At 39.2% G+C, this 507851-nt stretch overlaps 3 protein-coding genes and 2 long non-coding RNA genes across 10 annotated transcripts; 2 read left to right on the top strand and 3 right to left on the bottom strand.

Annotated features, from left to right (window-relative positions):
- The first annotated feature begins 22670 nt into the window (after window positions 1–22670).
- Window positions 22671–175435, top strand: PREX1 (phosphatidylinositol-3,4,5-trisphosphate dependent Rac exchange factor 1). 4 transcript variants are annotated; one of them, XM_069872132.1, is made up of 40 exons: window positions 22671–22932; window positions 83676–83747; window positions 88099–88221; window positions 93867–93971; window positions 97014–97115; window positions 108336–108497; window positions 113628–113761; window positions 116359–116474; window positions 117464–117613; window positions 121114–121261; window positions 124457–124557; window positions 127075–127178; window positions 128252–128301; window positions 131599–131674; window positions 134626–134698; window positions 135842–135984; window positions 143801–143893; window positions 146376–146524; window positions 147634–147719; window positions 148214–148350; window positions 148801–148972; window positions 149798–149985; window positions 150752–150913; window positions 151463–151673; window positions 152855–153113; window positions 154128–154334; window positions 155842–155930; window positions 156304–156386; window positions 156993–157083; window positions 158822–158950; window positions 159620–159661; window positions 161518–161735; window positions 162773–162872; window positions 163527–163670; window positions 164318–164432; window positions 164859–164925; window positions 165462–165649; window positions 166290–166392; window positions 166942–167009; window positions 167606–167720. In XM_069872132.1, exons 1-40 carry the CDS (start codon window positions 22783–22785, stop codon window positions 167703–167705), a joined length of 5010 nt encoding a protein of 1669 aa, XP_069728233.1. In that variant the 5' UTR covers window positions 22671–22782; the 3' UTR covers window positions 167706–167720. The 4 variants fall into 4 exon arrangements, with proteins under 4 accessions (XP_069728233.1, XP_069728236.1, XP_069728234.1 ...); XM_069872135.1 differs by lacking the exon at window positions 167606–167720 and adding an exon at window positions 169206–175435 and having other exon boundaries at window positions 22672–22932; XM_069872133.1 differs by lacking the exon at window positions 167606–167720 and adding an exon at window positions 169206–175435 and having other exon boundaries at window positions 22672–22932; window positions 152852–153113.
- A 2644-nt stretch (window positions 175436–178079) lies between these two features.
- Window positions 178080–306956, bottom strand: LOC138728642 (uncharacterized). Its single transcript, XR_011338728.1, has 3 exons — window positions 306913–306956; window positions 305461–305556; window positions 178080–178194 (listed from the first exon to the last, which is right to left on the bottom strand). It is a non-coding gene; the product is annotated as an uncharacterized lncRNA (long non-coding RNA).
- A 930-nt stretch (window positions 306957–307886) lies between these two features.
- LOC138728562 (uncharacterized) lies at window positions 307887–311643 on the bottom strand. The gene is made up of 3 exons (XR_011338725.1): window positions 311560–311643; window positions 309791–309918; window positions 307887–307955 (listed from the first exon to the last, which is right to left on the bottom strand). It is a non-coding gene; the product is annotated as an uncharacterized lncRNA (long non-coding RNA).
- An 82437-nt stretch (window positions 311644–394080) lies between these two features.
- Window positions 394081–459619, top strand: SULF2 (sulfatase 2). 3 transcript variants are annotated; one of them, XM_069872138.1, is made up of 21 exons: window positions 394081–394262; window positions 395927–396176; window positions 401517–401756; window positions 415421–415572; window positions 418982–419151; window positions 423438–423588; window positions 425418–425593; window positions 428605–428733; window positions 429679–429735; window positions 430422–430551; window positions 440534–440741; window positions 446975–447218; window positions 449058–449154; window positions 450901–450995; window positions 453257–453313; window positions 453716–453885; window positions 454300–454442; window positions 454645–454768; window positions 456102–456132; window positions 456417–456473; window positions 457485–459619. In XM_069872138.1, the coding sequence occupies exons 2-21, from the start codon at window positions 396002–396004 to the stop codon at window positions 457513–457515; spliced, it is 2637 nt and encodes an 878-aa protein (XP_069728239.1). In that variant the 5' UTR covers window positions 394081–394262; window positions 395927–396001; the 3' UTR covers window positions 457516–459619. The 3 variants fall into 3 exon arrangements, with proteins under 3 accessions (XP_069728239.1, XP_069728240.1, XP_069728241.1); XM_069872139.1 differs by lacking the exon at window positions 453257–453313; XM_069872140.1 differs by lacking the exon at window positions 456417–456473.
- A 547-nt stretch (window positions 459620–460166) lies between these two features.
- On the bottom strand, window positions 460167–487734 carry NCOA3 (nuclear receptor coactivator 3). Its single transcript, XM_069872136.1, has 22 exons — window positions 487659–487734; window positions 483518–483625; window positions 481716–481888; window positions 480903–481003; window positions 479733–479907; window positions 479106–479294; window positions 478733–478834; window positions 477807–477947; window positions 476421–476568; window positions 475128–475516; window positions 473990–474870; window positions 472344–472479; window positions 471045–471233; window positions 469895–470134; window positions 468464–468590; window positions 467851–468022; window positions 466836–467132; window positions 465625–465729; window positions 464929–465151; window positions 464556–464730; window positions 463849–463990; window positions 460167–462839 (listed from the first exon to the last, which is right to left on the bottom strand). The coding sequence occupies exons 2-22, from the start codon at window positions 483604–483606 to the stop codon at window positions 462828–462830; spliced, it is 4206 nt and encodes a 1401-aa protein (XP_069728237.1). The 5' UTR covers window positions 483607–483625; window positions 487659–487734; the 3' UTR covers window positions 460167–462827.
- Between the last annotated feature and the right edge of the window lie 20117 nt (window positions 487735–507851).

Genomic DNA, 507851 nt, shown 5'->3' with positions numbered 1-507851 from the left:
TTACACCCCAAATCAGATTCTGGACTCGGAGGTCTGTGGCTCCAGTGCGGGCGTGGTGAGTGCGATTTCATAGCTTGTCATTAAAGTACAATTTAACAGCATGTAGCTGCCTCAAAAATCTTCTACATATATCTGTTCTCCTGATAGTAATAGCATGCTCTGCCTCTTACACCAGCAGAAAATGTGCCAGGTAATAAAGGTGAGACACTGTCGGAAGGCTGAAGCTGTCGTAAGGCCTCTGACTTAAACTTTCCTCTGCATAAAGTGGACAATGTACGTTCAGAATGAATTGCTATTCTAAGTCAGAGCCACAGAAAAAGGAGGCTGGTAAGAACTTCAATAGATCGTTCATTCCATCTCCAAGCACAAAGGCAGAATAGCTTCTCAGTACCAACTGTCCACTTTGAAAATTCTTCTTAATACATGGTCTGGATGATAACTGCTATCCATGAGCAGATGGAAGGACTCTGTTATTATGGTGATGGGAACATCAGAAAAATAGACACAAATAATGTAGAAATCAGGCTATTACATGTTTTGGGTTGTTTTGTTTTGTTTTTTAAATGAGGACATCTCCAGATTGTGAATACAGTTTTGTTTTTGTTTTGAACTGAAAGTATCTCACAGCCTGGTTCTTCCTTTATTTTTTTGAATTTCTGTTCTCCTGTACAAAAGACATCCATTACTGTTCTCACACAGACGAGCTGATTTCACTCTTCTTGTAGCCTCAGGAACATAATTGTTTTAACACTGAGTAGATTTCATCCTCAGACTTTGTGCTGATTCTTTGTGTATTAATGTCACTATACAATACAGTGAAACCATGTAACTTACGCTTCTGTAGTAGCAACTGCTCCACTAAGTATTTAGAAAAATGCAGCTGATTTCAGAATGCTGAAGTAGCTCCCGTACTTTTTCTTGCTGTTTTCCTAGCAGGATTCATTATGCTACTATCTTTAAATAGTATCAGCTGTGTAAAAATTTTATGTATTTGCTGTTTATTTTTAAAGTATGTTACACACCTAAAAGTGTTGGGTATTAAGTCATTACATAGAATCATAGAATAACCAGGTTGGAAGAGACCCACCGGATCATCGAGTCCAACCATTCCTATCAAACACTAAACCATGCCCCTTAGCACCTCGTCCACCCGTGCCTTAAACCCCTCCAGGGAAGGGGACTCAACCCCCTCCCTGGGCAGCCTCTGCCAGGGACCAATGACCCTTTCTGTGAAAAATTTTTTCCTAATGTCCAGCCTAAACCTCATGGGGTATTTGGCTCCGTGAAATATTTCATAATACACTTTGGACTTGTGAACCCACTACAGTTTTAAACCCTATTTGTATATCTCTGCCTGTGATGACTTAAGTGTGCCATTTCTGAGTAATCCACTTTGGGTAGCAGGGGTTTGAGAGGCGCTTTACATATCAGGTGGATGAATTCATTTGCATTAAAGACTAAAATACAGATAGTATTATGGGGTTTAATTGTAGTTTTCAAAACCTTGTTCCCAAAAAGCAAAGTCTGAAAAATAGGCTATCCAGGTTAATGCTGATTCAGTGTGTCTCTGGGAATTAGGAAGGCTGCTGGGTGTGCATCTTAGGACTCAGTTGCCTCCTTTAGTTCCTACTCCCAGCTCCACTGTAGCTCTGCTATACTGCAGGCTCTCAAATATTCTCCACAGAGTACCTCACTTACTATCTTACTAACCAGGGAACGTCTAATTTAATTTGCTGTGTTCCAAAGGGCAAGATTTTGATAAAAAATTAAGAGCCTCATTACTGACCAAAAAAAAAGGAACAATATCAAATTTCTTGTGGCCAGTTTAATTTAGCACATTCAAAATAAGAAAAGGTTCAATGTCTCCCTGATAATGCCTATCTACTAGGAAGGGAGAGATGGAGAAATATTACACAAAAAAAAGAGAGAACAGGATCACCTGTCACAGAGTCAATTACTGACATTGAGAGCTCAGAAGTCAAAAGACAAACTGATCGTGCTTGGACTCAAAAGTCATTTCATTTCAGTAAGAATATGCCTTGAAGAACACAATGACCAAGTTAGAAGGAACGATTTGGCTGCTACAGGTTAACCAGTAGTCAGACTGGAGTGAAAAATATTTTATTGCTATGTTTATATTTAAAGTAGTAACGTCAAGGAAATGAGATGTTTTCTGGAGTACATTTTCAGTTTTCCAGGCTGGTCCAGTGGCTTGAGGAACTGCCAGCTGATATACTGAGTCAGCAGCTCAGTGCATCTGTGTTTAATACCTCTAGTCAGGGACTTTTACTAGAAGGTCAAAATATACTTTGATCTCAATAACATAAGGTGCTGCAGCATGTTCCGCTCACCCCAAGTGCAATGATACCAAATCTTGCTGTCAATTGGCAGTAAATGGCACTAAGGGGCATGAGTTCGTGTAAGGAGGGAAAGGTTAATGTGAGAAGCAGTGAATGACGGAACAGTTTATTTCCAGACCAGCAGCATTAAACTGATATCCCGGAGTTCAAATTTCTGCGGTGGGGCTTAACACACTGCACTGATCTATTTCTCTTGGCTGAAGTGATCAGCTGTTATTATCAAAATGTAAAGTTCTAACCGTATTTGAACTGCCTGTTCTCTGGTGTTGCATATGTGATAGCAATACTTCTAACATTTTTTCCGGAGAAATAGTTAACCCATCAACAACTGATTGGACACTGAGTAGCCTAAGACTAGGTTTTGTGAGAATTCACAGCCAAGAGAACTTTCTTAAATGTACCAGTGCAAGTAGCCAGATCATTCTCAGGACACCTCCTCAAAGACACTTTTCTCATTCTCTTTTCACTTAAAAAAGTGATGTTCCCCCCACTTGTACACAGTTCTACTTGTTACTTTTGTTCCTGGCAAATTCTTTGGACTTCCCCCAGGAGACTACAATGGATCCTGTATGTCGCATTTTTTTTCTGTGGGACCTGTTCTCTCTGCTTGACTTCTTGTGAGTCTGTTTTGTTTTCTCACCAGCCAGCTTTTGTATTTGTTTCAATGGCCTAAGAAAACTTACTGTGCTGTTTACTAACCAAAACAGCACACCTGGTAAAAATCTATAATGTATTTTCACAAATGTAATAAAATAGGACATTTGAGAAACTGAAATGGGATCTGCAGCAGTACTGAAGAGTAGATTAAAGCCTTTCATCAATACCATAGTTTACAAAACCTAGGGGACAAGGTAGCTCTCCAGAAGAGGGCTTGCCTCAATCACAATAAAAGTAACTCAGAAATACTAGCATTCATGCCTTAACGAGGCATTCACCTCCACAGTGATATCCTGCCTAGCTTTGGGTCCATGACAAAGGACAGCAGGTTTATTATTTATATGCTTTCCTGTTTGATTCTTGACCAGTCTCTCATTTGTTTGGGCTGTTGCACATCTGCCACTGTGCCCACACGTGACAGGGATCACATGTTAGGAACTCTCACCCACAACCCAGAACCATTTTCATTTCTGTCTTCTTGAAAAAGAGCCCTCTTCCTCTCTGTTTCTTTCTCACTTTTTCTGTTTCATTGAAATTTGAGTATTTCTAAAATACAAGCACATTCCTTGATAAGTCAGCTAAAGAGGAGTTCGCGTGCTACTGGGTAAAGGAGCCAAGGATCCTTGAATCATTTGTACAAAACTAATGATTTACCCAGACGAAAGACTGCTTGATGATAGAAGAAAGAAAATGTGGAAGAAGTGGAGAACAGTTCTTTTAAAAAACTATTTAAAAGAAAACATAACCCCATGGATGCAGCCTTTATGAGAGATTATGACCTTTTTCCATTACTCACATGCAAAAAAAGTTAGGCTGGGTGTTACTCGGAGGTGTTCCCTGAGGTGATATCTGCTCTCACTGGGCACACATAACCAGAGACAATTCCCACAGAGCATTTTCCATGCTCACTTAATGTAAGGGCAACAGCTGCAGAAAGATGGGTCAGCCCTGGATGGGACCTCATCACAGTGTCAGACATTTAAGACTATGAGCTCACACAGCCCAACTGCTACTGAATAAAAAATGGTGTCTGCATGCAACATTGGCCTTTCAAAAGGCTCAGATCTCTTTTGTCATCCCTGCCTGTTTAAGGCCTTGCTTATTGCTAAAGAAACCAGTTCTTGCTCACATATTTTACTTTGCCCAGCCAGAATACACCAGTGTCTCTAGTTTGTGTTTTATGGGCCACTTGATGTCTTCTTTCAACACAGTTCATGCTGTGGCAAGGCATCAGGACTGATCCAAACGTCAGCTTGAGGGTATATTGCCAATGACACTGTTACCCAGGCAGACTGAGTGATTTAATATGTCCTGAAGCAAACCATGATCAGGAGTTGTGAAGCAGCCATGGAAATGGAAGGCCACAGGCAGCCTTGTGGTTCCTATTCAGAGGCCGTGCAGATCAAACTTTTTAGTTTTATTTGCACAAAACACTGCTTTTCAATATTCACACTGGGAGTAGTATGCATTTTACTGGAAAAAGCATTGCTTGACACTGCTAATGGAAAGTTTCTTGACTAGAATGCTTCAGCAGAGGAAATTCTCTGGTACAGGGTGGGATCTGCCGGCACTTTTTCAGGTAACGCTACAAAAATGCAACAAACCAAAGGGTATGAAATGAGAAGAAATTCCATTCAATGTTGTGTCAAGCCAACAATCCACAGCATGTCCTGATTCTATTGCACAGTGCAGAAAGAAAAAAGCTTTCGTATTTTCTAAAACACTTTATGTCCTTTTTATTTGCTACTCATGCCTGAACTGCTCTTGTGGGTTTTCAGAACACTTCTGCTGAGTGCAATCTCTTCATCCAGCTAGGGAGTAGAAACTTTTTTATGTGATTTACATAACCAGCTAACATGATCAGCTAGAATTTCAAACATGGATTGACAGAAAATGATAGCTAGAAAATGGTCTATAGACAGAATGTACATATTCTTTCCCCTCACAAGTGTATCATCATGAACCCCATGCTTCACTTACAAACCCCAATTCTTCAAGTATCATAGCTAAAAAGACCACCACATTATAGAATCAATACATGGAGTGAAAACAAAGCCCCCAGAGCTGCAGAAAACAAGTAAAATAATTTGAAAGATCAGCTAAAACCACATCTACATACAAGCACTCTATGGAAAGAAAAAGTGGGCAGCACCCATGAGCAAAGCAAACCCTCTGACAATTGCTGAGTTTTGCTCAGAGCTCCTGCTGACATCAGTGTAAGGTTACAACCAATTGGCTATTTAAAAATCAAGCCTGTTACGTAGGTGGTCATAAACGCTATTTGAATTTATCCTGATAGTTAGATGTCATAGCATCGAAGCAGGTAGGAGCACATTTGCATGAGGATTGCTAACTTTAAAAAGCCAAGAAAGCTAGACACCCATGCTGAGTAAGACACAGTGTTTCTGATTACACCGTTTTCCTTCGAAGCTGTGCTATGTTGGGTTGTTTTTCCCAGTCTTAGCACTTGTTTAAAGCAGTTTTTTTCACTTGAGGGCGCTCAAGGCTTGGCTGCGGAAAGGGGATGCCCCGCTGGAGCCCGCGAGGAGCCCTGCTGGGGAGAACCGTGAGACACAGAAAGGATCACCACAGTGTAAATAATGATTTTTAATTACGCCTGTTAAGCTGATGAAATCTTGGGTGCTAGAGGTGGAAAGAAACTGTAGTCATAGAGACCACAGCAGATGGCCGCGTGCTGCTGTCTGCCTTGGATCAGAAGGTGACCAGAAGCTCATGCAGGAGAAGAGTGTGAGATCTGCTCCTCTTGATCAATACCCTTTCCACACAGGTGAGCAGACAGCTACATGGCAGTGTTAGTCCACTAAGCTAAACAAAGACTGGAAGATTTGGTTTGTATTTGCCCCTATTGGATGTGATCCTAGTCCCTGGAGTCCCTACAGGTCCAAATTCACAGCTACCATTCAGCTTGTTTTAGTTCCAGGAATTAACATTTAGTTCAGCAGTAGATCTGGTCGTCTCACAGGTTTAAAGAGTTCACTTCATTCAGATTATCATTCTCTTCCCTCTGGCTTGTCCTTTTCTAAGAGCTCTTTATGGCATTAATCTACATAATGGTATTTTTATTTATTTTTTTTTTTAAAGATCTATAAGCAGAGCATCTACTTTCTGTCACTTCTTCACAATTGAATTGTCATTCAAGCCGTAAAGTACTCACTGAACTCAAGAGGTAACAAAAGAAATATTCCATTGCTGTCATAAGCAAAGCCACTTTTCATAGCTAAATCGCATATGACTAATATATCGGTCATGCTGATGTGCCGGGCTGTGGTTTAAATGTTTCTAATGACGTTATGTAACTATTTATATGACTACTATTTAAGAATAATCTGGCAGTCAATTTGAAACATTTACAGTCTATTTGAGCTAGAAGATTATTTCCCGACATGGTTTTAGGCATTTTAAGCCTCTCTGTCCTCCTGGAATTTTTCAGGTGTAGCTTGGTTTTGCTTGCAGTACTATATAAATGAAAATGCAACAAGACAGGACATGTTAATTATTACATATGAAAAGCCAGAGCCTGAATGAAGGGCTGCTCTAAACTGTGGGTCCTTTCAATGTTGATTTCATTGCTAACATTTTTCTGCTACTGATGACCCAGATGACCCTCCCTCCTCTAATTTATGCTGTTAAAAACTAGGTGGCTCAAGTCCCCATGTAGTCAAGTACAAACACTGAGGTAGCATGTGGAAGAGTAAGTCTCCCACCTTTGTTGTGGGGTTTACTGCCTATCCTACTCAGTCTATAAAACAGCAACTTCTCTTAGAGATGGTAGTTTCCCAGCCACTAGATATGAAACAATGAGATCTGTGTGGTTACTTGAATTCCCAGGTTTCACTGAAGTGGGCTTGGAAAGCTGGCAAGAGATTACAAGCATGAAACCTGTCAAAACTGAGAAGTCTAAATGTGCTTATCTGCCCCCTGACAGGTGGGAGGGTTGCCTGTGTTTTTGACTAACCAAGGCATTTCCAGAATGTCTGTGATGATGTCTGTGTAGGGGAAAGAGGCAAGGAAGGGAACAAGGTAAATCCTGAACTGTCCTGGGTCTTCTGGGAAAAGTGAGATACTCAATGAACATGTCCTCCTGTACCGCACACAGGGAAATTAGGACAGCACTGTCAACAGTGATACAGATCACGGTGGGGAACATGAGCAGAAGCACAACCTTGCCCCTATTGCATGACATGGAAACCACACTGCAACAAATGAGGTCAGAGAGAGAGCTACCTTCCCTTATGCCTGTGATATACTGGACCCTGTCTACAGTGGGTTCATCTAATCAACATTCCTTTAACCCCACTATTTTTCAGTGACTTGTACCACCCAGTGATTTTAAATCAACTGAGCTGTTTCCATTGACACTTGTGTCAGCACATATGAAAACTCACAAGATTTTCAGAACATTGTGTATCTGATTAGCATACACTGTTATGGAGGCAGCACATGTAAATCATCCAAGTTTACTGTCACTGGCTGCATGTGACCTGTTTCTTAACCAAATGACATCAAGGTGCCAAACCTGAACCAAATGCCTATTAGATGTCTTGCTTGGGGGAGGGAAGAAAGACTTGGAAAAACTAAAACTGTTGCAACCATTTACCCAAAATACTGTGCTCCTTTCCAGGCACTATAGAAATATACTACAAAACCTGGATTCTGCCTCCAATTACAGATGTGTCTAGTAAAAACCGTGATCATTTATCTGTGTGTTATGGCTGCTTGCTTGCAGCAAATTGCATAAACTCATGCATGATAAAACTCTGCCTTGTTCTTAGTGTACAAGATGATATGTCTTTCCGTTTCTGAAAGTTTTAACAGTTCCTAGATAACAAGATATTTGTTCTTATAATAACAGACAGATGCTTAACTTTAGGCAGTGTCTTGTCCCTGTCTCTTTCAGACCACTACATATCCGTGATGATTTTTGTGTTTTCTTTACAGAAAATTTCAAATGCTTGCAATGGCTTCATATGCTTGTCATATTAAAATGCAGCACTGGGAATTTAGAAATCCATTTAGCAGAGGCGTGTGGTTAAGTAATATTTTACTATAAATAATAAAAAAGCAGAAGGAGTAAGAGATTTAAAAAAATAGCAGCATTACATTGTTTCCGCACCAGCTGATTCAGACAAAGCCAAAACACAATCAAGACATTTGGAGACAACTTCATTACGTTATGCCGTGTAGTATGGTCAATCAGATGGGAAAGACCTTGAGTAACCTGATTTTCACCTGCCCAGGAAGCATGGGTGCATTGCCATTACTCTGTGAAGAGCCCACAGCCAGTCACAGTGTTAATCACTCAGAGAGCTGTGAGGTCTGAGCAGAAAGAGATCCATAGTTATGAGAAAATAATGTGCACACTGGCTTCATAAGCAGTGAAATCCCCTGTGATTTTGTTGTCTGCATTCAGAAGTCAAGAAAGCAGAAGTCTGGGGATCTCACTAGAATTCCCACAAATATGCTTTGTCTCCTACGCCCATTGCAAGACCTAATATGTTGCTAGCCATCCAGCTAGCCAAGGAGAACTACAATGAACAGTACGGCTGGTCTTGAGTCAATGGAGACCCTCTGCTGTATGATGCAAGTTCACCTCAGCCCAGTGCAACCATTTCTAGGCCCCAGTGGAATACAGCTCACCCAGCAGTGCTGTTCAACCATGGAGAGAGCTCGGAGTGAGGCACAATGGGAGAATGGTTTATGCCAAAGAATTTGTTGGCCAGGGTTGGTTTAGGTCTGCCTCATATTTTGTTTGATACCTCAAAATTTGTTGATCACATGGCTTGGATGACTTTGATTATGGCTTATCCTTATATGCCAGTGCCCAGCCTATAAGATTATCTGTTTCAGCCCCCAGTGTCTTGGGTGTGTTTTCCGTATGCCACAACTTCACACTGACGTGTCAGTCTACAAAGTATTTTATTCCAGATTGAGGAAGGAAACTGAGAAAAAATGCAGGTCTCTATGTGACCCCTCCTCTAACACATACCTACAATTTATGTGTAAAAACTACCTACAGCTTCTGTCAGTGAATGGCAAGTTGGTTCATTTAAAGATACAGAGAGCAGACAATAGGAACAGAATCTTTTCTCTATTCTAAATTGCAACACTTGTGGAAGTTTAGCACCATATACAAAGATAAATATTAAATATATTCCAGGCTTCTGTTTTCTATGCCAACGTGTGATTGAGTCAGCATGTCCTGGCAAGATTATGTGGTAGCTGAAGAAGGTCCTTTTCTATGGTGAGAACCTGGCAGCTTTATCCCAACTGGCTGTTTCTGCAGTGCTAAATCTAAGCACTTGCAAACCAGCAATACAGCTTTCCAAACTATCAGATTGCCTTAAAAGGCATGAGATCTTACAGGATTTAAACCTCGTATGTTCTCCATTAGTTTTCTGATTGTAAGGGTTCATGTTTTGAAGATTTTCCTCTCCAATCTCAAAAGCTATGCATTCACTTGAAAATTAAAGAAATGCTCTCATAAATCATGGCTACTTTCCTAAAGCAGCAGTGGCCAGTCCTCAACGACAGGATATGTGATGCTGAGCCTAAAAATTGCATCCTAGAAAGTCATTTAAAATAGCTCTGACTAGGGAGAGTGATTTAGATTGATTTCATCCAGAGATCTCATAAAAAGGTGATCACATACTGTTTTTCCTCCACTCTTCTAACATCTCTGTATTTTGATGAGAAAACAGGAAACAAATTTATTTTTTAACAACCAGGACAGATAGGACAAGGTTACAATTCCCATGGCTAAACTCTGTGGAACTTCAGAATAAGCAGAACAACACATCAATCTTTGCAAAAAAACATTTATGATACCAAAAAGGGGAAGAAATAATATCCTGCCTTCAAACTTAATAGGTACCAACCAGGTAATCCAACTGCTAGGAACAGCACTGGGAACATAGCAGAAACACATATTTTCACATGAGTGTAGAATGTTTATTTTACAGTCCAGTAAAAGGAAAATGTCAAGATGCAGTCATAAAGTTGGCCTGTCAAAGAAGGAATAGCCACCAACATGACAACAGTGTAAGACACTAAGAGCTCCACCCTTCCCCTGTTTAGGAGTGCTTCTGCTTCATGCTTTGACACGGTATTATTGGAGCCCCTTTCGCCTCCTGGTAAGTCTCTACGTGCTTGATATAGCATTAAAAAAAGTTTTTCTCTACATTACATTGAACAGTGCCTCACTGAGGGCTTCTTTCACCTGAGTACCAAATGCACCTGGGCTTTCCGGCACGTGGCATATGTGTCTTAATGCTTTTCAGCACACATAATGTCTTAATCTCCCACGACACACCGTTCTAATGTCAAATTAGGCACGCACAGCAAACAGTGCTCTCATCACACTGAAATGAGATTTTGCAGCTAACTGCAGGGAGTGAATAATGGGTTTGGTATCATTCGCAGAACTATTTTCAAAGTGTTCTAATTCTTTTCCGCAAAATATTTTAACATCGCATTAGTTGATTTTCTGAGTGGAGAATGTGATTTGGCTAATTCAAAAGCAATGTAGACTAGCTGAACATTACTACTGAATATGGTGCTGGGCTGCATCCAGAGATTAATTGCATGATGTGTATTCATGGTTGGAGGCATAGAAGGAAAGAAAGCCTTTCAAATAGAACGGAAGGCAGATAAACAGGAAAAGAACACTTGTATCTGCATGTATGTGCTTGCAAGTAAATTCAGTACCAATTACAAGAATTACTATTAAACTGATGTAAAGAGCTAGTTGTAAAAATATGCCCATAGTGCAAGACATAAATCAAGAGCATACAATGACTAACAGGTGGACACAGTTTACAGTTTGTGTAAGCTACTTCCTTGGCAAGAAGCTTCTCTGGATTTCTGCCCAGGGGCCAGGTGCTCCTCACTGATTGACAGGGATGAAACCTCAAAGCACTCCCCTACTGGCATATTGCTACGTATTTTGCGTTAGGAAGGAAACATCACCCCAGAAAAAGATGCAGAATGGATAGGAAAATTCTTGGGAAAACAGCACTGATCTGTAAAGCAGCTCAGTTCCCAGTCCAGCTTTAGCAGAAATTCCTTGGACATCTTGTTTTCCCTTCTGCTGCCCATTTTAATCATTTCCATAGGGACTGATTCTATTTATTCTGCTTGGCCTCTAGCTGTTTTCTCTGCTGTCCACTAATGTACTTACTAGTGGATTTCCCAGGGGACTCTGCATTTGATTCACTGTCTCAGCTCTCTAAATTTTTTTTGCAGTTTAACACTGGATGCTCTAAAATCAATAAATCCAGGTGGCAGAGAGTTGTCCCATTGCTAACAATGTGATTGTGGTAACTGAAGGGTTACTAAACCAAATTATTAAGTGGGTATTTATATGAGTATTTGGACAATATCAGCAAGACATTTCATCGTGAGGTTTATGTACAATACCCTCCCTCTCATTCCCACTGTTTTCTTCAAATCCAGATCTCTGAACTCTATCTTCCTAACCAACTTACTGCCAGTGGCTTCACACTGAACTTGCATTCCTACCCAAACAAACTGTAATTTGAGAAAAGGACACTAACAACATATTTAAATGACACCAGACAATGTCACAATATGAAAAAATAATCATCTGACAGGAGAGGCAATGCAGCTGCATTTACACAGTGCTATGCAAGAGAAATTAGGCCAGCTGTTTCAGTAATTAGTTCATATACAGCATCCCACTAACGCAAATGATACTTTCTACCTCCACAGTCATGCCCCTGAAAAATTACATCAGTATTTCTGCACAGTGCTGATGTTTTATCTTTTACCTTAATATTTTACCTTGAAGTGGTTTACAAAGGATATTAGCCATATACAGAATATGTGAGATTTATAAAATTCCAAATTAATAAAAAATAAATTCTTCTTTCTTTATAAAGCCAACAGGACTGATCAGATTTTCAGCTGTCTCTCTCATAAGAGAATTTAGACATTCTTACATAAAAATCTGAAAAACTAACAATTCGGCTAAACCCAAAATCTGGAGGCTTCATATTTTTCGCATTTCAAAGGATCGGCAACATGTCCAAAGAAAGCAGACACTACTCCCACAGAATAATTTTATTAAAATCCCACATTTCAATCAAAAACAAATTAGAGATATATTTTTTTGCAGTAGTCCTGGCAGCAGGAGCTCCTCACTGAAATCAGTGGTGGTTTGGTACCTATTGGGTAGAATTAAAAACTGATGTGACTTAGTGATGTAAACCACATCTTTAGATGTGCTATGCAGAAGCGGATAAGGACACTTCAATCCTGAACTGCTGTCTTTGTTCATCGTCATAATAACAGTAACAGCATCTGCTAGGACCATCACAGTGTTTGGACAGCCAGAGATGCAATGGGATCTGAAGATCAGATTTGAAATCTAAGTGTTCTCGTATCCAAATATGATGGCCTACTTTTTACTGAACTACTTTACTGAACACCCGCTGCTCCCACTGACTGACATCAGTGTGCACTTCTTGTGGGTAGCAGCCTTAAAAACAGTCATTTTAAGGAGCTTAACGTACTCAGGCTTGAAAATTTGAGGCTATTTTCCTTTTACAGTATTTAGAAGCACGCCTAGACCAGAAAAGCCTACAATTACCTAAATATATATAATCATTAGAAACAACTTGTCTTTAAAGAAAAATAGTAGAGTATTTATTTTTAAAAAATAGCAGCCAGAGTGAGCGAGCAGATGGGAAAAATATTTTTGCCAATCACTGCTTTTGACTGCAGAGTGAGAAGTCTAATTGAGTGGAAAGACACAAATGGAATTGAGTAGCTCCCTCACCCTGAAGTACCTAGGAGGGAGAAGAACCAAGGCTGGATAGTCACTTGCTTGTGATTTTTCCTGCCTGAAAGACGATAGTGAGACTTTATTTGCCACGCAAGTAAGTGCTAGTGAGACTTGCATGTATCTGAATGGCACAGAACCGACTTGTTACACATTCCATTTTGTGCACAGAAAAGCCTATTTTGCATTGTATTTCATGCTTTTCATATTGGTAACAGTGTAATTATTCAGATTTTGCTGACATAAACCTTGTATTCAGTAAAAATGAAGGAAACAGAATACCAAGCTACTAAAGACCCTGGTTTACAATATTACAATATTCTGTCAGAGTTGCCTAAACTGAAAGGAGCTGAACAATGCTTGCAGATTTGCTTTAGCAGTTGCTCTCCACCTCTGACACACATGACTGTGCATTAGCCCTGATTTTGCTTACTAGTGGGATGACTTTAGTCACAAGAAGAGCTACATTTAGCACCAAGAATTAAATTGATGAATGACCTTCTCTCTGACCTTTCATCTGATCTTTGTATCTCATCATTTCTTGTAATAAACTCAGAAAGTCATCAAGAAATGTCCCTGGCTTTTACCATACAGTACAGATTTTATTCATGCACGTGCAAAGCTTCATGTTTTTCACAATGCCAGTTCAAGACAGTTCCTTGTCTCCTTGATTCGGGTTTAAGAAGACTTGTTTCCTTTCCTCTCAGCAGGAAGGGCTTCCTCTCTCTGCTCATTACTGTATTCATTTATTCTCAATTTGCTTTTAGGTATTCTTTAGTGGAATCTTCATTTAGACAAAAGGAGCTTTGTTCTGGTTTCATGCCTTGTATCTTCTGCCTGCTGGGCCAGAATTAACATGTGTAACCCAACAGCGTCTAGTGAGCTCTCCAGTCACCCTTATTTTATTTCAGCTTCATTTTCTTTATCCTTGTAGTGTTTCCCCAATATTTTATGAGACTAAAGAGTATTGGAACAAAAGAAATATATTGACAAAAATGAAGTGCGTGTTTGTGGAGAAATTGGGGTATGGGACTGATTCTTTCTCTCTCCCTCTGGATTGGTTATGTTTATAAAGTGCAAAATGATCTTCTGTGTTGTGACTGGAAGCTTTTCCACAACTTTCTTGAATGTTTCTATCTCATCATTATGTTGGCTATTTTGGCCTTCTTTTTAAAACTGGTATTTTAGCGTTCTAGTTTACCCCTATATGTCTGCACTCTGCTACTTAAATCCCAGCTACTGTTTTAAGGAAGCTTGCTATACAAAAATTTAGTCACAACATATTGTACTGACATATAAGAGAGAAGCTGTTAACTGACCTGCCTTGCTGTTATTAGGAAGCATGCTCAATTTGAAAATGAAATTGTTCTGCAAATTTTTCAGCCAGTAGAGTGGAAAAATAATTTCCATATCAGAGGTCAGTAAAATGAAATGTGGAAACTCTGACTTACTGAGCCCCTCCCCCCAGTGCACATAGGTATTGTCACTGGCTTCAGTTGGCCTGTTTGTGTGATTAGCTTGCACAACCTTTGTTGCTGTGACTGGTGCTAGCAAACAGAAATCTAGGCAAAGCCTAAACTTCACAAATGCTGACTTCTGCCCCCCTAGAGGAGCACAGGAAAGATGGAGCTCCACAGGGATATTGGTGCTTGAACAACAAAAACAGCTCTAGCGTGAGCCATGCCCAAAACATCTGCCATTCAGAGAGAAGCCTTATCTGCACACAAGTTGTTTCCCCTGTGCTTGAGGGAAAGCAAGCATTAGAGGTGGTTTGCCTTCTTCCACAGGGACTGGCAGAGCTCACGGTTGCTGTCTGAAGTCCACAAGGACTTCCAGAAAAGTCTGAATTGTGGCAGTCCATTTTAGGGCTTAGGACTATTTGTGTAATAAATCATCACGGAGATCAGCAACAGGTGTAATGGTGTAAAATTAGCTGCACAGTGATGTTCAAGTCAGCATCCTCAGAAAGAGAAAGAAAATCCTGCTTAGCATTTTATTCCTTGTAGTCACTTAACACCAGGGTGCACATATAAGCTATAAAATCCAAGTGTCATGCATGCTGAAGACAAACACCTTAAACTTTGGTAAGTACTTTTTGTTTAAACAAAGCATTGTGTACCAGGTTAGCTGCACTCAATTCAAATTAACATTTTTTTTTCCTGAAAAGCAATTCCAGCATAGCGTTGAGTCTACACGGTGATATTTTTCTTCAGCTTCAAAAAGGAAACAGTAATTTTTCAGTTCTACTTCAGTCAAGCATTCTGAACAAAACTTCACATTTTTTACCTCTCGATTTAGACTAGAAAATTTTGGTCAAAATGAGGTTATCTCAAGAGTACTGAGTTTCTGAAGGCAAAGGGGCCATAACTGACAAGCTGCTATCTTTAATACAATTTGGGTGTTAAGAGAAGCTGCAAGCAAAACAGATCTGCTTCATTCCCTTCCATCTTCAGTCTAAGACCCTCTGCAGGCACTGTTCTGGGCCATTACTGTTTACGCCAAGTTCCATCTTCTGTGGCAAAGCATACAGGCCTCCTCCTAACTTTAATCTGCTATCACCGGCTTCCTGTTATGACTTACGCAGCACTTACACTGTAATTCAAATGAAAGCGTTCTGTGATTTCATGAGCCATACTGTCAGTTTAACAGCATTTTATTGCTACATCTACTTGCAGTGTTTGTGCACAAAATCAGAAAATTAAAAAAAGCCCCCTTTGAAAACATCAATAAAGCCAAAAAAGCCTGGTTTCCATTCTCTAGTGGGACTGCTGCACACAATTAGTGTTCTTTTAGAGATGGGTGACGATTCCCCAGAAAGTCTTTCTACTTCTACACTGTGAGCTTGCAGCCCATGCGTTGACTTTATACAAGTGGTTATAATTGCATGGGCTGCATTCAGCATTGCTGCATGCGGCAGAGCAAAGCTATAGTTTCATAAATGGCTTTAAACTGATCTGCATGTGAGTTACTGCCAAAGGAGGCAGTCCCACCCCCCAGCCCAGCCTTTCCTACAAGGTCTTACACCTCCCCTCACGCCGCAGTTACTCTTGGGGGCTGCACACTGAGTCACTCAGGGAGCAAACCTGACTGAAAAAAGGGTCTTTTGTTTGTTTGCCTTCCGGTTAATTTTCAGCTGGATCAGCTGATCAGTTCCTGATCCCATTCACTACAATGTCACAAAGGAGGTGGTGAAAACATCAGACAATGTAGAAAGGAGAAAAGGGTAGCTTACGCTTAAATTGAATCAAGTCCAAACATAAAACCACAGTCTAAGCTATATACATGGCTAATTTTTTCCCAGTTACATGAATTCAGCCCTATGGATACAAAATATACGCACAATAATAGCCATGGAGAGAGTTTTACCCTGAATAGAAGATGGCCAAGAAGACTATAAATGGCAAAGTTATGTATTATGATAAAGCTATCTAATTCATGCTAATGTGATACCCAACTGGTTCAGCCCATCCTTAGTAAAAGACCTTCAGTTTATAAAATGCAGACCTACTTAGTGTTTGTATTTAGTTGAGAAGAGTTCACATATCATCTCACAAATGCATATTACATTTCTTGTGACCCTGAGTATTAGAATTTTTTTCTTTTATTTTTTTAATCTCACCAAAATTGCATGTGCAGACAATAAAAAACAGAAATTACATCTCTTCAAATACATTTGGAGCACTGAGTGTTAGAGCAGCAGCATCGTGCTATATGGTGTCTTGCATCTTTTTCCCTTACACCAACACAATGAGTAGGGCCCAGCTGAGTCAATCACTTGAGCATGATCTGATCTTCAGCATGTGAATGATCCATCAAACCTCTTAAGCACATGTTGCAGCTGAAAGTCAGCAGGCCACACATTACTGAGCTATTGCCAGTCCCTAGCCCACAAAATCAAGATCTACATCTTCTAAAGATCTAAACCACTGAGGTGCATGGGAGAAGTAGAGAATAGAACTGGAGAAAAGAAGTGCTGATGGATGGATGGATGGATGGATGGATGGATGGATGGATGGATGGATGGATGGATTCCTGCTAGAGAGCTTGCACATTCATAAAACATTTTTTCTCTCATCTTCAAATCTTTGTTCCGTGACGGAGACTTTTTCAGGCTTTAGATATGAAAACCACAGGAGTTTAGAAGTGGCTGCATAATTCTAGTCTCCACCTCTATATTACTTTCTTCACACACATGGATTGTGCTGACACAAAGGGAGGTGGATTTTCCTGTAAGGTGTGATGACAGTTGAAAATAATGCACATGTTGTTAGGAAGAAGAGATTTTTAAACAAAGCTGAGCACCATAATTCATGTTATTTTTCTTTTACATGCTTATAGAGAAAAAAATACAAAAAGTTACTTTTGCTTGGTTGTGTTAGCTCAGGGCAAATATACTTATTTGCAATACAACCTGAAAAACTTCCATCAGTCTCTTTCAGTACTACATTCAATGAGAATGTTAATTTGTCAACAAAAAATGTAAGGAATTGCAAAACTGTTGGTGCTCTCATATGGGAAAAATAATTTGGAACAACTGCAGTTTAATTATTTCATAAAAACCTGACAGACCTCCAATTTCCAAGAAAAAAAAAAAAAGCATTGCATTTACAAAAAAAACGTAATCATCCTAATTCAAGCGTATTTATGTTTGATGTATTTTCTATTCCCCACCCCTAAATCTGGTGCTTTAGATAACAGTACATAAGCCTGCTGTCAAGACAATGTTTCTCTGCTGGTGACTTAAGAAGGTAAAGAACATATCACATAACATTATATGTCAGGAATAATAGAAATGCTTTCTGCACATTACTTAAAAACAAAACTGCTTAAAACCATCCTGAAGTGAGCAAGACATTTTGATTAATTAAACTAAAAATCTCTCAGTTCAAGAAGCCAATGAGAACCCTTAATTACATAATCAAAAATTATGTCAGGAAAGAGAATCATGAAAATCTAATTATGCACTTTCTAGTATGTGATTAGTTTTAAGTAGGTGGGTATGATTGAGAAAGAGCAAAAGAGGGGAAATATGAAAAAAATAGGTGAATCAGACAGTGGAAAGAATAATCGTATTGGTGAAGTGTAATGACAAATACAACCTTCTCCTGGGTTGTCTTAAAAAATTGGATGTCTTGACTTGATTACAGAATGTTTGAAATATGACAAGCTTCTTCCCCAATTATATGTATTCAGGATTTGACACAAAGCTCACTGAAGTCTATGAAAAGGAAATAGTCTGCATTTCCAATTAATCAGTGAGTTCGATAACAGGAATATATTAAATAAATTTTGCCCATTTTACCTGACCTTATGATGCTGACAATTTTACATTTTACAATGTTTGTGTGCAATGTGTGCAGGCCCCATGACATAGTTTATGGATCTCCCTCTTCCTTCACAACTCCTGAAACCTTTTTGTCATGAGATTGTGCTAACCTTCTTTTTTCTCAGTGATATTAGAGTTATCAAATAAATAGGTAGATGGGGATGCTAAGGAGAAGCACAGGCTTCAGGCACTGCCGTCTCTTCACACTCCTGGATGGCCTGAACAGCTAAAATCTGAGTTGATGACTGGAAACTTGTGTGACATCATGGGGGCCCCTTTGAGTGGACTCTGTAAGACAAAGCCATGCACTCTGAATTCCTGAATTCCAGTTTGGCACATATTGACACTGTATTCTCGGACAGCCACTTCAGCTGTCTATATCTCAGTTTCTCTGTTTTCAAATGGACAGAATAATACTTACCTCCTTCTGCCACACACCATGAGTCTAATTAAGTGCTTTCAGAGTTTAACTGAATGTGTGTACAATACTATCCTCTAATCAAAGAGAATTCCGTCCCACCCTGCCTAGCAATTCTGTTTCTTTGTTCTCCATACTCACTTTAAGCCTCTCTATATTTGTTCCAAGTCACTCTGCAGTTAAGTTACCTGAGGATTTTTATTCTAAAATTATGTTTATGCCGATGTTAAAAAAAGAAATGCAAATGTTCTCCTGGCAGTCTGGATTCCTCAAGAGTGAGAACCTGAAAAATTATTTCTGTAAGGCTCACTACAAACTACCTCAATATATCTTGCCTGAAGATAAATAATTTGTAGAAATGGAAGGGATTAATTCTTAGCTAGAATAAATCATCAGTGGCTTTAGTAAAATCAGTTAGCTGCAATGAATTATAGAGCTGTAGGTGAGAGGTGATTCATGTCCACTACACATGGGCCAGGATCTGATTTCAATTACACTGATGGAAATCTCTATTAACTACATTATTTTGACAGAAGTTTATAGAAGTGCTCTGCATATCTACAGATACAATGACAAGTTTTAAATTAGCTACTGCCATTCAATAAACAGTTCCTGGAGTAAGGGGTTACTCTCTGCTCAGCAGCAGACATAAAAGAAAACAGCATTTTAGAATGGCACAGTGGCACATCATGGTGCCATGAACAAATCCCTGGCACACATATATCTTTAATGTACTGCAGAAATCCATTACTGCCATCTCTAAAAGGATATACCAGAACTGCTATAGGTACAGAGGAGGCCAATAAAGATGGTCAACCACATAAAATGGCTTCAATATGAGGAGAGTCCAACAGATTAAGGCATTTTAACCTGATGTGGAGACTACTAAGGGGAAATATACTTGAAGTCTGAAAAGTCTTAAATGGTGAGTAAAGCAGAGATAGTGCTCAAGCTCTGTTTCTTGCAATACTAAAATTAAGGTGCAACCAAATAAACTATCAGGTCTGAAGCAAAAGGAAGTATTTTTTTCATACAGTACATCACTAAATGTGGAACCAATTGCTAAAGGATGCTGGAAAAGCCAGAAGTTCAAATGTGTGCAAAAGGCTTCAGGAGCATTCACAGGGAAATAGGAAGTCAGCAGAGAGAATACTTGTTAACTTCAGCAAACATCTGAGTGATATGCTTTTGGGAAGCCTGATGAACAGATATTCCTCTCAGACAGGAATAACAATGGTTAAAGGAGAATTAAAACAGTGGGTAAAAGGCAGGTGGGTGGTTTATCAGATCTCCCTTGCTGAGGCTTAAGGGTGTATAAACTAATAAATTCTACAATCACTCTGGACTTCTAAATTTTATTCCATAGTAAATAGGGTCTGAATCACATCCCCAACAACTTCTGGGAGCTTTCCTAGAGCCTTCAGCAGACCAATAGTGAACAATATTTGGTCCTATAAGAGTGAATACTGCCACTGTGCAGACAAACACCTAAGCGATGATTATTTTCTTTGTTGCTGCAATACCATGTAGAGGCCTTACCACCTTGATGCTACCGTGGTAGAAACGTATAAATTTAATGACTCAGAACAACTTACAAGCACATGCAAATTAATTACATCTTCGTGAAAGATGGTGAATTTCATGGTAATTGATATGTCAGCCTCCTGATAATTGACTCCCTGACTATACTACAAAGCACCAGGATTTTTTGTTTGCTTTTGAAGTGCTCACTTGACAATGTATTAGCAGTAAAATTCTCTTCAAAACTGAACAGCAGTTGTAAACTACTTACTTTTTAAAAACACTAAAAAAATTTAAAAAGAAGCAAAAAGAAAACAAGCAAGAAGGAACATATATTCACTTGAGTCTTCAGGTTTCATTCAGTTAACCCATAATATCTCTTTAAGAATAAAATAGCTTGCTGGCTAATTACAGATTTTTGTCTTTAAAATGAAAAGCCATGCTAGTAACTATTAAAATATCTACTCTAAAGTAAGGATCACGTGTATGTCTGAGTTAATTTGGACTTACCAAAATGAATTTTCCTACAGCTACAAGAAAGCCATTTTTAAAAAAGGATGAAAGATCTCCCTTTAATTTTAATATAGACTTTTGCTTAGTATTTTAAACTAAACTTTTTGCTTAACATTTTAATCTTTCCAGTCACGAGTTACATCCTTTTAAAAGTCCTTATGCAGTAACACTGCTAATGCTGACAATAAAACTAGAAAAATATTTTGAAGCAATGTAGCTCATATTAAACCTCAACAAAAAGACACACGCACCACAGTAGTTCAGGCATTGCTCAGATAGCATCCTACTGACTCTGTGACGATCTTCTGTCTCAGCTTTGCTAAGGAAAAGAAATTATTCTAAGACTTTTGGGGCAAGCCCGGGAGACAGGGTTAACAAATTAGCAACCTCAAAACGAACAACTTTCTCACTCTGCCACAGGGTGGGGGCGTAGCTTTGGGGATGCTGATTTTTCCTAACACAGTATATTGTTATTTAAACCGTTAGGATCTTTTAGAAGAGACAAAACATCTGATGATTTTTAAAAAGACGTCAACTGGAGACACGCTAACTAAATAAATGAAAATGCTGTAGTGGCTTTCAGAAGAAAACAGGAATTTAAACATAAACAACTTGAAAGAAACCTGGTGAAATTGATTCTAAACTGACCTTCTGAAGACTTTCTCTGCTTCCACGTGCTCCTCGTGCCTCTGAGATTTGCCTGAAACCCAGAATTAATCCTTGTCATTCCCTTCTCATCAGTGCTTTTCCCTCAGACCCCTTGCATTTAGAGAGACAAGAGCTTTCCCACACTTTTCTTCCCGTTTTGAGCAATCGTGTTTCAGACTGACTTAGAGTGAAGAAAACACTTCTCTTTGATGAGGCTGCAGAAAGTGGAATTACAAGGCATCACGAGGGTCATGTTTGTGAAGGCGCACGTTGTGCACCTTGACCCAAGGCTACATCATAAGGAGACGTGGCAAAGGAGTATATTATTGTTACTTGATAAAGGCAATTTCCACACCTAGGACTGAAAGCATCTGAAGTATTTTCTTTATACTGCAGACTTGCAGCCTGCTGCAATTATATCTTGACCGGAGAGCTGTTTTTTTCATTTCATGTAATATGATATCCATGAAGCCTAAATCAGACTTTAGGATGACAGTTTTGTATGTTAGACTGCCATAATTTCCTCCTGAATAGAAACCTTAACAGCTTGAACAAAGAAGATCAGTCAAGATAGAGAAAGTCACTATTAAGGCAAAATACCCAAAGAGGTACTTTGTTTCAGCCTAAGGAACATGATTTATTACGTTATTTGTGGTAGCGTTTAAGGTAATAGATTTGATATGCATCTCTATCCTAAAAGTTCGCATTATTAGTGTTTTTAACATTTCTTCTTGAAACTCTTCTTTCCTAAGTAAAATTAAACAAATATGTATTTGCAGTTTGACAATAACCTGGCAGCTTTCTTACGGTGTAGTGAAGGTCGGGGAGAATCTCCACTGATATGGATCAAGTCAGCTTTTAGAGAGTCCATGGGAGCAGCACTGAATCGCAGGACTTGGTCTCTTTTTGTGTGCAGCTTGCCCCATTCGGCCTCGCCCTTACACCTTGCATTCACTTTGCACAAACAGCTACAACCAACATCAAAAAACCCGTATTTTTGGTTCATGGCAATGAAACGAATTTGTTGTATATATATTTGTTGTATATACGTGTAGATCAGGCCGTGGGCAGCCTCATCTAGTGGGAGGCGAGGGCTGCGGGACGAGGTGTGTGAGTAGCCGTGAGGCGCTCACACCTGCGAGGGCTGCGGGACGAGGTGTGTGTGTGGCCGTGAGGCGCTCACACCTCTGAGGGCTGCGGGACGAGGTGTGTGTGTGGCCGTGAGGCGCTCACACCTCTGAGGGCTGCGGGACGAGGTGTGTGTGTGGCCGTGAGGCGCTCACACCTGCGAGGGCTGCGGGACGAGGTGCGCGCGCAGCCGCTGGGAGCGCGGGCTGCGGGGCGCGTGCCGCCCCAGGCGCGCGGGACTCCCGCCCTCCCCTCGCGCCGCGGCCCCGCCCCCCGGTTCCCTCGCTGCCCCTCGCGCCGCCCCGGCGCGTCCCGCCGGGCTCCCCTCGGCCCCCGCGCGGCCGTGGGGGGCTCCTGAGCGGCCGAGGGGAGCGGAGGGGGAGCCGCCGCCATGGAGCCGCCGCCGCCGCCGCCCGGAGCCGCGGAGCCCGCGGGCTGCACCAAGGACACGGACCGGCAGCTGCGCCTCCGCCTCTGCGTCCTCAACGAGATCCTCAGCACCGAGCGGGACTACGTGGGGACCCTGCGCTTCCTGCAGTCGGTGAGCGGCGCCGCCGGCGTCCCGGGGCGAGGCCGGGGCCGGGGGGCGGCGAGGGGCTGCCCGGGGCTGGGGCCGTGTGGGTTTGCGCGCGTGTCCGCGTGTTCCTGAGTGTGCGTGTGACTGTGTGTGTTTGTGCACGAGTTTGTGTGTTTGAGCGTCTGTGTTACCGTGTGTGTTTGTGCACGTCTGTGTTTCTGAGTGCTTGCGTGTGAGGGGGTGTGTGTGCACGAGTTTGTGTGTTTCTGAGTGAATGTTACTTTATGTTTGTGCATATTTGTGTGTTTCTGAGCGTGTGTGTGTTACTGTGTCTGTGCCCGTCTGTTGCTGAGTGTGTGTGAATGTGTGTTACTGTGTGCTACCGTGTGTTTGTGTTTCTGAGTGTGTGCTCGTGAGGGTTTGAGCATGTTACTCTGTGTGTTTGTGCACATGTTTGTTTTTAATGAGTGTGTGTGCTTGAATGTGTGTGCTTGTGTGTTACTGCGCGTGCAGGCGTTTGTGTTTCTGAGTGAATCGGTGTGCATGAGTGTGAGTGTGTTTGAGTGTGTGTGTGCATGTGTTTGTGTTTCTGAGTGTGTGCAGGTGAGTTACTGTGTGTGTGAGAATGTGTCTGAGTGCACGTTTCTGAATGTGTTTGAGTGTGTCTGTGAGTGTGTGTGCAAGAGTCTCTGTGTGAGAGTAATTTACGCACACGTGTTTGTGTGTTTCTGAGTTAGTGTGTGCATGCAGATGTGAGTGTGCGTGACGGGCTGGTGTGCCCTGCCGAGGGGGCTCTGGGTGTGCCCGTGCGCCTGTGTTTCTGTGCACAAGGGGCGGCTGCGCGTTCTCCCTGCACAGGGACAAGCTGTCCCGCAGCATCTGGGAGCGAGGGCGACAGTCCCCAAGCTGGGTCTGCTCTCCAGAACACCAGCGTCTAGGTTACTGTTAGACCCGCATGGAAACTCTACTCCAGCTGCCTTTTATTAATAAATAAATGCTATGTGTGTTCTTTTGCTTTAATGGTGAATGTAAAAATGCGATGGGGCTGGGTGTGCCTGTGGAGACTATTATACTCGCCCTCTGAATTATCCACAAACTAGTTCCGAAGTAAAACTCCATCTGGACGTTTCCTTTTTCCTATATAGATGTGGAATCCATCAGCATACCGCCACGCTCCTGCAAACGGCTAGAAGATCCTGCTGTAAAAGTTACTAGATAACAGATATGCCATAAAAAAGAATAAACTATTTGATCGCATAGAGATCAAAAAGCAAGGGAAGTCTCTGCAGAGATTTCAAAAAGATTGATCAGGACAGAAATTCTTTCTGGTGTTTTGCTAGTTAAGTCCTAAACCCTGATTTCTTCAAAATGAGCTTAGACCCTGGACTCTTTTTGACTTGTCCTCCTGGCAGGGTTTTTGGTTGTTTGTTTTTTAAAATCAGTTTGTCTTCAGTGTTTTTCAGATTCATCCAAGTGCAAACTGTCTAGCGTAGAAGATAAATGAAAAGGATGTGGTTGCTTTATGCACTAGTCTCTACTTAAATCCTCCTTTTCTTTCTCAAATAGTTGAACTCAGCCTTTAATTTCAGAAAGCTTCTGACTGAAGTGCCACTTAGCTTCCCTTAGAACTGGGACTCTGTCTCACTGTGAGGAGATTCTTAGAAAAGCTGCAAGTTGCAAAAGTGCCCCACCCTTCAGACCAAACCAAAAAAAAAAACCCTCACAAAACTCCTCTGTCCTAAGTACTGAATTTGGGATTTTGTCAACTGCAGACTGGAATGCAGATTCAAACTGCATATATTTTTAGCATTGGGTTGTGCAGCTAAATGCATTCACAGTGTTAACTAATGGAATTTTTATATATTGAAAAACCAAACCAAGTCTTTTATTTATTAGTATTCATTAACCTGGCAGTTACTGTGAGAGCAGTAGTGAGTAGTATGCCTTAGGTAATGGTAGGAGAAGACACTTAGGGAGTACACTTGGCTGTGTTCTCGGGTTGGCTCTGCAGACAGAGCCCTCACAGGCACTTTGTTACTGACTGCTCCGTGTATCTTGGCTGTGGTGTTATCTTGGGGGCTGATTCTGATAGTGCAGCTTTACCCCTCTGTGGAGTTTGTGTTTAGTACTTACATTTGAACAAAGCACTGAGGGATAGGATCTTTCGTATTTTTAGTCCTCAGTTTAGAACAGGGTTCACACACAGACTTAACTTTAAGCATGTGTTGAATGTTCACGTGCTGTCCTAAATAATGACAGTTTCTTCAGTCATTGACCTAGTTCTTAGAGACTGAATCTCTGTGCAACTGCATTCAGATAGTTGAATGGTGCTGGCACCAGGGAAGGGAGGATGAGGGTCTGCTGCACTACGAGAGGGTAAAAAGAGCAGTAGTGGTGTGAAATTTTAAAAGTAAAATTTCAAGTGAGACCTATTTTCTGCGTATGTTGGTGAATGGCCATAACTTAACACCTTCTAACAAGATACCACGAAGGAAAGAATTCTTCCCCGCCTCACACATTGGACCCCTGACATGACATGCAAGGATAGTATATATATTATCTGTATAGTCACTGGAATTACAGGCGGTTATAGGATAAGAGTAATGGTTTTTTGATGGTAATAAAAGTAATGCTGTAGCAGTGGGATCCCATATTCTCAAATCTACTCGGGCCACACAAATGAAGTCCACTTTACTCCCATTACTGTGTTTTTCCGAGTGCTCTGGTGTCGCTGCATGGGAACTGCTGCTCCTGTCCCATGGGTCTCTCTCTTACTGTCTTGTGTTCTGTGTGAGGAGCACTTAGCAGTGCAAAATAAATGTAAACCATTACACTTTCTGCCGTAATACACCTAGTTAACATTCAGATGTGGCCAGATGATGTTAGGGTATTTATATAGCATGACTTGTACTGAAATTTATTATACTTCCATGTGTTGCAGAAGCAATTTTTGGTATAGTGGAGAGAAGATTGCAGTTCCTCTGTGCAGGACAGCTGCAGTTTCTAGATCTTATGGAAACATGTTCCTGTCAAACATGAGAAGAGAGCTGTGAGGGATACAGATTCCTTTGCTTAAGAAACTTTTAATAGCTTTGATAAATAATGGAAGGCTAGATCTCATATTTTTATGTTGTCAGAATGAGCTTTCCCTAAGTAGAATGGGACAGTTGTGCCTTAGAAAAAGGTTAGGTGAGGGAATTTGTGCTCTTTGTTAAATATTTGCTATTGAAACCCTAGTCCTCATTAAGTATTCTCACTAAACAGTGTTTTAAAAAGCAAATAACTAAATTCTATGGGTTTATTCACAGCACTGAGGTTGCTTTCTAGCAGCAGCTTCCTGTGTTTCCTGGTAATGTAGAAGAATCTCTTGCAGTATTTGATACTATGGATTTGTAAATAAATCAAAGTAACTTTGATTTATTAAGAATATTCTGGTCCTTTTTAGAAGACTAATATGTGGCCATGTTAAAGGAAAGGTTTCCCTCTTCTTTTTTTGTGTACTTAGAAACCTTGCCCTACTAAGCTGCAGGGAAAGTAGGCTTGCTGTAGATGTAAGGACTCAATCCTTGTTTGCTTTGTGCAAAAGATTCTAGTCCTCATTTTGCTTCCATAGATTAATAAAGTGGGTATTGTTAAACTTATAGAACAGGGAGTTCTCTTTTCTCACAATAAAAATTGTTAGTCACCACGAAGAACATTTTGCTACAAGTTTTGTACTTTATAAAACTGCTCTAGACATTCACCTGTTTAAATAAAATATAGTCTCTAGAATCTGTTATATTTCATACCTCGTGTGATTCTGACAAGAGGAGTTCTGTCTGTGAATTTAACTTAAAAGTCCCATGCCATTACAGCTGCTCAGTCCGTTAGGTTTAAAACAGAGTTAGTTTTTTGCTGTGTATGTTTGTAAGATTTTTATTCCACTGGATTTTGGACCTAGGAAGGTGTTCCTAGTCAGTTTTGCTCCTGTTGAGTTGTGGTACTCCTGTAGGTAGGTCTTGTTGACAGTATTATATCTTGTTGACAGTATCAGAACTGTGGAGAGAATGAAACCCAGTAGCTTTTCTTTGTGGTTTGTTCCAGATCTCACAAGATCCAGTTACAAGAGATATAGCTATTTTTTTTTAAACAGAGTCTGGATTTTATATTAAAAGGTAGTACCATACCCATGTGATACTCATGCACATTGTGATTTTTATAGTCTTGCTTTTCCTGGATTAAGCATCAAATGAGGGGTTACCATGCTAAAAGAGGGCAAAATTTCCTACCAGCTCAAGGCTGATGAACAGCAGTTATTGATTTAATTATGTATATTCAGATGCTGTATTGTGTCCTGTCTTATATATCTTTTTGTTAGTCAGATATCCTGTTGCAAAATACAGTGTATGTATTGAAGAAATGCAGTGTATTAACAGGAGTATTAATAGCTAATACTGCAGTTATGCAGATACATTACTGTCTATACTAATAAAGGCCCATTACACAGTGAAACCTTTTAAGCAGTGGGAGAACTACAGGGAATGGATGGAAGCATAATGCTGCCAATGTCACTGAAGAACTACCAGTCAAATAAGAAACAAAGTGGAAAATTATCAGAAGCTAATGGAACTTTACTAAAAGTTAATGATCGAGTAAGATAAACTTCAAAGAGATACAGGCAGATAATTCTGTTTTAAGTCTCTGATGAGATCATAAACCATAAGGATTTTCAGTCTCCAGACTTCAAAATTCCATTAATCCTTTGCTTACCTTTGGTCTCTTTTAACTCTGTGGTGTGTGCAGAAATGTTAACATTTCATATGGGATCTTGTAAATATTTCTTTTCTGGGTGACAAAATTAAACCAGATGATAACTTAGTTTGAGTGACCAATTGGGTAAATATCAAACCATCTGCCTGGTGGCATGTGGCCTTGCACATGAATATGTGGCTGTCCTAGAGTGTTTGGGTACCGAAGTGCAGTGTCGTCACATTGCAGCCTTTAAGCTTACTGTTCTCTATGTGTCTGTTCTTGCCTGTGTTGTTAATCTGTGTGACAAAGTCATAGACAATTTGTTGAAAAAAGGTAGGTTGTGGCCCATTTGTATGCCACGTGGCCATTCCACAGAATCCCAGACAAGTTCATAACACTGGTATTGCAGAAATTAAAATCCAGCTTTCAAATGAGGAGGCACAGTAGCCTTGAGCAATTTCAAGCATAGTCATTGACCATCATTTAAGAAATAGATGGAATAGTGGGTACACAGCTGTTAAATGCAAGTATTTAAAGTTTGGTTTACCAGTTTATAATCATGTGAATTACATATGAAAGTGTAGTAACAGTAATTATCCAATACACTAGATGGCAAGGACAGGTATTTTGTTGCAGACGTTTGGGGTTTTTTTGCTATCCTTTAGTTTCACTGAACACTCCAACCTGCACATGCAGCTCCCACAGCTTAGTCAGGTAATTGCAAGTATCTAAAGCCAAATTGTTCTTTCCAAAGACAAAACCACCAACCATATTTTAAAGTCAGAATGACAGGATGTACTTCTAACTTGAGCAGTTGCTGTGTTCTGTGCACGCATGAAAACAGAGTGAAAATTGAACTGTCCTTATCAGGCAGGTATCAAGTTGGCTAAGTAATTGTATCAGGACTATTTTTAGATTTTAGCATTATGCCATCATTTATTTTTGTATGAAGACTAGAAGTCTTCTTCCATCTTAACAGTTGTATAAATATGTTACTTGGGATGTGCTATCAGATAAATTAACCTACATCCTACAGCCTCAAAATATTTATGTTATGCTCCCTTTTCTTGCTTGCTTTGTAGTTGTAATTGATCTGTTATCTCTGGATTTTGCACTCCACCCATCTTGAAATATGATAAGCATCACAAGTCTTTTTTTCTTTTCATATTTCACAATCTTGTTTGCATCCAAGATTAGGGCTCTGGTGCTCAGAGTAGCAAACAGACCATTTGTCTCAGCTGTGAGGTGTGGTTTCCTGTCCTACCCAGTTCTCTGCTTGTTTCACCCTCAGTAGGTACAGATAAACTCTGATTCTGGAAGGTGAAACATATGGTTTGGGTAATGTTACTCCTTTATTATGAGACTGCTAAAAGAGCAGTTGGGGAGAGGAAGAAGATGGAAATAATGTTTGGAAGTAATCTGAAGTAGTTTTGCTGTTCTGTTGTTTCAGTCAGTTAGTCACAGGCACTCACCTATAGCCAGTTGTTACCGTTGTCAATGACCAAGATTTTCTACTGATGAGTCTTAACAACACGGGACTTAAAGGTCCAGTTCGTGATGTTGAGGAAGATCACAGCCTTCATTTTAAATGGTATGTTTCTAGTGCTTCTGGTTGTAAAGGGAAGTTTGAAGGTAAAACATAAGTAAAAGGTAAATGCTAATGAGCTTTTTAGGGGCTTGTGTTATGACTCTTGAATATTTCGGCCTGGCAATTGTGCTAGCAGAGTTTTCTGCAAAATGAATCACAGAATCACAGAATAACCAGGTTGGAAGAGACCCACCGGATCATCGAGTCCAACCAAGGTCCTAAAGGCTGAAATGCACACAAATCAAAAGCTTCTTTTGCTCTGAAGAGAGAATGTGAAGAAAACAGTCTGAATGTAGAAAGTGAAGCAGAAGAGAATCGGAAAAAAGCAAGACAAAGCAAAGAGAAAGCTCTGAAAGTATTTGTTCATTTGATCCTGTGGTTTGCAAAGTCCCTGCAAGAGCAGGGATGCAGGATGCGATATTCTTAGGTTCTTTTCTACCCCAAGATGTATGTCTGAGCTTAATTTTTTGACCAGCCCATGCATTTTGCAGCAAGGTTTTACAAATCAAAGGTATGTAGGAGTACAACAGATTTTTCTGGTGAACAAGGCTGTTTGTTTCTTTTTACACTCTCATAGGATCTCCACAATGAGAAAATATCACTAAATTCTCTAACATAGTTTCAACAGCTTACTGCTGTGCAAGTGAGAACTGAAACTCCTTTCTCTTTGCCTCCCATAGCACCTTACAGCTGGGTGTGCATCTGATGCTCGTTATCATTTATCTCCATCCTACTTTGGTCTGGTTACATCCTTCAGAATGAGGTGTTTGACCCTGCTCTGGCTCTGCAGCTCCCCCTCCTCCCAGTGGCAATGATATCATCTGTCAGCCCGTTTGCCATTTGTCCCTCCCTCTCACTTCAGGGGTGCCAGTTGTTGTCTGAACATGTGCTGTGATCTGACGGAGGGAGGGAGAGCTTGGCTGTCTTGAGCTTTCCCAGCGCCACGCTGGTGCCTCTGCATCAAACCTCACTTGCATTAGCAGTCTGGGAGATGAGTGGGCGCAAGGGAGGAATAGAGACCCTGGGCTTTGGTAGGAAAGGGCATGTGGATCAGAAAGTGAAATGAGCATCACAGACAGCAGAACTGAGTGAGTTGCTCTACATGTACCTGAATCTATATTTGATTTTACAGAGTTTCTGGCTGATTTTTGCAGGAAGCAGACTGGTATCAATTACAGCAGCTTATTTGTCCCTGAGCATAGGAAAAGAAAAAGTTTGAGGGCTTTGCTGATTTTCCACTTCCCAGGTCTCATGCAGTGTTTGTGCTTGAGGCAGGAGTATGGCTTTGCAGGGGAGGGAAATCTAGTTCTATACTTTACATCTTGTCATTTGTAAAATCATGAAAAATAATCTTGGAGATGATCTTGACAAATCTCCTCATCATGCTCTGATCTGAAAGGAGGGTAATTTCTGAGGGTTTATCCCCTTCTCCCCCTCCCCGGCCCAAACTGTTTGATTTTACCTCTAACAATTCTTGTACTATTATCTGGATTCTATGATCTATACGTTTCTTGAACTCTAGTATCTGAAACACAGGCACAAGACACTCCCAAGGCTTTAGCAGTGCTGTGTGATGGAATGGATTACTTCACATTTTTTTGTACATTATACAGGAGTGTTATGGTAGCACAGGAGCCTCATGAAAGGTTTATCTGTGTTTGCACCTGTATTTGAAGACAACTCATTCCTCATACCAGTGACCGTGACTAGGTATCTGCATAGAGGATTTATGGGAGCAGTCTAATATTTTGACTTCTGGAACGTACCCTGGAGGGACGACACTGAACCCTTAAAGGGAAGAGAGTGATGTATTTTCAAGCCAGTGTTCTTGTGTTCAGATCCTGGCAGTCCCAGAGGCATCCCACTCTGAGAGGGTATCTGAGGACTGGAAAAAGCAATATCTCCCAAGTGCAGGCATCCAGATGAGTCCACGGCAGATGAAGCTTTCGAGAAATTACTTCTGTTGCCTGCCTATGGTTTCCTCCAGGCACTTGCAAGAAAACATAATGGATTGTGTGAATTTCCCTCTTCTTTCCAGCTGTAGAATCCCTTTTCTGTTGTTTTTGTTTCCAACCTGAGATGGATTTCTTGGTAAAGGCCTTGCTCACTTGTAGTGTGATTTAGGATGTGAATGGTAATGTATGTTTTGACTTTGGTGATGGTTGGAATCACTGTGCGGTGGCCGACTATGCTGGTCACCACCAGACAGAGTACTGCTGACCCACATATATCTGCTTATTCCCTATGCCTTCATTACCTACGAAGATTAACATCCTTGCACTAAATGGAGAGTTAGTGACAAAGCTTTGCAGAAACCCTATTTTAACTCATAGATCTTATTGGTCCAGGCCTTTCTTGTGGCGAAGACTTTCAAATCTCCTGTCCATCGTCTCCTTTTTTGAGATACTCTTGAAAATAGAAACTAGAAATATATTCTGTGGTCTCATCTTGTTTGTGAAGACTTTTTTTACTTTGCAAGCAGCAGTTGCCATGATGACAGAAATCTGTTTTGCGGGTCAGATCTTTGAAAGTTGTCCTGAATGGTTGTATCTCCCAGTTTCTCTGACTGTGCAAGGTTTCTTTGCAGGGATCTTTCATCTAGGCCCTTTTGTTTTGTGTTTTAGAGGGAAATGAGGCATGTTGTAGTTCACTAATGCTGCTGCTTATTCCCATGTCTTTGTTTTGTGGTGGGATACTTAATCCATGTTTACACAGCAGTATTTCCATTAAATGCTCTGAATTGACAGATGATCCCTTGATTAGCACAGAGATGGTGCTGTTTTGGAGTGCATGAAGGCTGTTTGAATTAAGGACCTAAAAAATAGGGTAGAGTTGGACTTGCAGCATAGGATGGCTCCTGTTTCCTCCTGTGTTGAGGTGGCTTCAATATGTTAATCCCCTGCCTTTTTGCCTGTTTCTATCTTAATATTTTGCTTTCTGTTTTCAACTTGTATTGAAGCAACCAGTCTTGTTTCTTTGAAGGATGGACTGGAAGCATCACTGTCTTATCATTTTTCTTATCTGTTTTGAAGAGTTCCCATTTGTCGGTTGGAATGACTGCAGCATTCTCAGCCTGTAACAACTAGAGGCAAGAAATGGGTTTGAAATATGCAATGATGTCATTTCTCAGTCAGCTACAGAGACCGCATTGTGGAGTGATGCAATTCATGCAAAGCCATCTCATACAGAGACTGAATGCCACCTTGTACTGCTGCTTCTTGCTGGGTCATAAGCTGAGGCTTGGACTGGGGGTTGCACCAACAGTGTGCTTAAGACCTGAGCAAAGTCTTAGATTTAAATATTACTGCAGATATAAATTCCTACTTGATTGCCTAGCCAAGCCTGATGGAACTTTTAACACTGCCTTCTGCAGATACGATTGAGTCAATCTGTAGCAGACATTCAGAAGCGCTGTGGGTCTATACTGGGAGAGAATCTCATGGTAGTTATCTGGACTAAAATGACTGACTGCTTGCATATCCACTCTCCTTCACCCTTCCGTCGGAGCCACTCATCTGAAGAGGCCTTGGCTCTCTTTGAACTGCAGATCTCGAGACTGGAGTAAGAGAAAACAGCTCCTTCACTCCTCCTAATGAGCCCTCCTCCTTAGAAGAATAACTTGTTGCTTACACAGCTGATAGCCATATGTCAAGTCATGAGATAGGGATTACTCAAAGCTGAGTGGGAGACCTAATAGGCCCCTGGAAGCCTAGGGACAGAAAGACAGGTATTGACCCTTCTGGGCAACATGCGGCTTTTTAACCAATGTGATTAGCACAAGAACTTGTCACAAACTGGCTGGCAATGCCACTTCCTACAGTTCCAGATACAGTTGCAGTTCTGTGCCGTATGTCTCAGTTGCAGGGAGAGCAGTAGATTAGTACATCTTGATTTTTTTAAAGATGTGGATAGTTACTCAGATGATGGGACTGTGTGGAGCAGAGTTAAAGGAACATTTATGTTCATGTAAAGATATTGGGTCACTGCTATTGCCATTGCTAGAATTCTTTTCATGAAAGCCTATCAGCCATACAAATAATGCCTTCTGCAGTTTATCTGATGTCTTGTGACTCATGGAGTAAAATGTGTGACCATTCTCAAACCAGCTTCTGTTTTGTGCTTCTGGTTTTACTTGTGGTCAGTTCTTGTGCCAACAGGCTAATCTGTTGGTTCCCAAACCACTTTTTTTTTTTTTTAATAAAAGGAGCAATCTACCATGCAGGGCTCTGGTTATATATTCCTGATGGATTTGTCAGTTGTTTAGCTGCTGCTGTCCGAGAGTTAGGGCCAAAGTTTTCTGGGCTCCTTCAAGCACGTTTTAGGAACTGCTCTATGTTTTGGTTATGAAACTTGATGTGATTGGGTGAGGAGTTTGACTTCGCACTGATCAGGCTGCCAGTTTAATTGTGAACCAGTGTCATTACTGGTGACACCACACCTGTTTGTGCTAATGTGTCTTGCCCTAATATGTCAGAATGAGCAAATATTGATTGCTGAAAGGTCACACTGCTCACCCATTCCCCGAGTGGACCATTTTTAAAGAGAGAAGCTAACACAGTACTTTGCAAGTGGTGACCCTGACTGCTGAGGTTGCCACCAAGGAGTGATGCTTATCTTTGTGACCTGAGCAATTTGTTAAGAAACAGCTCTGAACCTGTGAGACTCATTTTACTGGATGGCTGTCAGATGTTAACTGCCTTTGTACATGATAGAATGGGCTTAGATTTAAAGAAGCTTAACATCATCCAAGTCATCTTATACTTTTTCTCATCTGCAGTAAAACACTTCACTGATAACACTTTTGAAAGTTTTGCCTGCTCATGCTTCTGGCATCCTAACGTGGTTTGAGTAACTTGGAACAACTTGCTACAGGATACATAAGTGAAATACATGTCAGGAAAGAGGGGGAAACAGAAAAGGTTATGGTTGAGCATTATTTTGGAGGCTGAGGAAGCTGATAACGAGAGGAGTTCCCTGATATTCAGTGTCTTGTGTCACTGGTGGAGGGCCCTACTTTGGGGCCAGACTCCTGATAAGAGTTTGCATTTTAGTGAGTTCTTATCTCAGTTAGGTGGGTGGGTTTGAGCTACACAGTGAAGACTCTTGTCTCATGGCACTGTCTGTCTAATCTGACAACTGCTTTGAATGCATCACCTCACAGGGAGCCCCTTGCTGTTAACCTCATCACTAGGTGGCTGGAGAAGCCCCTTTCATTTTGTTTAAAGGGGCAGTAACGGAAGGTTGTAAAACTTTTGACCTGGTAAAATGCCTCAGACTCTGAAACTTGATTCTTAAACAGAATCCAGTTTTTTGTGGGGACAATGGACAAGCCTAATGTAGGTATATATGAGTAGGCAGTGTGCTATTTAATATGTAGGTCACAGAGAAGGCATTGAGGCAAAAATTTCTGTCTTGTTAGATCTGATCAGTGGCCCTGTATTTTTAAGCCGAAGACTTAGGCTACAAATGTTGCAAACCAAACAGTGTCAAGCTTTATTCTCTGGCCCTGAGGCCAACTGGCATGATCTGGTCTTGTCTTGTACCAGTGAACTCTGTGTCTCCAAGTAGGATGGCTGCCTATTGGGAATGGTCCTTGGCCCATCCTAATGCTGGCACCATGCCTGAGATTGTTTAGGAGAATGCCAGTAGGCTTAGGCCAAAAGGTGCTAGGAAACATTCCAGGAGTTTTCTAACAGAACTGCAAGGCTCAGGTCCGTGTCCTAGCACTGTTAGCTTACTCCTGCAGGCACAGCCCAAGCTCACACCCCAGGCTGTGACACGTACGCCTAGAATAGGACTCTGGTAGAACAGCAATGTCTGTGCCAGAGCTAACACACAGACCCAGTGCTCACTTTTCTGTGTTGGTGGTTGGTGCAGATGGGTTTATTTCTAATGCTTGTTATATGCAAGTTCTAGGTGTTGGGCCAGGAGTGTTGGAAATATGTTTTGTCAGCCTTCCTTAGATTTTTGTCATTACTGACTCTGTTGTCTCATTACCTGAGGTCTTCTATTTTCTTCGTCTTTGGAGAAGGAAGATATAATTTGAGTGGGTGGGCCTACTTTAGGACAGTGTGAAAAGGAGCTGGATGTTAATTATCTAATCCTGAGTGTGATTACTAGCAGTTGTGAGCTGGGATATCATATATGGAAAGCACTTGAGTCCTTCACATGAGATGCTGCTTGCTCATTTCTGTTTTATTAACTTCCCTTTTTATTGTGGAAAATCCAAGGCTTCAAATGATAGTCACTGGACACTTGCATATAATTGTTTAGCTCATATCCCTCTGGGTGCTAGTGGTTCTATCTCTGTTGTGTTACTGACACTCTGCTCAGAAAGCTGCTCAGATGAGAAGCAGCTGTTTGTGAGGAGGGGTGTTGACAAGACACAGAATAAGGGAAGAACAGCAGGTCGAGATTTCCAGAGAGAGATGCAGAAGTGTGTTTGCAATGAGCATTCAGTTGTCAGAGGCATGCTCCCTCAACAGGAAAAGGAGAGGTGGATGTTGGGAAGATGCTTTTCCCAGAGTTTGGCTCCTTTGTTAGCTCTTAAAACTTTATATGTGAAACTGCCCCTGCAGCAAACAGGTTTCCTTCTTTACATTGGCTCAAGTGTTTTGCTTATGTGTGAGGAGACTGTGTTCTGAAAACTTGTCAGTAAATAAATAATGATTTTCAGGTTATCTGGACCAAAGATGATATTTTCCTAGAACTCTGCTGTATTCAGTCCTCTGGCCTTCACCCATATTTTTGGTTTCCCATTGCCTTCCCTGGCAGTGGATTGCAAAGCTGTTGCACAAGGACATTTAATCTCACTGCACGCATTTTTTTTTTTAACTTCTGTGCATTTCTCCTCCTCTGTTTGGCACTTACAAGTAGTGCTTGCTAGAGTAAGTGCACTTAGAAGCTAGGGAGCAAGAGCAATTACCATTTAGAAACAAAAATAGACCAATAAATTTAATGTATAGTCAAGGCTTTTGAACTGAATGCAATTGGAAAGTGTATTGCTTCTAGGTGAGTGGAACAAGTCTAAAGAAGGACAGATCAGTACTTCTGGAATTAGAACAGGTCATTGCAGATATATTACATCATTACATAGTCTTTCACTGTTCACCAACTCTGGTTCTCTGAAAACATCAGCTACAGGCAGTTCCTGTTATCAATTAAATTATACACAGCTTTTATTACTCAGCTTTGGTTTTCATTGTTAGTTGGGTTTGGTTTTTTATATGTTTGCCAAATGGGGCAAAGTTTTCTACTCTATACTCGGTAGGCAAAATCTTCCCTGAAGAAATGTGTGTTTTCCTTTTTTCTGTTGTTAAGCCTCTCTTTCTTTAAATACTCAATGTACTCAGTTGCATCTTGATTCTGACATGGTGAACAGATCAAGCTGATAAAACTTGGCTTTATGGATGGATTTGTTGGTGAAGGGCACTGGGAAGTTTTCTGCAGTTACACTGAGTAGCAGAGGAATAGGGAAAATGAAAAATTACTTAGGATGATACTCTGTTTTGCATTGTGTCTGGTAGAGCACTTTGAGGTTTCTGCTGTGTCTATGGACTTTGTCCTGCAGGGTGTGGGAGCCAGGAGGAGCTGGGAAAGCTCAGCCTGTTCTAGCAGGTGCCTGTCACCTTGCAGCATCAGCGTTTTCTTTGTATAGAATATGAACATCATGAAGAGCAAGATACATCTGGGAATTTCATTCTGACCTCTGTTTCCTTCCTCATTTAAAAACAGCTTAATATGCATCCTGACATGAAATAAAGCCAGAAAGAACAGCCAGCCTCTTGATTGGTTTTGTCTGTTGTACTATGTATGCACTATATATGTGTCATAAGAGATGCTTTTGCGCAATAGGGGCCAACACGTCTTTCTTAAGCAGTTGCACAAGAAAAGCCACAGTATTTGGAAAGTAAAGCATGAATCAAAATTTTTACAGTACACAACCAGAGGAACTGAAATCTGCAACTGGCAAGCAAGAATTAAGTTGCAGTGGCAGCAGTTGCTATGTTCAGGTGGTGTGTGTTTGGAGGCAAGGCTGTATGACATCAGTTCTCTTTTAATGTTCTGAGTAGGCTGCTGTGGCAGTGTGGTATCAAAAACCGGCTTAACCCAGTGGAAAGAAAAGTTGTGGGCTGTTTTACTTTGAGAAGACAACTTTGCTTTGAAGTGCATTATTAATAAAGATACTAGTCTGTGTTTATGTAGCACTTTTTTGGCTATATTAGCTCCAAATAGAAAACCAGTGTTTAGCAGATGGAGAAGCTGAGGTGCAGAAAGGCAAAATTACTCTCCTCTAAAGGTTGGAGGAGAAGTAACTAGCAGAGCCAGCATCTGACGCCAACTATCTTGTCTTCATTCCTTACCTCTTCTAGGAGAAAAAGCTGAGCAAAAGATGTCACACAAGCTATATTTCTCTGCGATGAGAATTCTGATTCTGTAATTCAGTCTTCTGGCAGCAGCGATACATTCTTGGCAGTTAATGCTTGATGAATTGGTGGTCTTAGCTCAATTCCAGGGGGATTTAGGCATAACCAGAAGCAGTATTGACAGTCTCTCTGCATAGTCCAAGAATTGGTGGGGATGGGAGGCATTAACAATTTTCTGCTCTGGGAGTACCTCTGCTGGATGCAAGAGGCTGGGCTAAGGGAGCTTTCCTGCTGTAGTTATGTGAGCATACGGTGTAGGACGTAAGTCTTGGCTCTTCAGGAATTGCCAGTCTGCAGCTTCCCAGTGGTTTCAGTAAGTAATAAAAATGTAAATAAAGAAGCTGTTATATGTCTCAGAATTACTCAGTAGCAGTTGTCTGAACAGTTGTGCTTATGCTAGAAACTCAGCAAGTGCAAGTGCAAACACTCAGACATCTGGTTGTTTCACACTTGCTTAGTCTGCTTGTGTATGTCTTAGCTGCTGAAACTAACTCCTCTCAATGCTATGCAGAAGTACTTCTTAAAACAGTAAGTGCAAGCCTGAGTTCTGCAATCAAGCATATATTGAGCACAAAGGGTGTAAAAGGCAGAAATGAAGTGAGCCGGAATTTCAGAGATGCCACAGAAAGGAAGTTTTTCCCTCTAATTTTTAGCTCCAAGGTTCAAACTTAAAGGTTGAAGGAGAATTGAAGAAGTAGTTGAATCCTGAAATTAACTGCACAAACCAGTCCTTCAGGGCAGGAGGGTTTATTTTCGGTATGCTTTGCACCTCTGCTTACTTCTGGTCTTCCAAGGCTTCAACTGCACCCTTTTCATTTGAAGATGTATCTTTAGTGAATACTCTTGATGGGTGTTGCACTACAGATGTCGGGTTTGATTGGAACTGTTTGAGGGTAGAAGAGCTCAAGCATGGCCTTGCTGTGTGGCTGCTTGCGTCTAAACTGAGCCTTGATGGCTCTTCCAGCCCTTTGCTGGTCACCCAAGCTGTCTGCAATGAACTTCGACCAGAAGTTTGCTGTTTGGTATCAAGAAGTGTTAAGTACAGATGATATTTGAGTGACAGTTTCAGAGGAGGAAGAGAAACGTGCTGTCTTAGTCTGCTTCTATTTTCTAGGCTTATGTTACTTTCTTGTATTTGACGTGTAAGCAAGTTTCAGCTAAGCTGGTGGAATTGGTCAGAACAGTTAAGACTTTCGGGTGAAGTGAAAACAAATTCCCTAGTTGTTTGTTTGTGAGGAGTAATTTGGGCTTGATTGTGCTTTTTTTCTGACGAATGATACACCAGCGGTGGCATGATCTTTTCCTCTCGGTGCTTCTTAATTAGATGTATTAGCTGTCCATTCTAATGTGCATTTAAGTGGAATTTGGCTAAACAAATAATTTCTGTCTTCACTCCTCATTATATAAGTCTTCTCTTAAGGGACAAAAATTTTCTCTTTCCCAGCAGTCTAAACACCAGACAAGGATGTGAACTAGTTACAAATTTCCCTGTATGTTGCATGTCTTGGTAACATGATATTCAGTTGTCAAGCCTTCCTGCTTTTCTGGGGCAACTCTGCTGTCTTTAGAAGCTTTTGAATAGGACACACAATGCCATCCACTGGGAATGTGGTGGGCTAGAGACCCTCAGCATTATTTCCAGCATATAAGGTTCTGTGATGCTGTCAGGATTCTGGGATGCCTCTCCAAAGGGATGATCTGCTTTGGAGTACCTGGCAGAAAAAATGTTTATGCTCCATGCTATGTGGATCTCCTTAACAGCATTCTTCTGAAAGTGGGATTTCTGCTTGTGCCCATGAGGCAGTCCTTCTATCACACTTTGTTCTTGTAGCCTGTTTGTAGGAGTGAGGGAGAAGGAAGACAAAAGACATATCTCAATTTCGGATTAGTTTCAAGCATGGAGTGAAATTTTAATGTCCAATAAAATCCTGTAGCAAGTTCTCTTTTCGCATCCTTAATCAGCACTGAAATGAGATACAAGTGAGGCATACATGTCATGCATACCAGAATTTCATATCCAATGAAGAAGTTGTAATTGGTTTCAGAAAGAATAAATTTCAGGAGAGAGAGAGAGTAACCATGAATGTTGATGCTCCATGTGTTCTCTCTTGTAGAGATATGAGTGTGGGCAGGGGAGGGTTATTGTGAGACGGAAAGGTATAGAAGTTTTTCTCTGATATAGTCAATTAGGAAAGTTTTCATGGGCCCAGAAGTTGAGGAAGGTAATTGTATAAAGGTCTCCTGATTCAGGATTATGGGAGAATGCTGAAAAACTGTTAATTTAATCTTCAGAGCTTTGGGGCAAGGGGTTTTGCTTTTTTTGGTGATGCTTGCACAAACCCCTGCTTTTTCGCTGGGTTTGCCTGTTCTTGCTGTTAATTTTCCATCTGTGATTGGAGCTGCCCCTATAGCAATTGTAGTATAAAATAACTGTTTTCAAAGAGACTCCAGTATTTATCACCTTCAAGGTGATTAACAGTGTGTGACCTGCTGAGAATTAGTGTCTTTTTTTCCCCTTCCTATAAAAGTTCTTATGTTCCTTATAAAGGAAATATATACCCAAAGATGTAAAGAAGGTAGAGGAGAACAGATTAGAAAAATAATGTCTCTGACGTATTTCAGGTTCAGCTGTATTTATAGTCTGCCTCTACGTAATAACTTAATTTTGCAGGCAGTATATCAAAAGCAGGAGTGGTAATATTTCTAAAACACCTCTGAAATTGGTTTTCTGTGCAGTAAGTGGTGAACATGGAACAGAAGAGAGAAGGGATTCAGTTAGGTTTGTACCCGCACAAAAAGAGGGGCTGTGAGCCGGCTCCTGCCTGACCAGTGCCTGGGGTCTGCATGCTCTGCAGCAGGAACGTACTGCACCCTACTTACTGCCTAGGAAGAGTTAAAACATGCACCCTGGAACTATCCTCCCTAAACATCTTGTCTGACAGTAAATTACTACTAGTTGGGAGCAGTTTCCTGATTTTTATTTTCTAAAACTTGGGCCAGGTTATTTTCTCCCACACAACACGTGCCCTTTGCCCATTTATACTGTAATGTACCTCCTAGACTACAGGAGAACTATGGGATTATTTTTTCTTGATAGCGAGTTCTTGGTTATTACTGATGCAAGTGGAGTTTTGATGAGTTTACATAGCAGTCATAACTCCGAATTCATAACCTATTCATGTGTGGTACCAACTGCTAAACCATGCATGAGCTGGAAATCTTGGCAGTCTCGAGTGCGTTATGGAGGGTATTCATGCATACAGAGTGTGCACTGCTAAATATTAGATGCTGCTGCTATTCCTTAGTGGCTTATATCTGCTTTCCAGGTCTGGAATTCTTTAGCTGCAGTGCCCGTTTCATCAACAAAATGAATCAAACCAACACAACAGAAATAAATGTTGCTAGTTTTTTGTATACTACCATGTAAACTTTTAATTAAATAAAATGTCAGGGAGGTATAGGTTTATTTGAGTGGTGAGAACACGGTAGAAGGTTCAATCCCTGCTGCTCTGAGTGTTAAGAGTCAAAAATGGAATCTACAAATGACTGGAGGAAACTGTGGCCAGCAGTTCTTCAGAGGCAGAAGTAACTTGAAGAGAATAACATGATTGCTTAAAGGGCTGGGTATGAAGGAGCAATAAGAAAGCATTTGTCTTCGTTTCTGGGTGATAGCTTTCTTTGTTGGAAAACAGATGAGCTCACAGCAGAGCTAAGAGTAGACAGGGTGAGGCATAGGTACGGCCCTGGAAAAGAATTAAAAGAAAGGATTTTTGAAGAGAGAAGGGAAAAGGAAAAAAAAAATCCCATCAGAAGACTTAGAACAGAGACCTATTTCTCCTTTAAAAAGGAACTAAGGAGCCATTAGCATAAGGAGAAACTGAAATGCTGTTTCTCTGACACACTGCCTCACACCCTTTCCTATGTCTAAACCTTAAGAGTTTGTATGCAAGAGCACAGAGCCAATCCATGTTTCCCTGTCTGGATTTGCCACCTAGAATGTACTGCATGGATGCTGTGCTAGTCAGCGTATGCAGCCTTGGCTCTGCTCCTTAGAAAATGAGCATGGTGATCATAGTGTTTACTGAGTCTGGTTTTTGTTTATCTGTGTTCACAACAGGTATAATCATCGTATATGAGGATAGGGAGGGAAGGCTTTGGAATATAGAGTGGTCATGGGAAGAAGATCAATGGGCTATAAAGCAAGAATGAATACATTCTGGAAAGCTCTTTTGGATTAATCTGCATCTGTTAAAAATGAGGCATGAGTAAAATTCTTACACCTGTAGCACTAAAAGTGAAGGCATTATTAAATTATTCATTTGATTATTGTAGTTCTTTGCTCAGCAGGATAGTGCTTATTTTTGTGTATAAGATTCCCAAGCTGTTGGTGTCCAGAAAAGAACAATAGGAATGTTCTAAAGCAAAATTGGAATGAATTTGGGTTGCTCAGGTTGAAAAAGAGAAGTCTAAGAGGACACAGTAATAGTCTTCAAAGTATATTTAAAAAACCCTATTGCTCAGATGAAGTGAGTAAACTCTTCTCTGTATCCACTATTGACAATTCAAGAAGTAATGGCTTTAAATTGCAGCAACTGAGAAAATTAGGAGATGCTTTCAAAAAGTCCAGATAACAAATCAGTGAAATAGAGGGAATGTTGTGAAGTGTCTGAAACCAGTTATTGTTGAGAATGAGTGAGACAGACTGCTGACAGAAGTGTGCAAGTTCCAGAGCTCCTGCCTTGGCATGCAGGGTGGCGTTCTGATCTCTCATAGTCCTGATCTCCTTTATTCTTCCATTTTTAGCAGTAGAGAGGAATTAGTCAAAGGCTTTTAGAATTGCTTTTAGGCAACCTTCCTGTCTGATTATTTTCTCTTACCTCACTTTTTGTATTCATAACCCTTATCCTTTTGGTGTCATTGAAATTGGTGAGGGCTCTTTCATCTGAGTAAAAAGTCAGAGTTTAGCTTGAAGCGTTCTTTTGGTGCCTTGAACTAAGCTGGCTGACAGCGTGCTGAAGCAGAGCAGTAGCTCACATGGACTGTCTGAGAGCAGGCACGGTAACTTTCAGCAGCAAAGCAGTAACCAAGTAGAAGAGAAATCACTCCAATCCTTAGCAAAGTAAAGTCATCTTTGCCTGACCAGTTTCATTTTGCTGTGAAGTGGCCTCTTCACACCACTTCCTTAGTTTTACAGCTGCATTTTTCACTGCTGTAGGCATTTTCGCCTTCGCACTCTTGCCTCTCAACCCAATATTCCCACACTTTATAAATACGTTGCAGTGGTGCCATAATCTGTGCCTCCTTATTTATGGATCGAATTGCAAATTTGATCCAGATGGTGCTGTTTTCCAGGTCTGCTTCGGAAATCTGTTTGCAAGATACGATCTGCCTGAGCATATGCCTGACTGGCTGTTTTCAGGAGATCTCCTTCCAGGACCCCTGGTTATTTTGGCTGTATCAGAGATGTGCCTCCTTAAATGCCTTGAGTCAGTGGGATTGGATCCTTTTGTTTACCACAGCAGCACAGGCAACTCTAAAAGCTGCTTAGACTTAATTGTTATTTTGTCATAATTGTTTCTGAGAGACTTTGTGCTCTTCTGGCTTAATGAGAACAAAATACTATTTTATGATGTGTAGTAAAATGACAATTAATGATACCATTAGTAATAATTACTAGCTTTGTATTGAGAGACATTTGCCGGTAGCTCTAACTGTAATAGGGGATGTGGTTTTGCAGAAGGCACAGCAGCGCCAGCTGCTCGTAATGTACATGTTGCTGTGGACTGGGTGTGTCCCAGCTGCACATGACCACTCCCAGCTTGCACACTCTCCTTAGTTTCTCTTGTGGACTTAATCTGGTACAATTTGTGTTGCCTCTTTTTCTTTTCTCTCCCTCTGGTATCTCTTTACGTTCCTTTGTTTTCAAGACTAAAAAAAAAAAAATCATCTTTGGAGTGTAGTGTGCGTTAGGGTTTTGTTTTTTTTCTTTTTGTAAGCGTGCAAATTATCAGAGAAGGTGTTGAGGAGGTCTCAGACAGCTTCAATTTTACAAGTTATAAAAGCAGAAAAGTTGGACAGCAGAATGAAAAAACTGCAGTTGTACAGCAGAGGTGTGTAATGAAGTATTGTGAAATCTCTGCTTCAGTCAAATTGAGACCAGCTTGCGTCATAAAAGCGTGCCAGCACTGAAAGGCTCAGAACCCACAAGGCCAAGAATTAAAACGACACTCTTGCCACCCCCTACTCCCCCAAAACCCTCTACCAAAAAACCCTTTTGATTTTAAAGATGGCTGAGCTCTCATAGGTCAGTAGGCCTCTGTTCTGTATCATTTGCTGTGTGGTTCCTTTGTTGGTCTGTAATTGTCAGTTTACTCTGCGTGTTCGAGGTAGAAATCATGCTGGCAGTTTAGCAGGAGGAGGATGGGCGGCATCGTCGTCTTCCATGGAAAGCCTGAACTGTGCCACTTCCCGGGACAGATCTCTAGTTTTTCCATGCATTTAAGTCCATTAGTAGCTGGCTTTGAGGAGAATGAATAACTAAGGGGGGGATATTCTTCAAATGGTTTTTGTCCTGAGCTTGCAAATCACAGTGGATGCATTGCAAAAAAGACTTGTAGAACTTAGATGTTTTACCATCACCTTCCACAAATTTAGACTCAGGAGAACTTGGCAAAACCTGCTTTTGAGTGTTAGTGCAACACTGCACAAAACATTTAGGACACAGATCCAAAGCCTCTTTTAAGTGACCTCCAGCTGCTGTTGACAATTGCTGAACAGATACATGCTTTGATGTGTAGAATTGTTGAGGCAATTTGACTTCTCTGTTTCAGTGGATATAAAATCTCAACAGTGTGTTAAGTGCTGGGTAAAAGAGAGGCCGGAGCTCTCTTCTGCAGCAGAAGGGGGGTGGTTCTGTTGTCTTGCATTGGTGTTGCAGCTTTTTGATAGTCCTGTTTCTACAACCTTCCAATGCAGAAGCAACACATTTATTTCCAGACAAGCTGTTAGTAAATATAGCCTGTGGAAGAAGTTGTGACACCAGAAACCATTGATATTTGTGGACCATTACTTGGTTATTTGGCAAAATTGGTATGTGAGACTGAGAGAAGAGTTCAGCCTTATCTGTGTTGCTAAGAATCACCATCCTAGCCGCAACAAACTGGTAAAAATTTACTCTTCTGACAACAAAATACTGTTAACTAAAGTCAGCTTTGAAATGTGTTCCTTGGAGGATTTTGACCTCACTGTTGTCACTGCCCCTCTGTGTGCACCTCTGAAAGTGTTGTGAATAAACATGCGCACATCATGAATGCTCCCAGTCAGAAGAGATATGTGTGTAGCACAGAGAGAGAGAACCTATGAACCAACGGGCAAACGGATTAGGCTGTGTTCTGGTGTTACCTTGTTGATCTTACAGCTCTGCATGGAGATGACTGTACTGCTCCAGGTTGTCTTCATATTAATGAAGTGCTGGGGCAGTTTATTTAGAATACAGACTTGTCCTTTCTTTGTATCTTGTGCAGTGTACTGTAGAACAAACTCTGTAAATGTTTGTTTAAAATCACATAGATCTCAAAAATTGGGGAGAGTTATCTATTTCCATGTCAATATTAGCTCAAACAGCTGCATAGATAACTGTTTTCTCACAGCAGAACGCTCAGTATTGTTCTGACCCTTTCTGAGAAGGCCTCCTCCCTAATGCACTGCTTTTTAACTGATTGAAATAAAATGTAACAATATTTTTTTTCATGTCCTCAAATCAGATTGTTAACCAGATTTGCTAATAATTTTTGGTTTTAGCAGGAATGTCATGACTAGTTTCTGCATGCTGTGTCTTCTCTTACTGAGATGCTGGGGCAAGGGCTGAGATGGTCGGGGTCTTGAGGATGGGGAAGAAGGAAGTCTGAGATGCTTGGCTTGTCCTGTTTTAGCTGATTTGAAAGAATAAGTTGTTTTGAGTTCATTAATATTTTTGGAAATCTTCTGAAAGTTCTCAAAGAAACAAGGAGTGGATTTTCTCCAGTTTCCCTTCTTGCCCCTTAGATTTTCTTTCAGGCAAATATTCGTCCACATTCTCGTGAAGTAGATTCTTCAATTGCTTCTTCCAAGTAAGGTATTTGAAATGACAGATCCTATCATCAGATGTATAGCTTAGTTGAAAATTAAGATGTTCATGATTTATTTTATTTTAATTTACTTTTTCTTCCTGCAGATTATAACATTCCTTTCTTTATATGAAAATTTCTAGCCAAACCCCAGGAATTTCCTACAGCACAATTAGTTTAATTTCAGACTTTTGTTTCAAAGCTTTGGGTTTTTTTACATTTTCGTGTTGACAGAATTTGAGTGTAGAGGACAGCAGCTTCCTGATAAGCTTTAAAACTTCAGCAAATACGATGTTTTTCATGGAGATAGTATTTAATTCCAAATTTGGGAGGCAACTCATGTCAAGTGGCTGTATCTTGACACTGGCAGGTGGTGAGTTAAGAATCCTTTGTAGTAGCTGATCACAATTGAATGTCCTCTCAACAGTGGCTGAGGCAGGAGACTCCTGTTTCAGATGCTGGCTGGAAAGGCTGTACATCCTTTCCTTAGAGAAGTTAAAAATGGTTTTGTCATTGACTTAGCAGACTGAGTTTCATGATTGGATTCTCTTTGTGCGCTCACAGTGGTTCAGTAGATGCATTAGGCTTGGCAGCTTGATCCTCTGTGCCTGCTGCTGTCATACAGGACAATAACGTTACACAGAGTGGTTATGAACCCTGCTTAATTATTGTCTGTATATTTGGAAGTCCTGCAGGATGGTAAGTTTTAACATCAGTGTTGTCAGTTTTGTGAGCTGGAAACGCAGTGAACAAGGATCATTGTGAGTACAATGTTAAAAGTTCATAAACTATGAATTTGCCTTTAATCATGTTTTTGGGTGGATATTTTAGTAAGGATTTACTTTTTTTTTTTTTTTAGTAAAACTGTCATTGTAAGGGGGAGCTTGAAAAGTTAAGATATAGAAGGAAGGTGAAGTTTTGGTTAACATGGCACAATTCTGCCCGGGGGTTTGTGTCTCAGGTTTCACTGGGCAGTGGTTGGTTTAGTGGCGCTTGGTTTTGGTGCCAGATTTTCCGCTTTTTTGATACAGCAGCTGTCAAGAACCCAGCCTGGACTCCAGGTCTTTTCAAGCTGACACATCTTGCCACGTTTACTTCCTGTTTTTGTTTTTTTCTGCTGCAGACGGTGTTGGTAAACACCCAGTAGGCGAGAGCAGAAAGTGACACCACTGCACTGACTCGAAATCCATGTCGCAATGGGGAAATTGCAGTGCGTTGTTTATCCAATTGGAGTGTGTTGTTTACTGCTTCTTCTCCCTAGTTAAGTATTGCAGAAGTTACGGCATGGCTTATGTGTTTGCCTTTGAAACTTGCTGTACAACACAAGGATATCCCACCTTTGTAAAGGGTTAGTTACGAGTGGGCTGCTGTTGAGGTGTGCTAACAGGGAGCAGCCTGCCCACGCATTGGCTGGAGGAATAGCAGCGGGTTGTTGTGTTATGTTCTGCCACACTCATTGATGCAGACGAGAAATTCCTGTGGAAGCCTGGAAGCCATTTTAAGAACACTTGCCAGCATTTGAGAGCTTTGCCGTCCCTTTCCTGCACGCATCAACATCTCTGAGAAATGTGAATTTGATGTATAGGGAGACAGGGAAAGAGAACAGGAAAGAGAAAAATTGTAGAGGAGGCAGGGGGAAGGGGACAGATGACCTAGGAAAGGGAAATGGAGACTCAGAAAGACAGAGAAAGAACTGTTTCCCCTTCTTTGAGGAAAGGGAGCCTTCAAACAGGATGACTTGGTTCAGCTGTGCAGGCCACTTAAGACCCATGAACTTGCAATTAAATGCGGAAGTGGCAGTCAAGAGGCAAGCTAAAAGAAGATATTGTTAAATACTCGGCATTGGAGGATGCAGGAGGAAACTCAGAAAATGGACAGAGCCCAAATAATAAGCACTCAGTTTCCTGGGATTCTGCTGCTGGTGGGAGGAGTGCTGGAGGTGCTGGAGGCCTCTGTCATTCAGAAACGCCACAGTGGCAGAGGCCCTTTGTCCTTCTCCCTTGGATGCTGCCACAAAGAGAGGTTTTATTCAATTTCATGGTGCTGAGTCGACAAGCCTCTTTCTACTCAGCGGAGGGTTTCTTCCCCAGGCCAAGCTCTCAGAGCTTTGCAGAGAGGCTCTGTGAACCTCGGTTGTTGTTTGAGTTGGAAGTACATTGTTTGCTGCCTGCATTTTTCTTGATCTTTTGCCTAGATAATTTAAACTGGTTCCTATTTTGCTTTGGGAAAATTACATGTCCCTGGTCAGTTTTTCCTGGATTATTTTACAGTATGGAGACGCCCAAAAGGAGTCAGGACTGTTACTTTGAGGGCTGGGCAGAAGGTTCTGAAGTGTTTTTGTTTTCTTTTGAGTTACAGGGTAAGAATTTACCTACTCTCCTAATGACAGTTTGCACATAATTATGTGTTTCCAGTAGACTTTGCTGGCTGGTGAGAGGTAATCCCCACTTATTTGTCCAAGTCTGTTTTGCCTCTCGCTTCTGGGAGGAATGTAAACTCTTAAAGTTGAAGCAGCTAAAGCTTTGAAAACACTTAGAAATTCTTTAGGTTGGAAGATGCTCTGTGTGAGAGGTTCCTGGGGACCAGGGGCACAGTGATCTGACAGCATAGGATAAAGCTGTCATGTTTATTCCCCTGTCATAGAACTTTTAAGTATTGGAATGGGAAAATATTTGCTTAATTTTTATGAAGACCTTAGAGGAACACAAAGGATGCTTTGCTGACTTTAATAACATCTGATCTACAAAATTCATAACCTGTGAGAGCAGAATGGGGGGATCTCATGCTGTAATCTGCCAAACTCACTGAAGTAAAGGAGATGAAACTTCAGTAAGGACTCAACAAAAAGTGAACGCATTCTGTGGGATCAAACTTTCTCATGAATCTGTGGCAAGCATCTGAAATGCTCATGTATTAAAGATGTTTTTGTAAACTAGGTTTTCGGTTTTTTATTACTCTAAGGACTAAAGCAATATTCAGATTACAGCACATGATTTAAACTGAAGTGTGTATATTATTAATAGGGACTAGGATGAGTCCCAGCTTGTAGAGAGTGAAAGTAGGTCATTCTGACTCCTCTGTAGCACTGCAACTCCAATGCCAATTTGCCTCAGCACAGAAATCAGGCTGAGGGAAGCCCTTGAATGGGGTGGGTATTGTGATAGCCTCTGTGACTGGTACCGTCATAGCATTCTGCCAGTTCCTTTTAATTTGGTTGTCTTCTTAAGGTTGTGTCTGTTTCATTGTTTGGAATTGTTTAGAAGGTTGTTTTGTTTCCTTCACATAGATGGGGTTGGATTTGAGAGGCTGACCTGTTTTGGTGCTGCTGGGAAAGGGACAACAAGCGTTTTTTCCTGCTATCGTTTGGCAGGGAAGAGATCCAGAAAGCTGATGCAAAGCTAGTAGTTTTTTGTTCCTAGTTCTGTGTGGATTAGGCATTGTTGTAAAGGAGACATTTGGCTGACTGATACCAGTTGTCTGCACATTGTCTCTACAATGCAAATGTAGCTGTTAACTAACTCTGCATTTATAGCTTTTCACAGTAAAGCATAGGGCACTGGATAACATCCTGCACTACTCATTATCACATCTAGATTCCTGGTGTTTACAGACACATGGTGGGAGCAGCTTTGTGTGAATTTCTGATTGAGCCCAACACACCTTGCTATCACATGTATCACAACACACATGTGCTCTCTCACACCAGCAAGGTGCACCCAGGCATGACTGGGGAAACCTATGGAAAATTTCACCTCTTGTATCAATATAAAGAAATGCTTTGATCACAAACCATTAAATGATTGGAAGTCTGGGAATGATGTGCAATCTTAAGTATGTTATGACATTTTCTTTTGGTTGGGAGGAGCCCCCCTAAAAGTTTTATGGAACACTTCAGGTCTGCAGAAAAACTGGGTTGGTAATACGGGAATAGGATGTGTCTTAAATGCCTGATACCAATAAATGCCTACTGTTTGTAATCAACACTGTCAGACTTGGATGGAATGTGAAATAAAGCAGGTCTCCAAACTGAGACTGCTTGCATCTCCCAACCTTTTGTTTGTGGTTAGGGAAAGCGAGTAGTTCATTTTTCCCATAATTTCCAGCCCTCCATACTCCTAGCTAATTTGGTGATGTGGCTCTTGTACAAAAGTTCCTGTCTAAGGGAAGCAGTGTCTGTTTATAATTTTTATTTCGTTCATCTCTGTATGGAAAAAGTGTCAAATAAACAATGTTTAATAAATCTAATCTGCACTGTCATCTCCATGACTTAATCCCAAACCACTGGGGCTGCATTGTGCTCTGCGGCATGAACATTTATCTCATGAGGCCTTTCAGACTGCTTGCGTGAGTTGCCTTTGCTGCCTAAACCAAATCCCTGGAAAGGATTATTGGCCCATTGCAGGCAGCCATTTGACTGTTTCTTGAAACTCTCAATTCCAGTGGCTAATTCTAGTTCTGTTTCTGTGATCGACTGGCCAGCGTGTAACCTGTGGTCCTTCACAGAGAGACTGGAGACAGTGGATTCATGGGAGGACAGCGTGCACAATGGGAAAAAGGATAAGACTTTAGATTCAGGTGGGAATCAAAGTCAGGTAGAGAAAATAAACATTTTTGTTTCTAGCAAGTTTGATTACACGTTGGCAGCTAGAATTGACATGTGTCACGGATTTCTTGTTGCAGTTCCACACCAACAGCCATATGGTAGCGCTGTAAACGTGTCATACAACAGACAAACTCCAGCTGTCCCTACCTTCCCATAATCTTTTGCTCCCATGTAAGCAGGTGCCCCTTTGCATTCTGATTCGTGTTTCACTGGGATTTCAAAATAGAGATAGGAATTATTTTCTATGTTTGGGTAATATTTCTTTTTCTCTGTAGACCATAAAGCTGGTAAGAGCCCAGTGTAAAAAAGTAGTATGACAGTAACAACTTGTATTGTATGTTAGCAGGACTCTGAGTAACGTAGCATAGAATAAAAACAGATAGAGCAGAAAAAATGCTGCTGGTAACAACACCAGCATTTTAAAAATGTGTCACGTGTGCATGTTTAAGTGGGAAGTAAGAAAAACTGGTTAGGAAGGCTGATCAGTATCAGCCAGCCTCTTGGTAGAGGCTAGGGTGAGCTCTCGGTGTTTTATTGGGCAAAGTGATGGATAGATTGTTCTCTACTGTAAACTGGCTGAATTCTTAGTTGGATTCAGTACACACAGAAGATTTTGGCCTGTGCTTTTCAGGAAGGAACTTTCTGCAGGAGGCCAAAGCACAGTCATGTTATGCAAGGAGAGATCCAGCACTGTGAGTTCACATGACTGAGTATTCCGTAGCCAGGAATGGGCAGTGTTAAAGAGGAAATGTCATCTGTTCATGGAACACTGAGTAAAGGACACATCTGCATCCTAACGCAGAATATCTGAGGTGGAATAAGTTACGTGATGGACTTTGTGTATAGTTCAAGTGCAGATTCAGTGGAGCTTGGTAATATCGCACCGTGATGTGCATTATGCCTTTCCTGTGCACTCTGCGTTTCATGACTCTTGTGACTCCTTCGTTTTCTTTTGGGAGTTTGCATCCTTTTGCATATGTGGACCTGACCAGCCTTGCCAATATGAAATGTGTGAATAAAGTCTTCCAGTTCAAACACCTTAACCCTATTCTCTCTAGAAAGGTTCAGTGTTCCCTCAAAGAGGTACTGACTAAGGGTCCTGTTGGCATTTGTACCAAATGTTCAGGCTGCTGTAAGAACAAATACATCTATCTTTCTGCCTGAGGAGTGGCAGGCAGCTGTGCATTGGTTGAACAGTTGTGAGATCTCAGGTGTGAGTGGAACGAATTTTGTGCTCCCCTTCTGATGGATTTAATTTTTTAAAGTGTGAATCCAGCATTTTTATCAACAGTTGAAGCCTCTTTCAAAAAAAAAAAAAAAGAAAAGAAATCTAAAAAATGACAAAATCTGCTGCCAGTTTTCTCTAAGGATGAAGTAACCAAGGGCAGTAGAGTTGGGATATGAAGAGTCAAGAAAACAACCTTTTCACTATGTAAGGTCTGGTATGGGTTCTGGAGCCACCTGTGTTTTAGCTGGGAAAACTGAACAGAATGGATTTGGCAATTTTATTTCAGTCCTGAGTGAAGTATCAGTTTTTCTTTGTTCTTGCATGCATGTATTTTTTTAATGATCTGAACCTTTGTTGAGTAACTCTGTGTTGTTCGGATACCCTTAAAATGCTTTTGAAAGCTGAAGCAGAGCGATGGGCTCACTTAGCTGCCATTGGCTGGGACTCCCTTGGTGCTCGCTGTCGCTCATCTGTTATTGTACATTATTCAGAGGCAGCTGAGTGGAGACAGTTTTATACAAGTTCACAGGAAGAAAATGAGGGCAAATCTCCAGGAGATGGTTCTGGCTGATAGTACGTTCTCCCAGATGAGACCACTGCAGAGAGGAGCTGCTCAAAATGATTGCATTTCCTTCTCCCAAGTTACATGTTATGGATACCAAATCAAAGTGAGCTCAGGAATAATGCAGAGGAGGTTTAAAATCCTCGTATATTCCTTGTATCTTAAAGACCTTTTGTAGTTGTTTAATGCAGCATTTACAAGGTTTAAAGCTGTGTCTGCAAATATAATGATAAATAACAAAAATACTTAGCAAGACCCCAGAGTTTGGAACTGAATCACTGCTGCTGACGGGATTTATTTATCTAAAGTCTGAAGAAGTAGCTAAGAGAAAACTAAAGAGTTAACCCGGAGTACTACCGAAGATCACTCGGAAGTTTTGGCTTTGATGCCAAGAGTAGCTATAGGAAGTCTGAAGGTGATATATATGTTACATCTTGGCCTAAGAGCATCACAGGTGGGATGTGTATTGTTGTGGAACCGGCTGCCCAAGGAGGCGGTTGAGTCACAATCCCTGGAGGGATTTAACAGATTTGTAGATGTGGTGCTTAGGGACTGGTCTAATAGTAGGGTTGGCAGTGCTGGGTTAACGGTTGGACTTGATGGTCATAAAGGTCTTTTCTAACCTAAATGATTCTGTGATTCTATGACTAAGTTCCACTTGTTTCAGTGGTTTTTTTATGTGTTGTTTTTGCTAATACATATTTTGTTTTGGTGTGGTACCACAGTATTGCCTGGAACTGTTTTGATGGGGGAAAAAAAAAAATTCGCATAGTAGTCTTCCCGAAGAAGCTTTTTCAGCTCTTGAATTAAATGTAATTTCATAATTAGCCCTTTCTATGAAATAAATGTGACATCTGAGTCCAGTCAGTGACCTAGAGATCTAACAGCCATTAAATACTAGGGGAGATATTTTTTGTAATGGACTGGCTGTGACCTCTAACTGACGCTCCCAGGTGTGCTGTTTTCTCTTGTAGTCACTGAGGTCAGAGGAGGGTTTCATATCTGCAGCCTTGTTCTGCATCCAAGACAGCATAGGAGCTAAATATTTACTGTAGTGATAACATTTGTGTATGCAAACAGAGCTAACCTGTATTGTTGCCATTTTATTACGTAGCCCTTATATTTTATATTTTTATTGCTTGCAATTGAGTGAATTCCAGTGAACATCATTTCACTGAGTCAAATGAAATCAAACAAATAGGATGCTGCCCACAGAAATTTTGAAGTCTTCATTTGTCTTCCCTTGTCCCTTTTCCATGTATCTATGTACCTTACTGGAATAATTTTTGTATCAATTGTGTGTTTCCAAGGGCAGAATTAAAAAAGGTGTTTTGAATTCTAAATCATATCGTCGCCTGCAGGCTGCTTTTGTAGGTAGCTTTGATTTCACTGTGTTGATGTTCAGCAGTTGCTTTGACTGCTCTGTGTTGCTGCTAGAGATAAGATGTGTTCTTTACAGCCTAGTAGCCAGGAGAGGGGGAGACAGACATAGGCCCTTCTCATCCGTGTTCTTTAGCAGAGAACTATGAGTTGCTGGAAAGGGGATGTGGTCTTGTAGCTACTGCAACAAGCAAAGAAACTGGACTTCATGTGCTCTGTAGCTCAGCAGAGAGTTATGCTGTAGTTCAGTTCAGTTTCTGTGCAGAAAAGATCTTTTCGCACCTCTTGGGGTTTTATAATTTCTGGATAAAATCTTATGTTTTCCTGATTTTCTTGTACCCCTTTCATTGGATCAGACTGCCTTCCCAGGAAGACTGCAAGTAATTCTTTAGAAGGAGCTTCAGGCAGCAATCCTGAAGTGCAGTTCAGCACATCGTATGTAACCAAATGGCCTGCTTTGGAGTGCTGACTGACTTGCAGTATTCCCCCCTGCAGCGCAGATGTGTGCTTGTGAAGAGCTGGAGTGATGGTGAAACTGCAGTGAGGCAGTAGGAGGAAGAACCAAGTCAGGAATGAAGCAACAGAGAAGATGAAACAGTGAGAAATGGACTGGGAGCACTGTTCTTTTTTCATTCACACCATTAGGAATAGTGGAAGTGACAGAAAAGAAATGGAGCTGAATGGAATACAGACACAGCCATAGCTTTTGCTCATGGCCTGCCTAGTTTTATCTTTTCTTCTGAACTAGCTTGCTTAGTATGCAACTCTTAAGCAATGTGGCCCCCCAGAAGCATCAGGTTTTCTGTACGCATGGAGCATAGCCAGTATTTCCCAGGAAGTGATAGGTTCTTGCATGCTACTCCAGTTTGGCTTTGAAAAGGAAATTCTGTGCTTTCAAACATGGAAAGAAGGTAGCCTGCCTATCCATCAAGTTGAATATCTCTGACTTAGTGCATCAAAACGTGCAAGGATTTTCCACGCAATCCCTTCAGAGGCCGCTGGCCAGCAGAAAGCTTGCTTTTGCCATAGTAGTTCTGGAGTTCGTTTCCTGCACCCTTCCTTCCTTCCTGTTTTGTGTGACTAATTACTGTGGTAAATCTAAGTCCTCTGATCCCAAAGGGTTAAAAATTATTTCTCAAGAACTGCTTTGTATCGCATCTCTATTTGGAGTAGTCTGTGTTTGTAATTTCTTGCAACTAGTAACTTGATTCACATGAAAATGGGCCTCAAATCCAGAGCTCCTCACCTATCAAGTAGGTGCTGCGATCTCCCCCGTGGAGCTCTGTGTTTGAAATTATTCACAGCTTGGCCAGACTCTGCATGTAGAGACCAACGCTATCTCTGAATTGGTGTCTAGGCAGTGTCTAGCAGTCTGCTCTCTCTCTGTTGCCTCTGCCGACAGATCCAAATGTCCTTGTAGATACTCATCACTTCATTGACGTTGTGGATTTGCTCCTGAGGCTTTTCCATCACTTCAGCGGGGGGTGGAGTAGGTTGGATTGGGGGATGTGTACGTGCAGGGGGTTGAACAAGGACTGCCCATCAGACAGCTCGGTACCTTTGCCCCCTTTTTCTTCTGTTATCCTGTAGAACATACCACAGTGCCTAATTGCTGAAGCAGATGACTGGGTGGAACAGGCCTCAGAGTGCCAGTGTTTTAGACCTATGTGCATATGTGTTTAGTGCCACATCATAGACGCTGGTATAAATAGAAGGGTGGTGATGCTGGAGTATCCTGAGAAGCTAACCCTAGATTAGAGGTGTGGTTCTGAAGCTGTTCCCATGAGTGCAAAGAATAGGGAAAGAAGGGACCCATAACATGTACTTTTCCTGTTTAACCCCTGCAGTACTGGGTAATGTGTTACACTGGAGAAAATGAAATGAAGCGTAAAGTAACTTAGCAGTTTGAGGGAGAAGGAAAAGAGGAATATTTAAATGACACTGGTTGTAGATCACAGGTATCTATGATGTCCTCTCATGAGAGTGAAAGGAACAGCATAGCACTAACTTCTGGGGCTTACTGCACGACTTAGGTGTCTTTGAAAGGAATCAGACTCAAGCAGAGCTGTATCTTTTTGCAAAAGAAGCTAACCTCTGAAGAACTCAAATCAGTTCCTTTAGCCTGTTACGGAAGAAGTTATACAGACCAGGTAGAAGTTATCCTCAGTGAAGACAAAAACAGAAGTTAGCTCAGAGTGTTTTGCTCAGATATTTGATCTTTACTCTGTTGGGGCCAATTGAGGTGATTATTCTGTTCTATACCAGGGCAAAAGAGAAGCTGTCATTTCTTTGTATCTGTGCTAGTAGATGTGCACACAGTGGGCCAGACACACCATGCTTTTTTTCCTGTGTAATTCCCCTGGGATCCTTGAAGATCCCATGGGTGTAATGGAGTGATAGAGAAGAATGACATCTAGTGACTTTCTGAATATTATGTGAGGATTGAAATACTCCCCATTGCTTGGTTCAGAGTGGTTGCAGTGAAGAAAGTTGAGGCGTGTTGCAATGAGTGTGTGAATGTTACTTATTTTGGGAAGCCTTTAGCCTCTCTGTTCCCTGCTAATGCATTTAGGGCTGTGATGCATTACAGGCTGAACATCTGGCTTGGTTTTTACAGGCATCGCTAGTGTCATCTTCTCCTGAAGTGTTACATTCCACAAAGTGCTGTAATTCTAGCCAAGCTGAGGAATTAACCTCTACAGCATCATGAAGCTTGAGCTTCATATGGCTGCTTGCATAGGGCTGAGAAGCAAACACAGCATTGATTGTGATGCCATTAGAAATGGTGCAGGACTTGGCAAGTCAGGTAGATAGTAACTCTTCCTCACTTCCTTCCATAGTATTGTCTTAGATGTGTCTGAAATACGTATCCCCAGTCAGACATTGCCGTTTGCTCTTATTTGTTTCATTTCTATGCGGTTTTGGTGAGGCTGATGGGCTTCACACTTTGAGACTGAGATGTCTGTTGCAGCAGGGCAAACCTGGGTAGCATGCTCTAACCTTCAGTGGAGTACATCTAGTCTCTGTTTGAAAGGAAGCTTAAATTACTCTCTGCTTAGACCACCAATAAGATTGCAGATAAGTGCCTAAAGCAGTGGTGCCTTGGGAAGAATTAACTCGTGGCCCACAAAACTTTTTTCATTTAGTTGCCAAATGGGAAAAAAATTAGGGCATTGCTTGAGCGATCTATATTCAACTTGATGACCAATTTGTTATATAATCATATAGAAATATCTAGATGAATATATTTTAAATATTCCTTAGCATCTCTAAGCCCCGGAGACGTAGCATAGGCATACTTCTTAGTCTGCAGAGAGCCTGGGAGCGTGGATCTGAGGACGTGAACTGTACCACACACCTAAGTGCTGCGCTGACTGTGAGGACGCTGTTCATAATGGCAATTGTATTTTCCTTTTTCCTGAGCTGTGAGAGAAGGGGAGAACTTACCCGCAGAGTTTATTATGAGCAGCATTTCTGTGGTACCATGAGTAGGTCACATGTGGAGTTCCCACCATTTATTTCTAAACTAAGTATGGTCCAGTTATTTGGATGGTGTATTCCATTTGGTGGTATGTGTTCCTTAAGAGACAGGAACATGCGGTGGTGAAGGCTGATGATGTCTTCCAGTGTTTTTCTCATTCCCCAGCAAAAGTATCCCTAGAGCAGCTGTTCAGGACGCTGTGGACAGCGGGGATAGTTTGTGTAACCCACCTCAGTGAAAGCAGTCATACCAGGCGTTCCATATCAGAAAGGAAAAACATCTGTTAGGAAGAAAATTTTAACTGTGAGGGTGGTGAGGCCCTGGCACAGGTTGCCCAGAGAAGTTGTGGATGCCCTGTCCCTGGAGGTGTTCAAGGCCAAGTTGCATGGGGCATGGAGCAACTGGATCCAGTGGGAGGTGTCCCTGACCATGGTAGGGGGTGTTGGAACTGGATGATCTTTAAGGTCCCTTCCAACCTAAACCATTCTATGATTCTGAGTTGCTGCCTGAGTTTCAGAGCAGTTTGTTGTCCAGCAGGTATCACTGGTGTCACTGAGTGAATGGATGCTCAGGGTGCTGGAAAACTAGGTAGATTTATGATGTTGATTGGAATAAGTGAAAGTTAATTTTCTGTTTTGGAAACTGTTGGCCTGAATCCTTGTTTCTATGTTCTTTGTTTCTCTATTAGTACAACTTTGAGTATGAGAGAATAAAATAAAATTTAAAGGTCATCACTGCTATTGACTTTCAGTATTTTTGTTATCATGGAAACAAGGTTTGCATCTTGAAAACAGTCTTCACTTTCTAAGTAAATGGTGAATACGTTCATATATATGTTTGTGTGTGTGCGTGTATATATACAAGAATGACATCTCATCATTGTCCGGGGAAGACACTTTCAGAGTGAATCAATGTGTAGTGGAAAAGTTTGTACTAGTTTAATATTTATCACAAAATATATCTTCTTCTGAAACATGTATGTGTTAGGGCCTGACAGTGTTTTTAATTATGAAAGCATTCCATAGCATTTACTGAGAGATGAGAGACTGTATGTGCTTTCATGGAGATCCTCTACAAAACGCCGTGTCCCTCACTGTTTGTTTTACTGAATTCATGTTTTATTCTATGCTAACCTCATTAACTTCATTATGCAATCCTCATCTCTTCCCCAGAGACTTGTACATTGTCAAGGGCAGCTGCATTTGTCTAGTACAAGATCCTCGGTCATTAGTAGCATCAATACAAAGCAAAGCTCTTAATAGAACCCCAGTTTACATTTATAAATCAACCCAAATTTCAAGTGCAGTAGCAATATATAGCTTTGGATGCACTCACCTAAAGGGCTGCTACTTATATATTTTTAAATTGTTTTCCCCCTAAGATTGTCTTCTCTGCTAAGTGGAAGAATAGATAGAGTAGAGGTTTGTGCCTTGACAAGTCAGATTGGGCTTACTTTCAAGATTAATGGGTGAAACAGAGAATCCTATTCAGTGGAAACTGGTGTCTCAGACATGTTCTGGTGCATTGTTATGAAGCACAGTGAGTATCCTAAAACACAGAGCTGATTCGGATTTAGATCCTGCAATTCAGATTGATCCTCTTGTATGTTAACTTCTAATATTTCAGAAAGCACTTTTATCCAAATTCGGAGTAATTGGTTAGCTGTCATTGTGAGAATAGTGGGTTCTAACATGAGAGAAGAATCAACGTTTCTTTTGCTCCTTGTGGAGAAGGGTTACAAGTCGGGGCTGTCGGAGAGCTACAGCTTTTAAGGACAGACTGGCTTTTGCACCATGATTCCATATCTGTTTAGGCCATAGTTTCTTTTTTAGTCATGGTATTTATATTTTGCCAAATCAGTTATTGCTACAGATAACTGATGCACAGAACTAATGCATTGTAATGCTTATGTAGTAACTAGGACAACAGAACACGAGAAGCCAGCAATGCAATATAAGCTCTTGGTCTCAGTCCAGGATAGTGAATTGTTGTGTTAAGGGGAAAGCCTAATGTGTCTCACTATTACACCATCCTGGGTCAAAGGAACTTTGCTTGCTTGCCCACTGTGGAAAGAGGTGATAAAATTTCACCAATCCTCTCCTTCTGGTACAATCTGCTAGCAGTGCACTGGAATTGCTTATATACAAGTGAATCTAAAATCTCTGGGGAGGGAGACCCCTCACGCCAGAACTGGATTCAACTTTCTAGGCATGTTTCCAGGATTCAAGTGTTACTGAATGCTTTGGGAAGAACTCTGAGCTGACATTTCTCTGGGAGATGTTAATGAAAGGAAGAGGGTGAGAGGCAGCTGGTTTCCTTAGGAACGCAAAGACTTAAATCATTCCAGTTCTGCATTCTTATATTATTGGTTGCCTGTTACATTTTATATTGATTTTGGTATTCTTTTACATTCATTGTACTGCAATAATTAAGAGATTTGTGAGCATTTGACTAGCATTGTGTTATCTAATGTACATTATGATTAAAGTCCCTGGGTTGTTTTGCATGTCTCAGTTTTATTATCAAAGCCGTTTATAACACTGCTTCTTGAAAATAGAATTGATTTTTCTAGGGACATCTGTGCTAATCAGTTGCTCATCTTATTTATAACAACACTTAAATAGCATGCACACTTCTCCTTTTAAGTACTCTGAGCACTATTAATTTTGCTTGCATTTAATAGTCAGATTTCCTGTGGCTTCTTTTGTGGGTGCTGAAGATCTAAGTGTGTTTTTGTTGATAAGACTTCAGAAACAAAGACATGCAAGCCATCAATGGAAGTCTGCTGCTAGGAACACTGCTTGCAATGAGAGACTTGCTTCAGTCTTTGCTGCTGCTGCCATGTAAAATTGATGCTTCTGGGTCAGTGACAGCTTATGTTGTCATGTGACACTTGGTAACTGAGCCTATCTTTCTTTGTGAGGGAGGCTTTCAGCTCCTCATATTTCTTCTTAGTGGGTGAATACTGAAAAGAGCACTGAGGAAGTAACTTTTCATCGCACTGTTTAGTGTGGCAACAACTTCAGAGGCTCTTGGAGTTACAGTCTAGTCGTGTCATCATTCCCCTAGCTCCCAGAAGGGAGAGTTGCTACCAGGCACACTGATGAGACCTTAACTCTGTACATTCTGCTTCCAGATAAATGTCCAAAGCCAATCAGGCATGTCTGATGCTTTCATTTTGTTAATTAAATGCCCCAAATCTTTGGAATGCTGGAGTGAAAGCTTCATGAACTTCATGAATCCTCAGATTTTAAAAATAGAACAACATCCTTTTTTCACCATCTGAGTATGTGATACTTAATGAATAACAAAAGACCTTTGGAACAAAGAGGAAACAGCCGTATTTTTTATGAGGGGGTTTGTAGGTAGCGTCAATCATAATGGTTGCTATGTGCGAGTGAGGGCTGGAATCCATCTCTATGTTGCTATGTGACATCAGAGTCACACTTGATACTTAAGCAGTAAAATCCTATATCCTAGTCAAAATGACTTTTTCCAGATTTTGCCCCATAAATAGAACCTTTATGGGGCTTCTCAGGAGCCAGCATCATTGCAATCAGCGCACACAAATAGGTTGCTTCAAGCTATGAAACTGGGCCTGAGCAGAATCTTGAATCAAAGGAGCTGTTGGCAATGTTATGCAAATATCAGTCTGACAAAGGCTTACACTTTTTTGGTGCTCGCATTGTGATTTGAAACAGACATTGAAAGGATGGGTAGAGCTGGATTGTGACTTCTTTAATTATTTTCACATAACTGTGCATGAAGAAGTGTTCATTTCTTCCCTGAATTGTTTCCTGCCAGCCTCTGATGGCCACTTTCTCCTTATATGCAGACTGTCACTTTATTCCTTGTTTACACAAGCAGATGTGCTCATGTAACCTGAGAAGTAATTCTAAATCACCACTCTTATGTAGACCTCTTTTAGCAGTGATTGTTTGCAGTTTAGCTTAAATCAACTGGGAACAGTTTAAAACTAACCTGGTGGTAAGGGACTTCCCCAGGAATCAAAGCATCTAAGTAGGGGTTTGCACCTGCTGAACTACATCCCTTTAAATCAACAAGGTCAAAATGCTGTTCTTGCCCTTCATTGGAGAAATACAATACTACTTAATTGTCATTTAAAGTCTAGATATGAGTGATTGCTCCAGCTCAGTTCTTGTAAGTGCCTCACTTCTGGCTGCAGTGATAACCGTGTCATTTCCTGCCAGTTATCCAGTATTTGCCAAAGACAGATCAGTGCATGAGGAAACATAATCACTTGCAAACCATTGGCCTTAGCTTCCTCTGCAACCCAAGCAGTGATACACTAGTTTTCTCTTGGTAAGAATTTTTGCTAATTTAATTAAACCAGTGTAGACTTGTGTACAAATAAGTCTTTATGTTCCCTGGGTGAGCTATGGAGGTTTAGGATTTTGATCAGCACATGGATTCCGTGGCAGCTAGATAAAGCCTCTCTGGATTTTTCTTAGTTGCAAATTTGACTAGAAATAGTCTGAGTTACTGTTTGGGGTTTTGTCTAGTTACAATTCAGCACTGAAGCTCCCAGAGATGTGAACTTGAGGAGTAAAGAGGGGAAAAAAAAAATAACTAAACATCTTGCAACCAAAAATGTTGAACACACATCTTAACTGTTAATTTTGGCAGATTGTTTTAACTTTCTGTACCTTATTTGAAGAGCAACATGTGTCTATTGTTATTAATTTTATTATTGTGTTTGTGCTTTAAAATCCCCTTGCAGAGGGGTAGGGGCTGTAAAAACATGATTGCTGCTCTCAGAAGTGCTTTGAGAATCTCTGATAACAGATTTTTTTTGCATTGTCATGGAATCTAAGTCATTCCCCAAGCGTCAATATAAAGTACAGCATCATTGCAGCAGCTGTACTACCTCTGAGGAAGAATGCATGCTTTTATCTCTTCTGTTCTCCACCTAGATCATAGATAAGATATTTCCGTCTTCATTACAGTGGAACAAGATGTGAATGGAGTTCAATACTGCATTATCCTACCACTGGTACGCTTCATGGAGAGAGGAATATTGTTGCCTCATGGTTTTAGCAGCCAGTATGTTGATGGTATCAGTAAGAGCCCAGGAATATTGTAGAATCAATAATTTTAAGAGCATTTGCTTTGTACAAAGAAATTTTACGTGTCTGTGAGAGGCTTGTCATTTGTGATGTACTTTGTGTGGGGAGTTTGGGTGTTTTGCAGGAAAAAAATGCCACTTCCTTGTCCACGCAGCCAGTTCAGAACTGTAAATTCTGTAAATTCTGTAAGATGATTTACAAGAGACAATTGTAAGTGCATGTCCTACAAAAACTATCAGAACCATAATATGATAGATTACAGGACATGGAAAGAATACCCTCTGAGGTACTCAGTCCCAGAATTGTCTCTGGAACATGCATAGATAGGACAAGAGGTTCTGTGAAGACTGGAGTTTTATCTGGCGAGTCTCAGCCTTTAAAACGTCCTTGCATGACTTGTATTACCTGGCATAAACCTTCCCGTAGTTAAAGGTTGCCATACTGAACCTTTGAACAACAGAGTATGCCTTTTAACTGTGTATTCTATGCCTTATGTGATAGAGGCTTTCCTACGCTAGTACGTGTGGATGAATCTTTGAAAATCTGTTAACATGAAAGTTTTTTTAAGGAAAACAGTTCCTCCATTTTTCCTGAATTTGAAGGGTGTCAGTGACTGGTGTCCTAACTCAAAATGAAGTGGTGCATAGTAGAGGCTTTTTAACTGTGTGTGCTCTTAGTTCTGGAATGTCAGATGAGAGTCAGTGAAGAAGGGTTCCCTTAGGGAAAGCAGTATTGCCATGCACATTTTAGGCAGATAGCTTCTATTGCCTTGCAGTTCAGCTGTATCGGCTTCTATCGCTATACAGTTCAGTCATGTAATGTTTGTCTCCAAGAGCTTTGCTTTCCAGCCCCAAGATACTAGAATGGAAAAAAATAATACTACAAGTTAGACTTAATTTTTCTTGGTGAGTGGAATCGTAAGGAGAAAGGATTTAAGTGATTTTGCAAGTGTCTTGAGGTGTGTCTGTGGTGTATACCTCAGTGGTATATCATAAAGTATATGCTGGTTAACTTAATCTTTCACCAGTTATGGAATAGTTTTGAGGAGTTCAACTGCCACGTTGTGATCAAGCAGCTTTCTGGTACCTGCTTTCATAAGGACTACTTAAGTTTCTCCATGAAAAAATGATGAGAGCTGTCATGGGTAGAAGGTACTGCAAGTGCAAGGTGGCTCTATTAGCAGGAGATGTGTATTTTTGTCTCCATTTGTGAAGTTAAGACTAGCTCTGTGTTGTCCTTAATTTGGTTCCCTTATGTTATCCTGATGGTACATTTTTGACCTTACCCTCAACTGAAGTCCGATGCTTTATCCATTGCTAGTTTGTGAGTTTTCTATTCTTTCTTATCAGATCCTTTTTTCACGTTCCATTACTGAGTTTCCTTTATGCCAGGGTACCAGAACAAGCTAAAACTAGAGGTATTTCTACTTAGACCTACTCCAAAATCTGTATCTCAATCCAGCCTCTAAAGAACGTAAATAGTTGAAAAGCTACTAACTAGAGTCTGGAACAGCCTGGTGATTAGGATGGCTGGACTCTTAATTCTAGTCCCGGGGCTTGGTTGTAGTTTGACTTTATAATCCTCTTGGAGGACCACATTTCATGGCAAGTTTGCATCTATTTTTAATTGTCCAGCCTCTGTAGCCAGTGCCTGCTTTCACAGCTGTTCGCTGCCACAGTGTCCAGTCAGTGTGAATTTTGCCGCAAGACTCTCATCATAATTGAAGGGCAGCTCTGCACAAGGATGTTTCTTGTCACAATGGTTTCTCTGAAAGATTTAGTTTATTCAAATCCTGTTTCTTTAATGGCTCTCAGCTTACCAGCTAGTATAGTTCCTCCAGCTTTGACATAGTTTATTAGCATATATCCGAAGTACATGCTCTTTTAATATTTGTATGTAAACAAAATGGATCAGATGTGGAAAACCGAGATGGTCATGTAGTAAAACAAAAACTATTAATGGAAATCTAATACTTGCTAGGAGAAAGCCCACATGAAACCACTAGTGGGGATCAGGTCATAGGTGTCATGAAAAAAAGGAAACCGAATAATAGAATTTTATTCAGAGTTAAGGCTTTCATTTCACCGCAGTGACACAACTAGTGCCCCATTGAAAGGGGTCTCAGTTGTGTGTCCCATGTGGAAGCAACTAGTCCACCCCCCCCAAAGCGGATGCCAAGTACGTGGGGAAGAGGTGCGTTATGATGTGAATGTCATCTCCAGAAGTTACCAGAAACTAGGAGAATATGCTGGTGGAATGAGCAGTTTGTGCTTGCTCCCTTATACTTCTTCCTTAAGGAACTGCTCCTTTGCTACTCTAAGATAGGATGGATAGGCTGTGTCTAAATCTATAGAACATTTATGTTGTCACAGTGAGGATGCAGATAAGTTCTACTGTTTCTCATTTTACAGATAAAGAAATACAGATGGAGAAGTTAAAGTGATTTGTTGCAGAATGTAGGTGGCTTATTCCATGTTGTGAGTGACAGCATTTTATTGGTAGGATTCAATTTCAGGCATTGCTAGTTTGTCATTCTCTGTTTAAATTTAACAATACTGAATAGATTGTGACTGAAGAACAATAAAAATTAACCCTTGACATTGAAAGACAATGACTTTCTCACCAATACAAAAATACTTTTTTCTAAACAGACCTGTATATTCTAGCAGGGGGTGAAGTAATTCCCTTCTGTTGAGCTAGTCATGTTGATTTAAGAAGCTGAAGTCTGTAGAAACAATACACAAGAAACACAAAGGGTAAGAATAAGCTGGACTCTCAGGAGAGAAGCAAAGAGGAAAAAAAAAATCTCTCAACGCTTCCTGTGAAATTCTTTACCCGTATGAAAGTGTTGGACAGCTGAAGAGAGGGAAGGTGTAGAGGGGGCTAGAGGAAGTGAAGATGTATACGTGTTTGTATACTTCTTGATTAAAAAATACTATAAGCCTTGGTATAAGACATAGATATTTTGATTTCTATAAAATCTGAATCCTTTTAAACCTTTTGTGAGCTGCATTGGTGGTCTTACATGCAGGCCATGGTGTCTTATTGACTAGGAGCTCCGATGTTACGTGTCTTTCTGAGAAAGAGGTAGATAGTGAGTGCTTAGCATGAAATTTGGACATCTAAATGCAGAGAATGCAGAGGTACCAAGGCAAAGAGTTCCTGCTAGATCTTAAACCCAACAGTATATCTTGGAGTAGAGTGTACCAAAAGGCACACAACAGTCAAATGTGTCTGCTGTCCGTAAAGAGATCTCCATGAACTGACCACACGGAACCAGTGTGGGTTGTGTTTCTAGTCCTCATGAGGCCTGGGAAGAGACTGTCCCATCAGGAGGGCAGCTATTTTCTGATACAGAAGTAATAAGTTTACTTCCTTCCAGCCACTAATCTAGAACAAAACATCTTATCCCATCATGTAAACCCAAAAGCAAGGACAACCTTTTGGCACATTCTAAAATTTAAGCAAGGGTTCTCTGCAGTCGCTTCACTGAGACACAGACTGATTTGCACTCCGCTGCCATCTTATCCCACGGCAATATGGGAAACTTCATAAGGAAAAGGTGGCCACCTGTTCACCTTCCTCCCTTCTTTACTGGCCTGTCTTTATCCTTCCCCGATATTGTCTATTGTTCCTTCTGTTGTTTCTGGAAAAGGCTGAAGGAAAGAAGTTTGAATTCTGGGAAGGAAATTGCCACTTGGGCTGTACCTCTTAACAGGACCTTTTGGATAACTGTGATTTCAACATGGAACAGATACATAGGTAACAGACAGCTATTTTGATGAGAACAGTGGGCTTCAGTATTTCTAACATGTCTTTGTCCATGCTTAGCTGTACTATCATTATTTTTACTTTGTTATCCAGTTTCTTATCAAAGTTCCTCTCATAATTACCTAAAAAGACTTACTTTCTGCTTATTTTGTTATGATCAGTGTTCTTTGTTTTACAGATGGGTTTGAAATATTCTCATTTTTGCATAGAGGTTGCTTGAACCACACCATTCCTTCCTTGCAAATTGATAGTGGTTTCTTAAGCTTTTGTAAGGAACATAACAAAACTGAGGAGCAGTTAAAACGGATTTTCCTGTAGTAGTAACCTTGTGGTTATTTTGTGGCTTTGGCGTTCAGATCTCAAATATTAATTCTTTGAATTAAATCAAAATGATTATTAAATAAAATACTTAGAAGATGCTGACATTTTTATTTTCTATGATGGACAAAAGGAATTTTGATTTTGTCCTAGAAATTGCTCTACTTCATTTGGGGAATAAGGTTTAATATTATTTGTGATAGTAATACAATTATAATGCTATGTAATTAAAACAGAGGATTTTGAAGAGAATGTTAGGGTAATGGCAAGGTTTCGTAAGTATGGGACTGTAATTAGTTGTCTAGATTCTGAACAGTCATTGCCATTAGCTTCCAGCGTCCTGTGTAAAGTGCCAGCAGCCCTATAATGCACTGGAAGACCTTGGATCCAGGGCCATGGGTTACATCTCAGAAGATTTCTGTATCCCTGTATACATGCTTAATTCCTTTAAGAGTTCTGCCCTAAAGATAAAGTTTGGTTTGTGACAGTTCTTCTGTAATTAGAAGCATTGCTGGCAGCTCCAGGGCAAGGGGTGAGAAAGATGAGGTACCAGCCTGCCTCTAGGTTCAGTAATTGACAAGGCATCAGGAGCGGTATGATGAAAGCTATGTAAAATAGCACTATGGTAATGAGACAAATCCCATCAGTGGGAAAGGAGTTGTCACCTTTAAGGCTGAGGTCAATACCTCTTAATTCCATAGAATTATGCCAGTTCAATCAGCATGTGCATTTGAAACACATTGATCCTTTATTACTTGGTGTCAAGGAGGGAAGAGCAACCAATTAAGTGAGAGTCAATACAGACGGTGAGTACAGAGTGATCCACCTTGTCTGTGGTTTCTCATTCTGTGCATCTGTACTGATAACTGCCCTTAATGTGTCCTTCCGTCTGACCAGTGCAGCTTTTCAAACTAACAAATTGTGTGTATTTTGGTGACGCTTTTGCATGCCAAAATGGCCTTTCAGACTAATGTCTTTATGCTGCTGGCATTCAGACACAGCAGTTCGGAGAGCAGCAAACCCTTCATCAGAACAGGGGTGAAGAGATGGCAGGGATCAGAATCAAATCATACACAGGCACCAAGGTTTAATGGTGAGGTTGTGAGGCTTTTCCAGTAGAGCATGCAGGCTCGTGCATTGCCTTTGAGGAGGTCTTAGATTTTTTGGAGGGAATTAAAGAATAAGTAAAATCGATACAAAGACTTCTTGTGACACCCTGTGCTTATTATAGTACTTCCTGGTGTGGTTTCTCGATGTTTTACGCTGGTGTTTTGTATTGCCTGCTTTCTGTCTTCAGTGGGTGGCTGAAGCAAGAGCAAACTACTGATTTTGGCATGGCTGGGTTTTTGGTATTAGGAATGTTGGTGTTGGGAGTGTATTGGTTTTTCAAGGTTAAGTGCCCTGAAGATTTTTTCGGTTATTTCTTCTTTTGCTCCTCTTCTGCTTCCTATCTGACTGAGCTTTCCTCTGGAGACACCAAGCAGAAATTGTTATGCCTTTGGCCACACCAAGGCCATAACTTTGCCTGGCTTACAGCTGTTGCTGAGCAGACATGAAGCTGCACCAGTGCAAACCTTTCCAGAGTAGTGAAAGTTCCTGTCTGTACTGGCTTCCCTTACAAAACCAGAGGAAGCTGCTCCAGTGCCAGCTGAGGCTTACAGCAGTCTGTCCTGTACACAGCAGGCTAAGAGCAAGAAAGATGACTTGGGTCTGGCTGCTGATGGTCGTGACTAAAAGCAATCCCTCAGTGCAGGCAAGACAGAGTTACGTCTCCAAGCCTTTCTTGTGCATTAAATGTAGAAAGCTGGAAGCATGCATCAGGAGTTACTGGCTCTTTGCCCCGTACTTTGTGGTCAGATTAACATGTACAAAGTGAGATACATCCTGAAGTTGAGAAGCCCAGTGTACTCTTTGGAAGAAAGCAACAGGGAAAACGAAACAGGTGACACTGTATAAAACAAAACAGGGAAGTTTATTAAGTATAGGGAAAGTCCTTAGGTTGCTGAGAGGCAGATAGCTTCGTCGCTTGTTTTAGTTTAACAGGAAAAAAGCCACAGTATTGAAGTGAAAGCAGGTCTCTGTACTGGAGTAGCTGGATGAAGAAGGCCTGACACTGAAGGCTCACAACTTTGCTTTTGAAAATTTTTGAGGAAAAACCCTATGCCCTTCCCCGTCCCTGAACATGAGGCTATTCTTCCTACTCACACATACGTGCCACTCAGTTAACACTTCTCATGCACACACCAGCAGGGTGTTAGCCACAGGATGTTGAAGCGAAGCCCTAAGCCTCTGTTATTTACTTTAATAGTCCAAAAAGGTACACAATAGTAGATTAGTGCAGTGTATTCTCCCTTTGCTTTGGCCTTGTTGCATGCAGAATGGTCAACTGTCCTGCTCTGCTGGGCTGTCGCGGGCCTCAAAGACAGGATGTAAATCTGAACTCTAGTTTAGACGAAGCATTGCAGCCCCATCCTTACTGTGTCCCCAGTTTAATTTCAGTAGCTCAGTATGTCCTAGTGGGAGATGTAAGGCTAAATTTTTAGAAAGCACAAAGAGAACTGTGGGTGCTGTAGCCTAAACGGCTCTAATTTGTGTCTAACTTGCTTATGTATATTAGAAGTAATGCTCAGGTGAATGGGCGGGTGAGGCAGTTAGGGAAGCTAAGGCGGCTGTAAGGGTGACAGTTTTTGAGGGGTTAGACTTTGCTGTTTGAGTTACCTCAGTCGGCTGCAATCAGACTGCAATTGCCTAATTGCCTAAGCAGCAATGTTGGTACAAGGCAGAGGATAGGAATGTGCAGCCAGGGACTGGGTGCAGAGGGGGCTTTTGTTGGTGTAATTGCCTGTGGAATCACATGCTTATTTCCACGTTGTATTGCTTCTTTATACCTAGGCTGGAGAAAACCACGGGACGGCTTTCAGTGTCAATAGACTGAAACAGGATGACAGTCTCTTTCCAGGTCAGAGGAGAGCGGTTCCTCAGAACATGGAGAGCAGGCAGCTCTGCTTGGGCTGTTAGCAGAGAAGGAAGAGCTGCAGTCCCACTTTTACTCCTGTGTCTGCTTTATCTGCCATCTATAGTTCGTTTAAACACAGTTCTTCAGCTTGGTACATGGTACAATACATAAAACCAAAACCAGCTTTGATGAAGGGTCCCATATTGAGGTGATAGTTGATGGAGCATTCAGAATTCTTTTCTTGGAATCTTCACTATACAAGAAGACCGAAACAAACTCTCTAGAAAAGATGTTCCCTCTATAAGCTTTCAGGGTAATTTTTATAAATGGTTATTCCTAAAAAGCTTTCATATCTGTTGTGTTTTCTGTGGGAATGACCAACACTTTAAAGCCCACATGTAAATGCAATTTTGTATGTGCGTTTTGCCTTTAAGTTGGCTTATGCATTTGTGCTTAGGAATGCAAATTGGATGTGTATTTTCTCTGAACAGTCAGCTATTTAGGCAAAGTAACTGTGTGAAAATACATCCAGAAATGGAGCCTATTTACAATCCAGGACCTCACACTTTATTTTGTATAAGTAAAATTGGTTACTGTTTTAATACAAAACTGAGTTAAAACGGACATTTATTTAATTGGCAGAACTTGAAAGTCCAGCCTTATTTATGTAGGGAATTCCGAGCATCTGAATAGATGCACCACAAGTCATTGGCAATCTGAGACTGTTGCTTTTATTAAATTCTGGGGTGTTTTTCCACTCTAAATATTTTATTACAAATAAAAGCCCTGCTATGTGTGAGCACTCAGTAACTGGCAATCAGCTGAGTTCACAGATGCGGTTAAGACTCTTGCAAAGGCTAAATTCAATCCAATGTGTAAACGTGGTGGATGAAGTGTTAAATAAGCTATTTGCTTTGGCCCAGCATGGGCCTGGGCTTTGGCAGCATATTTAGAGGTTTGTTCTTTGCACTGGTAGAGATGGGTCACTGGGGGAAGTAGCGCCAGCAGTATCTGAGGTGGCTGACGATGGGCTTGGATGAGGAGCTGCTGCGCTGACAGATAGGATGAATGGCAGGAGTATCGGCTCCAAAGGGAACTCCTTATGTGAATTTCTTGGCTGGACAGTAAGTGCTACTATTCAGCCTCTAATGAAAAGGCAGCTGAGGAGAAATATTTGAGAAGAGAAAATGGCAGCCTGAATGAATGGACTGCTAAATGCACCAGTTGGTGCACCAGCTTGTACGTGGTGTGGTGGATGTCCTCTTCTTAGCAGGGACAATTCCTACAGCTGGATAAAGATGGTGGGCAAAACCATATTTGGTCCTAGCTCAAGGTCTGCAGATATGAAGTACCTGCATTAAAAAGTGTTGCTCTGATTTTCAGAGGACTGTCCTGACGATAAGGCCCTAACTGCTTTAATCGTTCTTTTTGCAATGTGAGGAAGAAACCTGTGGCATTACTGAGAAAAAGGCAGTTTACAGATTATAAGTTGAAGGGACGTGCTTCATGTCTCAGCAGTGTAACTCAGTTTTCAGATGGAGAGAACTCAAATTTCATCTGTTAAAAACATCAGAATACTTTGAACAAACTGTTTTGATTACAAAAGCGCTTCTAGTGAAATGAAAATTTTGGTAATTCATTTTAAGATTTTCCATCTATTTACACCTCTGTAAGGAAAGAACAAATGTATAGCAAAGCTACATTTTAAGCTTTGCTCTAGAATACCAATTAGTTAGAAACACAACTGCTCATTTTCAACACCACCCTCCTAAACCATTGACCTATTAGTTCCAAACAGCTTGGAGTGAAGAGGACCTTTTAGTACAGCCTATAGTTAGGAAAGCCCCGTCCACCCTGCACATCCAGGCACTGCTAGGATGGCCTTGCTAAACCTTCACAAGTCAGAGGCCATGGGAATGCAGGCAAGGGCAGTCTGCTTGCTGGAGCCACTCAGTTCAGAGTCTGCTAGCAAGCTTCACTCTCTCTCAACTTCCCCTTTATGTTTAAAATATAATGGCCTAATTCTTTGCTCTGATTCAGAGGAAGCTGGGGTTTGAGCCTGTGTGTGATATGATTGTGTTCTGCAAGAACATGTGTGCAGAGAAGAAATGCCACAGTGAGAGGGAGCTTTTCTTTAGTCTGTCATAACAAAATAAATGTACGTTAAGGGGAACTATGAAACCCAGCTCTTTGGCTGGCTTGGGTCAGTAGAACAGGCGATATATTCGGCTTGTGCTCCTGTCTGTCTGTTTGACCTGGCAGAATGGCATAATTTTCCACTTGTCCGAGAAGGAATGGGGCGGGTTACTGTTGAGTATGGGATGCAGTGAAGAATTTAGGTGTGGCTAGGCAGGCACCCCAAACTGGTGCTTTTTCTGAGTAGCCCAAATATCTTAAGTTTGTAAAACCAGGCAGGAACTCTGACAGGAGTAAGGCCTCCGAGGGTGTTTCTGAGGTGCTCTGTGGGCAGAGCCCACTCTGCAGTGGGCTTGTGCCTCTCTGTAGAAGTTAGGGGTGCGGTGCTACTTGGGAAAGAGAAGAAAAGAAAAGCAAGGCCCATAAATTACATTGTCTGCCTTCAGGGAGATTTCTGGATTGGGTAAAAATTTGGCACCATATTTTGTAATTAATTGAGGATTTTCTCCTGCCCGTTTGTCCAGTTCAGTCTCTGCTTACTATGTTATTCTAGTATAGGAAAGATGGCTGGGAAATGCTGTGTGCCATCACCCTAAACAGCTGCAGTCAAACTGTGAGTGCTATAAAAGTGTGCAGGCATTGTTAGACTGGTCTCAGGAAACCCAACTTGGATCAGCTACTGTACTTTCAGCAAGCAGCTTTCATCAGGTAAACTGTTTGTTTCTGCTCAAGGCTAGTGATGGGAGATGTGCTTCTGAGGTTAATTTTTCTAATTCCTCTTTTAAACCAGCATGTGAAAAAAATGCTATTTTTTTTCCTCTTTTTGTGTGAAAATAGTTGTAAATATATCAAGGCAGATTTTGCAAAGTGCAGCTGTGTGCTCAACCCAACTTTCTCTGCATGCGAGCATAATCAAGATTGCATGTTAGTACTGACTGAGGGTAAAGCCTATGCAAAGTGGCAGCTCTGAAGCTGTGTTCCTTTCCTTTCTATGGTAGGAAGTATAAATGCATTGTGTTTCTTAAAAGAAAAAAATCCCAACTCTCAATTCATAGCTTTTTGACCAGTTAGATTTAGTCAAATGTTGAAGTATTTCCTGCCATGTTGCCTGGAAATACTTCTCCTGGAGTGAAATCATGGAGTAGCTGAAACCAGAGAAAGCTCCCTGTTTTGCTGTGTTTGTTTTTAAATGAGAATTGAGTGAAAAAGCCGGAGTACATGAAGTGCTGGGTAGTTTTTGCATGTCTGATCAGAAACCAGGGACTTTTCATCCTTATTTACAGTATTGTTCTTTAGTGAACTGCAAAATTGTAATACAGATGAATATTTACTATTCAGTCAAAATGTAGACATTGATATCTCTGTAAACAGATACTTTCTTTTCTTAGAAGATGTAAGGTGTGGCCTAACCGGAGGTTTCTATAAAGTAAATAAATTGGAGTTGGAACTTTGCTTTCATTGATGTCAGGGGGGTGATGTGTCATATCACTTTGTGGCCTTTACATAGGGAAGGCAAAAATTCAGACCAGCGCCCTTGAGATTTGATTTTTTTTCCTTTCCATTTACCTGTAGAAGGTTAATCCTATAGCTCACAAATAAATATACCCTAACTTCTGGTTTTATGAGGTGGGAGGATTCATAGCAGGGAGAGTTTGATGTGCTGTTCTCTTCTAGAAAGCAGCCTGAATTGCATGAAGCACGCGTTATCTGGTGTGCCTGGGGAGGAGGGGGAGTGAGTTGATTCCGTCAGCATCAGACCATCCTGCCTTTAACAGAAAAGACTTGAGGCAGTCGGGAGTTCCCTGGTTTTTTTGGTTTTGTTTTTTTTCTCCTCCCTCCTCCCCCTTCCGCTGCTGGTATTCTACTCTTTTCACCAAATCACATATTTTTCCATGCATTTGAGGTTCTTGGAAACCTTTCACAGGCTGCAGAGAAACAGCCGCTCTCCTTAGGGCTCCAGTGGTGAGAATCCCAGAACGTCATGGCCTTTTGTGGAGTTAGTACTGCCTCCACGGAAAGCTGCATTCCCTATTGTCACACCACAGGCACTTAAGCAGATTTCTCCCAGCAGGAAATTTCAAGCTCCGAAGGCCAAGAATGCTAATGCTTCTGTGCTGCACCAGAGCCCCAGTTGCTGGTTATGAAAGAGGGAAAGTTCCATAAGATTTTACAGCTCCAGCCAGGGAGACCATATCGACACTGCTGCTTGTAAAGAGCCTGAGGGGACCTGACTGCAGTCGCTGCACAGGTGGATAACAAGATGGGCTCCTAAATTAGAAATAACTTTGGAATTTGATTCCCTTGACACAGGTGCAGTCACAGGTCTACTGTACCTGCATGGAGATTCTCAAATGCAGTTATTACTACCTGCTGCCTGAAATCTGGTGACCAGTACACAAGGGCAGTTTCACTGCTATTTCTAGTAGCTGCTGCCAATGCTAATACTGGTGTTCTGGATGAGCCACCTACAGATTTCAGTGCTTCTCGTTTTACCTCCGCTATGAAGAATCATTAATAGGAAACCTGTGAGTGCATAAATGGATCTGATGCAAATACTTCTGAGGACCTCTCTAAGGTGAAATGTCTAGTTTTGACATTTTTGGTTCTTTTGTAGCTCTGCATTTTATCAGTTGAGGAGTCAGTTTTATCAGTCAGCTTGAATTTTTGGGTTTAAATATGGGAATCAAACCCAAATATTTATACTTAATCTGTGCATTTGAGAGTTTGGTTTGGTACACAACCTGATAGAAAACCAAAATGTATAAGTCAACACATAGATTACTGTTTGTTCAGCTTGTTAGCCACTGAATGAATTGAGGTCAGATAGACGTGTCCTTGAGAAGATACCCGTAGAAGCAATCTCAACATTTAGGTCTGAAGTCAGAATGTAAACTGGCTTATGAGAAAGAGTACATACCTGCTGGGTATAGACAAAATGTTCCCAGTGAAATGGGAAACTGGGGTTTTGTTACATTTGCAATGTAGATCAAGTTTGTGGGTCACATGAGATCATGGCACCTGGGCCCAGTGTAGATTCATCAGGTAATTTAGAACAAGTATCAGGGAACCTGATGACAGTAAGATGAACTGGTCTGCTTCAGTTAGCTCAGAGATCCCATCTGAGGTTGAAAATTGATATTACACCGTATCATCACAAACTCAGTTGGAAGCCTAAGGGCCAGGTTGTCAGATAGGTCTATGGATGTGCAAATAAATGAAGTTTATGTGGATTTATGCCCCTGCAAGTTTTGGCAGTTCTGTTTGCCTGACCCTTCACCTGAACTAAAATTGTTAACTTTTGTGGCTCTGAAGTGATCAGCTCATTACATATGTTCAGAAACCAAGTATACAAGACAAGATTCAACATTTTTTTAAGCTTTTATGTTTCTTATGATCCTTTGTTTACCTGCTGAGGGGTTGTCACTGGTGAAGACCTAGCCTACGTTGCAACTAATGGAAAAAAAAAAATCCATGGATTTCAGTGATCCTAGATTTCATTTTAAAGTTTTTCTTGGTCTTGTCTAGTTAGTGTTTAATGCGTTAAGACACCATCACTGGAAAGAGAATGAATAGAGAGAACTTTTCTCATATCAAAGTTCTTCAGCTTAGATTGGAATCTTGAAATATTAATTGAAGAAATTCCAGTTTTTAATACAGTTACATTCAACATCTGGACTTTACAATTTTTGGGGGGCACTTGATGTTCCTAGTTACTCTATGCTTCTACCTCTCCCTTTAAAAGGAGTAGCTGTGTAGAACCTGAAACCTGATTAAACCTTCCCTTGTACTGACAGGGTCTTAGTAGTTGGAGACGTCACTAATTTAGAGCTTGTTGCAGTTTGCAGGCTTCTCTCTGTTATGGACTGAAAGCATTATGTAGAGTTCCAAAGCGCAATAAAGATGATCAGAATGATCTTGTGATTGTAGGACAGGGAGAAAGACATCAAGAGGCCAATAAAAGGGAGAATATTCCAAAAGCTTGAGAGAATTAGGCACGGAACTTTCTTAAGCTCCTATGGAAATCCAAACAAACTTCTGTTGATATTAAAAATGGGCTGGAGTTATACAGGGATAGATGTTCAGAAGGACATGTTTGAGCTGTGGATCTGCAAAGGGAAAGGGGATGTGTTTAATCAATTGGTTGTTTTTTTTTTTTTAATCTACAGTAATGAGAATATTCAAAATGATTCAGGGGTAGTGTTGAAGAGGAAAAAGAACATGAAGAGACAGAGACAATAGAGACAAAGAATGGGACATGTGAAGAAATCGGTAGAAATGAGCCCTGGAGGATTTCAAAGGTGAAAAATGTAGCTTTTGTTTGGCCCTGGAATAAATTGGGAGCTTCTGACCTGCCTGAGGATGCAAATATTAGTGACCAGGGGAGGAGAGGGTAGCAGAGGTCAGGGCAATGGTAGAGAAAAGACAATGGACCCCTCTGCAGCACCGGGGCACTTTCACATCTCAAAAAGTTTTTTTGTAATTCAAATTATAACAAACCCTTCTTAAGAAAGGGATCTCTCTTTGGACTCCGAAACCCTGCAACATATTTCACTCTCACTTCCCTTTCGTTTCACCTTCCTGCATTAGTAAATGCATGAATGAATTTGGTCTGACCTTTTTTTTCATTATTGCCGAAGTCCAGTGTAAACCTCAGCACACTGGAAACACAGATATAGTCCAGGATTTTTTTGGAGCTATCATGGTAAATTGCTTTTTCTGGGAAGTGCTGCTAGATCAATTCACTTGTGATGAGTCCCGGAACACTACCGTGCTGTGAATGTCTGTGTACATTAATTTTGCATGTGTCAACTTGCAATGCCCCGATGTTCATAGCATCCATGCTGAGAGACATAGTCATTGGTTCACTTTTAGAAATGATTCAGTAACACTCATTGCCCTGGAACTTTGTAGTTGCAAATGCTGTGAAACTGGTACGGGCGAGGAGGGTGGTCTACTCTAAACTTGTCACCCCGGCACTTTCTTGATGGAAAGAGAAAGGCATTCCTAGAGGGCAATTCCACCTTTCTTCTTAAACTTATCACTCCTAGAGTGCAGTGGTTTGTCCTCTGCAGCTGCCTGCCCATTGCTTTATGTTGTAGAGAAAACCTGTATCACCACCTTAGGATAGGCTTCAACATTTAGGTGGGTGCAATTTGATGAGGTGTATCCTCATCAAAGCAATTGGAATGTCTGCCTCTCGCGCACCACTGAAAATCCCAGTGCTATGCAATGCCAGTATTTTGCAACTGTTTTCTATTAATTTTGATGTTATAGACAGTATAACTCTCAATAGTCAGCCAGATGTAAGATAAATCAGCCAAGTGTGGCCATAACTGCATGAGCCTTAATATGCAGGATTGCGAACCAGTTTGATTTTTTGAAATATCTCAGGCATATAGCTTACGTAAGTAGGGCTGTTTCTTTTATGTAGTACATAAAGAAGAATCCAGTTTGTTTATTCAAGCACTTTATTCATACATATACTTACATAATTTTAAACAGCTGATGTTCTGAATGCTTCCCTCTACTGCATTAATATTTATTGGCATTCACCAAGCATCAAACTAAGAAGTGGGTAAGGGGTTTCAAGTAGTCATGATCATTGTTTTGTTAATGTTTATTGAATTGTCCATAGCAGTGGAGTTTTTGTGATGTGTATAGATTAATTAATTTCTTATATATCCATGCGATTATAAAAAACACCTGCTGAAAATGTGTTTCAGATAAAAAGATCTCTCCCCTGTAGTTTTGAAACTGAAGTTGCATTTGTTTCCTGAAAGATTTTGCAGTTTCACCTGAGATGGAGTCTGCTTTTTTTGCAACTGGTCATGCAGTCTTCTGTGGCAAGAGATGATTCATGCTGTGACGTCCATACTTTTGTGTGTGTGAAATTATTATTATTTTAAATAGCAACACTGGAATGAAAAAAATACCTTCTTAACAGAAGGAAGTCTGGATGTGGGTGTGGAGTTGGGGCATATAAGCAAGGCAGACGTTGTCCCCCTGGATACAGGAGCAATAGTTCTGAAGACAGAAATCTTCATATTTGCTTTCAAAAACAGTGAAATGAGTATTGTAGAGCATAGGGTGATCAATATGAATAATTCACCTCATTTCTTGTCTAGCATAGCCCAAGATTATGCAGGGACTGTGACCTCTGGAAAAGAAGCATCGTTATAAAAACTCTGAAGTAGAGTCTAATTAACCTTCTGCTTAGCAGTAGGCAATGATGCAAGCTTACAGCTCAGACAGCTTGAGCTGTTTGCAGAGAATGTGTTTGATATTCCGTAATTTACATGACTTTTTTTTCTTTAAATCATCTTGGTTAGCTAATGGTTTAGTTCCTCTTCAGGGGATAGATAAAAAAAAAAAATACGTACCAATAAGCTTTGAGGCTTTAAAGCCAAATTGATACACAGGAAGCCTGAAATTAGGGCAATAAAAGATACTTCTGATGCTATTTCCTCTTACTAAACACCTCTGCCTACCAGGCGAGTCCCTGTTCAGCTGTTTGCTGATGAATTAATTTGGCTGTAGATTTGAACTACTTTTTGCAGAGTTGCTCTTTCACACATTTGTGGCTCTATATTGTTTTAAGAGGATCTAGAGAAAAGTGTTCTTCATAGGTGAAAGACTCTTATGCAGGAGTTTCAGTGTAATACACTTATCTGATTCTTACCTTCTTTAGTCCTTTACCAGACATAGATAATTTAAAATGTGTTTTTATAAAATCTTAATGTAGCAGCCAGTAATTGAGAAATGAGTCAACACAAGATTGCCAATTTACAGCCTAAGAGGTACAGTATTGTACTTTTTAAAAGTAGTAGAGTTGCCTCAGTCTTGCTCTGTTTTACATGCCTGAACGTTAGTTATGTTGAAGGAGTTGCTTCTGATTTCTAGTATTCTAATGGAAATTTCACAATTGAAGAACCTGAGTAAGGCCCAGTATTCTACATGTATGAGCTGGCTTTTGTCCAGGAAGGTAAGCAATGTTTGAGAACTAGTTGTCTGAATTTACACAAGAATGAGTTAATCCGGCTTTAAAATCCAGCTGTCGCTAGTGTGGAAGTCAGTCGGGTGCACAGCACTGCTGACTGCTCTAGGAATGATAGAACTGAAGGTAGTTTCACCTCCAGCTGAAGTGAGTTGATTCCCGGTTGTGGGTAACCCAAAACTGTGCTAGCGTTCAGTGAAAGATCTGCATTCGGGCATTTACAGCTTCCTCAGAGCAAAATGATAAAAACTTAGTTTTCCATACAAATGCAGACTTGCTGTTACGAAGGGGGTGAAAAACCCAACTTGTGACAGGATTTATTTTGTATAAATAGCCCCGTGCAGTCATTGTTACATTATTTTGAGATTATTTATTGCACTGTCTTTCCGACTTCAGTGCAGGTGAGAACTGCAGCTCCCATGTAGGATGCAGGATATTGATGTTTCCTGTCATTTGTGTAGAGCATTAGCTTATAAAATGCATATCTGATAGAAAGCAAAAGAACATGATCAGGATGACAAGGTTCAAAGCTAACAATTGAGTATAACACAAGCAAGGATGCACCTGCCTAAAACACAAACTTCAGCAAACATTCATTTTAAATAATCAGACTATTTCAGCAGAGCCAGGTTCCCACAGGGCTTTTCAGCTGCTTTGCTAAAGACAATGGAGTTTTTTGGTATCGCGCTTGAAGTGCAGTGGCAACAAATGCTTATCTAACAGTTATGTTCAGTGGCAACTCTTATACAAGTAATGGAAAAAACCAAATTGAAATTACACTTGTAAATTCTTGTTCATGTCTTTATGACAAATTTTACTCTGGTCAGACACAGAGGGATGTGTAGGCCCTGTGCTGTATCTACAATGTGAAGATGCAAGTGATGGTCAAATGGTGAAATTCTTTGTCCATGTCACCTCTTCATTTTTCACTGCCAGTATGTTTTCTTGTAATCAAAATGTCTGCATTTGCAAGAAGCATTAAACGATTGATTGCACAAGTATAAAACAATTTATTTGCCTGCAAATTCTGGGCTCTTCTATGTCCTTACGTTGTTCTGAATCCGTCCTGGTCACTGATGAATTTTAAAAAAATTATCTTGCTTGTCTCTTTGGAGCAGTATGAAATTCAAGTCACCTGTGCAGAAAATGGGTTTCACAGGACTGTGCTTTCAGCTGTTTCTCCTTCTGGATATGGAAGCCAGTTGTCTCATTGTTGTTTGTCTGTTTCTGTTCTCACTTTCGTTTCCCTCAGGGTTATGCACAGTTTGCCTCCCTTGCTGTATAATCAGAAATCTCTTGCTATTTCTGAACATTTGAGGAAGTCGCTGCCTTGGACGTGAATTTTGAGAGGGGGCATGAGCACACTGCCACTGCCTCGACTCTAGTGTTTGCTGTGTGTTACTTCAGCTACACAAAGGGTGATAAACACTAATTTTCCCTAATGAAGTTAAGGTTACAAGTCAAATTTCAACACGGGCCATTTGAAAAGGACTCAGAGAAATCCCAGTTGCTTCAATACTTTTCATGTGAGAACAACTCCCAATTAGATTCTTTCTGTAAAGTATACTTCATGATTTTCAGGTTCAAAGGGGCAACAAAGACACTCAGAGCAGCAAGGTTTCATTGCAGCTGTAGGCTGCAAGGGCAGTGAGCTGAGGATCACAACACCTTTATGAAAAAAGAGGCCATTAAAAATACTTATTTACTGAAAGGAACTTTTATACCTAAATTGCCCTCTAGATTTGTAATGTGTTTGTGTTAGCATTTATTGGAAGAAACTTACCAATGTGACATGGTGCAGAAAGGAAGCATTTCTCTCTGCTCATTCTGTCATAATTTGCTTGATTCTTGCAAGGCATTTGTGCTGTAAGACAAACTATAAACTGTGTTTATGCATGACATGAGGAGCATCGGACGTGGCCTGCTGAGTTTGGAAGCAGCAGACCCCTAGGGCAACAAGTCACAGTGCACAAATAAATGTTATGCTGATGCAGCAGCAGAATTTTAAACAAAAACAAATCCTCTGTGGGCGGTTTTCTTAATGGTTAGCATATCCACACGGAAGATGAGACCTTCGCAGACCTTTATCAGGAGAATGAAAATTCATCAGCCTGGTTTCCGATTTTTTCCTACATTGCACTGTGACCTGTTTTTGTTCTGGACCCATGGGCTCTACCAGTCCTCTCGCCTCTTCTGTTGTGCAAGCAGTAGTCCGCCATTCAGCTTGAGTTGCTCAGTGACCTGGCCTGGTGTGAGCACAGCAGAACACTACAAACACAACACCACTCCACACACTTTCTGCCCAAAGACGTGGTTGAGTTGCTGTCCCTGGAGGTGATTAAAAGATAGGTAGATGAGGTGCTCAGGGATACGGTCTAGTAGCGGACAGGTATGGTTTGACTCAATGATCTCAAAGGTCTTTTTCAAACAAATGATTCTATGGTTCTGTGAATGGCAAGAGAGCAAATGCAGCATCCGTGGGGACATGAAGGAAAGATGTCATGGTAGCTGCCATCATTTTACATCTTTTTTGTGAAATTTGTAACCTTCTATCTCTCCTGACAAGCACAAACCAAGCAGGTAGCTGGGAGCAGAGTCTACTTTTGTTGCCAGTTCATCTCTTTCTAGCTGTTCAACAGTGTCTCACTTGAAAAGTTTGGAAAGCCCTGACCTGAATGTCTGAACAACATCTGTGGGAGCAGAGTTGCTTTTTCCAAGCTAGAAGTGGTTTGGAAGGAAAGTGGTGTTGTCATGTGAGCAGGACATACAACATTAGCGCTATGAGCTGCTATTTAATAGCTTGTGTTTATTGCACTGTTTTAATTTGCATAACTGTGTGGCGAAAGATTCTGTTTGCACATGAGAAGATATTGAAAAGCGGGGAAGAAATAGTTCTGCACCCACTGGGTTTTGATTTTTGGAATTGCGTTCTGGAAAACAGACTACAAAATTTCTAGGACCAGGATCTCTTGTAACTGTCTTGTTCTGTTATTACTGGAGAGACTGCTGTGCACACACATCAAGTCTAATCAGAGGCTCTTGGAGATTTGACAAACTATCTGCAAAGTTGACTGCCTCTTTCCCTCTCGTGTCTTTCACCCTTTCTACTCTCTCCCTGCTTCTATGCCTTTCTCATTTGCTTGATTTTTCTCTCTTCTTTACTCTTTCTCACATTTACTTTGAATGATCTTTTCAGACAAGCATCACAGAAAAGCTGTTTTTTAGATTAACACAGACTCTGCTTTTTTATTGACTAGCCTCTAGTAGCTAATGCGATTTGCATTTCTGTTTACCAGGTTTCTATTATTAGACCCACCATACTGGGACTAATATGCAGGTAACTATTAGTCACCAGTGGAGCTGCTAATAGTGTAGATTAATTAATTGTTCCAATTGGATTTTCTGTCTCCAAACAGAGATGTGATTAAAGCAAGGAAATTCTCTACCTGGCTTATATTTTGAAAATGAGTGACTTCAATATGATGTGCTACCTCATATGAATCAGCTGCCTGATTATTAATGCTCAGATATCACACCGACAGTGAAGTGGGAGGGCAGCAGCTATTTCTGTCAATCCTCCTGCCTTAGTCATCATGCTGAACACTTCATCTCAGACAGTTCCCTGCTGCCAAGGTTCTGGGCAGTACATTAACATTATAATAGTTCCTGGCAAGATTATTGGCAAGGTGGACTGGTCGGTTCTTATGAAATGCCTCTTTTGTTGGTGGCATGCATGTCCTTTTCCCTTAACACAGGGCTCTGTTTTTCAGACTTCTTAGTCCCCACCACCTGCTCCAAGCTCTCCATATCTCACTGGAACCTAGCCAGGTTCTCTTTCCTGTTTAGCAATACACGAGGAGCAATGTGGTTATAGTCCTTGCAATTTGTACCAGAGCAGGTTGAGAATCCAGGGCCGAAAACAAATGTCAGGTCTGTGTGGCTCATTAATCTGTTTTATTATTGGTGTCTGTCCTGTAAAGTGCGAATGGCTGACAAGTCACGGAGAGCCATGGCTAAGCAGAACCAGAAATGTGTCCCTTTTAGTGCTGGAAGTCGGACAGAGGGACGTGTCTTCCAACCAGAACGTCAGGTGTGAAGGCATTCCATAAGCTCTAAGTTTGGTTCATTGACATTGCTTTTTATCAGGTTGTGAGCTGCTGCCAATCCCATCTGGCAAAAGGAAAAAAGGAAAAGCTGAGTGTGCATCAGCTGACATAGGCATTGTTCAGGAGTAGTTAAACTTTTAAAAGCCTTTTATTATCAAGCTGTAACAAAGCTGCTTTATACCATAAATACAAAGTAATGACCCGCTTCCCCCCTCTGTTTCAGGTGGGTAAGAACAGTTCGTTTCTTCTTTGTTCACAGCACTCCCCAGGGCTCACTCCTTTGTGTGGGAGGTGGGTTAGAAGCCACTAGCAAGAGAAGAGAGGGAAGCCCTCTACCCTTCTGTGCATGGGTCATGTAGTTTATCACAGCAGATTCTGTCCTCGCTGGCTTCCCTTCAGTCCTACCTGCAAGTATTTGCAACTCTTTTTTATGATGCTTGTGGAAAGTAAAATTCCCTAGTCCCAATTCAGGAGTGCCTTATAGCCAACAGTTGTTAGAACAACATAGACCTGAGGTAGAAATCTCATGCAGGGTGCTTTGCTAAATCCTTCCCACTAGATCAAATACATTGTATGTTCAGTGGAAATTCAAGTAGGTTCCAACTTCCAGTAGCCACAATGGTGCTTTGAAGACTGATATTCGGATTGCTGTCTGGTTGTATCTGGCCTGGAGCTTTCTGCTGACTTGCTAAAGTTACGCAGAGCTGACAATGGGGAAACCTGGTCTAGGTGAAAAATTCCAGTGTTGTTTTGTCTGTTTTTAACCAAATGAAATACAGCAGACAGGATAGCGTGTCCCAGGCACTGTCTGGCTATTTCCATTTTGCTTCTCCAGTACTGAGTCTGTTGAACTTGTCTGTGCCTCAGCCCCAGCAGCATGAATGTCCTTTTGTCGTTCTTTGCAGTCCTTTCTGCTGACATATGTCTGGATGTGCGTCAGGCACACTGCCTCCCAAAGTCAAAGCAGCTGCATCTTAGGGAGAGGGAAAACCTTCAAAGGAAAAACAAACACATCCTTGCTGTGGTCTATTGGTAGTAACAGATAATTAAGTGTAAAAGTTTCAACAGAGGGAAGACATTTATGGCCAGGCAAAACCCAACAACGTTGTAGGAAATGTCTTTTGTGTTACTCGGAATGCAGCCCTTAGAACTGTGGTGGTGATTTGGTGAATGTTTACATTCTTACAGTCTTAAAGGTAATCAGCTACACTGTGTTGATGGGGACCTAGAGGATATAAAAGAGTGAAATCAAGCTGTATTGAGCCATTTGAACATTATCTTTTTTATCTCTGCAGGCATTTCTTCACCGGATACGCCAGAATGCTGTGGACAAAGCTGAGAAATACATAACAGAGGAGAATGTTAAGGTATCGTACATAATGAAAGGCTGGATTCATGGATATGAATATCAAATATCCTTATGTCATATTGATGCTTATTATTAAACTGATTCCCTAAGGAAAACAGGCTCATGTTGACAGTTTATCTGTCTATCTGTTTGGCCATTTGTATAGCTGTCACCTTCCAGCAATTTTTCATCCCACCAGCTAATTTCAGTAAAATCTGACAACCTTGTAGTGTTGTGAGAGATACCAACTTTTGGAAAGATGTGTGAAATGGTGAGTAGAGGAGAGAGAGGCTTTTTCAGCATCTTTGAGAGGAAAGGCATGGAATGCACAGCCGTTGTCTATTTTGCTTAACAGTATTCAGTTAGGTAGTTTGTTGTCCCTTTCAAATCTGAAATTGATAGGGCTTATGAGAAGGCAGCAGGAATATTCCTTTGTCTTCTAATGGGAAGAAATTTGGTTTCTTATGGGAGGACCAAGTAATGGGAGACCCTTGCATCAGGGTCTGGAATGAATTTTGCATTGGAAAGAGATATGGGACATACAACACAGAGCTGTGATGTACAGGCTTCTCTAGTGCCTGTCGTGACAGAAGGCCTTGTTGCTGGTTATTTTCATAAACACAAGCAATACTTTCTAGTAGTAATTTGGCTTTAAAATCCTTGTTATATGCATATGCACATGAAAGCAAACCCCTCTTTGTACACATATGCGAGTGGAACCTATATGGTCAGTGGGACAGGGTGTAGTTTGCCATTACTTTTACTTATTGCCCTTGCATTTCATCCTGTAGCTCGTAAATCAGCAGAAACTTTTGCTGTTGATGCTCGTGGGAGAAGAACACAGCAGTAACAGGCGTATAACACCAGCCAGCGTTACTGCAGCTGACATGCATTGCCACAAAGCTGGTTCCTCCATTACACATGCTAGTACTGCCTAAGTGTGGAGAGATCCTAGCAGGACTCTAGCCCCCTTTTGCCATTCATTGTACAGGCTAGCAACATTGTACTGCTGACTGACTGGCATCAGCAGGATAGCTTGGCAGCTTTGTGAAGCTAAGCTTCTGGCTGTCTTCAAACTTGGAAGTCCCTGCTGCAGTGAAACTCACCATCTAGAGTATGAATGAAGTCTAGCGATGGCTTGAAGAAGTAGACAAGTGATTAGTGACAGTAGATCTTATGTGCAGAGAAGTGTGCAAAAAGTAAGTTCTGTATGGGAAATAAACCTGCACAACCATTTTCCAGTTTGATGAACAGCTACAGACATTGATGAAAGTTATTATTCTGTCATCATTATTCATATATCATCAAAATGAATATTAATTATGACTACCACATAATCAGATGCAGTGTACACAAAGCCCGTGCAGAAGAATCCATCTTTTCTGTGCTGATTTAAATGTATTTGTATTTGAAGTTTCATCATGCTCCTCTAGGGAAGTAACACTTCATTTTTGTGTCATTCTTGACATGCCTAGGGGGGTCTTTTGAGGCCACTGTGAGACCTCATTTATTATTATTAATACAATACCCAGCTTTGAATAACAGAGCTTCTCTTCAATAATAAAGGGCCTATGCCTGTTGCTGGTGAAAGAGAATCACAAAGGCATAGCTTTCCTGATCAGAGACAATATTATCTGCCCCTCCTGTCCCATGTCGTGTGCCCTGCCTGCCTCCGATTAATTTTAATGTCTTCCCTGCAGTTGAAAGGTTTGTTCTTTTTTTCCCCTCACCTTTCTGTCTCCTTGCTGGTAGAGGCAGGACAAGCAAGGTGGGATGGGAACTTCTGATTACTCTGACTGCTAATGTTATGTATCTTGAGTTACCGTGGAGCTGTGAGGTGGTTGGCGGCTGCAAGGATGGTAGCAGAGGCTACAAATAGTTTGGCAGCTTATGTAAGTCTGTTTTCTCCTCTCTTCACACAGCAGAAGTGTCTAGAGGAAAATACTGGGTATTTTGGCAGTCACTCACCTCTGAGCAAAAGGAGAAAGTGCTTTTTAGGATACTTTGGGTTATTGCTTCCTGAATTATTTTTGCAGGTTTCTCCTACAGCTGGTGCTAAGCACTGGAGATTTCAGTAATCTTTGGCCACTGCATCCCTTTGAGAAAAGCTGCACTGAGTCTTGTGCCAGACCCAGATTCTATAAGTACTCCAGCGACTAACAGCTGCAGCAACATCATAGAAAAAAGAAGTATTTAGTTTATTTGCTGCGTCATGTGGGAATAACTCTGTTGATATGTTAGTATTATGCTACAATCACAGCAGGGCACTGATGTCATTTTACTGATACAGAGATTGAAGGCGTGAGCGTGTATGCAAGCTGCCAGACATAGATCCTCGCAAGAGGCTTATAAATGGTAATTGTGTATTAGATGTAGAAGCGCATGCAGTCAAGGTCTCTCTGTTGCCTTGGTTTTCAAGTAACTCTTCTTATCTATGAATTCTGCTGCAAGCTGAGCTCTGCTGACCACCATGGAATTCATTAGATTACACAGATATTCCTTGGATCAAAAAAACACCCCCTGAAGACTGCTCCTGAAAGATAAAATCATCCCTGACAGATGTTTTCCTCTTCCTTGTTAATCCCCTTTTGGCACAGCTTCTGGCAAAGCCATGCAGACAGAGGCTACCGCGTCATCCCATCAGTTTCAGTCATGTGACAGAACTGTCGTATGCTGTGCTTGATTTAGCACGAGAAGTTTTCTGCAAGCAGTCAAATGTTCTTAGGTCCCTGTCCTTTGTTTTGGTTCAGAGCCCATCAGTGTCAATTCAGTGTGTTGGAATCTTTTAGTTTATTCAGAACTAGAAAGGAGCTATGAGGTGGAAGTATGCAATAATGATAGTGCATCCCACCATATCTCAGTACTCCCTGAGTAAGAGGGGAGCAAAGGCCAGAAAGGTGCAGCAGGCTGTGCTCTGCACATGCAGGCAGCTTGTAGGAGAGTTTGCAAGAAATACTCTACTCATCCATGGATAACAGAAGATATAGAATTGAGCTTGGATATATGCAGAGAGAAAGGCTTCTTGAATTCCTGATCCTTTTTACTCCTGCAAAACCAGAGAGAAGCTGGTTTTAAACCAAGAATTGAGGTTTCATTCCTGTTTTAATGATTAGACTTAATTTACAGATTATTGTTTTCCTGAATTGCAGCCACAGCACCAGCTACCAGACTGAATCAGTGTCACATATGGTGGATAAATGTCACTGCATAAAGTTGAAATGCTGAGTATTATGATAGGTGCTTTGGGAAGTGTTGGAAGATGTTAGGCTCAATCGCTTTCCCCACTGAATGCCAGGGAGATGGAGGCAGATTCTGTGGGGCTACGTGCTTTGGGCTTTAGAGGAGCATCACCTACTTGCTGTGCAAGAACCGGGAGGCCTCTTCCAGTGTGAAAGCTGGTCTGAGTGCACTGCAGGTCTTCTCTTTGCAAGTGCCACAGTTAAAGCAAAGTGACAGAAAATGCTGTTTGCAATATGTATGTCACTGCAGGCTCTGGGAATTACTCTGCCCATTCAGGTTTTCCCGTAGAGGCTGTCAGTGCTGATGGCTGTGTCACCATGCATCAGAGCCTCTCCCCCTGGGTAGATAGCATTCCACCTCCTATGTGTGTCTTCACGCTTTATTTTCATATTTTGTATGAAAATGATTAAGACATAAAGCTTATGTGTTCATAGCAGCTTTCACCCTTGCAGTTTATTCACTTTAGCATGTGTGTATTCAGATCACTAGGGATCGTTTAGCTGTGATATGGCACATCTGCATTTTAGCAGGTGTCTGAACTAGGGCCTCTATCCCATTACATACAGCTTTTGCAACCACTGTGATCAGTGAAAGGGAACTCTTAAAATGCTGCTCATGTAGTTTGCAAGTGTTTTACACTGTTCTGTACTCCTGTAGGTGAAATGCAGCATCCCATATGGCAGAGATTTGATCTCTTATTTACAGGCACATTTTGTGTGTGACAGCTTCCAGTCCCTTTCTTCCAGAAAGTGATTTGTGATGCATGGGAAGGAAAGGCAAATTACTTCCTGCTTCTGTCTCCTGCGAAGTGAGTTTGGTCCTTGTGATTCTATTCACTTGGTTGGTTTCATAGGAAACCTCTAGACTTGAAAGATGTTGCTCACATCCATCATGTTCAGGTGTCTGGAAAGATAATCTTCGTTTACAGCAGGTACTTCAGTAGTGATAAAGATTTCCATAGGGGCCTACAAAAGGAGTAAATATGGTGGAATTGATCCTGTACAAGTCCCTGTCTGTGCTATAGATCCTATTCTGGCAAGTCTAGAGCCGCAATATTTTGGTTTGACTACTTTAACAAAATATTTTCAGATATATTAACAGCTAGCAATGGTTTTCTCTTTACATTTCAGATCTTATTTTCTAACATTGAGGACATTCTTGGCGTTCACAAGGAATTCCTGGCTGCCCTGGAATTTTGTTTACAACCAGAACCTCAGTCTCAGCATGAACTGGGAAATGTTTTCTTAAAATTTGTAAGTACAATGACTTAATGCTATCTGAAAATGCAGTTTCCTGTCATAAGCTCCCATGTCCCTTAGCAAGCCCTAATCTCTAAGGCTTGTGGCAATACTATGACAATGTGTGTCTTGTATGAAAGTTGTAGCTAGGGTGGGAAAAAACTTGTGAATGGGATTAGGACAATGGAAAACATATCAAACTCAGCTAACAACGAGGTATTTTTAGAAACTCTTCCTTTTGCCATTCAATATTTTTTTCCCTTTTTTTTCTCACTTAGATGATCACATTTTATTGCTGAGAACTTGTCTGTTTTGGTTCCAAATGTTTTAAAAAGGCAGCACAATTCCAAGTAAATGAGTATTTTTTTTGTTGCGTTTAAAAATTTAAGAAAATTGAAACCCTCAAAGATCAAAATCAAAACCAAAGAACAATACATCATTTACTGTAGTGTCTGCGCATATGTTTATCTTTCAGAAAAAGGAAGGTAGTGTGAGATGGCTTTTCTTGCTGAAATGTTATGCAAGTTGCAACATTCAGTTTACCATGGAATTAAATGAGTACCTGCATTCTGTAGCTCATAGGTGAATAAAATGTGGGTTTTGGACTCAGAATGATAGCTCAAGAATGCCAGGTGTATAATTTATTCTCCTGCTACATCCCTAGTATGATCATGTGTACCAGCCAGATCCAGTCAGATAGATACTGCCAGGTGATCCAGGAAAGCACAGACCTGTACTAAGGATCATGCAATTGCTGTTTGTGATCCTACCATTTCTTCTGTCATTGTAATTTGTTTCTTACACTGTGAAATTCTTTTTGTGGTAGGTTTTTATTTTGTTCTGTTTTTAACTTCTCACGTTTGTGTGCAATCCTCTGACTAATACATATTATACAGAAGGCACAATGTATGTGCCAGATCAGTTATTATATACACCTAGTTACAAGATGCAGTCATTTAAATGCAAAGTTATCTAATTTACATGTATAATTTGAAGTTGTACATTTTTTTTACTTCGAGCAGCCAGCCTGAGATGTATGAAAATTAGAAAGCACGTACATAATAGCCATTTCTTCAAATTCTTATTAACTGCATGAAGCCACAGGCCAACTTCCTATCAAAATATGCTCTATTATGCTTTCATAATTAAAATTCATGCTTTCACAGTTCATCAGGTTTGAGCGGACAGCGATTATACAGACATTCAGTATTTACAGAGCTTTACCAACTACTTCCCCCTCCCTTTAATTTTTATTTATACTGTGACAATTCTTAAAATAGTGTTGGAAAGTGTTATATTGAGACCATGCCCAAAATTGTATCAGATGACTGTCAGCTGCTCAAAAACGTACTGGCAAAAGCAGTTAAAGCCTTGAGTACCCCCTAGAATCATTGCCTACCAACAAGATGTACTGTACTAATACATTAGTATTCATTAGCAAGGATATCAAAATGAGAGGGCTTTTGTGTGATGCTGTCAAATTATCTGCTGTGTTTGAGTGGCGCAGAATAACCAGAAATGTTAATATCCTGTCACTTCACTGAATGCAAGCTCAGTATATGTAGTCATCAGTGGTGTTTTCTTATATACGAACATATAATTTTGTAATTTCACTACTATTTATTTAATATTCCTTATTTATTGAACATGCAACAATACAGGAATTATGAAACTGTAATACATGTGGATGAGTGCTGGTGAGAATTTGTCTTCTGATAGAGGCAGCTTGACTGAGATCAGCTTATGTTGCTGTCTGTGGAGTGCGTTGCGAATAACGTGTATGTCAGCTATTTCATGGTCCCCTAGGGAAGAAGCAGCTTATGCAGAAGGAATCAAAACTTGCATTTGGTTCAGAATACATAGAAAAAGCTGGTCTTATGCATAATTACCTTAAGTAGGAATACCATTAGGAGCATTGTGGTACATCAGTTCTGAGGAAGAAAGAGTTAACAGAGGATTATCACAAGAGGAGGAGATAATCTGCGTTTGTGCTCAGATTGTGCCTCGGTTTTTGAAGACAAGCTTCACTGTGGGTAGTCGAAAGTGAGGGAGGTATGCCCTACCACAGTTAAGGCTTCCATAGTGAGCCTCCAGCAAGTGACAGGGAGATGCCAGCGGCAACCGTGGTTCAGGGTGAGACTTTGGTTCCCTTCTGCTCAGGCTACCAGAGCTCCATTTTATAATTGGGGTTGTTCTGATGGAGCAGAGGCATTCATAAAGCCCTCTGTGCCTCAGAAACAGTACCCCTGAAGATGTTTCCATGGTGCTGAAACCAGTTATGTTTAAATACTGTACAGTATTTTGCCATCACAAGAAGCCCTTGCAGCACACTTGAGGTTTCCCGGAGAAAGAGCGAACCCTTCTCTTGCAGTGATGCACTCCTGTGACAGGGATGAAGGGCTTTTTTCAGAGCGTACGCTGTTAGCCAGTTTACCCAGGGAAACATGGGTAATGTATTTCTCTGGTGTTTCGTTTTGAGTAAGGTTGCTGCAGTGGGCTTAAACGAAGTGATAGGAAGGGAACTCTCAGTGCTGCTTTTTTCATTACCATCAAATCACAGTGTATCCTCTGTCCACACAATGTATCTTCTGTCACTATGAAGATCATTCTTAGTCCTGCTTAGGAACCTTGTCAGAAGCCCAATGCTGGCATAAGTGATTTTCTTCCGAAGCTCAATGTTAAAAATGCTCATAAATTCGGTGAATAGCTTGAGAATTCTTGAAGCACTTTTTTTTTTTCCTGGACGCTGCATTTCGTGTTTTCTGTAAGTTTCTGTATTGCACATTCTTGATAGGAATCCCCAGATTCCCCATGTGGAGTTCCACCACGCTGCAGTGTTTGGCTCCTGTTCATGAGATCTGTGTATCCTGAATGTCCTCTAATCCACAAAGGCCTGATGTTTTTCTTGGTTTCCCTTGACCTAGAAGAGCCTCGCTCAACAGTCCACTAATCTTCAGAAAGAGGACACTGCTTCTAGTTGTTATGAGCCTCTAGGTTCAGAATTGATCCATTTATGATAATGCTAAGACACTTTCCCCTGGATCTCTAGCTCAGAAGAATTCAGATCTTGAGCAACTGAAGCAAGCCAGCAGATTTTGCAAGGGTTCCAAAAAAGCGATCATTGCATATTAAATTTTGAAGTATTTTAACGGGTGATGAAATGCTTTGCTGATATGCAGGTGGGAAAAATTTGTTTGCTTCAGAAGACAGACATTGTTTGCCCTGCTCCACTTCATTTGATCCGATGATCACAAGAAGTTCATTATCTGATGCTATGGTGCTAGAATTTCTTCTGGAGTTATAGATCAGTATGACCATAACAGACAGGAAGGAACGTACTTCAACATTCATTGAAAATCAGATCTGCAGCCCTAAACAAAATGGCATGTAGAGCAAGTCTTTAACATCAGAGAGAGCATGTACACTGAACGCAGAGGAAATCCCCCCTTATCAGCATAGGCTCTTAAGTTCAGATCATGAAAATATCGCTGTCTGTAGAGCAAAGGATAGCGAATTAACAGCTGTCTGGTTTCTTATACTGCCATATTGCTAGAGGTTTGGTGGCATAATAGCTAGAAACTTGTTCAAGGGGAACATGTTTTCTTCTCATTTTCTAGGAGCAGTGTTGCGTGAGTGATCGGTTTTACTCAGTCATCAGGGATCCTGTTTTGTTGAGAATTGTTTTGTGTAGGTTTTTCTTGTTGGCAAAATTGTTTTCAGTCTGCTTTGAAACAAGAAAATGCCATGTCTGTTAAAAATATGCCCAGATAAAATTGTTTCAGTGTCCCAAATGTCTTATTTCCTTTTTCTAGTCTAAACAGGTTTTGAATTTGCACTAGTTTGTAGGCAGTTCTAATGGAGACAAAATAACATATTTGGAGAATAAACTGTGGAGAATAAACTGTTTGGAGAATAAAAATTTATTTTAACCAAACTAAGAACAGTATAGACTTATTTCTGTCACCCAGATCAGAAGGATTAGCTGTGTATCCAGCAGATTTGCTGAGTAAGAAGGTGCTGGTTTTGTGTGGTTGCATCTCTGACCATAGTTGTGCTTTAATATAGAGTAACTGCAGGTTCAGAATTCCTGGGCTAACATCTGTAATTATATAACTGATAGTTTCCTCACCAAAGGATGGGAGAGTCCAGGACTGAATGTCACCCAAAGAGGAAATTAAACACTTCAGACACTGGGTAATTTAAAGCATAGTTCTCATATTTGTAGGTCCCATGCATGAAGGACAGCTGGAAAAGACTTGATGAAAGCACTCTGGTGTGTATAATTATTGTACAGACTTCAGCTTTAGCAAAGGGATTTTGTCATGATCTAAATATAACTTCCCAAAACTCCAGGCACTCAAAGCTGCAGTCAGAAACCTGAGCAACAACATTCTGTGTGCATTGATGTAAGGGATGCTGTTGTGTTAATGGTTACTATTTTTAGTTTCAAGCATGCTGCTTGTGTGCATCCAGGGAGTTGAGGAGAGGTGAGAGAAGGAAGCGTAGGAGAAACTCATGTGTCTTCCCACTCTGTAACTCTCCAGTTTTTATGGTTGAAAACAGTCCCATGCCTCTTAAGTGCCTCTCTTCTGTTGTGCTATGGATGCAGCCCTGCCTTTTCCTGCATCTGGTGGTCAGAAGCCTTTGTTTCTCTTCAGCTTTCCAGTATTAAACTACAGTAGTAAAACGAGCGGCTATAGATGAAGGATAAAAGTCTCCCAACATCTGCATTCCAGCTCTTTGCACCATACTTTTTGTGGCTGCTATTTCATTTGCTTTGTGTCGTTGTGTGCACATACATCTATTTTTCTCTCAGTCCTTCCTTGGGAAGTACAGGGAGGGAAAAAGAATAAAGCAGATCTTAGTGTTGCCAGCTGACCTGTGTTTCTTAACAGAGGATTTCATTCCACTACACATGCTGGTTCCAGTGTAAGTACCTTGATCTAGTTGAGGACCTACCTTTCCTTTCTTTTAGTTTTTGTAATATGTTAGTTCTTTTGTGTGTATTTAATTAAATTCTTCCATCCAGGGAAACTGTTAGGGGCAGGACCTGCTGTTTAGTGTTGCGTTGAAATGGTGAAGTCTGCTGCTTGTTTTAGAACACAAAGTGAACCAACCAACTTGCTGTGGGTTCCCCCTCAGCCCTGAAAGGCAGGGGATTGCCAGGTAGTTGCTTTGTGTTATAGTTCCACTCCAGATGTCTGAGCTTCTTCCTTGCTTTGGTTCTTTCCAGCCATCTCTGTTTCTTCCTGCTGCAGGAGTGGTCAGCACAGCTCAGAACTGTTAGTCCCCTTGCTCCAGGCTTTACTGTGCTCCTGCCTACTCTGCTGGAATATCCTGACACACATGCAAGTATCTGTGAGATAGAAAAATACATTATTTTGGAAAAAAATATATTATTTCAGTGATGCATTAAGAGGAAAAATGCTGAGTGTCCCTGTGCTCAGGAAGGTGATATTAACTTACAACAGAGTAGGTTAGGAATTATTGGAGCACTTTTATGTTATTCACATTGAAGGGGTATCATGCACTTCATGTAACCTGCAGCCCTAGTGCCACTGAGTGTACATGCCTTTGTAAAGAATTTGATAGCGGACTGTGACAGAAGAGACACTCCAATTTTGTCAGAGTCAATAAGTTGCTATGTTTTTTCCTTGCAGAAAGACAAATTCTTTGTGTATGAGGAGTACTGTAGCAACCACGAGAAAGCACTCAGACTGCTGATGGAATTGAACAAGATCCCAACAGTGAGAACATTCCTCTTGGTAAGCACCTTCTCGAGCACTCTTGACTTAATGATCTGACTTTGCACTGTACTCATAATAACCCTTCGGCATCCCAGGAACTCTGGGCATTTTGCAGACATTACCCATTCCAGGTATGCAGCACCCAAGATGGATAAGTACTGACATCTCTCATGAGTTCAGGCACAGAACTAAGCACAGCTCTGGTGTGAGGGATTTTAGTGGATTTCTATTTATTTATTTATTTTGTCAAAAGCAACAGAAATTTTGAACAGAGATTGTGAAAGTAGTACTGCAATACATCAGCACAAGGGCTGTGACTAGTTCCCAATGGATTTGATTCCCTGCTCAGTACTCTGACCAGTCCACCATCTGCAGACCTACCACAAAAATGTGGCCTACTTCTGACACAGTTTCCCGCACGAGTCCAGTTGTGGGCAAGAAATGTAGTCTGGATTAATTGTTCTGACTGCATCATTGCTGCTTGCATCAAAACTGACTCAACTCCCCATACAACCCATGCTGGATTAACATCTGCATTGGGAGGGAACGTTGCATAAAGGCTTTAAGTGCCTCTATAGAGGCTGGGCTGGGAGGAGAAGTGATGAGTAGACAGTGCTTTCTTCCCAACATTCCCTCTTCTTCTTTTTAATGTTTCATCTCCTAGCCTTCACTCCAATTCTGCTTGAGTTTTGGATGTCTTGTTTTCCTGGCCATACACGCAGTTATTTCTAATGGAGTTGGCAGGTGGGTGAGGGACTAATTCAGCGCATTAGCTTTTTTCCCCTTGGTGAATGCTATGAGGCAAAAGAAAGGCTGCCTTTTTTTGCAGAGGACCTGGTCTTTTTTCTGCTTTTCTTTCTTCCTCTCCTAAAGGAAGCTCTTTCCTAATATAGTACAGCAGAGGAAGAGTTCTGCATAAGTGTCTGTCACAAGCAAGGCCAGAGCATTCTTTTAGCCACAAAATACAGGCTTTTGAGGGAGCAGCCGGGGCAAACCCTCATACTATTGATAGTCAGAATCTCTTTGTCATGTCTGAGTTTTAATGAACCCTGTTCGACCATTAGCTTTAGTCACCAAATGACCCTTTCCCTGTTCCTGAGATCTTCTGGGTGCTTCTTTTGAGGGAAACTAATGAGAAAGGGGAGAGACTATCAAGTGCATGTAAACACCATCCTTTCCTAACATTTAGTGCGTTCTCCACTTCCACTGAATTGGCAAAAGCCTCTTGTCTGTGTTACTGGCAGCAGCTGGCAAACTGATCACGAGACACACAAAAGCTGTCACTCTGTCTGCTATGGTTGCTGCAGCACCTGAATCCAAGAGACTCTTAAAATAGCAGTAAATATGGGAGGAGAGGCTACATTGAAGTGTCTGCTTTTCTGTGGCTGCTGTAATTTCTTCCAAGCCTCCCTTCCCTTCTCCACTGCCTCCTAAAGCCAAAGCTGTAATGCCACTACACTGAGAAAGCTGCATTGAAAATACAAAGCTTTGCTTGTGAGGGTAGATTTGGCCCAATTGCTCTGTCACAGCTGCTGAAATGTAGAATGTTGGAATGTGCTTGAAAAATCAGTAAGTGTTAAGGTGCAGTTTTGAGCCGAGAGCTAGAGAGAGGACTGAAAAAAAGAGATGGGAAGGATTGAATCACTCGAGACTTGGAAAATTGGACAGGGAGCATTGTGAGCTGGTAGCCAACGCCACAGATCTAGAATAGCCTGGGGAAGGGTTATTTTACAGACGATTGTCTGTAAAAATACCAGTTAGGACTAATGAGATTTATGTATGATGTCTGTGAACATTCCTTGAAGAGGAGGATTGTTGAACTACAGCCAAAAAATCCACTAAGTTTTGGAGTGTCTCTGAGCCACAGCACACATTTCACAGGGGAAAATGTTATCAGCAGTGCCCCAGAGCAAGCACATCTTGGCTGAACTGAATTTAAACTTCAGCTTCTGTTGACAGAACAGATTTGCAACTGGGGTGATTTTTGGAGCAAAGTTGTCCAGAGTCATGATTGAACATAGGAATGTAGACTAGTTTATCTGCAAGGGTTGACCAGTTGCTGCTTCTGTTCCTCAACCTACCATCTATTTGGACTTGGATTTCTTTGGTATATTGGTCCAATACTTGTCCCCTTCCATACTGTGTTTAAACAGCACTCAAAGAATAGTAATTTTTCTAGGCAGAGAAATGTCCTTCACCACCTTTCTGTTTGGAAGTCACTGAGCTTCACAGAGTTAATGCTGAAACACGATTTATTTTCTTTTTTGAATGAGCCTCAGAATTAATGACACCTGCTTTCCTTAAATTTCATTGCCTTTTGCACCTTCTTACAAGGAAGTCTTGCTTGTATGTCCCATACCCTTTTATGCTGAGGAATATGTGATGTGACTGATGGCAAGCTACGCGTGTCCTGGTCAGCCAGCCAGTGCATCCCATGCTGTTTGTCCAGCTGTGCTTAGACACAGTGTTTCACCAGAGAATTGGTGGATGTGATGCAGATGACTCATTTGTTTCAATTCCACTTTGATTTCCTCCAGACATAAGGACTGGAATACAGTTACTTTCATGTTTGCAGTTAGTAAGCTTTATTTTAGCCTTCAAGATTTGTCTGGACCAGCAATGAGAACTCAACAGTGCAAACCAACAATGCATAGTGAACAAAGAGAAATGGTCGTATCAGCTGCAGGAGGAAGCTGCATTGTTTTACCTAACGGTGTATCTAGGTTTGCTGATTGTCATTGTACTGTTATAACATGGTTTGAGTCACCAGCTGTATAGTATTTCTCTAGGAAGATATTTTTCTATGCAGGCACTGTTATTCAAAGCAAATTTTCTTTTGCATGAAGAACTTCACAGGCTTGATGGCAGTGGTGAATCATAGAATGGTTTGAGTTGGAGGGGACCTTAAAGATTTAATTCTAATGAAAACCCATTTCCTGTATCTCTGGTGTGGCAGAGTGCTTTCTGACCATAATACCTGTTACAGAAATACAAAACCGTGGCAATGAGCATCTGAAACCTTTGCGTCCGAGGTAACGCTTGTTTCCGTTTTGATTATAGGGTTGCATGCTTTTGGGAGGCAGAAAGACAACAGACATTCCACTGGAGGGTTATCTGCTGACTCCAATTCAGAGAATTTGCAAGTATCCACTTCTGCTGAAGGTAAACCAAAGAAAGTATTTTTCCAGGTGGTAGTTTTATTCTTGGAGTGATTCTGCAATTTTTTAGCCATGACTTTTATTGCCACTGCTACCTTCCTGGTTTGTAGCTTTCACAGTTGGAACCTCTCTGAAGAAAGTGGGATTTTATGGGTACAGTCAGAAAGCTGGCTGATACTGACAGGGTGTTAAATCATGTAGTGATGTGGGTAGGCCAGACAGGATAACTTACTAACTAATGCCTTTTGACTTCAGTTCTCTTCAGATGTTTAAGGCTTGTGAGGGCTACTTTAGCCACTTCCTGAAAAGCTGTGTTCAGATAGAATTGTATCAGTGTTCTGTGAGGGTCTGGAGGGCTCCAGGGACTCTAAATGGGATACATCTTTCATCACGAGGTCTCTAGTTTGAGTGTATTCAGGTCAGTAATGATCAGAATCCTGCATCATCTGGCAGCTGTTTGGCAGCTGTTTTGCAAACTATTTGGTAGTAACAGATGTGTTCCCAATGGACGAGTGTCACTGCAGAGATGACTACTGCAATTGGCACTAATTGGCCCCCTTGCTAGTGTTCTTACCATAGGAGCTAAAGAATAAAAGGGCTCGCTTGCCTTCCATCCCTCCAGGTCAGGACTGGGTTACACACCTCATGGGGACAAGGAGAGGGAAAAGGAGGAAGTGGTTTCTGGGAGAGTGTGCATCACTGCTGGCCATGTAGCTACAGCCATCAGTATTCAGTGATGTCAGTCTCTTTCCCAATCAGAGTAACATAACATTTACTAAAAGAAAGCTAATTAATTAAAAAACCCCAAAAAACTAAAAAAACCCAAACAAAATATTTCCTCATATTTTTTAAAGAAAGGTCACTTCCGGAGTTGTCAAAGAGAGCAGGAATTCTGTGATGAGGTGGTGCTTTCACTCACAGGCTGACCACGTGAATCACCAGTGTGTCCTGTTAGCTGTTGCAGCGCTGTGGCCATGCAGTCTGCATTAATGAGGTTTTTCATAGGTACAGGCTGGTTGGCACCACAGTGATCTGTTGTTCCATTTAAAATTGTTTGTTACATCTTATAAATATTTAAATTGTTTCTTTCCATCCAATAGGAGGTTTCAGAGCCAAATGTTCAAAATGTATCTCTCCTACAGGTGGAATTATTCTGTTGCCTATGCAGCTGTGCACAAACCCATCTTACAGCATTCATGCACTGTTCCTTATGGACCAAGCTACTGTGATTTGTTTGTACACAGCCAGTTTATCAATCTAGCCAATCTATCCACAGCTCCACTTACAGTTTGAACAAAGAAAAGCGCATGCAATTTAGGTACATAGCAGGAGAAGCTAATGGGCGAGACCGCTACAAGCATTTCTTCCACAGTATTAATAACAGTCAAGACAGGGCAAGGATGCCTAGATCAGGAAAGCAAGTAAGTGGATCCAGCTCCAATTTATCTTTGGAGAGGACTGGTTATGTAGAGATAATTGAAAACCTAATGATGCCTCAGTTTAAGTTCACTGTGTTTATTTGGGTTTAGTGTGGAGAGAATTTGATGCCTGTTCCATCTGTGGATCTGCACAATGACTGTGAGCAACATCCATGTGCACAGAAAAGGAATTCCTATGGCATCCAGTATGGTAAACAAACCAGGGGATGTCGGGACCTTGAAGTGCACTCCTGATTAAGTATTTTGATAGTGTTTGTGTTTTCTTTTCACTCTTTTTATGTGCAGTCAGAAGCTTGGCTTGCAAGTTGAAATCTTTGTTCTAATATTTTGATGAGCTTTCAAAAGGGCAGAACATGCCAATACTATAAATTTTCCTGAAGTCGCAGTGCTTTTACTCAAATGCTGTGAGAATACTGGCTACAGAAACACCCTTAAAAGAAACACACGTCTTTGATTACCAGGCAGTAGCGTGGATGCAGTGATGTTTTGGCGTTCTTTGGTTTAAATTCTCTCATTCTTCTGTACCATTCTAGGGCAGGTCTTTTGGAGAGTATGGGGATCTGTATCAGGGATTGACCAGTTTTTCTTACTTTTAGTTAAGAATTTATTTTGCAAGGGGGTAATAAAAGACAAGAACAAAATAAATATTTCTAAACCATAATTAGAGTCTTTCCAAGATCAATGGTAACTGAAGCCACTGGGCTCTGAGGATCAAATATTGGCCTGTGGAGATCAACTGGTGGTTTCCACGTTCTCATATGTGCGCAGCTGTCTGTGTCCAAAGCCCTACTGGCACAAACCTCCCTTCCTTGGAAGCTAAAAGCAAGACTGACAAGGCTGAGACTGAAAGAGTTTCTTGCCTTTGAGACACAGTAGGGTAGAATAAAGATAAATTAGCCTTCTGACACCAACACTGTGCTTGCCTTGTGAGGTGGGGACTGTGGTGTTTGGTGCTGCTGTGATTCACCCAGACCCACGCATACTTGTTGAACAAATAGCCGTGAAGGGAGGGAACGAGAGGAGCTGTAATGAGGTGTCTCATGATGCATTCCATTTTTCTATGGCTTTCCTTTTGTATGCAGGCTGCTATAGGTCAGATGCTGTTTGCTACTTTAATTTTTTTTGGGTTGGCAACAAATCTGCCTCAGTCAGTGAGATTGTGCCATTGCTAGGGGTTGTTCAGCTCAGAAAATACCTGTGGATGCTGCTTGCCAAAGGTAGTGAATTTATAGTGAATAAATTTATCCCATTCAAGATTTGTTTGATACTAGCTAGCAGAAATTACAAGAGTGGACATAAATGTTTCAGACATGAGAACAACTGTGGGGAAATGCAGGCTGATTGTGTTAGTGCTGACCAAGAAAGTGCAATTCTCCAAGAAAAAAAAGAGTAGATTTAAAAATAACACAACCCTCAAATTAAGCGTTTGTTTTCCCTATGCTACTGAACTGCAGTTATTGCTCCTGAAATAGCTGGTTTGTATTCGTGGGGATTGGATCTTATTTTATCTAATTCCCAGGACAAACAGATACTATCGCATTACAGCTGATTAGAAGAGTCATAGACCAGAGCTATCCTACTTTCCTCTTCTACTTTATTTTTAGCAAGAGTTTGTGAACATCCAGATTTTCTGTTGACTTTGATATGACCTTGTTATAGCATCGGTATTTAGGATAGCTCAGAAGTTACGTTTGATGGAGACAGTGTATGAACACAGTAATTCAGACTTGTCTGTATTTGAAGGTCAACCTAAACAGCAGGGTAAAGCACATACTTAAAATACTATACCTATTTTATATAATACTATATATGAGTGTTCTTCTTCAGAATAATAGCATCTAGCATGGAGTTAATTTGGGTTGCTTAATTAGGAATAATACACTGGAGTATCTTTGAGTGCAGATGCACCTTAAGCATATATTGCCAATAATTTGTGATATAAAGTCTGGCATTCTGCAGCTGGTGATCTTAAGCTTTCTCATCCTCTGAGGAAACTGTTTGGGTTTTTTTTAACAAACAAGTGATGGAAACAGAACAATGATCCAAATGATGGTGTTCGATAAATTTCAGGTTTTGGATAACCAAACATTGCAGCTTTAGAGTAGTTTGTTTTAAATTTTTGCTGCTTTCTTTGGAAGTCTGTCTAATTTGAAAGCCTTATACGTGTTTTGAAGAGTGAGACTCAAACCTAGCCATAGTATTTCACAATTTCTGTGCAAATAGAGCAAATAATTATATTAATATTTCTGTCCCTAATAGTTTTTGTCCGCTTCAGATAGCATGCTAGGAAATCAATTTGATGGTCACTGTCACTGGTTATCCCCAAAAACCTTCCTTCTCCTTCTTTTTCTTGCTGTCAAAGTTCAGCAAATGATTTGGAGTCCATTTGGGGATATAGGACTTCTGAATCTTGGTTAGGAATAAGCTTCATTATAAAGTTCCCTTAAGTGAGGCAAGGGCTTGGGCTAGGCTTGAACGAAGCAGAACTGTGCTTGCTGTGGTGGACTTTGTGATTTGGTAAGAAGAAAAGAAGCAAAGGCAAACAGACGCACAAACCTTAGAGCATATACTGTGAGGGTGACTTAAAACTCCAGTGTGTGTATATGCACTGGAAAGCTTGCCGAGTAAATATTTCTAGCAGAATGTTTTGGATTAAGGCAGCTCTTTCTCACTGATAATAACTGTATGACTCTATATTAATTAGCATGAACTATCCTACTTCAGAGTAGAAGCAGCTGTTGCGTAAACCAATCTCTGAACAAAAATATTCATTTTCCCTTAATAAAGAGCATTTATGTCAGCAAGAAGAAAACCCGAGGGGAGCAGTGATCATGAGTTAATCACACCATTGGGGGTGGGGATTAGGAGCAGTCCTTTCTGTCTCCTTCCTCCCAGCACACCAGGGATGTGCAGCTCATGATAGCCGCACCCCTATGGGCTCCTGAGAGCCCAGTGCATGTCACAGAGTGGTTGTTTCTTGTTTGCTGTCTGTTCTCTCAAGGACTTACTCATTCTCCAGCCAGAAATGCACATTCCACCTCTGATCCTTTAAAAATAGCTCATAATGTACACAACTCCGTGGAGCAGTAATTATGTATTGCTTCGTGGGATGGAAGACTTGTTGGTCCTGGGAGGGAAATAAAAAAACCTGGATGCAGAAAGCTGAGTGACCGGATTCAGAATCCCCTTGAAAGGGGAAAACCCAGCAGTGAGGCACAAACAGGCCTTAGTAAATGCAGTGCCTGGACTTTGAAAGGCAAAGACGGGAAGCCAGTGATGTGGATACCAAACAGGATGAAGAAAATTTAACTCACTGTATCCACTCTTCTCCCTCTCCATTCTTCTTAGAGTTGTTTAAGGAGCAGACCCTTTTAATTGGCCATAAATATATTTAATCCTTCAGGGGTTGTTTTTTTGTTGTGGTTCTCCCCCCAGGAAAAGTCATGTTGATCTTCAACGTTGCCTGGTTGAAATCCAGCTCTGTGTAACACAACATTAAAAATTATATATAGCCTACGAAGTCGTAAGAAACACTGCCAATTTATAAATCAGACTTCTGTCTTCCACACTTTTTATTTGTGATTATTTATAACTGGTTAATACTTATACAACTGGAAACATGTTTTTTGTTATATTTTAATTTGACGTATCTCATAGATTTGATGGCACATTGAATATAATCTGTTTTACTGACTTATCATTGCTCGTCTAGTTTTTTCCATGCAGAAACATTGACATAAATTACAAATTTCAAAAAATATACAGAATAAAAAAACCTGCTGTGATTGGCAGGTATACAGAGAGAGACTGGTGTAACATTTACTTTCTGGATAGTTTAAGTGGAAAATTTGTATACAAACAAATATTAAAACTGTAAAATACAGGTATAAAACTCCTGCAGACATTTATGTTCACAGAAGGGGATGGTTAAGAAAAAAAAAAAGCCATGCGTTTTGGAGCTGAACTGTTTATTAACAAAACTTTTTGAACTGATAAGCAAAGAAATATGTTGTCTTTGTTATCTCTGTAATCTAGATATTCAGTAACCATCGGATGTGTCTCTGAAACCCTGTTTTAAGTATGCACTGGTTTGTAGTGCCAAGCGAGACAGCCTGACAAGCAGTGATTTGCACCAGTCAATGCACAATGTTAACATTCATCGCACAAAATCAGTGTTACACCATGTCTGAGTGCCTTTAAGGGTGTTAAGATAGGGGGAAGGAGTTTTTAAAATATAGAGACTTGTAAATTTCTGCTGCAGAATGTGTTTGGTTGTCAGTTCACAGTGCATGATCGTTTCTGTGTGGCAGGGGAGGACATGGGGAAGGAAGACAGAGACTTCTTTTCTAAAAAAAGGATCAGTTAAGCAGAATAACATCCTTTTTTCTAAGAAATATTAAAATTGTGTTTACATTTACCCCCTCTCTAGTTTCCTCTGCCTGCCTGCACTGCTTGCTCATCGTCTATCCTGCCACCTCCGTGCATCTTCCTGTGTGATCTTTTTGCTTCTCGTGGGTTTTGTTTGATTGCTTGTTGGGGGGTTAAGCACAATTAGAGAATAGACAAATGAGAAGTGTGAGCAGCTGGTACGTTATAATTTTTGTGTTTTAGTTCTTATACTTAGATTCTATCATGTTTAGAACTCTTATAGTCTTAAGCTATTTAAAGCTGCATCTGAGACTGGAAAACCTAAGTAGGAAATCTTTTTACCCCATTGCGTAATGAAATCTAACATTTCTGAATAGATGGAATATAGATGTACTTCCTTTCTATATGCTGTTGAGGAGGACCCTGCAGCTGGATGTGCTCTGTTGCTCCCCTTGAAAAATAAGTTGTGTTGTGTGTGTAGTTGTTACGAGTGGCACAACCTCGATCTTTGCAGCTATGGAAGAGAAGTGAAATAAAAGGAAAATTCTGTGCCCAGAGGACACAGTCCCCATTTCTGTCTCAGTTATTTAAAGAACAGAAAGATTTCTTTTTCTTTTAGCTCATGATACAAAATACCCTTGCAACTTGTTTTGTTTGTTTGTTTTTGTTTCTTTTCTTAAAAAAAAGAAGAGGGAAAAGCCAGAAGATAATGGTGAAGATAGCAGGCTGTCAAAAATACCAGGTTTTCTTTTCTCCATTGCTGATTGGTTTGAATGATTAACAAGTCTGTAGCTAGAAAGTAAGTTTGCTTTATAAATCATTTTAGGAAACTCTTTGCAAGAAATAGTTTTCTGCAAGTGTCAGCAACCTCGTTTCCTGCCCCTATTAGTGCACAAGTTGCAATACATAGGGTAGTCGTTCCAGACAGCAGTATATATGAGCTTTAGGACAAGACAGTCATAGCCAAGGTTTGCCATCTGGTCTGTCTCTCAGCTGCATTTCAAAATGTTGTCAAATGCTTTCAGAGTTTACACATCATAAATCTGTCACTAAAATAAATAAGCACCCAGAGCTGCTTGACAGTGTTTCAGAAGTGCCAGGCTCTGCTTTTTTGGGGAATGGCAGTATCAGGGGGGCACAGCTCTTCCTGACACGGCTTTAGGTTGAGCAGCGGTGGGACAAGTTCTCTGTCTCTGCTGCTTATGCTGTTCAGGCAGCTGACTGCCCATACGAGCCCCCTGCCTGCCCTTTTCAGCCTCCTTTGCTGCTCCCTGGGCAAAGCTGCAGGCAGCTGGCAGGAATGGGGAAGATGCTGTGTTTATTGCAGCAGAGAACTGTTGTGAGTGAGGACTTCCTCTGTGTCTTGGTGATATTTCAGACAGGGATGGTAAGATAGTGCTAGTGTGTACGTATCTGTTTCCAAAACAGTGTGGGTGACACTTGAGCTGCAGAACTTCATTGATTTTTAATGAGTGTCTTGTAGCAGAAATTCTGCACTCTGTTTGGAAGCATAGGACAGAGTCTAGTGTCACCAAGGCGCAACACCTCTCTCCTGCCTTTTTGAACAGTTAATTTCCTTGGCCTTATCTTCAGCAGAACTGGGGTAAAAACTTCCACAGGGAATTCATTTGCGATATCAACTGACATTTGTAACAGCCAGCTCTTTTTCCCGTGCATGTGTTACTCTGTAAATCATCCAAGAGTTTAAGATCATTAACTCCTCTTTCTTAATGGGATTCCCAGCTGTCAGCACATTACCCATCTCCTTTGTCATCCATCTGACAAGAGAGCTGTTGTCAATCTCCATTTATAGTTTTCTGAAAAGAGAAATTGTAACTGAGTAGATTCTCAGAATACCAAATCTATGCAAAGAACTGAATAGTTACATTTCGTTGGACAAACATCGACATTCCCATCCATTCGTCTGGGCCTTTCTGTCCGCACAATCTGTCTGTGCGGGAATAGGAGCACCTCCCTTTGCCATTCTTTGGTTCTCATGAGACCCATTGCTCACATTACTTACAGGAGTCTCTGTGGTAACACAGTTTAAGCTCAAGATGTGGATTTCACTTTAAAAGGTTCTGCAAACTGAGAAGGCAATAAATAATTAATTAAAGTACTGCATGCTTCTGTAACATTGAATCTCAAGATAATTTACAAGTGCTAGTGAATTAAGTCTTGTTCCAACCAGAGTGAGGAAGCACTGAGAGGATCTGTACAAAGGCAGAAACAAACTTGTACTACTTCTGGCTTCCTCCTTTCAAATGCACTTTCCAGTTGTGCTGGTACCTGAGCACCTCACAGTCTTATTATTCAGTTATTCCTGCTAGCAGAAAAGAAAAGTACAGCTGGGTAGGCACAAACCATTCACATGCTAAAGGTGACCACCCGTCTAAAGAACTTTGTATGAATCAACACTAGGACAGTGCAAGCTCCTTGATTTAGCAGCTCAGAGTGTCTGTATTAGCAAAATGGTTGGATTAACAGCTATTATAGTTACTGTAAGTTAATACGAGCCTCAACAGAACTTGAACTTCAGCCCACATCCCTCCACTCTCTGACAGACCATGTAACGTGAATCTAAGGCTACCAGTTAATTTGATCTAGAGGTTGTGTGTGGACATAAGTCAGTTTAGGAGCAGAGCTCATATTACGGGTTGTGTGACCAGCTCAGGCTGATTGAGCCCCAGCAATACTCAGGATCATACCTGAAATCAGAGTATGTCAGCACCACACAAAACAGCGTGGCACAAAGATTATTAAACTAATGCCAATAGGGCAAAGTGATGAAGAGGCAATTGCTTAGGTTAATGTGCTGGTGTGGAGAAGCAAAAGACAAATCAAACTGCCGATGAAGTCTAGTTGGAGCCCATGATGGATATTTGGGGACTGCAGTCACTTATTTTGGAGGAACTACTGTATCAGGCTGTCTTTGCCCTTAGCTGTGGGAAATATGGGTTGAAGCAATATGTTCAGACCACAGCGCTGTGCAGGCCCTCTGGCTGCATTCAAGCTCATTCTTATGTTTCACGCAAAATGATGCCATTTAGCAGCAGTATGCTATTTAGACGCAGAACTTTAAAACAAGTAAATAACATGTTGAGGCAAAATAGAACATAGCGACAATGTTAAATATTGCAGGCAATCTAAAAATGTGGGTCTTGAACACCATATTACATATCAAGATGCAATTAGCAGCCTTACTTAAGGTTTCTTTAATGTATTTTTATCCAGTTGTGGCTAACTATAAAATACTACTGATCTTAAACGTTATTAATTGTGAGTTGACAGTGGTTACCCTTTTTGCCAAACTGGTTAATATTGCCAGGTCCCAAGTTTCCCCGCTGCTTCAGTGCGCAGCGTGTAATCAGGCTGGTGTGTGTTGAATCAAGTGAGGCTGTCTTAGGAACTCTTTTGGAGCAGAGATGTTGTTCGTCTGTTAATCACTGCAGTCAAAACATATGCCTTAACCTCTTAAATGTCATCTGCAGAAGAGTCCTTGCTGAAATCCTGTTGCTCTCTTAGCTTCTCTCTTTCCTGCTCCAGTGTATTTGCCTCTTGGGGAGCCCTCTCCACTCGCCATGGGGCTGTCTTGTGGGGGGTTAAAGCACTGAACTGAGTGCCGGAAGGTCTTGGTTCTGCAAGTGACTTGCCCTTGGACGAGTTATTTACTATTCTGTAAATGAATTTACTCCTTTATAAAATTGTTTTTATACTTCCTGGCGCATAAAAACATGAGACAGCTCTGGCCAGTGCATTTCCCTGCAATTTCTGGGCACACACACATTCATCGTGCTCAGAGCTGTCGGCGCTTTTCTGCGTGTGGTGGGTTGACCTTGGCTGGCTGCTGGCTGCCCCGCAGCCACTCTCTCGCTCTCACTGCTCAACAGGGTAGGGGAGGAAAATAAGATGGAAAAAAAAAAGACAGGGAGTTCACTTACTAATTACCATCATGGGCAAAACAGACTTGACTCAATTTATTGTCAATTAAAATCTATTTGGATGGTGAGAAACAAAACCACCAGCCCCCACTCTTTTCCCCAGGCTCAATTTCACTCTTGCATTTCCCATTCCTCTGCTTTCCTCCAGCCCTGAGCAGTGCAAGGATTATGGGGAAGGGGAGATTGCAGTCAGTATGTAATATTTCTTGTCTGCTGCTCCTTCATCTGCACGCTTTTCTCTGCTCCAGTGTGAGCTCTCCGTGAGCTGCTGTTCTTCAGGATAAACCTGGTTCTGCATGGGTCCTTTATGGGCTGCAGTTCCTGTCAGGAGAATTTGCTTCTGCATGGGCTTTCCAGCTGCCACAGTTCCGCTAGGGAATATCCACCTGCTGCAGTGTAGGATCCTCCACAGGCTGCAGTGTGGAGATCTGCTGTCGTGGTCCTCTCCATAGCCTGCAGGGAAGTCTTTGTCCTGGAACCTGGAGCACCTCCTCCCCATCTTCCTCTCAGGCCTTGGTGCTCAGAGGGCTGCTTCTCACATTTTTTTCCTCTTTGCCTTGCTGTATTTTGCCCTTTCTTAAACATATTTTCACAGGGGCATCACCAGCTTCCCTGAAGGGCTCAGCTGGATCCTGCTGTGGGTCTCTCGTGGAGCTGGCTGGAATGGGCGTGGGTCAGCCCCTCACCTCTCATCCCAGAGAGGTCCCTGCAGCCCCCACTGCCAGCGCTGGGTACAGACACATGATACTCTGAGATATTTGAATTGGAAGAGGTATCTCACTGGAATTCCTTTTTGCTCAGTGGAAAGAGACAGGCTTCTCAAGACGGTGCTTCAGCTCTTAGGGTAAATCTGATCTGACTTCAGTTACTGGTTATGCATCTAAACAGCCTAGACCCTACAGCCTCATGTGGGTTGGGATTAATCTCTACCAGTAAGTACCGTGGGTGTAGTATACAGCCTAGCATCATTTCTGTAAGGCCATAGTTGACAGAAAATCTTGCTTCTTTAGCTCTAGTGGTTCTTGATAATGGGAAGAACTTTTATCTAAAGGAAGGGGTCTGATCCAGCATCACTGAAATACTCGATACACGTTGCCGGGGCTGGTATAGCATCCACACCATCCCTAGGTCAACAGTCTATCGCATGCCTTTGAAGTGGATGATGTAATCTTTTAATTTATTTGTCCTTGGTTTGCACTAGAAGCAAACATATGCGACGCAGCAAGATGTGTTTGGCTTGAGCTCTCTTAATTTGGTATATATAACACGAGTGATTGCTTTATTTATTTAGCAGCATTCCTATAAAACAACAGCCCTGCACAGATGAAGAGTAGCATCTGCAGTAACACGCCTACAACTTGTCTTTACTTACACAGTGATTCTGGGACCTTCCTGTGGGATTTCACACTAATGCTTGTGCCTTTCCATGAGTTGCTTCTAAGTTTACATTATATAATTTCTTTTTTTTTTTTGTAGGAATTAGCTAAGAGGACTCCCTCTAAGCACCCTGATCACCCAGCTGTTCAGAATGCTTTGCAGGCAATGAAGACAGTCTGCACAAATATCAATGAGACCAAGAGACAGATGGAGAAACTGGAAGCCCTTGAACAGTTGCAGTCCCACATTGAAGGATGGGAGGTATGATGTAGGACTAGCAAGCTGCCACGAGGCAGTTTGCTAAACAGTTTAATGGGTTGGAGTTTAGTGACTCATACTGTGTACAGGGATTTCTATTTCTTACATGGTGTGTAAATGCTCTTAAAAGTGTGGGTGGCATCAGTCCAACAGGTTTAGAATTTACTGTCTGTTTTGGGTGTGCAGGCTGTTGCTAAACTGTAGCAGAACAAGTGGATTATGAAAGAAAGAAAAATATTAGAGAATAGACTTAAATTTCAAGTGGTTAAGTCCAGAAGATAAAATCAGGACTGGTCTACATAACAGTAGTTTCTCTTTCCACCCCTGTAAGCCTTTAGGTTTTCCAGGAGCTTTGAAAGTTAGCACACTTAGCTTCATAGAGGTTTCCTGTAGAAAAGATAAAGGTTAGATTAACAAGCATTAGATCAGAAAGCAACTGCTACATTTGTCTTTGCTCCAGTTAAGTTACTCATGGATGTGTTTCTAGTGATGTGTTGATCAGTGGGTGGATCTGTGTAGGTAAAAGCATTTATAACAGAAGGGAGGAAAAGAAGATATGGAGAAAACTAGAATATGAACCTAGAGGGAAGAGGAGATCTGGAAAAAGAGCTACTCGGTAGAAACACTGGCGAGTCAGGATGGCATGCAAAGGGTTGGCAATCTTATCTTATGATGACTATAGTTCAGGCGCTTGAATCAGTGGAGTTGGAAGCCTCTGGGAGGTGCACCATGGGGAGTCAGTGGTGTTAAGTAATCTTATGGAGAGATTGGCGTCGGCATTTAGCAAGACTGACATTTAAAATGTCGGTGCTGATCATTGCCAGCTGAGGATTTCTTAGCTGAGGACATTTTGTTTGAGGTCATGTAAACTTCCTCATGTTCAGGCTCTTGGGTGTTCTTCATGACTCTCTTTTGGGTTGTTTTTTATCTTTCATGTATGTTTTAAACCTTGCTCATTTTTTCCCTGAAGGATGTTCTTGGCATCCAGCTAAAGATGTGAGAACAACCCAGATATCCAGCTGTGTATTTTTTGGATAGCAAGCTAAGCAAACAAAGTCATATAATGTTCTATAAAGCAAGATTTCTAGAAGTGCTTAAAACCATTTCAGGTTAAATGGAACTCACGGGTCATCTAGGCAACACAGACATGGTTTGAACTTCAGAGGCTGAAGCATAACTATTAAACTGTCCGATGCCATAAATGGGTTGGTATCCAAACTTCTTAACTTTCTTTTAGGGATTAATTTATCTACACCAACATTCTGGGGCTGAAAACCCTTTCAGATTGTTTATATACACTGTTTTATAACAAAGTCATTGAGGTCAGTCAACTCAAAATTTCAAAAAGGCAAAAGTGTTTTATCCTCCCAGTAAGCTGTGGAACATTCCTACTAAAACTGGCTAGGAATATTAGCTTCATACATCACAGATATAGGCCAGTGCTTGCTATGATGGAGTTTTTTTCTTCTGTGCAAGTCTGCAGCTGTTTGACAGTTTCCTGTCTTCACAGTGCTAGGGGTCTTGTAAATTGTGACTCTACAGCCAAGTGCTGTGTTTGTGAGTAACTGGATTTGATTCTTTCAGATGTATTTCACATTTTATTGCTAATGAGAAGGACTTCTGACTTCTGTCTATGGAAAACTGCAATTGCTGAACAAACTTTTAGCTTAACAATGCAGTGATAGAAGCCACAGAGCTGACTGTGGGAGGAAGTCGGTAAGGCAAGCTTATGCCTATTTTTAGTTTATCTGATGGGAATTTCTCCTATGAAATAGAAAATTTCCCTTTTCTGTTAGCATGAATATGGATTCTGAAACACTGGTGCCCTGTGTATATGGTTGTACACCATGCCTACTAATCCAGCAAGGCTTATGGCTTCCAGCTGTTTTAATCCAGGGCATCAAACAGAAGTGAAGATCAGCTTACTTACAACCAAAAGTTTTATAGTAATAAGGGATGTAGCCTCAATGTGGGAAGTGTGCAAGCAGCTCAATGTGAAGTTTGATGTTAATTTGCACTTCCTTCCAGCTGTCCCAATGGACCATCCCTGATCTGATCTTCATCCTATTGCCATCAATGCTGCTCTCAATATTTCCAACATGAAGAGCAACGTAACATCATTTTGCTGCTGCACAGTCTCTTCTTGCTTTCCGCCCCCAAGTCTGCATCTCCGTCTCCACCGCAGCCACCACTGTCACTGTCACACACAGAGCATAAACTGGCGTCCCTCTGTCAGTCTCTCTCTGAGACAGATTATAGTGAGGGGACATATTAAAGTAGGCCAAGTCTGGGAAGATGCTGAAGGCTTTTGGCTTAATCAGAGGTCTTTTCATCTGAATGACCTCTGCTCAGATTCATTCTTTTGGAATGCACAGAATTCTTGTAGATGTATGTTGTGGATTAGTCTCAGGCAGGTCAGTTTGATTCTGGTTAATCCTTCTGGGAAACAAAGATTAGTTTAAAAAAAGAGGAAAGAAAAGTAGAGGATGCATGAGAAAACAAACTTTTGTATACTGTGTTTTTGTTTGCCTAGTGAAGAACAAGTTAATATGCTGTTTCTATTTACTATATATTGATTTTTGCAGGGAGAGGTTTCTCCTCATGAGTCCTTGTGAATTATTTTTACTGAGTAATTGCTACATATCCCCAAATTCTCCCAGTCTGGAATGCATAGGGAAGCAAAACCCCCACCATAGAACAGCATGAGTTGTAAGATACGTGCTGGTGCTTAGGCAGATGAGTCATTTTATAATTGGCTGTAATTTGCAATTCCACCAGCTATCATGTTTTGTTTTTCTCCCCCACCCTCCTCGCAGCTTAGTCTCACTTAGAAAGGTGAGAAATCCTGTGTTGTCACTGAAAACATCAAATAAATCTTCTTACTCTGTTTCTTAATATTGGAAAGTCTCTAAAATCATTATAAATGGCAAGTAGCGAAGTCAACAGTGAACGGGAAATTCTTAGATTTTAAGGCAAGAAGCAACTGTTGCAAGCATTTGCTTTCACTTCCTGTATAAAATAGGCCAGATAATTCTACCCGGTGATTCCTGTGTTGGTAAAAATCTAGATTGACTCCAGCTACTAATGTCTCAATGCTTGTTGCTTTTGGTGGTTTTGGGTATCTTTCAGAAAATTAGGTACTTGAGATGCTCTGAAGCCTTGAATTCTGAATTGGCAAACCACACGGGGAGCATGCTTTTATATTGTACAGTCAGTTGGTTTCTGTTCCTGTTTGCAGGCTTTTGGGGTCATAACTCTGAAATACAGTGATTTCTCCAGGGACAGTAATGGTGAACAGATAATTTTCAAAAAATAACTTTTTTTCTAGTCATTTATTAACTCTTTCTATAGAATGATTAAGAAAATAGAAACACATCAGAACAGCAGGTGGAACTACTGCATCCAGCTAGTTTCTGAATTGTTATATCCAGAATGTATAGAAACACGTATGTGGAATGCACAAATTGGTGTTGCGTACTCGGCAGTCTTTACAGAAGAGCTGCTTCATTGTTAACAAAAAGACCTGGCAAGCACAGCTGGCAAGGTTTGATTTAGAAAATATATAATTAAAGCTTCATTCACACCTTTAGAGTGATTGCATTGCATTTAGAAAGGCTGATTTTAATTCAGTGATTTCCCCTGAATAGGCTGATGGCAGCAGACTGTGCTTTCCTTAAAAAAAACCCACCTCATGCAATGTCTGAAATCATCCAAACAGATGTTTCTGGGGTGTCTCTCTAGATGGAGCTGGATTCCATGCCTGTGCACAGAGTTTTTTTTAGTTTCTCTAAGTGGGATGAATTGTGTTATACAATATTTTTCTATTATTTGTGAACAGAGGTTTAAGGGACCTTTGAAAATCGAGCAGTTTTGTTCATAACGAATGTCTTGCAATCCACAGTCAGTTCTCTTTTCGCGTAAGACTTGAGGCAGTTGGTCATACCATCTAGGCTACTTCCTTATCTGCATGCTGACCATGGAAGGAAGTTACCGTTACCCTTAGTTATTCTTTCTTCCAACTCAAAGAGAAATGCAAAAAATTAGTAACTGAACCAGAACTGGGTGGTAGATCCTTTCAAGGCCTCCTGGTGCTTTTTTCTGAAAAAGATCCTTTATTGATAGGATCCTCTTGTACCCTCAAAGTAACACTAGATCAGTGAGTTTAAAGCTAGAGGCTAAAGTTTGGCCAGAGCTTGTGTGGTCAGCTGGAGCTGTTGAGTAGCAGATCCCAGCTGTGCGCATTCAGGCTGTGGAGACAGTTGAAGTTTGCCTGTCCTGAAAGCAACCTGGGACAGTCCTATAGCTGTTTCTCATTTGGACACAAGTGCTTGGTCCTAAATGGCCTCATTAACTGGACCATATGATGACTTTTTCTAGGATTATTTGAGTAAAAGTTCGAGGAGTGAACGGTTTAGAGTGATCTACTGTGATTTTCAGCTTCTGGGCATCCTCATAGGCTAAAGTGTCTTGAGCACCAAGCTCAGTTATTTCTATGGCTGACCAGCACGTACACTGGCTTGCACACAGCTGCTAGCACAGAGGCCAGGACCCAACCTCTAATTTTGATAGCTACATTTCTAGCTTGCATGTGTTTATTAAAACTCCAGAAAGGAAAGCATCTGCATATACTTCTAACAAAAGAGTTGGAGAGACCTACCACCGCAGAGAAGGTCTTGCAGAGAGGTGTTTAATAGTAACTTATGTCAGTATCAGAGCTATAATGTTAGGAAAATAGCATTATTCCTTCATAAAGCATTCCTGAAGCCATCACTTGTGATATTTGCAATGATAGCTCAGAGTGTGAAGGGAAGACTAATGGTCTTGAGAGACTCACAATACAGCTGCTTTGAGAGTGAAAGATTTCTTCAGGAAAAAGTCTCCTGGAATTTAATAAGGAAGATTTATGTTATAATGTACAAGGTCTCAAAAAAAATCTTGCAATCCAGAGAAAATATGATGTGTTTAGCCACATTAAGAAGTTGTGGACTTCCTCCTTATGAGTGTACCAGTTATTTCACAGTTTAAGGACATGCAGATAGAATAACAGTGCTTTAGTAAAAATTCCTAATTGCACGCACACACACAAATGCTCACAAAGTTAAAAATAAGCAATATCTCTTTTTTATGTTTCAGGGGTCAAATCTGACAGATATCTGCACGCAGCTCTTGCTCCAAGGGACTTTGTTAAAAATCTCAGCAGGAAACATCCAGGAGAGAATGTTCTTTCTATTTGATAATCTACTGGTCTATTGCAAGAGGAAATCCAGGTGAGTCCCTCCCTCTTTATCGTTTTATAATGGGACCATTCAGAAGTTTTGTAAGTATGCTCGGTTACTGATCACTCATTGATTCCCTGTTCCTCTGTAAGGCTCAGTCACGGGTGTGACTTTCCTCTGTTCTCAACTACTGCTACTGCTTAGGCTATATGGGAAATAAGTCACTATATGGTAGGATAAATACGCTGGGCAGTAATGGGGTCCTCACCCTAAGAAGTGTGCAATCCAAAGACAGAAGTTAATACCGTGTGGGAAAAAACACAGAGTGAGTTCTCACAGCTGGAAATCTTCGCAGAGCAGATGGATCTCCAGGAGGGATGTGAAGAAGGAGGCCTTGCCACCCTTCATTGTGAAGTTATTCCAAGGAGAAGAGGGTGGCATGAAAAATGACGTAAATCCAAGGAAGGGGAAAGTGGAAGACTAAGAAAGCATTAAATAGATGCAGGGCAGCATTCTGAGTCTGCTGAAATGAAGCAAGAAAGATGAAACATTTCATTTTGACATTTTAACAGATTTGTCTAAATTCAGTTCAGGAATTTGTGTGTTTTCTAATGGAAAACTGTTGCTTAAAAAAGATATCTAGTCAGAGCTCCTGGAAGCTGGTTTTCTAGTTCTGTTTGCAGTTCAGGTTAGCCTAGCTCCCCCCTGCACTGTCCAGGCATTTTTCCCGGAATACTAAGATGTAGAAAACAAAATGTTCTACTGCCTTTTAAGCAACTCTCTGGTTTTGTGCAGGAGGTATTGCTGAGCTACTCTGTAGTTTGGCTTGATTTTGGAGGAGGCTGCTATAACACTTTGATTTTCCCAAAGGATTGATATTGTTTGTGTACATCTGATAATGTAGCTTGAACTGATGAAATATCCAGAATCTGATTTCCTTTAAAAAGTAGAATATTTTATTAAGTCTGCTGGGAATTGCCTGATGTAAAGGATATATTTAGGGATCACTGAGTGACTTTAATTTTGGGTATTTCTCCTGTCCAGCTGCTATTTATAATTAGCCCAGGATGGAAACTGATGTCTCTCCAGTGGCGCTGGTGTGATCATTTGGCCAGCTGCTTGACAGCTCACATGATACTGGGACACAGATTTGGAAAAAAAACACCAAAAAACTGTCTCTGTCTGTTCCTAATTTGAAATTGAATGACTTGGTTCTCATCTCACTTATGCCACGCTTCTCTTGTAGAACTCACTGGAGTTTTTCTTGATTGAAAACTGCAGTCAGAATTCAGTCCTTGATAAGCAGTCAGCAATGCAGCCGTTTGAATTTAGGCTCCATATCTTTTCACAATAGCGTGAATAAGGAGTAGCATTGCTGAGACCAACTTAAGATGTGTTTAGAATCAGAATCAGATCTGTGATTTTAGATCTAAGACTGTAGTTTCATCTCTTGCAGAAGCTTAGGGAAGGCTGACAAGCTGATGACACAAATCTTCAGTGCAAGTATTGTTTTGTGTTTTTAGCAGAATCATAGACTGCTGTTTAAATTGAATCCTGATGTCAGGAACGATATGTTTCATGTGGGGAAATAGGCTGAGTATTTAAAGGGTTTCACTAAGGCTGCCAGGACGGCTTTTCTTTCAACTCCAACAGTCATCTTTAGGAAGTGATCTAATAGCTCCAAGGTCTCAGTCCTTGTCAGTCTGATTGGATGTAAGTGTATGGCCATCACTGAATGTGTGTTTGTCACTAAAGCTAGTTATAAAAGGAAAAATGGTTCAGAAAAACTGAAGTGACTCCTCTCACCTCAGTTTATCATAGGTATTTCACTTTGACAGAGATTTTCTTCCCAGCTGTTTTTTATTGCAATATTCTTTGAATTTTATGCGTTCCTGGCAAGTTGCCACAGCAGTCCCTGCACTGTACAGTGTCTGGACACCTGCCATCTCAAATGGTGATCATTTGACCAGTGGTGTTTTGGTTCACATAGAAGGGTTGTTCTTAGATATTAAAGCTCAGCAGGTGTCAGTTCAATAGTTTTGAACCTTTTCTAGGCATAAAACTCCAAACGTAACTCTCAGTGAAAAGTGCTTTCCTGACATTTTTTGTAAGACACTGCAACAAACACACTATAAAGCTTATGGATGAGGATGTTAACTTCAGTGCAAAATCACCCTGACAGTGCTTTTACCAGTGCCATGAACAATGACATTTAGCACACATATGACAGATATGGGACATTAGCCTCTTTACATATTTCATATGTGAAACTTGGTACACATACCACAAATTTATTGAAGCTTTAGGCAAACAAATGTAGTGTTGCATCAGGTGATGCTGCAGCTTTCGTCCCAAAGCTGCGTGCAGCTCAGTTGTACTGCCTTTTCAGTCAGTCAGTCATCAAGAATGAAGCCACCCAGTCTTCACATAGTCTTGTAAAATAGGCTCTTTTTTGCTCTATTGACACTGTTGTATGCTTATCTTTGTGAGCCAGTTGAGTAATCCGATCCTTTAGAACCAGAAATGCGGTCAAATACCACAAAACAGCATACTGGAATCCTTTCTTCATAGGCGTATCTCAGACTGATTTGTGCATATATGTGTTATGCTGTTTGCTTATGTGCTAACAGTCTAAATCCTCATTGCAGAGTTACTGGGAAAAAACCATCTAAACGGACAAAGTCCATCAACGGGTCCCTTTATATCTTCAGAGGCCGAATAAATACAGAAGTCATGGAGGTGGAGAACGTGGAAGATGGAACAGGTAAGAGACCAAATACTGTCTTTTAACAACACAGTGGGTCCAGATCTTATGTTGGAAGTTGTTACAAAAGTTCTCATCCATCTCCTTTAATGAAATGTAAAGTAAGCTGTGTAACTTCTGATGCCTGCGTTATTAGATCAACTTATATAGTTGAAAGACTGGACAGGCTTTTGGGCACTAGTCCTTCATTCTGAAATGACCTTATGTAGAGTTTGTGTACCCAGAAGCTTGTCTATTTTTTATCCTAATCCAAGTTAATTTAGGAAAAGATACTTCATATTCTTTCCATCCTTTCTTTTGTTACATCTTAAGCCACTACAGCTATAAAAACAGAACTTTTGGATCTTCCTCTCATTTAGAGCGCTACCAAATATTAGTCTTAGCATCAAATCAGTAGCATGGAATGTGGCCATGAACGAAATATGGGAATGGCAGTTGTGTTATAATTCTTTTGTTCTGACACAGACCGGAAGACTGGATGAGTTTCTGATTTCATCCAGAAAGGCCACACCGCCCCCTGCTCCTGTTGTAATGAATCAGGAATTAATGTTCTGTCCTTTAAACATTTGACATTTGAAGAGTTCCCATGTCCCGTGGACAAAACTCTATAGTGTGCAAGAAGTTAGCGTGTCCCCAGAAAGTTTAGAACAGATAACCTGAGCAAACATCGTGGACTTTTGCACTGATGTCATTGTATTTAAAATATTTTAGCTCTTCTTTTGAGCTGAAATTGTACGCAGTGTCACTCTTAGAACTGAAACATTCGGTCAGTTTGAACAGGCTAGCCTTGGGTTTTGTATTGGTATTTGGACATCCAGACTGGTGAGTAACAACCAGTCACATGGATGATCAGTAAGACAGAGGTGTGAGGAACACCTCCAGAAATCAAGCTTTTCAAAGAAGTTTACTCTTTAAGGTGTCCCACACCTATTTGGTTAAGGTAGCCAGCCTTCTATTCACGCCATGGTTTGTGCTTTGGGTTCTTACAGCAGATTACCACAGCAACGGCTACACCGTGACGAACGGCTGGAAGATACACAACACCGCCAAAAACAAATGGTTTGTCTGTATGGCCAAGACTGCAGAGGATAAACAGAAATGGCTGGATGCTATAATCAAGGAAAGGGAGCAGAGAGAGAGTAAGTGGATAATGTATTTTCTAGAGCATTGAATGAACTTGCTTACAAAGGAAAAATGTATATGCATGCATAAGTATCTGAGAGGAAGAGAAAAGGTTGCAGTTTTTCCGTGATGGGCAGAATTAAAACCTATCCTTAATTGCAAAGAAAATAAAGTGATTGAAAACAAGTGTTTCTGAGTGTGTACCTTGGGGATTTTTATGGACTTGTGTCAGTTTATTTATGAAGTATTTTTATGTATCAAAATCAGTTTCTTTGTGAAAAAAAATGTACTTAATTAAATTAACTTTTTGGTCTTTTATTTGTAAGTGAGATAAAATGATATTGTATTTATCAGTAAAAGGAAAGGAGAAAAAACAGCTTTCAGCCTTCTTTCAGAGGCAGTGACACAAGCGTTCTCACAGAGTTGGACCCCATTATCTAGAAATAAACAGAACAGTTCATAGAGAAAAACTCTAGAAATATTACATTTAGACTGAGAATAGTGACAAATGTATGCAGATGCTTGTCAGTTTTATCTTTTCATGTGTAATGAAACAAAAACTAAGCTTACCTTGAAACGTTGTACAATACAAGTGAGCTCACAAAGCCATGAATCAGGTTGGCTGATAAAAGTTATGAGTTCCTTTAAGTCAGCTGTCTCTCACAACTGAACCTGCTTCCCTGTTTGCTAAATGGGAAAAATAATAGCTCATTGCCAGAGGAAATGACACTTACTTTAAAACATTCTGTGCTTGACTTTTGGAAGTGCTTCCCCTCTCTGCACGCGCAACTCCTTTAATGATGTAATTGCTCATCTGTGCTCATATTGAATGAAATCAGTCTGAAACCATTTTAGTAGTGTGTTTTCAGAACTTGTAAACTGCTAAACAATAATGCTTTAGGTTTTTAAAGTATTTTAAGAAAGATGCGGAGCTGTCAGTGAAGTTGGATGAAAGCAGAAAATCTACATCCTTTAATGTCCTTTGAAATCCAAACCTTAGTCGTTACGTTACGATACTTTGCATCTCGTCTGCTAAACACACGCACATTGTGGTGTTGTTTGTTACCATAAAACATTCCTAACATACTTTATCATAATAGCAAGGATACTACCTTCGAAATGTTTATCAGGCATGGTGTAAATTCAAAAGAATTACTTTGAAGGCAAAAAAGAGAATCAGCTTTGGTTTTTAGAGTTTTTTTTAATTATTATTATTTTTTTGATTAAAAGGCAGTGTTTTACCATTCTGAGCTGGCAATCTATGCTCACTGGTCAGTTCTGCATGTCGCTGTACTGTAATGATCCTGATCTTCCACATGATATATTTCTTTAATAAAATACTTTTCTTGGCTCTTACTTTTACCCTCACAGTGCTAAATCATATGTAAAAGTTCCAGTGAGTCTCCATTTGATAATGAGTTTTCACTTTGTGATGTCACTAGCACTCTGCAGCATTTCCTGTGCATCAGGTGCAATGTGTGAGGAAATGGAAGTTTCAGTAAGAAGTAAGGAGACAGGACTAGAAAAACAGATCATATATATATATATATATATATAGGCCAGCCTGATTTAGTGACATGTCCCTGACCATGGCAGGGGGGTTGGAACTAGATGATCTTTAAGGTCCGTTCCAACTCAAATTATTCTATGATTTTATAAAGAGGGAGGTTGAGAATATGGAGAGGTGACTGAAATCAGTACTAGGAAGGGAAAAAAGCTATTCCTTAATAGAAAGTTTCTCAAAATTTTCCTTGCAGCATTGGCTGATAAGAGTGTTCTTTCCTGATGCTTTTTGTTATCTAGTTTTATGATGTGGCAGCTGATGACAGGCTCTCTGGATAAGCATAGATATTCTGGCAGACATTCCAGGCCTTATTGGAAAATCTCCTTTGGATCAGAGTACTTGCAAAGTCACAGAGATATCAGTGTTTGGATTAGAAAGCTTGGTGAGATTCCCAATTCTGTAGGATGAGTTGAATAGAACATGCATTCCAGTCTGCCATTTATATCAGAGCCTGGGGAATTCGGTGATGTAAGATGAGCATGAAACATGTACACTGTTATACAGGCTGTTTTCTATCACGAGTTCACGCTGCAAATTAGCCTCAGCTATATGTGTCAGCATTTGTATTGAATTGCATCACAGTATTGGGGGAAGAAGAGGATTGAAGAGTAACGGCAGTAAGCCAAGGGATTTGTGGAGCTGAAATCAGATATTGGACACATGAAAGAAATATTGTATTTGAAGACAAAATGTTGTGCGAGTCTAATTTCTGGAACATGCATTTCAAGCCTCCAAAATATGCATTAAGAGTTTTCAGAAAACTAGAAGGCGGCTCTGATATCACAGAAGACTATTGATTCATTCTGAAATCTTAACATAAAGCAGCAGGATTTATGTCCAGTTAAAGAGAACTGCTCTTCCCAGAGAACATGCAGTTTTCATTTTCTAGCCTTACGCCAATCACTTAAATTCTGCCTAGTGTCAGTCTCTGTAAAACTTAGGCGTGTAAGTCCAGGTCCAGTTCAGGCTGCCTGTTTTCAGGCTAATCTTAAAGAAATCTGAAGTCCGTGCCTCTGTTCTGGACTCCAGAGTTGCCTAGATTTGCAGGTTCTAGAATAACATAGCCAGAAAACAAAACGATTTGTTCAGATTAGAAGAGACAAAACATCTACAGTAGTAAAACATCTTTTTCCATGTCTGTCATCCTAAAGCAATTTGCAAATCTAAAGGGAAGATTGCCAGAAAATGCCATTTATGGCGGTAGTTGTAACAGGCACCTATTGTTTTCAGAGTTCATCCTCCTGACTGCAGCAGTTTTCCAGTTAACAAGAGCTATGTGGAAACTCAGACAAAGTAAATGTGAAATTGTCTCTATATTCAATTATCTATCATTCCTTAAATTATTCAATATTTCTTTCATTCACTGAATAATGTGATTGTCAAACTGTATTTTTAGCCTGGGGTATTGGTAAATAGGATAATTAAGAAAGAATGAGAAAATAATATTCCTGTCTAGCTTTGATTTATTTAAGGATGTGAATTTGATGTTTTGTGGGTTTTTGCTACAAATAATAGGACACTCAAAAAGTCATCTGCTCTATCAAGCATTTAATCTGCTTCGAACAAGTCTTATGCTGGCAGTTATTTCAGGGTCAAAAATAAAATTACAACAGGAAATCAATTTTAGAAGATATATGTTTTGTCTTCCTTTGTTTGGAACTTCTCCGTGTTCTGTAAACCATTCTACTCTGTGATGTGATGTAACTGTAAGTTTAAAGCTTCTTTTTAAAATGGAGAAAAAAAGCTGCGAGCACCTTATTGGTGCAAAACTCATCAAAGACAATTTTATACTGTCTGAGATAAATGTATGACTCAATTTTCCCCTTACTTGGAAAATAAGTCAGGTAATTTTTGTGTTTCTGTTGCTTTGTCTGCTTTGCTTTAGCTTTTGACTTTAAGGATCCACTTTATCTAATGTTAAGGATCTGAAGGAATTTCTGCTTTGTGTTCCAGGTTTGAAACTGGGAATGGAGAGGGATGCATACGTCATGATTGCAGAGAAAGGAGAGAAGCTGTACCAAATGATGATGAACAAGAAAGTGAACCTTATCAAAGACAGGAGGAGAAAATTAAGTACTGTTCCCAAGTGCTTTCTTGGCAAGTAGGTGGCATTTGAATTCAAAAGGCCCTTTCATACCAGTTAAAAGAATGGACTCTGGGTTTTCTGGGAATGGCATTGTGAGGTCAGATCAGATGTGCTTTGATGCAGCTTAATTGAAAAAGCCATAACCCCCATTACAGTTGTGATTTATTAAAATTAATCATTGATTTCTATTCCATGCCATACGCAGGCTGTGACAGCTCATTCTATTGTACAGTAACTCATAACAGCTGTTTCAAATTGGCAACAGTGTTTATAAAAAAGTATCTTAACTCTTGCATGCTCAAGGCTGTTGGTGGCCTAACCTGTATCCTCTTTTGTATACAAGGAAATGCTTACCAGGTGATGTTTAACTCCAACAGAACCATCCAAGTCTCAGGATTGAATTTGGGAGTTTTCTGTTCGTCAGTGTTACAGACACAAATCAAACCTTGTGTATCTGGAGACCTGATGCGTTTGTCAGAAGTATAGAGCTTTATTGGCTGGAAAATACCTCTTTCGCTCAGGCTAGATAATAATTCTTAAGAATGACTTGTATGAGGCAGTAGAAGAGAGACCCTGTGGATGAATCATGATCAGATTGGATATGCTAGCAGTGGGGCTGATGTAGGGGAATGTCCTGCATGGTGCACAGGGAGACACATTAGTTGACCTGAGAAGACTTTTCTGCCTTAGCTGTTTATGATTGAAATGATCAGCTGAGGGAGGATAAAAAGTTCGGAGAGGCAGATTATCCATTCATTTTCCCTCCCCCCATCACTGTTGGGGCGGTTTGCAAGCAAGATTCCTTGTGTATAAGGTGTGGAGCTGATGTATTGTCTTTCTGCCTGACAAAAGGCAGGCTGGTAGCACAAGCGGTTGATAATTCAGCTATAACAAAAAATTCCTAATTTTTGGAGATTTGGTTAGTTTTTTCTTCTCTTCCTCACCCCAATTTATCTTGCTGGGTTCAAACTGAAACCTTTAAGCTGCAATTTTGGAGGCATGATAGGGCATTTTCCTATTTTCCATCCTCAGGAGGTTCTAAACATACCTGATCAGATTGCACAGACTTGGATAGATTGGATTTTCCTGTGTATTTCGTCAGGGGAAACCCAGCTGCTCCAAGGCGCTGAATTTCAGAGGTGTAGGTAGTAGATGGTGTTCTGACTTGCATGCTAGATGAGAATTGAGCATGGCAGCACTGGGAAGTGATGATATGCTCACTTATGTTGGATAACTGCTTAGGACAAGATGAGGAAACAAATAAAGCTTTGCTACCCACTTTTTGAGTTGATGCTTATTTTGCAGCAGTCTAGCGTGTGCCTAAAAAACCTCTTGGATTATTTCTGGATCATGCACTTTTCAGTGCTTATAAAGCCTTCAAACAAATGATTACTGATTTTGTTCATAAACCAAATGCCACAGAAGTCTTAAAGGAGCTCTTTAGAAGGCTGTCCTATAGTTCCGAAGCTTCAGGGCTGTGAGAATAGCGTTCAGATATTTTCCTTTTTCAGCTCTCAATTTCAAACTTTTAAGACCAGTGCCTTACATTTAGAATCTAGATAAACTCCAGGGACACAGTTCCAGATAAAAGAAGCAGGAAAGCTAACAGGGTGGCAGTGTTCTGTTTCAGTTTTGGGCAACTGTTGAAGTGCTCTAAACTGCCATAGACTCATTTGGCTTAACTTGATGACAGTCATCGGCCAGCACATCTGTGATGGGGAACTCCACAGAGTGTGTCTTGTATTCTCAGTAATTTCTGCAGAGGATCATTCTTACTTCTCCTCCCTCTGCAGTTTATATTCCGTTTCAGCCTTTAAATATTTCTAAAACCAGTTAAGAATCACTGGAAGGTTGAGAATGAGCTTTCCTTAGAAGACAGAGAATCAGACTTATTGCTACAGTACTCTGGCTTTAGGAGTTCTACGAAATCTGCTGGTTTCCATGGGATTCCCTTGGCAGAGCTGAATAGATTCTGCTGCTTTTTCTACACTGTGACAGTTACAGAGCAGCCCCTTGGTAAAATGAAGTTTTCGATATTGAAGTTGTTGTTGTTATTCTAAAGGCAAAATGCAAATACTACCTACAGCTGAGATGAGTCAGCTCTGATAATCACGAAGAGATTAAAAATACTTCATTTAGAGCCCACAAGTGGAGGCATGGAGACTGGTTGTGATAAGCAGCAACCCTCTGCACATTGGCAAGCACCCAAGTGATGTATTAAATTCAGATTTCCCATATGTTGCTCTACTTTCTTATATTCCTTTTGTTCTTCTCTATGAATTTAACACAGTGCTAGTATAATCGCTAATTAACCTGGCAAACAACTCAGCCCCCTAGGGCTTTGGCGTCGCTGTATTCATCAGGCTTGCAGCATCCATTTCACTGTACTTAATGTTTCTAATTGAGTAACATCCTACGTATCTATCTTTTTGTTTTGGTTTGGTTTTTGGCTGTTATTCTGCCCATATGTGCAGCTTTGCCCCTCACCAGAGAGAGGTTTTGTTTCAGGCAGCGTGAGCAGACAGACTTAGGACCTTTTGTCTATAAATTAGAAGCATCATTTACGTATCTGCCAGGCACCAACTTGAGTAAATGACCTTAAATTAACCTGTCAGTGGGGCTTGTGTTCTCTCTTACTGCTCTGTGCTTGAATTCCGTAGATTGAATCTTCTGTCCTAAGTGCTACTGTGATTCCATTAAAGCTAATCCAAGTACACCACTGGGGGTGGCTTAGGGTGGGGGTGGGCAGAAATCGAGCTCAGTGAAGAAAGGTGAGCGTATGTAACAAAGTCAGACGATGAACACTGTTTGGAGAGACAGCTTGTGTAGAAATAACTGTTTTCTCTACTGTCCAACATGTTTTTAAGTCATCAGTTAATTTTGCTTTCTTCTTCCCCCTCGGATGTCTGAATTGCTCCATAAAATAAGGATTTGCAGCATCTTTACAAGTCCAGCCCGGTTGTCTTTCCTTTTGTGTGCATGCTGATTATGATAAACTAAGGGGAATGGTGGGAAAAAGTCAAAGATGGGAGATCTGGATCTTCTGCAGAGCATTTTCTCCAGAAGTGTAGGAAATTGAGCCACCTGTTAGAGTTATCATCACTTTCAGCAATTCTCACGCTTGCTTCCAGGAGTCTCCTGTGCTTGGCTGGTGACTTGCTTTCTTGTGTTCAAGTGAAAAAGCTGTTTCTGTTCTGCTCCCCTTTGCAGTGAGTTTGTGTCATGGCTCACAGAGATCGGAGAGATAAGCAAACCAGAAGAAGGGGTCAACCTGGGACAGGCATTGTTGGAAAATGGAATCATTCATCATGGTGAGTCCTCCCTGCCATAAAGAGATGTTAGATTTCAGTAATGCCCTGGAACTGAGGGTGGAAAACTGACTGCAGCTGTTTATGTGATGTTCAAATACTTTCCTGTACCATACCCATCAAATCCTCAAAATGTTTAATACCTTTTTGAATAATGCATGGGCAACTTTATGTCATGAAAACGGGACTTGTTGGGTATCCCGAAAGTATTTATGCCTGCAGTTGCTTGATTTCTTTGCATCATCTTTGTGGCAGAATGTATCAGGTATATATAAGTGTTTAATTTGTGTGTTTGAAAGTTTGCAGAGATGAAGAAGTATGCCTTCCATATGAGACATCAGCAATATAGAAGGTAGTTGAGCAGTGCTTTTTTAGAATGAGGCACATGTGTGAACAGAGTGAGGGGCTCCAGACAATGGGTCATTCTTTCTAATGAGACTGATTGTCATAAAGAAAAGTTATTGATAGATATTGATAAAATTTGAAAATTTTCTGTGCTATCTGCATTTTTGCTAAAATAAGGTCGATCTCCAGATTATGTCCTTTAAATCCAGTTTTGCCCTGCTATTTCCTGTTATTTTCGTATTACATTATGCAGACAGAAAAACACCTAGAGAAATGTTTTATGAGCACTACCGTAATCCTTCATGCACATACTCTTCCACCCCCAGGTGCCAAGACATACTTTCAGGCACATTCAGACTTTGAAGGGCTTTAGACATGAGCTCAAACACACTGAATGCTTTTGCATACTTGGCCCTAACTGTATCCTTGGAAAACTGAAACACTCTGGCTTCCATGCGTAGGGATCCCCCTTTAGATGAAAAATGTTCTTGTGAGCTCACACCCCCACTTGCCTATGTTCTTAATGTGTACACTTGCACCAATCCATACTTTGACATTTCAGCAGTGTCCTTTTTCTTTAAACACAAATTTAGAGCTAAAAGAAAGTTGTTCTGTTATATCTACTGGCCCCTTATTCAAATGTCCTGAGTAAGATGATTCTGGTTTGGTTTTAATATTAGTCAGAGCTCCTGATGTTAGTGTCACCAGTGCCAGTTACTGCTAGACATTGGAAAGCATTTGCAGTGTTGTGTTTACTTGAGGAAATATCACTTGGTATTTTGATAAATTGTTAGACGTAAAAGTATCCCATTATTTTCTCCTAATGTAGCAAGAACTTAAAACTTTAGCAGCACAATGAAACTCTTAGCCCTTTTCTACATTAGCCAGTATATTTTATCTTTTGTTTTCACTTGGCATAACATTACTGTCAGGTGAAAACTGCTGATGTCTCAGTCTTCCTGAGAAGCAGGACCATAGAAGATTTCTAAATGCTGAGCTCTGTGTATTTTATCACTTGATTTCCTCTGTATCTCCTTTAATTCTGGCTATTTTATCTGGGACTGCTGACGGGGAAGTTCTGGTACCTGTCACAGAGAGCAGAAGCGAGCAGAACCTGATCGGCTGTGTGCCAGACACAAAAGATGCTTTCTAGACATTCAATTCTCAATTGGATTTAGAAATACAAAATCTGGAGCATGTAGACACTCAAAGAAGGCAATAGCTTGTGCAGGTTAGAGATTCCACTGCATACAAAGGGATTTACATCAGATCTTGCAAATTTTCTTTTACTCTGAAATGAAGAAAAAATAGGCAAAAGCAGGAATCTTAATTAAATAGTCATAGCTCAGGATGTGTCCTATGTAATGTGGAAAGCTTTTAAGAATTTCTGGTCTTTGTCTTCTAAACAATTACCCTGCCTGCTCTGCAACAGGCAACCTAAACCTCAAAATGACTCCTGGTACTTCTCAGTCTGCCTGACTGAGTTTAATTGTCTTTAATCATCCAGTGCAATCAGTTTTCTCAGGTTAATCAAACTCCGTGCATCTTTAAATAGTGTAAATCCGTATTTTCTCTCAGTTCATCAAATGTTGTGCCTGCACTGGGAAATACTGCATCCAAAGTATTAAAGGATGCTCCAGCACAAAGATCTGGCTGTGATTTTGTTACATGGCAAAGGCAGGAAAGATCACAGTGACTAAGCTATCCCACTGTATGTGCTGTTGTCTTTGGTTGCTTTTCTCTAGGTTTCCAGCATACTTTCTGCTGTTGGAGTTGCAGATCTTTACGCAACTGCAATAGTGACTTTAGTGCTGTGATAACTGCTATAAGGATTTGCAGTCACTTTGTTCAAAACTTACAGAAGAAAGTCAGACAATCTCAATTACCTTCGTTAGGACTGTTCCAAAAGCCTTACATAAATTGAATCTGGTTTAAAATGAAGAAATTTGAATTTTATTGGAGCTGTAGTGTTTTAGAGAATGACTTTTGTTTGTGGAGCTGTTCAGAAGTGCATGTAAGCATATATATAATATAAGGGGAAATTTGAAGAGCAGAGTTCTCTCGTCAGAAAGTGATACATACCAGCAAATCCCTAGATGCAGATGTGCCAGCTGACCTGTGAAGAACATGGCAGTGCAGAAAAGACTAATTTTATGTATCTTGCCGATGTTTTAGTTTCAGATAAGCACCAGTTTAAGAATGAGCAGGTGATGTACAGATTTCGCTACGATGATGGAACGTACAAGCCGAGAAGTGAATTGGAAGACATCATGTCCAAGGTTTGTATTATCATTCTTAGTTGGAATCTTCTGATTTGCGTAATAACTATTAAAAGAGTTTGCTTTGAATGCTCTGGGAAAATTTATAGCAGACTTCCAGTACTTAAAAGGAGCCTGCAAGAAAGCTAGGGAGGGCTTCTTTATCAGGGAGTGCAGGGATAGGGTGAGGGGGTATAGTTTTAAGATAAAAGAGGGGAGATTTAGATTAGACATTAGGAAGAAATTTTTTTACTCTGTGTGTGGTGAGACACTGGCATAGGTTGTGATGCAGAGAAGCCGTGTCTGCCCCATCCCTGGAGGTGTTCAGGGCCAGGCTGGATGGGGCTTTGAGCAACCTGATCCAGTGGACGGTGTCCCTGCCCAAGGCAGGGGATTGGGACTGAATGATCTTTAAGGTCCCTTCCAACTCAAACTGTTCTAGGATTCTATGTCATTCATCTGTTGTAAAGGAGATCCTTAATGCTGATTATCTTTATTGTATTAAGCTAGCCGTCTTAATGCCATAGCAGACATTCACTCTAGGGAGAGAAAGCAGAGCTTAACAATAAATAACACACAGTTGTGACTGTACGCAGGACTGCTGATTTAAATCCTAATACAGTAACAAAAGGTCTTAAAAGAAAACAGTAACCCATAATACAGCATATCTGCTGATAAAATGGGCATTATGGTTCAGAGAGATAGAAAAGATCAATATTTAACTGCTGTTCCTTGTAATTGTATGTCAAATGAGTTCTGTTGATCCCATATCTGACCATATACCTTATAATAAATTGGATTTCTTCTTATGGACATCAGTTCATTGCTTAATTGTGAGGAAGGATTAATGGAGAATATGTTGGAATAGAGCTGATTAGAGATAAAAGAACAGATTTTTTGGCTTATGGAAGCAGAGAAAGAAGAAAGAACGTTTGACAGAGAGGATAAGGAAAATGTCTTAAAAGAACAGTTGATCAATAGATAATTCCAGCTGAGGAGAGACATCAGTGTTCAGCTTTTGCCAGCTTTAGCTGGTCAGTGGTTTTTTTTGAAAAGGGAAAAACTGATTATACCATGCATCTTTCCTTCTTCAGGGTGTGAGGCTGTACTGCCGACTACACTGCCTGTATACTCCAGTGGTAAAGTAAGTTCACTTCCCTGATATACACTCCTTGTATGTATTATCTGGCTTTCTTAAAAGGTTACTACTGAAACCTTTCTTCTTTCTTATTATAAACAGTAATTTTCTGCATTTTCTTGGCTATTTTACTACCCTTCTATCGCCAAGTCACATGCAGAGTAGGAATAATGGTAAGTGAAGCTGAAAATATTCCATTGACCTCAGGGTTCCCACAAACTGAGAGGGATGTAGTCTTATGCCTTAGGGAATCAACAAGGACAAAAAACTAACATAGGTCTGTCTTGTGGTGGTTTATCAGTGTGCTATTTTTGTAATAGAATCCCAGCTGGAGAATCTTCTACTATCAGGATTAATCAGTGTTAGTGACAGTATGAATGTGTGTGAACAGTGAAAAATAGAAGACCTTTAGATGTCTTAGGATCCTTCACGATGGACAGCGTTCCCAGTATGTTAAGGCATTTCTTCCCCCTGTTCTCCTCCTTTTATCTCCCTGTTAGAAAATTGAATCTTCCTGGCTGTCATCCTTTCATGTCTTACGTCTTTTTGCCTCTGACAAGCACAATGTTAGCATAAAGGAGCTTACTTTTAGCCAAGTTATGCAAAGCCTATTCCTTTCTCCTGTGCCTTTGGACCACTGTTTTTTCTGGCATCTTCAGACTGCTGATCCCTGCAGTGGTGATAGTGAGGTTGATGATGACTACTTTTCTGGTGCCACCTTCTTTCTAGAAAATCAGCAAAACTGCTCGGAGTAGCAGGTGGATCTGGAAGAATCATGAAGTTCAAAATTCAGTTATTTTATTGACAGCCTTGGGACATAATTTTGCTTAGTTGTCTTCCCTGGAAACCTGGGAGTTTGAATGTAGCCTTTGCCTTTATGATTTTCTTTAAGTAAACTTTGATGTACTTTAAGTACAATTTTCACTTTAAGTAAACTGATGTACTTTGAGGAAAAGGTGATGTAGCCCACTGGAAACAAAGCATGCGACTTTGGGGGTTGTTACATAAAAAGTAAATAATTTGCAAAATCTTAGGTGTAGGGAAGGTTCTGAATATGTCTCTGATCTACTTTGGGAAGTTGAGAGGGTAGGAGGGCTTGCTGTCACACACGATGGACAATATTCAGTGCATAGATGGGCTAGACCTTGTGAAGAGCATTATATTCCTCTGGTTTCTGTGAGATAGCAGATTGTGCCAAGATTTCAGTGGTTCTCACATCTGTTTGACTATACACCTGCACCTCATGGTTCTGGGTAACACTCTGTGATTCAGGCTTTACTCCTGTTCAGACTAACTTAAAATGGGGGGAAAGTCAATGAACTGATGTTGAAATATTCATTCTGACAAGCATTTAAGCACAAGCAGTGAAAGACTGGGCCCTGGACCAAGATCCTGCTGCCAGCTTATTCAAAACTCTAGCTCTATGTCAGCATCTGTATGAAAATGCTGGGAGTTGCTTCTTACAATCTGAAAACCCTTACTCATTAGTACTCAATATTTTAATGCTTTCCTTTATTGTTCTGACATTTCAAAAGCACATTTTCTCAAGATAAGAGTGTGAGAGGGAAAGACTGCCCAGAAAACTCCCACAGCTTTGTGGTGATTTTAGCGCGTTACTGGAAGACAAGTCGAAAAATGTGTGTAAGCACTATGAGGAAAGCTTTTGTTCTGAGGACACATATTTCTGGAAGTGCTGTCATATTTTTCTTGTTTTCTTTCCAAGTTCTGAAAGTCCTGCTTCCCTTTCTAATTTCTCACACCCTCCATTCTGTAAAAACACACAGGCATTTCTGCTGCACTTATTTACAAAAGCCAGTCACAACACAATTGTGTCTGTAGATGATTCGTAAAAGGAGCACCAGTCGGATGAATTTTAGATGGTGGTTTGATGTTAGATTTTTTTAGAAAAAAGGAAATATCAAGAGGTTGATTTGAGAGAACTGAGAAAGAAATGCTTCTCTTGAGCTTCCATATAGATATATCCGGGCTGTAAAACAGTCGCAGTGGCTGTGAAATTTTCCTCCACAGCCATGCCAGTGAACCTCAGGCTTGAAATAGGACCACCTCCAGGGGTGAGAGAGGAATTAATTCTTCATAGCCCATTCAGCATTTGGCCTCTCTACTGAGACTCTCAATAAGAGGGAGCCAATTAATGCAAATTAATTGTGGTAATGGCTTTCGTGATGTGGAACTAGGAACTGGATCAAGACCACAAAACTTATTTCACATGGACCAGTAAACAGCCTTAAAATGGAAAGAGCTTTTCATTCTCTCATGAGCTGGATTAAATCCAGTGACCTGGAGGTGAAAAGTGTTAGAGCCCAATGTCCTAAGCCACATAGTCCTCTTATATTTGTATCAAAATTCTTTAGAAGTATTTTATGAAAGACTAAAACCATCAGTTATCTCCGTGGCTTTGAGAGGAGTAATGGGAGAAAACTGCAAAAAGCAGCAAGTTACAATAGAGTTCCTGTTCCTTATTTCAGGAACAGTGCTGCTCTCTCCAAGGTCTCTGTGTGGGGTGGTGCAAATTGTGTTACAAGGCCTAAATACAAGTCGGGTTTTTAGTCACAATGGCTGAAATTATCTAGTGCCATAAAAGCACACATAAAAGATACTCTGTATCTGGCTACACTGTTATGTTTTGTAAAGAAAGTAAAATCCGAACAGGTTTGGAGTATCAGGAAAATCTCTCAATGCTTAATTTAGTGAGCCTAGCAAAAAGGAGGCACAGAGGGAGTATGTAGGATCACTGTCTATGAATACATGGATGGGGAAACGCTAGAGAAGAACTACATAACCTTATAGATGGGGTTGGCACTGAACAGGTACATGTAACTGGACATGAACGGATTCAGGATGGAAACTAGAAGATGACTTCCAGCCAGAAGAATATGATTTTCAACAGAACCGGTGGTGGCAGTATTCTAACCTGAGTTAAAGAAGCAGCTCAATACATCTGTGAAAAGGATGTCCCGGGTGCCTCTGGGAGGAGTAAGAGTTCTCTAAGGATGGCTTGGAATAACATCCAGGGAAATTTGAAGTAACACTGCTCTGTATTGATCTAAATATCTTCCTAATTCAAGTTAGAAAAGTTTAAAAACTAGTTCTTTCTTCTAGAGAAAAGACATAACTGTTCCCTATTCTTTGTCTTATTTGTGGCTGGGAGTCTTTTTTTCTTGTATCTATAGTTCTTCTTTCCTAAACTTCATGACAGTAGATCACAATAGTATACGTAGCTTTAGAGGGTAACAGAAACATTTACATTTTTGTCTTGATTTCTCCCTGAATTCTTTCAATTAGAGATCGTGACTACCACCTGAAGACCTACAAGTCAGTACTCCCTGCAAGTAAACTAGTGGATTGGCTTATTGCACAGGTAAGAACAGTTTAAAATACTTCTGTCTTTGATAAATAGCTTAGTATTCCATTCCATTTCATTGAAAAATAAATAAAACACATTTATCTAGAGAAAATAATTAAACATATTCTGATTCTTAAAGTCTTACATTATCATTCATTTGGTGAAAATGTATTATTTGGCAGCATAAAGAGGAAGAAAGTCCTTTGTTAGCTTTAGAAGTGGTGAACTGGCTGTTCTCAGGAATCTTTTCTATCCCATGTGATTTTCTGAAGGCATTTAAAGCAATGTTGATCTCGTTTAATCTCATATAGGTGAGGTACAATTATATTGAAAAATGAATTTAGAGTTTGACACCAACAATGACACCATTGTCTTTAGAAATTGTAGTTGCCCCATATTTGCCCTGCAATTACAGAGAAGAGCCTGTAGTCTGGGAAATAAAAAATTTACCTTTGATAGTCTAAAGCAATCTAAAGGGAGAGTGTGCCGTGTTGCTCACCATCGTGGAGTCAAATGCAAATTCTGCTTTTGTCTTAAATGGTGGTCTGATTCACAATCCTATACTGCCAAAATAACATGATGGGAGGCTTGTTTGAGTGAGAATCTGACCTCTGACAACCAGGGATGTTGTCTTTCAGAAAAGTTTCCTGAAATTGCGTTTGACATCCTCCTACATTAACAAGATTGATATGATTTAATGTTGTTCTGTGCCAAATAACTAGATGTGAATGGAGTAGTCAATTGTTTTCCTCTTCAGAGCATAGAGGAGAGCAAGGATATTAGTACTGAGGTTGTCATATCAGTTACATGTGATTTAATGGGGTCTTATTCATGGAAAGCTGAAGGGTGGAAAAAAGTCTGCTTTGCCCAAAGAAGAGAGATGTAATCAGGCTAATCTGGCCAATATATTACATAATTGTAGAGCTGTAGGCAGTAGAAGAACTTGGATAGCGAGGGAAAGCATTAGCTCTTGGTCTGGCAAAGGTAGCTCATTTCCTTCCCTATTTTTCTTCATTCCGGTAGGTCAGTCTGGCTGTTAGTTTTCCTGTTTGCTGAACTTTACATTAGCATTGAACCAAAATGTACTGAAGCCAGATATGAATATATAGAAGACTTTGTGATTTATATTGTGTGTGTATATGCATACGTGCATGTATGTAGATGGAAAGATGAAGGGAATTCTTTCTGTGCTCAGTTAAAGGGGAACATTATCAAACATGTAAATCCCTGTCTATGACTTAGAAGAATTCCTGTCTGTGTGGCTAAATCAATCTTCACTCATAAGTCCTTACAAATAGTAACTTCCATGGGGGTTCGTTTGGAGTTTTCATAGAAGATTGAACTATTTGCTAGCAAGCATTCATACTTTGGCCTATTAACTAACAAGAGATTTTAGTGGGAGCTAATGAATACTGAGCTTCTTGCAGAGTAGTGTATTTATTTAACTACTCAAATATCTACCTTTGAATTTACCTTAGGCATCTGTTCTTGAAAATCTTGGTGATGGTGTCTGATCTGATAATTACCTGTTACACAAAACTGCTGGGATGTATTTCTTTCTTTTTCTGAAAATCAATTTACGTCATGATTTTAGTTTAGAAAGATGTCCCAAAAAAGTGAGGACTATGGTTTCTGTTAGATTTACTGGCATAGGGATGACTGTCTTGAAGGATAGTCTCTCTCATTTCTGTTTGCAATTTAGACTGTAAATGCCAGTGGGAGCCTTCCCTAATGAGAAAGCTGTTTCTTATTTCCTTGACCTTTACAAATATTTGTAAGACTGAACAGATCAAAACAGTAAGAACTTTTTTTTATAATGAAAGAAACAGCGTCAGCTGTATTGTGCACCCTGATCCCCATACCTGGACATGGTTGGTTGTTATGCTGCTGACATGAGATAAGTTGGGTTCTCAACAAGGCTTGATCTTGTGCACATTTGAACCATTGTATTCAAATGGGATTTATGGTATTGTCTGAATTCAGAGTTTTGGACTGGAAAGGCATTAGGAGCTCAGTTAGTAGATGTGCAGTGTATTTGTGGCTCTGTAGATGTTAGGGGTCTGTAGGAGCTGAGCATCTCTATCAGGTCGGTGAATAAGTGCCCTGTGATATGCTAGCGCAGATGTGCTAGCACAGATTATTCACTATGAGGGAGTTTTTGCATGTGAGTGAGGGTGGTCAAGAGATTTCCTAAAGACTTGGAGCTTTAATGCTGAATTTGCTTGATGTCTTTTTTATTCTTTATAGCTCTTCACAGTAGTGGGTTCCTATTTCAGTTATCCCCATAGTATGTCTCAGGCAAATTGTGCATCAGGCACTAAAATAAGGCATTAAGTATTATACGTAGAGAAAACTAGGCATTTCTTGTATTTAGCTGAATTGTACTTGCAAAATAATGCAGCCATTTCAGGTAAATTTATGAATTGGCAGGTCACCTTTGGTACCTGTTTTGAAATGCTCCAGTCTAGGCTTTGGGCAGTGAGAAACTGAAGCCTTTGTAAGTCTGCTGTGTAAGGAAAGAATGCCAGTTTTAGCCAGTCTGACCTTTGGAGTTCACGTACAGGGGGTTGCCTCAGGTTTTTCTCCCTTTAGTTGAATACAGATAAGTTCTCTCAACTTCTCTTTCTAAGAATGAGCTTTGTTGTCTGTGGTTAACGTGTCATTAAGTCCAGCACTGTGATTGCAAATAAAGTCTTTGCGTTGAAATACAACTGTGTCCATTTGTGGGTTAAACAACTGCTTTCCAGAATCCTGGTCTTTGTCTTCATGGTTCCTGTAGGAGGCAAGAGATGCTATATATAGGAGTGAATGGGATTTGGGCAACGGGGTGGCTGTTTTAATTTCTTGCTATTGTTCCCTACAAAGAACATCCTGCTAATTTCAGAGCCACAGGCTATGCGTGGGGAAGAGGAATAATGTAGCTTAGGAAGTCGTCTGAGATTTAATATTTATCCTCTTGTTTCTAGGGAGACTGTCAGACTCGGGAGGAAGCTGTCGCGCTGGGTGTTGGACTCTGCAATAATGGCTTCATGCATCATGGTAATGCATTGATATTACTTCCCACAGCCAATTAAAAGAGCTCTTACTTCAGTGAGATTAGCTGACTGTCTGAAAATCCCTTTTCTATAGGCTGTGCCGCAATGCTGACACATATACAATATGAGGCATCACAGCAGGTCCTTCTAGGCAGCAGTCTTTGAGCTTACACAAAATGTCTAAGCCTAGTTTCACCTTCCCAAGTGAATCCCCTTGCTAATAGTTCTGTGAACCTTGAAGTGATTAGATGAGCTAGGAGGGGCATGTTTTTTCAATGCATCTCTTTCAGAGCCATCAGGCAAGCCAAGTATTGTCCTGAAATATCACCAAGAAATGTCAGGTACAAAGTAAAATTGTGACAACAAGTGCAACCCTGAATTTCTGAAGCTTCCAAATCTGGAGTGCCAAATCGCCAAGTTTAGGTATCATCCATCCTCAGTGATGCTGCTGCTAAACTCAGGGAAGTAAACAAACCACGTCTGTGTCAGTATCTAACAGTACTTCAGAAGTCCTAAGAGGGAGCATGATTTGTTCAATGAAACATTCAGTTTTGGCCTTCATAGCATCCTTTGGCAATTAGTTTCTTTGCATAATTAAATGTTGAATGAAGAAGTTCTTCCTTAGGTTTTAAGATCATCACTTGCTGCTTTTATATGAAGCCCACTGGTCTTGTATTTGAAAACATGATAAAAAACTTTTTCACACCTTCCAGAACTTTATAGATCTCATTTCCCTCTCAATTCCTTTTTAGGTTTAAAAGCCTTAGTCTATTTAGCCATGTTGCTTACCTTTAAACAGCCATTTTACCTCTCTTTGCACCTTTTATAATTTTACTATATTCATTTTGACATGGGAAGGGAGCATAATGTTTCCAGGAGGATTTTTTGCAATTTTTATACATTTGATGTGCCAAGGAGGTCAGACATGGTTTCATGAGTAGCTGTGCACTGTGAAGAAAAGTATATCCACAGAATACAGTAGCAGCTTAAAAACATAGAGCTGAATACCTGACCGATAGGGATGCATCTGGTCTTTGTTCTGTAAAGACTGCGGAAATACTTAGGATTTCCTTTAACTTTCTTTTTTGTTTCTCTCTTTCTTTCTCTGTGTAAATGCATGTATGTATTTCGTATATATTATTTCCAGTCCTGGAGAAAAGTGAATTTAAGGATGAATCCTTGTATTTCCGCTTTTATGCTGATGAGGAGATGGAAGGCACCAGTTCCAAGAGCAAGCAATTGCGTAATGACTTCAAACTTGTGGAGAACATCCTGGGAAAGAGTCTTCTGGTAAGAAATCATACATCATGTAAACCTTGAAGCTGCTGTGAAACTGTTATTGTTTTATACTAGAGAAGAATAAGAAGGAAAATTTTAACTGAGTAGAATTGAACTGGAGAATTGCATCTGTAGCTAGTCTTGCCTTCACTGCATCAATACTAATTCTTGGTATACTTTCCTATAGAGCTCCAACTTGATGATCTTGAGTGCTATCATGAAGCACATGCAAGAGAACCGGGTGATCAGGCCCAGTCAACATGGGTTCACAAAAGGCAGGTCTTGCCAGACTAACCTGTTCGCCTTCTATGACAAAGTGACTCAGCTGCTGGATGAGGGAAAGGCTGTGGATGTATCTTCCTGGAGTTCAGTAAAGCCTTTGACACAGTTTCTCACAGCATTCTGCTTGAGAAACTGTCACCTCTGGGCTAGACAGGCGCACACTCTCCTGGGTGGAAAACTGGTTGGATGGAGGGCCCAGAGAGTGGTGGGAAATGGTGTGAAATCCAGCTGGAGGCCAGTGACAAGTGGGGTTCCCCAGGGCTCAGTGCTGGGTCCAGCCCTGTTCAATGTCTTCATCAATGACCTGGATGAAGGCATCGAGTGCACCCTTAGCAAGTTTGCAGATGACACTAAGCTGGGTGGAAGTGTCGATCTGCTGGAGGGTCGGGAGGCTCTGCAAAGGGATCTGAACAGGCTGGACCGCTGGGCTGAGTCCAATGGCATGAGGTTTAACAAGGCCAAATGCCGGGTCCTGCACTTGGGGCACAACAACCCTATGCAGTGCTACAGAGTAGGAGAAGTCTGTCTGGAAAGCTGCCTGGAGGAGAGGGACCTGGGGGTGTTGGTTGACAACCGACTGAATATGAGCCAGCAGTGTGCCCAGGTGGCCAAGAAGGCCAATGGCATCTTGGCTTGTATCAGAAACGGCGTGACCAGCAGGTCCAGGGAGGTTATCCTCCCTCTGTACTCGGCACTGGTGAGACCGCTCCTCCAATACTGTGTTCAGTTCTGGGCCCCTCACCACAAGAAGGATGTTGAGGCTCTGGAGCGAGTCCAGAGAAGAGCAACAAAGCTGGTGAGGGGGCTGGAGAACAGGCCTTATGAGGAGCGGCTGAGAGAGCTGGGGGTGTTTAGCCTGGAGAAGAGGAGGCTGAGGGGAGACCTCATTGCTCTCTACAAGTATCTGAAAGGAGGTTGTAGAGAGGAGGGTGCTGGCCTCTTCTCCCAAGTGCCAGGGGGCAGGACAAGAGGGAATGGCCTCAAGCTCCGCCAGGGGAGGTTTAGGCTGGACGTTAGGAAAAAATTCTTTACAGAAAGGGTCATTGGCTACTGAAACAGGCTGCCCAGGGAGGTGGTTGATTCACCTTCCCTGGAGGTGTTTAAGGCACGGGTGGATGAGGTGCTGAGGGATATGGTTTAGTGTTTGATAGGAACGGTTGGACTGGATGATCCAGTGGGTCTCTTCCAACCTGGTTATTCTGTGATTCTGTAACTTGCGTAGCTCTGACTTTTCTGGCTGATCAGACTGCATAACTGTTTCTGTTAACAAGGGGAATCTGTAAGTTGCAGGGTTCCTTCTCTATAGTGTGTGACCATCCTGCACTACCTGGGAGCTTTGGCTTCACAGCTCACACACGCATGTAAATGCAAGTAAACTCCTGCCTATTTTGGATAGATCTCAAGAAAAGAGGAGACTCAGACATAGGATGGTCTCATCCAATTCACAGGCCGACCCATTTCTATTCCCATGAAGCTCTTGAGAGAGGGTGTAATTGAACTGGGAGCTGGGAATGGCTAGCAGGCACCACATGTTCCTTGTGTTTGCTGAGCTGGCACCACAGTGTTGCTGTGGTGGAGGAGAAAGTAATGGGCAGTACTATCTTGGGAGAGGTCTGCCATCAAGATTAAACACAGTTTAACTCAAAACAGAGTTTAAACACCTTTATATGTGAAGTAGATCCATATGCAAGTTAAAGGACTGATAAGAACACAGAAATTGTTGTCTGGGTGATACGAATATGCTCTCCATTACTGGATCAGAAATAAGCTTTACTTTGTTCACAGAAACCATTTTACAAATATACTGTGCTTTGTGTTCATGCTTTTGCAACAGTCCTGTTATCTCTGGATTCCCTCCTCACTAAGTACCAACACAGTCCTTACTGTGCTGGGATTTTCCTAATGCTGTTTGGACTTCGGAGTTGTATTGGTGCAAACTCTTCGTTCCAAGATTCTTGTTTACTGCCGGTGGCTCCAGGCCTATCTCTTTCTGCCTTTATACGGTGGTAGAATGCAGGAACAGGATAAAAACTTTGGTCAGAAACTACAAAATCAGAATTCCTGGAAAAGATCCAGATGTCCATTATATGGGTAAATTTTTCCTATGGTTCACACAAACCTCACTGTCTCACTGTTGTCTTGTCTCCCAGGAGACCAAATCGTGTTTTGTCTGAATGGCCAGGAGTAATATTTAAAGCACACGGTCCCTTAAAATTATTCCTCTATGCAGCCAGTGCCAGAGACTGGAGTGTCAGATTAATACGATTATCCTCATGGAGAGCTGCTGGATAAAGGGAACCAGCTAAAATATGGTAACTTTGTGGGGGGAGTCAATTGTGATTTGCAAAGCACCCAGAGATAGGTTTCATGTAAGTTGGTGGGAACTGCCATTGTTCAGGTCTTTTTCATTTTCTACCTTATTAAGACAAGACAGTTTGAGGAAACAGATACACTAGAATGTCTCTTGCACTGTTTTCTGTCATTTCCAAGCGCTCCTGTTAAAATGACAAACCTAACAGTGGTAGTATGGCTGTGAAATGAAGGATCTACATTTCTTTGATTCTATTTTCTGTTAATGTAATAAGAGTTTATTAGGACACGCTAAAGAGTGAGAACAAACAGGCAAACCTTGCACATGGACTGTCTACTTGTGTTTAATTGTAATCTCTAATTGGTCCTTCCAGTCACTCCATAATTTGGTAATTGGAATATTTGCAACTGAAATATTTACTATTACTGGTACCATAGTTCAGAAGTGCATCACTCGGCCTCTGTCAAAATATATTCCCATCTTAAAAAGTAAACAATAAAAATGAACGGCATATGCTGAATAAGAAATCTCTTACTTAGAAAGCACATATTTTTGTCAGATGAGTAGTAGTCATGCTGAAGTTATCCATCGCCCTCATATTTGCATATAAATTAGCAGTCCCCTGAATGTGTATAAAGAAGGTCCCACAAGTAGCAGTACAGGAAATGCATTAGACTTATCCACAAAAAGATTTGTGCCTGACTTCTGTGTTTAGCAATTATGAGCAGCTGGGATCCTGAGGCTTCGCTGTCTTTGGAACATCACTACCTTCCTCCTTACACTCATGACAGGGCATTGATCCCATCATATGACATTTAATGGAATTTCCTCAGCACTGGCTTTTGTCCCTTGCTTTTCTACTGCCATGAAATCCTAGCTGTTTAAAGGACAGCTTCCCCACCCTCTTCATCTAAGTTTTCTTTATCACAGGAGAGTTTGCCCTTGAAAATAGAAAACAACAGCAGTTTTGGCAAATGTATTATCAGAAATGCCAGGGAAGAAAGTGCTGTCAGTCTGAAAATATGCACTTGAAAGAAAACTTAATACTCATTTATTTGTGCAGTTGTTTCTCATTGGAGGACATAAATCTTGACAAACTGAAAAAATATACAACATTCCTTGCATAGTTGAAGAGAATTTGGATTTTGGGTCGTCTCCAAGTGTTATGTTTTGGTTACTGCAGTGTGCTGTTAACCTGTGATCAGCACCTCTACTTGTTTAGCTCCAACACAGATTAAACCCGGTAGCTTAGAGCTGAATATCAGACAAGGATAGTTGCCTGTAGAGATGAGCCTCTGTCAAAGTTGCTGAAGAGGTTTAATGCATGCACAGTGCAGGGTCCCCAGAGGACTCCAGTGTATCTCTTATCTGACCTCGAAAGAAAAGCTTTTCCAGTGATTTCTAATGAAGATGCCTGTGTACATTTTATGTAGTATTCTCAAAACTGTCATGCTGGATTAGAGATCTGGACCGTAAGTCCAAACCTCATCAGCTTTCCAGACCTGTGATATCTCCTACATTTTGCCAGCACTTCAGGTAGTTTTTAGGTAATTGGTGGTATTATCATTTGAGTTCATGTCTTCTCACCTATTCTAATGATGAATAAATAGCAGTAATTTGTATTACTCAAATAAAGCCATACTTGTTCCCTAATAAAAGTCTCCTCTATGTTCAGTCGTTCCAGGAGAATTATTTTATGTGTTGTGCTAATATAAAATGACCTAATTCAGCAAAATTTCAGCAGAGAGAGAGCAAAAAAAGATATTTCCCTTTGTTCTTCATTATACTAGTGTAGCACAGTCTGTTGTAGCTTGAGAATTCAAACCATTGGTTTAAAACAATCCTGGGATGAGAGCCACTAATAGGAGCCCGTCCTCTAGGGATTTCTGATCTCCCCAGGAGACAGGCTGGCAGCTCAGTAACAAGAGGCATCCATCATCCAGGTGAATGTGGCCAGATAAGGACTTTGAGTGGATTTGGATACCAAAAATTAGAGCAAACTCTGAAGTGAAAAACATCCTTTAGGCTGTAAATCTTTCACTGTTCAGAATGAACAGTTCCATTTCCATGCTCAATTTCAAAGCTCGCAAACCAGAAGAAACTTTTGAGTCACTATGTATATTAAGCCTATTTTGCTGATGTGGCAGAGCATACCTTTAAAGATAACAGCAGAAGGGCTGGCATAGATTCTGGAGCTTCTCATTGGAAAGAAGCTTTATCTTTTTACATTTTGTTTTAGTACCCCAGAGTTTTGGACTTTTGAAAGGCTGGGGAGACTGGAACAACCTGAGAGATGAAGTAGCAGGAAAACAGCTCTCTTCAAATGAATTCTGCTGAGGGCAACAGAAACCTCACCAGTTTTGTGAAGCATTCAGACTTGACATTACCTGATTAATCACTGGTCCTTAAGAAATTCTTAGCTAAGTGAGACTGTTCACATGTGACCAATAGAGAAGATTTTATGCCGGAGGGCTGCAGGGAAGGCTGTGAGAGGAGAATGTGCATCGTGGAACCTAGTTTAGGAAATAGTGGGTGATCTGCCTGTGCTGTCTCTTCTGCTGCTGGTGTCCCCCAGAGCTTAGACTGGGTACTCCTTTCCTTCATCTGCATGTATAGTAGGAGCAGCCTGGGCAGGCTGCCAAGAATGAAATGGATCCAGTTCCTTCAGCTTCTTCACTGGGGGAATCTTATTGCCCAACCCAAGGTCCTTCATTTGTATGCGGTTTGAGGGATCAGCAAGTGTGGAGGGTAAACCAGACACTATAATAGCTTGCATATTAAAGTCGTGCTCTCGTGACATTAGCATGATGTAATGCCGGAAGCTGAGCATCAAGCTGCTTCACATCTCTGGCATTTTCATTCTTCTGGAAAACTGTCGGATCTCCCTTCATAGCTACTGAGCATCCCCATCCCACAAACCTTTTCTGATTCCATCACTTTCCTCATACAGGGGGAGAAATGGAGAGGTACCACACCGGCAACACGACCCTCTTGCCAGAATGCTTCATGAATGTAACAGATAAAGGTCTAATAGATTGGGGTTTTGTGTAGCTTTTTTTCTCCACACTCCCCCAGCCCATCTGTGCCAAAGTTCTCTTTGAATATGTTCTGACTACATTTGCCCTCCAGTTTTGATTAAGCATGCCTATTTTTCATATGGTGTCACTTCTTAATGTGGTTGCCTTTCAAGATTAAACAGCCGCTGTCTTATGTTCAAAAAACTGATTCAATTCCAGGGACACAGACATAATTCTTGTAGATGGCAAGTTAGTTAATTACTTTGGACTCCTGAGGGATGAATGGTGTTCAGCTGTGGAATTGCAAGGTATTACTGTTTTATAATAAAGAAGGAATCATAGCCTATTGCATATTGAATATTATCCATAATCTGACTTTTCATAAGAGAGTGTCCCCAGCACAGGAGTGACAATACAGAATGTGAGACTTCTTCCTTTTTGACATGGTGCTGAAGTTTCTAATGTTGATGCACTTGGATTTATTAAAAATGATAGCATATAAAAGATTTTCAAGCACCGAAGAGATAACATAGGTTTGTGTAGCCATTGGCTTCTTCAGTTTGGCGAATCAAAGCCTCCAGATTTTTAAATATCTTTTCACATATGCTTTCAAAATCCAAAAAAAGAAACTGAAAAGTCCCTTTGAATGTTAAATGATAACTGGATTGGAAAGCAATCCTAGAAAGTTTTTATTTAATCCCAAATGTGGAGAGATAAAAGTACATATTGTGTTGGGCTGAAACTCATTACACTTTCAACACTCAAAATCTAGCCAGTGATATTCCCGGTTTTCTAAGCTGCCCTTCTATTAAACATGCATAAATAGCATTGCTTCTGAAAATGTTTTGTTAGGAATATCCAAGAATGGCAAATTTACGATTCAGTCTTTTCACTTTCCTGTCCACCATTTAATCTGAACATCATCTGGTGAGGGTTTCTTCCCTGCAGATAGATTATGTCATGCATTACTTTAACACGGCTGTATGGCTCGTCTTTAATTTTTTCTATGGTGAATTCCTGTAAAAGGGCAAAGTTTATACGCTGATGACAGTAACTTCAATGGAAAAAGGACAGTATTTTAAAATAGTGCAGGAATCATCAGAATCAAAGAAATAATTCCCAGTTGCTTTTTTTTTTTTTTCCCAGTGGCACGCTAGATTTCAGATGGCTTTATTTTTCCTTTTAACTCAATTCTAATTTATCAGACGGCTCTTAAATGTATAATGTTTGCTCAAATGGAAGATGTTTATCTGGTCGAATTTCCACTTGTCCAGTGGAACAAGCTTGCTATATATATATTTTTTTAAATGGGAAATGAGTTGTTAAGCTTCTTTTCATTCTTAATAAACCACTAAAAAAGGATGAGTGAAACATACATTTGCCGTGATTGCTGTGATTTAAAAAAATATTTATAAGGCAGGTCTGTGTGACCTCAGTGCAAGTAAGAGGATGTTGAATTCTCCTGTCAAGCCTTCTGTCAGCCAAAAAAGGTGCAAACTGAGCACATGGCATGAGTTTTGTATTTGTCCCTAACACAAAGCTTACGTGCCTGTTATCTAGAGGAAGGACGTGTAGATGTTCAGAAGGGGCTCTCTTGCTGATCATGAAGAATATTAGCCAACAGACTAATTGTGATGATGTGGATGTATGTAGCATGTAGTATATCTATAAGAAATAGACCTGAGATTCCTAGTTTATCTGAAACTAATAGCTAAGACAGACTCATTGTTCATTATTGGGTGTGTGGGATTTGTTTCAAAAATATATAAATGCCTACATTTTGATATGTAAGTACATTCACCAAATATGAATGGGAAATAGTGAATATCAGTAAATTCCATAATCTGAAGGTGACAGATCTAATGAAGAATGAAGGTTTAGAAGTCAAAACCAAATGCAGTTTCTAATAGAAGAGTTGATTAACCATTGGAACAAACTCTCAAGGGCAGGAATAGATTCTTCACTTCTCAAAGACTGCAGTTCATATCAGGATAAATGTCTGGAAATTCTGCTTTATTATAGTAAAGGCTTAATGCAGAAACAACAAGATTTAAGTTTTATGATCAAACCAAATGACCTACTAGTCCCTTTCAGCCTTAAGATCAACAAGGCTATGTCAGTCGTGGTTTGTAATGAAAAAGTCCAATTTCCCATCTTTGTCCTTCAGCTTTTCAGCGAACTCCCTATTTAGGAAGCATTACCTTGTGCTCTTTTTAAGATTTTACCAGAAGAGGATGACTATGGATTTGACATGGAAGAAAAGAACAAAGCAATCGTAGTGAAGTCAGTTCGACGAGGCTCTTCTGCAGAGGTACAGCCTGACATTCATAAGTATTTGGGGTTTGGTACCAAAGGTGCTTTGAAAAGGTACAAACCTGTCCTTTTAAGGTCTATAGGTCTATTTTGTTTTAAAGGCAGCTAATAGAAAATTTGATATCTTTGATAATTCCTGTGATAATAAACTGTTTCTGTAAATTGCTAAGGATTTTGGCATCTTTGGGTGACTTGCTGAATATTTTTGACAAGGACAACAGCAGTGCCACTGTCTGATGGTAGCATAACTCAGGTTCATTAGCAACTTAAGTTTGAGAAGGGAGGGAAAGTAAAATTGTTTTGAGATAGTGAAGATGTTCAATTTATTAGAATTAAGTGATTTCAATATTTCTGATTCTGGTTTGTTTTATAGTCACCAAAGAAACCGATCCTATGCTCTACCTCATGCTCAAAATCAACATAGATTGGCCAAAAATTTTATTAATCTAAACCTGTGCTGTAAACCGTTGCCTGAGAGATAATCCTTCTGTCCTTTCTTTGGCTGGATGCCTGTAAAATATCCTGCAGATCTGTTGTGTTTTAAGACAACAGAAGCACATTTTCTAAAGAATCTTTTTCTTGATCTTCCAAGACAAATGATCTGTGACTGTGAGTCTGTCTTTTCAACTCGATCTTAAAATATTGCCCCAGACAAGAACTAAACCTGCGTCTCTCTGGACGAGAGTGCTGTCAGCTCATTCTGGCAAGACCTGCAGTCTGGCAGTAATGCATTTCATTACATTCTTGGGCTTTTTTAGTTCCTTCATGATACTTGTAGTTCTGTGTGGCTCAGCAGCTTTAAGCCATTTAGAGATCCTATGCCTGCTGTCACACTCCTTCGGGACAAAAATTAAGACATGCAGCTTTGTTTCACAGTGCACATCACAGTGCTTTGCATTCATTAGGACTGTCAGATTTTAGGCCAGGATAAGATTCCAGATTCACCAGTTAAGTGGGAACAAATCTATTATTTGCATGGATTTATTAAGGATAAACACATTCTGTTTGGGTTTGGGACTGTGGTCTCTTCTTACTAGTATCCCTGGAAAAAAATTGTTGTGCGCAGGTTACGGCTGCATGCAGCATCAATCTGCACATTTGTGCAACAAGGGTCTTTGAGGTTTTGATTAAAAATCAGAGTTGCCAAGCATTGTTCTTTCTATTGTTGGTGTCTTTTTTTCTTCTCAAGATTTTTTTTTTAGAAACTGTTTTGTGAGCTGTTAGATTTGCCTATGCCAGAAGCAGTTCCCAATCTGTGTTTAAAAGTTGTAAAAGAAAGACTTGCTGGAACATCAAATTCATGTACTGTGATAGGGGTACCTAAACTGCAGTTTGGGAACCTTCCTTTCTAAGCCAGCCTACTTGCGTGCAGGTTAATTGTGGCTGGGCTTATTCCCACAGTTTTTAATCCTGGAACTGGTTTATGAATGATGCTTTATCCTTTTGGGAGGTGTGGTTTGCTGTCTTACTTTGAACAGCCAACCGACAGGCAGATGTCTAGTGTTTGAACAGAACACATTCAGCTAGCAGCCAATTGGCCAGTGGCCATGCAGATGAACAGCAGATAGCAACCTGTTGGCCTCTCAGCAAAAAACAATGGCCCAGATCCAGACAACTGCGCTGAGTTGTCATAAGGAGCATCCATTATTCAGAGGCTCTGTGACACTATAGGTTTTTACTCTTCAAGATACATGCTGTCTACTCTTTAGCCTGGTTAGTTTTGTCCCAGTAGAGCAGCAGATTCTTTTATTTGAAAGTCACTAGTTTGTAGGTTTAATATGTGACTTTGTGCCTCATACACTTGTGGATTTCCTATGATTACATGTGCAGGTAGGTGTTCTGTTAGCGCAAGCAGTAAGCTAGGAATATAAAAAGGTCTCCCCAGGTAGATTGCTGGTATGAGAAGAGCTTAGTGAATTGCACATACATGAAGTGTGAACTGCTTTGAGAAAATCAGGCCTAAACCAAAATGATTTTAGGAATGTATGGAATAATTATTACTTTAAAATAAACTCATTAATATAACTTAATGCAAATAGCAGAAACATTTCCATTTAGTCATAAACCAAAGTTTATAATCCATGAGTCAAACATCTGTATCTCACTGGATATTACAGCCAGTCTGTTATAGTTGTCTATTTTTTACTCTCCTTTTAAAACATAGTCTCTTTTTTCAGTAGTCCCATATTAAAAATACGTAGCAGAAAAATACAAAGATATGTCTGTTGCAAAGTAAGATAGATCTGCAGAGTGGCATGTTTATACAGATATTGGTGACATCTCTTTGTTTTCTGTAAATGCAGACAAGCTTAAGGGTGACTGACAAATCATTTGATGAACCTACACTGTACGTACAGTATTCTGTATGACAGCAATCCTTGGAACATCCACAGGCAGAGGACAGTTGAACTTTGGAGCCTGAACATTCAGAGATGCTGCCAATGATCCAAAGTTTTCTGTGATGCTTGTTTCATTTGCAGATGGCTGGCCTGCAGACAGGAAGAAAAATCTATTCCATCAATGAGGACTTAGTATTTCTACGCCCATTTTCAGAAGTGGAAACCATCTTAAACCAGTCCTTCTGCTCACGAAGGCCCCTTAGGCTTCTGGTAGCCACCAAATCAAAAGAGTAAGTGCCAAGATGGGCAGGGAGAGAAGATTAGTTAGAAATGTCGATTACTAAATATTTTTTCTACAGTTCAAAGTGAAAACTGTAAACACTTTGCTATGTAGAAGCTGCTCGATAAGAAAACAAATGGCATATATGAAAGAGATACAAGTATGAGTCACAGTTGCTTTCAGTGATGAACCTTGTGCTGCTAGAACAGGTTGGGATGTATTCTCTTTATACTGCAGTTGACTTTTGGTTTCCTTGTGCACAACCAGAACTGAATCACAAGGGTTGTCATTCTGTCTCAGGTGTGAAGCTTTGTAGATTTATGTATGTCCTAGGGAAAGCAGTTTCCACTCCATTAAAGCTTGCTTTATTTTTGGATGACTCTAACGATATCAGCAGTTAAGTTTTTTTCAGTCCATTATTGTACTTTATAATGAGATTTGGCCCTGTTAATGTCCTGTGCATTATTAGATTCTGTAATCGCAGAATTTGCCATAGAGCTGAACATCTTGTTGAACACTTGATGCTAAACCTTAGTCCAGGATGCCTTGTCCAGTCTGCTTTATTTTAATCACAGAATCACAGAATAACCAGGTTGGAAGAGACCCACCAGATCATCGAGTCCAACCGTTCCTATCAAACACTAAACCATGTCCCTTAGCACCTCATCCACCCGTCCCTTAAACCCCTCCAGGGAAGGTGACTCAACCACCTCCCTGGGCAGCCTCTGCCAGTGCCCAATGACCCTTTCTGTAAAGAATTTTTTCCTAATGGAAAAGATCCTCGGCTGGTATAGGTCAGCAAAGCTGTGCTGTAGTTTGCCTAGAAATGAAAGAGAATATAAATAACATAGAAGGTTTCTGTCCTGTGTTATTCACTTAAAGATGTAATAAATTTGGAAGTGCCAGATTTTAATTAACAAAGAGAATCTCTCATGTGCCTTGGTGAATGAAGATGGAGTGGATGATTTCTTCAGGTCTATTTATTTATAAACTATGTGGATGCTTTCTTTAATCTAAAACACGGTTGTGAACACCAGGGAAAGATGCTGTTAGAACTGCCCAGAGCCCTGGCAGTGTAACTTAAAATGCTGCTCTCTCTTCTCCTTGATTTACCTGCAGGATTATTAAAATCCCAGATTGTCCTGAAGCGCTTTGCTTTCAGATACGAGGAGCAGCCCCACCATATGTTCATGCAGTGGGAAGAGGTGAGTGGAAAGGCTGTGGTATAGTGAAGCTTGGAGTACAGCTATATATGTGTGTGTGTATGTATCTTAATCAAGAAAGATCCAGGTTTCATTGTCAAACTTGTTCTAAACAAGTTCTGACAACTTATTTTAATAACTGCAGTAAGCAGGAACTCCTGTCATAGGAAGGATTGCATTTGGATATAAAACCATAGAACAATAAGATAGTTTCTGCCTCAGAGTTCTTATAATCTAAACGCAGTCTAAGAAAATGGTATTGTTATTATGAGCTAAGTGTTGGGTCACTAATCCCATCAACACAAGACAAGGAAATAATTAATTCTGCAGTAGGAGATACTTGATGATGCATGAGTACTTAGTAGCAAAAGCATGACAGCATTCAACCAGCTTTTCTTCTTACTTTTTTTAGCCAGAAATCCTCTGCACGCTTTCCAATTCTCTCTTCCACAGTCTGATGGATTTACTGTCTAACTCCTCTCCTGTTGCTTTTTCAGGTTCTGAGGCTGCAGCTGCAGGTCTTCATCCAGGACAATGTATTTTGAAAGTTAATGGGAATAATGCAACACATGGAAGTTATATTGAAGTTCTGGAGCACTTTACAGTCTACAGAACCAAACAACAGGAAGCACTGGTATGAATAAAAAACCTCAAAGGAAGTACTTTAATTCCTCCCCTTCTTCTGTCCTCCTCTTCTTATGAGCTTTTGTGCTTAACAGTTACTCAGAAAAACATATTAGCCATGTCTCTTGACATATTTATGACCATGCCAAGGTCCTCATATAACTGAGGGAGCTGATAACAGCTGCCCATAGTTGCAAAACATCTACAAATAGTACGTATGCCAGTTCATACACTTCATACAGTACTGAATATTATCAACTGTAGCTAAAACTAGAAGTTCACCCAAACATTGATCTAGATTTTATATTCTCTGAAATTCAGAAGAAAGCTGGGAGAATGTTGATATTTCAGCCTACTTGGAAGATACAAAATTCATAGCTAGATTTGCCTTTGTAGTCCAAACACATAGAGAATTGACATCTTTACTGAGGACGTAGCTGAAGCCTGTATGTTTTGAAAGGGATTGTACCAGTGGGTGTACAGAACACATGAAGATGCTGAGGAGGACAGAGTTCAGCAGGCAGCATCCACTGCATATCTGAATGGCAGTCATCCTGGCTCCAGCAAAGACAACTCTTCACTGGAAGGAGGTGCAGAATTGGATTCCCTTCAAAATAGCCAACAGGAATCAGGTAAAGATTCTCTCAGGGGAAGAAAACCTAGGGAAGATTCAGGGGCTTCAGGAAGGAAAACTGCGTTAGAGTAAAGTTTAATAGTTACTGTAGACTATATCTTGTTTTAGAAAAGCTTTGTAATAGAATGAGGTCTGCCAGAGGAAGTACTCTTATGCAGCAGTTTTTTCAGGAGAAGAAAACATGGAGAGGTACATAGAAATCTTACTCCTGGAATGAAAAGGCTCAGCATTTTTAGAATAATTTTGTAGCTCCTGCAGATGAGGAATTTGTGGGAAGTAGCAGCTGAAGAGGGAAGGTCTGCAAGTAACTTCGCCTAGAATAATCTATGATTTAAGATTAAAGATTAAGATTTTAGATTCCTTTCATCTGCAGCAAGTTGTCAGAACATGTTACCACTGTGTCAGCAAAAGGTTGGGTGTATTTCCTCCAACTTAAAATAAATGTAATACATTAAAACTGCTGTTTAACCTTCATGTTGAGAGCTTATTCAGAAAAGTAGAACAGAACTAAAAGTAGTGTCCTGTGCTTGGATGTGTGCATGCGCACATGGAGGAACATCAGAACGTGGACTGGAGAATGTGAATTGGAGAAAGTGGATTGTCTAAACCTCTGTCGCTGTCTCCACTGTGGCCAACAGTAAATGTCTTCCTCAGAATATTCTTCCAGCCTGTAGCAGTCTGTGATTCAGAGGCTCCTTGAGCCAGAGATCGTGTCTTTAGGTCTTTGCAGTGAATAATACCTCTCAACAGATTTCTCCTCCATATGCATGCCTGCATTCATGTGTGCTACCCAAACACCTCTAATGACTGACTTTGGTTCCAGCCCAGACACCAGAGACCACCAGCTCTCCACTGGTCACTGGTGAAGAAACACCTCTCATCAGCCTGACTGTGGATAACACCCACCTGGAGCATGGAGTGGTGTACGAATATGTTAGCAGTGCAGGAATCAAATCCTTTGTCTTGGAGAAGATTGTGGAACCAAAAGGTTGCTTCAGTCTCACTGCAAAGGTACCAGAAAACATACATGGGCAGCTTCATTCCCAGAGAGAACAGGGAAGCCAATAATACAGACGTTTCTCTGATGGCTTGGCTTGGCTCTTCGGGTTGAGGTAGCACGTGGTCTTCTCAACCCTGCCTGGAGTTTTATTCATTAGAATGCACTAAGGTATAATAACTCGTTTGATGTGAGCAAATACTTTCAGAATTTCAGCTGTTGAGGTGGAGGGAGGGAAGCCCTCAGCTGTGGAATTCTCACTTTTATCTGCCTGGTAACATACTCTGCTGATAATCAATATTAATCTTTTCAGGCAAGAATTTGCTTTACTTTGGAAGAAAATCAAGCCTCTTTTTCCCATCTGATAGGCTGGACAGGTCTCCAAAGGAGGCCAGTAGAACTGCTGCTATTGGGAAGCAGTGGTGCGCTTACTATTTTGGTCAGCTGTGACAATAATGAGCTGTTAGTACATGTTTCTGTCACATCCCAGTAACATTATTGGTATGTCCCAGGAAAGAATGCCAGCGCAGGTAACTTTAACAGTGCACAGGGAATATTTTGATCTGTTTCAGTGATCCTAAAAATTTTTGAGGAATGTTTTATGACTCTGCGGATTAGACACGGTAGTCATTCTTAGGCAGTAATAAAGGCAGCCTGTTCTGAAGGCAGCTTTATTCAACCATGACAACATGGGGGCTTTGCCACTTATTCAGTGGAAGAAAACTGTCTTTTCCCTCACTGTCAAGTCTCATATCATTGACATCCTGTCTTTTTGTTTAGATTTTAGAGGCTTTTGCTGCAGAGGACAATCACTTCGTGAGGAATTGCAAAAGGCTTATATCCCTAAGCAGTGCTGTGGCCACCATGCCCCAGTATGAATTCCGGCATATCTGTGACACTAAGCTGGAAAGCATTAGCAGAAGGCTCACAAGCTACCAAGAGGTACAACATTACTAGTTTTTGGTGAAGTCTCAAGACAATACTTTGTTGTGATAACTTGTTTTTAGTGTTCTTTATTAATGAATTTAAACTGCTTTAAAGGTATGTGTCCTTGAGGCATGAAAGCAGCTCCACAAGTTATTGAAATTCAAGTTTTGAGAGGAAAGGGCCTTATCTGTAAATCACACCTTTCAGCTTGTCAGAGCTGTGAGTTGTAAGGTGTTATTTGAAGGTTCAATTTCATCATATCAGTGAATATATGAGCACAAGAATGATCAGTGTCCGATTTAACATGGACATAAATACAGCGTGTCATAACGTAAATGAACAATGTTCACTTTTTTGCACTGTTACCTGATCTGTTTGAGAAGAGAATCCTAGAAGGTATAGATAATTGCTTTCATTTGTTGTTTTATGGGCATTTTTCTTAATGCGTCATTCCAGCTGCAGCAGAAATCATATGATACTGGAATAGGAGGCCGGAAAAGTATTGTCTGTATCGCATCATAACTTTGCAAATGAAGTAGCATATGCTTGCTTTATTTCTCCCAGTTTGCAGATGAATTGAAAACAAAGGTGAGCCCAGCCTTCAAACAAGCAGTCATGGAACCACATTCCCTCAACAGCATGGATTTCTGCCCCACCAACTGCCACATTAACCTCATGGAGGTATCATACCCCAAAAACACTACCTCAGCAGGGAGGTCGTTCAGCATTCGCATTGGACGAAAGCCCTCTATTATTGGTCTTGATCCAGAACAAGGTGATCGTTAACTTCTAAATCATACTGCTTTTATGTGCATAAAAAGTTGTGTCTTTCCCCTGCTCAGCAAGGTCAACATAAGCTCCAAAGACATACAATCTTTATGGTATGACGGCAGCCTCCTTTTGTTGTAAAATAATAGTGCCTTTAAGCATAGAGAGGCTTCAGGTCAGATGTTTCCACTGGCTTAGCAGTCTGGTCATCTCATGATAATTAATGTCCTGGAGTATTGTTTGCACTGAGTAGGGGTGACTTACTGACTAAAAGAAAAGTGAAGGGGGGCTAACAGAGCTAGTGCTGGGAAGAGAGGCTACATTCAGTGGGAAAACATGAGTCAATCAGATCATAGTGCTGATTTCTTTTGTCATCACTAAATGAGTTTCATGCATTGGAGGTGAAAGTCTCTACTTTGTCAAGGGGTCTATTTTCTGATAAATAGCTGCTACACAGCCTTTTTCCTACAACCTGGTGATTTGAGTTCTAACATTTTTTTATTATTATCTCACCTAATATCCTGATTCATTGTCTCGAGAAGGTCAGAGTGTGGGAGTGTTTGGAAGATATACAGGAAAGTGTAGACTAGCCAGTTCTGAAGAGTGACATTGGGTATTCAAAATGAGGTCGATAAAGAAGCCCTGCTTGCTTATAGGTATTAAAATTCCGTAGTATTTTTAATGTGGCCTAAGGTGGTTACCAAAGTACCATACCAAAACTGTCAGCATTTTTAAAAGAAAAGCAATTTTGTTTATCTTCTGTAAGGACATAATCCTGTTTCTTTTTTTAATATACATATATATGTATATATATTTGTATGTGTGTCAGTGTAAATGTTTGTAAAGCTGGAATAATAACATAGACCAACTCCTGAGAACCTGAATGCATTAACATTTCAGCAAATACTTTTATATGCTGCCCATGTTGTCTCTATCAGTATATGTGTGGACAGTTGCTGTCTTTACTTCCATGATTTAACTTGTTTCTGGGCTGCCATGAATTCAAAACATTGAGTTGGAATTCCAGGAGAAAAATCTCTTCTCTTTTGTATTTTTTTTTTTAAAGTAAGGTGTCTGTAATAATTCTGCCCATCTCTTAGAATTCCACCTTCCTTAAACTATCATTTTTGGGATGGAGTAGGGAAAGTCTTGAGAGCCATACTAACTGGACTCTTCAATGTTCAGTAGGTACCTTAAATCCAGTCTCATATACTCAACATTGCATCACCACTATGGCTGCACCATCCTGGAGATGTCTGACCCCAGAAGACGGAGATCTTGATGGTAGCTTTGGCCAGCAGAATGGAGGAACAATTCAGGAAGAAAGAGGACTTAGTTTTCTGCTGAAACAGGAAGATCGGGAGATACAGGACTCATACTTGCACCTTTTTAACAAACTTGACATTGCAGTGAAGGAAATGAAGCAATATGTCATTCAGATAAATAAGTGAGTAAAGAACCCTGTACACTGCAGAGAACAATTCTGATAAAAGGGAGGCATTTCCTTCAGAAAACACGTGGTGCCTATCGGCCCCACCCCTTATCCTCACCTATTCACACATGCACAGGCATTACAGCTCCTTGCTGGTTGTGTCAAACCTACTCCTGTGCGGATCCACCAGTGTGCCTATTATAGTCCTTTGCTCCTAGAAGTCTGTTTGAATTCAACAGCCACTCTTTTGCTGACTATGTATTCCAGTATAAGAATCTATTTGGTACCAAAATCGGTTTTGGAATCAATCTAGACAGAGTCCTTACCCTTGAGATTTTGTCATAAGGCAGACTAGCAAAACTTGTGATTTCAGGTAGCTTTGTCTACGACACCTAAGTTTTCCTTTCCTCTTTTTGTCTCTTTCTCATCATGGGTCTCCTAGGTGTAGTAATGAAGGATTTGAGTCGTGCATCTGTGTGTTGTGCATCACTGGCAGGGTTTTGGTAGCAGGGGCTGCAGGGGTGATCTGTGCCGGAGAGGCCATAAGCTGCCCTAGGTCGCTCACAGCCGCTTCCAGGAATGCCAGTAGCAATTCCATCATGCACCAGAACTTCAACTGACAGTAAATCATGTGGAGTCTTGGCCCAAACATGTTGAAGGAAGGGCAGCAGTTGCTGGGTAAAGCCAGTGAGCTGAGGCACTGCACCAGAGGAGAAACCCAGCAGCTCAGCCAGAGGAAGTGAGGACTATTGTGAATAAAAACAGAGCCCTTTCAGGCCACTATTGCTGCAGTGATTAAGATGTACCTTATGGAGTTAGGATACCTGTGGTAACAGGACCTTTCATGAACTTAGAGGAAGGGATTTCAGTGAATCCTTTTCAGAGCTCACGAGTTTACATTGCTGTCGTTATGGAAAATGCTGGCAGGGTTGCTTTTGATTTCTCATAACTGAATTCTAACCTTAGCCATTAAACCTCATTTGTGAGACCACCCACAGCCCCTGAGCACTGTAAGTTTGACTTTTGCAGACTTTTGTCCACCATAACGGAACCTACAGAAGGTGGTGCCTGTGAGCCACCATCTACTGAGGAGACAGCTCCACCTTCCCTGGGAACAGAAGAGAGTGATTCTGACAAAGCTGAGCATGGTGGAATCAAGAAGGTCTGCTTCAAAGTTTCTGAGGAGGACCAGGAAGACTCTGGACATGACACAATGAGTTTCAGAGACTCCTACAGGTTAGTCTGAACGTTGTGCCACTTTTACTTTACTAATATAATGTTTTGACATTCTAATCCGGGTATGGATTCAAGCAGCACGTTATTATCTCATCAGTCAATTATTCTGTATTCACTAGCTGTAGTTATTTCATAGCATTTATTACTGTGGATACATGCACAGCAAAATCCCTTTTCTCATAACAATATCCCAAAATATTATACCATATATAATATGCCAAAATAGCAGTGCTTCAAGAAGATTTAATAAAATGAAGTAAATAGGTCTAGCGTGACTTTCCCTTTCTATTCTTTCTGCTTGGTCTTACAATAACCGCTATTGTAAGGGAATATTTCCATTCAGTTCTGCAGACAATTTTCCCAAAGGTCTAAGACACTGGGAAACAGAAGTGGACGTTGAGTTTTTTATTTTTAATGGGTCTTTGAAACCACAAATGTAAATGTTTATTCAGATGTTTCAAAATCTTATTCTGGGGACATGATTGACTGCTGCTTCTCCAGGAACACTTGCTACCAAAGGAAGTCTCACACACTCCAAATGCACTCACAGTGTTGAGATCTGTGGCAGCTATTTATTGTGCTAGATTTAAATCTGAATGTGTGCTCTGAAGTTTTTATTTTATTGAAATGTGCTGTATTTCTATCATTGTTAATAGGAATCGCATTTATTAATTTATTGTTTCTATAATTGAGACTAATCTATTCTGAGCAATAAAGTGACATAAAAACCAGTCTCTGTGGCTCCGTCACTTGTTCCACAATTTTACACACAAATGTAAGATAAGAAAGATTATTCTTTCTTATCTTTATTAGACAGAAGCAGAGAATTAAGCATATATTGCTGCAGATAATAATTACTCAAAGGGGAATAAAATCTATTTTGATGATTTTTGATCTGAGAAACTACTGAGGAGCTACAAAAATAAGCAAATTGCAGATAAGAAAATATCTTGCTTGCATTAGCTTTCTTCCATATCATTTGGAGATGTAAGTCAAATTTCATAAGGGTTCGTTCTATGGAGTAGTTCTCATAATTATTAATCTTCCTTAGAAAAAATAGATTCCTTTGATAATAGGAAAGGACAAGCGAGAGCTCTAATTAGGGTTCTTTTAATTGCTCTTATATTTTTCTCTCATCTCTATCTAAAATAAAAACAGAGGAAGAGATAACATGGAGAATTTCATAGGCTTTGTTGTGGGTCTGTACCATCAGAATTACTGTGTCGCTTAATTGGACGGGGACAGACTGATGCCTGATGGGGAGTCTATTTTCATTATAGAATCCAGGCGATATATTAAGCCTTGAGTGGTCACTACAAATGGAAAAAGACATCCTCTTAAAGTGCCAGCCCTAGAGGCCTTGCTTTGTTGGTGTTCTGTATGTAATTAGCTTTTCTTTTGTTTATGCCTAACAGAATTAGTTTTGGGGATTGCAGTGTTAATAAAAACAGTGATAATGTGTTGGAGACATTTTTTTTTCAGTCACCTTCTTTATTTTTCTTTCTAGTGAATGCAACAGTAACCGGGACTCGGTTTTGTCATACACCAGTGTGCGGAGCAATAGCTCTTACTTGGGCAGTGATGAGATGGGATCAGGTGGGTACAGGCATAGCTTACACACGTCTCTCATGCCAAAGCCCTTACCAGAGTAGGTCTTGGCTGATTATAAGCACTTGGCATGTTTAAGCTGCAAATGTGGCTTCTTCAAAACTAATCACAAGAACATAAAGATATGATTTGGTCTTTTTCTAGTGTACTACAGTAAATTTGGAATATGGAAGAGGTGTTAGAGATGAATTTCTTTAGTTATTGGACATTTGCATTATATGAAAAATCATGAGTATTTTGATATGTAAATTGAGATAAAGCAGCAATTATTTTTCACCCCCTCCAATGTGAAGATACGCTTGGCCTCATCGCAGATGATGCTGGTAACACAGTTAGAAGCTTTTTGTTTTTCTTTTGTTAGGAGATGAGCTTCCCAATGATATGAGGATTCCTTTAGACAAACAAGACAAACTTCATGGCTGTCTGGAACATCTTTTTAACCAGGTATGTAAAGCATTATTTTTACTTGGAATTGCTTTCTACCCATGTCAGTAGAAGAAATTGAAATTATCAAATTGTTCAATGAAATTGTGTTTTGAGGTAAGGCTATTGAGATTTTTGGGGTACAGTGTAAGCAAGTATATGATAAAACAATTTGAAGAATCATTTTGTCAGCATTCAAGTTGCTGTGTATGGTTGGCTTGCCTTATTTCAGGCAATAGTCTGAGAGGAAAAAAGCTTTCCTGAAAAAAAGGAAAAAGTGAACAGAGTTCTAATTCCTTGTATGAGCTAAGTGGATCGCATTTACAGGCCTCAGGAGAATCCTTGCAAGTTTATCCAACAGATGTCTTCATAGATAGATGTACAGCACCAGAGAATTTTTTATATTATTTTCTGTCCTCAGCACAGAGATCATCATTGTGCAAAATGGAGCACTCAGTGTGAGGCTCTTGAGGCCAGATCATGATTAGAAACTCCTAATGCTATTTGTCAATGAGACATTCTTCAAAAATACAAAGAGTAATGACTTTTGCATTTTCCTGTGAGAGTTCTGTTCAGATTTTCTTCTGTAAGTCTTACTAAGACAGACTGAAAACATCCCGATTGTAGGTTGATGCCATCAATGCACTTCTAAAAGGAGCAGTAATAACCAAGGCCTTTGAAGAAACCAAGCACTTTCCAATGGACCACAGTCTGCAAGGTAAAGAAGAAGGTTGTTTGAATTTAGTAATGTGATTTGCTAGGACTTAGGAGCGTGAATGTACATATGTTATATGGCCCCATGGAGTTACTCAACTATGACATCTACCCGGTCATCCATTAAGGGCAGGTACGGTGCCTGACCATCAAAATTTCGCCTCCTTAAAAGGTCATTTTCGCATTAATTCCTTCTGAAACACACAGAACAATTTTCTGATGTGTGCTGCTGAATCGTCACAGCTCTTTCACAACTCTCCAAATCTGTCCTTTGATGTGAACAGAGGTACGTATCTCAAAAGGTACACGGTAGAGATAGGTGAGATACAAGGTAAGTGAGCACTCTGATAAGCTGATGAGGGGCTGACCATTGCAGATCTGATTCACCAAAAGGTTCTGCCCAAGTTTGCTTAATGACTTATTCTGCTTTTCTTCAGATGGATAACTGCCAGAGTAAACTCATTCTCACATGACACTTATTTTGAAAACTGATTCCCATAGAGAGCAAACAAATGTTGCCGTGTTTTCTTTTTCCTCAGGGAGCATGACGAGACTTTGGTCTTAATGGTTTTGGGGCCCAGGATGTGGTTTCTTCTCTGACTGAAATACACAGGACTTTATTTTCTGAACATTTGCTGCATTTCCTTTCGCACTTGAAATCTGAAATGTTTCCTACTATTCCTCCCATAACTCAGGTGCTGCAATCATGCCCCTTGCTCCAACCTTTGACAAGCTCTATTTGTAAGTTGCAGTGGTGAACTTTACAAGAGGGCTGTTTCTGCTTTTTTAATGACTCCAGAAATAGCTCTATGAAAGTTCTGTTAGAGGGACTCATCTCTACAAACACATTCACACTTATGTGAAATATCTGTTAGTTTTTCCAATGTACTGTTTGAATGAAATGAAGAAACAGCAGATACCCTGTGTTCACTTCCTTTATTTTATTTTGCTTAAACAGTCTCATTTATTGTAGCTAGAGATTGTTTTAGTTGACTGAAGTTACCTGATAATCCTGCATTCATCACACTAAGGAACAGACAAGCCCTGCTTACATTCAGCTGGAATCCAGACGAAAGTGTTTGATGGCTTCCATAGACACCTTCCAGTGATGGATGTAAATTTGAATGCTAGCCCATTTCTGTTCACAAGCAGTTATTTGGCACAGGTTTTCTGTGTTTCTCTGTCTGCTTATGCATTTTATCAGCAACAATGGGGTATTTGGCTTAGCTACATAGCCAAGTCACGGAGAATAAATCTAATACTTTGTAATTAAATAATTAGTTTCCATCAGATGAAAGGAAGCAGAATATTTCATACCTTCTCATCAATATTATGGGATGTGACAGCTGTAGTCAAAAACTTGATCTGATTCTGCACAGCCAAGGACTCTACATCTACCCGATAGAGCTGCCTGCACATTACTAAAGCAGAGAAAACACAAGGGAATTCTGTGCCTTGTGAGCAGCGCAGAGCCCCCTTCACTGCCCACATCACACACATGCATAACATTTAGTCCACAATCCTGAAAACAATGCTAGGAACTGTTGATCATGAGTTTATGGGAACAATCTATTGGTTTTTTTTTTTCTTTCCATATTAGATCTATTTAAAAATGTTTATCATTCACAGTTGTTGCTATTGATACTGTATCTCTGCTTTCATCTGTGTCCACGTTATCACTCATAAGCCATTCTCAGCTGTGTAGTGTTTCCTTAACGGCTAAAAACTCCATTTTTTTCTAGAATTTAAACAGAAGGAAGAAACGACAGTTAGATGCCGAAATAACATCCAAGCCAGCATTCAAGAAGATCCATGGAACCTTCCATTGCGCATCAAGAACCTTGTTGAAATCATACAAAAACATGTGGAAGGTCTGTAAATAAGAAGTTTATTGGCTTTAGGGAGGAGAGATCTTGATCTAATCAGGTGTAGCAGTTCATTTTTTTCATTTCATTTTTTCACTTCTATTTGTAATAAGGCTGTTCTAGAGAAGAACAGGTAAAACAGGTTATTGTATGGTAAAATCTCACCTGTGCAGCAATTCCAAAGATCTTTCTCTCCCTTATTTTTTTCCATCACCCATTCACCCAGAATGATATCAGACTGATCTGTTTCCCTGTGCTTTTTTAGGCTTTTTTAGAAAATGAAGGTGCTTGGTATATTCCAGAATGAAATTAATGCTAATCAGATGCTACAACATCCAAAACCATTGCAGTTTTGTTGAACTGGAGCAGGAGCTGAAATTGGTATTTACAGTCCAATGCAAAGCACTGCACAGAAATCACCTCCTTAGGGATTCATTTACATGTGCAATTTGTTTCCAATAATTCATGGTTATCATAGCATTTAGCCTGTAAAATTCTTTGATTTAAATCTTATTTCTTTTTGAGTCATTAAAATCGCTGTAAAGACTACTAGAGTAAATAGAGATGGCCACACAGGGGCCAGGGATTGTAGGGAATGAGGAGACTGGACCAAATGCAATCAAATCTACCTTGGTATCGTGTTGACTACAGCATTCTTTTCCTTCACTGTTTCAGATGGGAAGAATCAGCTGCTTTTGGCCTTATTGAAATGCACAGGTAAGGGGTTTTGATTTGTTGCAAAACAATATCATATATGCTGAAGTCCCTAACAGTTGCAGTTTTACGTGTGTGTGTGTATATGTGCATGCATGAGAAAGTTAAGTTTTTCCTTAGCATTTAGGGTATTCCCTGGCATTTTATGCTAACATTTCTCATGCTCTGCATCTAAGGCAACCTTTCCATGCATCTGAAATCTGTTCTTCAGTTTACATTATTTCAGTTTTCTGTAGGCTGCTTGTGTTACCTGGCCAGTTGCTGATCTTTCGCAAGCACTGTTTTTCTTTTCACTGTCTTCATTTTTTCCTTTGTACAACCCAATTCCCAGACGCCCTTTACTGTTTCCTGCTGTGGTGAGAACATGCAGCAAAAATGAGACCTATTGCACAACTTCTTGTGAGATCATGGACTCTGTCATCTTTCCAAACAGAGCAGGCTTCTTAGCAGTTAGGATTGCATGCACTGAAATTATAGCCAGGTGCAGACTAGGAACCTAAATGTGCAGGCAGCACCTAAATACGCTGTGGGCATCATTAGCCTGCTGCCATGCACAAAACATTGTGCCTGCAGACCAAGTAACAGGCCTTTCCCAGGAGTGCACAGGCAGTGTTTTTGTAATTGAAACACCTACTTCTTTCATTGGTTTGAAAATGAGGCAATGAGGTCATAAATAACTGGAATAGGCTGACGTTATTTCACTGTGCCAGGCTTGATTCTCAAGTCTTCATAGAATGAAGATGAGAGATTTCTATGGCTCTAAGTCAGCTCCTGCCAGCACTGGTCCATGAGTCTGTCCAGACCAGCCTGTGGCGTCAGTCTACTGTCCATAAAGGCTGTTTTTAATGACAGCAGATAATGACTCCCTAAGTTTCTACCTGCAGCATTTTCGTGAACATCCTCTGGAAAGAAGCGAGGAGCAGATGGCACTGAACTGTCTGTGACAGCTTCATGGCACCAGGGGTTCCCTTGCTTTGAGGGCAGTCCTGAGCTTCCTTTGCCTTACTTGCAGCAGGTCAGAGGAGTGCTACTAGGAGGACTGGTTGTCCTTAAGTTGAGAATACGGCCCAGGGCCTGGTGTACATTAGATGGTCTATTGTGTTCAGTGCTTTACAAATATAATGCAGATCTTCAAAGCCTCCGGGTGATGTCTTCTGCTTGTTTCTCTGGGGAACACTGCCTTGACGATGAGACACTGCTGTACTGCAGTGCCTGCTGGAGGAGCCCAGGGTGCCTGGGAAGTAGCTTTTCACTTATTCATGTGATTCTTTGGCCTGCAGTCCCCTCAAGTGTGATGAGGTTGATTTGATCAGCATGTGGCTGCCTGGCAGGCGGACTGGACGCAAAGTTGACACAGGGGAAATTCTCCCAGGAAACATAAACCAATTGGTACCGTATGGGCAGGCCCAGTTAATGCATTAAGCATATGGGAAGCCTGGAAAATACAGATGGATGGGGAAGATGAATCTCACCATAGCCCAGGAGAGAAGTAATAGCAAAGACTTTCTTTCAAGAATTCTCTTGCTTCTGTAAACATAAAAAGAAGGGAATCAGTCCAGATACGACACTAGCAGTTGTAGCTCTTCCCAGTCAGAAGAATGAACGTGCAGATGGCAGAGGTTGTAACCAGTAGTCAAGTGGACTAGAAAATCTTTGAACCATGCATGTACTCTAGCTACGGTGTCTTTACCCGTACACCCAGGTCACACAGCAAGAAGAGGTTATTTGTCAAGTCTTTTCAAAGGTACAACAGAAGCCAAATGTCATGCACGCACACACATGCAAACTGCTTCTTTGGCAGTGAGATTAAGGACAAGTGACTCATGACTTCTTTGTGCTTCTCTCCCTTTCTCTGACAGATACCGAGCTACAGCTGAGACGTGATTCCATCTTCTGTCAGTCCCTTGTGGCTGCTATTTGCACCTTTTCAGAACAGTTACTGGCTGCTCTCAACTATCGATACAACAACAATGGGGAATACGAAGAGAGCAGCAGAGATGCCAGCAGAAAATGGCTAGAACAGATAGCAGCCACTGGTGTTTTACTAAACTACCAGTCTCTTCTCTCCCCTGCTGTGGTAAGATGAAGGGCACCCTTGTGTCTGCTCACACTTGCTCCCTCTGCCACTCACAGCACAGCCAGAGCCCTTCATTGTAGCAGCTTGTTTAGACTGTTGCTATAGCAATCTCTGGAGATTCCCGCTGGTGACAACTATGTGCTAGTATTCCATATCCCATCATATTCATCTCCTTAAAAATACTGCACTCACTGTCACACCACAACAGTACAGGAATCTGCCTTCCTATTTGAAATAATGCTCCTGCATTTCGGCAGGTTGTACCACTCGGTTGGTGGTGACGCGCGTGTGTGTGTTGCCATCTCCTGGTGAAAACACACATTTCAACAAAGAGGTGAAAAAGTTCTGAGTACTTCAAGACAAGAAAATCTACACTTTGTAGAATAGACAGACTGCGGTCTCTCTGTCACTTCCATGCTGCTGGTGTTTGAGGCACCTCGTCTAAGGAGGAGAGGAGCTGGTCCTGCGTAGCTCATCTGCACCTAGTGAACAGCTGAGCGCCAGCAGCAGTGGATAAATGACTCTAACTGTAAAAATGTTAAGAAAGGAGGAGGTTAAAAGAAAACAAGTAACTCTGACGCTATTGAGAAGCAATTTTTTTTCACTTTGTAAACACTATAGATTGTATAGGGCTTTTTTAAAATACAGTCCGAACTATATGTGTATGTAATTGCTGTTTCTTCACATGTGTGAGTGTATGGGCATTTGTTTCACAGTAACCAATAGTCTGTCCTTCACATTTGTAGGTATTGAGTAAAGTCTGGAGAAAGAGATCCATTCAAACTTATTCAGCCCATAAAACTGTCTGCTCTCTGTAAATCACATCAAATAACATCTAAGCAAAGGGTAGCTACAGTTGTATCACAAAGTTAAAGAGCCATTAGTAATTACCTGAGTGGGGTGAAGATAAGGGAAGGCTCCACATTGTGCTCTAGGTCTCCTGAACTACAGCATGCCCGTAACATCTGTACCTTCCTGCCATTGATCTCTTTCTGGCTGATTATAACCTAATTATATCTGTTTTTTTCGCTCTACAGAAGGAGGAGCGTACCATGCTGGAAGACATCCAGGTCACTCTGACTGAACTGGACAAAGTTGCCTTCTATTTCAAGCAGCTGGATGAAAGTCTTGTAGCAAGTGAGTATCTTTGTGTCTTTGAAGCCGTTTTCTTCTTGTTTGCTTTATGGGTTTGTATCCTCCCTGATTATAAATCTAACAGACTGTCTCAGACCTGGAGAGCTCTGAGCAGCTTTTCTGAAGCACTGTTGCATTCCCTGAGCTTCCCCTGCAAACAGACAGCACAAAAAGTGGCACTGACATCATGGGATGCTGGTGGCACGTTCTGTGATTTGTAGCGATGGTCTGTGCCAGTGTACCCCACCCTTGTGATTTTGCACACGGGGAGATCTGACAGATGCTGAGTGGTTCCTGACAGATGTTTGTAATTCACCACAATTACCTAAGGCAGAAGGACTGTCCCTCCTCAGCTCTTCTGTGTCCCAGCCTGCCAGATCCCTCTCCATGTTTACTGACCATGAGGTGCCATGAAAAAGGATTGTATTTTAATTATTAATCATGTTTATTGTATTAGTCTCATGCTAGGTCGTGCTAACTGTATCTTTTTAAGTATAATATTTCAGAGCCTGTATTCTCTCAATAAAGTCTCTCCCTTATTCATCTAATGGTGGAAATGTGAAATCCCATTAGATAATACAGCAAGCTCAGATAGCAATGGTTTCGCATTTCTCTGTCTGTGGTAAAGCAGCAAGTGTTTTATCTTTATTTCTCCAGATACTCATGTCTTCTACCACGTTGAAGGAAGTCGTCAGGCCTTGAAGGTTATCTTTTATCTTGACAGCTACTACTTCTCCAAACTGCCTTCTCGGTTTCAGAATGGGGGAAGCTTGAAACTGCACACGGTGCTCTTTACAAAAGGTGTCTATAAAAAGCTTTCTTGAGAAACATAAGCTAACTGACGATGCTGAAGGATTCAAAATAAAGAATGACCATTAAGCTCTTAACGTAATGCAGCTGAGATCTACAGATGTATTTAAGAAGCAGATGTTTCCATTCTAGGAAGACCTGGGCAGAACTAGATTTTAGAATAAGACACGGTCATGAGAACAAGATATGCCTGTTTGAGGCTTTTTCATGCCTTCCTGTAAAGATTCAGGCCATAGAAACATGATATTGGACTACATGGACAATCTGATCTAGTATGGTATGAGGAGATGTTCCCAGGCTACAGAGACGTGTTTTTAAAAGCATATACCATCCAGGCTGGAAAATTACTTGATCAGTAAATATTTACACCAAAATATAATACAGGAAATTTCCTTCTGGGGGATATTAATGTAGAGTAATTACTGTTAGGTAGAACTGCTTTCTGTGAAGCTCACCTTTATTATATTACCACTATATTCCCATACTGCAATACGTGTTAAATTTATCCAGTAGCAGAATAAGCCTTCATGTGATCCAACAGTCGTTTGCTGAGCAGTGAGAGGATATAGAGATAAATAAATAAATGAATAGAAAGAAAAAACAATAGCATAGGTTTAGTAAAATATTTTCTTCTTCAGCTCTGGAGTGTATAGAGGGGCAATCACAACCAGCTGGCTCATCTCTAGAAGAATTTCAACATCAAATTAATGGTATTTCACTTGAAAAAGTGCAGCAATACTACCGTAAACTCAGGTATTTAATGCTTCTCTTTTGCCTTAAAACAACGATAAGAGTGCTCCTTGCTAAGGACCTTAAAATTGAATGAAAAGTATTTCGTTCCTGGTGGTTTCTTGTACAAATCTGATTTTTGGAGGTCCTTGTTGTGAGAGAAACCTGCTGATATTCTTCCCACAATTAAGCTCAGTCTTAAATAGTGCACTGTACAGGATGAAATTCCCTTCCAACTTAACTTCAAAATTTTACGTGCAGATAAAATTACATAAAAGGGGGTTTTGGAATACGTTAGTACAAACTGCAATCAAAATGCTTCAATAAGAAAGCAGATCTTGAAGTACAAGATTTTTGGTGTAGCCTTCTCCATTGTTTGATAGAAGCTAGTGCACATATGCTTGAAACGAGACGCACCAACTAATTTAGTCCTTGCTGGCCTTTTTGCAGGACATTTTACCTCGAGAGATCAAACTTGCCCACTGATTCCAATACTACTGCAGTGAAGATTGACCAGGTATTGTTACTGTGTTTATTTCTGCAACAAAGCCGTTCACAGAAATTTTCCTTCTACATCTCTGTAAGCCCAGCTGTGGGATATCTCTAGGGCAGACTTCTACAAACCCAAACATCATTTAATAAATGTTCCCTAAGTAATGATTTGAATTTTTCTGAAGCTTGGCCACAGTTCCTTTGTTTAGAAAAAGGTGTGCAAAACTGGGGTGGATACAAACCCCTTAACTTAGGCACTAACAAGATTCCACATCACCTTGACTGCCCCTGCTGGATATGGTATCCAATGTTGGATGTTGTGATACACATTGTAAACAAGCTGTGTGATTTGTGATTACTGCAAAAAATTGCCCCAAGCCTAAGTAGTTGTTTGTATTTTTCCACTTTCAAAGTTTATATATATATTCTGAATAGCTGTTACTGTGTGGCAGTTACTCTTGTGTAGGCCATTGTGCTTAGACATAGCATAAAGAATTGTGAATATCTTTATAACTGAAAGTGTAAGTATGCCACTGATGCGTTTCTTATTGCTTTGTTTAGCTCATTCGCCCCATTAATGCAATGGACGAGCTTTGCAGGCTGATGAAGTCTTTCATTAGTACAAAACCAACCCAGTCGGGATGTTCTAGCAGTAACATATCAGGAGCTGGCCTGCTACCTATATCCTCTGAGCTCTGCTATCGCCTCGGAGCCTGTCAGATCACAATGTGTGGCACTGGGATGCAGAGGTGAGCTTTAATAAACCTGCATGTTACTGGTGTCATGAGAACTTTTGTCTTTTCTAGAGACTGGAGCAATATGTTTGAATTAATATACTAAGGACCTAAATCTACTGCCATCTTTATTTTAGGGTAGCTTGTGACTTCTAATACTTTTGTTAATAATTGGTATTGACACACAAGCCCTTGCCAATGCAACTGAGTGATCTCATTACATGTACCTTTCAGTCAACATCAGCTTCAGTTACACACTGAAAATGTAGGAACTTGCTCAAAAATAGCTTAGAATCTTGGTACATGTCAAGTATTGATTCTAAATGCACCACTGCTCTTCCAGTGTCTCAAAACCACTGAATAAAGAAAAGACTCATTTATGAATAACTTTATATGAATTAATGCAGAAGAGCAGTGAAATATAGCCTTGTAGTAATGATGGTGGAGACTTCAACTCTCACAGTACCTCGGTGTAGTGAGACTGGGAAAGCAGGACTGAGGCCGTTTTATAGTTCTGTAAGTTAAAAAACTAAAAAATAAATACAAGAACACTAGCTAACAGAAATCATACTTAACGGGTAAGCGTCCTGTACAGACCTATTTATGCTTTTTAAAATACAGTCTGTGATTTAACATCTCTTGTTCCCGTGTTCAGAAGTACATTGAGTGTGTCCCTGGAGCAAGCAGCTATACTGGCTCGAAGTCATGGACTTCTGCCCAAGTGTATCATGCAAGCTACAGACATCATGCGAAAGCAGGTAAGTTTTTGATTCTGTTTGCTGCACACCACTGTTTTCATTCTGGTAACATCGTCGTACAAACACTGGTTTATTGCCACGTGGCACTGTGTATTGTGCACTACAAACCTGTGTTACTGCAACTTCTAATTACATCTGAATATGTATATATTTGACAGGAACAAATTAACGTTTGCATGTACAGCCGTTACAGCAGTTAAAAGATATGCCTCAGTGTACGTTATTTCAAGTATGTGTATCGATGGTTAGAAAGTAGAGACTATCCAGTATATTTTAGACAATTTCTTACACAAAAACCAGGTCTCAATTACAGTGTTAAATAGAAGAAATTCCCTAGTGCTAGACAGCAGTGCTTGTAGAGTGCTCTGGGACTAATTCCATCTTTTAAGTAAACACAGATGACTAATGTATCCACCAATGGATTCCAAATCTTCTAAAAGTAGTTAATGGATTCTTAAATAGAAACCATACTCCTGTTATAATATTTTTCCCCTGAGGATCACATGCTTTATCGATACTGTCAGTACCATAAATTTTCTGTTTCCTTAGGGACCAAGAGTTGAAATCTCTGCCAAGAATCTGAAAGTGATGGACCAAATGCCACAGTGTGCACCTCGGTAGGTTATTATGTATTATACATTTTATCTGAGTGCTGGTTTTATGTTTCTGTAACAATGGTGGAGCTCCTGTTATAATCAAAGATCTCTTTAGTAGCAATAGTGGAAAAAAGAAAAAATTCCTGTTCTGCTTTCTCACTGAACTAAACTAAGTGCACTGTAGATTAGTCACTGCTTACAGTTTGCTGATCATTAACTTCAAGGTTTCTGCGTTTTCTGAATAAGACACACCTGATCAGTGAGAAGACTCTCTTTTGAACTGCTGCTCTGAGTTGGAAAAGCTAGAGATTGACAGCCATCTGTGCATTGCTTAGAAAGAAACCTGAGTGGCAAATCTGACTGCAGATCTGCAAAGATAATTCATAGGCTAATGCTACTGTATGCTTAGAAGAACTTGCCTGTTCAGTTATGGTAGAGCAGGTTTATGAGCAAGCACTTTAAATCAGAGTAATCACACAGTAGTGCATCTCTAAGGAAGATCAGTTGCCCAGGGTTCGATATGTTTTGGTCTAGAAGACAACCTTGAAAACACTGTACATTTGTAAATCCTACCTCACCTAAGAGGAGCTAGAATTGTTCATCATCTCTCTCTACAGGATAAGAATACTTCTATTTTTAAGAGAAGTGTCTCTTTCTGGCCAGTGTCCTCCAATTTCCTGTATCAGAGACAAGAGAATATTCCTTAATAAACTGTGACACTGCATTTTCTCTCCACGGCAGTAATGAATCATTGTGATTTAGATGACAAAATATACAGAATCAGTCTGTACAAATATCAGGGAAACGTCTGATTCTACTTTTGTTAATGGCATCATTCACATGAAGGCAGAACAGTTCTGGCAGGCAGCAATCAGCACCAGAAAAGATCAAGTGGAGTCTGTGCCATCCCTTCAGACAGAGCGAGGGCATTTGCTAGTGCTCGAGTCCTCCAAGGAACATATTAGTTCAGTGTCAAGACAACTTCCTTAAAACGCTGATAACTTATTCACCCATTAAGACTTCTGAGTAAATCTAAACAAACACCTACCTCTTTTTTTTTTTTTCTTTCTGTCTATTCCTCAAAACATTTATAGGAAGGGATTCCAAACTGTAGAGACTGTGATGGTACTTACATAGAATAGCCTGCCCTTAGTTCATTTTCTCAGAGTCCTTAAAAAGAACAACACTTTGCATGTAGAAACTTATGCTTCCGTTGGATTGTAATTGCTATTTCAAAAAGGAATAAAATAATAATCTGTGTTGGCCCCTGTACCATTTCCCCAGTGATGTACATCAGCATTTTAGCAGCCTGGTTATTTTGCTTTATTAATGGCTGTACATTACTTTGGTTCCATTTTTATGGCCTTAACAGCATGCCATGTACCAAAGAAACAGCTTGGCAAACAAATCATAAAATGAGGCATTTCTCTTCTTTCGTGTACACTTTAAATCACAATGACAAATTCCAGGACTATTTACTTGGATTGTTTCAAGGCAATAAAACTCAGATACATATGTTCCTACTGGGTTCCATCATCATAATGGGAAATAAAACTGAGTAAAGTTAAACAGAGACCTGCTGAATTCATGTTAATTCTCAGGATTGTATTTCCTAGTGTTGAGGTTTGTCAGACTCCGTAGTAGCAGTCTTGAAAGAGGAGTTATAAAAGACTTGAGGTTATTCAAATGTAAAGTAGAAAAAGCCCAGAAAAAGCTGCCACAGTGATGTATGAATGGAGTCCGAGATGTGCTTAGGTTTAACCACTGGTCTGAATTTGCTAATCTTGTGATTGAAAACATTTATCTGGAAACATGATTACTAATTTTAAAGTTTGTTCAGCCCTATCAACAAGCAAATATGTTCTTTTGTCTGTTGGATTTCCCAGTCTTTATAGGGGGTGAACTCTCTTGGTTTAAAACAAAAGAAATGGAGAGAAGGGACTGTTGAAGACTCATATTGGTCAAAGTGAAAAGAGAGTGATCAAAAGTCTCAAATAGTGTTTAAACAATGTTTGTAAAATACTTTAGTTAATAAATCAACGGTGACACTTTTAAATTTGCAATTATTATAATGAAAAACAGTGATGGTCTTAGTATCAGATGACCTCTAAAGCTTGCAGAATGACAAAGGAGAAATGGCCTCTCATATACTATGCCCGTAACTTTATGGTATCATCCTTATGGTATTTAATACAGTACTGTTCATCTGCCTTAAAGACTCTATAGGTTGTGCCAGCCACCCACAGATGGGGATTTATAAGAGTGAGAGAGGCACGTATGTCGCAGCATCATTGCAGCATCCAACTCTGTGCAGCCCTGTCTGAGGACCCACGCTAACTGACACTGCTGGTGCTGAATCAAGAGAGGAAGAGATATTGCTCTGGGTTAGTAGGAGATGAACCTGGACCCAGACACTGAGAATCTGCCCTTGAACTCCTGCAGCACGTGCAGGGATTCTTATATGTCTTTGGCTTCTTGAAGACATTCTTGAAACGAACCCCAGAGAGCTCAGGTGGATGTAGCTGCCATTTGGTGGATGCCTGGAAAAGTGACAGTTTTGTTTCAAGAGAGCGCAGTGTTACTGATGACTTGTTTGTGCTACCACCTAAAAGTTGTGGACTTCAGTGGACTTCAGCCTGTACAGACTGGTACAGAAAATCCAGAATGATGCATATTTTTCTCTCCCTGGACTGCATCTGGCACCCATTTGATTGCCGGCATGATTTTGGTCAGAGCCCTTGAGCAGTAGCTTCACAAACACCACTTTCTCATGAACTGACCTGCACTTTTGAACAGTGAATAGCACAATCTATTGCTTATTCAAATATGAACGTAAAGAATTTCTTCTGGAGTAATTTTCCACTTCAGCCCAGTGAGAACCAGTCTCTCTATGCTGCAGAGTATACATTCCATAATACTTCTTAACATCACTTCATTTTACTTACCGTAGGTTTCAGGTGTTTGATTAACTCTTTTTACTAATGCCCTGTTCTGTACTCTGACAATACGGTGTAGTTAAGAGGAGAGATTGGGAGTGAAGGATTTTAAAAGAAACTTTACGAAGGAAAAATACAGTCTTATAATCTGATTATTTGAACAGATATAGTTTTTAAAACAGGCCAGAAGAACTATACTTATTTATGTGGAGTGGAATATGTGGTTTTGATCATGTTATTATATATACAAGATTTAAATAAAAATTATATTGTTTAAAATGGGACCAATATGCTGGCAATTACACAGCTACTCCCAGTTTACTGAAAAAAATCTACATTATTTAAAATCTTCCAATATTTAAGTAGTCTTTAATACAGTTATTAAGATGTATTAGGGATGCTGTTAAGTTAAAAAAAAAAAGGAATTGTGTATATAATGTACTTTATTTTTTTCTTGTTTGCAAAATTGTTCTCCATCCTGTCAGTATTACCCTAAACACAGTAATTTTTTCCAAATTACTGGATGAAACTAACTGAAACCTGTCAGCAGCCTCAGGACAGAAATAATGTGCTTTTGGAGTGAGTGCCTTAATACAACCACCCATCCCTAAGGAATTTTAGTCGTAGCACGTATCACTAGGAGTGTCTGTAGGAAACTCACCATTCCTCTGTTTCTCCACAGCCTCATTTAATACTGGTCAGAGTCAGGAGATCCAGAAGCGCTTTGCAGTGATGTATATTCTAGAAAATAAAGGTTTGGGGGTTTTATTTGTGACATCGTTTGGGTTTTAGCTGACTTAATTTTATTCTATTAACATCCAAACCAAATCAAAACCTAAAACCAGACTTTTTTTTCCATTTGGTTATGAAGGTCTCTTAAATTTTTCAATTTACATTTCAACACAAGAAAGCTTGTGACAAGTTTGGGATGTAGATTGTTCTGAACCTGCTTTTTGATCTTTAAATTTTCTTCACTCACAAGCTGAAATAGTTTTAAAGAAGGAACATGTTTTGTTAAATCTCTTACCTTTAACTGTTTTCTCTGACCTACAGCAGCCTGTTGCAGGGAACTAGGGCAACCCCTCGCTCTCCAGCTGTGGGATGCTGGGGGCTGTTACTGAGCAGCCAGAGGAGCAGGCCATTATTTCAGTGCACTTTCTGATGTTTTTTGTTGTTAATTTTGGAAGAGTTACTCTTGCCATTTGCTGTTTGAAGAAGCAGCAGATGTTTCTTTACTAAATCCTCAACTTAAAATGTGCTTAGTGTTATCAAAATAAGAACTGTAGGAACACCTAAAAATAAAAACACAGAAGCCAAGATCCTCGCTTTGTCTGCACTGGCTCTGTTCAAACGGCGGCAGTTACAGAGCCTGGTGAGGACCCTGGCCCACACTTGTGCGGTCACTGTAACCATTAAAGACGTGTAGGAGAGTATCTAAGGGCATTTACACTGTGCACTGTTTTACATTGAAATGTATGTGTTATTCTCCTTGAAAACGTGATAGAAGTTTTTATTATTAAAAGTTGGTTTATATTCTAAGGAAAGAAGGTATGATTTTATTTTTGTGTTACGCCCTTTGTTCCTTAGCTTTGAGTTCTGATATTTGTATGGAGTGAGAAGGAGTCAGAAGTTCAGACTGTAAGGGGAAAAGTTGATTTTGATATCGGCTTAAGCTGGCAGCGTACAGCTGAACTCTTCCTGTTTGTGCAGTGTCGGTTACAGATGTGGTTTCACTGCAGGCTTCCTATTAATGTAGAAAAGAAAAACTGTTCTGATGCTGTAAAATCACAAGGTTTGAATCCAGTGCTGGAAAAAAATCCAGATTCAAGTGGAAAATAAGAGGGCAATGCACAAGCCAACCTGCAAGTAAAGTGAGTAGATTACTTTTAACCATGCAAATCCTGCAGACCTAAAGTGCGAATCAAGCCTGCCCCATGCGAGCAAGTGCAGATTTCATAGATCTGGAGCATGTGATACCCTGGGAGTGTGGAAAATATGGAAAACACAGTCAGGATGGAGAAAATGGAAACTAGCAGCGTGATGATGGGGTGTGTAAGCAGCTGGCTAAAGGCAAAAGGCAACACTGAAAGTGGGAGTTGGGTGGCAGCTGCAAGTGGAATTTCTCCTGTGTTGGTCTTGTAACTGGATTTGCTGAGCAATTTCATTGGTCACAGACACACAGATACTGTGAGGCTGGGCTGATGGTAAGTTGGGGGGCACTAATCCAGAGAAGGATCAGAGTACACACACAAAAAAAACCTGGAAGGCTTTGAATATCGAAGGGGATGAAATGAATGGGATTAAATTTTACAGCACAAATACGAGGTCATGCACTTGAAAGATTAAAAAAAGGGGGTTGCTATACTTCATGTTAATTGATAATAAAAGGACCTTGGTTATAGAGATTGTCGCAAGATCACCCAGATGCAATTTGGTAAAATCATGAAAGCTCATCCTGCGCTACGAGATAAATTTCCAGTTGGGATGAAGTAGTCAAACCACTGTGCAGAGGCCAAATAATTAAGTGAAACCACAGTAGTGAGTTGTTGAGGATAGGTACTAAACTGGTATCAATAAAGCGCACACAGTTCTGCAAGATAAGAGCAAGAGAGCTTGTAACTGATGTCTTTATAAGATGATAATAATGAGAAAGATAAAGACAGTTCAATCTAAACATAAATGCAGCCACAAGGAGAAAAAGGAGAACAAGCAGTCAGGGATAAATATTGGCTGAAAAGTGTTCTGGACCCTAGAAACTCTTGTTTCTCACCTAGTCAGGCTCTGACGGAAGAGAAATAACAAAAGGACTTGTAAAAGACAAAGCAGTGATGCTTGGAGGCAGAGAGCCTCTCCCAGTGGGACCAGGCGGCCGTCCCAGTGCAGCCCCATTTGGCTGGGACAGGGCACGGTGTGAGCAGTCCTGGCTTTGTCCGATTCTGTCCGTGGCGTTTGCCAAAGCGTGAACTGCCTTTCAAAGCCAGGCCTGGGCTCTTCTCATAGCACTAGACATTTTCATGTTCCAGTATTCATTTGCAGACTTGAAATACTGGGGTTTTTAGATGAGAAACCACAGATAAAGATGAATCCACATCTCATTTCCATTTCCAATAAAAAGCATTGAAAAGAGAAATCTACCTGGAATCTGGCAAATCCTTTTTCCTCTGTCATATTTTCTTATCAGCAAAGGGTGCTAATTTGGGAATATTTTGAGCACTTATTATTTCATTCTTCTAAAGAGATTTGAAGATGTAAAACACTAAGGCCTAACAATCAGAATTTCAATGCAAAAATAATTCAAAATACTCCTCCTTCCATAACAGCCTCTGTAGTATTTTATCTGTCATAACACATGGTGCTGTAATTGTCTGATGCAGCTTCTAAGTACCTGGTCATTGTTCATTGGTAAAAGGCCAAAACAAGCCTGTAACCCAACAAACAGCTCAGGAAAGCAGCTTATTTACAAAAGCAGGTAGTGCATAGGCTCACCGATAAGAGATCATTGATTAATCAAATTACTCAGTACAGTTTGTATCTAAAATGAGTATTTATGAAGCACTACAGCCTTCAAATATAAAGTTCAATTTTGCCAGTCAGAGCAGTCTGCAGTAGTTTTTTTTTCTTAACAGGGAAGAAAAGCCTTTAAACAGCAAGAAGTATTTTTGCCACTTCTGGCTTTGTTTAACACCAAGCCCTTGTCATGCTGGTGGGTTCTGATCCTCCTGTTCCTTCCAATGCAGAAAATCGTTTGTCTTCTGTTAAATAACAGTGCAACAGCAGGTTTGATGGTACTGTTGCAGCACCATGACACCGCATGGCTGGAGGAGACAGTGTTTAATATAAACCGAAAAAAATCTCATGTCCTTAAGGTGTGAATTCCTGAGTGCTCAGTCCCACCCTGCCCCACTTCCCTTGCTACACTGGGCAATTCACTTTTCCCCACTGCTGCAGTTTAGGGAAGGAACTGAGGAACTGTTTCCTTACCTCTGGTTCTTTGGAGATTTCAAAGAGAAAAATTGTGAACTCCTTTGAAAACTGTGAGTGCTTTACATATATAATGTAGTTCTAATGACTTGAAAAAACAGCAAATAGATGGAAGAAAGGGTAATCATCATAAAGACATATAAAAATCTCTTGTCTTTAATTCCCATAAATGCATTAATTGAGAGCATTGACTGAGTGTGGTTTTGATGTACTTACTCTGCCTCATTTCAAGATTCAGAGGACTAGACTAATAACATCAAGGAACCTAATTAACATGGCTGTTTTCCTTAGGGACAATGAATAAACTTTTCTGTGTGAAGTTTCTTAAGACCCCCTTTTCTTGAACAGTTCCTACTCCTTGATTTCAAGAATATCAGAATTCAGAACATAAATAAATGCTAGAAAACTATCTTAAAAATACAATAATGGCAAGAGAATATTCACTCTGGGTTTCAGACTGGCAGCTTCTCATTTGTAAAAGGATTGAGAATTCTTTCATCACAGTTTGGCATGAGGACTTAGTTAAGGCCTTTCTAAAGCACATATGCCCTGAGAATTGAGCTGTGATGCACTGTTGCAATCAAGTGCAACAGAAGAAAGGTTTGTTGGTACCTAGACTCCAATCAGTTGAATGGGTTACACCTTTGTATGCTGAAGCCTACCCTGGCTTCAGAGCTGAATTAAAGATGAAGGACTTGATTATCTTAGAACAATAGATTTGCTTTTCATAGTTAACCTTTCACCAATGTTTCTAGATGAGCTAAGAGCACAAGATGAAAACCACTGTGTTAGTAAACGCCATAGAATGAATAAGTAACTCCTTGAAGAGGACAGCGAGCTTTTGAAAGAAAATTTTTTGAAAAATTTTTTGAAAAATTCTTTACAGAAAGGGTCATTGGGCGCTGGAACGGGCTGCCCAGGGAGGTGGTTGAGTCACCTTCCCTGGAGGTATTTAAGGCACGGGTGGACGAGGTGCTGAGGGATATGGTTTAGTGTTTGATTGGAACGGTTGGACTCGATGATCCGGTGGGTCTCTTCCAACCTGGTTATTCTGTGAAAGGCCTATGATTTTTGCCCTTTTTACGCAGAGTAGGAATGGCCACAGTAATCTGACCATAGGTTAGGCCAAATTTAAAAGGTTTTTAAGAGTTCATTGATGATCAGCTATGGGATCTCAAGTAAAATTGCTATAGAGTTACTGCATTTACAGCTCATTTTGCACCTAAGATCCATTACCTGGTCTGGGTGGGGAGGCAGTGCGGAATGACACCAGTTGTAGAGCATATTTTTGCAGGAAACAGAACTTTTCATGGTTTTAGGAAAATGTTCTAGAGGTGATATTTTTATATCAGTTTATAGAACTCGCATTTTCAAATGTTTTGTAAAAAGAAAAACTGTACAGAATATTTGAGGGTTTTCCAGCTAAGTTTGAGGGGTTCTAGTTTACTAATAGTGTTATATTTCTCTTCACGTTTCTGTATTTTTAAGTAAGCGTGTGTATTCTGCATTAAGATAAAAGTCTTAATATAATTTGTTCAACTTTTGGTGTTGTACCGTCAAATCCGTGTTGTCATTTTTGTATTACTGGTCCTTGTGTGTTTGGCTTGTTGTGCGCTCCGTGTCCATCAGAGCTGAAATGAAGCTCTTCTGAAAACACTGCCCAGGTGGTCGTAATTGTGGGTTCTCTACCAGACAGGGTTCAGAGCACTGCTTGTGGGTGTGGAAGGTAGAAAGGTATCTGAACAGGAAACATTTCTATTGGGTTGTTAAAAATACTTGGGCAGTTGCTTTAAGCAGGACCTTTTGAACTTCAGGAAGACTGAGAAAGTAAAAAGAAAACTGTATTTAATGACCAAGTCCTTTTCTGTGGGACCAGGGACAATTAAAAGAGCGCTTTCCTGCTGCGTGCAAACTGCATTCTGTTTTACAGGACATAAACTAAAGAACTAAATCTCTTTCCCCTCCTCTGCAAAGAAAAGCAAAAAACTGGAGCCAGGAAAACACATTGCTGCCTTTGATTCCCCCAGCTGTGCATCTGAAAATTTCCTTGACCCTGAAGGGCCTGAGTTTTAACCTCAGGGTATTAAACTCCACTTTATATGTTCTAACACTTATTCAGAATACCAGAAGTGGTTACAACTTTTATTGTTTTGATGGTGTATGTATGTGTTGCATCAAGTGCACAGCAATCCAGCTGTCTGAGTGAGGAAATAAGAGAATTAACATAACAGTTAAATTCCTTCATCCATGCCTCTGATCAAGATACTAGAATTTGGGCTTCCTTCTCTTTGTGGCAGTAGAGAGATAAACATGTCAAAGGAGAGATTCAAGAGCAGTTTTTTTCGTGGCTTCCTGGGTGGTGAAAAATGAACTTCTGGTTTGTCCCATTATTGCATGTTGAGCTGTGTTAGGTTTTAGTTCTTTGGCAAAAACATCCTGTCAAGTGCTCTAAGTCTTCAAAGTCTAGGAGCCTGAACATTATTATAAGGCAAGGACAGGCCTCTAGTTTTTCACATGGTTTTTAACAGTGGTTTAATTTCCACCTCACTTCCATGAAACTTAAAGGGGTGCTACTGGTTCAGCAACTCCTGAACAAGAGACCTGTTTCAGCCTTGAAAGAGCTAAATGTGTGACACTAGGACAGAAACCAGAGAAACAAACTAAGCAAATGTGCCATGGATAGTAGCAGTTATGGACTGCTCTACAAGAATATTTATGCTGGAGTAAATGACAGAAATCAGAGAACGGAGCAGTTGGTGCATGTCTTCTCTCTCTCACTGACAAGTTATGCAGATCTGCATGGCCAAACCTCAAGTTTTTGGAGATACTATTCTGTTTCAGAGGCAGCTACCTCTGCATAGTCAGAAGAAGAAAATCAGAAATGAAAGTTAAATGAGCGTAAGAAGTTCAAATTAGGAAACAGACCTTAACTAGTAAGCTTTCCTTCTGAGACTAATTCAGGTGATGAAAGGTACACTGGAGAAGTCTTAGAGTGCATTAGCATCCTTAGCTCAGTGTTTCTCAACATTTCCCACTTTAACCTTTCCCTAGTGAATTTGACTGGCTTGCTTTCCAGCCTGCTTTCTCCTTTGATTCTAATCAATTAGTCACTACAAAGGGAATTAACTGCTTGCTTACAGGGAATCAGTTGAGATGTCTGCATTGTTTTCCTTTTACTGTTCAGGTGAGATGAGGGGCAGGGACTGCGCCAGTTCTTTCCCTTGCAGTCTTAACAGCACGTTCTATTGCCTGCACTCATAAGCTGTCTGGAGCCAAGAACAAATAGCACCAGCAAATGTTCAAGGTGAGAACTTGTACTCCCAGTACTAATACCATCCGTGGTTTATGCAGAAGTGGTGTGAGGTACAACTCTGCTGCTGCTGAGGGTGCCAAGAGACACTGCTGAAGACCTGCTGGCATACTCCGTGCTGCGCTTGCTGTCTGCTCTCAGCTCACCAGCTGCTGTCACTGTCTGCAGGGAGGCAGCCGCAGCCCAACCAGACTAGGACCAGGGCACCTCAGAGACCACCCGCTTCCAAACTTTCCTTACAAGGACACCTAGACTTTAAATCTGCCGGGATAGGGGCTGTCCACCACCTGTGGGCACAACTATACGAGAGGAAGTTTTGGGAAAGAGACACAGCACCTCTCCTCTTTGCCCAGCCCCCTGGGCACTACACTATGCTGGGCAGTTTTTTGCTACAGCTGACATATGGTCTGAACCTTCTATGTTATTTCTGAGCTTTTTTTTTGTTTATTGTTGTCCTGCGCTCATTAAAAGGCAGGGAGTACACAGTGATCAACTGTGTCTTACAGATAGCTTTCTATTAAAATAAATGTCTGTCTTGTACTGGTTGTTCTGTTTTAAAGTGACAATTTAACTAACACATCATGATTTCCTCCTGTTAAGCAGCAAATAACAGTAACTCCAGGCGTATCCATTGGTATCTACACAGCTTCAATGAAATATCTTCCCCCTGTCATTTCAGGTCATTACATTTATGCTGAGAAGGGTGATGTTTGGACAAGGCATTTGCTGCACTGCACATCTCAGTTTCTGTTTTCAGCTGTGTTCTCTTTATCTCAAGATCTAGTGAATGGCAGGCAGCATTTTGAGTCAACACAAAATAATAACTTCTCCATGGAGTAAAAGGGACAAGAACTTACCTTTTTTTTTTTTGCTGGTTTTCCCTCAGAATTTATATGGTTCCCTGTCAAAACTGTAGTTCGGCTGATATTTCAGTCATGGAAGCTGTGTCCGGTTCTGCTCTGTGATTAAGATGGAGTCTCTAAGGAGCAAAACGATGAGAAGGGTGAAACTGAGAAGTGTAAAAATGTAGGCTGAACAGGAAACGTTCCTGAAAGTTTTGTCAGTAAAATGTTAGTACAGTCCCTTAGGTAGAGTCCTGCTCAGCTGGGACTTACAAAGCACACAACTGGAGTGAACAACCCTGAGCTATTGAATTCACTGAAGGAACAGGGGTTAAAACTGGCTAGCAGGAACAGCAGAGTTCAGGCTGCTTTTCCAGCCAACATGGAGGAGCTGAACTGCCACTAAATGGGGCTACTTTTTCTAAGAAGTCAACGCTCCCTGGGAGCACCTTAACAACCCCTTCCAGCAGCTGTAATTCAGCACTTGAACAATTCTTTTCCATGCCGGAATAATGACTCATTTTGTAAAATGTCAATTAATGCCCTGCAGGGTCTGCAAAAAATAAGTCTGTTTTTAATGAATTAGGATTAAAATTAGTAATTAATGTTTGTACCGAGTGATTATTTTCTTGATCCTGCTTAAAATTAAATTTGGATATAAGCACTTTGAAGGCAATGAGCTAGGAATCATTATTGTTTAATCAGCTTTAAACTACTTACATACTTACACAAGTGATGTATTTTCATCTTGAGATAATTTTAAATAATTAGTATGGCTTTATCACAGTTTTAATGTGCAAAAATTAAATTCATATTATTAGTGGTGTTGGAATACTTGCTTTTTTTGATGGAATTTATCTGCAAATTATTGCGTGAAAGTTAATGAATCCATCACATGAATGGATTGCTTGGAAAGAGTCATTTGGAAAGGACGCATAATTTATCTCTGATCCCACGTGAACTCAGCCTTATCTCAGATCCCACATGAATTCAGCTCTATTTTATTTTTCAGTTTATTAAAGTTTTCTGAAATTATAAGCAGTTTTATAGCCAGTACAACACATAATGTATCTTGCTGCAAGAGGCCTTGGGCCTTATTTCTTTTGCCTGCTCTGGCAGAAATGAAATACAGATGCCATAAATTCAGTGAAAGCACAATGTTATAGACTGTATATAACCAAAGCCCAGCAACAACCAACAGGTTTGAGTATATAACTTAACCCAATAAAAGTTTTCAGCTTTAAGCAGTGTGGACCAAACACTCGCCTAATTCTTGCCTTTCTACATACTGTTTCATGAACTGTCGTGTATCCTCTTACCAACAGCATCAGGCTTTGCTTACATAGGAAGTTAGCATTCATAAAATAGATGAAGTATTTCTGTATTTTAAACCAATCTAACTTTAAAAGACAATCAAATTGCCTTTTAAAGCAGCTTAACAGATGGTGATAAAAAGGAGGAGACAGTATAACGTCATTACCAGAAGTGCTTTGTGTACTACATTTATTAATATTTCTCATTAAAGAATTACTCTAGGGGTTCGAGATGCAGTCTGGATCACGATCTTTTTATGAAGAGGAAATAATTACAAAGTTCAGAACAGAAGTTTGCCAACTGTTTGGGATATTAGGGGTTTTCACACCTATTTCTTATAACTAACAACCCTTATTTACCAACATACCTTTCTAGCTTTACTGAGTGTCTGAGCTGAATCTTTTGCCACCAGCTAATCAACGTGGGGCTGTGCTTACTCGTGATCTCTTATTTTGTCTTCTGTTACACATCCTTCTGAGCCCACTACCCTTTCCCTTATTGCTGCCATGCCCACCTCTGACGCTGCAGTGGAACAGACCTTTTCCTTCTTTGCTAACCAAGGCTATTAGCTGTATTACCAGACCAAGAAGGGCCTCCCGGCTTGTAGTTGGAGTGATTGCCGGCTCTAGGCTGGGATCAAGCACTCACTGGATCTGCTTCTTTGACTGCAGTTTCTGACTAGCTTGCAATAGTATTGAGATGTATTTATATCCACAGCATCCCTATAAAGTAGGAAGCACTATTTCTCCACTGTACAGATGGGAAGTAAGAACAAGAACTCAGAGGTTTAATTCAAACTGAAATGACTGCATTATAATTGTTGATGACATGAAACTAGCTGCAGGTTTCACACAGGATGGGTGTGATCAGCACTACACTTCCAGGTCTGCCTTGGCATCTGTCAGGGCAGGTTCACCAATGATTTGGGGAAGGTAAAAAAAAAAAAAAAAAAACGATAATCATCTTGTGAAAAAATTTCAAAGGATCAAGTGCCAAGTGCTGTTTAGGATAACAAAATCCAAAGGCAATTCAAATGAGCTGCAGAAGAATGTTGCAGTAATGACTAGCTCAAGTGATTAAATGGCAACTGGAATTTAATATCAGTAATTGCAGAGTACTGGTCACGTGAGAAATAATTAGGCATGGGCTGTACAAGGTCAGGTTTTAAATTCAGTACCCAAACCTTGAAAAATCTTTCAGTTTTCTCTCTAAACTCTGTGGCAAAGAACCTAGAACAACAGAATTATTAGGAAAGGGAATGAAATCACAGCAGTAAGCCCTGTCTATTCCACGGTGCCCCCAAAGATTATGCTACAAGAATTATTCTTATGGTTTATGCCTCCAAATGCTTTGAAGTATCCTGAGAATCTGCACGCAAGCAAATGCCCAGTGTCATACAAGAAGTTTCTTGTGCAGCATAGACATAACTGTTTCATAGGAACTTGGGCTCCCTCTGACCACTGAACCATCCCTACCTCAAAATCAGCAATTATTCCTCCTGCTTTTCCTTTCCGTATCTATCACAGGAAGCTTCTTGTCGAGAAGTTTTGGGTTTCTCTTTCTATCAAGTGAGTTTGAGGAATTTTCCACATTAAAAATATGTCAGAAATACTGTTCAGAATCTGCCTTAACTATCAGAGTCTGGTCCCAGAGTGATGAAAAAAATCCATAGGAAACTACATATTTTTAGCTTCATTCTTCAGTACTAGATAACTGTTATTCATGGATACTCATAAAATTGTAAAATACCTTACATCTCATGGAAATACCAGTATTTAGCAGCAGTAAGTAAAACCCCTGCTGGTTTCAACAGCTTATTGCAGACATAAAAACAGGCAAGAGAGAAGACTTTATGACAAGTAGCCATGACTTAGAAACCATAGTCCCATTTAGTATGTCTCTTTTTGATAAAGGTTCCCAAAAACTTCCCGATTTCCAATGAGCAGAGGAATTAAAGCTATGATTTCAGCATACCTCAGCAGTAGCAACTAATCCATAGCAACTACAGAGGCTGTGCATTTACTGATTGATAAGTAGCCTTATCATGCTTTGCACATGGAGAAATTAAACACAGAGAAGGTAAATTACCATGTCAAGACAGCAAAAGCGAGAGGTCAATCTCTTCCTCAGTCTGAATTTTTTTCTGCTGGGCCAGGCCATCTTGCTTGTGGCTTCCAGAAAGTTGCTGGTGGTCAGCACGCAGCACACGCAGGCGTCTTCTCCTCTCAAAATAGCCAAATACTCCCTAACTTAAAGTTTTTATCGCAGTTGAAAATGCACTTCTGTATTGCTGTGTAAGTAAGGTCATAAAAGGACACATTCATTCTTCAAATCAATGCCATATGAGATGCGTCAGATTTTGAAAAATGGCAGGGGGTGCAGAATTAAAACTAAAAAAAAAAAACACAAAAAACCAAACAAAAATCCAACCTGTTAAGCAAAGGAATTTCCAGTATCTCTTTGCAATTATGCTGTCTATATCTAAAGCTGAAAGGAGAATGCATTAAGAATACCAGGCTAGGCTTTCAATGCTGCCTGGAGTAGCTGGATCCCCTGAAGAGAGAAGCACTAAATATTCCATTAGCTTCATTGGGATAGATTGGCTGTTTCTGTCAGTAGGATATTTCAAAATAGTGATCCATATAGCTATGCACACACACACATGAAATAATGAGCTTTTCAGAACATACAGACCTCAGCTTTTCTGTGGGAAAAGATTCAGCAGACCCTGTAATGACAAAGCAGGTACGCTAGCTGGAACTGCCTGAAACTGCTCCTCCCGGTGATATTCTTTACTGCAGCTGAATTACATTCACACAGATGTGAAATTGTTTCTTACCTCTAAAAGCCAGAGGAAATGAAGGGAATCTCTCCCAGGCTCTCTTTCCAAATGAATTTTCCCACTTATTAATATGAGTTAGAAGCAAACATGCCAGCAGCCACAGGAAATTGTTTTTGGAAAGCAATCTTTGATCGATACAACTGAATGATCATTATTAAGGGTGATTATTAAAAATGAATTTTACTGTTCATATCTTTCTGCCCATGATGCCATTCCCATGATTTGTTGCATATCATCACTCCAGTTACATTACTTTTTTCCCCTCACTTGCTCATCTGGAAAAACCACAGATGATGGACTGCTACAGAGACATCCCATAACCAGCTTCAAACGTGTTCAGCCTCATTAGTTTTAGACAGACCAGCCCATAAAAATCTTCAAACATACTGAGAGGTTCCATGTGTGTCCCCAAACCAATATACACAGCAAAGTGCAATCTGTGTAAATGGCAAAATCCCTCAAAATAGATTTAAAAGACAGCACAGACCTCTACTCCCACTCCTTTCACATTATTGTAACAGCACGACTTGAAGGTATTCAGAGTAGTATCACCTATAATGGAAGTTGATGCTAGTAGGTGCTGAAATATAATGTCTTTTCCATACACTCCAATTACATTAAAGTGGCAGAGGTTTGGGATTGTCAAACTGTTCAGTTATTGATCAGCCTTTAGACAGGGAACATTTGTTTCCAGTTTCTCACTTTAACCCTGTGTTCCATTAAACTCACTACAGTTAGCACTCAGAATAAATTGCATTTTGGAAGATTAACTAAGTCAGATGGCAAGGCTAAGTGCACAATCTATTCTCTCTCATACCAATCACTTACAGGTCATCAGCTCTTACAATAAAAAAACTGAGAAAGGTAAAAGTATCACAAAAAGCAGGGTTAAAAGAGAATGTTGTTTTAATCACTTGATTCTTCCACCCCCCCCCCACCTTTGCCACAGAGCAGTGGAGAGCATGGGGCTGTCAAAGGGATGGTAGAGACAATCTTTCATTACCTGAGTGAAAATACCATATGAGAGGATTGCCTCACAAAACCATATCAGGGTGCATTTTTTCCTGTTTAAGACAGCTTCCCTAGAGGAAGAATGATCATTTGATATTAAAATTAAAAGCATTGCTAAAGAATCAATAGCTAATCCTACAGATGAATCCCATCGAGGGTATCTAAAAAGCTTTTAGCTAATTGTTTTTAAAATTTGTCTCCACTGAAAGCAGTGAGAGTATAGACAGCGTAACGGGAAGGAGAATTAGGTTCTCTGCATTCAGATCACCCTGCATACAGCTCTTTCAACCCTGCAGTAGGTGCTACAGTGAAATGATATGGAATGCTGTAGGACAAAGCTAGCAATATGCCAGATCATAAAATAATAAATTTTTTTTCTATTTATAGTTTCTTCACAATTTCTACCTTATATAGGAGAGATTTTTAATAAATGTCTTTGCAGAATCACAAAAATCATCACTTTATACACACAACAGAGAGAAGAGATAGACTGTCATCTACTCATGTGATTGACAAGCCCTGCAACACTGAAACCTTTAGCTCCTGCTTAGTTTTTCTCTAGACAAAACTTCTGCAGAAGCCAACAGATTTCTGTTTATTTTATTTAGTTCCCTGCAAATCCCTTCCTTTGATTCTAGATGCTGCTAACCAAAGCAACTAATCTATGCTTAAATGTAAGGTCAGATGTGCTGGTTACCTAAGAGCAAGTGTACATGGTGCACACAGAGAGCCATGGCTGCAGCCCAGACAAAGAGGTCTGGCTGCGTGTTTCTAGCCCTGTCCTGTGCTGGTTTTGGCACTCATCTGACTTCACTGTGAGCTGATACAGCTTGCTAGCTCAGCAGAAATTTATTCATTCTTTTGCTGGTGTGTTTCCTGCTCAGTTAATGAGCCGAATGAGCTCACAGCGAGGTTCAATTAATCAGTACGAAGAGATGGAGGAAAGCACCAAGTGAAGAGTGGGGGAAACTGGACATCCTCCTGTCAACAGAGATGAGCTGGTGCACTGCCTTCCCTGTACTGTATAGATTAATTTTGGGCAAAACCCAATGTTCCCCTTTCTGGAACTCTGGACACAGTTGTACCCAACAAAAAATTTTCCCAGTGGCCAATTGAGGGGTGCGGCCGTAGGCACTGTGGTTACTGCAAAGAAGGCTGCTGGCACCTAATGCTGTTTCCATTGCCAGGGGGTTACCATTGCCTCCCTGCTGCAGGACCCTACAGCTGAACAGACAGCTCATGCCAGCCCCTCATCTGCTTCAGTGCAAAGCTGGAGGGCTCACTTTATCCCACCCTTGAATGCTGTTCAGTAAACCTGGGCTGCTGTTGTGACAAAACACACAAAGAGCAGATGGCTCACCTAGCCCGTCAGTTCACTTTGTGCCTCCACCAAAGGTGCAGTGAAAACCACCTGAGAACATCCATCACCTTTTGTGTAATGATCACAGCTTTTAGTTTTACACCTCAGGAGAAGGGGGAATAGATGAGGAAAAATGAGGAGTTAAAGGACCCTGTGAAAATATTGTAGCAGTAATGATTTCTTTTTCAGTAGAAAGGAACGCTGTGGAGGCTACTCAACGTGATGGCTCTGTGCTGTCCAGGGGTGTAGAAAAGCGTGGTCTTGACAGTAAACCTGAAGGATCAAAACATTGCTGTCTTCACTGGGTTTGTCCTTTGACCAACAGAAAAGCAGGTTTGCTGCAGAACAAAACAGGAAAGTACAAACTTCTTTCACTGACTGCCAGCTTGGTAAGGTTGGCAAGTGTTTTGAAGAAATGAGTTTGAAGATCAACTACCAGGTTAGAAATTAAATCGTTTGCAATTTCTATCACTGATAAGCTCCAGAGAAAATTCCTTTGTTAGTGGTACCACATCAGATCAGAATGCATCTTCAGATGCTGCCAGTGAACCAGAAAACAGCAAGAGGATTTCACAGGGGAGAAAGAACAATCTTGTGAGTCTCCAAAATGAGCGCGCTGCGGGTCACCTGAATGTGGGCAAGATCCATTATTAAATCTGGCAGCATTCCTGCTTTGCTCTCTGCTGTTGTCAGAGTTAATATCAGAGACAGGTGAACAGCTTAATCTGCATTCATCTTGTACATCTATTGCAGAAAATTTAAAAGACCCCAAAACTTACTGGGGTCAGGTTTGATTTCTTCTAAACTATTCCTTGGTGACAGGCTTTTTAAAAGATATCTGTTGTGCTACATTTGTTTTTTCCTGCAGGATGGAACATTTGGCCAGTACATAGGATACAAACACAGTGTCTTCTGGGCATAACAAAATGTCCAAGATATTTGTTTACTAGTAACAGTTAATGGTATGAGCAGAGGCCTACCGAGTATGCGAAAGAACATCATAAATTGCTCTCTACTCTTAAAGAAACAAGAACACGAAAAGCATTAAACACAAAACTCTCAAAATGCTGTAATGGTACTTTCCAGATTTGCCTCCTTACTTATTAACCTTTTCCAGACACCACGACATTCAAAGTATACCAGTATTTAGAGAATCATTCTTTATGTTTTACTAACCTGCAGGTTGACTCCCAAGTTGGCTGTACTCAAGTTTGGTTTTTTTTAATCACTTCTGCCTGTGAACTCAGAGGTCACAATGAAGGCAGGGTAGTGGAAGATAAAAATTAGGATGTGATCATTCCAAACTGGTATTGGGATAACTAAATATTTAAGCTTGCTTATGTACAAGCCAGAAATGCCTGATGAAGGAATATAACAGAAAACATAATTGCACCAAAGATTAGATTCTTAGGGAAAACATAAATGCCTTACAGAAATGGTTGTTACCAATAAATCAAAGGCAATTACTTTGTTCCCTGTTGCATGCAGTTGCAGGAATATGGTCTAAACTGTAGAGAAAACAAGAGGTATTTAGTAGCAATATATGACTAGTTGAGAGGAACCGATGACCTTCAGCTGTGCCTTTAGCCTTTCACCCCAAATGATTTTTGAGCTCTTGAATGGCCTGTGCTGAAAAAGTCACTTCAGGATGCAAAAAAATAAAAGCAGAGACACAAATTATATCATCCTGTAACACAAAGGAATGTTGTTGATTTATAAAAGGTGTTGTTGAAGAAGTCTAAGACACTGTCTAATGAACGAATGCTTAAATTGTCTTCCTTGTACAGCACAGATAATTGACTTCTCTCCACTCACGTATCACACCAGCGACGGAACCACATCCAGATCTCGGAGTAGTCAGGACCCATCGGGCCAGGGTGCCAACCTGCCACGAGTTCTGGTCAGATAAATAACGGGTGCAGTAGCGGCACTGGAATGGCCGTGGGGATCTCTGTTGAAAATCCCTGCTCCTAGGGGATGGGGTGCTGGTGGAGCTCCCGAGTTGGGGGAGGTATTTTAGTATTCTCTGTCGCTTGGCCAGGAGGTGGCGGTGATTCCCTTTGCAGGGATAAGGAAGCTCAACACAGATAGTCAGAAATGCAGACGCGGGGGTTAGGGGAGGAGGGAAGAAATTCAGAAAACAGCCTCCTAGAGCTAAGCAAATAAATCTACATCACAGATAACAGAAAGGATATAGCGAAGCTCTTACTGTTTCTGTGACTATTTTCTCTATTTCTTTGGTGTCTGAAAGAAAGACAAATTATTGGAAACCTGTGCAGCTTCTCAGAGCATTCAGTTAGGTACTATTTTTAGCACTAATCACATCTGCATACTGAAGAAAGAATGACAAATTTCTAGCTGGCATTCAACAGCTGTATGTTAGTGTTATTTGTGAAAATATGCTCTAAATCTTGTATATTAGAAAGAACTTAAGTATGCAGAGGAGACCACCTTACCCCCAGGCACCTCGACAGTGAAACACACACTATTCATGTTCCAGGGCTGTGACTGTAGACACACAGCTTAGCAGCACTCCTCCACACTCTTGGCCTTTGTTTCATACCCCTCTTTCCCCTTGCAACGTTATAGATTGATCCCATTGATTGTTGTGCTCCCCTTAGAGCATATTCTGGGTTTGTTCTGTAAATCCTTTTCTGCCTCAGTCTCAGCCAACCCTTTCACCCCATTCACAAGGCTCCTTAACTTGCCTCTGAAAGAAGTAGTAGGAATTGCATGCCTACAGCCCAAACTGTTACTTTCTGGCCTGCAAAATGCATATGCACATAAAAATTCTTTTGAAATGGTGTATTTCCTTCATTTTGCTCAAGTTCTATGGATATTCCACAGCAGGAATATCCAGGCAGAATGCTAAAAGATGTAGTGAATTTGGTGTGGCTCTAAGAAGGTATTCATGATAACCACACTTCAAAATCATATTTATTCTGGAAATACAAGAGTTACAAATCTATTAAATTGCCATGACAGAGCCACATGTGGCATGATTGATGAGGCCCCATTAATCCCAATCCAAAAGATACATGCTGCTTTTTACCAATGGAGAACCTGGCAGAAGGAGTGGAGGAATGTAACATTTCTCTTTGACCTGTCAGAAGACTTAACATTGAGAAAGTTAATGATCAGGATTCCTGGCAAACAGTTCACAGAGCCTCCCACGAGAGATATTTCTTACATCAAATATTCATTACATCATTACAAATACACACCACCAGTTAATCATCAATGGTATGTCAGTATAAGAAAAGGCAAGGATCTTTCTGTAAATTAGGTCTCACGGATTTTAAGAGACTTCTGCAGGACAGCTGGACCTTCTCTGCATCTTTGTCATTCTACTTTCTATAGGTCTGTGTCACGATTTCAGTGGCTGAGCCACATAACTCTGCTGTCATCTGCATCTCATAGAAAAGGCATTTATCCCTGCCCTGTCAGCCTAAACTCCTTTTACTACCCAGACAGAACAAGTTCTCATTTTGTCTTTTTGCAAGCTGGAATTAGCTACTTCCATATCACCCTGTCCTCCACCTCCCAGCCATGTAAATTCCAGTCCCTTCAAGGTTATAGTGTCCTCCAGGCTTACACTGAAGTGCTGCAGATTGTACACCCTAAGTTCAATAGTTCATGCTGGATCACACTATATCAAGAAGGTATTTTACAAGTAAACGTGATCATGTGGATGGGCTTCAGGCAAGCTAGCTAAACTTCATTTCAAACCAAGGAGCTGAAAAGCCACTTTAGCACAGACTGGAGCATTGTGGAATAAATTCACATCACCCAGAAGATGGAGGATAGATATTGCCTTTCTAGAAATAATTCTTGTACATCTACAAAAGCCAGCCCGGTTGCAGCTAGCTGTGGACGTAACCAGTCTCCACTTAGGATGTCTTTTCATCTTAAAGGCAATGAATTTCTTTGTGATAGCCACAGACCAACCCCATCTCAAGAGACGGTCAATGCCTTCAAATGAGTCAGGCACGAAGTGGTACTGAAAGGTTTTTTTGAGGAACCAACAAGGCTATTTGCTGGAACATACCAAACAAATTATGAGTTAACTATTTTTAGTGAGAGAGTCAGTTTGTTCCAACAAAGACAGATGCCACAGCACAACTCAAATATGTTGGAAATAATGGGACTAGTAGGCAAAATGAAAAGGTTCAATAAGTCATTGTCTATTGTTTTTTTAATGCAAACTGATCTGCATGTGTATATGGTCTATATCGCTGATAAACTTGAGAAGTTGCAATTTTGTTGGATGTGATTACTGTAATTGAAGTAATATGCATCACAGTGACAGTAAATCCTATTTATTTAGCCTCAATCTAATATCTGATCGTTACAAGGAACTACTAATTCACAATGATGTCTAGACAACGTCGTCATATTTTCCTTTAAAAACACCATGTTCCTTTTTTTTCTTATCAAAACAAACTGTGATTTAAGTTATGCTCCAGGTTTGTCATTTTCCATTGTTTTGTAATCTATTCCCCATATTATTCTTTTTCATTTGTCCCTTACAAAAGCTAAGCCTTTGTAATTTTGCCTGGATACTTGCTGTCTCTTTCCTTGACCCTGGTCAGAAATCATATTTACAGCAACTACGTATTCTTATAAGTTTAAGACAAAGAAAAACAAACCCCATTGGGGTCAGCAATTCCATTTCAAACCTAGGTCAGGACAGACAGCCTCAGAAACTACTGGATGCGTTATCCAGTAAAGTTACATCCAGTTCAATTGACCCACAAGTTACAGCTCTAAGAGTACAATGGAACATGGAGTTCTCCACATCTTGAAATCAGTCATGCTCACACTCAGTATCAATTTCCTCCCATCCTAACTTTCACCTAATGTTATTCCAACCTTAGCACTGGCATCAGCAGACGTGTCCCCTTACTTAATCATGGCAACTTTTTCCAAATGGCCCATAATCTTGTTGGTTGTCAAGCTGCAGGATAAAGAAAATCTGTCAATAAACATAGCTTCAGCTTCCTAAGCCCCTCTGTAATTCTCATTCCAGTCAATGTCAGAGTAATTGCAGTTCTGTATGATCAATGTCCTAGCCCAAGTACAGTCCTCCATCTGCATAAATATTTCCTGATCTGTCATTGCAGCTAGCCCTGGGAGATCAGTAATTGTTTTCTATTATAATCGTTTTACCATTTCAGTCTTTAGCCTCAAGTTCAAGGTGTCTCTGAGTTACCATCCACGTGAATGTTATTCTGCTTTCAGCATAATGTCCTTCCTCATTTATACTGTCATATCTCCTTCTCCTTTCTCAGTGAGAATTGCTTGTCCTTAAACTCTCTCTGGGTAATGTAATATTACAGCCTATTTCCTGAACTGGCCACATTTCAGTTACTCCAATTACACCAGATTTGTCTTTAAGCAGCAGATGTCCTTGCTCTTCCAATCTAGTTTTCTGTTCCCTCCCCCTCACCATGCCCTCCAGCACACAGAGTTTTCACCTGCTAAACAGTAAACAGAAGCCAGTCTGCCTCATCCAAATATTTTTTTATACCTGTATAAATGGAAGAGGGGCTTGTGCCATTATCTCTGTGAAATACAAATCCAGGATCTGAGATCAGATAGGGATTAGCCCTGGCTTTGACAATAGGGGGTGCTCAGTAAAACCTTCTAACATAAACAAGGCAAAATAGAGTTACATAGGAAGAGCTTTCCCATATTTGTGGCTCGTGTAGCTCCTGGAGAGACACCTGTAACTTTTCCTGACTAGAGGGACGCCCATACATCAGTTGTAAAAGACCATCTGTATCAGTTTCTGGTCACCGGTTGCTAAAAGCTAGAACAAATGATAAGCACCTGTGAAAAGACAGGTCCAAACCTCATAGATATCTGTGGAGATTTTCAGTTCACTTGGGTGTTTCTGGATATCAAAGTCAGGTTCTTTGTCACCCAGCTTACAACATAGCTTTTGTCATTTATTTCCACAGATATATCCACATTAGCAAGATGGCCGTAATATGTCCTTCCTCTGTCCTTAGGCGGGAACAATTACAGCCCATCTGTCATCCTGCCTTTTATTCCCAAGAGGCTAGACATGCAGTCTCATATTTTCTGTTTTACGTCTCCAGGAACCCTGGATGTATTAATGCTGCAACTCTGAACACTAGAGGCCTTTCCCTCTGCTTTAGGGAAGTAGAGCTTTACACCCGAGCTCATCAATGTTAGTCATAAAGATGGCATAAGGTTTTCCAGCTCGCCCACTTGCTACACATTTTCTTTCATTTTTATTTTACTTGAATACATGTATTGCATATGCATTAAGGAGGCTATGCCAGAAGCATCATTACAGAAACATATTTAACTTGACAGCCTGCTCAAGTGGAACAGCAGTGTTAGTCATTACATATTGGACTGAAAGTCCTACCAGAGCAGAGACTTCAGTGGAACCTTTCCTTCCCCTCTCTGACCTACCACGAAGAGGGAAATTGCTATTCTATGCCTCATCTCCAAGTAGCACATCACTGTGTTGTCAGAGTGGATGTAGTCAGGATGTGACAACCCAGAGAAAGGACAACTATTTCTCAGAATATCCAGAGGAATAAACTTGTAATCCATTGTCTGCAAGTTCCGTAAAAACAAACCAAGCTGTGTATGTTTGCTCTCACTAGTATTGCCTTCTGAGCTACTATGGGTTAAGTTTAACTTTCTGATCTAACTACATTTAAATTACAAAGAAAGCATGTATGAGTTCATCCTCCAGTAATTTCTTTCATATGAAAAGTATATTTTGTCTCCAATTCCTTGCATTTAAAAAAAAATCAGAACATTTGGCATTTTAAATGACTACAAATAGGTTGAAAGGATGACAAAAATAATACGTTAAACATGTGATTAAACAATCTGCAAGTGAAGCATGTAAAGTATCAGTGGCGTGAGGTACTTACAACAAAGAATCATGGGGTTTTCATTCAGGCATCTCTGAAGAAACAATAAAATATCATTGCAAGGTCAGACGTGCTACAGAGATGGGGCAAATGGCAGCCCCACTGCATTGATACCATTACAGTGTTAACAGAACTCTCTTGGAACCAGCACTCTATTTAGAGCAGTACAAGACCCATCTTAAACAAGTATAGCTCGCTACTGTTACTTTAATTTATTCTGCAGGTGCTAATAGCCAGATCAGAAAGATGATTGCACTACATCTAAAGCTTCCCTGATCCCACAAGGAACTTGTCCTGCCCTCCTAGCTCACCAGCCTGCTCAGGACAGTCCAAATCTCTGCAGTTTCCCTGAAGGTCATTCATAATAAGAGGTAATTTTGCAACACTGACATACCCTGCACACACTCAGTCTGCAAACAAAACAAAAATTCATATACAAAGATTTAGCTAGCCTGCCTGCCTTTATGGATTATAATGACCATTCTTAGTCCTAACTGACCAGAAAAGAGATGGCAAATGTCAGTTTTACCTCAAGCTCACAAGTATTTCACGTTGCTAGAAAGGAGATGTGATTTCCTTCCTTAGAATTGGTGGTTTCCTTGGTTTCCTGGCAAGAAATGCATATATTTACAATACCCAGACTCTTAGTCAAGTATATGTTGCCAAACATTCGTGTCCTAGAAATACTGCTGTTTCCGATTAGTTATTACACCAACGATGTATAACGCCATATGGCCTTAATAACACGCCTGTCACTTTCAGAGAGTAATCACTTCAATTTGGCAGCATTAATCTGCAATATTTGCTGTCTTTTTGGATGATATCTTAATGGTGCAATGTAAAAGTGATCAACATCTCCCAGGCTGTGAGAAAGGCAGTGTCTGAACAGATCATGATTTAAAGAAGGCAAGGGCATTTTTCTTGGAAAACAATAAATTATTTTCACCAACTCTATTTTTAGGAATATTTGGGAAGGGAGAAAAGGACCACATTACTCATAGAATTGCTAAAATCCCCCAAGATTCAAAAATTGAAAATAAAAAAATGCCTATATGCAGATAACTCAAAAAAGTGACAAATACAACAGATACATTAGAAAAGATAATTTCTGGTTATGTTCTATGATCAGCAAACCAGCTAAGGACACTGCTCACATCTGTGGATTTGGTACAGATTTTAAATCCTTGTACCAATCTAATTCTGGAGAGTTCTATTTCTAATCGTTGGATAAAAAAGACTGTGCTTTGTAACTGATTACAGATCTTCCAGGAGAGCCAAGGAGCTGGATGTGGCTGCCTTCTAGGTATTGCAGAACTGCTTCATAAATTCATGAAGCATTTGTTCACACGTGACTAATTGTATGTATCACTGTAGTCTCAAATGACTTATGACCTGATTCAGTCTCGTTACCCATATAGTGTAGTGATGTCTTCCACTATTTTAATTGCTTGCAAGTCTGAGGAACGGAAACAGAAGTCAGAATTTGTTAGCCTACACAAATATCAAGTAAAATTAACATGCTGAAAGCCTGGACTTATGTTCACTTCATCCTGTGCATGCACAGACTAATATCCTGTCAAGGCCTACATGTGTTCTTAGCATTATTACCATTAACATTCCTGCTGATGTGAATGGAAGAGAAGTTCACATGAGTCTGAGCAGAATAACATTACCACAAGGCAAGACAAAAAGCTCAGAGATATTACAGGGCTGCACTGTATCTTCCTTGTCAAATCCCTCACTAGAGCCTGTCTGTGGAAACCAAATGGTGTCAATCATAGCTTTGATATATGACAGTACTTAAAATGACTGTCCTATAATCATATATAAAATATCCATGTGCAGATCTTTTCCAGGCAGGAAAAGCCCCGCTGCTGTAAAAGGCCAGTAAAGCCTGCATTTGCCATTCTGCTGTCTTCAGATGCCCAGCCCCAAGCACAACACCTGACTGCATCTATCTGAGCATCTTTTGCAACTACATTTAGCGACTACCCTCAATGCTTTCACACACACTCACAAAGTTAATATCCACACGCTTATGCCTGTTTAGCATACTCCATACATCTGTCAGTTCATGGACTTATGGCAGATTTCACAATTTTTTTCTTGGATGAATGCTTTCAGTTACTCTTCTGTATTAAATTTCATAGAATCACAGAATAACCAGGTTGGAAGAGACCCACCAGATCATCAAGTCCAACCATTCCTATCAAACACTAAACCATGCCCCTTAGCACCTCATCCACCCGTCCCTTAAACACCTCCAGGGAAGGTGACTCAACCACCTCCCTGGGCAGCCTCTGCCAGGGACCAATGACCCTTTCTGTGAAAATTTTTTTCCTAATGTCCAGCCTAAACCTCCCCTGGCGGAGCTTGAGGCCATTCCCTCTCGTCCTGTCCCCTGTCACTTGGGAGAAGAGCCCAGCTCCCTCCTCTCCACAACCTCCTTTCAGGTAGTTGTAGAGAGCCATGAGGTCTCCCCTCACCCTCCTCTTCTCCAGGCTAAACACCCCCAGCTCTCTCAGCCGCTCCTCATAAGGCCTGTTCTCCAGCCCCCTCACCAGCTTCGTTGCTCTTCTCTGGACTCGCTCCAGAGCCTCAACATCCTTCTTGTGGTGAGGGGCCCAGAACTGAACACAGGATTCGAGGAGCGGTCTCACCAGTGCCGAGTACAGAGGGAGAATAACCTCCCTGGACCTGCTGGTCACACCGTTTCTGATCCAAGCCAAGATGCCATTGGCCTTCTTGGCCACCTGGGCCCCTGCTGGCTCATGTTCAGTCGCTGTCAACCAACACCCCCAGGTCCCTCTCCTCCAGGCACTTTCCAGACAGACTTCTCCTAGTCTGTACCTGCACAGGGTTGTTGTGCCCCAAGTGCAGGACCCGGCATTTGGCCTTGTTAAACCTCATCCCCTTGGTCTCAGCCCAGCGGTCCAGCCTGTTCAGATCCCTTTGAAGCCTCCCGACCCTCCAGCAGATCCACACTTCCACCCAGCTTAGTGTCGTCCGCAAACTTGCTAAGGGTGCACTAGATGCCTTCAACCAGGTCATTGATGAATACATTGAACAGGGCTGGACCCAGCACTGAGCCCTGGGGACACCACTTGGAACTGGCCTCCAGTTACAAATTTGCATAGATCATGTGATATGTTACATTGATGTTTTAATAAGCTGTATAGATAGTAATACAAATGATCCACATGCCATCAAAAAGGAAAACTATTAACAGTATGTCCTGTGTTAAGCTGTCAATTGGACATACACGTAGAGGAAGTATCAAGTAGGGATACAATTAATGCACTTGCACAGAATCCAAGCCATTATTTGCCATATACCAGAATACGGGCGGTTACTCAGAGTAACATCTCTACATTGAAAGGAGGGGAATTCAGCTATGCAACAAAATTGTGGAGCTCCTATTGAAAGAACTCCAGTTACATTTTCAAGGATTCCACTCACAGTGTGCCTACAGAATGAGAGTCACAACAGAATTTGAAGAGAGTGATGTCCCAGGCTTTGTCTGATCATAGAGAAGACATGGGCTTATTTCTAGGCCTGGCAGTTAATTGTTATATTCATTAATTATCATTTACCATGCTCAAGAACAAGATGATCCACTTTTACTACCCAATACATATTTCATTGTAAACAAGGAACAGAGACATTCCGTCAGCATGTTCTACTTTTCACAAATTGCCGCTCTGAACTCCAACGCTGTCATTAAAGACTATGTTTTTTTTGTATAGGACAGAATGATTAATTCTTTTTGTCAAATCACATAAGCTGATAAATGAAAGGCAGAAGGTATAAAAGTCTCAAGTCCAGGTGGGTGCAAGTCTACAAAATGAAATAGCACTGAAGATTCTGAAAGAAGTTAAGGTGTTTCCATGACCAGTTCTAATAATAAAACAGGCCTTATTTTTATAGGATATACCATAAATCTCTTTTTGGTGGTGGTTGCTATCAACTTCAACATGAAAATTCAAATTTTTTCACTGGATGAGTCTAAACCAAAGCAAAATGCCCACACTCCTTAGACTCCTTCGCTGCTGCGTCATTGTTCTTCTTTGAGCTCTACAAAGCACCCAAGGACACTGACTGCTTTTCATATCTTTGGATACAGTCAAGCAATTCTTTAACAGTATTTCTATGCCATCTGATCTAATCCTATGTAAAGATTTTAGGTACCTTTGAGCAAGCAATCCTGCACAGCAGAAATCACATAATCGTATTAGTGCCGCTCTCCACAGGGGCTAAAAGCCTTGTTGAGAAGGGATTTGCTGAGCAGGGCTTTTCTAGCCAAGCTTGGAAGCTCCCTGGTGGTAATTCAGGTATCTGCTTTGTGCTGTGCAGACACCCCTTGTTTATCTTTACCTGAGGTCAGGATCCCACTCAGCTTCACTTCTGCTGCTTCTTTCCCTAGTCTGACCGGTTCCAGAGTCTTTTATTGCAGATCAACAAACATACTTCTGATTTATGCGCATGGCTGCTGTTGAGATTGCAAAATAACATTAAGTCCCTCATCTCAGTGGGAAGAACTGCTGCATAACCAAAAAATTGAGATGTTATTTCCACGCTCTAAACAAGTAAAGGACTGTGCTTTCTTAATAGCACTTGGTATAATTCATGGCCACGCTCGTGAGAGCCTTTACGTAAAGAAATTAATAAGTGTGCCCAACACTGTTCTGTAAAACTTCCACTGCTAATGGAAGTTTTCTTGCCCCTTTGATCACTGAAGTTTAATCTGTTCTCAGAGGCAGCATAATTTCTGGTGATTACAGATCTATTACAAAACTACTGGTGAAATATTTCAGTTAGGTTTCTCACTCATTCGTGCCCTAGAGGACACACTACCCTAGAAATACGCTGCTTAGATCAAATCTGAATTAGCTGGGGGGAGCAAGAAGGGACAATCCAAAAGCACAGTGATCAGTCTTCCCTATGCAATAAGCTGTCTCTAATGATCTTCACCGTCAGAAGTCACAAGGCGCTTACTCAGAGGGCCGAGGAGGAGAAGGACCTTCCACAAGAGTTCACAGGCAGGAAATGAGATGGCAGAAGGGATTTGGCCTACCCGCAGTCATTTCCCAGAGTGACCAAGCAACATTTGCCTCAGCAGCCTCCTCTACCTCACTTGCCCTGACAGCAGGGATTCAGGATACTTGTCAGACCTCAGCCCAAGAGCACAGCTGTCTGCTCATCAGGTAGCTCCATGCAAAAGAGAAAATGCAACTGAAGAGCCCAGAAATGGCTCAGCATCGCCTTTACCATTCTTATAGCTGTATTCTGCACTTTTAAGCTTTACAGGAAATCTGTTAATCGAATGACTAAAATCTTTCAATGTTTACAGAACATCCTGAATGATTCAGCTGCATTGCTGGGAATCTGACATTGCTCAATTCTAAGAGGCTGCTTAGATTTAAACAGCTCTAACTTGCTTGATTTGTTGAGAATGATCAGTTTCTTCTTGCAAGAGGTTTTGCTGGAAGTTTATGATGTGAAAAATATTTGAGATACCACCAGAAAAACAGCTCCTCCAGTTGAACTGCTTGCCCAGAGCCCATTTCAGATGGGTGGGAAGTTATTATGTGCCAAAAACCAAGCACCAGGCCATTTCCTTTTCTCTTCACTTCCTTGTTCATTGCAAATTAAGTCAGCAGCATCTACTGATGAAGAGATCCCAATAAAGAGGGTTCTTCATAAGGATGTGACTTAGTGAAATGGGAGTAATGGAAGCATATAGTTCTCTCAGTCCTGTTCCTGTAGTTGCTGTTCATCTGAAAACTCTCCATTGGACTCTGCTGTAGTAATGAAGGTAAAATTGAGAGAGAAAGGTAGGTGGCTGGGGACAGGAAAACAGCATTTCCTAGAGAACAAAACTAAATACAGCAGAACAAATCTAAATATTCAGAAAGTTTCAGGGATGGAGTTTAAGCTATCGAAGAAATTGAAAGGCACCCCCATGGATTTTACAAACCTTGTCACAAAGACAAAGTCATTCCGATTGAATCGATCCACTCCAGGTATGCTGGAGATAAAACACTCCTCAGAACTGAGATACAGAATCTTTTTTTGTGCGATTTAAGTATTCACTGTGCAAAGACATACCACTATACACATCTTAATTCTTCTGGTACGTATTTCGAATAGGCTAAAAGAATGCACGTAGTTTTACTGCTATTCAGTTGTCATGTGGCAACTTATTAGGCTACAGTAACTCAATTGTATATCAGATCTTTCATGGCTGATCTAATTTTAAATATGTTTAAATACATAATTACCATTTCTTGCATGTTGCAACTGCACTTAACTTTTAGATTAACAGTGCTTTCATTGTTCTAAATATCCAAGTGGCAGGAAATTATAACATATTTATGTGAGAGGCTAGACTGTATCTTAATTTTTCTCATATTTTCTGTGTCCAAATACAAATAATTTAAATGAGAATTCTGCATCTAAGCGGAGAAATCCTGTCCCTAAATACTTTTGTGGTTCTCTACCCAAATTACTTTCTTCTTGCAGCAGTACTGCACAGCCTTCCTGAAGATGGATGCAGGCACAGTGATTGTTTGTTTCAAGGTTGCTATTAAGAAGGAAAAAGATCAATCCTGTAGGTCAGCACAGGAACTAGTGGAGGAATGCAGCACCTGGATGCAGGGTGTAGTTAGAAATATTTATGTTTACTGGGCTATTCATTCTCTATGGCCTGCAGTGTATATCTATAATTTCCCAAGACAGATCTGCCATTACACACATCACCCAGCGAGCGCAAAGAGAAAGATTTATCAGCACATTAGAAAATGTCTTGATGAAGAACAAACAAATATTTCCTTCAGAGAAATTAAAATTAAATGTCAGTGGTATGGCTGCTAAATGTTCATCTGCACTCAGATTTGTCTGTACCGAGTTCAAGGATCAGACACTTTTTCAACAACTCTAAATCTCCTGTGAAAAGGGGACCCAAGGATGGATAAGTGAGTACACAGAGAAGCAAACAGAAAAGCACAAGAAAAAAATTAAGATTAACAGCATTAGCAGAAATCTAATTGTTCTGCAGATTTTAAGATATTGGCACCACTTGTCTGATTATCAGTGAGAAAAAAGTGATGAAGAGATTCAGGATTGCCCTTGTTCTGAATACAGGGAAATATGTTCAGTTACATGTGATCTCCAAAAATTCCTTCGAACACTAGGAAGACTATGGTTACAGAGAGATGCTCATAAAGACTGACACAGTGGCATGGCATTTGACTTAATCCCACAGTCTAACTGCTTTAGAAACATGAATGTGTTCTTTAGCAGCTCTGTCTGCAAGCTTATTCTTCCACAAAACCCAGGAAGAAGTTAACATTTTCACCCTTCCCAAGACTACGCTGTGACTAGGAAACCTGAAGCATCAGGCGTTCTTATCAGTCTATGGACGATATACTCACCATAATGAGCCTTACAGATTCTATACAAAGGGACTGTGTCCCTCCAGCTTCTCTGTGTGAAAGCAAACTAACAGCTGCTTCTGCTGGAAAACTGATTTTCTTCTAAAAATGCTGTAAAGTGAAATAGTTGTTCCAAAAGCAGCAATGCACCATGGGTACAATTTAAATTACAAAATCCCAGCTTTCTTCATAGACATCTATAAATCTTTGCCCTTTAGACCAGAACTATCATGTATCCCAGCTTGCTGAGCCCTCCTAATTTAATGACACACATTTATTTGGAAATACTGTAGCGGAACAGTTTCAAAAGCATTACTTTGGCATTATTACACTGTGAGAAATTATAGTGGTTTGGGGTCTTCTAGCCTAATTAGATTCCATTTTGTTCAGTCATCCTCATATGAAACTTCTATTTTCAAAGGATTTTGTGAACAGTCTGCTAATGAAAGAGAATTTATAGTATTTATGGGGCAACAGTATAAATGGAATTTAATAGCCAAGCGCCAGCAGGGAACCATCTAATCTATCGAATGCTGATTAGTGACCATGGATTGCTGGTGAGATAATGAGCCCTAGACTGGCTTCTATCCAGTTTTTGACACTAGCACCAATGTACATCTACTAATTGCTAGAAGAATACATATAATAACCAAACTTCAACTAATTAGTAGAGATTTAACCAAGTCATTGAAGTTTATATCTTTGAAATTCTCAAAAATATCAGAAGTCAGATAATCACTACAGTCACTTACTGCACACCTTAGCTTACACTATGAAAATATATTGAGAGATGAATTTCCAGAACTGGTTGACTCCACAAGAAACTTAGCACTGCAAGGTGAATGTATTACAGTAACTTCTAACAATCCAGACATAGGAACTAAAAATGGTCCCGTGACAAACTGAACAAACCCTGCACATCTACAGTGATTTCAGGTCCTTGTAACAAAAACTGCCTGTAAATTTAATTACCAGGTGTTGAAATTTCAAATGATGAAGCCAAAATCAAACTAAAAAGGCCACCACACTGACACTTGAGAGCTTAAGTTAAACACTCACTTGCACAACCAAGCACATAATTTTAAGCATTTCTAGAACCAAGACCCCATTTTTCTTAAGCTTTTGTATTTGAATGGATTTTTTCCTCCATCAGCAACACTTAAACCATCAAGTTTATTATCACCCCTAAGCGATAATACACATTTAAAAATTCCTAGCTACTTATGTAACTGCAAAAAAAATACACTACAAATCTCAAGATCTGTTAAAATGAGAACAACACTGAATAAAAGGCAAACCCCCCAAAACCTCCAACAAACCAAACCCAGCCCAAACACTGCTTTTCTTTTCCTGATGCACGAGGAACAAAAACACTTCCACAAACACAGCAGTCAGGATAAGCACAGCAGAACAGAGTTCTTGTTCCCCTCTGTTTCCCATCAGAGTCTCCCACAACTCCAAATATATTCTCAAACTGTAACTCACCACATCTCCCAGTGCAAGTTCTTGTCACAGGAGTAGAAGCCCTCAGCAGTTACAGACCTGAATGGCAAAGCCCAGCAATGCAACGAGGAAACTTTGTGCCCTTTTTCCCCTTGTGCCATAAACCTTAAATATCCTCTTAAGTGAGCAGGAGGGATACTATCACTAATTAGAATCTGCTAAACAGGTGAGACTAGCAGAGTCAGTAATTTGTGGATGCCAGTGGACAGGTGTAACCAATAAGAGAAAGAACAAGACTTCTGTCAGACCTCAGTACAATCTTGTAAGTAATATAGATTGAGGGTAATTTCAAAACACTTATTTGACTACATGACATTGGAAATTAAAGAAGTAAAACTACAATGTTCTAAAAAAACTCACTTCCAAAAGACATGTAATTGCCATTTCAGCTTGGAAAGGGGAAGCTGCAGAGACAATCAACTTACATAATATTTCAAATCTATTGTATGAATATCATAAATATCTACACCTTTAATGGGTCCCTATTGCTTGTTATTACATCTCAGTGTGTGAGAGAAACAATTACTTCAGGTTCAGCAGTACAAATGCCCAAAACTTAAATGATGTATCTGAGAAATCTCTCGATATTACTCTCTACTAGAAAAGAAGTTCAGGTTATTTTGACTCAACTCAAGAGTGCAAAAAAAAAAAAAAAAAAGAAAAAACAAAAAGAGAGTCTGTCTAAATGACAGTGCTGAGTGGGGAGACAGAGAAGAAACACAGAAGACACGAGAGGACGTTACCATGAGAGTACCAACGGCATGAACTGAGAGCACTTGAATTGCTCTGTAACAATTGCCAATTTCAGTTTGTTAGTTTCAAAGTCTTTGAAGAATGAACTGCACTAAATTCACTATGGAATGATGATGGATAAGCACGCACATACGGAAAACTACTGGAGGTTTGCAAATACCCTGCAGGTGTTTCTCATTTGTCTTCCCTTTTGCTTATCTACCACTAATCCAGAAATAAAGAGGTAAGAAACTGACTAATTAACCTTATGCAGAAGAGGGGTAAATAATTTCATGCTTTTTAGCATACAAATCAACATTGCAGTTTTCTGGAAAATTTTCTCTAAAATCCTTTCGGAGCTTTGAAAGCTCAGCAAAAACTGTATAGATGGCATGAGCTGCTATGAGCATCTCCTATAAGGAATCTTTCAAGCTCTGTCTCCCTGAAGTGCTTCAAAACAACAACAAGAAAAAGGGTCTTAAAACTAGTTTTCACCTGTAGCCTAGAGGTAACAATTTTTCTAATTAATGTCTTACCCATAAGGTGTACAGTGATTAGCAGGTGGTTGTTCACCTTCCTCCAGCTGTAAGATAATGCAGACCAGGTCTATATGAGCTATGCTGCTATTCTGGACACCCTAGAAGGACTGAACACCAGGGAGATCTGAGCTCTCCTAACTCTGTAATGAGCGGGGCTTTTCTTTCTCAGGTGAAAGGTATATTTGTCGGTGATTGTATCCTGTTGCCTCTGGGGTTTCTCCTCACTGTAACTTTTAAAGGCACAGTAGTTACCATAATTACATGTAAGGATGGTGGGGCAGGAAAACCTTCAAGAAAGGAAGATTATTATCCTTTGTATTTTCAGTAGCCTTTTCTCTCGTTAAGGAAAAAAAAACCCCAAAACCCCACAACAACAAACATACATACTATGTTGTTTTGCACCAGGCAGGTGAATCAGTGTGAAATACCACTTACCAGTTCCTCTGCGGAGTACTGCTTTGGTACTCTTGATGTGGGATAGAATGAGCCAACTATTACAGCCAGATATAATTATTTCCTTGGATCACATTGGCAGTGCTCTCTTGAATGCAGATCCCCTGAAACATTTCTCATGGTTGGAGCGTTCGAACAAAACCCACACTTCTTCTTTCCTCTTTATAATTGAGAATTAGACTTCAAGTGGGCGTGAATATTCATCAGTAACACGGGACGTCTTCTGAAAACTCTTTCAATTTATCAAGCAGCATAGGGATATGACTGGAGGCAGTAGGGGGCAGAAAGTTCATAGCAGTGGATAGCTTCATGGGGTTTCTGGGTTTTATTGAACATCTATGACCAGTGAGAAACACCTCTGGTGTAGAAGGATATGCATATAAGACACTGTTTCATAGACTTTTGTCTTTTTACAAAAGCAAAAAGACAGAATGTGTCTTGAGTGTATGAAGAACCTGGATGTCCCCATTACTGAATACCATTCCTATCTATACCCTGTTGGATATTTGCTTAACAAGTCAAAGCTGGCAGGTTGAAAAGCTGCTGTAAAGTAGCTAGTGTATGTTCAGAAAGTAATGTCAGGGATGTAAAATAAGACTATCAAAGTATTAATTTAAAGAGCTTCCAGAATAAAATGAATTTCATTTTGTGTAACAAAGTTTAAAGGCTCCATTCTGAATTAGTAGATCTAAGAGCACAGGACAAAATACACACCCATAACACTTCTGAGAAGGCTTTCCTAATTTAGGTCCAGGATTTCAGTCAGAAATAAGAATTCTCACCCCTTCAGTCTGTCCCATTCCACCTGTATCTGGGATATAATATAAGTCCTTTTTAAAATTGAACTTTTCTCTACAGTTCTGACTTAGATTCATTTTCCCACAGAACCTTTGCAAACCACTTCTTCTTATGCCTAGTGCTGAGATTGATGGGCCTTGTTTCCTCTACAAATTCAGACTACAGGCATCTGAAACAAATGGAGACACTACAGAAAAGCATTCGTTTTTTGATACAATGGTCTCAGTTTATTGTCTATAAATGAGCTGCTGAAGTTGTGTCTAACTTCTCAGAAGATGTAACAAACCCCAAAATAGCAGTGAGAAAAGAGCATATGATCATATGATAATAAAATGGGTAAGAACTACCAAAGGCAATTGTTTAGTAAAATAATCCCAGTGAGGAAAGCTCAAAACAGATGAAAAGCATAGATCACAACAGTGTGATCTCTGCATGCAAAGGGATGCAAGGAATGACCCCAGTCATTCAGTCACTGCAATCTTATTTTCATTAGGCTTTGCTTAATAAGAAAGTTCAGTGTATTTCTGAAGTGTGTGATGAGCAGCCTCGTTACTGGTATGTCTATTTGACCTGCAATGAAATATACCTTTTGGCATCCAACTTGGGCATCAGAAATTGTTAGTCACAAGCCATAGTCTGAATATGCATTATTCTGAAAGCTAGTGATGGCTGTTGCTCATTTGAATCACATATTCAGTATATTCCTTTACTAGTAATCAAGACAATTTGGAATATACGTGATAAGAATGCTTTTCATCAGCAGTGTGTGCTATTCATGTGCTGCTAAGGTAGGAAAACACTCGCAATATCCTGGAGAAATGCTGCATAATCATCTCAAGATTAATTTCTAAGAAGTGGATCTTTCTAGAGTAGCTGTGACCCGTAGGTGAAACTATATATACTCTGACCAGCATTTCTAGACATTTGCTGTTGGCTTTGTATTCTACCAAAGCAGGTGAAGAATGCAAAAATGGAGGGGAAAAAAAGAGAGAAAAAAACCCACCCTGTACATGGTGAACATAACTGCTGCTGTAATCATGTAAGGTCATAAAACCTCCTTGAGAAATTTAGAAAGCTTGTATCTCACCTTTTCTACTAATGGGATTTGGAGATTATGCTTTAGATTAGATATACCTCCAGTTTCATCCAGCCTGGAAATCCCTGTGTTCCATGCTCCTATGCTTAACATCACTTCAAGAGATTAGGAGAACTTCAGTGGGTCAAAGAGAAAACAACAAAGGGAAACTTGGGATGCATAAAATGTTTAAGATATTACTGGAAGAGGTGGAGTTATACAACTGTGGGTTTTTCTAGGTTCATAATTTTACATCCATATTTTATTACATAAAAAAATATATCTTTACTGTATGTTGCAGAAAAAAAGGCAGGCTCTTAAATGACTAGTTCTGGCCCCTTTTGTCTTTAAAGGACAGAACTATTGTTTCTGGGGATTATTTCAGATATCAACATATGCAGCTGTTTTTCCTTCAGTCTTTCAGCAACCCTCAGCAACAGAAATAACATAAAAATCTCATCAACATTCTTTTAATATATTTTCCTATTTTTACCAAATCCTTTTCATCAAAATTGAGAGACTGTCAGAACAATGAATGTCTCCTGCATTTTCTGTGCCTGCTAGAATCAGCTGTATAGCAGTATGTTACCTCATGACCATATAATCACTGATATTTCCCTGTTCCTGTGGCATATTGTTGTGCCAAGTGCAGAAAAATATCATGAACAACATTCCATTTTTCCTTGGCACACTACAAAATACAGAATGGAAATGGACCAAAACAAACATTGACTACTAAGGCTTCGCTATCATATCGTTCAGACATCAACATCCTCTAGTGACTGTATCAACACATCTTTTGCTGCATGCTCTACCTGCTATGGGTTGATGGATTTACATGTTCTCAAAGGAGAACAAAAATTTACTGTTTGAGTGTTGTATGTCCTTTAGGCTGCGCATAGTGATTTCCAGGTCTTCCTATCATATTTCTTTACAGGAACAGAAAGGTAAGATAAGGAGAGAAAGAATTACCAAAACACTCCAAAATAACAGTTGCGAAAATTTCACGACTACTTCCTGACTGTTCACTTTCCATATTAGGTCTCTTCCACATTCATTAGAAAATTAGCTTTTAAGAAATCAAATTATTTTTAAGCTTGTTTGTATTACAAAAGGAGCAGCTGGGGGTGGGTTGAAGAGGAGGGTGAGGGCGTGTCCTTATTCCTCAAAAAGAGCAATTTTGTGCCTTGCTTACATCCGAATAGGCCTGCCACAAAGCATCCTATTCAAAGTTTACTATAGTTGATATAATTAAGAAGCTGTCATTTAAGGAATGGTCTCTCTCCTGTACGTACGTGCAAGACTTAATAACAACTAGATCTCTTAATTGACTCTCTAGGTCAAATTTTTACTTTCACCAAGTTTCATTTTAATCTTACTGTACCATTACATCATGAAAACCTTGACCCAAAGAAATGAAATCTGGTCCTCCCTGCAGATGTCTCCATATCTGTATGCAGCAGAGACGTAACCAGCTAAGTAACTTTAATGTTTATTTTGTATTCATGTAACGTTTTGTGTACTCTATACCCTTGACTTTGTTAAGCTACCAAGATGATCTGGGCAAAAGCCATTAAGATTGCATAAGATGGAAAACAAATATCAAGGTAAGCTTCTTAAAACATGACTGCTTACTAGGCAGCTCCATTTCTGGCTTCTCATTCTTCCAATCTTTCTGTGCCTTTAAAAATGATTTTGATATTTTTGAAAGCACAAGGTTACATTCGTCTGCTGTAATTGAACACAGAAATAGAATATTGATTTGCACAGACTAATTGGGCACTGCCCATCCATTTACATGAATAAATGTCTAACAGGCACATAAAATTAGAGCAACTATGCTTGAGTATCGGGCACTCAATTTCATTCAGCCAGGCTTCTGAAGTGATGGAAACCAAGGCTTTGGATTGTAAATTTAAGTTCCTACAATATCTTTTCTTGCCTTGCTTTATTACCATTGATAAACCATCTTTGCTTTGTTTATAATGTTCGCTGAGTAATACAAAGGCCCGATACATATTATACTTGAGATAGGTAGGTTACATGATAAATGGAGTTCATTTTTCCTCTGTTGTTAATTTAAAGACTAATAATGTATTGCTATTTCAAATAAGCTGCTGTGTTCTCCAAGTCTTTGACCATATATCCTTTGTACAGAGATTATTCATCATTTCTATTGTACCACTGGTGTACATAGCTTCTTACAATTACTGATTATATGACAGGAGAAAGATTTCAGTCAATCATGGCCAAGAAGAAAAATGTTATTTTCCCCACCTCTGCTGATAGCTTTATTAGCATCAGGCTAAATCCATTCCTAGGTAACATCATTGATTCCAATGGCAGTACAAAGGCAATGAGTTATGTGTTCACATCCTGTTTATTTATCTGCCCCTTCACAGTTAGCCACTGCAGCTTATCTCTTCTGCGCTCTGAAGATGGACAGTTTAATTTTTAGGGTGCCTCATTTAAGGAATGGAATACCTCAGTTCATTGCACTTTGTACTGAATTACCTCTGTCAATCCTTTCAGACTCCAGCCTTAATGTCAGAAGGCTAAAAAGCACCTCTTCTGCTCTGCGCTCACTGCGTATATTTTAGTTATTTCAATTAGATGAAACAGCCTAAAAGGGGTGCCCTTACTCCCAGGGTACCCAAAAGCCTGCTAAGCAGGATGTTCTTGTGCCACAGGGGAGACCTGTACTCAATGCCCTGCTACAAATCAGGTTGAGTCTCTTACATCATAGGACAGTGATGCTTTCCACCAGGCTCTTGGGTTTGAGGAAGGACAAATATACATCAGCATCACTAAATGCTATACTCAGTTGCTTTCTTTGCAAAGCTCCAAGACAAATATCTGAAACAGCCATCAGATTGACTAACAGATGAAAAAGAAACAGTGGTTTGAAACCCCCATGGGGATTATTTCTGAATTATTTCTTTAGTAAGGTTGGCAGGTTCAGCAGTTACAAGACAGACGTTTCCTTAGTTGTGTCTAAGTTCCAAAAGGTTTTTTTTTGTTGCAGAGAAGCACATGCTTTGGGACCCCAGCAGTGCTTCAGTGTTCTCCCCACACCTGAAAGTGATACCTAGATGTTTTCACAGAAATCCAGGGACTTCACTGAAGTACAAGAGCAGCATTATTTGTAGACTGGAGTCATGGCTTTATTTTAGCAGCTTACTACAAAGGCTCTTATTTTCCCATACTCAAATAGCAAGCAATTTCCAGAAATTATTAAATAATAAAGGTATCTAGGAGACAAGATCTGCTGTTTCTTTAGTCTGGTCAGAAGAGCAAAGGTCTTTTCCTTTCATTAAGTCTAACGCCTGCTATTTTGTAGTGATTTCAGGTTAATTCCTACTTACATTTGGAATTTCTTACCTACTAAATTTGACTTGTCGATGAACTGCTTGTGACAACCTTAGAGTTCTGGATCTGTCAGTGAGAACAAAAGTTGCTGCTCCTAATAGCAGCTTTTAGAATACAGAGCATTATATTTAGTTCTGTTAAGGTTTTCCTTCCAAAGGTATATTGTCCATCCAGCATCTTTTCTTGAATACCAAAGTACATCAGAATCTTTTACTTTATTTGATTAATGTAAATGATTTGCCTGCAGCAATCAGACTCTGTTTGCCAGGAAAGTCATTATACAGTGACAGAGATCAGCGAGGTACTTAATCAAAAATAGCAGTGATTGATACTCTGTCAGTTCTGGTCTTTAATCAGCGAAGCTTTCATCCAATCATCAGCCATTAAAGAGTTTCATTTATCTGATTACTTTTGGAGTATTGGATTAAGAAAGGAATATATAAAGGTAAGATATACCCTTCTTGCGACATTACCCATATATATGACCACTTTTTCAACTTTTTACAATTGGGAAAAAATAACCTATTTCAACAATTATTTATACAGGATGGTTTGCTGAGATGGTTGGGACAAAGAAAGGAAATTTTTCAGTTTGGCTATTGAGCACCAGTAGGATTTAGCCTTTGATCAACTATGCCCAAAACTCATTTTCATTTTACAGCTCTTTGGAGGCCTACTGTACACAAGCTGATGGCCTCTGTCCAGTTCCTAGAAAGTAGCAAAGTTGCCAATAAATTTATCACTTTTCATTTCTTCTCATAATTCTAGATTATATTATTATGATTATGCTAAATAAGCTATTATTATAATGCTAAATAAGCTACATTATAGGATGGAGAAACCAACTGAAATAATTAAAATTTCTTTTAGAGGGCATATATAATTTTAGTATGTGATACAGTGTTAGTTGGCTTCTCTCACCTTTCTCTGCACATTAGCAATGTGCCTAGTCACTACAAAATGGGAAAGGTCTTTCACTATGCGTACCATCAAAATACATAAATCTCCAACAATTCTGCAAAAGCTTTAAGAATATCCCAGCCTTGATGAATTACAGTATAAACAAAGCCTAAATTGGACTGTCAGGTAGGGTAGAGTTATTAGGGAGAAAAAAACTTATTGCTGAATTTTGATGTATATAGTGGTGCAAACCCAGCTGGTGATAATTGTGCAGTTGAAGTAGATCCACTAACAGGTAGAAAAGTAAAAACAACAAAAATAATGAAGCTAAATAATAAATTAAACCCACACAGTGCTGCTATGTTGGGTTGAACTTTAAGAGAGATAATAAAAAATTAGTAGTTCCTGAACATATTTTTGTCCTAGACATTAAACAAAACTGGCAGAACTCAAGCCTACTTCCGAAACATGAGATCTCTGATCCACTGAAAGCCAGAGCAAACCCAATGAAGTTAGCAGTTGTGCTATAACAAAACTGGAAATCAGAATACTTCAGGATTGCCAGGAATGAAAATCCTGAAGCCAATAATTAAATTGTTTCTTACAAAGTACAGACTTATCCCAAATCTTACTCATCCGAATGAAGACAAACTCCCTATTTTGTACTGGTCAGTGGCAGAAGACAATGAAGCCTTTCTGTTCTTCTGCCTTCCCCCGGGGGACCTAAGGCAGCTTTGCAGGCAGCACATAAGGAGTCAACAGTTGCCAGGCATCTCTTCCCAGGCAAACCTTTTATTCCCTGCATTGTCAGACTACCTCAAGCACGGTATCTTGTAAGGAAATGTATCTCCTTCAACAGATTCATTTAGTAACCCACTAATGGTCTGCGCTATTACTCATCAATTCCTCTTGTCAAGGTTCAAATGAGACACACACAGTGACAGGGGCTCCAAATTAAACAGAAAATTATTATGTATACAGAAAAATAAAAAGCGTGGAGATACACCTTTTGTTCACGTAAAAAAAAAATCCTTTGTATAATATGAGTTTCAGATTTCTTTTTTAGATTTCTTAACAACACCTACCAGTTGTATGGATCTTTTCATCAGCGGCTCTAAAATTGCTTTACAACGGAGGTCAGTGTCATTACAGCACTGGTCAGAGATGAGACTGAGGGGAACATGCTGATTTCAACAGGTTCAGAATAATTTGATGGAACATTGTGTTTGATGTTTTCATTTCAAAGAAGATTTCCTTGCTGTTCCCTCCCTGCACCTCCCATTATAAACTTTCTGTATTTTCCCCTTTCTTTTTGAGATAAGAGGAAACTTTTACAGTTTAAATTGCAATATAATTTATCATCATTATATCTTATACTATTCTTAAAGTATTTTTTGTCCTATTGCTGCTACATATGGATGTAAAGAGCACAAGAATCAGAGACACATTCTCCAGTATTCCAATGTATGACACTCAACACTTGCAGAAAACTAAAATTTGAACAAGATGCTTGACCTGGTAAAAGAACACTTGGTTGTCATCAAGAGATGTTGTATGTCATGTGGATGGTTAAAAATAGTGTTAGCAAATTTTCCTCTCAGTCATCCAAATATACCAACATTTATTGTTATTGGCACAAAAATCAGGGTTACTTTCTTTATGACTCCCATTTACATTTATGTAGTTTCAGCAGAATGATTCTGGAAGAGTAAACGATTCATAACATTCAAACAAACAGTTACTAATGTATGGATGGGATGAGTCATCTGCACTGGGGCCTGCTCTCAGTTGAGCTGCTCCAGCTTTATAAATAGGAGCAATAACCATAACAAAATAAATCCACTTCAGCAAACAGTCTAACTATATGCTGGAATTCCTTTTTACTGAGAAACTCTACAACTAGCACTGAATCCTAGAAGTTTGTATTAAAACTGGTGAGGAAACCTCCATTGGTCTCCAAAATCAGGTTAGTTTTGGCTAGTTTTGAAAATCGGGTTCTTATACATTCCATTGAGCACAGTTTTATTAGAAGCTTAAAATTAAGTGTCTGTGAACTATCTTGCTAAATGAATGAGACTATGTGACAGGATTGCATACAACAACAGGGCATGGAACTCTGTGGGTCCCTCATGGCCATGTTATATTAATTGAGGGCGATGATAGCATCACAGCTAAATAAATCCCACCAGCTTGTTCGTAAGTTGAGATACTGACGCCAGCTTGTCTTGCTATACATGGAAAGTTCTTAATTTTGAAAAGAGGAAACAAAAGACTTTGAGGTTAGTCAATCCTGAAAAAAAGCAATACAAGCCTTCCAGAAATATCTCCTGATACCCAGTAGAGATTTTCCACGCTAACAAAGGATTTTCACTGCAGCCTAAAGGAGATAAAAAGCACAAATCACAATCTCTGGCCATTACAAAATATTACTGCACGTTACTACCACTATAAAGTACTAACTTCACTGGGGAAATAATATAAATTGCTGCACAGATGGAACTTTGGTTTTATTGATTGTTCCTCTAGATGCATTTTAAATATAAAGGAGATTTTATTTCAGTCTAAAACTTACTGTGGAAAACATCTCCAGATAAAATATTGGGAACTTCAGAATATGTGCTTAAAAGAATGATCCTTTATGTGTCCGTAGTTATTGTCATGTGTTTTTTTTTTTAAATTTAGTTTTTATTAATAGATACGTATCAGAATTCAAAATGTGGCCATTATATGAAGAAGTTTCAGCTTGATTTCCAAGGAAATGAGCTCAGGGTGGAAGTATACTAATACAAACACAGAGTCAAGGACAAAGGCTGTTCATTGAGAAGACCAAGAACAGGTGTCTATCACGCCTTCGAGAGATGGACTACCAGGCTTAAAACACGTTTCTTAAATAAACTTACTCTAAAGTCATACTTTTAAAAAAACAATCACTTCAGAGGGAAAATTCATGCAGCTCCAAATAAGTACAGCAGCTATTTAGGAGAATAGTTTCAAATATGTACAAAAGAGTAACAAGATCATAGTTTCATAGTGAGCTCCAAAACTGGCAGCCGTACGTTTGACTGAGAGTGCAGAGGTACCCAGTTTCTTAGAACTAAAGAAAAAGCTCTAAAAGTGTTTGATACAAGTTAGGAAGGATCTTTCTGGTGCAGGAACTTAAGATGCCAAACCTATACCTCTGGAGGATCTATCCATAAGACCAAAATACATTTGAGCCTGGACATCTTGAAGGCAGAGTACATATCACTGGAAAATTGCATGTACAAATATAATCCAGGAAAGATCACTAGGGAACTGCTGTAATTTTTGGGTGTTCCTACCACTTGGCTGTCCAAGACTGTGATGAAAATAAGTTACTTCAGCCTCCCTAGGTTGCCGCTTGTAGGCTGTGATGTAAGTACTTGGCCATTTAACAGATCAAGGCATGTAGAAAAGTAGGGAAAGCACAAAGCTCAAAACTAGGTTCCCCCACCCTACACAGTTGTTTGTGAATTTAGAACTGAAACACACAATTTCGTATAACAAAAAAAAAAAATCTGCCTATTAATATTGATCTCAACCAGATAATATGTGTCTCATGGATGGAAAAGCATTTTCTTCTGCAAAAAACCTGCCTATAGCTTTTGCTAATTCTGTATGCTTTCCTCACGGTAAGTCGGTTGTGCTGTTACTGTAGAACAGTTAAGATGATATCTCTTTCAGTAAAACTACTGCATGATCATAAAGTAATTTAGCTTGGAAAAGATCTAATATAGTTCAACCTCTTTCTCCTAGCTGAGCCAGCTATGAGGTCAGAACAGATTGCTCAAGGCTTTATCCCATCTTTGGTGCTTGACTTTAATAAGGCAGGCTCAAAATAAAAGATAAATTTGGAGATGGAAAGGATTCTCAAAAGAAATCTTGAGTTTGTAGCAATTTCAAAGCAGAGGACTCTCTGGTTTTAACTAGATTACAACTGGCAATGGCTTTGTGAGTGCAACACCTGTAGATGTGATTGGATCATGTTTGTTGAATAGGCTGAGTATTAAAGATAAGAAATAGAGGAAAACACTCATTTGTCGAGTGAAACTACCTGTGAAACAGGTAGACAAGATCTCTGTTCATTTAACAGTCTGAGAGGGACACCCTTAGCTGTCACTATTATCCAATTGAACAGGGACTTAGTTGAGATTTTGAGAAGTGATTATAAGAGCAAGAGAATCTGAAATACGTGACTGGATTATTAAAAGCAGAAGCCAGATATGTATATATAGTCACCCTGACAGAATTTTGATTGGCTAGTGACAATCATAGAATCATAGAATAACCAGGTTGGAAGAGACCCACCAGATCATCGAGTCCAACCATTCCGATCAAACACTAAACCATGCCCCTTAGCACCTCGTCCACCCGTGCCTTAAACCCCTCCAGGGAAGGTGACACAACCACCTCCCTGGGCAGCCTCTGCCAGGGACCAATGACCCTTTCTGTGAAAATTTTTTTCCTAATGTCCAGCCTAAACCTCCCCTGGCGGAGCTTGAGGCCATTCCCTCTTGTCCTGTCCCCTGTCCCTTGGGAGAAGAGCCCAGCTCCCTCCTCTCCACAACCTCCTTTCAGGTAGTTGTAGAGAGCAATGAGGTCTCCCCTCACCCTCCTCTTCTCCAGGCTAAACACCCCCAGCTCTCTCAGCCGCTCCTCATAAGGCCTGTTCTCCAGCCCCCTCACCAGCTTTGTTGCTCTTCTCTGGACTCGCTCCAGAGCCTCAACATCCTTCTTGTGGTGAGGGGCCCAGAACTGAACACAGTATTGGAGGAGCGGTCTCACCAGTGCCGAGTACAGAGGGAGGATAACCTCCCTGGACCTGCTGGCCACGCCGTTTCTGATACAAGCCAAGATGCCATTGGCCTTCTTGGCCACCTGGGCACACTGCTGGTTCATATTCAGTCGGTTGTCAACCAACACCCCCAGGTCCCTCTCCTCCAGGCAGCTTTCTAGACAGACTTCTCCTACTCTGTAGCACTGCATAGGGTTGTTGTGCCCCAAGTGCAGGACCCGGCATTTGGCCTTGTTAAACCTCATGCCATTGGACTCAGCCCAGCGGTCCAGCCTGTTCAGATCCCTTTGCAGAGCCTCCCGACCCTCCAGCAGATCCACACTTCCACCCAGCTTAGTGTCGTCCGCAAACTTGCTAAGGGTGCACTAGATGCCTTCAACCAGGTCATTGATGAAGACATTGAACAGGGCTGGACCCAGCACTGAGCCCTGGGGACACCACTTGTCACTGGCCTCCAGCTGGATTTAACACCATCTTCCACCACTCTCTGGGCCCGGCCATCCAACCAGTTTTCCACCCAGGAGAGTGTGCGCCTGTCCAGACCAGAGGCTGACATTTTCTCAAGCAGAATGCTGTGAGAAACTGTGTCAAAGGCTTTACTGAAGTCCAGGAAGATCCATCCACAGACTTTCCCTCATCCAGCAGCCGAGTCACTTTGTCATAGAAGGCGATCAGGTTAGTTTGGCAAGACCTACCTTTCGTGAGCCTGTGTTGACTGGGCCTGATCACCCGGTTCTCTTGCATGTGCTTCATGATAGCACTCAAGATCACCTGCTCCATGACTTTCCCTGGCACTGAGGTCAGACTGACAGGCCTGTAGTTCCCTGGATCCTCCCTGCGACCCTTCTTGTAGATGGGCACAACATCAGCCTCCAGTCCAGTGTGACTTCCCCAGTCTTCCAGGACTGCTGGAAGATGATGGAAAGGGGTTTGGCCAGCACATCTGCCAGCTCCTTCAATACCCTTGGATGAATCCCATCCGGCCCCATAGACTTGTGGGTGTCTAGCCGGGCTAGCAAGTCCCTGACCACCTCCTCTTGGACCATGGGAGCCTCATTCTGCTCCTCTAACTCCTGAGTTTGTACACAGAGGGAACAACTTTCTTTACAATCGCCTTCTATGTAAAAGATTATTACGAAGTTAGGCAAAAGAAGTGATGACCTCTGATCACAAGAGATAGACTATGGCATAACCAGTCATGGAAGCCAGACTTCTCTCTGGAATTCTCACTTTTATATCACAGCTGATGTACAGAAATGAATATACTAGGGAGATGTAACCAAAGACATTTCTTGGAGATTAATAGCTCTGGGGTTAAAAAGATGAACACTGAGCTCATGAAGAATCAGGCAAATGTTTGGAGTGAACAATGGCTAGATTGAGAGGTAGTAACAATGAACTATAACTGAAGAATAAAAGCACTACAGAATTTCAGGATACTGCTGACATTAAAGATCCTTAAAGACCGATACAACCAGTGTGAATAGTTTAAAATCTAAGGGAGGCAAAGAGTCCAAATGAATCATAATGTTTATTTCATAAACAGTGCAGAAGAATAATCATCTCCATGCTGAGATAATTAGCTGAAAATCTCATAAAGTTGAACAGCAAACTGCTACAAACAGGAATATTTTGACTTTCTGGACAAAATCCAAAACTTCCAGGGTCAAATATTTAGTAGCAGTCCATGGTGATAACAGATTGAATATTACCATAAGTCTCCTTTATATTGCCAGCCCCTCCGTAAAAGTGAGTTAGTGTAAATGAGAATTGTATACTTTAAATCAAAGAATCAATGGACTAAGCAAAATAACTTAGGTCACTTTTCAGTGAAATGTATCTGAGTACACTAATTGGAGACTCAATTTTGAAAATTAACACTCAGTCAGAGAAAAGTCAGGACAATAGGAAAAAACACTGCAAGTATCACAAAGCAATTCTTCTCCCAAAAGTCAATTTCACAATTACGTGGGAAATACTTAAATTAAACAAAGCAGGAAAAGTGGGGAAAAACATTGAGTGAGAGCCTTAGGCTTATATAAAAAGCCCTAGGCTTGTATATTCCATAACCAATAATAAATACACAAACATTAAAAAAGGGTCAACATTTATGTATGACCATTTGCAAAAGCTAACCAAGCTTCTGAAAGAGGCTTTGGGGAGGAAAGAAACATTCACCAGCCAGAAGTCTGAAAGCACAACAAAATGAAGACATACTTATGACAGGAAAGGCTAAGGTAGAAATTAAAGGATAATTACACACTGTTTACAAAACTACTCATCCTGGCATATGAAGAATGAGATGTCAGTAAAAGAGAAAACTAACTCTTAAGAGACACTCTGAGTATTTATTGAGAGTAGAGGATGATTCTGCTAAAATAATCATTTTACTTAATCATTTTTATCTACACTTGCAAAAAATGATTTGTTGAAAACTGTGAAATAGATCGCTCTCCCAAAGAAACAAACCTGAATTATAAGGAAGATTATCAAGAAAGACAGTTCCCAATACTCACATTTGGCTGTGGTAAAAATCTTTACATACCAAGCAGAGGCATACTTTGTCCTTTGCTGCTGGGAATAGATTACAGCCTCCTCCCATGTAAAACAGCATGGTGTCTGGGCAACAATATTTATAACAGCCTCCAGGAGAAGTTAAGAAGTCATTATGACAACAGAGTGTGAGAGTGCAGTACATTCTGTTTGTATCTCTGCCCTCTTTCTACCTCCTTGACAGACAAAATTAATGCAATTGATTCAATGTCATTCCTTCTCATGTCATTTTGCTACTTCTGCACACCAGTGGGATTCCCAGCTGGTCATAAGAAGAAAGTTCAGGGAGCTTCATCAGCTTCTAGTTGCCAGTTTGTGAAAATATGAAAATCATGTGTCCAAGTCCTAATTCTAAAGGAAGTTTCAGGGGCAGAAGATACTGATTTTCAAGTGTTCACATATTAATCTTCCTTCTTTGAGGGAGAGAAAGCAGCAGTGAGAAGAAATAAAAATGCATCTTTGCTACTAGCATACTGGTTGTATATCCATTTCTAGAACCATCCAGCCAAGACAACGCAAATTGCCAGGGCTGAATGGCATTCCAGATGTAATGAAATAATCACATCCATATCCCACAGTGTCTTCCCATTTTGGTGTAAGTTTGTCATACAGTCCAGTTACATAGGTAGAAATGCTGACGTAATTTTCCACCCATTTTTACCTAACCTTTTTCATGTCAGTATTTACTTACCTTAAAGGGTGTTACAAGGATTAGTTTGTCTACGTTTGTAAAGGCACTTTCGAAGAAAGAATGCAATATCCAGCACGAATGCCAATTTCTGTTGTTATTTGAATCTTATGAAACAAACAAAAATCACTGAAGAGGAATTAAAAAAAATCTTTTACATTTCAGTAGTGTTAAACAACAAATTGTCTTCTGTTAATTGCCTAAAATATGTATAATTTCAGATGAGTATAGCCAGAGATGGAGCATCAGTTCTGCTACAGTTCTTACTCCTGACCCACACTTTTACTCATGCCACTGGTATATGAGCCGTTCCCCCTAAATATTTAATTAAAACTACAGCCATTCTGTCATATTGACCTCGTTCCTTCCAGTTTAAATTATTCTGGTCTTAGATAAGATGTAACCCTGGAATAATATATGAACATTGCTTTAGATCAGGTACTGTGCAATGTATTTTAACCCCTTGAAGAAATGAAGATCTGAAGTGGATAAATCTGCCTTTGGGCTACAAGGAGGGTCTGAACAGGATAGGAAAGTAATACAAAGAAATCTCAATTATTTAGCACTTAGCACAATACTTTTTAGCTATAAATAGGAATAATACATGACAACTTCGGGAAAAAGTGATTTATCAACCATCTCAGTAACACCCAAGAGATGACACAACCTCTGACCATTATTTATTAAAAATGAGAGTGGCTAAAGGGAAATTACATCCACAGTAAGGTTAGCACAGGTTTTGCTCCTTCAGCAAAAGGCTGAGAAATACATGGTGAAGCTATAAATAATATTTGTCACAGAATGGATACAATGGAGATACATCCTCCCTGCTGTCTGTCATTACCAGAACCACAGCTAGTTATACTTGTGCTAAGGCTCTTACATTTCTTTACCACCTTACTGCTTTATTATTATTGGCTAAGATATTTAGTACGTGTGAATTGGAATAGCTTCATTTAGTTTATTGCAGCTGTAGTAATAGATGAAGGCCAGCATTCCAGGTATTATTTGTCGAACAGATCAGTAGCTTTCTATTCTATAACATAGTGTGACGAAAAACCTCAAGTGAAATATTCTTGCCCATGGCAGCTAAGCAAACTAGAGAATCAGGTACAGGCTGTCATCTTTACTGCTGGTGACCAAATGGCCTTTGGAGCTTCTAATCAAACCTCACCTCTTAACAGCAAGAAAGTGTCTCTGACCCTTGAAGGTCTTGAAGTGTAATTTGTATCAGCAGGAAGTCTTCCCTAGTTTATAGGTAAAGTGTGTTTTACTATTCTTGTTTCTCAAGTTCTAATAATCATATTTGCATTTGGGCTTCTTAATAGCTCAAATAGGGCTTTAGCGTGGCAGAAAAAGGCAAACAGTGCAGTAAGGCTCATGTCTTACATACATTTGAATTCATAGATGCATGTCATGCCAAAATTTGGAACCTAAGTCCTTCTTTTCAGCACCAAGCTACAAACACACGTTTCAGTTCCTCTCCAGCAACAAAGGCAGCAGAAGCAAGACTTACACAGCATGCACACCCATAAGCAGTATAGTTAGAGGGGCTTAATCTCAGAGCATTCTTTTCCTTGTTGTTAGAAGCATAAGTGTATTAAAATACTGCAAAAACTCCTGCTTGTGAGTTTCACCAACATGGTCTTTTACTTTGAATTCAGTAAGAGACTGGAGTAGCATTTCTAAGATCTAGATTTAACCTCTGTCACTGGCACTTTTCACACAGAATCACAGAAACACTAGGTTGGAAAAGACCTCCAGGATCATTGAATCCAACCAATTTCTTTATTCTATTCTGCTCATCTACCTCACCTAGAACTTGTGAAGTGTCAGCAGTCCACCCAAATTCCAAACTGAAAGATAATAATGTAATTCAAAGACTGCAGTGGAATGTAACAGTATATTCATTTGAGTTGCCTGTATTGGTGGCTGGGGGCCTAAATCTGCTCATCTCAAAGGTCAAGAACATATTTTTTGAGTCCTACAAAAGACAGATCACCATGCCAGTGAAAAAGAGGCAGGAAGATCAGAGACAAAACCATTACTATTTTACAAGCTTTTCTGAGTTTTAGTGCAAAGTCTTCATTGCCTCCTAAAGCAAAAGAGGACTGGCTTTAGGCAAAATACATATGAAAGAAGCTGCTAGAATTGGTGTTCAACAGTCAGATGTCTCCCTCAGTTATAACTGTGTATTGAAGCTGACGCAGCTCTACCATGAAGAGGTTAAGTAGAGTATTATTATTGAGAGTTTCTTTCTTTGTCTTGAACTTCCATTTTATCAGAAAGTCCAAAGAAGGAATGGACCATCTGAATCTACATGAAGAGAGTTGGGGCTGTCCTGTGGTTGTAAGCGCAATATACTGAGCTCACGCATACAGTCATCTTATTTATTTATTTAGGTATCAAAGTAATAGAATTTTCATCAGCCACCACCAGAGCTGATGTTCCAGGTTGCACTTCGGAAGTGAGATTTCATGAGAAGTACTTATAATGGTGCATAACTACAAACAGTGGTGATGGTTTTGCTCAAAAGCTCAAAATAAAAAGACTATTGAGCTGTCTTTCACTGACGCAAGATTTATTTTTTCCAGAAAGCTTTTAAAACCTCTCTTATTTAACTGAATCATAGCCAATATTGGATAATGAATACACCATAGAATTATATTCTTTTGCAAGTGGCTGAGTTCATATGAGCATACAATATATATTATATGAATCATATACAGATTTGCCCTTGTGATGACGTATTTCAAACCTAGAGATTAGAGTCCAGGAAAATCATGTAATAAATTAATGAAACTTAATGAAAAAAACATATTTTTGATTATTTTTCTTTGTACTTTAATATAACTAATTTACTAGGTTCGATTGAAAGTTAGAACATGTTTTTTAAGCACTGACATGTATGCTCTATGCTGCTCTGGAGACAAAGCTTTCAAGACTTGCTTTTCCACTCTATTTAAACACCAGGACTGAAATAGCAGCAGTGGATTTACACAATCCTGACACGCCAGGCATGAAGTAACTCTTTTCCTTGCTCCTTGGGGAAATCCAGTTGGATTAAAAGGAAAATAGTTGGCCGTGTTCTTATTAGGCTGGCAAGCATGAATCTCTGGAACGGGATCAGACATTGGCTTTGGTGAAGCTGTATAATACTCCAAGACTATACAGCCATCTCCAGGAAGGACAAAGCAATATGAAACTGTTTTTCAAAAGAAAAAACCCACAATTTAAAATCAGGGTCTGACATGAATCCAGCAGGCTTCTGTTGGGTGTTATACGAGGGATAAAATTGGCCCTGCTGCATTAACAGTAAGTAGATTCTTATTTTAAAACACTAATTTGGAGTGAAGAACACATAGTCCATAGTTGGTTAATTCTAAAACAGTTAACACTGTGCCATTCATGATAAAATTACAATCGTGATTTGGCTAATGTTTTCAGTTATGTCGTTCATTATCACCTGTTTCAGAATGGAAAATAATTTTCAATAAAGCAATCTAGCTTTGTACAAACCTATACCGAACTTACTGTACAGGATTTCAGTCAAATCCAGGTTTATTCTCATTCCTAGTTCGATAGAAAGGAACAAACAGCTTCCATTTCCTCAGTACTGTTTTGAAATCCACATAAACATTCAAGCAGCTTGTTAACATAGCGATATAACATATTCATTATATGCCAGCTGAAGTATTGCAAAGTTTGCATTTGTCGTCATGAAGATAGATTGATATTAGATAGGATTCATTACAATTTTGCACCATTCTAGCCTGTATCGTTCCTGCTTTCAAGATAAGTAAAGAGCTATTTCCACATCTGCAGAACAATTCATTTGTATCCTTTCAGAATACACAACATCATTACCTCTGTGCCAAAACAACCTGCTGATGGAAGGCCCTTCTAAGTGATAAATTGCACATTCAGGAAATGCATTTAGAAGACTACCATTCCAAAAGTGTTCTCTCTTGTATTCCTAACCTGTAGGTGTTGATGAGCTGATGAGTTTCGATTTTAGCAACCATATATTACTACTGGGTGTACCTGTTTGTTATGCAAATATTTTCAATAATGGTGCACAGTTCTACTGCAATTAACTAATCAAGTTCGTATGCATTCCTATATTTAGTTGCACCCACAGTCATGAGGAGTGAACATGCAACTGAAAGTCATACTTTTCTGCATGTATTTGCCAAGGTTTAAAAAATGTAGCCAAATCGTACAATCCAGCATAACCTAAAGGTTTGGACAAACATATGTGTAGCCATACTTAAAAACTGCACAAACACTTCTGAATACCAATTGCTGCAATCAAACCTTAGTGAAACTGGCTGCTCACATGTAACTGAAGCCAGAGGAGCAAAGAATATTACCCATTTGATTAGCTATGCTCTTTCAAGTTTCAGATTTCCTGAATACACATGTACCCCAAGATGAATTATCAAAACCTAATTAAAAATGTATAAATCCCCCACTATTTAAGACTCTCTGTAGAGTAAGAAGTGGTGATAAAATAGAGGTTCATCAACATTTCCATTAGGAATTATATTGTTCAAATGTCTGAAAGTAATTAAATCCATAAAAAGTGCTTCAGTTATTTATTTGCATTTTTACTAGTCTCTAATACAAGAACACCATTCAACAGCCTAAGCGCCCTTGGCAGCCTTTTGAAGAAAGTAATAAAAGATAATAATACCTAGCTTTTATACAGTGTTTTCACTAGTAGACCTTAAAGTGCTTTACAAAGGAGCTAAGGCTCTTTATAGTCTTTAGCTCCAGGAGGTGAAAATCACGTCCATCAGTGGCTCACTAGACATAAATGTTATGATTATCTTAGAGAGAGCATTAAAAATACTCCTACTCTAGTCTATTGCATTCCTTATAATTTGTTTTCCTGAAGACTGGAAGAAATGGTGAAAAATCTTTGAGTGTTTCAGAACTGTCAAGTGTAACACATGATTCATTCATATTTCTGGAGCTTTATGAAAATCAGTTAATGTTCAGATGTCCATGCCCAGATTGTCATTCCTTGGTGCCATCTAAGAAAACAGCATGAGCCTCTCTTGCCTACAGTACAGAAAAAATTATTAAACCTCTTTAATGGATGCACTGTTGCAAAATTTCAACACCTTTATAGTTTATAACTCTAATTTCTCTACTCAGAAAGCCTACGGGTGAGATTTAAACAAAAACTGCAATCACAACATAGTAACAGTTTCTGAAACATGACCAAATTAGCTTCATGGAAGAGAAAACAAATGCTTCGAAGAGGACAAGATATTCAGTAGTTATCAAGTAGTACTTCAGTTGTAAAGAGAAATAGCAAACGCTCTTTGGGTCATAGTCTATTTTTACTTATCTCTATGTTTACCTCGTCTCATTCAAATCTATACGCAGTTTGAAACACATCTGCATCCATTGAGAACCATGGGATGTTGAAAACCGCTTTCATGATGATTGAATGATCTCATTCAGATGTCAGCTGAAGACCATCATAATCACTCAGGCAATGCTAACTCAAAGGTTCCTCAACCACACATAGGCTTTGGTTCAGCTCGTCACATTTGGGAGAAGATAAATTAATCCTGAAACTTCCCTCATCTCAGATTAGCTGGGGGTCACAGTGTATCAACCATGTTATATCAGTTAATCTGACTTTCCTCCATGACAATTCTGATTAGAAAATAGCCCTTCCTTCAAGCAACACATTATTAATTAGCAGAGAGAAAACATGTCTTACAAACAGTGAAGAATGCTAGACACACTTAGCTTTCCTGTTATTCTTACGATTACCAACATGTTCTTAAAAATGGGATCTTTCCAGGGTTTAAACATACTCTGGCCACAGGGACGTGGGGCCCTGCAGTACCTCAGTGGAGCCAACCAAATCCTTGCAAGAGGCCACTGCAGTCACTAGTGCTGAGAGAGAGCCTGTCGTATAGCAGGAGCTATCAGGAACTTTAAACAAGTATTAATACAAACGGGTTTTTCAGCTAGGGTTCCAGAAGAAATGGCTACAGCAGGAGCTGTAATGCAACACAGGAAATAAATGGACCCATAGAAACAAATATTTGACACTAAAAGACCATGATAATCAGAGGCTAGCTTTTAAAAAGAAAAGGGGTGAAAAAATAATCCCTGAACAATTTGCACACCATACTGCTTCAAATATGATAAGCTCTGTAAAAGAAAAAGATATTCCAAAATGAAACGCAAAAGAGCAAAATATATAGTCTCCATTAGAACTTGCATCCCATGTCGATGCCTGCCTTTTGACAAATCAATACAGAATATGGAATAGGCTCAGGCTTTCATGGCCTCATTAACCAGATTGCAACACTGACTTCAATTTAAAAAAAAAAAAAAAGAAGAAAAAAAGATAGACAGATTTTCTGGGCCTGTTTCTGTGAGAGAGACAGAGAAGATCCGTGCAGTTCTGGTTCCAGGTGGGATTCTGCTGCTCTACACTCCAATATAAATTACCATTGACCTACGTCATGTCTACTGCTGTAAAGCTACTAAGACTGTAGGTAAATTTCCTCCTCCAGATGAAGGTTGAAGCTCCAGTATGACTTGGATCACAAGTCATATCTTTCCTTTATGTATCATATTATTCCACCTTCAATGCCACAACATTTTAATGAATCCTGCAGAATTTCTTCTCCCAGAGAACCTGTAAACACTGGATCAGAATTTTGGATGAGCCATTGCTCTTTCTGGCTTCACCATTGCTCTTTCTGGCTTCTCAACCCTCTGTTTTAATACAGAAATTGAATAAACTTTAATACATCTAATGAGAAAGGTGCATCAAATTTGAAGTTCCACTGAAGATTATTAGTGCTAGTTCTGTACAGTCCCTGCTCCCACATTAGGAAGGTCTGGGTTAGCATGAGACTCAGCTAGTCCCATCTTCTTCGGTACAAGAAAATGTTGTTGACCTGAACAGAAGAACAATACAGAGGAGAGGATGAGTGAGATGCAATGAGTGAGCTGAGAAAATGCTGAAAGCAAACTAAAGCCAAAAGCATTCCTGGTGTCATTTCAGGGAAGTTAACAGGTTTCAAACAAGGATAAATTTGAGACTTGGAATCAATGTACAGATGGCTGAAAAGGTTCTACCTTAAACAAAAATTGAGAAACAAACATCTAGAATCTCTGCAGCAGGTTTCTGTATGATTGATTGAAAACTGCCTTCTGTTGGCGTCCTGTTTTCATTTCACCCTTTATAAGAGCTGTTCAGGGCATGTCATCATCAATGTAAAAAGCAATTCTAAGCACAATGCTTTGGCTGTATGGGCAGATGGTGACCTTATCCCTGAATGTCAGTTCACCAGGCTGTATGCAGCAGGCTTCACATAAAAATTTAATCGAGATGACCGTACAGATGTAGAACAAAGTGGTTTTAAACAAGCACAAAGCAAACAAGGAATGTGTCTAAACTGGGCAGGTTTGAATGGTTGAAAACAAGAACAAGTCACAAGCTATTTTAATAGTCTTGTTCAACTGTCAGAACTAAATAAAAATTCCCTCTGGCAGTTTAATATATATAGCACTGGCAACATCATATTTTCAGTTTATAGGAACATCAATTTTTCTTATTCACACTGGCATTCTTCAGACCATAGTATTAAGCTGCGTATTGATACATCCTGCAAATCCCAAAGACTAGGAAATTTTCATTCTATAGCTTTTCAGAACTGACCTTTTGACAAAAAAATCTAAACAATTTTAAGGGAGAAAAATAGGTACCTGACCATAAGGTCCACCAGCTAGAGCAGATAAAAGGTGAGCTGGCAAGTATACCACACACCTTGGAAAATCAGACCAGCACAAGTACAGTCACTCTGTAATAGAGTTCACCAAAATGCACAGTCCTAACGTGGAGCAGTGCTGCAGTATGTGGATATTTCATCTATCTTCCACAAGAGAAATTCATGTCCTCCATCATATCTATCAGAACATACACACATTTCCCACCTGTGAGTCCCTGCTCAGAAGCAGGTGGACTCAAACAGATGTGTCTGTTTCACAGCTTCCCCATACACAGTTTTCATATTTTCTTTCCTCTAGCATCTTGGGATACCTCCTGACCAGAGAGTAATAAGGTAAGTGGAAAATGTGAGAACTGCACAGAGCACGAAAAACATTCCAGAGCTGCAAATTATTCTCTAGAACTATGGATGTACACTGGATACTTCCACAAATAATCATACATACGGTGGCCACAGCTGAAAATCTGATCCATAACACTGAGCTAAAATGTAATGGTGGGCTCACATTAAGGTTTCATGATTCAGTGAGATATTAATATGTCAAAAATTTTCATGTCTGCTCTGGTAGGCAGCTGAAACTTTTCATAAAGAGATACTTTTAATTTATTTGTTACAACTGAAATAGGTCAGGTACAGAGAATCAATACCCTCAGATTAGGAAAAAGATTTCAAGGTTAGAAATTCTAAAATAAGACATTTCTTTGAAATGTCCTTCTGTTAACTGCTTTCCACAGACAAGTCTAAAAAGGCATATTCATTAGCCTCAAATTAAACCGACCATGGTATGATTTGCATCATATAACACAATGTCACAGTTGTGAAACCCTGAAGAGGCATAAAAGACAAAAAAAAAAAATCAATTTTAAGAATTTTCAATTAAGAAGGTAGCCTGTAAACCTGCAAAATCACATAAACAAAGAGAAAAAGGATTATGGCTGGCAGCGCTTTCAATGACTTAATTTACATGCGAAAGAGCTCAAATTCTAGTTAATTATACTGCAGACACAACCCTGAATATCCAGGCTATGGATATTCATTTCTCATTAGAAAACTCTAGCTTCTCTGTCTCTCTATTTTCTTTAAATATTCTTCATCTCATGAGTGTTCACAGATCTGCAGAAAAACATCCAGCTAAAACACACCAATAAAAGTGTGACAAGTACTGATATCAAAATTGCTTTGGTATGAGTGCTTTATTCATTCCAAGACTATCTAGCTAAAAATTCTGATTATCTGTTCTGTTCTGTGTTCCTATGATTCCCCTAAGCTTTCAACCTTTAATTCATAATTTACAATGAAATGAATAGGCATTCAAGAAATCAACACACATTTTGCAAAAAAAAAAATCTTTCATCATGCATTCATTTCATTAATTTTTTTTTTCCCCATCTCCTTCTTCCATCTCTATTATCATTCAGGTTACAAACAGAAGAATTAAGCTGAAGCCAAGCTCAATCTCATATTCCCCATTAGTAAGATTCCCTTCTGTCACTCCAGAAGGGCTGTGGCCTCTGGAACAAGTCACTAGAGCAAGTGATTTAAAATAACCTTCTTTCTTCTCCTCTACTACACTAGACACATCTACACAGTACTTCTACTGGCTTTTACAAAGCATCTCAGGATCCTCCTCATCATGGGCGCATTCATCAATAAATGACTGCTAATTCGGAACTTCCAGAGGACAGCAGTGTGCAGCTTTAAAATCCTTTTCATCTTTTTGAAACAGAGTGCAGGCATCCAGTGCAGTTGGGACAAAGCGAGGAACCAACACTGCCGACTCCCCATGGGCTGCAGCACGGACAAAAATCTCCACAGCAATTCAGCAGATTTCTCGCAGACCATAACGTGCCTGCTGCGCCACCACACAACTGTCTAGCTTTTTTTTTTCCCTTGTAAATAGTACAACAGGGCAGGCAGTAGGGTTAGAGTCTTTTATATATCCCTACTGTCCAGTTTTTGCAGTGCTTAGAACTTGTTGGTTATTCTTTAAAAGATTTGCCTGTATTTTTCTCTCTGTTTCATTCCATACATGTTTCTACCTTCATTTCTTTCCTGGATTTCACTTTTATGGGGTGTTCAAGCAGACTTAAAGTATAAAAGACAAATGTGAATTAAAACGAATAAATATTACTTGTTCATAAGTGAAAAAGAAAAGGTAAAACAGTCTGTATTCATCTGGGCAAATCCACAACAAACCTCAGCTAAATTTAAGAGTTCTGTAAAAAATAATGGAATTCAAATAATATTCACTATTATGTATTTCCTAGAATTATATATAATCTTCTATTTGTTCACCTGGATTTCTGCTGGGACACAGAACTGATTAATCAGATTTCCCCTACAAATCCATCTATTGACAGAGCAGGCTCACTTCTACAACAGCTGCTTAGATGGAGATTCATGACCAGAGTCTTCCAGTCTTTTCAAACACATGCGTAAACCAAGATTCCTGAATTGGTATCAGGGCATTTCTCATGGGTATGCTGAGTGTTCCCTGATTTCAGCAGGGTTTTGCAGACACTTAGAACATTTCGTATACAATTCCACATATGGACTTAGCGTCCCATATATATCAAAGCATCGAAATCTGTCTGTTCCCCCTTCCAACTTAGCAGCTTTTCCTCCTTCAAGATAAACTGTAACACTGATTCAAATCTATTAATACAAAGCATGGGGTCTGATATTTTTCATAGCCCTATTCTAATCATACCTGCTGTGGGATGATAGGACATATGAATATGTGTTTACCCTCAGCCTGCATCTGAAGAGGGAGGACTTCTGGCACTGCAAATTACTTGAACTGCTTTTTAACATTTTCTGGTATTGACATCATTTCCTTTGGGAGTGGAACAGGGCCTGTCATAGGTTGTAGCTTTTATTCAGCACAGTAGATCTCATCTAGTCTGGCAAAGGTTCTTCTCTGCCAATTAATTCCATGTTTTATTCATCCTAGAATTCTTTAAAGCTGCAAATCAAAATGCCACTCTGTGCATTGCTAACCACATTATGAACCACCAGTATTGCAAGTATAGGTGCTTTTTGCATAGCAATCAGATTGCCCCTTTTCAGAGAAAATGAATTTAGCTCTGTATTTATCTCGCTAATTGCATTCACAGCATTACAGAGTATCACCCGCTTCACACTTACATTATGCAAAACCTAATCTCTGCAAGTTACTAAACCAAAAATGAGCCCTACGTTTCCTCCTGAGACCCAGAAAACACATTGTTTGAACTGTCAACATATATGAATTATATTAATCAAGAAAAAAAGTTTAGATACCATAAGTGATAAGATGATAATCACCTCAGAGCATCTGTAGGCTCTAAATTCACTGCTTAGGAGAAAACAGGACAGCTGACCAAGCACACATTGCTGAATTTATGTCCCCTCAGTAATTATAGAAGCAAAGAGACAGTGTCTTACTTGAGTTCCGCTCAATCAAATTCAAGAACTAACGTAACATTCAAACGGGAAGCAGTGAGCTCTCTTACAGCCATCCCTCCCAGGTGCCCCCAGGGCTCCATTAAGTTTATGGTTGAGGTCAGCCAGTTTTCATTGTCCCACTGCAAGCCTGAAAATTGAAAAATCTTCCATAAGGAGGTATATAAATGTGCGTCCCAACCAGCAGGAAAACTTTGTTACACAAAGAGTTACAATTCAGGGGCCAGAATCTGCTGTTATTTATGCACAACTCCCACTGACGTCAATGGGTTCTTTGCTCTAAGCTGTTCTGAGTGAAAATCGAGAGACTGAACCTCAGCTTGAAATGCTGAAGCTTAGAAGTAGTCTATAGGGTACATTATGGTAGCTAAGTATTGCCAAGGGGTTTTAAATACTGCTTTGTACTGTAATTAGTGTTCCACCTCCTACCCTATTAGCTCTATCAGCGTGTAAAGCACTTTTCAAAAATTTCTACAACAGAACAGATTGAGAGAGAGCATTAGACACAGTGTTTTCATACTTTGAATTCTTTTCAATTTTTAATTTTTCTTAGGGTCCCTGTTCACAGGAATGACTCACAAGGTTGGCGTGTAATTATTCTACAGATTTTGATTCAAAGTCCCAGATATTTAGACTTTTGAGATGAAACCAGACTAGAAGAAATGCATAATGTTTGTGAAGTCTAATGGCAGTTTTTTGAAAATTACTTTGTATTGACTTGTGCCTGTCTGGTCATATGTTACAAACAGGAGAGACTGTAGGGAACTAAGGAAAATCTAGTGCTTTGAATATCCATATATATGCAAGACAAGACAGTAAAATTGGTCTGTATTTAGATGCAAAAAGAAGGATATTAAAATTAAGATTACAAAGGTATAAGAACCTGAGTGGCAGCAAAGGTCAGACCACAAGCACAGTATCCCAGCACCCTGCCTCTGACTGCAGTCAGCAGCAAAGGCTGAGTGAAGCTCACAGGGATACCTTCTCAAAATACCAGTTTACTGTATTTAAACTTTCTGAGTGAGAATTTGTATCTTGGTATTTAATAGCTTTTAGTGGATTTTTCTATCATTAATTTCTCCACTCATTTTTAAACTTACAGTTACTTTCCCTCCAAGCGTCTTCTAGCAAGGAGGACAGATTAAGTTGCATATGCAAATGAGATTTTCTTCTGTGTAAAACCATAAACTTCTTCCACAAAGTTTTAAAATGTAGTATTTATAATGTATTCCCATAAAAAACTGAGTGAAACTATCGCTATTTTCTGTGGCAGTCAACAAAACAGAGAGCACCATAAATGCTAATGCATCTACTCTGAAACAACTGAGGTAGGCAGATGAATATCTTAATTTCATATTACAGCATAAAAAGACTATTATTTGCCTCAGTATGTCAAATTCCATTGGCAGCGCATGGCAAATCCAAGAGCAGAATCTAGGTAATCAGCTTCCCTGTCTGCTCCCTAAGGCACAAGTTAGGAAGAAAAGCACAAGAAGCTGCAGAAAAAGATCAATGCTGAAGAGCTTTTAAAAGCTTAGGAGTAAATTCAGATCGGACCTGAGTTAATGAAGCTGAAAGGAGCTGCACTTATTTTTCTTATTTTTTTCACTATCTGTACTTGTTGTGCTCTCCACGGCTACTGGCTTTGCAGATCAAATACATGGGTTATGTCCTGTGCTCTTATAGAATATCTGTATTTTCCTCTGCACTGACTTCTTTCACAACATGCCTCTCTTTTTGAGCAAATCATATTGCTTTTGCTTCATTATTGACTAAATGGAGTTTTGGAGTATTTCTGTTTGTGGAATATCTTGCCTATGCAATAAGCCTACTGGTTATGTCCCTGCAGCAGTGTGGGGAGAAGGCCTGCAAACCTAGTGTCTATGTATTTATTTCCCCAGTAAAAACAGGATAGTGAAAAAACACAATGCTACCTCTCCTAAACTGAATTTGTGACGTCTGCTCTTGTATTTATTTATTTTTTTATGATCAATTTTGAACAATTCTCTAGTGATGCCATGTGGTGCCTCATTGTAATGGAAGTGCTGTGACCTAACAGGGCAATATGACCAAGCACATTTTCTCTATCATTCAGTACTAGCGACAGTAACGCAGAAACAGAGGTACCTAGAAGAGGGAGGAACTGCTTGTCTAGCAGTACCAAAGAGAAATTACGTAAGAGTTTTTAGACTAAGGACAGTGTTGTCTCAAATGGACAAAGAATACATTAATACCATTCATACAGGAAAAGGTTCTAAGTAGTTGCTGAATTTCCTTCCCCTCAAATGTAACATCTCTCTTTTCAGTGGCACACTGGTATATACAGGCACCTGTCAGTTGTGAAGTACTGACAGATATTCATTTCAATAAGTGTTCTCTTTTTCACCCCTACATACGCATTTTACACGGATGTATTATTTTTGATTTCAAAATGGAATTCAGTGGGGCGTTCTAATTTAAAGATGCTTCCCCAAGAGAGAAAGGCAACACCTTCTTTATTTTATCCAGGTCCTCTCTGTTATGAATAGTTTGTCACGTCATCAGTCAGACCTCAGCTGAGCAGTCCTGAGAATCTGTGCATCAGGTTGCATGTTGACTGGTAGAGCTAAACTCCAACACTACATATAATAAGTTTCCATGATTCTATTTAGAGTTTAACTGATGTAGAAACTACAAAAGGTCAGGAATGAGGTTATGCCAGAGAACTGAAATGTAGAAAGGGGAGCTACTGCTCTGTTTCATTTCAAACTAAGCAGCAGCTGACAGCATTTTGGAATTTTCTGAAGAACAGCACATTACATTGTGATTATGAGAAACCGGCCCTGATGAAACTCAATGGCTTATAAAAGGATTAATTAAAAATGGTCCTAATGATTAAGAGTCTACTATTTTCTTTCAGAGATTAAAAGTCCGAATTTAGTCTGACAGTAAGAGATTTAATGACTTTTTAATGAATACTTTACTCATACCAGTTTACTAACTTTACAATAAAAATTAAATATATAGTTTTAAAGTCTTTAAGAAGTTCTTATTTATTTGTGGTAACGGTGATCAAGATGTCAACTGACTGTATAAAAACCAACAGGCAAACTATACTAAGAAAATAAAGATTTTTCTCCTATTGTGGCAGAAGTTGCTGTGTGAAACCAGCAATTTGAAGGTAAATGGTCTCACTGCAGCTTGACCTTTTTTTGTATGAGCTACCTAATCTTTTTGTAATAGCTTATCTACCAAATTCCATGTTTTCCCTTTCACAAAGTTTTAGAAAATTCTTGTAAATAATGAATGATAGACTGTGTCATGTAAATATGATTCAGTCTAGCTTTGGGGAAATGAGACAAAAACGCATCTGTGAACATTCTCTTTTCCTTGCAAGAGTAAACCATAAACAATGAATTATTTAACTTCACACATGCACACTCTGAGAAGATTTTATGTCACATCTAAGATAATGTAACAGTTCTGAATGGTCACAAATATTCAGAAAATAGCAAAAGCTCTTAATTAAGCATCAAGGTTCAAACAAGGACTAATTTGCATCTTAGATGATTAATTATAAATTGTGCAGACAAACTGTGTCACTGAAAGATAAAATTAGTTTAAGTAAACTACATAGGAATGAGTCACAGACAAATTTATCATCTGTTTAGAAAAGCAGAAAAAAGTCTGAATTTGTCAGGAAGACATTGCCTTGGGGAGAGTTCCTACAGTTCTGACTCAGTGAGGTCTTGCTTTGAATCATTCCAAGATCGACAGTGCTTAATAGTCTCACTGCCTTACTGGCCAGTCTTGTCACCTACTAAAGTGCCAGTGTGTGACTAATGCATGCAGCTATAATCGATGTCACAAAGGCAAACACAATTCTAGTTAGCCTGTGAGCGTTGTTGCCATGACTTGGTGCAGATACAGCTTGATCTGGTTCCTTATGTTAAACATCACTAATTTTTGCACATTCAGTAACATTTTGAAAACAGGTACCTCCAGAAAGACACCATCAGTTTTTCCTCAACCCATTTTAAAGTGTATCCTGTATTCTCAAAGTTGTGTGAAACTTTCTATGGATCTATGAGGAAAAGGTCAAACAGATGTGTATTCTAGTGACCACCATTCTTTTTTTTTTTTCCTGGAGAACAAACTAACAGCACTTTGGAACACAGTTCTAGTCTCTTATTAACTCCCGTACTTAAATACCATGTTTGCTAGTGATACCAGCCACTCTGATATGGCTGCCACATCCCTGGAGATGTTCAAGGCCAGGTTAGATGGGACCTTGGGCAGCCTGAGCTACTGGGAGGTGTTCCTGCCCATGGCAGGGGCGTAGGAACTAGATCATAGAATCATAGAATCATAGAATAACCAGGTTGGAAGAGACCCACCGGATCATCAAGTCCAACCATTCCTATCAAACACTAAACCATGCCCCTTAGCACCTCGTCCACCCGTGCCTTAAACACCTCCAGGGAAGGTGACTCAACCACCTCCCTGGGCAGCCTCTGCCAGGGACCAATGACCCTTTCTGTGAAGAATTTTTTCCTAATGGCCAGCCTAAACCTCCCCTGGCGGAGCTTGAGGCCATTCCTTCTTGTCCTGTCCCCCGTCACTTGGGAGAAGAGCCCAGCTCCCTCCTCTCCACAACCTCCTTTCAGGTAGTTGTAGAGAGCAATGAGGTCTCCCCTCAGCCTCCTCTTCTCCAGGCTAAACTTTATCTTTAAGGTCCCTTCCAACCCAAACTATTCTATGATTCTATGATTTCTTTTATTTATTTAACAGCTTGATAGCCAAGACCCTTTATTTGCTAATTATGCTCCTTATTTATTCTGAGTAATATAAATCTAGTATTCTACTAATGCGAAGAGGAGATATATACACTACAAGTCTGTAGAAGCACCTCAGTTTACTACTGCCTTCACACAAGTAAGTCTGCAGCCTAGCACAGGTTCCCATTTCACCAGCTCAAATCATGCTGTCCACCGCAGGGCCCATTTTCTCTATATAGCCAATAATCTAATCTGATGCTGGGCTAAGAGGGGAAGCTGGAGAACATCAGATTTCAGTCTCTTCAAAAATAAATCCCACCATTCTGTTCCTCTGAAGCCAGCTTCAGATGATGTTCACTTACTTTGGGCAGGGTTCCAATCAGCTGTACCACTAGCAAACAAAGACAGATTTACAGTAAAACATTTACTGTAACTTCACATCTTGTCTCAGCCAACTACATTTCAAAAATGAGGAAATAATCTTTAACAAATACTGCTAGCAACATCAGTGAAAGTTAGAGTCCTCAACACAATAGCTAGAAGGCAGATAAAATGCATATAGTCTCTCCATCTCTTCATTTTAGTCATTTAGATGTACATTTTGACAAAGAAACCCAAGACCTGTTCAGTGACAATCCTTCGCTTGTAAAAGAAGAAATTTAATATTGCACCAAATGTGTTGCTTAAAAGCTTACTTTCACATTTACAGATAACACACTGCTGAATTAGAAGAGCTACAGTTGCTATTATTCGTCAACTATTTCCATACAGAAGCACACAGGATAAAGATGCATGCTCTCTTTTATTTTTTTAGTAACTTCTGCTTCTTCATATATTTATATCCCCCGAATCAGGCACATGACCATCCTTTTCAACTGCCAGATGCAGACCAGAGCTCCTTCAAATGTATCCGTGTGATGCCAGATGCCTCATTAGTGTTCAGCTAATAAAAAATAATTTTAATGATAATTTAAAAATTATCCCTCCTATATCTTCCTTGAGAATCTTGCTTATAAGTTTCCCCCATAAGAGTGAGAGGATAATACTGGATTCAAGATCCGACACGTAAATGAAAAAGTGAATTTTGGTGGGCGAGTCTGTTATTGTCTATCAATAACATATAGAGAAATATACAGTATGTAGAGAAATATACAGTCTTAACAAACTCACTTTGTAGGTTTTTGTTACGGTTCTACCAGGGCAAATAATACTTATAGTATAATGAGTCAGTAGAAGCAAACAATAGGCATCATGCAGTTATTAAAATAAATAACTCTGAACAAATACTTCAGTGCTCAGAAACTACTTTTAAATTAATTTCACTTTGGATATGGTCCCTGCTGGGGTAACCACAGTGATTAGAGAATCAATACGGCATAAGATACCCTGAGGGAATTAGGGACTGCAAGGATACACTAGGTTCAGAGTTCACTCTGTAATGGCATGTGTCAGCATAACAAACCTCATGACAACCAAGGGAGGAAAACCAGATGTGATGAGAAATGCACAGATTACTACTATCCCATCCCCCAGACCTGCTGCTGTGTATTTTGTCTTCACTGTCACTCATCCAGCAAAATTTTATTTTCTCCGTGCCTCTCCAACTAAGCCTCTAGTTCCAGTCCCTGGTACAATACACAGTGCCAGAAGCTTATATCACAGTCCTTGGAGCAGAGAGTCTTCTGTCCTCAGAGACTTAGAGAGAAAAACACGAGACTGAACTTTTCATAACACACCTTGAGATCCAGGATTGATCCTTCTACTCTGCAAAAACAATGTTCTCGCACAGCCAGCTGATGTCAGTTCTGCAGCTCAGATGGAAGACATCTGTTCTATACTTATGGGTTTTCCAGACAGAAACCTTGGTGCTGGTGTAGGACGGGGTAAGTACTATGCAGATTTCCTTTTTACTCTTAGGAACACACACACACAGGTATAAGGACACAGTTTCAAGGGACATTAATCCTACTGCAAAGTCCAGCAGTAGAAGAAGCAATCTTAATTCTGCATCTTTGAGTTTCTGCATTTCAAAAGAGTTTTGAATCATAACTCAATATATTTATTCTACATGATCTCTTCAGCTCAGTGAACAGTAGACTCAAAGAACAGTATTAAGACTACACAGATCATGAATAAACTGACAGATCTCTATACTGCTGGATTTTCCCTATATATATATGCAAAACTTTGAAATGCAGCTTTAAAAGTACTTCTGAAGGTATCCTTCATGAACAGAGCAACACAAGTACGTCCACCTAACTGAATCCAGACCAAGTTACTATTAATTATATGACATGCAACAGATTAAAACAAAAAAAACCCTAACCAGCTTGCAATGTGCCTTATGTTGCTCTAGAAAAGCACTATAAACACTCACTGAGGAATCCACTATTTTCACTGTAAAATATTTCTATTCAGTTTCTTCTGTGCTTTTCGCTTCTGAAAATACTGATAACATAAGAACTGTCTTCCTGCAGCACTTGCAGGAGAAGAGGCTGTGAGGATTCGAAGTCTGACACTTCATCAGCCACTAGTACCTTTCACTGCTTGGGAAAGGTAGATGTTTCAAAAGATGGTTGTAAGGATGAAGTCTTAATGAGAAATATTTGCTGAAAGAGGCACAAAGAGTCAGAACTGTCCATTGCACAGTTCACACACCTTTTACTTTAGGATGAGAAAAATATCATCATCAATTTTATCAAACAAAACAATAGGAGTGCTTCTTGGATCACCTGGAAAAGAACAGAGGGTGTGTAGAGTCCCCCATTTGGAGATAAACACTGCCAGTGTTACAGCACCCCCTGCCCTTCCCTGGGACATGACCCAACAAGCACAGAGAAGACTAAACTGGACTAATTTAGTGCTGAGTTTTTTTAATTTTTAACTTTTACATAAGGCATACCACTGTAAAACTACTACATCTTCAATTTATGTCTCTTCTCTAAAATTCTGTCAAATAACACAATGGACTGATACACAGCAGCAATTACAGATCAATACAGTGTTTGTTTATCTCTGATGGACTAGAGCTTTTCTCTCTCTCTAATGTCTAATGACTGAGGTTAATTTTCTAATCAGCCACGCATTTCCTCTATAACCATGTTTCAAGGAAGAAAATGGTTTGGATGGTACAAGACATAATCAATCAGTCATTTTTGCTATGCAGTTCTCAATGTTAATGTAGTGACTTTGAATCCAATGAGCGCCTTGCACAGATGATGCCTATCTGGTTTCGTGCAAGTTTTGTGTTCTTCTAAAGCCAGATGGTTCAATCAATCAGCGCCTGGCAGGTGGATCCTGCTCACAAAATTGGGGATAATGCCAGCATTCTTGACAGCATGAATGTTCTACCATCTCCACCTCTTGGCTCGAAATTTATCAGAGGTGAGAGTGATCAGAATTACACTTGAAGTTTGTATGTAAGTGGTTTTGGCATTGCAGCACAGCTACAGGAAAACAGCCAGGCTGAAGGTTTGAATTATGATCTTGCTCTCTCCCCTCCCATCTTCCACTGCCAACTTTTTCTTAATGTCCTTTCAAAAACCTGGCATCATAACAGAATATAAAAAAGTGGAAGGAATGACGTTCAGATTCGCTTGGTTGTATTTCTTTGGTTGATCCACAGTGAGAAAGCAGCCAGTAGGTTTGTCCTTGGGGTTCTTGAGCAGAGAAATAGCCTCAGATCACCTTATTCCCTTTTCTGTATTTCTCTATTTAATAATAATAATAATAATAATAATAATAATAATAATAATAATAATAATAAGAAGAAGAAGAAGAAGAAGAAGAAGAAGAAGAAGAAGAAGAAGAAGAATGTGTGATTTTTCTGTACTTTTGGGTTTGCAGGGAGTTGGATTATGAGAAATCAGAGTTAGAGGTTTATTTGCTGATTCATCTCAAAATGAGCCCTTACACTTCAGCACCAAGAAACACCATAAATTGAAAGTAAAATGTATATGATTTGAAAGTTTTGGTCCACATTTGAAAACTGTAGTGACTGGAAGATTGCTTTCTATAACATAGTTAGAATACACGTCCAGAGATTATTAGTTCATTACCCCACCAAATCTAGGATCAATAACCTGAATTGAAGAGGGACTCGCTTGTTTTTTTCCATCGCTTCAACAAACAAGAACTAAGACAGGCTTTAACAGTGCAAAAGCCAGCCTCTAAACTGAGCTGAACTCTACAGTATCCTCCTGCTCCCCTGGGCCAGCAGGGGATGTGTCAGCCTCCAGCATAATCTAATAAAGTTTACTGGTTGCACTGATTTCTGGCAGCTGAAGGTTTAGGTTACTCTTCAGGCCTCTATGTTGGGAAGAGAGCAAGAAGTGAGAGGTCAGTTAGGTGGCTTTGTAACAGCTGAGAAACATCTCAGTCCCCCAAAGTCCTGACAGGTTGTGTAGGTTTGGTGTAGCTTTTTGCCATTTTGTATGTTTGTACTGCTCCAGCTGTACAAATGAAACTTGCAGCTTTGTCCTGTGTTTCCAAACTATATTATTTCAACAAATTGTTCCCAACAAGGTTTTTGACAAGGAATTCAACTCCTCTATGGCCTAGTCTATGCACAGATGCAGAGATGGGTGCTGCCTTGGGGATGCTACTTCAGATTATTTAATTTTTGCTGCAAAATATATGCAGGAAGATACGCAGGTATGGAATCTGCTCGTCTCTGTACAGACTAACTGAGACCAGGATATTTCATCTGGAACACTGATCCCGTTTGCTGCCTCACTCAGCCTTTCTTCAGTCAGTGCCACCTTTCAGTTTTGGAAAAATTGAAATCACCTTTGAATTGCAAGTACTTTCCAACACCCTCTGCATCTTAGTAGTTGGGATGCACCCAGGTTCTCCCTGTCCCCAAAAGGGGAATGACAGCTCTGCACAACTGTTGGTCTAAGACTCTTCCTGTTCAGTTCAATTCTCCTATTGTTCTTCATAGTGGAATCACAGCCTATATGAAGTGGTTCAAGCTTCCAAGGACCTTCTTTGCTTTCTGAAAAGTGTCCAAATACCAGTGTCCCTGGTGTAACCCAGTGACAAAAATTTGGGCAAATGCTGGCATATTTTAATAACTAAAGGATGAGTCAAAGTAAGTATTAAATACGTGCTCATGTGAATGGCTGCTCAGCCAAGGTCAAAACAAGCAAGCTCCACTTCATCTGGTAAAGATTCTGCATATATGAAGACCAGCTTACAAAAGGTCTTTCTGGTCTTTGTCAAGCTCATAAAATAAAAGCACTCCATAACATAAATCAAAAGGAATTAAAAATGTCTCTCTCTCTCAAGCTGGTAATAAAGGCCCCATTTCAGGTCAGCATTCTGTACAAGAGCCATACATGGCAAAGCACCAGGAAGAAAGGAGATGGACTCTCCCTCCCCCATGATGTGTATACTTTGGTTATTTTAATTGATTCTTACTCCATAGCCTCATTACTGGGTTCTCCCCACTGGCCTTACTTTGCCTCTTTATCTGAAAGTTAGGCAGTAAGTTCCCATTTCTCAGAAAGATCTAACTTTTCCCTTGCCAAGCCCTGTGGTGAATTTATCTTCCCCTCTAGCTGCAACACTGATTCAGTTCAAGCTGGTGAACTCAGCTGCTTATTTTTTTGATACAAATTCCCTCCTTTCCCTCAACCATGAAATTTTCTCAATGACTTTATCTTGCTCTGACTGGGCTATAAACAAATTATTCAAATAATATGAAAAGCCAGTATCATTAAATAAATATTTCCCATTCATCAATCTAAACTGATTTGTTTGGACATAACTGAGGCATGATGTCCTTACAAGGGGAAAGTGTTGCTAGACTCTTCCTCTGTGCAATTTCTTCATCAAAATATTTGCTCTGAAATAGGTTTATTGTTTTCCTCTGCCCGCATTGAGTCTGTCAGGAAGGCAAATGCACAGCTAACCTTAATACACACTTTCCCAGGGAAGAGAGTAATTTATCATCACAAGAACTATAGGAGATCTAGGAGACTTTAATAGCTTGCCAGCCAAGTGACCTACATATGGCAGGGTAAGGCTACAATCAGCACAAGAAATCTTATATACACAAAAGAAGCATGACTCCATCTGGTTCGAGTTGCCATCTTGCTTTTATCTCCTTTTCCTGAAAGTTTTGACTGCTTCTTTGACTGAGCATCTCTTTATGTTTGACCCTAACAAGGGAGCAATTGTATGCAGCAACACAGCGTTCTCACACTGTAATGATTATATGCTGGTGGGAAGCTCTGGAAAACCACTATGGGTGTATACACAGCGATAAATTAATTCCACCTTCCTCAAGTGGTAAGCGTGAAAGGAATAGTGCAAGCACGTACCAATGTACTCTTGAAAAATAACAGTGAAGACCTTTGCAAACGCATCATGCCAATAGCCACAGTTCTTGTCACGTTTGGACCACGCATAACTGAAGCTTCTTAGCCTGCACAAAGCACCGTAACCCTTCAAACGCCGCGTACCTCTCCTGCGCTGCTCCGGACCCCTCTCCTCCCTGAAATTCTGTCCCGACGGCCGTTATCACCAGGTGGCACTATTGCACAGCCTGCCAGGCTCTTTCCTGGTCTGTGAGCAACCTCCACTCTTGGGAAGAGGTGCTGATAATAGAATTCCTGATTACATTGTCATTACATAAAGTTTTGCCGTGTCAAAGGCAGAATAGTTTGCTCTCAGCTTTGCCCTTTGATGGAATCAGTCCTTTCAGGCAAAAGTACTCCCCTCCGTAGAAGAGGGCTTCCATCTGCTCTTCGTGACTACTGTTCAGGCCTGACCTATGTAACAAAACAAGTTACACTTTGAATACAGTCACACCACAAAGTCAACCTAGAAGGTTCCATATATGTCTACTACTATTCAGTGAGAGACAAACAATGCTGTGAGTGAAGAGTAAGGCTTCAACTAGTCTGAAATTGCAGGTAGATGGAAATAGGGCTTTGGTGCAACCTGCACCACTGAGTCTCTATTCAAAACAACACAAGTAAACAGAGGTCACACACATGCAAGAGTTGCTTCGAGGCACTAAGTCCATTTCTCTTAGCTCAAAAGCGGGAGAGTGAGAATTCACGCTAAGTTTGTGTATGTATCTTTCTTTATACTTCAGTGGTCACTGTAGGTTGCTCAGCTTCACATTCTGTTGATGCTCCTCCATTGGCAAGGGAAGGAAACGCTAATAATTTTTTTAGTCAAATGAACTATGTCTTGGTGAACTGTTGATGTACATGGCTTAAAACCATTCTGTTCTATGTTTCTATGATCTCAAATGTTACCAACAGCAAAGCCACTAAGAAAGACTGATTATTCCACTGTTTCTTTACTTTTCATGTTTCAAAATACACTACACTGGTTTTACCTTTTTTTCAAGCATGATTTAGAGTTTGTACTGTTTGCTGAGTTATAACACATCAAGCAGTTATACAGCATATCCTGCAGTAGAACACTATCACACAGAATTAATAATTACTAGAACTTGATAATTGTTTCTAGCCTGTTTTCCCCAGTGTGAGTAATAATATTTGGTACTCACAAAACATGCTAAATGAACAGACTCTCCCTTTACCCATAAAAGGGGCATGATACAGGCAGCATTCCCTGGCCCTTAGCAGTGTGCCTCATGTTTGACCTGGAGGTGGTTAGTTCAGCCTTCAAGCCCCATTCAGTCCTTGACCTCTGTGCTGACACTGTCATCACAGGTGCCAATTAGTGGCAAAGCAGTTTTGCTTCAGGATTCTGTGACTGACCTGAGCATGAAGGGCTCTGTATCCCATTACCTCTTCCTGCACAAAACCACCTCCTCCTTTCACTTGTTCCTCACTAATCCTACTCTGATGTGCTGTAGAGATTTAATTACCTTAACTGGCCTGTATGTGTGCAGTAAATTGATAGTTCTTTACCAAACCACTGACCTGTTCATTTCTCTACAGGTCTGTAAGTAAAGGCAGTGATTAACTTCAGCCACACCAAAAAAGATATCACCAGACATTTAGAGAGGCTTTAGATCAGTTGTTTTCAGAAATATTCACACTGGACCACAGGCCAGCTTGACCCTTAGCTCTGGACTCATGTGCACGTGACAAGTTGAAACCATTAACGATTTTAAGATGATGACTATTGCAGCAACTATCATGGCATTTAGGGGAGATTCTGTCTTAGAGGTATCCCGTCTTAATCCTGCAGACTGAATAACCTTTCTCTGCAGCCTATTCCAATTATTGTTTCAACTTACGCTTTTTGCCTCTCGCTTTCCTCTCACACACTGCTGCAAAGAGTCTGGGGTCTGCCTTCTTGATACCCATTTACCCTGTAAATTTTAGAAGGTTGCCACTAGACTTCTATTAAGCTTTCCCCAGGCTAAGCAAGCTGGATTCCCTCAGTATCTTTTCTTAGCACACGAACTCTAGTGCCCAATCAGTTTCATAGCCCTTCACTGAACTTGTTTCAGTTTATCAACGTTTTTTTTTTTCTACTGGGAGACTGAGAACTGGATGCAGTATTCTAGATGTGGTACAAGGCACTGCAGTGTAATGCATTAATGGAGTTTTCAGTTTGCCAAGGGTACCTAAAATCTTCCATCATTAAAGTTGTGGAAAGAAGTTAACAGTGAACCTCTTCTGTTTGTATACACAGAAATTCACCAAACGCAAGGTCTGAGGCAATTAATTTTGTACCCTAAATACTTAATGAAGTGAGGAATATTTTGAAAGAAATTAAGATACTGTTTCCCTTTAGGTCTATTTGTCAATGTTGCAGCATGTCTGGGAAGTGATTAAGGGTAGATCAGTAACTCTTTATAAGGGAGCAGCATATTTTAATGTACTTTATTTATGTATACATATTCAATCTATGTATGTATATATATAGATAGAATATTTTTTCCCATGTATTTCCAAGTGCATCTGGAGGACCCTTCTACTAGACTTGGTAGGAATGTCATGGGTAAACAGCACAGTCAACACAAGATGTGGCAGTAATAGGATTCTGCTGTGCCATGGCTTTCAGCAATTATTTCTAATAGACATGTATCACCTCCATAATTTCTCTGGTGCACACCTACTCTCTAGGATGCAGCCAGAAACAGTGCTTTAGAAACTAACATCCTAGCTATATTTTAGTCCAGGTAATTAGATTAATCCTGCTAAAATCTTCCTGCAAGATCATTTAAATACACGAAAATCATCTTCATGTTCTCTACAAAATATTGCACAGACAGCTAGAAGAATCTAATCTTGTGTTTGAGATGGCTAAATGCCAATGGAAGCACTAAGTAAAGTGAGCATTAGTTATAATTTACATAGTTCAAACCTTGTCTTTGAATAGTTGGCTTTTATTTAAATTCATCATAAAGTGACATTGGAAACACCCCAGTAAAACCCTCTCATTTATAACCAGACATAAGGATGGTGTCCTGCAATTACTGATAAAAATCTAGCTTTTGGAATGTAACTACTATATATCATTTCAAATAGGTATTTAAGGAACTTTCCGCATATCTAACATATAACAGTAAATTACACCACTATATTTGTTACAAAGTGAAGCAGCAGAACTGAAGATGCTTACTTATTAACTATGGGCCAAATGTCTTACAGCTAAAGTACAGAGGCCAGTGTCATAACTACTACATCTGAGAACACAGTACATGCAGTTCAGGAGTTTGCAACACTGCATGCTGATTTTTCACATTGTTTCTAGTTGCTTTTGCTTTTTAAAATACATTTCTGAATCTCTTTGACTTGTTGTGAATTTTATTAATTTTCTTTTCAGCCTCTAGGAAAGCCTACATCTATGATAAAGCAATATTCGCAAAGCTCAGCAACACACGGTTAAGTGTCAGGTCCTGCACTTGGGCCACAACGACCCCATGCAATGCTAGAGCCTTGGGAACTAACAGCTGGAAAGCTGCCTGGCAGAAAAAGACCTGGGCGTGTCAACTGATATCTGGCTGAACACTGTGCCCAGGTGGCCAAGAAGGCCAACAGCATCCTGGCTCTTAACTAAAATAGCGTGGCCAGCAGGAATAGGGAAGGGATAGTCCCCCTGTACTGGGCACTGGTGAGGCTGAGTCACCATTCCTGGAGGCATTTAAAAGACATGGAGATGTGGCACTCGGGGACATGGTTTAGTGGTAGACTTGGCAGTGTTAGGTTTACATTGGAGTCAATGATCTTAAAAGTCTTTTCCAATCTAAACGATTCTGTGATATACTTTTGTATAATAAATCATCTTTTGCATTTACAATGAGGATATTTTCTTCACTAATCAGAGACACAGAAGAGCCTTTCAAAGGCCTGGAATATTCAGAGGATGGAAAATTGGGGAACTCCTTTTTCTGGTAAGGGTTCAACTCCAGCCGAGGTTATTCTTGCATAAAAGCCATTAACACTGGATCGCTTTTGTCTGGCCTCTCATCTTGGTGACTGCGTCCATAGCCCGTCTGTATTTGTATTTTATCAGACTCAGCAAAGCTAAAGCAAATTGAAAGGCCTGGAAGGCTGCAGGCTTTCCAGAGCAGTAACAAGGTTACTGGGCCTGAATGAGGATTATAGCTCTGCAAGAGTCTCTAAGTGCAATCCCTGTTGCTAATCTAAGCTTTCTGCAATGGGTAAAAACATGAGATTATGAAAGATAACGCATTTCAGGGCTATCCAATTTATATTTTCAAGCTTCAGTCCATGATTTCAAGAATAACAGATTTTTTTTAATGGCATCTATGAGTCTTACATGATCCCATGGCTCCAGCAGTTATATATTTAAGGAAAAAAACACTGTAAAGTTAGTAATACCATAATAATTCACAACACTGTACATGTAAAAATTAGGGTCAAGTTCATCCACAATGTTACATCTTAGCACTTCATCAGGCAATACAAGTAACTTGCAAAGTAACGTCTCTCTACCCAGCTGTGAGAGCCCTTGTAATGTTATAACAGTTTCATAACTGCTATAAAGGTTTTGCAGTAATCCCCTTATGTTATAATTTCATGGACTGAAATTCCTCTCTGGCTAGATACATTCACCCATTAGAAGAGAAGTAGTTTTAAGCAACAGCTCATCTACAGAATTAAATTGATTCAGACTAACATCTATGTATCCAGTCACTTAAAAGCATTGCTACAACCATCTACTGACTGACCTAGACACCAATGGAATACATAAGGGTGCCAAGTTGTGCAGGGATTCCCTTGACTGCTTGCAGTCACTGTACCTGAAAGCATTTCAATGCCCGGTGCGCTACAAGTCTGTTTATATCATACACAAAAGTCAAAGGAGTTTGTTTGTCCTTCAAGGATAATAATTACCATTTGAGATGCTGGACTGAAAGATAAAGTCACTGAATTCCTCATCAAGGAGAATCACTTCTGTTATCAAGAGTTTTCTATTATGCCTTCACTTGTCCAGAACACTACTGCACATGCAGAATGCTTTGTTTGTATATATATCCTGTGTGCTGTCACGTTTAAGAAATAGGTTGTCCCTGGAGTTCAGCACCCATGCAGTCACTGGGAACCCAGGCCAACTCGCCTATAATACCCTTTTTCTCCCACTGGTTCAGTTATGTTATTCAACTATTCTCCCTCAGTTAAACAAGAATATCAGATGAATGGTATGGGGGACACTGTGGGGAAAACACAGCACAAACACCACTAGAGTTGAGCAGAAAGATGTAAATAACAGCAAAGATTGATTGGATAAGGAACAGATATGTTATGCTGAGCTGTGAATTGGCTCATGGCTGTAATCCATCTGCACCGCTATCCTCACTACTGGAAAAAAAACCAAGCTTTAGGTCATACTCCATGACAGAACGGATACTTTGAGTCTAAAGCAGTATATAATAGGAGTAAGAAACATTTTCATGCTAGCGGGAGTGAGAATAGGATAAAACCCAAATTCAGTACTGTGACACTAAGATCCAAGCACAATTTGAAAAACTGCTGGTCCATTGTGTCTGTCAACTCAAAAAAAAATTTAAAAAAATTGTCTATTTGGTGGCTGTTTCTTATTTCTCTCTGTAACCTTACAGGAGTTAGAAATTTTGAAAGTGACATTTACAGGGCAATATAAATACTCCTGGTTTATTTCTAAAAGCCTGCCTTCAGTTATTGAATTCACAAGTACTTTCTTTTTTCTGTATTTCATTGTTAAAACATTTTCTATATAAGTCAACATCCTGCAGGTATGTGTCATTTTACAGATCTGTAACAATATTCCTAAGTAACCCGAAAAACCCACAGAGCATTAGCTGTAAATTGAATAAAGTGAAGGAATAACCATATTTAGGGGCTGTGCTCCTCTAAAATATTTCCTTGGAAGCTGGAAGAACAGAATATTTTCAATGAATGGTGCTTAGTCTAAAATGTCTCTCTCACCTCATGAAACAGCTGTAGTAAGCGCAGTTGAGTGCCAACACATGGTGACATCAAGCTAAATTCTGCCTTATGAACAGTGTTCAGGTTTGTGATGTCTTGGATATGAGACTACCAGTCCAAAGCCCAAGGTTTTAATTTCTTATGATGGCACCAAGTGGAAATCATCCCAGCAAAGAGAGACCAAATAATGCTTTACGAATCATTAAACCCTGAAACAGGGATTTTTAAATAGCTTTAGGTCTATGTGTGGGTCCTCTGTTGTGTTGAATTGCATTTCCATGTGTAGTGTCTCTTCACTTCATTTCATTATCAGCAGAGCAATATGTTAGTGAAGAGAATAATGCATGAAGTTCAAAAATAAAATGTGAAGTCTATATTAATGATGACTTTTACTACAAATCAAAAGATCTCACCATTGCCATGTTCAGGGTTTTGAATTGAGGTATTTTAAAAAAAGACCAATCAAACAAGAACAAACAGGCAGAATATGCCTTTGTTTATGGAATTGGCTTTTGGATTTCCATCACCTCGGTGCAGGACCGAATTTTATGCATATACGTGTGTATATATAAACACACACACATTGTGTGCATGTGCTGCTCAACAGTGGTCATATATGTCTGGCAAGTAAGTAACTAGTGAAAACATTTTGGATATTCCCATTTTATGCATTCTGCTGACAACCAAATCCTCCTGACAGACAGTCTTAGCCCAAGCTTACTGACAAGCAACGAACACCGAATTTGATTTCACTGCTTCTACAGGGGGAAAAAATACAGCAGAAAGAAAACAATTTAGATTGCAGTCTAAACTTGAATTACATTATAAAAATAGAGCAAAGCTACTTATTCTGTGTTTCAATTCTGACTACAGCAATTGCAAGATTTGAAAATACAGAAGAATCTTCAAATGGTAAGAAATAAGTATTATTGAAAGACAAGTATTTGTGCAGTATCCACCAGAATATTTTTCTATAGCCATTAATGGACATATTTTTAATCAAAAGAAAGGTCTCAAACACAGTCATTAAAAGACAACACATTAAAGGCAAACAACAAACATCAAGAGACAAAGGAATTCAATGGCACCTTGGATTCCAAATTACTCTTATTTGCACTTTTATAAGATAAGAGCATTTCTTGACATTAGTAGATATTAGCCAGAATCACAAGCTTCCTCTGATCTCATTAATTAGGGTGAAAGTTTCAGATTTCATACTTAACTGGGTGCTGTTTGCAGACACTAAAAAGTCACACTAGCTCCCACTGTGAACAAGCAAGAGAGATTTGAGATCAGTCTTATTTAGAATAACTCTGCCTGATTTCTCATACTGCAGGGGAAATTCTTTGGAGAACTATCATGAGAGAAAGTGGAATAATTATTGCGTAGAAAAATTCCCAGTCAAGTTAGCCTATATTTTTTGTCTCTCAGACAAATGCATGGACACGCATTCAGACACATTGTTAATAAGCTAAACAGAAAGGCTCACTGTATTAGAGATCAATGTGGAATGCTGCATTTTGTTTTCTAACTCAAGTGAATTTTATCCCAGAACAAATTTGTATTCTACAGATGTTAAAACAGGTTCTGGGGCAGACAGGGCACATTAACATGACAAGGATTTCATTACACATACTCTACCTAACTCTGAGTACTGGGAGCAGCTCAGCTGCCCCATGCATTGTACCAGTCATTGCACAGTGAGCAAAAGTCATCCAAGATGCTGGGTAAATTCTTAGCAGTCATTGTGCATAAGCAATACTCTTACCTGGCCACTTTAAAACTGAATTCAGTAACCCCTTGAGAGCTGCAGTTATGCTTTGGTTACTACATTGGCATGCTCATTTACTTACTCATGCTGAGCAGAATCTTACTCTGTAAGTAGTCTCAAGAAAAAGAATAAAATCATTTGCAGAGTAGAACAAGGCATGATTAGTGGCTTTTAATTACAGAACAGGAAGAACTAGTGTAATCACAATAGAAAACACGCTTTAAAATTAAACTTGGGGAGACCTGGTGAATCAATGAACAGTGCATTAAAGCCTATGAGAATCAAAGATCATCCTTACACAAATGTATGAAAGGACAGAAGAGAAAATACAGATAGTAGGAAAAGTGAAAGGCAACTCCATATGCGTTTATGAAGTAAATCCATTGAGAACAGAAAAGCAAAGCAGGAAGCTTTGAATGCCCTTCTCACAAGAAATGATTTTTAAATAGTAGATTTTAAACTTTATACTTTAAAAGGCAAACTTCAACTATAGTCAATTAACTGATCCCTAGAATAATACAGAACGCAAACCACAGTGTGCTTCAATGTTCTGGATGAAAAGCCGTGTCTGTTCATCTTCAGAAACACAAGGTCTGCTCCAAACCTCACATTATTTTCTTGGTCAAAAGCTTCCTCATTATTGTTAAATTAAATTACACTGAGGTTCTAAAGACTTTTTGTCCTTTCTTTGTTAGAAGTACACTTTATGAATAATGTTTTTGTGTTTTTAGTGTGCAAACATTAGAACAAAAGATATCAACATGGTATATTTAATAAACTATCTCTGAGAACAAACTGTTAATTTGTGTACCAGCTGTATCCAGCTCCATCCATTCAGTGTAATGAGCAAATCAGTTAGGCATTTAAAAATCCATTTAAATTTGATTTAAATGTTTTGATGGAGACAAGTGGAGTGTGAATTTCAAAATGCTAATTTTGTTGAACAATTGGCTAAAGCTTGAAAAGAATCACAGAGCATTGTTCAACAACAAACAGATCTCATCATACTATGCTAGTGGAAGAAATAGCCAGGTTCAAGTGAACATTAGGTTGCAAGAGAAGCTATGATGACAAGCCAAGTTTGACCACACCTCAGTTTGGATCTATTATTCATTTTTAAAAGAGCTACTCTTCTCCTATAAGCAGAAATAATGTATGTGACTTTTGTTTTCTCTTGTTTAACCTCAAGACCCGGTCCCATGGTTTTCTTGGAAATGAGATGCCATAGATTGTTAAAGCAAATAAAGTGGGATCTGTGTTTTTTGGGGTCTTTGTAGCCATTAAAATAAGACAAGCTGATAGTAATGGCCTCTCTGTAGGTCAGTTGTTCAAAATACATTTGTATCATTTGCTTCCTGGGAAGGGTGAACACATCAAACGAAAATAAATGAAACAGTGGCTGGTGAATATCAAACGCTACTGTTGAGGCAACTGAACAGGTTAAAAAAATTACCTTCTGTGTTTAAATTTCAGCTGATTCTGTCCCTTGTACCCTGTTTCATAATAATTTGTTCTGAATTAAACAACAAAAACCTTGGTGGCTTGCTAAGTGCTGTACCTCAGTAATGCTCTAAGGCCACCCCCAAAAAGTCGCCTATTGACAGCAGATTGTGGCAAACTCATTAGTTAATGGTGAGAGGAAAACCCAAAAGGAGCAGCTAATCTTCTAAGAAGCCTGTCATTAACAGTAGTGAATCACCATGCTGGTGATTGCAGCAGTAATAACCCATATTCAGTGGATTTCTAATCCCAGCGACGTACTAGACAGCTAAGTACTGTTGCGTGAGTGGAACACAAAACAGCACAAAGTTTCATTTGACATCACACAGAGAATGACCTACTTTCCTCACTCAAGGTAGCTTACACACAACCTATGGCTGAGATTCCCCACTGAAAAATACAACCACCTTCAGTCGCAACCAGTGCAAGAGCTGGAGCTGCTCTTGAAATCAAGCCTATTGTCAGTAATCCTTTTCATTTGTCCTCATTAATTGTATTGAATAGTCACCTGGTATCATACCACAATGGAATTAAAAATTATCTGGGAACAAGGAGGACTGCGTAAACCTTAATAGCACAGGTTATTTTGTCAAAGAGTCTCAAAGATTTTGCACAATAGCTGTTTAGACCTAAAATTCTTGTTGACAAATTGCAAAATCTGAGGCCATTAGAAATGTCTTATAAATTCCAAATACTGATTCATTCTGGATGGTATGAAGTTATATGTCTGGAATCACATTTGCAATAACTTATTAACAAGTTATAGAGAAAGAGATGGATCCAAACTAAGAAAAATATCACACACGATGAAATGCTTTTTAGGGATTAACATACAAAGAATAACTTAAAGGTCTTTATGCCAAGTTTTCTACTTATCTGGCCTCCTTATGAGTTACATATTCATATAAACCAGTATATTCTTACTTTCTTATCTTCGCAATAGAAATATAACTGTCAGCAGCTTCCTTGACTCTATCAATTCAGACTGTTTTCCCCCATCTGTCAGCAAACAGCAACGTGGTAAACAGAGACAAAACAGCCTAACTTACCGAAGAATGTATAATAAAGTAAATCAGCAGTATCAATTTAAGCTAAATTGTTATGGCTGGCAACAAAAAAAGACACATATTAGGCAACTGCTGGATTTGACTTGAACAACCAATCTTCCCTAGCAGCATGAAAACAATGTGTGCCAGCCCCTGGAGTTCTAGACCTAACAGCACGATATCCTGTTAGGTATGCAAGTAAGGATCATCATCTTGGGAACAGTAGCAGATGAAACAGCACTAACTGGGTCCTTCACTACACAACAGGTGCCGGCACTTTGGAGATTGCTATTCTCAGTAACAACTAATTTCAGCTGTAACTAACTTCTGTGAAAAGGAAGCTAAAAAGGAACCCAGTAGAGCTTTTAGGGCTTTCTGGCCTGAGTGCAGGGGAAGCATTAATATCAGCTCGTGTTTGGCATGTAACAAAGCAGCCTAAGGCTTCTGTGACCTTTCACTATCTGGTACCTGGGTAACCACACTAACTCAAAGAGCTGTCTTGAGGGAGATGAGGTGGAATTGCCACCCACACCACCTCCTTTGGAAGAGTTTAGAAAAGTTGATCTATTCTCATTTCAGATAACGTCTCAGCACAGTTTTCAGAACTGTAAATCACATTCACCATGAGAAGCTTCTCTCATGTTCAGACAGAATATACAAGTTCTGATTCAGATGCATAAACAATCTTCCTGGTGCCTCTTATTAACTAGATGCTTTTATTAATCAGGCTGCTAGGCACATGCTTAAGGCAATCGAGTCTATAAAGCCTTTTCCAGACACGAGGGAGCACTACAGCCCAACTAAGTACAAACTGGCTCTGAAAATGAGGTCATATAGATATAACCAAAAGAAAGCAAGCCTATTAATTAAAACACCCAAACACTCTGAACCGTGCAGCTAGCACTTAGGACTATCTCAAACCCGGACAGCTTACACAACAGGCAGAGTAAATTCACATCTGTTTCCACAAGTGTGTGCAGACATACCCTAAATACATACCCAGCAACACTGGGCAGAGGGGCAAACAATCTTGTTGCTGCGAAGCCTGGAATCCCTTAGTGATTTGTCCTTTGTTTCCCCATCTCCTGTGTGCTCATCAGTATAAATTACTACAATATTTACCTTCTACAGATATGACTTTCAGATTCAATACATTCAAATTTCCAAAGCATTTCAGGAATTTTCTTTACGTTCCTCCCTGTTTGTCCTCTCTCTCTTCAATTAACTCTGTGCCTTTCTTTGTACAATATCCCACTCTGTTTGCTTTGCTTTTCTTTCCACCCAGTTTTTCCCAAAACTACTGAAGGCAAGAGAAGAAATTTCCAATTCACTGTGTTTGGAATGGTTCATAATTAGGCAAAATGTGTTCACTGACACCTCTAGCAATTGCTCCTAATGAAGAAGCTGAGAAAACAAATGAAGGAAAAAGAATTAGGGAGGTCACTAACTACAGAGCCATTTGAGACTTACAGGCATAACTAACAGCGTTCTGGAACAAGAGAACTCTGGCCACACAGACTGCCTTCTTTGGTGAACTGTTGAGACAGATTATTTCTGTCATTCCTCTTGACCAAAACCAGGTTAACTAATGCCTTTCAAAACGTGGAAATATTTTACATGTTTCTGTTAAAAAGAAAATTTAAACATGAATTGGGTGCCCTGGGCAGATTGTCAAGGGGGGCACAGTAAGGATTTACCTCTTGCAAACTTTCTCCTTATGTGATTTTATGTAAGGACGCATGCTTTCATGTGGATTGTGTGGTTTCTTTTTTAAAGGGCAGAGCCAAAGTTTGGAGTGCAGAAGATTCATATCCTGTAGCTCAGGAATCCTTTTGAGAGAGCAACACATGACTTTCATAGGCTTCACTTCTCCAGAAAGCAAGAACAGTGAGTCTAAGTAGAAGGCAACAGACGTGAAAACCTTAACACAGCTCCACGCTAGAGATACAGTAAACCTCATCACAAAAGTTTATATAGAGATGATAAAAATTTACATACAGACAATAAATAAAACCTTGCATCAGAGCAAAGTTACTATTAAAGCAGTGGAATATTAAATGACTGGAAGAAACACATCCCAGCACACACCGATTAATATCAGTATTTTACAAGGAGGAAGTGGGGGGTGTGGAGAGCAAGAGCGTCTTCAAATTGTGTCTTATTCTTTCCAAAACAATAAAACCTTTATTCACATCTTGTATTCAGTCAGGGCTCAGCTCTCAGCTCTGCAGAACACTGAACCACCACAGCTCTCAGAAAATTGCAGGCCACTCCATGGCTTTCAGCACCTTGCTGAACAAAAATACACTTTTGTATTGCACTTAGGAACAGAAACACTAGCTTTTCAAATCAGTGAACAAACACAGCAGATTTTTGAGCGAGGTGTACAGCATGCAGGCTGAATAAACTGAATATGACCCGAAGTCAATTGAATGATTCCTATCAGTTTCCCTGGGATTGGGATCAGGCGTTTGTGTGTTTTTGAAAAAGCCAGATTGACAGCCCTAGAGACCCTAAGTTCTGTTTATCCACATAGCAAGCACAGAGCAGGCAGGAGCGTGTGATCTTAACCCACATTGAGTCCCCTGACAGGGGCCTTCAATCCTTCCCTAGATGAACAGCTTTTTCAGGTGAAAAGGGAATTTACTCTGGGAAGACCATTTACCCTGGGAAGACCATTTACCCCTGGCCTCTCTGCTGAATCTCTGCCAGTTACAGTCAAATGTTGGCAGGTTATTTCTCCTTCCTCAAACTATTGTCGCCTCTGATGGTGCAGATTTAACTGAAACACTCCTTCCACAAGTTGCAAAGAGGATTTGTAACTTACTCTAGCCACAGCTGCAGCTGACTAGACCAACTGGCTCTGCAGACTTACTTATTATGTTATCTTACAAAAACAACTGGAAGTGTCAATAACCTTCAGAAACCCCTGGCCTCAAAGAGAAGGCAGTATTCACCCCTTAAAAAGTTGCAGTTGTTTGAATGTACAGTATGATAGTGAGAATAGTCATTGCTGATATCTTTGGTTGGGACAAGGGGGTTAATTCTTGTTCAAAGGGCCAGCACAAGCACTAACAAACTCCTCAGAACTGGGGTACCTTACAGCCCTGTTCTGTCAGTTATTCACTGAAAAGTTTTGGCCACATGAAATTTATCTTAAAGGAAATACATTAAATAAGGCATTGCAAATGTGTCACATGAAAATAATGTCTGCTAATCTGCTATATTTTTCCATCTAGAAATTATTTCACTTTCTGATATGTAAGCATTTCTCACCCTGTAATTTCCAGCAGTACTACCATTATGAAAAAAAAACTAAACAAAGCAGGTTGTACTGCATGTTAGCAGTTATACAGCTTTAACTCCAAGAATCTGCAGTAACTGATATGGAGTGAGAGCATTCTGCACTTTTTTTTTTTTTAAAACTAAACTTCATCAAATTGAACTCTCCAAAAGGAATAGCACTGTTTGATTCAATTCTACAGCCTTTCTTAAATGGGCACTAAAACTCAGGTAATTTTCTTTCAGTTCCTTAATTATCTAAGTAAGTGTTTCAAATAATGCCATTGCTGCTGAAGAACAACTCTTCCATTTCCTCACTTACCACCCCAAAACCTTGAGCACACTTCCACCTGCCCTGTCCCAGACGGTTGCAAACCACCAGCTCAGAGGTGAAGAATGTAGATCCAGTTTGTGTAACTCCCAATGGAGCTGACAGAGCTCACGTGAGGTGTGAAGGATTCATATTCCCTAGCTCTGTGAGGTGTTTTTTGGGCAGGTGACATGAAAACCAGCCCTGAACAAGGATGTGAGTAGATTCAAGAGAGAGTCTCTGGTAATTTTCAGGATGTCAGCTAGCTCCCTGAACACCTATGTCATGCTAACCGGCCTTTTACCACCTTTCTTTGACACAATGCACACACACATACAGCTTTGCAGCTTGAGAAACTCTTCAGCACATGCAGATGAAGTCAGTCTAAAAAGTTTTCCCCACTCTGACTCTACACTGGGGCTAAATTTTTCTGTCCTTTACGAAAGTTGCAGAAGGGAAAAATGTCCATTTAGAAAGTAAGAGAGGTGCAAGAAAAGTTCCAGTCTATCCTCTCCTCAGTTTTCAGACACATCAGGCTCTTGAGAAGGGCCAGAAGAATTTCCAAAAGCTTGGGTTCCCTTCAAGAAGCTTCCCCCGGTACCATTGCTCCACTACTAGCAGCATTGCCAGTTTGCACTTTGCCTTCTCTTTCCACACTAGCACACAGCAGAGGAGACAAAAGAGAACTTACCCATTCCTAAAGCAGTCTTGACACCTAAGCATACTACTGTCTGCAATATTGTCAGATTAGAGCACCACATACTGTAGAGATTGCCTTGTGTTTTTCCATTCCTAAAAATTTTGGTACTGCAAAAGTCACAGTTGTCACTTCAGGCCTTATATGAATGTGACCAGTGCAAAAAATCCCAGCAGTGCAGCCTTCATTATATTTTTCCTCAATTTCTCTGCATGGCAGAACAGTCCTTCTGTCCTGGTTTAACAAAAAAAACCTGAAGCATAGCCCAGAGGTTTGTGGCCCAGACAAAATTGCTTACGTGTCTGACTCCTGCTGAAATCAAGAGCATGTGAATGAGGGCTGCTGGACAGCTAGGTCTAAGATTATTTGCATTAACTCTCACAGGAGGTCTGCCATGGATTCATAACTTCCATTCTCTTCCATCCCTTGCTTCAGCACCATTTGCCTGCCCACTACTTTAACAACTCTTGTAGAACCTGGCCACGTCTGCTTTTGTTACCGTCCTCTGGGAGATAAAGATGAGCTCTGCACCCACCATCTTTATGGAAAATACATAATATAAATACAGCTTTTTTATTGTTATTACACTCTAAATTTGGAATGAATTACCAAGCTGGCAAAAAGTAAGTGTGCAAATACTTGCTGAAATGCAAACTTAGTTTTCTTTGCTTGTCTGCACCACTGTGTAACTGGAATTACCATGCTGCAGGAGCCCCAAATGAAATCTAAATAGATTCCCACTTTCCTCTCAAAATACTCAAATTTTCCAGCATCTCTGACTAATTTAAGGATTAGCAGATCTTTGGGATCATGGCCCATTGTAAGGAGGGGGGCCAACGTCTGAGCCAGGCACTGCAGGCAGCTGTGAGTCGGAGTCTAGAACAGAAGGGACACTCTAGCTGGCACCCCTCAAGGCCAATAGCTGCTGCCTGGCTGGAAGCCTAATGCTAAGGATCTATAATTAGGACCCAAGGGGCTGTGGAGGGAGACTTATAGCACAACCCCAAGGTCTGCACTACTTTGACCTGAGCGAAAGGCAGAAGCTGAAAATCATCTCACTTGAGGAGTGTTAACTGGCTAGCTATTACAGGAGAAGAGCCAAAGAAACAGAGCCAAACCCAGCACCTTTGTGCTCACAATGCCAGACACTGTACAGTTTGTAAAAGACCGAATGCAATATGCTGTGACACCGAGGTGACATGCCTGTCACCAGGCTGAGAAACTCACACCTTTCTGCATTCCCCTGTATAAGCACACAGAGCAGGCATAACTTCTTCAAAATTAACGACATTACATTTTCATATAAAGCAAGAGGATCAGAATGAGCCTTAGCACTTCTGAGGAGGAACAGGTTCACCCCAAGGTGGCTGGCCTTCAACACAGGCACATTATTAGTACCAGACAAGGAAAGAAGATAATAATCCTGCTTAGAACGGTAGAATCATTAAAGTTGGAAAAGATCTAGGATCAACAAGTCCATCCATAAAAGTTCATCTCTAGTTTCATAGCTGCTAGCTGAGAAAAGGAAGGTGTCCTTCTGACTTAGATAGAAAGAATAGACTGGGCAGGCCTCTTTGGATGTGGTGAACACATGCAGGGACTTGTTGCCACTGAAATGTGTTTGGCATAATTAAGGAATTCACTGATTTTAAGGGAGTTGTCTAATCCGCTTTGTTCCTGAAGTCCCATAATAAAAGGTTCTGCTCTCATATCAACTCCAATCTACACATAGTAGGCTTTCAATGCCAATACTGTTAACAAGTCTGGTGTATTTTGTCAAACATAATTAGAGTTTTGAGGTGATACATCTCTTACCTATGCAAAAGCAAGCTTTTGAAAACAAATTTGAATGTCTACAGCAGGTTCTCAACCTCCTGCTTGTCTAAACCAGAGATCTAGAAAAGAGCCCGAGTGTGACAACTGCACATCTTCAGACAGATCTGCAGTGCCTCTAACCTCGACCTCCTATTGGATATCATTCAACCACTTCTTCTCCAGGGGAGAACACTCAGCTATGGCATACATATGTACAACATGGCTGGCAGCAAACTACGTCATGGGACAGAAACTGTGACACAGAAGTGGTCTTTTGGCTCAGTGAAATTCCAATTAGCTCAGTCAGCAGAGGCAATTTAGGCAAACATGCAGAGATGTGATACCATCCAATAGAGACCTACAAATGCAAGCACAAGTCAAAACACTGTAATGACATGGTTGCCTTGGCACAACAGTGAATTCCAAATATTTCTGCATTGCCTCAGGATATAGCTCCATTAATTCACTGTCCTTCTGGTTTCTGCCAACTGATCTTTTTTACTGTCTCATGTCTGCAACTTGTGTTCCTAAAGCTACAATGAGTCTTAGGGCATATACATTAAAAATCACAAACATTGAAATGTATTTTTCATATCAGAAAGTATATTTGGATTGTACTTCAACCCAAGATCACTGGACTAATAACACTCCTTACATACTATTAGTCGGCATGAGCAAAAGCCAAAAGAAATAAAATACCATTTGATCAGAGATTAAATCATGCAGGATTCTGGATTTGGTCTGACCCTTAGTTTTAAATGCTTCTTTTCACCTCTCCCCCCAGCATCGCTCTCACTGGAACGAGAGAACACAGTAGAAAAGCTCTCAAGAAGCCAATGGGATTTTAATTACCTGAAATCTCTTTCATGTTTTCAAGATACAATGTCTGAGCTTAGCACAGCAAAAAGAAAAATAAAATTATTTAGGATACCTGTTCTAAAGGGAACCATCAGCATAGACTTTATTGTTGTCTTTCCTGGCACGGTCACTGCACTTCAGGACAATACAAAACACTAACTCCAAACACTTAGTCTGCAGATCATTAGAATGGTGTTGGCTCAGGGTTCTCTTGCTATCATTATCTGCTTGCTCTATGCAAGCCTGAGAAACTTCTGTAACAGCAATTCCCAAGTTGTGTTCTACACTTTCCCCTTCGTTTCCACAGAAGCCTTTGGAAAGAAAGAATATGCACCAGCTTAGCTCTTGCAGTATAACAAGATGAGGAGATCAGCCAACTGGAAGCTTCCCCCAGAGATTAAGCAAGAAATGAAAGTAAATCCAAAAAAGCACCAACTTGAGTCCTGAAACTGCCAGCCATAAATAAGAAGCAACAGACTTCAAATGGAAAAACAAATAAGACAGCCAACCGGTCAGTCATCAGGGCAAAGAACAGAGAAAGTGAAATAAATGGAGGACAAACAAACTCACACGATTTATTTTCTCACTTCAGAGGTCTGACTGTACAGAAACAAAACTATGACCCTCCGCAATTGCTGCAGGCGTGTTCACAATGAAAGAGAAGGTGGTGTCCATATGGCATTTAATCTGGCTCCTCAAAAAAGAAGCTGAATAGAGCTTTAGAACAAATGTGGAAGAAAAGAGGTAAGTAAAGATTATGGCAATGAGATAAAATACAAATGGATTTAGCAACAGGATATCATGCCAGACTAATCCACTGTGTTTTCCCTAAGGTAACTGATCTTCTAGGGAAATACAGCAGAAAAATACAGCACATTTAATCTATCAAAACTGTAAGGAATAATTTCATAAAATGCAATATCAGAAATATCTTACTACTAAAGACAGTATAGATGGAGACTAATTAGGCAGGTGAGGAGCTGTCTAAAAATCTTGATATGTGTTCACAAAAGCTCCAGTTTTGCACTGGTCATTTCATATTTTCATTAGCATCCACAGCACAAGAGAGAGGAATGAAACAACAGAACCTGCTGATGACAAAAAGTTGGAAGGCCTTATTAATAAGAAAGCTGGGGTGTCATACAGGAAGAATGTTGGTAACTTGTGACTGGAATGACATAACCAAAATCTATGTATCTTGAATCTGTTATTGATTAAGCCTGCCATGGGTTTTCATACAAACAACTTTCCAGCGGTAGTTCTGAACAAATGAAAAGTGATTATGATGGATTCTCTTTTTCCGCCCTCCTGGCAGCTTAGTGCAGACCCTGTGAATAAAGACATCCAAAGCTTTACTTTACATCTTGTGATGCAACAAATGTTTGCAGAAATGCAAGTTACGTGATAGCATAAAAGCACAACTTGACTTCACAGCACAGAGTACACGGAAGAAGGTTTTGCATTTTCTTCCATGCTAGACATAAAGGTAGCCCTCCTGAAGCTCCACATGGCGGAACCAAAATCCAAGAGGTATGTGTGTATTCCCCCTGTTCATGCTAGGCTTAAGTTCATTTACTCCTGAAGTATGGAAAACTGCCTTGAAACAGAAGCTAGCAGGATTTGAAACCAGCTTGTAAAATATCTACGTTTAGGCAATAGATCCAGCAAGGCTTCAGCCCTTGAGGTTGAACTGCAAAATCCAAAATGCCACCACATTAGCCTGCAAGAGCATGAGGAGACTTTTGAAGTATGGGGGAGAGGGGAGGAGAAGAGGCAACAGTGAATGCAAACAGGGAGAAAACTCTAGGCATTGCAGGTAACAGAGTCCTGAGTAGGTCTATTTTTTTTAGAAATTTGAGTTCCACCTTTTTTCAAGTCAGTGGAGACATCACGGAAACTGGCAGAAGAAACCATACCACCCACACAGGATTTCCATCTTTCATTACTGTAATATCAACTCTAGGATGATTTTCTTTAGTCTATCAACAAGATTAAAAATAACCGTTCCACTATTAAATTTCAGTTCAATTTTCAACATAAAAAACCCCTACCATTTTAAATCCAAGATATTGTAGTATAGAACTGATAAACAATGATTTCCTATCACAAACAAAAAGGCAAAAATAAAAAATGTTCCATAAAGCTGCTCTTCAAAATACTATACTTTGAGAATTAAAAAGCCAGTCTCCATATGGCCTCATTCTCTTCTATGGATCTAAGTTTTGCCCAGACTGTGTTTACAACATCACATCTGTCATCTCTGCCTGAGCTTCCATGTGCATCACAGGAAGCCCAGGAAATCACTTGCCATGAAACTAAGTCCAATCACAGTTCACTGGTGCACAGAGATGACTGGAATGTGTGATATTTAAGTTAAAATTTCTGGGAGAAATCACAGTGAAAATGCCAATCTAAATTTAGGGGAATATCTGGTGATATTTGACAAAAAAAGCCAAACACTCACATAGAAGGTGGGTCCTCTGATCAGAAAAAAATTCTCTGCAAATATTTGAGGAGCAAGTCTTGTTAATTCTGGTTTCAGACCCCTTTGATGAATATTTTTTCTGCTGAGTATACCTCAAATAGAAGACTTAATTTGTATGGTATTTTACTATGCGGATTGTCATTCAGGTTACTGTTGTTTTTGCAGTTTAGTTGAATGACATGGCTTTTAAAACAAGAAAAACTAGCCATTTCAAGAGGTCTGTACACAGTTTCTGAATAGAATGCAATGCCGTGCATGTCTGGAAGGCACACTCAACCTAAAAGCTAAGAATAAAATTATTAAAATACTTTTTTCCAGAAAATTAATTAGCAGATATCACAGCATTTTTTCTCTCTTTAGAGTTTAATCTTAATTTTTCAAAAATATAATTCCAAAATACTAATAAAACAAAGCTCTGTTCCTTCAGATGAAGGTGTCTGAAACTAGCTCTAGTTTAGGGATCATTTTCCTAAGTAATAACTTGGATGCACACATACAAACCAAAAAAATGTATTTGGCTCAGCATGAGTATCTGTGCAAACATGCACTTTGCTCTTCTGTTTCATTTTATTTATTTTTAAAACTGCATCACTTTATAACGATATATTCAGCTGTGTCACTTGTCAACAAGTTATGGTCTCCAGAGGAAAAGCAGAAAAGGGAAGGGGCTTCTCCCTCTCCCAGTTACTATGAGTCTCAAAGTGTTCACACTTAACTCTGCCACATGTGTTGTATGGCCAAACTGCAGTTGCTCTGAGAAACACCGGTGTATTGTAAAGAATCATGAAAACAGATAAGTCCCATTAATGTCTATGGAAACTTAGTGATCCTCCAACAGAAGGAATATTATTATATGGTTTCATTGATCTTCTGAATGTTCCCAACAAATATCACGTGCTCACTGCATAAATTTAAATTACTGGTATGTTTGAAGCAATGAATGAAGTAATTGTAGTGAATTACCCTTCTATAATTACTTAAGAGGTTAATACAAATTAGAGTATTTTAAACTCTTACTGAATTCCTAGTGGAACTACAGTCTTCACAGAAGGATCATGCAAAGAAATTCTTTGCTGAAAAGACAAAGTGGGAAAACAGTGTTTTAGAGAATTCACTGTGGTTTGCTTCAAATATTCTCCCTGCAATTCTCCATCTCTGGAAGACAAAGGAGGGGGAAATTTCTCCCCATGCTAGTGCTAATCTAGCTTGTGTCTCTGTGTCTCCAAGGAGACAATGTAAACACATCTGTTTTCTTTTCGCACTCGTGATGGAAGCATTCCACACAGAACTCATCATTGAGAGGAACAAAAACATTACCTCCAGGCAGAAAAGAGATATCTTTGCAACAGTGACCAAAGCAAACCTGATTTAGTTCATTTTCATCAACGATCAGCGTCACCAGAAGAAAAGGCTAGTGAGTATAGAGTCATAACTTAAGGCTCAGGCCTGTGTCTCTTGATACTTGAATTTAATGTTCAGTGAAACAAGAGGTATTAAGCTCATCTTGGAAGAGGAGAAGAAGAAACATAAATGGAGGGTATTCAAAGCCATGGGATGAAATGCAACATTCTAGAATTCTGAAATGTCAATGTGATATTATTATGTTGTCACAGCTGTCATACATTGCTGCTCCTTTGGGTAGCCATTACAAATGAATAATTTCTAAGATCTGACAATAAAGTTTCATTGTAGAAACGATTTCGTACATCCATTATTTGTCACTTCCTTTTACATTTCCTCCAACATTTATTCATTGTCAGTTAACGAAAGAGGAAAACACAGTGCACCGCAACTCTGTCAAAGTTATTTGTTCATCTTGTTAAACACTTCTCTTGGCAAAAGAAAGCAGAAGTTTAAACCAGCACTCATTGTTCCAATGGCTGCATGTTAAGCTCTTTTGTACCAGTCATAAGAATGTCCCATGTTCTTTGTTAATAAATGAATATAGTATATCACTTCCAAATGTCACTGTCTGCAAATGGAGGAAATGGGAGATCAAGATATCCTACCAGAGTTTTGGTGTTTAACAAAATCACAACATTGATTTTAGAAAATACACATTTACCACAAGCACACAACCTTCAATGTGCATTCCTAATATTCCAGCATTTTATTCATCAGTTGTTCTTGTAAAATCTCTAGCCTTCAACATGAAACATTCCCATGATGCATTAACCCATTCTTGACTGTGACTGCAAGCCTAGAAATAAGAAGCTCTTCCTGCAAAGCACCTCATCTTAAATAAAGCTGATTACTCTGCCACACAAAGTCCTCAGAACAGTAAAGAAACAGAATTGCCATTTTAAAATATACATTGGAAACTGCAAATACCAAACCTTTTTGTTATCCACCAGTAGAGTACTAGTAGTTTGATTTGGGAGAAGAGATTAATGCATATGCTTTATAAGGGGAAAGTATGAAGAATATGAAAAGCAACTAATTTGTACATTTAATAGGGTTATCATTTTAAAGGCCCTTGACAGGTCTACGCAATAAGCAATATAATGTTATCCTTATAACACTTATGATACAGTATTCGGAGCTTCAGGTTCTGACAACTACAACACACCGTTTATCTCTAACTAAATACTTGCTTCCCAGATAAGCACCAAAATATAGAGTAGGCATCCATTTATTCTGTGCAAGCCTTTAGATGAATGACACCACCTGATAGTGTTTTGCAATACTTAACACTTTGGTTGTTATTTTCTTCCCAACTAAAGAAAGCTATAAAATTATGAAGGAAAAACTATGTAAAATTACTTTTGCAGCACTGAAATGACAGAAACAAAACCCTTATCATGGAAGTCTCTTTTCTTTGCACAATAAGTGGCAGAGTTAGACATGCAAGAGGAAATAAACCATTCAAATTCTTGGAGACCTTCCCTCCTACTTTTCTCCACCCCAAGGTTTTTTCTGTTCTTATCATATAACGAAGATAACAAAACATCTCATATGACAGAGCAGAGAGGATAGTAAAAATAAAGTAGTAACAGACTCAGAAAACAATGCTAGGTAGATAATCTAGGTTAGTTACCTACAGTACAGAAGTCACTTCTCTAGAGAGCTTCCACTTGCAGCTTTCTAAGTTCTTGCTGTTCTCAGGATGTCTGTATTTGTATGCTCAGAGAAATTTGAAATAAAATATTCCACATCATGCTTCATCAAGGAAAGTAAGTACAAAGAACCTGAATGTAGATAACTATACTTGAACAACATGCTCTAGTTGAACAGGACAGCAGGTTGCAAACCTACTATGCTCCGGAGTGAGCCAGACTGATAACATTCCTGTTGACTTAGATGGAACAATACCCTTCGAGCATGCAAAAGGAACAACTCTTGGAATTCAGTTGTTTTTTTTAGTATTCTCCTTTGAAAACCCTTAAGTATACAAGATCTATTTCAAAAACCTACTGAAAATTTGATGAAAATGAAACAAAGTCTTCCATTAACTTAGACAGGTACTGAATCAGACCCTGAACCATTAGTACAAACACCTGCAAACCAAATAATTTATTGTTCTGCATTTTAGTTTTTAAACAACAATAATTTACTATACATGGATAGCTACAATTTCTTTTCATCAGAATTCTGTTCTACTGTGTTCATTTCATGTTTGTTCCCCTCTTTGTGACAGCATTTATTAATGACATATTATTTATATTTAGTTCTGTTTCCTACTGTATAGCCAGCTCTCTAGAAATAAAAGTATGTTTACTTCCGAGATGTCACTTTAAGGTATTTAAATTCAATTGACAGAGAAGAAAAGAGGTAATTGGAGATAAGATCCCAAACTTAGGTTTTGTCCCTCTCAACCTCAGTACTTCAAATTGTCCAGAAACCTACATGCGATCGGAGGCTGGGCAGAACAAACATTTGTTTGACCTTCATGCACTGCTAATATGGAGCAGATATGTAACACTGGGAAGGATTATGCCTTCCTGACAAGACAACTACTGACATCAGGAGGAAGAATTAAAATAATCACATGGAAGAAAAGACACTTAAGCATAAACTTTCTTTAAAATAACAATAAAAATGGTGATATCTATAGCTGTATGCAAAACACCAAGTAAACTTAAAACATGGGGCTTGGAACCATTTTGTTGACAGGCACAAATGAAGAGGAGGCACAAAGTAGTAAAGTGAAGTACAGTGCCCTTGCATTCACAGAGAAACACAGTTATATATTTTTGGTTCTAGCACAAATTGCTCTCCATTGCTGACCTTCCCCTAAAACAGACTTGCCTAAGTCTTACTTTCTTTTGCAAGTCACAGATAGAACATGCACCTCCTGGCTTACTACTCTGGGGGTAAAATTATTCATGTCATATCAATTTACATTTTTAATGAACTGCACATTACATTTCAGTTTTATGCCAAATCTACTGCAATTAACGTGAAATGGTCTTTGACATCAGTGGACTTTGAATCAGTCTTGAAACTCTAAGCCCAGCAGGCAAGTGATGTGGGAACAGAATGAATACCTTATGTCCAGGAGCAGGTAATAAGAAAATCAAACGACTAGAATGAGACGGCACTGAAGCTAATGAGAACCCCTTCTGTTCAAGTGAGAGAGAACTATCAGGTTTGTTGTTTGCTAGTTTTCTGATATTCAGGCAGGTTTCTAAAAATAAGCTGTTCCTTCAATTTGCTCTCAATTTCCTTAAGAGAAGAATTTAAAATCACATTACAAAGGTTTGGAAATGAGCTTCCGTGAGTAGCAGAAGCCTGAATGGCATCCAGCTTCTGTCTAATTAGCTCAGGGAAAAAATGGAAAGAGAGATTTTGCTAGTCCAACCTTGACATATAAAAGACTTTTCCTTTCTAGGACAATAAAAGACACTTTGTGAAGAATTCATACTTTTGTTTCAGCGTTGGGCTTCTCCATTTAAATGTCTCACATTTATTAGCTTCGCAGCTGCCATTTTCATGCTAGTTAAGCATCTCAACTTTCAATATTTATTTTAGAAAGGTATCAGCTGCCTTGCAATAGCAACCCCCCGGGCAGGAAGAGATGTTAGCATTCATGTTGCAATTTAAACTCTTTAATTGCTAACAAGATATGCACGATGTCCCACAAAACTTCCAGAGATGTGTCAAGAAAAAGTCATCTTCTCTCAAAGGACAGGTCAGATGATTAAAGCTGAAGCCATTAGTCATTTCACAGCTTGTTTGGGTTGGCTGTGATTTTTTATGCCTTTCAGAATACTTAGCTAAGGAATTTCATGACAAGGCAATACTTAAATTGAAGAGAGCACAGTAATTAGTTCAAAGCATGAAAGGAATTTGATTTTATAATGTCAACTTTTTGACTGCATAATGCATAATAAAGACAGTTTGCAAGTTTTTGTTTGACAAAAACAAGATTATCTGTGAAGATGAGGCGAAAACTTGCCCTTAAGTTTTCTCAGAATTAGATAGAAATCAAGATGCCCGAGCTATTTTTCAATAGAACAAACATTTCTTATTGTCAAATATAAGGCTGTGGAATGTCATCCCAGGGCAGAAGTAATTTGTCAGTATTTCCAGTATTCCTCTTCAGCTATGGCTGACTAGCCTGGGCCTGACAGAGTCTGGCTCCGGGCACACACCCAGCTGGCACTCTCTGATCACAGTAGCTCTTGTCCCTTTTTCAACTTCGCTGGCAAAGCGCCAGCACAGATCCCAGGGATGAATTCATCTACTGTATAAATATACCGTGGAATCTTCCCTTGGGAAAAGGGTCTACCTTCACAGAGAACTGTCATTCTAATTGAAAGGTTTATTGATGTGGTATTTAATTACAATTTTAGACAGTTATTTAAAATTATTCCATAGCTTTTCCAGAAGGATGTTGACTAGAAATGCCTTCCAAATATCAATAAGGAAGAACAGAATCTGTATTTCCTTGTTATATTTAAAATATTTCAATATTTCATTTTTTAGAAAGGTTAATACAATATTAATTTGGAGGAAATTCTATATATAAAAAGGAGGTAAAAGGAACAAGAAAACTTTTGGGCAGTGTGGGTTCTTCCTTCTTCTCTCCTTATTCCCCAGTTTTTGAATGGGAACAACTGATACATTTGCTATTCACAGATTTTAAAACAGAAAATAAGTATACTAAAACACAAAAAGACTTTGCTGTCAGTCTTCCTATCCACCCAAAGTATCAATACCTTTTCACTTATAAATAGGAAAATTGGCATGGAATTTGAAAATAGAGTAGGTATAGAAAAAGAAATCAGAATTCTAACTGTTCTAGCTCAAATCCATTAGACCAAGAGACATGCTGTTCAGTAATTTCAAACACACAGAATGGAAAATTCAGAGTGGGCATCACATTTACTAGAGGAGAGCTTTTGCTGGGCAGCACTGTGCAATTAGGTACAACATTGGTAATAATCTGAAGAGTTTTTGTAAGAATTGACTGGCATTCTGAATTACTCTCCTAATCACAGTTTAAAATGATGGAACACATATGTGAAGAGTGAAATCTGTTATTTCCTAACAGACTTTTGTCACAATAACTATTCTCTCACATAGAAATACAGAATAGCCACATATTTTTCATCTCCCTCCTTCCAGTGTGAGCACTTTAAAACAATGGGATGAGTACATATTTGGGAATTTAGTTTTGACTCACTACAGAAGACAGCAGCAGAACACAAGAAAACATTCAGACAAATAAAATTAGGCAAGTGTTAATATTGTGTGTCCAAAGCCACGGAAAGAAGGAGAGAGCGCTCCAAGGCAGAGTCAGGGAAAAGAACCTCAATGTCAGGGCCCTGAGCACAGCCTTCTTGCCTCTGGATGTCTGGCTGCCTGGGCTGAGAGCCAAGAGAGAAAGCGCAGCTAGGAGTTTCCTGTGTCTCAGAAGACACAAGCCATAAATTCTGTGCTTGGTGCTGGAGGTTCGACAGTACATAGGACTTTTCAACCTACAAAGCCAGTTTTGTGAACCAAGATCAGACGGTCTTGATTGAAGAGCTACACCAGAGCGTAGAATAAAAGTAATTTACTGGGTCTCACTGAGATTCAAATGTGAAGTAAGAGTAACTTCTAGACACGACAGCTGGTGGTGTCCCACAATGGATGACTTCTATGAGATCCATGTCAAAGCATTTCTGTCTGTTTCAAAATATCTTCTCATTGCAATAAAAAGCGTACAACCTTTCATCTCCTCTGCCATCTTCTGGTGCAACGACATTGGTTTTGCAGCTGTTAACCTGCCCCAGTCCTCCATTTAAATGTGTTTTGAATTTCTCAAAAGGAAATTGGGAAGGGTTTGGGGTATACTAAAGCTATCCCATGGATCCAGCCAGACACTGTTCATCTAATTTATGATCTTTTGTCTCAAGTATAGATACAAACCAGGTAAGTCTGAATGCAACTAGTTAACTGCTGCAGTACAGACCTGATTAATATCTTGAAACAGAATTAACTGCTGGCACAAGTTCAGCAATAGCAATTTATAGAGAAAAGAGACCTCTTTTCACTTCTTTCAGAGTCTGTAGTCAACATTCCAAAATAGCCTTGCTTTTAAGAAATTGTTTTTATCACAGTCACAGAAGCAGTAGGGGGTGAGGAGAGAACTTATAATCAAGCTAAACAAGTATCTCAAAATTCAGGTTTCAACCTTGAGCGGATGATGTTAGAACTGCTAAGGTCTGGCAGAAGTGCCAGTATGGAAAATAAACTAAAGAAACAGATGGGTGTACTCACTGATAGAGCACCCTTTCCAAAGGAAGACCAGCTGCAACATGCATAACGTAGGACATGATCCTGCATCTGTGCTTCATGCTGCTGAGAGAATCTAACTGTAGGTGTGAAACAAAAGAAGGATACTGACTCTGACATATCACACAGATCCTTCTCTCTCCAAATTAACATTTACTCAAACAAGCTGGTCAGTGGAGACTGCACTGTGCCAAGGAAAAATTACTTCCACCTCAGTAAGCTGATGCACTGTGAACAGGACTGAGAAATGGTGACCTTGCTCTAAGTGACACCAGAGGCTTGGGGGGATCAGATGAGAACAGAGATACTGAAAAAGCCACACACTCAAATATGGGAATTCAGTCCACAGAAAAGTTCTATGACAGGCTGATTAAGCATTCACAAAGAACTAGTCCCTTGTCTCCGGTACAGGATAGCATAGGAAATGCTTTTCTGTCCTACAGAAATCTGGGATTTAAGTTTCTTTTTAACTTCAAAATGGAAAATAAGGAAAGCAGACAAACACACCAGAAAGAGTCCAAAGTGTAAGTCCAATCAGCTGGCAGCTCGAGACAGGGACAGTTTGTAAGACCACTCACATATCATCCCCTTGCAGCTCTAAGTCAAATCGTAGCAGCGAAGCCCTACTGACGCAGGGACTGCTAAGGAATTCATATCACTAGGCAAGTAGCCAAGTAAGCTACAGAAATCAACATCAGCAGATTCAATCTGGAACCTGAAAACCAGTGGTAACACTAATACTGAAAAAGAGAAACTTTAAGATCATATTCCTATAAACTCTTCTTCTAACAAAGCCCCCAAATAGTGAAATACAAAACATCCATGGCCCTGTTTTATACGTAACATTTGGTGGGTTGTACTCAAATCAGAAAAAGTCATCCATACATCAAAAGTTCATCAATTTAGTTTGGAACATGGAAAAGAAATACTCAAACCTCGTAAAGCAAGAAACTGTACCTAGGCCTCTCACATCTTGGATAAGAGCTGAGGAGAACCCTGCCCTTTGGGTTTAAGGCTTGTTGTGCTCTAATTAAAGACAAACTGGATTTACAAAGGAAGTATTTCTTCCAGTTCAGAGATGAAATAAGTAGCTGAGAACTGTAACAAGAAAGAAACTCTTCCTCATAAAAGCTGAAGGCTAGAAATAAAGGAAAAATTCCCTTGTTTTGAACTTTGATACATCCTTTGAAACTGGAATCCATAGCTCTCTTCAGGGCTGTTTGCTAGGCATTGCACATTGCTTGTGTTTAGTAAATCTAGGTATTGAACCCTGTTATGCCCCTGTGACGCATTCATGGCACACTTCTGTATTATTCCCTTTTCAACATTTGATATGAAGAGTGAAAGATAAGAGCCAGCTCCTCGGCTGGTTCCTAGAACAAGGACATACTGACCCAGAATGAATGCACAAGCCTGCTGTTTTGAAACCTGAAACTGCAACTACAGAAATGGACTCAGCCGTGTGTTTTCACCTGTACTACAAGTACCTTGAATTATCCTTATTTCCTCAGAAACACTTGAATGTACTGCACATTAGATAAACCAGGAATGGCATAAATAGCAAAGAGCAGACATGCTTTACTAATTCCAAAGAAGAGTATTTCAGCTGTGTACCCCAAGAGCTCCTGGCTACTGCAGAAATTTTGCTCAGATGGATCATCTGTAATCTTAGAATTACTACTGATGTTATAATATTCTGCATTACAAGCATGTGGAAAAAAGCCCTTATCGTTCAATAATGTAGCTCTGGCATGGTTTACAGACCAGAATAATACAAAACCACCTAGGGACCAAGCCTTGCTTAACTCTGAAGCACCCCTGTATTAAGAGACAAATGATAAAGGACTGCTGTATGTCCTCAATGGAAAGTGCAGAAGGTGATTATATAGCTTGCTGAGAAGCATTCCCCTGTTCAAACAGTGGAAATATTTTGAGTGGGATACTTTGGGTGCTGCTGTTCTAAACTCAATTGAAAAAGTATTTTCTACATCAGTTTGAATAATAAGAATATGTCAGTTATAAAATTCACCTGTGACACCTACTTTAGAGCCACTGCAAACATTTCAGAGGACAAACTGATGACTGCAAATTATCCTGGCAAGTGAAAGTGAATCTAAACTCAAAGTTAAATTCAATAAAGGTAAGTGTAAAATGCTATGCATTTAGGAAGGACAAATTAAATGCACAAAACCAAAATGGGGACCATCTGGCAAGGCAGCAGTTCAGCAGAAAACCACCTAAAGCTTATGGTGAATCAATAACATGATGCTCAAATAGAAAAGGCTAATCTCATTCTGAGAGGCATTGTTACAAGAGTCATAACCAAGATACAGAGGCAAGCTATTCCACTCCATTTGAGAAATGAGGGCAGTGCTTCCAGTTTGGGGAACCATAGAAAGAAAGTAAAAGAACAAGACAGATTCTGGAAGAGCAGAGCCACTAAGAGACATGGACAAAACAGGAAGAGAAAATAAATATGGGACTGCCTAGAATGTCCTATAACAGAAAGAATTATGTAAAAGGTGTCCCTGCAAAAGAGATTTCACAGTAGATATGATTCTTATTTAAGGACAGAGTCAGAAGATCTGTATTCAGACTGGCAGAGCAAAAATTAGCTGTGTGTATAAAAAATGACTAACTTTAACTAAACACAAAAACTAATTAACTTCAGGACAAGGTAGTCAATGCTTTCCCTGGTTCCCTGGTAAAAGTATAAAAATAAAACTGGCCTTAAAACAGGAGCAACTCCTACACTTTGCAAAGCCTGTCCAATACATACCACAGTTTTCAAGGGGGATGCAATTTAATAGAAGAGAATGAGGTACCCCTAAAGTGCCTCAAAATAATAATCAAAAAGAACACATCTGTGGTAATTTCAAGTTTACCCTCATCTAACACTGTCTGACATGTTCTTTCCTTTTTGTTATTTAGAGAATGGCTTTGTCCCTCAGTGAAATCAGCCTCTAACCTATGCTCATGTTGGTCTTTCAACAGGAAAGGTAAATAAGCAAATGAAGTCACTGTGGGAACAGGGCAGAGTGCCTGCTGTATTAAAGAACATGAATGCAAGAGCTACAGCCCCTATAGCTCCTGGTTCAGTCTGTGCCTAGTTAGGAAGGAATCGTGCAGATATGGTAGGATCCATCTAAGCTGATTAACCAAATAAACACAGAATGCCAGGCTCAGCTCCATACTTACTGTTATGCCAACAGGCTTCCTAAACACAAAGATAATATTTTAATTTCTGCAAGCTACTTATAGGTATTGTGGCCAGTTTTAATATCAGTTTAATCTTTCATTGGAATCATAGATAAACCAGTCTATTTTCACAGGCAAGCCAGTTACATTAACTAGTGTTAAGCATTAAGCTAGGTTTTCATTTCATTCCATTCCTGCTTTGGTCATTTTAGGGGAACAGCATCCATTGATCTGTTTAAGAGAAACAGAGCCAAATAACTCACTGAAACTTTTCGATCTGCAGTGGTGACCAGCACTGAAACCAGAGCTCTTTCTGGTTAGAATGGGGACTTGGGGAGAAAGGGGAATTGCATATGCTGATGCATGTTTTTGATACCGGAAAAACTGATTATTGCTGTTCCACTGGAAGTGGATTATTAATCTTTCTGTGAATTCACAACACTCAAACAATAACCAAAGAAATACGGGAGCTATTTATGATCAAATAACTCCAGAGAAAAATGTGCTCTCTTTCATTGCTAGCATCCAGGATATACTCCTCTGCAGTGATTTGGCATTCAAAGGAGTAGCTGTATCTTCCTTTTTCCCTGCAATACATTCACCCATTCTGATCATTTGGATTTTAATTTTCCCATGTCTCCTAGTGCATTTGTAACACTGAATGATGATACAGCAAAAAATATTATTTTCGTAGCATCATAAATAAGAGGCAAATGCTTCTTTGCTCCAGATCATCACATCAATAACAATAAATTATCCTACTAGTACAGAGGGGAGGCAACTTATTTAGAATCTGTCAAAACCTCTGCTTAAGGCCCTTTTGCTCTCCATCCACCCACTTCTCATTCTGTCCACTGGGAAAATAACTTAGCGAAAGCTGAAGGGATTCTCTCAAGTAATAGGGACAGACTTCAATCTTTTGATTACTGCTTCAGCAATTATGAAGGCAATTCAAATTAACTTTAGTATGTACAAATATTATTCCTGTGATTCTCTGGAAGCAGCACAAAACACGCTCTGAAAACTGTGCTCCTCAAATTATAAATTTAATTCATAGCACAATGCCTACTTCAGGACAAACGCCAGACTCCTGAAAGCCTCAGCATTCTCTCTGCTCTGCTGCTGAAGGATTGTTATTCCTAGAAGAATTCAGCACTGCAAGATAAGTGTTAATACATTATTTCTGTAGGTCTCTAGGGCCTGAAGTTTGAATTTAATGTGAACTGAATAAAATCATTTGCTTTTTATCAGCATGGTCCATGAACCATGGTTTGAGGCCAATATGTGACTCTAAGGAAAATGAGTTTAGCTCCAACTCCCTAATCCCTGGATAAGATCATAAAATTGCCACACATCACTCAGCACTGTTTAGCAAGAAATGCCTGCCTCTGTAGTAATAAACCCCCCCTGAATTACAGTCACTGGCTCCTCAAAGATGATGGCTCTTGCAGGTTCAGGTGAAGTACGTGATTGTGTATGGAGAGGATGGAGCACAGCCAATACAGCACAATAACCTCCATTTCACATTGAGGTTTGATTTCTGGAAACCTATTTACAAATCTACTTTCAAATAAGAACCATACCTTACACACTCTCTCTTAGATATACACACACTCCTATGAATAATAATTCTGAGTCAAACTCATGCTCTGTTGTAGGTATAATTCCAGAATAAACGTGGGAGTAACTCCTGATGTAAACTGCAGTAATAAAAAAATCAGGTATGATTTATTCAGTTTATTCACACAGAAATATGGAAATTCAAATGTAGGGTTGCTGAAACAATAAGCGTTTTCCATAAAATCCATAGAACTGCATAACTCAGAGAAGGAAAAGACTTGGGTATGTAACAGCCAAGGTGTACAAGTTCATGTGAATTCACTGCTATTTCAAATACTGGTGCCACCTCTCTTGATTAGATGCAACTAATTTCATTAAATAGGAAATTTAGTAGCAAGAACTAAGCGCAAGTAACTAAGAGCAATCCAATAGCAAGAATGTCACTAAAATAGGGAAGTATATCTAGATTTCAGCTCCCTGGCATGCACGGATGCTGAACATTCAGCAATAGAAACCTGATGGTGCATGCATCCTGGCAGACAGAAACCAATACAACCAATTACACTAACTTTCCCTTTTAATAGGAAAAACCTAACCAAATGAAACATTTCTGACAATTTGACGGAATAATCTTGCATGACAAACACCCCTGAGAGAAAATGCCGAAGGAAAATACTGTGAACACATTATTTCTTACAATTTCTTCTCACCTTAAGATTCTTCGCACAGTAAAGGATGAACTTGGTAGAAACCTCTCGATTTCTTTCTCTGAACCAAGCTCAAATATTTTTTTGTTCCATCATGTAAGCTTTTAAAGAACCTTTCTTTCAAGTTCAATAGACTATGAACCAAACTGTCAGTTAGTAGGATGATAAGAATTTAACAAAGAGCGAATTTGTTTGACCTCTTTCTGGATAACATTTGTACCCTTTCAACTTCTATTGACTTGTGTTTCTATGCTTGATTTGTACATTTCCTGCCCACACATCCCACAGATGGGAAAACTGTCCACTCTAAGCATGTACCCATTGTTGTGCCTCTCCTCAGATACACGGCCTTCGGCGAGGAGCTGTGTTGACAGGCAAGAAACAGAGCTATAAGTAACCAGAGTGTGTAGTGCATGTAGACAACTATATCAGAGATCTCTCAGGCTAAGGAAGAAAAACACTTTTAAATCCCAATTTTTCACAGATGGAGGAAGAAAACCCTGTTACCACAAAATATGTCAATTGACTTAGATATACCAAACTGTCTGTGAACAAGCATAGTGATGATGGACCTAAATAGGAGCAAAGCCTCAAATATGCAGGAATTTTTTTGAACATTCATTTGAAAATTATAGCACATCTTTCTAAGATGTGTTCCAACTCAGAGATAAAACATCTGTAATGACCAGCAGTTATACAATAAGTCATATTAGCACCACTAAAACAGCTTCTTCTAGATTTGGTTTTGGGAATGGGAAGAGACATAAGAATTTTTTACTTGCTTGTTTTTTTACCAAGCAAGAACTAACTTGGTCCTGGCTAAAACTTCAGCCCCACTGAAATTGTGTCAGGGATATATTTGGATCCCAAACACATCAAATCTTAAGTGACAGGAAACAACTTCACAACATTCAGCTAAGCAATGGCAGCAGAACAAAAACTCCAGGGAATAAGGAATATTCTCTTTCAAATGCAAATCTACATATAGCTGGTAAACTGTTGTCATCTGATGAGAGACCTCTCCTGCCACTCCGTGCTTCTTTCCAGTAATAAATAGGTAACTTTTCAGCATTGCCTTTTGGGACAGTTTGGTTTTATATTCATAAGGATAAGCAGAGAATGCATGTTTATTGACTTAACAGGACTGGAAACAGCAGCAAAGACATCATTAATTCCCTGCTGTTTTAAACCAGATCCAACTAATACAGGGCAGAGTATTCAGCATGACAGTCTTATGGTCTGTGGACAGGACTGTACTGTGGAGCACAGCGATATTGCTGCAGTGTTAAATCTGCATTGGCACACAGGCAAGAAACAGTCTGGGAAAAGGACCCAAAGAAACATGAATAAGAAACATTGACAAAAATTGCTAAGTGGGAAGATTGGACTGTGACTGTAATACCCAAATAAATAAAACTTGCCTGTATTCTTTCCCAGCTGACCATTGTGGAGTATTTAACTCACCTGATGACTTTGTAAGAAAACAAGAGCAAAGTAGATCAACCAGGCCAATCAGTTACTCCTCACTAATATGCCTTAAAGATGAATCTGTCCTAAAGCTTGACAGGAAATTTAGGAATTCTTGCATTAGCAAATACAAGTCTGGTATTCCTTTTGATTCCTGTTACATTAGTTTAACAATTATTAGCAATTCCCATTCACACATAAGGGAAGATGATTTAATTATTCATAGTGACAGGTCAGGGTGTAATCAAAACCAATTTGTTAGCTTTAAGGGTAAGGAACCAAAAGGTCTTTATTGCAAACACGTTAAGCACACTGCTGAAAAGAAGGAATCAATAGCTTCTTTTAATTGCACATGCTTTCTTTGAATGGATAGAAGCACTTTCTTGAAATCTAATGTAGTACCAGCTACTAATGTCACGCTGCAGTCAGTGCAATTCATACTAATGGTAGGACAAGTTGATTTTATTTCAGTCAACTAAGACTCAATCTACCAAGTAATTATGTTTTACAAAGTATTTCAAGAATACTTTAAAACACTTGGGAGTTTAGAAAAATAGCATATACCCTATCGTTTCCAGTCTTTGGACATACCAAAAACAATTTAAGGCTAGCATGAAAACTGCCAGTGTGTGCCAATGAACAAGATTCTAAAGTAGGTGTGCAGGGTGTGTGTAGTTCCAAAACTAAATCAATTTGCAGTTCAAACAAGAAACTAAATCTTCCAGCTGATTTTGATGAGCTCAGTTTGCAGAATGTTGCCCTACCTAGAGGTTCTGCTAGTGGCTGTATCACTTTGGAATTTTCACTTTTAAATTTGTTTAACTGTATATAGAATAAATTTGGGCACTGTAAATACAGCAGAGGAGCCTCTTTTGCTTTTTTTTCTTATTTTTAATCAACAATAAGTTAGAGGCATTACCAACCTGGGTTATAAACAAAAACTAAAACCACCTTGAGGTGAATAAAGGACCAATATTTAAACTGAAGGAAGTGAATTTGACTGTGGTACAGCAGTGTCAATGTGGAGTTATATTTATGTAAATAGAAAGATATTAATAATCTCAGAAATAAGGGACGAGCCTGATTAAGTGACTTTCCTATTATTCAGGGAATTCAAGGATTAGGTAGAAGAAAAAAAATTCATTTAGGACATGCATGAAATAGCCCATTTGTTAATGAAATCAAAAATAAGATTAAGCGTAATAATTACACAGTAATAAGCAGGCAAAACATATATATGTGGGAAAGAAATAATTTGGTTTGCCTGTGGTGAATACATGATGAATACTGTCTAAAGGTGTTAAGTTTCCAAGCTTGAATAAAGGTACATGGTATACTTACTTGTATTGCTCTGACTGTTCCTCTAAGAGACAGAAACCAAAAGACAAATATTTTCTATTGTGCCTTAAAATTCCTTAAGTAACAGTTGGAACACTAGGCACTGTAACACCTCATCCAATTCATGATTTTGCTTGTTTAAAAGCATTCCTTTTAGGTTTGTATTCTGAACTTCTTTCACTTTCTGTTTTCCTATCACTGATCCAGACAGATATTTTTACGCAGACACTTACCACAGATTTTGCCAGTTTTCTGGAAGCTGACACCTTCAAGGAATGTGTGAAAGTGCTTCCCCAAAGACAATTTCAAATTTAGAAAGCACTTTTCAGAAACTGTTAGTTTTAAGAACCCGATTTCTGAATTGGTATACTGCATTTGGCCAACCAATGGTACATGTTTCTGGAAGGCAGCAATCAGAGAAATCACTCAGAAAACCCTTGGCCATCCAGACACATTACTGTGTGTCCAGTGAAGCTTACTGAGTGGAACAAGACTAACAGAGAGAATAATATAGAGTGCAAACAAGTGGTGTGGTATGGTATGGTTACTAGATATAGTTTTAGCACATTTTGCTAAATTTCAAATACATGGAATATGTGATTTACTTATGAAATGGTTACTATCTGGTTTCAGTAATTGGAGTGCTTGTAAGAAGTCCCATGAAAATATATGAAACAGGTTCAGTTTATTTATAGTATATATAAAATTAAGTGTGCTTTTACTAGATTGACCAGGTAAAGGAGTACGGAATTTGTAAGAGGCAAAATGTTGTGAACAAGTCATTACTTGCATGATAGAGTATTGGTGTACAATTAAGTGTATAATGAAGTTAGTATGATTTAATGTTGCTGTGACACATGTTAATGAAACTATGACAATCAACAGATTTACCCTGAGTTTACTCTGAGATTATGCATACCATTCATGTAATTAATGAACATGTAAATTGGCACAAAGAGAAAATGGATTCTAAGGAATTATTTTTTACAGCTGTTCCCTGTGGTCATGCTGCAATGCCTGCCGTATACCTTGTTTCCCGCAAATTGTAGTGGGAGTAGGAAAGGTTCTGTCTTTTGATCCTCTCAGTAAAGACAGCTCCTGTCTATCCTGGATTTTGCAAAAGCATCACTTCCCTATAACAATTTACACAATACTGTTCAGAGGGACAAATCGCCTAACATTATTCACAGCCAAAAGAAATTAAAAAGTTACAATTAAGGACAACTGGCACAGCGAAGTATAATGTTTGCAGTATGCTATATGCTCAGTGATGTTTGCTAGAAGGTTGTCAATATCCTGTTCTGACAGCTTCTTAACTCAGCAACAGCATGACGTGAATGTACAGACAACTCAGTCTCATGCTGTGCCTGAGGTGGAATATCTTTGCTGGATCTGGAACCTATGGAAACTTGACACGTCAGCACACAGCTAAAAACCTCAGGTTTCAATGCGGTCCCATGGTGCGGGGTATATTTACATTGTGTTCCCTTACAGTAGCCACACTACCCATATTTTCCATATCTGGGGGAGGGAACCTGTTTTCCTATTGCAGGTAAGAAGTTAAATGTGTATAGATCTAAGTGCCAACAAAAAATATATTCAGTTACAGGCTGATCCAAAGGCTCCTGAAGCTGAGTTTATCTCTTCTTGTTTTGTATTAGTAGCAACCAACATTTCTACAACTTGCGCTGAATGGACTGATGGACAAAACGTAGGCAACACAAAATTACCTCCAACTGAGATGGGGTGAAATTAACTTGGTAACAGCAACATATTGTCTATGAGTTTGATGGCTTAGGACCCTACTGCTCCACAGCAACATGTTAAGAGCAAATTACCAGATGTAGCACAGTGACAAACGTCTGCTCATTAGCAAAGGTTACTATTTTGCCAGGGAAGACAACCACTTAAAAAGAATTCTTCATGCTGGAAGACTGAGAACCACAGCACCATTGTGCTTTTTTAAATCTCCAAATTAGTACAGATTTTTGTCATGTCAGGGTTCTACATCTGTTTAAACATTGGAAACGTTTATGAATATTAATTATCATGTGTTTCAGTAAAGCTGTAAATCAGTTAATTAGGAACCTGTCATCATGTTTATATTGTCTAAAGGAAAATCAAAACCATAACAGAATATGAAATTAAGCTTAAATTTAATATACAACCACCATTTATAAACACATAGATTGGTGTACTCAGAGCTTTCACGTAAGATGAGGTGATCTATTTTTTCTACTACTTGTCATATTTTGGTCCAATAAATAAATACAAAAGCTGAAAGTCACATTGCAAGGACACTCCGTTAAGAGTTAGGTAAAACAACACACATCAAATAGACCAGTGGACCAAAAGACACTGATGGATTCAAAGACACCAGCAACTTCGGCAGGTGCTGAATTCAACAACCTGAGAGTTACAGAGAATGAATCCCTAAAATGAGCAATGAAAATAAAATGACCATAAATAAATTATATACTGACAAATAATAAAGGTTCAGCTGGTAAATATTTAACATCGGAACTTTCCTTCGTATACATCTTCTTCCAACAGCTAATCATTTCAGTGTTTTATGAATGCAAATTGCTTTTTGTCCACACTCAGTTAATTTTGTCTCTAAACAAAGAAGTCTCTTCATCACTTACGCTCTGGATCATTCATATACTCCAGGCAGCAGTACTTGTGGTTTACATTCTTCCCTCACAGTTTGGGGAGAATATAGCAGATACAAATTGGCAGCATAAGTGTAACAAAAAGTCCTTTGAAATATTCGCCTGACTCTGACCCCTTTGTAAATATCATTTTGAAAAACCTTCCAAAGCTTCCATGCAGCTGACAGCTAACGCTCTAATGTCTAAAATTTTACGCATTGCTTCATGAGCAGTATCTGCATGTAAATTTTACATTGTGTTTTCCACTTTCATGCAAATGAAATAATGTAGGGCACGTAGGTTAGAAAAAAAAGGTTCATTCCCTTTCCCACCAATTTTACCCCTTTTGGGACTAATATGACTTATGTGCAACAGAAAACAATGTATAGGGTGTTTTCCGATGAGTTAAAGCCCAATTGAATTTAATGACTTTTGGGGCCATCAAGTCTAAGCTCAGTGGTCATTAATCCCCAGGAAATGCCTGGTTCCTGAAATCATTATTGCTCAATTGAAAGGATAGCAACAAACACAGTAGAAAACATATAGCCTTCTACTGGGAACGTATGAAGTACAGGCTCACATTGGGGAACTCTTTTCTTCCACACCCTCAGGCCAGAAGTTGAGAACAACCTGGGAGGGGAAATAAATCAGAGGATACAAAGAACTTCAGCAACAAACCAGCAGGTCATAAATAAAATCCCCCACAAATGCCACGCCGTTTTGTTTTTCTTTTCTCTCTCCTTTTTTTTCTTTTTCTTTTTTTAATCATTATTCACCCTGACATGAATCCTAATTACAATTTTACACAGTGTGTCTTTTAATTAGCCATGGCTGTAGTGGTGAAAGCTATCAATATTTAGCAGGATAATTGTTTGAAATGACTTTTCAAAAATGAACAGCAGGCAAGAATCCACTCAACAGCAGGGGGTTATTCAGACACACACTGTGCAAGATGGGGTGCCTCAGATAATGTGTGAGAGATAATAATGCACACAGGGAGTGACACATGCTGCCATATTTTGTGCTTCATTGGTTTTCTGCAAACAGCATTTGGCTCTTGCTGCACTCAGGACATCAGGGTTCACACAAGCATCAAGCTGGTGATTTTTATCTTTATGTCGTTTTTATTTTATGGTAAAGAGAAGGATGTGTTTAATAACAACACATACAAACAAAAGACTGAAACACAGCTCCATGTATGATCTAGTTTGATTATACTCTGCAGAGGCTAACAATGAAGAAAATCAAGAGCGGAGCTTTGCTTTCTTCCTCTTCTTTTATGAAAAAGAAAAGAAAAAAGCTTTGCCATCCTGGCAGAATACAAAACACTAAATTAATTTCTGTTTTGCAAATGCATGATGAGAATGTACTCAGCTTTATTTTAAGATAGCTTTGTAACTGTTCAGTTCTCACATAATCTTTCCCTCCTTTCTTTCATAAAAGAACTGGGACAGGCAAATTGCAATGTGGTGTGCTTGCTACAGCACAGCAAAAATAAAAAGCAGGAAACACCTGCAAATATTTCCTATGTGCACCAAGGAAATGTTCAGTAACATCACATAAAATGGGGTTCCAAGGCAGTTATTCGCAGTGCAAAATGTGGGAGTAAGTGCTTGGGAAACTATGTATTCAAGAGGAAGAACACAAACTCCCACACACAAATTCCCTATACAGAGAGCCAGATATAGAGACCAAATGAAATCAGCAGTGTGCACATTCGGTGAAATGTCTGCAAAAAACCAGCTGTTTAGTTTTAGAAGACATGGATAAGCATGGTTCTTCCAGTTGCCTGAAGAAAGTCTCTTGCTTTACCATCACGGCAAAAAGGATTCCCTCACCTCCAGGCGATTCCCTCATCTCCTGCAAACTCAGCAGGTAGAGCAGAACATCAGTGTATGTCCAAGGAATGCTACAATTAAATTCAAAGGGCCAAACTGATAATGAAACTTCTGCTCATCAGGAACATGGCAGATTGAAAACCAAAAACTGACTGGATTCTGTATAAGGTGACAGTACCTGTATGATTTCAGCACAGAAAAAAAAACCACAGTGTGACAGACCTCTAAAGTGCACGTAGCCTGAGTACATCCTGGCCTTCTCTTTTTTTTTCTTTTCCTCTTTCGTGGCACGAGATGAATGGAAATAGCCTGGGCCCACAATGCAGTATTTCAGCAGATAGATTAACTATATCTGAGATATGGCCCATAATGCAGCATCAACTGCATCCAAATCTTTCCCATAATTCTTTACAGGCAAACCAGCTATAAAACTCAGAGACCAAGACACATTGTATATCATTGTATATCATCTCAATGCACTACATACCAGCAACAGAACAATTATAAAGCTGCTAATGGAATTAGATTGACAGAAACATAAGAGGTTTACAAAGCGAGACCAGTAGGAAAGACTTTTTTTTCGCAACATAACAGAAGAGTAAAGTGCTACGGTTTACAGCACAGCTGCCACTTGCAGTGCTTTGCCAGTGATGAATTACCCCTCCACGGGCTCTGATCTAAGCCCTGTGAAGCTACAGGAGTCTCCTCACTGAGTTCAATAACTACTGGAATGGGCTCTCAACTTAGGTTTGTATGCAAGCCTGGGAATCAAAAAACTTGTTCTCAACGCTGCAAGAGATTTGTTAGTGACTTCAGCCAGTTCATTTCACCCGTCTATGCCTTAGTTTCAATTTAAACTGAGAATCACACCGGTTTTTACAACCTCCATTTAGTAGCAGTAAATCTCTCTCAGATTCCTGGGAAGGTGGTACGCTGGTGCTAAGTATTTTTAACACTAAACACATTACCATGTACAAACTTGGCACTTAATGGTTAAGCAGGAAAGACGAGAGGCACAACATACCCAGAGATGCAGAAACAACACATCAAGGTATCCTAAAGTTAAAAAAAAATTGAAAGCTAAAAGCCAAGACAACTGATTTACCCAAGTAACCACTTTTAAACAGTTCTATATAAACACCAGAATTTACCCTTCTCTAAACATGAATCAGATCACAATCAGAATCTGTTTTGTAAAAAAAAGAGGGGGAGAGGGTGGACAAATATGAACTTTAGAAATTTCCATTGAGTTTTCAAAGTACGTCATATGGCATAGTATTTCATGAAAACTCCTTCATTTGTCTTTACAAAAGCTGAATATATTCTTATCTTTCAAACAAAGAGCTACATTTGGGCGTTAATTTCAGAAAAAAACAGAGCCTCTCAAAGCAAGATTAAATTATTATGTTCTGGTTTTCAGACTATCTAACCTCAGCCTGCAAAATCTGTAGATAGGAATGAAAATAATCCACTACTTTAACTATCACTGACTCTTCTAACAATACTCTCATTTGCAAATTTATATTCTGTATGAACTGCACATATCGAACACAGTTAATTGAGTACCATGTAATAGGGCACATACAGAATGAAATGTCTCTCCTGCCAATAGTGACTCCAGAATGCAAAACAAAAATGGTATGCTATGATGAAAAAGTATTGAGCTGGACAAAGAAGAGAAGCAGCATAGTTTTAATCCATTTTATACTAAAAAAATATTCATCCTTTTCATATTACTCGAGGGAAGGGGAGAAGTTGTGGAAGCAAAAGAAACAGGCTTTCTGATTAATATGATGGATACAATGAATTTAAAAAAAGCAGTTTGACGTATGATTAATAGTGGAAGAGTGTTGGGTGGGGTAATTGCATTAAAATGAAAATAACTGTTTTGACATTCAGGCAATGGTAGAACATCAGTTTATGTGCAGTAACTCTTAATGTAACACACAATGGATTGACTGTGACTGACAGGAACATAGTAACGTGACAGTTAAAAAGTACAAGAAGACTGATTGGTACAGCAGCTATGATAAAGGAACTAGAGTCATGGTTATACAGTGCCAACCTTAAGGAAAGACCAAGGTTAGCATCATCAGCAGGCTGCTCTGTGCCAAGAGTTTGAAACATGAGAAGCTCTGGCTGAGAACTGGAGTTGCAGTGGGGGCGCTGCTATCAGAAACTGGCTCCTTCCATTACCATAAACCAGCAAAGGAATGAAGTTCTCTGTTAGTATCTACCACGTACCTCAAGGGGCACGGCCTGGTCTTCCACGCTGGATGCACACTCTTGCCCCCCTGGAGCTCCCACAAACCATCACCCTGACTCTTCCAACTCCCACAAAAATAAATTAGAAAAATAATTACACGCAATAATCTATCTACAGCTAGCAGCATCTGGATTGGGTGAGAACCCCAAGAGATCTTGTTACACATTCACATCATTCACAATACATTAATCTTGCTGCCAGTAAAAGTAATTGCTTAAGAATTAACTTGGGTATTTATAAATGCATATTACCCTTCATATAAATGAAAGCTCTGTCATTTAGTGAGCTTTACAAAGGATACAGTAACTGAAAGGACATTTGGATTAAACAAGAAAATAGTGTTGGACCCTAAGGGAATGAATCTGCTACAAGTAAAAAAGAGATCTAAACATAAAGTACTACAGTGATTTGTAAACTTAGTGGTTGTCTCTCCACAATGTTCATACATAATGAACACCAAAATCTATTGGGTGTTTTGAAAAAAGGGTACTAAATAGGTTTCAGACAAATTAAATATGTAGCCCTGGTAATCCATGCCTGGAACAAAAAGTTTAAGTGGTAGAAATACATCAATAGCAGAAGAGCTGAGTTTATTTTTCTGAGAAGGATAATGTGTGACTACAATATTGCAATGAAAAAGACATTTAGTTGGGTGTAACAGCTGTCTGAAACCTTGGCAAGTTTGCCCTGGTTTATACAATGCAGAGCTTTCAATTTAGCTTTGTTTCCATCCAGAATTGGTGTATGGTGTTGATGTGATGTATGAAATGAACACAGATTTATTTCTCCTTGTTCTCCTTAAATATCAATGTGTGTCATTATCCCTGTCACAGCCACCAATATCCTGTGCTATGATAGGTACCCTTGTTATTTTAATAAGAAGCAAATGTGTTACAAATATTTCAAGACCAATTTACAGACCTTTAGTCTAGGAACAGAAGAGAGAAGGGAAGTGAACTAACATTTATATCAGTTCCCCTTCCCACCTGTTTGCATAAATGGTCAGAGGGCACTGCAGGTCTGATTTCAAGGGAAAAGTTGATTGGGCAGGCACGCAGTCATCTGTGAATGCAAACATAAAACAGGGATGGAAAAACCATCAACTGGGAATAGAAGGGAGGTGGAATCACTGATCTGTAAGTAGCCTGGAGCACCCACTGGGGAGCCAGGAATCACCATGGGCAAGCTGAAAACTATAAAGTACTTACATACATAAGAATTAAGCATATCAAGTCATGGCAAACAGTCGCTATATTCTTATAGACTTACAGATGCTCCTATTCAGCCACTTCATGTGCAATTACCTGACTGGCATAAAGAAGAGTTTGGCATGCAAACTACTCAAAATTCCTTCTGCTAAGTACAACCAAACATATAAGCACCCCACCCAAAATCCTCAAAATTATTGATAAGGATCATTATTATGGTCGCTATTTGTAGCCTGACACCTGAAAAATTTCAAGAACATCTATTGTACTGCTGACTTAACTAAAGCACAGAGAAACAGTTAATACAAAATCAAAAGTAAGTTAATGGAAGACTCCTAAGTGACGTCTTGATGACCTTAGGGCTGTAGAGTCATTAGTCCTCATTCTCTTCCCAGTAGTAAATTATTCCTCAAGGGGTAAAAAGTTAACTTTGCACTATCGTGTCCCTGATGAGGGTAATATCCTTTATGTAACCTCTTCTATTTCCGTATCTGTACGAAAAATGCTGTGTGCATCACTGAAGTCTTTAAAGAACAGAAATCTGCAGAAGGTCAAGACCTAAATGACATATTTCCCTTCAGCCTGCACATAAGTGAAAGCATGAGTTCTCAGCACAGGCTTAACAGTGAGCCCTTTAACATTTATCCTTCATATCAAACCCAATATCAACTTAAAGAAAATGTTTCAAGCAATGCCAGAAAAGAAGAAAGTTCTTCTAGGAACGTATGTACTTTCTCAAATAACTTTCATCAAAATATAAAGTCATGGAGGGAAAACACTAAGCTATTCTAAGAAATGAGTTAAAAATAAGATTATAAAAGTGCAATATTTGACCAAGTGAAAATATAAATACCTTAACAAGACCTTCAACCAATTTCGAAAGATCCCACAGAAAAAAAATTATGCAAAAATGCCAACTAAAAATTAGCAAATATTGATAAGTTTTATTTATAAAGTATTTTTAGTAGCCATAGAATAATTTTTTTTTAGTGCATTGATCCAGTATTTCCATACCAAATATTCTGAGAAAGAAGAACTTCCATGCTTTCATGGACATGTTTTGATTTTAAAAAGCATCTTCAAGAGGGATAAATAAGATACAGAATGCTTTCTTTATAATAAATTTCATTATAATATTGTTAACTATTCTGCTGCAGAGGAGCTCCAAAAATTAATAAGTATGTGCATTTTTAATATAATGCTATGAATAACTTTTCTCCTTCCAAATTAATATTGGAGCTTTAAGCAGATTTCTGCAAATTTTTTCTTTGAAGGCTTTGCCAGATATGTCCAAGAAAAGGTACAAAACTACAGCACCTGCTCCAAGAAATTTTGTGTGTTAAGCCATCTGTGTCCCACAGTTAGTTAGAAGCAGTACATAAAATTATATTGTTTCAGCCATGCTAACTGAAACTCACTCTAGAAGGCTTGAATGACACCAGCCCTCTAGTCAGAGGTGAGTTTTACCCACTGAAAAGTCCCAGGAGATTTGCAATGCCGTAGGTTTCTTTCTTTTTTTTAATTCAACATGACTTTAGTACTGGATATCTTCTCAGTTAAGGCTCAAAGCAATTTGCTTAACCCCCAAAGACCAGAAAACACATGTATCAATTCAAATAATTTCACTATAGTTTCAGTGCTTAACTGAAACAGGTATGCTGCAGGGGAGATATGACTGCCAGAACCAGGAAAGAACACAAACAGTGTGTTCTGCTCTTTCTTCTTCACAAAAGCCATAAAATCTGGATGCATGAAGATTATGGGTGAGTCAATAAAATCTGCTGCCCATTATATTTACTAGAGAACATATAGAACACATTTTGTCCCACACAGCAGAGAGCACGCCTGTCACGTATAATCTGCGTGGTTGCTGTGTGCTGTTGCCAAAAGGTGTCACTTTTAACATCACAGTATAAGTGCAATATCAGGATACAAGCGTTGGACTCAATCAGAAAAATCCCTAGAATCGAGAAGCTGCAGATCAGTTTTTAGAACACACTTTTTATATACTCTAATTTTTTTACTCCTACGGTTCACAAAAACAGCATGTGAGGTAATAACAGCTTTTGACCATCAGCCAGTGTGAAATTACTGCATCCACTGAAGCCAGCAGTAACAGCTTTGGGCCTAAGAGGAGTCAAAATTTTACCAGAATTATTTATCAGAAGGAAGTGAAGAAAGGATGCAAAACAGAAACTGATAAGCAGTCCCTGAAAGTCCAAAACGAAACCTTTTCGTGCTTAGCTTCTTCCAGGTAATTTTTATCCTAAAATTTGTCTCAGATCTTGCAATTACCCTGTCAATAATAAACAGAACTTACGTAAACTGGCTTCGAAATTCTTTCTTTTTGAAACTTGACATAGAACAGAGGAAAACAGACTGCTTCTAATAGGAACTGCAGGAGAGAAGGCTCTCCAATGACAGAACCATACTGCACTTGCGAGCAGGGCATACTTCCTTGCAGCAGATGTAAGCATCTGCCAGCTCTGGTAGCATTATCATCTACTACAACTACTAAACAATTACTAATAAATTACTATTTTATTTATCCATCAGAAAAAAAAAGTCTCAATTTTTTAGTGTATTTCAATAACATTTGGCTGACTATAGGCAAGGGAAAAGCTAATACACAAGACATAATTGAAGAACAACGTGTAGTGTAACTTTATGATGAAAAGAAACCCACACACACATCTGTGAAAATGGGTGCTGTTGAGTCCAACACAGAATACAGACTCCTAAATTCACATATCTGTTTTATCTCAGGTATGTGTACAGTATTGAATTATGCTGGAAGGCACACATATACCAGTGAAGCAGCAAACTTTCTGTTGTACCACTGTAGAACTCAACCAAATCCTCAGGAAATAAAACACCATGAGTCAAAAAGCAAATGATAACATTCTGACTGACAGTATTTTTTTTTTAAATTTAATTCACCCATGTTTCACTTTTGTTGTTTTATGCACCACATGTTTGCTGTTAAGTGAGAGAATTAATTTCAGTTCTTTCCCAAGCTGAGTGAAAAAAAGACAATATTTATCCAACTCAAAGAACAAAATCAAAAAAAAGGGAAAATGGCTGTCAGAATTTAAAAGTATGAAGAAAACAACACCAAGCACATAAAGCACCATAAAGCACTATAATATATGTCTTCAAAATGGCTTTGACTGTTTTGACTATTTTTTTTCCTAAGTAAAAAGCACATTCTGCACATTACTTCTGTTAACAATACAGCAGTCATGGTATTGTAATTCTTATCCCATATGATATTCTTTTCACTGTGATTTGCTAAAACTCTCAAAATGTGTTTGATGTTTTACTGTCAAATTGTCTTTTGTTGTCAATTGTTCTCCTTGCAATGGTTTGCATATTCAGGAGTCTTAAAATTTGCTTCTCCTCCTCTAGCTGGGCCAACAATTAACAGTACAGTTGTGACAGAACAAAGCTGAAGCAGCGAGCCCAAGCTGAACTTCTCCAGGCTATCAACCTCCAGAAATTTCACTGCCAGACACTGGCCAACCCGCAATGATAACAGTGTAAATGTGAACCCTGCCACTAACTTCAAAAGAAGCTGTATCAGACACTTAGAGTTCAACAAAGAGTCAGCTCTTTGGCCATCTGCTGGAATTATTCACTATAAGATTAATAACTGACCTGATTTTTCAAAAAGAGTTGAAATATGCCGAATATCATTTTGCTTTAAAGTGCTAGTGACACCTTTCCCCAAGACTATTAAGGATTAGACATTGCTTTTTATCTCAGAGTAAATGTTCATTTAAGCAAGAAACACAGCAGGTGCAAAAGGGGCAAGAGAAGGCAGCAACTAGGACTGGCTCATTCAGAATTCTGGAACGGGCTGGTGACGGGTAACAAGGGATCTCAATTAAATCACCTTGGTTTTGCCTTTTAAGCGTAAGTATAGATGAGCTGTCATTCTACTAGCTGGAGATTTCACTTCCTAAAATAACTTCTCAAATGGAAACACTTAAAATCCACTTTGAATGCACAGTTGAGTCATGAGTGTGTTTATTCTCATTATTTCTGTCATAACGTACCATAAATTTGAAACATGCTTGAACCATTTGTACTGCGATAGCAATAAACTAACGGCTTTTTTTTTTTTCCACTTGTTTCTTTTGCTTATTCCCTCTGGTGACCAGTGTATCCCACTTTTGCCTGCAAACTCTTCTGCTAGTTTATCAGTATTCTTTCTTTCTAAATGAAACTTGTTACTTGTCTTCCTGGGGGCAATTAATTTTTTTCTTGTTTGGTTTGCGTTTAAATAAGCTATTGATTTTATTTTCAAGGTAATTTAAGGTGGGAATACAGTTCTTATTTGATAACTACCAGCCTAATGTGCTTTGAGTAAACAAATGTTATGGTTTCAATTTGTTATTTTTGTCATCAAAATCAACCAGGCAGCAACTACTACTCATGTGGTTGGATTTGGAGACTAAATGTTGTGTGAAGCAATAAGTAACGTTAATAATTCAGTAAAGTGTTACCCATGGATAAATAATTCCTGGAGGTGGAACATCACACACTATTGTCAGTAAAATATACCCTATAGCAGGTGACAATGGGTTAGCTGTATGAACAAAATTAAATAACAGAAATTCTTAAAGGTAGTATTTTTATCATATGAGACTAATTTTTGCTATAGGTGCTGTCTGAGGACGTCCACCTAAATGACCCAGCAATGTGACCACCAGCTGCTGGATTGCTGAGAAATCAGAGTTTCTACAGTCTGTCCTTTCCAGTACCTGAAGTTAGTCATACCCAAAAAGAGCTCAAATGAACAGATTTGCACATCAAACAAACAAACACTATGCACATCCTTAACCTCTGCCTTTTCTAGTTTAGAGTCCTAAGCTGTTCACATTTTCCTACTAAGTCCTTCTAAAATCCATGTCTGCCTGTCAAGCACATTTTGAAAATGCATTACCATTTCTAGGATAGGTTTCTTAAACTGCCTGAGGATTTTACATGTCATAAAATGAAAATTAACACTCTCTCCCATACCAGAACTTTATTCTGAAAAACAGTGGGAACTTTTTAGTCCAATTTTAACAACACATTGCTCAGTTTTTCAAAGGAAAACAGTATAATACTGTATTTCTTAACACTAAAGCCTGGACATAGACAAACCCACCAGTAAGCATTTTCAAATCTTATACTCATGCTTTAAATATCCCCTCATAAAATCAAATTATTCTGAATACTTGTAATTTAGAGTTAAAGCATCCACAATAATAGGCTGTGTTTTTCCAGTGTAAACGTTGAAAGGCCTATGAAGAATGAGTAAATAACAAGTAAAACAGTGCCTGCAAAGGGCTGGGCACAAGATTAAGACAGAGAGCCAGCTTCATGGCTAAGGAGTGGATAGAGGGGTAACTTCAGGAAGACTTGACAGGATTCAGTAGAAAAAAATCAATAGGAAAAATATATCTTCTGCAAAAAGGAATAGTGACAAATTGTGGCCAGAGCCATCTATTAACATCTATAATGAATTAGTGCTTACTATTCAGGTATGCTGCTTCATTTCCTATGAAGACCAACATGTCAATGCATATCTTTTTCAACCAATTGTTTTCCTATTCTGTGTTACGCAACAGAAAAGGACCTTGAGAATAGAAATCTTAAACCAGACCAACTAAACCTTTAAAATATTATTGCAATGCATTAATACTATGTTATTCCCTCTGTGTTGACACACACATCCAACAGTCTGCATTTGTCTAAATGTAAAAATCAAAAGCTATCCAGGGGCTGACTGCAAAAAAAAGGAAGTGATAAGGCTTGTTTTCAATGTTGAATGTAATTGAGCTTCTATCACTAAAAAGGTTATTTGGCAAATTTGAAGGGCAGGGGGAGGAGGTAGTGGCCAGAGGGAGGAAGATCAGTTGCTGAAACATAAATATTTGGCTGAAAGTGGTAGTGAAAATGAAATGAAAAATGACGCATCATAATGAGGATGAATTTAGAGATTACACAAAATTCTAACACTGCATTAAAATTAGCTCTGTCAACCAGCTTAGATAAAAGTGACTTCCAAGGATTAGAAGAGCTCTCCCCCCACCAGCTTGATATTCATCAACAGGTGAGAATTTGTCATACTGAAAAGAGGAGAATGTGGTCAATATGGGTGATTTTTAAAAGCAAAAGGGAAAGAATTTGCCAATGTATTCAGAAAGGAAAATATTAAATAAATTGCAAAGCCTACGAATGTAAATTCTTCAGGTGAAAGATAGAGTAAGAGTAGTTAGCTTCCATTAAAAAAACTGAAAAGCAAAAAAAAGAAAGAAAAAGCTTTCTAAAGTAGTAGTAGTTAATTTGATTGTCCTTTGATGAAAAATAGCTGAGATTATAAAAACTTTTATTTCATGGAGATTGATCCTATTATCATCTTCCCCCTATCTGACACATGTCTGGAAAACTGAAATATCTAAAACAGAAGTAAATCCACACACTTAAGTGTGCCCCCTTTCAAGAGGACATTCTGTTTCCTCTCAACATTTCTTCCTTCTATTTGGTAACAAAAAAGCAGTAGAATTTTATAATCATACATTAAAATTTTAGAACCATTTCAATAACTAGCTTTTTTAAAAACATGAAGCCCTCTGTAGGGTCACTGACATTTAATGAATTATGAAGTAGTTCCTACAGAGCATCCCAATCTGGTTATCTTGCTAGCCTCATTAAGATTTTTCCATCTAGAATACCAATGCTTTGATAATATCTCCTTAGTCTTGTTTTTCATCTGACAGCTGTCACAGAGGAATTAGTGGAATATTTTAAGATCTTTACTGGAGACAATATTCTTCACATCATTTTGGTGATATTACATGATACGCTGGGTAAATCACATGCCCGCTGAGCCCTCTAAGAAATACCCTTATCCAGTGCAATCACTGCAAGCATGCCATGAATGAGCTAATGTAATTATTCTACAGTGGTTTTGAAGACCAGATCTTTTGCCTAACATTGTATACTTCATACTGTTCATCATCAGACATAAAGATAGAATAGTTCTTCATAACAGTCTGAGAGTAGACTGTAGTCACCCAGAACATTTTATTGAGTTTGACTTATTCATTGTCCTTATAAGTAAATATAATAAAAAAGTGAGAATATAGGTGGTAGCTAAGTTCACAGTACCTGACCAGAACACTGAAACATCCAGCTTGCAAAGACATTTACAGACACCAAATCACACTTCACTGTAATTCACCACTCTACCCCTGTCAGTTCATGGCAAACAGATCTACGTAACAATGTTTCATGAAAAGAGCTGCTGCTTTACTAAAACCAAGGGCATCAGGAGCCACATTACCTCTCCTGCCAATGTTTTTACTTCAAACGTTTACAATAATTCTGTAAACTTCAACAATATGGAAGTATTTATCTTTGTACACATATATACATACAAGCATTGTGTACTTTCATGTCCCTAATTCACACTTTCTAGTTCACAGTAAAACTGCAAGAATTACATATTTCTGCATTACTTTTGCAGCTGGTGTGCTAAATAAAGTGTTGAGTGATAACATTATGCATCAGAGAGACAGGGGAAAGCACTGTGTGAATCTGGAAAGCAGTGGGGAAGAAAATCAAGACAACTGCGGTTGGTGGCTTCCTTTCAGCACACAGGCTTTGACAACAACCTGCGGCTGACTATTTTACCAAGGAATGTACTGGTTGTGTACTGGGGTGTACCCCACATAAAATTACAATTATAATGTGGATGATGCAGTCTTGAAAAGTTTGTTCAGATGGCAGCCATTCTCTGTCAGAGACTTGTGAAGATAGTTATGAAAGTCATTGCAAAAGCAACTAACAGCACCACGTAGGTCTGTCTTGATCTATGTTACCCTCCTAACATGCTTTAGTAGAGAGAAGAAAGCAAAGGACAAACAGCAGATTTGCAGTTCAAAACCCGAAGCTCCCTCTACTGGTACAGCTGAATTACTAGAGACCAGTAATGGTCCAAGATTCTGTAGTTCTAGCCCCAGCACTTCTGCACGGTTACAAACAAACTTAACTTCTCACTTCTACAGTATTTTTTTAATCCAAGTAATAAAAAAGAAAGTAGATGCAAGGCCATACAAATTTTAAATCTATTTCCTTAAAAGAGCCATAAATCTTCAACTTTTAGGCTAGCTATCAATTTTTATTTAAATAATGTTTATTACCTAGACTCTACAATGTTTTCTCAAATGCTAGTTTGAGGTTTGGCAAAAACCAGTAATGCTTGCCAATGACAAAACAGCAGTATGATATTAATATTGAAAACCAGAATCTCATGTAAATATGCTGTAGCACAAGAAGCTAATAATGGGTAGTATATGTGATGAATTTACACCATCGAAGTTGGTGAAACAGTAGTCAAGCCAAAGGGCAGAAGTACCAATTAAAATAATCTGTAAAAAGCTCAGGCAGTACCTTACGTACGTCTTGCGTACATCTTGCGCAATGATCTGTCAACCTTAAACACAGAGGGGGAAAAAAACCCCATTTAAAAAAAAAATCACTTCTTGCAGTACTTTTTGCTAAATATTACACATTTTTACCTATAAATGAAGTAGTCCTCGCCCACCCTTGTTAGCCTTAGATTTTCAAAAGCTTTTCTAAACTTATCTTTCACTCTCTAAAATAAGAAGTGCAAAGGCTATACGATGTTTGATCCTCAAATTTATGCCAGGAGTCTCTTGGGAACTAAGGTGAATAATCATAGAAAAAAGTGCATGTCCAGCTTCTATAGAATAGCCATGCTCACTTAATCTGTCATTTGACCAACTCTCTTATTTTCTACGTACAGACCAAAGAAAAGTAACTGAAGATCTCATTCTCTATAAACAATGAAAGTTTCGCTTCACTGAGAATTAGCTGAATAGAGCAGACAGACAGTTCTCCTTCTAAAGATTAAATCTCCAGATGCAGCAATAATTGTATCTCAAAAGGCATCTTAAAGCATCTTTACAATTTGAAAGGGAATGACAGGTCTACCATACTGTAACAACCATAAATCAAGACATCAGTACAAGCATCCTATCAGGCATCTATACAGGCATGAGTAAGGGTGACTATAAAGGAAGTGCTACGTGAGCTGCAAATCAAGAGTCAAAAGCAGAAGAGCTGTTGTTTGGTATGCTGGACTGGGAATAGCAGGGAGTTTTTGTAGACATGGGTCATGTCTGCTTTTGTTTGGGTTTTTAGTCTGTTTTGACATGCCCGAGCTGCATCCATTTTCAGTAGACTTCATTTCTATAAAACCCTCTGGCAATGTCATTTTGACTTCACTGTGATCTCTGCACAGCTCCTGTCTGAGATCCCATTAAGTGGAAAGAGCTTCAATAATCCATTCTCAAACTAGCAAAAGCACAATTAAGTATTTAACCTCAGGATGTGAAAGGCAAGACTGGTAGTACATCTAAGTAGAGTGCGCTCAGTGATGAAATGCAAGTCTGGAAAAAACACCAGAAGGTATATGTTGAGATCTAAATAGGACCATCTCAACAAGCTTCACTTGAGTGAACTTTGCTAGTTAGAATTTTTTAAAGCACTGCAATGTCTGTTCAAAATGCCTTTTAGATATCCCCTGTACAGCACAGGCACAATACATGAGTATCAGAAGTGCTGCAGCAGAGGAAGTGGTAAAAACATTACCATTTTATATATCAATGAACACTAGCTCCTCAAGATCTGAACATATTACCTGAAAAGCACTACTTAGATGAAACAAACAGCATTGTGCATTGGCCTTCAAATGCCTGAGTATGATTTGGCCACTACCAAAATCTGGTTTGACAAAAGGTAGTGGAGCTGAATGGAAGCTTCTGTACAATTAGAGGCGAGTGAAAAAGCAGAAGGGACTATAGTGGAGCTTTAGCACCAACTGAAGTAATTTTTACAGCTCTACCAAACCTCTCCTGAGCAGCACACCTGGCATCCAAAGGCCCCACTTAACAACACTACAGACAAAAGAATCTAGAATAGCTGAGGTGCTCAGAAAACCTTTCACCAACAGCACACAAGGAAAGAAGACCTAAAACATAACAAAATATTCTTAGGAAATCACAAAGGAAGCATTCAGATCCTTCAGCAAATACATTGCTTCCCACGGTTTTATGGCACTGCCTGATTACAGGACTATGACTAGTGCCCTGAAACAGCATTCCCTGCTTAAGTGGCTTTCATACAAAGTGAATTCCTTCCAGTGCTCACAAAAGAATGACTAGGAAGGGCTTATCTGAGACTACGGCAGTTTTTAATGTCATGTTGAAGATCATTTAATACCTTACCACATGTAAAGCTCTTATATTTAAATAGTTACTTTATTCCCTAGAAAAGCAACTAGTGAAATACAGCTCATCTTTTGCAGAAAATCTTTCCCATTCTGATTTGCATACTTCTGTGACATGCTAGCAAGAGGTTATGGTCATGTCCTAGATTTCACATGAAAGAGAGATGAAGTCCGAATTATTTCTTTTTCCTAAAGATAATGACTAGTAGGATTTGCACATGGTTAAGCACTGGTTACAAGCATTTCTCCACAGAGGATATTTGCCCATGGTGAGTATCACAGTAACAACAGATCCACACAACACTTTCCTCCGATTGAAGAGCAGAAACGATAAGGAGTGTTCACTACGTGGCTCTCTGATAATGAATTCAACTTTAGCATGGAAAAGCAAATCCTTTAAAGGTGAAATGATTTTTCCAAGATTACACAGCAAATCACAACCTTAACCAGAATTAAGACTGAGAAGAAATTTTTCATTCCTAACCCTCTGGACTGTGTGCTTTTGTGATAAATTTTTTGACTCTACATCTGCCTAGTTCACCGGTAATTTAACAATCTTCATTTACATGCAGCATTACTGGCAGGAAGAGACAGAGATTATGCATCTGCAGCTCATTTCACTGCATTCTACAAATAAGCAAACAAGAATGCAGTAATTTTATCTGCATCGGGAATTAAATCCTTTGACAATCAGTATTCACATGTTTTGAGAGTCTGACAGTGTATTTATAAGCAATCCCAGCTAACGCTAATATTATTGTACAAGCTGCTCTGTCTGGAATTTACTAAAACTTGCAGTTATAGCTAGAAAAACTAACTAAGAAAAAACAACTCCAAACAAACTTTCAGGCAAATATGTCTCTATAGACCTCTCCACTCTCAAGAAATTCTTCTTCAGTCATGTTAGAATAGCTGCACAGAAGAATCCACATGCAGTGGCATTAACTGGCAGGTGATCTGTATGTCTAGAAATACACAGATACAAAAATTACTTTAGGCTGATTATTTAATTATTCATATTTTTTGCTTACCGCATACATCTCAGCTCCTCAACAGGGCACCAGCAAAGACAGGTGGAGAAACAGTGAGTGACCAATATAACCTGTCTTTTATTAACATGCAAAACAACAGTACATGCCAGAACTTGGATGGGGCAATCATAAACTTCAGTTCTGCCTAGTGTTTGGGGGTTTCATAACCCAGTGCTAGCATGAATTGTCACAAAAACCCATAACATGTCTTTCTTTCTAGAGAGACAAAAAGATGAAAAAGAGAGAGAAAGAGATAAGAGAAATTAATGAATGAAAGCAAGCAAGCAAGCAAGCAAGAAAGAAAAGGAGATAGAAATAAGGAACTCCTGAAATCTACACATTAAAGTTTTTTGAGTCTTCTGTACATTGTGCCCTGTGCAGTTCTGAGCTCAGAATGTTATAATTTTGAGTGTTATGACATAAATAGATTAGTGTTTCCTATTTTGCCGATATTAGTTCAATAAAAGTTAAAAATGCTCTTCACTTTTTTTTCACTGAAGAAAACATGCCATATTACCCATAGGACTTGATCACAATAAGACAGAGGCTGTTATCTCATAGGTATGCACTTTTTTCCTCAGAGATGACAGAATTCTTGGATTTCCTATTGATTATGAAAAACAGCACAAAACCTAGGCCTACTTATCAGCCTAACATTTTTGCACTCATTTTTCTTCCTCCCTTAAATATAACAAAATTCCTTTGAAACAAGCAGGTTTGAAAAGGCATCTTGGCAGATCTGAATTTGCCAAAGAATTTGTGAAAGGGAAAAGTTCCTAAGCCTGATTTCACTTTCCAAGTCTTCCACATCTCACCTGCTTCAAGTTACAGTTTAACTCTTACTCCTTGTGTCTTTTCCCAAACATCCCATTCACAGGACTCATAGCTAGTCCTTAGTTCCAACAGATAGATTTGTTCAGGCTTTAATTAAGGGTCTGGCTCCTGACATTTAGCAAATAATTTGCTCAGTGACACAATGTATTTTAAAATTCAGACTGCATATCTGAAACTGACTTTTGACACACAATAATTGCAATACTTTCTATAGTTTCTCTGTTCCTCTCAAACAGTAAAAATGTCAGACAAATGGAGAGTGAATGCTACGGTTATGAATAGAAATCTGAAAGAAAGAGACATATAATTAGTAGCCTTAATGATGACAACCATACCCTTTGGGAATCAAAACCAGAGCTCCTATACATACCCTTGTCACTTTTCCAACCAAAACATTCCTGAATATTTCTGAATTCCTTTGGGATGGCTTGAAGGCTTATTTAAGTTATACTCAATGTCAGAATCAAATGTGTTTTCTCTGAAAGACATGATGAACAAAAACAGTCACACACAAAAACTCTGCTATTTGCGAAAGATGACGGCATACAGCCTTCATGTGTACTAAAGGTTACAATGCTCATCCTTGCAGTTTCCTTCCAATGAAGTAATTCAATGGACCCCAAAACGGAGTCATCAGTGAAGGGGTTTCTTAGCAGCCCTTTCAAATAAAACTAAACATGGCTGGCATAGAAAACACAGTCTAGGAAGTAGTCTCAGCCTATTTATAAAATTTTCATTCTGCCCTCTGGATTTGATAAAAAAAACACTATGAGAAATGCAAGTTTCACATCTACTGGCATGTATGGCAACATTGTACTAATCACCCATTTTTCTAACTTGGAAATCAACTCAAAGACATGGTCAGTAATATGTATTTTGTTTGTTACAGTTGCACATATTATCTCTGTTTTAGTAAAGGCTTACACTTTATAATACTATAATGAAAGTAGTAACCTCATAACAGACAATATAAAGGGCAAAAAAATAGCAGGTGTCAGAATTTTCACAACACCGTACGCCAACACTCTCACATTCCTTAAATCATGACTGAGAACATTATCTGAATCCTGCGAGGAAAGCTGTCTTCAGTTTCACAACAAAATGTCTTCCTGAATGTATGTCACTGTAATACAATACACAACCCAGAAGTGCTTGAATGAGCTCAGGTGATAAAGCTAACACCACTACACTCCATACAGATTAATTACCTCTCCTGAAAATCTGTCTGATTTGTCTAGTATCAGCCAAATATCACAGCAGTCTCTAATTTATTAACTATTCCCAGGCATATCAAGTGAAAAATCCAGGCACTGAGTTAGGAGAACATCGTAAATTACATAAGTGACATCACTTCATTGCAATGACAAAGCCTAAGATGTATGTAAAATTAACTGTATTTTAGCAGTAGCATAAATTTCTTCAGTCTGAACTGTGCAATATAAGCTTATAGAGCTAATCTAGCATACGACAGCTTAAGGAGGATGCCATAAAAGAGCCTGCTTCTTCAGAACAGTTTGAAAGCAATTAGGACTATAAACTAAAAGTAAAAATCTTTAAGAAAACCCAAAAAGCAATGCAGTCCTTTTGACAGCCCTGCTGACTGTACCAGCTGAAGTTCTGTCCACAAAATGAAAACAATACATTTGTTCAAGATTTTCAGATGCTACATGTTTTCAAATCACTTAACATAATGTGAAGTGTCATTGCTACATGGAAAATACCTTAAACTAGTAAGGAAAGATCTACTGCTATTTCCTAAACTGTAAGACTGTATATAACAGCAGGTAATGCATGTGGGATAGAACTTCTTTTCCAACTTTTCAGCAGAAAGCAAAACCAAGGAATTCAGGTGACAGCTACATCTCAGCCACTGAAACAAAGTGGCAGAAAAAATAGCACTTGATTTTGAGCAGGACAAAAAATTTAACTGCATTGGCACTGACAAGGATCATTCCAAAGAGGTGAATACATCAATCAACAAAAAATGATGTAGCATACAGTTTAGTAAGTTGACCACCTGTCAGTGGTCAACATAGACTTTGTGGCAACACATGAGCAAGAAAACCCTGAGTATTGGTAAATGGGTGGCAGTTTCACTTCCGTTAAAATAAAAAAAAAAATAAAACAGTGAAGGAAAAGCTATAACTGGGAGAGTACTGATATCCTACTGGGAACGTATTCTGTAAAGGTGCTCATAGATTTTTCTGAAAGGCAGTAGAAACGTCAACAAAAGGACATTGCCAGGGGAAGTGTGTGTAGAGACATTGCCCATTCATCAAAGAGCAAGAAGAAATATTACTCAGATTTTTAGCACAGCTACAGCTTGGTATATCAGTCCTTTTGTTGTCTTCATCCAAGATCCAGTTTCTTCTTGCTTTAAACTATACAACTGCAATCTTGACTTCTATGTTCTGGGCCACGTAAAGTTATAAACAAGATACTGTTGTTGTGGGGTTTGGGTGTTTTTGCTGGTAGATACAGATGACAATCTGTGTTTCCACTTCTCACACAGAAAAAGATGAACAGACTTAAAAAAACAAATTCACCACATTATCTAAGCAGAATGGTACGTAGCCAGTATTATGCTGATTATTACACAGGCAAATAGCAAGGCAAGATTCTTGACCCAAGAAGATAACAATCAAGTAAAGAAATTAACAATATGGTTTGAATATGTGGTAATTTACTCAGGTGCTGCAGCTGAATTGGAAGATCTGTCACGAACCTCTCAGGTTTGTTTTGCTCTGAAAATTATGAAGAATCTTCATCCACAAGTCTGATGTTATTTTATTGCAATGATCCAAAATGCTATACTGTAATTTCTGAGTACTGCACACATCGGGATGATTGCTGGAACATATTGTCATGATTTGGAGGGAGATGGGGTAAAGAGGTTAGGTCTGAGGGATTTGATTTAAAGACTAGGGAAAAGAATGAGGAATAAACAGCAGATCAAGGATAATAGTTCATGTTTCTTTGCAATACTACTTAAAGTTTTAATGTTATAAACTGTAACTTCAGTCATAACATTTTTGCTCATGTTAGTGAAGTGTTACATTGTAATTCAATGTTATAAACTGAAGTAAATCAGCGGACATAAAATATCACTCAAAAAAATAATGCTGTAGAAAATGGTTCCTCTGAAATAAACTCCAGAAGAGTTCCAAGCTGCATAACATCATATCTGGCAATTTCTTTCTAGACATTTAACCATCTTCCCAATATAATTCAGATCCTAACATTCCTTTTATGTTAGAAAATATGCTTACAGGCTCTCTTTTTTGCATTTTGAAGTTAATTTCAAAACTTAGATTGATAAATGCCCCTGCACTAAGTCAGTAGAAAGACAACAACAAAGCCTACAATTAAACTGTGCCTATTTGGTCTTGAACTGCTAGTAAAACAGCAAAACTCAGCACATCTTTAAAGAAATTTGAAAAAGTCACAAATATAATAATCAAATAAACCTGAACCCTGTTCAGCATTCATCATCTTCTCTATCCTTTGATGTTTTTAAGCAAAGGTATAAAGTCTCATTTCACAAAATCTTTTCCAGCATATTGATGCCATCCACTACTCTTATAGCTCTTGCACTGCATTAGCTGCTTTTTAAACTTACACAGAATTTTTGACAAGACATGGGCACGTGCTATACACACAAGATTTCACTTGTGTTTTGTATCATTCCTATTATTAAGTTTTGGGATAATTTTAAAGAGATGTTATAAATCTAAATATTTGGAGAAACAGAAAATCTATCTTGTCTGGGACAAACATCAAAATAATTACAAACCTAAATATGTATTTGCCCAATAAAATTTGATATTTGATCAGCGAATAAACATTCCCGCACTCTTCCTTATCAAGTATACCTAACACATACTCTCATTATAGATTTTTTAAAATGGCATTTATGATTCTACATAAACACGTACTTTTTTTTGAAATGGGTTCATTTTCCATATATAAAATCTAATTAGCATAAATACTGTCTGTTCAACAACATTTTGACCATTGTGAACACTGGAGCTCAGTAAGCTCCAGCTACACCTCTGACGTACTTTTTTTCCCCCTTTGAAACAGAGCACAACAAATGCAGAGGTATCTTGGTCAGCTCTTTGTTACATAGTCATTTTCCCATTGGCTTGTTTCCCAAAGATTAACAAATTGTAACAATCACCAGATGCAACCAGCTTGAGTCAAACTGATTTGATCCTACAGCCACATATGAACAATTCTATATCTCATTTCCAACCTCTTGATCCACACACGGGAATTTTTTTTAATCCAACACAGATGATGTGTAGCTAGTACTAATCCAAAAATTCAATATCTCCCTTTCATTTCCACTTCTTCTCAATCAAACAGCTCTGCAAAGGCTACTGGCTGTGTAATTGTGAAGAATAATACACAGAATATAAAAACTTAACAAAGATGAAATGCACAGTGAAGTTACCCTTCTGGGTCCATTAGACAACATTTAAACTATTTTAATCATAAAGAGGACTATTTGGCTGGAATGTTAATGATAAATGTTTTAATGGATTGGAACATTTAAAATCACCTTAAAACTACAAAGACATCTTTAATTCAAAAGACTGGCATGAGCTGTTAAAGAGTAGGTCATGTCTTTATGTGAAAGACAGCAGGCAGTATAAAGAAAGATCTTTCTTTAAAGAAAAAACTGCCCTCTTTTTTCCTCAGGTTTCTACAGGCTTTAACTGGTTAATTAGAAGAATACCTGTGCCTACAATTAATATGTGATGTTTTTAAAATTTGGTCCAGTAAAAAACCCCATAAATATAAACCACAGACGTACCTGTAGTGAACACTAAGAAACTCATATAGCTGGAAATAGGCCATACTACCTTTAGCAAGGGTTACAAGAAATTCTCTGCATAAAATGTCATCGAGGTTAATGGCAGAATGTGTTTGTTCCTGTACTTGGAAATAATTATCAAAGTTCTAAAACACTGTCTACAAGAAGTCCAAATGTTGTGCTTTTTAAAATGACTATTTCTATGCAGGGACACTCCTTTTTTCCTGCCCTACAGCTCTGTTACAAAATTATTCTATACTGATATCTCTAAACGTTTTTTATCTTCCGCAAGACCCAAATTTGGTCCTTGGCACTTCGGGTTTCACTTAAGATGTCATTAAGCATAATATGCCTCAGGGACTGGTAAGAAGTGAAGGAATTTTTAACCTCTGCAGACAGACTACATCAAAGCCCAAATCATAGGCAATAACATTACCAGTGTCAGAATTTAAGGCGCAATACAAAAAAAATAATACAATGTAGATCAGGAAAAGGTACGTTGTATAAATGGAGCTACGTCAACCTTCAGAAGTTGAGTATCTGACCCAAACATCTCACAGTATAATATGCCACAACCTTTCTACCTTTCACAGTTGATACATCTACAGAACAAATTAGTTTATCCATTTTACAATGAAATAACATCATAAGATATTTATAGAACATAAGATACTAATATGTGAGTCCATTCTCAACAGTCTGGCCAGACTGGCCATCAGGGAGCAAGAAGTGTAATTAAATGGCTCAACTGGGGATACTGAAAGATTAGTGGTAAACCACTAACCTACAAGCTAGGCTAGAGTACCACAATGCAATGTAACTGGGCTCAACTCTGCAAGAAAAAGCTAGTAAATCCAAGTTAAATTATTTGAACTGAAATTTATCTCTATTGTACCTGTACTGACCAAATGTAGCTCTGGTGTTACTAGAGTGCCAATGCTGTACTGTCAGGAAAATTCTTACTGTTCTAACACACTGATGCAATCACTATTGAACAGCCCCATGGAGGTGAAGTGGCTCTTGGTATCACGTTAGGATGATGAGAGAAACCTGCAGGCTGTTAAAATGGGTTTTGTTTTGGTTTTGTTTTTTTTGTTTTGAGGAATGTATTAGTCTAGTAAATAAGTGTGGTTTAGAAAACCTGTTTAGAAAGCTGTTATTTGGATGTCATCTAAAGTTGGGAATTTTCTCCATTGCTCTCTCCTTGCTGGAGGGGAGCAGGTATACACTCAGAAAGGAGACATCTTTCACAACAGCTGGTACTTGAAAATACCACCTCCAAAATGTCTTCTCAATTTCAATGACCAACACAAACACTTAAAATTTTCAAACTTGTTACCCGCAGTAACTCAACAGTCACCTAACAGTTTGCCTGCACATACTGAGGTCGACTGCTGCTGGTAAAATAAAAGTGCTCATTGTTTGTCGGGTTCAAAATCTCAAAGCAGTTTGAAGACAAAACCATACCTACTGCAAAATAACCAACCATTCTTTATGTCAAAACAGGAAGCAATTAAAAAGGATAAATTACATTGTACTATGTAACTGGTTGTTGCAACCTTTTATGCATCATCTACTGTAACAATGACTCCCTTTACATTTGTAGTAGTAAGTAAACACACAAACTCTAACGTGCTTTCAGCTCCCTACGTAAGATATTAACACTACAAGCTCTGGTACATGTATTTTTCAAACTAAGCTTGCTGGCTTTTGTCAGCTTTCTGTGGCTCTAGATCACATACCTAACCTAAGGATGTTAAGATTATTAATTTGTATCTTTGTGGACTCAGATAGAACATTAAGGGTTCAAAATAAAGGAATTTGAATTTGTCATTAAAGTCCTACTTAAAAAAACCCACAAACCAAACTTACTTACTCTTCATTGTGTCTGAATCAACATTTTGTAATAGACTATAGTTATGAATAAAATATTAAGATAGATAGTACTTGGAAAAGGAACTGTAAACAAGTTTCTATCTGGAATCAGCATGAGTTTTTCCAAAGGAAGTGCACCCAGTTTCTTCATAGTTATAGTCAAACATTCATATAAAGGGAGAAAAACGTCTTTACAAAAAGAGAAGATAAATACTTTAAAGAAATGTAACCTATTCAAGGCTGCAAAACCACAACTCTGCTGAAAGAGTCCTTTCATATGCACATCGGATAAAGACATGCTTAGGACATAGGAACAGGGCAAGAATGAGCCTTAAAGATTCAGACATAGCTAAAAATACAGCGCAAGTCTCTGTTTTTCTATAGGAGGTTCAGTTTTAAAGGACAATATTCCAGATCTCTTTCTTAATATCAGTTGGCACAGATGGAAGCCAAGGTGGCTCTAAGCCAGCTCTACCTCAGCCAGGGATTCCCTCTTGCAGGAGAAATCTCAGCGGCCAACTCAGGAAAGCTTTATAGATCCTTTTAGTGCAAAGGAGCCAGCACACAGTCTGGGATATGGTTTAATGTTTGGGGTTTTTCTATTAAAGTCAATTTTATGGCAGTTAGTCCACATAGAAGATACTTGCCAAAAAAAGACAGGCTAGTAAAAGATTGAGTTCCATATTCAGTAATTTATCTGGAACTTAATATTCAACCACCAATTCAGTGTAAGAAGGAGTGTTATTTTTTAGCTCTTCATTCACAGTTTGCAGTGACCTTGCATGAATATAGGCAATGGCATTACATGACAGGAAAAGAATAAGTAAATTTAGAGTTCTATTTCTTTTAACAGATTTTCTTAATTTTTTTGTCCACCACATTCGTATTTTGTTTTTCTTTTGTCCTCCCGTATGATTCTTTTCATAAAAAGTTTTGTGTTCTATGCTTTTTCAGTCTCTCAAATCAACAGGTGCCTCTGAAGGTTAGAATGACTCAGTGAAATGGAATGTACAATGTCCAAATAAATCAGATCATACCCACTCCACAAGAAAGTGTACCTAAACTCTTTTAAAGCATCAGAAAGTGATGTCTCTAGAGAAGATCTAAAAGAATCAGATTATTTTTACAAGTAACAAATGAAACACACGTGGATTTCCCAGATTATGATGCTAGCCTATGTGTTTATTGTTTACCTAGCAGCACAAATTTGTGAACAACAAAAGGATCCTGTTGCGCACTGGGAATAATCACAAAACTGAGGAAATGAGAAAGAAATTACAATCCTACACAAAATTTTATTTTTTTAAACCAGGAAAACATACACAAGTTATCTAGGAGACCTTGGTTTTCAATAGTACAACTGGGATTTCTCCTTTTACCTATCTGAAATATAGAGAACATGACTTTATTATAAGGAATAAACAAGATGGAAATTAAAAAATGAGAGCTTTTTTTGGGCTGACCAATTCTTAAATGTCATAATAAAGTTGAGGAAAAGATAAATGCGTAAATCGTGAATCTACATGTAACAGAGTAACTGGAAGACAAGACATTTGAACTCTACAGTGAAGTGGACTTAAAACCAACAGTCAGTGCTGCTATCTGTGTTGCTCTTTTCCAGAAAATCCAAAATGTCATCTGTCAAACTTCTAGATTATGCTTCAAGTATACAATTCTGTATTACCCAACATTAAAAGGGCATAAAATGTTTGCACAAAAACCCCCAGAGGGACTGACTTTTAGAGTCATCCTTGAAACAATGAAAAAGAGTAATCTAAAAATGCATATGCAACCAAACACAAACCAAATTTTCTGGTTTTAAGAGTAGGTCAGCTGACCACAGGTCGTGGAACCCCCCACTGTAGCCTGACTTTAGCAGTAGCTGATAAAAATAGGGGGGAGAGTTGTGAGTTTTATAATCAAACAGAAGGAAATACAGAATAAGCAATATATTTATGTGTTCCTATTCATCTTTGCCCAGAGTAATTTTTGTCTGTTGCAATCACGAACTGAGAAACACAACAGAGACAACTAAAAAGAACGTAATATAATTTATAAGCAAGTCTCCTCCATATTCAGTTCTCTCATGCATTGTTCTAAGAAATAGTTTAAACAAACACACAACCAGAGTGCTCAAGCAGTGGGGTGAAACTTCAAACAATAACTAGCTCTCAGCAGGAATAAAATACAAAATGGATTGGGAATTTTATTTTTCATGATGTTCTCCTACATGCAATTTTACTGCAAAGTCATCTGTCACAAATAAAAATGTTTCATTTAGGAAGTGGTACAATCTATAGTATATGCTAAAACCAGTCAAGAAAACATAATAAAAGTCACAACTCAGAAAAATAAAATGTGGAAATTAATCCTTCCATCCAACGGCAGGAATTAATTTGAATTTTCTATCTAAAACAGTAGTTTAGAAAATGTTACTATTTGTGATACCTTTGCACTGCATTTGCTCGTTGTCTTCTCCGATGCAGTACCCAGAACACCATGATTCACGTATTTTAGGTCCAAACTCTGGTCTTGTGAGGTCTCAGTTCCCATATAGATTTAGGTTACAAACAGCATGTTACAATTTTATATTTTCTGCAGTTATTCTTAGTTATACCGTCACAGCATAGAAGTAAATATTATTACAAATAATCTTAAATGTTAAAGTTTACATTCTGCCTGTAAAGATCATGATCCTTACAGCTGCTGTGCTAGGCATATTAAGCTTATTTTTGCTAAACAACTTTTGGGGATATAAGAATACTATTTTGTCTATTCTAGGACACCATATATTGAGAATGGACCCTATCAGGTAAAATCTATTGAATAAAAGACCTCCACACCAACAGATTTACCAGACAAAACTTTGATCCTCTACATTAAGCCAAAACATTTTTTTACTCTGAGAAACTTCAGCCTACTTCGGTAACATTTCATCTGAGTGATGAATGGGTTAAAAACCAAACAATGGCCTGGGCATTTATCCCACAATGTAGTTTCTTTCATAAGAACCATATAATGAAAACCTCTGGGTGGGTTTCTCAATTGCTGCTCCTGCTTCCTAGAAACCGCACAGCTCAGTCCCTTCCCCCTTCATACACACACTCAGATTTCTCTACTCTGCCAATACAAAATTGAAAGGCAAAACCTGAGGATTCATATAATCAGGGGTTGCAGTACGTGACATCAGTCTCATGGGAGCAGAAATTTCTTTAATCGTAATTTCTTTATATAAGAAAACTATTAAAATATTTTATTATTTCTGATGCCCTGTATCAACTTGCCAAGCAGCAAGAAGAGCATAGCATCGGACTATACACTTACTTTCTACCTAAAGAAAGGGTATGTGCACAGAAGAATCTGTTATTTGATGTCTCTGTGCCAAATACCTGTTATACACTAGGCAATCCAACTCATATCTAAAGCTGTTTGACTTCAGCCCAACACTTGCCCATCCCTCAGTTAAAGACATGTTTATACAGACACACATTGTCCTAGGAAAACTGTTACCCACACACAAATTTACAACATAAAGGCAGTACATAAAAATATTCATTCAGTACCTACTTTGAGAAGAGTAAAATTCAAAAGAAATTCCACTTTTGTATATATTGTCTGTTCCCATGCATAAGGAAATACCTTCAAGTTAACTACCCTTGAGATCCTGGAGATTCTAAATATAGCTTCATGCATGTTGAGATGTATCTCACACGTGTAAGTCTGGTTTGAGTCCAGATATCAAGTAAAAAAATGAAAATGGCAGTTCTGTCAGAAATTTTTAATTAGTAAAGGCTAGCAGCTAAATCCCGGTGTGACTGTGGTTCAAACTGCACACCCCAAAGGTCAGGGAGTGTTTGATCTTAAGGCTCGAACACATAGAAACACACATGGCAAATAAAAGGTAAGATACTGCCTAACAGTATCTGTGGTATTGAACAGTTATCATGATAGAGACAGTGGTAACCAGTGAAGCTTGAAATATCCACTGTATAACCAGAAAACCTGGATGCTAGAAGATCAAGTTAATTGGTCACTACGGTTCCTGCTTCTCTTAATAGCCACAAACCTATGTGTGTGTGGCCTAGCCTATAGCTATGCTGTTTACTTTATTATATCTTAGATCTCTAGCAGGAAGCATGAAGAAAATGTTTAAATACAGTTGGCAAACTAACCTGTGTGATTGAAGATAGTAGTAGGCCGGTGCACATTGCTGGTGAAGAATGAAACTCAGAGCTGACTTAAAGAGTACATGCCTTTCTGTTCTTCATCTGCAAATTAGAAATTCACTGGTTACTTTACAACTGAATGTGCAGTAGTACTATATATATATAATACTACTTCCAGATACTGTAAGAAAAAATTCTCAGTGATAACTGTGCTCAATTCCTCATGCATTTTTTAAGAATGTAGAAATTGCATTCTTGTTGATTGGTTTTGCTTTAGAAATACACAAATAATAGGAGAGATCCATGAACTTGTAACCAGAAAAGATGCCACACACATATATGATGCATATCAAATATTATTAGATCTATGCATGAATCTGCATGCACAACCGTGAGTAATTTCACAGATTCCCTGTCCTCTCAGTCTCATTTTTAATTTGCCTTGTTCAAATGAAATCATCAATCATGAGGCCTGTAACATATTTTATGGAATTATTTGATCTTTCCCATTAAAAATACAATTAAAGCATGTCACTCGTCTATACACATTGCATATGTATGCACAGGCATGATCTATTGGTACAATCACAACTTTCTGACTTTGGTGAAATTGCAAAGCTTCATTAGAAAAGAAGAGACAGAGAGCCCTGGCAGTTCTCAGATCTTTAGGGGTCATTTATTGTTGTAATAAATTTCATTTTTCCATCTGAAGGGTAAAGTCTAAACACTGTAATAGAGTAATATTGAGGTATTTATTTTACCTCATTTTTTCTTCAGCTGAAATGCTAGCAAGGGAGTGTTTTTCAGCTTGGCAGGCAGCCAACCATTTCTCAGTAAATAATGTAAACCCTGTCCCGCAGTGTAAAGCTGTACATCTTTTCAAAAATATTCAGTCCCCTGCTAGATTCTAAGGAATCTTTGCTTACAAAGTCTGTCTGCAGAAGCTTCTACAGCAAGCAACTTGGCAGAGATTTCTAAACTATAGAAAGTTCTTTCTCCCTCTGTCTCTTTTTCCCCAATGAAATGACTTTGTGTATCCTTCCTCCTTAAGGTGCTTTTCCTCAACATACCATAGACAGGAAAAAAAATCTTCTATAGTATAGCTAAGGTGTCTCAGGCTTTGTCTTCCACCCAGACTCTGAAAAAGTCTGCTCTGTAACATCTAGTGCCAGATTCACTACTGTATCAAAGCAGATTTGCGATTTATGCAATTGCTCAGACAGTATCATCGGCAAGGCTCCATTATAACTCTGTTCACTTGAAGTACATAATGAGTGTGCTATGCATTTCAAGTTAAGAATTCTGGTTTAGGTACCAGTGGCTGATGTAAACGGGCTCTTAAAATGGTAAGTGGTGATACATATCATTCAGATCACGCAACCTAGCAGCTGACAAAGTGAGGATCAGTGTTTTTAGGCAGAAACTGTAGAAGGTACAAAGCTAGTGCACCAGTCTTACCTAAAGTGAAAGCAGTCCATGCAAGTGAATGTATCCAATGTCTTGAACTAGACTGAAAAGCAAAACTCCACATTACAAAGGGATAGTGACTAAAATTATATCAATTTTAGGTTAAATATAGAAACCAATACAATAAGTTTTGCCTTTGCACACGTAGAAAGTCAGAAAAGCGATGTGTGAGCATGCGTGGGTAGCAGAAGGAACTTGATGACTGTGATCCTTGTGTCAGCACAGTAACTTGCCTTCATGTGTAATACAACAAAGAAGTAACCTAACTTGTGGAAAGAGATAATGCGGCTTTTTTACCTCTGTATCGTCTGGCACCTCAAGAAAGGAAAAGATTTACAGTCACTGTTAAACATGTTCCTTATAGGTACCCAAACGGCATGCCCTCAGCAACCATCACTCCAGTACTGCCTCTCTGCATGTGCTCACTCACCAGACCCCACAGCACAGTTCAGGCTTTAAAAGCCAAACCAAAGCTCAGCTGTTTAGTGGGAGGACTGCATGCTTCCCCAGAACTGAACACAGGACAGATTAATTAATCAATGTTTGCAAAGCCCTTTGAAACAGAAAAGTGCTCTAGAAGCTAAAGATTGTTATTGCAGAACACTTCCTTGTTAGCTCTGGCATTATAATCCATTTTCCTTAATGTGTTCTGAGTAAGAAGATAGGAAACACAAGATTGCAGTTATCAATTACCACAGTTGTCAAAGAACATGGAAAAACTCAGAGTTTTGATAGCCGTCTTTACATAGAAAGACTAATCTTGGAGTCAAATAGACAACTGCCTTATCTTCTGAAATTTAGACAGCTGTTTCCTTATGTACTTATTGTACCTTTTGTTGATATTGTTGTTTTTCTTTTTTCTCCCCTTCCTCAAAGTTGTTTGCTAGCAGAAGGCACGGCCCTGTGGGGTAGGAACATAACATTTCACTTACCATCCACTGGCATTTTCAGTGGTTAGCACTGTCCATCGATGTTTTTGTTTTCCCAGTAGTGTCAGCTCCTAAGTGACCTTCCAACTTGTTTCAGATCTGCAACTTATGAGATTAATTTGTTTGTTAAATTAAATAAAAATTATAAATACACTACACTATATAAACCTAGGCTAGGTCTTGCAACATTTGAAACAGCACATTCATTTTCGTAACAGTTCCTGAGTCATGACTGGCACACAACCAAAATAAAACAACCCCCAGCTTTCGACAGATGACAAAAAGTGGCAACATTCCCACAAATCTGTTTTGTCTTTATAACAAAGCAACTTTTTTATGACTAAGGGTCTAAGGTATGTTTCTGATTAGTTTATTCAATTCTGAGGGTCTTTTTTCCACAGGGGACTTAATGTGTTTCACATGGAATAAAAAAGGAGAGTTAAAATTCAAACTCTTGTCTTTGCACTCATATGCTGAGTTCCACTTTCATGGTTTTGGCTGGTTCACTTCAGAGAACAGCTAGCTGCAAGATCTGGAACTAAATCAATGGCCTAAATTTGCACTATTTGAATTGCAGGGTTTGGTTTTGCATTTACGCATGTACTTAATTACTGATGCTATTAATGCAACTTGATATATCTTTATTTGGAAAAGGGCAGCTGGCAAGCACAATCAAGATATGTTGGATTGATTAATGTTAATGGATCTTCTAAGACATTAGGGATTTAAAAAATTTGATTATTACATCAAACGCACATCAATATTTTTAACTTTTCCGAAAGCGTCAGCCTAATGGATCACATTTCACCCAATTTTGCATAAAGAAAAGTTGTGGGAAGAAAGTTACAGGGTAAGTACATGTAACATGCACACACAATCTCTTGTTGGAAGTGACTTGAAAGCACCCACTAAAACCAAAATTCTTAGTGCAAACATGTAGGGTGGGAATGGCAAGAGATGTTGTTTTCCTAGTTTATTGCTGTGATGAACACCTGCTGCACATGGAAACCACACCAAAATAGTTTTTGAATAGTTTTCTTGCGGTACCAGACCTTACTTTCATTGAACTCTCATAATTAGGCACTGCAATCTTTTTTTCATGAAGAAAACATAAAGCATTTCAGAGTGCTCTTTATCATGAACTCTGTGGAAAACTTCATTCTCCCTGTCTTTAGTCTCCTGAACTACAATAGCTTGCAGCTTTACCTCTGCACACACTGCTAGTGCACTGTTTGACCAATTAGGAAGATCAGCTTACTCTCTAAAAGACTTTCACACAGGTTCTTTGTTGATTTTAAGTTGTTTGCTATGATACTTTGCAAAATATACTGCTCAGTTTTTAAACTTTGTTTTAAGCAACATAACTGCTGAGTATATGTCACTTAGTATGAAGCAGGAGAAAATACTATTATGATGGGTAACGACTGGATGCCTATATTCAAAGATGTCATTTACTAGTTCATTTGTCATGGATAAATAAATTCACAAAATATTATTACTGATGAAGTGCATTTCCTCAAATACGACTCTCCCAGATCTCACGGATGAAAGTATGCTTCACATGCAAGTTCAACAAATTGCCCAAGATCACACACCAGGACTGTAGCAAGCAAAATTACAGAAGAAAATCCCTGCATTGATGGGATGTAGAAGGTCTGTTTGAAACTTGCCCTACTCACATCCATGGCATACATGGTACTGATAATATTTACATGTGAAATTTGTCATATTTTTAATCTATACCAATAAGTAATAAAAACTGTAATGAGCTAGAAGAAAGAATGCCTATTTAAAGAAAAAGTAAGCAGCTGCGTTCACAGTGATCATTTTCCTTGTGAAACAAAAGTCTTCACGGAGAAACCCTATTTTAAGACTTCAGGCATAGTTTTTTATACTTAACAGCAGTGCTTATTACAGCAGTGGACTAAGACACCACTTACCTGCATAAGCTTTTGGATTCTGCCACAGCTTCTTGTACAACCGAATATGTTATTGGTATTTTCACTATGTCAGAGACCAGTTGTTCGCCTACGGATTGTTCCGTATCCAACCATCCTTTGTTTGGCGTCTGTATATGATGACAGCAAGTCCATCGTTTTATGCACATATTACTACCCAGAAGAACTGGTTTAAGATGTTAGATGGAATTTCCATGTATTAATAAAATCAATAACAACATTCTTAGAGTAGTAAGACAAAACTTTGTAGTAATGGTGGAAACAATAACTCATAAAATTATTATGATGGGCCTTCATTAGAATACATATGGGAATAACTTAGGCTTGAGAATAGCTTTGTAAGATTAATGGAAGATTCACTAGCTAATTTGTCATTCTAGTAATTATGACTATATATAAATCGTTCTTTAAAAATATCTTATAATGACGAATTCTCCCATCAGATTTATAGGCATTGCAGACATGAGGCAAAATTTCATCCATCTGGAATGTCATAAGAAAAACCAAAATCATTTAAAGGAACTGAGTATTTTTGAGCTTTTGTGTAATAATAAGATAAATGTCAGCTGTGTTGAGATTCCTTAACGCAAAGATAAAGCCTTCGTAGTGGGTAAGAAACATATCTCATCTTTGAAAGTGTCTGTGTGGAGTAATAAATTTTTGTACCATTTACAAGCCGTTTTATAACAGCATTGGTATGGAACACAGGTGGCTGACTTTATTTCCAGAAATTATATTTTTTTATAATAAAAGGAAAGGGCCTGTGATTAATTTAACTGCAAGACTATCCAGCTACAGATAACATACATGTCAATGAGAAAAGATAACCTTAAAATTTGCATAATAATATAACTCATATCCTGCAATCTTGCAAATCATATCTGACCCATACTCTGATTCTTAAACCGCTGTGTCAGAAATGAGAATCTAAAAGTTACAACAAATTACAATAATGCCTTTAGAACTTGTGTTAACACAAGCAATACATGTACAATTTTTTGTTTTCACGGCATGCACCTGAAGAACATTTTTCTAACTCTAAGTTATTGAAAGTTGAAAAGAATTTGCATAATTTTCTTGACATATCTTCATAAAGATATTTCCCGGGAACCTGTTGGAATAAAGTTAGCTTCCCATTCCCTAGATTTTCTGTGCAGAATCAAGTGAAAACATAGGGACCTGATTAAAAAGCATGTTCAGGAGGTGTCTGTAACAAGGGAATTATTCAAAACACCTCTTTTGATTGATTTATTTTCTTCCCCCCCAACTCTGAAGGAATGTATGGGGGGGGGGAACCAAACCCAACCAAACCAAAAAAATCCCAAACTAACACCCCAGAGGAACTCTGGCTTGGGGAAAAAAACTTGGGGTAAGTTTAGAGATAGAGTGCGAACCCCTGCAGTGACACCACCTGGGAGGGAGGCCGCGCCCTCACCAAGGGCCCCTGCGCGCGGCCTCCCCTCCCGTGAGGGGAAACACCTTCAAATGCGGAATGCTGGGGGCTAAAACTCAAACCCTTCAAACAGTGAAAGAGTTTTGACTCTTTTGGAGCAGCTTCTCCACAGGCGGTATCCAAGAAGCCTAAACGCAGAGTTTAGCCCCGCTTTACGCCCGCCGAAGCAGGACGAGGTGTGTTTCTCCCTGTCAGCGTCGCCGCCACGGCCTCCTCCCCCCCGCCCCGGGTCGGGAGCCCCGGTTAGTCAGCGGGCAGCACAGAACTTTGACCAGGCCAGGACTTCATCCGCACCAACCTGAGGAGGATCAGCCCCAACTCGCGCTGCCTTTTTCCCCCGCGCTGACCCCAGGGCCGCAGCCCCGGCCCCGCTCCTCCTGCTGGCGGGAACAAGGGGCGCGAGGAGCGACGCGCCCCGAGGGGCGGGCGATGGGCAGGGGATGGGTTAACAGCTGAGAGCTCCGCGGCGGGAGGGAGGGGGACGAAGCTTTCTCCCGGAGGCGGTGGCGCTTGGAGGAGGCGCCTCGCAACAGATGGTTAAAGCTCCGGGCGGGAGCGGAGCTGCGCGGCCCCGGCGGGGACACGGGCGCTCCCACCGCGCTCCTCGCGTCCCGGGGCGGAGGCGCCGCTCGTCACCCGCAGCTCCGGGCCACCTGCGAGCGCTGTCGCGGTGAGTAACGCCGCCTCCCGGGGCCCGGGTGGGGGGCTCTGCCCGCGGGGGAGCCCGAGCGGCCGGCTCCCCGCCGGTTGAAGCCGTGCTGGGGGGATCTTCCAATATCCCCCCCCGGGCGGGAGGCTGAGGCAGTGCCGGGGAGGTTTTATCACCGGCAAGCGGGGAACTCCCCGTTCCTATCCGCCCCCCCTGCCCCCCCGCCATCCAGTTCCAGCCTCGCCGGCGCGGAGCGGCTGGGGGTGACTCGGTACCGGAGCTCTGGTGCGAGAAAGCTGAGGAGGGAGCGTTTAAAAGGCTTGTAGCGAGAGGACGAGGGGCAACGGGTGTAAACCGGAGAGGGGCGGATTTAGGCTGCACATAAGGAGGAATTTCTTCACGATGGGAGCGGCGAGGCGCCGGCCCAGGTTTCCCAGGGAAGTTGTGGCTGCCCCGTCCCTGGAGGCGTTCAAGGCCGGGTCGGATGGGCCTTGGGCAGCCTGAGCTACGGGGAGGTGTCCCTGCCCGAGGCGGGGGTGGAACGGGATGATCTTTAAGGTCCCTTCCAACCCGAACTGTTGTACGGTTCCGTTCTCTGTGTGGGAGCGGGGGGGCGGGGAGGGGAGCCCCCAAGGTCACGCAGCGAGGCGGCCGCTCGGCTGGGCGATAACGCGCGGGGCTGGCGAGCTGGGGCTCCGCGAGGAGCTTTCCTCCTTCCGAGCGCTCTGGCGGGTGTGACAGCGCGAGGGCAGCGTCCGTGTCATCTCCCCGGCGTCCTGCAGCCTGCAAATGCGGATGAATGCAGCCGTGCTCCTGCTCTGCTGTGGCCGATGCGAAGTTCAGGAGATTAAAACTAGAAAATCTTAGTCGAAGTGTGGTGTTTCCACTTGTACCGTGGCAGTAAGTAATGTCTGTGCTGTTAACGGTGAATGTCTTCTCGTGCCGCCAGGCAGCAGCTGTGAGGAGCCCCTAGCTGGTCAGGTGTCAGCTGCATCCCGACACTGAGCTCACTGCAATGGCTTTTATGGTCGGTGCATCAGAGCTATAAACCGTGCTTTACAGCTCGGGGCTAGAGTATAACGTGGGCAAGAGTTTTCCGAAGGATGCAACTGGGGTTTCAGTGCTAAATATTCATGTAACAGCTCTCCCCTTCCCTCTCTACTCCAAATGTGACTTTAATGAGCTTACATACAGATAGTCTTCTGTAGTTTGTCCCCGCTAATGTTCAGAGTTTCATATTACGTGAAAGTAAAACAGGCATTTGTAAGGATGTTTTCATTAAACACGAGTCAGTCCTCTTCATAGAACTTAATTGATCCTTGCAGTTCATGACATGTCCTGTGGCAGTGCAGCTTAAACTTCTAAGTGTGTGCTGTTCAAAATCTAAACTGACCCCCCTACTGTCATTCTCAATTTCATTGTAGCCATTCTGTGTTGATTTGGGATGTGAGGAAATGGAATATGAGAGAGGTTTAGGAAAGCACTCAAAATATTTGCGTGAGTAGGGCAGCTTCATTTTTAATCTGTATTAGGGAGTTTGGGTGAGCTCTGGGCTCTCTTCAGCACAAATCCTGGAATTCAAGGCAAGGCTCCTGGCATAGTGGGGTTTTCCTACTGTAGATATTTTATGGCTTGAATGTGGAGGGGTTTTTGTGTGTTTGTTTTAATCTCATTTGGAAAATATAATGTTATTCTCAAGATATTCAATGGACAATTATTCCATGAATTTTGATATTTGGAAAAAAAAGAAAAGTTTTTGTTATGCTTGGAATTTGGCTACGTAACACTTTCTTCTGCTTTAGATTCCTTCCAATGGTCTTATTTTGGGTAAATTCTAGCTGAAAGTGGTTGCCCTTGCTGTATAAAACCATCTTGATTAGTCTGATCTTTCAGTACTTGATCCTCCATCATTTCTTCTGAAGGGGTAGGAAGGTGCCTTGTAGTTTTTCTGCCTATGTAGCTACTGTTACTTCATTAAACAGAATGTTAAGTTGAAGTAGGTGATTCTTTGCTGTGGCTCTGTATAATTTGTTTTTAAGAAGGTCTATATATTCCACTGTGGTGACTTCCTTTCAAACATCTGTTATGAGAATCCCAGCTGAGAAGAGTTAGGGCTGCTCATCTACAAAAACAATTCTTTACAAAAATTTTTTTTTACAAAAAATTCAAACTGCCAATTTTTTTTACAAAAAATTCAAACTGCCTTGTTGGCACCAAATTTGCAAATATAACTGGTTTAGATATGAGCAAGGAATGTCTCTGCTGTGAATGAGAGAGAAGTTTTAGAATAAAGCAAATACATTTGCTGTGTAGCAGCAGATGTATATTTTTGAGATGCTAGATTTAATACCTGCTATCTCAAAGAACTCCCCAACTCGGAAAGGTTGTGAATTGTTTTTATTTTCCCTTCAAAATTGTTTTTAGGTGCAATTAATTTGAATTCTGGATAGCTCTAAATTCTTGCTCTCTAGATAGCATAGAGTGATTAAAATATTTTTCAAATAATCGCGCCCCCATTGAATTGAATTGTCTGCCTTATTAAAAGATTTTACACAGGCAGCAATCATTGTGAAAGGCTGCAGTTAGGTAGGAAGCACTGTAAACAATGGTTCTGCTGTGATCTAACAGTTCTGACCATCTCTATGACTGAGTCATTGACTATGACTACCCAATTTAATCAATAGATTCAGTGTATTTAAGAATTTGTGTTTTCTATTAATATTCAGGAAAGGAAGATTGACACATTTCAGCATCTTTAAGATCCACAGAAGCCGATGTTACTCACAATCAGGAGTGAGGAAAATGTCTTCTAGATGTGTATGCAAGTCCTGATAATTGTTCCATTACATAGATTTTCTTAGTTATGCTTATAGAGTTAATATTTTTCTTCTGGATTCTGGCTTCTGTGTAGTTGAAGTGTAAACTCTATGGAGTTCTTTATGCAGTGTTATCCCTGTATGTCAACCCAGAGTTATTACTGTCATTCAGTGGAGGAGAAGAACACTGGTCAAAAAGAAAGAAGGATGTTTTTTGGGCAGGGCATTTGTTTTGTTTATGTTGTGTTGTTATAATACTGTTAATTTTCAGCTGGAGTGTGAAGCTATCTTATGCCAAAAGTAATAATGAACTGTATGAATCATTTCTTTTTATAATGACAAGATCCTGTAACCTGAATTAAAGTCTACGGGAAGTGAACAAGGAAGTATTAAATGTCCATGTCTGTCTTGCCCAGTAATTGTAATAAAAATCTTTGTGCTCTTCTAGTAAGTCATATACCTGCAATCCCCAGTGACTCTATAGAGGAGTGCTGTAAGAAGTATGAAAGACCATCTTTATTTTTCTCCTAGCAGTGTCTAAATGGACATTTCAATACCTGGTTGTGTGCACGGTATCCTCTTTCTTCTTTCTGTTTAATCTGTGGAATAAATCTCTTTAATCCTAAAATCACTTCTGATGAATCTAGCTACATCTAGTTTACATTACTGAGCTTAATCCAGGAAATGATATTACTTCGTTGGGGAAAAACTGCATATTGGTTGGTATAAAAAAGTAAAACTTAAAAATGCCTATACTTTGAAAACTTAGGGCTTTGCTCTAGGTCAAACTTGTTTCTTTTGGCTAAGTTACCTTAGGGACGTGAGGAAATATCTCAAGTATTTGAGAAAGTTGGGATTTTGTGTGTATGTATGAAGTAAGCTGAGAGCTTCTTAAGGTGCAGACTGTTGCTAGATTGTGCTGGTTCAGGAACATTATTCTTTAATTATGCTGGGATTTATCTCACTGTGCCAGGCATGTGATATGTGCCTTGAGTGTTGGTTGTTGGGATTATGAGTGTTTCATTACTCTGGGAGATACAAAGGTCTCGGAGAAAGGTTCACAATAAGGAAAGACTAGTACAAAACCAGAACGGTTACCTGATGGACTGTTTCTTTGGCTCAGTCCTCAGTTGAAGAAGCTGTTCAAGTTACTTTCTTGTAGTATTGATGTTTTTGTAATACCCAGTGGGTCAAATTCATCATCAATTTTTGCTCTCCCTGTGATCTTGCAACAAACATACAGCTGGTATCTTTGGGTAGGGAAAGAAGAAAAGCTTTTTCATAGATAATGTGTGCAGATACAAATTACTTTACAAAATATAACTCACTTGTGCAGAGAGAAGAGTGAAAAGGCATAGCTGTCAGTGAAGACAACACTGATGTCTTCCACACATCTAATCAGCATTGTTCTGTTTCAAAAAAACCCTTGCCACAGGTGAAGCCAACACTACCACAGGGAAAGAAAATAAGCATCTCCAGATTGTGTTTGGTGAAGTTTATTTCTTTGCAAGAATCCAGCATTGATCCAGTTTTCTCAGTTTCATCCATGAGTACAGTAATATTTACGTTTGGACGGTCAGCTGTCTGATTTGCTGCCATCTAATTCATTTGGTAAATCTTTGGATCTTGCTGTACATCTAGAAATACCATGATCCACTTGGATTCCTTTCAGACTGCTCCGAATCTTAGCACGCTGGTAGAAGCGAAGGCAGCTGTAAGACTATAGATAAATGAGTTCCAGTTAGTGCCTCTAAATCTCCATAAAATGATCTCCCACTGGTTACAATTGTCTGGCAGTCTAACTACAGAACCAAAGCAGTCTTCAAAAATTTTATTGAATTTCTTTGCATTGGTTATCTTTTCAGTACTGTCTGCTGGAGAACAGACTTGGAACCAGTCAAGCTTAGTGATGATACAAGACCTTGTAGGCTCACAGTGTGATACTAATGGTGCTAAATTAGCAACATCAGCAATATTAAGTAATTTCCTCGTTCATACTGTGATGTTTGTTTGGTAAAAGGATCGTTAAGCCTCTGCAAATATTCTATGTGCAGTAAAAGGTCTTTGGGCCTTAATAAATGATAAACAGGAAAACTAGAGGTTGTAGGAAGATGTAAATAACATTCGTTGTGAACGTGTCCTCTGGTAAGATAAAGTTTCCCTCCAAGCAATGAAGGATTCATTATATTCTTTTCACATAAAGAATGCTGGAGACTGTTTTACATACTTAATGTGTATTTTGATGCCTCTTCCTTTCTTTCAGACACTACTGTTGAACTGGGATTTGCCCTGGTTTTGTTAAGCAAGTGCTCCAGCAGTGCACTGTAGAAAAGTGCTCTAGCCTCAGTTAACTTGTCTGATAATCTTCAGGATATTTTTGAATGTTTTTCTTATTAACTACTTCAGGTCACTTTTTTAATGTTATGTGAAAGATTAGAGTAGGGGCACACATAGTAAGTCCCTCTCCATCTGATGACTCCATGGAGTACAAACTTGCATGTTAACTGATGAATGCATTTACCATGGCTTTAGGGAAAGTCTTAACAGAGTTTCAGATGAACCATTTGACTTTCTTATTCTTCTTGTCTGTAACTATATGATGATTTGTAGTGTCAGGTTAGAGTACTAGCATCACTGCTTCAGAACATAAAAGCTTCAATAATATGATGCACTTGCAGTAGCTTATTACCTGATGCGATTCATGAGTAAATTCTCTACCTTCCACACCGATGTTCTGAAGTGTGACTGACTGCGGTACTTTAGCTGCTGCTGTTCATCTCACTAAAGCTATGGTCAACATTGCTGTGCTATCAAACAGTAAAACTGAATTGCGAGTTCATCCTGCTTTTATCTTATAACATCACTGCAGTTTAAAAAGAAGCAGGGAAACTTGGTAGTTACTGTCACTTTCAAAATGACAGAGAAGTTTCAGAGACTTCAAGACATTTTGCCAATCTCTGCAAGAACTCCAGTGACCCCTTATTTTTGAATCTGCCCTCTGTAATCAGATTGTACTTGAATGGATTGCTGAGGTGTAAATGTATGATGTTTCCCACATTCTTCTTTAGAAAGTGTAGATACTTGTTAGAACACCATATTCCTCTCTAACACTAAGTTCAGCGGAGTTGTAGTTTGAAAATAAATACATTCCAAGACTTTCTTCATGTATCAGTTACCTGCTTAATCAACTTTCTGTACAGAATTTCCTGAATAAGTATTCTTTTGAATTTTTTGATATATTTTAAGTATTTCTGCTCTATGTGTTAATGGAACTCCTTCAGTTATGAAGGACTTATTTGAGCTTTATGTTTCATACCGAATTCAGTTAGCCCTGATTTCTTAATCTTAGAATGCCACTGCCAGGATAAGTATGTTTATACTGTGGATTCTGTTTGTGTCTCTGGCTTCATGTTCCTGATAAAGAATAGAGGCAGTTGTGACTGAGGTGGCAGAGATGACAGCCACGTGAGATTAGATTCAACATGTTGGTTTTGTAGCACTTAGCAGGTAGTGCAACAGTCAGACACTTAACTTCTAGAATTGAACCCTTTTGAAAACAACAAATTAGCAAGGACTTTGCAGAACAGGAAAGGGAGAGCTTCCAGAAGAATTCCGTGGGGACAGTCTTAGATGGCTTATAAAAAAAACCCCATGCACTCTCTACTCAGACCTTAAGTCTTGGGTGATTTGCTAAAGGACTGTGAAAATAATTCTCTTCTGCATATTCTTTGTCTCTTTATATTAGATTACTGCTTACCTGGCAGGTGTTCCAAGACTGAGAACAGCATGGTATGGAGGAGACTGCACTAGAAGTTTCTTCTCCCTTTCTTTGGTATGTTTTCTCTCTTCATAACAAAATGCATTGCATTTATAACATGTAAGTTATTGCAGATGTATCTATGAAATAATGATGAGATGCAAGTGTGTGGGGCTGACTCTATTAGAAACCACTATTATCACAATGCAAAAAAAAAAAAATCAGCTATTGCATTTCCTCTTGCATGTCCCCTGTTCAGATTGTTTGGTGAAGTTTATTTCTTTGCAAGAATACAGCATAGATCCAGTTTTCTCAGTTTCATCCATGAGTAGAGTAATTACATTTTGACAGTCAGCTGCCTGCTTTACAGCCAAGATGACCTCTGCCTATCAAGTAGTGAGGCGAATTCCATTAGGAATTAGGACTGAGAACTCCTTGAGTTCTAGGATAGGATTTCCTCGCCTGAAGTCTTCAATATTGCTGTGATTTAAGGTAGTAATTTCTGAGCACTGACTGTTTTAAGCCTCTTGTTGAACAGCAGGGCCTTTCCCTCCTCTTCTGTCACTGATACTTTTACTTGATTCATTAGGGCGGTTTCAGAGCCAGTAGCAGAACATGACTAAATTAAGAATGACAGGTGACTGATAACTTGCTTTTTCTATTATTCAAATACTTTTGAAATAATTACCTCTAGGCCAGATGCTTGGCTATTTCCAGTCCCCTGCCTATTCCTGTTTTGCTTTAAGGCAAGAAACAAGGAGTTCCCTTGTGTAGAGAAATCTCCAGTGTAAATCTAATGCAACATCCCCATTTTGGATCTGCTGCCCCAAATCCTGTGTCCTGATTTGTCACAGATGCATCGGAGTATTGTGGGGGAGGGACAAAAACGTTGTGTGTTTTGGTGATGCTGTCTGCTAAAAAATCCAGTTAAGGGGAAGGAGGATATTGCCACCATTCTCAATTGTAACGTATCCCCCTGCTATTTTCTGTGCTCCACTTTGCCTCCACTGTTGCTTGGATACTCATGGGAATCTAGCCTTGGATACTCAGGTACTGTTTCCCATTTAGCCTGTGGATGACCAGTGACAGCTGCTCTGCATGGTGCAATGTAACTAAGCTAGCTCCAAATGAGATTCCTTGAGTGCTATGTTAGGGACCTTAACTGAGCTCTGCATTTACATTGTTTGGCAGACCTTGGTGCTAATGTGGTTAAATTACTTTGAATTGGCTTGGGTATCTCTAAACTGAACAGGTAGTTTTGATTTTCAAGATAGTCTGCACTCTTGGAGTTTGCTTTTAAACAGCCTAATATGGTTTCATACACTTAATAAATGCATTTGGATAGCTGTTTAAATTTGAGGGGAGTTGAAGTATCAATAAAGTTGTATTGATTTCACTGGAAGCAGAGTACTCTGCAAATTGGACCAATTAAGTGTCCAAATGGGATTTCAGAATTAAACTATTGTCAAATTAGTATTTTTAATAGTGTCTGTGAAATCTTTTGAATATGATGTCCATAGTGTTCTGAAAAATATATAACCCTCAGAGGCTATTGAAAAATCCACTCTGTGGATTTGTCTTAGTGACTCAGTTCACTTGACTTTTGATCACACATTTATTTTACTTTTATTTGTTGATGAGAGAGTCTCAATTAGAATTAGCTAAACCGATTTGCGGATCAAGATTCAAAAATTCTGAACCACAGTATGCCAGTTACTATAATCTTGAGTTCCTCTACTCACTACCGCTTCCTTATATTCTAGGAGAAAATGATCTGTCTAGTTTTGATTTATTTTGCACAACACAAACTAAGATTGTTAAGCCCGAGTCAATTCTAATGAAATTTTTGAGCATGTGGCAGCTTCCCAGAAAATTGTATTGTGTAATCCAGCACTTCACAAGTCTGACAAGCTGAAGAAATGTTTCCAGTAGAGGAATCAATAAAAAGGAATTAATCTATCGGAAGTAGGGTTGGGAGGTAGGTGGAGAAAGGCAAAAATACTGTCTTGTATGAGGTAGACTTAATTTATTTTTGAGTGAACTCAGGTTGCCTCTAGAAAGATTACAACCTAGAATAGCCCCCGACATTGCAAACCAGTGTTTAACTTGTTTGTTGCATTCAACTTCTCTGTTTGGCTGACACAGCAGCTGTGGAAGTAACTTCACCTCAACCTTTGATCCCAGATTGTTGCTGCTGCTTAATCTTGGTAGGAGTTATCTCACTTTCTCTTACAGTAGCCACAGGAAGAGTAACTGTCAGGCTTCTGTAGTTTAAATGTATCTTTAGTGTTGCATGGTGTTCTGAAGGAAATAGTCCAAGTTAACTTGTTCCATTATACTGTCTCTTGTTGAAGAAAAAATGTTGCACTTTTTCTATGCTATCCTCTTTCCTTTGTGAGCATGTGGTCTGTGGACACTGCTGATAAGAAAGCTGTTGCACTTAAAGTGGAAACAGCTGAAGATGATGTCAACTGTTCTTTGTGGTAGGAATCTTAAATAAAGTTCCAAGGTGAAACTATTTACTGCAGATATGAACTTGTCATTGTATTTCTGAAGTAGGATTTGATCACTAGGTTATTGTAATCCTATTCTTGGCACCTAAATTGCAGAAAGTAATAAGGGTGAGGTCAAAATCATTTTCCATACAATGTAGTTCACTGCAAGTTCTTCTGAGAAGTCAAGGTTTATACTTCTACTCCAATAATTCCATTTGCCTTTGCTTCTTTAGAATAACTTGTCTTGTGTGACAATGTCTAAGTAGTTGGTCTCTTTAAAGGACAGTAAAAGAAGACGGGTAGCTCAAAGTGGCAAGTACAGCATCCTGTGTTCATATTTATGTAGTTGAGAATGGGGGGAATATTATCCATTTCTGCCTTACTAAACAGGGCAATGATGTAGCATAACTGTTTCAAGGCTTTCTATTTTGGGGCGGTTTTATAAGCAATACTATCATGGATATAGTGATGGTGATGATAATGTAATTTGAGCAACGGAGCAGCTCAATTTGAATCAAGACAAATTGGAAAATAACTTGTCATATATTTTATTGGATTACTTTTAAAATATCTGTTTAGGGATCTCAAAGTAAAAATAGTACTGGGGGCACTGAAGATAAAATAACATTCTGGTCTAATTCAGAATTCTCATTCTCACAGCCAGGCAGCCGCAAAGATCCGTCAAGCCTAATGTTTTATCTCTGGTTGCAGCCAATAATAGGCACTGAAGTGTGTAAGAATGCAAACGTAGAGAGGTATGCTATTGAGAAGCCCCCCTGGCTCAGTGAGCTTTACAAGTTCTACTGTGCTGATTTTGTTGCAATTAATAAACCTCGATAGATTTTTCTTTGCCCAGAAATGTATTTTTTTAACTAAATTAAATGTGCTTTAATGTTTTAACAATTTTTCAGCACTTGCGTTTGGATCGTGCTTTTCACAAAGCTGAAGCTTTCTTTGTAGTTCTGAGCACATCATTGAGTATGAATCCATAAGGTGAAAAGAAGAAAAGGCAACTGGCTTCGAGATAGTTGAGTAACTGCGATTAGAATAAGATTGTTCAGAAAGACAAAAAGATAGCAGCTGAAAGATGAAATTCTTTATTAGGCAGAAATAGTAGGTTAAATGGTAACATTTTCAATGAAGGAAGAATCCTAAAGAGTCTCTGTGATTTAGTTTTTATTTTTAAGAAAAGCCTTGTGAATTTAAAACTATATTCCATGTCCCATGTAAACTTTGTATTCAGAAGCAGCAATTAAAATTGTTTGTCTGATGACAAATAGTGAAATAATAGTGAAAAAAATTTGTTCAAGTCAGAATAAGGTAAGGATTCTTTGACTCTTAGTTGGCAAAGAACTGAAGCCATTAATAAAGCCTTTTGTAAACTTAATTTTACAGGTTGCTTTACTGCTGTGTTATAGAAAGGTGGCTTAGAAGCATAATACTTAGTTGGCTATAAATTTATTAAACGTTAAACATCATCTGTTGATGGAGTGGGAAAAACAAACTGTAAACAATGACACTAAAGCAATGACACTTAAGCATGTGGTATGGAAGCCCTGTTGTGTAGGGTGATGATTTGGTTAGTAGAACCTCTGATGTCTAACTGCTATTGTGTTTCACTTCTGCTCGGGACACCTTGTGCTGGAGAAATATTTTTCTTATGGTTATGAACCTAGAATTGGTAGTTCAGTTAAACACTGATTTCACTGATTTTATCGATGTGATTTTCAGCAAGAGAACTGAGCCACATTTCTTCAAGAAGTGGAGAAGGAAAATGTTAGGTTTACAAGCTTCTAATGCAGGTGCTATGTGTCTCTGAGTTCTGGGAAAGCTTCATACTTGGAAGAAGCTTTAAAAAGTTTTACTGTCGAGAATTGTAAAAAAGTAAGTCTCAAAGTTCTTGCTTTGGTTTTATTTATATTTATTCCATCTCACCCCATTCCAAGACCTTAAGATCAACCTACTTAACAACAACAACAACGAAAAAGTTAAATCAAGTATGAAATCCATTTTACTGAAGTGCTAGTGTTATTTTTAATTTGAGCTGTTCAGCTACTGATTTTTTTGAGCTTATCCTTAGTCATGCAAGATAGAACTGAGTGATTAAAGAGATGAGTTTTTAATTATAAATCTTTGTTACTTTTAGGAAAATCACTCCACAGCAATATAATATGCCTTTGAAACAATAAGCAAACCTCTCTGGCACCAAGTATGGCTGCTGTCTAATATGGGACTGTTGTGTGACTGCTTTGTTTTTTTTCCCATAGTGGTTTCTTACTCTACTGGCTGCACAGGCATTTTGTTGTGCAAACCATTATCTTGCATGCATATGCAGGCAGGTTTTTTTTCTTTAGCAAATTGCACCTTTTGCTTTTTGCCTTCCAGTGTATACATCTTGGCGTTCTATCCGTGGCCATATGAAGCTTTAAATAGAACTTGCTGTTTGTGTCTCTCATGAATCATACATTCATCAGCGTGCATGATACATTATTAATCTTTAATCTGAGGATTCAAGCGTTGTCACAAAAAATCTGCATCTTAGTCTACTTTAATATTACCAAGACATGGGAAAAATACCCAAATCATTCATTACACCTGATTTTCTTATGAATTATTTAGATCATAATGGAATTGCTCTGTTTGTATTTTTGAAAGCTTATATACTGGGACATAGGTAGGGAAATAAGGAGGAAGATGAGGTACAGTTACTTGATTTTAGCATCGTTCTGCCTGTTAGAAACCACCTGCCATCAGTTGAAGCTCACGCACTCATGTACCTCTTGTTTTTCTAGGTGCATTGTAAGCAGTGCCAACTGTAGGAATAAAGATTGTTTGTATTTGGGGAAGCTTTAGTAGAACATGTTATGGTGAACCAAACTGCGATAATGTTCCCTGAATTTAACATGATCTTTGAGAGCAAATATGGGGAAAGCAGTGCCAAAACCTACAAAATGTTTATAAAACTTCCAAGAAATAGCCTAGATCCTTTCTAGTTCTGATCTTTAGTTTAGTTTACTCATTTGTGATGATGAGTTAGAGAAATGCAGATTAGTTTGTCTCATTATGAAGTTCTGCGTGGCCACTTGCATTTTTTGTAAGCTGGATCTAAGTTCAGCATGAGCTAGATTCTGATTCTGTTTAGTTTAACTTTGTTTTCTATGTCTTCTTTTTTCTCAATGTTTACAAAGTAGGTTTGTTTTAATTTAAAAGCTACTGTGTGGCCTAAGAAGCTCTCTCTATGGCCAGCAGGGACGGTATAGGAAGAAAATAAGTTCAAGTTCAAAAGCAGTATCTGCCAGGTTTTGCTTGGTGCTAAGCTCCTTCTGGGAGTTGTTGCAGCCATTAAAAGCAAGAGTTAGTTGAGATGCCTTGTTAATTTTCAAGCAAGTGTTTATATTCTGCAGACTGATAACTCCAGTGAAATTTAATAATAATTTGGGAATTCAGTGAAAAAAAAAAAAATACAAAAAGTCAAATGGACACTTGATCATTCCAGAATGCAAATGCTGGAGAATGTTAATGCTAGAATGGTGAATATGGAATACAGAAGCTATTGTGGAAGCCAATGTCATAGTTGCTATAATCAGACCACTGGAGCAACAATTTTAATATTCTTAAACTCATGCTATTGCAAACCAGATTAACTTTTAGGAGTAAAACTAGAGGTGGTTTAAAATCCTCTTTGCAAGAAGTTAAAGGGAGAGAGATGAAAAGTCTTGAATAAAAAGCACAATTTGAAGTTTTTGAGTCTTTTTCTGCTGTCTGTACTGTTCTCACTGCACCATTGCTGTCTGTTGATCCCTTTCCAGGACTTCGGATTCTAACCTACAATACCTGCCTACTGCTAAAAATATAGTCTGACTGCAGGGGCTTGTAACAGCAGAGATCAGTATGTTTGTGTAAGTTAAGTGTCTGTGTGGGAGTCTTGTATAGGGGAAGCAACTGGGAGATTTCCAGGCTGGGGAAAGTGTCTTCTTGGTGTAGGAAGGATGCTACTTGGGATATTCAACTGAAAAGGAACTGGGAGAATGTCACCAGCTAAAGTAGAAAATGTAGCTGCTGTAACTGGAAATGGCTCTTCAGAGTGCTACAAGGAGATAGAAGAACTGAACACCGAAGAGCTTTATTCCAGTGCTTGGCTGGGGTGCATAGGAATTTGGCTGCTGAACAGGAAGTATTTTAAATATTGATATTAAGATAATGGAGGATTTTCTTCTCCTCCTCTTCAACTGACACTTCATGAACAAGGGAAGGTCTTGTGTCTGTGTACAAAAATACCTTGTTTGAAAAAATGGAAATGTTGCTTTGTCACTGTGTAATTTGCAACTTAATTATACGCAGTTTTAAAAATGCAATTTAGATGAAGCCACAGTATTCAAGCACAGTTGGTTAATTCTCAGAGTTATCCTTGGTAAGGAAATACTTGTGTTGTGATGTCCTGAAGTATTTTGAATTATTTCTGGGTCCTGGGATCACTGGATCCTGTCCTGCATCAAAATACAGTACCTGTGTTGTTGAACTTATTCTCGGGTCTAGTACTTGTTTAACTTTGATTTATTTTTCACTTTAACTTTTAATTTTAGACTGAGTAGGAGTTTGGCACTGAATCCTTATACCTGCTTGTTATTTTTATTGAAGAGGTAATATTTCAGATTAAGGTGGCCTCTTGGAAGGAAAACAATCTGTTCTGTCTCAGAATTTCAGTGCCACGTGTTACATAAAGTTTTGATCCATGCACTCCCACTATTTGGCTACTTTCGTTTATTTTTTCCATGTAATTAATAGTGCAGCCACTTCTGATGGTTGTTTTCTTACACAGTAATAAAAGGAGAAAGCGCTAAGAATGGGAGACTGGCTACAAACATGACAGCAGCCACTTCTAGTGCTCCTAACAGACAAAGCTGGTAGTCTCTTAATTAAACTCGATATTGCTACAACTTTCTTGATAGTCCATGCCGTCTTTCTGAACCTTCTTCTTTAGTGGAGACTTTCCTAAAATGATGCAAGTATATTGGGTACAAAGTGGTCCTAAATGTTTAATCTGTTTAGTATATTGCCAATTCTTGCAGTGTTTGGGCTGTTGGGCTCCTCCCATTACAGCTATTGAGGTATTTTGTCAATAAAAAATTGTACTGAGGCAAAATACTTGTGTGTTATTTAGGTCCTGATCAAACTCTCATTAAAACTTAATGGTTTTGACTTTTATCTCAACCCATATAATATTTTTTAGGCTAATGCATTAATTGCTTCCTTGCCAGCCCTTTTTGGGGGGAAGAAAAAAAAATCAAAATAAAGCAGACAGTATACAGTGTTAAATATACTGTATTTGTGTGTGTTTGCATACTTTGCATTCAGGACCATTTAGATTGTATGCAGCTGTGTGTATACTCTGTACTTTGTTTCTTCAAAATGATGTGAAATTAGTTAAAAATTGTATGGATCGTAATGACAGACTTAGTGCCTTGGTATCCAAGATACGTTAACATGCTGATAAGTTACTTGTTTTCCTGCTGTGAGAACTGGTTGCTGTATTTGATTCTTCAGCTGAATACAAACTAAATTAAATCTGTACTGACCTATATTGTGCTCTAGCTAATGACCCAGTTAACCTCTGGTTAATTTTCTGTCTCTTGGTGTCCTGGGAACAGGGACATGTTTACTTCAGTTGCCACAAACCTTTAGAAATGTGCCACTGGCATTTATTATTCCAGAGCTGTGTGTTTTAATAGAAATTAGCTAATGGGCCATAGGGGTCTGTGGAAGTTGTAGAATGCCAATGAGGAGTTTTCTTTCATTTTTCCTCCACCCTGATTTACATGACTAAGCTTTTAGCTTTTCTTGGTTTTGTTTTTGTTTCTTGAGTATTGATCTGCCTCCTGTGGAGGAAACAAACTATTTGCTTAACGTGCAGGAGGACATTATTGTTGGCAGCTCTCCAAAGACTCTCCTCTTTGGCGTGCTTTAAATTAAAATAGAACCAGTAGAGACATTGGTAGGGAAGTTTGTAACTAATGCAATTTTATTGTTGGATGGCTGTGTTATGCAAATAACCATAAAAATAATAAAAATGGGGATCTTGTGTAAGGGCAGATCTGAATACCACTTTCTCTGATGCTAATAGGGTTATCTGGCAACTGGGTGGGCTCAGCTATGAGGCATACATGTATTTTTAGGAAATGAAGTTACATTAGTACAACAACCAGCAGAGCTAGGTGGAATTGTTATCCACTCCCATTCATTGTAACAGTCCATATTGTCAGCGTCGAGGATCTGTCAAGTATAGTCCAAAACAGCTTGAACCTTTTCTGACATGGAAGAATATCTAGCGCTTACAAGTTGAGGCCTTGAGAAATGTCTGTTCTAGAGCCAATCCTTTCTGCTCACTATCTTCCATGAATTTTTTACTGCAAATTTGCTTTGGAAATTAAATCCTTCCTTACTTTTTGTTTTGCCCATAGCAGCAGCAACAAGAACAGGTAGAAACAGCTTACTGAGCGCTCCGCTTTATGCTGTGGTGCCGCTGCTCCGCAGAGAGTGGATAGCTATAGTTTTACAGCCATCCCGAGTCTTGTGTTGGCCATGTAAATAGGTGGGTTTGGAGCAGGAGTGGGGAGGCTTAGGCCGTTTTGCTGAACTATTGGATGCTTGCTCAGACACTTGTTAGTTTGATATGGGAACTGTTTTTGACCTAAGAATTGCTCCTTGGTGATGATAACAACTTTAAAAATATGCAGCACTGAGAGGGAGAGGAGAATTTTCCATGAATGGATTCTTGGGAGCTTGCTCTGTTCAACCAGGTGGCTTAGAGCACCACACAAATATAAGCAGTGTCTGCACTGTGTGTAAACCTTAGGTATATTCTGCAATTTTGCTAGAGATCAGCTACCTCCACCAGCTGAGGAGACTAGCATTCTCTTTTTATCCGTCCTCATGTCTTTGTTACCTATGATAAACATTAAATACAGAAGAAACATTCCTGAGATGACTGTATAAGCTTTATCACTTGCTATAAAACCATTGCCATCCAAGTAGGACTTTGTATATATATTCTGCCTGGTAGTTAAACCAATTTCTTCCTCTTGTCTAAGACCCTGTTTTGTAAAGGATCTACCACATCATACCCTACGGGGCACTGCAACCCGTCTCCTTGTTGTAAGGGTGAGCTGAAATTATGTGACTGTAAAAATAACACTGAAATTGTGGTTTGTTGTGTTGTTACAATGTGTCTTTGTCCCTGAACTTAAATGATTAAAAAAGTGCCCTTTATTCTCCTATTTGCTTCATTTGTGACAGAGAAAGAAGCAAAATATCAACTTCTGTGTTGTTTTCTTTTTCTTGAAAATTAAGTCTAAACAAAAGGAATTTTAAATTGCAAGAGATTAAATCCTTCCCTCTTTGCTGGCTGGAGCATCTTGAAAATGAAAAATTTTCTGTCATTCATCAGAGAGTACAGGGAATTTGATGTACAAAGGGAGCTACAGTGCCCCACAGCTTAGTCCCTGGTCTTTTCTGTTTATGAGCTTATTCTGTCAGGGTCTGTTAGTTTTGGTATTGTTAACGGTTTAACAGGATTTCAGACTTGTTGGTGGTCTCCATGGGTGCTTTCCCTATTTCACCTCTGAGTATTCCTACTGCTAGAGGAAAAAAGGCAACTGTGACTGAGAAGATTGGAATTACACACAGTGTAATTCCCTTATTCATAAATTTATAAGGGAATTGCCTCTTTGGTTAGTGGTTGAGAGGAACCAAATTGCAAGCTTTTGTAAGAGAGGGAATACATTTCTCAAATATTTCAAATCCTAAGCTCAATGATATCTCTGGTTTGTGTTCTCACATGTTAAAAAATAAACCAATGAAGGAAGTGATTCCTGTGTAATGTATGTCATGTTTCTATTAGTTTGTACAAATCTGCAGTCAGTGCTATTGAGCCAGTATAAGAAATGCTTGTTCAGATTAAAGGCCTAACCAGTGTTCCTTCAAGAGCAGGTAAGAAAACATACGGAGTACGTTATGCTGTGCTCTGGATAATGTTCTCATGAGCTATGTGTTCAGATTAAGCTTTATGATTAAAAACTAAAAAAATGCTAAAACAAAAGCTAAAACATTTCTGAGATAGTATTTCAGGAAGAAATTTAAGAACTGCTGTTCACAGAGTATGACTTCTGCTGTGAGTCCATTTGCAAAAAGGAAAAAGATTTTTGAATTATCACAAGAGTTTTCATGTAATACTTGATAGATATAGTAATAAATAATCTCTCTCAACTGCTTTTGTGTGTAGAAACTAAATTAACCTCCTAGTAGGTATTTATTTCAAATACCTAACTGAATTTTGCAGGGCTTCTATTCTTGGGTTTGATTTCCTTCTTCAGTGCACATTTACACTGACACTTACAGGAAACTTAATCTGACACTGCCTGCAGTGCAAATGCATAAGGAGAGTTTAGATACTGCCTCTGTTTGTCTCAAAGGACTGAAAATACTTTGCATGAGTATTCTATAGTATAGGTATGGCACCAAGGGGCTCATCTCGCGTATCTGTGCCTTGGAAATTATTATCTTTGAAGTGTAAACACTGTAAAGGAAAAACAGTACTTTATTCTGGGACTTTTTTATTTAAAGACAAATGTATAAAACCAGAATTAAGCTTTGATCTTGCAAATGTGACTGTAAATGGGCTTTTAATGACATTCACGAATCTGCGTGTTTAGCCTGATGGATATAACTTCAGAAACCTTCCCAGAAGTTAAAATGTAAATTGCCATATACCTCTAGGGGTAAGGAATATAGGGTATTAGTGCTGGCTGTTTATGGATACCGATTCCATTACTGTCTCCAAGATTTAAACATGTATTTAGTGTACTGGAATCTGTTACAGTTTTCTTTTTAAACAATATACCAGCAACCAATGAAACAAAATACCAAGCTTTTGGTTACATTCTGTCTTTTTTCCATTATCTTCTCTTGGTGCTCCCTAATTGTGAGCACAACAACAGTTCATTCCCCAAGTAGTTTTCAACACAGGACAGAGTTCAAATACTATTAAGATGCATTTCTTGAAGGTGGAATTGTCAAGACATTGTCCTCTCCAGGTAGGGCAGATGCTCAAGATAGTACTGATTAAGGAAACGTATTTCAAGTTAGTGTTTTCCTACACCATAGTGATGCAAAGGCAATATCTTCCTCAGAATGTTTATAGATAGAATAAAGCCCAACTATATCAAATTTTGTTGAATTAGTTTTCATAGTTTCTGGCCTTGAACATATAGAGGTTAATTTGATTATCTTTTTCCTTATCCAACTGGTTTGAAGCCTGCGAATATCCCTTTTCCACCTGACTGTCAGAGTAAAGCTAAGCAAATGGAAAAAGAAATATATGAAAAAATCTTCTTGGTTTAGAAGATGGGGCTGGGGGGAGAGGTAGCCATTAAGTCCATGAGTTTAGTACCAAGATTAATCTTTCATTTATGCCATATTCCATTCTTGCCTTGCTATTAATTTGGAGTTACTTGACTTGAGTTCAGTTGCACTAGGATACATCAAAATGAAAATAAGTCACTTACTCTCACCTCCTTAGACCATTTATCTCTGAAGATGTCTTGTTCACCATTCAGGAAAAACATTGGTATTTAGGCAGGTATACTGTGTTGTATTTGTTGTTGTTTGTACCACAAGAAAGCCTCTTCCTATGTGTGTGTGTGTCTGTTGGACGGGTCTTTGAGTTTTGTTTTTCACATGTGTTAAAAATTAAGAGGCTTAATGCAGGGAATAAAGCCTTTTTCAAAAAAAAAAAAAAACAACAAAAAAACCCAAAAAAAAATCACATGGAGAGTCTTGAATCATCTGGTAAGGATGAATATGCCACACATCCAGCCACATGAGCTATAGACGAGCTCTGCTGAAAGGGCTCTGCTCTTGAACTCTGCGGCTTTCTAAAGGGATGCCTAGTAAATCCAAGGAGGTGCACTGCTCCCTTGCTGCTGCATGGTGCCTCTTTTGTTCTCAGAGAATGTTTCAGATGCAGCTGGTGAATTTTCTGAACAGCATAGGAAAGGAGAGACTGTGATGTACTATAAATTAAAGGTCTGGGAAGCCTTTGCTTTTAGTTCTGAAGCCACTGAGTTGGGATGCTTGAGTGAGCCTCAAGTGAACGTATGCATGTGTTCCTGGCACATGCAGGGAGTAGCCTTGTCAATCTTTGTGTTGCTGTGGTTGTGGTTGTTTGTCCAAGGGATCCATGTGTTACAGAAATTTGGAATTCATTATTTTGAATTTACCGTGAAATGTTATTAAATGAATGCACAGAGCCTATAAACAATTAAAATGCAAATACCGATCAATCACTTGCATGTTGAACTTCAAGTCTGAACTCTGCCTTCTTTATTATGTGTATTTTTCTGATGTTGGCTGCAAATAGAACACAAGGAGGTTTCCAGAATTTTATTAAAACATGGAATTGGAAACGTTTTTAGACTGGTGGCATTGGGAACTTCCCCAGTGCTCACTTCAGGTATGACTGTGCCATGCCTAAGGTATTAGAAACACGCCACTAGAGAGACAGGAGCACTCCATGTTCAATATAAATGTAAAAAAAGCTTTAGTCGCTGTTGATTATCTGTTGGTTTGCATGAATAACTGCAGCAGCTTGCAGATACATAGGATTTGGCAAAGAGGCCAGAATTACAAATCCTTTGCAATAGCACTGCACTCAGATTAAGTTCCTGTAAAATCTTTCCTTAGCCACTAATTTCGTACTCTAGGGATGGAACCATGAACAGTTCATACCACATAAATCTTGTTTTAATAACAGCTTCCTTGAGCTTTAAAATGTTTTTAGGAACTGTTGCTTTTTGATAAGGACATAAGTATATAATACCTCTGTAGTAAATATTGTATGCTGTTAGATGTTTTATTTTTGTAATTGTAGCATCCGTGCCAATTTGGAGAATGCTGGGAGAGTGAGACACAAAACATATTATTCTAACAGTGCAAATTCTATTTACTGTAGCATTTATGAGCAGGAATAACACTTAACATTGTTTAGTAGCATCTGCTTCATCACTATTTGGAAAATAAAACTTCATTTTGTAACATCTTTTATGCAACAGGAAAAGGATGTAAAATAAGTAAAGCAGTTTGAAATTTTTACATAAAAATATTACATGTCAAAAATCAGTATTTGTCCTATGAGCCTTCTGCATCCTTTTGTTTGAAGAGGAGTTTCTGAGGTTGGAAAGAACCCCTTCCCCTGAACCCAGACAGCTGGTGAGGGTTGTTCTGGTGGACCTAGCAGCCACGCAGAGGAGGAAGCAAATGGTTCACCTGGAATATGAGAGTGGTAGAACTCAGACTGGAATCTTTCTTCCCCTGTTTAAACATTTGCCACATCATTTGGGTATTAGAAGGATATTTGACACCTGCCACCCACCAATTCTTGCTCTCCTCCCATTCCCCTGCCTAGAAAGTCTTGGTTTTCCTTTTTGTGTGATTGATTTTCAAGTCAGTATTTTCTTGATTATGGAATATAAATCTTCAATTAAAAATAGTTGGAAAAGTTGAAAGAATTGTTCATGGGAAAACTGGATTTGTATGTTTTTAATGAACAGAAGTAGTGGATTTAATTCTTCCATTGTAGAAACATAACACTGTGTTCTTCGTAAGGTAACAAGGGTTTATTACTGCTGGACATCCAGTCGACCTTGACTTCAGTCAGTGAAAAATCTTGTTCTGGCTTCCTCCCTCACTTGCTACAAGGTGAGGAAATAGGACTGTGCAAAGTTCCTGTTTCACATTCTTTATGGCCTGATGGTGTAGACTTTTACTGGATTTGCATCTGTTTCTTACCTCCTACCATTTGGAATGGAGGTGTAGATGAGAGAAGTAAAGAGTACTCGAGCTCATAGTAGTGTGTGGCTACTAGGTAGGAGAGACTGGTGAGGTTATAGACACCAAACTGGCTCATAATTCTCTGAGATCCAGGTTGAAGCATTGAAAAAGTGGCATAATGGAACTGAATAATCTGGACTCTCTGTATTTACCATTTCTGAATGATGTTTAATTTAGCTCTTGATCTGTGTTTATGACCAACTTTCTGCAGCTTTTCTTTTGCCTTTTTATTTTTTACTGTTGCATTGCACATTTATTTTGGGAAAATGTTCCTTCTAAATCAGCTGAAAAATTGGCTGTAGGCTTCAACTCACTTCTGTGGGCTGTGATCTGTTTCCTGATGTGGTGCATGGCTGATAAATTTTAATGTTACGTCTGTTAGCAGATGTTAGATAGGGAAAGATCTTGTAGGGAACTAGATGTTGAAGTAGATATGTCATTAATGTTAATGGCTGGGCATAAACAACTTGTCTGTGAATGAAATCCCTCTCAGTCTGCCTTTTTAAATAGAGGGGTTTTATTTTTTTTGTCTAGTCTGAGCATTTAATGTTAGGGAGCGATGAGACATCTAAGAATGAGGAAATATAGGATAAGACTTCCAGACAATGTACTACTTGCTGTTTATTACTTTGCTAGCAGTATGAGGAATACATGGAAGCAGTGTGGTTTGGCATTTTGGGGTTTTATTTTTGTACCTACTGTTCTCCATCCCCCAATATGTAGTAATAGATGTGTGGATTTCACTGCATGTTTATTGCTGGGTAGATCACTTTGAATTAAAATACCTTAACTGTATAAAGATTGCCTGGATGCATTTTCTTCAAGTTTTCATGTTCATTAGGAATATGAAATCTCAGATACTTTTGTGATAACTTTAGAAATGTGTGTCAGGTGTTTGTCTCCTAGTTATGGGCTCTACCCACATCTTTGGTTAAGAACAAAAGTGAAACAGATTAACAGAGAAATGACAGCAAGGAATACAGCTTGTTATAAAATAAGTAAAAATGTCCAAGCATCTTTGTAGATTCCATACTGCGAGGCAATGCCTGGTGGAGAGTGTGCTCATACGTGAGATGCCATCAACAAGGTTCATAGATTTTTATTTATTTATTATTTTGTATCGTGTGGTTCTTAAACCTCTTCTTTTTTAAAATTAGGATTGCAGGTGTGCACTCTATTTATGATAGCACTGCAGCTTAAAGTGTCCAAAATACAGATATGCTTTTAAGGCAATTCTTTTTAAATCTGTTTCTTTAAAGGAAGCCGGTACCAACATTTTTATACTGACATGGATGTCCATTTAATCTATGTATTCTGCAGATGATGTTACCACACGGACCTCTTGAAAGGCAGTAGACATTTTGATCACTTGATGTGAAATTATGTCTTTCAAAGTTATCATAATTATGAAATCATATGTGAGTGTGGCTAGAACGTTGTTAGTCTTAAGCAGTAGCTGTGATTCAGTTTTGTGCTGCCAAGGCAGCTTCCAACTAAAAAGCAAAAATGTTTCAATTTTAACAGATTTCTTTCAACTAGAGATTTATTTTCACTTGTTACACCCCATGAGTCTGTGACAGTTTTGATTCTGCTTTTTGCTTGTGCTATGTTTAGAATGGCTATAGAGAAATATGGAGAGCTTCATTTTTCGTAAGAACCTTTGACATGCTGGTTTCTATTTTCAACCAAATTCTTAAGAGGAATAGTGTTTATTTCTTAGTAAAAGCCTGAAGCAAATTCCATCTTTAAATTTGTGATGCCACCTTATAGTAAAGGAAGCTGCAGTGACATGTCTGTGCCAGAAGCTTGGTCTTTTTAATGTTAATTCTTCATGGTTTTTTTAGACCTTGACTAATGGATGTCATACATGATGAATTATTAGAGTCAATGAACTCTGCTTCAGAATTAGGGTCTGTTTAATTAACTACATAAAAATGTAAGAGATTGGAGAAGCCACTTTGACACCAGATCTCTTCAGAATTCCTTCTGAGCATTTTTATAATGCTATAGAAATTCTTTGAATATCAATGACAATTAGTAGTAAGGTCTGGAAATAAGACGCACTGGTATCTACTCTATGTAGCTTTGCATCTACAAAATACTTAATGCTTGTGTTGTGCTGTACATACCACCACCACCAGCTTTCAGTGATTTTATGGTAAACTGGAATCTTATACAGTATTTCTTGACTATGCTATCACAGGATAATTGAGGCTAGAAGGGGCCTGAGGAGGTAATTTAGTTGAATTCCTTCCAAGCAGGAGATGACTAAAAAATAGGGAGGGGCCGCGCGGTTCCCCCACTGCATGTGCGCGTCGCGCACCTTTCCCGCCTTTTCCTGAGGGCGCCGGGGGAGAAGCGTTTCGTGGCTGAGGCGCGCGCCTTTCCTGCCCTTTCCTGAGGGCGCCGGCGGGGGGGGGTGGTGGGGTGGTGGTGCCTCTCGTGGTTGAGGCGCGTGCCTTTCCCGCCTTTTCCTGAGGGCGCCGGTACGTGGTGCTGCTGAAGTCACAGCTTGAATCCTGGCCTCAGTTTTGGGCCCCTCACACCAAGGAGGGCATGGAGAGGCTAGAGCGCATCCGGAGAAGGGAAGTGAGCTGGGGAAGGGGCTGGAAAATGAGGGTTATGGGAGGCAGCTGAGGGACCTGGAGTTGTTTAACCTGGAGAAAAGGAGGCTGAGGGCTTATTGCTCCCTGCAGCAACCTGAAAGGAGGTTGTGGTGGGTTGGGTGCCGTTCTCTTCTCACGAGGCAATAGGATGAGAGGAAATGGTCTCAAACTGCGACAGGGCAGTTCAGATTAAATGCCAGGAAAAATTTCTTCACCAAAAGGGCTCTCAGACACTGGCAGAGGCTGCCTGGGAAGGTGGTGGAGTCCCCATCCCTGGAGGTGTTCGTGAGATGGGTAGATGAAGTGCTCAGGGATGGTTTAGTAGTAGGCAGGTTAGGCAGGTACGGTTAGAGTTGATGATCTCAAAGGTCTTTTCCAACCAAGCAGTTATGTGATTCTTTATTGCTCCTGTCTCTTGCTTAAATATAGACTGACTTCTTCCAGGTGAGGTGCAGCCAAAGGAATATTAGGTCTGACCTATTAACTCTATCCAGTCAGCCGCTGTTATGAGATGGACATCCCTGATGTCTTCGATATCTCTGCCGATGCAGAGTGCAAGAGATGCCCAACTGCAATGGAGAGATTCCTTCATTACATGTACACTGGACAAGCTACTAGGAAAAATCTAGAGCACTTCCTGACTTTGTGTACAGCACAGTTCTCTGTTTTCTAGAGTCTAGAATATGCTGTATCATCCACTCACCAATGTAAGTGCCAAAGAGAATGAGCACAATGTGTCTTATGTGGAGATCTGTGTTGTTACAGCGAATTTATTTTTCTAAGGTGATTGTGTTGCACCTCTAGCAGTGGCGGCCTGTGTAATCACATAGGACTGAGGCAGTCATTAACCAACCTGAAAAGAGAGAGAGAGCTGAACTAAATACAGTATGTGATGCAAAAAGAGAGGGGTATCGTGAGCTCTTTGGGTTGTTGTGGCTGGGTGGTAGTTATTTACTAGCTGAAGGATCACACTGCGTAATCTTGTCATCTGTTACAAGGAAGATGCTTAAGGTGGTTTGGGATCTCTGAGTCAATGGTAAAGGCTGCAGGCTATTATCTGCTTTGTCCTTGCTTGAACTTAAGCTCTTCCCCTGGTAGCTCCCTGTTCTCTCCTTCTAGCATTACTTCAGGTTTTGCTGGGTTCAGTGAGAGCCTGTTCTTATTAGAAATTTATTCTGTACTTAGCTAATTTAGCCATCAAACATATTTCATCCTGGTGGCTAAAAAAGGAGTTATAGCTGAAAGTTGTTGGCAAGGGTAAGAGATTAAAGATGATGAGAATAATGTCTTTTCTGTTCAGTTATTCATACAGAAGGGATGTGATGACTGGAATGGGGGGGTTGTGGGGTGTGTGAGGAATTTAGGCTTTGTACTTTATAGATTGTCCTTACTGGTTCTGCTCTTTCATATTTAAATAAAACAGGTTTGTTGTTTCTTTTTTATGGAAGAACGTCAATGCAAAGCTACAGATTATCTATTCTGCCTGGTATTAGTACCTTTGAAGCCAGAATCCTTTTTTCTGTCGTTCTTTTTTTTTACTGTGTTCTCTGTTGCAGTTTCCTGCTACCAACATTAGTTCTGAAAGTACTGAAGTAGCTGCCTTTCACTGTATTCCAAGTGGTCCCCAGAATGTTTACAAAAATGTGATTTGTGACACAGTTCACTGCCTTCTTTTCTTCAAATGTTATATTAGAGAAGTTAGTACCAGGCTTCTGGGAGCTTTACATCAGATCTTATAATATAAGCACATTCCAGTTTAAACTGAAACTTTGCAATAACAAATTAATGACAAACCGCAGAAAATTTTGCCCTGTACAAAATACCTCTAACTGGTTTTCTGTTTTGGAAGACAAATATCTGCTTAAGCTGTAACAATTGTTGTTACAACTTGTGGAAAATATGATAAACATTTGTTAGTGTCCGTTGAATAATGTTGAAATTTTTCTCCAAAATTAAACTTTTTTCTCAAAGTGGTTTTCACAGTAAAAATATCATACTCCATAATAACCATTTACATTAAAATCAATATGCAAAGCATGCGATTAGAAGACAAGCACAGTTGGCATTTGAACATCAGTTTTAATTGAGGCTGTTCCTACATTCTGTACTCTTCAAGGATATTAATTGCAATGTTGCAGTCCCTCAAGAAAAATCAATTGTCTCTGCTGGTTACTAGTTTCCATGCTACCTTTTTAACCCTGTTTTCTGATAGCCCAGTAGGTTTGGAGAGCCACTTCTTATTTATACAGACTGTTTCATTGCTTTGAGGAGAGGGTTTGGGCACTTAAAAATTTACCAGCTATTTCAGGTCTCTTACAGCTTAAGCAGCTCTTTCATTTTGAATGATTTATTTAGTTGGCCTCTCATTGAGTTGTCAGCAGTTTGCAGAGACTGTAACCATGTGAAAAAAAGATCCTTATTTCTCAGCTTGAGAGAAAGGCAAGTTGTTTGTAGTTAGAGAGAAAAAGGAATTGGTTAATTTTGTGGTTCTTGACGTGTTGGCTGTCCGCAGGTGTAGCACTGCATGAAAAGTGGCTGTCAGCCGTGCGTTTGTGATTAGGGATTGAAAAGAGAGGGGGTGAGTGAGGTTAAAAGAAGACAGCAGAGATTGGAATAGGATATTTCTGAAAAGAATGAGAGAATATACATGTGTGCACATTTTATGCCTCAGGAGAAAACTAGAGGGAGTTGTCAGAACTATGAGCAGATATGAACAAGGAGCTGAGCTTTCCCCCAGCTTGAGAATACAATAGTATATGACGTGAAAAAGAAAGAACTGCAGAAGATTAAATAAGATGTGACTGAAGTATATATTTCTCCTAACTGACTTGTCTGCTATGGCAGTTTGCAACACTAGGAGGTCCATCAGAGATATGGCATGGTTGCTTTAAAAAAAAAAACAAACCCAAAAAACTCCAAACAAACAAAAAAAACCCTATTCAAAATTATTTGAGATTAATACTGAAGTGATTTGGGGCAAGCCTCCTCTACAGAAGTAGATTGATAATTTCTAGAAATAAAAAAAGAATGATGGATGTCATCTGTGTACATTGGCATGCTTTTACTGAACGTGTATGATCAGGGTGAGGAAGGGTATCGCCTTTTTCTGAACTATCACATCTGGGCACTTGCAATGAGCAAGACAAGAGCAGGAAGATGGTGATGATCCCATTGACATAATGCTTTTTTTAAATGCCTACACAGAAACTGTTTGCATTTCAATTTGATGATGCTGGTCCCAATGGAAAGCAGTAGGTATTGCTGGCATGCTTGTAGAATGCAACTCTAGCAATGCTATTGATAGGTTGTGTAGTTGCTATTTGTAGAAAATTATATTTAATAATGCCAGTGTTCCATAATTATGTTATTAATCCAATCAAAATTCTTTCCATAAATGACAGCTTTTCTTGTACCTACAAGTGCTTTACAAAGAATGAGTTTAGCACTAATAATGCAGACCATATGCTGGAAAAACACATTTTGAAACCAACTTCTTCGCTGTTTACCCTTGCACTATGGGGTGATGCTGAGATTTCTGAACAGGTATGATTTGAGCGTCAAAATCATAGAATCATAGAATAACCAGGTTGGAAGAGACCCACGGGATCATTGAGTCCAACCATTCAGGTTTTTATCCATGGGCTTTTACTATAGACTGTTCTCTCCAAATGTGTTGTATAATTTGTGGATGCTATTTAGACACAGACAATGGAAGAGGCAAATGGTATTTAGAGTCTAGAATGGGTAGAGATCTAATCTGGCAGATGCACACACACACAAAGTATATAATATACTTTTTTAATAGTAACAGATTAAAAACAGAGGTTTTTTTTTCCTTATCCATGTATAAGTTTGTCTCTCTGTGCTCATGGTACATTGATCTCTAATGGTTGTTTCTTACAGATAATTGCAACTTTATATTCAGTATTTAAAGTGATTGGCTTTAGTGATACATGCGCAGCTCTGTTTATAGCTTACTTAAGTTAGGGAATCTGTATTTAAGACACAGAGCTTAGACTTTGCTTATGATTTTTTGCAGTCTGTTTAATGTTTTTTTCTGCACAGCGTGCACATTGTAAGCTTAAAAAATACAGAAGAGTTTCAAAACTGAGAGGCCTTTCGGACAGAATTAATTGGTAATATTTGCTGTAAAGCCAAAAATATATTCCTTGCAATGATATGCTAATGACAGTGGTAATATACACAATTGCACTCCATCAGAATGCTGAAAGCTTAGAAGAATGTTTTCCTTTGCCTGTAGGTATCGTGTGAAAGACACCATCAGTCATTATCAGAAACTTGTACTTTGTACACGTCTCGCCTGCTTTCTTCTTGCATAAGAACTGGGTGGCGTTTCATTCATGAGTTGTTTTTCATTATATTTTTGTACAAAGTCATAGTTTCTTGCATGATTATAGGTAATAATAGAGGAGACAAGGACAAACACAAAACTCAACTTTACTGAATGATGACATGTCACAGCGTGCTGGAAGGACAAGGAAAGGGAAATAAACTGGTGTGCAGAAAGACAAATTGAAAACATCACCAATTAAGTGTTTTTTCATCTCAGAAAATAGTCTAATATCAAGATTCAAATGCAGTTGTTCTTGGGTATGGGTAGTATTTGTTGCACCAGGAACAATTTTTTAGTAGTATGGCTGAAATAAATCCCTTGAAATAGCCAAAATAGAATCACTGTAAATTTTCTTCAGTGTTGCAATGACACAAAGAAGAAGCCCAGTTCTGCATGGAAGTTTCAATTAGTTTTAATTTAGATTCTAGGTCAAAGCATTTTCAATAGAAGGAGAATCTGGAGAAAAAGGTATATGCTTCTTTTAACAAGTGAAAAATAAATGGTGGCTTTATTGTTTCTAAAGGAAAGTGGTTTTTAAATCAAAATACAGCACAAGTGTCAAGGACTGTCTATATGTAGGCCTGATGTGAGCTTCTTTCAGTAGAATGCAGTGAGGAATTTTGTTTCCAGTAGGACATTTCTTGTATAAATACAGAGATCAGTTTTATTTTAATATTTATTGAAAACTAAATTTAGGCTGTATGGTGCAGCAGATAGTATTAGGTTCTGTGTATATAAATAATTGTACTTACTTATTCTCTTCTGGAGTTACAGATCACATGTTCTGAAATGTGCACAGAGATATCTCTAGCTCTTGGGACCAAATCCTGCAGTGCTGTGGTGGTATAACATGTGCATCTGTGGAAGTAATGGCTTTGCTAAGGAAATATTTATTTATTGTTCTCTTGGCCCTATGTTTAACTGTAGTGCATGTCAAACTACAGTATTCCTGTTACTAGAAAATGGAGTGGGTTTGTTCTGATTAGATGTGCTATTTTCCCTTTACTCTTGATATCCTTCTAATCTTTTCTTCATTGGTTATTAAGCTTCTGTATTTGCTCCTGCCTTCTTTTCGAACTTCAAGCATATTTTTTCCCTCTTCATTCTTCCATGTCTTCCCCATTTCAGCCCTCCTGTTCCAAAAAGTGAAGACTGGTGCTTATGCTTGTTAATGTTCCTCTCAGTGCCAGGCTGTGTGCCCAGCTGCTGTTCTTTCCTGCCTAGGCTCACAGCCACAGTCTGTCTCTATTTGCTGTACTCAGACTGGTTCTGCTTTCAAGGAACAGCTTAAGTAACACCCTTTGCTTCATAGAAGTGGAGTGGAAAAGTGGGAACCTTTCAAGGGCCCTGCTTGTTGCATGTGTTCTCGGAATTTGCAGTGGTATCTGACAGTTTAGGAAGAGAAAAGAAACTTATTTCTTTCCTTCCATTGCCCTTTAAAATAGTGCCTTTTATGGAATCACTTGATGGAGTTGTTTCCCAGATGATGCGTGTCTTGTATTCCACATACTGAATATAAAATACATCTATTTCAGCAAATAGTTTGCAGTTTATTATATACGTTATAGGTTTGATTCTTTTCTTACTAGTTTAAATGCTAGATTTCACGAAAAGCACTTTGGACCTTCCATTAGGGTAAATGAAAGAATAATCTTCCTATATCCAGAAATAGAAGAATCTTAAGTTTTTCTCCATTCTTTTCTGTTGCTAGTGTGCACAAAGCCCACCAGTAAGTGTTTCTTTCCCTAGGCAGAGGATTGCTGCCCCTTTGGCAATGTATGGCATCAAACCTTGGGGAGGTTATGAAGGCCAGATGCTGCCATCTCCATAATTTCTGTAATCTAATAAAAAAAAAGTAGTTTTTTTTTTTAAGGGACAGAGGTATCAGCTGTAAATGTCTCCTTTTGGAAACGGGTGGTTGTGTGGGTCAGGTAGGTGTCTTGTTTCAGGGAAAGGGTCAAGATAAAAGCTTCGGCTGAACAGTTTTTTGTTAGCCCATTTTGTTGGCCTGTGTATGTATTAATCAAGTAGTGCAAACGCAGCTTGCATTTGGATGTAATACTTCTTGGTCTAGTTATAATTTGAGGAAATTCAGGTGGAGCTGGCACCAGGGCTGAAGAATGGTGTGTTGCAGAGGGCAATTTATGAATGGAAGAAGAGAAAGGATTTGTTTGGATGTAACAGCCAATTCCACATCTAAATTAGTTTAGTTAATTTAACAGCTTACAAAAGGAATTGTTTTGTATGAGAACTCAAGTGCTAGACATGTACACAACACTAATGAGAACTACTTAAACCAAAACCTGGTTTTATAAATGTAACTCCATGGTTCAATATACAATTAAATTCTGTCACATCTCACATTTCTGAACTCACTTTGTAAAGGACCTGCTCAACATTAGGGTGAGTTAGTGAATTTCCTCTGCTGTGTCTGGCGTAATGGAATAGTGGAGTCATACTGAGATGCATCTAACTAACATTGTGCAATGAAGAAAATGTTAAAAACATCAGGAGGTAATAATTCTAAGCCTAGTACTTGGTAACTGTGATAGCCTGAATACAGGCAGCCGTATAGAACTGCAGTGAGCAACTGTTCCATTCCAACCATGTGGCAAATAATCCATTACAATAATGGTAGGAGATAGAAAAGTATGCATGTGTAGATGTCATCAGTTCCTTCAGGTGTACCTGATTCCTAATTGTAGAGTGAATTATGAATGCAATAACTATAACTTAACAGTTTTTGTAACTGTGTTCACTGTGTTACTGTGAGTATTTCCTGGCTTGTAAAACAGGAAAATGTTCACATGCCTCTTCTCTCTTCCTTGAGTTTGTTCTTATGTGTGTACAAATACTGTTGTGATTTGTTATCATATGAGTGTTCTGTGATGAAATTCTAGAGTGAAGACACTTAGCAACTATATGACGTAACAAGTGAAACTTGATGAGATTTAATCTTGGGGTGAATATGTACAGAAAATGATTCAGAATCAAATTTCAAACCTGAAAGTATCTTTCATTCATGACCACACAAATGATAAATATCAGATTTGTCACATCTCTTATCTACATGCAAACAGTGAATATGAAGGGAAGTATGCATTTAATTACTTCTTTCAGTGAAGTCTTCTGTAAAACATAGTTTGTAATCTCAAAATTATCATCCAAGTGCTGGAAGGTCTGTGCTTACTTGCCAGAGAACCCTGATGACACAAATAAAGTTGATCAAGGGTTCTATCAGAAAAACAAAATTTGGGTTCTAAATTTTGCACCCATTACACTGGTGAGAAGATTTAATCAAACCTTATCCAAGTTATAAAAGTTAGTAGCTTATTTCCCCTTGATCATAAATGTGGTCTGCATACACAGTCTAGCCTGCTCTACAGAATCTATCTGTGGAATTAATATGCCGTACAGGGTGGTTCTGGGGCAATAAACTGCAGGAGCTCAATTACTGGCAGTTGAATTTTTCATATTTTCTCAAATCTTAGCCATATATGTAAACTTTATTTCTTAAATACCATAGAGAGGACATTTAACTGGCCATGCAGAATGAGGAACAGTTTTACATGAATTAAAGAAAGGTGCTTTGCATAAGCAAACAAATAAACAACAAATCTAGACTTGCCAGCAAACACAATAAACCTGTGTTCCTTTAGGGGAAAAAAGTGGATACTGCTGTTTTACCGGAAAGGCTTTCATAATCTTCCTTGTTTTCAGAATTATGTGGGACTTGGCTGTGGAGATGTTGACAATTCCGTGAATTTCATGGTATTTCAATAAAGCTTGGGGTTTATCTATTTGGTTCTAATGTGGCCTTCAGTTCCGTCATTTCAGCAGTATTGTAAAAAAGGTGAGGGACAGCAAGTGTTTCTCAGTGCTGGATGAATCCTGACTTTCTGATGTTACAAATTTCCAATAAAAAGTTTATCTGAAAGAAAAAAAATGCTGCTTAATAATCTAGGCTATGGTATTTTTACTAGACATAGCTTTTAAATGTGGTGCCATGGATGGGGAAAGCAGGGTTCCTGAGGTGCCTGGCTGGCTGACAACTTTAGATGGCATGGCAGAAAGTAGGAATTACTTTTCTTCCATAAATGAGGAGGGAGTGCTCTTTGAACCAGCTAGAAGGCAGAAGTCTTGTGACAAATATTTCAATTACTTTAGTCTCTAGCATCAAGAAGCTGTGTTGATTCTGGGTCACAAGGAAACTGATAGGATGTGTTTGAAGTCGGGCTGTTCTGGCACCAATCTGCCACAGCAGTAAAGTTTTGAATGAATGTTGCAATTTTGACAGGAGTGCTATAAATTACTGATCCTTAACAACAGTATATTTCACATAATGGAGGACCACATAAGCAACAATTCTTTGGGTTTCCAATTTGTTATACTTCCCCTTCCTCCTCACCAGGACTATGGAGATTACAGAGGGCAAGTAGTTAATGTAATGCTGGCAGATTTTCTAGGAGATGGCATATGTGTTTTTATTTAGTTGTTTTACTGTGGTATATTTAATTTCATAGAATCATAGAATAACCAGGTTGGAAGAGACCCACTGGATCATCGAGTCCAACCATTCCTATCAAACACTAACCCATGTCCCTCAGCACCTCGTCCACCTGTGCCTTAAACACCTCCAGGGAAGGTGACTCAACCACCTCCCTGGGCAGCCTCTGCCAGTGCCCAATCACCCTTTCTGTGAAAAATTTTTTCCTAATGTCCAGCCTAAAAGATGACTGGGGTTGTGTCTCAATGATCAGCTCAACCCTCTCAAACCCTCGTTTGTGAGAAACCTTGTGTCTCCTCACACGGCAAGCTGAGTTCTCTTCTAGAGCTCCAATTATCTGGCAAGATTTGAGCCAGCCGTTGAAAGGAAGGTTCAGGCATCTCCCTTGTGATGTGTACAGTGAGGAAGGGTGAGTACAGCTTGTCAAAGAAAAGTCAGACTGCAGATCACTACTGGGTTTCTTTGAAGGATTCAGTCAGCAGTAAGAAAGATAATATTCTTCTTGATGTATTCTACCTAGATTTTTAAAAGACTCTTGGCAATGTCTCCCACCTTTCTCCAGGAAGATAATCTCTCAGGTGAAAGAGGTAATGGTCTCCTAAGAGATATAACTACTCGGAAGAAAGGGAGCAAACAGTGTCAATATCCGATTACTTTTCACAGCAGAGAGAAGTGGAATTTCACAGGCAAGCGTGTGCACATTGGTGCTGCTCAACATATTGCTGAGTGAGCTGGAGAAGGCAGTAAGACAATCTGTGGACAACAAAGCCATCTAGGAAAGTGAAGATGAGGCTTAAATGTGAAACACTGAAGAAATTTTCCATACTGTGTGGGAAATAAAAGGTAGATAAAATTTGTCATAAATATAAATGTAAACTTGCACATGTAAGAGTGAAATCATATCCAAGATAATGTACTCTAACACATTATTACTCAGAAGCAAGATTTTATAGTTGTTCAATGCAGGTGTTGAATTCATTTTTTTTTATCACCAAGGAGTGCACTGAATGTCAGTAATTGCTACAAAAGGGATGGCAAACAAAGCAAAGAAGACGGTTCTGACACTGTGAATTCTTGGTGCACCTGCCTCTCCAGGTTCCATGCAGAAGGCTGGTTCTCCAACTCAAAAAGAAATGCTACATGTGGCTGAGATGCAAACAAGGCCGCAAAGAGTGATGTGAAGCATCAAACAGGTCCCATGCAAGGAATGTCTAAACAGTCTCTTCCATGAGGGAAAGAAACAGCTGAGAGGGGATATTACAGGCAAAAAGCCCAAGTGAAACAGGGATGGTTTAAGATCTGTCTTCCAGTAGTGGCAGAGGTGAAAGGAACCTTAGGTGCAGGCTTTTGAGAAGAAAAAGTTGGTTCTCGACATGAAATGTAATAAGGGATTCAAACCTCTGCTACTGAATACTGAGGGTATTGAAAGTTTACAGGAGTTCAAAAATCAAAACTGGTGACAGAGCAAATTCACAAAAGAAAAAACTCATTAAAGGGCACTAAATATAAAACACTGACCTGTCTCCGGAAGTCCCTTGGTTGCAAATTGCTGGGCGAGTACTGATTACTTCAGACCAAGATATCAAGCAAAATTAGTAAATTCTAATTCAGTTTGTCTTTTCTCAGAGTCATCTGAAGGTTGGTAGGAAGGACAATGGTTTAGTGCTATTGGAGCTACAGTAGTGCAGGAGATCTGGGTATTTAATTCAAAGCAACATTTTTTGAGACTGTCAACATGGCCTGTGAAGGTGAAAAAAAAATATTGCTGAATGAATACAGAATTAGGGCAGTGTGCTTGAATTTGAATTTTGTGTACTCAAGAGCATGGTAAATGTGTTTCATGAAGGTTACTGTGGCCCTATGCTGTGGTCAGTAAAATACACAAGAATCTTAATCCACAATAGCAGCCAATTTTCTGAACTCCAGGAAAATAGGAAGTGTGAGGAGGATGTACACCTTGTGTGTGCGTCTAAAAGGTAAATGTGTTTGCGGGGATGCACGTGTGTGTGTGTGTATCTACAGATACATTTATACTTTGAAATACTTTCTAAAAACATAAATACTTCCTTCCACCTTTCTTCCATGCTTAGTAGAAGAGATTTCACCTCTTAGTACTTTCAGGGACTGTTCTGCACTCCATCAATCTCAAAACGGAAATTAAGATCCATGTCTCTGCCTGCCTACATGTCTGCCAAGCTATTTCGGCATACTCCCTTCCTGAGTAATGAATTGGCAGTAAGTCCTTTAGTACTGTTGAGGCATACAAGATGACTAAACAGTAGCTGAAGGAAAGAAGCCTAGTGAATGAGAAGGCATTATTCATGTATTGCACTTGGACTCCATTTCTTTCGTGTTTGAGGACTCTATTTCTTTGGTGATTTTAGTAGCTGAAGCATAAGAATTGTTTTGTTGTTGGGGGAGGGAGGGAAGGGATTGCCTTCAACTGCCACCACAAAATAGATGAGAATCCAAGACCTTACATGCCTGTCTGAAAAATTCCATTCCTAATTCTTGGTACTTGGTGAACTCACGCCCTCCAGTATTCTGAGTTATGGTGCTGCTTCTTGAATAAACTGGCAGTATAATTCTTAACCTCCACAGTAATCCAGGAAGGCACAGCTGTAATGTAGACTGAAAACTTATAATTAATGTTATAACTACTGCAGCACTGTTCTTGGTGTTTGCTCAGGCTCCAGCCTTGCTACATTCCCTCAGTGGTGTTTCTTACATTTGTCAGCACTCTGAGGGTATGTATTTGACCTGTGTTTTCTAGCTTAGTGGACTGTTAACCTACAGTTCCTATTTCTTGATGTGCTTGTCATGGACTTCAGAGGTCAGGGCTGGATATACCTCTCTTCAGAATTATCTGTGGCTTTTGTCATGGCTGTTACTAACAATATATGTGGCAGATGGGGAGTGCAGAGTACAAGAATGTACATTGGTCGATGACCTCTGATCAGAAAGCTGTCTTCCTAAAGGAGCTTACTGTGTTTTGTATCCTTTAACATACCCTGGTTGGTTCGCTTAACTATATTGGTTAAGCAATTGACCTCATTGTTTTGCTTGTAATTACTATTGCAAAGGAAATTTCCTCTTATCGCATAATTCATTTTATAATTCAGCTGGCATTTATGATGTGATCACATTAGACAAAAGACTCATTGCGATTTCTACTTAATGAAACTATTCAAGTGTCTAAACTGCTTATCAGTGTACATGAAGTGTTCATGCTTCAGTTGGCCAGTAATCATTTCAGGTAACTTCTTGCCTGATTTAATCATCTCTACCAAAAATGGTACATACTTGTTTTTGGAAAGCTTGACGGAGAAAATAAATCATATGGTGAATTTAAGCCTTCAGATGGCTTCCAGGTTAATTTCAGAAGGGAAGGGAGGTGCACTACCCACTCATACAAGTGCGGGAAAGTCATAAAAATGTTCCTGTCAGATATTGATATATCCGTTGGTGAGGGAAAACTGTGAAACAATGTTCTGCTTCAATATTTTAGTAAGCTGTTAGAAGTAAATAGCTTCAAATATCAAGATACTTGCGCTGCTTAAAAAAACCTGATTTTAAAGGTGAGAACGACATGCACTGCACAGTAACTTTATGGTCCACCAATGATATGCGTTCTATCTTGTGTGTTGTTTGCATGCAACATATACTTTCAGTGTACCTTCATCCTTTCCTGGAGGAAACAGAGGAGACATTTTATAAAATTACGAAATCATGATAAAAAGTTACCCTTAGAAACAACCCAGACAAGAACTTAGGATGAAAAGGGAAGATGTTGACACCTGTAGTTAAGTTAAGATGGAAGCAAACCCTGTTTCTGAGCAGGAACATCTGCAATATTGCTAGCTGAGGTGCAATGTAGTCAAATTTTGAGCAACATCATCTTCAGCAGTTCATATGACCTAAGGCTGCTTGCTCTTACACAACTGTTGATGTTATTACACAGATTGCAGAATATTTGAAATGTTTCTGATGTTGGCAATGCCAAAATCTGAAATTGAAAATTCGTAGCTAAAGGAAGGAGAGAGTAAACTTACTTTACTCGCAGACTAGATATTCATGAAGCATAGTAAACAAGCATAAACACTCTAATACACATCCCCAGTTCTGTCATCCTTTTATCTCTCTTTGCCTCATTAAGTGGAACTTGGAATAACATTTAGAATGTAATAAGAAGGAACTGAATGCTAAATAAAAATTAGCCAAAAAAAATCACACATAAGAAGCACAAGAGAAATTCTCTCATGGATGATATTTACTCTTGAATATATCATATGCATTTCTCTCCATCTTATGCAACTATTCTGCTAAATACTTACTTGTAGATCCCTTATATCAGAATCCATATTTTTATTGGATTGACTTGGTAAAGATTTCTTCATAAATGCTTTCCCAGCATGTAGACAGATTGGCATGAGAACACCTTGATAACTGAGCTATTTCTTTCTAATAAGTTAGGTTTATTGATTGCAAACATACTGTCTTGTTGAGCTGGGACATTTATGACTGCAGATGTTTTTGCATTGTGTATGTAAATGTGAATTGTAATTGTGGCACTAAGGGAAAAAAGTTCGTGATAGCTGTTTTCACACCAAAAATTTAATGAAACTGGGCCTTCTGTTTTTAAAGATGTGATGTTCTTAATGGCTGCTTGTAAGTAAAATTTCATCTGGGATGGCAGAAAATTAACAGACAAGTACCCATGAAAGATTATTAAAACTGACTTATCTTCTGGGGAAATGTATTTTTTGGAATCCTATAGTAACTGTCCTTGAAGCTAGAAAAAGCTAAATAAACCTAATTCTTGTGCAGAATTCTAATTCAGTGTGGAGCTTCTGCACACCTGGAGGAGAAACAGGAGTGTAAGTGAGAAGTTCAAAGGTTTACCTTGAAGTCAAGAAGGGCAGATGGCTGCGCAAGAGTGTTGTTTTCAGGTACAGGAGATCACTGTGAAAGAAGTGCACAGCAGGTTTGAATAGGAAAGAGTGTGTTTAACTTCAATTAATTGTATGGGCCATTTGTTCTTATCCTAACTTTTTGAAGTTTTAGTGTTTAAAATCCCCTATAGGTACAGTCTGACTGTGATGCCTCTGAAAGAAGGTAATGGCATTTTCTCCCCTAGCACATGCCTGAAAACAGCCACTTAGAGTGGTAGGAAAGGAATGACAAGAAATAAATTTTTGCAAAGCAGAGTGTTGGAGTACCTCCTCAGAACACTTCAAATGCATTTGACATCCTTTTGCATTTAAATAATACAACTTTCATGTAGTAGTTTCTCTAGTTTCTGTTATTAGATGGATTGTTACCTTTCTTATCAAAATCCTTTTGGTTTTAGTTTAGGAGTGGATACTAGTTGTGATCAATTTAACGTACAGCAGGCTTCGGTTCTGATCACAGTCTGCCGTGCATCTTCTATAATGTTTGGAAGTACAGCCTAAAACCTTAAATGGAAAATTTCTCTTTGATACTAAAGCACCTTTTTATACCTCTTCAAAGATGCAAAAGAAAGCAGCTCTCTAAAGGCTTGTGAAATAAGAGGAGGCTTAGAACTGAACTTCATTACATTAACACTCTTTGAATGTTAATAGTTGCCATCTTCAGATCTCGCCTATCCTGTGATCAAAAATGAGAATAAAGATCACAGGAAGCCTCAGTTTCATTATGAACTGTCTAATTTTTTAATCTTTGTTTGATTTTGGTATCTTAATGAATGAATGAAACTGAAACTTAGTTAATAAATTTTTTGTCCCCTCCTAAATTACCATTAGGTAAAGTTCTTGTTGTTCTCTTCTGGAATGATTTAGCCTCCTTGGCTTGTATGCAATAGATTATATGCAATTTTCTCAGCTAAGTGCTTTCTTTTCCCCAAAGCAGTTAGTAATCTGAGACGACTGTCCTTTTCATCTTGTCCTAGACTAGCTGTGGTTTCTGTAGATGAGACCAGTGATGTGCAGTATGAACAATATTAGCTTTTGTGGATCACGGGCAACATTTGCTTTTATCTTCTAGGAAGACATCTGTATTTTCATTGTTCCTATCAAATAACACTGTAAAATTGTACAAATATTAATAATGTTACTAGTACTCCTTTTGGATGAAAAAGGTTCTAGTTACACTTTACAAGTGATGAATTGAAATAAAGATACAAGTCAAAAGTATCCTTTATGCATTTTTGTGGCTCCTGCTTTGGCAGGTGGAAGGCAGCTCAGTTGAGTTAGTTTACCCTTGCAGCATTTTTTTGTGCTGCAAAGACACTGACTTCAGCCACGGTTTGAAGTTAGCAACTTTTCAGAAGTCCCAGCTCAATCTTCCCTTTACCTTTGCCTCTTTAGAGAAACTCAGGAGTGCACAATCGTCAACTGTGACAAGTTTGCAGTTGGGTTAATTAGCCTTGCTTAGATTCAGGCCTCATTAATTGTGTTTAGCAATGCATTAGCATATTCATTGTGCTTGCATTTCTGGAGCTAGCACGTTACTGCACTGCATTGCTGTCTGAACACATCAACCCAATCAGATGTAGCATATTGTACCAGCCAAGCAGATGTGTCACGTAGCTTCTCCTTATACATTTTTGTTGTTGAGCAAAAATAGCCCTAGCTGGCAGAACTAGTAAGTTGTCATCCTCTGTTAGAACCAGCACTAGAAAGGATGAATTGCACATATTGCTACGAAGTTTATAGTGTTTGCTGACAAGGGAATGGTGAGTCTCAGGAAGCACAGGTTTGATTTTTGCTTTTCTCTTGGGACAGTTCAGCTGCAGACTATCCAAATCTCATGTAGTGACTTGTGCTTGCCTCTTGCAATCATTTACTTTAGTAACAGCTGTGTAAATAGTGAAATACATTGCTATTGGACAGAAACTGTACACAGAATTTATGGGCTAATCAATCTGTTATGTTTTGTAATAGCGCAAGAAACTATCTAGGTACAGTTTACTGTATTGCTCTTAAAGAGCTGTAAGTACACATAATAGAACCAAGAGTACGAGTAGGATGGAAACTTTAATTTAGTTGTAAACTGTTTACATCTCCCTTTGATTGTTGAGAAAAGTTACTTGGTACATTATTTAATTATTTATGGTGTTCGTTTATGCTGGTTCAACTCATGATCTTGTTAACATGCAAGAGGTAACACATTTGTTAGTAAAATGCTAAGGTCATATGCACTAGAAAGAACTGCTTTTGCTAGACAAAGTGGACGTCAGTAATCTAATTTATTTCATACCCTATGGTGTTTGTCACTAGGACAGGGAAAATTGCAGTAAAGCTTAACAGAATTTCATATAAATATGATATTTTTCCAATCTAAAACTTCTGTTAGTCTTCACTAAAATACTTGCTGTTGCCTTCTGTGGAAGGCATCTAGACGTTAGTTTCAGTCTGTACTGAAAGAACACAACTGTACATTCTTTGGGTTCTTTTCACATCCAAGTTCTTGGTGAATCAGTATTTTTCTGAGGTTTTTCTTCTTTCTGTGATCACATTAGTATTTATGACATAATGAAATGAGCTAATTGTATATTTCTTAGTTTATTAGAAAACAGGAGTTGAGCTTAAATATCTAGGCTGAGCAGTTCCCTTTTTGTAGGGTTTATGCTTTGAAACACAGAGCAGCAGTGGTAGAGGATGACTCTGCAGGTGCAACGTAGCCTGATTGGGATGATAAAATACAATTTATACACGAAGCACACTATTTTGGGATGGTTATGTTGACATGAATGCCTTGTGAATTAAAACATCTAATATATGAAATGGAAAAACTCTTTCTAATATTCCTTTTGAATGAGCCATGAAATAGGATCCATGAACAGCCTGAAGTGTGAAGAAGTTCCAATATTTTTTATAAGACATTAAAAGATTTGCACTAGCCAGGAGCTTAAAGGAGAACTTATGATCTTCTATGAAATAGCACAATGTTTATCTGAAAATATGCCCATTTTTCATGGCCAGAGTTTTCAGTACTGTTTCTGAAAGTGATCCTGATGCTCCCTAACGAATGCATAATGTACTTGACTAGAGTATCGCTTACTTGTAGAAAGTAGTTAAATAACTGTTCACTCTCTTTAGTTGCACCTCTTTTTCAGAAAAAAAACAATGCTCACTTTTGTTGTGTGTTATAGATGCTAGAGTGACTGAAACCAAGATGTTTCTATGTTGTCAACTTTGTTTAGAAAACAATTATTTGTATTAAGTAACTTTTAATTAAGTCCTAAGTTCATAATAAAAGCTTTAATACCTGAATAGCTGGGACTTGTGTCATAATAAACTATTTTTGTAATGCATTGATTTCTTAACGTGGTGCCAATTTTTAAGCCTTCTTTCCCTTCCAGCAGCATGTTTTGTTAGATATTAAGCTGTTGTTCTGATGTGCAAATTAACAATACTGGCCAAGTGGTAACTTCTTAAACTTTTCTCAATACTCGTTAAAGATTTTAAATTAAAAACTTAACATGACTGTTCTTATTGTGACTTGCTTTAGACTTAAAAGCTAAACCACAGCAGATGAATAACACAAACCACAGTTGCTTCTTTGAGCAGGTTTTTAATGACCCAGGTTTTTCTGTTGTGCTGACTATTTATAGCTCAGCTTCCCCTGTCTGCAGGTTTGAGTCTTGAGCAATTTGGAATATCAGAATGTCTGAGAATTTGCTAAGATGGCAGTGTCTGTGTGTGCAGCTACGTTTGCTCTGCTGGCAGCACTGGTGCTGCTGTCAGTGCCCTGGTGGGGCTTGTTTCTGCTTTCATCAGGTTTATGCACACAGTGCTGTAACTGGTATCATCAGAAATAGCTCCGTGTTTTTTTATCTGTAATGGTAGAGATTGAATATTCTACCTACATAGCAGATCTGGGGGTTATCCTAATAGGAAAGAGTCATAAGGAATACAAAATGTGTTAGGATCAGACTGCTTGACTTGAATTGCACTGTTGTGTGTCAGAGTCTCAGCCTGCAAGGGTGCACATGCCCAACACATTGCAGACTGTCTTGCTGAAGAATCTTTGTCCATTTCTTAACTTACATGAGCGTTATTAATTTTAACAACGTTTGAATTCTTTTAAGAATCCCCAGGTACCATCAGTACTAAATATAAAGCCCATTCAGCATCGGTGACAGAAGAATTAAAGTGAACAGTGTGCCATATCAGTCCTTGTTTAGTGCTAGCAGGATGTGTATGTGGAAGGCATGGCAGGAAACTAGCCTGTGCTGTACACCAGCAAAAAACCCACTTAGGCATTTTGGAGGAGAAAAGAATGCCTGAGAGGCTTAAGTTACAAGCAGCATTTTCTAAAAGTATTTTTTTTCAACAGGGAGCTAGAAAACTGCTTATTAATAGCTTTGCGAAGTGGTGCAGTTGTTTTAGTGGTGGCCTGATGCTTCATCCAAAGAATTGGTCATATCAGTATTTTCTTAATGCTAGTTAATTGTTGACTGGAAGTCCTTCCCTGAGGTGTTGTAGAGAGTGCTGTTAGCAGCTTGATGGGTACAGTTGTCCATGTCCTGAGTAAATCAGTACCCTAGAAAGGGGAATACAGCAATGCTGTTATGTTGCCTGTTTGGAGGAAACATCAAATGAAGGTATTTGTGTTATGTTCCTCAAGTCTGATTTTAATGGGTGAATTGCTTTGGTTATACAAGTAAATAAAAGCAAAATTATGCAGACTAGTGAATCACTTACCAATTTGTTCATGGTAATATTTTACAGCTGCTGGTACTGGAAAGCCTGATTACTCGCCCCAGTGTTCCTTATAGAAGACCAATTGCTGACCTTGCGAGTATAAAACCCTCTTGTACAATGTTAATTGCTTAGTCTCTGTGGCACTTAAAATTCACTCATATATTCCATGAGGAGATTTGTAGACATGTTCAAAGTTTATTTACTGATGAGTAGTTTTGCCTGAGGGATAGAGCTTTAAGTTCTCTTTCTATATGCAAAAAATAATTTTACTTCCAATTTCCAGGGAATGTCTTTGTCAAATAATGGGAAGCAAGTATTTTTCTGACAGTTGAAAAATTGTCAGTTTTCCTGATGGTTGATCTTACAGACAGTGCTGCTTTTCTGTGAAAACTTCAAAAAGTAAGCATTAGTGTAAATCCCTGTAGTTGTATTCAGCTTAATAGAGGTATCGATTTCTGACCACTAATCATCCTGGTGTGGATTTAAAATTCTGAATATAGTTAGTTAAAGCTGTGGCTTCTCAGTCAAGTAGTACTGTAAAATACTATGGACTCAACCATCAGGTTTGTGGTTCCAGTGTTCTGAGTTGCTAAGACAACCTGCTAAAATATAATTTCTTAATCATGTCACATTTGTCTTAGGTTGAAGAAAGTCTGTCCTGTGTCCAGTATTCTACGTGGAATACTGAGTCTTTTTCATGCACTTTGGGACCATCAGATGTCCCTCATCAGTCTGAGACCTATAGTCCAAATCTGAAAGCAAGGCTGTCAAAGTCTGGTAGTACATACCAGCACAATGTAGTGGAAATACCGCCCTTCTTTCTCTTCTCTGATATTTGCTATTTGCACTAGATTCTTTCCTCATGTACCTCTCACTCTGGGAGTCAGTCTTGCTGTTTGCTCTCGGACTTAGGGAAGGATGTCACGCGAATGACCGTTATGAATAAGATTGTTACAATACCTTGGGTTTAATATTGGTCTTCATGAAAAATCCAGATGACAGATCAGTGTAATTAATATGATAGCTAAGCTCTTGACCAGGTTGGAGTCTTTAAAGCATGTCCTACTTAAAGATCAGTTCATTTACCTTTTATTAGGGCAGGGAAGTGAACATCTGTGCTGCTTTTTTACTAATTATCTCTGATGTTTCTGTTTAGACAAGCTGTTCATGTTACGTCTCTTCTGTACCTTGATTCCTTTCTTGCATTTAGAGAGATCTCTCTTGTCTTTGTCACTCCTTTCTTAATGTTTTCTGCACACTTTAAGATTCGGCTTGTCATGTTTTATATTTCTGCCTCTTGCTCTCTTTCCACCCTTCATCCAGTTAATTTGTAATTCATGTTAAGCAACGACCAGCCACTTTCCTGTGATGCTGATGTGAAAGAACAGGGTGGAGGATAAATAAGGCAGTAGAGGGAACCAGTTGGTGGATGTAACTGTCTGGGGGGGTTGTGCCATCGCTGGTCTGAAGAATTGGCCGCTCGTTTTTTTTATGTCTAGAAGCGTTCTATGATTGGAAGTCCTCACAGAAGGAGGAAAGGAAGCTGTCTTATTCAGAAGTAACTAGATGTGCTGCTCAGTAGGGGTTTTGTCTGTACTCACAAAATTATTCCAGTCATCTTGGGTTTGGTTTGGTTTGTTTTTTAATATTTCATGTAAAAGTATCATGTATCTATAAAGGAGAAAACATGCCCGAATTAATACTAAGGAATTTGGATTTTCTTGAAAATGAGGTAGGTTTTTATTCCCTGATTGTTGCCATTATGTGTGCCTTTACTCCTTGTACAGAAGACTTTTGGCATAGAAAATTCCATGCTATGTTCAATCGTAGGACATGACTGAGAAATTACTTAAAATGTTGATTAATTTGGATTTAGTGTCAGTTTCAGGATTGTGTAATTTTGTTTCAACTAAATGTGCAGTGTTAGCAATGCATCCTTATTGTAGGGTGTCTTTCATGTCATTGTATAAAACAAATCTCTTCCTTAGTATGCAGTATAAACATTTCTGTGCAGTTTTTTTGGTTTGGTTAGCATTTTTAAATGAACCCTGTCAAATGGTCATAAGAATTGAACAACTTAGTCCCTCTACTATTTAAAAAAAGTGCTTCACTGCAAGAAGTGGAATACAGATGAACAAACTTTACGTTTCAAAACTTTTAGGTTTCACTGTGACTATTTTGCACAGACTGAGTAGTGAAAGAGGAAGTAGTTGCACAGCCTTTGAGCCTGATTGTTCTTAAGTATATGGGTGATGAGAAACACTGCAGAAGCTCTCTAATTAAAATAAAATTATTTACAACAGCAGCAGCTGCTGTTGTAGTGGCTGCAAACTTCTTTATAGCTGTCCCAGTCTTAGGAATTTGGAACATAGAGGACTTAGTAATGGAGAGTCTATGCTCAATGCTTCAGGAGTTAAAGAACTGCAACAAAGCAGATTTAAGAGGCTTTTTAGGTTTCAGGGATTTTTTTGTCTTATATAAAGCAAGGTTAGGCATTTTCTTTGGCTGACATACTTATTGCTGTTCCTGGTATGATACAGCAAGAGAGGAAGAAAAAATGCTTAGCAGTTCACATGTGAGCTATTGTAGAAACCTATTATAAGCTTAATTTTGAATTGTAGAGAGACACCACTCTGCTGACCTTGCTATTGTGTGTGGCTTTCAGTAGAACTACATCTTCATTAAGATTATTTCTTTCCCTGTCCTAGGAATCTGGCTTTGTCTGCCTTAAGAGGGTGTTTTAATGGAAAGCAGTGGTATATTTGGCTCTCATCCTTGACATTTCTGCAGCCAATAATGTTGATAGCGAGAGTTACTGAGTTACTCATGGAGAAACCTGTGGCTTTTGCATGGGCAGATTCAGTTTCATTACACTTGTGTATGCTCCTTGACTGTGTTACAGCAGAGCGCGTGGGCCTCAAAAGCTGCAACTCTGTACTCACTGGAAAATTAAGCTCAAAGAGGTGGGGGAGTGCAAACTGTTTATCAACGAGGAGAGGCTGGTGAGAAGGGTATGAATATCATGATGAGAGTTGAGATTTTGGATTTGAACTGAGTGTGAATGAGTGTCAAATCCGTTTCAACAGCTGAGGTTCTGCTGTAGTTAAACACTTAAAGGTGCACAACTCCCTTTTAAAGTTAATTTTATGCTTGTGAAGTTGAGCACTCAACTTTTCTTTTAATTTGGTCCCTTGCACAAATATGTTATCGTTTTATGTGGTCATGTCATAGAGGTTTATTTTGGTTTCCCTCATAAAATAGGCAGAATAGATGGACTTTACTGCATCAGGTAACTGTAGTACTTTCGTCCTACTCCCCTGATGCCTGGCTTATCAGTCACTATACAATGGTGAACCTAATTGCAGAATTAGTAACTACTTTGATTCTTTTACAGTCACTATCAACATAATATCTAGATACTTTGTGATTATTGGAGTAATTTTCAATTGGGTATCATTACTGCTGCTATTTCAGACAAGTGGAAGATAGGCTCAACACTAATTAGATTAAACTTTTGAGATTATTTTAGGAATATGGGGGATTGATTTATCTAGATGATTTTGCATTTTATGGCATTTCACAGTGTAATTGTCATAAGTATATCTGGCTTCATTTGCAGTTTTGCAAATGTACAATGCTTCTGAGATGCACAGCTAAGAGCCCAGGAAATGATGGCCATTGTAATCTAAGCTGTCAAGTGTGGAAAAGCGTTGCTTCAAGTAATTTCTCAGGATGTTCAACTGAAGTCATCAATAGCTAAATGTTCATGTTTTCATTTACAGTTAAATATGATTTTTGTGGTGGAGGGTTGTTTTGTTACTGCTTGTGATTTTTTTGTTCTGTTTTGTTTGGTTTTGCAGTCAGGTGGAAGACTGCAGGCCATTCTGGAAAAAGACTAATAGAAACTTGATGCTCTCAAAGGTCTTTTCCAGCCTAGGGGTTCTATGAGTCTATGAGCCTTCAGGTTTATGCCATTGTGGGCTACTTGAAGAGTGTAGTAAGTGCTGTGGTAACTGCTCGTTGTCCTCTACATATGAGCTCACTGTGTGAAAGCACTGAGATGTCTTACCAGCAACCTGAATATTTTCTTGACAACAGAAAGGAGGCTTGAGCAAGTGAGAGATTCTAGGTTTGCTTTCAAGTTTCATGAAGAGGTATACAGGTGTAGTTAAAGGACCTCAAATTCTGTTCCACCCTACCTGTCTGTTTCTATCACCCTTTCAGCTTTCTGCTATTAGAAATAATTAACAGCAAATGAGTGCCTCAGCTCTAAGAAAAGAGAGCAAACAAGTTAAAGAAATATAATGTATTGGCTCTGTGCCAGTAAATTTATGGAGCATTTTAGAGGAGTTCTGGGGCTACCGCATAAGAATATAGTTCACTAGAGACTAGTTAAGGATGTGTACTATTTCAGAGATTCATTAGTAGGCACTTGGAAGTTGAATGATGATAGATGCATTGCAAGCAACAATAAGTATCACTTTTCATTCTGTCTTGCATCCTATAAATTAAAAAACAACACTCTTTATAGAGAAAGGATCCATTGAAGATGACTGGCACAAATTACACTGTCTGTGATGCTTCTTGTACAAGTAAATTTATTTAATTATTTAACAGGATGCATATTTGCGTAAAAATTATGGTTATTGCTGCACTTGAGGGCAATCATTTTAATATTTTTATACCCTAGGAAATGTAGCAATAGCACAAATACCAAATTATGTCCTGGATATTTAGTTCCATTCAGTTACAACCCTGAACCAAGGCAGAGTGAAGTAGTGTCCCAGTAATCTGCAATAGCATTACGGTTTGGGCAGCTTCAAACGCATCGTACCCAGTGTAAACGGTTTGCTTCTGAAATAGCAGGCAAGTTAGCCATTTGACATTCTGTTCATGGGTTTCTAACCTTGTTGATGTTGAACCTTTCATCTTGGGAAAGGAGAACTATGATCTTGTCCAAAACTGACATTTGTGTAACTTTTTTTAATGGATTTTGACTCACTGAGAGTAGAAAATGTTCTAGGACAGTGTGAGAATCTACTAGCTAAATCATGTTACTTGTACTGTGCCTACTTAGCTGCTGGTTGCAGGGTACCTTAATGTTCTGTGTCCTTTGGAAGGAGTGTGTGCTTGAGAAGGGTAGTTAGGGAGACTGTGATGTGCTAGGGCAAAAAGGTATTTCACCTAGGAGGAGAAGCAAAAGCAACTGGCATGTGGAGCTTTATGGTGTTGACGAGTTGGATTGAAGGTAATAAGAAATGACAGTAAAAACAGAGGGACTGAGCATTACAGGGCTATGGATCAAAGCTTAGCTACACTAAGTGAAACGCTGGGATATGATTTGTGAAGCATCCCTACTATTGGCAAGGGGATGAACTGAATAAAAATCTAATACGGGACAAACACAATTCACAGTTATGCCCTTCTTTTTGGGCTGTCAGTAGAGCTGAGTAGAGGTTAGTTATAAACATCTTTTTTTTTTTTTTTCTGTGTGATTTTGTACCCATGAGCTTTGCAAGTGTGTTCTAATAAAAAGCTGAAGTTCATCTTATGCATTGCTTCAGGCTTTAGGAAAGGAACCAGAGTGTTTATGCTGCAATCTAATACTACCTCAAAGATAGTTATTCACTTATTTCTGAGAATATGCAGCAGTGTAGGCCTTGCCCTGCTGAAGTGCAGAACCTCTGTCTTTGCTAATTTTAGATTAATTTTTCCCTTTCAAAATATCTGGGTATCTCTGTAAAACACTGTCTGTGTAGCTGTAATTAATTGTCAAAGCCCTGCCTGTGAAGTCCACTCTGTTCCAGAACATAAAAATGAGCTGTTTGTTACCTGTAATGTCATGACTTGTTTCCTTGAACAGTAATTGATGTCAATTGTAGATGATGTCTGTGAACTTGAAATTGTGTTGTTTATCTGCTAGGGACCTTGAGAGTGTGATCTTCTAACTCAGTCATGGTGGTGTAGATTACATCTGTAGTGCAAGAATTGTCTAGGGACATAAGTTACAGCAATTAAAATTAGCTAGAGGAGAGAGAATGATATATTATTAATTGGCATAGTCATTAAAGGGCTGCAAAGAACCTAAAAGAGGTACCACATCAATACTCAAGCACTAAAATTGGCAGGTGGTGTGCAAAGACCAAGGATTGTATGCAAAGCCTAAGGTCGTTAAGACACAGGCAATTACGTGGAGTTTTATGGCTGCAGGTTAAGATCATTCCAACATACTAACAATATGTTAAAATGAAGGGGTTTTTGAGAATGATAATATTGAAGTGACTACTCTTCAGAGTGGAGTTGTGTGATTAATGTCTACCTAAATAATGTGTAGCACTTAATTTTAAAGAAGTTGGAACCAATGGAGAATTATAAGGAACCCCATCAGCAATTTGGTGAATTTAAGCAGAAAACGGACATTTTTCAGCACTAAATATAATAACCTGAGCTCGTATAAAGAAGAATAAATCTTGGCACACTGAAGGTTGAAGATTTAATTAAGAGTCTCCTTATACTACAGAAACAAAGTCTTGCCTGTCTCATGTTGAGAAATATGGCAATCTGAATAAGAAGCTCATGGTAATACAGCTGTATATCAGCTACTTAATTATTCATAAACCATCTTGTCAGTGAGTTTCAGTGATTTACCTATCTTGGAAAATTTGCGCTATTGGAAATACTGCTTGTTTTATAAAATAGTTCACTTGTAGCACTATAAAGAGGAATAAATGCTGAAAAGGAAGTGTCTTTTATGAGAGTGAAGTTTTAATAATTGATTTGCAAAGCAAAGTAAACTTTCAATTCTGGAGGTGTTAGGACAGAAATGTATTTGTTTTGACAGCTAATGGAAGAATGTATATCTGCTGGGCAGAAAGTTAAAACTCCAAAGGAAACATCTCTGGTTTCTCATGTAAGGGGTCCTTGGAAAGTTTCAGCTTTTCAAAACTTACCAATGCTTTCCTATTCGACTTGCTAAGTATTCAGGTTTGTGATTCATCTCACTGTCTACCCCAAAGTTTAAGCATTGAATGTGATTAGCTTTGCTATGCAGATGCTGTATTGAATGGCCTCTGTTGATTAAGAGAGGCAGAGGAGTGTCAGAGTTCAGTTACTGTGCTTTCAGGAAGGCCTCCTGTTGCCAAAATGAGCTTTCTTTTTTCATTTTCCAAGCTGCATATCAGGGTCTGCATCAGTGTGCAACTGGACTCAAGAAAAGTCTGTATGTATAGCCCCTGAAAAAGCCATACAAATGTACAGCTACATCTTCTCAAAGAGCAGCCACTTGCACACTAGTTGCACTATTAGTAAGTTAAGGGGCTCTGTTTGCCTATATTAGATATAATATAATATGTGTTTGCTTAAATAAATGGTTTTGACCCATTAGTGTCCTTTTGGGCACACATATGCCATGACTCTGGCTGTTGAATCTCTGAGCTGTGGTTAAGAGCTATCATGTAAGGCAGCCTTTCTCCTGCTATCGCTGATATTATCTCCGTGTTCAGTGTAGAAGAGTTGACTGATTCCAGGCATAATGATTTAGCACTACCACACTGAAGTGCGTCTGCTTTATTATATCCAGCACTTCGTTATTTTGGCTTTATATACTTTGCTTAAGTGTTACATCCTCAAAAGTCAACATTGGTTTGAATTAACTGCTTAGTAGTCAGAGCGGGTATCATATGACATAGTGTACTTCATCGATTTTATTCTCTTGGATGTTTTTATGATTCAATACATGATGCCAACCAGGAACTGTGGAATTCAAGTTCTTTGGTGTCTAAGTAACTAACAAGCTTCCATTTTTCCGTTCTGGGCTTCCATTAATTTGGCTGCTGCTCTTTTCAGACTTCTAGGCTATGTGGGGAATAGATTCCTGGAAGCTGCAATCATGTCAATCATTAGGATTGAGCCAGGATGGTGAATGCTCATTTTAAGTCATATAAGCAAATAGGTTTGGCTCTTGTATTCAAACTGTTTGATGTTGAATGGAAGAAGTTAAAGGAAACAAACAATTAAGTCAGCAAATTCTGAAGATGATCCGGTGGGTCTTTTCCAACCTGGTGATTCTATGATTCTATAAGAGTTTGTCTGGAGTATGGCAGTTGCAGTGGCTCAGTGAAGCAATATTTCTGTGTTCAGCTGCTGTGTAGAGATTGGCCATTTAGGACGATGTGTAAAAAAAAAAAAACCAAACAAAAAAACTGATGATGCCAGGCTAGTTGCCCTAAGACAGCAAGCAACAGACCATAAACCTAACTGCTTTTGTTTGCTTAAAGAAGCACATTGCTATTCCTAGGTGTGAGTTTACCACCTTTCCCTCTAGCAGGCAGTAGTGTGCCAGTTTGGGAGAATGTGGGCATTGTCTTGGGATCATGAAGATGACCAGTGCTGTGCATAACCAGTAGTTGCCAACATTTTCAGCAGCAGAAATGCTGGGCAGTTTGTCATCTGAGCCTAGGTATCAAAGTGTAATCACAAAGCAGTTGTCAGAAACCTTGGCTGTGCTCAGGAGGCTGTCGACAGCTTTGCATAGCTAAGGTTCCATCTCCATCCTATATGTCACTGATATAGCAGTGATCTAGTCTTACTGAAAAAGGAAATATGTGCCCACTGCCTCAGCGATGTTACACCCTGCTCATTTGGCTGAGGTTTTCTGCAGTGCAACATAAAACAAATTCAGTTGCATGAAAAAACACCAAACAAAAGGCTTTTTGAATACAGAATAGCAGTCCAGATTAAACTGGGTTTACTGAGATTTACTGCTGCTCATTAGTGTGAGCACTGAGCATTTTGCTTGGACTTATTCAAATTATTAAATATAATAGGGAAATAGTTATGTTCTGTTATTGCAGTGTAGTGTACATCACAACATCTGACTGCAATAAAATGGCAGTGCTTTACCACATAGTATCAGAAAAGTAGTTACTGTTAGCATTGGCTCAGTCTGCTTCTAAAGCTGTTCTTACTGTCAGTGGTGAATTGAAAATCATGCAGAACATGAATGGATAGAAGTATTAAGACGAAGACGTTTTTATTTAAAAAATGAAACACAAATGTTAGAAATGTCTGCTAGTGATTAGTGAGAAACGTTTATAGTTATGTTCCTTTTTTAAACTTGAGGCAAGAGAGGAATAATGAAAAATTGCACAGAACTTTGTCTTTTCACAGTATTTGATCAATGGTGTCCTTTTCATCGGGTTGCATGCAGCTGGGGTACCAATTGTTAGTTCTCTGCAATTTGTTCCAAACTCCTGCATTGAAATCGGTCACAGCATTCCTACAAGCTATCTGACTATCTAGACAAATTAAGGGAGCTCATGAAATTACTTGATTGAGGTAAGGTTGCAAAGTGATGCTGAACTTATTTGATGCCTGTCACAATGGTTGCTTGTCACAGAGATGGGGCACCATACCTCTCCATTTGAGTAAACAGGAGGCCTGCTGCTCAGAATTGCTGTGAATAATGATCATACTTAAGAAGAGAGAGGTATCAAATAAAGTCTTTGTACTATAAATGAAACGTATCTTCTTAAAGTTCTGTAAAACTGTGATTCTGGTAATTATAGGACACTGTCTTATAGTTCTCTTGATGACCGACCGCAGGAAATAGGAGACGCAGTCTTGTTACTGAAGGGACAGGTAAAGTCTCCTGTAATTGTATTGTTCATTGTTGAATTTGGGGTAAGATTGTACAATTGCTATGTAGGGAAAAAAAAAAGTTAAGAAAAATTAATCGTACAATTAAAGTGGGCATGCTGTACATGAATTGGAGTGTATGAACAATAGCATTTCCTAAATTTGATTACTTTCACTTTATATTTTTACTTTCCTTTCTGCAAGAGGTTTGAGATAAGAGCCTGTAAATCTCAGTGATGTTCATGGATTAGTAACACTATAATTATATTTTCCTGTGTTATGAAGTTACATAGCAGATTGTGAGAAACTGACTGGGTGAGGCTTTAAAAGTCTACTGGTGATTTGGTAGTATGGTACACTTGTGATATACTCTATTTCAAGTTTATTCCAAAGGAACATCTTTTCTTGAGAGTATCTTTTGCCAGACATAGGCAAATCTGGCCAGGCAAGTTACCCCATATGTAGGCTACACATAAGACATTTAAAAGATTCGTCATTATTGATTTCCTTTCTTCAGCTTCTTGTGTCATTTATCACATTTAAAAGATCAACTTCACTTTCATAAACAGTTAGTCGATGATCTCCATTCAATTAACAGAGCCAGGGAACAGTAATTCCCCTACAACAGTGCGACCTTCCATACCAGAACCACTTCTCCTGAATTCTTTGAACCAGATTGAAGTCACGCTGTGGATAATACACCTTGTGTGTTCCCATTTCCCACGACAAAATAAGTTATCCTAGAAAGCTTGCTATGGCCTTTGCCAAGGTGTATTATTCTACTCATCACTTGGAGATATTTGAGTGGTCACTGATGTGTGTCACTGCAGACTAACCATGGCTTAAACAGTTGCTGACAGGTGCGTGGGGCATTGTAGGTTACATGACTGGGACTTCATAGGTGTGAAGCAGTGACTTCCACTTTTTGCCTATAAAAGGAAGTAATATATTTAGCCTTAAGAGTAGATTTTTTTTTAATATCCTTTTATATACTAACAGTGGTTGCTGTCCCGTTCTCCCCTGCTCCACTCATGGCCATTGGTTATCAAAGATGTAGGATTTGAACTAGTGAGATGCTCAGCAAAGAGGGGAGTCTTACTGGACCGTGCACTTTGGTCTCAAGAATATCTTTTGCCAGCATGTTACACATTTTAATAGTACAATATGAGGAAAAAGCATTTTGTCCTAAACATATTGCTTGGCAATTTCATTCAGTGTCCTCTGGATCTTATAGGACTAACAGCATTATGATATCAGGGACCACAAAAAAAAAAAAAAAAGATGCTGAGAATTTGAGGAAGGAGCAATGGGAGCTTGAGATCTTTCATTTAGGTTCACAAGTCCTCTCATGTTTGTTTCTTCCTCTCTAAAGAGAGAACATACATTTAACCAAGTTCTACAAGAAGGTGGACAATATTGACCACAATATTATGTGTATTTTTAATCTCTTTTCTAAAATATGAAACCAGCATTACCGCACTGTTGATATGTAGTTGATAACCATACTTGTTTATTGTATGATTTGCTAGATATTTGCTAGATAGGGGATGTGGCAGTAGGTGGACGCCTAGGACTAAGCGACCATGAGATTATAAAATTTTCTGTTCTAGGTGAAGTGAAGAGGGTGGTTAGCAAGACGGTAGCATTAAATTTCCAGAGGGCAGACTTTGATCTCTTCAGCAGGCTGGTTGGTGAAGTCTCATGGGAGACAGTACTCAAGGGCAAGGGAGCCCAGGAGGGCTGGGAGCTCTTCAAAAGGGTGGTCCTAGCAGCTCAGGTGAAAGCCATCCCCGTGGTCCGGAAAAAAAGCCGGCAGGGGAGAAAGCCAGCTTGGTTGAATAGAGAGATCTTGAGGGATATCAAGAAGAAGAGAAATGTTTATGGCCTCTGGAAGAAGGGACAGGCCTCTTGGGTGGACTACAGGAGGGAAGTGAGATTGTGTAGGGAAAAAATCAGAAAGGCTAAGGCTCAGCTAGAAATTGGATTGGCCAAGTCAGTGAAAGATAACAAAAAATCTTTCTACAAATATATAAATAATAAAAGGCGGACTAGGGAGACCATACAGTCCCTATTGGACACAGAAGGAACAACAGTAACAGGGGATGAGGAAAAGGCTGAGGTACTTAATGCCTTCTTTGCCTCAGTCTTTAGTCGTAAGGAGGGTCGTTCCATCTGTGTACAAACCCAGGAGCTAGAGGAGCATAATGAGGCTCCCGTGATCCAAGAGGAGGTGGTCAGTGCCTTGCTAGCCCGACTAGACACCCACAAGTCTATGGGGCCGGACGGGATTCACCCTAGGGTACTGAAGGAGCTGGCGGATGTGCTGGCCAAACCCCTTTCCATCATCTTCCAACAGTCCTGGAAGACTGTGGAAGTCCCACTGGACTGGAGGCTGATGTTGTGCCCATCTACAAAAAGGGCCGCAGGGAGGACCCAGGAAACTACAGGCCTGTCAGTCTGACCTCAGTGCCAGGGAAAGTCATGGAACAGGTGATCTTGAGTGCTCTCATGAAGCACATGCAAGAGAACCAGGTGATCAGGCCCAGTCAACATGGGTTCACAAAAGGCAGGTCTTGCCAAACTAACCTGATCGCCTTCTATGACAAAGTGACTCGGCTGCTGGATGAGGGAAAGGCTGTGGATGTGGTCTTCCTGGACTTCAGCAAAGCCTTTGACACAGTTTCTCACAGCATTCTGCTTGAGAGACTGTCACCTCTGGCCTGGACAGGCGCACACTCTCCTGGGTGGAAAACTGGTTGGATGGCCGGGCCCAGAGAGTGGTGGGAAATGGTGTGAAATCCAGCTGGAGGCCAGGGACAAGTGGGGTTCCCCAGGGCTCAGTGCTGGGTCCAGCCCTGTTCAATGTCTTCATCAATGATCTGGATGAAGGCATCGAGTGCACCCTTAGCAAGTTTGCAGACGACACTAAGCTGGGTGGAAGTGTCGATCTGCTGGAGGGTCGGGAGGCTCTGCAAAGGGATCTGAACAGGCTGGACCGCTGGGCTGAGTCCAATGGCATGAGGTTTAACAAGGCCAAATGCCGGGTCCTGCACTTGGGGCACAACAACCCTATGCAGTGCTACAGAGTAGGAGAAGTCTGTCTAGAAAGCTGCCTGGAGGAGAGGGACCTGGGGGTGTTGGTTGACAGCCAACTGAATATGAGCCAGCAGTGTGCCCAGGTGGCCAAGAAGGCCAATGGCATCTTGGCTTGTATCAGAAACGGCATGGCCAGCAGGTCCAGGGAGGTTATCCTCCCTCTGTACTCGGCACTGGTGAGACCGCTCCTCCAATACTGTGTTCAGTTCTGGGCCCCTCACCACAAGAAGGATGTTGAGGCTCTGGAACGAGTCCAGAGAAGGGCAACAAAGCTGGTGAAGGGGCTGGAGAACAGGCCTTATGAGGAGCGGCTGAGAGAGCTGGGGGTGTTTAGCCTGGAGAAGAGGAGGGTGAGGGGAGACCTCATTGCTCTCTACAACTACCTGAAAGGACGTTGTAGAGAGGAGGGTGCTGGCCTCTTCTCCCAAGTGCGAGGGGACAGGACAAGAGGGAATGGCCTCAAGCTCCGCCAGGGGAGGTTTAGGCTAGACGTTAGGAAAAAATTCTTTACAGAAAGGGTCATTGGTCCCTGGCAGAGGCTGCCCAGGGAGGTGGTTGAGTCACCTTCCCTGGAGGTGTTTAAGGCACGGGTGGACGAGGTGCTGAGGGATATGGTTTAGTGTTTGATAGGAACGGTTGGACTCGATGATCCGGTGGGTCTCTTCCAACCTGGTTATTCTGTGATTCTGTGATATTATAGCAGAATTTGAAGGGTTTATCAGCACTTGTTTTCCAAGGTACAAGTGGAGTTTCCTTGGCTTTCTTAAAAATCTCAGTTTTCTGGTGAGCAGAAAATAAGCCAGTTATCAAAATATTACCTTGTGTATTATTCCTTCTGCATGCTTGCTAGTAGGGTGCTTCATGATGGTCTGTTTGATGAAAGTTTTATAAGCAACTAAGAATATACTTCAGCCAAATTATATTATCTGACACTTCTATAGCAAAACACGGCTTTCATTTTTCTTTTTGTGGGAATTTGAAGTTGTAGATCTCCTTGCTTCTCGGTCTCCTCTTTCCCAGGAATGTGTTTTGCTAGGCAGAGGAGTGCTTTGTAGTCTGTGGTCTCCTGGGAAGTATCTACAATAACTTTCAGTTTATTATAATTTGCTTTCTTTGTTGACTTGTAATTTCATTTCATCATAACTTGGCACTTTGTTTAGCTGCTGTTTCCCAAGGTCTGCAGCTCCCCTGCCCTGGTCATGTCACTTTTGATTAAGCAGTCACAAAGCCCTTTACCCAGCTTCTAAAGGGTAAAAGTCAAAAATCAATAATGTGCCAGTCCTCCCCAAGTGCAGTAGCAGTCAGAGGTAAATGAATGATTAAACATGATGAATAACAGTATAATGGAAGACGCAAAGTAGGGAAAAGTGCTCACTTTAGCCTAAACTCAGAGATTTATTGCTGAGTACTACAAATAATGGATTCATCAATCTTCCAAGGACTAAAAAAGGCATCCGCTGCAGCCAGTTTAAAATGCAGTGAAAGAAATCTTCCCTCCTCATCATTGCCTGTTGTGGTCCAGTTATTCTAAAGTATCAGATTCATGCTGCACAAGGAAATCTGTACGAAAATGTAGTTAAAATTGGTTGCTTCTTGTACAGTTTAAAGCTATTAGGACTGTATGGCAGAGAAGAAAAATAGCCAGTATTAATTAATATGAATGCGAGTACAATGATGCCAATATTCAAATGTTTAAATGGTACCAAATAACTGATATGGATTAGTTTTGTAAGATGAGACTGAGGTGGTGATTAGACTTACACAAACAGGGGGAAAAAAGAAATATTGCTTAAAGAGTGAAAAGAGAAACTTTTCAAGGATATTACACTAAGGAAATTTAGAGTTCCTGTGGGATAGTGGGAATAACTTAATGATAGATGCTCAACAATGCTCAGTGTTTCTAAGTTAATTCTTCTCTTGGCTATTGACAAGGGAGAAAACTAGCTAGAGGTAAGTGTTCTTTATGTTGCTCGCCAAAGAGGAGATAAAAATACAGAAATTGAGAGTGTGCCAGTATTGCATTATTAGAAGAGTTTTGCTGCATGTTTGTAGCTCTGGCTGCTCAGAGTTAGAAGCAGTCTATATCGGAAAAGAAAACTTTCCAGGACAGCCCAGCTGCTGCATGAAACAGTGCAATGGATTTCAGCTGAAATCCTACATTTTAAGAGTTATAAATTTGCAGCCTGGCAAAGAGTAATGTCTAAAGTATCTTCATGGCATCCCTACATACTGAAGTACATCTGCATTTCTGAAAGTGTGTGGGTGTGAACATACTAAGGGAAAAACAGAAAACTTCCTGGGGCAAACATGATAGCAGGAAGTCCTTAGGGACTCTGTGGTGCAGCACAGAGCAGCATTTCCATAGGTGTAGGGCTGCAGCCACCTCTATCTGTGAAGCAATCTCTTCTGGCAAACCAAAGACTTCTAAAGGCTTTTCATTCAGTAAGTGGGAAGATAGTGCAGTAGTGAAGCTTCTAGTTTTTCTTTCTGCCTTTGAATAAACTAAAACTGAGTGTTGGGACTTGTTCTGGCTTCAGTATGAGAAATCCTGGGTTACTTCAACTATTTTAAACTGAACGCATAATTATCTTAATTTTCAGTACCAACTTCTTGCAGAGTTACACTCTAGATGCCTAAATTCATCCTGTGTTTTTTAAGGGATGCAGCATTGCTGTTCAGGGTTTCATTATCACCATTGTGTCTCTTGGGTATGCTTCCTTGCTTCTTCCCTATTAAAAAATCCTTTTCTTCACTCCCTATGTTTCCCGTGACCTACTAGCTCCTCTTCTGACCTATTACTCTTACATTCTCCTCACCCCAAGTACTTGTATGGAATCCACTTATCTTATGCATATGTATGTTTTCCATAACTATATGGAATCTATTTACCTTGTACAGATCTCTTCTGGGTGACTCGTGTTCTCTGTGAACCTCGAGAGATGTTGAACATTTCATTCTGTCTAATGGTTACGATATTTAATTCATTGATAGAGTGTGGTCAGGAAGCTGGTACAGAATGACCTACAGCCACCTTGGATCCCTAGACCCCTTGCCCAGTGACACTTCTCAGCAGTCTGGCAGCAACCTGTTTTCATTTGTTACATGTAATTTGCCGTGGGGTCTGGTATTGATCTTTTGGTCCCATTAAAATCAGCTATTTTAATTTTAACCCTTTTTCCGTGGAAGAAAAGAACTTATATCCTGAGGTGATTCCCAGTTACTGTCAAGCAGTTAATCCACTCCTTTTTCTTTTAATATTCTTGACTGAACTATGGTGCAAGAAATAAAAAGGAGCTTTCTTGAAGAGCTTGCAAAAGCACTGTCAGCAATGGTATTCTATCAGTGAAGAGAAAGAAGACAGCACAAACAAAGGCTGTGACTGATTTGCTTCCTAATCCTGCTGAGTAGGGAGTTATCTGTGTTCCTGGGCAGTTCGTTTATGTTTGATATGATCAGTCAGGCTGCATCGTTAAAGTCCTAGGCTCATTTGAATGGGAGCTGCACTATATTAAATTTTATTGTATGCAGTCTGTTGTTACTTGTTGGCTTTCATTCTCTGCTTGATTCTTTCTCATTTTTTTTCTGGCTTTTGCTGCCTTTTAGATCTGTTTTAGGGGAAGGGATCTAAACACATGGATTTACTTACTGTCTATATGGACAGTTTAGATTTATATGATCCATCTTAATTATTCTTGTCTTTCTGCCAGTTTGGAACATAGCTGGGACAAATATATTCTGGCAGACGCATTCTTGGGCTGACCTTCTCTGTCAGTGAACAAACACCAGGATATTCCTGGTGTAGGATTATTTTTTTTAAAAAGCTAAAGCCAAATTTAGATGTCTAAGCTTGGGAGATAGAACTTGCGTATCCTGCTGTAGTGTATCTCATAGCTTTTCCCTCATAAGTGTAGAATTAGGAGGTGGATCAGTGTTGTTCCTAAAGTCTCTGGGACAACGGCCCACATTTCAGCTCAGGACGTCAGATTTTCTGCCTTCAGCAGTGAAATAAATTTCCAGCTGAACTTCTCTCAACCCTTTTGTCCTTCAACCTTCATTCATTTTAGTGAGTTCCGACTTCTTATATGAGCTTCCACCACTTTTCTTATGATGTGAAGAGTGAGTAGAGAACTCTTGCTCCCCATTCCATTTGGTACCTTGCCTCCAGGCCTCACTGCAGCAGAGGAGAAGATGGGAAAGCATGGAGCTAAATCAAAGGGCTATGGACACTGTCAGAATATGGACTTTTAAGTTGGACGTGTGGAATTTCTCAAGTCTCTTGAGAACTGTAGCCCCTTTTTGTGAAGCTTACCATGGATGTGAAGATTCTTACTGAAGAAGCAGTTCCCTAAAACAAAGTTAAGTCTTGTGACATTGGGCCCTGGAAAGACAAATCAGTGCTGCCAAGCAAGTGACATGAAAATTGGACAGCAGATTCTGTCTTCCTATCATGAGGAAAGTTTCTGTGGCATTTCTTCTCACGGCAGCTCTTTGTGTTCTGCATTGTATTCTCTGCCACAGACCTCACTTTTCACAAATGCTTGGACCCCTGTGAGCCCCTGTATTAGCATATAACAGAACAGTCCAACTTGTACTCCACAGACCCTCACTATGAGGACTGATAGTCTGACCAGGCAAAAGGAATGTCTGCATCTCTCCTCTCCATGGGCTTGCTCTGTATTAGAGTGCTTCAGGCAGCTGTGCCCAAGTGAAAGGCATATGGGCTCTCTTCATTCCCTATGCAGCTGAATTATCAGGGGATCAGACATAAATAGGAAAACATTTGTTGTGTTTTAAAGCAGCTCTTATTTACCAGGGCTCGGGTGAAGAGCATCATCTCTGAAACTAGCCAGGGAGAACCCTGCACATGGCCACCAGGGGGTACAACCCTGCACAGTTCTTCTTGAAGGGCTGTCAATGCCTTGAGAGAAACTCTTTAAAACACAATCTTCTCTCCCAAGCATTCTAAAAGAAAAGTTCTGATTCAGGAGCTGCTTCAGGAGTTCCTAGTTTTCAGCTGACATCTTTCAGTGCTGATGTCAGCTGCATTAAAAACATGTTGGAACAGACATTGCTTCAGAAATCCTTAATGATGACAGCACCTTTTCACAAATGCAGTGTTCATTAATCACATACTGAACACTTTTTCAACGCCAGGAGCCAGGAGCGAGTGGCCATATATCTTCAATGCAGCTTATCTGTAAGTGTCAGTGCACCAATATCAGCGGGTTTTGCTCAATATGCAACAGTAGGAACCTGTATCAGGAGGGGAGGCTGTTCCTAGGAATCTTAGTTATTCCGATGGTTATTCTCGAAGTTAGCTTGTCAAGTCTCTTATTTATTTTTAAAAAGACTGTAGGGGTTCTTTATTCTTTGAACATTATTTAGCGAATGCTCAATTCATGTTATGGTCTTTTTTTAATCTTCTGAAGCTTTAAATAATTAAGAAAAATCATTTTAACATGCACCTATTGACTTTCTAGCTACTACCAAATGACTTGAAATAAATAAATCATGAAAACGGCCGGATACTTCACAGACAAAAGTGTGCATTGATGAGGAATGAAGGAGTTGATTCAGTTAGGGTACTAGTGAATGCTGTTGGAAATGACAGGTATGTGCAAAAATGGAAGACTGGCATATCAGACCCCGCTCTAACAAAAAACAGTACCTTTCAAAGGGCATTTGAAATGGGTTTCTTTGTTTGCAAGTGCATTACCCCTTACCTCTGTTAGGATTTTTTTGGTAGTATTTTCTCTTCTAAATTATAAATTTATAAATCAGAAAAGCCAAAAGAAGCTGTATTTTATTTAAGGCTTCAGGATTGTAACTCCCACAGAAACAGACGAAAAGGTGCAGCCTGTGCTCTCATCTAATTTGATTAAACAATAAGCATGAGGCCAGAGGACAAACAATATAGGTTGAATTATCGGCTTTCCATGTGGCTTTCCACATAAACCAGCCCCCTAACAAGGCTTTCTCTGTATATTTACTTCTATGGTAACGAGACTCCTGATTATAGATGTACCAAGAAAATAAGGAAATAGTCAATATATAAAATGAATTTGCTATCTAAGTCAGAGTACAGACAATAGTCTGTCATGTAGGGCTTCATAGGTGCCTCATAATGCCAGTACGTGTAATATGTCTGGTTTTATGCCTGCTGACAGCAGCATGGTTTACAGCAGTATAAACAGATTAGTAGCTTTTCTCTAAAATATCTGGCATGTATTCACCATACAGATCCCTAGAGTGCCTGATAAATATGCAATATCGGGCTCATTTCTTTCAAGAAGCATTGGCACTTACTCTGAGCTTCTTTGAATTAAAAAAGCATTTCTCCTCTAGCTATTTAAGAAAAAATGACCTCAAAAAATTGCCTTTTTTTTTCATACTTGCTTCTTAAATACGTAATCCTGGTTGTTTTCTGTTTTGTCCCTCCTGTCCTTTTTTTCTATTTCTTTTAGAAATGAGCAGTTTTGCTAAAGGTTTCATTTCTTCTGTGCTGGGATTTTCTAAGATAGAGTGTTGCAGAGTATCTTGCATACAAACTTTGGCTCATTTGTTGAGCTTGTCAGGGCGTATTTCCTTTGAAAGCTCAAAAGTGTCTTGTAGATGCCATATTTTCCCCTAAGAAGGTGCAGTATGTGGTGATATTTGTTCCTGGAGAGGTTTGCAGGCCAAGCTATGAATCACCTTTTAATTTCATAAGAGATGTACAGGGATTCAAGAGAATTTTTAAATTCTGTTTTGCATCAGCTGACACACACACCCATATATACTCCCAGTAGGCTGCTTCTAAAGTAGAAATTACATTTGCAACCTGTATTTATATCTAGCTGTCCACCTACCTAAGGGAAAAAGGTCAGGTTAGATGGGGCTCTGAGCCACCTGATCTAGTTAAAGATGTCCCTTCTCACTGCAGTGGGGGCTGGACTAGATGACCTTCATGGTCCCTTCCAATCCAAACCATTCTAAGATTCTATAATTCTATGAGAAACCTTTGGCTCTAAAACCACAATGTTGTATCTTGTGACCTAAATGAACGGCAGTAATAACTGAAAAAGAACAAAAATGCTACAGATGTATAGTGGATATGCTTCCTACCATTATGGCAGAAAACTCTGTATGCCTGGCAGCTTATCCAGCTGAGAATCATTAATGAAGTGACACAACAGCATACTGCTTACCAAATATAACCCAGCTGTTCTTTCTGCCATTTAAAATAATGGTGTAACCCTATCTACTTGCTCATGCTGTTCAGTTAGGGTTGTCCAAGGAACCTGCATGGGTAAACCCTAATGTGTTAAGTGCATAGGTGGGAAAGATAAATACAAGTAGACCTCTCTCTAAAGTGATGCTAAGCAGAGTGTGTTGCTGTGATCAATGCATGCAGCTGCCATAACTGTTAGGATGGCCATCACTGTAACACCTCTCTATTCACAGGTGTTTAGGTGAACAGCATGCAATTCAACTTTTTATGCTAAGCTCTACAGATCTCAGAATAAAATAGTAATTACAGCCTTACTCTTTGAATTCTGTTATATGGTTAAAGTACCTTCCAGCATGATTTCTGCTTTTCAGGTGCTCCTTTGTTTGGAAATTAAGTGGAGGGGCCTTTTTTTAAGCAGACGTGAAAGCAGCATCAAAGGTTTGAAATTTGCTTAGTTTTGAAGTATAATGCATACAAATGTGGAGGAAATCTTATAATCTAAGAATTAGGTATGTGGTTCATTTAAAACTGTTTTACATTCATGCATAGCTGTAAAGAAAATCGCTTTTATAAAGGACAGTTGTGCTTAGGATGGCACACAGGTTTTCATATTAGATGGGTGACAATCAATTATTCAGAAACTGTAAGCTTGTGTTTCCCAAACTGCTGTAATTTGAAGGCCTGACTGGAAGAAAACGAGCTTACACAATGTGGGTTCTGTGTAGAATACTTTTTTTTTTTTTCATATTTTTTAAGGTGAAAGGTCATAGGTTCAGTACCCTCTGAGAGTTTGCAGTGTAACAAATATTTCTCTGTAAACAGAGAAAAGAATTGAAGGATTAGAATAGAAGGGGAAATCTGGAAGTACCTAACTAAATACACATAAATGCTTCTCAAGGTATTCTGATAAGGCCTTCGCTTTGACAGATAAAGATGAGAGAATGTCAGGGGAAGCAGAGTTGATATGAGCTTTGTGCTCCAAACAGACAGCGCAGCAATTTTGGATGTACTGTGAATTTATGACTTGTCTAGAAATCTGGAGCAAACGTGTTGGAAAGATGAGATCATTTGGCAGATCCCAGAACACAGCAAGCCTCGTAGCCATCAGTTTTGCTGACCTTAGGTGACTCAGATTTTGGAATGGCTTTCTTGAAGTGTTGAAACCATTCTGTTCCTGTTTGATTCTTACACCATTTGGGTCAGCGTGATGTCTTAGCATCTTGCAGTATGCTGTCATGTAAGTAACCGTTGTCCTTTGAATTAATTCTCTTTTTCATCCTCAGTTTAAGCAGAGAAGTGAATGCTCAATGCAATCCTTAGTTTCGCTAGATTTGTCTTTTTCATTTAAAGATACATTGGTTGAGATTTTTGTTATAAAAAGAAGTTTGACATGCACTTCGTTCTTACTGGAAGTGAGGTTTGAACTTTTTTTTTTTTTTTACCAGGGAAAGGTTTTGTCAGATAAAAACAAGAGGGCTCAGGAATTCTTGAACCTTGTTCCCTGTTGCTCTTCATGTGTATGTTTATTTGTGTCGGTACATGTGTAAAAGGAGACAGCTTTACATGCAAATGTTTTGCACCCTGTTACTAAGCTGCTCAAAGCAGCGGCTTGGTACTGCTGCTTTCTGACGAATCACACTGACTCTGAACAGGTGACCACCTTTTTACCCTCGTTACAATAATACCAGAACTTGGAACTAGATTTCTTAGCTAACTGGTAAACGAACAGAATTGTGTGATTTCTTAGAATGTGTTTGAAATTGTCAAACTTGAAAGCTTCAAGTTGCCGCTGCCCGTATTTGTTTATAGGCTTAAACTTACGAATTTCTAATCTCTAGCAGTGCTTCTTTAAAAACTTCACTGACAGAAGATGGTAAGTCTCTAGATGCCACTATACAATACTGTTGTATTGGCAAGATGACATCAGGTGGGCGGAGATATTTTGAGTGTCTTCTGCTATGCATGGAGCGTGTGAAGAAATACTGGCAGCAACATAAGCAGATGTAAACTGGAATGACACTTTAGTTTTCCATTCATTTTCTTTTAAATGCATTCTAAGTAGTCTAAAACCATTGAGCGTATATTTGGTATTGTCTATTTTCCTAACCTCTTCCTTTCACAGAAGATCTTTAGTCATACATATTATTTCAGTTGACTGAATAAAGAAGATGGCTAACTGAAGGGGGGAAACTTGGGCTGCTAAATACTACTTCTACCTTCTTATCTAGATCTAGTTGACTCCTCTGTCCAGGAATGTTTATTTCTTTTCCTAGCCCACTTTTCCTGTTGCAATTGCTTGTCTTAAGTGCTAGAACATGCTGTTTTCCCACTGCTTATAGACCAGCTGTGGATGTGGGTCCAGTACCAGATAGACTACATCCCAAAGAGTTTCTGAATTATGGGAAAATAGACGTGACAAGGAGGAAAAGTGAGATGAACAAGCAGTGCTCATTGTAGTAGTATGAAATATCTTACATAGCTAGTCTAATTTTTTTAAGTAAGCTTTCAGAGAGGGAGATTAAAACAGTTTGACTTCTATCTGTTCAGTGTATTACTAGTGGCTATCAGCTTTGAAAATTACCTTGTGTTACCGTTATGTTTCTCAGATTTGCTGTTTGCTTTTGGCTGTATTTGAAATGAATTCAGGGAGTACTAGGATAACAAGGTGCCTTTTGTGGCCAAAAGCATATGAAGCAATAATCTGAAATCATAATAAGCAAACCCATATCTCCCTGCTTGAAGATGCTCACTGAGGTACCCACTCGGGCTTCATCCAGTTCCTCAGCATTAGTTACTTAATAATCTGCTTGACCTTTGTGGTGAGGCATGGTAAAACTGTTCCCATGTGTATTACTAAGTTAGAGAAGGTAAAGAGAAGTATTAATAAAGTCGTAAATATAAAAAATGCTGGAGAGTATTTACAAGCTTTTTAGGATGCATCACTGTTGAATTATGGAGCTATTAAAATTTAATAGTCGCTAAGTGCATGGGAACTTTCTTCAAATTTTTGATAACCATTTCTGCATTGATGTTGAGATAGTATAAGACCTGAGCACTGCCTGTGTTTGCCATGTAGCTTCATGTGTTTAATATTGAATTGCAGTGTTGTCTGAATGTTGGCAAGTACAAAAGTATGTGAAAATGCAAGCTTCAAATTATATATGCTTTAATTGTTCTTGGAGAATTCAAAATGCTGTATTTACTAATTATTTGTCTACTGTAGTTTAGTCTTTTTAACTTAAGAACTGTTGCAAAGCTATTCAAGTCACTCAGGGTTTATTTTTAGAGCTGTAGGTCAGCAAGAGAACTTATAATGCTCTGTTATAGCAGAGAGTGGTATTATGCTTCATTGTAGCTACCAACATCAATCTCATACACAGCTAATATTGTGCCCCTAGGAATATCTATCCTTACCGTAATCCTTAAAATTTATGGTAATGTGTCAGAATGGGGATAAAATACACCAATTCTTAAATTGCAGAAGGATTCATCATCATATAAACACAGATGTAGAATGACCTGTAAGACTATTTTTAAATGCTTCAGGTTGTAAAAATTAAAGAGGTTGGTTATTGTAATCTCACACAAGTGCTGCTAAACATAAACTAGCATTTCATGTACACTGCCTCAGACCATTGTAGTTAGGCTATTTATATGATGATCTCTATTTCAGTAGAAGTGGCGTGGCGGAAAGCACTGAGATAACAGGTTGTTTATGTCACAGAGCTGACGTGGAAAAGGGGCAGTCACGGGCTGACATATATCTGAAGTAAAATCAAAAGCTGCTAGACAACATAAGGTTTAAAAATCCAATTGCAGCTAATAGTATCCATATCTGCACTGGAACTACTTGCTGCAGTGTTTGATTATTCTTTTCCATTAAACTGATCAAGCTACTAAGAAACTTAAGCTTCTAACTTACCTTGGTTCATCACTGTTACAGTCACTGGAGCGAGTCTAATGAATTTTTCCCTGATTTCATTTTTGTCAGACTTAACAGTGAGAGGATAAGGAGATCAGCATATTGCAGACTGAAGGAAGAGAAATATCTGCTACAAAATTTTTGAGAAAGCTCGTTATGAGATTACTATTGTAAAAGGCCTAAGGAGCTTCTGCCTGGTAACACAGCCTGCTAAACAGAGTTTCAGTCTCTTTGCCTTGTGTTTAGATGTGATAAGCAACTGTTAGCACCTGCACTCCCTAGCTCTGTTTTAAAGCAAGGAGAATAACATTTGCAGATAGCACTTGTGATCATTAAGATTACATCCATGCACTACTGGATGATCTGAACTAGATTTCAATCTGTCTTTTTGACAGACTGAACCAAGCCTATGATTTATTCTGGTGAACTACAGGAGAAGTGATATTTGATCCAGAGCAGCGTTTCTCAGGATGAAGTTACCCCAACAACATTTTTTATCATGTCTGAACTAGCATAATGACTTGAAGTCAGTCCTTTTGTTACTGGTTTGATCCATCCAGGCCATCCTGAAATTCAGTGTATTTTTTTTAACCATGGGTCCAGCTGCCAAGTGTTTTCTGTCCGTCAACTTGTTATTGGTACCTCTAGATTTGTCAGCCGTGTGCTCACAAGTGGGAAATTGTGTGGAAGATCAGAGCTTGCAGAGATTGTTGAGAAGGGAAGGAAAGAAAATATATGCTACTCGAATAAAAAGGTTCTAGTCTAAGAAAGAGGTATTTTCAAAAGTCAAAACAAGCTGTTGAGGTTTCTCTGATGTTCAAATTTGATCACAGGGTAAAAACTGATGAGCAGTGCTTTTTAATTTCAGATACTGGTAGCAGTGGTGGGGACTCTGATTTGAAGAGTATGTGTGACACGTGTCACCATCCTCAAGGCAGTTTGTTGTTAAGTACAAACTAGTAAAGCTGCAAATTTTGTGAGTTATCACTATTGCTAATTATTATCACTTAAATTATTATCACTCAATTATCACTATTGCTCTTCAACAGGCAAATCTGTGTTATGCTTAAGTTTTAATAAATGTTTTAGTCTCTTAAGGTCTCTTATAGCAGAGGCAGCAGTTAAGGACTGATGAAAGGGAGTTAGTTGGAATGTGATATTTTCTTCTGCATCCTGAGCACTCTGCTGCAATTTTTTTTCCGTCTGTTGTCCTTGGGCTCTGTGCCTCTAATGCTGTTGTGGGTTAACCCCAGTAGGCAGCTAAGCTCCACACAGCCATTTGTTCGCTGCGTGTTGTGGGGTGGAAGAAAGAATGGGAAGGGTTGAAGTGCAAGAACTCCTGGGTTGAGATAAAGACAGTTTAATAGGTAAAACAAAGCCACATGCACCAGCAAAGTAAAATGAGGAATTCATTCACTTCTTCCAGTCAGCAGGCAGGTGTTCAGCCATTTCCAGGAAAGCAGAGCTCCTTCACACATAATGGTTATTTGGGAAGACAAACACCTTAATTCAAAAATGCCCTCCTTTCCTTATTCTGCCAGCTTTTTATTGCTGAGCATGATATGTGTTGTCCCTTAATCAAGGCTTAGGTTTGCGCATGGTGCATAGGAGCCAACGCACACACAGGGTTGAGATTCATCGCACAACTTTTTGATCCAATTCTGTACTGAGAGGAGGTGCCAGGTGACAGTTCACAAAGCCGGCACACCCTCCCAGAGGGGCTACAGACTTTTATATAGGATACAACAAAGAAAAAGTTATACAACACTCATTCATTTACCTTTTGATTAGATAACTGATGTACTTTTGTACGTGCTCTAATTAGTGGCTAAGGAGTTGCGCAACAGTCACTTCATATACCGAGGCAGTCTAACATTAGCATGCAAGGTCTCCACCCAGGGGCGTGATTTTTGCCATGCTAATTAGTTTTGGGTTACTTTAGTTTACCCTTGGGCACCCCTACTTCCTCCTTCCCATCCCTGAGGAGCTTAGCTCATGCCTTTGCTATCCAGGCCTAGTAATTCTTTACTTTGAGGACCACATACTGAATATCCCTTTGGTCAGTTGAGGTCAGCTCTTGTGCATCCCCAGCTCAGTGGTGGGGCAGTGTGAGAAGCAGAGAAGACCTCAAATCTGTGTAAGCACTACTCAGCAGTAATTATACCATCTCTGTGCTTTCAACACTTATTTTCATCACAAATCTGAAACATAAGACCATATGGGCTACCATGAAGAATACATACTCTATCCCAGCCAAAATCAGTGCAGATCCTTAGGGGATCAACATAAACAGACTGGCTGTTGACTATTGTAGCAAGATCCTGCATCATTACTTTCCTTCACAAATACTTTGGTGTTTTCCTACTTGCCTTTTTTTTCCTCACAAACTGGACAAGGCTTGCAAAGTTATGAGTACCTGAAGTTATCTGATTATACCAGAATCCTAGTTATTACTCTTTGATGCTTCCTTTTCTAACTGGTACTTCATGGTTCTTCAGCAATTGAGCACTTGAGCATTACGTCATCAATATAGATTTGTCTACCAGTCTTCAGATAGCCCAGATATGGAAAATATAAACTACTTTAATGTTGTGGTAGGGAGTGTTTCTGTTTTAATTTTAACACCAGTTGGGGTATGGGTCTGTGTTGCATGGGGAGGTGGTTGTTGCCTTGGACATTTTACCCCACTATTCTGCTTGACCTTTTCCTTCTCCTCTTTCCTCTGCTCCCCAGAAACATTTGTGCACATTGCTCATGGTAGTAAGTGTTGGAGTATACTTTAGTTGACACTCAACAGATGCCTGTGCACATACAAATGTACCTCGTTTGCTCTGTAGGCTTCTCCAGAGCACAGGGCAGTTTTCATATGCTTTTGTTCCTCGACAGCATTATTTGAGTGTATATTGCTTATAGCCCTCTGTTATTGCTCTAGTGAGCTAAGTGGGCACCAGTCCAGAGTATAATTGCCTGAGACCTGGTGCACAACACTAATCTGAAAGGCCTTCCATGTGCTGGAGTAGCAAGGAGAGCTGTTAGCATGAGTATATAGAAACTGGTAAGCAAAGCAAATGATGACATATTATGTAGCCTAGAGATTGAATCTGCGGAGCCCCAGAGGTCCCTGGGCTTCAAATTGGAAACTGCTAGCCTAGCAAATAGAAGTGTTTTGGAGCCCTGGATGTCTGTTGCTAGATGGATCACTGACCTGTTGAATTGTCTCTTAAGTCACTTCACCTTTCTACAGCTCAGTTTCTCAATCAATATAACAAATATCACATACCTAATTTGTAAAACCCTTTGAGATCTAATTATGAAAAGGAATAGGTAAGGAGCAAAGTAGTTGTTAGAGAATGTAAAATATGTGAAGCCAGCTGAGCTAAAAATCTAACAGAATTATAACTTCTATATTTTCATCTATTATAGAAAAAGCACAAGATAGTCAAGTTTAATTTAACTGCAGAATGACCTCAGATCTGAACTACACTGCCATATGATAATGTAGCATCCCGATACAGATGGCATCCCACTGTCCTGCAGTGTCAGCCAAAAAGCGGGCTTAGGATTTGGATTGCAAAAGATCAAATACAGTGGGGAAATGTCTGCCCATTCACATCTCATATTCGGATCTGGCAGTCTACAATAACACCTCTGGAATGGTTTTCCTGTTTTTTCTCTGCAGAATTTCTTTTGAAGTACCTGGATTCATCCAGGCAATTCTGCATGGGCTTGTTAGGGATAATTGGTATGCAGTTTGTATACTGATACAGGTTGGATTTACACTGAGTTGCAAAGAAAGAAGCTCAGCCCAAATACCTTGTTCTAAACTGAAATTCCTGATCAAAACCCCATGTCTTATAGTAGGGTATAAGAAAACAAAATAAAAACCTACCACCAAACAAAGCCCCACCAAACCAGCTCTAGAACAATACCAATCTTGATGATCTGAATTCCAAATCAGAACCTTTTTTTTTTTTTTTAGGTGTATGGAATTGGCTGATTTCTAGATAAAGCTGCAAGCTATGAATTCAGGCCCTTGTCTATCTAGAGTTCAGCTCCCAGGTGTTTGTTTTAAGCGTATCTATAGCATTTGGGATAAGAAAGGGGAAGTATCAATTGAGGGGAGCAGCAAAAGCAGGAGTTACTTGGGAGGAGAAGGTTCCAACCTTAACGTTTTTTTTCTTTAAGCATCACAGCTGAGTGTATCAAATGAATAGATGTAATTCATCTCTGTGCTCTTCATTCTGTTTTTGGCAAATTGCTGACCAAAATTTCACAACACTTTCAGAATGCTACTTTTTTTTTCCTGTTTTATATTTAAACAGAAATATTTCCATATTTTGAAAGATTATCAGGGTGCTTTTGATTTTGACTGTTGGGAATTTTAATAGATTACATATCTATGTGGATTAAAAAAATAAGCAAAAATAAATGTGGGGGGTTTTGAGACAGTACTTTATCCTAATTGTTAGTGAGAAGTCTTTCATAGTCTTTGGAGGGCAAAAAAAATATATGTTGAAAGATGGGGATGAGGAGATGAAATATTACTTCTAACTTCTTAGCATTCAGTTTTAATATGGTTCAAATAAAGATCGCTTTTTAGAGATATTACCGTCCATAAAAAATTAACATGTTTTCCACTGTTAGCATTTGAAGTGTTATCAGCTTCCTTCTGGCAGAGGACACACTGCTTTAAGTTTCAAACACCTACTAATTCACGCAGGATTTTAAAGCAAGCATTCTAAACAGGTGCTACCTGATATAACTCATTTTGATTTTGACTTGATGAGCCTGAGACTGGGATATTATTTGCATATATTTCTCCTTTTTCCATCTCTTAGATACTGGAACCACAATGTTTTGCAAGAATTTTATGCCCAAGATAGTTTTTAAAAAATTTAAATTGCCCTGGGCATTTTAGAGTTTTTAATCAAAAAACTGGTAGTCCTGAATAGATTCTTCTTTAGCAAGTGTGTCACGATGCTTTTGGTGAAGTATTTTTCTGTTGACTTACAATACTCTCTTCTCGGTAAAATATACTAGGCTGTTTCAGTTACTTTTGTATTAAACTCATGCAAGTCAAAACAAAATTTAGTCTGTGATCTCAAATGCATTTAGAAATTTTCAGTCCAAAAATTGGCTGATGAGAAATTCCACCTTAGAATTACATATTGCTACAGCCAGATCTCTTCGGATAAAACATTCCACTTCACGAAAGTTTTTGGTATTTTTTAAGTTCATTCATCTGCAAATTAAGCCTGAAGTCTGTCTTGACTTATTTCTTTGCCAGTAAACAAAATTAAAACTTCTAACACTAAGTATTGGTTGGAGCTTTACCACCATTCATACTTGAAGGATAGTAGTTACATTATTTGGTTTTACCACAGTTATTACTAAAATCAATGTGATGGTTTGATAGGTACCTCCAGAAGCTTTTTGCTTATACTACATGGTTTTATTCAGAAAAACCTATGAGCCAAATGTGCAAAAATAGATTTTGAGTTTGAAATCTCATTTTAACTAATTGTTCTGTTTCTACACTCTACATATCAACTTCTCAGTGTCTGGTAAAAACTTCTTCCAACTAAAAGCATCCAGTCTTGTCTTGAAAAACAGTCTCTTCAATTCCTGAGGAAATGCATTCAGATATTCTCATGTTGGACACTACTGTCAGGCAGGGGAAGTGATTGATCTCTGTTACACTTTGGGACTAGCAAGTTTCTCAAGAATTATTACTGTAATCAACCATGAGAGTGATGAGGCACTCAAATAACAGAAAGCTAACTGAAGTGCAAGCAAGAAGATTGCATTGCCAAACATCGAGTGTTCAGCTATGATTTCAGGGCCTAAGGAAAGCTGCGTAAATTTTCAGAACTGTTTTCTGTAGATGCTAACCACTTCTGGAAAATCAGTTCACTCCATTTTAGGTGTGTAAATGAGACTCATTATATAGGCAAGATATCTGGCCTACAATTTGTTCACTGGTATTGTAGAAGCTTCAACTGCAGTTAGTAATAAAATTGTCTGAATTTCAGGATCGGGCATAATTGTCAAGGAATGACTGAAATCAGAAATAATACATATTGAAAGCCAGAAAGGGCAGCTGTTGTGTTGAAAAATAAATAAATAAACAGATGTTATGTTTAGAGGACCAATCGGGCTTAATTTCTTCTTTGCCTAATATAGCTGTAGCCAGCAATGTTCCTACAATGGTGATGGGTTAAGGTCTTTCATTGGCAAATAGAGAAGGATGCCTCTTGTGAGTCTAGAGAAAATGACACAGAGCTAAGTATTTTTCTCAAATTAAAAGAGAAATAATGATTACAAATAATAACTCAAAGTGACAGCACTGAATAGCAAAGGGCCTCAATTGGATCTTGTAGTGTGCTGTATGCATGAAGAAAACATAGATATAAATCACCTGGCATGAGTACTTCTGTGATAGAAAGAAAATAAAAGTTTGAAAGGAAGATAATTAGGTGGAAGACCAGGATGTTAGTCAGATTTCAGAATTGGACTCTTTTCTCTTGTTATATGAAGTATGAAAGAAGAATCTAATTGCACAGGACTCTGAACACAGACAGTAGCTGAAGACTTATTTTTAGTGCTTTAGACAACTCTATAATCAGCCTGAAATTTTTGAAAGATGAATAAAAATCAGATTCATTTACACAAATGTATTAAAAAACTTAACACAAAAGATGAAAAGAGGAAGAAACTGGGTTACAAGGCGCGTCTGACATCACTTAGTCAATGGCTGTTAATAGTACAGTATTGTAGTCACGATCTAGGTTTTCTTGCACGCAGAAATCTTAATTGTCACTCCCTTATAGGAGATGGTAAACTCTAAAGGTTGGGGAGTGATGCCAAAGCCCAGAGGTAGAATCAGCTCTATTTTTAGCTTTCTGGAAGCAAAAGTAAAGCATTCTTCAGCAGGGATGGGACATATTTCTGTTTCAGTATTTTTTTCATTGTCTCAGATGAAGCAGAAAGCATTTGGGTGGCTTTGGCATCCTTTAGACGTTGTATAAATAATTTCTGCCTTTGGTATGTAGGGGAAAAATTGCACTTGTGGAGTAGTAATTAAAAAGCAACTTTTTGAAAGATAATAATTTATAAATTAAGAACACAATGTATGCATTAAATCTTTCTAATGCCTGCACATTATCTGTACTGAGAGTAATGAAGCTACCTTAACACTATCAAAACTGCTTATCTGCTTGCTGATAGATCTCCGTAGTGCCCAGAGGAAATAACCTGCGTAACCAAATGTGCAAAATGATCTTACAGAAAGCAAATGAAGAAAGCTCCAAGGTCCATGCAGGTGACCAATAGGTGCAAGATGCCGGTGTCTGGCAGGTAAACTTTTGTCATGAAGCAGTCGCCCTATTTCTGAATCAGTCCTGACCCTCAGGGAGTGATCTTCTATGGGTGGAGATGGTGTGGTCACATGGATAGATCCTTGACAAACGCACCCGCTGTGAGGGATCAAGGAGAGGAGCATGTTGCATTGTTATGGCTTCCAATCTAATTTGTTGTTGAAGCAGTATTTGTATATTTTTTGCAACTGAAATGCAGTTGTTTAGAGAAGTGAAAACTTAAACTCTGTACTGCATAAGGTCTCTGACCAGTGTCATTATGACTCTGGACTGGTTACTGTAACAAGTTATACTGAGGAACAGGTCAGAGTCCTGTTCTGTTGCTGGCTTCAATTCTAGGTCTTTAAAGATGGCTCAGAGCATGTGTGTATGCATTAAAAAATATGAAAGCAGAGAGGAAGAAATCAAAATGACTAATGGTTTGAGAAGTTTACATATGATGAGTTACTGTAAAGATAAAGATTAGGAAGTCTGCAGAAGAGTTGGAAGGCATTGTCTGAAGTACGTAAAAATGTGAAAGCCAGCCCTTTTCCATTTCATGTAATGTGAGGAGAGATATTTGAGCTCTAAAACTACAATATATTTGGCAACAGTGAAAAAGACATGCCTTGCACAGCATGTTGCCTATCTTCTATTCTTGGAGTGGGATTTTAATTACTTTGGACTCTCTCTGGCTGACTTCTTGCTTCCCAGAAGTTGCTCCTCTGTACAGATGACAGGCTGCTCTCCCTGTAGTGCTCCAGAATGGGGGCACACTTCCCCAGGGGCGCTTGGTACACCCTTGAGGTTCAGCTGTTATCTCAGAACCCACAACAAGTTAATGGTGGGGATTCCTACTGTCTGCCATCTGGATCAAAGAGGTTCCCCGTTATGCGCAGATCCATTTTAGCCAACAGTCCAACATGCATTGTACAGTACATTTTTCTGTCCCACACTACTTGAAAGTAAGGTGGGTGGAGAAACTGTAGATTAAAATTTTTGAGAGATTTATGTGCCTAACAATGCAGACAGATGTGTGATGGTATTTAATGCCTGTTTTCTCTTGATCTCGATAGTCATATCCTGGGATTTGTTTAGACAAAGTAATTAGGTAATAGGCAACATTTGTTATTTGAGGCACAGTAAAATAACTCTGAGTTGTAACATCGCATAGCTTGAAAACTATTGGAAATTTTGTTGCTGATACACAGTGAGAAAGCTCTGGTGTGGGAGTGAAAGGGAATGATCTTGCTTCTTCATTTTGTGTTTTGAACTCGTAATCAGTTGTGATGATCCACATACACCAATGGAATCCTATTCCAGTAAGTAAATGAAAAGAGGTTTTATCTATTTAAAAAATAAATAACTAAAAAGTTCCCTCCCCACTGCACCGGTTAGTCTTTCAGACCTTCTTGTTTTACCAGTAGTTTCACCTAATCTTGTTGCCCCAGACTTCAAATAAACCACAGTGTTTTAAATACATCTCTATCTCTCAAAACTTTGGCAATAGGAAAACCAGCTGAAATCACTGAACTGCTTTAACTTTGGAAGCTGTTCACCAAATGTGCATAATGGTTGTTATCCATCCAGATTTGTAACAGTGCCAGAACAAGTTCTTTTGAAATGCATGTGATGGAACCCCCATTCTCCCCGGGAGGAAGCACCTTTCACTTTGCAGGGTTGTCTCAGACCGAGGAGTATGTTATCCTCTTAATGCACTTGCATAACTCCCATTAGCATTGATGGAAATCACATGCACTTGCTGTGAGGTGAATACACCCTTTTGTTGAAATGAGTGATGTATTGCGACAGATTTTCCAATGATGTTAAATCAAATTTAGATTGCTATACTAATGTCACTAATAGTAGTTTTAGTATCTTTGTTGCTTGTAGTTTATATTAATGAAAATTCACAATGCAGCTTTATATTAGGTCATGCGTTTCTTGTAATGGAAACGCCATTTACAGTGCTCTAGATATTACATTTTAAACAGGGAACTTGTCCATTTCCTTCTCCAAGGTAAAATGTAGACCACTCTATAGCAAACTTTGTATTTTCCTTTTGCCTTGGTAGGTATTGTTTGCAGTCCCTTTACAGATGGTTTGTAGAGGCTGTGTAATGCTAACTGATGGCGTGTGGTTAGGACAGAAGATTGCTGGGTTCCTAGTCGTGTTCCGGACCTTGTTGCTGGAAGTCTGTCTGGCTCTGAGTGACTCAGCAGCCTTATCTGACTAGTTTATGCCTAAAATGGGCAGAATCAGGACATCATGGCTCACAGGTGTGTTGTGAAAACTAATTGTCAGTAAATTGTTTTATTGTGAGATGAAATTCACTAGCAAAAGACCAACTGTTATCTCAGAAAGCAACGTAACAATTTAATTAAAATGTTAGCCAGAACTAGATCCTGTCTTACACACTGCTTTTGTACCAGTGTGGCTCCCTGTTAGGGAGCGGTTTATTTATACCAATACAGTTATGCTGTTGTAACCCCTGGTGTGGGTGCAGTTGTACTGACGTGGAGTGCTTCACTTGTATTCTTTATTCCTGTCTGTCCAGGGGCAGTCTTGGGACGTTAGTATTGACATACCTGTGTTGGGAGGAGCTGTGCCACTTCAGTTTTTGCTGATTTAGGGTCAAATCTACATGTAGCCAAGAATGCAGCCAACAATAAAAAAAGGTTCATCATGATTAGCCTTCTCTAGCAAAGCCAAAATAGGGTCACTGGAGGCAAAGCTTGTTTTAAAGCAAAAATCGAAACACATCATAGATGTAACAGAAGTGTGTGTGTATATATATACATATATATGTACAAAATCTTGCATTGTTTTTCAAAACATTTACTTCTAGAACTCTATAGTTCTTTCTCTAAGTCTCTTTTGCTGGGTTTTCCCCCCCCCCCTTAAAACTACAGCTGGCCATTTTCCTGTAGCATTTTCAGGAACCATCAAATGTATATTTTGACTTGAGTAAGGTTATGGTAGAATCTTCTTTTTGTAATCTGTTTCTTACTCCTCCTCTCCCATTGATTGTTGTTCTTGCACAGGGAAAATATATCCTGTCCATTTTCAACCACATAAACAATTTTCACTGTAGCATCATTTTATGGTAAAAATAGGGGCATAAAGTTCTTTTTATTCTCAGATGTACATTTTCTAATGCATATTTTAAAGATATAGATTCAAAATAAAAACTTACAGGTCCACTGGAGTTTGAGCTATGACCTCCTCTGTGGATAATTCAGCACTAGGTGTGACGGTGTCAGGAGCCTGAGGTGACCTGGGGGATGTGTGACATAGGCAGCAGGGGAATGCTGGAAGAAAATGTTATACTTTAATGTCTTTTTAATGTATTAATGGAGCAGTATATTTGAAAAAATAGGTATTGAAGAGGTTCTTAAATAATCCACTGAAGATATTACATGTTAAGATATTAAGGCTGTTAAGTTCTAGGAGTGGAGAGTAACTTGTTCTAAGCAGCGTAGACAGCAATTGATGTAAATACAGTCCCTACCTCGAAGACCTTGATTAAGCTTTACTTAATTACTCATGAATATTGGATCCTTTGATATCAGCTGTGGGGGTGGAATGGATTCAGTGTCACCACCACTGGGCTCTCTGTGTGGGGCCAGAGCAGCACCAGCCCCACAGTGCCCATGGGCACGCCCGCCTCCTTGAATGGCAGAGACAAGAATTGTAGAGTCTTAGGCAGGAAAAGACCTTTAAGATCGAGTCTACCCATACCTGTCCACTACTCCATCATAACCTACGTACTTCATCTACCCGTCTTCCAAATACCTTCAGGGATGGAGACTCCACCACCTCCCTGGGCAGCCAGTGCCCAAGAAACCTTTTGGTGAAGAAATTTTTGCTAATGTCCAATCTGAGCCTGCCCTGGTGCATCTTGAGATCTTGAGGGCCATTCCCTCTCATCCTATATGAAGATGCATAAAATATAAGAAAGAAGCATAACATAGTGTAACGTAACGTAACATAATGTGATGTAACAACATTATTCTGGGCCCCTCTCTAGAAGGGTGTTGAGGCTTTGGAACGTGTCCAGAGAAGAGCAATGAAGCTGGGGAAGGGGCTGGAGAACAAGTTTTAGAAGGAGCAGCTGAGGGAATTGGGGTGTTTAGTCTGGAAAAGAGGAGGCTGAGGGGAGACCTCATTGCTCTCTACAACTACCTGAAAGGAGGTTGTGGAGAGGAGGGAGCTGGCCTCTTCTCCCAGGTGACAAGAGGACAGAAGTGGGAATGGCCTCAAGCTCCGCCAGGGGAGGTTCAGACTGAATATCAGGAAAAAAATGTTCACAGAAAGGGTCATTGGGCCCTGGCCGAGGCTGCCCAGGGAGGGGGTGGAGTCCCCATCTCTGGAGGGGTTTAAAAGTCGACAGAGGTGCTCAGGGACACGGTTTGGTGGCAGATAGGAACGGTTGGGCTCGATGATCCCGTGGGTCTTTTCTACCGTGGTGATTCTGCGATTCTATAACGCTGTGCCCAGCCCTGGACGGGCGCTTCCCTTCTCGTTGCAGGGCGCCTTCTCCCCGGCCGCTCCTCGGCCCTTCCCCGCCGCCGTTCGCGGGGCTGGTGGAGCAGGTTCCCCCGAGCGCGGCGGGCGCTGCGTCAGCGCCGGGAGGAGGATCCTCGAGGTAAATGAACTTTTTAAACGGGAAAAGGAGAAGAAGGGAGAGAGGAGGAAGGGAGAAGAAGGGGGGTGGCGGGGGAGGCAGGCGGTGCCCGCTCGAGCGCTTCCTCTAAATGCTTTTCGGGGAAACGGGCTTCGGCCGCTGCCCGAGGATGCGCCCCGCGGGGGGGGCTGCGCGCGGGGCCGCGGTGAGTGCGGGCGCGGCGCGGAGGGGCGGCTGCGCAGCTCCTGCTGCAGAGGGGACGGGCGCGCCGGACAGTTGAGGGAGGGCGTTGCGGGAGAGAGGGGATGCGGGATCCCGGGCTGAGAGCGGGGTTGGGGGGGGCTCCCTCTGGCAGCCCCGGCTGATAACGGGGCGAGGGGGGGTCCTCCCTCTGGCAGCCCCGGTTGATAACGGGGGGGGGGGGGGGGGGGGAGAGAGTTTCCAAAGGCAAATGATGCCATAGCACTTAGTTTCTCATTTAGCTAATTACCCTCTACATCCGGGTAATTTGCATATGTGAATGTCTACATCTGTTTGCATATATATATATATGCACACACAGCATGATTTCTTTTTGCTATATGTGGTTAAAAAGGTATCCGTTTACTTGCTAGAATGTATCTGCGTAATGGTTAACTGTTCTGGCACGCTTTTTCTATCCTACAGCACTCACATTCATTCCCTTCTGGTGTTTTCAGAAGTGAAAGTCTGTGGTTATTGCTGTACTTTATACAAGTTAATGTAATTATCCTTAAAGTCAAATACTGCATCATTATTATTTATAGAATAGTATTGTTAGGGTTGGAAAAGATCTCCAAGATCATCCAGTTCAGCAGTAAAATACGTTAAGATAGTGAGTGTAATAGGGAAATAATTATTAATCTCTTTCTAGTTGTTATTGGGTTATCATTGCATGTGGTGTAGAAAAGTATGTTTATTATTTTGGATTTAGGGGATCCAAATAGCAATTTAACCACACTGAGGACTACCTCATTTTGGTGTATTACTGGAAAGATCTAATAATACATGCAAACAATGAGCAGAATGAATACTGTGGATTCATGGGAAGTATATTGTGCTGTTCAAAACACATGTAGTTTTCCCTACTTTAATAACTAGTTTGTGATTCAGTTTTATTTAAAAAAACTTACAGAATATGGAAAAGAGTCTGTCATGCAAGTAGGCTTCTTTGTGAGAAATATTTAGTTTTGGTATAGAGCAGCATAAGGAATGTAAGTTAGAAGAACACACCTGAATAAAGCTCTGATAAGTCTGGAAACTCTGTTTTGACTTCTGATAAAACTGTAGATACTTACAAATAAAAATACTTTAGCCATAGTTCGTGTAGGTAGATGGGCACAGCTGTCATCTTCAAGAGTCACATTTAGCACTGGGGATTTGGTTTTTGTACTTGCTCTTAAATTTTTGACTGCTTAGGGAGAAAAAATCAGGAAGTATAAAACTATAAGAAAACACAGCAGGTTGTTAGATTACAGCAGTAACATTGATACCAGCCTTCCCCCGTGAACCCTGTTTGATTGTAAACAAGATTCTTCCCAGTCCACATATAAAAACGTGTTTATCACTTACAAACAAAATATAATGGTTTCAAGTGGTGGTTGTTCAGCTTCAGTGAAAAAGGAGTTATTGTAAACCAAACTGGGATGCGTAGGAGTGACTGAAGAGTTAAAAGAACAGCAGCACTGGTGAATCCATTTAACTGGCAAAGTGGCTTTAATTGGGTTGGTTGCTAGGGAATGGATCCAGCACCATGCATTTCAGTGAATTTGAACACTGGACCAATGGCACACCTAAGTCTGCTTAAATGATACACCTGGCATTGGCTCCATCCCTATTGAGAGCAGGTGTGCATTGCTTCTTGCTGGCCAGTTCTCCCTTATTGTGCAGTCCCATTGTGTGGAGGACGTGCTGTTACCTTGTTCCATGGTGGCTGATGGACAAGTCAAACTTGCTGTACTGATTTTGTATTTAGTGTTTTGCAGTATGCTTATTTTTTAAAAGAATCAGTTAATGTAAATATAACTAGAAACACCGTCCTGGAAGTAGGCTTGAAGCAGGATGGGTTTATGTATTTGATACAAGAATTAATTTATTACAAGTTTGTAGCTGTTCTGTTACAGGATGAGCCAGACACCACTCTTGATTTTATTGGAATAACTTCATTATTTGGACTTAAGTGCAGCTGCACTGAGCCCTTGCATAGGATGGTTGTGCTTGGACTTGCATTAGGAAGGTTGGGAGTGCCAGTGTGTGTAGCCCACTGTCTGTTAGGAGTTTTGCACACAGTGCCTGTTACATCTGTGCCAAGCAATACTAATCAATAGCATGTTAAAAATACCATCTGGGGTAGAACTGACATGGGTCATCCCAGTGCATCCTGCATGTGCTATAGCTGAATTGACATTAATCATTGAGGGCAGTATTAAAAAGAAGTCTTTCCTTGGTGTAAATGCTGCTTGGGAACAGAACTTGGCTCTATTCTTTTAAAAATAGAATAAATGTACTGAAGATTGCCTTTATCTATTCAACATTTATAATGTGACTTAGTGTAATGTTCTGTGTTGCCACATGGGAGAATTAAGTTTGGCTCTATTCTTATTCCCCATACTAGCAGGCGTTAAGCACAAAAAGAGGCAGCTGTGTCTAATTCAGGCTATGAAGGGAGTCAGGGACTTGTTAAACTCCGCCGTAAACTGTAGAAGATAAGAGGACCAGACTTTCTCTAAAGCAGCCTACTAGGAGTTTTCCTAGGCTTAATAAAGTTCAGCTAGATGCCATAGCTGAAGAACATTTCATAAATCTCTGATAGCAGTTTCCTTCCTACACATAAAATGGGAATGGCCAGACTTGTCAAATTCATATCTGTAATCTGGGAGAAAATAAGAGGCATACCTCATTATCATGAGAGCCACTACAGATTAAGCATCTTTAGTAGTGGAGGATGGTCCGCAGTGGGCCATCTGTGCTTGGATCAAAATGCATCGTTGGAGAGGGTGCTCTATTAAAAGTGAAGGCAGATTGGAGCACTGCTGTGGAACTCTTCTGGCTTTATCCATGAGTTACACAGTAGACTTGTTGACAGAAATAGAGAAAGACCTGTTAATAGAGACTTTATGTTGTATTTCTTCCCTGAAATTCACTAACGACTAGGGAGTTAAAAAAAAAAAATCAATCTATATTTGACCACTGGCAATCCATGCGAGAGACTCCTCTGTTGCTATTCTGAGAACTGTTTAAAGCTGGCTTTTAGATTTTACTGCATATATGCTGTTAGTTGTGGCACGTCTGTCTTTTATGAATACATACTTCAATAAATAGGTTATTTTCTAAAATTGCTTTAATTTTCTTACCTAGTTATTGGTATGAGGTTTGCACATAATTACATACTTCGAGTTGGTTCCCACCAGTGCTTACCCTGATAATAATAGGAATGTAACGCATCAGAATAGTTGAAAAATCCTAATTGGGGAAGTGGTTGAGAAAGAGATAACATGTTTGGTAGAAGGTGCCTGTTGTACTTAACATGGAATTCTCTCCTCCACCCGCAGCATCCTCTCAGAGATAACTGATACTTTTAACCATAAATATGCATGTGTGGATAAAAATATACTGTGGAATAGCAGTTAATGTACATCCCCAAACATGCTGAGTATTTTATAGATGGTAAGCAGCACACTGATTTGGGTTCAACTTCTGCTTTTAGATACAATGGAGTGAGTGAGGGGCAGTAAGCTGTGAGGAAAAGACAGGCTGAGAGGAGAGAGGCAGTGAGGTCATGAGGTTACTTCCATGTGTTTGTTTAAAAGAAGTTGGAAAAGTGCAAGGAAGACTGTTGTGTGCACAACACTACAGTGAATATAGTTATGAGCAGATCGAACAAGAATGGACAGCCTTCTAAGAAGAAGATGCTAGAAAAGAAGATGCAAGAAAAGTCAGCAGATGCTATTATTCCAAGAAGCAATTGGCTAGTATAGAGCAGAAAAAACTCTACGTCGACTTTTAGACCTTCAGAAAAATGTTTGTGTGTAATGAAAGTCCTTATGTTGCAAGGTTGAGTGTTTTTTTAAACAGAGGTACATGTAAAGTCATCTCTGAAGAGCAGAAGCCTTTTCTCTACCTCCTCCCCGAAGAAGCTGGTGTCCAGGATTATGTGTATGCTAAACTAACTTTTTTTTTTTCCTTCCCTTTTGAAACAGATCCAGATTTGCCTCTCGAGCTGCTTTTGACTGCTCTGGACAGTAGCAACGCATTGAATCTGACATGATTCTTCCCAATTGTACTACTTCAGATGGAATTCTGAGTGCAAGGAATGAAAATCGATAGGACTTGTTGATGTTCCTTCTGCTATAGTCTGGCAAATCTTTGAGCAGCAGCAGAGGTACTAAAGCTGTATCTATAAACTTAGGAAGTTGGGCTTTTCTCTTTCCCTACCCCCTGGGACAAATGCTAGGATATTTAAAGTCAATTTTTAGTTTCTATGAAAAAAGTGAATTTCATCTACCTGTGAAACTCACTGGAGACACCAGTAAGGAAGAAGGGTTTTTAACTTCCTCAAAACCCTATTAGTGTACATTTTCGGAAAGCAGCCTTAATAAATGTTGCATCATACTATATAGCTGCATATCTGTTCACTTCAATATGCATTTCTTAAATAAGCATAGAAGCAGAGTACAATTTTTCAGACCAGTGGTTTTGCTATTGCATGAGAACTTTCTTGATCAAAGTTTATCTCAAAGAACAGACGCTGACAGAGATGAAGTAATAACGTGGCTATGAAATAATCTGCTGGAGGAAATACTGTTTTCCCAAGAGCCTTTAGGGACAGAATAGCTGGTGTATTTCTTTGGGTAAGCCGCACTGTGCTAGGTTCTTGCTACTCGGGCATTTCTGGTCTTTACAAAAAGCAGATAGTTTCCCTTGTGTCATTTTTAATTGATTTTTCACTGCATTGGCACCAGTCCAGGAAAAGGCAGGCAGCAAGTAGGGAATTCATCAAAAACTGACTCATTGATCACTGGATCTGATGAAATAATTGGTACTTGATTTTTTTCAATACAGTTCATGCTGTTATTTTGACTTCTGAGAGCAAGAGAAAATCCCTTTATACCAAGAGATCACAGAGCAAAACTGTGGTTTCAAAAATTCTTCAGCATGCTTATTCATTTTTTGGGATTTCCTTGTAGGATTTTCTAAGAATTTTTTATTGGCTCAGTATCAGAAGCAGTATGAGTTAGATGTGCTCTGTTTTGTAAACAAGTCAATTTGGGGGCATTGTATTCATGCTGGAGAGAAGTCATAGGCAGTGCAAATCATTTTGGTGCATCCACTCACAAAGATTTGCTCTAACGGGCCTTCAAAGGTGTTCATTAATAATAATGATAGTTAAAAATAAAATAAAATCTTGGAAACCAACAGAAATGCTGACGGGATATCACACTGACATCAAAGCTGTAGTAAACTTCAAACAGTATCACCATAGTTCCAAGATCTGGTTAGCTTTGCTCTCTAATGACATTTGTAAGATAAATCACTGTGTAACAAGTCTTCTGTCTGAGCTTTCTCTATGAATTTGCAAACGTATTGTTAACTCAGTAAATTTTACCATAATCCTGTTTAAAAATATAGATAGACACAGAGTTTTTTCTTCAACATCTCCATTTTTTAAGGAACAAACAGAATTGTCATCTCAAAATATCCCAGAAGCTTAAGGAAGAAGATTGCTTTTTATATGTATCAAAGCATAAGTAAGAGTTTGATACCTTGCTAAATCCTTGAACTTGCTGCCAAATTTGAGAATATAGTGACATTTCTTTGCCTATGTTGATAATGGCTTATGAACTGTGAATTTTTGAAGTTTCTGCTAGCTGGCACTAGAAAAATGTTCAGTTGCATTGTTGGTTTTTGGGGCGTGTTAATTTTTCCTCAGGAGTTAGATTATTTAAAGTATTTTGCTTTTTACTTCTTTGGAGAGAACCTTGCTGTTCATTGGTGGGGCAGGGAGATCAAGGTATAAATCAACACTTGTTTCCCTCTCCCTTATAGGAGACCTGCAAACAAAAAAAAGAAATAGAAGCCATTAATGTACCGTGTTCAGAGAGAACACAAAATCAGCACAATATGGCACAGCATAGTATTGTCCTTGGATTATTCATGATGACTGTTTTATCACTGTTGGATGGAAGTTCAGCTTTCCTGTTAAATCAGCGTCTGAAGGGAAGATTTCAAAGAGACCGCAGAAATATCCGTCCAAACATCATCCTTGTTCTTACTGATGATCAGGATGTAGAACTTGGTAAGAGCCCAACATAAAGAGAATTTTAGCTAATGAGTATGGCACTGCTTTTCCTTGAAGCTAAATTCTTGTGTTCAAAATAATTAACTTTTTCTTTTCAGTGTGTAAAATTATAGGCAGAACAAGTAGCAAAAGTTTAAACATAACTTTACATAGAAAATATTTTCCATCTGCATGCAGTTCAAAGACAGCAAAAGTTAATCTCACCTTAAAATGTCAGACTTCCTGTTTCTGTGGAGATGTGAGATTCCTGCCTATCTGTCTTCATCTACACACCTAAACTATGTTTCTGGCAGTTGCAAGTATGACCTGGGAAGCTACATGCCAAAGCAGCAGGTTTAAATTCATAACTCATAATTCAATAACCATGTGTGTAATTGCAGACATTCATTACATATATACTTTTAATTATTTAAATGTTACCTAGCATAGTTCTGCTACTCTTGGTATTGCTAATTTAGATGCAGAGTTAGCTACTGACCAAAATCACTTAGTATGCAAAGATTCTACTGTGTTATACAATGCTATGTTAATTGTTGTAGAAAGGAGATTAAGATTATATGCATGCTTTGCCTAATGATTTGGAATAATGAATTAACTGGCAGAGTTTGGGGTTTGTTCTGTTACTTGAGCAAGCTTATATTTACCAAATGTTGTCTGTAGTTAGAAGTGATTAACATGAACCAGTTTATATTAATAAATTTGCATTAGAAATATGCTTTTAAGTGAGTATAAAGCCTGGATCATCTGAAAGATGAGAGCTTGTTTGTGTGTGTTCTGGTGGGTTTTTTTCACAGGTACTGCACTGAATTTCTAGTATGGATGGGAAAAATTAGCAAACAGACCTCACAGAAGAAACAATGCAATAATAAAGTTAATCAACTTGTATTACTTAGACACTTACTCATCTAGTTGAGAAGTTAATCACAACAACATAGCAATATTCTTACAGATGCTTTCTTTCTATCAGTATTACTGCATGTCTGTGATATCATAGATGTCACATTCTTCCCAAAGGTGGTGAGAAAGCCTGCAATGGCAGTAACCCCACCAAACACAAATGTAATTCAAGTTAGTTGGATCAGAAGATTTGCCTTTTTTTTTTTTTAAATGGTTATTTGGATCACAAATGAAGCGATCTCAATAATGTATATCCAAAAGGACCTAAGTGTGCATTATCTTGAAGCCTCAGAAGGTGGTCCTAAAAAATTTATCATCTTGTATTTTATGCCAGCCTGCTTGTTTCTGATGCAGTTGTCTAAGTCCTTTGGGCAGTATATTTCTTTTCTCTGATAATCTGATGCTTTCCGATTTCAAGCATAATGGGCATGTGTCCACACAAATTAGGATCTAAGTAAGGAAAATCCATTTGAGGAAGCAGTGATTTTTATATTTGTCATTTACCACTAATGGCTTTGTGAGACCCAATATTTGTTTGAATTAATTTTTATTCTTGTCCAAGTTAATCAAAATTGCCATTTGTGGAAATTTTGCTTAGTGAATTTAAGAAAGATGAAAACAAGATGCAAATTACAAATAAAAGCTAAGCTATGAAAATCTAGCAGAGAAGACGGCACACAAGTAAGATTTCAATTATTTTTAAGAATATTCTGTAACAGATGGGCGTTGCAGGTGTCATTGTTCTTTTATGGCTACTTTGGAGGTGAAAGGGAAGATAACACAATTTTTTTGTGCTACTGTTAATCATGAGTTTTACTTGGGAAACCAAACCTAAGCCTTATATTGAACAAAGCAAGAAAGTGATGAGGGACTGAGAAAAGGAAGCAGAATCCCCAGGTCAAAGGAGAACAAGTATAAATTGTAGTGGATACAAATGAGAGAAGGCAAATGAGAACACCAAGGACTACTGAAACATAAACGCTCAGTTGACTTTCTGAACAAGAGAGTTGTACTGAGAAGCAGAATATAAAGAAGAAGAAAATACTGATGAGGAGAAAGAATTAATTAGAAACAAAGACCTTTTTTTTTCCCCACCATTAGAGCCATGCAAGTCCAAGTTAGTACAATGCTGGTGTCTCTTGTGTGACGGACTCGGCGTCTCCAGTTTAATTAAGTTTGCTTACCATATTGCTGTGGTTTAACAAACCAGCTTATTGCATTAGCTTGTAGTTGGAGAAAGATCTGATTATTTAGAAGATATTTCAGCCATGTTAGAGGAATCTGAGTGAGAGGTGATTTGTATGTTCCTACATCTTCCACTGAAAAACTACAAGAGTAAAGTGGAAGGTAATTTTCTTACTTATACTTGGAGATAAAGGGCCTTAGAGCTTCCTTAGAATTAAGCGTGAGGAAAAAAGGAAATGAAGATGTGAAAAGGGTGTCTAATGAGACTCAAATAGGATAAAAATAGAAGGCTTGAGGGGACAGTTAATTAACATTCTGGGGTTCAGTTAACTTATCTGTGTACAGAGACCACTCTTTAAATTGTCCTTCTGAGCAGACTAAGTCACTTGAGACTTAATACAAGTTCTTCAGTAGCTGGAGCTCCCTAAAATGTAAATTCTCGCCTCTGACAACAAAACACAACTAATGAGTAAGTCAATATTATTTCATAAACAACTACTATATTTTCTCCAATAATATTAATCAAAATATTGGCCTTATCTCCCAAGAGAACTGTGATGACACACTAAGCAAAGTTATGGATATCACACAAATTTCAAGTGGAATTTCAACCTAAGTTTTGCTATGCTTTGTTCAGTGATCAGCTTGAATGGTCAAATTGATTAAACTTTCATATTTTCACAGTAGTCCAATGGATATTTTATTAAAATAGCTTAGGAATTTTGCATTTAGCTACTAAATAATTTTTGTTTGTTATCAGTGGTTTATAAAGAGATAACAGAACACTTTGTAAATTGAGTATTGACACTTCAAAGCATGACTTCCCTTGGTGCATCCACTAATGAAAACCCATAATGTTTTCCAACTCAAAAGGTGATTTGGTGAGGTTTCCACTTGCTGAATAACAAATAACTAATCTTCTGCCACAGAAAGATCAATTTCTACTTTTGCTTACAATTCCATGTTTGTATTGGAGGCAAGCTGAAGAAAATAAGTTTTGGTTGGCTGGTTTAATGCTTTTTAAAATATTTAAAGGTGGCCTATTTAAGATTGTACAGAAGTGTGCTACATTTTTACCTTCCACTGATCTGTCACTCTGTGTTAGTTCTCTGGCTGGGGAAGCAGATTAGATCATATGTTTTTGTATTAAAGACTGTTGATATATAGGGCCTTGTCATTGCAGCAGTTTTATTAAAGGAGGTTACGGTCCCCAAGGGGAGTCTTAACATGTACCATTATTTATGTACAGATGTCTCTGTCATTTAAAAGGCATTTTTAAATTGTATTTTAATATTGGGATGACAAAACATTCATCCGGTCTGCCTGTTTATGCTTGGGCTAGCTCATATGACAGCACAGAGGAAACCTTAGGCTCACATAATGTGTAACAGACTGCTATAATTGTTAATTGTGTTGCTAGAGCCTTTGAGCACTAACATTTATCCCACAGTTATGGAAACAAAAAAATCTTGTTTTCTTCAGAAACTTCACTTTTACATGTGAAGTTTAGCAAAATCTAAAGGGGGAGTACAATGACTTGCCTTGGTTCTTGTCACAAAGTGATGTGACAGAGATGTGCTCTGACCTGAGAAATGCATGAACAGATATTTTAGATATTTCTTTTTATATTCATTCCAGCAAAATGATCTCAACAAAACTAATACCATGGCACTTTTTAGGTGAAATGACCCATCACTGGCAATTAACCTTCCCTCATGATGCCAGAGAGTCAGATTTCATATGTGGCTTATGACCATTTTTCCTCTAGGTTTTGACTCCTGGTTATATCAATGTGCCCTGTATCAAATCAACTTGCTGTTGCAGTTTCATAATGAAATCTCTGGCTAAAGAGCTAAGAAGGATCCTAAACCCATTATTGATGGAAGCAACATATAGTTTGTGCCAGATGGTTGCACGATGCATTGATTAAAGCTGAACTATTAATCCAAGCCTCAACGCTACTCCAGCCTGAACCCATACCTTCATTTCCATGTTGTCTATTGGCTTTCCCTGCTCATAACCAGAAGGGAGAGTTAGTGAGGGAAAGGTTTATTTTCTTTTGCAAGGTGACACTGATGACAGGTACCATTGCAAGTTCTCTGGAAAACTGGAAAATGGAAATTCTCCCTAGATTAAGTATAATCCATTCTCCGATGCAGAAGCTAAATGTCTTTTTTTTTTTTTTTTTTTTTTTCTGATCCCTGGTGTTTCTCCGTATGGTGTTTCTTCAGATATGGATTCAGATTTACCTAGGTGAATGTCTGTTGCAAAGATCCAGCGCTTGTCCAAAGCCTTGTCTTAAACAGGAAATACTAAAGCTATTGTGGCTTTTAGTAATAGTTGACAAAAATCCATTACTCCAGTTCATCCAAGACCCTGCCAGTTAAATGTGCTTGTTTGGTTTTAGGTAATGGTTATAAACTACATGGTATTATCTGTCCCAAACATTCATCTAAAAATCTGGTTATGCAGAACCGAGCCTAAGAAAATTTAGAGAGCTTTAGGTAACACTTATCAAAATGGATCAAGATAGAAGTCAGTGGATTAGTTATTAAAAATATTTTGAGAGCTTTACTTTTTCTTTGATTCAGTGGAAGTTCTAGAAATTAATACGTGTTAATACCTTCTATTAGGAAAAAGAACATTTTGTCTAGAGAACAACTGTAGCAGACCCTGCTGGGGCAGAGGCTTAGGCTTAGTAATCTCCAGGCATCCCTTCTAGCCTCAATGGATCTGTTGTTCATTGAGTACATCCCTGAGACTTCTGCAGAAGGTTGGCATGGAAGGCAGTGCATCAGGTATCTTCTGAAACCAAGGATTCAATAACACTTAAGGAGTATGCAAACTTTGGTCGGGGTTGCTGCACAAAGTGAATTTCACCCTCAGGCCACATTGTCTCTGTCTAACTGTTGCTGGTTCTTGCCTTCAGCTATGGAATAGTACTAGTGACTCCAGAAAGGCTGCATGCAGATCGTTACAGCAGTAAATTTTGACGTTGTACAGAGAGATATTAAAACACATTATGGTCTTTGTCAACAGGTTTGAGTTAAATCTTAAATTAGGACTTCAGTATCTGTTCCTTCTTAAAACAATGGGAGAACTTTGCTAGCAGGGATGGAGTAATGTCTTTGGATTTGGGTTACAGTGCCCTTACTACCTGTGCTTCGTTCTGGTCTCTGATGTATCACATGAGCTCTCAGTTAGCTCTCGTGACTGAAACAACAAAATAACTCTGAGATGGTTTTCTTCTTCCAGGTTCTATGCAAGTGATGAATAAAACAAGGCGGATCATGGAACATGGAGGTGCTCATTTCATCAATGCCTTTGTGACAACACCCATGTGCTGCCCATCTCGCTCCTCTATTCTTACGGGGAAGTACGTCCACAACCACAACACTTACACAAACAATGAGAACTGTTCTTCTCCATCCTGGCAGACTCAGCACGAAATACGTACATTTGCAGTGTACCTCAACAACACAGGATACAGGACAGGTGAGATCAAGGCTGACTCCATCTGAGAGCTTCTTTAGAGTTATCAGTGGAGGCTAATGTAGTGACTGCAGCAGTGCGGAATGCCAGAGCTTCAATCTTGCATGTAGGTTTAGCTTCCTTGTACTTTTACTTTTTATTGAGGAAATAAAAAAACCCCAAACCAACAAACTTTTTTCAGAAGCTAGAACGAATTTCAGCAAATGTGTGGCATGTGTTTCACACCAATTTCCTACTAGCATTCTCCAGACATGAGATTTTGAGGTTCAGGTCCTTGCGTGTTACAGTGCTTTTGTCGCTTTTCTTGCTAATGTTTTTTGTCGTGATGAGAAACAGACATTACTCTGATTCTATTTGTCTTATTTATAGTAGAGATACTACAGTATAGTAGTGTTATTGATAGTGTGCATTTTTTCTTTCAGTTTTTAGCATTTCAGGCTTCCAAAAAGCAGCATAAATCTCAAATAACAGCAACAGGATTATTATTTTCTTTCTGACTAATCACGTGAGGTTTACGTGTTATTGCTGCAAAGTCTTGATCTTAAAACAAATAGGTAATTTCCTTGTTTTGTTTTTCTAAAATAAAGACCTGAATTATCTGGAAAGAAATAAATTAGGGGAAGTGCACCTACCTTATTAATTGGTTGCTGTTTCCCTCCATTTATCATTCCTGGCACCAATGCCAATGATCTTATGAATTCCACACTGAGGTTAATGGTTTATTCTTCATAGATTATTTGTCTTGTGTTTACTAGCATTTGTCTGTTGTAGTAATTTTTATATTTAGTGACTGTATTTCGAGCGCCTGCAATTTCTACTGACTTATCTAGCTGTTGCTAGTGTCTGCGTATTCATGTGTCTTATATTTTTGCGTCAACATTGTTTAAACTTAGACCCAAGATATTAGTGAATCTACATGACAGCTTCAGTCTCCTTCTTTTAATTTGTGAACCGAATTTATTGGAGCACACAGAAATAGTATTTTTATAAGTACAAAGCAGTCATCAGATGTACATGAGATCCTTGTCCACATAGTTAAATGTGGTGTGGTATTAGAAAATTTAAATGGAAATACCCATCACTGGAGGCTGGTGTTCATTTCTGATCTCCTATTAAAGTCTTGAGTTATCTGCCAAGAAGGAGGTCAGCAGTAAGAAGGGGGTTTTTTTACCTTTTTTTTCCTAAAGATCGGATCAGAATTACGTGCTTCAGAAACAACAGGAAATTGCACTTTAGAACGCTGTTCAGTCAGTTTCTCAAGTTTCAGAAGTAACCTGCTAAGGAGATTGCTTTGGAGATTCTGAATACAGTTTCTCTGAACTGGGGAATCCTCCTTGGGTATGCCTGCAGTGAACAAAGGAAGGTCTGGAAAGCACAGGAGTTCACTTTTATAGTGGTTTATTGTTTTTTGAGGTCCATGGTAGCACTGGTTTGCCCTGCAAACGTACAGTGTAGCTTGTTGATCCTTTTTTTTTTTTAAAAAAAAAAAGAAGGAGAAAAAAGAGGCCATGTGGAATAAAGGTTTTTGAGGCTTGCTTTTATATATTTAAGTTCACAACCTTGGAGTGAGAAAGCGATTATTTTGGAAGGGAGTTTGTTTTTTTCTTAATTCATAAGCCAGGCCTTCTTCCTGTATTTCTTTCTTCTCTTTTCTCTTTTGTTTAAACTTGAAGGAAGAAATTGTACTCCTATTCCACTTAACCTTCCCTCTGTTTTTCTCTTCTACTCCTCATTTCACATTGCCTTGCCCTCTTTTCTCTTCATTGTGATCTCCCTGCGTTCTGTTCTGTTACAACAGATGATTCTTCTGGCATTCTTTTTCCATTGTAGTATTTTCCCTGTGGTGGTGGTGGCATTTGTGGTTTGGATCTACACAGACGTGCTGCTGCTGATACCTTTGGGAAACATGCTGCTGGGAAGCAGGCTGAAGGTAGCCGTGTGGTGCAGGTTTCTCTTGCACAAGTTGAAATTAAAAAATATAATAAGAGATGGAAAAGAAACCACTTTCTAAGTTTCAGCCTGGGTTGTCAGTTTTATGATTTTCAGCTTAGGGACTTTAAAAGGTTTGATAGCTTTGTTAGGCACCAAATTTGGCAATGTGGAGATGGGAGGAAGATTCTGAGATCAAGGGAAGTTCTGTCCTTGGCTTTAACAGTCAGGATTTTGACCATCATGCATAGGGCTCACTGTCATTTTATGTGGATGAATTAAAATAAATAAATAAATAAAAATAAAATAAATTAAAATAAATATGACAATGCAAAGGATAGATTTTCCTTCTGCAATGGAAACCATCAAGGCAGTAGGTGTTACAGGTATGTCTTCCACTGCATTAACCTGTCCTTCAAGCTAAAGAAGTATGTTGAGGCTCTGGAGTGAGTCCAGAGAACAGCAACAAAGCTGGTGAGGGGGCTGGAGAATAGGCCTTACGAGGAGCGGCTGAGAGAGCTGGGGGTGTTTGGCCTGGAGAGGAGGAGGCTGTGGGGGCACCTCGTTGCTCTCTACAACTACCTGAAAGGAGGTTGTGGAGAGGAGGGAGCTGGCCTCTTCTCCCAAGTGACAGTGGACAGGACGAGAGGGAATGGCCTCAAGCTCCGCCAGGGGAGGTTTAGGAAGGACATCAGGAAAAAGTTTTTCACAGAAAGGGTCATTGGTCCCTGGCAGAGGCTGCCCAGGGAGGTGGTTGAGTCACCTTCCCTGGAGGGGTTTAAAAGACGGGTAGACGAGGTGCTGAGGGACATGGTTTAGTGTTTGATAGGATGGTTGGACTCGATGATCCAGTGGGTCTTTTCCAACCTACTGATTCTGTGATTCTGTGAAAAGACTGAAACCAACTGAAAGACTGTGCTCATTACATGGTCACTGCACATAGGCAACAGGTTCCTAATCTCAGCAGTCGGTCCAATTTTGAAGAGGTTTTCTCATTGTTGTCCTATTACATATTGTGGGAAATTAGGCAAGAAGGACAGTTTATGTAAACAAAGTCAACCAATGAATTAATCTTTAGAAAAGTCAGTATAAGCAAGATCTTAATTATCACGCACTTAAAATAGTGCATGCTAGTACTTCAGCTTGGAGTAGGTGATTAGAATGGAGAAGAAACAAAGAGATCCTGTGACAACCATTTCTGTATGTCAGGGAATTTCTCTGCCAAAGGTTCCTGTGTCAACATTTACAGAAAAAAATGTTCTGTTTTCTGTGAACATACACATCTCTTTCTGTGAGACAGCTTTTAAAATGCGCGGTGCATTGTTGCATGCTTGGTTCTGCAGCAACAAATGCCGAGATGTTTTACTGGAATACAGATTTAAACTTTCCCTTAGACATTACTTAATGAGAAAAGCTTCTCTTTTCCATTTGCCTGGCTGGCTGAACTGTTAGATCTTAAAATTGGTGACTGGTTCCAGAATATTTTGTCAGTCTTATCTGCAGTCAGGAAATGAAAAGACATGTTTATCTTATTAAATTCAACAGAATTAGGCATTGTGGGCCAAATTCAACCTGGCAGAAGGACACTTTTGCTTCAGTGAATCTTCTGAGTGAGTTCTGTTAATTTATGTTAGGGCTTAACGCAGCTCACTATGCAGCAAATGCAGGACACAGTTTGGCTAACTTACTACCCTTGTTTCTGTTGAGCAGGACCCTATAGTACAGCAAACTGTTCAGTTAAGTGAGCCTATTAACAAAGGAAAAAGCTACTTCTTGTATGGTAATATGTCAGTGTCTTGCTCTTCTAAGTCCATACCTAAATTATGCCAAGAATTCATAAATGCTATTTTGCACCAGTCGTGTATTTTGGACCTAGAGAAAAGTCATTGTGGGAGGTCCATCTCTGCTATTACAAAAAAAATCTTGGGAATAAAAATAATAATCATTCTTAGCACTTTCACAGGACTTCACAGTAATTAACTAATGACTTCATTAAAATTCAGTGACAATCTTCCATTTCCTCCCATTAATATTAGACTAAGAAGGTACAGTGGCTGACTGCATTAAAATAACTATTTTTCCACTGACATTTTAAAGTGATTTTTAACATTAAATCATAAAAAAGGGGAGAAAGGGTATTGGTAAATGTTTATTAAAGGACAAATGAACCTTAAAAGTATGTGACCATATTTTAATACCAAGGTACGTGCCAGGAGAAAAACTTTCAGGTGGTAATTCACTGCTGTAGAGTTTGCTCTCTACAATAGTTGTTGTTTTTTATTACAGAAATATTTAAAAACTTAACTGAAGTTGATCTCTGTGGGTAATTGCTTAGTAAAGAGTAACTGGTGACCTAACGAGTCTAAGAGTAGGCCGAAGTAGAGGCAGAATAGTGAAGTACTTTCTCCAAGGTCGCATTCTAGATGGAGAGAAACACTAAGGGGATGTGCAGGCTTTGGTTCACATTCCAGTGCCCCAACCACTCTGCTGTGCTGCACTTTACTCTGTTGTGTTACGTGCACATAAGGAAAAAACTTACCCAGTCAGAATGAACATCGTGTTTGCAGGACTGATAGCTTGTGCGGTAGACAAAGAGCTGCCGGCCATTTTTTAAAACAATGACCAATAGATTTAAGAGTCAGCTTTAATTTTTAGAACGGATTTGCATGATTAGGAGCTGAAGCTTTATCATATTCACCTCTAAGATATCTAGGTGACTTTGCAAAACTGGATATCAGATTTCTGAATTATTTATCTTGTAGGTAAATCAGTTTCCTTAGATCTTTTGCTCTCTATATAGAAATATTATCTTAGTAAGGTCTGTCAAATTATATTTGTTAAATGGTTTGAGACCATTAGGCTTGAAAATGGCGTGAAAGAAAGATTCGGCATAGTGGCTGTATCATGAGAGCTGTTATTGCAAAAGGAATCAAGGAGCTATTCTGGAAAAGGTGTAAGAAGAGTCCTGATGAATAGCCCAAATCCACTCTGTCCATGTTACTGCTTCTGGCAGGCTCAGTCCATGGCAGTGAATTATTGAGGTGGGATATGCTGCAAAAACTCAGGAGAATGACATTTGCAAACAAAAGATAGTTCTGGGTTTCCTGCTGTGTGCGTGTGTGTGTGTGTGCGCCTCTGTGTGTGAAAGACTTTTTTTTCCTTCCAGCTCTAACTTCAGTTCTATACTGTCAGTTGGTTTCAAGTCAAATGTGTATATATCTTTTCCTTCTGTTTCTATGAATTTAGTTCTAAGCACCAGTAATTTCACTTTAACCATATTATAATGTGTGATAACTTAAGTGAGAACACATTAAGTAAAGCTGTGGTCTCCTACACCGCTGCATAATCCTCAGAAGTGAATCTTATCTGTACAGTTACTGTTTCATCACCTGTCTTTGGCATGTAGCTTTATGTTATTTAATGCACATTTTAACTATGCTGAAGAAAGGAATATATACACTTATGTAAATAACTCACTGAGTGAAATCCAGAAGATAGCCTGCAATCCAATAAAACTTTCCTGGGAGTCTGAGATGAAGGCATCCACGACTACAGAAATAAGTCCATGCCTGTGGCTCCTGTATTTCCAGTTGTATTGTGTGTGTTTCTTATCTTCTCTCTCATTTCTTCCCCTAAATCTATCTATTTTAAATATAAAATATTGTAGATTGTGAAAAGCACCTCATCTTTTCTTTCCCTGTACTATAATATACTCTCCTGATAGGATGCCAGTTCTAGCATCCATCAAGTGTGATGGCTTTGTCATACTGATTCCTTGTTTCAAGCAAGGAGTAATTCATAGTATGATAAATCTTCAGAAATAGGGTTATTATTTCACAGCATTCTAAATAGCTAAAAACTAAACAGAATATTTGCACTTCATGAAAAAAAATTTAAAATGTTTGTTAGTTTAGATTTGTAGGGTGGCAGTACTTAAAAGAGCCTTTTGATTTATGAAGTTTTTCTTCTTCCAGTGCCATTTGTGTTCAATATTGGATAGCTTATCAGCCAAAAAAAGAGAAGAGGTTGCCTCTTTCTCTCTCCAGTTTAAGATTTTATTTGTTTATCCAGCTAGCAATTTAAGTCCTTCTGGTATTTTCTTGCATTCGTTTTCCTTTGCCTTTCTAGAATGCTGGTTGTTTGTAGAAGTTTTTTAAAAATGAGAGATTTAACTTCGTAAGGTAATTTACTGAATTTTTAATTTTCTTAAGTTATCTTTCCTGTATACTCTTAAGTGTGGGTCTTCTACGTGACCCACGTGGTTATATACTTGTCCCGTACCGCAGCGATACACAATTTAGTGGGCACTGGAAAGGCATAGTGATATGACAGTTCAAAGACACAACAATAAGCTGTATCTCATCATTTAGTGAAATGCATAAGAGAAAAAAGTGATTATTTCAAAGACTCGCCAGTGTCTACAGTATAAAATTTGCAGGTAGACTCTAGTTCCAGTTTCGGGAAGCTGAATTCCAGTTTCTTTTAGTTGGAGCATTCTCATGTGTCTGTATGTTTCAGTAGCCTGAGTACTGCCCCGAGACCTTTATCTTGTCTTCCAAGTTAGAAATGATAGCACTTCCCATCCTTGTGCATCTGTTACATGTTGTTGAGATGGGTGCATTTCAGGACTGTGTGGTGACTGGTTATTACTAAAAAAAGCGTGTCAAATATTTTTTTTCTGTCCAAAGTAGAAAGTAAATGTACAGATAATAAACTACTGTAGAACCTAGATTCCTTTCAGTGAATATCTTGTTGAAAGGAATTCTGTGGTTATATTGAACTGGATTGGACTTTTCTCCTAATTGGATTCAGTTAGATTTTATTGCTTTTATTTGTGAACTAATACTTTTAGTAGTGTTATTCCAAGTTTATTGCTAGTTGAAAAGAATCAGCTTTGCTAAAATACAGCAAACATTTCTTCTTGCATAGCATGTCTCAGTAGCACCCTGAAATCTGGCAATCAGGTTTTCTTCAAATCCTACAGACAAAATGGCTCTAAGTGAAATTCTATTGGAGTTGGCCCAAATAGCACAGTGCAGACTTTGGTATTTTAGTAACAATTCAGCGTTAAGCTAGATAAGCTTTTGCTTAGACGGTTCGTTATTAGAAAGGGTCTGACAATGCACTGGTGGGGAGGTTTTGGGGGTTTGTGTGTGGAGAAGGAAATGTTGGATAAATCTGAAGGTTAAGATTCTTCTTTGGCCATAATACATAAAAGGGAGGAGTGACACCCCTGGTAAATTTTTAAATAAAATGTCTCCTTGTTCTGGTAGTTTTGACATTGGGAAACGTTTTGTGGAAAACCTGAATAGTCAGGGTTAGCCGTCAAGGAATATGAGCAGGCCAACAAGCTGTGTTGTAGAGTAGTGCTCTAAACCACAGAGCCAGCCAGCCCTCCTGTGTTCTCATGTGCTGCCCAGTATAGGAAATGATGCTGTTGCAATACACTAAGTCATCTTGTCCTGAACTGTAGTACAAACTGATGAAATGAGGACTACCAATTCTACATTTTTTCCCCTTTAAATGCCAGAGGGTCTGTGTGAAAGGGTAGTTAAGAAAAATGTGCCTTACAATTCTAGTTGTGTGTAAACTTTTTCAAGCTGTGCCATAGGCATTAGTGAAAGGGGGCTTTGGCTCCGATTCCACTGGGAATTTACTCACCTGAAAAGGGCAAGTAAGACTTGGCTCCCTGTCAGCATTCTTCTGTTTGATTCCTCGTTGACCATTTCAAAATATTTGGTTTGAACCCTTTTGTTTTATTTGGCTTCATCTACTCCCCTTCAATTCCCCTAATTCATTAAATAGATCTTGGCACTGATCCTTGGCCACAACTGAGGAATGTGCAGTGCAAATTCAGGAAGAGGAACAAAGGTGTCATAAAGATTACTGTGCATTGCCTTTGTCCCGCTAGATATCAGACTAGTCCCCTGGCATAACAAGAAAGCCTGTAGGCTATTCTAACTGCAGTGGTTGCCAGTTACTGTACAACATGGGTTTTACAACTATTATGTTTCATGAATTTTAATGATAAATTTTTATTCCAGTTAGAGAAGAGCTCTAAAGTACTAAGGCTCTTTCCTTTAGTACTGTGCTTTTTATGTCCCTGTGATGGTGAATGGAGCATGTGATCTTTAAGAAAATTTTGTGATGTCAGTGTACTCTAGGCTAGAGAAAAATTGGGCTACCATGTGCAGCAGACAAAATTAAAATATGTGTCTATGCATATGCACTTCTCTCTGTAGTCCACCTGATTAAGTATTTCAATGAACTCATAATTTCAAGGACAGTTGCAGACATACAAAAGAAATAGCAAATAAGTACTCGGAGCCCTGTCTTCCTTAGTATCCTGCAACTTAAGCCTCTCTTTTCTTCCTTACAACACACTAACATTTAGGCACCCACTGTTTTATGCAACGTATTAGATGTGCTGCAGTTACTGAGGTATTAGCACTAATGCTGTATCTCCTAATCTTTGCAGTTGTGTTGTATTTCCTGTTATCGCTCAAGGTGCCAACTGGGACCACATTGATTCAGGTGACTTCAGCTATTACAAGTTACTGATTTTTGGAAAAACTGATCAGTTATTTTGATACCTAATGAGAAGTGGTGACCCCTTGAAAAATCGTACCCATGGAAACAAATCTAATACTAAATTACAGGGTTTTTATCGCAGAACCCCCATGGTTCTGCTGTAAATCCATCCATTTCACTGGGTTTATTCCATTGTACGTTGTCAGTTTAAGAGTATGTGATGTGAATGCAAAGCTGACTTGACCTTTGGCTTGCTGCTTGTTACATGCGTACTTAACCACGCTGAGAGTGCTTTCTCATCTTCTTTCCTCTGTTTGTCTCTTAGAGGACAAAAAAGTACTGAAAGTAATTTTTGCTAGACATACAGCAGAAATAATATCAGAAATGCACACATGCAAACCCTGCTGCCAGTCCAAAACTAGGGTATCAAATGGTAATAGTTGTTCAACTTCGAGCTGGGAAAAAGCATTACTGGATACAGAAGTGAAAGATTTTAGGGGGAATAAAAAAAATCTCTGAGTGACTAAGACTCGCAGCTCAAAACCCAACTTAATACCTGGAAAGTTGTCTGTTGAAATGTAACAGAAAAAACAGTGTTTTGAATAAGTCTTTAAAGGAATTAATGCATAGTATTCATGTTAAAATGTAGAAAGTTACTAGCTTAAAACATGTGTTTAACTTTGCAGTTATGGTGGTAATTTTAACTTAATGGGATGCTAATAGGTGGATAAATCTAAGTAGTGTGAAGGATATGAAGAGTAGACTCCAGGAGAAGGAATGTGTGGTATAAATACTGAGCTTACTGTCCAGGAGTAACAGAAAGCTGAATTTTACTTTTTCTCAGCTTTGGATTTATTATGAGAGCATGAATATTTACAAATATATTCCAGGCTGATATAGGTTGGAAGGGATCTTAAGAGGTCTATTTTCCACCACCTGCTCAAAGCCTGCTTTAGGCCATGTTGCCGAGGGCTTTTTCCAGTCTAGTCCGAAAAGAAAACAAGGATTGGAATTGCATGGTTTTTCTGAGCAACCTGTTTCACTCTTTGGCTCTTCTCTCTGAAGAAGCCTTTATTTACATCTAGGCTGAACCTCACTTGTTTCACCACCATGAAGAGCCTGGCTTTGTCTTCTCAATAATCTCCTTGCAGGTGGAAAAGCTATTGGGTCCCCCTGAAGCCAGGCTATCATATCATTCTCTACAGGGAATGTTTTTCTAGTGCATAGCCTGAATTGGCTTTATGTATAGCAAGAGCTTTATCTTTCACTGCTTCCCAGCAGAATGTAACGTATCACTGTCAGGAAGTTATTACCAGTACTCCTCTCACACATCCTTTCTTGATTTCATCTTCTTACTTTGTTTAAAATGAGCATAAACAATTAATATGATCATATTGGTTTTAGTGGAATGGATATGTGATCTTGGTCAGTAGTTAACAGAACTGTGTCTGAACAGACAACTGACCAGGGTTACAATCAGAGCTACCAAATCAAGGAAACTGAACGAATGACTGAAATACTACATCTAAATCTGATCTTCTGGTAATTTTATGCTGGTGAATCTCTGTTGACCTCCACAGCATTCATGTTTATCATTTGAGAATTGAAAAAGTTCTGTTATATCCAACTCCCAATCTTGGGCACTCTGTATGGAACATAAAGGGATAAATTATCCCCTGCATTACTTTATTGTTGCATCCTGAATTATCTTAGTTTTCAGTTTAATACAAAGTTTTGTGAATATCTTTTGTAGATGCATTTTAGTTATGTTAAGGATTTTTAGGTAGATACAGGGAAAATAATTGGCATTTAAGAAAAAGGGGGAAAAAACTCATCAAACTTGTAGGGTTTGATAGATGATCTAGATAGATGATAGAACTAGCTTGAACATTTTCAGTGGTGATCAGTGTTGCCTTGATGTCTGGTCTTTTGATTGTGCTGTTAGATAGATTTGACAATATGCAAGGTCTGCTTTTTAAGCAATGAGCTGTGGCCTTGATATATCTGCAGCTGTGTTACCTTCAGAGCAGACCTTTGTATTAATTGATACCACAGGGAAAATTCTTCTGTGTGCTATATTTTTCCTTACAGGAAGAGTTTAAAAAACAAAACCTCTTGTAAAAATTCCATTCTATACCAAAGAATTTTCCAGGTGCTTGTCATTGAAGGGCAAGACTCTGAGAAAAGAGCCTTAGAAGGTTATGAGCCCCTGCGGAAGTGGTAACAGTGTACAAAGGCCTCAATTCCTGTCTATCCTGTTTTATAGTCTTAGGAGGAACTATGTTGTATAGTATTGAAAGCAAAGGAAAATTACATTCTTAACACGTTTATTAAAAATAGCCACTTGAATGTTTTTTAATCATCATTTCATAGACTGGCTATAGGAGCATGGCTGAGCATATCAATCAGCAGCCTCTGTGGATGTTTATTAATGAATTCTTGGAGTGGCTTGAAATTGGATGTACCAACAGCACGTGTACTGTAATAAGCAGCTGTCTCTGATGATAGACTAATATGATGAGGGGAAAAAATGTATTAGAGAGAATCTTTACAATCCAAAAACCAAAATCTTTCACCAGCATCAAGAGACCTTTATTGTAACCCAATATTTTGTATTGCAGAGGAGTGACTTCTAAAAATTTTTGAATAACAAGTCTTTAAAAGCTGAGAAGGAAGGGAAAAAGAAAAATACGTGAAATGGAAGACTGGAAACAGCAGACAAAATCATTTAAAGCACTTCGACATCCATGAAAGATTATAAAGACATCCTGAATGTACAATGGGGGGTATGCAAAAGGTGCTGGAAGGAACTTCCGCCAGGCTTTCCTTGAATGCCTCTGTAGAATAACAATGAAGTTATTCTTTACAGAATACCTCTTTCCTGTGTTCTTCAGCTGGCTCAGCCAAAGGTTTTAGGAATGGATTGGTTCCCGTGAGCTGCAATGCCAAATATGTCTCTGTTTGAATATAATAAGTTGAATGGGGGACAAAAGGCTTTGGACTGACTTGCGCATACCTACTCATGTAGGCAGTAGTCAGTGTTTGAATCCCATGTTCTTTGTTACTGGACAAAGAAAAAAAGCATGCATCCATATTGTTTTATTATTCATAACTGCTATGAGTTACCTTTCATTCTTTAAAAATTAGAAGTTGTTCATAAAGCAAAATCATTTGGAGAAGTGCATATACTGTATAAATGCAGTCCCTGAGTAACATGTTAGTTATCACTGACAGTGCAGCAGAAATTTGCTTTGTTTGTTTTACTTGGTTAAAGAAGACATCATGAGGTAGTTTAGGGCTGTGAAACAAACTCTTTTCTGCACTATGCTTGTCAGTCACTTAACCCTTTTGTAAGTGGCATAAGACCTTACCTCTTTTGTGAAATATTTTGAAAATACAGTGTAATTTTAAGGAATTAATTAATTAATTGTGTTCTAACAGATGTACCCGCCTCATTTTCTGCAATGTAGGTCTTAATTTTGTCATCACTTTTACCTCTTTCGAAGAGTTTGAAAGATCTCTAACATTCACTTTCTCTTGGCTCCCCTTACACAGTAATTGAATACATTTAAATCTGTTGAGAAGGATGATTCAAAATATGCTTTTGCATTCTGCCTAAGCAGTGATGCTGAACTGGGTCTTATGGATATTCAGTGCACAATGTACTTCATGTAATGTAATTTAATTCCATTCCACTGTATTACTGTGTTGCTAATATCGTGTTTCCCTTTTTTTTTTTTTTTTTTTCTTTTTTAGAAAAGAAAACACTGTCAGGGAATGATGGAGCTCTCTCACACGCTCAGTTTCTCACTGTGTGTCTTTTAGAGAGAGATTCAGTCTGCTACAAATAAACGTAAATCCATGGACTGCGTGGCTGGCCCTTCTTATGCTGGCTGAAATCCTCTTCTGCTCTAGCCATACTATTGTTCTTTGCATTTATATATATACATGAGAAAGTGCAGTATCAGACATTTTAGGCTGCAAGCTTAAAGAAAAATCTTTAGGAACCTGGGAACTGTGAATTATGTGCTCAAATCTTGTAGATTATGAGGTGAGGTTTAATCTAAATCTAAGAACAAAATCTCAGATGTTCTGTTGTCCTTAGAGAAGCACAGACATTCACTGATAGATAGCCAGTGTGAGATGCCGCAGACACTATGTGCCTCTGGATTAAAAGTATTCCTAATGACAAGTGGAACCAGTGTAAAGATCTTTGTGCTAGTCGCTATGGTAATGCTAACTTGTATTGCTGGACTATTTAAAAATTGAGAGCTGAGCTCTGATAATGAAGTTAGATGCTGAATTGCAGTGCAGTCTGCAGACCCAAGAGCAGTATTTTGCCTTTAAGCTTTAAAAAAACCTAGCTAGATGAATGGAGTCTTCCAGTATAATTTATCCTGTAATTGCGTGGTGATGATATACAAAGTAATGCTGAAAAATATGTTCCATTAAATTATTTAGGTTTTTACTGGAATAGTGTGAAAGCATCATTTGGTACATCATGCAATTTAGAGAATTTATGTTCTTCTCATAGAAATCTAGTATTTTTCATCTTCCATAACCATTTTCTGGAAAAAAAATTGTGTCTGTACGCTTGTGGCTTACAGAGCAAGGCTAGCACATGCATAGCTCTGCTGGGAGGATGGCTCAAATGCCTACCCTGTCTGTAAGAATCTTTGTATTTATTCTGCACTTGTTCTGTCAAACAGGCTGCTGCTTCATTTCTTCTATACAGAAGTTTAAAATCTCATCGTATTTATGATCTTCATTTATCAAGATTTCTTCCAAGCCAGCCTCCTGTTAGTGACTTCACTGCTTCTGCCAGTTCCTTAGGTGGAAAGGGCTTAAGTGGGTGTAACCCATATGAAAAAAGTAGTTAAATTGGGTGATTCAGAGTAGGATGAGATAATGTGGCTGGCGCTATTTTAAGCATTCTCTGTTTTGTTCCTCTGATTCTGAATGTATCTGGCACTAAAGAAAATATAATGGTAATTGTGGTTCAGTTTCTCTTATATGTAGTCAGGCTGTAAATCAAAATATCCCCGTTATGGAGCTCTGAAATAAAGAAGCACAGGTAAACTTAGCAGAATGAAGAAAACAAAGCTCCTCTCAGACTAGAAGGAAAGGGAAGAATATGGTTAAATATGGTGTCTTTGAAGTGTTTCTGTTATGCCTTCTTACTATCCTTCTGCTTTCTCTACCCGTAGCTTTCTTTGGGAAGTACCTTAATGAATACAATGGCTCCTATGTGCCTCCTGGTTGGAAAGAATGGGTTGGGTTACTTAAAAACTCCCGATTTTACAACTACACGCTCTGTAGAAATGGAGTGAAGGAGAAGCATGGATATGACTACTCCAGGGTAGGTCCTCTTGATTTATTTCTGGTTTTTTAGCAGTTGGACATGACTGCAAGAAAGCTGTGCTTTATGGTTTCAGTCTAACAAAAGAATTCTTTTTGTGCTTGAACACTGCTACATGTAGCATTTGCTACCACCCAATAGGCATTGGGTGCAAACATACTGTTAACAATGTGTTAACAAACATTGTTAACAGCAATGGAAAGAAACAAAATGTCCCGAGATTGTGTTATGTATTATGAGCTGAAGATGTGAAAGTGGATTTAAATACTGCATGGTAACTATTTCTGTGCTTTGTACTTTAATTATTGTGTGCTGAGTCTGATTGTCATCTATTCCCCTAGAACAGTGCTGACTCCAGTGGAGTTACACAAGTGTAAATGAGATAAGGATCAAGTTCCCTCCAGCTAGACCCATCTTTATGTTAGTTTAAGGAACTTGTTTCACAGCCATAATATGATGGAGAATTCATAATACCTTGGTATATCTTATGATGATTCTGAATGATTAGAGAATTTAACTGTTGAATTTATATCTGCGTGCATTCTTACAGGGACATGCATTTCCTAATATCCTTGCAAGGATGTTACACCCTGGCCAGACTTACTGAAATGCCCGATAATCATTGTCAACTGCAGTGCCTGTGTTTTCCTCATCTAGCACAAGTTCTAGCTTAAACAGTTACCTCTTTGCAGTCAGGAGTATGTTTCTCTCAGCCAAGGTGTTATTACCTTTCCAAAGAAAGCAGCTTTTGTGAATTCCTAAAATGGCCTGAATCGTCTCTGAAGGGTGATGATAGATATATGCGTACACTGCTGTAGTTTTGGTAGTGTATAACTTACTCAGCTGACTCACTCTGGAGTGATAATTATTTGTAAGGTATGTTTGCTTAACAGGGATTCGATTTGCTTCCTCTTATTGACAGCAAATCTTGCCTCCATCTTTGCTTCATTAGCAGTGTGTTCACAATCAGTTTTTCCTTTCAAAGGTTGATGTCTGTGTGATTTCCCCCTTCTCCTCCTCTATTTGCCATTTTTAATTGAATATATTCTGTGTTGAAGGAGAAAACTTAACAGGCTTCGAGGATTTCCTTTTCTGTCACCAGGTGCTAAGGACAAGGGGGAACTGATATATAGAATTATTTGTCTTTTATTTTGCTTCTGGTCTGTGAAGAATTAGAGAGCTAATCTTTATAGCCATACACCAAAAATGTTATGATTGGAATATATCTTACACAGAACAGTGTCAGGCAAGTGCTTTCACAGGGCACTGTTCCCCATTGTACGAAGGAGCCAACAGGGAACTTGACGTTCAGGTATCCTCAGCTCTGTTTTGGGTAGGCAATACTTGAAAACGTTTAGGTTTGCATTTGGTTTAGTTTTTCTTACTGAGTTTGCTAATAAAAGAAAGTCTGATGAAAATACAGATGTTTTGATAATCTTCCTGTTCTTGCATAATACACAGCTTTGGTAATAAACAGCTGATGTGTGCAAAGCAATGGCACTTCGTGGTGGTGACACTAAAGTTCAAATAAACAAACAGAAGCTAAAATACAAAACTGCTCCTCTTTCTGTCCTTCCTTTTTTTTTGCTGGAAACTTAAATTTACATTAATGTACAACATAATCAGATTATTTTTAAGCCCTATCAACTTGATAATGCGAATTACATGCCAGTGAAAAACTAGAAAAAGACATTGCTGATTCTGTCGCCCAAAGTGACTGCTAAGCACTTATCCTCTGAAAATAGAATCACTGCAAATTCTTTCAGATTTTTGAGCAGGATATATTCTACTTTAATTTTTGTCTGTTAATTTTTGTAGCTGAATTTTTTAATTTTGTATACATTCACAGCCTACTACAACCTCCACAGTCTGGAGCTTTTAAACAAAAGAAATCCATTAAGGGAAATGTTTCTGTTCAGTCTTTTGCCCTGGTAAACACTGGATTTGCAAGGTTAAATTTGAAGTATTTTCACTTTGACCAAGTGATATCCTTCATCTTCAAAATAAAATTTGAAAACTGTGGTCTTGTAATGGCTAAATCAAAGATTAATTACACACTTAAGAGTGACCAACCAGCTGAAAGAACAGGTGCGTTTTAGGTAAATGTCATTGCCTTTGCTTCAATATGCTCAGCAAGGAGTATGGTCTTGGGCGTTTAAATTAAGTGTAGAAGTCAGTTTTGCTTTGGTCTCCCTTCCCCTGCTTATGCTTGTGAATGGAGTTCCTTCTATTGACTTTGATGGAATTACACTTGTTTTCATGGGTGAAATTCTGTCCATAACAGTCAGTCATGGCAGTTTCCCAACAGACTTGGCTGACGTTGGGAGCAATGTGTAAAATAAATTGGAGACCTTTACCAGCTTTGTTCTGGGATACACTGGAAATTACTTGTGGAAAGTAAATACAGTCAATATATTGTATAAGGTTTTCTTTGATGAATGATAAGCTGACTTCTCAGATCAAGGACACTGCAGAGGTGAAGAGGAGCAAGTGTCTCAGCCATGGGCAGAATGCTGTACTTAAAAGTAGATACAATCCAATATATAGCTCATCTTGTACTTGTTTGCTTGACCGGAGGCAAATGTTATGTCAGATTTTACCTTCAGCTGTGACACGGCAGTTGTTGTGTTTTTAAAGGTGCAGTTTCATCTCCTACCTGTGTTTGAGGGATATTTATATTTTCGGTGTTTCTGTAATGCAGCCTAAGAGAGAATATGGCTTGTCATTAAAAACACTGTCTTCAATCCTCACAGCTCCAGTAGATATCAGAAGAATGCTAATGATACTTCTTAGAACACAGAATATCTTCCAAAGGAATTTTTTTAAATTCTCTGCAATTAATTCAATAGAGCTCTGTCTCTAACTGATTGCCACTGTGACTGTACTATTGAATGAAATTTTTGGTCCAATTAGCCCAGCATCTTTTAGCTTTAGTGACTTCTGGTTCAAAGGGAGGTTAAGAAAAACGAACAGCAACCCGTTCAGGTTTTCAAAGCACTTTTATGTTGTAAGGTCAGACTAAACACCTTGAAGATATTGACACCAAAAAAATAGAAATTGACCTATAATTTTCTGGTTTATTATTAATACCTGGTCATTATATTTAGTGTTCCGATCTTCATAATGTAATTACATGCTCTGGGAAAAAAAGTCCTATTTGATCTTCTTTAATGTCATTCATTCCTGACAGGAAGCTGTTGCTTTTCATATTTCTAGGCAGTGAAGAAAGAATGATTTGGTTTTAATTTTTGAGGTTTTAACATCTGTGACTTCCTCCTCCTTCTGTTCTGAGTGAAGTCAGTTCTTTTTTTCCTGTTTCTTATGATACCTCAGACCTCCCTTCCTGTTTCACCCCCGAGCTTGAAATTATTTTTCAATTATCTCATTACACTTTTACTTCTATTTGCAGGATTATCTAACTGATCTGATTACCAATGACAGTATTACCTTCTTCAGAATCTCAAAGAAGATGTATCCTCACAGGCCTGTACTGATGGTTCTCAGCCATGCTGCTCCTCACGGCCCTGAAGATTCAGCCCCTCAGTACTCACATCTCTTTCCTAATGCCTCACAGCACATGTAAGGAAAAATAAAACCCTTTCATTTCCTAGTTCAGGAGAATAGAAGTCTTGGGTACTTCTGGGGGGGACAACGCCCTTGGCATGAGTTTGTCACAAATATCTAAAAGTCTCAAGATTTTTTTTTTTTTTTTACCTCTTCAGACTAGTATAAGTATCTTGAAAATGGTTATTGCATCTAGAACTCAGAATTGTAGTTTACTGAGATAAATGGAGAGATTCATGTTGAATTCATTGGGCATTGCTACAACCTATTTGGGAAGAAAAGTGCTGTTTTATTTTGAGCAGGGTGATCAAAAGCAGATTCTTGGGCTTTGATCTCTTCAAGGGAAGAAAGTCTATCTTCCTGTCCTTAGGTATAAACTGTATTATTTTATGTGTATTACAAAAAATCAAATAGCATGCAATACTGATTACCCGTTTCACATACAGAAAGAAAGGAAATACTGGCCTGCATTACCAAATTAGACAATCTGCTTCTGAATTAGCTGATATATCTGTACGTGACCCAGTACAATGTGTAGAACAGGTCCCAGAAGCAGTATCACCTGGTTCCTCAGTTAACCTTTTCATAAGGTCCATGATGAGAAGGTTCTTGTTTACAGCACAGAAAATTTACAGGTACAGCTCTGTAATCCGCCATTACAGGCATCTCCTTGCATGCTGATAAAATTAATCATTCTCCCAAATCGCTTTTTGGCACAGCTGAAAATATTCCAATATTTTTCTAATCACTGGCTTCATGGCTTCATTGATCATCTTAACTTTCTTCCTATGTGACCTTTTAAAAATGTTTTTAAGGAGAATTCTGTTTTATTTTGGATTTGTGAAGGAACTGGGAACTGGTGGGAAAATCAATTGGTAGGTGAAGCTGCTCAGGACTGGTCCAAAATCCATTTGAGCTTTTTTACTTTATTTTAAATAGGGTCTGGGGGGAAAAGCTTCCTTTGTCCTATTGTCTAGGAATTGCTTTGCTTAAAATATGTATTTCCTTATTTTGTGCTGTGCTACCAAAGATAATCTGTGTTCCAGATCTACAGCAATGCAGTATTTTGTTTACTTGGTGTCTCATGCTCATTTATTTTCTTTGAAATGAAAATTTTAGAAATGCCAAATGAGCAACTCCTCATAGCTTACACTCAGTGTTGACCTCAGTCTTATTAGAAGTTTCTTTAGAAAACGTTTGTAGCTCAGATGATAACCATTTATCAAGCAACATCCTGCACCAATTTATGCTAGGTGAATGAAATAGAGGGATTTGAGGAAGGCCAGGAACAAAAAATATAAACTACATCTATTTCTCTTTTGCTCATAGTTTAAATTCTATTTCGCACACAAACTAGGTTTATCTTCATGATTATAAAGTAACGCAAAACTATTTTTAATTGTAGGTGACTTCTAACAATGACAACAAACCCAGGTAGTATTACTTTATGGAAGCAAGTTTTGTTTGTTAAGAAATAAATTATCTTAGTAGATTAAGGAACTGTACTTTTCTTTTGTATATGAACACAAAATAAGATTTCCTGTACATCTTGTGCAAAGAAACTGCCAGTCTTATTCCAAACAATTTTTCCCGACAGTATTTAATAATGATCCGTTAGGATTTTCATTGGCGTGGTATTAAGTCTCAATATAAAAATGCAGAACGTGTGTCTTTCCCTCACTGTATGTACAAATTGGTTCTCTACTTTCCATTTTTTCCCATGCTCCCGCATTCCAGGGAATCCCGCAGCGATGGATAAGTCTGTCAATGCTAAAAGGGCGTAGGCAGTTCTCACTGGTTTTTATTATGTAGATAGGGTAGGGAAGGATCAGAACCCAGGTAGAACACTTCTTATGAACTGCCCTAAAGCAGTAAGCAACACCCTGAATGAAGCTTTTGCCCAGTCCCACAACCAGAAGGCAGCATAGCTTGTGGCATGTCTCTACCTCTTCTGAGGCAACACTGACAGAGTACAAGCTGATTCTTGAGATACATCCGCAAAGCAAAGCGAAGGAGTGACCGTAACGCTTACGCTGCTGACATACATACTGCTTTGTGTATCATAGCTAATAATAGCTAGAAGTTAGAGGTATGGTTTTAGTATAGGCTGACATGAGAGTATGTCTTTGCTTGGCAACTCTGGTATGTATTTCTGTTGCTGATTTATACTGTTGTTCTCTTCCTCCTGTTATTATATGTACTAGCTGGTATGGCCATTTCACCCTGTGCTGCAGTCTCTCTCCGTCTCGGTCTGTAGAGCTCCTTTTTGTATGCATCTACAGTCTTTTCTTGTTTAAAAATTATTCACATCAACCAGCATTCACATAGCAAATCCCTAGGCTATGTGGCTGGTTTTCCTTTTTTACTGCCTATCCTGATAGCTGCGGAGAACGCAACAGCTGGGCAGTTTAACAGTGATCAGAAATGTTATTTCTATAGAGGATGCATTTTACCATCCATCTTCTCCAAGGTCAAATGCAATCAGACTGGGACTTATCTTCTGAGGATATTTGAAGAGGTTATCTTGAACCAACTTCTAGGAATGTTATATTTCTGTATTTTTCCCATAAGACAGACAAATCTGTTAAGTGTAAGAGGGTTAAATTTGTAGTAATCAAAGAAAATGACGGGCTTTGGTTGGATTAAACAGCAGGAGGTTTCAAATCAGCCAGGAAATCACAAAGTAAGCTGAAAAGGAGTTTACCAAGCATTTTTTATTCATTCTGGGCATCACATAGCAACAGTTTCCATAACTGTCAGCATTTTCAAAGGAGCAATGTCATTATTCCAGCCACAATAACATTCTGAAATTCAAGAGGCTATTAACAATACAGAGAGAATAAACACCAGCCCTTTCCTCCCTATATCAAGAAACCTCTGTTTGCCACCTATGTGCATTTTTCAGATAGCATCTAACGGAGTCTTCCGGCATAAAACATTTCGCTGTCAGGTTATTAGTTTTATATTTATATTAAAATTCTAAAAACTACCTGTCAAATGAAGAAATACATTATATACACAGTATTTCAGGAAGTTTCAGCTTTTATTACTATTATTTATCTTAATAACTTACCTATATATTTGCCAAATAGGAGCTGAGTTTATCAGGAAATTGTGTGTTAGGAATCAAAAAATAACTTAATAGCTGCGATTTTTTCCTCTGTGTTACTGAGTTGACTTGCACATTCACATAGATGGAGTTTATTGCTTTGAATGAAAAAAAGGAAACCTCAACAAGTGAGTTAGGAAAAGTAGGTTTTTTAATACTTCGAACACTGCAGGTAGTTTGTTTGAGCCAAGGTGAGAAGCAATTGACAAAGGTGGTTCTCAATCTTAAGTAGTAAAAACTTTGTAGGAATAGATATAGTAGGTAAAAATAGTACTTCTTGCAAAGGTAAGCAATGATATAGCTTTCTAGTGAGCTGGTGATGCAGCAAGTCAACATCATGGTAGTGATATACCAAAAATAAATCTTTCATTTAGATCCATCTAACCAAGTGCAATATAATTCTGCACAGAAAAGCAAACTCTGGAACTGCCAACAACATGAAATTCTGTACAATCAGTGATATTTCTCTTCATCGGTTTAATGGTGTCACAGGAGGGGCTGTGAGATTCTAGGAGGACATTGAATCCAGCTCCTGGGATTTTGCAGGGACTTCTGTTAAAGTTTCTGATCATCACAAAGGAATTGGTGGCTGGAAAGTGTCTGCAAAATACAGCCCTGTTTCCCCTCACCCTGCTTTTCTTGGCAGGTCTTTAAAATCTGGCTGTGTATCCACTTCTGCTTGCCATGAGCTCACGTGCAGTTTGATACCACCAGGTAGGGTTCCTGTGCTCCTCCTGTGCTCATGAGCGTGAAAGTATTCAAGTAGCCAGATGTGTTGTATGGTAGAACCTTTCCAGCAAGTTCTGCAGTTATTGTTAAATAGCTTGCACAACCGTAATATTTGATGCTAATGATGGGAAGACTGAAAGCAGAGCAATTACATGAGCAGGAACTCTGTAGTACATGCTTCATCCACATCCTACTTGTGGAATTGGGTTTCTGGGGCTGGTCTTTGGCCTTGGAATGTATCCGTGTTGGTCTGAAGACGCTGCAAAACCAGTGTGTGTTTACTCTTTTAATAGATGTTATTCCCTCCAGACTTGTGTAAGACTTTTCCACACTAAATCTATTATTTTCTTGTGCACCTCAAAGAGTGAGTGCTGTAGTGCTGATCAAATAGAAATTAGTAGTATATGTTACTATATCTTTTTTCACAGTGCTCAAACATTCTTGTGTTCTCTCTGTTCCTTAGCACTCCCAGTTATAACTATGCTCCAAATCCAGACAAGCACTGGATAATGAGGTATACAGGTCCCATGAAACCTATACACATGGAGTTCACTAACATGCTACAGAGAAAGCGCCTTCAAACACTTATGTCTGTGGACGACTCTATGGAGATGGTAAGATTTGTAGTGACTATTTTTTTGGCTAAACAAGTGCTTGTTTCTTGAGTTGAGCTTCAAGCTGTGCTGTGCATGAAGATAATGGGGAAAGGAGAGGGAGGACTGCATCAGTTTTTGGTAGTGTGTAATCCTCTCACCTCTGGGGATTTTTTTCCCTCTATGCAATGTGTAGGGATCCTCATCACCTAAAGACATAATGTGAGTTGGGTGGTGTAAGTGAGCTGATTTGTTGCCACAGAGCCTCTCCTGATGAAAGGGAAGGGATCACCTGGAAAAATATATATCGTAAATTCTAAAAATGTTCCATGTGATCATGAAAAGTCACACTACAACCTGTTGGAAATAGATACCTAACTGTAGGCCTGTTTTGATCCTGTGATGCTGAGTTTCTGAGAGAACAACAGCAGCAAAAAAGTGATGCTACAGGAGTCCTAACTGGAATAATCCGATTATATTTATAAAAGTAAATATATATATATAGGTAGATTTTTTCTCAATTAAATCTACATAATGTAACAGTGAAGCCTTTTAGTGCAAGCTGGGTGTCTTGAACAGAAACACCTGAATTCACTAAAAGCTACACTGAAAATGGATGAGTTTCCAGTTGTAAGAAGGCAGATTTAAGGTTGTTGCAATTTATGGCTGATATCTTTGTGTTCATAGTCAAAAAAAAAGGTAGAATATAAAATAAGAACTATCCTGTAAGGCAAAGATGAAATTATCTGAATGGCATTGCATCAGCTTGTTAGTAATGTCTTGTAATTACCGATTCAGGCAAGTATAATGTCTGCTTCATATTAATGAATCTGTTTAGATGGATCAGATACCAGCATTAGGGAAGATTGGCTGTTTTACTACACTATTTTGATTTTCTATTTAGTAAAATTGTTTCACTTTGGGTGAGATGCTGCAGGCATAATTAGTTGTGTTGTTTTTCAATTGTAATCACCAAGTCAGCCTGATCTTTTCTACTGAATGATAGAATGATAGACGTGTATTAGTCTTTCAAAATTTGAAAAAAAAAAAAAAAGAACCCGTCCAAAAAAAATAACGAAAACCCCACTCAAACCAAACCAACAACGGCAGAGTTTGTCGCCTTCTGTGCTGACATGTTCTGGATCTGTATGAGGCACACCTTTGTACCTTTGCAAGTGAAAATATCACAAAAATTTGATCTTTGGTGGTCAAGTTGGTGCATTTCACATAAAGATTCTCACGTAAATCCATAGAAGCAAGCACAAACAGATTTAAAGCCCCTGTTAATTCTCCATGTTAGTTATCCAGCTAGTGAGAGAGTATTACTGACTGATATTTATCTGGAAGAAAAATTTGCAAATATTCTCCACAACGGGGACTCATCTTTTGGCAGGGCAAGCTCATTGAGTGTTGCTCAAATAGGTGTGAGATTCAAAATGCTGTAATTTTATTAAAATTGTTTGCTGCAAGAAAAAGATAAAGGCAGAGAGTAAACTTCAAAAATGCTTATCACCTTGAAACTTTTATCTCTGTCACCATATATATTTAGTACTATCTCAACATGTCTCATGCGAAATACTGATAGGAAGCACTTCTGAAAATGTGATGTGCTAATGTGTTTACTTTAGAAGAGAAAACAGAAGTTTGTCTTGTAATAGCCTCATTATTCAGATAGTTACATTATCATGTGGTTATGGATTATTCAGAATGGTTCACTGTGATAAGTCAGTGCCATTCTGAACACTTGTTATTTATTTGTATATTACACATAGGCAGAAAATTATATCCAATATTCTACATATAGTACTCCTCAGTGGAATGAATTTCATATTTTTTTTTGCTTTTTTCAGATATACAATACGTTGGTTGAAACAGGTGAACTGGACAATACGTATATCATATACACAGCAGACCACGGTTATCATATTGGACAGTTTGGGCTGGTGAAAGGGAAGTCCATGCCATATGAGTTTGATATCAGAGTTCCTTTCTATATCCGGGGTCCAAATGTGGAGGCTGGGTCCTTGTAAGTTCTTTATGTGTCTGTGTGTGCGTATGTAGTGACTAAAAAAATCCTCTATGTTGACATTTTCAGTCATATTGACCTGGCATCCAAGTGGAGGCACAAAGTCACCCTGACTGACTCCTGCTTGTCTTTTGCAGAAAAATATGTCTACTCAGAAAGCAGAACTGATAGCACGTGCTGGTATAACATAGTCAAGGGTTTATGCCATTGCCTTTTTGCTTGTATAGGTGTGCAGCGTAGACCACTGTGCTTTTGTGGATGTAGTTGAAGAAGCTACTTTGACATATGTCCAGTCTAGGAAATACTTATTTGCCTCCTTTTGAGGGGTGCAAATAATACACATAACTAACTGCCACAGTAGATAATTATTGCTGAACATTAAACTTAAATTACTCCACTTTATGAAGAAGAATATACATAATAATTCATACATTGTCATCTACAAAAGATGCTTTTTGGTTCATCCTTTGAAATTACAGGGTTAGGGCTGTTTGTCAGATGCACGCAAGCGTGCAGAATATGACTGTTAGTTAAAATGGTAGCTCTGATCAACTAAGAAATTATGTAAATACACTTTCTAAGCAATTATTTTGATAGCAAATATGTGTACTTAAGTAATGATTTTGGACAGAGTGCCATAATTTGCTGCCTTTTATTTATATTCATGTGTGTGTTTTAGCATAATTAATACACACACAGAGTCTTCCACATACTTTTTCTTTACTGCAGGCGAACAACTCTAGTGTGTAACACAGTAGCAAGTAGTTATTGAAAAAATTCTCATTCCATTTGCTGGTTATGTTCACTGATTCACATTATCAGTAGGCACAAAAATGTTAAATTCTGTAAATATTGCTCTGTGTGTCTAATTTATTTACAGCAGTTATGCATATGAAATAATATTACTTCTCTAAAGAGCAGGAGAGGGATCTTTTAAGTGGAATTAAAAATATTACCTCAGCACTGAAAGAAGTTTGTCTGCAGCAGCACAGAATTTCAAATGAGCTGGGTTAGCCTTCTAAGAAAGTACCCTCTTTCTCTTTGCAGTTTTTGGTCTTACTGGTGAGGCAATGCTAATATCACCCAAGTGGATTGAGCTAGTTTTTGTGCAACATACAGTGCTAGTGACCAGCTGCTTCATGTCTGCTCTAATTCAAGGATCTCTACACCCAAACATACACAAAAGCTGTGAAAACTTCCCACTGAGTTTTATTTTTCAGTGGCTTCTGAAAATGTAAAAAATATTTCTATTCAAATCGGAGGAGTCAGCCTGGCAGAGTCCAGCAGAAAAAAGCCCATCACAGTATAACAAATGGGAAGAACAGGACAAGATACCTTGGAGAGGAAATATATCAGATAATAAATTGATCCTCTCTTTCAGCCTGATTTTCTTTAAATGGTAGAACTTCTATCATCTGTGTTTTGCATGAACCTTATGTTTTTCCTGCAGAGTAATTGTCGTGGCTCCCTTTTGATACCAATGAAGATTTAATAGCAGTCACTGTAGCAAGTCATTACTAAGCTCTCATTTCTATTACCAAATATGCTACACCACAATTATTAGTAATTAAAATCAAATTAGGTACATCAATTTAATTCATCATCCATGCTCTTGTCAGTGCCTGTTTGCTCGCTCGCGCAAAAATGTAGTAATTTTTCAATGGTGTTTCATTAATTAGTGTGAATTTAGCAGCTTGCTTCTGTCCTGTATTTCGAGCTAGAATTCTGCACTGACATGTATAGCAGCCCATCTGGTCCCATCCTTCTTTTGTGCCTGCAGATCATAGCCCAGCCATTCTTTATGTTCAGTGCTGTAGAACGCTGGCTGTATGCTCACTTCCTTTTTTTTCCCCACTTTCAGGAAACTGAGTGCCTGTCTTGCTTGATTTTTTTTTAAAGGAAAGAAACAGTACACAGCTGATAAACAGTGTGTTTATGTGTAATATTGTGAGTAATGAACAACACCGTCATAGACATTTGAAATAAGTTTGTACAGTTCGATATAAACTGAAACACCTCTGCAAAACCAGACCCAGAGTAAAACCACATCACGTGATCAAGAATTTGGGCATTTGTTTAGCTACTGAATAATGGGCTGAGCAACTGGATGCTCTGATCCGTGAATTTGCTTATATTTAGATGTTGCAGTTCAAGGGATTTGGGTATAGGAGTTATCTGTATTCCTCTAGCATTGATGCCAATGTTTTAACCAAACTCAAAGTTAGTTTAAATTCAAATATTGTCCTGTTTATTGTGATGGCTGAGGAGCATATGCCACTGCTTTGCTAAGTAGTAGGGCATTCCTGTTTCTAAGTGTTTGCAGAATGCATAACTATACACTTGGGAAGACTGGTATTATTTCAACTAAAGCTGTGCTTTTATTTTATCTTGGTTTTTTCCTCTCCATAACTGCTTCCTCTCTGCTTTTTCTTTCTTGTTCCCTTTCCTTTTTCTGCCTCACACTCTACATTAACAACAACTTTGCTGTTTACTGTAGTATCTAGCAATATATTTCTCTTCATGTTTCCTTCAGAACATGTGTGCTGTGATAAGAGCTGAGGTACCAGTTTCTATCCCATAAATTGAAACAGATAAAGCATGTGCTACGTGCCAAACCTACTTTTTAATAGTCATCAGCGTATTTGACAGACATTTTTGTTCTATAAATCACCCAAGGAGATCTTCCAATGCTTTCTCGTGTTGTGAAAGTCTTTTGAACCCTCTTTTGCATTAATAAACTAACTTTGCCTTATGAACTCCTTTGCTTTCTGAAAAATACTCTGTGCTAAAGTTTTAAATCTTCATATTAAGCCTTCCTTGAGGTTATGCAATTTTATCTGTATTTTACGTTTTAATTCCCTTCATGGAAAGGAATTGGACTGTGTCCTCTTTTCTTCTTTGCAGATGTCACAAAATAAGCCTTTTCAGATCCCTGGTCTCTGTGGAAGAGCTGGAGTTGCTTGGTATCGTTGCATAGACTTTAAACCAGGTTCTCATGTATGTTTTTTCAGGAATCCTCACATTGTGTTGAATATTGATCTTGCACCTACAATTCTAGATATTGCTGGATTGGATATTCCATCTGATATGGATGGCAAATCCATTCTAAAGCTTCTGGATTCTGAGAGACCAGTGAATAGGTAAGATGTGGAAATGTGTGTGTAAACATGCTTGTATTTGTAAAGAAGACTGAGCAAATATTCAACAACATGCAGCAAATTTGAAGGAAAATATTATGAAATTACTATCTATATGAGTACATCATTCACTGGAAATCTAAAGACCCATTTGCCAATATGTGACTGACTTATTTTCATTTTGTCAGGTTCATGTACTTGCTATATGGCATCTGGATATACTAAATGTAATCTGTGTAGTAGTGAGTGGGTTACACATGAATGTCTTTAGCTATTAAATTTATAGATTTTAAATGTGTCGGTGCTATCATTCGTAGGAAAGCATTTGATATTGAATAAATTGTAGAATAATTGAGTTGAAAGGGTTGGTTGTGTATCAGACTATAATATAAAGATAGGCTAGCACTCAGAATTGCAGTGATTATTTGAGACCTCCCATCAATACTTTAATTGGAAAAAGACTGAGGAAGAGAATTAGACTGGATGCTTGCTAGAGAAAATCAGCAGAGAAAAAAGAAGTGGAAGATTTGATTTACAAGTAGTTGGGTGGAGGGAGAGGGGGACAGGAGCAGCTGCTTTAGAGTCGGATACTTAGGGGGTAGCGTGCAGGTTAAGAGTCCAAACTGGAGTCAGGAAATCCTGATTTAATTTGTGATCCTTTGTGATCAAGGACAATTCAGTTAATCCCCTGCGCCTTAAACATGCTTATGTTGAAATGGTTGTACTGTGTGAATCTGATGTGGATTTTGTCCCTATGAGAACAAAATCTGTCTTATGTTTGTTCATGATTGCAGCAGAGAGACATATGTGCCTGCTTTGTAAAGCTGGATGTCCACTTGTGCAGTTATTTGTAATGTTTTTCATCAGAATTGGGGGTGGGAGGGAAAAGTGGGACATGGCTTGATTACTGTGTGGGAATTGCTTCTTCCTCTCCTTACTTCCTCCTAGGTTCCATTTAAAGAAAAAGATGAAGGTGTGGAGAGACTCATTCCTAGTGGAAAGGGGGTAAGAAAAGTGTTAACCACAAAGCCCGGTCTTCTTAGATAGGAGAATACTAAATAGCTAAAGCCAAGGCAGCACTCTCCCACAGACCTAAAGCCATTTAGCTGTGCCAGCAGGGTCAGGCTGCAGTACGCCTAGTGGCAGTGATTGTGTGATGGGAGGGAATGTATGGCCTCTGCCTACAGCCTGCATGAATGTGCTGCTGGGGTGGGGGAAGGAGAGTTTTACACAGATTGACAGATGGAAAGGCATCCTGGTTTTCTTTCACCTGCTGCCCCTGACCCTCCTGCTTGTAACAAGGGGGAATGAAAACCCTTCCCTCTCTATGTGCACATTCGTTCCTTCTGTGCCTCTGCCAGAGTACATAGCACGGGTCATGAAGGTTTTGCAAAGAGCAACCCTGTAGAGTGAGGAGGATATCATCTGTTTCTATCGACTGTTGTTACTGCCTGCCAAGCAGACATAAAACACGCTGTCTTGGTCTTGCACGGTTTTGTATGCTCCCTGAGAGCATTACATGAATAACTTGTGTGTTGTCGGAGATGATGATAGTCCAGTAGAAACTAGCACTTATTAAGCTTTGCTATGGACTTGGCAGATAACCTGCTTCTCTGAGGCTTTTCAGCACACTGCACATGTCTTGTAATTAACATTAATGCAAAAATAAAATAAAGCTTTTTTTTTTCCAGTAAACTTCTGCATAAGAGGGAGAGTGAGAAGGTAGATGCCCAAGAAGAAAACTTTCTACCCAAATACCAACGTGTGAAAGACCTCTGTCAGCGAGCTGAGTATCAAACGGCTTGTGAACAGCTTGGCCAGGTAGGGCATTGTACTCCTGACTGAAAGCAAGCAGTTGTAGTTCGTCTAAGCATAACACCTTTACTGTGACAATGTCCTTCCCATTGTCACCAATGCCAGCTGTGGCCTTTGCTCAGAGCTGTGTTACAGCATTTATGAGATTGACTGACAGTCAGGAAATTGCTGATTCAATTGCCTCTGTATTGATTCCTGACTACTGTTAAGAGGACTGCCTAGGCTGTTTTAAAACTTTATTCCCCAAATAGACTGTGGTTGAGATTCATTAGTAACAAGAAGCCACTATGAACTTAACAGATTGGCCTCCTCCAAATACCTATAGCTCCCTTTGACTTCTTAGTTTAACTTGTTTTGTTGTTATTATTTGGAATTATGTATAATAATGGCAAACTAACATTCTGTGAAGTCAATATATGCCTCTTCTTAACAAAAATACACTGTGAAATCACACGTGTAATTATGACTGCGGGCAGCCTGTGTGTATGTGGGCACAAAGCTCATTCATTGTGTGTCATTTCTCTTGTTGTTACATAACTGTGCTGGGCAGATAGGAAAAAATGTTCACTTTAGATCCAAGTTATGTAGAAGTAGTTCAGGAAAAAAAAATATTAGCCTAATATCAATACTTGGTCTCAGCACAGAAGATTTTGCAAATATACCAGAGCAGTGCAAAAGCATAGCAAAACTGTCTCCAGCATTTCCGCTCCTGGGGAGTTTTCTCTACTCTTGAGGAAATTCTAATCCTCTGGAAACAGTGCAAAATTGGCTTTGCGCCATTGCTTTCTCATCCAGGTACCAGTCAGAGTACCCCTTTCCAGGGATTGTAACACATTCTACCCATGAGCATGTGGACAAAGGGGTGAAGTTGGATGGGTCCACATGCTGATGCACCTGTTATTAGACTGGCATTACCTGGTATGCTGGTAGCTGAGAGAACTGTCAGAATAGGTCAATCTATATATATAACTATTCTTGTAAAGATTATCTGAATGGCTTACCAAGGCTGTAGTCAGTAATGGGCTACTCTGACTACAGTAGTTAATTCTCTGCTGTCAGAGGCCAGACTGCCTGCTTCTGGCTCTTCCAGTCAGGTAGTTCAGTGCACCTGTGAAAGAAGTCCATTGTTCCTTAGGTGTTTGTATCCAATTTATATATATATAAGCATTTTCCAGTTGCTTTTTTCCTCCTGTGACTTCTTTGCCAGATGTAGTATACAGAAAAATTATAATGTCATATTCTTCCTATAAATGTTTCCTAGTATTTGTGCAGTAGTTTATTGTCATCAGATGTCTTGAGCTGAAATTTTAGATGGGTGGGCACAAGCCATTGTTTTTTGAATTTGCAGTGTTCTTTGAGAAACTGGGGGAAAAGTCATTGTTTCAGTACAACATCATCCAGTAAGCAGTTTGGGGAAATGCAGCTTTTCTTTTTCCATCAGTATTTTCCCTTTGAGAGATGTTCTAACTTCTTCCTTTTGTCTTCATCTTCACAATTATTTTGAACATTATTGTAAGAACAGAGGGGAAGAGAGACTTTCCAACTCCATGTTGTCACTGAAGCTGTCTCTTTGCATAAGGTAACTTAGCTACATTCAGGCTTTCTTACTCTAATTACCACATGTCTCAGTTATGGAAGAAAGGGGGAAGGTCCTGTATTGTCTACACACGTTTGCAGGCTTATGTTTTTTTCCATGGATAATAAAATGTCTTTGACATCTGTAAAAAGTGGGCATAAAATGTCAACTCCATACTCAGAATTGCCAATAAATTCCAAAGTGAAGGTGTGCTAATAAGAGCTGCATGTGCTGCATCTTCATTGTCAGGAGGCAGAGAGGAGAAGAACTGTTTTGAACAGTTCAGTCAGACATAATTGGAAGTGATAGGATTAAATTGAGCAAAAAAGAAATTTAAGTTGGACATCAGGAAAAATTGCCTAACAATCAAGTCAATTGGAGTCTGGGAAGGGCTCTCAAGGGAATCTCAATCCATCTAACCCCTGCTCTAGAGAATATGTCCTCGCAGTCTGTCTAGACAGCAGAAATCGTGGGAGATGAATGTGCTTATTTGAGGATAAGTTATGTCTAAATATGGGTGCACCCAAAAGTCTTTTCAGAGTGAAGCAAGACTCACTTCTCAAATGACAAATGGGTGTTGTCTGTTTGCTAGTGCTGTTCACATCTGTGCATAGTAAGTAGAAGAAGCCCAAATGGAAAACATACTACTGCCTTGGGGGAGTTTACGGTATATATGGATGCAGCAGTTCTTTAGCAGATGTCTCCTGCTCCTGCAGGACACTTTATTATTTTGCATTTGACAGAGTCTGGAGTGTTCTGTGCAAAAGGTGAATTTTCACATTTTGATGCAAGGACGAAGAGAACTCTGGGTCAGAATTAGGTGAAAGCTCACTAAAGTCATTGGGACTCTTTCTTTTGACCTAAACAAGTTTTGGCGACCTGCTGTTCCATGCACAGAGAAGTCTAAGCAGTGCCTGGGAATCTTAAGTGTGGGCAGGAGTTGAGAAGCACAAATGCAGGACAAAGCCTCAGAAGGAGAGTGAATGAGAGGAGACAAGGACAGAGCTTAGAGTAAAGGAGAAGTGAAGAAAGCTTTGAATGTGAGATGGAGAATTTGAAATTTCACTTTGTGAGCGTGCAAGTTTCTGAATACAGTTCTATCACCACAAAATGCTCTTCCTTTGCAAATCTCTGTCACCCTCCTTGACCTATAATCGTTTTGATAAGAGAGCACTAGGCTCATGGAGATGAGGCTATTCATGCCGTTTAAAACCTTGTTTCAGAGTCCATTATGTGGGATTTTTTTGGCAACATTAATATATGTAAATTCTTCTGAGTGCAATGGGAATCTGTGTGTTGCCATGTTTTCTTTTTCAGTTAGTAGGGTTTGGTCTGTGTTAGTTATTTGTATCCAACTAAGGGTGATTGTAGGCTCAGATGAAAGAGCGGCTCAGCATTTTTATTCAAGGATTTAAAAGAGATGAGCTCTTTCTTCCGTCATGAAATAAAAAACGTTTATCCTAGTACCTAATGGCTTCCACACAATTTTTTTCCCTTCGGTATAGTTCGGCCTTTCATTCTAAACTGGCTGGTAAGTGGAAGCTGACCCACTTCTATCTGGCGGCCTGCATTAATGTGCTTTTGTGAAAGCCAATTATGATATCGGCATTTGCTCTGTAGAGTATTCCCAGCAACTCCACAGTATCATAACAACAGCTGCACAAAATCTCCCTCTAAGTCATTTGCCAACTTTGTGCATGTTTGTTAAACATGCAAGGCTTGCAGCGCTGCTGTTCACTGCAAGGAACGGATGCTATACATGGGGGGAAAAAAATATAAAATATTAATTTTGTCTTTAGCAGGGCCTGGCGTAGTACAACAATATTGCTAACTTGTGAAGGAAAAATAGTTGTCTGAATTCACATTATTTACTTTTCAAAACCTATTTCTTTTCAAAGCTCCATTTATGTACAACTCTGACACAAATAGCACTAAAAAATATTATTGTTTATGACATTTTTTTTACCAGAAGACGTTCAACATACAAGAATTTTCAGTTTTTCCTTCAGTTGCTCTGTAAACATAAAGTAATAAGCAGTCTTCCCTCTGATTTCTTTGTGCTGTACCAGGTGCATGAAGGGCTATTCTCTTTTGTAACTGGCATGAAGGTATCATAAGTAAAAGTATGTCACTTACTCAATTGGTCCCCCCAGTTCTCTGACATAGTATGACATTGCAGTAGTGAATACTATTCTGATTAACGTATGCTTTCCCATAGCAGTTCCCAAGTGGTACCTCTAGATCATATTCCTGCCACCATAATCATCACGAGCCATTTCCTACTGCCAAGGGTGCAGCAGGAGAAAAAATTACTTACATTTTCTCCTTTTCTTCTAAGCTTGAACTCAGGTTAGCCAGACCTAGGAAACCAAGTGAGGGGTGTTTTTTTGATTTCTTTAAAAACTGTGAAAAAAAGTTTTGATCTGTGTATCTTTTGTGGTTGTCTGTTCTTTTGTACCTAGCAGAGATATCCTGAGGTTTCTAAAGAATTTAGGCTCTGTCGATAAGTGAGGCATAGCAAGCCAGCTAGAATCCAGATAATTTTAATAGCTCTTTAAGCAGATCTTTGGAGTTCCTGAATTCCAGTGCAAGTTGCGCATGCTCAGCAACTTTCTTAATGTGCAATTGCGACAAGAAATGACTTGTTGATAACTTCATACATTAAAAATTTTATCACCCCTCAACCTGTTAACATATAGGAGGCAACAACCCATGAAAATTAAAATCATGATTTATTAAGAGCTGTTATTCAAGGACTGTATTCCTTATCAGGAATTATAATTAACAGAATTGGTTCCCTGTTTTAGCCAGAAATAGCCTGTAATGATTTCCGGAGGCTGTTTTACTTATGTATTTTTTTTGCTTGTTGTTGCTTCACAAAACCAAGAAATTTGCATCTCTTGTTAACTGAGATTTTTAAACTCCTTGCCATTGCAGTAGTGGATGTTGCAAGTAGCTTGGAAAGTCAATACTAACACTTAATAGAAATGCCAGACTTTTCAAATATTGTGAGATGAGTAGCAGTGTAGTTCAAAAGACAACAAGGTGAAGGTCAGGAGACTGGCTTCAATCTCACAACTGTTACAGACTCCATGTGGGACCTCTGGTTTTCTTCCACCACCACTGTAATTTCTGCTTCGGCTGCACTCACTCCTTAGCTTCTGCACTACCGAATGCAGCAGCTGGGACCATTTCATACCACAATCCAATTATTGTATTAATAATGAATTATATCATTGTGATCTTAAATTTAGCTGAATACCTCTTTTTTATATTTGCATGCTAGTTGATAGTGCCTCAGTGCAGCTCCAGTCTGGGGCATTAAAAAGCCCTCCAAATTTTCTGTCAATAAATTGTTCATCCATCTTATAGTTCTGAGGTTTGAATGATGCGTAGTGTGTGACAACTGAAATTGAGCTGGGAGCCCAGCGGTCTGAATCTCAAAAAATCATGACCTAGAGTAATGAAATAATATCCAGCTGGAATGAAGACCAGGCAGTGCTATTTATATACTGATAGGATGAAATAAAGGAAACTATTTATCCTTTGCCAATGGATAAATTGGAAGAAGATACAGAGAGAAGAAAAAAAAAATCCAACAAAAATTCTTAAACAATTAAGAAAATAATACCAGTTGTATAGAACTAAGGAACTGGGCATATTCAGTCAAAAAAACAGCTGAAGAGAGAGGAATCTGTGTGAATCTAAGAGATGCTATACAGAACACACGAGCCAATTCTTTTCAGTCGACAAGAACAGAGAAGTAGTAACATGTATATGACAAACAGTGGGAGATCCAGGTTGACTGTCTCCTGGAACCTGTTATGCCTGAGCAGCAGGACAAGCCACCACATAAGCAGCAGACCTACCACTTGTAGAGAAGGGGGTTGCATCTCTCTGAATTTTGCTGTTCTCTCACCCAATAAAAAATAACACAAGGAGTGAACCAAAGCAAAGGAGAAGAGCTAGCTAAACTATAACTATGACTGTTTCATACTGACTAAACTGTAACTGTACTGTTTCATACAAGAAAATGTACCCTAACTACCCATAACTGGATTTGGATGGGAAGTTGGGGTATTTCTGGGCATTAAAGCAGTTTGTGTCTAGCTCACCAGCCAATGTGGCTGCAAGGCTGAGGTTCAGAAACCATCCGCAGAAACTAGAGAGGACGGATATTGCTGAATTGGTTTTGTCAGGTTGCTGGCATGGACAGGGACTTTATTATCCTGCAGAAACTTTGATTCTTAGAGCCTATATTCCTAAAACTGTTAGGGAGTGAGCCTTGCTGACAGCCAACTGATCAGACAGTTTCACTTTTCACTTCTCTGTAAAAGCAAATGGAATCTCTTTTGCTTAACAAAAAGAGGAGCTGATGAGACACAGCATGATGATTTAAGGCTCAGCTCTGAAAGCTGTATGTTTCCACTGGAACCTTTTCTTCGCAAAGCTTGTGTGATCAGCCCTTTTCCCCAAAGAAAACAATGGCAATTGAGAGAGATTCACTAAGGGAAATGAGTGAATTGTAAGAAAAAATCCTACAGGGGAGGTCATGGCTATTTTTTTCTGATTAGGGCCTCAAGTAATGACTTTGAATTTACATCTGTGATTGCTGTAGCGGTAAGATGTTCATGCACAATAATGCAAAAATCACTTCATGGTGATGGGGGCTGTGAAGGAAATAGTGGAGTTTTGACACACAGAAAAATACAACGTATATTTTCCTGCTAAGGGGTCATTTGCATGTTCAAGGTGAATAGTGTTACTGGAGGGAAACAACTGCTGCTGAGATTTGTTTTGTAGATATTGAAATCCCGATTTACTTTTGTTGATACACATAGCAGGTAGTTCGGGCTGGAGGAGAGAATAGGTGTTACAAACTGTCTTCTCTTTACCTTTGCAGTATACCTTTGAACAAAGTCTCTGGTCTGTAACACTGATTTCTCCATTAAACTAAAGCCCAGATTCTTCTGCTCTGCACACAAACAACTGGGGAGCATGTGTTATGCGGTGGGAGGTAGGGCAGAGGATGGAGTAGAAGTGTTAGAACAAGCCCAACACAGTAGGTGGCAGGAAGCACAAGCACAGCAGCTTTCTTGGCCTGCCTGAAGATGGTGGGAAATCTCCAGCTGGAACAGCTTTAATGATTAAATGAGGTGTCTGGAAAGTTTTTCACAATGTGAGCTTGATAGAGTTCAGGACATATTGCAAAAGCCTATTATTTGATGGCTTGAGTAGCTGTTCTGCAAAGTTTTGCAGGAAGAAAAAGAGGTTCATCCTTTGGAATTTTGATATAAGCTGGCATGAACTTTGTGAGGGTGTCTGGGTTTTCCACTGACATTTAGGGTTTTTTTAAACTGCTCTACCTCTCAGGGTGTAGCTCTTGTGAGATATTATGAGCTGTAAAACTTGAATTAGGAGCACATCTTTTGGCCTAATGAAAAAAAGTCACAAAAAGTTGGGGGCATATGATGAACTAAGGGCACTTTGTTTTCTGGACGGGTTGAGTTAATCCACTATTTATACGTAATTACATTTTGCTGCTGGATTGTTATCATTTGTACCTGCGTGTCAAAAGTATCTCTGGAGTACTCTGGAGTTCTTCATATGTGGATTTAGTTATTCAAGTGATCACCTTTTCTGAAATATTTTAGTTGCTTCCAGGGGTTGACACAGGTTTCTGCATGATGGCATGTTGTCCACTAGATAAGATGCCAGAATTCACAATGTTCCAAGCTTCTTGACTGTCAAGCAGGGGCTTTCGCAGTTCCTTTGCAGTTACTGCCCTTTTTCCCTTAGTTTAAAAGCATCCTGTGGAAATGACTACAACTAGTACAGCTGTGATATTGACCTAAAGGATTTGTGTTTGTACTTAGAAGCCGACCAAGGGTAAGATGTTGAATCCTGGACACGTTCATACAAATGCCCATGTCTGGTTTGGGGGAAAAAATTAAAAGCTTGGGACTTTTGGGTTGGTGGGTTTTCTGCCCTATACATGTGTTCTGTGTGTGCTTGTAAAGTCATTTACATAGTTCTGCACTGCAGTCATTCAGCAGTGGACCTGTTAATGCATACAATGTGCCCTTCCAGCAAAGCCTTTAAAATGTTTTCACTGTAGCATACAGCTGCCTCGGAAAAAATTAAACTGCACCAAAATTAAAGGATTTTTTCCAGTTCACCTGGAGGGGAAAAATGAGCATCATTTTCTTGACAGGAGATGAAAGAAATAGAGAAAAAATATTTTTGGGCTGTACATGAGAGCACTTATTTACAGTAGTTCTCATCATGGCATTTAACTTGCCTTCTGTTGAATCTTCATTTTTCATGTATCAGACACCTACAGCATAGAGCTCTACTGAACAGAAAATGCAGCTTGTTCATATATTTCAGAAATAAGATTCAGATTAATTGAAATGGGAAACAGCAACAAAAACATTTTTACATCTTTTTTTCGTTGTTAAAGAAACTGTTGCTTGTTCTAGTAAAATAAGTTTTACTTCAGACCTCAGTCGGTGCATCAATCAAAGATAGATGTTTACAAAAATAACTTAAAAAATGAGTCAGCAATTTATTCTTCAAAGGTTACTTCTATTCTACGCCCCATCTCGGTCAGCGTGTCCTGTTTTACAGATGAAGACAGTCAGGCAAAGCTGTCTTGATTCAAATGTCTTGCTGTCAGTTCCTCTCATTTATTTCCTATGATTCCTTGTGCTGGAAGTTAAACCAGGTTTATCTGCATCTCTCCAAGGCCTGGATCAAACAGGAGGTTGGACACAATATCTACACTGAAGAATTAAGTGTAGGAGACCTGGCATCCCATTTTCTGAGGAAATTGGTGAACACACCATAAAACTCTGAGCATTTCAAATGAGAGATGCCCCCTGGACCTAGAGAAATCCATTGTCACTGGCCAGTTCACTTCTGACTCCTGTTAAATTCTGTATAATAAAAGCACAGTGATATTGTTTTTTCTTACTTTACTGTCAGGCAAACAATGGAGTGAATTTCAATAGAAAATGTAGGCTTTGTTAGCCCAGCCTGGGCACAGCTCTCTATGGGAATTGCAGTGACTGAATCTCCCTCATAGCGCTGCAGGCTGCTGTAAAATGTCATCTCACTTGGGAGCTCTTGCTGTTTTAACTTTTGTTCTTCTATTTGGAAAACTCTCAATATTCCAGTGAGTCCTGCAGGCACAGGCTTAGGGTTTTGTAATAGGGGAAAAAAGAGGAACACTTCTCAAGACTCGGCAAAAAGCTGAAGTGTTTCTGAGAGTCTCTATTTAAAGCAGTGGCAACTGCTACTGTGAGGCTGTTTATGTATCTCAAAGCCTAGCTCTGTAGCTAGTCGTGTGTTGGTAAATAAAGGAGTAGGTGAAGTGATTTTGTGATTTATCTGGGAAGTGGGTAAAACTTCTGTGCCAGGTTGAAGGTGGCTAAACTCCCTTGCGCTTGGCACAGGTCTGACGGCAGCACAAAGAAGCTATAAGCAAGTTACTTCAGGTTTTGAGTAACAGGAGATTAGAGATGAGATATTCTCTGGTTTGAATGGGAGAGGGAGGGCATTCTCACTTGAGTCATCCTGTGCAGCTCACCATTGCTAGTCAAGCCCCAGGGTGTTGAGTGTGAAAAGCTATTAAGAGAAACACTCAGGGTGGAGGTAAGCTTGTCTAACCACAGAGTTCCATAGCTGATCCAGTCCTACAGACCATTTTAAAGGTCGGTGAAGAGAAATAGGCGCTTCTGCAAGGTGATGTTTTTTCTTGTCTATTTTATATGGCCACTTTCGGATGGAGGGAATTATACCTTGGAAGTGACTGTTCCCGTTCTTTGACTAGACTAGAATAAGCCCAGATGACCAGCTCAGGCCAGACCTTTACAGTAAAGGAATCCACAACCTGGATAAAGTCAGCCTACCATCAGATATTTGAGCTAGGAAAGAGAAGACTCCTCTGGTGTAGAGTAGGGGATGGGGCTGAGATTATATGCAGGCCTGAAGGCTTGGTACTGTTTTTTGGTGTAATAGTGGCATAGATTCCTGCCAACCTGACAAAACATGCCGATAGGTAAAGATTCGTTTTAATCCTGTGGATAAGGCTTGAACATTCTTGGTTCATGGCACAGTAATGCTTCTGAAAGTTGGCGTGTGTCACCTGCATGGTTTTAGCTGTAGTATTGATTTTCTTAAGAAATTCCTGTTGTTCTGCCTCCAGGAAACAAAATGAGAAGCAAATGCATGCGTGTTCCAAAGAGTTCCGATTTGTCTGGAAATAGAAGATTACAAAAAGTCTGGTTTGGTAGTGGGTGATAGATGAGCCTCTGCTTACTACCACAAGGAATCTCCAAGATCTCTGAAACTGGCCATTTGACAAAGCACAGTCAGAACAGAGGTTTAATGACCAAATTTTTTTTCCAGAAATGGCAGTGTGTAGAAGACGCCAGTGGGAAGCTCAAGCTACACAAATGCAAGGGAATGGCGAACCTGGCAGCTGCAGGCAACAGCAAAGGTACCTCCAATATTTTGCCCAAGTATTACAACAGGAATAGTGAAGACTGCAACTGTGAAGAGAACGAATACAAGCTCAGCCACATCGGACGGAGAAAGAAACTCTTCTCCAAGAAAAGTAAGCAAACCCACCGTATCTTGTCTCTGCCTTAGAAAACTGTTCTGATTTTGTTTACTAATGCACAAAATTGTCCTGATATTCATGTACATTGTATTCTATCAGCATAATTACTGAATATCTAACTGTGAAACAGTGTGCCTCATGGTGGACAATCAGATTTGAAAATATCTCTGTCTGGAGGAGGAGGAGCGTTTTGATGCGAAATAGGGTTCTATGTCTTTCAAAACTGGGAATTGCAGTACACAGACTGAAGTGGCAAGTAGCAGCACACCCTTACACGGGCTGTGAAACACAAGCAGTGTTTTACAGCAAATACTCCAGTTTTCAGTAGGCACTGCAATGCTTGGAGCCATTACTGCAGTGATTTATTTTTAATAAGGATGCTTATGCTTTGTTACAGAAGCTGCTTGCTTCTAACGTCCCTTCCCTGTGCTCAGTCAGCAGAGACAAGGTTGACTTTTAACCAGAGATCACGTCCAAAGGGGATGACTGTGTTTCTGGTTTCCTTGGCACAGATCAGGTGCTTTTTCAGAAACCCATTCTACTGGCTCTGTATTAAACCTTAGTCAGACTAACATCTATATTTGAAGTACATAGTCTAATTATAGATTAAAGAGGCAAATGGCAGCACAGAATTATTATTCACTTGTAATGTTTCTTTCGTCTCACTCTGCAAATACAGAGCCTTAATTATTTAGCAGATTAGTCTTTCTGTATAATGACCTGGCACAAGCTTCAAACAGAGAGTTTAAATTGATTTTCTCCCATTATATTTGCCTTGCAAGCTGATTAGTACCTACTAAGCTAATTTTTAGTTGAAAAAAATTATTGGTTCCAGGATGAAATTACTCAACTATACTTGCTGTTTACATATGTGGCACAGCAGATAATCTTTAAATAACACTAGAACTTGCAGTTCAATTAACTTTTTTTTTTTTTTTTTTTGAAATCACACAGGATAAAGTTCAGTTGTGGGGAGTCAAATAACAGGAGTAGATCGAAGGTGCTTATGTGAGAAGAAGAAAACAATTTAAGAGAGGGCAACATAATGTCATCTGATAATACTTAACAGTTATTTAAGCGTTTTTCATCTCTGTCTTGCTTCCTGCACATTAACTAATTTTCACAACAACCAGAGGAGGTGATTGAGTGTATAATTACCTTTAGTTTATAGATGGAGGTAAAGAAAGGTTGCCTCCTCCAGTAGAGGGCTCAGAATGGTGATTTTCTCCCTATGTTCTGCTCAGAAGAGGCAGATTGTATACTGCAGCCTTTGGCTGACTTGCCTCATTCGATTGTACAATTTTGTAGTATGAGATAGGGTCTTTACAATCATCTTCCCATTGCTTCTGTCTTGAGCAAAATAACTGACTCCACAGATGCTTTGTTCTTCCCTCTACCCACATTCGTGGAAGAGGTTAGCTTGGACCTATTGACATAGATGCTGTGATTGGTGTTGGCTATTCTTTCACATACCCTTACTTAATGAATCATGCTCTGAACACAAATGAGCACAAAGCAATACAAGCCAAGGGAACATAGCAAGGTTTTGCTAAACAACTTACCTAGAAAGCTGTCACACTGGATTGTAACTGGTAAGAGGGTGACGTGAGTACTGGTGATGGGTATTTGGATTTTTGTGACCTGTTTCACGAGACTCGGGATAAAATGTGGGCTGTGCTGGGTTGCATAGTTTTGAGGGCACTTTGGGGTCCGCTACTCAGAATTTCGTAAGTATCATACTGCAGCTGTACTTGAATGCCAGTAAATGCTATTCATCAGACTGAACAATAGCTAAATAGAAAAACAGAATTTTCAAACTGGACTAGGATCACATCCGCATTAATGCATTAGTTCACAGCAATAGTGTAGTTTTGAAGGAAACACCCTGATCACTCCCTTGTATTATGCACAATAGAGATGGATTTGCAGAGCAATTTTGTTGGATTCTAATCTACAGTCATTTGCAGAAAACTGAATTGGGTGCCCTGCTTCTGGGGTGCATCAAGGGTGTTGCAAACCCTGATGGAAATATGAGGATTGGTCTTTCAGAAAGATTAAAACCAGTCGTGTGTGGTGAGAACATGTAGTATTAAAAACCAGATTAAATTGCTTATGGAGGGGCTGGAACACCAAATGTTTTGATAAAATAATTACTTTCCAAGGTAGGCACGGTCTAGACCCACTGTCAGGTGCACCAGTGAATTCAGCAGACAACATTGTTTTCTAAATTGAGTAAATTCAGTTGCAAAACAGGGTCATGTCATTTACATGCCATTTGGGCCACATTACAAATACACGACTTGCCTGCAAAGGTTTTAAATGCTAGAAACATGATCATTAGTATTCAGTATATCTGGGTCTGGGTGTCAGGAATGCTTACATTTCTAAGTCCTCTCAATTTTATTTACTATGTTTTGATTTTTAAAAGAAAGATGAAGCAAAGCTTTGCAGTAGGAAGAAAGTTTAAAGTAACAGTAAGCTCTTAAAATCTTTGGCTGTGTTGAGGACTTTTATGTTTTTCTTGCTCTGGATTTGATCTCCTCTTCCTGTGATGAAAAAGTGCATGTGATTAAAGGACTTATTAAGCTGCATGTAGAGAAATGATGACAGGCTGCATGGATTTGTAAACAACAAGCAGAAATGTATACAAAGGGGCTAGTGCATTTTTATTCCAGTTTTGATGTTATTTGTTTTTTTCTTGAGGTAGTGTCACTGCTGGAACAAAATGACTGTCTTTGTTATTAAAAAAAAACAAAACACAAACCAAAAACAACAAAACAAACAAAAGACCCAACAAACTTGAACATCCGCTACTTTAAAGATTGTGCATTTGAAGTGTAATATTTAATGGCAGTTGTGAAAAGATAGGTATAAGAAAGATTTGGGAGTTGTTTTTTTTCTTTGGCTATATCTAAGGACACAGATTCAAAATGAGATTTACAGAAATCCCTAGGTATGTAATGCCCAAGAGAAAATACCTCTAAACCCTTGTCTGTATTTCTAGACAGAAAGAGATATTTTTAAAAATTTCACTTCAAAGTGCCTCATTTTACTGTGATGTTATAGGAAAAATGCTCCTTCTCAACAAAATTCAGCAAAAGAAGTAAACCTTAATGGGAAATGTCAATCAGGAGTTCGTGAGGCTAGCAGTGACTGTTTTCCTCATGACAAATGCAGAAATAGAATCCTTGCATACTAGTGGCTTATTCTATGATCATTGTGATGCTGGAAAATGCATCAGATCCAAAATACCTGTGTAGAGTGAGTGTCACCACGGAAGACCAAGAGTTCCCTATCTTCTGCAGTGTTAGCACTGAGCAGTCACACTCCTGCTTTGGGAAATTGCCACTACAGTAGTTGGTTACAGCCTTCTCAGTTATCCCTGAGAGAACTATAATGTCCAAATGATCTCAGTGTTATATCATGAATTTAGTGGCTTCAAAATAACTAATAAGGCTTGACTGGTGAGGATGTGAGGAGATTTAAATATAAACCCAAAAGCTGGGCATGTTTATGTCAGATATGAAGTTTATGATTTTATAATAGAAGATTATCTTGCTTTATTCACTTGAGTAATAATTTTGGATACTGCAGTTCCTGGTTTTGTGGAACAGCGTTGAAACCTGGTATGATACCAAAATGTAGTTGTAAAAATCTGGTGTGTTTGAGTCTCTGGGCTGTCTGAGGAAACCTGGATCAGAACAGCCTACTTCCTTTCAGGCTCCAGCAAACCCGAGTGTGCTTGTCAAGTGGTCCAAGGAGACACAGCTGGATGAATGAGGCCCTCAAGCATAGTTAGCTTTCTTAAGCCTAAAGTTCTCTGGGCTTCATTTCCGGGCTCGGTTCTGAGGATGCAACTTCTTGGCAGTACCATCTACAAGATAGCTGGCTGCTGTAGAACCACAAGGGGGGCACTGGGACTCATAGAGCTTACCAAAGCCAAACTTTAATAACTTGGAAAAGGGAGTACAGCTCTTTTGGGCCCGATATTTAACAGCCCTAGATCTGCTTTGTTCGTGGGTTGTGCACATCAGTAAATGAATTGAAGAGTGAAACTTCATCCTGGGAGAGAATTGGCGGTTAGATGTTGGTCTTTTTGCCTGCAGTGCACTTTTGCAGGTGGTAGAGCACAATACAGATGAATATTGATCTTATGAAATATTTTAACCACTTCCACTGAAAATAATGGAGTTGGGTACTAATCAGAGCGCTGAGTCAGCGCTGTGGATACTACCTTGCAATAAAGCGCCACAATAAGTCTTTCCTGAGCTGTCTCACTCCAGACCAATTTGTTCCTTGTACGGCTGGGTTAGTTTGGCTGCAAGGGAGGAGTAACTCTTGGCTTTAATTCTTCAGGGACATGTGTGGACAACAGTCCCCTGCACCTATCTGCTGAGATCCAATGTGCTGGAATGGCATATTAGACTTGGAAGGAGAGCAAATTGTTAGTTGGCTCAGCTTAACAACATGAAATGAGGGAACAATTGAAGAAATGGGAGTTAATACTTCGAATATAATTGTTAGGGTGTAGCTTTTTGGAACTTCCTCCTACTTCTGAAAAGATGGGAGTTCCTTCTCATTTAGTCAAACGTTTCCTGAATGGGTGCCTCTAATAGGGTTGGTCTTTTGGGTTGTTATTTTTCCTGCCCCCTTCAGCAGTGACTCACCTGGCTTTTAATATCAGCAATAAACTTTGAACCACGGGTGGAAAAGGGCAAAGCCAGACAATCCAGCTGGTATTCCACTTTCTGTGTGTGGCACTAACCAGTTTCAGGTGGGAGGAGATATTTATTTTATCTTCCCACAGTCTGCAAAATGGCTTTTGAGACCTCTGTGAGCCATTTGGAATTCATGTAAGGCCTCTTGAAAGAAGTCACTGTACATTAATGCCAAAGCATGCTGATTGATGTGAATGTTTCTTTTGTCAATTCTGGTTGTTCTACCTTGCATTCCTTTTTTTCCCCTGCTTATTTTTCTGGAGATTATCCCATAGAGAAAGTCTGCTTTTCTGTGTGGAGCTTGGGATTGCCAGAAAGATTGGTCATCCCATTTGGCATACTGATTTGTGTTTTTCCCTTATCGGATTGCGGAAGGAAGCCCTCTTCTTATGAGATGGGCTGTGTGTTTCAGCTCTGGGTACGGGAGAGGTGACCAGAGGAGCCAAGGGACTCAATTGTTTCCAGTAATGTCTTAGATGACTCCAAGTTGCATATACAGAGCAGAGGCTCAGGCACTGGATAAGGAGGGGAGAGGCTGTGGCACCTAGGCAGTACATTTTTCTCAAGGAATGAGATGATTATGGGTAGTGTAATGAGTGGCTCTGGGCAGTTGTTGGCAGAGAGCCAGAAATATTATCAGAGATGTGACCCTATCATACAGCAAGGAAGTTTAAATATGGATTTAGACTCCATAACTAGGATATGTTTGCACCATTCCAAATGGAAGAGGAGCTTTGGGGTTTTGGACCGGGACAGAGAACTTTGGAAAGCAGTAATGGTGAAAAGATCTATGGGAGTCTCATACTGTGTAGTGACAGTTTGTAGCAAATGTTTTATTTTGCCTTTGGGCTCCAAATGCAGAAGTAAAGTCTGAGGGAGTAAATTGCACTAGAGATGGTGCTTCATGTACAAACTCACTGACTGGTCTGGTCATCAGGGAAAAAAATGTGAAGAATTGAAATAGATACAGATAAAGGTAAAGATGCAGAAAAATCAATCATCTTGCCTTGAAAAAAAAGCATAGAATCAAGAAAATGCTCAGACTGAACACTGGGGACATCTTCAGGGAAGTGTGGCAGCAATCCTAGCACTGGAGCATTGTGTGGTGGACAACAGAAACCAGTAGAGAACTAGTCTGTAAAGATGACCAAAGACCTTTCTGTCTTGAATTGGCGTAGTTAGTAAGGTCTTACTGCCATCTTGTGACTCTTAGGGTAAAGAGCAGAGTCTCTCTGAATGAGCTGTTTGCTGTCAAAGTGATACTGGACAAGTACATTTTCCTTCCCTTCTGCTATCCTTGTGCATTGCATTATATCTGCTCTCTCTGTCATGCCCAAAGCTATCTATCCACACAAAAGGTAGTGAAGCAGCAGCTCTAACACTGTTTGTCACCTAGTTAATTCCAGATGTCATGGTATGGGCTGTTCCTTTCTCCCAACCGCAAAGAGGACCAAATTGTAACATGTTGTTTCTCCCTCTCTTAATCCTTTCACTTCCTTTTCCATGCAGAATACAAACCAAGCTATGTTCGGAATCGCTCTGTCCGTTCTGTATCAGTTGAGCTGGATGGAGCCATTTTTAACTTGGGTTTAGAGGATGGATACCAACCAGTCTTGCCAAGAAACATCACCAAGCGGCACAAGATGCAGAGGGCTGTTCTTCGTGAGGAGGAAGATAAAGATATGGGAGAATACAGTGGCACTGGTGGCATTGCAGAGTACACAGCCCCCAACTTAATAAAAGTGACTCACAGGTGAGCACATGTGCTATATTGCTAAAAGCTTTTGCAGTTCAAGAGGCTGCTTTACGTAAACAGGCAGGTTAACCTGTGATAAGCACGCCCTGTCTCTTTTGGATACCCAGTCTAGCTTCACTAAAATGCATATTCTCATCTGTATAGCAGCTTTCAGGTTTGGTTTAGTTTTGTCCTGTATAGAGGGGCATGAAGAACTGCAGTAGTGCTCTTAAATCTCATACACTTTGGAGACACTAATGACTGATCACTGCTTGTTTCCAGTGAGGACAAGCAAAACTGTTTGCAACGGTTGTGTGCGCACCTGTCTGAAACTGGGAAGAGCTCTGCCTGCAATCTCAGTGTGTGGCAGGTGACCTGGCCTGGCTGGAGACTGAAGGCTCTGGCTGGAGTATGACCAAGTTTCATGTCGTTGGTTGCTTTGTGTTTCAAACACCGAATCAGTCCTAAGGGAGGAAGCAGCCTCTCGGAGCTTTCTGTAGCCTGTGCTGGGAAAGGAAAAGCTGTATTGTGGATGATGCTGGATGGACCAAGAGCAGTGGGAAATGGAACATAGTGAGAGAGAGATGAGGAAATTGTCCGGGCACTCTGAGCTAGAAGTCTGCTCTTCAGTGTGAAAGTCTAGGGGCTGATGATGGATCTTCAGCTGTACTTAATTAGTTTAGTCACCATTTCTGTTTGTGAATTATCAGGAAATCCACCAATCATTTTTGATTACACGCTTTCAGTTCTTTAGTGACTAGCTCATGTAACATGCACAAGCCAGTTAGCTGCCGTTGAAATCTGTGGTTTCCATTTGACTCTGTTTAGAGGGTTAGAGACCCACCAACCTGAGGAAACATGGCTGGGTTGACATCAGATAATTGTTCTTTCTTTCCCCAGCTCTCAAGAATGTTAAAGATCCATAAGTCACTATTTATGCTTTTCTTCTGGAACAAGTTAAATTGATTTTTGTTGCCTTAATGTATGAATCCCAAATCCATACAAGGAACTGGCAGGAAGGTTGTATATAATTCGTAAGGAGTCCCCAGGAACACTTGCAGAAAAGAAGGCAGTGAGACAACATGCATGAAGTATTTTAGAGAAAATAAAGCAGTATTGAAAACACTCAGCTTTGATTTAAGCAAACATTCAAAAATGACTGTGTTGTATTTGTTGACCCCTAATAAATTTCTAATGTAAATCTGTCAATGGGGAAGGGGTGGGGGTTTGAAAGAATTTTAAAATCTGGATTGCCATAGAAGTTAGTGAAATGTAAGCACTTAATATTGTCAGAGGTTATTTTGCCTTTGAAGTCAGGGAGATATCTTTAAAAAAAAAATATCCCTTTTGAAGAAAACGGCAAAATTTCTTTGTTTCTTTTTTTTCCCTCCCCTTCTCCTTATGGTATAACAGTGCATCTTATAAAGAAGTACTTCATGCTTGCCCCTACCCCTGTATCACTTAATTATGCATTGGGAAATTGGCTCTGAGTAATGCTTTCAGTGCTTGCTAGTTAGGAGAGGTTATTTATGTAGACAGCATAATGAATAAGCAAGAACTATGCAGCACAATTTACATATAGAGATTAAGCAGTCAACGGGTTCTGCTTAATAGAAATATTCTCCTTGAATTTTTCTACTTCTGAAAAATCTCCATGGCAACTCAACACCAAACTTCTTTCCTGCCTCGCAGCACACTTGTATTCTTTTGAATGAACACTGGGGGCTTTAATTCTGCATGTCATTTCCAGTCTGGCTGCTTATCTGTCCTGGAGTTGTGTTATTAAAACCAGCTGATTGCATTGCTCTGCGTGTGTGTATCCACTATAATAAACGTTGCTTGCTTTCCCATGCCAAGGTGCTATATCCTGGAGAATGATACCGTTCAGTGTGACACAGACCTGTACAGGTCCCTGCAAGCTTGGAAGGACCATAAACTTCATATTGACCATGAGGTCAGTGGTGTTATCAGTCCTGCATTTTCAGTGTGTGTTTTAGCATGGTTTTCTTTGGGCAGACAGGATTGTGCTGACTGTGTGTGTGTCTGGCTGCCTCTGGGTGGCTTTGTCCCTCCCTGGAACCTTTTGAACTTGCTGGGTGATTTCAGAATAGATAATTAAGTTACTACATGTTTGTGAAGTCAAGATGCTGAGTGGAGGAGAGAACTGCAGCTGAAGGGACAGCGGAGAAATGTCATAAGCCTTGAGATAAATGAGGAACTTACGAGCATTCCATCCTGCAAAAAAATTCAGCCGAATCTTTTTTACATCTTATTAGCCCTGTTCCCCAATGTACCTCTCCAAAAGAGACCTTCAACTGTCAAACACAAGCCCAAGGAAAAGTGGGCTTTGTTACCTTCAGTGGTTCTGGAATTATTTATTTTGCTTGCTTCTGTTTAACCCTTGCATTTTGGAATGCAGTTAATTTTCCTCGGGCTTGCGGATATGAAGAACCTGGAGATAATTTACCCTACAAAGTTTGCCTGTAAATTGTAATCTGACATTTCTGTCACTAATATTGAAGAATAAAGCTTAAGACCCTTCACTCATGGTTGTGTATGAAAAAGATAGTCTGCTAAAGACCAGATAATGGTGGAACAGTTGCCAAAGAAAAGAGTAAAGGAAGGTCCTACTGTAATCTCTTACCAAGTTCCATGAATTCGCAGTCCTATGTAAGAGCTTTTTTGATCCCTTTTATAATATGGATTCACACATATCAAGGCAGATAAACACTGAAGAACTTACTAGCTCTGCTAGGATTAAAAAAGATAATTTCAACATCATCATACTTTTCTAATTCATTTTTTTTCAGAAAATGTATGCTAATTGGAGCACCAAAGAAAATGAGAGCACACTTCTGGCCTGTTGTGTTCCTGACTCAGGGTCACAGGGCTGGATTCTCTGTGTGTTTTTCTGGATTGCTATCCTGTATGTGCTTCAGCAGCCACGTGCTTCCACTAGGCTTCTGGTCACTGATGTCTAATGGTAGTTTTGCAGGGACTTTGTTGTTCACACTGGATTACTTTGGGTTTTCTGCTGTGTAAAGAACCAAGGTAGAAGCCTGTAATACCCACCTGTGTGAAAGTGGGCCACACTGTGTGAGAGCTGGACCGAACAAAACCATGAGTTTCTTTTACTAAAAAAAAAAAGGCGGTTAAAAATAAACCATGTGGGTGGCACAATTAACTGCTAATCCATATCCCAGGTGGCCAGACATTACTAAAGACTGCCATGCACAATGACGGAGCCTAGCTGCTTTCCTTTTTCAGAAGCTATGAAAAGGGGACTTCAGAGCCCTTCCTCCCCATCCTCTTCTCAGGTTCTTAACAGACTGGAATTTAAGGGCTTCATTTTTCCTTTGAGGAGCCTTTTCCCCCTTCAAATGTGCTGGGGAGCACAAGAGGAGAAGTTACAGTGGAACCAGCAATGGTTGTCTACCTGTGACTGCGTGCCCTCCTGTTCCCCCAAGTGCCACATTCCGCTGTCACGTGCAGTGATCAAAGCAGGCGAACTGTACCAGCAAAGCCTCCTCCTGCTGTGGTTTCCTTTTCAAAAGGAAGGCAATCTGAAAATATTTGTTAGTTATGATAGACATGGAAGGTGGGGAAGAGGAAGTATTTGGGGACAACAGAATAGTTTTGAGAAGGCTGGAATAAGACTAGATCATGCTATATTTTTTTAATGTGTCTTTACTTTTTTTAGATTGAAACTTTGCAAAATAAAATAAAAAACCTAAGGGAGGTGAGAGGTCACCTGAAGAAGAAGCGACCTGAAGAGTGTGATTGTAACAAGATAAGGTAATTCTTGTGTAACTTCAGAGTAATTATTCGTAGTGAACAACTCTCACTGATTTATGCCTTCTCAGGGGAGATCAGAGTCTGTTTTGTTAAGTGGTTGCCTGCTTAGTGTACTCTGTTGGTTTCTGGGGAAGCTGGGCTGCTGCAGAGGTAGAAGACCTCTGTCAAGTGGTGATGGTGTAACAGGGCATGGAATGTGGCTTACAAACCACTTAGCTGTGCTCCTGTACGGAAGGTGTTGCTATCAGATACCAGAGATGAAGATTTTAAGCTGCAGGCTTTTTTCTGAAAGCTTGCTTTCCACGAGGGCAAGTTGTCAGTGGGGTACAGTGTTACACAAACCTGTTTTAAAAAGAATAGTGTGTCAGGCATTCAGAATAATGGGGTGGGGAGATGAGAGAATTCCTTCCCATTAAGTTTTTTCAAGGCTGACTGTATTATCACTAGGATGTGATCATTGCAATATTTAGCAGGAATTTAATGGGTGGTGCAGATTAACTGCATTTTTGTAACCGCTGACATAGTGCACAAGATCATTTTTCCCTAATGCGGTCAGTTTGTGAATTTTAAGTGCAAGAGGCAATACTAAAATAATGATTATGCATTAAGGTCTCTGCAGAGCTGGTTCCTCTTGTCAAGTATTTGCAAAATGGCTGTTGGATTGGTCTCTGGAAAGAAGGGAGCAAGAAGGGGAGCAAAAACGTGCTTGCTCTGCAAATGAGCACAGCACATCTTTCAAAATCAAAATTGATGTTAACAACCGGCTTTATTTAATATGTGCTCTAAAGATGAAGTTATTTTTATAGTGAATGTTTTCTACCAATTATAAAGAATGTTACATTTTTCAAGCCCAGTACAGGGAGCACTTGTACTTGTGCATAGCATTATTGAGGTGAATAATCCCACTGAAATCAATGAAGTTAATCATCTGACTTCTATACGTTTAAGTGTTTGCAGAATGGCATTGAATAAGGATTTAGCATTCAGATTTAGTTGATAAAATACCCAGTGTCTGTACAAGAGAAAATTGACTGAATGCAGATTCTTTAATAAGGTTATTTTGACAATTTGTTATAAGGTTTAAAATCATCAAAGCTTCCAGTAGCATTAATAATTTAAAAGATTTGTTTTGTTTTGAAGGGAATTTTAGTCTGACAGCTAACTGAATTCTGATGTGCTGTTTAGAAAAAAACATTCGTTTAACTTAGTTTCTCTTTGCTGAGATGTGTGTGTAGTACACAAAGGCTTGTAGTGATAGGATGAGGGGCAATGGGTATAAACTGGAGAGGGGCAGATTTAGGCTAGGCATTAGGAAGAATTTCTTCACCATGAGAGTGGTGAGATGCTGTCCCAGGTTGCCCAAAGAAGCTGCGGCTGCCCCATCCCTGGAGGGGTTCAAGGCCAGGTCAGATGGGCCTTGGGCAGCCTGAGCTAGTGGGATGTCCCTGCCCATGGCAGGGGGCGGGGTGGAACTGAGTGATCTTTAAGGTCCCTTCCAACCCAAACTATTCTATGATACTAGTAGCTTTTATCAGTCAGAAAATACTGCCCTTGACTAAGGCTGGTTTGTCTTTTTTAAAACTTTGCAAACTACACAGAAAGGAAATTTCTGCAAAATCTTGTAAGAGTTTCTGGAGACAGAGCCAAAGCAGCAGAGCCACCGGCTAGGATGCATGTCTGCCTCCCCCCTCCATAGACCAGAACCTGTCAGGCCCTGCTATTGCTGGGACGGTTCCCTGCATCTGGTTAGTTTCCTTGGAACTTGTAGCTAGTAACAGTGGAGGGAAAAAAAGAACCATCACACCTGGTATTTAAATCCTTTCATTCAGAAAGAAATTGACGGGAGGTGGCGTGAGCTTTTTGTCTTTTCATCTAAACAATTCAGTGAATACTCAGTTGAAGAAATGTAATTGAATTAAAATCCATAGAGTTACATCTGCCCCTTGTAGGGAAACAAGAACCAGTGACCACTGAAGTTGAAAATAGTGGCTGGCATGCTCTGTGGCTGCGTCCTGCAGTACAGAACCGGAGCAGCATATGTCACTGTGCACAAATGAGCCAAGGACAGACAGGGACACAGCAAGGCTCAGCGGTCCTGACCCAGGCTGGCAGGACTGCGTGCTGCTCAGCACCTGCGTGAATATATTGAAGGGAGAAGTGACACTGGATTAAATCTGCTTTGTGTCCAGTATCACAGAGTAGTAAGGGCACGAGCAATTGTCTGTCTTTTGTTCATCTACAATGCTGGTTTTATTTTGCAGCTACCATAAACACAAAAGCAAGCTGAGGCACAAGGGATCTGGTCTTCATCCTTTCAAGTAAGTGAAGGCTTGTTCCTTTGAAAGAGGAAATGCGAAGACATTAACATTTTGGTCCATGCACGCCAGTTATGAACTAAGCAGAAGTAGTACTATTTCATTTATCCTGTGTTAAAAAGAACAGACAGACACCTGGGCAAGGAACTAAGCCCATGGTGAAACGCTTGTGGGCAATGTCCCGTCACAGACTACAGGGCAAGCTTGTGAGCCCCTTTGGCCTGATTTTTTTCAGTGCTATTGGATTGCAGAGTCATAGCCAGAGCCATTTGGAGAAGCCCTTTAGGTAAAAAACGCTGGTTATTTCTTTCCCTCAAAGCATTTATTTTATTAGCCGTTTCATTTTTTTAAAGGTATATTCAAGTATAACAGAGTCTGCATGACTCTAATGTTTTCTGTGTGCAGGAAGACCCTGCAGGAGAAAGACAGGCTGTGGCTGATTAGAGAGCAAAGACGAAAGAAGAAACTGCGCAAGATGCTTAAGAGAATAAAAAATAATGACACTTGCAGCATGCCTGGTCTGACCTGCTTCACCCATGACAACCAGCACTGGCAGACTGCTCCCCTGTGGACACGTAAGGATACTAAACTAAGGAATAGGTAGGCAGGTACTGGCGTGGCTGGGTGAGGATGCGGGGTTACCGGAACTATCAGCATTAATTATGTAGCCAAAGCCATGCAGCCTTCCTCGCCGAGTCATCTCTGTTTCAGTGTTGGCATCATCCCTGCACAAAAGGTGAGGGAGTTAAAACCAAAACCAACTGCACCACCTGAAATGTCCCAGCCAGAGGAGACAGAGCAACTAGCCAAGCCATTGCTCAGGCTAGCCATGTCCTGGGGTTGGGTGTGCACAGAACACATAGCTGGTGCTGGAAGATGTTCAGGAGTGGATGGAGTGCTTATGGATAAAGGGATTCCACAAACACAAAGCAATAGTGCCTGAAGACAGCAGCATGCAGCTTATGGCTTTATAACTCTTCCATTTGCAGTGGGCCCTTTCTGTGCCTGTACCAGTGCCAACAACAACACGTACTGGTGTTTGAGGACAATCAATGAGACCCACAACTTCCTGTTCTGTGAATTCGCTACTGGATTTTTGGAGTATTTTGATCTCAACACTGATCCGTATCAGGTACTTCATCATAGAACAGCTCTAGAAATACATCACTGTTCCTTATTGATGGTAGACTGAAGTAGCACAGTATTGGTGCAGGATCATCAAACATAACACGCTGTGGCTTCTTTGCTGTTACAAATAAACCACATCTATTCCATATATGGAAGTTACCAGACTACAGAGCAATATTACTAACAAGAACCTCTGTTTATTGCAGCTCATTAATGCAGTGAATACGCTAGATAGAGATGTTCTCAACCAACTGCACATCCAGCTCATGGAACTAAGAAGCTGCAAAGGGTATAAACAGTGCAATCCAAGAACTAGGAATATGGAGCTGGGTAAGTGACTCTCCTGTTACACTCAAAAACTCCCCAAAGGATATGGGACTCTTGCTTACCATTATGAAACTTAGATCCGTCAAAAGGATTTTAATGTTTAGTTGTAGTGGCAATGTCCTGCTGAGGCTGATCACTGACTGCATGCTCCAGTTTTTGTATTTGTTCAATTGGTGTTCTGCAGTGTTTCTTAAATGAGTGCTTTGTAAACAACACAGCAAGGAGCATTGCTGGGGTGCAGAGGAAGGAGATCAGGAAGGAACAAAACTTATGAAAGACCAAAATACCCTACTATTCACTTCCAAGTTCATAGGACTCTTCAAGTTGGAAAGGACCTCTGAAGCATCCAGTCCAAGGTTCTGCTCAACACAGTGAGCGGTGAGGTCAGACCAGGTTACTCAATGCTTTATCCAGTCCCATTTTGAAAACCGCCAAGGATGGAGACTGCACAACCTCTTCAGGCAACTGGTTTGGCAGTTGAATTTCAGCTTTCCCATTGAAGGGGCAATTATAGAAATGCTTCTTTTGGAGACAGTGCAGTCCATGCAGCCTTGTGGGAGATGCTTAAAAATGACTTCAATTTCCAAAAGGATGCCAGTGCTTCCCACCTTATCCATTTTCCCCTACCTGTATTACTGCCAGCTAGTTGTGAAACAGCCACACATCTAAGAAGAGTTGCATTGTGCAACCAAGAGGCATGCTCTCGTAACTATGGATTTAAATTCCAGAAAGCTGAACAGGCCTTTGCTCCTGTTCTAGGTTAGTTTTTTCTCATTTCCTATCTCTTAAATTTGCTCTGGGTGTACTTAATGGATCTGGGGTTTATGCTGCTTGTGATTTTTTTTTTTTTATGTTTGATGATGACAGCAAACCAAAAGGTACAGTTACTTGTATTTCTTCTTTTAGAATTGCATTTTTTATACTCCTTAGTACAATTAAGTTGACATGAGAAATGCTATTATTTTAGAAAATTTATAGCCTTTAAGAGCTTCAAGACCCCACCCCAAAAATACTGTTTCTCTGCCTGAGTCCACAAAGATTATTTTAGTAGATGTAGCACTCACAGCAGCACATACTGAAATCACCTGGTTTGGGCATTGAAATGCACCCCTGAAGGACCTGTACAGAAAAGTTTCAAAGTTGCCTATCCCAATTTACAACCCATTTTACTAATAATAAGGAATTAAACATGAAAGTAATGTTCCAGTTAATATGTAAGGAAATATTTATCATGGCAAGACATGTTAATCTGTTAATATTCTTGGGTCTCTTACCCATTGACACCTTATCCTGCCACAGCAATCATTAATAACGTTCCTCATTTTTCTTTATCTAGGATTGAAGGATGGAAGCTACGAGCAGTACAGGTACATTTGAAAAAAACCCAAACATTCAATTACTTTTCTGAAGTAAAGCACAACCTTCGTGCTGCAGGACAGTGTGGGCTTGGGAACCACAGGGCATCTGCCAGCTCCTTCAACCTCAGTTACTTTCAAACACTGGAGCTACTTCTGGTTCAATGTTACAGCATGTTCTAATCTTTGTAGTCAAAATTAAGGCTCAACTCTCTCCTTTCTCACCTTTCTGACTAGTGCTGGTAGTTTTCTTGGTGATGGTTAACTTTTTTCTCCTTTTGCTGCTTGAAAATTAGGCAGTTTCAGCGTCGAAAATGGCCAGATGTGAAGAGACCTTCATCTGCCAAGTCACTGTGAGTTTGGAGCAGTCCATAGAAAGCATAAACTTTCACTTACCTCTTTTTTCTTCACTTCTCTTTTTGCATGCAGCACCTTTTTTATCATCATCATCATTTGTTCTTATGGAATGCTTAAGTGGGAAGTCCTCTAAATTATGCAAGAAATGCAATCCTGCCATCATTAGAGACAACTACTGCTGTGCAAAATCTCTTGGTACCCATTTTCTGGGAATCTAGGAGCATTACGGTCGAGACAATTTCAAACTTGAGCAAAGGGGTTGCTCAACTGAGGAAAGTGATTACGGTTACCTGCCATTAAAAATCAGATGATGGTATTGGTTTTGTCTAAATTTAGACTTGTAGCAGCGACCTTGTGGTTTCTCACACTGTACAAAAAGAAAAGAACTGTAATTTCTCAGAGCAGAGAGACTATTGTGTATTGTCTTGCCTCACATGTTGCAAGCAAACAGAGCACGTTAGGACAGAAAGGAGATGGCCAGACAGATCTGTGCATTTTGCTTTATTCTGACGTTATACTAAAATCTAAGATTGCCTTTTGGTTACTTTACCGCCCTTTAAAATTTGAAGATGATGCTTAGTTCTCAACCTGCCAGACCCCAAAGGTGAGATACAAATCTGTAAGAAATGAAAAACGGTTCACTTCTGTGTCTGTGTCTCCCCTTAAGAGAGTTCCACTCATTCAAAATCCTAATGTGCTTTGAAATTGCGCAGTGAATACAAGTACCTTAAGAGGCACTGCCCAGCATTCTTGACTCACCCAAGAGGATTTACTCACTTAACAGTAATACCTGACCAGCTTCAAAACCAAAATGAAGTTTGAGGTACACATTCTGTACAGGTTGAAGTTTCAGCCATGGCTGGTTTGTTTCTGGAGTGCACCCGCTGTTTTTATAGGCAGCCCGTGGTGTCTCAATTGTTTTTACCTGTATGGAACCATTAAAAATCTATTTTCATCTGCTTCCTACAGAATGGTATGCACTAAACTGTGTTTGTTTTATTTTGAAGGGGACAACTTTGGGAAGGATGGGAGGGGTAACCTCCCCCAGCTGTCACACCTTTGCAAGGATACAAACTGGCCAGAACTTGAATCCCTGCACAGCCAAAATGACAATGTGTTTGACCTCTGAGGATCAGAACGTTAGCCTAGAGGACTGGATAAACTGGGAGGCTGAAATAGAACATTTGCACTGGTGAGTGAATTAACAAGATGCAGTGAAACTATAAGAAATGCTGTCAAAAACACAGGTCTTCAAACATCACTCTTCTACCTGCTTTTCGCTTTGGATTATACCTCACCTGCTTCACAAGACATTTTACTTCCAGAAGACATCACTAACACTGACCCAGGAATTGACTAAAGAGGAAAAAGCCGCATCCCAAAGACGATTGTCATCCCACGGGACAACACTAAGACAGCGGAAGTAAATATAAAACATTCTTCAGTTCAACTCTATCTTTGGGTGTCCTGTGAAAAACTTCCAAGCCAAGGTAACTCCAAAGCAAGGTTTAGAAAACACGGATGTTTTGCTTCTTACTGGAGGAAAGGTAATGGTGGAAAATAACTTCTAAGAGATTGAAGTGAACAGCATTGAATATTCTCAATACCATGACATTTCTCCAGTCCCCTCTGCAGATTCATTTTAGTTCTGCATCTCCTTGTCCATCCTAGTGACACCTCCATGAAAATTATAGAGGATCTTGACTAACGGGACACTAGATTCTTGGAGGGGTTGTGTAAATATGGATCAATATGCTGTTTGCAAATAAATTCCTTCAGCTGTGAAGAATTTTGTTAATAAAAAGCGTGGAATGCCCACACTCCATTTCTCAAAATGTTAATGTTGCAGAGTGCATTGCACAAGTTACCCATTTTTAAAAGTACTGAAATATTTCAGTAAATGTACATCTTAAATTTTAATGAAATCAGATTTGTATGAAGTTTTTTTATGTGGTGATATTATATTGTATGTTCAAAACCAAACCAGTTCCTTTGGGAAAGCAGCATTTGCTTATTAGTGAAACTTTTACATTTATTTGAACAAAAGGCAGCTCCAAGAAGTTCAAGACTTGTAGCCAATAAAGAATAACTAAGTTATAGTGGAGTCTACAGAAAAGGTAGATGCTGTGATCGACCGTTACTGGTTAAAGGCTTTTAAAGGGAAAACCCCATCATTTTCCTAAGGAAGCACAGCGTACAGCGGCAAGTTGCCTATTTTCATGAGGACATCATTAGATACACAAACTCATCTTGCTCTTCCAGAAAACACAGGCTGAAAATACATCACGGCAATGATGTTGATACCCTTTTGGTTTGTGCACACAGGGAAATTCAAGTGGAATTACTTCCTGAGGGATACAGCTCTCTCGTACCACACACTCATTCTGAAAAACCTGATTTGAATTTACAAACTGAGGAAAAAACCTTCTCCAGAAGTGGCAGCAGGGTCTCCATTGTATGTGCTGTATCATACACCTGGGCCCTGGACCTGTGTTTGTCTCGTACTTGCAGAAGTCAAATACACCCCAAATTTTCTTGTAAGTTTTTTTTGTAATTATGGGAGTATTATATGATTGTCTGTTGGATTCCAGCCATAGATTTCATTTATGACCTGTTACAGATGTCTCAGATTATCAAGGAAACCCCTGCTCAATGATCAGATCCAGGATCAATACGAATGACTAAAAAAATACTGAGTTTAAACTCACCAACGGAAACACATTTTTGCTGCTTTCTAGAGCAAAGCAGCAGCTCTCCTGGCCCCAGGGAGGACGCAGAAAGAATTCTAGAGTGGATTTTAAAAAAACTGCACTTACCTGTTTTGTGTTCAGCCTGTCATCCTTGACAAGATGAGGGGTGACTCTCAAACTCCAGCGCAGCCACCGCTCCTGCTCCTCTCATGTATCCATCGGGAGATGGGAAGGTTACCATGTCTTTTACAGGAAATCCTGGGCTGTGGGAATCTTATGCGACACAGCAGCAGCTGCTGTTTGTGAAAGGTAGGTTGTTACCAAGTTATGGGGATGCTGCCCTCTCTTCTCCTTTCAGCACCAGCCCTGGGTTTTCTCTGACGTTCCTGGGATGAAGTTTTCAGCCTTGAAGTACAAATCAGCTCATACACTCTGCCACCAAGTTCTGATTTTAAATAGAAACCTTTATTTACATTATTATTAACATCCAAACACAAAAATCAGAAGAGCAGCAATACCTTACAACCAACTCTTTTATAAATCAGTCCCCCTGATTTTTCTGTTTTGCAACATAAAGATACAGATATTTCAAGCAATACTTAATGTAAACTAAATGTAAATGCAGTTCTCAATACTGTTTGCCTTCTCCTGAGAAGTTTTTAAAATATTGCTCTCAGAATTACGTGGTTTCACACTTGCTGCTCTATCGTTCTTGTCATCTCGTAGTCTGCACATAAACTCCAAAATAAAATGTGTGCTAATTGATACAACATTCAAACAGTTTTGTCTTATGACTGAAAAATGGTTCTGATTTTCTAACTTTAAAAGCAGTATTTTAAGCCAAGATTGGAAAAAAATACATGTGAATTTTATAAAAACATGGTTTCTGTGATCATAAGAGTAACAGAGACGTAGCAAAGCGCTGCTCGCTGTGCAGCAGGGATCAGCAGTGACTGCACCAGCTCATTGTTCTATTGGTGAAAAATGTTACACAGGTCCTTTTTAAAAAACATTCAGAAAAACCTGCTGCTACAGAACCAAAACAGAATCTGTGCAGATACCAAATGTCAGCAGATTTCAAGGTCAGTTTTATTTACTGCAGATTTTCAGACTAGGTGCAGTATTAGGATCAGTGCTGCCAAGAGAGATAATATTGATGCATCTTAAAAACACCCCCCTCCCGCCTTAATCAAGTTTAAACTAAAAATCTTTGGATTCAGCAAAAAAGTAGGTACTGGAAAGCTCCAACACTCTAAACACAGTTGAGAAAATGATCCTTTATAACACCAGTCAGGTACCAGTTATACAGAGGTGTATAAATAGAATCAAGTCTTTTAAAAAAATTAGAAGGGCATGATGTATAAAGGCGCATATCCAGACTAACAGCTCACCTGGGGAACGCACAGGGTTTGTAGCTTCCATCAAGAGAATGAACAACTACAAAGTATAAAGATTGTTCTACTGATTTGATATAAAAAGCAAGGGACTATTGCCTCTTGCCTTCAGGAGGCAGCACTTACTCAACAGATATGTTCTAAGGAATAAAAAAGCTAAAAGTTCCTTAGGCTTTTAAAAGTTTTGCATTAAAATCACATGAGCTGGACTGATGGTCTCAAATTCTACCCTCTAACCTATGCACTCGGGACTAATGGCAGAGACAGGCCTGCATGAAGCAGATCAACTGACTCTACATTCCCTTTGGAACACAGGGCTGGATGCGAAGGATGAACTTTTGGAGACTTATTTCTAGTTAAAGTTATTTCTATTAAAATGGAAGATCACTGAATATTCAGAACAATAAACCCACCTCTTGCTTACAGGACCAAGAAAGAGCAATCAAGAACGCAGATATTTTTTTTTTTTTTTTTTTTCTCCTCCCTTGCGAGAAGTCAGTTCTCTGTTACACAATGAACAACAAAACAGAAGCACCACACAGCTTCAACATTTCTGGGTTGTCCCTTATGAAACTTGAGAGCTTTGACTCCTAACTGCCTGAAACTGGAAAAACTCCAAAGGGATCTGCATTTCAAGGAACCAAAATAGAAGGGGGAAGGGAAGCCAATCAGCAAATAATACAAATAAATTTGTAACCAGACTTAAATACTGATATGAGAGAAACCTGCTTAGAAAATACATTCATTACTGTTATAATAGAACATCCAATGAGGTGCAGACGTTTGGTTAAAGTGTGGCTTAGTATCCTTAAGGATTTCTGGATGTCATGTAACAACAAAATTTTGCAACAGACGAACTTTTTTGAAGAACACTTAAGAGTTCATTGAAATCGACCAAAAAAGACACAATCCAGATTCATCAACTGAAAAAGCAACATACTCTGGAAGGACACAAGTGTCCTGGCAAGTCTAACACCATACAATGCAGAGCTTTTTATCCAATTGCCTCATAGAAAAAGAAATGTAACAAAGTGTTCACAGGTGGAGAAAGCTTTTAACAACTGGTCTTTTATAAAAAGCTATTATGTTAGAGATGTAAAAACAAATGAAGCGTTGAAGACCAAAGAAGAGAAAGATGTGGGCCCAAGTCACCCAGTTTCAAAGTCATTAAATTTAATTAAAAAAAAAGAAATTCTATTTGGACCTCAACTACGCTGAGTTTACAGAAATCAACTTTGTTAAATATTTAGCCTCACAAACTCTGCAAAAATGAGTTAGTGACCTACAGAAGTCATATATATAATACATTATCTTAAAGATCATATTTACAAAATTTATTCACAAAAAGACTGCAAAATTCTGAGACTGCAGTGCCTTGCCTTGAGTTTTCTGAAGTTCTTTTCAAAAAGATGAAGGATTATTGCTCTGATTTCTATACACAGAAAACGTTACGTTATGCAGTCTTTTCAAATAATTCTTAAGATTGTGTTTGAGAAAGAACATGAGCACACCCGACCTTCATATTAAGTCCATATCAAAGATATTGCATTCATCCATTATATACTCTTTTATAAAGTGCACTCAGCTGCACATCAATATGTAAATATTAGTCACAATTGTGTTTAAATAATTTAAATTCATTATCCTCTCTTTTTACCCCTTGGCTTCAACGGACAGGATTTTGGACCAGTCTGTGCCGATTCATTTTGCACTGCTACTTTGCTTGGGAAATCCTGACTCTGGGGGGGTAAGAGATTAAAAGCAGCATTTATATTCAGGAATTAATATAAAAGAGTCAAGGCTAGGAACTACATTCTCTGTCAGATATTTTTACTAGAGAAATCAGAAAATTCTTACCACCATGACTTCTCCAGGCACTTTTTTCTGCCTGTAGTTAAAGGGCTCTGGGTCGCTACAGTAAATAGAGCAGGTAACGGGGAGCCTACCCATCGTATCTGACATGCCATTGCTGAATTACCATTTCTAGAGGCAGAGCGCCAAAAATATTTATGACTTTTTTTGTACGCCACAATATACAATAATACAGAGGCTGCTTCCACTAAGATGTACTTCCGTTGGTTTGTTGTTTGTTGGGGTTTTTTCCCCTCTGAATGAAATAACTTAGAACATCCGCGTGACTGACAGGAAAAATAATTTCTTTCCCTAAGGCCAATCCTGGTTGCCATGAAGAATGCGTAGCTCTCTGTTACAATAATAGTGCATCATTAACACAGCGCATTCTCATTTGAAGATATGATTCTAGGTGTCAGCAGTATTTCTGTTAAAGCAAAGAAGAAATGATCATCAGAGGAAATAAAAAACACTTTACTGAAGAAAAAAAAACCAAAAAACGGTCATTGCAGTGTATTTGGAAGAAGAAATACTAACAGGCAGTTTTTAAGTGAAGAACAGCATTTTAGTGCTCTGATTTGAAGATAAATTTGTTGTAAAGAAATGCTGTCCCAGACTTTCCTGAATCTGTTATTTGGGTATCTCCACAGTATTGCCATGTGGGTTTGGAAAGTCTGACATCTCACCTTCCTTTTCCCCTCTTTATAAAAGGTATTTGTCATCTCTTAGTCCTCCAATACCTCCCTTATCCCCTAGTAGTCCTGAGATTACTTTGGCTGCTTCCTTAGGTACCTTGGACAAAATTTCATGAGGTACTTTCGACTTGAATACATTTAACTTATCTCCATAGTATGTTGCTCATCCTTTGATATTTTGTGAGAAGATTACAACAAAAGCATATTTAGTATTTCAACCTTTGCAGTGCTCACTAGTAGCTTATTTTCCCCTTAAATAAGAGGCCTAAATTTTCAATAGTTTCTTGCCATGCATACACAAGCTATTCTAAGGTATTACAAGGGTATCATCCGCAACTTCTGACAGAAGGAGGATCCCATACCACCAGGATCCTTGGGCTATTATTTAGAATCTTTAACATCTGCTGAAGATGCTTTTCACAATCTCCATGTTTGCTCTCTAGGATTTCTCCAGGTTCAGAAACATTTAAGCATCCTTTGTGCAGTTTAAGCCTTGATCCTACCTATGATACTTCTAAGTCAGCAGCTAATCACAGCATGCAGCTTGGGTTCATCATGGATTTGACTTAAAAATCATCAAAAGTAAAGTATCTCTTGGGACATACAAATGGTAGGTCCATGGATGTGAATACAAACAGGATAAATGAGAACAGGCTTGTGCCAGAGGAATGGCTTGAAGCAAACCATACTCAATAGGAAAAGAGTCAACAGATCTTTCATCAATCTTTATGTGCAGCTCACCTGGTCTGGACCCATAGGCATCCCTGACATAGACATGGTATTAATATTCATCTGCCCAATATGGCCACTGCTGCCATTCATGTGCATCATACTGTACGCTGCTGGATTTCCCTGATGGCTGAACTGCTGCTGTGGGAAAGAACTGAAACACAAAAGGACAAATAAAATTACCTTCCAAGTTTATAGATTGATATATTGCCTTTCCTACACGAGCTATCAACACGTGAATGATAAAACTATTTTTATATTTACTTGTTCCTATCATCTGTTTAGCGTGGAAACAGCAATTGCACTCCAAAAAGGAATTTTGAATTTTTTAGATATGCCCAGAAGTATGTGTACACATTTCCTATTGTGACCTTTTTGGAGGCTTCTGTTAGGGCTGAACCATCCATTGCAATACTTTTCTGAACCTTTCTGGTTCTCACCCACAATGAGTTATTTTTTCAGTAGTCAAAACACAGAATGTTGTTTCCGCTTAACAAAGACTGCAGAGGTCCAATATGAGTAGACAGCGCTAAGCATAAGATACATTTAATCTGCCGATTTCCTAAATCAGAGCAGGATCAAGGACAATACTGGCACCAGAGATAAAATTACTTTTCCGTCTTCTAAATCCTTTTCCTACTGCAAGATACTTAACATAGCTTCTATTTTTGACAAAATGGAAGAATTTTTGAGCCACAGGTTATAACTGTGAGGTTCACCTGCTCCTGGCCAGGCTTCCAGACGGCCAGCCCTTCATCTCAGGGGACTGGTACATTGTTGCTGTCTGAGGATGCTGCATCATAGGATTCTGTGAGGGTCCAATTCTTGATGACATCATTGGGTTGGGAGGGCTTGGTACTCTGCTAAACGCAGGATCCGGTTGTTGGCTTATTCCTTAACAGACAAAAGACAGACAATATACCAGTTATCATCACCTAGTTTGTCTTGCAATGATGGGAGGGAAAAAAAGCCATCTGTTTTTGTAGAAGTAAGTTCTCAGAATGACTGGTATTTAGGTAATAATAACTAATAATAAAAGAAGAAATGGAAAAGAACACCAGATAGAAAATAAATCCATGTTAGCACCATTACCATAATTAGGTGGATAGGGGAACTGCTGTGGAGGAACTTGAGCCATTGGTGGGCCTGTCAAAGCACTATCCATGCTTCCAGAGGCAGTCACATTTGGTGGTGGACTGAAGGCCTGAGGTTGCTGTTGCTGCTGCATCATCATTGCCATCCTCTGTTGTCTAAAATGATGACTTATTAGCTCCCTGTTACGCTGAGCCACCATTTGAGCATTAAGAAAACCTTGCTGTTATCCCCCAAAGAAAAGAAAAATCATATTAGAACAGACTTTTACAACTGAAATCACATCAGAGTCAAACTTCCTGCACTCCTCCTAAAACCCAGCATATCCATTACCAGAAGAGAGTTAAGAAAACCCTCAGCCAGTACAAAAATCATCAAAATACCAGACAAAGGTTTTCATTAAGTTGTCATTAGCGCTAAACAAATTATAAAGTAGATGAGCTATCATATCCAATAGGGAAAAGACTATTGGCACACAATATTGATAGCATGATCTAAGGAACAAATCCTTCTGAAATCTCATGAGTAAGAGAGGTGAAAACCCACCCCTTTTTAATTGTACAGGGAAAAAAAACAAACCAAAAAGGGAACTATGCTGGGGAACTATGAAGAAAGGTCCAGATTCTAAACAGACATGCAAGAGATGTGTTCATTTAAGAATTACTGTTTCTAGTGGCTACTGTAGTAGCTACTTACCTGTGATCCCACCTGTGGCTGCATAACTGGTCTCATCACTGAGGTATTAGCACTGACTGGATTTTCCATTTTCATTTCAAGCGCTTGACGGGTCTGATTCATAAACTTGGAAAAAGACATTTTAGTTCTATTAGCTTGAAAATACCAGTATCTGAGCACAGTAAAGGCAATTCCTCCAAAAAGCATTCTTTACAGACCTCTTGAATCCACGAAGTGCAATGGTTAATTTTTGCCTTGTTTGATGTACCTGAAGTACCAAACTACATGGTTAAGCAGCTCAAACAGAGACAAAAAGAAAAACCCTCCAAACAGTGCAGCTATAGCTGGGTTTTTAAGAATAAATACATAACAGACTATCTACTTGTTCCAAGTCATGTCTTGGACAGAAGAGTATAACCACTAGCTTTGCTTAAAGTAATAAAATTCTGCCTCCTTCCCTCTCCATTACAGAATGCCAAAGCCATTACAGATTGAATTAGTGTTACAGAACAACCAACAAACAAACAACAAAGAGAAAACAGCATTTCCCATGGATTAAATATTTCCATTCCATATCACACAGTACTATCTGAGTTTTCTGAGTTTTATTTGTACGTTGTATTTGATATCAGGGCCGCATTTTCACATGGGGAACTCAAAGCTGAAATCATGGAGCAATTGTTCAAGGCAATGTTAAGATCTATGTGGCAGTATCTATTCTCTCACCTTTCATACTACAAAAATATCTAAAATGTCATCAAATCAATAAATGGAAAGCAAACCCTCATTTCAGTAAGTTCAAACGATTAGTTAGAAAACATACTGAAAAGGAAGTAACATTTGATTTACAGGAGAAATGCGGCTGTCCATTTAATGACATCGGTGAGATTCAGAAAAAATACTACATCTTAACATGGATAAAGACATCATCCAGGGCTACACCATACAAGAGCACTGTTTTTAAGTAGCAATAATGTTGTGTGCTGCAGGAACCAATCCAATCTGTAGCTAAGAAGGCTGATGAAGGAAAAACACTTGTCCTAATAAAGGTTCTTTCACTCCTACAGCCATTAGGCACTCAGTGTGAAAGGCACTGTCAAAATGAAAGATCTGTCCTTTCAATAGTCTGCTGTAACGTCAATGTTCATATCTGTGGAGCAGCACAATTCTGTGTGTGCACCTTATTCCATTCTGAAACAAGAAGAAAGTGTAAACGCAGGACCAAAGATTACCTGCTGCCCCTGAAGCCTCTGCTGGAGCTGCATGCGGAGCTGCTTTGGTGTATTGGTTCGAGGTCTCATCACATTTGCTCTAGGATGCATGCTTTGAAGTGGAAAACTGCTCTGTTGGCTCATCTGATTCATCACTGAATTAAAAGATGGCTGTTGTCCCTGCATGTTACTAAAACCTCCTGGCATTGCTGCCCCTTGCCCTTGATAGGGCTGACCATATAACGAAGACTTCTGGTCAATCATAACTGAAGATTCCTGACCTTGAAATGAATCTTGTTTGGGTTCCAAACCTTGTCCCTTCAACAGATACAAAAGTGTTTTCACTAGCAGTATATTCTTTAAGTAGGAATTCCTAAAGAAACGATAAAGCTAACACAGCACACAACAACCAAAAGTTTCTTGGGTAGAACATTGCATGGACAGATTACTATTAGTTTTGTCTCCAGACAAAGGAAATAGCAAAAGTTACTAATAATAGATTTTTTTAAAATCAGTTCTGCCTCACAGTGCTTACGCAGGCATGCCAATATCATTATTCAAGCCCTTCCACACTTTTAAACTGCTATTTGTACAAACAGCAGTGTAATTTTGTCTTTATTAGCAAGTTCCAAGTTATTCGCAGAATTCCTTTTTCCTATTCGCTAGCCATGCCAATTCAAGCTGGAACTGGAGATGGAAGCATCCTACTCACTAACACATCACTGCCAGTCGAATATTCCACAACCCAAACTCAGTTGACATTAGTTTACTAAAGAAACTCAACACAAATCTCTGCCTATTGAATTATGATTATTTATACCCCAAAATAAAGTCCTATTATACCAAGGCGTATTACAGTGAACTTAGATAAGAAGATGCCATTTTATGTTTTCATAATGCACTGAAACCCACTACTCAGTGTAGAAGCTTCCAAAGGTAGATTTAGGTAAATGAAGTCAAGGAAGTGGAGGCCCTCTTCACTTTCTTTTCAAGTAACAAAATAATACAGTTTTTTTGAAAATTTGTGTTTCCTTACTTGGTTTACAAGATCAGGAATTCCTAATGCTCTATCAATTTCTTCCAGACCTGTGACATCTGTATTACTCAGCAATGTGTGCAGCTGATCCAAAAGCGCCCGTTCATCATTCTGGCCTTCCATATTTGGTGCCGGACATAAGAGGTCATCCAAAGAATTTCTAACTAATTGTCTGTAAATATAAAAATATCACAACCATTATGGACTATAAAGGCATATACAGAGTTTTTATATAAGATACTGACCTGGAGATCATTAAGCACTATAAGAACTTAAGTCCCAATTTTAGGTCCTAAAATGTATCCTTAGACACACGTAAATTGGGTTTTCTCCTGGCTTCTGCACATGCAGGACATGATTTCAGTTTTTCCCACCTCTTTTCTCTGTGCCTCCCAATTGAAGGACTCATTGATTTTGTTAGCAGTGCCTTCAGGGGAGCTGGGTTGAAAGCCATCCAATGTCATATCAGCAGCAGAAATGGAAATAAGACTCCTGACTCCAATCTACTATCCCCATTGCATATGCAACATTAATTTTTTTCCAAGTCCTAAATTCTTCTGACAAACAGTAAACAGTTGTATTAAAGTCGTCTTAAAACCTTCCTCAATTCTACCTGTTTTGTGAACCACGCGATGCTTGCTCCATGGACAGCATGTTGTCAGGCCATGATCCAGGTTGGTTAGATGGACCTGGCTGTCCATACGGATTGCCCCCCATGCCGATGTTTATCTCATTTGGCCCTGTGAGGTAAAACATTTAGGTGTTTTTTTAGAAGAAAAGCTGTCATTTTGCTCTCCCAGTTTTCACACAAAGCACTATAGATGATAACACAAACTGTTAAGCAGCTTCACAAGCTTTCCACTAGCATGCTATAAAGCCTATACATACACAAACTCACACTCAAGATAAATTCAGAAGTATAAGAGACCACAGATTTAAATGACAGTGATCTAAAGCTGCTACCCTGTTAGAGCAGAGTTGCTATTTCTAATCCTTAAACCCCTAAAATAGGAATGTGACAGATAGAGCAACTTTACAAGCAAGAAAATGAGTTTTCTAGCTGATGAAGTCTGAGTACTAACAAATACACATTGTCGTAGTGACATCAACAACATTTGGCACTTTAAATTCCAAAACAGGGTGAAAATCAAAAGAAACAGAAGGTACATGACAGCATTTTGCTTTTTGTGAGTATGGCCTTCCTTCTACCTGTTCAGATACAGCACTACACAGCAGGGCTTTGCTCACCTCATTATTTCCCAATATTTGTAGGAATCACCTAGTAATAATGATTTCTAGGAACCTAAGCTGAGGAATTTTGACTCAGGCAGGACTGCACAGATTTCTTCCCAATTTAGCCTTATATCCACATGTCCCACTGAAACAGTAACTCTGTCTAAGAGAACTGGTAACAGCTCCAGTAGCCTTGCATAAGAAAGGAAAAAAGGAATGCCACTGTCTACTTCAGCCCTTCTGGGGCATGCCAGCATTGGCACATTAGAAAGTACACTCTTCATATTTCAGACACACAAACATGAATACTTAAGAGAAACTGTATTTGCAATGTGGTTTTATGTGAAGTTTGGATATTCCCTGTGAGAAGAATTGTGAAATACTTAAGAAAATGTTTTAAAAAAACATAATTACTAAGAAGGTAACAGTAAAAAAACTTCTATATCAAGTACAATGAATTAAATTGATCAGAATTCTACTGTCTTCAAATAATCACAGATAAAATTTAGCTCATGGGATTTAGCAGAGAAGTACTGCAGTAAAGAAACACACAGGAAATTATCCCCAAAAAATCTGGAGACTCAGCATGAATTATCTGTGCATGAAACACAGGCATCACCAGAAGAAAACAAAAAGAACACCAAGAAGTCATCAAATGTCCCAGTCAGAGAACAATAACAGTCCTTACCTCAAAAAGTCTTTGGATGAAAAGCTAGTATTCTACCAAAACCAAAAAGATTCTGATGACGAATGCTTACTAAGAACCTTGTAAAATTGTGCTAAGTAGGACAATAAAAAGTAAAGAACTCACTCATGTGAATCATTTGCTGCTGTAGCATTGGTCTTGTCCCAGGTACGCTATTAGAGCGAACAGGCAGCCCAGACACAGAGCCACCCACTGTGGGCCTGGGAAGAGATGCACTGAATTCAGGTCCTGGTCTCAACATCGAAGCAGAACTTGTAGGTTCCAACCTGTTCACCTTTGAGTTCGGCAAACCCCAGTCTCCTGCCTGATGCTGATTCATAGCTACATTTCTGTTGGGAGCACTTGCTACAATGAAGAGCAGAAAATACAATAATTTTTCACTTAGAATACATTACATGTTCTGGTTTTAGAATTATTTTTATGGGGTTTTGTTTTTTTTTACCAGCGAGGACATCTGCCAACGACAGTACAATTCATTTAACTCCTACAAAAGCATCTAAAGCTTACCATGCCAAATTCTAAATCAAATAAATATATTAATCTAAATATATTTAAAATATCAATGACTGACTGCCATCATAGCATCATAGAATAACTAAGTTGGAAGAGACCCACCGGATCATCGAGTCCAACCATTCCTATCAAACACTAAACCATGCCCCTTAGCACCTCGTCCACCCGTGCCTTAAACACCTCCCAGGGAGGGTGACTCAACCACCTCCCTGGGCAGCCTCTGCCAGTGCCCAATGACCCTTTCTGTGAAAAATTTTTTCCTAATGTCCAGCCTGAACCTCCCCTGGCGGAGCTTGAGGCCATTCCCTCTCGTCCTGACCCCTGTCCCTTGGGAGAAGAGCCCAGCACCCTCCTCTCTACAACCTCCTTTCAGGTAGTTGTAGAGAGCAATGAGGTCTCCCCTCAGCCTCCTCTTCTCCAGGCTAAACACCCCCAGCTCTCTCAGCCGCTCCTCATAAGGCCTGTTCTCCAGCCCCTTCACCAGCTTCGTTGCTCTTCTCTGGACCTGTTCTTGTTTCTATATATCAAAAATATACCTTAAATTCAAAATTCGACATAGAAAACAGTAATTTAACTTCTAAACAAGAACAAAGTATTGTAAATAAAACATGCTGATGGCAAAATTAACATCCTTTAACGGCAAAGCTTCTTCTAATCAAAATTCATGTTATTATCTTGCAACATTTTTTACATAAGAGCTTTTTCTTTCATAATGAGATGTATTTGAACACAGTCAACAAACCTAGATTTGCTCCAAAATTTTCCTGGTTTTCAATCATCCTTGGACTTTCACCCATCAAGTTTTGCTTTTGTAACATGGAGAACGCATTGACATTCCTCACTTGAGCACCTGAGCCCATAGGACTGTCTAAGGACATGGCTCTGGTGAAAGATGGGCGGGTAGCCTGCATGGACTGGGGACTCCTCATACCTGTTAAAGAATTAAAAGATTTGTGCAACTATGCGTTTTAAATAGAAAATAATATTAATAACAAGTAAAGAAGTCTGATCTATTTACAGGTCCATACATGTGATCTTAAACAAATCAAAAATAGTTATTTTGCTTATGTACTCACTACACAAACCACATTTTTAGTACGTAGTTCAGACCTTTTACAGGAAAAGCCAAACGAAGTTCCCTTTGGCCCTAGACATAAAAAGGCTCATTTTAGTGCAAGTTCTATAATGAACCATGTTTTTAACATTTCAAAACACAGCAGTACTACAGACTCCTTGATATATACGAGTGAACTTGCCCAGCCTTTGGCTAACTCTGACATGGAGATAGAAACAAGTCAAATGGTTGTTTGAAACATGTTGAATCCAGCAGCAGTGTGTTTCTGAGCAGAGTCTACACGGGCTAATTAACCCAGAAATCACTGTGCTCCACAGCAGGAGCGTCAGTGGCCTCACATGTTCTTGTACTTCTTTTTACATTATTCATTATCCATGTTTCACCTTCGTTTCCCTCAGCAGTCTATTGGCCTACACAATCAAGAGATGACCAGCATTGTAAAAGAAAGTGGCAACTGCAGTGACATGAGTCTATTAGCAAGGTTATCTTTCCCCTCTACACAGTTTCCTACTAAGGAAGGGTGTTCCTTCCAATGTCAGGGAGGAGCAATGATTAAAATTTGCAGGCTACAGGATGGTTTTGCACAGAGTAAGTGGGAAATCAAAAGCTTGCCACCAATCCCATATTATTTTCCCTAGTCATTTGTAAGGAACAAAACTTCAGTTTTAATTTACAACACACAAAATGTTTTTCCTGATGTCATGTCTCTGAGAAACCTACGTTAGGCAAGCTCAGAAGAAACCATAAAATAAAGAATTGAAGTTAACTTTATTCATTGTGTAAACTGCAGACCAGTGCTGTCAAGCAAGTCAATAGTACAATTCCCCATTTTGCATTACCTTTGTCCTTGAAGATCTAGAAGACCAAGAAAGTATTCTCTAAGGATTTGAGGATGCATTATGTTTACATCAGGTAAGAAGAAAATCCTGATTTAAAAGCAAAGTGGTATTAAATTAAATTCCTTACCCAATAGGGCATTTCCTTGAAATAACACTTGCTTTGTTCCAAGGTTATTTCCATTTGCAGACATAGCATTATTGTAAAACTCTGAACTAGTCAGATCACCTAGAATTGCATCCAAATTATCCAAGTCTCCACTCATCTGAAAAAGAAGCAGTAAAATACCAAGGTTATTTACTACCTTACGGCTATTCTTCAGCTTTCATTTAGATACTTGTTAATCTTAAAAGGTATAACTGAAAGACAAATGTTTTAGTTTGCTGACAGTACCTTGGGCTATCTCTCCAGATATCATTTAGCTACATTTTAGAGTGTTTCGCTTAGCAAATTTTGAGAATTGGAAGAAACTGGAAGTATACATAAATAATAAGAGGAGCACTTATGAATATAAAAATTTCAGTCATCACAAATTACAAACATAAAAACACTAATGATGGCAAACAACATCAAGAAAACGTACCACTGAGTGATAAGCAAGTTATTCATAGAGACACAGAAAGCCTAATATGATCACTGGTAAACAAAAACGCATGGAAAGTACCCACAGATTTTTCTGGTCGATGTGAGAATTAAGCTTTCAAAATTTGTCTTTAAATCAGATGTGGTTTTAACAGAAAAAGAACTGCATGTATAGTGGATGCATATCACCATAATACAAGCTCCTCTGAATATGTTCATTAGATCTCAGGAGAGAGTACCACAATTATGCTCTGGGTACTTTAACACAGTTGATAGCGAGTTTTCTATAAGTGGCACTCCAAAAAAAGGTAATAGGATGTTTCATTCCTAGCCAGCCATTACCTAATATAAAAACTGTGCAGTAATTTTTTATTTACATAGTTATTACTGACTTTGGAAATCCCAGTTCTAAGATATCAACATGTTTTCAGTAAACTCTGCCATACTGACCAGTATTATTTACTATGAAGCAGTTCCAAATGTGACTTAGGAACTAAACACAAAAGAAATATTATCTACACATTATAATTTTAAGAACAAGCGTCCCTAACAAGTGTAACTCTGCTTTCAGAGGCATTGTTCCATGTTGATCTGATTTGCTATATCATGGTGTTTCTTGGAATTTCAACTCTAAAAACATTGGAACAAATAAGTATACGTATATTTTTTGAATGTTGAATATCTATGTATTTGGAACAACTTTTTCCCACACCTAAGGAAAAAAAGAATGTTAAAACCAATGAGTGAACTAAAACCAATCTCTAGCTATTTTAAGTATTACACATTTCTGTGTATTCTTTATATTTTCAAAACAAATCATGTAAGTTTCACTTTTTGATATTAGAGGCAATTACAGCTTCACTTCCTAATAATACACAAAAATAAGCATGTGCTCTGTGAAATTCCAGGTTTTAAAGATTTTAAAGGAATAATTTGTGAATATATGCTACATTAATCATACCATACCTTCAAGATGACAGTAGTCCAGGACTTCAGTACAGCACATCTGCTTATTTAGCAGTTCTTTTGATCTGTGCTTTTTCAGTCACAATAAAACCTGAGCATATCCTTTCACACAATTTACACAGAACATTATTAGAGATGTTTATACACGCATACTAAAAGCGTTCTATTTGTAGCCATTCACTGTAATATTGGCTTGTTCACTATCATCATTTTACATTATACCATACCTCTTCCATTGGCTCCGTTTTTATTTTCATCTCTTTTTCTTGACTAGAAGTAGGAATTGTAGAACTACTGCACTGTCCCACTTTATTATCCAAACTTTCTACTTTAGGCTTCAGCTCTTTGGAAAGTGGGTCTTTAACATCATCTTTATCCAACAGATATCTTAGTAAAGCATTGTTTTCCTTCTTCTTTGGGCTCAGTTGTTCCTGTTTGACAGTGCCTTCCCCACAGGGGGCTGTATTACTAGCATCATGATACGTGTCTTTACCAGTAGCTTCAGCCGTGATCTTGGCTACCTCTGCAGGAGAATTACCATTCTGCAACAACTTATGCAAAATCCTATGCTTCTCCTGTAGGAGCGAGCCATGCATGTTTGAGGAGGAAGATACCCCTCCAGATGTCGATGAGGAAACTCCTGAAGGACTGGTAACATTAGTAGAAGATTCTTTACAATTGGAGTCTAAAGGCGAGTTTGATGCTGCAGAATGTCCTCTTTCATCTGAGGAGCATGTGAGGAGCTGAAGCAGTTTTTTATGCCCTTTGCTTTCAGATGGTCCTCTCTGGCTTTCAGGTGCCTCCAGATTTCCCTCTTTACTATCTTTTTCAATGAGGAGATCCCTGCTGTTTGACTGGCAGATGGAACTTTCCACTTGGTTCTGTTCACAATACAAACCAGAAGGGCTTTTGGAGTCCTGAGTACTCGTTTTACTTTGCTGAGCTATGTTCATGTTTGGGGAATTATCCAATTTTGGACCCGGCGAAGAAAGTGTTGATAAAAGCGAAGTTCCAACACCCTCACTAATGGCTTGAAGAGCACTAAGAGAACTGCTAGAGAAGGTGCTGTTGCTGGTATTGCTGGCAGATCCCATTGGAGAGTGCATACCTGTATCACATAATAGATATCAAACTTATTAGACTACAGTACAGTCTGTGTCTATTTTTTCCTTTGAGTATGCATGACTGTCACATTAAGCTAATTATTTGAAAATAAAGTTTTACAATGACGTAAGGTATAATACCTTTAAGTAACACATACAAGGTGATAAAAAACTGCTAGAAAGGATGAAAGACTGTATTCAGATAAAAGTGAGAAAAGATAGCTTAAAAAAAAAAGAAGAGCTTATAGCAAAAATAAAATACCTGTAACTGGAGAAAACTGGTGTGAACTCATTTTTGGACTCCCTCGATTCCTAGGAGATATCATTAGATTCTGTTGGTTGGAAGTTAAACCAGGACTGCCATGTGGCGGGCTATTTATGTTTAACCCATAAGTGTTGTTCTGATAAGCAGAAGACTGCATTCCAGGTCCAGAGTTCACCGGCCCCATAGTACCAGGGCCTCCATATCGAGTGCTGCTCAGCTGACCCACCGCATTGGCATCTCCCATCCCATAGTTCCTGTTCTGCACTGGCATGCCTTGACCAGGTGACACGTTCATAAGACCACCAACAGAATTTGTGTTTCCAGTCACGGCTGTTCTGATGTTTTGCCCAACTGCGTTAGGAGTTGGCCGATATCCATTTTGTTCTCTGCAAGTTCAACAACATCCCCAGAATGCCCAAGAAAACAAATTAAAACCTTATCTGGAGTCAAGGGTTCAAAGATAGAATAACATTATTAAATAATTTTCTGACTATTTTTTCAAAAAGAGCAGTGAGAATTCAAGCTTCCACAAGAGCAGAACTAAATATCACCATCAATTTATTCATTATGGAAGCACTTGGTCCTCCAGGTGATATGTGTTAGAAGCACGTAGAGTATCGCTCCTTCAGAAGGCTTTCAACAGTCGGTCTGATTTATCAGTTTAAACATCTTCCTTCTTTTAGCCCCTTCCTGAGCCAATGCATGACACCATTCTACTGCGCACACTAATGATGCCCTGAACAAATCTTACTTTTCAGCTACGTATTTTTCGGCGTCTGGAGGCACTTTAATGCCAGAAGCAGACAGATGCCCTCCAGAGTGGCATTTCAATTATTCTTGTAATCAACGAGAACAGGTCACAGGAAGTGCTATGTAAGGTACATTTAACTTTGAGTCACCACTGATGCATCTGAGGGGGTTTTGTTGTCCTTTTAATTGGTCTGCAATTGAAGGGAGTAAGACAAAGCATATAACTGAGCATTTCTGTTTTCCGTATTTCATCACTATAAATGCTAACTGAAAAGAATAATGAAGACATAAGAGTGGCTCCATGCAGGTACTAAGGAAAAACCTCTCTTTTGACTCTCTGCCACACAGTTAAGTCAGGAGTGTCCCATTTGTGATGCATTTATTCATAAGCTATGCAAATCTGCTTCCCAAGTTATTCTGCTTCTGTTTGAGTTTTAACCAGATAAAATATTTTGTTATACTATTTTTTCAGGTATCTTCAAGGTCAGGTATATTTTTAAAAGCTATGACACTTAAATGACAGATACCACTGATTTTTACCTTTGAAGGAAGTGGGTAGAGACAAATCCATGGCGGTCATTAGTTACAGGATTTCGAAATAGTTTACTCTTTGTTTGTGCTGTGACTATAGTACCGTCCGCTAAAGAAAACCGATACAATGGTGTTTCAGCATGACCTTGTGTATAAGCTGTAAAGGAAATACACAAATATAGTTCATATTTAAAACCCCAAGAATTATTAATACACACTCTATGGAATTTTAACACACAGCCTTTCACTTGATGAAGATTAAAAAAAAAAAAAAAAATCAAATAGACATGCCCAAGATAGATATTCAGAGAAAGGAAGTATTCCACATTTTCTGCTAAGTAGAGAGACAATAAAAACAAACAAGATTTTTTTGTGCTATTTTTGTGCTGTACTGTTCTGTGCTCACCATTCACAGCTGTCAAAGTTCCACATCTATTAACAGACTTCCAGATCTAGGTTAGTAGGTTTCCATGGTTTCTCTTTGAGGACATGCACTAATCAACACTTAAAAATTAACTGTACTAACTATACAAGAAAACTAACATGGAATAGAAATGAAACTTGGAAGCTTTCAGACGAAGTATTTTGAACTTTAAATGCTTTATTTCAATCAAAAAAATGTAGAATCCATTGCTTCTAATCTGAGCTCCAAATTTCTCATTAATTTAGAATTTATTTCATCAGTTAAGTAGAACTTGCAATGGCACGGAAACTCCATTTTCTATCAGAATGCGTTTCTTTTTATTAAACATCCCCTCTATTTGAATTGCTTTGTGAGTCCTTCAAGGACTGGAGTTCAAAAAACTTCGAAAATGTTATCTTTCTTACTGAAGCCAGTGGCTGCACTTCATTTTATCTATCAAGGTTATCAAATTAGCATTTCAAATAACATAACATTGGAACACTGAAAATATTATGAGCCCTTGTGTCTTGAACAAGAAAAAGGCATCAACACAACTGTTACCACTTCCAATGAGCTAGCCTTTAACAAAAGAAAGAATGAATTAAAATAAAAAGAAAGTCAAACTAGTCTTTAATAAAAATAACAAGCTAATGATAATTAAGGATTACATGTTATTACAGAAATATAGCTGTCACTGTCATTACTATATCCATCTGTGGAAAACCAGCTTGCTTCAGGCTCCCAAATCATGTATCTGATACGTTCCATGAAAATTATCAAAACAGATTAACAAAAACGAAATTTATTTCCATCAGAGTTCCTATTTCTCAAGGTCATCTTCCTTCAGCTTTTAAGTATGAGTCACAGCAATTAACACTAACAAAAATATGAATAAAAAGAACACAAGCAGAATTTAGAATTATGTTTTTTCAGAAAAAATACGCAGTCATTTGGAAAAGCAGTAGGATCAAACACTGCAAACAGATGTTTACCTTCATGATAGTGGCGTTTGTTTGACCATGACTGCCCATCATTATGGCATAAGAACCTCTGAATACACCGACGAATTATATCTTCAAAGCCAGGTCTCATGGAAGACCGTAATGAGTTAGTATCAATGTTGACAAGTTTGCCTGTTAACAGGAAATAAAATAGAGAAGTCAAGTTCTTTCAGACTAAGTCAAACCTTTTGTATAAATATGGTACACATCAGAAGACTCCAATATCACCACTTTAATTTGCTCATCAGCCTAACACCAAGTTTTGAGTATGCAGAATTTGCATTTACGAATTACCTACCATATGAGAATACAATACTGCTTGTCAAAACATTAGTATTCAAAGAGATTTTATTAATTGAATAAGTGGAAGTTAAACACCCACACGTTAATGCCAGACCTTTAGAAAACAGTAACTTTGGTCTCTGTTTACAGGCACCCAAAGGATGCATACACAGTAAAATTTTCAAGAACACTGACCACAAACTACATCCACAAACGAACATCATAAACACTAACTGGCATCTGAAAAAGCCCCACTTGATTATAAGTATTTTAATTTAAACAGTATAAAACACTAAATATTAGCTCATGTACTGTATAAAAATACAAGCACTCTAAAGAATTTTCATTAGCTTCAGTTATGATTTAAAATATTTCTTATGTGTCAAGGAAAGCACAATGACAACCACTTGAAATGCTGCCAAGTTAAAACACAAGTAATGCTTTATACCAAGCTGCCAAGCAATAGCATACTAGCACAGAGACAGAAAATGCGTCCCACAGTTGTTGTTATATGCCACCGCCAACAAGGGTATATTGCAAAAAACAAGAGCATGCAAGCAAAAAAACCAAAAAACCAAAACAAAAAACCAAAACCTTCACACCCTTCATACCTTTATTTTGGGTACATTTCTCACCTGAAAGATCATGTCTTGTAATAAAGCTCTCTGGATTTGCTGGAAATACCCTTTCTGCAGTAGTGATACGACGTGCCACACAAATCATGCAGGATTGCAAATCTGTATTTAGAAAAGAATGGTTTCTTTTTAATTTTTCTCCCGTTTTATCCTATTAAAGCATGTAATTAAAAAAAAAACAACCTAATAGCTGGTGTCTTTCAATGTTAAAATGGAAGTATAAACAATAAAAATTGAAGTTTTGCATTCTGTTCCTTCTTTCTTAAAAAAAAAAGAGATTGCTGAAGCTACAGATTTCATAACACATATCAAATACCAGGACACTTTACTCAGAGATTTATTTTGAGCACAGTAATTCCATAAAATTTCCTACCTTCCCCCTCTTCCATCATAGCTCTTGGCTGAGATAAAGCAAAGCACTGCATAGTTTCATATCTTTGACGTAGATCCTGGTGGCTGCCTACATCTTCCAAAAGATCATGAGAGGTTTTCACCATCATCCGGCAATTGAATGTATGACTCTTCTGCCTGGGTGTTTCATTGGTCCAAGTAACTCCATTAACTTAAAAGGACACAGTAAGAATTGATAAAGATTTTCAGACAAAATCAATCCATAACTCATTTTTCTTAATTTAGATACCTCGTTACTAGCTTAGGGAGATCAAAGAATATTTTTAAGGTGCTTTCTCAATATACCACCTGTTTTACCCGTTGCTATAAAACAGCAGTACTGACAACCAAGTGAAAAAACCTCCTTCCCTTACATAACCCTTTCAGTCACTTGAAGGAGAGCTGAAAAGTCATTCACACACTTCAAAATCAAGCAGTTCCCTCAGCCGGTCTCGTGGCATTAGCAAACATGTTCCTTTAGTATCTTTGGTAATAGGTCAACAAATTGCAAAGGCTAAACACAGCATGAATTTCCAGCACATATATTTGTGGTATTTTTCTTCTCCGATTGTTTTCAGTAATAGCAGCACAGTAGATCAACTTTTATTACCTGAAGATTTAGGTAAATTTTTAAGAAAGTCCTTCCGGTCCTCTTCATGCAAGATGCCATAGACACTTGTATTCACCAAATCTTCTTGTTTATATTGCAGATACTGGGTGACGTTTTCCGACACAAATACTATGTTCCCATCTCGATTTACAACAAATAGGAATCCATCCAACGCCTAAATATTAACATGACAACCCATCACATAAGACACCATCTAACTGTGAACATAATTTAGTTTAAGAACTATGTGGGTGATAAATGTCCAGTTGCAATACATGCATTCTTTTCAAGGGTAGAGCAGAAGTTTTACGTTTTTCTCTGAGGAAAATCGTATCTGGTAAGGAGCGATTTCAGCATTAAAAATTAATCTGTTCATTTGTTATTCCATTGAGCTCTTTCACTGTGATAACCAGCCTTCTTGTTTCATTCTTGCTTTATTTGAACACAAGATAATGAATTTATAATATTATTTCAATAGCTGGCAAATTGAAACACAAAGAAATTCAGTATGAACAAGTAGTAAAACACAAAGACATTTCCTTCAGTGCGCAATAAGAGAGTCTATTTATATCTTAAAATACTGTATTTTCTTTACTAAACAAAACATTAGATATCTATGTAAAATAATTAAGTTGCAAACACGCTTTTCAATGGACTTGTAATTATGGGACTGGTTTTCTAGGCATAAAGAAAAGGTACCTGCTATGTACCTTTAAACAGAATTATTTTCAGGTTATTACCTGATGGCAACATTTGTTTAAAATGCTTCACAGTTCAGAAACACAAGCCCCAAGACACATCACAAACCTCTAGCCTTTGCAAAACCTCATCCATTTATTTTAATGCCTATCCCCTAAAAAAAGTAAACTATTCCTTGCATTACTACTAAGCACTGCTTTAGATGTAGTTTGCTAATGGTTACTGGACACTGGAGAAAGTAAAGTGCAAGAACATGAGAAAAAGCCAAATGTTTTTCTTCTCTTTCCTTCAGAGAATTTCAGCAAAATTTAGAAAACATGATAGATTTTATGTCTGACCCTTTCAAACACAGTTCTGTATAGTTCTTGCATACTACTCGTTACAATAGGATCGCTGGCTTTATTGCAACTTTTTCACCTGCTGTAAGCATTTGCTTTCATAGAGATTTACTAGGGTCTAATTTGTACTTGCCTGTAATAAAAGAGGTCCCAATGAATCTTTATCAATAACTCCTTGACCCGTAGAAGATACGTCAGCTTTCTGAACATCGTCATCATTAGAAACCGCTTTTCCTGAAACCCCAAAGACACATTTCAGTAAAGCAATGTTTTACAAGAAGACAACATTTCAATATTACAAGCCAGATTTTAGGAAGCATTAGAATAAAGGCAAAGAAAAGCACAAATGAGAAAAGCAGTGTCTATTTAATTGTTTGATTGCAAGCTATGTGTATTTTAAGTATAATGGAGTCCAATACTGTTTAGGAAGCATGTCTTAAACTGCACAATAAAACAAAGCAAAGTGCATATAAACATAATAGGGGAAAATAGCTATAAAAATCAATATATTTGATTGGAGGTGTGCCCCATAAGAATCTATGTATTTTTTAAGAAACTAATTTAAAAGCATGAAACTCTCTTTAAGCATGAAGTCCCTTGAAACAACAGACAAGAGTACATGTTCTTCATAGAAGTGGGTATTCAGGGTATTGTACCAGCAGATGGTATTAGCTTAGCTGTGGTTTCAGGAAACTGATAAGAAAGGCCATCCAAAGTTTTAAAGCCTTTATGTCCAGTAAAAGTAGTGGTAAACACTTGCTTGTTTTGAAACAGAAAACTATTTAAGGCATAATAAAAGTCTGGTCGAAGTCAGAGTCTGAAGGCTTTCTCAGTTACATGCTGTTGTGAAAAACCCGACTCGATTTCCCAAGTAACTGCCACTTTGGAAAAGGAATCACAAGAAAATTAAGTTATTCAGTTATTTTGGCTTAGCAGGGAACCATACCTTGCTCTTTTATCTGTCGAATCTGCCTCACAGTTTCTTTTAAAATAGCACATTTGTCTGGCTTGACATTGAAGTTGTCAATGTCACTCAGATTAGCAGATATCAATTCAGCCAGTTCTTCAATGTATTTGCTTTCCTGCTCACGTCGACGCTTCTCACCGCTGCAGGTCAGACTAGGAACCAAGAAAATAATTTCATATACTTACATAACATCATATACTATATATATACATATATCTCATACACAGCTCACTCTGCGAACTTTAATGTACTGCATGTAACACTTACCTATTAAACCTAGGTAACAGTTATTCTTCCAGTAAAAATATATCTGAAGGGCGTGTGTGTATTATTTTACATTGCTGTTCAGTTTTTCTGGATTTTAAGTACAAGTTTATCTTAAGAGGATATGGGAAAGTTATTCATCCAGAAATCCTCCTCTAATTATGACCAAATGTAATAAAAATAGTAATGCTCATACAGGAAGTACAGTTTAACCTCAAAAATTACTTAAAAATTGTTTATAATTTTTAGACAAATGAAAGAGAATTTTAACATTCTATGAAATCCTTTTGGTTTCCTTGTAATAAGATGACTACAGAATGTGATATCTCAGAAATTTCTAGGCATCGGTGAAAAAAACGCAACTTCAACATCAAAGAAAAGCAGAATCCCAGACAACCTACTGCTCCTAGATAAAGCCTCCCTCTGAAACTCCTTTTCCCCTATAGATTAAAGACAGTACCTACAACCTAAACCAACAGAGAGAACAGTGTCATACACAGAGTATGTCAAGAGCAGGAAAAGACAGACTCAGGAGAAAGGGAAGGGGCAAGAAGAGGCACACTGAGAACCAACAGAGAAGGAATATCCTTTGAGGAGAAACCAAGTGAGAGTTAGGAAAATCTGCATGGACCAACCCTGGAGAAAACAAATACATGACAAAGCAGGGGCTTGAAAGATAAAGCTAATAAAGGGTTACAAACTGAAAAGGAGAATTCCTGAATGGTCAGAGAGCCACTCGAGAAGAGAAATTGGAATGGAGATAACTGGGATACAGTGGGAGACTGAGGATCTCATACACAATCTGCTGCGTGTTGGAAATAATTAGCATGGCACAGTGGGGATGTACATAAAAGGGAGAAATATGAGTACACACGACACCTGGTATTTTGGTAAAACAAGACAAATTTAATGAAGGTTAATACTCCATGGAAACAGTGAAAGGACAATGCAGAACACTTAATATGTGGTGGAAACAATGAGGTTAGAGGAGGACAGAAAACCGAGTGCCTCAGATAAGGATTTCTGTCAGAGTTGAGTGAGGGGCAGGAAGACAGCACAGAATGCCAAAATACAAGATGAATGTGCACAGAACTAGTCTAGAGAAACAGAAGTTGAAGTAAGCACTCGATCTATTGCGGTGTTTGTTCTGTGCTGACCACAACCACCTGAAATGAAGCCTGCTCAATCAGCTACCAGACAGCAGATGCTGCCTTTGAAATTTCTGTGAAGCAAGAAGTTTTTCTTCTTTTGCTTTTCAATCACAGCTTCCATCTGTATTCCTTATATATTCACGCTATAAGACTTCCACAAGAGTCCAGTTACAGAGCTTAGTTCATCAGCTTTGGCATAGCTACTCATAACAGTAAGTTGGTACCCGCACAACTGAAGATGGCCTAGAGAATTTTTAAACTGAACAAAATGATTAGTTAGAACTTACAATACATTGCAATGAAAACTTGAAAAATACTTTTTAAAACTCAAAACACAAAAAAGGAAAGAGGTTTATATAAACCTACCTTGCACCTGGTATATCACAGGGCAACGGCTTGCGCTTCCTTGACTCATTGGTCAAGCTATCCAAGGAGTTTTCTCCTAACCCACTCATCTTGACCACGCATCAGCAACTAAAAGCGATAAAATAAGAACTGTGAATGAATGTCTCAAAATAATTCAAAACATGGAGAACTTACCCAGGTAAGTTATTTATTTCTATTTACAAGTACTTTTACTGGAAAATCCATTCACCTTTCTTACCATTAAATATAGCATTTGGCTACCATTTTTTTTAAGTCTATTTTGTATTTTGCCAAAATATGGGTTTACAAAGCTTTCTATCAATGTAAGCAAAAATAAAAGTAAAAAAAGCATTTCATTTGATTCAGAGATGCTTAAAATTTTGCTCCAATTTTTCCAGAAATCAAAAAGATTCTCAGTATTTTTGTGTATGTTTAGATAATCAGAAAAGAAAGTGGTAAATTCATATGTTATTTATGTCAAAATGTAGTTAAATACTAAGGATGCCATTATATAAAAAAAAAATCCAAGTGATACTTTAAGGCAATGAAGGACACACGACCAGGACACCGAAAATACAAAAATGTTTGATAGAATTTCCTCTTTTGTATGTCCCCTTCTTTTCATGCAATCTGACCACTGCAGCCACAAATAACTGTCATCTTCAGGAGTAAATCAGGGGGCTTACAGGAGTTTCAGAACAGTAACAAAAAAATTTTGCATTTGAAATAAACAATTACAAAAGATTCCTAGCTCCATAACTATGGTCATGGACTGCACAGGTGAGAAGTTGGGTTTACGTCTAAATACTTGATAGAAAACCAGGATGAATAAGACAAAACCCAATGTACAGAGAGATAGAAGAGCAACTCTGAAGATTTTTATTCACTCATATATTCCTTCAGGGCAAAAGCCCCTCAAGTACATTTATAGCATCCCACTTTATGTGAAGTCCAAGACAAATAAATTGTTACACCACTAGATGACAGTACAGCACCGAAACTGCCTTTTTCTTCAATTAAGCAGCTGAATGAAAAAATACTCACTGCACAAGTGAGCAGTTTCAAAAACAGATTACAGAAAGAGGCTATGATCATGCAAAACGCAGTTGATTGTCTGAAGCTGACACAAACAGAGCAGATGACTCCAAAGGTCTTACACCCGCAGCCCTCCCCAGTGTGTCCCCAGAGCCACCCTGTAGGCGACACATGCACATGCTCCAGGATCGGCACTTCCCTCCTGTCATGGCATTCCCGGGCAGAGCGGAGAGCTGCAGCATTAAGAGCTGCTGCAGAAAGGAAAAGCTTAAAATACAAGAGTTAAGGACAGCTGAGGAAGGGTGTGGGCACAGCACAGGTGTCAGAAGCCAAGAGTAAACTCTGTTTCAGAGGAGGAAAGATTTAATATACATTAAATAGTTGAAAGTTTGAGCTAGGACAGACATGTCTCCAGAATGTATTTTTGCAGGTAACAGGGTTGCATTAAATGATTCAGAATGGAAATGTCATTTCTGGTTTAACACCTACCTGCACCGACAGATAACTCAGTGTGATCAAAAAGATAATCAAAATTACTACATTGCGTCTCAGAAACATGGTACACATCAGGGAACACAACGCTTCTATTTAAGAAAACCTTTTAGTGCCTTAATATAGAACCTTGGAGAAGGAAGGAAAAAATCAGGTAATCTCTGCAGGCTGTTCCCCTACTTTTATACCAAGTAGCTTGTGGGGATTTATTCAGGCCTGAAGATGCTGAGCTCCTGCCCATGTATTTACCTTTCCCCAGGAGTGCCATTACAAGCTGAGAAGGCATGTAATGCCTAAAACAACCCTGTAACTGCTTAGCTACGGAAATAACAGAAGCTGCTTCCCAGTACGGATGGATTTACAGTACGAAGAGTTAACAGTCAAACTACTTTCTCTGCTACAGGAAATATTAGCAAAAGAAGCCATCATTGAGTGTGTTAATCATGAAAGAAATGACCAGTTAAAATGTACCAGGTGTTATATCTGTGCATTGAATATGAACCTATGATTTCTAATGGGATAAAAAGTCATTCCAGAAGGAAATCTACTCTGGGGGTTTGAGGGAGTTTTCCCGAAGCAAATCTGTCTGTCTTTCAAAAGACAGCTCCAAACCACAGCTTTCAAAAGTTAAAGCTTTGATGCATTTTCATATTAAAAGCCACAAAATTTAACATAGCCATCTTTATAAACTTACTTTCTGAGCTAACAGGCAACAGCACTATTTCATGAACCTATAATGTTGGCTAGAAAGACTCCTCTGCTAATTATACTGCACAGCATTACCTACACAAGTGAAACTCATTCCCATTTTTAAGGGAAAAAATTACAGTGAAATTCTTAATATTACTTGTGTAATTAAAATAAATTACAAATTTGCTTTATTTGACTCAATGAATAGCTCAGTTACTACATAAAACCAGGCAAACATAAATAATTCTGTTCAATTTTACGTAAGTGTAAATGTTATCCCACTGTCTTAGAATACTTTGTCTTTTTCATCAAACATCCTCACTAATAAAATGTATCTGTCTACCTCCTTTGCAATGCGCTATATACTTCTCACATGTCAGATCTGTTCATTTCTCAGTGAAAACCATGGATGGATTGTTATAAAGGTACTGGCTTTGACACATGACAGGTAAAATGAGTTCTTGTGATCATTGTCCCATCCACTGCAACAATATCTGTACAGCCTTTCAAACGAAACCATAGAATTTTTTAAAAAATCATCAGCATTTAGAACTAGCATTTTTCAGCCTGCCAGGATTTCAGTATTTTAACAGGCAAATTCCATTTCAGACTACCAAAGAAAAGATGTGCATGTTGGCAATACAGTATGTTTGAAATCATGAAAGATCCTAAAGCCATTTCCTAGTGAGCATTCAAGTCAAAAGGACATAGAGAGTTATTAAGCACAGTACGCAGAAAGGTTTCAGCTTGAGATGATGTTTCTTCCCTGATCTTGCTCACTTCACCCTCAAACAAATTGGGAAACAATTAATTTAACAACATTACTTAGTTGACTTTCTGCTAGTTTGCCTTTCAATACACTGTTTTCCTCCTCCAACTCAAAAATTCCCTCATGCCCGTGTTCTCAGTAGCCGAAGATGAAATTCCTAGTCACCAAATCAGATATGGCACCTGGGAAGGTTCTATCCTAACAGGGCCCCAAAACCACAAACAATTGATACTTCAGAGTTAGGGTTTTAATTTGTTCAGCCAAAATAGTTAAACATACACACAAAAAAAAAAACCCAACCCACAAAGCACAACCATACAAGATTAATATAAAACATATCCCACTTAATTTTTAAAATCACTATTTTCATAAAAGTATTTTTAGCACTTTGTAGGTCCCATGAAACCACCAACTCTTCCCTGTACTAAATAACATGTACTCATGGCATCTTGCATGCTTGGAAGGTCTTCTGTCTGAGCTTATTACTTGTTTGAAAAATTCACTAGGGAAAAAGCATAAACTGGCTCTTAGCATTGCCCAGAATAAGCCTATTATGAAGAATTAAATGAAACCAGTGAAACCAGTCCTTCTTAATGAATCACGAAGATGGTCTGGAATTTTTAACTGTATATAATGTTCAAATATTAAACATAATCCTCCTTTCTAAAAACAAATACATAATTGACACAGATTTTTAAGACTTAGACTGTAATAAACTAACTGGTTTATGCTAAGAGAAGCCCCAAATATTTAAAATTTATTTGATATAAATAAAACCAGAGGACATACCATTCAGCAACTCCATATTCTTAGCAAAAACTTGTTATTTCAAACTTACATTTCCCTCAAATACACATATATAAAAGGTATGACAGCTTCTCAGTGAAATTTTTAATTCAAAATATTCTTGAAACTATGAAAAGATTCTTCCGTTATATGACTGGCCACAGAAGCAACTCATGTGCTCATTTACATAGACAGGAATCCACAAGAAAAACTCAGAAAACTCACTTTCTGGCAATAGTAAAGTAAGGTTTTTTTCTGGTTTTTTTTCTTTTTTCTTTCCTCCCCTCTCTTTGTAAATTGTAGTCTTCAAAATGGTAAGGGAAAAACTATTAAGGTACATACAGTCAAAATATGAAATTGGTCACTTACTTGTCCTTAGCAAACATTCAAGCGCAGCATATTTTTCAGAGGACCTTCAGAATAAGAATTCATTTGAAGTCACATCCTGAAAAACAAAAAGGTTGCACTTTAAAAAAAAAAAGTGCTTGCTTTCAAATTTTTTCATCTAATAGTAATAATCTTACCAAAAAGTAAACCCTCAATAGTGAGATCTTTTAATGTTAATTGAATTTAAAACTCACTTGTAACTGTACCTATTATCTCTGCTATATCCTGAACAGCTCAGAAGTCTGAATGCTAACATCACAAATGCCACTCGGAAAGCTAGAACTCCTGTCACTGAATGTACTTATTTTAAATGTAATTTTTTTTTTTTTACTTTGGAAGAAATAATGAAGCTGTTGTAGATGTTTGATCTTAGTAACTTCAAAATCTCAATATAAAAGCTGCAGCTCCAAATTAGCTATTTCATAATTTATACTTGCCAGTCATAATTTTAAGTGTGAAGCCACACTAAGTCAGCCTGTGCACACTGCCTGGTACAGAACTACTATATAAAAAACCAGCGAACTGCTTTCAGAGCTATGAACACTTAGGCTTCTGTTATACTCTGTTTTTCTATGAAACTCTAGGAATGATTAATCCATATTATTATGCATTTTATACAAGGTTTGATTAAGTGTACTAATTAGTGTGATTCGAGGTCTCTATAGAGAATTACAGTAACTTAAGAAAAGTTTAAAACAACAGCTGTGTGATTGAATTGATTTACTGAAAACTGCTTTAAGTACTACATAAAGCAGAGGCTGTTCCAGGTAATTAGAAAATTAAATTGCTCTTAGGAAATATATGAGACATTAACATGTAAGCACACACCATAGTCCTATCCAAAATCAAGAGTTTCAAAATTGATACTTCTACACAGACTGCATACCAGGTAATCACTTGCAGTGAGGTAAAGGAGTTTTATTCGAGTTAACTCATTTCTTCGGAAATTAAACTGAAGCTTTTCATATCAACTAGTTACATGCGCATTCATCTGCTGTTTTAACCACCCCTTTGACAATGCTGATTGTAGCTTTACATATATGAACTGGAATTATCAATTAGAAGGTTGATTGACAATGTGGTCACGTAAGAGTAAGCATCAAGAGTAAATTGTCTCCTGATTAGAGACTTCAATAACACCGTTTTATGCTAAACCAACCTCTGCGAATTATGGGAATCATAATAAAAGCACAAAAAAAATTGAAAAAAATTAAGAAACCTTAAGATGTGGTATCAGAAACATTTGGACATACTGGAATATCTAGTCCTTCAGCCATTCATTTCTGCAAAAATGCTGAGCCTGACCTACACTACGCTCCGCTACAGCTGCTACTTATCTTCCCTGGGACAGTCTAGTACCTTGCAACAGCTATCTTCTGATGCCTCCACCAGACAATTTATGAAACAAAATGGTAGCGTAAATTACATTCACTCTTCAGTTTCACGTGCAGGGGTTTTTCCTCAAATTTATACAACTTGATAAAACAGTGCATGCACCTGCACAAGAGAAACAGTTCACCCGAATCACAAACAAGACTGAGAAGCTGACCTATGCAGGAGAAATGAACAGCATAAAATCACTTTAAGGGGGGAGATTCAATACCCACAAGTATCAAAAGGATTCTGTATGACTGGAAATCCAAGGGAAAAGAAGAACTCTGAAAATGTATTAAGTTGAAAAGCACATCAAGATCTTCACAGTATTTAAATTAGTTTTAGAACATTCCCCCTTTCTTCCGCTCAAGTAAATATTTGTTCCACAGATGTCAGTATCTGAGCTGTTCAAACAGAAGACAGAATACAACTTCTCAAAGAGGTACTACAGGAAAGTAACTAAATAATAATAATCTTCTCAATATTCTAAGGGCTCTTGAAGGGTTAGAAAAGCATTTAAAGTAGCATTTGCACTGATTTGGTCTGGCCAAGGACTGCAGAGGGCCATCCTGTTATGAGAACTGTGAACTGGCAGGGCAACCTAGACAGATATTCTAGATTCTGTTCTACAGAGCAGAATGACGCTAAAACAACCTCAAGTAGGGATGAAAACCCTACCCAGTAAACAAAACAAAAAGTTAATACCAAATACAAATTATATTTTTGCAATGTATCAAAAGTAAATTAGACCTCATTACTACCACTATAAATAAAACAGGATATTAAAATTCTATAATCTAGTAAGTCATTACATTGTTACCATCTACAACATTTAAATGAACAAAATAAAGCACATGCCTCTGGTTCAATAATACTCGGTCTCTTCTTACTAATGAAAGCCCAAACTCTGACGATTCAACTCCGTTTTCCCTGCTCTAAATCTACATGTTTCCTTCTCTGAGCACAAAGGTAGCAGCCAACTTCTTAACTTTTAAAATACACAACTATTTTATTCCAACATTGTTTTCTGTTCTGCTTCACGCACATTAGTTCAGGTTTTTAGAGTGCCTGTATCAGAGCACAGACCCACACTAAGCAATCACCACTCTCAGAGCCAGTATTCCTCTAAAAAGCTGGTGTTGGGGGCTGTGCAGTCAGCTTCCCTGTCAGCTCTCCCCACAGCAGCACCACTTTCAACACACGAGCGTTCTATTTCCTGTCTAGAAACTGCTCAACCAAAAAACAAGAGTGCTCGCACAGAAACATCGCTCGGCATGTTTTGATCTCAATGAGCTGAACACAGTGACCTTCGATTGATTTCCCTGCTTCCAGGATAAGCTACAGAGATACGCAGTGTACACCACATAGAAACTGGGCATTCAACGTAGCCAGGCTACCAAACTGAAGTGTGCAGACGGTCCAGTTTTCGATCCAGTTTTTAAAATACATAAAAGAAAGAAGATTACATTAGTGTTTGGATCGGACAGGTAAGTGACAATCCATATTGTTGCCTGTGGCATAGACCACAATGTGACAGAGCTAATGCCACACTGTTTTTAAGGTTAAAAGTATTTCGTATATATAAATATATATATTCATAGTCAAACATGCCAGATACAGTAAGCACAATTATTACTTTGTGAAAGAAGACAGAAAGGACTGTATTTGTAAACTTCCTTAAACATTTTAGAGATAATGAACGTGTTTGTTTAAAGTAGAAATTATATACAGTAAATAGACTTCAACCTACAGTACATAAAACCAATACATATTCAAACCTCTGGACAAGGGCAAAAATGCAGCAGCCAAAAAATGACACTGAACCTTAACTACAGCTTTATGAATCCAAAAGTACAATGTACCAGACTACTGAAACACATAAGGAGACCCAAGTACATTGAGTTAATACAGAGGTTTTGGTGTACTAGAACTATTCTGTACTAAAAAGTCTTTTAAGATTAAAGCAGCTATACTTATATTAGAAGTCAATCAGCAAATTGTATTCTTAATTGTACTGATACATCGTTATCCTAATCTAGCACTTCCATTAGTACAATAACTAATAAAATACCATTCCAAACCATATGATCATTCTCCACGCTTTGTTTTTCTCCACCCCCTCAGCCAAAAAGGTCATTTACCAGATAATAAACAACTGACTCACACAGAGCCTTCACTGAATCAGGGCTGTCAGGGTGTTTTTTAAAGAAGGTGCCATCTATAACCTGGGAGCCAGCGAAGCACACCTTGTTGCAACATGCTAAATAATCTTAACTCAGCACACATCCTTTTTATATTATACGTTCCATCTTAGGGAGACTATAATTCTTCAGGCCTTGTCATGTTTCACTTACCAATTCCCCTGCAGTGTTTAGTAAGCACTATGCACTCCTGGGCTATTTTTCAGATATGACAATTAACTTGAGCCTTGTTCACTTTGCATGTATTAAAATGACAGCACATTTTCAGTTAAAGGATGGACAGAGGTGGAACACACTCAGTGCATCTCCTGTTCCTCTGATAAATAATGTGTGCGCCCTATTTTTGGAATGTCATTACTTGTTAATGTGTTTCCTATACGTCCCTCATTGCTGGTTGCAGTAATAGATATAGGACCCTGTTATAGTGAATGGAATGCATGAAAGAGAAAAGAGGGGCTCCAGCAAACTCACTGTTATAAGAGAGACCACTCTTTATCCTTCTGCCTTCACTACACACTGACCAACACATCAATGTGTCTTGCCTGCCAGCTTCTGCCCAAAGCAGGAGGGTGCAGTGGTTACTGTATCTCATGTGGGTCCAGAGCCACATTCTACACTCAGAACAAATGCTGTCCCTCTAACCCAGCTCCAAAAAGGTATCAAACTTATTTGGCTAGATATGTTTGTCAGGATATAGCTCCTGTAAGTAAAAGGCAATGGGGCACGATGCAACCCAACACCTACTCGCAGGACCCTGGCAACAAGAACTGGCACGCTCAGACACAGCAGATCAAAAAATACTGTTGGTGGCCTTTAATCTTGACCAATTTTCAAGCTACTGCACTGTGAGAAGTAATTCTGGCTTTCAATACAGCTGATGGCACCAGTCAAGTGTTTCTAGAATATATTTAGAATGCTTTTAACACAGGTAAGTCCTTACAGACTTGTGCCCATAAGAGTCAGTATTTAAAAAAAATAATTTTAAAATTAATAAATACATATATAAAATCTTTTCTATACATCCATACACTTTAACAGCGGAAGAAACTCAGGCAAGTCAGTAGCTAACTGAAATACATACAGTCTACTTAGGTTTCATATTAATATTTAATGAACTTTTAAAAGCGGAAAACTCTTCTTCCCATTGTCCTTGCCAAAAACAGCGAGTACCATGGAAAAAGGACTGTACTGACCAGTCCACACACCTTTCTACTATTACTAACAGCAATAAAACTCTAAAAAACTAGGAGATTTATATTAAAAGCATTCAATTTACAAGACAAACCACTTTGCCAGAGCTCATAGAGAATATCAAGACAACAGTACTGAAGAGTCACTTCCCAGCTCTAAACACACCTAAATTCAGAAGCGACCTTATGCCGTTTGACACATCACGTAACTCACAGGTTAGTAAGCTGTACAATGCATCTCCACATATTGTAATATCACCTTAATTAGGAATTGTTTGAATTAACATATTTTGTTACCATGGAATTACAACATTGTCAATTATTTAAAGATTATTCCAAACTACAAATATCTCTAAATTAGAAAAGGATGTCAACTAAGAGCCTTTGAACATAAAGCCATCAGTTTGACTACATAAATCTGAAAACATTTTTTAATCATTTCTAACTGTCCATGTTTTGGTTTTAAGTGGACATACTAACTTTCCTAACAAAAGCTTGTTTCAAGCCTTACCGATATATGACTTTGATTCTTACACACTTTTGACCACTACACATTACAATAACATAATAACCTTTTCATTACCAACTTTAATCACCACCGTTATAAAGAAAAAGCCCAATGCAAAGGGATAATTGCCAGAAATGGAGCAATAACCATCTCAAATGCAAACACAAAGTGATAACTAACTACTAGTAGATATTATATAGAATTCATGGCACAACTTGTAAAATTGGGAGAACCGTATTTTATGGGAACAAAATCACACATAAATATGGGATATTTTTTTCTTACAGAATACAGTAGCTCCTGTGAGAAAACAGAGTGACTGAGATATTTACCTACATGTTCTGGTAAAGATATGAGAGGTCTTGCCTTAATTTAACAATAACTAAGGAATTAGTTTATCCCTACACGGGAGGAAGCATCTTATTATATTGAAACTGTCTTTGGGAAGTTTTCAATCTGCAAGCTTTCAGTAGCAACAACTATCGTTTTCTTTGAGGCAGCTTTGCATTATCTGAAACTCCAAAAGCAGAGAGTACTTACACCATTCTTGGTGAAAACAGGAAATGTAATCTATTAAACTGTGTCTGTGTCACTAAACACATCATCCCTCTCCAAGTCATCAACATATCCATTCCCTTTCCAGAAGCTTAGAATGTGTCATCAGCAAGTCCATTCTCCTTCCCAAGACTCCAAATGGGTTCACATACATCTCTGTACATTATACATATGCAATTTATTTTGTTCTGTCATTCTACCCTACCAGTGTCCCATGAAAGAAATGACCACTTGCTGGATTTCTAGAGAGAGAGAGACACAATTTAAACACAATTATAGTATTACAATTAGCATTAACTCATCTAGCGCTATAGCATTCTTATACTGCTTCAGGCCCTAGCATGCCAAAATCTGATGCATTTTACAGAGAACACAGTTTTATAAAAAACATGTTTAGAGTGAAAACAGTTCAAAATCAGAGCTTTCTAAAGCAGCAGTTAAAAAGTGGGCTAAGTACCAGCTATTTCCTTGTAAAAGCCTGTCTACTGCAGGTTTAAATTTAGAGACAGAAGTCTCTTGACATTTGGGTCAAAATCTCTAACAATACCAAAATGCCTTCCAACAACGGGAAAAAATTACTGGTTTTAACAGAATGAAACATATATTGTACACACTATCAGTATCTGACATGTGATTTCTATCAATTAGATGCCAAGCTTAACGCCAGCTTTTGAACTACTGCAAGTCATACTCAGAAAAGCACTCAAAACAGATGACTATTGCATTTTCTACATCTATTATTAGCAATAGATGTTCACTCCAGTATTTCCAATTTAGACTCGTAATCTGGTAAGCGAATTAAAAGTATTCATCAATTTAGCAGGTATAGAGACTGCCTTTAAGAAAACTGCTTACTTGAAGAAATTAACAATTCCAAGTGCCAAACTGCAGAGCAAAAATATTTTTAATTAGAATTTCACAGCTGAAAAAAAACATTCTAACTATACTTTTTATATTGGCATATTTAAAAAGCAAGTATCTCAATTAAAAGCTGTACGCAACCTAGAATTTTTGCAATGATTCAACCATAGCTTTGTTTCCCCTGTTCTACTTTGGGCAACTGTTCATCTCAGGAAATCCAATGTGATCTAGCTGATGCTCACATCTCTCAAACAGCACTGTCATTCATCATCCCACCATACATTCAAGTCTATCAGCCTGTTCACTTCATCTGCCATTTCCTAGCACCTGGATAATCACAAATTACTAAGAACAATAGAGGTTTATCAACAGCTGGAAATCACAAATCCTTGGAAAGAATGGTCCTGATGCTTGTATTTCTACACAGCTCTCTCATATTTTGCCTTCGTGGAGGTACTGGGGAACATTAAAATATAATTGTTTCTCTACTTTTACTGAGCCTCCTGGCACATACTGTGAATTTCTAACAAAGCTAACCTTTGTTGAGTGGATGCTACAAAAAAGACCATTTCCAGCGAAGCTGACCAAATGAGACAAGTTCTTACACTCAACATAATGTAAAAACTCTTGAACATTAAATACATCAGATCAACTTCAAAATTTACTGGAATGTCATGGCCATCAGCAGAAAGAGCCTCTTTGATTCTGACCTCTAAAAAGCAAACCTTTCACTTCTATGAAGAACACAAAATTGGGTCTACAAAGCAGTGCAGTGCTGTAGTTCCAAAAATCTTTTATGTCAGTGTCTAGACAATAATCTTTTGTTCTGCATTTATAAGAACACAATTTGTTACAGAATTAACAAATTTGTTTCTGGTATTAACCTTGGAAAATTCCAGTCTCTCAAGATTTCTACAGCACAAATACCAAGAAAACAACCCAATATAATGCTTAATGAAATATTTGAGTTCCAGTCCTTATGATGCTTCAAAGACAGATTTTGTATTAGTAGCAGAGTTACATACAAGCAAATTGACAGAGAAAAATAAACCTTGTCAGCAATGCTCTGGGTCAATAGCAGATAAACTGGGACACAAGCCACCAAAAACATGCTTACAGTGATTTCTGTCACTCTTCCTAAATACACAAAGCCAGTTCTACAAAACGTACCATCATCCCAACACTACCAAGTCTCTAGTACTGGACACACGTATTAATTACCCTCTTAAAAAGAGCATGCCTGCTGTCCTGAATTCACAGCCAGCTGAAGCACAACAACATTTCCAAGGGCACAAATACTGAGGAAACAGTGTTCTGTTGTTACAAAACAATAACAAAGTAAAACAATAATGAGAAGTAGCTTAAATAACTTCGGTAACATGTTTAAATTTAATCACAGCATCCTGTAAAACAGCCAGGAACGATGCTGTGTCTGTGGATTTTTTACCATTTGACCGCTCTTAACTCAAAAAATAGGCCTAGGCAACAGGCAAAACTCAGCCCACAGAACTGATGAAGAGCGTGACCTACTAGTATACTTTAAACACAACACTAGTTTAACTGGAAAATAAAGTAGCCAACCATAAAAGGATGTTGGTACGAGACAGTTCACATATGTAGCGCAAAGCAAAAACCAGTTTCCTGTCTCCGCAGATGCTTACTTTTTCTACACACAACTAGGATAAGAGCACGTAAAAAAGGAATTTGTTTCCTTACAGAAAAATCATTCTTAATAACTACAAGACCATTGCCACTGCCTGCTCAACCACCATCTGCCTATCTGTGCAACTAATACAGTCCATGAGCAAATGCAAACTGCCTACCATGACATCTCGATGTAGGGAGCCAAGAAGCAAAACTGATATGGAGTCCCCAGTACTTCAGAGAAAGCTACAGCCCTGCTTAGAGCTAAACCCCAAATTCACTGTCCTGACAGACACAGAATCCAGTATTCAGGGTAGCTAATCTCAAAATAGAACAAAAACATCTATTTTAATTTTGAAATGAAAATAAATAAAAATAAAAGCATCTATTTAAAATCACTTTTTCCTAATACTCCTGGTTGTTTTAACAGTACAGGTGAACACACCTAATTTTAGTCCCTAGGAAAAAATCATAAATATAGCTTTAAAGGACTTTAGTTGCACACTTCTATTTCATAATAAAACCTCACACTTCTTTGGTGCTATTTTTAAGTCAATTATCTCCAAGATTACAAAGCACTATCTGTTGGATGAAACTAAGTTGGCCATATTTTGCCCCAAATTTCTGGTATATACAAATACACAATCAGCTGAATCTTTCTCTTACTCAAGTAGAATAATTTCAAGATTGTGACCTAAATTTTCTTTTTGTACAGCCTATGCCAATTTGCCTGAGAAAGGAATCAAAGGAGTAGTGGTCATTAGAGGCATAAGAGAGAAAAGAGCCCAGAGGAGTATACACATCTGTGACATCTCAATAGGAACAGAGACAATAGGCACCTTATAGAGCTATAGAGGAGGCTGGGGGAAGGAAGGCCAGCAATCTTTTCTTGTTTGTAGCATCGAGATGTGAATAATTCTCTAAAATGCAGTTAGGAAGCATTATTGTGCTACAACTAAATCAGTCTTATTTCTTGCTAGATTTCTTAGCGGAATCCAGTTTTTGGAAGAATCAGCCAGAAGTCCTGAAACAGACTCAAACACAGAGAAACAGGAAAAGAAAATGTGAGTCATTGCAGGAGAAGTAAAACTAAGCAGCTAGGTACGATGGACACATTGTATAAAAGCCATCAAACAAAAGACAAATACATGGAACAAATAAAGCCTCGCATTTCTATGGACCTCCACAAGCATTACTGCCTGGCTGTCAGAGAAATTAGACCAGAACCTCAGAGAAATACTGAAGTAAAGACAGCAGAAAAACAAAAAGATCAAATTCTTACTAGAACTCACCACATATTCATAGATTAAAACACAGAAGACTTTCTAAATTCAATTCCAAATCTGACATAGTATTTAAGGAATCTTTATCAGAACTACAGGAGCATTACTTTAAATAGAATTAAGCTGCCTTTTATACACCTACTCAAAATTCAAACAGGCCTTTCAAATCTTAAGCTTCATTTTTAATGTGACTCTTTTATTAGAAATACACATTAGCACACTAAAAAGAATGAGCATTACAACCCCCACAAACTTCCAGCTATTTAGAACTTAGCAGTCTTGAGTTACGCTATATGAACTGATTGAAGATTTCATTTTCAAAACCACATAGAATTCTGTCAAAACACTCTTCCACATTAAACAAAGACATACAGACTGCATGACATATACATTCTAAAATTTCCAGCACATTACAATGTTGTATTTATTTCTTCACATCATTTGTAGCTCCAGTTCAAACTATTAAAACCAAATATCTTAAATAGTCTTAATGGAGAAAAAAAAGGAAGTCAGCACATTCATCGGTCAATGCCCGTGCACACAAATCAAAGAAATTATCAAAGATCTCCTATAAAGTCAGTTGTGTTTAAAAAATAATATGCAGTGTAGGAGCAGGGAGGAATATTAATTCACAAATCTCTAGTGACATATGAGGACATCACCACACCCCCCCAACCCTCAAGACAGAAAAGTGATCACACTAACACTGTATGACTGTACCATGAGGACAACAGTGAGAGAGGGAGAGAGACAAAAAAGATGCTGGTTCTCAGTGAATTCCTGATAATATCTGCTACACCTACACAGCTTATGGAACAGAGAACAAAAACATCAAAAAATACCTATACGGCTCCGTAACAAAGTTAACAGGGGTAATGCAGGAAAGAGGGTAGTCTTTTAAAAGTGAAAAGCTTGTCTGCATGAGAAGAACTGAAACACCCACAGAACACGGTAAATTGAATGTAAACAGGAAATACAGAACTAAAAAAAGAACAAGTGGGGTGCTTTGCACCAAACTCCAACTGATAACAAAAATATATATAAACAACACTTAAGAAGCAGGAAGCCAGCCAGGGAGACAGTGGACCTCTTCATGGCAAAGGTATAAAATGGGCACTACTCACAGAGGATAAACCCACAGCTCTAAAAATCTAAAAATCAATTTGTGTTGGTCTTCAACACTGAAAATACTGGAGAGATTTCCACTTCCAGCATCTCTTTGTAGTAAAAGGGTTGGAGAAGCAAAATTAATTTTAAGGAATTAGAAGAAGAATTAAACCAAATAGACAAATGAATTGTTTACCAGTCACCAGGATACCCTTCACCCGAGAAGGCATTCAAACGTGAATCTTCAGCACTGCTGGTCGAGGTGCACAACCTGCCATTACAAATGCCTGCTGCATCAGGGGGACCAGCACGTGTCCAGGGCAGCTCCTTCTGCCATGAAGGAATCTAGAGGGATCTCAGGACCAGTGAATCTCACGTTCATGCCTTGACTGCCTTCCATCCATAGTAAGATGGTAGAAGCTACCCTAAAGAATAACACCACTGAGCTCACAAGCAAACACTCTACAGAAAAACAACATGCATGGCATTACTTCTGAATGGGGAAATTTATTTGAGGAAAAAAAATGAAAGCTGATCCTCAGAATTATTTGGGTTTTGTCATTTTACACTTGTGAAAACTTGTAAGAAGTTTTTTGGTTTGGGTTTTTTTTTTTTAAATTTGAATTGCTTTAGCACAGTGGCAAAAATATATTTACCCATATGACCTGTTTTACTCAAGGAACTTGTATAGGTTCCTTTGCCAGTATGAAATGCAATTTTGCTAAGGTTTGTTGACAGAGATTTACCAGGAACCTTCCCTAGCAATAGATTAAACCTAAGAAAAATTAGTGGGATAAACATCTGAAATTCCTTCCGTGTAGAAGAGACAAACCAGAAGTATTTGGTATGGATGGTAGCAATGTTACCATGAAGTATCTAGTAAGAACATAAGAGAAAAAAATGAATCTCACACCATTGATCAACTAAAATTATGCCAACTACAATCGTATTCTTCCCCTGTCTCTTTAGGAGTCATCTACAGTTTCAAGTTACCTGGCACCAGACCAGTGGGATCTGTTTCACACTACACTGAGTTACTGAAGGAACAGGAAACGACGAGTCTAAAAATAGAGCAGCAAGCTAGTCTCACAGAAAATTTGTCAAATATTAAAATAATAATTTCTCCAATTCTTTTTTTAAGAGGATGATTAAGCAAGAATAATTACCTATAGAGTTTTGAACATTTTAAGACAATCACGTCTTAAAATTTACAGCATTTAAAGCAAGTAGAATGAGTTTTTCATTATTTGGCCAATGCACACAAGCTGTTTACTGAGAGATCAAAATGCCTACAGAAAATTTGTTCATCACTGAAATGAAAATGCAACTTTTTTTTTTTTCCCCAAAGAAGAGCTTTAGCACTTTATTCTAAAAACAAATAGCATATTCACTGTATTTAATTTCATTATTTCCAGAGAATATATGCTTCTGGAACAGCATTCAAAACTGAAAGTCTGGTCTAAAGTTCACTAAAACATTTAATAGGGAAAAAGTATTTTTAAGCTTTAAACATTACTCTTACTGTTTTACATTACAGTGCCACTTTACAAAATGTTACCATTGTGACTAAGTTTGATAAATGAAAATCATTATGGGTTTATAGGCTGGATTCTCATCTTAATGAGAGTCAACATCTTTAGCACAAACTGTTCAAAGCTGCAAGACATATGCTGAACATGTGTATACATGTAATGCTTTGAAAGCTGTTTAAAAATGTGAGAATGAGTAAAGCTCATGTTACTCTTGATAAATGTCAGCTGTCAGGCATCGCAGCCTAATACACACCATTTTTTTCCACGAACTAGAGCCCAGAAAAATGTAATTCTTACTTCACCAGCTGAATTTAATGCATTATACATGGCAACATCTACCCAAGGTCAAAAGTTTAGCGTTTTCAAATTTTAACTTCCAAAGCAGGGTACTGTTACACAAAGTGTAAAAAGTCTTGGGTAAAGTTACATATAATGTCCCAATACACACATTCTACCAAAATGGATACATTCAACACCAAATCAAGTCAAAAAGAACCTGAAAGAGAAAAAAAACCCACAATTGTTCTTTTATCCACTAACAGTCTCCGGGTTTTTGCAGTCCAATTTTACTTGAACAACATTTTCTCTGTAGTAATTCACTCATTATAAAATTCTAATTTTATCTTGCAGAACTAGTCCAACAAACTGAGCAAAGTCTGGGAGCACAACAAAAGGGTGGGGTAGGGATCAGACTGGCAGAACTTTCCATTAAGAAATGTTATTTTTTAATATGATATAAATACATCAGTCATCCCTATCTACTTGGTTTTGAAGAGTCCACTCAAAAGCAGCTGATTCCTTAGCTCCCCCATTTGAAACCACACATAATTTATCGTTCTATGTATATGAAAAATTACTATGCTGCCATTAGCATGCCAAGCGGTGAAACATACTTTAAAATTTTCCCTGTGATTTCCATGTTAAAAAGCAGATTTTTCATCCTTCTGCAGCCAAGTCTGAAGTGATATGATAGTCTTTCGTGAATTTTTTTAAAGGTATTAGCTACTTTTCCTGGGCAGGTTAAAAGCTCAGTGTGCTGAAAGACTGTGAAATACCCGTGTCATATCAATGCCTTTCCCTCTCTGTGTTTAAGTAATAAGTATTTTGATCCACTGAAATTTAATCTACTTCTACCGGGATTTTCAAAGCACTTTGCATTAGTCTAAATCTGCTTCTGTTTCAATGAGAATTCTACCACCAGTTCCAATAGAAATACTAAGACTGAAAGTAATAACTTTCAAAAATTTATCTTCAGTGGGGGGAAAAAAGAAAAATCTTTTACCTGAATATTTTTATTAACCTCCAATACAAAGATACAGTAAACGTATTCTGTGCTATCAGAAGACCTAAATTTTATCTAGAACTATTTCCCAAGTTATTTAGAAAAACAGGAGTGTACTCTAGAGAGCCAAGAAAAACAGGTAGATTATCTCTGTTTGCTCAACAGACACCTTCTAAAAATGTTCTGGTACTATGATCTGTGTTAAATCTGGTGTCTGAATTGGAGGAACTCCTAAGTATAATTGCTATTCCAGTCTACTTGATATTCTCTAAGAACGTCAATGATAGCCTACAATGTTCAGGCTTCTAATTTTAAAAAGACAAACTTTTTGCACACTAGATGTCCAATACTTATTTATAGTTATGATAACTAATTTAAATTAGCTTTAATCAACCACACTGAACATCAGTGTTGCAGAAACAGACCAACAATTACTCAAAACAGTGGCAATGTAACTGCCAGACTTATTACAACAATTGCGTTATTTGTAGCAAGATGAAGATCAAAATAACCTCCTTTACCTGCAAAAGTGAATATAAGCTTTAACTGGAGCAAACTATCAAGTTTCAGCAGAATACAAAACTCTTCAGATCTTTTCTGGCAACAGAAAGAACATGAAGTATGAAAAAGTCCCCTTGCACATTTAATTTACAGCATTCATTTCATCTGCTCTGCAACCAACACTGCTGACGTGAAATTAGAGCTGAACAATCAAGGCAGAAAACCTAATGAAAATGCTGTAACCTAAAATAAGTTGCCCATTAATACCATCAAGAAGATGTGTAGTTCTGAAGAGTAACATTTATATGTTCTGTTTCAAAATAAATATCTAACATTACATATTTCTTAAAGCTATAGTCCTCATATTGACATTCGAAAGTAGGTCCCTTCAAAAGAGACAGATTGGTAAATGTATCCCACATATTCCTCCTGTCTTCAAACCTTCTAGGAAGACTGCTATAAGATTTCATTCATCCTAAAGTGAAATCTGTCACTATTAAAACCAAAGAGAAGTTTAGTTTGGATTAGAGGTAAACTTCATCCATCTGCGACTCAAGGGTGAAATGCTGCTGTCTGGGAATAACAACACTGCCTTGGATTACAAAAGAGTCATTTTGCAGTTATCACCAAACGATTATTTTTACTGCTTTACACGGGTTTCCTAGCCCTAGATGTTCTTTAAAATTCAAGGATCTTTGCAGAACGCTGGATGATGAGTGGAGATTTCTTACTCTCTTTGGACAAGTGAAGGGGCCAATCTTACTGCCCTGCCATTATTGCCCAGCCAGCCACTCACTGACAAACTTGCTCAGCATTATCCACCAAGCTGTCACGTGTCACAGGGCAACATTTTCAGCAGAATGAAACTGGTATCTTAAAACATCATTCTGCAAATTGCAGTGGTTCGGGATTGACAAATAACTGTCACACAGGAGAAGCAGGGTAGAAGTTCTTCAGTTTCTCATCAGAGATGCCAAGACACTACCAAAAATTGTCTTAGGTCTGCTAGTTTATAGGAGTGGGAAAAAAATTTAAAACACCCTTTTAAAAGGCTGGTTTTTTAAATGATTGTACCTCAAAAAGACAGCTGTGTTTCCTAAAAGCAAAGACTAGTTTTGCTTTCATAGCTAAGCAAGTCAACACTTTCCTAGCTTTTTGAGCCAATGAATTACCAGCAGCCCTCAGAGTTTCTCTGAAACTTTACGAAATCGTTAATTGAAAAACACTCTGAAGACAGTACAAATACTGTACTACGTAAAACGGTGCCATTAAACAGTGCTAATCTTGCTAACAGACTATAAAAGCAGGCAAAAAGAATTACAGCTTGGAATGCTTTACTTCTAGAAAGATTAGAAATGTCTTCTGCATTCCTGAAAAGACATAATTAACATTTACATTATGTACCCATAAAATAATAAAAAAGCAATAGAGAAAGCTTATTCCCTTCAAATAAAGATACCACTTGTGGCACTAAGGTGTTTTTTATCAATACCTGTTTGCAACAGAAACACAGAATTCACCATGCCATATCAGATCAGAGCCTCACCTTACTGATTAGTGAAAAAGGGGGAATGGACAAAAGGGAGGTTAAGCTTCCAGGAATCAGTATGAAACTTATATGCCACAGAACACTCTCCTCAATATAAACTCTAGTAACTATAACTATATACATTCTCCTACTAAGAAATACAAAATGCATTTTCATACTCTAATAACTTGCCTGGTATCACATGCCTGCTAACCGTGCAAGTGAATTATTTTTAATCAATTTTAAATGGTTTTGCTTCTCATTTAACAGGATGCCCTCATTGTCCTCCACATAAAACAAACAAGACTCCAGTCTGTTCTTATGTATCATGCTCTGTTAGTCAGCTTCTGAAGAGCTTAAACATTTATTCTCTGCCCAACTGTTCTCTTCTGCCTCATTCAGTACATTTAAGCAAGCTTTATACTGATCTTAATTGTCTTTATTTTCACTTTTAGGATATTTCAAAATAAAATTCCTCTGACTGAAATTCTCAATTCTAATCCTGTCACAACAGCATGCAAGCAATGTTGACACAGGACCCAAGAGGACAACATTATACATAGATGGTAGAAATTCAAGATGAAAAAAAAAAACCAAAAAAAAAAAACAAAAAAAGAAATGTAAAACAAAGAGACAGAACTGTGTTTTCTTCTTCAGCTGTATTGTGGTGAAAAGAAGACAAATGACAGCTTTTGAAATAAAATGAATATTCTATAATGAATATTCTACACAAGACACTGGAGAAGAGAAAAAGCTGCACAATTAAAGTTATCAATATATACAATATACATAATTTAAAAGTATTAATACAAAATTCCTTAAATTAGTAGTTATCAGAAATCTTGCTGTCTGCATAGGTATTTTTCTCATGAACAACAGTCACAAATCAATCAAAAAGGCTACAGTGACCATCACAGACCTTGCAATTCCCCTTCCTCCATCATTTGCATGGCCAGGATAATTCAGTTTTGCCACCTCGATTTATAATTACATTAACTAGGCACTGAATAAAAAGTAATATTATTTCTCCTACTGCAAGACAAATAAAATAACCTTTCTGTAATCGTTCGTGTTCAGTACACACAGCCCTTTTTGCTCCCTGGAACAGACAAAGCTTAGCTTTTGAAATAAATTTAGACAGGCATCATTAATTTTCCTGTTGTTTACATCACAGCTCTGAGGGTTATTATCAAAGAACGATTACAGTTGCCCGTTCCAGTACTGGAAATGACAATATGCTTAAGTAGCAGCATCTCTATTTTCACAGCAGCATTACCAGAAGACTACAACAGCATGTGAACCCAGCAAGGTAAAAACCATCATTTTTGCTGGCATATAATTTTTGCTCTTGAATCTATTTATATTTGTATATAGAATCTATTTATATTTATATTTGTCAGATCCTTAGTTTACCAGGACATTCAAAACAAATACAGGTATTTGCACCTCAAGAACTAAAACTATCTGCTGTAAGAATTACAGTGTTATTATTATAAGGATTATTGTATTGTGCCTTTAACAATACCACAAACTGTAAAGTTGATCCCATTTGTTGTCTAAGCCTTCCAGATCCAGACTTCAGCAGGCTACTGTAAGGATGACCACATACCACAAATGAGCGAATGCAACAGTTACGGAGCACTTCAGCAAATCTTCCATTTTCCTTCCTCCATCTGTTCAGGGATGCAGTCTCCCTAGTATTTAAAATTTATGTAGTGCTCTGAGAAACAGCCAGATACATCATACTGATTATCATCCTAAGGACATCAGAAGGAGGGTTTAGAAAAATCACAGCTAATGACAAAATAGGACAGGAAAAGCTTTCCAGAACACACACACAAAAAAAGCTGAATGTGAACGGCAGAGAAAGCTCTACATTAGCACATGCAACTTCTTGAAGCAAACCTGTCCTGTTCTACACTCATTCCCAAGACCCTCACCCAAACAAGCAAACTACGAGCAGTCTTAAATTGTGCTAGAAATAAAGTAGACTCTTATAAAAAGACTGCAGAGTAAATATCCTGGTCTGCTACTTCAGCAGAATCAGTAAGAAGTGTTACTTTCTGCCCATGTGGCCTGAAAGACAGAGCAGACTCCAGCCTGCATTTATGAGCAACAGCTGTACAGATAATGCAACCTACAGAGATTATAAATGCATAATGTCCTTTGGGCTATAGCAGCAACCCCTGTATCAACCACATTTTCCAAGAAAGCACAGGAGACGAAACAGCTTACAGCAGGAGGTCTGCTTTGCTGCAATCATACCACTTTTTCTCCTTGAAACACCTATGCGTTCTACACGCTGGTTTGTCTATTAAAACAAGAAAAAAATTATATTTCTTAGACATCAATTCCTGAACTCCAGTGCCAGACGAACAAGACTGTATGGATGCACACATACCCTTAAAGAAATAAACATGTCTGTAGGTTATTTTTTTTAACCTATTCACATTTCTATATCCTGATGGCATACAAGTGGACTTAAACTATGGTGCTAGCAGAGAACGTGAGATAATGAATAAATTGATTTTTTTTTTTACTGTCTTTTAAGAATTCATTGCTATAGACCTACTCCAAGGCTAGAGCCAAACTGGACCTGAAAGTTGGTTGAAAGTGTTTGAGGCCCTCTAGATCTGATCAATGGATTTCTCAGGAAAAGGTACATCTCCACACATCTACTACAGCTCTTCAAAGAGGGATTTACTTTCTAGAGACCTTATCAATTACCATTGCAGACGACCAAGGGTTCACTCTCCACTGCAGACATGCAACAAGGATGCACAGGACAGCTTTGAGACCAACATATTGATGAAGAAGCAGAGAAAAAGCTGCTTACTGCATCCGGTGATGAAACACTTGGACTAGAAATATTAAGTTTCATTGCTGACCGGAACAGAAATAAAAGCAGAAAAGAAGATACAACAGTAAACTTTTTAAAAGCAAACAAACCCCCAAGTTCCAACTACTACAGGTCTGCTCTTTTCCAGCATCGTTCGTGCCAGCGTGACAGTTAAGAACTGATTTGGGGAGAAATGGCAAGCTTTAATACTAGATGCCAGAGTTCAACTCACCATACAACTCCATGATCAGAGCCAGAAGACTGAGGAGAAATAAGCCAGTAGAAATCTGAATCACACAATAGAAGTACTTATGAGTTTTGAAATATAGAATAGTTTTCCAAACTGAAAGGCTGTGCTCTAGAATTTCCTCTAAATCATCTTTCCATCCTTCAGTAAAATATGATAATAGGAACTGCTTACTCCAGGTAACACAAAAAATAGATGAAAACACCTTGGCGTGAACTTTATTTTAAATTTTTCATTCACAGTTCAGAAATCTTGGGGCAGGAGAAAAATCTAAAAGGGCAGCTCCAAAGCAGCTGGCACTTCCTCCTGAGAGAAACTGGGAGATGCAAACAACCTCAAAATCTACTCTGAATAAACACACAGAGTAAACCATTATAGAACTCTGTACTTTATTTTCAGTTTGTGACTGCTCATTCCATGCTTTCTGGTTGCAAAACGCCATCGATAGAATCCCTGATACTCCTCTTTCTAGTAATTTCCATTAGGACTAAAGGTTACACCAGAGATTTTTCTAATGATCAGCAGTAAGCTCTCAATAACAGTTTTCAGTAATACTCCCTCAGAGTAGAATACTTTGAAGCTATAAGATTTACAAATCTGGTGAAGTTTGTGTTTCTTTCGCTTGAGAGTCAGCGTTCCTTTTTTGCCAGTTTCCCCGCCCTACCTGGGTATGCAGCAATACTTTTAGTGATCACCCATTTCTAACGCTAAAAGGCACATGCACCCAATGTCACCACCATGCAATCCTGCAACTATTCAAGAAATACTTTCAGATGTAGACATTTAAATGATACTTCAGAAATAGAACTCACAAGTGATTTTTAGCTCCTAGGAGTCCTTACTTGCTCTCCTTCCTTCTAAAAGAGCATTTATCCCATTTCACTGTGATAAGAAATAGGATTTGCAGCTTCACGGCAGCTCTGCTGTGCCGGCAGCCAAACTGCCATGAGGAGGACGACGAGAAGCAGATAAGATGCGTACAGGCACAGGGAGTGGAGAAAAATAAACTATATTAATAGCTGCTGCTTGGGAACACTGGCTGGAACAAACAGGGAGGCCACCAACTCTCATTACAAGCGCATGTTTCTTTTGCAGTTGCAAGGACAATCGCACACAAGAGGGGGCAGGGGATCTGCTATTAATCATATTATAGTCATTGTTCCCTTGATGCTGCTGGCAGTGGTAGAGGAGACTCCCTCCACCCCCAGATAAAACTGCAGCGAGAACAGCCCACGCTGAACCTCCGCAGTTTTGTTCTACACAACGCTAACGCTGGCCTAAGCTCAACACTTCTCAAGCCCCAAACTGCTGCCTGAACTGCATTTTTAAATAATCCCAATCACAGCAGTCGAGGGTTCCTCCCCACCCTAATCTCTCATTAGGAAAATGAACACACTGCATAAATCTGATTAAACTGTTTGCAAGAACAAGCCGCTAGAGAGGTGAAAACATCAGCCTGAAGTAGTCAGGAATCAAGTTTCTTTGTTTAGGAAGAGTTCTGAATGTTATCTCCGAGGAAGGTG

The sequence above is a fragment of the Phaenicophaeus curvirostris genome, chromosome 18 (assembly GCF_032191515.1).
Source record: "Phaenicophaeus curvirostris isolate KB17595 chromosome 18, BPBGC_Pcur_1.0, whole genome shotgun sequence".
Lineage (NCBI taxonomy): Eukaryota > Metazoa > Chordata > Aves > Cuculiformes > Cuculidae > Phaenicophaeus > Phaenicophaeus curvirostris.
Note: the sequence above shows the minus strand (reverse complement) of the source record. Positions and strands in the feature narration are given on the sequence as shown.

What these genes read in the sequence shown, in the direction of transcription:
- PREX1 (XM_069872131.1), top strand. Translation starts at nt 22,783, where the DNA reads ATGGAGCCGCCGCCGCCGCCGCCCGGAGCCGCGGAGCCCGCGGGCTGC. An exon ending in AAATGGAATCATTCATCATG is followed by an intron (nt 124,558 to 127,074) that starts GTGAGTCCTCCC and finishes CCGATGTTTTAG; the next exon opens with TTTCAGATAAGCACCAGTTT. An exon ending in CAGTGATGAGATGGGATCAG is followed by an intron (nt 155,931 to 156,303) that starts GTGGGTACAGGC and finishes TTCTTTTGTTAG; the next exon opens with GAGATGAGCTTCCCAATGAT.
- SULF2 (XM_069872138.1), top strand. Translation starts at nt 396,002, where the DNA reads ATGGCACAGCATAGTATTGTCCTTGGATTATTCATGATGACTGTTTTA. An exon ending in AATGTGGAGGCTGGGTCCTT is followed by an intron (nt 425,594 to 428,604) that starts GTAAGTTCTTTA and finishes ATGTTTTTTCAG; the next exon opens with GAATCCTCACATTGTGTTGA. An exon ending in TCAACACTGATCCGTATCAG is followed by an intron (nt 454,443 to 454,644) that starts GTACTTCATCAT and finishes TGTTTATTGCAG; the next exon opens with CTCATTAATGCAGTGAATAC.
- NCOA3 (XM_069872136.1), bottom strand. Translation starts at nt 483,606, where the DNA reads ATGAGTGGGTTAGGAGAAAACTCCTTGGATAGCTTGACCAATGAGTCA. An exon ending in TCAAGGAAATGCCCTATTGG is followed by an intron (nt 471,234 to 472,343) that starts GTAAGGAATTTA and finishes ATTCTTTAACAG; the next exon opens with GTATGAGGAGTCCCCAGTCC. An exon ending in AGAGGCTTCAGGGGCAGCAG is followed by an intron (nt 465,730 to 466,835) that starts GTAATCTTTGGT and finishes TCTTTTTCCAAG; the next exon opens with TTTATGAATCAGACCCGTCA.